The sequence below is a fragment of the Pleurodeles waltl genome, chromosome 5, assembly GCF_031143425.1.
Source record: "Pleurodeles waltl isolate 20211129_DDA chromosome 5, aPleWal1.hap1.20221129, whole genome shotgun sequence".
NCBI classification, from domain to species: Eukaryota; Metazoa; Chordata; class Amphibia; order Caudata; family Salamandridae; genus Pleurodeles; species Pleurodeles waltl.
The window spans coordinates 159,367,086-159,943,801 of record NC_090444.1 but is presented as its reverse complement, the minus strand read 5'-3'; the positions used below and the strand labels follow the sequence as shown (position 1 = coordinate 159,943,801).

The 576,716-nt window shown below is 45.5% G+C and overlaps 1 protein-coding gene across 2 annotated transcripts; it reads left to right on the top strand.

Annotated features, from left to right (window-relative positions):
• Positions 1-106,452: 106,452 nt before the first annotated feature.
• MIA3 (MIA SH3 domain ER export factor 3) lies at positions 106,453-548,439 on the top strand. 2 transcript variants are annotated; one of them, XM_069233851.1, is made up of 31 exons: positions 106,453-106,716; positions 123,470-123,603; positions 140,034-140,120; positions 170,095-173,095; positions 196,419-196,691; positions 207,070-207,366; positions 223,727-224,023; positions 237,929-238,044; positions 272,672-272,803; positions 291,431-291,452; positions 309,560-309,648; positions 309,725-309,802; positions 309,886-309,996; positions 312,212-312,283; positions 318,712-318,816; positions 335,318-335,440; positions 335,540-335,663; positions 361,253-361,308; positions 361,918-362,008; positions 362,108-362,246; positions 367,140-367,241; positions 368,157-368,217; positions 386,048-386,083; positions 428,226-428,293; positions 454,021-454,118; positions 460,898-461,029; positions 463,149-463,214; positions 464,049-464,119; positions 464,252-464,323; positions 540,411-540,561; positions 546,811-547,544. In XM_069233851.1, exons 1-31 carry the CDS (start codon positions 106,530-106,532, stop codon positions 547,410-547,412), a joined length of 6,993 nt encoding a protein of 2,330 aa, XP_069089952.1. In that variant the 5' UTR covers positions 106,453-106,529; the 3' UTR covers positions 547,413-547,544. The 2 variants fall into 2 exon arrangements, with proteins under 2 accessions (XP_069089952.1, XP_069089953.1); XM_069233852.1 differs by lacking the exon at positions 464,252-464,323 and having other exon boundaries at positions 106,454-106,716; positions 546,811-548,439.
• Positions 548,440-576,716: the final 28,277 nt, after the last annotated feature.

Here is a 576,716-nt window from a genome sequence, read left to right as displayed (position 1 = left end):
CAATCAGCAGCATGCATGATGTCCTCCAATCTGCCCCCCACCTGTATGGCTTTGGAAGCCATAGCTCCCCGAGTAGAATGGGCGCCAAAAACTTGAACATCTATTCCTGCCTCAGAGAGAATCCATCGAATCCATCTGGCAATGGAAGGGGAAGAAACCGCCTTAAACGGTTTCCTTATAGAAATCAATAACTGCTCGACTCCTGGAGGTCTACAAGAACTGGTTACTTCCTCATAGACTTTGAGACATCGAACCACACATAGCTTCGGGGAATCAGGAAAAGCGGGATAGGATACCTACCTGGTATTAGACTTTGTCCTCCTTGCAATAGTAAACGTGACTCCCTCTGGAGTAAAGATACGAGCGGAAATATCCAATGCTCTGACATCGGACACTCGCTTACAGGAAATGAGGCAGAGAAGCACGGCCAATTTGGCTGACAATTCCTTTAGTGACAAATATTGGTTGTCCCGCCAAGAGGACAAGAGAGTAAGAACTAAGTTCACGTCCCAGAGTTCCGAATATCTGGGCTGCGGAGGTCTGGAGAGTCTAATACCCTTAAGAAGTTTACAAATCCAGGGATGCTCCCCGACGGGAGATTGTTAAGGGGCGGGTGGCCCGCCGAGATGGCCGAACGAAAAGAATTGATAGTGCGATACGCTAAGCCAGAGTCCCCTAATTCTGCAAGGAAATTGATGATGTCGGTAATACTGGCCCCCATGGGATCGCAGTGTTTGCCCACACACCAGCGAGACCATCTGTTCCATGCAGATCTATATCGTTTGCATGTACCCGGGGCCCAGGCCTGTGCGATGAAGTCATTAGCCTCCTGCGAAAGTCGGTTGTCTTGCCAACGATGCCGGAAATTTTCCAAGCTATGAGGGAAAGATGACCTTGAAGGACCAGAGGGTGATAGGAACCCAACGGATCCAGGAGTATTGAGGGAAAATGCGGGAGGCGAAGAGGACACTCGCACGAGAGTTCCAACAGGGTCGGGAACCACTGCTGTGACCTCCACCAGGGGGTTATCAGAACCACCGTCGCCTCTTGGCGGCGAACCTGAGCCGCAACCCGCGGGATGAGGAGAAATGGGGGAAAAGCATAACCCTGAAGGGTATCCCAATGCTGGAGAAACGCATCTACTGCCGCCGCTCCCGGATCCGGTCGCCAGCTGAAGTATAGGGGAAGTTGAGCGTTCCAACGAGACGCAAAGAGATCCACTGAACAGGGACCCCAGCGATCCATGATCGGCTGAAAGACCGAGCGATGTAGTCGCCAATCGCTGGGATCCTGGAGAAACCGAGAATTCCAGTCTGCCCCCACATTCTGGACTCCCGGAAGATACTCTGCTGTGACTGAGATTTGGTGTTGAAGGCAAAAATGCCAAAGATTCATCGCCAGTTCCGCTAGGGCTCTTGATCTTGTTCCCCCTAAGCGATTTATGTAATGTACCGCCGATACGTTGTCCATCCGTAGTAGAACAACACATGAGATTTTGTCTCTCGTGAGAGATTTGATCGCAAAAGATCCCGCCAGGAGTTCCAGGCAGTTGATATGCATGGTTAGTTCCTGCGGGGTCCAGCGTCCCCCGAACGATATGTCTCCGCAACGAGCCCCCCATCCCTGGCGACTGGCGTCTGATTCGATCACCAGATCCGGGGCTGCACCAAAAATGGCTCTGCCATTCCATGCCTCCATGTGGTCCAGCCACCAAAACAACTCCGTCCTTGCCTCTGGAGACAGGGAGATCAATCCGGAGTACGTGACCCCTCGGCGAAGGTGAAACGCTTTCAAGCGTTGCAGGGCTCTGTAGTGTAGGGGACCCGGAAAAATGGCCTGAATCGAGGAGGAAAGCAGGCCGATCACCCTGGCTAATTGACGTAACGAAATGTGGTCTCGTCGAAGGACTTTCCTCAGTTCCTTCTTTATCTTGGAGATCTTCGGCGTCGGGAGACTGAGAGACGCCGATCGGGAATCCACTAGAAACCCTAGAAAGACTAACGATTGAGTCGGAGTAAGTTGCGACTTCTGTTGGTTGATCACGAAACCAAGGTCCTGGAAAAGCACAATAGTTGTGTTCAGATTGAACATCAACTGAGACTTGGACTGGTCCATCAAAAGGAGGTCGTCCAGATAAATTATGAGGCGTATGCCTAGCAATCTCAGTTTTCCCACTATTGGTTTGAGAAGTTTTGTGAAGCACCAAGGTGCCGATGACAGGCCGAAGGGGAGTGTGGTGAATTCGAACATCTGGCCGTTCCATATGAATTGCAGGAATCTGCGATGGGGCGGAAAAATGGGGACTGTGAGGTATGCGTCTTTGAGATCCAGACGAACCATCCAGTCTCCTTGTAAGAGGAGGTCGCGGAGCATGTGAATACCCTCCATCTTGAAATGTCTGTAAACCACCCATTCGTTGAATGCCCGAAGGTTGATAACGGGGCGAAACCCCTTGTCCTTCTTCTCCACCAAAAAGATGTTGCTCACGAAACCTGTGGGGTGAAAGGAAGTGAAGGAAATGGCTCCCTTGTGGAGAAGGGCCTGAACCTCTAATTCTATGAGGTCTGAGTTTTCTGCCGAAAATACGATGGGCGGAGGCAGTCTCTCCTGAAGTGGGGTACCCCAGAACTCTATCTGAAAACCTGAGACAGTTTGGAGAACCCATGCGTCGGAGGTAATGCGCCTCCAATTGTCCTTGAAAAACCTCAATCTCCCTCCAAAATTTTTTTGGGAAAAAGGGATAAGCCTCACCAGAGGGACCTCCAGGGGCGTTAGATGCTCCTCGCGTATTTCTGGACCCTCTGCCTCTTCCCCTGCCTCTGTTGGGGAAGAAAGTTCCTTGTCTGCCGTCCCTCCAACCGTTGTTCCTGAAGGAACTGGGGCCTCGCTGGAAAGGACGGCCGGAAGAGCGACCCCTGCCTCGCCCGGCCCCGCCAAAAACCTTGTTGGGGAAGATCTTTTTAATGGAAGATTGCGCTTTATCCAAAGCCGAAAACGTAGCCACAAACTTCCCCAATTCTTTGACAAAAGGGTCGCCAAATAAATTGCCTTGGGCAACAGCCCCTGCCTCCGAGTTAGATAGTTCCCCCAATTTGGGGTCGATTTTGATTAATAAAGACCTGCGTCTTTCTGCAGAGATGGCACAGTTCGCGTTGCCCAGGAGACAAACAGCTCTCTGAGCCCATCCTGCGACGATGTCCGTCTGAAGGGGAGTGTTTGCTTGCCTGGCACGCTCCGCCAATTGAACAATCTGTGTGAGGGGACCAAGGACATCAAGAAGTTTATCTTGACATGCTCGCCAGGAGCGGTCAATCCCTTTTTTGGGATCCCTGGTATACTTTGCAAAAAACGTACACATTTTAGGGTCAATATCAGGTGTACAAGCGACCTTATCCGATAAAGACGGGCGTGGGCACTCCGCCCGTAGCCGGGACCGCACCTCCTTGTCCAGAGGTTGCCTAATTTTGCTGGCGACATACTCAGCCACCTTGTGGTCTGGGCGCCACTCCGAGGAACGTGGATGGTAGATACCCTCCGGTTCAAACATATCGGAGTCAGAATCAGCGCGATCCGAAGGATCTGGTAAGGTAGCCCCAGGGCGCCAAGGGCGACCTGAGTCGTCATCCAAAGATGATGAGTCCTCATCTGAACCTCCCATGAAGCCTTTGGGGGATTCCAAATCAGGGTTCCATAGGTGGTGAAGCTTGTCACCCATTACCCCGGGCAAACAGCCCTCCCGGGAGGGTAAGCGCGTATGCGCGCGCGCACTCTTGGGATGGGAAAAAAACTCGCCCTCCTCCAGGTGCCCCGCGTCGCGCTTGCGCATTTTCCTGGGAGCCGAAAGGGTAGAGGAATCACCCTCCGCTCCCGTCACACCAAACATGCCCGTACCTCTGGACACCTGTTCAGTAAGTTTAGCTACACTATCCCTAAGAGGGGCCAAAGCGTGGGAAATAGCCTGTGAAAACAAAGTGTCCACCCCGGGGGGGAGGGTACGGCGAGAGGAACCCTCACCTGGGGACATGTTGGGAAAAGGCTCATGTTCTTGAGAGGAGTGCATAATGAGGACTGGACAGAGTGTACACCCAACAAAAAATATGATATATAGGGTAAAATCCCTACCCACTCTGTCACTGTAAGTGCAAGAAAAATAATATCTTCCCTAATGGGGTAAACCTTACCCAAATGGGTGTCACGGGTAGGGACAAAACTGTACCGAAGGTTCAAACGTGTAATTGAGGGCCAAAAACCCTTAATTGAGAAAAAAGAAAACAAACGCGAGGCGCGAGCGCCGAGCGCTGAGAGCTACATGCTCTCCGAGAGAAAAACAGCGTGCGCGCGCCCTCTAGTGGGCCCGACGTGTATTTAAACACGCCGGAGGGAGAAAAACAAAAGAAACGCTCGAGCGGAACGTTCGTTCCGGCGAACGAAGACAGAAAATGCAATTTAGCAGAGACGCGCCAAAGCAAACAGAAAACCCCCGAACCGGAGGCAGAAAGGCACTTATCTGGCTCACAGCAGTGAAGAAAGAGGAAGTGTGACGCATTTCGGGATACTTATACCAACGTGAAGGAGCGCACCTCATTGGATACTCGTTACCATGGCGGCGAGCTCATGGAACTTGTAGTTTTTTTGTTCATGTTTTGTTTTACTTTGAACTTGCTGTTTAATTAAAAGTGAAGAAAGATCTGCATAATCCTCGCCTCCGGTCCTGTGATAGAATTGCTTCTGCTGCATGCCCAGAGGCAATGTGAGATGGCGGGCAGTGTTCTTCCCTCTACGCCGCATTTTCCATCCTACAACACTTTCATGTGCCACAAACAAAGACACTCACACCACCATCCGTGGGCCCAACACAACAAGCACAGCAACAAACTATTATTTAAGAGCCCATCACATCCATACACCCACAGGACTGAAAGGCCAATCACATCACCTTTCATCAGTAGCCTTACATTCAAAGTTGCCGCTAGCAAACTACTACACACATGCTGCTGGACAACATACCACCAGCCAGCAGCCACTCGGACTGCCAATACACACATACCACCAGCCAATCGTCACAGAACCGACACTACACAACCACTACTAGCTTATGTGAGTAGTGGTGGGAGCAGAGATTTATGCGCCACTACTACCTTTACAATCTACTTTCAACCTACACAAAATGCCTTTTTTTAAAAAAAGCCCAGGATGAGGCATTGTTGGATGAGTTTCGGTTGCCGGAACTGTTTTAACAACGTTTAATGTCAGAACTACCCTTATAAATACCACTGGATGAATTGGTGAGCACTATAAAGTATTTTGATGCCGGGTTTGCTCCTTTTTAAGACTTTAATATGATTATTCGAATTCTCCTCATGGCGGCGGCCATTTTTACTTTAACATTTTTACTAGTCTAAGGTGCACACCTGACTGGATTTTTTATGTTTTTTTCCGTGAGTGGTTTGTTCTTGCCCTCACATGAGGCGTGTAATTACTTGTTAATATATGGGACTTCCACCTGTTTTTTTGCTTTTTTGAATAATATTAATCAGCTGCTGGTAATACAGGAAAATCTCTTGACTCTGTCAAGACCTCTTTCAACAACATATATATGGAGTTCCTGTATTGTTCTCTTCCTTAATGAAGGTTTTCTGCATCATATGGGCAAATTAAAGAAAAATAAACCTCTGCTACATCAGTTATCGCCTACTAATAAACTCTCACAGTTTTGTAAAGCTTGATAATTGTACTGCAACATCTTACTTTGCTACTTTAAAGATGTGTTCATGATCTTCCTTTTTGCCTAAAACCTCTCAGACTATATCTACATCTTCTAATAAAAGAGTCAAACAAGGCCCGCTTTCTCCTGTAAAATCTCCTACACCGATATCTCATGAACTTGTGCTTGACGAAATACGTGCATTACGTCCATTTACTGAAGAAACAAATTTTCGAATGCAAAACTTAGACAACAAATTGTCTCAAATGGAAGTAGGATTCTGCATTGGAACAAAGAGTTAGTGATGTACAGGATGAAACAAGTAAAATTAAAGTTTTGGAGAAGGAAGTGGCAACATTGAAGACACTCTCTGAGGATTTGGAAAACAGAAACAGACTAAATAATCTTTGCCTTTATGGCTTACCAGAAGGTCTTGAAGGAAATTACCCGATTTCATTTTTTGCTTCATTTTTGCCACAGTTAGAGGGCTTACCATCTTCTATAGTATTGAACATTCAGAGGGCACATCGTTTAGGCCAACACCCCCAAAACTCTTCTTCTTTGTCTAAACCAAGAAGAGTGATCATTTTCTTTCTTGAATTCACCGACTTATTAAAAGTTTTTAACGCAGCAAAATCCAAAAAGCACATTTCCTGGCAGGGAAGCAAGATCTTCATTTCACAAGATGTTTCAAAAGCCACAGCAGCCAGAAGAAAATAATTTTTCGACCTTCGTCCACAACTTCATGATATGGGTGCTTGTTTTGGGTTATTCATTCCATGCTTGTTAAAAGTGACATATCAAAATAAAACATCTTCATACACTTCTCCAGCAGGTTTTTGAGATTTTCTACAAATGCATTCTATAAATTCAATGGAAACAGCCGGTCCTTCTATACGTTGACTGCATAACTAGTTCACATCTAACATGCCCATCGTTAACTCTTTTTTACTGATTTACAGCTGAAGGTCATTCATTTGCGGTTTATATACTTAATGTTATCATGTCTTATTTGCTAACATCTTTGTTTCTTTTTTACAGGTTCCTGTTGTTTTTTTGTGTTATTACCTTTGCTCCTATAATTCGTCCATTGGTGCATTCAGTTCCCTTCCTTTGCTGTCTTCATCCTGAGCTGTCACCACCCCTACCCTACTGTTCATTCATATCAGGTATGCCTTTACAGTCGTCATCTTTTGGCATGTACTGTCTTTTCTTTTCTTCCTGATCATCTTCCATCTTTTTTCTTATTGTTTTCCCTTCCCTCTAACTTACCTTTGATTTCCTTGTTTCCTATGCCTCATACATTTCTTAAGTATTTCACAAGACCTTTCGTTTGTATATATGGTTATTCGTTGTAACATTCAGAGTTATTTCTTGGAATGTCAAGGTTTTTTTTAATCCAATAAAAAGGCAGATAATTTTATCTCATTTAGCTGAATACAAACCAGATCTGGTCCTTTTACAAGAGACCCATCTGACTGAACCTAAAGCGCTGAAACTTAAACACGGATGGGTGGGTAATGTTTTTACATCTCCTACATCGACAAAGAAAAATTGAGTAATATTGCTTTGCCTTAAATAATTATCAGTGAGTGTTGTTTCTCAGGACTGTGATTCAGATGGCTATTTGTGAAACAAATTATTAATGGCACTACATTGACAATTGGTAACATGTATGGCCCTACTCAATCAGACTATCTTTTTTGGCTTAGAATTACTAAACAATGTATGCAATATAATGATGATTTCTTTCTCCTATGAGGGGACTGTAGCCAAATAATTGATCCTATTATAGATAGACAACCCACAGTCAAATTTCTTCCGCATAAAATGCATGAACAGTTTAAGGCAATCTTATCACAATGTAATTTAGTTGATTCGTGGAGAATATGTAATCCTGATAATAGGGACTTTTCATTTTACTCTCCACCACATGGCTCCTTATCTAGATTTGATCATATATTGATTTCAAAATCACTTTCCCAAAACCTTATTAGTTCCTCCATTGAACCTATTGTCATATCTGATCATGCACCAGTTATTACAGATTTTGATTTACTCCCGGTACATCCCAAGTCTAATAGGTGGAGATTTAACAACTCTACGTTGCTTGATTCTACTTTTTCTTCATCTTTTATTGCTTAAGAAATAATTCTTTAAATGTAATGATAATTCTGATATTTACCCTCAAGTATTATGGGACTAATTTAAAGCTGCAGCACATGGACATAGAATTGATTTTGTTTCTAAAAAGAAAAAACCCTATAACAAACAACACCAATCTCTACTTTGAAAATTAAATGTTTAGGGCATCAATATTATTCTTTCTTTTCTAACCTCAATTTATGAGAACTTATTCAAGCAAAATTACAATTTAATAAAATCTCTTTTGATAATGTTTCTTTTTTTTTCTACACAGTAGTGCCCACTATTATGGGGATTGAAATAAAAAGGGAAAAACTTCTTGCTAATTATTTAAAAGTTCAAAAGCAACGTCATACAGTGCAATCTATAAAGACTGATACAGGTGACTCTCTTTTTGAAGACAATTAAATCTTAGCTGAGTTCGTCAAATATTATCAAACTCTTTATACTCCTAAGTTGACACCATGCCCCATACATCTAGATGACTATTTGAAGAAAGTTCCAAATCCTAATAAGACTTTAACTGAATTTTCTTCTCTTGAATTAGATATCTTTGTCAGAAATCTTTAATGCCCTTCGTTCCCTCGAAAAAGGTAACTTCTGGTCTGGATGGCTTCACTGTGGAATTTTTCCTTCACTTTTCAAATATCATACTTCCCAAACTTTTATAGCTTTTTCAGTTCTTTTCAAAAGCTGGATATACAGGGGAAACTTTTCAAGAAGCTATTATCTGTCTTATCCTGAAGAAAGTTAAAGACCATACTTTTTGTATAAACTATTGACCAATCTCTTTGCTTAATATAGATTATAAAATTTTTCCCTAAATTATTAGCCTTATGTCTTGATCCCTTTTTGCCTGCAATGAAAGGTAAGGAGCAAACTGGATTCCTCAAAGGAAGACTTGCTTCTGATAATTCTAGAACATTCTTTTATATACTTACAAAGCATCCACTCTTTTGTACTCTTTAGCAGCAATCTCCATAGATGCTGGGAAAGTGTTTGATCCGATAGACTGGTATCCAGACACCACATCGCGGTACAGAGGACTGGCAGCGGACCCCCACCTCCTCCCCCACAACTACCAACATGGGAGGAGCAGGTCTTGGCGATTCTGCATCCTGAGGGCCTCGCCGGGGTAGCTGGAGGAATGGACTCTGGTAAGTCAAACCTTAACTACCTTATCCCCCACCCTACCTGCATGCTATCACATATCCCCACCCTCGCCCTCGCCCCCATCACTCCAACTCCTCACACATGTCCCACTATCACAAACCACACATTCCAACACCAAGCCCTGCATGCCACACCAAAGCATGGACACCCATCACCAATGCATGGCCACGGCACATACCCATACACCCCCCTAAACCATCATCACACAAGGTCCCACACAGGAATGCAAGCACTGTGGTACACGGTCACCCACCCATTGCACACCATGGTACACACAGATGCAATAATCATGCTTTTACACCCCTGCAGGACCCCTACCCAACGTCACCGGACATGAGGGTCCACACATGTCCACACTACCAACAGAAGAGGCCCACGTGATGACAGCAGCTCTGTCCAACTGAATCTAGATGACCAGCCAGGCCCATCTGGGACCTTGGGACAGTAGGTTCCCCTCACACAGTCACAGCCCACCACAGAGCTTCCCCCCTCTGGAAACACCAGCACAGCACCCACCCAGCAGGCCCCTACCTCTGTCCCCAGGACACGTCAATCAGCAGTGTGTCCACCACTACAAGGAACCCAGGCTAACCCACCACCCCAACAACAACAGGGACCTGGGGGCAGTGGTAGTGGGCACACCGTTCAGGGGACAGAGGCCCAGGAACACAGGGGAACTGGGAGGGCTGCTGTGCGACAGGGGGAGGACAGGCCCAGGGAACCCACTCTCCACGAGGCCCTCTCCAACATCATGGGAGCATATCATCATTCCCAGGAGACGATGGCAACGGTACTGGCCAAGTTTCAGGAGACCCAGCGGCTGTAGGAGGAACAGTATTTGGGCTTCAGGGAGGAACTGAGATCCATCAATTCCACCCTGGGCACCATCGTAGGGGTGCTGAAGGAAGTCCTCAAAACCAGGAGGGACACTGTGGCACAACAAGGGGCCCCTGACACTAGCCTGGACGATGAACTGCCCACCAACTCCGCTGGTGCTAGTGGACAAGAGGCACCGCCACAGGACCACCACACCAGCACCCTACCCCCTGCAGATGGAGAACCCCCTCGCAAACGGTCCCTGCAATGAAAGGTAAGGAGCAAACTGGATTCCTCAAAGGAAGACTTGCTTCTGATAATTCTAGAACATTCTTTTATGTACTTACAAAGCATCCACTCTTTTGTACTCTTTAGCAGCAATCTCCATAGATGCTGGGAAAGTGTTTGATCCGATAGACTAGTCTTTTTTCTTAAAAGCCTTATCTTGGCATGGTTTAGGTCTCCATTTCATCTAGTTTATTTCCTTTGCTTTATCAATCTCCAATGGCATCGGTCTTGGTTAATGGAAACATTTCTAGATCTTTTGCATTACATGGTGGCGCTCGTCAAGGTTGTCCATTATCTCCTCTTCTATTTCTCTTAGCCCTCAAGCCCTTTTTATCCCGTATTAGAAACAATACTAAAATTGAAGGTTTCCAAACTTTCTGCCTATGCAGATGACATACTCATATATTTTGAATCCTGAACTCTCAATACCGACTCTACTCCAGGAGATAGCAGATTTTTCATTGATCTCAGGTTATAAGATAAATTCGGACAAAACTGAAATCCTCCGTCAAAAAAAATTGTTTTAGACAACTGTTTGTTTGTACTGGCTTTCATTGGAATACGTCCAAGATTAAATACCTAGGTATTTAGTTTACCTCTTCCATTAAAGAGTCCATTGAAGCAAATATATCTGATTGTTTAGAGAAGATTGACAGATCCCTTATGTTATGGAATCCTTTATATTTATCTTGGTGGGGTTGTCTTGATTCCATAAAAATGATGATTTTTCCCATCATTCTATATATTTTATCACTGATCCCAATCCCTCTACCTGCTACGTTTTTAAAACAACTTGATTCAAGATTATCTAAATTCCTTTGGAACAATAAGAAACCTAGAATTTCTTTTAGTCATCTTCCTCATTCTAAATGGGAAGGTGGAGCCAACTTCCCTGACTTTCGACTTTATCATAAATCTTTTTGTTTACGGCAAGATTCTAGATGGATTTCCTTGTCAAATTCTCTATTTACCCCCTTATGGTTGGATATTGAATGTTCTTTTCTTCTACAATTATCTCCTCGCAAGGTGGTGTCCTTTTCTTATAATATTGCGATTATTTCTTCCCCACTTCTTAAACATACTTCTGCTCTTCTACGATCTTACTACTTATCACCAACTGTAACCTGTTCTTCTTTTTTAATTCTCCTCTTTGGCATAGTAAACTAATTACTAATAATAAAAAGCAATTTTTTGGACGTCTTGGAGACAAAAAAGGTATAGCATGGGTCAAAGACTTAGGGGTCACTACAACATTGGCGGTAAAAGCCGCTTACTGCAGTGCAGAAGACCGCCAACATACCATCGCGGCCGTGGAATTCCACCACAGTCATTATGACCCACAGCTCGGAATCCGCCAAAATCCAGACACCCACACAAGTCCGCCACACCAAAGGTCAGTGATAAACTGGCAATAACAAAACCTCCACCGTCACGCCAACAGGAATACGCCCACACATCACGACCCACGAATCCACACGGCGGTCTTTCAACTGCGGTGTTCCATTGGCGGTACACACCGCCGCGCTCAAAATACACACACATTTACAAAACATAGCCACATTGGATAATTCGAAATAAACACACCTGATACACATACACACACACCACTCCCACACACTCAATACAATATAAAACACACACCCACATCACCCACAAACCCCTACGGCCAAAATCCCGAAAGAAGGCCAGAGAGAGACACTACAATCTACAAACAAGCATCCACAGGCACACAACACCATCACCCACATAACATCCACGCACCCCACACAACACACCACTAAATATCACCCCACATTTTGCAACACACTTTCCCCACACATCACCCACACCACCCCATGGCACAGTAAAGACACCCCAGGTTCTTTGAGGAGGAGCTCAGGGTCATGGTGGAGGAAATAATCCGGGTAGAGCCACAGCTATTCGGATCACAGGTGCAGCACACCTCCATTGCTAGGAAGATGGGGCTATGGTGCAGAATAGTGGACGGGGTCAAAGCAGTGGGACAGCACCCAAGAAATAGGGATGACATCAGGAAGAGGTGGAACGACCTACGGCGGAAGGTGCGTTCGGTGGTATCCAGACACCACATCGCAGTACAGAGGACTGGCAGCGGATCCCCACCTCCTCCCCCACAACTAACAACATGGGAGGAGCAGGTCTTGGCGATTCTGCATCCTGAGGGCCTCAAAGGAGTAGCTGGAGGAATGGACTCTGGTAAGTCAAACCTTAACTACCTTATCCCCCACCCTACCTGCATGCTATCACATACCCCCACCCTCGCCCTCACCCCCATCACTCCAACTCCTCACACATGTCCCACTATCACAAACTACACATCCCAACACCAAGCCCTGCATGCAACACCAAAGCATGGACACCCATCACCAATGCATGGCCACGGCACATACCCATACACCCCCCTAAACCATCATCACACAAGGTCCCACACAGGAATGCAAGCACTGTGGTACACGGTCACCCACCCATTGCACACCATGGTACACACAGATGCAATAATCATGCTTTTACACCCCTGCAGGACCCCTACCCAACGTCACCGCACAGGAGGGTCCACACATGTCCACACCACCAACAGAAGAGGCCCACAGTGATGACAGCAGCTCTGTCCAACTGGATCTAGATGACCAGCCAGGCCCATCTGGGACCTCGGGACAGTAGGTTCCCCTCACACAGTCACAGTCCACCACAGAGCTTCCCCCCCTCTGGAAACACCAGCACAGCACCCACCCAGCAGGCCCCTACCTCTGTCCCCAGGACACGTCAATCAGCAGTGTGTCCACCACTACAAGGAACCCAGGCTCACCCACCACCCCAACAACAACAGGGACCTGGGGGCAGTGGTAGTGGGCACACCGTTCAGGGGACAGAGGCCCAGGAACACAGGGGAACTGGGAGGGCTGCTGTGCGACAGGGGGAGGACAGGCCCAGGGAACCCACTCTCCACAAGGCCCTCTCCATCATCATGGGAGCATATCATCATTCCCAAGAGACGATGGCAACAGTACTGGCCAAGTTTCAGGAGACCCACCGGCTGTAGGCGGAACAGTATTTGGGCTTCAGGGAGGAACTCAGATCCATCAATTCCACCCTGGACACCATCGTAGGGGTGCTGAAGGAAATCCTCAACACCAGGAGGAACACTGTGGCACAACAAGGGGCCCCTGACACTAGCCTGGACGATGAACTGCCCACCACCTCCGCTGGCACTAGTGGACAGGAGGCACCGCCACAGGACCACCACACCAGCACCCTACCCCCTGCAGATGGAGAACCACCTCGCAAACGGTACCTGAAATCCAGGACAAAGACAGAGAACGATGCCAAGACCCCCACCAAGAAATGAGACCACCCTGAATGTCATCCTTTTGTCCCACCTTGTCACCCTGTCCATCCTCAAACTGCCCCAGCTCCACTTCCTATGCCCCTTTGGACAATGCACCTGTGAAACAAATAGACTGGACTCTGCCATGGACATTCCTCCACCATCACCCCTCACCATTTTACAGCATTCTCCAATATTGAGCACCAAAATAAACACCCTCAAAGCACAAAACAATCTGGAGTCTGTCTGTGATTTAGAAATAGTGTATTAGCAATTACAGTGACAAAATGCTCTTTTAATTGTAATGGCAACATACCTATGTCACACAGTTCTAGTCCATGAGGAAATAAAGCAGATGTCACACAGTGGGACCCACATCTGTGAAATTGTAAGGGAAAGTGAAAACTCAGTGACCATACACTGGGTGAAAAGGACAGACAGTAGAGAGGTAGTAGTGTTAAATTACATTTAGTAGGCAGGTTTGTCTTCTTTCTTACCTGTGTCTCACTGGGAGTATTGCAGGATAGGATAACCGAGTTCCTGTTGTCGATGTCCTCTTCTTCTGCTTCCTCGTCTTCACTGTCCACAGGCTCCACAGCTGCCACAACACCTCCATCTGGACCATCCTCCTGCAGAAAAGGCACCTGTCGTCGCAAAGCTAAGTTGTGAAGCATACAGCAGGCCACAATGATCTGGCATACCTTCTTTAGGGAGTAGAAGAGGGAACCACGTGTCATATGGAGGTACCTGAACCTGGCTTTCAGGAGGCCGAAGGTCCTCTCTATAATCCTCCTAGTTCGCCCATGGGCCTCATTGTAGCGTTCCTCTGCCCTTGTCCTGGGATTCCTCACTGGGATCAGTAGCCATGACAGGTTGAGGTACCCAGAGTCACCTGCAAATGTCGAGGGACAACTGTTAGACACTGTTACAGGTGGGTTAGGTGATATGAAGGACTCTGAGACTCGAGTGTGTGCAGGAGATAATTTATTTAAGAGTTCTTTACAATATTAAATTGGTGCCTTGGTGCGTTTCTCTCCTGTAATGTCTCTCTTGTTGTTTCTCCCAGGTTCCCTTCTTGACTGGCGATGATTCCCTGGTGGACTCCCAAGCGGACCGGAAAAGGAACGAAAGGGAAGGTAAGTCAGGGTGTTTGAATATCTCTATCTTAAGAGTGAGACTGGAGGGAAGAGAGAGAGAGAGCGAGAAAGAGAGAGAGAGAGAGAGATACCCAGGCGTGTGTGGAAATGGAGAAAATCAGGTGCTGTTCAATCCGACACGCTTCCGTGCTCCCAAGTAGTGTCTTGTACCTCCGAACTATCTAAAGACTGAATTTCTGTGTAGTGCCCGTTTTCCTGTCCTTCCTGGACCTCTCGTTTGCTCCCAGCTACTCCCCTCTCAAACCCTCCCAGCTGCTCCCCTCTCAACCCCTCCCTCTCCGTCCCTACCCCCCTCCCCTCCGTCCCCATTTTCCGTATTTCTTTATTCTGTCCTTTAAACAAGGACCATACCTTGTTTAGCCACGCCCCTCCTGGGACGTGGCGGTGACTGCGTGTCTCCTTGCTGCTGTCCTTCCTCACGGGACCCGTTCTCTCGGTGGGAACGTCAGAGTTCCCAGCCCTTCCTTCTCCGTGTTTTCCTCCGGCGTCCATCTTCTCTTCAACTTTCTTGGCGTCCTCGGTCGTGTCCTCGATGTTCTCCTCCCCCTCGAGTAGTCCGTCATCCCCATTTACGGCCTCCGGGACCCGGAAATCCGGGTTCATGGCGCAGGGGTCCGCCCCCTTGCAGCCATGGGAACGGCAGACGCTTTGCTCCGACGTGCACGAACGGCGCCAGTCGGAGGAGTCAATAGCCGCATTTTCCGATAACCGGCTACAGACACACACTAACCTGTAGGGATATCCCCAGACAACTATTCCCCCTGATTTTGTTCCAGGTGCTCACCTAATAGCCACACACGGTGCCTCTGGAGTTGCCCCATCACATAAGGGATGCTGCTATTCCGCAGCATGTAAGCGTCATGCACTGAGCCAGGGAATTTGGCATTCACATGGGAGATGTACTGGTCTGCCAAACACACCATCTGCACATTCATCGAATGATAACTCTTCCGGTTTCTGTACACCTGTTCACTCCTACGGGGGCGACCAAGGCCACATGTGTCCCATCAATGGCACCTATGATGTTGGGGATATGTCCCAGGGCATAGAAGTCACCTTTCACAGTAGGCAAATCCTCCACCTGAGGGAAAACGATGTAGCTCCGCATGTGTTTCAGCAGGGCAGACAACACTCTGGACAACACATTGGAAAACATAGGCTGGGACATCCCTGATGCTATGGCCACTGTTGTTTCAAAAGACCCACTTGCAAGGAAATGGAGTACTGACAGCACCTGCACTTGAGGGGGGATTCCTGTGGGATGGCGGATAGCTGACATCAGGTCTAGCTCCAACTGGGTACACAGTTCCAGGATTGTGACACAATCAAGCCTGTAGGTGATGATTACATGTCTTTCCTCCATTGTCGACAGGTCCACCAGCGGTCTGTACACCAGAGGATGCCGCCATCTCCTCACATGTCCCAGCGGACGGTGCTTATGAAGGACAACAGCGAGCACAGAGTCAACCAACTCAGAGGTACGTACACACAGCTTACACAGAACACAATACATAATCCGAAATTGGCATGTATGAGTGTTGAGGCAAGGCCTAGGTATGTGTGAAGCAGTTAAAAATAGAGCAATGTGGGCCCCTGAAATGGCACCTGCCTGACCTGTAAAGTGGGACAATGGGATATGAGGTAACTGCGCTGGCGTTCTACACCGTCGCAGTAGGCGGTCGAAGACCGCGGCGCAATTCTGCATTGGTTAACATTGGACCCTATGGGTCCCAGGAGCCAATGATGATGTACGCCGGCGGTGACGGTACGCACCACCGCGGACGTGACCGCCATTTTCTATCTGTTCAATCATTCGATACCTGATCTTCGACAGGAGAGGACCTACACTGCAAGTGCTGCTGTGACCTCAGTCTGGAAGAGACAATGGCTTGTGCGTCTGGGGAAAGGGCCCCTGCCTTCACATCGGAGGAGTTGGAGAAACTCGTGGATGGGGTCCTCCCCCAGTACACGCTACTCTACGGTCCTCCAGACAAACAGGTAAGTACACTGGGAGCATGCTGTATGGGCTATGCCTGTGTGGAGTGGGGTGGATGAAAGATGGGGGGGGGAGAATGAGGCATGCATGAAACGACAGTGAGTGCATGTGCCACATGACAAGGGTAGGGATGCAGGCCAATGACTGTGATGGTGCAGTTGGTAATAACTTCTCTATTTCCCCTGTACAATTCCTGTAGGTCAGCGCCCACCAGAAGAAGGATATTTAGCGTGCTATCGCCAAGGACGTCCAGACCCTAGGGGTCTATCACAGACGGAGCACCCACTGCCGTAAGAGATGGGAGGACATTCGCCGCTGGAGCAAGAAGACAGCGGAGGCCCAGCTGGGGATGGCCTCCCAACATGGGAGGGGTGCCCGTCGCACCATGACCCCCCTGATGTTCAGGATCCTGGCGGTGGCGTACCCGGAGTTGGATGGGCAGTTGAGGGCATCACAGCAGCAACAAGGGGATGAGTACACTCTCATTCTGCAGATTCAGCGCGCAGTGGAGGTGTCTGGGTGGGGGAGGTGGGCTGTGGGTTCCCCTAGGCCAGGGCGAGTGTGCTAGTTAGGTCCCCTTTTTCAGGCAGGCCCTGTGGCACCCCACCCCACCTGGGTACAGTGCCAACTACACCTACTCAGGCTCTGTGACATCCATGTGTGCAGATGTCGGCCATAGCCTTGTAGGCCATGTCCCAGGGATTGCATAGTGGGCCCTAAGTGCGCGGCATAGTGCAGGGGGCTTCTGTGTCTGTCGTGTCCGCCAACGGTAGCGGTAATGCATGCACTCAACATGTCTTTCTTCTGTCGTCCCCCCCCTTTTTGTGGTCTCCATGTTCTTGTGTGCATTAGCATCATCAGGCGGAGGAGCAGTGGCACCGGAGCAGGAGGGAGCTGCATCCCACATGGCCCTGGAGGGCGACACTACGGAGTCTGATTTCACCAGTGGGACGGAGGCTGAGGGGAGCTCCACGGCGGGGACAGGAGCTAAAACCAGTGATACGGACTCGTCCTCTGATGGGAGCTCCCTTGTGGTGGCGGGCCCATCTGTGCCCCCCCCCCATCTACAGGTACAGCCGCCACCCCCCCCTTCCAGCACCGCCCTCCAAGCAGCCCCTCAGCCTTTGCCCCGTGCCCACTCACCCAGGAGGGTGGGCATCTCCTTCGCCCCAGGCACCTCAGGCCCTGCCCCAGTCACCCCTGCTGCCCTCAGTGAGGAGGCAATTGACCTCCTCAGGTCCCTCACTGTATGGCAGTCTACCATTTTGAATGCCATCCAGGGTGTAGAGAGGCAGTTGCAACAAACCAATGCATTCCTGGAGGGCATTCATTCTGGTCAGGCAGCCCTTCAGCGAGCTTTTCAGACTCTGGCCTCAGCACTGATGGCAGCCATTGTCCCTTTCCCTAGCCTCCCCCCTCCAACTTCCTCCACCCAGACCCACACCCCTGTACCTCAGCCTACCCCAAGCACACCATCAGACCAGCATGCACACACCCCAACACACAAAGGAAGCTCAGGCAAACATAAGCACCACACATCCCACAGGCACTCACACAAACATCACACACATGCAGACATAGCAACATCCACTGCCTCCACTGTGTCCCCCTCCTCCTCGTCTCCCTTCTCCCTCCCAGTTTCGTCTCTACTCACACCTGCATGCACTACATCTACAGCCACTACTTCCATCACCAGCACACACACCACCACACCCTGCTCACGTGCAGTTACAACCCCCACTACCATTCACACATCCGTGTCCTCTCCCAGTGTGTCTGTGACGCCACCTCCCAAGGTACACAAACGCAGGCACACACCCACCCAACAGCCATCCACCTCACGACAGCCTCCAGCGCATGCACCTTCACCCAAAGTCACCAAACTTACACCTCCTACAACCACAACCTCTTCCTCCACTCCCAAACCCCCTTTAGCTACCCGTCCCAGTGTTACCAAGAAACTTTTCCTGTCCACCCTTGACCTCTTTCCCTCACCTCCCCGTCAGTCTCCTAGGGCCCGACTCTCCAGGTCCCAACCTAGCAACTCAGCCACGACATCAGCGAGATCAGTGGTGCCAGTAGTCACCGGATTCTGGAGTGCACCAGGGCAGCCAGTGTAGCAAGGAGCCACAGCACGGACAGTCCACCACCTGTCAAGCATCAAAAGTTGGCCAGTGCCCAGCGGGAGATGGGGAAGACACCAGCGACCAAAGCTGCTCCCAGGGGTACAGGTGGGAGTGTGGAGTCAGCTGCGACACCTTCCAAGGTGGGGAAGGGGCACAAGAAACCCAGCAAGTCTGGGAAGATCGGCACACCGGAGAAGACCGCCATCAGCCCCGCTGCCCAGGAGAAGACCGCCATCAGCCCCGCTGCCCAGGAGGCGACCGCCATCAGCCCCGCTGGCCAGGAGGTGACCGCCATCAGCCCTGCTGCCAAGGAGGCGACCTCCATCAGCCCCGCTGCCCAGGAGGCGACCGCCATCAGCACCATCAGCAGCAGCCCCGCTGGCCCAGACAGGACCGCCAGCACCAGCCTCGCTGGCCAGGAGGCGACCGCCAGCAGCAGGCCCGCAGGCCCAGACAGGACCGCCAGCACCAGCCCAGCTGACCCAGACAGGACCGCCAGCACCAGCCCCGCTGGCCCAGACAGGACCGACAGCACCAGCCCCGCTGGCCAGGAGGCGACTGTCAGCACCAGCCCTGCTGGCCCAGACAGGACCGCCAGCACCAGCCCCGCTGGCCAGGAGGCGACCGCCAGCAGCAGCCCCGCAAGCCCAGACAGGACCTTCAGCAGCTGAGTCACTGCCAAGGACACCGCCACCACAAGCACCGCTGCCAAGGACACCGCCGCCACAAGCACCGCTGCAAAGGACACCACCGACACAAGCACCGCTGCAAAGGACACTGCCGCCACAAGCACCGCTGAACAGGGCACCGCAGCCACAAGCACCGCTGGCCCATGAGCACCAAGAGCACTGACGCTACTGAGTCCGCCACGAGGAGGATGAAGCACTCTGGGCACCAAGCCCCCTCCAGAACCGGTGGAGATTTACATCCACTACCTCAGTCCTTGGCAGGATAAAGCACTCTGGGCACAAAGCCCCCTCCAGAACCAGTGGAGTATCACATCCACTACCTCAGTCCTTGGCAGGATGAAGCACTCTGGGCACAAAGCCCCCTCCAGAACCAGTGGAGACTTTTATCCACTGGAGAGACTGTGGCTTTGCACTCCCCAGGATTGAACAGTGGGCATGTGGCCCCCTCGTGGATTTGGCGTTGTGCACTCAATCGGCTGAGGTGCCCCCACTTTCCCTTACCCCTGAGGTGCCTGTTTTATTTCTATCTGATGCCCCTGCAGTGTTCTCTCCGTCATGTTTGGGTACCTTGTGTGGGCCTCGACCATGCAGTGTGGGCCCAGTGTTCCACGGACTTAAATGGAGCAATACCTGGACTTCTATTCTTGGTGTATATATTTGTTAATAGTGTATATATATTTTTGGGTACTGGATTTTAATAGATTACAATGGTTACACTCATTTCCTTTTGTCTTTGCATTCTTCCAGGGGGGTGTAATTATAATGTATCATACTGTATTAGTGTGTGTGTTGTAGTGGGTGAGGGTGGGGGTGGGGGTGTTGCGTATTGCGTGTGTGTCCCTGTTTTTTCCCCTACCCCCTCCCCTGTGTCGTAGGTGCAGTACTCACCGTGGTCTTCGCCGCCGGCGTTTGTGCTCCTGTTAGGGGAGCAAGAAGATAAAGGCTGGGAAAATGTTAAGCTCTGGTTTCATGGCGTCCTGGTTCCTCGTGGGGTGTGTAGAGTTGAGCGTTTTACCTCCGAAGTCCAGTTTCCGCCGTGTTTTTGTTCACGGTGAATCCACCCCGGAAAAGGTGGCAGATTGGTAGGTTGTGATACAGTGAGTGGTACATTGTCCTCCGCCTGTCTGTTGGCGGTGACCGCCGCACTGTTTGTTTGTACCGCCATGGCGGTCGGAGTGTTAAAGTGTCTGTCTTTGTTGGCGGTTTCCGCCACGGTCGTAATTCTAATTTTTTTACCGCCGGCCTGTTGGAGGTTTTAGCGCCGCTTTAACACCGACCGCCAGGGTTGTAATGACCACCTTATTCTCTAATGACACTCCACTTTCTTTTTGATAATTCCAACAACTATTTAGTTGCCCTAGTTCCTTCATGACTAAATATCTTCTCCTTATCAATACTATTTTTGACACCCTATTTTCATTGCCAACTCTCCCACCTTCTTCATCACTGCCACCTTCTTCGTCATTGCATTCATCTTTATTTTCCTTTCTTACCTCTTTTCCCAAGGCATCAAATATTTATAACCTTTTTTCACAAGGCCTAAATCTAAAATTGAATCTCAATGGGAATTGGATTTGGGATGTACCTGAACTATTTCTTTCTGGAACACGACATGGCATAGGTCATATAAAATTTCTGGATTGGCTTCTACTTCACAATCATTGTTTTTTCTATATCATAGATTATTTTTTACCCCCTCCCCCCCACCATAGCTACATTTTCCCTATCCTCTACTTCAAATTGTTGGTCATGTGACATCCAAAATGGAGATCTCATGCATATCCCCTTCAAACGTCCTCCTATTTCCTCCTTTTGGGGAAAAGTTTGGCATCAGCTCATCTCAATTTTCATTTATGGTCCCAATTAACTCCCTCTGCACTCTTCTTAGGTAGTTTATCTGAAGATATTGCTTCAGATTTTGATAACCTGAGGTTGTTAGATCTTATGTTAGCTTAGCCATTCAGCAAATTACCCTTAATTGGAAAACTTCTTCTAATATTTCCTACAAAGCTTGGTGGTATAATGTTTGTCACTACCATAGGTTGGATACTACATTTACCTCTTTATGCCATCCCTCTATTAATAGAGATATGTATTGGTTACCTTTGACTGCTTAGCTTGATACTGTTGCTTGCAAATCTACTAATTGTACTTTATCTGAAAATTTTAAGCTGCCATAAAAAAGTTAGCTTTTTCTGTTAATGGTTTTCTTCATCTAAAATTTTACTATGGCCCTCATTATGACCTTGGCGGGCAGCTACAGCCACCTGCCAAGATATGACCACCGCGGTCATTATGAGATCCCCGCTGGGCCGGCCACCGGGCCAGCGGGGATATCGGCCGCAACACTGGAGCCGGCTCCAAATGGAGCCGGCGGTGTTTCGGCCGTGCGACGGGTACAGTTGCACCCGTCGCGCTTTTCACTGTCTGCACTGTCAGAGGGCCCCTGCACTGCCCATGCCAGAGGCATGGGCAGTGCAGGGGCCCCCAGGGGCCCGCAACTCCCCGTACCACCAGCCTTTTCCTGGCGGTTTAAACGCCAGGAAAAGGCTGGCGGTCGGGGACTCGTAATCCCCTGGGCAGCGCTGCAAGCAGTGCTGCCCAGGCGGATTATCACCGACGGGGCAAGGCGGTGCAACCGCAGCGCTTCTGCCGCGGTCAAAATACCCAAGATTGCACCGCCAGCCTGTTGGCGGTGCAATCGCCAAAACAGCCCTGGCGGTCTTTGACCGCCAGGGTTGTAATTACCCCCTATATGTTTTCAAATATAACTAATGTTTATCTAGTTTTGTATTATAAATTTTAACTTTCTTCTTTTTTATTGGTCTTGTTCCCTTAACTCTTTTTCCCTCACTTTTTCCTTTTTTCCTTGTTTACCACCCAATACTTTTAAAATGTTAAACAGCTTTCTCCTTTCTTTTTCTCATCCCCTGTACACTTAAAATGTTATCTTTGAGGTTAACATTAATTATTGTTAATATAAGTTTCGTATGTTTCTGATTTCAATAAAGCTGGTTTACCCTATAAAAAAAGCCCAGGATAAGCTTTGACTATGTCTTCTTATCTCTGTCTTGCTTGGAGTCCTGACTAATACCATGAGGATGTAGGGTGAACTGTTACTAACGCCTCTCTGTGGCAGCCTACTTAGACTGAGGAAGACTTGTCTTTAATGCATCTTTAACACACTCACTTTGCTAAATATAACAACTTCAGATTCCTGATAGTAAGTTTGTAGTTGTCCAAGGATGTCTTGTATCCAAATTCTCAGACAGTGTGAGCATAAATAAATTTGAAAACTGGGGTTAACAAGGTGGGGCAGACTAAGGGCCATATGTACGAAAGCTTTTTCCCATAGACACAGAATGGGTAAAATCCTTTCGTACATCTGGCCCTAAGTTCCCTAAAGAGGACTTCCAGAAAGACTAAGGACATGGAGACTGCATAGTTCATTAATATATTGTAGATGTCCCACACACCATTCTGTGCAGTACATTGACTGTAGTGCACTTGTAATACGGGGAATGTTTTTTGACAGAAGATAACGGTAGCAAGCAGACCAATGTGTACCTACTTACTAGAGACAGTAAAGACACAGTGTCTCATTTCTAATTTAGGAAGAAAAACAGTCTTGGTTTATGGTACTTCTTTTAGAAAGATTTTCCAAATTAGATTGAACAATTTGAAAGACTGCATAGCTGGTCAAGCAATGGCCCCAGGAAGGTATATATCAATGCACAGCAATTTAAAATGTTACTCTCTGTTCCACTTCAGTTTAGTTTCCCAGAATTCACTTTGCGTGGGTCAAAATTAAGTAAATTTAAAAGCACAAGACTGGCTTAGATGGGCACTGGGGACATTAATAATTTTGTCTCTTTCCTTGCAGAGAGCAAAATGTGCTTTGGTAATAACATTGACTCCTTTTTCTCTGTTGCAGGTACTTTGTGTAAAAATAAAAATTCCATTATTTTCTATGGAGTAAGGCTCTTTTTATTTAAAGAATTCATATCTTGACTTGTGGATGTTGGATTTTTGTTGTTTTGGTCTTGTTTGATTTAGATAAATATTGTCTATTTTTCTAAACTGGGGTGGTGTCCATTTTGTAGTGTTTTCATTGTATTACTGTGTGTGTTGACACAAGTTGCTTTGGAGATAAGCCCGACTGCTTGTGCCAAGCTACCAAGGGTGTGAGCAGAGATTGTCTTTGGAGTGTAACTCCCTTACCCTGACTAGAGTGAGGGTCCCGGCTTGAACAGAGTGACAGTGACTGCAGACCAGAGACCCCATTTCTAACAGGATCCATGGCATTTGACATAACTTGTTTCAATTGAATAATAAAGCCTATAGCTTTCATCCCTGGCTTGTCACCATAACCCACTCAAGCCTGCTATATTCCACAGAAACTGTTCCGCAAGGCAGGTGTTGTTTATAGTCCTTAAATTACAAATATGTACAAAATTACACTTGGCAAAGCAATATGCACCCCTTCTTAAAACAGTATAACGAGGGTTCACATTTGTAAATCATCTATCCCAGGGGTTTGCACAATCTTCTCCAAAACCCTTGCCTTATATAGTGATCTGCAATATTCAAGCTTTAACACCATGTAACAACAATCCGCCCTTACGGACTTATTGTTTTCAACATACTTTTAATAAATAAAAGAGGCCTACTGCTTTTTTTCATAACTTTTCATAACAAACAGATCATGCCTATAGCCTTGATCAATGGCATGTCACTACAACCACGTCAGTCCTGCTGTCTTGAGAGTAAGCTTTCCAACAGGGATAAAGTGCACCCCAATCGCTGCTTTTCAGCAGAAACAATGAATATCTGCCCAATCATAATCTGTATTCCAGGGAATTAACATTTGGGTGCCTGACTAAGTAATCATTAAATTACAAACACATACATAATTACAGTTGGAAAAGTAATAAATAACCCTTTCTAAAATGGTATAACAATGATTCTCAATGGGAATCATTCTATCCAGATGGTTTCTCACAAGGGATAAACAACACCAAAACTGTTGCCTAATTTGGTTATATGTAATATTCCTCGTAACAACATTTATGCCTACAAGTTTTGCCCCAGAGAAATAATAGTCCACCCTTAAAGGCCTAACGGGTTTAACAAATGCTCATTACAATAAGTCAGGCCTACTGCCTTTTTCGTAATTTTCCATAGTAAAACAAGCCTATAGCCTTGAGCAATGGCTTGTCACCATAACCAACTCGGTCCTGCTGTGTTGAGAATAAGCTTTCCCACAAGGCAAAAAGTATAATACAAGCACTCTTTTAGCAGAAGGAAACAATTTCTGCTCAATCAAAATCTGTACTCAAGAAAGTCAACATTTGAGCGGAGCCGAAGACCCTCTCTCAGTAATGCTCCTTAAAGGTTTTTTTTCTATTCATACAATTGATAGAGCGTAAATTTTAGCTCTGCCCCTCGTGTCATTGAAGTTATTAGACTGTGACAAGTTTTACCTCATAAACTTAAATGAGAGAAAAACTAACATAGAAAGCTGCACTGACACACATTTTAAATGTTAGGATATGTTATCACAACTTCTGAAGCACACGTCTACCCTGGTGAGTACGAGAGGGAGGCCAGTTGTTAAATAGCCAGTTTTGAGCTCCTTTCTAACAGCGATCAGTACAGGTATAGCTCTGATGTGTGAGTGAAGGCTATTCCAGAGCTTAGTGGTTCCTGTGATAAAATAATCATATAACGTATAGATAAAATGTGCATTTATCTGTATTTCAAAGCTCAACATAGGTGCCTTTCTAATTGAATCACATGCTAGAAGGTTAAAGTTCATGATAAAATGTAATTTAGACTCTAAACTAATAGCATTTGTGGAAACAAACGTAGTTTTCATGTGATTTTTGAAAGATTAATGACTTCGAAAATATGTGCAAATGAGAAAAATTTAGTTCTTTGTTATACCTAATGTAATGCAAGAGCAAAGCTTTTCCAATTTAAATTAAATGCTTTTCTAATTTTTTTCCGAACATCTGTTTATTGGTATTTTCAGTGTATTATAACATTCAGATTTACATCAGCAGTAGGATAACAAATTTGTGCAATTACTAATTAACTGTAAACACAACGAAGAACGGTATGTGTCAACTAGCTGATAACTAGTTTTCCAGTCAAAGTGTTTAGCCACAATGTGCCCCAATTTCACATAGTGTAGGGTTAACGGACATAACAATTCTGCAGAGAGGATTCATAGAATAGAGCTTTAAAGCCTGCAGACGCCCGGAGGGAAAACAAATATCTACCTGTCTCTTCAAACCATGCCGGAGGATCAACACGTTCGTACAATGTTTCGCTGGCAGAGATATAATTTAAGCAAACCACAGATAACAATAAGAACATGAACAGCCGTTGGAGTGCTACTTATACAGTCTATAAGTTGTGATTTAAGCATGCCACCATAGGTGCGGGAATCCCGCTGCGCCATCCATTCATACCAGTATAGGACGGGGTTGCATACAAGCCATAGACACTTGCAGCCCTGGCAACAACTAGCCCCCTCTTCAGAACCGAGACTGGGCCTGCCTCTCAGGCACCAGCTTCCCCCCACTCACACTCCCACTCCCGAAGCAGACGTACGCCCACCCCAGCAGCTAGGCTAATTCCTCCGCATCTGAGCCCTGTCTCACATCCCGCAGACAGGACACCATCTCCTCCCATCTGTCTGATAACGGATACTTGCGTAGCCCCAGTGCGTCTTCTCGCCTCAACGCCACTCCCTCCGCTGCTGCCCACACCCCGAATTAATATTTCCAGGCCTGTTCAGCCGGTGGGTCAGCTGACTTCCACCTGTGGGTTATCAGCCGCTTAGCCGCTATCAGGCCCAGGTCCAGGAATCGCGCCTCAGCTCTATGCTGCCTACCCCTAGGAAAGAGGCCCAGCACACAGACCTCCCAGGTGAATGGAACCGGACATGACATACACTCCGATAGGCAGCCCACCACCGCCCTCCAGAAGCGATGCAAGGACGCACAGGACCATAACATGTGCAACATGTTGGCATCCATGGAAGAACAACAAGGGCATGCCGCATCTTGGTGAGCAAAATACCTGTTCACTCGGGCCGGAGTAAGATAGGCCCTGTGGATGATATAGAAATGGATCAGGTGAAATCTAGAGTTGCGGGGCACATTAACATGCCCTGAGAGAGCTAACCTCCACTGCGTGTCCATAACTGAAGTGGACGCATCCCTGTCCGATGCCGCACGCAGTGCATCGCATTCCAGGGCTGTGTGTATGCGCAACACGTCACTAAACCAACTAATCAGGTGCTTCCCTTGCCCTATCACCTGTATGTACTGTACCAGCAAATGTGTGGGAGGGGCCACTGATATGTCACCCCACCTAGATGGTAAAGACCTCAACAGTGAATTGTATAATAGGAACTGTCCTGCAGGCAGCCCCGACTCCTGAACCAGTGTAGGAAACTTAATCAGCCTGCCATCATCATAGAGGTCGGCCAGCGTACATAACCCTGCCGCATGCCACGCACGTAGCTCTGGACCTGACGTAATCTTGGTGCCACGAGGCGTACCCAGGAACGCCAGTGCTGCAGCAAATGGAACCACCCCATCTGGTAAGGCGCAGGGACCTGCGATAACAGCTATAAGCCACTTTGAGGAATATTTGTCCCAGTGATACCCCGCGCGTAAGTGGGTGAAATAGGTGCGAAACCTGCACGAGGGACCAATGGCCTTCCGTGGTCGCCGTTTCTGTGAGATGAAGACCCGCCAACCACTTAGATACCCACTGGAGCTGAGAGGCCAGATAGTAGTGCTCCAGGTTAGGGATCGCCAGGCCACCTCTCTCTAACGGCAAGTACAGCTTTTTCAGCGCGACCCTGCATCGCCCCCCATTCCAAATTCATTCCCTCAACATAGATTCCAGTTTCCTGAAAAAGCTGGGGGGGATATAGTGCGGGAGGTTAGAAAAGTAATATAATAGGCGTGGTAAGACTATCATTTTTAGCAACGCTATCCTGCCTGCCACCGACAGCAGCATCGTTTGCCAAAATGCCATTTGAGATTTGATTGAAGATACCGCTTTCCCATCAACCAGGTCTCCCTCACAGTGGTAAATACGGATGCCTAGGTACCTGAAGGTGAGTGGTTGCCATGGGACTGTACTCCCAGCAAGGCAAAGCTCTGGATTTGGAAGTGTAGAATCAAAAGGGAAGAGGCATGATTTGGACCAATTAACTTTGAGGCCAGACAGCGAAGCAAACTTCTGGGGGGATTTGCGTTACATCCCTAAAATACAACAAAAGGTCATCAGCGTACAGCGATGCCACATGCAGACCATCCCCCAGGGTAATACCCTAGTCAGAGCCCCTATCGCACACGACCACCGCCAGTGGCTCCATGGCTAGGGAAAAAAGCAGTGGGGAAAGGGGGCAACCATGCCTTGTACCTCTGCACACCGTGACGGGCTCTAATATAATGCCCCCCATCTTAACCCAGACCTGAGGACTAGTATATAGCAACTTAACCATCCGAATAAAGTGGGGCCCAATGCCAAACTGCCGCAAGACCCTGAAAAGATAAGGCCACTCTAGGGAATCAAATGCTTTCTCCAGATCAAGAACAAGGCATCCCGCCCATGGCCAGTCTCGTCTCGCATAATGCATGATGCGAAACAGTCGCCTGATATTGTGTGACGTATCCCTCGCCGGCACAAATCCGTTTTGATCCGGGTGCACCAGGCCCGCTGTTATAGGTGCAAGTCACATTGCTAGCGTTTTGGCCAGTATTTTATAGTCCGTGTTGAGCATTGCTAGCGGCCGATACGATCCCAGCTCTACTAGGTCCTTGCCAGGCTTGGGAAGGGACACAAGCAGCGCCTCCCCCTGAGATGGCGTCAAACAGCCCCTCCGCACTGCCTCCTCATAAACACGGAGTAACTTGGCGGCAAAAATTAAATTAAATGCCTTGTAAAAGTCAGCCAGCAAACCATCCGGACCCGGCGTTTTACCAGACGACAGTTCAACAATACTGGCCTATATCTCAGGGAGATCAAGAAGCTCCTCCAATGCACTCCCTTGGTCCACCGTCAGTTGCGGGAGTTCCACACTGGCAATGAACACAGTACAAGACCGTTCAGAGGAACTCACCATTGAGGCGTACAGGACCCGGTTATGCTGCGTAAACGCAATGTGTATTTTTCCCGGCGTATGCAACAGACGCCCAGACTCCGAGCGGACCTCCATAATCGGGACATGGTCACGGTCACCTCTGACCAGCCAGGCCAGAAGTTTGCCCGACTTGTCTGCTGAGGCGTGTGATCTCGCTGAGTGCGCAGCATAATTCAGACAACGCAGCCGTTCAAGCAGGAACAGACGCTCAGCTCGAGCCCTGGCCAACCAGGCCTCTACGGTAGGGCTCCGGGCAGCTTCCCTCTCTGGGCGCAGCGATTCGCGCTCTATATGAGCTAGGTCATGTTCGATCGAGCGGCGCAAATTCCACTGAGTCCCCATACAGTGACCTCGGATAAAGACCTTGAAAGCATCCCACTCCAACAAGCCCGTAGAGGCAGTACCATCATTATGCTAAATAAATTCAGGGATCGCGGCTTCCAGTGATGCTTTAAAAGCCACGTCCTCCAAGAGCTCAGGTCGGAATTTCCAGGTAGGGACAGCCAAGGGGGAGAAATCCCGACCCAATCGTACAATCTGTGGGTTGTGGTCCAAGTGCGTGCGCCCTAAGTAATCTGCACCTGCAACCGCAGAGGTCAGGTTCCGCATACAGAGTGTTCTATCAAGTCTTACATGGAGGGAGTGCGGAGCAGAATAGTACGAGTAAACTCTGTCTGCAGCATTTCGCTGCCTCCAAATATCTATCAGGTGCCACTGTTGCGTCCAATCTACCAACCCACGTGCGGCTACCACCGCAGGAGACGTAGGCAATGGGGGGAAGGAACGTTCTAAATCAATGTCAAGCAAACTTTTAAAGTCCCCTCCCAATAACCAGGGGTAGTCGCTCCAGCCCGCTAAGTGGTGGGATAGATTGTGTAGAAAAGAAGTCTGATCTACATTTGGCACGTATATAGAGCCCAACACTATGGCCCGACCCGCAAGTCGGCCACGGACCAGAGCAAATCTCCCTTGTGAGTCTATGATCTGCTCCTCTGCTACAAAAGGGACACCCGCTCTAATCCAAATCAGGACACCACTGGCATAAGTGGAATGTCCTGTTGCATATAGTTGCTCCCTCCAGCGCTGCTTCAAGCGAGGGAGCTCTGAGAGTGCCAAATGGGTCTCCTGCAAAAAAGCAAGGTGGACAGAGTGCCTTTTAAGATATGAGTAAATGGAGTACCATTAACTCCAAGAGGGAGGTTTGCAGCATTGCCGAGTCCTCCAAGTAGGCCCCTGCAGGGCCTAGAAATGTTTGTCTGCAGTGGCAGGCGTTACAGACGGGCACTCCTGAAAGCCCAACTCCGAGAGTACCAGAAGGGACCTATTCTTTATCACCCACGTTGTAGCTGGCAGTAATTTCGACAACCTGCCACTTCCGATGCCGGTTAGAACAACGCCACACCAGGTCTTCAGACAGGGCTGGGCCCACTTGCTTGTGCCTCCGACACAGCGCTGCGCAGCAGCACGAGCATCCCAGCCCACAGCTGCTCCTCTGCCTTCCTCCTGCCCCTTCAGGCCACTGCACACCAATGTCAGGCCTCTGAGGCCGTCAGCAATCAGTTCAGCCAGGGGCAGATCAGAAGCCCAATCCATGCGGCCAGCAGGCCCAGCTCGCGGGCGCACCCGACAGGAAGCCGGCGCCCCCCACCACGTGTCCGCAGGATCCTCCTACTGCTCTTCACCCCCAATGGGGCACTACCTCTCCAGGGTGCCCCCCACAGGTCAGTGTCCGTGGCCGGGCCTCAACGCGCCGCACACGCATGGCGCTGCAAGTCCGCGCCCGTCACTCACTTGAGCCAGCTGATCCACGCAGTCCCGGCCCGATTCCGCTCCACACCACGCTGGGGAGCCGGCACCGAGCTCCGCTGCTGCCCGGGGCCTCACAGCTGCCCGGCACCTTACTTAGCAGGTGCCGCCGGCCGTCAAACCCCCATGTGGCGTCGGATTAGCCGGGCGGGACGCGGAGCTCTCTTAGCTTGGGACCGCCATGAACGCCCGCTTGGCCACGCCCCCCATGAAATGCTTTTCTCATACTGATTAAATATTATTAATGATGAATGTATAAGTTTACATATTATGTGTTTTCTACTAAAACAGTATTAATTGAGTGCATTTAAATTTTTTGTTGTATTAGCATAACTGAGGTCTATAGAGCTTACATTTTGCAGTATTTTAAAAGTGTTGTATTCTTTTTCATAACGTGACGTTTTTTTCAGATTTCTTTCCCATGAGGGACAAAGTTTTTTAAAAGTCTATTGTTTAAACCGTGAAAGTTGTCCTTGAAAATAACATAATGCAGGAACATGGACTGAAATCGTCATTATACCCAGAAGCACCACCTTGGTGTCTAACTCCACCACAATGTGCAGCATGAGTGTGAACCGGCGCCAAATAGGCTTTTATATTGGGACAGTACCAAAGAACATGGTGGAAGGAACCTACAGGGTTGCCACAGTGTGTGCAGGTAGGTGAGCTTCTACACCCCATCCTCCAGAGCCTATCCAGGCTATAATATAGACAGTGATAATATGAAAATTGAATGAGCCATATACTAAAGGTTATGCCAGGGTACGTGCCTCCCCAGTCCTCATGGTCGAGTTCCCCCATATCCATTGTCTAGTCTTTCTGAGATTTAGGAGACGGACTGGGGCATTGAGGAGAAGGGAGCAGGATAATCATGAAATTCCCTGCCAACCCAAAGGTCCCATCAGCACCTTCAACTCCAGGGGGTTAGTGTTGGGGACCTTAGGCCGTAAGTAACTCTTTATATGTATCAAGGGCATGTCACACTTGTATGTATTTAAAGAGATGCCCGACTGAATTCTTTTTACACTCAATACATCAAAACTCACTGACTCATTCCTAGAAGTTGTGACAGAATCCCTTGTTTGCAGGAGGCTGCCACCTGGCTTGTGCTTGGCTGAAACAGTGATTCAGAAAGCAGGCCATCTCCAGTGACTGTTGCATCTCTTACTGTCCAATATGCCTCCTCAAGTTAAAAACCTAGCTAAAACCCCAGCCAGTCATTTACCGAAGGTGATTAGAGCCCTGGTTTGGCTGGACCAGTTTGGAATTATGTTCAAATGCGCCACAAGACAGATTATTAGACACATTTGTAAAGCCTTTACTCTGGCAGGTAGATTAGAAGGTCCCTTAACACTACTTTTGACTTGTCGGTAAGGCATAATGTGAGTTTTACTGCAACAATGTCCTTGGCAGAATAGATTAGGACAGGTGCCAGCATGAAAGGGTGGGTGCAGGGTGAAGAACTGTACACTGATTATGTTCTGCTGTTTGTGAGAGAGCCTGGAAGGTCTGACCTGGGAGTCCTGCTGCAAATTATTTTATCTTTGGAGCCATCACCAGACTTAATATAAACAGAGCTAATTAATCTGTAAATCAACTAGGTGATCATCTGCAAGACATTTGTTGGGCTCAGGATCTACAGGTGGTTAGAGATGGGCTCAGATAATTTAGGGGTTTACCTCATGCAGGACACTTATATAGCTTGGGCCAGGAACATCCAACCACTAACTGACAAATTACTTGGGAACATTAAGGTTTGGGCGGCAGTCTCACTGTTGCTGTTAGGGAGATCAGAGATCTTTAAAATGGTGGCCTTGCCATGCTTATTATATTAGTGTGACGCTGCAAAGTCTGACGGCGCCTCATTTATGGGCTTTGGTCAGATTGGTGGTCCACGTCTCGGACGGCCATTTCTGACGCATCTGCTTTTTGGCTAACTCTCCCCTTGGGCACTGTTTTATGTTGTCCCCGCTCTTTGCCCTCTTTAGTTGCTTACCTGTTCTTGCTTTTCTCTTTTCTTCTTTTTTCTTCCTTTTTTTCTTTCTTCTTGCCTTGGCCATTTTTCTTCTTCCCAAGTGTTTGTGTTGTACTTTTCCCTTCATGCTTTGCTCACTACCTTTCTATACAGTAGCTATTTTTCCATTCACCTGAATGTGGTCTTTCCCAATCCAAGATGGTGTTTTCATCATTTGCTGCATGTCACTTCCTGTTTTTCAGTATATAAGCACAGTTGGTTTTCTGTTCCTTGCATGGCTGTGCTCCTCGCTTCCGAATCCTGTGATTTTGAACTTCTCCTGTTCTTTTTCCGCCTGCAGTTTGTTCCAGTTCTTTTTTGCACCTTTGTTCTTCTTTTTCAGGAGTCCTTGATTCTGCGTTTTTTCCCATGTTGTTGTTCTTTTCCTCTGGGACTTCTTCTGGAAGTTATGGCCTGCTTGGTGTTATATTATCAGCAGAACCATGGCTACTAGAAAGGGTCGCCCCTACCTTGCTCAATCCAGAACAACCAAGAAACCAAGTGGTGTCCAGAGACTGGCTGATTATAGCGGTAAGAAGCACTCAAGTTGTGACAAGTAGCTGCAAAATTTCCCCTTCGAGACACTGTATAAATTCTCCACACAAATCAAGTTAATTTTAAGAAGATTTCTCCTGAACTAGGGTCTTCCTAGAATAGCTTTATTGAAATGCTTTAAATCCACATATGATGGTGGGGTGGTGGTGTCAACATCATGTCTTATTACAGAGTGACCAGTTAGTGATTCTCAACGAGTGGTGGTATGACTCCAAGGGTATGACTGTGGCTTTGCATCTGAAAAGTGGAAGATGCAAGGAGTCTAAATATTACACTCACTCTGTGGAGAAGTGATTAATCCCTCTCTTACCCACAGTCACCCTCTGGATATTCAAAAGCTGAAGGGACACAAGTAGAGTTCTGGGTGGGGAAGAGTTTAATGAAATAAACATCATTGTGGGGCGGAAGAAGGCTCTCCCAGGTTGAGGGATGTGATGTGGGGCACAGTGAATAAATCATTTGCTGATTTACAAGAAGAAAATGACCTCCATCAGAGTCAATTATTCCACTACCTTCAGGACTGCCATGCCACTACTTCCTATGTATCTGACCTGGAGGAACCCCCGGATATCAGTCTATTGGAGGCAATGTTATTGATGAATGAGGTGAAGGATCATAACAGACTTCTATGATCAGTTGTGACATGCTTGGGAACATGATTTGGAACTTTTTTCCGATGAGGACTGGAGGGAGGCCAGAACATCCACATAAGATTCTGCCATTGCATCACAATTTGAGTTAATGAAACTACAGTACCTACATCGTCCATACCCCAGACGAGAAAGGCTGTGGAAGTTTGAAGTGATAGCTTCTCTGCTTTGCCTGAGATGAGATCTTGTTCGAACAAAATGGAGCAACAAAGTAATTACTCCTTTCTTGGAGGGGGGAACCGCTCCTCTTTGAGCAAGTAGTTGGGCTGAAGACTACCTTTAGACCAGAAGATCTGCATTCTACATATTAATGTTGACACAAATAGATAAGCTATGGTGTTTCTTCGTGAGAACAGGCATTTGCTAGGTTCTGGAAGAAGACAAGACCCCCCTACACACACACACACACACACACACACTTGAGGGATGGAAAAAGGACTCAGCCACTGCCTTGAGCAACCTATTTATTGAGCTATGAGGAAGAACTGGTACCACAATCTTGGCATCACATTAGGTCCAAGAGGGCACAAGGCCTGGTCGGTAGACTATGAAGTCTGTAGTTACAGAGATACTAAGTAGAAGTCATACTGTGCAAAACTTAGAAATTTTATAATGATTGCTGTTATGGGAGATGTTATGATATATTGCCTCAGCCTTTGGTTGTATATTGTTTCTCTTTGTTGGAATGATAATCAATAAAATGTTTATAAAAAATATTAATTTGACTTGGATTATTAATTACTTTCACAATGTGATATATGTCATGCTATTTACGTGCAGGGCTGTAGGTTTATCTTATCATACAAGAGCATCACCACCATGTGCAATTCCATTGGCATAGACATCCTTTCATCCTTTGCATCTTTCAGGATGTCAGTCATACACAACAGAGGCAAAAAGTTAGGTGATAAGGGTGTTGCTCCTAGGTTTACTTCAGAATGACCGAAGTCCAACAGATGAAAGAATTGAAGCAGTGGAAAACGGGGCAATGGATAATCACAAAGCTACACAGCTAACCACCCTGGGTGTAAGGGCAGTTCTTAATTTGTGGTTGTTGTTTCCAGTGCTGAGCACCAGCACTTATTTTTGGTGACCACCACTTATTTTTCTGGCTTTGGCATTTACTGGAGCAAAAGACACATATGGGAAAGACCGAGGAAGAGAGAAACGAAAAAGCATCACAAAAGGAGAAAGCAGAAAGCTGCAAGAGTGAGCTGAAGGGGCAGGGAGTGGCTGTAAAAGGATACAAGAGGCCCGAGTTGGCTTCAGGATTACATTGCCTCAGTATTCTGTGTTCGCACATTCAGTTGCATCAGCCACATATTTAAGAGGAGGGCTTAGGGCATTGGCGCATTTTTATTTACAAATTAAGCACTGGATACGGTATTTCCGTTTACAGTACACTTGTGGGTCACTAGTAGCAAAGAATATATAATCTCACTAGCTCCTTGCCTGGCAATGATTCATGGCTGTATTGGTTCTCCTCTTCGGTTAGTTCATCCAACTTATCTGCATCTTTTACTTTTGTTATTTTTTCATTTTAACATGTAGACCTCCCTGAAACTCCATTATATATGTTACTCATATTTCTTTATCGACTTGCATTGTAGATCACAACCATCAATTGCTGAACCTTAGTCTCCAATGCTTGCCAAACACTGTTATCCAGGTTGGTCAATGTCAGCTCGGATGACCTCAGTGTCCACAGAGGATTGCGGTAAGCTTGTTGTTACTTTTGGGGTCCAGGTTTAATTGTATTTACTATTTATTAATCCTACTTGCTGATCTCTACCGCTTGTTTGTACTCACTTAGCCTTTGCTCCTCGTATAATCTAAAAGGGAATGAGAGGAAAAATCTGCAAGCCACCATCGATTTTGCTGATACTCGACTTGCAACAGCAAGCCTACTTCAAATTTGTGATAACCCTTTCCAAGCATTAATTGAGAGAAATTAATTGTACCATATTTTGAGAGCAACCTTAATTTCAGAATGCAAATGTTACAAGGAGACAATTTGGCCTCTCCCAGGAAGATCATTAAGGCTCTGTCAAAGGAAGAGCCTTTCCTATCTGTTCTGTACATGCAGGAGGCCACAATCGGACCTTAGAACACCACCCATGAGCACAACGTCGGTGCTGAGGCTACTCACCTTTTCAACACTGGGGCAACACAGGTCAGCTGCCTTGTGTGTTTCTGCTTTGGCCATGGTCAGCTGGCCTGTTTTATTGTAACATTAAATAACCCAGATCAGGGATGACCAGGACATAAGAATGATAATGACATATAACAAAGAACATAATGAGATCTCGAACATTCTGAAAAGACATTGGAATCTATTATACAATTACTCAGATATTGGACCTCTGGTGGGAACAGGACCAAAGATTACTTACAAGAAAGCACCTTCTACTAAAGATCAACTTGTGAAAAGTCACTTTGTTGAACAGTACACAAACATGGTTAAAGAAAGAGAACACAGGATTTTTTAAATGTTTGAAGTGTAAAGCCTGTCAAATTGGCGAAAATAGAAAAACAGTAAAAGACACTTTGGGTTATACTTTTAAGATCAATCAAAAAATAACCTGTGAGACAGCATATGTGGTGTATGTATTGAAATGCGGGTGTGGCTTGAAATATGTAGGCAGCACAAATTGAACGAATATTGGAACATATTAGAGCTGCCAACAATAGTGACTTATGTTATGCAATGGTAAAACAGCATAGGCAGTGCCATGAAAAACATTGGAAGACAATGCGATATTTTGGAATAGCGCATAACCCCGAAAATGAAAGAGGGGGTAATAAAACATTAAAATTTAGTCGTCTGAAATCAAGATATATCATTAAATTAAAGACCAAGACTCCATTTGGGTTGAATACAGATGAAGAACTTTTTGTACATTTATGAGGAAGATATACATGAATTAATTTTGACTAAATGCTAAAAAAAATAGGAAAAAATATGTATAAATTGTAAATACTAGTGCCTAAAAGAATGAAAATCACTGTTTTTAATTGTCATTGGGTTTATATGGGAACAACATTGTCGTCCACTCCCACACTTGTATGGAAATATGCTCTATTAAGAGTATTTACCACTATATAATCAATAATGATGGATATACAAGAAGGAGGAAAATTGCTTTGATATAATATTGATGGTAGAAGAAATTAAGGATGTTTACAGTAGGAAAAGGTATCAATGATAATGGACATTGGGCCACATATTTATGATTAAACGTCAACTTCCTTTTCGTTTTGCTGTGTCCTAATAATATGCCATATACAAATATCAATTATCAACAATACAAAAGCAATCCCGTGAATAAATTATAAATTATATAATATAGTACTAAATTGTAATAAAAAATGTAGAGAGTAATAGATTGAGACCCAAAAGATTTCAATAAAATGTTATATAAGGGCTGTATTATGAAACGTTATAAATAAATGGGTAAAAAGGAAAGTTATGGATAGCAGGATAATGTTAAAAAATCCATGTCCCATAATGCAACATTTTAGGTAATTAACAAGGAACTATATAAGTGTGGTGGATGGAGACAATGGTCACCTGTGATCAAGACCTGTTTGAGGTCGAAATGCGTTGGGTGGTGGAAGCACTATTCTATGAATACAACAATAAAAAACTGATAGAAGAACTTCCTGGAGTGCGATGGTAAACTTTGTTGAAGAATTTATGGGAGTTTTGGTCACTAACTCCTCCATCAGCACAGGCAGCAAGATCGTGCGATTTGGTATGTGGCCAATTGGTGACTAATATATATATATATATATATATATATATATATATATATATATATATACACACACATATATGTTTATATCATTTTTAGGTTTTAGAGTGGGTATGGGTTTTTGGGTGGTAAGGACATTTTTAGGGTTTAGGGTGAGGATAGGTTTTTAGGTGATAGGGGAACTTTTAGGGTTTAGGGTAGGTATAGGATTTTGGATGGTAAGGACATTTTTAGGGTTTAGGGTGGCTATGGGTTTTTGTGTGGTAAGGAAATTTTAGGGTTTAGGGTGGGTATAGGATTTTGGGTGGTAAGGGAATTTTTTGGGTTTAGGGTGGGTATAGATTTTTGGGTGGTAAGGGTATTTTTAGGTTTTAGAGCGGGAATAGGTTTTTGGGTGGTAAGGGAATTTTGGGGGTTTAGGGTGGGCATAGGTTTTTGTGTGTTGAGGGAAGTTTTAGGGTTTAGAGTGGGCATAGGTTTTTGGGTGGTAACTGGATTTTTAGGATTTAGGGTGGGTAAGTTGACTTTTAGGTTTTAGGGTGGGTGTAGTTTTTTTGGGTGGTAAGGGTGTTTTTAGGTTTGAGAGCGGATATAGGTTTTTGGGTGGTAAGGGAATTTTGGGGGTTTAGGGTGGGCATAGTTTTTTGTGTGGTGAGGGAAGTTTTAGGGTTTAGAGTAGGCATAGGTTTTTGAGTGGTAACTGGATTTTTAGGATTTAGGGTGGGTAAGTGGACTTTTAGGTTTTAGGGTGGGTGTAGTTTTTTTGGGTGGTAAGGGAATTTTTAGGCTTTATGGTGGGTATACCTTTTTGGGTGGTAAGGGAATGTTTAGGGTTTGGGGTGGGTATGGGTTTTTGGGTGATAAGGGGATTTTCAGGGTTTAGAGTGGTCATGGGTTTTTGTGAGTGGTAAGGGAATTTTGGGGTGGGAAAGGATTTTTTTTAGGGTTCAGGGGTTATTAGTTAAATATGTGTGTGTGTGTATATATATATGTATATGTATATATATATATATATATGTATATTTCTATAAATAGGTATTTATATTGTTAAAATATATATATTATTTATATTGTTATTATATATATATATATATATATATATATATATATATATATATATATATATTTTAACAATAAAAATACCTATTTATAGAAATATATATATATTACCTAATGGCAGTCACCACTAAGTTTTTATAGTTAGGACCATGTTTCTATAGAAAAAGCATTGTTGGACTTGCCTATATCTCTGGCACCGTTTGACAAATCTTCACAAATTTTTCAAAAATTCTTGTTGCACATGGAAAGTTTGGGGGTGATCCATCAAGTGGGGGTAAATCCATTCAGTAGTTTTTGAGAAATTTAAGGAAATCCAAATTTGTATATCTCTGGCCTCGACAACTTAGCGAATAATGACAAGCTTGTGCAGGGAAATGCACAGCTCTGATTGGCTGCCAACAGTTCAACCAGAAAGTGTTGGCAGCCATCTTGGGACTCGGCTTCAGCCAAGTCTCTAAAAAAAAAATTGATAAAAAAGAAAAGGGGCCAGGGAGGACTCATTCTGACCCCTTTGCTCTGGTGGAAGGGTCCCAGAGTCACCCTGCCAGGGCAAAAAAAACATTTGTTTTTACATTTTTTTGCTTCATATTTGCAGAAAAAAAAAACAAGTGTGGGCTGCCGCGCTTGTGTTTTTTTTTTAAGCTCCCCAGGTGGGCCAGGTCCTACGGGCCCTGATGGTATGTAGGCGATGGGTGTGGTGTAGCGGTGATAGAGGACACAAACACTGAGGTTAACTACCCTTTTATTGTTCTTGGCGGCAGTAAGGGGAAAATAAACTAGAATAGTCTGTTAGTAACTCATGGTTCTGAGTTTCCTTTTCCTTTTCTTCTCTTCCCGCTCTGGTCTCTATCCGTCTCAGATGGGGTTGTTTATTTCTTCCCTTTCTTTTCCTTTCCAGATGGCGTGTTCCGGTATCCTGGCGGCAGGTTTCCTCGGAAGAACACAAACAAGGTGGCAGCCGGTAAGTGGGGAGGGTAAACACTTGTTTGTTTCTGTATATAGGGGTATGTGAGAGGAGGTGAAATACGAAAGGGGGGGGTGTGATGGAGGGGTTACTCTATTCTTTTAGTGGGGAGGTGAGTGGGTTTCTTTTTCCTAGTGTCAACACAGTATACGTGAATATTATGGTGCTCAGGGAACTTATCCCACCTCAGACGCTCCCCTTTTAGAAATAGTCACCCTGTCTCCCTTCCTCCCCTTTCCACCCCTTTCTAATCCTCCCCTCGCTTCCTACCCTTCCCCTTCCCTGGGTTCTGCTGCGGCCCTTTACTAGAGCACGTACCTTGTCCAGCCACGACCCTCCTGGGCCGTGGCAGGCTGTCGCGTCCTTCGTCTCCTCTCGGGGTGGCTCTTCAGTCTTTTCTTCCCTCTCCCTTCCTTGGTGTCCCGGGTTGGCGCTTCTCTCCGTCTCTCCTTCTCGGTCCGGTTTGGCGCTTCTCCCGTCTCTTCTGCGTGGTCTGGCTTGGCGTCTCTCTCCTTCTCGCATTGGCGTATGGTCTCTCCCTCTGCCTCCGTATCGCGTCCCGAGGAGCAGTCCTGTCCCGTCCCGCTGCGTCCTTCTTCAATGTCGGCAACCCGGAACTCCGGGGCCGACTTCCGTCTCCTCCCCCACGCGTCTCCATGACGACGGGGTTGGAGACCTGGCGAGGCGTTCGAGGAGCGCCAGGATTTGGACTCTTGCGGCGCCCTCCTACACACCCCTTCCCATGAACGGGACTGGTATAGGCCAGAGGAGTCCGGGCAGCGGGAGAGGAAGTCTGCGGGACATTGGCGAGCCCCAGGGATATGGCGGATCTGAAAAGTAAAGGGTTGCAGTTCAAGGAACCAGCGGAGTACTCTGGAATTGGTGTCCTTATGGGAAGCCAACCACGTTAAAGGTGCATGATCGGTGTAGAGGATGAACGGACGTCCCAGGAGATAATACTGCAAACATTCGATTGCCCATTTAATGGCTAGACATTCCTTCTCTATAGTGGGGTAGTTCGTTTCCCTAGGCAATAGCTTCCTACTGATGTAGACTATCGGATGTTCATGTCCCTGGCGGTCAGGTTGTGCCAACACGGCCCCTAACCCGACATTGGATGCGTCCGTAAAGAGATGGAAAGGCCTGGTAAAATCGGGAAAACGTAACACTGGTTCAGTTGTAAGGGCTTCCTTGAGCCACTGGAATCCCTGAAGTTGGGAGGGGGAAAAAGGAGGTAGGACAGTCGGGTATTGTTTTTTTAAGAGGTCCGTAAGGGGGGCTGTTATAGTAGAGTATTGAGGGATGAACCTTCGGTAATATCCAACTAGCCCCAGAAAAGAGCGAAGTTCCTTCTTTGTGGTAGGAAGGGGAATCTGGCGAATGGTGGCTACTTTATCCTTTTGGGGACTTAACAGCCCATTCCCAATGACGTAACCTAGGTAGGCTATCTGGGTCTGACCTAGTACACATTTTCTCGGGTTGGCGGTAAGCCCTGCTGCGGACAGTGCGGAGAATACCTTTTCCAGGTGAAGGAGGTGGGTAGACCAGGTAGAACTAAAAATAACAATGTCATCAAGATATGCGGCTGTAAAATCATGGTAGGGTCTTAGTAGTTGATCCATTAGTCGTTGGAACGTTGCTGGGGCACCATGAAGCCCAAAAGGGAGCACCGTGAATTGATACAGACCTGAAGGGGATACGAACGCCGTTTTTTCTTTGTCAGTGGGTGCTAAGGGGATCTGCCAATACCCCTTTGTCAGATCAATAGTAGTCATATATCGGGCCTGCCCAATCTTCTCCAAGACTTCATCTACCCGAGGAATGGGGTATGTATCAAAAAGGGATATCTCATTGAGCTTCCGGAAGTCAATGCAGAAGCGGATAGAACCATCCGGCTTCGGCACTATGACAATCGGAGAACACCACGGGCTGGTAGATGTTTCAATGACTCCTAAACGCAACATTTTATCTATTTCCTCTTCTATGAGGGTTTTCCTTGCCTCGGGAATTCGATAAGGTCGTTGGCGTACTACTTTTCCTTCCGGGGTTCTAATGTGATGTTGGACCAGTTCTGTTTTCCCCGGTAGTTCAGAAAAGAAGTAGGCATGACGGTGGACTAACTCCGTCATTTGCCGGGTCTCTATCTTGGAAAGGGACTCATTGATTTTGGGGAGCTGTTGAGGGTCATACAGTGAGGTGGGGCACAATTCCAACCCTAAAGGTTGAGTCGGCGTGATCAGACATCCCCTCGCTAATGCTAAGTTATCGCTTGCGGGTTCTTCCCATTTTTTTAATAGGTTAATGTGGTAAATCTGGGTTCGTCTCGGATCATTACTTAATTCTAATAAATAGGTAACGGGGGTAACTCTTTTTAAGATTTTGTATGGTCCCTGCCATTTGGCTATTAATTTGTGCTCTGAGGTGGGCCTGAGGATTAACACCTTGTCATTGGGTTGTAAGGTCCTGAGTTTGGTACCCCGGTCATAGTAAGTTTTTTGGTTATTTTGGGCTTCTGTTAGATGCTGCCTTACGTCCTCCCATACTGATTGGAGTTGGGTTTTTAACTTATGGACATAGTCTAGGATAGGACGTTCTTCGTTATCCTCCTCCTCCCAGAGTTCCACTGCCATATCTAGAAGGTTTCTTGGTTGTCTCCCAAATACAAGTTCAAACGGGCTATGCCCAGTAGAGGATTGTTCGTGTGTCCTTATCGTGTACAATACTAAGGGAAGCTTCTGATCCCAGTCTTTACCTGTCTCATTCACCACTTTCCTTAAAAGGGTTTTTATGGTGCGATTATACCGTTCCACCAATCCATCCGTTTGTGGATGGTAGACAGATGTTTTTATCTGTTGAACCCCTAGGGATGTACAGATTTGTTTCATTAGCCCTGAGACGAATGGAGTTCCCTGGTCCGTAAGGAGTTCTTCTGGGAATCCCACCCAGGAAAAAAAGGATATCATAGCTTGTGCTACGTTTTTCGTAGTGGTGCTGGAAAGGGGAATGGCCTCGGGGTACCTACTTGCGTAGTCTACAAGCACGAGAATGTGGGTATGCCCTTTACTAGACGGTAAAAGAGGTCCTACTATGTCCATACCGACCCGTTTGAATGGTATGTCAATCAGAGGTAGGGGTCGTAACAGTGCTTTACGGAGGGTTCCTGGCTCCACAAGTTGGCACTTAGGACATTGAGCACAGTACCTTCTGATATGGGCATATACTCCCGGCCAGTAAAACCGCCTGAGTAAGTATTCTTCCGTTTTCTCCCTACCACAATGTCCTCCCCCCGGTTGGTTATGGGCTAGGAAGAGTACCTGGGTTCGGTAAGGTTCGGGAACGACAAGCTGTCTTTTCTCCCCATTTGTTTTGGTGGTGACCCTATATAACAAGTCTTTTGAGGTCAAGAAGTAAGGACCTACCTCTCCAGTTGAGGCGGTTTTAGCATTCTTCCAAGCATGTTCCAAGGTGGGATCCTCGTGCTGACTCATCCTAAACGATATGGGGGCTGCGTCTAGAAGGCCACGACTCCTCCTTTGTTGTGTTGGTCATGTTGCCAGGCGTACTTCTGTTTCTCCGTTCTCCTCTCTTTTCGTGTTAACTTCCGTCTGGTGGGATGACTAGGTATAGCATCATCTCGGAATGGCGCATCACCCCACCAGTTGTCCACTGGATTTTTCTGTCTGGTCCTGTCTAAAAGGTCGTCGAATCTTTGATAGTCCGTTCCTATTACACATTCTTCTATTAGGTTGTCCATGAGCCCCACAGGAAGACTGTCGATATGTCCGTCCCAGCCTATGTCTATGTTGAGAAGCGGATACTGGGCTCGATCTCCATGGACACAGCATATCGTAACCCATTGGTCCTCAGAGGGTGGTATATGGTGAATCAGACTACGTCGGACTACTGACTGACTACACCCGGAGTCAATTAAGGCCATAACAGGTTTTCCGTTGATCATCAGGGGGTATTTAAAGGACACGTCACTCTTTCCTAGGCATAAGACTCTGCCTCTGGTTACGCCTATCTCCATTGGTTCTATACCCTCCTGCTTTCTGGGACATCCACGGGCGATATGGCCCCACTCCCCACAGTTGAAACATTGGGGTTGCTGCATTGGGCTTCTCTCCGGGTTCCGAGATAGGCCGGTCTCTTCTGTTGTTCGTCGCGTGTGGAATTGAGTAGGAGGTATTGGTGGCTTCCCCATGGGGCGGACGGGTTGTGGTTTACCCTCTCCTGATCTGTGATAGGCACAAGCTAGATCAACCGCTGTCTCAGTATCTATATTGGGGTGTTGTCGGATCCAGTGTCGGGTATGGGGCGGTAGGGAATCTAGATATTGCTCCAGAATAATAGCCTTAATTATGTCCTCATGTTCCGTTCCTAGTGGCCCCAGCCACTTCAACCCCAGATCCTTCACTCTGTAATAGTATGTCTGAGGGTCTTCATGGGGTCCCCACTTTACTTTCCGGAATCTAGTTCTATAATATTCGATGTCATGTAAGACTCGTTCCAAAATACTCTTCTTTATCTCGGCATACGGGGTAACACCTCCTGGATTTGCGGCCTGATAAGCGGATTGGAGGGTTCCTGTCAGGAGGGGAGCTATATACTGACCCCACCTCTCTTCCGGCCATTGAGCACTTGAAGCGACTCTTTCAAAGTTCGTAAAAAACGAGTCGGGGTCTTCTCCTTCCTGGTATTTTTGTAGGACGGAACTTGGCACATTGGGATGTACCTTACTTGCAGCTATAGTGTCGGTCAGCTTTTGTATGGCAGTCTCATAGACTAATTGATTACTGGCCATAATGGTGGCTTGGCTTTTCAATGCCGACTGTAGGGCCTCCCTATCCTCCTTGGCCTCTCGTTGCTGGGCTTCCCAGACTAGCTGTAGATGGCGCTGTCCTTCGGCCAGCTGTTTAATCATTTCTTCAAGACTGGGCTTGTCCTCCATTATCCCGTACCCGTCAAATCCCACTTCTGACACCACTGTAAGCGATGGGTGTGGTGTAGCGGTGATAGAGGACACAAACACTGAGGTTAACTACCCTTTTATTGTTCTTGGCGGCAGTAAGGGGAAAATAAACTAGAATAGTCTGTTAGTAACTCATGGTTCTGAGTTTCCTTTTCCTTTTCTTCTCTTCCCGCTCTGGTCTCTATCCTTCTCAGATGGGGTTGTTTATTTCTTCCCTTTCTTTTCCTTTCCAGATGGCGTGTTCCGGTATCCTGGCGGCAGGTTTCCTCGGAAGAACACAAACAAGGTGGCAGCCGGTAAGTGGGGAGGGTAAACACTTGTTTGTTTCTGTATATAGGGGTATGTGAGAGGAGGTGAAATACGAAAGGGGGGGGGTGTGATGGAGGGGTTACTCTATTCTTTTAGTGGGGAGGTGAGTGGGTTTCTTTTTCCTAGTGTCAACACAGTATACGTGAATATTATGGTGCTCAGGGAACTTATCCCACCTCAGACGCTCCCCTTTTAGAAATAGTCACCCTGTCTCCCTTCCTCCCCTTTCCACCCCTTTCTAATCCTCCCCTCACTTCCTACCCTTCCCCTTCCCTGGGTTCTGCTGCGGCCCTTTACTAGAGCATGTACCTTGTCCAGCCACGACCCTCCTGGGCCGTGGCAGGCTGTCGCGTCCTTCGTCTCCTCTCGGGGTGGCTCTTCAGTCTTTTCTTCCCTCTCCCTTCCTTGGTGTCCCGGGTTGGCGCTTCTCTCCGTCTCTCCTTCTCGGTCCGGTTTGGCGCTTCTCCCCGTCTCTTCTGCGTGGTCTGGCTTGGCGTCTCTCTCCTTCTCGCGTTGGCGTATGGTCTCTCCCTCTGCCTCCGTATCGCGTCCCGAGGAGCAGTCCTGTCCCGTCCCGCTGCGTCCTTCTTCAATGTCGGCAACCCGGAACTCCGGGGCCGACTTCCGTCTCCTCCCCCACGCGTCTCCATGACGACGGGGTTTGAGACCTGGCGAGGCGTTCGAGGAGCGCCAGGATTTGGACTCTTGCGGCGCCCTCCTACATGGTATTTGAATGCAGGGGGTCCACATGGCCCCCTCGCAGCCCCAGGGGCCGCCATCTCCCTGGGGCTTCCTTCTATTTCAATGCGGAGGGCCACGTGCCCCCCGCAGTCCCGACGACCACCACCCCCACGGGGCTTGATGGTATTTGAAAGCAGGGGGGCCGCATGGCCCCCTCGCAGCCCCAGGGGCCGCCATCTCCCTGGGGCTTCCTTCTATTTCAATGCAGGGGGGCATGTGCCCCCCCACAGCCCTGGGGACCACAACGTCACTGGGGCTTGATTGTATTTGAATGTGGGGGGCTGCGTGCCCCCCACAGCCACCTCCCTGGGGCTTCCTTCTATTTTAATATGGGGTGCCATGTGGCCCCCGCAGCCCAAGGGGCCACCACCTCCCTGGAGCTTGATTGTATTTAAATGTAGGGGGCCATGCGCCCCCCCTCCGCAGCCTCGGGGACCACCCCCTCCCTGGAGCAAATGATGGCCCTGGGGACCGCCACCCCCCAGGGCCGACTCCTGCTATGTCCCAGGGTGCCACCCCTGGGACATAGCTGTTTGCTGACATCTCCCATCAAGCAAGATCAAACAAAGTCCACTGTCTGCAAGTGAGAGCTGACAAATAGCTCTCACTTGCAGAAAGCAGAGTTTTCATCTTTCTTCCCTGTATGCAAGTTTGCGTGCAGGGAAGACGGATGAAAACATTGCTCCCGCAGGCAGGGAGCTGCTATTAAAATCAGCTTCCTGCTTGAGGGAGCAATACAGGTTCCCACAGGATGTGGGGAGCTGGCCACGACGACGGGGGCCTTTATGCTCCCCCGCAGTCCTGTTACTCTCTCTTTCTCTCTTCCATCCCATAGTTGGATGGAAAAGAGAGAGATTGCAATTGCAATGGTCTCTCCATGCAATAACATGTGTAGGATGACTGCCATAGGTATGTCTGGAAGCATGTCTAAAAGCATCATCATAAGGAGTCACCTAAGGCCTAAAGGTTAAGGTCACAGACCCTCACACTGAAAGGTGAGGGTTCTACTCCAGGTGTGTCCGTGGTAATTTTCCTTCTTTAATTTATTTTAAACTTCAAAAGTTTAAAAGGTGATCTCACTCTTTTTAATTGACAAGTACATTTTCTTTTTAATTTGTCCTGAAATATTTCATTCTAAATATTTCATTCATCAAAGCCTAAAAACTCTCTCTCTCTCTCCCTCTCACTCTCTTTCTCTCACTCTCTCTCAATTTCTCTTTTCCAATCTCTTTCTCCCACTCACACACCCACTCAGACCCTTACGCACCCATTCACAGACCCACTCAGACACTTGTGCACCCACTCACAGACCCACTCACGCACCCACTCACAGAGCCACTTAGATACTCACGCATCCACTCACAGACCCGCTCAGACTATCACACACAAACTCAAAGACCCACATAAACCCTCACGCACCCACTCACAGATCCACACCGACACTGATGCACCCACTTTCACACCCTGACAAACACTCTCACAGCCACTCTCACCCCCAGATACACCCCCTCGCACCTATTCTCACACCCAGAGAGACAGACGCCAGCCAACTCCCGCCGTGCATGGCCAAAGGGTGATGCGCAGTGTGGGGTTGGGTGGTTAGAGGGGGATGACCCGAGGGTCTGGCCACAGCACTGGCCTTGCAGCTAACTCCCACCGCGCACAGCCAAAGGCAGTGCACGGCGCAAGGTTGGGCGCTTATAGAAAGTTGGCCTCATGAAAATTACTGTACATTTAAAAAAATAGAAATTAACTGAAAAAAACAAAGTTTGCAAGGAAGTTATAGTTGGGAAATAGAATTAAAAAAACATAGAAATTCACTTAAAAAAAAGAAGTTTATAGTTAGGCTCACATTTTAAACATACAAAACCATAGAAATTCACCTGTTATAATTAGAGCTATCTCAAGTAACTGTAACTCGTGCCCTAAGGAAACTATAACTCACTCTCCCATGCCCTGCACTTCTAAGTACCCCACAAATTACGACACTCATGACACCTTTGATTACATCATTGATGATATCAATGTAATATTTTCAGTAACATTTTTGATGAAAAAACTGTGCACTGTGGGGGCTACGTGTGAAAGACATTTAAAATATTTATATGGCAGCATCTAAGATTAACTGAGTTGTTGGCAAGATTATGGAAGCTGGACATTGTTTTATTGAAATGCACATGTGTCACAGTACCCTTTCCTCTGGATCTGCATGCTGCTGACCAAAAAGCCCACCTTCCAGCATCACCAACTCAGAAAGCTATCAGAACGCAGAGTATTGATGAAGCCAGGCGGGGGGAAGGGAATTAGGGTAGGGAACTGCAGGGAGAGAGATCTGAAAAGAAAATGGTTGGGACAAATATGCATATACTCTTTCATAACAGTATAAACTCACCAATAGACTCTGGAACAAAGGCGTCTCCGTGATATCGGATTGAGACAATTTGTGAACTCGGCGTAGCCCCTTCTCTGAATCATTGAACAAGAGCGAACTGCAATCTCTGTACCTAAAGATGGCAAGAGCTTTTGACTATGATCATACTCTGAATATTAACCATGTAACAATTATGCTTTCATAACATAAACGTTTGATCTCAGCCTAGAAAAGCAGAAAGATTTAAATATGTATCTCACATATTGTACTTCCCAAAAAAACAATGAAACTACAGCTTGCTTTTCTCAAGCGCTTTCACATTTGCAACTGAGGCCTGAAAAGTTTTACTGATTGAACTTGAAGCGCTTTGATCGTCATGCATGAAGGGCTTTACTCATTATGCCAGGGGCGCTTCACTCGCTTTGTCTGAAGCGCTTTGATCGTCGTGCCAAGGGCGCTTTACTCGTGTGGCCTGAAGCGATTTGATTATCTTGCCAAGGGCGCTTTACTCGTGTGGCCTGAACCGCTTTGATTGTCATGCCAAGGGCGCTTTTCTCGTTATGGCCTGAAGCGCTTTGATGGTCCTGCCAAGGCCGCTTTACTCATGTTGCCTGAAGCGCTTTGATTGTCGTGCCAAGGATGCTTTCCCCGTGTGACCTGAAGCGCTTTGATTATCATGCCAAGGGCGCTTTACTCGTTTAGCCTGAACTGCTTTGATTGTCGTGCCAAGGGTGCTTTACTCATTTAGCGTGAAGCGCTTTGCTCATTGTGCTAAGGGACGCTTTACTCGTGTGGCCTGAAGCCCTTTGATTGTCGTGCCATGGGCGCTTTACTCGTTTGGCCTGAAGCACTTTGATCGTCGTGCCAGGAGAGCTTTACTTTTGGTCTAAAACGTTTTGCTCGTTTTGCTAAGGGGCGCTTTACTTTTAGGAGTAAACAACCCCTTCAAGATTTGACTCATCAAGACCTTACCGATACGAATACAACCTACTCGATTTTGAATTCACCATGGAAACAAGGATACTCTGACATGCTGCCACTCTGCCATGCAGGAAATCCGCTTTCTTCAGAGGAACTCCCCACGAGGTCCGACTGCACCGAAGTCTTCAAAATAGTGAGCAATGTGCTTGGGTGTGGCTGGGCTTTATAGGCCTGCCACACCCCAAGATGGCCGCTGCCTCTAAAAACTTGGGAGTTGTAGTCCATTCATAGAATGGCATTGATAGGTGCATCTTGCCTACCAATGTCCTGACCCTGCAGCTACATGAGCTTTACCACAGGGCAGGCGACGCTGATGACCACTTCTGGAGCAAGCGGGGATGACAAGCGGCGCACATGACTCGCCGCAAAGACGCGAAGCAGAGGTCAGGGTGTACCGCACACATCCTTATTCCTGACAATACACCCCTCTCCCAAGTGCTGTCCAGGACCCGGCTTATCATGGTGGAGGAGATGAAAGCGTTGCACCAAACGTGGTGCATGGACATGCTGTGCAGGTTCCCATGAGTCATTTTCCGGTTGGTATCCCTTCCAGGAAAACTAAGGCCCTCATTACAACCCTGGCGGTCGGTGTTAAAGCGGCGGTAAGACCGTCAACAGGCCAGCAGTAAATAAAAGGGAATTATGACCGCGGCGGAAACCGGCAACATAAACAGCCACTTTAACACTCTGACCGCCACGGTGGTTCAAACAAACAGCATGGCGGTCACCACCAACAGACAGGCGGAAGACAATGTACTGCCCCCACCATTATGAGAGGCCAATCCACCACCTTTTCCGGGGTGGATTCAACGCAAACAAAAACACGGCGGAAACAGGACTTGGAAGGGAAAACACTCACCTCTACACAACCCACGAGGAACCAGGAGGCCATGGAGTTGGAACTCCAAATTCTCCCTGCGATTGTCTTCCTGCTCCTCTACCAGGAGCACGTCCGACGGCGGCGACCACCACGGTGAGTACTGCACCTACGACACGGGGGGAAGAGAGTGGCAAACACACGCGACACGCAACACCCCCACTCTCACACACAACAACACACACACAAATACATTCTTAAACATTACATTCCCCCCCCCAATCCCCCGTGGAAGAACGCAAGGACAAAAGGAAATGAGTTGAACAATTGTAATCAGGAAAAATCCATTACTCAAAAATATATATACACACTATTAACAAATATGTACACCAAGAATTCAAGTTCATGTACTGCACCTACATAGTCGTGGACCACTGGGCCCAAAATGCATGGGCAAGGCCCACACTCCTGGGGAGTGCAAAGCCACAGTCTCTCAAGTCTCTCCAGTGGGTGGGTTGCCCACTGCTTTATCCTGGGGAGTGCAAAGCCACAGTCTCTCAAGTCTCTCCAGTGGGTGGTTTGCCCACTGCTTTATCCTGGGGAGTGCAAAGCCACAGTCTCTCAAGTGGATAACAGTCTCCACTGGTTCTGGAGGGGGCTTTGTGCCCAGAGTGCTTCATCCTGCCAAGGACTGAGGTAGTGGATGTGATATTTCACTGGTTCTGGAGGGGGCTTTGTGCCCAGAGTGCTTCATCCTGCCAAGGACTGAGGTAGGGGCTTTGTGCCCAGAGTGCTTCATCCTGTTCCCGGTGATGTGGTGGCTGAGTTGCTGGGTTGGGAACTGGAAAGGCGGCCCTAGGGTATGGAACGGGTGGGGGAGGTGAAGGGAAGAGGTCAAGGTTTGACAGGAAAAGTTTTTTAGACACACTGGGACGGGTAGATGGAGGGGGTTTGGGAGTGGAGGAAGAGGTAGTGGTTGTAGGAGGTGTTTGTTTGCTGACTTTGGGTGAAGGTGCATGGGCTAGAGGCTGTCGTGAGGTGGATGGCTGTTGGGTGGGTGTGTGACTGCGTTTGTGTACTTTGGGAGGAGGGCTCACAGACACACTGGGAGAGGACACTGGGGATGTGTGAATGGTAGTGGGGGTGGTGAGTGAACGTGAGCGGTGTGTGGTGATGGGCGTGCTGGTGATGGGCGTAGTGGCTGAGGATGTAGTGCATGCAGGTGTGAGTGGAGACGTGACAGGGAGGGAGGAGGGAGACGTGAAGGGGGGACACTGGAGGCAGTGGATGTTGGTATGTGTGCATGGGTATGATGCTTGTGTGAGTGCCTGTGGGATGTGTGGTGCTTATGTTTGCCAGAGCTACCCTTGTGTGTTGAGGTGTGTGCATGCTGGTCTGATGGTGTGCTTGGGATAGGCTGAGGTACTGGGGATTAGGTCTGGGTGGAGGAAGTTGGAGGGGGAGGTTGGACACAGGGACAATGGCTGCCATCAGTGCTGAGGCCAGAGTCTGAAATGCTCTCTGTTGGGCTGCCTGCCAGAATGAATGCCCTCCAGGTATGCATTTGTCTGTTGCAACTGCCTCTCTACACCCTGAATGGCATTCAGAATGGTAGACTGCCCAACAGTGAGGGATCTGAGGAGGTCAATGGCCTCCTCACTGAGGGCAGCAGGGCTGACTGGGGCAGGGGCTGAGGTGCCTGGGGCAAAGGAGATGCCCACCCTCCTGGGTGAGCGGCCACGGGGCACACGCTGAGGGGCTGTTGGGAGGGCGATCCTGGTAGGGGGGTGGCGCCTGTACCTGTAGATGCAGTGGTCACACAGGGGCTAACCACCACAAGGGAGCTCCCATCAGAGGAGGAGTTGTGTCGCTGGTCTCAGCTCCTGTCGCTGCCGTGGAGCTCCTCTCGCCCCACTGGTGAATTCTGAGTCTGTAGTCTCACCCTCCAGGGCCATGTGGGATGCAGATCCCTCCTTCTCCGGTGGCACAACTCCTCCGCCTGATGATGCTAATGCATACAAGAACAGGGAGAGCACAAAGAGGGGGGGAAAGAAAGTAGAAAGACATGTTCAGTGCATGCAATACCGCTACCGTTTGCACTTTGAGTTCCCTAATGGATCAAAGGGACATGGGGTACAAGGGCTATGCCCGATTGCTGCACACATGCAAGTCACAGGAGCCTGACTAGGTGTAGATGCCTCTTACCACTGGTGGGGATGGGGTGCCACTGAGCCTGCCTCACAAAGGGTCCTTGCCTACAAGGCTCGCCCTAGCCTAGGGGAACCCACAGCCTACCTCCCCCACCCAGACACCTCCAATGCGCGCTGAATCAGATGGATGTGCTTGTACTCACCCCCTTGTGGCTGCTTTGATGCCCTCAGGCGCCCATTCAACTCCGGATATGCCACCGCCAGGATCCGGAACATCAGGGGGGTCATGGTGCGACGAGCACCCCTCCCACGTTGGGAGGCCATCCCCAGCTGGGCCTCCGCCGTCTTCCTGCTCCTACAGCGAATGACCTCCCATCTTTTCCAGCAGTGGGTGCTCTGTCTGTGGTGGACCCCCAGGGCCTGGACGTCCTTGGCGATGGCAAGCCAAATATCCTTCTTCTGGTGGGTGATGACCTACAGGAATAGTACAGGGGAAAAGGAAAAACTATAACCGTCCGGACCGTCACAGTCATTTGCCCACGTTCCCACCCTTGCCCTGACGCACATACACTCACTGTTGTTTCATGCATGCCTCATTCCCCCCCATCTCCCATCCACACCACTCCACACAGGCATTGCCCATACAGCATGCTCACAGTCTACTCACCTGTTTGACTGGAGGACCGTAGAGTAGCGTGTACTGGGGGAGGACCCCATCCACTAGTTTCTCCTTCTCCTCCGCAGTGAAGGCAGGGGCCCTTTCCCCAGACACTTGAGCCATTGTCACTTCCAGACTGAGGTCACAGCAGCATTTGCAGTGTAGGTCCTCTCCTGGCAAAGATCAGGTATCAAGTGAGTGAACAGAGAGAAAATGGTGGTCACGTCCGCGGCGGTGCGTACCGTCACTGCCGGCGTATATCGTCATTGGCTCCTGGGACCCATAAGGTCCAATGTTAACCAATGCAGGATTGCGCTGCGGTCTTCGACCGCCTACCGCGACGGCGTACAACACCAGCGCAGTTACCTCATATCCCCTTGTCCCACATTACAGCTCAGGCAGCCGCCATTTCAGGGGGCCACAGGGCATTAATTTTAAATGTGTCACACATATCTAGGCCTTGCATACACACTAAGACAGGCACATAGCAGATTGACAAATGTGTGCAATAAAGTTGTTTATTTCGTACCTCAGTGTTGGCTGACCCTCTGATCACTGTTCTCATCCATAGAGCGCATCCGCTGGGGCAGGTGAGGAGATGGGGGCACCCTCCGGTGTACAGACTGCTGGTGGACCTCTCGACAATAGAAGAGCAACATGTAATAGTCACCTACAGACTTGATCGTGCCACAATCCAGGAACTGTGTGCCCAGTTGGAGCCAGACCTGATGTCAGCTATCCGCCATCCCACAGGAATCCCCCCTCTAGTGCAGGTCCTGTCATTACTCTATTTCCTGGCAAGTGGGTCCTTTCAAACAACAGTGGCCATTCCATCAGGCATGTCCCAGCCAATGTTCTCTAACGTGTTTTCCAGAGTGTTGTCTGCCCTGCTGAAACACATGCGCAGCTACATAGTTTTCCCTCAGGTGGAGGATTTGCCTGCAGTGAAAGGGGACTTCTATGCCCTGGGACATATCCCTAACATCATAGGTGCCATTGATGGGACACATGTGGCCTTGGTCCCCCCCGCAGGAGTGAACAGGTGTACAGAAACTGGAAGAGTTACCATTTAATGAATGTGCAGATGGTGTGTTTGGCCGACCAGTACATCTCCCATGTAAACGCCAAGTTTCCTGGCTCAGTGCATGACGCTTACATTCTGAGGAATAGCAGCATCCCTTATGTGATCGGGCAACTCCAGAGGCACCATGTGTGGCTATTAGGTGAGGATATGGACCCTAAACAGTGTGGATAGTTGTCTGGGGTTGTCCCTAAGGGTTAGTGTGTGTCTAACAGTTGTCCCTCGACATTTGCAGGTGACTCTGGCTACCCCAACCTGTCATGGCTACTGACTCCAGTGAGGAATCCCAGGACAAGGGCAGAGGAACGCTACAATGAGGCACATGGGCAAACTAGGAGGGTTACAGAGAGGACCTTTGGCCTCCTGAAGGCCAGGTTCAGGGGCCTCCATATGACAGGTGGATCCCTATACTACTCACCAAAGAAGGTGTGCTAGATCATCGTGGCCTGCTGTATGCTGCACAACTTGGCTTTGAGATGACAGGTGCCTTTTCTGCAGGAGGATGGTCCTGAAGGAGGTGTTGTGGCAGCTGTGGAGCCTGTGGACACTGAAGAGAGGGAGGCAGAAGAAGAGGACATAGACAACAGAAACACTGTGATCCATCAATACTTCCAGTGAGACACAGGTAAGAAGACATCACTGCCTCCTACAACTGATAAAATTGTTCTACTTGTCATCTGTCTGTCACTTTCACCCAGTGTATGGACCCTGATTTGTCACTTTGCATTTCCATTTCACAGATGTGGGTCCCACTGTGTGACCTCTGCTATGTTACCTCATGGACTAGAGCTGTGTGACATAGGTATGTTGACAATACAACGGACATTGCTATTTCCCTCAGTTGTTGCAAATACACAATTGTGAAAGCACAGACTGACTCCAGATTGTTTTGTGATTTAAGGGTGTTTATTTAAGTTCTAAATAGTGGAAGGGGCTGTAAAATGGTCAGGGGTGATGGTGGAGGAATGTCCATGGCAGAGTTCAGTATATTAGTCTCACAGTTGCATTGTCCAAAGGGGCATAGGAAGTGGAGCTAGGGCATTTTAAAGATGGACAGGGTGACAAAGTGGGACAGAAGGATGACAATCAGGGTGGTCTCATTTCTTGGCGTGGGTCTTGGCATTGCTCTCTGTCTTTGTCCTGGATCTCAGGGACCGCTTGCGGGGTGGTTCTCCATCTGCAGAGGGTGGGGTGCTGGTGTGGTGGTCATGTGGCGGTGCCTCCAGTCCACTAGCGCCGGCGGAGGTGGTGGGCAGTTCCTCGTCCAGGCTAGTGTCAGGGGCCCCTTGTTGTGCCACAGTGTCCCTCTTTGTGTTCACGAGGTCCTTCAGCACCCCTACAATGGTGCCCAGGGTGGTATTGATGGATTTGAGTTCCTCCCTGAACCCCAAATACTGTTCCTCCTGCAGCCGCTGGGTCTCCTGAAACTTGGCCAGTACCGTTGCCATCTTCTCCTGGGAATGGTGGTAGGCTCCCATGATGTTGGAGAGGGCCTCGTGGAGAGTGGGTTCCCTAGGCCTGTCCTCCCCCTGTCTCACAGCAGCCCTCCCAGTTCCCCAGTTTTCCTGGGTCTCTGTCCCCTGAACCGTGTGCCCAATACCACTGCCCCAGGTCCCTGCTGTTCTTGGGGTGGTGGGTTAGCCTGGGTTCCATGTAGTGGTGGACACACTGCTGCTTGACGTGTCCTGGGGACAGAGGTATGGGCCCACTGGGTGGGTGCTGTGCTGGTGTTTCCTGAAGGGGGAGGTTCTGTGGTGGCCTGTGACTGTGTGAGGGGAACCGACTGTCCCGAGGTCCCAGATGGGCAGGGCTGGTCATCTAGATCCAGTTGGACAGAGCTGCTGTCATCACTGTGGGCCTCTACTATGGGTGGAGTGGACATGTCTGGAACCTCCTGTCCAGTGACGTTGGGTAGGGGTCCTGCAGGGTTGTAAAGGCTTGATTATTGCATCTGTGTGTGCCATGGTGTGCAATGGGTGGGTGACCCTGTACCCAAGGGCTTCCATTCCTGTGTAGGATCTTGTGTGATTATTGTTTAGGGGTCTGTATGGGTATGTATAGTGGACATGCATTGGTGATGGGTGTCCATGCTTTGTTGTTGCATGCAGGCCTTGGTGTTGGGATGTGTGGTTTGTGATAGTGGGACATATGTGAGGAGTTGGAGTGATGGGGGTGAGGGCGAGGGTGGGGGTATGTGATAGCATGCAGGTAGGGTGGGGGATGAAGTAGTGAAAGATTTAACTTACCAGAGTCCATTCCTCCAGCTACTCCTGTGAGGCCCTCAGGATGCAGTATAGCCAAGACCTACTCCTCCCATGTTGTTAGTTGTGGGGGAGGAGGTGGGGGTTCGCCGCCAGTCCTCTGAACCGCAATGTGGTGTCTTGCGACCACGGAATGCACCTTCCCCCGAAGGTCGTTCCACCTCTTCCTGATGTCATCCCGTTTTCTTGGGTGCTGTCCCACTGCATTGACCCTGTCCACGATTCTGCACCATAGCTCCATCTTCCTAGCTATGGTGGTGTGCTGCACCTGGGATCCGAATAGCTGTGGCTCTACCCGGATGATTTCCTCCACCATGACCATCAGCTCCTCCTCAGAAAACCTGGGGTGTCTTTGTGGTGCCATGGGGTGGTGTGGGTGATGTGTGAGGGTGTGTGTGTTGTGATGTGTGGGGTGATGTTTAGGGGTGAGGGGTGTTTTGTGCATGGATGTGTATGTGTGATGGTGTTGTGTGCCTCTGTATGCTGGTGTTGTCTTTGCTTTGCTGTCTCTCTGGCCTTCTTCAAAATTTTTGGTAGTAAGGGTTTGTGGGTAATGTGGGTGTGTGTTTTATATTGTATTGGGTGTGTGGGAGTGGTGTGTGTATGTGTATCAGGTGTGTGTATTTGGAATTGTCCAATGTGGTTGTGTTTTGTAAATGTGTGTGTATTTTGAGAGCGGCGGTGTGTACCGCCAATGGAATACCGCGGTTGAAAGACCGCCGCGTGGATTCGTGGGTCGTGATAGTGTGGGCGTATTCTTGTTGGCGTGACGGTGGAGGTTTTGTTATCGCCAGTTTATCACTGACCTTTGGTGTGGCAGACTTGTGTGGGTGTCTAGATTTTGGCGGATTCTGAGCTGTGGGTCGTACTAGCTGTGGTGGAATTCCGCGGCCGCAGCGGTGTGTTGGCGGTCTTCTGCACGGCAGTAAACAGGATTTACCGCCAATGTTGTAATGAGGGCCTAAACACCAAAGGGAAGACCCACGATATCGGGAGTCTAAAATAGCTCGCACCTCATACTCCCAATGACCTTGGACTAGTAGAGGAGCAGGTTGTGCGACACTTGAGGGTGAAGCAGGTTTAAGAAGTGAAGTGTGAAACACTGGATGGATTTTCAAGGATGATGGCAATTTTAGTTTATATGTTACAGGGTTCACTTGTCGCAGAACTTCATAGGCCCTATGAATTTTGGATGAAACATGTTTTTAGTTTTTAATACAAAGTTTTTCGTAGCTAACCAAACTCTATCTTTGTCTGTATACTGAGGGCCAGGCTGGTGTTTTTTGTCATACTGCATTTTATATTTGCAGGCTTCGCCTGGTGTAAATTTGCTTGTAGTTGTCAATGTATTCTTTTCGTGTGTGTTAACTGCTGGAGTGGTTTGTGTAGAAGCAGGTAGCGTAACTGGCAAAATGTGCGGATGACACCCATATAAACCATAGAAGGGAGTTGAGTTTATAGAAGAGTGGTGAGAGATGTTATAAGCCAGTTCTGCAAGCCACAGGAGATCCAGCCAGGTTTTTGGAGACTTTGTTGCATAACATCGTAAATATTGTTTTAGAGTTTGGTTCAGTCTCTCTGTTTGACCATCCGTTTGTGGATGATAACTAGTGGATAAAGTTGAATCAATTCGTAAAGCCTTGCACCATTGCTGCCAAAAACGTGCAGAAAATTGTGTTCCTCTATCAGAGAGGATGACTCTTGGAAGTCCATGAAGGCAAACAATGTTTTCTAAGATGATAGTTGCTAAAGAGTTGGATGTTAGGAGACCTTTACATGCAATGAAATGAGCATATTTGGTAAAACTATCTACCACCACTAAAATGGTTGAATATTGCCTTACTTGGGGAAGACCAGTAATAAAATCCATAGAGATATGTTCCCATGGATGACTGGGAATGGGTAGAGGTATCAATAGACCCTTAGGCTTGCTATGTTCACTTTTGCATCTTGTACATACTTTGCATGTCTGCAACATTTGCTTTAAGTCATAAATAAATGTAGGCCACAAAAAATACCTTTTCATTAATTCTAGTGTTTTTTGAGGACCTGGATGACCTGCCAGGGGATGAGTATGAAACCAATGAAAAGCTGTCTCTCTTAATTCTTCAGTAGGCAGAAACACTCACGATTCGTGTAGAGGTAGGCCTTGTTGAATGGACCTTTTGGTGTCTTGTTGTAACCATTCTTGCCACTTGGTGATATGCAAATGATTACAAATGAGATCAAATAATTTTTCGGCCGCTATTAAACACAACACTTTTAAAGGCGTTATAATAGGCATGGGTTTTTGATCAGTATGTGTGACTGAACAATCTGGCCTAGACAATGCATCAGCCTTACGATTATCTACTCCTGGTCTAAAAGTCACTATGAAATCAAATTCTGCAAAGAATAACATCCATCTCAGTTGCCTGGGAGTTAGTAGTCTGGCAGAGCTCATAAATTGTAAATTTCTATGGTCAGAGTATACAGTTATGGTGTGTTTTGCTCCCAACAGATAATGTCTCCATTCTTTGAAAGCATTGCGGATTGCTAGTAATTCTTTTTCCCCAGTGGTGTAATTCTGTTCTGCTTCATTCAGTTTTCATGACACATATGCTATGGGATGTAATTGTCCATTTTCTAGGTGAAGTTGGGAAAGGATGGCCCCAACAGCGACATCGGATGCATCAGCTTCCACAATGAATGGTTCCTCCACATTGGGATGAACTAGAATGGGAGCTGAAGTAAAAGCCTTTTTTAACTCTTTAAAAACCTTCTCTGTCTCTTGGGACCAGTTGAAGACAGCCTTTTTCCTTAGAAATTTGGTGATTGGTGCTACCTTTTGGGAAAAGTGATGGATGAAGTGTTGGTAAAAATTTGCAAAGCCCAAAAAACATTGAATGTCACGTACTGATTTAGGTGTGGGCCATTCTACTACAGCCTGAATTTTTCTCTCAGTCATTTGCATGCCGTCAGGTGTTAAAATGACTCCCAAAAATTCTACTTCTTTTGTGTGAAATTCGCATTTACTTAATTTGCAAAACAAATTATGGTTTCGTAGAGTTTGTAACACCTTTGTTACATGTTCTTCATTAATTTCTTTGGAGTTTGAATAGATCAATATATTGTCAATATAAATGATGACAAAGATGTCTAGGTATTCTCTCAGAGCATCATTTAGGAAATATTGAAAAGCTGCTGGGGCATTACATAGACCAAACGGCATCACTAGATACTCAAAGAGACCATAACGAGTTTTAAAAGGCGTTTTCCACTCATCTCCCTCTCGAATTCGAACTAGGTGATAAGCACCTCGTAAATCAAGTTTGGTGTAAATAACTGCTGATTCTACCTGATCTAATAAGACTGGTATGAGGGGTAGTGGGTATTTATTTTTAACAGTAATCTTGTTTATCGCTCTAAAGTCAATATAAGGTCTCAATTCGCCATTGGCTTTGGGGCACGAAAAACAGCGGAGAAGCCACTGGAGAGCATGATGGCCTAATTAGCTCGTTGGCTAAGCACTGATTGAGGTATTCTCGTAGGACTTGGTTTTCTTTCTCCGATAATGCATAGAGTCTACAATTTGGTATATTGGCCCCGGGTACAAGATCAATCTGGCAGTCGTACGACCTGTGAGGTGGTAATGAGCTCGCTTTCTTTTCACAGAAAACGTCAGTATATTCTGAATACTGTTGTGGCAGATCAATTTCCTTATCTGCTGCAGTAGCAATAGAGTGTTGAGGATTCCCTTCTTTGTCTCTTCTTGGTTGAAGACACTTGTTTAAACAAGAGGAAGAAGAAAAACGCAAAACCTGGTTGCGCCAGTCTATGCATGGATTGTGTAACATCAACCACGGCATTCCTCAGATAAAGCCATATTGGGGTGCTTGGATTATATTGAAGCGAATTATCTCACAGTGGTTCAGATTGCCATCATTTTTGCAAATCATTTGCATTCGTGAGTTTTGCATAGTAACGGGGCCTCCTACCAATTCACTACCATCGAATGCATAAACAACTTCAGGAACCTTTTTCTTGACACTGGGTATTTGCAAGTCTAGTGCAGTTTGTTGGTTCACAAAATTTCCTGTTGCCCCTGAATTAATTAGAACTTGTACAGTATGACGTTTTCCCTGTACAGTTAGTTGTGCTAGAATTCGGAAATGTTTGACATAACGATTTGTACAAGAAGACACTGAAGGGATTGTCAATTTGCCCAAGAGGTCTCCTTCATTTTTTCTTGGGCACTTTAGTTTTCCTGTGTATTTTCCAAAGCAACCGCTATCTTTTTCTTTGCCACAAGTGTTGGATCAAGTTTACCTTTGGGTTTCACTTGACATTCCTTTACAAAATGACCCTTTTTTCCACAGTACAGACACTGTCCATTTCTTCGTTGTGTGTCTTTCACCTCTTTGGTCAAAGGTGGACGAATAGTTCCGATATCCATTGGTTCTATATTAGGGACTGAGGACAACTGAGGGTGTCTAAACCTTTCCATTCGCCAGTTGGGCCTTTCCCATTTTTTCCTTACTCCTTTTCTTCCTGTGAGTCTATGGTCTAGCCGCAGGGTTAGATTAATTAAATCAGTACAGGTTTTCGGTTGCGGTTCAATTTGGGCCAACATGTCTTTCAGTTCGTCTTTTAGTCCGTGATAAAACACTGCTGACCTTTTTCCCTCTGGCCAAGCGGTTTCCACTACTAACCGGTTGAAGTGTGACAAATACGTTATCAAGTCTTTTTTTCCTTGGCTGAACTCTAGTAACTCTTTGTCTGCAGACATGGTAATTGAGCGCCTGTCAAATACCTTTTTAAATTCCTCCACAAAACTACTCCAATTATACAAAAGGGGACTATCTAATCAGACTAATGGCACTGCCCAAGTAGCTGCATCACCATTCAAATAGGATATAAGGAATGCAATTCTAGATTGTGGATCCGTAAAGTCACTGGGACGGCACGTAAAGTGTAGTTCCACCTGTGTGCGAAAAACTTGAACCTTATTGGGATCCCCAGAAAACCTTTCTGGTGCAGCCAGAGGAATTTGTGTCTGCACGTTTAAGGCTATGTTAGTAGGTGTGGAATGCGTAGGATGAGACTCAGGTTCTGACCCATCCACCTTACTCTGTAGCTGGGTTACTTTGTTAACTAAATCGCCTGTAACATTTTTTGAGTCTGTTAAGTCCCTTTGCATTTGAGAGACTACTTGCATTAGGGTGTCTAAGGTGGCCATCTTGCGCAGCTCATGTACAGACCAAGAGGAAAGTATAAACTCGTGGTCTCACTATTCTGTCACAGTGCCCTTTCCTCAGGATCTGCACGCTGCTGACAAAAAGGCCCACCTCCCGGCGTCACCAACTCAGAAAGCTATCAGAGTGCAATGTATTGATGAAGCCAGGCGGGGGGAAGGGAATTAGGGTAGGCAACTGCAGGGAGAGAGATCTGAAAAGAAAATGGTTAGGACAAATATACATATACTCTTTCATAACAGTATAAACTCACCAATAGACTCTGGAACAAAGGCGTCTCCGTGATATCGGATTGATACCCTTTGTGAACTGGGCGTAGCCCCTGCTTTGAATCATGGAACAAGAACGAACTGCAATCTCTGTACCTAAAGATGGCAAGAGCTTTGGACTATGATCATACTCTGAATATTAACCATGCCACAATTATGCTTTCATTACATAAACATTTGTTCTCAGCCTAGAAATACACAAAGATTTAAATATGTATCTCACATATTGTACTTCCCAAAAAAACAATGAAACTACAGAATGCTTTTCTCAAGTGCTTTTAACATTTGCAACAGAGGCCTGAAAAGTTTTACTAATTGAACTTGAAGCGCTTTGATCGTCATGCATGAAGCGCTTTACTCATTATGCCAGGGGCGCTTCACTCGTTTTGTCTGAAGCGCTTTGATCGTCGTACCAAGGGCGCTTTACTCGTGTGGCCTGAAGCGCTTTGATTGTCGTGCCAAGGGCGCTTTTCTCATGTGGCCTGAACCGCTTTGATTGTCGTGCCAAGGGCACTTTCCTCGTGTGGCCTGAAGCACTTTGATTGTCGTGCCAAGGGCGCTTTACTCATGTGGCCTGAAGCGCTTTGATTGTCATGCCAAGGATACTTTCCTCGTGTGGCCTGAAGCGCTTTGATTATTGTGCCAAGGGCGCTTTACTCGTTTAGCCTGAAGCGATTTGATTGTCGTGCCAAGGGCGCTTTACTCGTTTAGCCTCAAGCGCTTTGCGTGTTGTGCTAGGGGCGCTATACTCGTGTGGCCTGAAGCGCTTTGATTGTCGTGCCAAGGGCACTTTACTCGTTTGGCCTGAAGCGCTTTGATCGTAGTGCCAGGAGCGCTTTACTTTTGGTCTAAAACGTTTTGCTCGTTTTGCTCGTTTTGCTAAGGGGCGCTTTATTTTTAAAGTAAACAACCCCCTTCAAGATTTAACTCATCAAGACCTTACTGATACGAGTACGACCTACTTGTTTTTGAATTCACCATGGAAACAAGGATACTCTAACATGCTGCCACTCTGCCATGCAGGAAATCCGCTTTTGGCAGAGGAACTCCCCACAAGGTCCAACTGCACCAAAGTCTTCAAAATAGTGAGCAATGTGCTTGGGTGTGGCTGGGCTTTATAGGCCTGCCACACCCTAAGATGGCCGCTCCCTCTAAAAACTTGGGAGTTGTAGTCCATTCATAGAATGGCATTGATAAGTGCATCTTGTCCACCAATGTCCTGACCCTGCAGCTACATGAGCTTTACCACAGGGCAGGCGACGCTGATGACTACTTCTGGAGCAAGCGGGGATGACAAGCGGCGCGCATGACGCGACGCAAAGATGCGAAGCAGAGGTCAGGGTGGGCCCTGGACTGCGCACAGCCTTATTCCTGACAACATGGCTATGTTATTTATGAGATGGCATGCACCTTAATTACTATAAAGCAAATGAAACTGTGGTTACATGACGCTACTAACCAGCATCAAAAGACTTTATTACATTATACGGATGGAGGTGGTATTTCGGGTGCAATATGGGAATCGAAGTATTGAGTTTTAAAGTCACGTGTCACACTTAGACTTAAAACAACTGTGTGGATTGCAACTACTTTCCTGTGAACACAGCAGCAGTGCCGAAACACGTCAGGAATCTGAACATGCAGCCACTTTACTTTGAAATAAACACGTGGCTTTACCAGGAACGGGGCTTCAGAATTTTGCTTTTCTTGTGGATTTACTTAACAGGGTATTCCGTCCCCGTTCTTTGAAGCCGCCCTGTAGGGTTTGGGCCCCCAGCTGATGGTGGTTGCGGCACAATGGATATACATATCGCGTCGGATCTTTTGCTGTAATAAATTGATTTTCTTATATCGGAGGTGTGGAAGGCGCGGCAGTACAGAATAGACAGAGATGTCTAGGGAAATCCAAAGAGGATTTGAACATTTTATTGATTTATGTATAGTAGTTCAATTCTTCAGATGGGCAATACTGTCCTTTCTCTAGGTTTCTTATCCTTGGTCCTTCTCAAATTAACATCTGCTTGCTGCTTTCTCTTCTAGGCGTTGTTGGGCTCCCGGTTTCAACTCTCTCTCGGTCTCTCGCCCAGGTCACGGAAAAGCAAACAAACAGGACACACGGTAAGTGTGGGTGTGGGTATTTTTTTATGTAGTCAAGGTTAGTAAGGAAGGTGGTTGAAGGAAAAGAAGTAGGGGTTGGTGTTTTAGGGTATATAGGTTTAGGATTTAAAGAAATTCCTTCAGAGCTTTAATAGGGGTTCACACAGTGCATTGGTGCTCAGCCCAGTTGGTTCCACCCCATTCCCTCTGCCCTCCCCACTATCTCTTTTCCTCCCCTCCCGTATAACAAACAGTTATTTCTTTTTTAAAGTTCGATTGCCCCTTCAGAAGGGACCGTACCTTGGCTAGCCACGACCCTCCTGGGTCGTGGCAGGAGTTGTTTTCTCCACTCTGCGTTTCTCTCTTCTGGCTCACTGGTTCTTCTCTCTCTGCGGCGTCTTTTCCGTTTTCGGGCTCCTCTCTCAGCGGGATGTCCTCTCTAATCGCTGGTTCCTCCCGCGGCGGGATCTCCTCTTCCTGTTTTCAAATGACGCCGCCTCTCGCGTCGTCCTTTTCCGTGTCTCCCTCCGGAAGTCCAGCTCTGGGGAGACGGCCTGCCCCCACGCGTCGCCATGGGAACGCGGCAAGGGGTCGGCCGAGTGCGGAAACGCCGCCATTCCGCTGTCGCGGTAGACGAGGTTTCCGAGACCCGTCTACACTCCCCATCCCAAGAACGGGACTGGTAGAGGCCCGTCGAGTCCGGACAGCGGGAAAGAAAGTCAGCAGGGCCTTGCCGGGTACCGGCGATGTGGCGGACCTGAAAAGTAAAAGGCTGGATTTCAAGAAACCAGCGCAACACTCGTGAATTACTGTCCTTATGGGAGGCCAACCAGGTCAAAGGGGCATGGTCAGTATAAAGGACAAAAGACCTGCCGAGGAGGTAATACTGTAAGCATTCGATGGCCCATTTTATGGCAAGGCACTCTTTTTCGATAGTAGGATAATGTACCTCCCTCGGAAGGAGTTTATGGCTAATGTAGACGATAGGATGGTCCAGATCTAGTTCGTCTGGTTGGGCTAAGACTGCCCCAAGACCTACGTTGGAAGCGTCCGTGTAGAGGTGGAATGGTTTGGAAAAATCGGGACAATGTAATATCGGTTCTGTTGTGAGGGCCTGCTTAAGTACCTGGAACCCCTGAGGCTGAGAGGTTGAGAAAGGGGGAAGTTTATTGTGATACTGTTTCTTTAGAAGGTCAGTAAGGGGGGCTGCAATGGTGGAGTAGTGGGGAATAAACCTACGGTAGTACCCTACTAATCCCAAAAAGGAGCGGAGCTCTTTTTTCGTTCTGGGAGGAGGTATTTGTTTAATAGCTTCCACCTTGTCTTTTTGGGGTCGTAGAACTCCCTTACCAATAACAATATCCCAGATAAGAAATCTGTGTTTGTCCTAGTACACATTTTTTGGGATTGGCCTTAAGGCCAGTCTGTGCTAACGTGGAAAACACTTATTGTAGATGATGTAGATGCTCGGACCATGTTTTGCTAAAGACGACAATGTCGTCTAGGTATGCGGCTGTAAAGGCTTGTAGTGGACGTAGGACCTGGTCCATTAGACGTTGAAACGTAGCAGGTGCTCCCTGAAGGCCAAAGGGAAGAACAGTGAACTGATATAACGCAGATGGGGTAGAAAAAGCTGTCTTATCTTTGTCTGTTGGGGCCAGTGGAATCTGCCAATAGCCTTTTGTTAAGTCAAGGGTAGACATATACTTAGCGTCTCCTAGCTTTTCCAATACGTCGTCTACTCGGGGAATAGGGTAGGTGTCAAATAAAGAAATATCATTCAGTCTCCGAAAGTCAATACAAAACCGGATGGTCCCATCTGGTTTCGGCACTAAAACGACCGGAGAACACCAAGGGCTAGTGGAGGGTTCGATTACCTTCAGATCTAACATTTTCGTTATCTCTTCTTCGATAATATGTTTTCTGGCCTCTGGAATTCTATAGGGACGAAGACGTATTGTGAGACCTTCTGGAGTTCTGATATGGTGATGAATTAGAGACGTCCGACCAGGAATCTCTGAAAAGAATTCGGAGTACTGTTGTATCAGAGTAATCAATTGGGTTTTGTTTTCCTTGGACAAGTTGTCATTGATACAGGGGCTTATGGATAGGTCTAGAGGAGACATGGGGTATAGGTTAAGGCCTAATTCGGAAGTTGATGTTACGAGACATCCAGTAGCCGGGATGTTAGTCTCAGATTGTTCCCATTTTTTAAAGAGATTAATATGATAAATTTGAGTCCGTTTTGGATGCTCATTGGTCTCAATCAGATAGGTGACAGGCGAGACTGATTTTACTACTCTATAGGGACCTTGCCACTTAGCCAGTAATTTATGCTCAGATGTGGGTCGTAGTATTAGGACTTTATCATTGGGTTGGAGAACCCGTAGTTTGGTTCCCTGATCATACTGCTTTTTTTGTGTCTCCTGAGCTGTCTCTAAATGTTGTCGTACATCTTCCCACACGGTTTGCAGTTGTGTTTTTAACCTATGGATGTATTCTAGAATGGGTTTTTCCTCACTATCCTCTTCCTCCCACAATTCGGCGGCCATATCAAGCAGGTTGCGAGGTTGTCGACCAAAGACCAATTCAAACGGACTATGGCCAGTGGAGGCCTGTAACGTGTGTTCTAATAGCGTAAAGAACCAGGGGTAACTTTTGGTCCCAGTCTTTCCCAGAATCATTTATTGTTTTCCTTAACAGTGTTTTAATGGTACGGTTATATCATTCCACTAACCCATCTGTCTGTGGATGATATACTGCAGTTTTTATCTGTGATATCCCTAGTGTTTTGCATATCTCTTTCATTAGTCCTGATACAAAAGGTGTACCTTGGTCCGTAAGGATTTCCTGAGGGAAACCTACTCGGGAAAAGAAAGTTATCATGGCTTGTGCAACTGCTTTGGTAGTGGTGCTAGTAAGAGGGATCACCTCTGGATACCTGGTAGCATAGTCTACCAGGACAAGGATGTACGAGTGACCCTTAGATGACGGTAAGAGGGGTCCAACTAGATCCATACCCACTCTCCTAAAAGGAATGTCTATGATGGGTAAAGGTTGTAAAGGGGCTTTCCTCATTGTCCCTGTCTCTACCAGTTGACATCTGGGACATTGCGCACAATATTTTCAGATATGTGCATATACCCCAGGCCAATAAAATCACCTCAACAAATATTCTTCGGTTTTCTCTCTACCACAATGTCTGCCTCCTGGTTGGTTATGGGCTAGGAAGAGGACTTGAGTTCGGTAGGGTTCTGGTGCCACTAACTGTTTCTTTTCCCCGTTTGTAGTCCTTATGACTCTATATAACAGATTATTCTGAACTAAGAAGTAAGGACCTACCTCCCCGTTAGATTAGCTTTTGACGTTATTCCAAGCGTGTATGAGGGTGGGGTCTTCCCGTTGACTTAGTCTGAAAGAGACTGGAACACTGTCAATACTAGCTACTCTTTTATCTGGGGTACTCTCACTCCTGTTTAGGGTACATTTTCGTTTTTCTTCCCTTTTTTCCTTCCGGCTTAGTCTCTTTCGGTCAGGAGTCGCTTCGATGTCACTACCAACGAATGGGGCGTCCAACCACCAATCAGAAGTAGGGTCTACTCTTCTCGTTTGTTCTAAAAGATCAATGAATTTGGAATAATCAGTGCCAATAATACAGTCTTCTATTAAGTGATCCATTATGCCGATGGGAAGGAAATCAGGATGTTTTCCCCATTCTATTTTAACCAGACCTAGAGGGTAGTCGGCTTTATCTCCATGGATACAGCAGATGGAAACCCACTGACCCTGAGTCGGACTAACGTTGTTTAATACATCTCTCCGTATCACGGACTGACTGCAACCGGAGTCAACCAAAGCCTCTACCTGGATTCTGTTTATCTTTATGTTTCTTTTGAAAGTGGTGCTCCCCTTCCCCACACATAACACCCTGCCCCTAGTGACTCCTATTTTCATGGGTTCAACGCGGTCCTGTTTATGGGGACACCCTCGTGCGATGTGTCCCCACTCGCCACAACTGAAGCACTGGGGTTGTTGTAGGGGGCTCTGTTCTCCACTTCGGGAGGGTCCAGGTTCCTCGATGGGTCGTTGGGGTGTATACTTAAGAGGTACTACAGCCGGTTTGCATGGATTCTTGGGAGTTAGTGTCTTAACATCCACCGACCGGTGGTAGGCACAAGCGAGATCGACTGCCAGTTCCGTGTCAATCTTAGGGTGTTGTCGTATCCAGTTACGGGTGTGTCCAGGAAGTGCGTCTAAGTACTGTTCCAAAATGATGGCTTTAATGACATCTTCACTGTCATTCCCTAATGGCCCCAACCACTTCAGACCTAAATCCTTGACCCGGAAGTAGAATGTGCGGGGATCTTCGTTCTGTCCCCATCTGACTTTCCGGAACCTCATTCCGTAGTACTCGGTGTCATGGCCCACTCTCTCCAGAATACTTTTCTTTATGTCCTTATATGGGGTAGTGCCCCTGGGGTTCGCGGCCTGATAGGCGGTTTGGAGGGTACCTGTCAAAAGAGGGGCGATATACTGACCCCAGCGATCTTCCGGCCATTGTGCTGAGGATGCTACCCTTTCGAAGTTCGTAAAAAATGAGTCTGGGTCCTCACCTTCCTGGTATTTTTGTAGTACTGAGCTGGGAACGTTTGGGTGTACCTTACTGGCTGCTATGGTGTCTGTCAGTTTTTGAAGAGCCGTCTCGTGTACCAGCTGGTTGTTCGCCATTATAGTTGCTTGACTTTTCAGGGCTGCTGGGAGGGCTTCCCGATCTTCCTTAGCTTCCCTTTGGTGTGCTTCCCAGACCAACTGCAAGTGGCATTGACCTTCAGCCAGTTGTTTTATCATGTCTTCCAATGTGGGTTTCTCCCCCATTATCCCGTACTTTCTGTACTGCCTAATCAGTCAAATCCCACTTCTGACACGACTGTGGAAGGCGCGGCAGTACAGAATAAATAAGACGGAGATGTCTAGGGAAATCCAAAGAGGATTTGAACGTTTTATTGATTTATGTATAGTAGTTCAATTCTTCAGATGGGCAATACTGTCCTTTCTCTAGGTTTCTTATCCTTGGTCCTTCTCAAATTAACATCTGCTTGCTGCTTTCTCTTCTAGGCGTTGTTGGGCTCCCGGTATCAACTCTCTCTCAGTCTCTCGCCCAGGTCTCGGAAAAGCAAACAAACAGGACACACGGTAAGTGTGGGTGTGGGTATTTTTTTATGTAGTCATGTTTAGTAAGGAGGGTGGTTGAAGGAAAAGAAGTAGGGGTTGGTGTTTTAGGGTATATAGGTTTAGGATTTAAAGAAATTCCTTCAGAGCTTCAATAGGGGTGCCTTGGTGAAGGGGTTCACACAGTGCATTGGTGCTCAGCCCAGTTGGTTCCACCCCATTCCCTCTGCCCTCCCCACTATCTCTTTTCCTCCCCTCCCGTATAACAAACAGTTATTTCTTTTTAAAGTTCGATTGCCCCTTCAGAAGGGACCGTACCTTGGCTAGCCACGACCCTCCTGGGTCGTGGCAGGAGTTGTTTTCTCCACTCTGCGTTTCTCTCTTCTGGCTCGCTGGTTCTTCTCTCTCTGCGGCGTCTTTTCCGTTTTCGGGCTCCTCTCTCGGCGGGATGTCCTCTCTAATCGCTGGTTCCTCCCGTGGCGGGATCTCCTCTTCCTGTTTTCGAACGACGCCGCCTCTCGCGTCGTCCGTCGTCCTTTTCCGTGTCTCCCTCCGGAAGTCCGGCTCTGGGGAGACGGCCTGCCCCCACGCGTCGCCATGGGAACGCGGCAAGGGGTCGGCGGAAGTGCGGAAACGCCGCCATTCCGCTGCCGCGGTAGACAAGGTTTCCGAGACCCGTCTACAGGAGGTGTCCTGGTTCTCCTGTTATGTCAAAGGAGTGAAGAAGGATATTTTGGGCATCTCGGAGCCCACCCAGGACTGCTGTGCTGAGCTTCCGCATTCCGGGACTAGTGTTGTGTGATATATATATATATATATATATGTATATTACCTAGTGGCGGTTGCCACTAGGTAGTTTATTTATGACCATGTCCTGCCCTGGGGACCGCCACCTCCCTAGGGCTTTCCTTTTAAAATATGCAGGGCCCCCTCTCCCCTGGCCTGGGGTCCGCCTCCTCCCCAGGGCTTTCCTTTATCAATATGCAAGGGCCCACAGCCCACTCCTGCTGCCATGGGGACCACCACCTCTCCAGTGCTTTACTTTTAAAATATGCAGAGCCCGTGCTGCCCCCCGCAGCCCTGGGGACACCACCTCCCCCAGGGCTTTCCTTTTAAAATATGTTGGGGGGCCCGCGGCCCCTGCCCCTGCTGCCCCAGGGACCACCATCCCGCGGGTAAATATTAAAAAAAATAAATGGGGTCCCTTTGGGGCCCTAGAGACCAACATCCCCTGGGGCTATGTCCTACTTAGGCCACTACTCCGTAGGGCCGGCTCCAGCTATGTTTCAGGGTGCCCACCCCCGGGACATATCTGTTTGCTGTGGCATGGCTGCAGTTGCAGCCAAGCCACAACAAACACTTCGGGTTTTGACAGCGATCCCTTTAAAGCAGGTGCTGCTGTCAAAATCCAAAGGAAACAGAGATGAAATGCTTCAGCAAGCATGGGGCTGCTGTCAAAGCAGCCCCTGGCTTGCTGAAGCAAAGGCACTGTGAAGGAAGCCTTAAGACTTCCCCTGCATTGCCAGGTAGCCCGTAAAGGGCATTTTATTTAAAAAAATAAATTTAATTGGTAAATTAATTAAAAAATATATAGGGACCACTGGGGAGCCCTTGAGGGCTCCATCACAGTCCCCAATAGCCCATAAAGGGCTAACAAAAAAAAAAAAAGAAATAAAAAACCCGTAGCTCAGTGTCAGAGTCTCAGATCTTCACAATGAGCTTTGGGTGTTCATGTCTAGCTGGACTCATTTCAATTTTTTTTCCAATTATTATATTTAAAAAAAGAGAATTTTTTATTTTAAATTGGAAACAAATAATTCATTCTAAGTGTATCAAACACCAAAGACTAAAAAACTCTATCTCTCTCCCTCTCACTTTCTTTTGTGCTCTCTGTCTCTCTTTCAACTAATTCTCCCACTCAGACAGCCACTTAGACACTTACGCACCCACTCAGAGACCCACTCAGACACTCATGCACCCACTCACAGACCCACTCAGACACTCATGCACCCACTCACAGACTCACTCAGACACTCACGCACCCACTCACAGACCCACTCAGACCTGCATGCACCCACTAACATCCCCAGTCACACCCTCAAGCACTCACTCAGGCCCCCTCAGACAGTTATGCACCCACTCATACACCTACTCAGTCTGTCAAACACCCACTCACAGACCCACTGACACCCTGATGCACCCACTCACATACCCACGCACATACCGATGCACTCACTGAAACACTTATGTATGCACTCTCACACCCTAACAGACACTCTTACCCCCAATACAGTCTCTCACACCTATTCTCACACCCAGAAAGGCAAAGGGCCGTGCACAGCATCGGGTTGGGTGGTTAGGAGGGTTGGCCACACGGACTGGCTACAGGCCAGCCCTTGTGGGCAACCCCTACTGCACATAGGAGAAGGCTATGCAAGGTTTGGTGCTTTCAGGGGGTTGGCATCAGGGCCTGGCCTGTGCCCAACCACTGCCAGGCATGGCCAAAGGCCGTGTGTGGAGCAGAGGTTGGATTTCGCATGTAGGAATGAAAATTACTATACATTTAAAAACCCATAGCAATTCGATGAAAAAACAAATGTTACAGGGACATTACAGTTAGGTTCTGAATTTACATGTACAAAACTGTAGAAATTTAGCAGTTATAGTTAGAACTCTTTCAAGTAACTAAAACTCACGCCCTAAGGTAGCTATAACTCGCGCCTTTGCCTTGCACAGCTAATTACTCCACATGTTATATCAATGATGATGTATTCTATGCCATCTTTTGTATTCTCACTGCAGCATTTGCAATAAAATTATTGATTGCTGAATTTCTATGGTTTTGTATGAGTAAATTCAGAACCTAACTATAACGTCCCTGTAACGTCCAAGTGATATATATATATATATATATATATATATATATATATATATATATATATATATGTGTGTATATATATATATATATATATATACATAGATAGGGTTTATACTTGTTAAATACTTACATGTCCTGGTAAAGGCTTTTGTTCTACAGGCATGTGCGTAATAAAAATCTCATTATAAAAGCTTTTAATTGGAAAGGCATTTTCATTGCAATGCTTGCGTTCTAAAGCCATTCGTGCTAATGGCATTCAGTATTCCCTCATACATCCTACTTTAATATCAAATGCAGGAACTCTGGCCCTATACAGCATGGTAGGACCAGACCATGGGCAGATATGACTCAATTATGTGACACGAAAAGGCAAAATATATGGCATAGTGCAGCTCTTTTTGAAGCAGTATTACTTCATGGTGGTGGTAGGAAGGGGGTGGCGGACAAAGATGGTGCTGGGGTGGCCCCAGAAGGGTCCGCCACCACCAGGGAGTGTCCACTGGAGGAGGAATCCGCAGATGATGAGTCTGAAGCTCCAGTCTCCCCCATGGCACTCCCCTCGCCCTCCGGGCCACTAGGTCCCTTGCTGTCGGTGGCAGCAGCACTCGGGTCCCTTGGCAGCATCCCCACTCACCTGTGCCCTGTCTCCCTCACCTGCCAATGCTGATGCACACAAATAGAGAGAGAGGGAGGGAGGGACAGAGAGAAAGAGAAAGGGTTAACATATTCCACACATACGCACATGTAAAAATGCACAACTGTATGTAAATATCGCCTGGCTAGGCCATCTCTGTTGGCAATACACATATTCTACATCATGTCACAACATGTCCTCTATCCACCCCTTTATGTCAGCCCTCAAACCCACATCCCAATCCAAGTAAGTAAGAACGACTGGAGTAATCCTAATGATCACCAGTAAAGCAATGCCAGCATGCTAATCATGCCCTGGCTGAAATAGAAATATCTAGCACAATCATGATCATACCTCTCCTCACTCCTATCACCTATAGGAAGAGCAGGTGACTGATCACAACACATATAGCATGTCCTGAAACTACACCTGATCAGTCCCTATTCTTTAGTAATGTCTTTTGATAGTGATGACTATTCTATTCACAGACCACAGAGCACTTGCCAGTCACATCACATGGCTGGCCAAACCCTCTGTACATATATGGCAATATGGATAAATTAACAGAAGTAGCCACAAAAAGTCGAACTCCCATCTGATGTGCAGAATACATGTCTGGAGAACAGGCATGTCATTACTTATACACAATCACAGAGGAATATCTGCAGACACTAAACATCAATACATCATATCACTTCATACATGCATGGGCAGCTACATTGGCCTACATAGCACACATGATACATCCATAATCAATCTCTGAGTGCAGTGTCACAACAACTAAACTTAGACAGCCACAAAATACATCATATGGCACCTACCATACCACCTGACAAGCAGTTACAGTTGCACAACTTGTCAACATGAGTAAACCGATATCACTCACACCAATCCTGACAAGTGACTACCTGTACCTAAGTCCTGACAACACACATGTCACACGGAAATGACATGTGCACATGATGCATACATGGACCTATATGACTGTCATTGCACAGACAATATATCCCACTAAAACAAAAGGCTGCATTAGAAATAGTGGGACAACTAAACCATTTCATAATGATCCCATAAGTCATTCTAAATCTATTCCTGTCCAGAGTGCACACATCAGCTAGGCCAAGGGTAGCAATCATTGTCCCACTTCATAAGAAGTGCCCCAGTAACCATTGACACATGATGTAGATAGCAACTAAGCAATGTTTTGCTGTAATAGGTAGGACATTGGCACATATAGCATTGACTTTGCTTATAGTCAAAGGAAAGATCTGCCTAGGCACTTACCACCTCTAGAACAAAGCAATTGTGTTACTGTTGAAATTCCCACATGTCAACCTCATGGAAATGCATGATGAGTTCAAATATACCAATTCATGCAACCAAATGAGAATGTCCTTCCGTTGCTACATTCACGTACCCCATAGAATGAAGATGAACGGTCAATGGGGATACAACTACAATCCCACATGTACTTCCTATACAGGCCATATCTGTGATGTAAATGAGATGGCTGCCTCACATGGAGTCCATACCTGTACCAGTACTAGATATTAATAGTCCCTGTACCAAAAACGTGAGTCCACCAGTAGCAAATACAGGGGAACAACATAGATTGGAGTGGACAGACACCTTGGAGCCACTAACTCTCATATGATGACTGATGGACTAGGTTATACTAAATGGGTAGGGTGATACACCAGCCCACGTCCATTGAAATGGCAGGATGGAGTCACGGATGTGGTATTGTCATTTGAGCTTCTCCACATACAGTCATAGGGATGTCTTGATACAGGTGATCTAAACGTACACACAGTCGCAGCTCGCAGAGCGCGGGAGAGGCGGAGCGGCACAGGGGTGGTGGGGATAAAAATTAAATAAAAAATAAACACCTTGATCACCGCAACCGCACCGCTACATCCGCTCCTCTGCTGCAGGCTCCCAGCTTCCCCTGCGGCCAATCCTGACGCAGCTCAGGGCAGTGTTAGGATTGGCTGGGAGCGCCCAGCTAGGATGCTCTCCGGCAGACTGGGAGCCTGTGCATGCTCTCTTCAGCACAGCAATTGTGTTACTGGGCTTGAGAGAGCCTACTGTGCATGTGGGTTTGGCCGGCCCGAGACGGCCGGCCAAACAGACATGCACACTGAGGGGGAGTGCTGTGCACTCCCCCTTATTCCTCATCACCCTTGTGGGTCCGCCCCTTTACAAGAAAACAATAATAAACACAGTTTATTATTGTTTTCTTGTAAAGGTTTTGCACCTGCTGCTGCTGGCGGGGAAGGAGCGCTCCTCCGCCCTAATGGGGGAGCCACCCCTGCATACACATAGCAAACAATGATGCCACATCTACATCTAATACTTGGGCAAGGTGTGAACTACTGATTTCCACTGGTCTACATACATGTAGTATCTTCTACATAGTCACAGAAGCTACAGTGAGACAACAAACACCATACAACCAGTGCCAAGTACCAGGATACAGTCAGTACTTACCCCCTTGTGGCTGCTGTGCTGCCCTCAAATGACCTTCCACCTCACAGTAGGCCACCGCCAAAATGCAGGCCATTAGGAAGGTCAGGGTCCGACGGGAACCCCTCCCTTGTTGGGAGGACATCCCCAGCAGGGCATCCGTGTTCTTCCGGGCCCAGCGTTTCAGGTCCTCCCACCACTTGCAACAATGTGTGCTCTGCCGGCTGTGGACCCCCAGAGTCCTCACTTGCTTGGCGATGGCACGCCAGATCCCCTTCTTCTGATGGGAATTCACCTCCATGGATGACACAGCAAGTGCCTACACATACCCATCCTCTCTGCACACACTCCTTCACTATATGCCATCTGCATTCATCTACTCTCTCACCAGTAAATTTGCCAGATTCATCGTCACACGCGACCCCTATCACAGATGGCTGGGGCAGTTGACTCACCTGCTCCTCTGGTGCCCCATATTCCTGTCCAAACAGGGGAAGGACCTTCTCCACCAACTTCTCCAGCTCTTCTTGGGTGAAGGCAGGGGCCCTATCACCTGCAGGATGTAGCATGGTGGCTCCCAGAGGCAGTACACAGCAGCTCATGTCGTGAAGGTCTTGCTAGCAACAGTGTCAAGAGTTGAGTGAGCAAGGCTGCAGAAAATGTCAGTCAAGGCCACCACGTACAGGACAGTCACGCCGGCAGTCAAAGTGTGGAAGGCTCGGCGGTACAGAGGACTCTGACTCGTAATTTAAGGGAGTCCCCAAAGGGCAAATTCAACACTTTTACTTGTTTTAGTGTGGAGATAATAACCAGTGTAGTAATACAGTTTTCTTCTATTCTTATCCTTTTTATTGGAGGCGCTTCTGCGAAGGGCTTGTTGGTTTTAATAATCCTTAATGTTCTGTTTTCCCTTAGGTTGTGATGGTCTTCGGACTACGTCTTCCCGGCTCCTTTCCCAGTGGCGTCTCGGAAAACAAGAAGATAAGGCCAGGTAAGTGGTGAGGTATGGGGTTGTCGCCTTGAGTTAGTACATGTGCGGGAGGGTGAAGGAAGGAAATACTGGGGTCAGTTATTTAAATTAGTGCAGGCAGAGGGGGGGGTACCATAATAGCTATGTAAGGCTGGTGGCAGGGAGATGGTACAAACAGTGTTTTCCCCAGGTTCCCAGTGCTCAGCCCAACCTGCCCTCTTCCCCTATGTCCTGCCTGGTGTTCCTTTTTCCTCCTACCCCTCCCTTTTTCCCCTCGCCTCCTGTAATCCCCTTATTTCGATGTCCCTTTAACAGGGCCCGTACCTTGCGAAGCCACGACCCTCCTGGCAGGACTCGTCCTCTCTCTCGTGCTCTTTCCCGGCTCCGCTGCTCGGGCTGGTCGTCTGTTCCTCGTCTCTTCTCAATGCGGTCTTCTCTTCCCGACGCGTTTCTCCTCCGTCCCGTTCACTTCCGGCTCCTCTCTCCCCGGTCCCGAAGTCCGTCCTCTTTTTCTCCTTCTTGGCGACCCGGAAATCCGGGCCTGATGTGATGTCCCGCCTCCACGCGTCTCCCGGGCGACGCAGGACGGGATCTGAGGAGGCGCGCGATCGGCGCCATTCTAAAGTATTAGTAGACGAGGTGGACAACACCCGTCTACACAAAGGCAGCAATGTTAACCAATGACAAGTTGCACGGCTGTTGCGACCGCCATCTGCCATAATGACTTTCGCTGGCAGACTTAGGTCACTTCCAACTGTCCTCTACAGTAGGCCAGGCTCCTGCCATTTTGGGCACATGTAATCGATGCATGTGCTTTATTAAGTGTGTCAGACACTTACTTGCCAAAATATCTGTGTAACCCTATGTAGTGCCATCATGGTTGTGCAATATAATGTGACAATCTTGACACAATGACATGTTGAGGCTGTAAATATGTTGATAGCTCTGTTAAGCTACTCGGATGTACATGTGTGATCAGTGAAGGACTGCTCAGTCACCCACACATGTTCAATTGTATATGTTACACATGTCCTATCTGACTTACATGTTAACCAATGTGCAGCTATGAGGTTGTAACAATTGTATATCCTTGGTCTGTATTGTATGTGTCAGCAATACTATCCATCCCCTACCCATGTTAGGTGTGAGCTAATATACCATGTGCGGCAGATGTGTGCCTACTGCATCACTCATTGTACATTCTCTCCTCTCAACATAGATATCCTGCAATGAGGAGAATGAGGCAACCGCCAGTGAACCCTCCACTAATAGACCTGGCAACCATGGAGGACAGGGATGTCATCCAGACATATTGTCTGAATCGTCAAACCATCATGGATCTGTGTAGACAGTTAGAACCACATCTGATGCCTGCCCTTCACAATCCCTGTTGCATATCTCCCATAGTACACGTATTGTCAGTGCTACACTACCTGGCCACAGGCTCATTTCAGAATACTGTCACCTTAACAGCAGGGATGTCTCAGTCCATGTTCAGTCTGGTGTTGAAGGATGTACTGTGTTCTTTGTTGAAACACCTGGACAGCTACATCAAGTTCCCCCAAAGAGCTGATTTGGCCTATGTGAAGGCAGACTTTTATGAGATGGAACATGTTGTAGGGGCCATTGATGGCACACATGTAGCCCTGGTCCTGCCCAGTGCCAATGAACAGGTGTATAGTAAAAGGAAGCACTACATCTCTGTCAATGTGCAGGTGGTGTGTCTGGCAGACCAGTACATCTCACAAGTGACATGTTTCCTGGATCAGTGCATGACGCCTACATATTGTGGAACAGCAATGTCCCACACATGATGCCACGATATGCACAGAGAGGGCCTGGCTGCTTGGTAAGTATGTTTTGTTATGTGTTTCAAATCTAGGACACCTCTCATCACATTCTGGCCAGTTGCTGATCCTATTATTTCAATTGTCCTACCATTGTGTTCACAGGTAACTCTGGCTAACCAAAACTTCCTTGGCTGTTGACATCAGTGAGGTACCCAGACGTGCCAGGGGTACTCCATTTAAGTGAGGCCCACAGGAGAACAAGGCGTGTAATTAAGTGGACTTTCGGCCTCCTGAAGGTAAGATTCAGGTGCCTGGACCTATCTGAAGGTGCCCTCCTCTACTCATCCCACAAGGTTTGCCAAATCATCATTGCCTGCTACATGCTCCACAATTTAGCCCTGAGAGGTCAGATACCATTGCTAGCTGATGAGGGTGAAACAGCTGGACCAGTGGCTGGAGATGCTGATATGGCAAGTGATGAAGAGCCAGAGAAAGAAGAAGCACCTGACTCTAGGACAGAACTCATCAATCAATTCTTCCTGTTGCATACAGGTATGTTGAGTGGGCCTTTTCATGTCTTGATTGTGCACATGCTGAAGTGGATTGCTGACATTACAGCTCCTGACTCATCGGTGAGGGTGTAATGAGGTCCAATAGCTTTGTGTGAGTTGTGGAACCATACAGATAGGATGTACTGTGTACAGTAATAGTGGTTCAGTTCTAACGTGTTATTACAACAGATTCCAGCATTCACTTCTCTAATGGACTGACCAGTATCGAGCTATGTTTCCTGCATTCTCCTATTCTCATTTCTTTCCACCTACTGAATGTGGACTATAATCTGTGGCTCTGCTAACTATGGTTTGAGGTATTCATTGACATTAGCCTATGGAAAATGATTGTAGCCTATGGAAAATGATTACAGACATGAGAGTTGTACATGACAGATAGCTGGTAAAATGGATGTTGTCAAGAGCCTTTGACTGGTGATGTATAGATCCAGTCTGGGTGAATCTGCTTGGGAGCTATTCGGCAATGGGCAAGACATCTATGATATGCATATGTGCTTTGTGTGGTACCTTGCTTTCCATCCTGATGGTACTCTTTGTAATGCTTCATTGCAGATCAGTATGCAGACAATGCCCTGGTGTTGCTCTGGATTTCAAGCTCACTCTGTGATATATGTCCAGTGACATTACTGTTGTCATGTGTGTCCTGCTGAGGGAGGCTCTGTCTGATGGCCATTACACTGCCAGTTCGTATCAGGAGGCCAATACCAGACCACATTAGGAAATCATTACATTTGTTGTTATATCGTTAAAGACACATATACAGTAGCTGTGTCCAAATGTGATTTATTGTGCATATAAGATTTATAACAGTCAAAAGAAATGCGAACAGAATAACAAAAAGGTGATGAGTGGTGACATGGTAGATGAATTCATCAGAGAATATGTACAGCTGTTGGTTACACAGGTCCTGTATCCTTGTACCATGGGGAAATTGAGTTATGTCTCAGAACAGTCAACAGGGTGTCTCAGTGGCACACAAGGGTGACAAATCAGGTGAGGTTCACTTCCTGGCAGTGGGTTTTGCCTTGGCATCTGCTCCAGCCGGGTGTCTGGGTGGACGTCAATGTTTGTGAAGGGGGGTTCTTCTGCTACAGAGGGAGGGATGGCTGAGGCATGTGGTTCCCCTGGCACGGCCTCCATTCCACTAGCTGCCACTGATGTAGATGGGGCAGATGTAACAGTGCTAGTAGAAGGGGCCTGATGGTGGGTAGAAAAACCACATAGAGTGATGTTGATGTTCCTCAGCACCCCTGCAATGGAGGCCATGTTGGCATTGTGTGCCTGCCACTGCTGCATGACCTCCTGGTGGTATTCCCCCTGCAGCCTTTGATTTTCCCCCAACATGGTGATAATCTGGCCCATCCTGTCCTAGGAACTTTGGTATGCTCCGATGACTTGGGAGATGGTTTCCTAGTCTTTTGAGTCCCTTGGGGGCCCAATCCTCTAGCCCACAGCATCCCTCCCATGCACCCTGCCCCCAGGTGCCTGTTCCCCTGGCACGGTGTGCCCACTCCCAGTGTTAGCAGGACCATCAGTGTCTGGGGTGTGAAGATCAGACTCAGGTCCCTATACTGTGGGGCACACAATAGTTTGACCAGTCCTTGGGACACCGGTTTGGGGGTATATGGTTGACTGTGATGTAGATGTAACAGGGTTGGCGGGATTGATGAGGGCAGGGTGAGGCAGGGAGTTGTTGACTGACCAGGTGACCCAGAGGGGCAAGGTAGGTCCTCACTGTCCAGACATCCAGATGTGTTGTCCTCACTGGTGCCTTCATTCTGAGGAGGGCTGTCAATATCTGGTATCCTTTCCATGGTGGCACTAACAGGGTTACCTGGGGATGGAGTGAGAGACAGAGTTCAGTTTAGAAAATGTTAGTTTGGTTACCTCATTGTCAAATGCATAAGGTGGCTTTCCATGATTCCCAGCAATGAAAATGCCAGATGTTGCATACCTTGTAATACATACAAGACTGTGGCATGAGTCCAAACTCCATATTGGGTGCTGTCATTCAGGTTTAGTACATGTAGCACTGTGGATGGGTTCTGTTTCTGTCTGATACTTGACATGACTGTTCAGCCCTGTTACTTACTGGCTAGTCAGGCTTGCTGGATGTGACACGATATGGCTGACATCGCACCATGGTGTCCCTTTTGGAACATAGTATGTGAGTATGCAAGGGTAATAATCCTGTCTCTGGATGTTGTGCATGTGCATGGAGTCTGCCATCGTGCTTTCCAAACCATGGTCAGTCCATTTCAGGCTTGGGGATAGAATAAGTGGCCATTTGGATTCGTCACAGAGCTGTAGCTGTGTTTAGCCTTGCTTGCCATTATGGTGTGCCATTGCATTGCTGTCATTGCCATGTATTGGTCCTCAGTCGTACATTCTAGTTGGTGTAGTTAGTACAATAGTCATACACGCAAGAAATGTGATGTGCAGTGCACATTCCATGTTTTCACATAGATGGGTTAGTGCATTCTGGGAGTCGTAGAGATAAGATTTGCCTATGGTATGCATGCCTTGGCCAAGGGCTGTGTGGGCAGTTGGGGTGTGTGGGGTGGTGGCATGCAGAAGAGGTGCATTAGGTCATTGGCAGGTAGGTGTAGTGGGACATTTAGTTAATTAAGGAGTGGGTGGTAATGAAAGCATGCAGGACACAACAATTGAGTGACATGGATGTTGTGGGTACTTACCAGACTCCAGTCCCCCAGGTATTCCAGTCAGGCCCTCAGGATGCAGTATGTCCAAGACCTTCTCCTCCCATAATGTGAACTTTGAAGGAGGAGGTGGGGGCCCACAGCCAGTCTAGTGCATGGCGATCTGGTGTCGTGATACCATGGAATGCACTTTCCCATGTAGGTCGTTCCACCTCTTCCTGATACCCTCCCTTGTGCGTGGATGGTTGCCTAGTGGCGTGACCCTGTCGACTATTCTTTGTCACAACTCAATTTTCCTGGCAATTGATGTTTGCTGGACCTGTGCTCCAAACAGTTGTGGCTCTACCCTGACAATTTCATCCACCATGACCCTCAACTCATCGTCAGTGAAACGTGGGTGCTTTTGTGAGGACATGGTAAGGGTTGTAATGACGGTTTGGGGGGGGTGTTGTGTGTGTAAAGGTGCAGTGTTGTGTCAGTGATGGGGTCTGGGTGGTGCGTTGTGTGGGATGGACTGTTGTGAAATGTGTGTCCTCGTTACGTGTGTTATGTGGTAGTTGTGCAGGTCTGTGGTGTGTGGTGAGTCTGGTGTGTGTGCCTATAGTGTAAGGGTGCTCCCTTTATGTAATTGCCTGCTGTCGGTGTCTCAGAATGACGTTTTAGTAGCAAAGGATTGTGGGCTGTGTGGGGGGGTTATATAGCGCAGTGTGTAGGGTGTGGGGTATTAAAACTATCCAATGAGTGTGCTGCTCCGTCTGAAGTTGAGTTTTGACCGTGGCGGTTCACACCACCAGTGGTTTACCGCCATGGAAGAACCGCTGTGGTGATTTGTGCCTCTTTCCCACCCTCCAGTGTCCTGGCGTTCTCTGATTTTTGGCAGATTTTTGGCAGTCTTCACTGTGTAACTTGTAAGACGGCGGTAGGATAACCGCTAACATGGCGGTCTTTTAGCAGTCGCCATCGCAGCGGTCTTTCGAAAAGACCACCAAAGTCATAATGAGGACCATAGTGATTGTTGTTGCTTCGTTAAACTTTCTGTTTCTTCATAGAAATTATGTTAAAAAATAGGCTTGGTTACATTCTAGTAATAGTTTCTCTCTTCTCTTGCTGGGTTGAAGAGTACCCAACTAGAAGGTGCAATGGCCTCACTGTGGCCAAATTATTATTGAGGGAAGTGATTCCCAGATTTAAACTTACAGGTTTTCTGGAGTCAGATCGAAGCTCCCATTTTAAGAACAAACTGATGTTATTGATGTGTGTAGCATTGAAGGCAGACCAGATTCCACCGTAGTTACAGACAGAAGCTTCAGAGATAGTAGAGTAGGCTAAGGCAGCCCTGAAATCCAGGATGGCCAAGGTGTGCACTTTTACCTCTTTAAAATTTCCTGAAACTGTCCCCCTTGTTTTGATGAACCATGGAAGCACTTCAAATTGAAGACTGGACTGTTACTGCATGAAGTGTTGATGGGAAGAGCCATAAGAATTCCATCAGACTTGAGTACAGAACAAAGGTTCAGAGGGCAGAGAAGACAGCATGCAAAGAAGTCAAGTTGTGAAAGGTGCACAGTCTGTGGTGAATGAGCTGAGAGTAACCACAATAAACCAGGCGGCTGAAAAACAAGAGGGTACACCATGAACTTGAAGAGCAAATCAGATGGTACAATGCAGATGGAAGAGAAGTTGTGGAAAAGTGGCGAGCAAGTGAGAACCGTTGTGTCAAAGGAACAAATCCCAGAAAACAATCAGGAAAGAATTAGTACCAATCGAACAGAGTGCTAGTGGCAGTGAACAACCAGAAGTCAGAAGAACAAAGAGACAAACTGAAGGTACTCAGCTCCTGAGGGGACCTACATTGTTAACAGTGGTTTTGAAAAACAAATCATGAACAATGTTACCACAGCTAAAGAACTGAACCCTGGTTTGATCAACAAACTGAAATTACATACATTCATACATTTGAAAATTCATGTTTTGTGCCTTAAGTATCCAGACAGGTGGGTTAAATTGCAATGGAGAAAGCACCTGCCAGGAATGAGAGGAAAGAAGAGAACACATGAAGAACTGGATGTGGACGACATTCAAGACAATGCTGAGTTTGGACACAAGCTGTGAAAAATTACAACTTCTGTGTAATTCGAAAAATAAATTAGTGAATGTGTGATTTGTGGTAATTCCCAGAATCACCAGAAGGAGGGTTTGGGGAAGTTTTCTTTTTTAGTAAATATTTTTAATATCACAAAATTAACACATAAACACACAAATATTATGTGTAGAGAAAACTCATATTCATTGACCATAGCTAATGTAGGCCTGCACCATCTTTGCTTTGCGAGACATGAACATTTTATTTCTAGGTGAAACTGAAGTCCTAATTATCAAATGCAATGTTCTTTTGCCTTCTTTACCATGTAAAGAAATGTTTTTTTCTTTGTGATAATCATGGAAAGTTTTAATGAATAGCTCATTCAGAAGATACCTACAGAGTGCAGACTGGTACATGTATCTTATCCTGTTGCAGATTGTATCATTTAGAAGGACACTGAGAGAAGCCTGTATTTTGAGGAGCCCTGAGAACCTAAAAAGCATAATATTGTATCATCTTGCTTTAACATGACTGGATAATCTTATGAGAACTGTGAGTATGTGTGTAAAATGGTAGATTTGTGTGTTTAAATTAGTGTAATATAGATTATTGATTAGTGTTAATCTGATTTTTGCCTCCTGTAAATTATTAACCTTGAATATACTTTCATGGGTTGAAACTTAAACATTCTCTACCTTGCTTGTGGAGTCTAATCTGCTTCATATTTATCAGGGCACAAGTTGGGGTACACACAGGTAGACAGCATCCATTCACTATTTTCACAGAGTGGACACTGTCCTTACTGCTAAGAAGTTGGAACCCAGTGAAGTAAGCTGAACTTGTCCCGGTGTCGTTTTCCGACACCAGGATACATTCAGCAGTGCCTGCACTATTGACTGCTTTCCGCTGAGTAACAACGCGTAGGTAGTGGATGTTTTTTTTTGTTCTCCCCTCCAGGTAGGCCCAAGATGAAGAACTAATTTAAAGATCATCATATATCCTTTTGTGATAGTACAGTCCTGTGTGGTAGCTATCTACAGCTTCTCACCTAGGTGCCAGGGCAAAGGAAGTGAAATAAAGGCACACTGCTGGTTATGATTTCCCAAGCATTTCACAGAAACGATTATTTGGAAGCAAGCTTATGTCTTTTTGCAATTCCTTTATAAAAGCGCATGCAATTTAACAGTGTCAGCGGCATCGGACTCTGTGAGTATTTACATGAATGGCCGTTTAAATACTCATTTTTTTTAAGTGCAATTCTTTTACAGATGACAGGTCCTGTGATGTCACTTACTGTGATACTACTTACTTATGCCTACTACTTCTTCTGGGGTATAGGCCATTAATTATGACTCTCCAACCATCTCTGTCCTAGGCTTTTCTTTCAGTATGACTCCAAGTGTAACCCATCTCCTGTAGTCAGCGTTGAGGCCTCGACACCAGGTGTTTCTTGACCTTCCTCTTTTCCTTTTGCCTTGAGGGTTCCAGGTGAGGGCTTGTCTGGTGGTGTTTAAGGCAGGCCTGCTGTGATGCTATATGCAATGTTACCCACAGTGATGTCACATGACGTGATGTCACTTGCATACTGTCTTACTTAGTTAGTCCTCCCACTTCTTTTTTTAGGACTTGTGCCCTAATATTTATTGAATCTATGATTTTGTTGACCAAGCTCAGTTGTGACATTTGATCCATCTGATAGCATATTCTGGTCCTTGAAATTTGTACAGAAAAGCGATAATAGGATCACAAGACTTCAGTAGTGTGAGAATTGTTCTTCTTTCCTCATTTAAAGGTGCTATAACCTGAGCCTATGCTAACAAAAACTGTGTTTTCTGTCTTCCATCTTAGCCCGTTGTCACTGATATAGCAGAAATGTTAGTACTGTCCCTGATGTTGTGGTGGTCATCTATATGTGACAATTTGTGCATTATGTTAATCGGAGTACTAATAGTTTTGTTGTAAAGTGGTACACCGAAAAGTAGTACTAATATGCATTCACTGTACGTTACCAGTTAAAAGGCATGTGGTATAGCCTTGTAAGTTTATGTTTAAAAGATTAATTCATTTTATAGTTTATGATGTTAATTAAAGTTTTGAAAAAAACAATAATACATTTTGTGTAAGAAATATTTTAAACGTGACATGCAAATATAGAGAATGAAGTAATACATTATAGTTACTTGAAAGGGTTCACAAAATCTTTTCGTTTTTAATTTATTGTAACATGAACACTGTCAGAGACTAATAATAATTAATATATGGTTTGGGATGCTAAATGTATATTAAATGCATAAATTAATTTTCTGCTTTAATTAGCCTAAGTGAGGCCTGTACAGCCCTGCTTCGTGACTGTGAGGAAAAGGTTTAGTCATTCTTGCTAACATGTATTTTCCTTTCAGACATCGTTCTAATGAAAATGCTAGCTTGGAAATAGATACTCTATTGTTTTATGCATAATTAGCTTGGGAATACACCATGAACAGGTACATCCAGGAACTGTGGAATAGACAATATATACAAATGTTTCAGTTTGCATGGATGAGCTAAGATGGAAGCCATTTCACACGAAGAACCTGAGAACTTTCACTGATGTTGCAGTCTGAATCGTATGACTGTTTGCCATTGGAAATTTTCACCTTTTGCGTCATATGGAGTGATGGATGGACAAATCATTTTGCCCTGTGAACTTTACTATACCGTTCCCCAGATGGATTTGCAGCATTCTACACTCATGCACTCTCCTTGTGAGCACTCCCGTCACTTCCCCTGTAGCAGAGCCCCACTCCAGACCCCCAGAGCAGATCTTCTCTCCTACCCATAAGATGCTGAACCCCTTGGATTCTGACAGGTATGGTCCTTTGCCCAATTGGAGATGCTTTGCAGAGACTTAGAGATTTTTCCCCTGAGCCAGAGAAAAAGACTCTTGACCGAGCTTCTGAAATGCTGATGCTTTCCCTTTCTACCTACTTTTTGCCAACCTTAGTTAGTCACCCTTTTCCCCAGATTTCCTATTTCCAAATTATTTTTGTTCTTTTTGCCCATATGTGTTTGTCCCAGCACATGCTAAATGGATTTGCTAATTGTTAGGGTCTCCCCTATGTCCAGGTTATTAGAATTGTAGAATTTGGACTGCTAAGTGATTAACCGAATTAGACAGTGTTTGTTTCCTCCTTTTCAAATTTTCATCTTGCTTTTGTGTGTAGCTGTTATTGAGTGTCTAGCATTCTTGATGTTAATTTGTTTGAAGTTCTTTAAGAGGACAACCTATCATGATTTTTTATCTTTATGGCCTTCTTTGGGAATTATCAATGTCACTCTGAACATTAATCTGTAATAAATACACCTGTACTTTATTTCAGCTTGAAGTGTGAGTCATACTGTTATTTTAATTGACTGTCGAAATTTTGATGCCCCTTTTCTCCACAGCCTTATCTTGGGCCAAAAGATTCATTGGCTCCATTTAAAGCATAGTCCTGCGAAGGAATATGCTCCAGCTCCCGTGACTACCACTGTTGTTTTTCATTCTAATTAAGGAATTGTGTGCTTTACTCTGATAGACGGAAAGTGTTCCTAGTGACCGTCCCTCACTGTACCTAATCAAGGACATACCAGTTGTCTCAGGCTATCATCGTACAATTGTAGGAGGCTGGCTCTCTATGTAGTGTGAAAAACCAGGCACACTGTGCAGAGAGTCCTGGCAGCCATGAATTGGTTTACAGAGTTAAAAACTGGACCACCTAATGCTCTAATTTTTATGGTAGCTTGGTCGAGTAGCTAGGTCAATCTTGGAGAAGTGCAAACCATTTGTTGTACTCACAGTATCCATAAATGAAGACACATACTAAAGAGAATAGCTCGAGACCAATTTATAAAAATACTTCAGATTTTTATAACATTTTTAAGACCAAGATCATTAAAACTGGATAATACTTTTTAAGTTGTGATTTTTCAAAGTTTAGCAAAAATAGTCTTTTTGTGCATAATTACGCACCATAGCAATCAATAGGAGAATTTTTTTTAAATGCATATAAAATCAGGCAATGCGTTTACCAGTATGTCCTTTTGTTTTTAGGTCGAGGGCATCAAGAAGTCCTGTGGGCCAGCCAGAGGAGTTTGGGTGGTTCCTGGTTTTGGCGGGAAGAGCTTCTGAAAAAGCCTTGGAGCTGGTGCAGGACCACTGCAGGGAACTACTTGGAAAAGCAATGCACAGACGAACTTCAATGTGATTCTGGTGGGTCCCCTTGGAGTGGAGAGGTCACAAGGGGCCGAGGAACCTTACAGCACAGCTGGATCTCCGGTATAGGGCCCACAGAGGCTGGGTGCAGAGCAGATAGATGAGCCAGGACCTGTGAGAAAAGAAGCCCTTGGAAGCAGGTCACTTTGCGGGTGGATTGCAGGTCAGCAGGGCCACTCTGGGGGGTGGTTCTTATGTGCCCTGAAGTCCCTCAACTGGGGCTTCCTCCGGGTCTTTTTGAAGTCTGGAGTGGATGTTTTTCTTGGTGTCTGACAATGAGTGACCAGTACCCCGGGCAGTACCCCGGGCAGTCGCACGGTTCCACCATGGAAGGTGAAGGGCCACCAAACTTGGCACACTTTCAGGATTTGTCCTCCAGGTTCATTGGGTGAAAATTGGTCCAGCTGCAGCGTCCAGTTCCTTGGTCAGCAGTCGGTCAGTGAACTAGATTTCACAGGTCTTTGGGTCTCTTGTTGCAGGGAGTGATGCCTTCACTCTAGGGGGAGATCTTTGGTGATTTGCTGGAGGGAGGAGGTGCATCCAATGTCTGTGCAACCCCTCAGTGGTGATTGTCGAGTCCTGGATGCAGCAGGCAGGGTTGGTGGCTTTCTTTGTGCAGAAGGAATGCAGTTCTCGGTCTTCTTTGTTACAGGCCTTCTTGTGTCCTTGGAATCTGATCTGCAGGTCTAAGGGTGCCCACTAAATACTGCATTTAATTGGGCATTTAGGGGAGTACCTATTAGTGATCAATCGATCAGCTACCTTAAGGTGGCTACACCCACTATGTGACCACTTCCTGTGGGCAGAAGTCACTTCCCCATACCTGATAGACTATTTTCCTACCATGCAAGATGGAGGAAAATGAAATGGAGGGGTCACCTCGCTTGCAACACCTTAGGGATTGTGCAAGCTGGGGGTGGCCACTCCTCCTATCCTTTGTGAATTTTCCCGCCATTGGTCCTGCCAAAAGTAGGGGGCTATAAGCAGCCATCTCCTGCTACAGACAGGGGGTCGAGTTTCAAGGGTGGTAGGCCTTTTGAAGCTCATAGGCAGGGCTGTGCATATTCCTGGGAGAGGTGGTGTAACACCTCTGTCCAGGAAGGGCTTTGTTCTCTGGACTGAGAGCATACAGGCTGTCACTCCATGGTTCCAGAATCTTGTCTGGTGGTGGCAGGCTGGTTGTGACTGACCAGCAACCATGCCAGGGTAGTTAGCTTTCCACTGGGGCACCTCTAAGGTGGCCCCTGGGTACATTTTGCAATAAATCCAATACTGGTACCAGTTTGGATATATCATTCTGAGTTGTTTGTTACCAAACAACCCAGGGTGCAGAGTGGCCATCACGTAGTTGTGAAACCATCTCCCTCCTCAGCTTCACGAAGGAACTGAAGACATGGCTTTTTTAATAACCACCTCACCGGTATACGCTACTCTTCCCCCCTCTCCCTCCCAGCCACTTGAGACCCTAACAGGTGAGTAGTTGTGCTTTACAAGCATTGATTTATTGACTGATTGATTGAAACTCGTACTGATCAGTGTCCAGCACAAGCACGTAAAATGGCTGCACTCTTCACTTGCTATTCCCCTGGTTTGGCAGGGACACAGTAGGGGCATATTGCTCATGCATCTATGCCCACACGTGCAGTACAGTACACCCTGCCTTAGGGCTGGAAGGCCTGCCAGAGGAGTGACTTACCTATATTGCATGCAGTGTGCAGTGGACAAGGCACACAGGCTGTGTGCCATGTTAGTTTTGCACTTTAGGATTATAACAGGACACTCAGCCTGCAATGGCAGTGCTGGGTGCACTTGAATGCATGGTCCCTGAGGGTGACACAATGTCTGCTGCTGCCCTCCCCTCTGGGGCCTACCCTTACTACCCCATGCCCTGGCTACCTAAGTACCATTTAATAGGAACTTATAGTGGTAGGTAAAGGTGTTGCCAATTGTGCCAATGCATCACAACAGTTTTGGGAACGAGATCTGGTCTAGGGAACCTGGTTAGCAGGGGCCCTGGGCACTTAGAACTTTGAAACCACATCAAATATCAGGCAAAAAAGTGGGGGGCTAACCATGTCAAAAGAGGCCCTTTCTCACACTACCCCCACGCTCCCCTAAATGAAAGAGGATGAGACTACCCTTTTTCTAGTGAGTCTTCATCATCTAATGCCATGGGCAGTCCCAGGTCTATGTTCCACTTGAAAGTCCATTCCCTATAGGGATTTAGACCACCTAAGCAGCTTGGGATTTTCACCTTTCATTTGTTAAAACCATTTGAGAGGCCTGTGGTCTGTCTGAATAATGAAGTGAGAGCCAAACGGGTACGGCCCCAGCTGCTTCAAGGCCCAGACCACAGCAAAGGCTTCCCTCTCCATGGCACTCCATTTGTGCTCCTTAGGGAGTAGTCTTCTGCTTGTAAAAGCAAGAGGCTGGTCATGTCCATCATAATTTTTCTGGGCTAGGGCCGCTCCTACCCACAGATCTGAGGCATCTGTTTGGACAATAAACTACCTGGAGAAGTCTGGAACTTGTAGGACTGGAGCATACCACGTAACATTCTTCAGAGTGTCAAGGGGCCTTTGACAACTCACTGTCCAGTTAAACATTTTGGTCATTTTCTCGAAGGTCAATTCTGTGAGGGGGCCACTATGGAGCCATAAACCTTCACAAATCTCCTATAATTCCCAGCTAAGCCAAGAAATGCCCTGACCTATGTCTGGGTTGTGGGAGTTTCCCAAGCCAGAATGGTCTGGATCTTGGGTTGGAGGGGTTGGACTTGGCCTCCACCTACCAGGTGGCCCAAGTAAATAACTTTACCCTGTCCTGTATGGCACTTACTGGCCTTGACAGTGAGATCTGCCTTTTGCAGGGCTCAAATACCTTTCCTAGGTTGATCAGGTGATTCTTCCAGGTGGATCTATAGACAGGCATATCATCCACATAAGCTGCACTAAAGGATTCCAGCCCAGCATGGACTTGGTTCACCAACCTTTGGAAGGTGGCAGGGGCATTCCTCCATCCAAAAGGCATAACAGTAAACTGATAATGCCCACTTGGAGTGGAAAATGTTAACCCCTCTTTTGCTCCTGTGGTCAGGCCAATCTGCCAGTACCCAGGTGTCAAATCAAAAGTACTCAGATAGCTGGCTGTCCCTAATCTATTTATGAGCTCATCAGCTCTTGGAATTGGGTGTGTACCACTCTTAGTTAATGAATTGAGGCCCCTGTAATCCACACAAAACCTCATTCCCTTTTTCTCTCCTTTGGAGTAAGGTTTGGGGACTAAAATTACTGAGCTAGTCCAGGGGCTCTTGGAGGAATCAATGACAACCAAATCTAGCATTTTCTTGACTTCTGTTTGGATGCTCTTCTTGACATGGTTTGACTGTCTGTAAATTTTGTTTTTGACAGGCATGCTGTCACCAGTGTCCACATGGGTACACCAATCAGTCTTAGTAGGAGCCATGGAGAATAACTCAGCATACTGGTTGAGGGCGTGCCTGCAATCAGCCTGCTGTTGGTCTGTGAGGGTGTCTGCCAAGACTACCCCTTCCAAGGAATCATCTTGTGGGTTGCTGGAGAGAAGAACAGGGAGAGGCTTACTCTATTTTTCCTGTCCCTCATCTGTAACCATGATCATGGTTACATCAGCTCTGTCATAATACGGTTTTAGGTGGTTGACATGGATAGGTCTTTTGGGATTTTTGCATCTGCCTAAGTCAACCAAGTAGGTGACTTCCCCTTTGTTTTCATGAATGGGATAGGGCCCAGACCACTTCTCCTGGAGAGCCCTAGGAGCCACAGGCTTCAACACCAAAACTTTCTGCTCTGGCTTGAATTTCACCATTGTAGATTTTTGGTCCTACCAGTGCAGGTGCAGCTCTTGGCTGGCCTGCAGGTTTTGGCTTGCTTTTTCCAAGTACTCTGCTATTCATGAACACAGGCCAAGTACGTAGTCCACTATGTCCTGTGTGGGCTCTTTGAGAGGCCTCTCCCAGCTTTCCCTTACAAGACTCAGTAGTCCCCTAATAGGATGCCCAAACAAAAGCTCAAATGGAAAGAATCTTACTCCCTTTTGTGACTCTTCCCTCTAGGCAAAAAGCAGTCATAGATGTAAGACATTGCATCTCCTTTTTAGTCTTTCAGGGAGTCCTCCAATCATGCCTTTTAGAGTCTGGTTAAATATTTCAGCCAACCCATTTGTTTGTGGATGGTATGGGGCAGTGAACTTATGAGTCACTCCGCACTCCTGCCACTTGTGCTGTAAGTTTGCAGACATGAAGTTTGATCCTCTGTCTTATACCACCTCGTTAGGGAACCCAACCCAGGTAAAAATACCTAAGAGGGCTTTTGCTACTGCAGGAGCAGTGATTGTACTAAGGGGTATAGCCTCAGGATATCAAGTGGCATTAACCGTTCCCACTAGGAAATATATATTTTCATATGCTGCCTGAGGGTTAAGGGGGCAATAATATGAAACCCCAGCCCTCTCCAAGAGTACCCCAACCACCGGCATTAGAATTAAGGGGGCCTTTAGATGGTCACCTACTTTTCCACTGGCTTGGCAGGTGACACAGACTGGCCAAAGTCCTTCACTTTCTGTGACACTCCAGGCAAGTAAAAGTGATTCACTAATCTACTCCAGGTTTTATTTTGGTCCAAATGCCCAGCTAGGGGAATGTCATGAGCTAGAGTGAGGATAACCTCTTTGTATCCCTGAGGTACTACCACCCTCCTGGTTGCACCAGGTTTGACGTCTCTGGTCTCAGTAAACAGGAGTACATCCTCCCAATAAACCCTGTGGTTATCACGGACACTGCACTTTTCTTCCTGTGCAGCTTGCTGCCTCAGGCATTCAAGAGTGGGGCAGGTTACTTGTCCCTGGCACAGATCCTCTCTGGAGGGTCCCCCTAGGCCTAAGAGCTCTGGGTATTAAGGACCCAGCTCTCCAGGCTCAGTTCCCTCTAGTAATAACAGGTCCAATTCCTGAGAAGAGGGATTCTGACTTTAGATCGGTTTTGAAGCTGACTCTCCTGTCTTCCTGCATTTTCTCTTGGGAGGTTGGTCCACTATTTCAGGATCCAACTCTCCTTTTTCTCTCTGAAGTTTGCACTGTGCCCTAGTCTTAACACAGGCCCGTTCCGGGATTCCAAGCATGGCTGCATGGGCCTTCAGTTCTACTTCAGTCCATAGGTAATGCTCCAGGTCATTTACAAGCAGACAATCTACTGGGATGGATGGGGACACAACCACTTCTTTTTGGCATACTACTCCCCCCAATCAAATGTTACCGTAGCCATGGGATGGAACTTTGTCTTATTGTCAGCATTGGTGACAGGATAAGACTTCCCTACTAGGAACTGATTGGGGTGGACCAAGTGCTGGGTCACCATGGTGATACTACCTCCTGTGTCCCTCAGGGCTTCAACTTTTTCTCTATTTATCAAAGGATATTCCCTGTATTTTTGCATATTTCAAGGCCAGGCAGCACAGGATAATACTACCCCCACCCCCTCTGTGACTAGTGTTGCCTCTGTGGGTTCACTGACATGGTCAGGCCACAACTGTGATCCCATCTGGAGATTAGCAAATGCATTTACTGCAGGTTGACTAGAGCAATTTTTCTTGTTTTTACAGCTAGAGTCTCCAGTTTGCTGCCTTCTATTCTTACAATCATAACACCAGGCCTTGATGGAATCAAAGTTCTTTCCTTTGTACCCACCCGTAGACTGTGGGGAGTCTCTGGGCCCACCATCCTTGCAGTTTTTTGGGGACCTTGAGAAGACTACTTATTTTTGTTTTGGATCCCATCTTTCCCTTGGGGGGGGGGCAGGGCAGGGGCTTTTTTCCTCTTTCTTTTGGTCTCCCCACCAGTGGTAGTTTTGGTTAAACTTCTCTTAACCCAATGGTCCGCCTTCTTCCCCAACTCTAGAGGAGAAAGTGAACCTAGGTCTACCAGGCACTGATGTAGCTTTTCATTCTAACAATTACTCAGCAGATGTTCTTTCATTAATAGCTTACACAGGAAATCATAATCGTGTACCTTGTTACCAGCTAACCAACCACCGAGCATGTTTATTGAACAGCCCACAAACTCTACTCAAGTTTGGCTCTGGGTTTTTAAGCCTCCCTGAACTTTATGTGGTACTCCTCAGTTGTAAATCCAAAGCCCTCACTCTGGGTATCATTCATAAGGTCATAGAAGAATCTGCCCCATTCAGTGTCAGAAGGCTATCCCTGCACTTTCCTGAGAATAACTTCTACAACAGTGTGCCCCAATGTTTCTTTTCAATTTCCCACCTAATGAAGGCTCTTTCAAAGTCAAAAACCCATTTTATTATATCATCCCCTTCTAATAAGGGAGGGACAATTCCTTTTGGAAATTTGAGGTTGAAAGGTTTCTCTCTCAACACTTGTATGCTGCCACCAGAGATGGGCCCTAGGCCCAACTGTTTTCTTTTTGCTTCAATTTCCAAAAGCTGGGTCTCTAAGGCCAGTCTTTTGGTCAGCCTGACTAAGGCCAGGTCTTCCTCTGAGGGTGCACTAATGCTAAGGGAAGAGGAGCTACCCTCTTTCCCATTGTCCACAGCATCTTCCTCTCCACTAGAGATATCACCATCTACTTTCTCTGTGGAGTGGGCTTTTTTATTCTGAGCTACCAGGAATCTAAGCTGGTCAATGTTAGCATGTTTTCCAGTAGGAATTTCGTACAGTTTGCAGAGCTTCCTTAACTGGGCATAGTTATATACTTTGTATAGGGACCAGGTCCAGCACCTGGCTTTGTGAATCTGACATGTTATACTACTAAAGTTGGGACCTTTTTATACATTTGGAACCCTTTTTTCCTGAGTGGACTTTTCTTCTTGGTGTCTGATGTTGAATGACCAGTTCTAGGGCTATTGAACGGTTGCGCCACTGGAAGTCACAGTGCCACCAGTTTTGTCACACCTGCATGATTTGTCCTCTGGGTCCGTTGTAATCAAATTTGGTCTGGCTGCGGGGTCCAGTTCCTTGGTAAGCAGCCGGTCAGTGAACTTGACTTCACTGGACTTTGTTTTTTTTGTTGCAGGGAGTGATGCCTTTACTCAGGAGGGAGATCTTGGGTGATTTTCATAAGGGTGGAGGTCCTCTGGGGTTTTGTATGGTCCATCCGATGTCAGTGCAACCCCTCAATGGCGATTGTCGAGTTCTAGGTACAGCAGGCAGTGTTTAGCACCTTTTCTTTGTGTAGCAGGAATGCAGTTCTCGAGCCTTGGGTCTTCTTTTTGCAGGCCTTCTTGTGTCCTTAGAATCTGATCTGCAGGTCTAGGGATGCCCACTAAATACTGCATTTAGTGGGCGTTTAGGGAAGTATCTATTAGTGACCAATGGGTCATCTACCTTATGAGAGCTACACCCACAATGATGACCACTTCCTGTAGGCAGAGGTCACTTCCCTTTCCCTCATAAGCTTTTTTCCTACCATGCAAGATGGAGGAAACTGAAATGAAGGTGTCACATCACATGCAAACCCTTAGGGTGGTGCAAGCTGGGGGTGGCCACTCCTCCTGTCCTTTGTGCATTTTCCCGCCATTGCTTCCGCCAAAAGTGGGGGTTTCAACAGGCGGCCTGTGACAGATCGAACAATATACAAATGATGACAAGATATGCGTTTTAGTTAGTGGTGGAATTTATTCTAAGATTAAGGTGGAATAAAGACAAAAACTAGAAGTATGTAATCAAGAGGGCGGGGTTTCCTTAGGGATTTCGGTGTTGCGGTTCAGTTCCTGTAGTGTTGATTTAGTTTCAATGTTTCTTTTCCCGGGAGAACGTCTGGCGGATCCCCTCAGGTGGATTCCCGGGTACCGGAAAACAAAAGGAAAACAACACCCGGGTAAGTATGGGGTTTTACCAAAAGGATTATTTCACTCTTTCACTGTAGTCTTGTCTGGGTATGGGTAGGAACGATAAGGAGGGGTGTCTGTGAGGAGTTGGGGAGGGGGGGGATAAGTGCTCTCACTCTCTTATGATAGATTTTGTGGGGTGCCCATATGTGCTCGTTATCGTGCCCCTTTCGGTTCCCTCCCTTTGCACTTCTATATTCCCTTCCCCCTCCCTTAGTCTGAAGTGGCCTTTGTTTTGGTCCACAAGGACCATACCTTGGTGAGCCACGACCCTCCTGGGTCGTGGCTGGCATTGTGGCGTTCCTCTGCTGTGGTCTCTTCTCCTGCCGTCTTTGGTTTGGTCTCCCTCTCCTGGGCTCTCCTCTCTTGCGCCTCCGGTCTCATCTCCTGGGCTCTCCTTTCCTGCTCCTTCTCCTGGGCTCTCCTCTCCTGCTCCTCTGCCTCCTGTCTCTCCTCCTCCGTTCTCCACTCCTGCTCCTCGGTCTCCTGTCTCTCCTGCTCCGTTCTCCACTCCTGCTCCTCGGTCTCCTGTCTCTCCTCCTCCGTTCTCCACTCCTGCTCCTCGGTCTCCTGTCTCTCCTCCTCCGTTCTCCACTCCTGCTCCTCGGTCTCCTGTCTCTCCTCCTCCGTCTCTCTGCCGGTGCCGTCCTCCCTTTTGTTTCTGCCGCGCCGGGAAACCCATCCGGTTTCCCGGGCAACGGCCTGCCACCTGCCTCGGTCGGATCGCGTTGCCCCGGCAACGGGGAGACGCGGACATGACGCATTGGCCTGCTCCGATGCGTCATGCCGAGCCGCGGCTGCCGGGGACGCCCGGCTACACACCTCTTCCCAAGAACGGTCCTGATCGAGGACCGAGGTAGAGTCTGGGTATCTGGAGAGATAATCAGCCGGGGCCTGTTGGGGACCAGGGATGTGACGGACCTGAAACGAAAAGGGTTGGAGTTCAAGGAACCACCTCAAGATCCGTGAATTCGTATCCTTATGAGCCGACAACCAAGTGAGGGGAGCATGGTCTGTATAGAGAATAAAAGGGCGACCTAAAAGGTAATACTGCAAGGTGTCTACAGCCCATTTGATGGCCAAACATTCCTTTTCAATCGTGGGGTAATGGCGTTCCCGAGGAAACAGTTTCCTGCTAATATACACTATCGGGTGATCCCTACCGTCCCCATCGGGCTGGGCCAGTACCCCTCCTAGCCCGACATCAGAGGCGTCTGTATAGAGGTGGAATGGTTTCGAGAAATCGGGGCACCGTAGGATGGGCTCTCTAGTCAGAAAGGCTTTTAACTGTTCAAAACTAGTCTCCTGTTGATCCGAAAAAGGGGCTAATTGATTAGGACGAGATTTAGCCAGAAGATCTGTAAGGGGGGCGGCTAGGGTGGAATAATTGGGAATGAATCTTCGATAGTAGCCGACCAACCCTAGAAAGGAGCGCAAATCTTTCTTCGTTGCAGGGTTAGGTGCATTGAGAATAGCTTCTATCTTTTTAGATTGTGGCTGGAGGTTCCCTTGACTGATTTTGTATCCTAAGTACAATATGTCAGGCTGACCGATAACGCATTTTTTTGGATTGGCAGTTAACCCTGCCTGTCTCAGAGTATGGAATATCTGCTGCAAATGTAGTAGATGATCATTCCATGTTTCACTGAAAATAACTACGTCGTCTAAGTAAGCAGCTGAAAAATGTCGAAAGGGGTTTAGGAGGCTGTCCATTAACCGTTGAAATGTTGCTGGGGCTCCATGCAGTCCGAACGGCAACACTGTGAAGTGGTACAGGCCTGACTGCGTGGCAAAGGCCGTTTTCTCTTTATCTTCTGCGGCTAGTGGAATCTGCCAATATCCTTTAGTTAAATCTAGGGTGGACATGTATTTTGCTTTTCCTAGTTTTTCTAATACATCATCCACCCTGGGAATCAGATAAGTATCGAACATGGAATGTTCGTTGAGTTTCCTGAAGTCGATGCAGAACCTAATAGTACCATCAGGTTTTGGTACCAGGACAACTGGGGAGCACCAGGGACTAGTAGAAGGCTCTATTACTCCTAACTCTAGCATCTTTTGGACCTCGTCCTCCATAATCTGTTTCCTGGCCTCTGGTATACGATATGGTCGTAACGGACAATTGTACCTGGTGCAGTCCGTATTTTATGGGCGATCAAAGAGGTTTTGCCTGGCACTATGGAAAAAAACGATCTGAAATGTTCTAGTAGATTGAATACCTGTTCCCTCTCTAATTTTGTTAATGAGGAGTTCACTGTGGGTAGATTCTCCCCAATAGTGGTCTCGGTCGGGCAAAATTCAATTTGAACCCTCCCATTGGGACATAGAAACCGGCCCACGGCTTCGGTCGAGTTAGAGCCCTCGGGTTCTTCCCATTTTTTTAATAGATTTATGTGATAAATCTGGGTTTTCTGCGGCGTGGTCGAGATTTCAATTAGGTAAGTGGCCGGGGAAACGGCTCGTAGTATTTTATGTGGACCCTGCCATTTTGCTACCAATTTGTGTTCAGACGTGGGGCGCATTATAAGTACCTGATCTCCTGGTAATAGAACTCTTAATTTACTCCCTCGATCGTAATATTGTTTTTGGTTCTGTTGGGCATGTTCCATATTTACTCGGACTGTATCCCATAACCCTTGTAAATGAGACCGTAAGTCGTGGGCATATTCTAACAAGGGTTTTCCCCCTTCCTCCGCCTCCTCTTCCCAAGCTTCTATGGCCATGTCCAGCAGGGATCGGGGCTGTCTTCCGAATACGAGTTCAAAAGGACTGTGTCCGGTAGATGCCTGTTCATGGGTACTTATAGCATACAATACCAAGGGCAACTTTTGATCCCAGTTTTTACCTGACTCCTCTACTACTTTTCTTAACAGGGTTTTTATGGTACGGTTGTACCGTTCTACCAGTCCATCGGTCTGTGGATGGTACACCGAGGTGCGAATTTGGGAAATGCCTAACGTTTTGCACACCTGCTTCATGAGGGTAGACATGAAAGAGTTCCCTGATCAGTGAGTATTTCATGTGGAAATCCTACTCGAGAAAATACGTTAATCATTGCTTGGGCTACTGTTTTGGTTGTCATACTTTTTAATGGAATGGCCTCTGGGTATCGGGTGGCATAATCTACCATGACTAGGATATATGTGTGCCCTTTCGTGGAGGGAACTATGGGACCTATCAAGTCCATTCCCATCCTACTAAACGGAACGTCTATGATGGGTAATGGCATGAGAGGCGCTTTTCTAGGTCTACCGGGTTCGGTAAGTTGGCACCTGGAACATTGGGAGCAAAATTTTCGTATTTGGGCAAAAAACCCCGGCCAAAAAAACCGCCGGAGGAGATACTCTTCTGTTTTTTCCCTTCCGAAATGACCTCCTCCGGGTTGACAGTGGGCTAGGGTTAAAACATATTCTCTATAGTGTTCGGGCACTAACAACTGTTGCTTACGGTCCCCGGAGCGATTAGTGGTTATGCGATATAAGAGGTTTTTTCTAATTAAGAAGTAGGGACCCACCTCTTCGGTTTCTTCTGTTTTGGCCGACTTCCAAGCTTGAGCGAGAGAAGGATCTTCCCTTTGTCTTTGGGGAAACCCGACAGGCACTTCATGTGTCTCGGCAATCAGACCTGAGGGTGTGCTATGTGCCTCTTTCTCTCGGTGGGTTGCTTTTTCAACACGTTTCTCCCTACGTGACAGTTTCCTACGGGTAGAGGGGGGCTCTAGGTCGCTGTCCGAAAAAGGGGCACCCTTCCACCAGTCCTGGGTCAGGGTTGGTTGTCGAACGTGATCCAGGATCTCCTGAAAATGTTCGTAGTCCGTCCCAATAATACATTCCTCTATCAGATCTGAGATTATACCCATAGAAAGGCTGTCCCTGTAGTTCCCCCACTCTACTGTCAGGGTCTGTAAGGGGTATCTCTCCTTATCCCCATGAATGCAGCAAATAGTCACCCAATGTTTGTCTTCCTGGTCTGCTAGGGCTAGGAGATCCTTCCTTATCACGGATTGACTGCATCCGGAATCTATAAGGGCGTAAACCATTCGACCATTGACATTTAAGGACTGTTTAAATTTGGGGTTGCCCTGGCCTGTACACAGCACCCGTCGTCGGGTAACTCCAACCTCCATGGGTTCACTAGTGTCTTTTTTCCTGGGACACATACGGGCAATGTGTCCCCATTCCCCACAGTTATAACACTGGGGACCCGGTACTGGTGGATGCTCGTAGGTTCTGCGAGGTACGGGTTCTTCGGGAAGGACTCTGGGAGTGCTTTTTGGGTTGGGGAGCCCCGGTTTTATGATGGGGCGGGTTGGCATACTTCGTACATCCACCGAACGATGGTACGCACATGCTAAGTCAATTGCCGTCTCCGTATTCACCTTGGGATGTTGACGGATCCAGTGTTTTGTGGCCGTAGGCAAGGCATCTAAATATTGTTCGAGGACAATGGTTTGGATTACGTCTTCCCGGCTATTCCCTGACGGACCCAACCATTTTAAAGCCAAATCGTTTACCCGATAGTAGAAGGTTCGGGGATCCTCGTTCGGTCCCCACTTGATTTTCCTGAATTTGATTCTATAATATTCCGTGTCATGCCCCACCCGCTCTAATATACTGGTCTTTATTTCGGAATATGGGGTTGTTCCCCCGGGATTCGCAGCTTGGTATGCGGCTTGTAGGATTCCTGTAAGCAGAGGGGCGATATACTGGCCCCATCTATCTTCCGGCCATTGTGCGGTTGAGGCCACCCTTTCAAAATTAGTGAAAAAGGAGTCGGGATCATCCCCTTCTTGATATTTTTGCAGGACGGAACTTGGGACATTGGGATGTACCTTAGTGGTAGCGATTGTCTCCGTTAGCTTCTTCATGGCCGTCTCGTGGACCAGTTGATTATTGGCCAGTATGGTTGCCTGACTTTTCAAAGCCGACTGTAAGGCTTCACGGTCCTCCTTAGCCTCCCTCTGGTGGGCCTCCCACACCAGTTGTAGGTGTCGTTGGCCTTCGGCCAACTGTTTTATCATGTCTTCCAGCGAGGGGGTGTCACTCATTGTATATACTGTTCGATTGTCGAGGAGGATCTAGAGTCTGATCCCACTTCTGACACCACTGTGACAGATCGAACAATATACAAATGATGACAAGATATGCGTTTTAGTTAGTGGTGGAATTTATTCTAAGATTAAGGTGGAATAAAGACAAAAACTAGAAGTATGTAATCAAGAGGGCGGGGTTTCCTTAGGGATTTCGGTGTTGCGGTTCAGTTCCTGTAGTGTTGATTTAGTTTCAATGTTTCTTTTCCCGGGAGAACGTCTGGCGGATCCCCTCAGGTGGATTCCCGGGTACCGGAAAACAAAAGGAAAACAACACCCGGGTAAGTATGGGGTTTTACCAAAAGGATTATTTCACTCTTTCACTGTAGTCTTGTCTGGGTATGGGTAGGAACGATAAGGAGGGGTGTCTGTGAGGAGTTGGGGAGGGGGGGGATAAGTGCTCTCACTCTCTTATGATAGATTTTGTGGGGTGCCCATATGTGCTCGTTATCGTGCCCCTTTCGGTTCCCTCCCTTTGCACTTCTATATTCCCTTCCCCCTCCCTTAGTCTGAAGTGGCCTTTGTTTTGGTCCACAAGGACCGTACCTTGGTGAGCCACGACCCTCCTGGGTCGTGGCTGCCATTGTGGCGTTCCTCTGCTGTGGTCTCTTCTCCTGCCGTCTTTGGTTTGGTCTCCCTCTCCTGGGCTCTCCTCTCCTGCGCCTCCGGTCTCCTCTCCTGGGCTCTCCTTTCCTGCTCCTTCTCCTTCTCCTGGGCTCTCCTCTCCTGCTCCTCTGCCTCCTGTCTCTCCTCCTCCGTTCTCCACTCCTGCTCCTCGGTCTCCTGTCTCTCCTGCTCCGTTCTCCACTCCTGCTCCTCGGTCTCCTGTCTCTCCTCCTCCGTTCTCCACTCCTGCTCCTCGGTCTCCTGTCTCTCCTCCTCCGTCTCTCTGCCGGTGGCGTCCTCCCTTTTGTTTCTGCCGCGCCGGGAAACCCATCCGGTTTCCCGGGCAACGGCCTGCCCCCTGCCTCGGTCGGATCGCGTTGCCCCGGCAACGGGGAGACGCGGACATGACGCATCGGCCTGCTCCGATGCGTCATGCCGAGCCGCGGCTGCCGGGGACGCCCGGCTACACGGCCATCTGCCGCTGGCAGCAGGGCTGGGGGGTCAAGTTTCAAGGGTGGTAAGCCCTTTGAAGCTCATAGGCAGGGCTGTGCACATTCCTGGGGGAGGAGGTGTAACACCTCTGCCCAGGAAGGGCTTTGTTCTCTGAACCCAGAGAGCACAGACTCTCACCCTAGGATTCCAGAATGTTGTCTGGTGGATGCAGGCTGGTTCTGACCAGCCAGCAACCATGCCAGGGTAGTTATCTTTTGCAAGGGGCACCTCTAAGGTGGGCCCTAGGTTTTGCAATACATCCAATACTGATACCAGTTTGGGTTGATTGTTCTGAGTTGTTTGATACCAGAGTGGCTTTGATACCAGAGTGGCCATCATGTAGCTGTGAAACTCATACTGACCAGTGTCCAGCACATGCATGTACAATGGCTGCTCTAATCACTTACTATGCCCTAGGTTTGGCAGGGACACGGTAGGGCTATATTGCTCATGCATCTGTGCCCACACATGCACTAACAGCTTTGAAACCACATCAAATACCAGGCAAAAAGTGGGGGGCTAACCATGTCAAAAGAGGCCCTTTCTCACAACAATGTATCAATTAGTATCCTTGAAAAAACTGTAAGAACAACTGAAATCAAATGTAATACTATTTTGAGAGAATCCCTAAATGTATCCTGTAGTAAAATGTTTCTTGTTGCTTGTCTCTCATGTACTTGGGTAGAATGTTTGAATGTCTTTGTGTAAAGTCCTAAAAAAGGATGTGTATTTCTCTGTATCCTGGAAACCACAATTCCCCACCTTTAGAAGGTGAATCTATGTTCGATTACAAACAGAACTTTACTGAGTCCCATCTACTTATGACATGTACACTTTGCTGCTAACCTTTGATGGTATATTCCCTGTACCCCGCCCATTAACTCCTTATATAAAATTTCTGGTGTCTGTCTTTCTTGATGAGTGTCACAGTACTGATTCTTGAACTTGGTCAAAACTATATTAGCGACGGGTCCAATCGGGAAGCACCAAAGTCTGTATTGGAACTACATTGCTCCCGGTCCTAGCCGTTGGTGTGCCTTTGGTATGATCATTTAAGACAAGTTTGTGCACTGACAGTAGTGTGCACTTTGTAAGATCAATCTATTTTACCTGTATAGCATAATAGTACCAAACTGCATCTCTTGATCCTTGTACTTGTACCCAGTTGAATGAAATATATATTGTTTAGCCATGTTAAGCGTCATTTGTGGCAGTTTTCTGCATTTTTAAGAAGATTCAGGTTAATTATTTCTGTTTCAGGAAACACTGGTTGTCATACATGAAAAAGTGAGAGTGTGTGAACAGGGGATTAACTTGGTCAGTAAGATTGGCAGCGTGGGGGTGTGAGCTTCAGATTTTCCAAGTATCACTGTGATATATAATGTTAAAATACATAATACGACAAGCAAGACACATGAGAGGGGCTAAAGGGGCAGTGCAAAAGAAGAGGAATACTGATTGATAGGGGTAATAAGTGAGAGAAAACACAATATTTTGTAAAATAACCAGCATTTTTTTACACTTTTAAAGCAGAGAGGGAGAGAGCATTTTTGTGTTTTTGTATGTGATTTTGTGAAAGGTCCAAGTAAAATCGGACAGACTTCCTCACAATACCTGACTGAAATCACCTGTACTCAACTATTTACTAGAAAAATACATTTTTTTGGGGGGGTAACACCCCCCTGAAGCTACACCCCTGAGTGCAAAGTTTAAATTGCATTAAGTAATTGGCAAAACCTTTATTACCATTTAATTCCAGGCTACAAATTCAAATACTTATATTGGAGTAAACGACAACATCACGTTGTGACTGTATGAAAGCTGAAATAACTACTAATGAATTTGTATTGATTAATGGCTAAAAGAAATGTCATGAGTTAGGCTAACATAGAAAATAATGTTGTGTCCTGGAGAATGTACCCACTTGAGTGGCCACCACTATGTGTGTAACAACTAATAATGAATTCACATTTATATTTTAAATAATGTGCACATGTAGAATAAAATGTATTAGTGGGTCGTACTAATGATTTAATGTTGTTTACTTGCTTTAATAACATTAAGCTTTAATTAATTTTGAGGTTTGGGCCTAGTCAACAAAGGCTCATGTGAAGTTCCATGGTCTAATAAATAATTGTTTGTAAATGTCTTGTGAAAGCAGAGAATTAATATTGTTCATTGTTCACATTGCGCTGACCAAGCGATCTGTACAAGTTTAAACTTTTCTCATGAGAAATGCTTATTGAAATGTTCTGCACTAGAAGTTGTTACTTTGTAAACTTGATGCGCGATATGAAGATATTCCCAGGCTTGGATAATAGCCGCACTGACTGGCGCTAGGATTGCAACAAAAGAGTTACCTGATGAAACTAACGATGGGAACAGAAGAAGAGGAGCCAATCATCATGTGAAAGACTGTCTAGATATATTTTGGATTTAGAATTTGGTTGTTATGGGTTCTATTGTAAACGTACGATTTTCTGACCAAAGATGGCGTGAGAATATGTTTTATGAATTTCAATATATCAAGACCACATTTTGCAGCTGAGTTCAGTCCAGTTCTTTAGTGTAGGGATGCAGATGCTTTTCCATTCTAGTCCTGTTAGAACCTATTCCCTGTCATTTGTTTAATAGGTGGAGCTCATTCTGACCCATACTTTACCCCATAGCAGTCCCGTTTAAGGAGTTGAGCAGTTCCAGATGTTCCTTTTCCCTCATAAGCATCCCCATAGAGTAGTTGTTTAATGCTTATTCTTAGCTTGATAACTTTTAGTGGTTCAGTTCGCTTAGAGCACACCAGTGGCTGCGCCATTCCCTTTCACTGTCTGTTGCTGATGCTGACCAGATGGATGCCCATCTGACGAAGAGAAATCGCAGCTTGCTGATCCATTAAGGAGAGGTATAACAAAATGCTATTGTTTCTGTCGTAGACTTTTGTTCTTTCTTTTAGGTACCAACTGCTGTTTTGATAGGGCCCTAGCTAGATGTTTTTCAAATTACCTTTTGACTAAATTGCTTTGTATTAAGCCCAAACATGCTATTCAAATTTGAGGGTTAGTTAGAATGCCGAAGAGTTGACAAATGTAGTTACCCAAGAACTGATTTTGTTCTTCTGTTGAACCTAGATGTACACTATCTCTGTTGTTCAGTTATTGATGTTTTTATCTGTACCCTAACTTTTGAGTGTCTAATTATCAATGCTCTAGTTAAATTGAGATTCTTTCAATGCTTTGGTCAGCCAGTGTTGTTTGTATACATTTATCAATTGGCATTGAGACTAATTTATGTGATATTAACATTGTTAATATAAGGAAATAAACTCTTAAATTTTACTAAAGGTGTGATTATTCATGGCCATATCGGTCATGGTACGTTAAGACTACTGACTCAAACTTTCTGATAATTGGTACGCTGAGTAATATTATGTTGTTGTTGGTCAAATTATCAATAGAGATTGTGGGTATGGTGGAATCACTCTAAGCGTAGTCAAAAGGTCCAGCGAACCTCTAACATGTCTCCTTATAAATAAATTATAAAAGACCAAATAAGGCAAGACACACTCACGGTTAGCGATCCAATGTACCACACAGGAGCAGGAAGTACTATATAAATAATAGAACTGTTGTAGCATTTTCATCCTTCCCAGGAATCAATGCTCTTTAAGGTTGATGAATATTTGGACCACAGTAAGTAGTGTGATAAAACCACTAAAACAATTTCAATACAAACCCAATTACTTTAAACATCATGACCAAAGTAGCCACGAAAGGAAAACTCCAGTTGGAGATAAAGTTGAGGGATTTATGACAAACACAAGCTCAAGGTCATGTAGACAATTCGCATTACCAAATTATAAAGATACATAATCACAAAGGGTTGTCCCAGGTGGCAAAATAAGTTCAAACAAACTAACATTAACAGAACTAGGCATCCAAATAGATCAATACATAATATTAGAAGAAATATCTGAGACACAGAAATCAAACGTTGTTCAGGGTTAGCACTCATCAGTCAATTCAAATTCAGAAGTCAACAATTTAGGCTGGGCAGTGAAAATCCTACAGCTAATCAAATCAGGGAAAGATGTGTGACGCGAAACAGACAAAATACAAAAAGCACAAAAATTACAAAAATAATTTGGAAAAAATAATTTCGGACTGTAAGCTACTAACTAAGGTAGGCAAAAGGTAGGTAAAAAGGTAAAGCGTTAGCATATGAGAAGCTTGATCAAGAGTCTTATGAAGGGGATTAGATAAATAATTCTATGTCTCAAAAGGAATCTTAAGGGGCAAAAGCAGAGAGGAAAATACTTCTCTAAGGGGCTCAGCATTCAGGGAATCTTCATCAGCTAAGCATCTGAGTCAGAAATCTAAGCCGCATCTCCCCAAAGTCCAACTGGGCATTGCCATATCAAAGGTCATAAAGCATTGCGAATCGCCAGAGGTATCAGTCCATGTCATAGTGAAGGGGCATCATCCAATAAAATTTGATCACACTCCTCCAAGTTGAAACATTTTGTTCCTTTCCCAAACTTTCCATGACAGCATCTTTCATCCGTGTGACTCGAGGGAAGTTTGAAACAACTGTATATCCCAATGTACTATCTTAAAGGACAATACGGTACATTCTTGCTATGTCTAAGCAAAAGGGTCTATTACCAACTTCTAGTGTTCTCATGAGAAAACAGTCTGAAAGAAATTCACATTATGAAATTAAATCAACATTTCCTGCATAGTCATGACATACAAGCTTCAACAGGCCTCACTCATGCTAACACAAGAGAATTGCAATAATACATTTAATTAGTATGTTTCAATAAAACACATGTAAAATGCAAACATATAAATTCAGCATTAGTAATACATCATTAGTGTAAATAATAAACGTAATTCTAAACGAAAAAGCTTTAGTTAACGCATTTCATTAAGTATAACAGAGAAGTGCATTTCTCTCACTTTTGCACACATTTTTAATTGATTAATCATTGGAAATTCAATACTGTTTCTATATGCACTCTTAATCTAGCGTCTAAATTACATTATTACATCAATTTTATCCCTCTAACATGTAACTTATTTCAAATACCACCTAAGTCGAACTCTGATATACAAGCAAGTGCACATTTAAATTGCGAGTTGTTTACTGTTAATACTTGCATTAGCATAAGACCGAAACTGTCATATTTTTATGACTCTTGTAACACAAGGGGGCTCTACTAAAGCTTAGAATACAACACAATAAAAATGTAAGTTGTCAGTGAGTACAACAAACAATGTACGGCTGATGAGCTGAATTTCGAGGAACTGGTAGAACGCACATGTGTAAAGTGTAAAGGAGAAACATACACGAGACATGTTTAGGACTTTCCGTAACAGAGGGGTGGGGACGGGGAAGCGTGTGGCCACAGCACTGGAGTACACCAAGACGACCCGAAGGGAGGTGTTGCACAGAGACGATGCGCCCGCGGCATTGGCTGCGGGAGGATGCGCCCCTGCCCATCTCCTTTCATGGCTTTGGAATGCGGTGATGATGTAGCAGGAGCCCCGGCCCCTTTCCCTCCTCCTCCCGCTGTTCCCTTCCTTCTTCCACATCCTCCTTGGGCAGCAGATCCGTGCTCTGCTGTCTCCTGCTGACGTGTCTGCCCCGCGGCGCGCATGCGCGTCTCCCGGCTCCATCCACACACACTCCAGCCGGCTCTGCTGGCAAACATGGCTGCAGCCGGGCGCCTCCTCTGCCTGCTGGCCACCCTGCTCTGCTGCTGTCCCAGCCTGGCCAAGAAGAATGACTCTCTGGACAGGAGGTTCTCGGACCTGAAGCGCTGCGTGGACGAGGAGTGCAGCAGTAAGTGTCTCCCCCGGGGCTGAGGGAGAGAGGGTTGGGGCAGCAGGAAGCACAGAGCATCCCTCTCCCCCGGTGGGTTTGTGCCAGTGGCTCAAACATCCTACTTAGAACGGATTTTATGCAAAATTAAAAAGGTTTCAGCTGTTTGGTTTTCTAGTAAGAGTTTAGCCCGTCGCGAAGACACTGGTTGCACAACTGCCAACTTTGTATGTAAGTGAAAGTGCTGATGGGCAGGGAGCCGTGAGGAAGGAAGGCTCGTGGCGTGGGTATCAGTCGGTGCACTTTCCCGATCGGTGCCCCTCTTGCCCCGGCCTGGTCGGGTGGCATCCCTCCTCTCCTTATCAGATCCGGAGTTTGCACGAGAGTGGTGCACGTCGGGATCCTACAGCCCTGGGCTGCCTTTGTTTACCCCACACCCGCGCAGCACGAGATCGGCAGAAACCTGCAGTGAGCGTGGCATTTCTGACATATTTGGAAACAGCGCAGCTTTCCCCCAAAACAGTCCACGGGGCTTATTTACTGCTCGAACTCCAGCCTTGGGACATTTTTCACAAACGTAATAATCCACCAGAAATTAAAAAAAAAAAAAAAACTAAATGTCGAAAAGCGCTTTTCTGGTGAAGTGCGGCCACGAGACCAACGTTGAAGACAAAAAAATACGCTTCTAAGCACAACGAACCCAAAGCAGGGGTGCTGCACGGCACCGGGGCACTCATACATTGCCTCCTTATTCAGCGCTTTCTTGCAGGGAGTCTTTGACCTGTTACCTGAATGTCCATCTTTCAGGCGTGGACAGTGGCAGTCACCCCAGAAGGCCTGTCGTATGCTGATAAAAGGCTCACTCCAGAACCGTCTCAGTTTGGCCTTTCAGTAATCACGGCACGAGGATCCGTTAAAGGTCGTGCATGCGTTTGTTGACACGTCAGAAGCCTCCACTCCATAGACAGTCACCCTTAGGCTGGATGTATTACCATGTCATTGTGGAAAGATAAACATAATCCCTTGTCTAATTACCACATGTTAATCTTCTCCGGTGATTTTGTGGTTTATTCTTAAGGCACACGTTGGTTGCATGATCGTGGTTGTGTGTTTAGCGTGTAGGGGTAGGAGACGGAATCCTACACATAGGTTAGGGTATGTGCATTTGTATGGCGCTTAGTACCAGTACAGTTCGTGTTACCAGTGGTGTTTCCCTTAGCTCCCTTTTCCGTGAGTGACAGGTTAAAGGTGAAAGTTATATAGAGGCGCGAGCCTGGAGTTCCATGTGGGTGAGCCGGGATTCATCCCACACTTTTACTGTTGCTTCGAGCTCATAGGTTAGAACGTGCAGTGGATCCGGATTTCAGAAGAGGTGGGGGCGGAGGGGGGGGCGTCTGTATTCAGTGGTGATGGGTTGGTTCAATTAAGAGTGAAAGTGGTGCCCCGCATAAGGTTATTTGCTGAATTCATGTACAGGATGAGTGGTAAACCCATACACAGAAGTGAGTGGGTCCAAGTCCGGTAGTGAAATGTACATGTAGGTACAGGGATCTACCACTGAATTAATCTCTAGGGTTGTGGTGGGTTCAAGGGCGTGTGCTCCTGTGTATGTGCTTAGGTAGTCTATGTGTGTAATGTCTTTACCGGGTCCCCTACCTCCGGATGCTGAGCTTAAGTACTGGTGAATGATTTATGTTTTTCATGTTCAGGAGTTGATGGTGAGTTTTTTCATGGGCCTAGTGGTGGTTTCATGTGCAGGGGTGAGTGATGGGTATACAGTAGGGCAGAATGTACAGGTATAGCTACCCTCCCCCGTTTGTTTTTTTTCTGTTCTGCTTTGTGTTGTCATCCAATTTGCTTGGCAAACATTGAGCACACTAGAGGTGTTCTTTTTGTGTGTTTTGTTGTTTAAGGGCTGTTCCAAAGTCTACGACCCTAATTATAGTCGAGTAGGGCTCCCCCCCCCCCCCCTCAACCAGGCTATGCGTTGACTGAATGTTGGTGACACTGGATCGTGGACCTAGCGGCATTGGCCTTTTTGTCTGTGGCCCTGATAGAGAAAGGGTGTGTAGGTTATTTCCTTGTAAAATCCACTCACTCCCCTTCGTAGCTGGGCCTGTGCTTTTGTTCTGTTATTTGTGGGATGTTACTTGTTAGCTGTGTGCCACAGGGTACTGGTGTCTTCTCGAGGACGGTGGCTTCCTCCCAACGTGGAGGTTCATCTCGAAGTTCTCATTGATCTTTGCCGTGCTCCTGTGGACGTGACCACGTTGATGCACACTGACCACGTTGACGCACACTGACCACGAGTCTCTGCCCCAAAGCTCTGCAGGCATCAGATGGGCTGGGGAAATGTAATCTGCTCTTTGCCAGACGGTTTCTGCCTGCGATTGCCCTTCAGCTTCCACAGCCGCTTACTGTGTTGTGTTGGATGTCACTAGTCACCCTGATGATCCTGGCTGAAAGTGCCTTGTTTAGAGGAAAGCCCATATACGGTGAATATGTTGACATTTTGGTGCAGTTTCCTCTCCTTATCTCCTGAAAAGCATTGAAAGATGCCCTCTAGCAGGACTGACATTTTAAATATATATATATAAAAGTTCGTTGGTCCTAGCTCCCTGCTACTGCCACATGAGGTACAACTAGTGCTTGGCTTAGGTGATGATTAGCGTACTGCCTCCCGAGCTCCCAAGGAGAGGCTGTGCACCAGCCCAGAGAGATGTTTGCCAGGACAGGACACTGTTGGTTGATGTATGTTCAGGGCTGTCCTTTTCTGTTTCCTTGTCATCTGTATACCTTGCAGCCAGCAGTTTGTATAGACTCGTGGTACTGTCTGAGGGCGCGTCACACAGTTCCAAGGACCAGCCAGTGAACCAGCAATCATGTGTGCCTTCATGAAATCAGTGACAGGTGTCTGCAGAGAGGTCATGTCTGGATTCTGGTAAATGGGTGTAACTTTTGATTCCTACACAGAGGTGAACACTTCTACTGGGAATGTGTGTTTGCATTGTGGATTCGTGTACTTGAGCGGTGTAAGGGGTTTATGACATGGAGTGTATTGTGAACAAACACAGGTGGGGCGTAGATTCACGTACAGGGCCTAAGCGGAGAACGACAAGATGATGTGTGGATTTGTGTTTCATTTTAGAGAGCACGGTGGCACGTTCATGTTCAGGATGAGTGGTGGATCTGTGTATGGATTCATATACAGATGTGACAGCTGCATTCTCGTAGAAGGGTGATGTGTGAATTCATAGAGTGGTAAGGGGTGGATTGATTCACAGGGCTGATACGTGGATCACTCTCCAGGGGTGAGTAGTTGAATCGTGTAGAAGTGAGTGGTGCGTTTATGCAGCTGGAATGATATGTAGATTCGTATACTAGGGGTGATGTGTTGATTCACAGGGAGGTAAGGGGTGAATTGTTGTACTGGGACGAGTTGCCGAGTCACGTACAGCGGTGAACTGTTGAATCATGTACAGGGGTGATGGTGGGTTTATGCAGGAGGAGTGGTGTGTGTGGATTCATACACGAGAGGTTGTGGGTGGGTTCACAGAGAGGTAAGGGGTGGCTTTATGTACTGAGGCGAGTTGTTGAGTCACGCACAGGGGCCCAGGGGTGGGTTAATGCAAGCCGGGGATGTGTGTGGATTCACATACAAGGGATGATGTGTGGGTTTAAGTGCTGCACTCGTAGTGGTGGCAGCAATCCGACCTGCTTCCCCCTCAGACCCAGGCCAACTCTTAACCCCCTAGCTGTCGGTGGTTTGTTAAACTCCTCTTTCCGGAGGAATTAAGACCCTGAAACACAACGTGGTTTAGTCTATCGTTCTGATATTATTGTGGCCTCCACAAAGGGTAGATGTGTGCGGGCTGTTCACACACGTGTCGTGGGACATGCACCACGCCGTGCTCACTGAGGGGCAGATACGTCCATTTCTGAAGTGTGATTACAACTGCAGCTCACCTACTGCACGGACAGCGTAGTACACGGACAGGATCTCTGGGCCCTGACTAGCAAAAACGTTACTACGATCAAAGCACCACCAGCCCGTTGGCTGATTCCGGACAGAAAGAGAAGGGTATAGTAGGAAGGGGCTCATCTGCACTATTTGTTTACAGATCATTCATCCCCTTTCTTACAACTCGAGGCAGTGCATGTTTACAAAAGGAAGCACCGTCATGTAAAGACGTGACTCGGAAAGAACAGTCCGTGTGTGCTGGCGCCGCTTCCAGTGTGTGGGGTGTATGCAGATGGGCCTAATAGATGTGGAATACAGGCCACGTGCACATAGGCACGCGCACATAACAATAAAAACAAATGACAGCAAGGCAGGGTCTGAGCCAATCGGCTAGGGTCAGACATCGATAATGCTACCTTCACCATCCGTGAGCCTGGAGTCCTCTGAAAAACACCCATCTCACTGATGTGACTGATGGCAGGAAATGATGTCTGCGTTTATCCTGGAAATGTAAACGCCGCGGGCGTGTGTACATAAAACGTCAGGATGGCCCCTTTTTTTAAAATGGTGAAGGATAAAGCTGCTGAACCTCCGCCACGGTGCGGTGCCCCCCACCCCGTTGTGATTTCAGTGTTTACTGCTCATGCAAATGAGCCAGAGTTTTTGTAGGCCAGACACCTTTGTCTAGTAAGCTTTTAATCCAGTCATTGGGCTCTTTTTACAAACTCAGTGCTGAAAGGAGACAATGTTTTACCCCACTTACACATACCGCACAGAGGTGTCTGGCAGCCGTCACCAGTAATGCCAGTAACAATATAAGATGCTCCCTGTCTCTGGGGACTGGATGCGCCACACCTGGCTTTTCATTTTGTGAATCATTGTTTGCTGGTGTGATCTTACAATCAGTTCTGTGGTCGTGATCTAAGACTTCAACTTCCAGAATGCATTAGGCTGGTACTTGAAGACCCAGTGACGTAGGTGCTGTTGTGAAGCGCGTGATGATCTTACACTTCAGTGCAGGACGGAGGTGTTTGTGACGTCACAAATAGTGCCTGAGTCCTATTTCCTCTGCATTCCGCGGGTCCTTTCAGACCCAAGGGCTGCAGCCCGAGCCGCCTCAGCCAGGTACGTTCTTGTGTTATTCCGGCTGCTTCATCTTGACTGCTCTCTCTGACTTACTTGTCCAGGGCGGAGAGGCTGGTAGGGGAGGCGATAGGAGCCATTTACAACCAAAAAATGTACCTCCAGTAAATCTGAACAAGGCAATCGCAGGCAAGGCAGCCTGGTGAAGTGAAGCCTAGATTCCATTTCTTTCTCCGTGACCATCACGGGACCACTTAGCAGAAAATAACTCCTTTGTTTATTAGCGAGATAAAGTTGTGTGTTCTCATCCTACCTGACAGGTGCTAAGACTTAGAGCTTTCATTAGATCAGGGTGTGTTCACCTATACAGTGGTCAATGGACAAGAGCTTGCTGTTTATCTACTTATCAACGTAATATATCCTAGTTATATCAATAGTTAATTGTCCTACAATTTCCTTCTTCTTTCCCTGCTTTCTAAGTCCCATTCGTTCCCACAAATTGCCCCGGTAACGTGGTTAAAGTCCCTTTTATACCTTTTAAAGGTCCCAGTGTACCTTTACGCTTGTAAGACACACAGTCTTCCTACAGCACCGCCCTTCCTTCGAGCTCTGAAACACGTCTTGGGTGAAATACAATTCTCACTTCTCTAAATAGATGTGAAGAGTTTCCTGACGTTTTTTATTTTTGGTTGAGATGCGAGTGGAAAAGTCAAACGATATACAGGGAGTGCAGAATTATTAGGCAAGTTGTATTTTTGAGGATTCATTTTATTATTGAACAACAACCATGTTCTCAATGAACCCAAAAAACTCATTAATATCAAAGCTGAATATTTTTGGAAGTAGTTTTTAGTTTGTTTTTAGTTTTAGCTATGTTAGGGGGATATCTGTGTGTGCAGGTGACTATTACTGTGCATAATTATTAGGCAACTTAACAAAAAACAAATATATACCCATTTCAATTATTTATTATTACCAGTGAAACCAATATAACATCTCAACATTCACAAATATACATTTCTGACATTCAAAAACAAAACAAAAACAAATCAGTGACCAATATAGCTACCTTTCTTTGCAAGGACACTCAAAAGCCTGCCATCCATGGATTCTGTCAGTGTTTTGATCTGTTCACCATCAACATTGCGTGCAGCAGCAACCACAGCCTCCCAGACACTGTTCAGAGAGGTGTACTGTTTTCCCTCCTTGTAACTCTCACATTTGATGATGGACCACAGGTTCTCAATGGGGTTCAGATCAGGTGAACAAGGAGGCCATGTCATTAGATTTCCTTCTTTTATACCCTTTCTTGCCAGCCACGCTGTGGAGTACTTGGACGCGTGTGATGGAGCATTGTCCTGCATGAACATCATGTTTTTCTTGAAGGATGCAGACTTCTTCCTGTACCACTGCTTGAAGAAGGTGTCTTCCTGGAACTGGCAGTAGGACTGGGAGTTGAGCTTGACTCCATCCTCAACCCGAAAAGGCCCCACAAGCTCATCTTTGATGATACCAGCCCAAACCAGTACTCCACCTCCACCTTGCTGGCGTCTGAGTCGGACTGGAGCTCTCTGCCCTTTACCAATCCAGCCACGGGCCCATCCATCTGGCCCATCAAGACTCACTCTCATTTCATCAGTCCATAAAACCTTAGAAAATCAGTCTTGAGATATTTCTTGGCCCAGTCTTGACGTTTCAGCTTGTGTGTCTTGTTCAGTGGTGGTCGTCTTTCAGCCTTTCTTACCTTGGCCATGTCTCTGAGTATTGCACACCTTGTGCTTTTGGGCACTCCAGTGATGTTGCAGCTCTGAAATATGGCCAAACTGGTGGCAAGTGGCATCGTGGCAGCTGCACGCTTGACTTTTCTCAGTTCATGGGCAGTTATTTTGCGCCTTGGTTTTTCCACACGCTTCTTGCGACCCTGTTGACTATTTTGAATGAAACGCTTGATTGTTCGATGATCACGCTTCAGAAGCTTTGCAATTTTAAGAGTGCTGCATCCCTCTGCAAGATATCTCACTATTTTTGACTTTTCTGAGCCTGTCAAGTCCTTCTTTTGACCCATTTTGCCAAAGGAAAGGAAGTTGCCTAATAATTATGCACACCTGATATAGGGTGTTGATGTCATTAGACCACACCCCTTCTCATTACAGAGATGCACATCACCTAATATGCTTAATTGGTAGTAGGCTTTCGAGCCTATACAGCTTGGAGTAAGACAACATGCATAAAGAGGATGATGTGGTCAAAATACTCATTTGCCTAATAATTCTGCACTCCCTGTAAAGCTGTATTTTCGCATATCCACCCAGTGGCGCCTTTCATGTGTATAGTTTCACATTTTAAATGAATGTGTTAACACTGTTTGTGCACTAGATAAGTGTTGCTTTCTAAAGTCGTAGACCTGTGGCATAGTGGCTCGGTTACTGACCAAGAAGCCAGGCGTCCGGCGTTGGCCCTTGATGTTAAACATGTGACTTTGAACAGATCATTGACGTACATGTTCCTGCAGCAATGAAAGTGTTCCACCTCTCCTTAGTGCCAGATTAACAGTACGTCTAATATCCCAGAATACAAAATGCTATATTCATGCATCTGTCAGACGTTGTGGATGGCTTCAGTCTTGTGGTTTATGGCACCAGCACACCTTGAAGGCATTATAGTACACGTAACCTGTTATGTATCCTAGATATATATATATATATATATATATATACACAATAACCTTGATAAACACGTGGGAACATAGTCTTCAATCCAGTGTGTTTGTATAATCCTTTAGTACAGGCGTCTAAAGCTGCTCATGCTTGTGTAAGGTCAGCAGTGTTTTATGCTATGGGTGCATATATATTACTTGAGGGGCTCTGTTTCGGGGTGCATATACATTTCTTGACTGGCACCGTCTAAAACGGTTTCTTTTATGCACAAAGTGGTGCATTCTTAAGCTATGTATTACATTTATTAAACATTCTGTTGCTGCGTTTTGTGAGTAATATTGCATAAAACGTTGCTATATACATAGTGAGTAGTGCCTTCTAAAACTATGAATTTTCTTAGTGTACTGTACCAGAGTTAGTTTGCTGTTTCACCACTGCTAGGCGCACGCTGTTGTAATCGTACTGCAGAGGTGAGCCCCGAGGCAGGACGTGAAGCAAAGCTTCTCGTTTTGGCCTGTACACTGAGCGTGGTTCCATCGAGGTGCATAGCGCTGCAGTTCGTGTTCGTGCAAGCTTGGCGCTCTGATCTTCATGCTTGCAAGTTAACCAGGCCATAAAACAAACCGTGTTGGCAGAAGCTGTAAGAGTTGGGCAGTAGGAAGCAGCACACTTCAGAAGTCTGCAACGGTAATGCATTGTTTCACTCACATTAAACAAGCATTGGCAATGCCGATAGGTCTCGGCTCTGAATGGCTGAGCTGTTTGCTTTACTAAAACGTTTTTATTGCCCTCACATGAAAGTATGCACACACACACACACAACTAGCAATTGTTCAGTCTGTTTTGTATTAAATAAAGCCCATTTCAAGATGGATACTGAGCTGCTGCTGGGCCCCCATTAAAAAATAATAATAAGAATAAAATGTAAAAAAAACTGTCCGAGGGAAGTCAAAATCAAACATTCATGGTAGCGCGCAAAAAATTGAAATGAAACAAATGGCGGGTACAGCGCAGACCCCTCTAGGATGTACCTGTGCCTAGTCCTCCAACCAGGCAAAGCCCTTTCCGACTCTGCTCCTGTACATGTGATGCTCCTACCTTGCTTCTCTCTGTTGGGCTCTCTCTCACACTCAGACTTTGACATTACTTTGCTTTTGCCTGTTTCCCATTTCTTTTGTATTTTGTATCACTTTTTGCTTTTGAATGTGTTTCCATTTTGTAGGTCAAGCCCAAGTGTATGACCACTTGTTTACTTCTTCTGTGGGCTTCCAGCTATTTCATTTGTTAGTTTCAGTGTCATTTAAAAATCCTTGCGTGCTAGTGGTCAGTCATGCCTCTATGTGCCTCCTTCTATGTTGGAACAGGGCCCAACCACTGTATAATTACGCTTTGTCCTGTTTATCTGGTCTGTATGGGACTTTTTTTTACTTTGTTTCCTGCTCCTGTCCAAGTAAGCTTCCCTTTTCATTTGCAGAGCATTCTTCCTTTGAGCTTAACTGTAAATAAGGCTATTAATCAGGCTGTTAACTTGGTCACATTTGTTCTTTGGGCTCTCTGCACCGTCTCTCAGCTGCCTTACTCCTGCCCTCCTTTGGCTTGTATTTTGTTGATCAAGTGTGCCTGCCTGCGTGCTGAGAGCAAGGGTGGAGGATTGCTTGTAATTGCTTATAACCTAGGCACCCAACTCTCCCAAGGCTCTACAGTCCTTAGAGACAGTGCCCCCTTCTGCTCCATACTGGGATCCCACTCACAGCTCCATCAGTGCACCTCAGTTCACACACTCCAAGCCCTCAGCTATGCCTGTACCAGGAACCACACACACGCTGTCTGGTAGAGCACCTCAGTTCTCGCAATCAGAACACGCTGCTTTTTCCAAGACTGGGACCTCGGGTGCAGCTCCATCAGTGCACCTCAGTTCACATACTCCAAGCCCCTCAGCCGTGCCTGTGCCAAAACCCCACACATGCTGTCTGCCAGAGCACCTCAGTTCTTACAGTCAGTACACTCTGCTGTTCCAGTACTGGGACCTCGGCCGCAGCGTCATCAGTGCACCTCAGTTCACACACTCCAAGTCCCTCAGCCGTGCCTGTGCCAGACCCCAACACATGCTGTCTGTCAGAGCACCTCAGTTCTTGCAGTCAGTACACTCTGCTGTTCCAGTACTGGGACCTCGGCCGCAGTGTCATCAGTGCACCTCAGTTCACACACTCCAAACCCCCAGCTGTGCCAGAACCACACACACACACAGTCTGCCAGAGCACCTCAGTTCTTATAGTCAGTACACTCTGCAGTTCCCATAATAGGACCTCGGGTGCCGCTCCATCAGTGCACCTCAGCTCTACCCTGGTGAGGTCACTTCCTTTCCTATACTGGGACCCCACTCACATACAGTTCCATTTCAGCATCTCAATTCTAGTACTCAGTCCCACTGCCAAGCCAATTCTGGACCCAAAAGAGCAAAACACAGCTCAGCCAGTGCCCAACATCCAACACTACTCTTGATTGGAACCACCACAGCTCCATCAGAATCCACCAATTCTAACATTCAGTGCACATTTCCTATCAGTACTAAGGCACACACACACACCCTTCAGGACTCCTCGCTTCTGTGGTTCAGAGGCAGTGTCACTCCTGTACTAACACTTGGCAACACTGGCACGCCAATACTAGGTTCCGCACTTAGCTCCATTAACATACTTCACTTCAGACCTTGTGTGCCCGTTACTATTCCAGTACTGCAGCCCACATACAACTCGTGTCAGTGCACCTCAACCCTAACCTGCAGCGCCCTATTATTCTAATACCAAGAATTACACTGCACTTCGTTTCTCATTCCTCACCTGCTGCCTTTCAGTTATTCTGGCACTGGGCTGGAACACAGCTCTGTCTGTACTCCCAGTCCTTTTCTGAAGTGCCCCAATATTGCTGTATTGGGGTTTTCATACAACTCAGCTAATGCACCTCTTGCAGTTCTGCAGTACCCCCTGATGTTCTACACTCTGACTTCCGTTTGAGGACTGTTTCACCTATCTAACTCTGTTCTTTCTTTTCTATGTTTACTCTCAATGTTTTCCTTCTCCCCACTTTTCTCTTTCCATCTCTTAAAATCCGCACATTAACTGTTTTGCTCTTACTTTTAACTGTTTATTTCTCTTCCTCACCCGTTTCTATATTTCCCTCTTCCACTTGCTATCTCCTCTTTCAAACTTGCAAAAACGTTATTTCTTTCTATGTTTAATTTCTCTCTCTTTTTTTTTTTTTCTTCATCGGGCATTCATTCTTTCTCTATTTTTTATTTTATTTTCTACAATGTGTAACTGAATGCACATACTTCACCATACACAGCCTGGACCCAGTCTTTTCTTTCTGCAACACCACAGTAGACAATCCATTAATCACCTGGACATACAATGCCCTTGTCAGAATCAGCAGCACCGTCCTGCCCCACCACCGACCAACAGAGACCACCACACCTGCCCACCGAAATTAGAACAACACCTTAATGGAGGACTGGACCACCACTCTCTCTGCACACAAGAAAAATACACCAGCAAGCTGCCAAGAACTATCATAAACATCAACAGTTTGATCACAGCCTGTGCTGACACCGTGGCCCCCTCAAGCACTGCAAAACCACAAGATCCAGACCACAAACCAGCTGGTACGGAGTGGAATTTGAGATGATGTAGCACCACTGCAAACAGCTGGAGTGTAGATGGACAATGAGCCAAGGCATTGTGAAGAAAGACCCCTTCAAAGCTGCCCCGATGTTCTACCACCACAGCTAGCACACCCCACTTGCAGACTGCACCAACAACCCCACAAACGATAGTAAAGAGATCTTAGCCATCGCAAACGACTCCTCAGCAGCAGCCACCTCCAGCAGCATAGGACCTCTGCAACAAGCTCTAGGAATTCTTCTGCTGCAAGCTAACCCCCATATACAGCAACTTTCACCCTCAACCGGCCCCCATCACACCTTCAACCCAGGACACCACGACATCCGTGAAGCACTCACACTTATCCTCAGTGTCTCCATCTCTTCAGTTACCTTCCTAGACTCATGGATACACACCACAGTCTGTTAACCCTCTGCAGCCCCTCTACACCCACAAACTACAGACCAATCTCCTTACTCCCTTTCCCGACCATAGTCCTTGAGAAACTCATCAACAGTTGCCTCACAACCATCTCTGCAACCACTAACTCCTTGACACCAAACAGTATAGCTTCACATCCATCCACAGCACAGAAACAACCCTCATCACCACAGACGACATCCATGTGATCCTGGACGAAGAGGTATGGTGACCCCAATCCTCCAGGACCTCTCTGCAGCATTTAACACTGTTTCCAAGCCCATCCTCATGTGGCTTCATCATCAGAGTAGGACAACAAATAGTGTAAGGCTTGTCAAGGCCCTTCTGTAACACTATGAAGTACAATATTTTCCAGAATACAGACCTTGTTGATACGGTGATTTTGTAATCTAATCATAGATTCCTAGGCCACATTAGACTTTGGACCCACATGGAGGATTCTACACTTCTCATTGACTTATGATTATCAGCCTGTTATCACGTAAATATTTAGTGTGTTTACAGTACAGATCTAGCACAGCCTCATCTCCCTGTACATACTTTGCGATACCAGCCTTGAAAAAGTCAAGATGACGAAACACGTTGGCTGCTTCTGATCTTCTATTGTAGATATACCAGAACAAGTATGTTTATGTAATATTATGGACTTTGAGTATACTACACCATTAGATGACTCTGAAGAAATGCCATTGTCACTGTGTGTTTATGGACCATAACTACGTTACTGGAGTTTTTATTGTTTTGAGTGCTTTGGTAAAGTTATTGTTATACTGCTCTGCATTTGACTTCTCCTCTTGGCTGTCTGAGCTGGGACCCATACCCACCCTAAGTATCCACACCAGACCTTGAGATAGCATAGACAGCGAGCTACACATGACTGCGCAAGTCAGTGCCATCCCAGCATCCTGTTTCCACACCCTGAAAATGCTGAGGAAAGTCTTCAATGGCTCCCGAGCAAAACTGTAAGACGGTCGCACACGCCCGTGCCACCAGAAAGCCAAACTATGGGCACACCCTCTACACCTGAAGCAGAAAGCAACTCACTTGAAGACTGCAAACCATCTAGAACTCAGCAGCCAGACTTATCCTCAACCTCTCATGCAGTATACACATCATGCCACATGCCTCAAAGAGCTCCACTGGCTCCTGATACTCAAGCGTGCATAGTTCAGACTCTTAAGCCACACCTTCAAAGCACTACATAGGTGCGCCTACTTTAACAGATACATTTCCTTTCACAAACCTCCCAGACACTGCCGATCGGCTGGAATCCTTCTTGCACACATCCCTCGCATACGCAGAACCAGATCTGGAGATCGAGCCTTCTCTTACGTTGCTACTAAAGCGTGGAGTGACCTCCCACTACACCTCCTCCTCTCTTCTTGAGTTTCACGAGAAGTTGAATACCTGGCTCTTCAGTTAGCACTACCACTCACGCTCGGCAAGGCTAAACTTACCTGCTCAGAGCCAGGATACTCTCCCAGGTGATAGTGTGCTATTACAAATAATATAACATAAAATAACAAATTATGCGTAAATAAAGGAAGTGAGCACCTTAAAAAAGCTTTGCAGCTGCTGGGTTAGTATAAATTAACATATATATATATATATATGTGTGTGTGTGTGTGTAATAAGTAAATACTAAAAAAAAATAAAGCATGATTGGAAGCTTTAGATGGGATTCAAAATATAGCACACAGGGGACAAAGAAACAAGCAGGGAAACGGATGCACTTTTTTGAATGCTAGACACAGGCTTAACAGGCATTGGCAAATATTGTTGGTCTTGCTTTGCTAGTGTTGAGACAGCCATGCAATCAACTTTGCCAATGCCCGATCAGTTTTGGTAAAATTATAGACAGACATGAAAATATTGCTTTTCAAAAAGGCTGCAGCGTTACGTTGTGATGTGGATCATGAGCGTTGCCGTGATGTGAAGACATAGCTTTTGTTTTGTCAAGCAATGTGGAAACCGTCTTGATAGTATAAAAGCAATGTTTTCAATACTTTCAACATGATCAGTTGCCACTATTGGTTTTGCTAATGCCGGCGGAGTTTAAAAGCCTCTGACACTGGCAAAGGTAATGGACTCTACCACTATGTAAAATGTCAGCACTCGATAGTGCAATAGGACAATATCTAAAGCATCACCAAGGCCATCATCTGATGTCTGGCACGCCACTGAGGAGCTTCAGGAGGGTAGGGATAGGGCGAGTCGTGGGGGTGTGAGCAGCCTCTGAAGACTAAGGCATACACCTCCGTGGAGTGCTAAACAAATATTGTAATTTAAAAAAAAGTACATTGACATTATCAGTGGAAGGCTACATCCTGGAATCAGTGGTTAAGAAATTGTGCTCTAGTTGAGAGATAAACACAAACAAAGAGAAACCCCCCATAATAAAAAGCAAATAACTGAATTTGACAAGAAACCCATATAATCATGATCTAAGGCTCAGTCTTTGTAACATTGTATACAGTGCTGCTGTCTGTAGTCAGTCCACAAAAAGAGTTCAGTTAAGTCAACAGTGGAAGGATACAATCGGAGGGTTGTGAGACAGAAGTGCTTATGAGCAAGACAAACTCAACAATAGGAAGGATATCATATCAAAAGCATACATCTCAGCTAGACAGTAAGGCACGCAACCGTGACTAAGGGGCTGACCAATAATACACTCTAAGTATATGTTTTGTAATGGGAACAATAGCTCTTGCCAGAAGACAACTAAAAATGTTTTTAGCCAAGACCTTAAAAAACAATGATATGCGCCTTCTTATATTCCTTCTAGCTCCCTGATCTTGGCGCTGAGTGCCTCCCTGCCCAGCCCTATTCCAGGCCCTGTCGCGCACTCATGCCACACTAATGTTCCCCTCCTACAACTGTGACAGCTTCATGCCGTCGGGCATCTTCTCTGTTCTGTCTCGCCCACACAGAGATCCTGCTCCGTGGTCACCTTAGGTTAAAGTGCTGATGAACCTGTCACTACCTCATCAGTGTGCCCAGGCTGCGGCGGTCGCCGTTGGGCAGGTTAAGGCTGCGCCTGTGTTGTAAACCCCCCTGCGTTGATGCCCGCCCTGCGCTGCCGGGCTTGATTGCTGTGCGTGGGCAGCTCGATGCCGGCAGTATTGCCCCCGTGCTGTGAGGGTGAAGCTCACACCTGCTCTGCAGTGCTCTGGGCCCGAGAAAGTCCAACTATTGCTGCCTGTACCCAATCTGTCCGCGTGAAGGACCTTTGCTTCGTTGCTGCCTTTAATCGACCCATTCTGTATGTGCGCCCGAGTCACTGAGCTCGTCCCTATCCATGTCCCATCTCTCTCAGTGGAATACACTTCTGATACTTTTTACATTAAGCTAGCAAAGCCAGCTCTCTTAAATGGAGAAGGAGTGACACATTATTTAAGTTTACAGTGGAACCAAAAACATAGGTTGTACATAGGCATTAAAACTCCACGTTAAACTGTAGAGTTTTAATTCCACTGTACAAATAAATAAGCAAGTAAACAAACCCTACGGTTCTACTGAAGTTTTCCCTGTGGCGGCTCTGTGGTGTGCGTGCAGCGATTTGATCGGACTTTGCAGCATCTGGATGACCTATTAGCAGATCACAGCCATGAGCCCTGCTCTCTCCCCTGGTGATGCGGATGCTGTTGGCCGAAGGCACTCTCCGTTTCGCTAAAGGGCGGCACTGCAGTACCTCTAGGGCACGTTTTCCTAAAAGCACTGAAGTTTGCAGAACAAGTGGGGTGGGGGGGGGGGAGGGGGCGGGGGTCTGCCACAGTGGGCTCCAGCCAGCAGCGCCCGGTCAGACTTCATTACAGCTTCATCACTTGCCGCTACCGCGCCTTCTTTCTTTGTGGGAATGTTATGTGTTATGTTATTGCCTTTTATATAGCGCCAAACTGCCCGGAGGCTTCGAGGCGCTGGAATACAGGCTGGAAAAAGAAAGCCCTGCTTATTGAAACCAGCTCTTGGAGTGTGCACGGGTGCAGAATTGTCCTGCAGTGCCGGACTCCTCGAAACTTGAACCAGGCAGCCAGGCACTGATATACTGCACTAGTTTGTTTTTAAATACTGGGACAAAAGTGCTAAAGGGACCTGCTGGTCTGAGGGACAGAGGCCCAAAGCCCTAGAGCACCAGCCACCGAGCTCACTGCCCTGATCTCTGTCCATGTCCCATCCACCCCGTAATCCATTACGGTGTTTGCCCCCGGCCACCGTTCCTGCCTGTGCCCCACCTCTCACCGCCCCTTTCCCGGCGCTCAGGTCCCATGCTTCGTTGTTGGGTCTGTCACTCCCCTGACACCAGCAGCACTGAGCAGAGTGTGACCCCCCAGGATCCTTGCCTGCACCTCATCCTTCCGACAGGTAGTTGTAGGACTCGAGTATGTTGCGTCATACTCGGTTGCTGTATGTGTGTATATGTATATGTGTATATATATATATGTGTGTGTGTATATGTGTGTGTATATATATATATATATATGTGTGTATATATATATATACACAGAGAGAGAGAGAGAGAGAGAAGCTTGCACTGCTGCTGCCCGTGCTTCACTTTTGTTGTTCGAGTGAAGCTTGGGTTGCTGCACTCAGCGCTGTCCCCGTGCTGTGTATTTGAGCGAATCATGCATTTCTGCTGTCCCCGGTGTTTACCAGTTTTGGGCGTTAAACTTGGGTTGCTGCTGCCTCGGGTGAGTCTGTTCTGCGTGTGAGGGAAGCTTGCATGGATGCTCTCTACAAATAGTGTGTGTGCGCGCGCAAAGGAAGCCTGCAACGCACCTGGTCTCTGCCGCGAAAGGAGTCTTGCTCTGCTGCCGACATTGTGCTGTGGGGAGGTGGGGATGCGCGTCTGTCCAGAGCGGTCCAAACGTCCTCAGCTTTGGCCTTTTCGCTGCTTGACTGATAGTACTTGTAAAGACTGACACTTGTACTCCCATCAAACTAAAACCTTTTTATCTTTTTCTGTTTTTTTACAGTGTTATTATGTCGCGGTAAAGCCGTAGAAGATTTTACTGGCCCCGACTGCCGTTTTATCAGTTTTAAAAAGGGAGAAACGATATATGTTTATTATAAACTAGCAGGAAGATCAGCGGAACTTTGGGCCGGGAGCGTAAGTAATGAACCCATCCTCTCCACGCGCACGTGTTTCCTCACAGGGCAGAGGGCCTTGAAGAGGAAGTGGCTCTTCTATGTCCTTGCCCTTTCTCCCTTTGGCCTGGCTGGGACTGCTGGCTGTGGTGGTGATGTCACTGCAATGTCTGCTTGCTCGGACCCCAGTTGAGACTGTCTCATTTTGATCGTAGTGCTGGGTTTTATGGCACTGTTATAACACTGAGATTCTAGGATTGACCTCCGCAGGGTTGGTACTCCAGTGTGGGCGCACCCAGGCCGATGCCTTGTCATGTATTATGCTGTTGTGTTATTCAACCGAACACAAATAGTTTTTAATGATGGATTTTCTTGTGTTTTATTTGATAGATTATGCCATTCTGATCCCTTTCTTCATGTACTGTCAAGGACTGTTCTGAACATGTCTTTAGATCATAAATGTTTAGGTAGCTCTGGTATGTAAGCGACTGTATTCTGAGGACTCGGAGTCTATATAGGCTACCTGTAAAGCTTATTAATGGTAATTTGGTGTATTGGGAGGTACTTTGTGGTTTTGTTTGGTGCTTTTTGAAGGTCTTTTGGGACTTTGTGTGATCCCTTGGGGCACTGGGAGGGTCTTTTCAGGGTTTTATGACTTTCGTTTGGGACATTTAGAGAGTTTTGGGGGTTGTTATATTACGAGGCTTAGTGTGGCCCTATTATGGAGATATGTGCAATTCTGTTGGGAGACTTTGTGGGGGTCTGGTGCAGTTGCAATTGTCTCCTGGGTGCTAGAGGGCTTTGTGAAGTCTCTTGGGGGCTTTGTTAGTAACCTTTTGGAATGTTGTGTTGTACTAGGCTTTGTGAATGTGCTGATGATTTTAAGGGGCTTTATGGGGATGTATTATGTTGGTAACAACGTTATGAGAGACTGGAGGGAACGTAGTGTTTTGTAAGTGTACTGTGTACAGTAAATGAGGGTTGTTGCCTTGTTATTTCCGTCCTTTCTTTGCATGTGTCCACACTCGCAGCAAGCACACTTATAAAACGAAACCCAGTAGACACCAACATTCTTCGTTAGCTTGGAAAAGGTTATCCACACTGGTAAAGATACACACGAATCTAAACGGGAGTCACTCACCTAGTGGGTGTGTTTTTTTTATTTTTTATTTTTTAAAAAATCTTGCATGGATGTAGTCTTAGTGGACAACGCTGATGAAATACGCCCCAGTCAAAAAATAAGGTTGTAAAAGCGCAACAAGTGTGGCTGTGGTTCTATAGTGCATAAGTGCATTTTAGCTGAGACATATAATCTGTTTATATTTTTTTAATGTAATTTGTTTATTTCTAACATTTTTCTATTCAAGACCTGAGTACTTAAGTGTGTACGCTCTTGATCCGTTTTATGGCTTCCATATGCCTGGCCTCTTCTACCATAGCCTGTCCTATGTTGAATATCATGAACTATTTCAGTCTGTCATTTTTTAAAAATGTTTATTGTGATACTCAACACATTTCAGTCTATCCTTCCCTCATCTGAACGTATTTTGTTTGATCTTAATTGCACCTCTGATGTCACTCCCTATCTGACCCGGCTGCGTTCACACCCAATCACTTCTCAATTTCAGTTTCATTGTTTGTGTATTGTCGTTATGTTTTACTACTTTCTTGCTCCTGCCTGTCCCTTTGAGTGCCGCAACCCGTGCTGACCAAGCTGCGACCTTGGGTCGGCCTCCCTGAGGTTTATTTCCTCTTCCTGTTACGCATCTGTCCCTTCCTGGCCCTGTTCTTGATCCTTGATAACTCATGATGTGAAGCTGTATCCCAGCGCACCTTCTCCAGGCCAGTTAGGAAGGGCTGGATTGCTCGCTCGTTGAGTTCTGCTTTTGCTCCACCTTCTTCTATCACCGAGTGCTGTTATTTATGTTGTGAGCATATGTAATCATTACTCTTTGGTTGCTTTGTACTGAATCTTTTATGTTCAAGCATGATGGATAAATGTTTTACAGAAACAAATTAAGATCTAAATATAAAAAAAAGGAATCTGTCTTTTCCTCTAAAATGTCATAAATATTGATCTAATAACTACAAGCCTGCTTTATACTATGGAGGTTGGACTGTCCGCCACCAAGACGATGGAGTAGCTCTGTCCTCCTGGTGGAGGTCCAGATGACCAAATTTATAAATGCCCATCTGGCTGGTGGACATTTGATGCACTGACTGGAGCAGCTGTCAAGGCAGCGTGTATCGGTGTACTGTAACTTTGCCGTACCCTACTGCAAAGTTGATTTTTTTTATTTTCAAATACAAAACCCCAAATCGTGATTTTTGTTTTTGAAAACAAAAACAAAAAAACAATGCCCTCTCGCCATGGACGTTTTCTCTCATGGCGAGGGGAGCAGTAGACTTTTTTCACTGCTCCTTACCGCTAGGGTTTTCCTGGCAGCGATGGGCGGTGAAAACTAACCTGTATGATCGCCCATCTAAACTAAGTGGGAATACATAGAGGTAAACTTCCGACGGCCCTTACTTCATTGCACAGTCAGCAGGGTCTAACCATGGTCTCCGCCTTGGTTACACCAAAGGGCCGACCGCATTTAAATTGAGAAGGTGGACTATTATGTTGATGGTAAGAATACTCCGTTGCAACGGAGTATCCTTGCCACCAACATATAAATCAGCCCCTGTGTTCCCTCCCATTCTTTACCCTCCTCACCTTCATGCTGGCTTCTAAATCTACCAAACCATTCATTATTGTGGCTTGATACGTAACAAAACAGGGTGTTTTAGCTACATTCACGGCAGATATGAAGAGTGTCTCTTCCCCTGGAGGATTTTGTTTGCTTACCTTGGTCCTTTCATGGTGTAAGCCTTGTGGGACCGCACTTTAGGTTGGCCGTGCTGTCCTCACTGCAGGATTCTTGGAGTTGAGGCATCTCTTGCTGTCTTTGGCATTATTTTTGGATTTGAGTTTCCATGGGCCTGAATCGGAAGTATTCTTTTTGTGCCTGTACCCTAGCTGTAACCCTCTCCCCTCCAGAAAGGGGACACAAAGATCATGATCCTGTGAAAGAAATATATTGCATTCATTTAGGGAAATACTTGGCTGCAAAGAGGTCCAAAGGTAATCAGGAGAACTGCCCAATACCAAACCATTCAGTTTCTGGTGACGCTGTCACTGCCGAAACCGTCATAATGGTCTTCCTTTTTTTCAAGACTTAACTGGTCATGAGATATTGGCTGCCCCCATTTTCAGGGGCAGATTTTTAGATTATCCACTAAAGATGTTTTTTACACACACATACTTTAAAAGGAGCTCCTTTAAATAGTCTATGGTCATCCTGCATTGCTGGCCTTTCTGGATCTGTGTTGGAAACCCTACTTTCAGTACATTGAGGTATTGAGTTGACCGACTGAGGCCCTCATTACGACTTCTGCAGTCTTTTTAAAAGACCGCCGAAGCCGCTGCAGTGTTTCCGCCCTCTGGCCCAGCGGAAACCTCACCACAACATTGATACTGGCTCGTAATCGAGCCGGCAGCAATGATGTGGTGCATCAGGTGCGACAGCACCTGTTGCCTTTCACTGCCTGTAATTCGGGTAGTGAAATGTGCGACGGGGCTGTCAATGGGGGCCCCTGCACTGCCCACGAGACCACCATACGAAGGCTGGCAGAAAGGGGACTCGCAATCCCAGCGCTGCCCTGGCAGATTGGGACCACTGAGACCACCAGGCTGTTGACAAGCGGCAACTTGGTGGTACCGACAGTCAGACCGTGGCCTGTCTGCATGGTCCTAATAGGGCGGTTGGACTGCCGCAGACAGGGCTCGGTCTTGAGATCGCCACACTTGTAATGAGGGCCTGAGTCCTTGGGCTATGGTAAGATTTAAAAGGTTAGTACTTCAGTAACCTTTCTGGGCTGTTCATTTAAATTCTTTTGTCTTTCTTGAAGTGTTGTGCCCAGCAGTACAGTACTTATACATTTCGCATAATAATACTTTGACCCTAGTATCATTCAGCCTTGAATGCCATTTAGGAGATGAAATAACCCTGCAATACGTGAAGCACTATCACCAATCGTCATTGCCTCCATTGACTTTTCCGAACACCTGGAAATACACTACCATTATGCCCCTGCTCAAGAAGCCATTGACAGATCCAGCCAGGCTTGACAACTACATGGCCACCACCCTCTTACCACATTCAGCAAAGGTCTTAGAGAAGTTTATAGTTTTGCGCCATACCGACCACCTCAGCAACTACCAACTCCTGGACGCCACTCAATCCAGATTCAGGCCCAGCCAAAGTGCAGAAACAGCACTCCTTGTCACCACCGACAACATCCACACGATCTTTGAGAGAGGAGAAATGGCAGCCCTCAATCTCTTAGACCTCTCAGCAGCATTTACCACAGTTTCTCTATCTCATCTCATCCTCATCAGGTGCTAAGACAAGATCGGCATCCAGGGATTGGCCCTCTGCTGGATTTGTTCCTTAATGGATAGAACGTAAGCTGTGAGCATGTCACACCGCTTCTCAGAAGCCAGCAAACTCACCTGTGGGGTGCCTCAATGTTCATCCATCAGCCTGACTCTTTTCATCACAAGTGATCCCTCTGGCCAACGCAATTGATGCACACATCAACATCCTCCCCTCTGCTGATGACATGTAACACGGGAAGAGTAAAAAATGCACTTTAAAAAAAAAGTTTTTACAGCGATTAATCTGTTCTTCTGTTCTTTCTTTTCTCTAGTGGGAATCCTTGGGGACTGATTTCATGCCTACAACCAATAGCTTAACACAGGGTCTTTCTCACGATCTTAGCTGAAGGCAACTAGAAATAGAATACATCTAACAACTCTCCACTCTGGTGGTGCACAGTCAGTGGACAGCGTCTGGCTTTGGGCCAACCCAGGAGGCGGGCCACCACGTGAACCTATCTCCATGGCGGAGCGATCACCCAGAATCCTGCACGTCGAAGGCTCGCGTTCTCTCATGGTTCATGTACCCTTTTGTGCTTCCAATAATCATAAAAGGCGTTCCTTCGAGTTAGGTTCAGCTGAACTGCTTGCAAAATTCAGGCTTTGCTGTGAGTGTGCACTGGAGAAATTATTATTATTAATCATGATAAGAAATTATATAATGTGGTGAGTCCTGTCCCTTTTAACGTGTCATTAATTTGTCACGTTTGATACAGTTTTTGTGTGCAGAATATGGATGGCCACAAGAGAGCTTTAAAGCGTGAATGCACTGATTGCCAAACACAACCAGTAAATGATCGAGAAGCATGCCCATAATGTGCCAAGACCACAGTTGGCGAGGGCCGAGGCTCTTTAGTTCATCTTGTTTCAGCCAGAGCATCCACCTGCAAGGTCTGTTTTAAGGCAAAGTACATCTTCGTGCCAGTTAGAAGACCCCGACATCTTCTGGTAGTTTACATCCCCACATGCAGCTCCTGGTCCATCGAGCCCCATTAATGCATTCATGGCGCTGCCCTCCAACCCCTTCGCGTTCGAGGGCTGGAGCTGGGCTCTAAAGGGGGGTGAGTTAGCCATTCCAGAGATCTTACTGGACACGGGCAACTGGTCACAGAGCACATTACTGGCCATCAGGTAGTTCAAGGCACGAATTCAGATTTTAAACCTAAACCCTTGGATACTGCAGAATGCTCAGCATTGCCGTATTTCACGTGTGCAACGCATTTGAAGCGCTTCTCTAAAAAAATAAAAATTAATTCTCAGTGGTGCGAATTCTTGATTAAAAGTGAATTATTAGATGACCTAGAAGTGTGTGGGAGTTGGGACATTAGAAGTGTCCACTTAAAAGGCAATGACAATTCTACAGTTCAGATAAAAACCCTACGTAAAAGCCATTGACGCCATTCGACATCGGAGGGATTTGTAAGAAATGAAAGCTTCCCTTTAATAGGCCAGGAAACCTTTAAAGCCCATATCTTTCACATGTAATTCCTACAAGAGCGCGTCGTATACGCCACAGACTGCTTTCCTGTTTTTACTTCCTATATCCTTAACTTGAGCTAAGCTTTACTTGCACAGGGTATGTCCATCTGGATCTCTACTGGAAACAGAAACACAGCACTGCTACCTTGCTAAATAGACACAGGAAGTATTTAAGAGGCACGTGGCCCTCACACAGCAGCCGGCAGCTCCCGATAAGTGAAACTTATCAGATGATTGCCTAGTATTGCAGCTGAGATTAGATAGAAAGAGGCCATAAACTAGTCTCCACCAGAGAAGGCCAACTCTGGAGGGAGCAAGAAGGCTGCAGGAACAGCCAGGAACAATCTCCTGGACGGCCATGTTAAGGACAGGGAGGTGAATTTTAAAAACGAGCTTTGACAAAGCCGATAGGTCTGGGTTTAATGCGGTTAAGCATGCAGTGTTGGCACATTTGAGTGAGAAGATGGGAGGAAGCCAACAGTGGCGACCAGAGTGGGCTATTGTTGTAAAGTAGTCCCTAGGGCTGTCAATGCAAGCACTGAAGTGGAGGTAGACATATATGCCCAAACAGCCAGTGGCAATAGGTGAGAGATGAATATTCCTCTTGGCGGAGCCAAGACATGATTGACAAGTGTCAAGCCAATGACTGAGAGAGGCTGGTTGAAGAAAGCTGGCGATTAAAAGGGGCAGACCCGAAGCACACTATGTATAGTTTAAGCAAGAGGTCTGTTTGACAGCTATACTGTTAAAACCCAGACTTAAAAAGACCCATGTCTAATTTATCATTTGGCCATGTGTGCCATTTGTGTGCATAATTCAACAATTATTACGGATGTTTTCAAGAGGTGTTTGCCAATGTGATCAAGAATTCTGCAACAGGCTCTATCCTAAAAATATGCTTAAGTCATCCTAAAATGACAAAATAAATGCACAGATAGCACCAGGATTAATCACCAACCATATGAGTTCCAGAAGGGTGCATTTGGGGGATACAGGACCCACTCCCCTCAGACGTAAAAGTTGCATAGATGAATAGCTCCCGTTCCATGGACCCCTAACTGCCTGGTGTCAGCGCTACATGAACTGTAAATTTATTGTGAGAGGCATGAATCACTAGTCGCACACTAAGTGGGCTAATTGGTCAACCAGCAAAAACAATTTTGGGACACAGGTTGCATGAGGAGTAGGAGTATGCGACACTCAGTGAGGAGCATCTTGGGATGCAAGGAGGAAGAGTATGGTACACTCGAGGGCGAGCACGAAAATGGGTCGGAATTAGAAAGACACAAGGACAGGGGTATAGAACCCCCAAGGAGGTGTATGGGACACACAAAGATGAGCATCATGGAACGGGGAGGCAGTGCATCAGCCACATAAGAAGAAGAAATGTGGTTCACACAAGGAGGAGGAGTATAGAATGTATAAGGAGGAGAGGTATGGAGCGTATTAGAAGGAGCTGCATGGAAGACACACGGAGGAGGGGTTCGCAAGGAGTAGCAGCATTTTGGAGCCACAGGGAGAAAGGTTATGGAGGGCACAAGGAGGAGGAGTAGCAGCATGGAACGTGCAAGGAGAAAGATTATGGAAGGCACAAGGAGGATGGGTATGGAACGTGCAAGGAGTAGCGCAGTATGGAGCGCACATGGAGAAAGGTAATGGAAGGCACAAGGAGGAGGAGTATGGAAAGCGCAAGGAGTAGCAGCAGCATGGAGCGCACATGGAGAAGGGTTATGGAAGGCACAAGGAGGAGGGGTATGGAATGCGCAAGGAGTAGTAGTAGCAGCAGCAGCAGCAGCAGCAGCAGCAGCATGGTACGCGCAAGGAGTAGCAGCAGTATGGAGCACACAGGGAGAAACGTTATGGAAGGCACAAGGATGACGGGTATGGAACGCGCAAGGAGTAGCAGCAGTAGGATGGAGCGCACAGGGAGAAACGTTATGGAAGGCACAAGGACGACGGGTATGGAACGCGCAAGGAGTAGCAGCAGTATGGAGCGCACAAGGAGAAAGGTTATGGACAGCACAAGAAGGAGGGGTATGGAACGCGCAAGGAGTAGCAGCAGCAGCAGCAGCATGGAACGCGCAAGGAGTAGCAGCAGCAGCAGCATGGAATGCGCAAGGAGTAGCAGCAGCAGCAGCAGCATGGAACGCGTAAGGAGTAGCAGCAGTATGGAGCGCACAGGGAGAAAGGTTATGGACAGTACAAGGAGGAGGGGTATGGAACGTGCAAGGAGTAGCAGCAGGATGGAGCGCACAGGGAGAAAGAGTACTGTGGGGCCCAAAAGGAGGTGACATTCTTTGGCACGGGGGAGGAGGAGCCTGGGACACATAAGGCGCAAGGGACATACAAGAAAGGGGTGTGAAGGAGGGCATTGCACACTATACACAATAAACAAGCGATTTCTGCAGGAACAAATACAGCCATCACGTGGTTTTAATTTCCTAAGTTAATTTTAGGTGCAGAGCGAGACTCTCATCTGATCAACCCCTGAAAAATATGGGGATGTAGGAGTCAAAAGCACCGTCATGGTGTATTTTACAAAAGGTTTAGTCTTTCTTTTTTAACGCATTAGCTATTATATTTAAAACCTCATGTAAAACTTAACCACAAAGTGAGTTCTGGATGAAGTGGGCAATAAAACTCCAGGTTAACGGAACACTGAATGGGAACACAGCCTACGACTGAGCGCTGCAGGGGCATGAGTAAATCCGCAGGGGCATGAGTAAATCCACAGGACCATCGTTTAGGGAAAATGACAATTCACCGATATGTCGTTGAGGTTTCTGTCAAGTGGCCTCGACCTAAGAAGGGGGTGAAGCCTTGTTTGGGTTAGTCACCCTTCTGATAAGATTAACGCAAGTAATACGTTCCTGTATAACTATTGCTAGAGCCGATTCAGATATTTTGTAGCTCTGTTAACCTTTGTTTTTTATGCCTAGCGCATAATGTAATGAATTGGTTGTGGGGGCTCCTGAAAGCTGACAGATGTACATGTGGGCTCAGTGTAGACGGCTGCTTCTAGTTTTTATAGTTTCATAGCATTTACTGTGAGCTGCTTTAACCCCATTTTGACATGAAGAGCAGACGGACTTAGAGCGTGTACTGTGCAGCACATCACAACATTTCACAGGTGACTTGTCACGCGCCACTGGCAGGCCGCATAGCTGGTACAGATCGTGCAGACGTCAGCCTAGGTCCAGACAGGTCTTCGTTTGTAAAGGAAGAATGCCAGCGCCCGGAACTCTGCCCAGAAGCCTGCAGCCGGCGCTAGTGAATGTCTGCCCGCCGGGTACTAAGTCTGCCCAGTGTTGATCCAGCTCGTACCTCTTTAACCCAACACCAGACAATCCCTGCCCCTTCATCTCACACTTGCAGGTTACTGCTTCCTCCCCCTCCGACAATGTTTCTGTCTGTCTCTTTCTCCTTCTCTGCACTTCGTCTTCTCCCTCTCTTCCTCTCGGTAAATGTCTGGTGAAAAATAAGTGCCAGCCCCCAAAAAGGAGTGTCATTGTGCCCCACCGGCTCAAATTAAGCACTGTGCCTAGGTCTCAACATTGGTGGTTTATGAATTGTAGTGCACATCTGAAGGGTTTGTGATTAATCTGTCATGCAGATCCTTTTTTGGTGTGACTGTATATGTGTCATATGATCGCCGTAAGGGAGTGCGGAGAGGGGGCTGGGTGTTTCACACTAGTCCCACCCTAGAGTGTGACATTTACTTGAGTCAGGTCATTGAACCTTGGGTTGTGCTTCGATCACCTTCCTTTGTTGGAGGGGGCACAATTATCCGTGAGCATCATGTTGGCTGTGAGGAGAGTCGAACATTGGTGATTGGGGAGTCGAAATTAACTAGGGAAAAGCTTAGTTACCTTATGTCAGCTGTTTGTTAGTTTGGGTGATAGGGTATTTGGTATTTTGGTTGGTTTGTTGAAGTATTTTCCTATATTTGAGGTCTTATGCTGTAACTGATTTGTGTGAGATGGCGTGCTCTTAACCAGTGTTGGAAGGTATTGTCCAGGCAGTGACTGTTCCTGTGTCCATAAGAAGTCTTACGGTAAAAGGCTCTGAAACACAGTTTTTTTCCTTCTGTCTTTCAGCCTTTCTCACGATAGAAATAAGCCTTTACATTTGCTACCCAAATTGATACTTACTTTCTCAGAAGAGGCGACAATGTACTCTATTCAAATGAAATATTTTTTCAAGTTATTTTATTAAACACACTCGCAGAATGCCCTACGGATTCGTATCAAGCCTGGCAGCTTGAATGATAATGGGAGTAGTAGATTATGACCTTTGCATGACCTTGATAATGAGTCACTTGCATATGTTGTGTATCTGTCCTAGACTAATTGACCCAAGGAAACTGTTTTTGAGGCCCGAATTCAGCACCATGATGCAGGAATAACTATCAAGCTATATGTTTGTTATAATTTCTTAACATTGCTTCAAGCATTTTACCAATGCAAACGCTTTTACCGGTTGAGTACGTGGCACGGTAAAGTCATAGAATCATAGAATTAATTATGATGGTGTATGTGGTCGTGGTCACTTGGGCTGCTGTTCAGTTTTAGCATCATCAGGTGGTATATTAACATGTACTCTCTAGGGGCTTCAGGGGCTCTAGAAGTTAACTAGATGTTATTGTTCAAGGCTTTGTATTAGCTAGCAGGTGTCATGTGTACAATGCCTGATGGAGGTGGACTGAGCTTTTAGTTTCTGGACTGAATACCCATCTCTGCTATAATGTGTAGTATTTCTTTGGTAAGTAGCTTTTTAATGTACTTGGTACTGTTTATGATGGTGATTATTGTTCATGATTTATGATGGTGTTTACCAGCTTTAACTGTGGACAGTAGAAATAATATTGTATCACTCCGATTAATGAGGTATTTTAGTTAGTGCTAAGTCTTCAATCTGAAGAGCTGGAATTGAGCGCTCTATATAGGAACTGTTCTAATGTAGTCAGTGTGACTTGTTATAGTTATTAGAGGTATGGCTTGCTGTTATAGTTCTTAACTTAGGAAAGCAATACATATTAACAAACTGTAGTCAGAGAAAGCCATGAAAAATATTTTAAAATTAAGCATCATTTTTTCAGTTATATCATTAGCTGATCCATCAGTCCATTGCAGCCGTGTAAGAGAGAAGAAAGAGGCGGAGAAAACATTAATTCTGGAGTTAAGTGCCCCACTGCATGTTGTACCCTGTGAAACCTTCTTATGGCGTAACCTAGAAATCCATCATAAGGTGAATTGGTGTAGTGGATTCTTGAGTTACCTGTAGGCCTGACTAATGCTGCCCTTTGAAGTAATGAACACTTGGAGGATACTCTGATTTACTAACCCCCTCCCAAGATGTTTAATTTGTTCATCTCAGTTCTTTGCGTCATGGGAGCCACCAAGATACCTCTCTTGTGTGAGTTATTACACCTAGTAAAAAAAATTGATATGGACGTTCAAGGGCACAAGTTGAAAACCTAGTGGGCCTGCTCATCCCCTCTCCTCCCCTACGTTTGTAAATCAAGCTCTTTGACTTGTAATAGTAACACCCATTATATTTATCGGCCGATGAAGCTGAATGTGCTTTTTTCATTCATTATTTATGGAGCACACTTACGCGCCAGAGAGCATCATGGAGCTTACAAGTAGCCACTTCAAACGTAAGACCTGAGAGCAAACAGAAAGGAAAGAAAAGATTAGCAGAAAAATAAACTTTTGACTGCTTTCTTGAAAGCTAGATGATGCTGCAGAGAGTGTAAGTGGATTGACAAAAACTCCACAACCTATGTCCAATGTAACTGGGCTATCTACCCTAGTGGGCAATAATTTGATGCATCAGATATGGAGCTGGACACATTAGTTGGAGTGGAGAAGATCTGTTGAATTAGAAGATGCTACCATTACTAGAGTGGGCTCTTTACATAAGGCAAATGTTCTTGAATTGAATTCTCTTCTTCATAGGCAACCAGTGTAACTTATTCCTGGTGTGTGGTACATGATTCACTTTTCTGTTTTATTGCCAGGCGGTCTCCCAGCACAGGGTGCCATGAGTATTCTAGTTGAGGTGTAGAGTCTGTCAAGCAGAGCATCTACAAGATCTGATGATCTGGGCCAGACTCTTGGCCTAAATGTTGTGCAACATATTGACTGGAACAGTGGTAATGCTAGGGGCTGAGAGCGAGCCTTCCAGAAAGACGTGACCCAGATAGCCACAGTTGCCATAATTTCTATCCCCCGTACCTAATCTTGATTATGGCATGATCCACCCTGTCAGCCGTGACGGCTATCTCCAGCACCCGCAACGTCCTATGCCCCCTCTATCTACGATGCATCTCGGCTTATCCAAAGTAACTGCCAGCACCGATTCAGTCCCTCTGCCAAGATGCAAGTCCAGCTGCCCAGGACCTGGTTCTCCTCCAGGAAGCCTGAATTTTCTCCAGCTTTTTATTCATAACAGGGAGTGGAGTGATGGAGTGGCAGCTGCGCACAACAGCACTATGAGGTGTGTCCTTTTTCGTAGGGGAGTAATTACACCAGTTTTCCACTGTGGAGGGGCATGCCTTATGTACGGGGTGAGAGTCAGAATTTGTAAAAAGTGCAGAATAATAAGCAGTCACTAGAGACTGAAAGATCCAGTCAGATAGCACCTACTGAGATGGATTTAGTTGGATGTCTAGACTTGATGATACACGTAAAGAACACATTATAGATGCATCAGTATTAGTCATTTGTTTACATTGTGCATATGTTTAAAACCTCAGGGTAAATGTGTACATGGGGTCTCAGAACCCAAGGGTCATTCTATATTCAAAGCTCCCACCAATAAAATGGGCAAGATAATCATACTTCACAAGCTCAATCTAAAAGGCTCTAAAACATCGTTTCTTTCCTTCTGTCTGTCAGCCTTTCTCATGAGAGAAATCAGCCTTTACATTGGTTCAAGCAAAGAGCAAGATTGTTGTAGAAAGTGGAATGTATCTAGTCATTAAGAGATGTACTGGACAACCCATCAGAGGCCCCCTACTCAAGGCTGCTGCCATTCTTCACTCCCTCACAACTTGTTATGCCTCCACCTGTCCACATTCCACAGTAGACACACTCCATTCCCTTGGCCCTACCAATATTCTACATGTCTGTCTGAAATAAACTTCATAATGGCTGGAAGCCGGCAATTCCTACATTTCAATCTTGTAGTGACCTGTAGTATATTTTAAATAAAGGAAACCATATACACCGAAATGCACGTGTAGCAGAGCATCAAACAGTGATCTCAGTTACAGTTTAGATGTAGGGCGTAGGATTAAGGTTTCATGTTTAGTGTTTGGACTGAGAGTGAGTAATGTAGTCGGGATAATTGTCAGTCCTTTCCAGTTAGGTGATTTTTATATTTTAAGTTTGGTGGGTTGCTGTAGGAACCTTTTCTTTTGTTTCAGTATGAGAATTGGCCCTCATCTTTAATCTCACATAATATGATCAGATTGGGTATGACGGGTCAATCACAATGCAGTAAACAACTTTAATTTTATGGCAAGAACAGAGTTAAGAAGAGTTGTCCCCGTGTATCTGATGAGGGTTTTTTGTTGGTGTCCTCCCAAGGATGCTTCTCCTTGCCATGTGAGCTTTTGGGTTCTTCGTCCATGTTCCTGAGCTTTGTGGAGCTTCTAGACTTGTCACACGTTTCGATTCAGCGGTTCTTCCTTAAGTCATCAGCCATCTTCCGTGGTACCACAGTGGACACAGTTGGTTTTGCGGAAATTTGTTTACTTCCAGTTGAATGCTACTGAACAAAATCGTTTTCTAGGATCAAGTGTCATCTTGTAAGAGTCTATGAAGAGCCTTTCTTTAATGAGGATACCCCGCCCCCTGCACACATTGTTGAGTGTGTGGAAAGGGTGCATGTTCTCAGTGAATTGTGCCCTTGTTTGCCTTGAGCCCACTCACCCATTACTTGGTTCCCCTTCTGTTCATCTCCATGGGTATTGTCACAGCTGTGGGAGTAAATGGTATATTTTTCATGTACTCCTTATTGGGCTTGAGCAAAATTCGATTAGTATCCTTTGCTAAAATTACTTTAAATGCCTCAAAAAATAGATCAAATGATGCGTTATTAAACAAAATGCCATTCTGCAGATTTACCCTTTTCTTTTCTTTTTTTGTTTTTGTTTGATTAAATGCATCCTTGTGTGCATTTGGGGCATTAGTATGCATTTCAAGCTTTTAAAAAAAAGTGCCAAATCGAAGTTGATGCTAACAGCTGCTTTCTTTTTGTTCTTGTTCCTCTACGTCATTGGTTCCCAACCTGTGGTCCGGGGACCCCTGAGGGTCCACAAAGCCTCCTTTGGCGGTCTGTGACTGCTTAGAAAATGAAATAATTTTAACAGATTAATGAAGTGCATATAAATAAAGTGGCTAAATGTACAACTGAACGTTTTAAAATGTGCTATAAATGTCAAGGAATTTGAAATTCGAGGCAAAAAATTAAATTAGTATCCTCCAGATTGATGTGTGGGAGCAGTGCAGGTGCGTCAAACAGAATATAGTAAGGACGATGTGTGGCTCCAAATGAATTCAGAGAAGTTCTTATCATTTTTTACATTTATTTTTTTACTTATAGTTGTTTGCAGATTCTATAAAATATGTTAGCATTTGTATATTTGCGTGATGAATGCTTGTTTCTGTGTATTGTTTTGCGTTTCAAATCATCAACAATGTTTAGGCCGGGGTCCCCGGCTTCCAGTAATGACTCAGTTCGGTCGGGTCCCCAGATTCGTATAATATTCAGTGGGCATCCCCGGGTTCCTGGAATGATAGAGTAGGGGTCAAAAGAAGTCAAAATGTTGGGAACCACTGCTCTACATTGTTCCTGTCCTCCTACCATAGGACTTTTACCCAAACGAAATCTCACGCATGCAACGTGGCGTAATGTCGGGCATATTTAATAACAAACGTAATGCAAAGTGCTGGAAATTACGTGAAATTTTCCGGGCATAAACAAAATTTCAGCCTGGCCTCGTCCTTATACACGAAATGGGTAGAGCTCATACTTGGAAAGTTTTGGTGACTTAACTAACACAGGTGACCTTTACCTTCAACACGTTTTCCATCCAGGTTTTCAAACTCCTCTATTATTTTTTACTAGATTACGACTAAATCAAATTACACAGACACTCTGCAGCTCTAAATATTGCTAATATGGGGACACATTAGATCTCAAATAAATAATTGCACCAGAGATAAGAAAGATCAATTCTACATAACATTAGTGTCATAAACAGTTTGAATAGGATTAAAACTAGCAGCCTTTAATTCCAGCTGTCGGGTCATTACCCCATGTAACCTACGACTTAATTTAGTAATAATCTTTCATGCCTATTCATGAATACATCAAATGAAAATAGTTGTGTTTTTAACGCAAAAAGAAATTGTATCAAAATCCCTTTTCCTTAAAGTTGTTGTCATATATTTTCAATGAAAGCAATATATATATATATTTTTTTAACATTTTGGCCCCAGTTGTAGACAGCAAGATAAGCTTACCTTCTCGAGGTTAGGTGAGTGGCTGGCATAATGGACTCCGAGCGGTGGGGGGGGGGGGGATTTGAAAATATGCTGGTCCAGGGTGATGATGTGAAGCCTCCTTCCTGGATAGCATCTTTGAGGCCTTGGTGTCATAGACAGGATGAAGTGGAGCCGGCCTAGGAGCTAAAGCAGTGGACAGGAATACGCAGTTCCCCAGGTCCCCATATCATTTCAGGACAGCACTTCGCTTTGGAGTACTCGCCCTATCACCATCCGTGCCACACGCCTCCATGTTAATGTTTTTCCAGACAATCTCAGGAGATAAATCTCAGATTCTTTATTCTTTGGGTTTTATTACCAACCTGTTTTTTTTTACAAAAAGTTTAACTTTTATGTTCTTTGAAAAATATGTATATTTATGATTTCTTCTCTAAACGGGGGCTGGGGGGATTGCCTAGCATATAACCCTCCTTACTCTTTTTCTAAATCTTAACCTCACTGTTTCCTTGTAGTTTAATCTTAGCCTTACTCTCAAACTAATACTCCATTTAATCTAACAATTACTGTAACCTTTAATCTACCTTTTCCCTTTGTTCGCTGAGACTACTGCTAAAGCCTGTCTGTGTCCTAACACTTACATTTATTCTGGTGTGTTCCATTTTACCTTGCCATTGACCTAAGCCTTAACTTGTCTAATTTCTCCGTTGTCGTTACTTGTGCATTTCTCAACAGTTTTGTGTGCATTGTTTTTGCCGTTCCCTTTTCACCAGAGAATTTACACCCTTTATGATGATATCTCCCTGTTATACAATGAGCTTTCCCACACAGCGAAGGCACAAGTTTAACGCGTCTCCTGACACACATTGTTTAGTGTAGAAGTATAGATGGTGAAATAAGTTTCTAAACAAATGTATTTTTTCCGAACTTTTTTTCTGTCTTCTTTAATAATAAAAATCGATTTTTCTTATTGTACAGATTGGCAGCAATTTTGGATATTTTCCACCCCACCTGCTTGAAATAAACCATGTGTACTCTGGTGAGGAGCGAGAGTTTGAAACGGATGTAAGTATTTAATGAATACCTTCGAAAGTCAAATGTTATAATATGTAATCTGTATGCACCTGTGGGTATGTGTCTAACAAGGGATACTGATTGCAATCAGAATACATAGGTTTACATTTCTTGAAAAATTGTTTGCTAAAACAACTGACAATGTTGAGATCCAGAGGATATATGTGATTCTGTGGCTGCAGCATTTAACAAATAATTTTGGATTTACTGCATTTGCAGCATAATTTACCGCAACATTTACAGATTAAAAAACAATTCTAGTGAAAATGGATTAAAATGATACTGCCATTGAGTGTGCCATTTTCTTGGAAGTTTTTTTTATATAATCAGTAAACATTGTTGCATAATTTACTCCTCCATGCCACATAAGGCTAACTGTCCAGTGTTAAAGCTCTGCATAGTGGTTTGGAGGCTGCCATGGTGATAAGGAGCCGTGAAATATTTCCCAGTTAATTGTGAAATATGTGTTTTGATACCATTATGTTTTGTACAATAAAAACACCTGTTGAATGCCATATATGCTTTATCAAGGAGTTTGCACAAACGTTTGCTTACAAAGGAAGATACAACTAGGTGTAGATGCAGGCCTCTAATCCAAATTGTGCCCACTCTAGTCTCCATAAAGTGCAGGGGCTTTCTCATCTGTTAAAATGACATCTCATTGAAAAGCAATATTGGATGCAAGCTGCATCTTACAACTACAGTATTTTGGCACCGCCTCATCCCTAGACAAGTCGCTGGTGAGGACATGGAAGGATGCTTTCTATAATGTAGTTGTTGTTGAGTAAGCCAATGGAGGCTAGTAGGATTCCTGCATTCTCCGGAAAGGTATTTGACGTTTTACCGACACAACTTGAAGGTTGAGACATTGCTACTAGATGATGCCTCAGTAGTCGGGAGTTGAAGGGCTGATTGATAAAAATATCACCTGTTCGTACCATTTGGCATAAGAGAGAGAAACAAGTTCACCTTCTGTGTCTAAAATATGTTTTTATTTCAAACCCCATTTACAAATGTGTTGGGTTAAATAGAATTAAAAAACATTCTAAATATTTGTTCGTTTTACTGCAGAAGAGGGACAAACCAGCTGAAAAATATTAGCAAATGGAGTTTCATGCTTTCTACTAGAACATTTTGACAGGTTATTAAAGTAATTTTTGTAGCTGTGCCTGTTGAACAAATAAAGGACTGTTAAAGGCTGATAACTTGGATTGGAACTACAAAGTTTTAATGAAATGCTCAGTACAATAGGTAAATACTTTATAAGATTCTATGTTTCCTGCTTCTTTTACCTTAGCAGCACTCTGCTACCTTATTTGTTGCCCAAAACGTATTAAAGTAGAGGTGTTGGGAACAGTGAGTTTGTAGAATCACACATGTAGCCAGCGCCTGGATACCCTCACAGGTGACAAGTCAAGCTCAACGATTTGATTGATTAACCAACTGCATTGGCTCTTGACTTGCAGAAGAGCCAGGAATTAAATGAACTTTGAGATCAATACATTAAAAATAAGTCTCACTGCTGGTCAGCCGTGACGTCAAATTGGGTAAAATTGACAGGATGACAGTGTGCGCTAAGGTAGCCATTTTAAAAATGCTAAATGCTCAGTTTATTCCTATTTTGTTTTGGGTGACTGGGTCAGGTGTGAGAGCGCCACTGAGGCAGTTGAGCTCGTATACTATAGTCTCTTAGCATATTATAAATGTTTTCTCCTGGTGAAGTCTAAATGGTTCAAACAAATCAAGAGAAATAATTTTACACTTATGAATGAGAACACAAATTGGACCAGCAAATAAATGCTGTCTAATTAACAGTATCAAACCAGTTGCTTTTATCTTTCTTGAAATACAATGCTTTTAAAATGTACTATTGTGTAGCACACACGAGCCGGTTTGTTTGATTTAGCATGCTGGTAACATTTGCAGAATCGGTTATCTGACTATGTGATTGGTGGGGATTTTGGAGAGTGAGTTGTGACAGACTGTGGCATGGGCATTTATAAGCCTTAGGCATGTGGTAACTAATGGGGAAGAGAATAGCTTTCACACAATAAAATGTGTGGTGTGCAAAGTAATAGTGGTATCAGCTGTTGTGAACCTATTGACTCACTGGAGTGCCACAACCCCATGCACCATCACAAAGAATGGGTGCCTTCGCCCATAAAGCATGGTGGGAGCAGAGTCCATGGAACAATACTGTTATTTAGTAGATGCTCCAGATTTCTCTCCAGGTACATTTAGCCTGTTCACCATTTCAGGTTTGAAGTAAATTTACTTGTTAGCCTTCAGAGTAGAGGTGGGTGAAACTCCCTTTTTCAGTCTGCAGTGAACATATGTGAAACTGCGGGCAGTTCTTCCATTTCCACTTGCCTGGATTGAAGCCAGCATTGGCAAAGCCAATAGGTCTTGCTTATGCAAAGGCAGTTGGGTTTGCCAGTGTATTTTGGCATGTTCTACCTCAGTGTGGCTGCTGTTCAGCGTGGCTAAAAGTTAGTGGGGAGTCTTGGAGTGGGGAATCTTTGTGTCTTTGGGTGGGGAGTCTTGGAGTGGAGTAGCATAGAGTGGCATAAAGCGCAGTGAAGCAGTGTGTCTTGGATGGAGTGGAGTGGCATTGAGTGGAGTAGAGTATCATACAATGGAGTAACATCAAGTGGAGCAGAGTATTGTACAACAGAGTGTTGTACAATGGTGTGGTATAGAGTGGAGTGGCATAGAGGGAGTTGCACACATTGGCGAAGACGGAGTGGCATAGAGTGGAGTATAGTGTCATAGCATGGAGTGTTGTGGAATAGAGTGTCTTAGAGTGGCATAGAGGGAGTTCCGTACAGTGGCGTAAAGTGTTGTTGTGGAGTAGATTGTCATAGAGTGTCATCGAATGGAGTGGTGTAGTGTCATGGAGGGAGTAGAGTGGAGAAAGTAGTTGAGAGAGTCTCATAGCATTAGAGTGACCTGATTTTGAAAAACAAAAACTGGGACATTTAGCAAACCTAGAAGAAGGCCTGTACTTTTACATCAGCTGAAGATCCTAAAATGACTCAAATGACAGCGCCCACAAACATCAAATCACAGACAAGGCACTACGGAACTAAATTAAAAACAACTTTTAGAGTGAGCCTCGTGGGTATTAGTTAAATTGTGTTCTGATAAGACCTGCTAACTTGTCCCAATTCTGAGCATTTAAAAACCTGCCTCCCTCTATTTTCTGTCGATCCTCTCTGAAAACTGGGACAAGCTAAAATTGTCAAAATCTCCTGTGAGCTGGTGAAAGACCCGCAGTGTCCCGACAAATACGGGACGTCTGGTCACCGTACATAGAATGGAGGGCCGTAGAGTGGAATAGTATGTTCGTTTGTTCGTTAAACTTTATTTCGGCAAATATTGCCATAAAAGTCAAGACAAGAGATAAATACAACATACATATATACATTTCACAATTAAATATAAGATACAATACATACAGTTGGCAAGAAATATATGGATGTCTCCATGATTAAGCAGTACCGCGTATAAAAATATAAATAACAATTTATAAATTAGTTAAAAGCCAGAACTAAAAATTAATTAACTTGGATCGAAGAAACAGTGCATCATATACCTTTACAAGGAAGGGGAAGAGCGGGCCACCTAACAAAATATTACAGTTTGTGACCAAGTCGTTTTCTGATAAGGTACACATTAAATAAAAATCTACTCGTGCCAAATACCACTAATTGTGAAGTATTAGACTGAAATATGCGCTCTGCTTCTTTGTAGGATCTAACCCCCACATATTTACAAACAGGTTTGATCCAACAATCCCTTGGTTTCTTGTATACTGGGCAAAAGAAGAGTAGATGAACAACATCTTCTTTAGCCCCTATAGTACAGAGGGTGCACAATTCACAACCTTTTACCCCTCCCCAATTACATGTATAAGCATTAATCTGTAAAACCCCATACCTAAACTGTAGATATAGTTTTTTGCCAGTGGAGGACCGACCTCATCCAAAAATTGTTCTAATTTAGGTGTATCTTTTATGTTCAAAAAATTTAAAGTCAGAATACCAATCGATGAACTATGCAATAGCTCTCCGTTGACATAAGACCAAAAGGTGCCCTTTACATATTTCCTGGTACATGTTGTCATATTCTGAGGAACTTCCCATAGGTGTGATAAACCTAATCTCTCATACCACTTAGATACATATTTTAACCAAGGGATATTCATATGACCATCTATCTGAGTTAATTCAGTCAATCCACTCTTGTAATCACTTAACTCCGGGGTTACCCATAACCTGACCCAATACAGCAGTGGTCTTAATAATGCTTGATAGTCTGCTCTTTTAAGATTAATATCAAGGAAAACAGGGACTAGGGGAGTTCTTGTCGGAATTTTAAGTAGCCTTCGTACAAAGTGGTTTTCCGTTTTTCCAAAGTTGTTGTTACAATAGTAGCCCCAGGGTTCAGCACCATAAAGGGCGGCCGATTGGGCCTTCGCTTTATATACTTCAAGTGCCGGTGAGATTGCTTTAGAATAACTAGCTCCGTGTACTTTTAAAATAGGCATTGAGTTTTGTTTAAGGGATAAGATGCTTTTATCCATCTGTCCTTTCCAGGACAGGTTACTATCCAGCATTAACCCCAAATAATTAAAACTCCCTACCTGTTCCAGTTTTTGATTCTCCAAGGACAGATTATTCCTGAGGGATTTCTTGAGGTTTATGGACATATACTTAGTTTTGGTAGGATTTATTTCTAGCCCCTTCCCCACACAATACTTCTGGAAAGAATCCACCAAATTTTGCAAACCTCTCGGAGTTTGAGAAATAAGGATGGTATCATCGGCAAATAATAATGCCGTAACCGGCTCACCACCTAGCTTCCGGGAGTCATGTACACAATTCCTTAAATAGCTCGGAATATCATTAACATATAATGAGAAGAGTGTAGGTGCTAACACGCAACCTTGACGCACACCACGGTCTACAGGTATGGTCCTTGAGGTTTCACCTTCTTTTCCCCATCTAATTTTTGCATAGTTCCCTGTGTGAAGCTTGATAAGTTCTTTAAGTAGTTCCCCAGGGACCGCCATGTTCCTTAATGTAATCCACAACAAATTGCGCGGAACAAAATCAAAGGCGGCCCTTAGATCCACAAATGCCACATAGAGACTACCCTTCCTTATGTTTATATACTTCCAACAGATGCACATAAACCTAAACACCTGATCAACCGTACTGATTTTTATTCTAAAACCAGCCTGATATTTGGTTAATATTTTAGTCTCTTCAATCCAATCTAAAAGCCTATTTAAAATGTGTCTGGCATATATCTTTTGAAAAATGTCTATTAAACTTATTGGGCGGTAATTACTTGGATCATAGCGATCACCTTTTTAAAAAATTGTTATGATTTCTGCCCCTTTCCATGAATCGGGGATCGGTGTGCCTGCCACAATGGAATTACTCAGGTAATTTATATAAGGCCCCCACACATCCACATCATATTTTAGTAGATCGCCGGGAATTTTATCAGGGCCTGGGGCTTTGCCCATTTTCACAGCTAATAAAGCCTTATTAGTTTCTTCTAAACTAAAAGTTAATGGAGCAATACTCATTTCTCATTTCTAAGTTTGTCTCATAGTCCCCGAAGGGCAAACTCTCCTTTTTGTTAGCATAGAGCTTAGTGAAGTGATCACACCAAGTATTTTCATCTAGGAAAATATCCTTTGTTGATCTACCCTGCTTATTTTCCTTAGCGATTAGATTCCAGAACATGCTCTGATCCCGTAACTTAGCTGCATTCAAGAGATCCTCCCAAAAACTTTCATCCCATGCTTTTTTAGCTTGGGCCATAGTGTTTTTGTAGGCTAGTCTACCGCTTTTTATATCCAAACAATTCCCGGATTTTACTGCCTGGATCAGTCTTGATTTTGCTATTCGACAATCTTTATTATACCATGGGTTCGCTGTCTCAAGATAGTTCCTTATCCTATTACCATCTTTTTTATAGATTTTACTCAATAGTGGAGTTAGTGCATCTACCAGCTTAAGATGTACATCAAGAACACCTTGTGTTCCCACTAATGCTGACTGTAAGTCTCCTACCGTTTCAGTAAATGCATTGTAAATATTTATCAGCGTCTTTTCTGTTCCCAAGATATATGGCCATCTTAGAGCACGCCTGTTATTGGTTACCTATAGCTCCGCGACCGTGGTGTTTAATAGGGTCTCTTCTTCGGATCTAATAATAAATGATTGAGAATCTAGCCATAGTTGGAGGGGGAAATTATCACTCTCCGTCCTATGGTCTATCTTGAAATCGGTTATTTGGTCCCATATATTCCGGGTAGCCATTACAAAATCTATATGTGACCTGGAATTTCCCTTAAAATAGGTTGGGGCTGCTGGTCTGTCTGATCGGAATCGACCATTACAAGCCCTTAGATCATGTACCACAGTCAACTGTAAAATCTGTAAGGCGGCTTTTGTGCTTTTAGCTGAATTTGCAGATTCTAAGGGCAGGATATCACTAGCAGCATCTTGTTCATCAAGTAATTTTTCCAACCCCAAGACAGGCTCATATTTACAGTTAAAATCTCCACCAACTAACACCTTTACATTATCTCCTAATGAATCTAAAAAGGAATCCAGGAGTTCTACCACCTCTGATTCCTTGTTAGATGGGGACGGTCTATTATATATATTTATTAAATGTATAGTTTCTTTCCCTCTTGTTTCAATTTTAAGGCCTAGTAGGTCCGGAGAGGGGATGGATAACTGGGTGACATCTATTTCTAGAGTCACTTTAACCCAGATAACCAGTCCCCCTGAGGCTCTACCTCTAGTTGATGGAATAGCATAAGAACAGTATGTTTTATACCCCAACCTATGGGGGGTTTCTACCATCCAAGTTTCCTGTAGGAATATGATATCGTAATTCTCAATATAGGAACACCATACCACATCCTCAAGGTTCCTGGCTAAGCCAGCTATATTCCAAGATATCAGTCTAATATTTGTTTTCCCTTTTACACAGGGTGAATCTAATACTATAGGTAAGTTGTCTTTTTATGTAACATCCTCTAGTTCAACTAAAGGATTTAACTCTTTGTCTTGATTATAGTCTTTACTAACGTCATTACCCTCCCTAGTCACTGTGAGGAACTTATCAGGTACCCCCAAACTGATTACCTCACTCAAAATAGAATAAGGGGATTTAACGCTGTTTACCAATTTAACTGTCCATGAATTTCTGGGGCTCGAAGGTACTATAAGTTTCGGTTCTAAATATTCTATACTCTGTATTTGTTCCCACGTCTGGGTGTATACTAACATTTCTGTGATAAATTCCCCTGCTCGTGGGAGTCAATCGTTTTCGTCCAAAGTACTCAGTACCGAAAATCTATTTTCAATTGGATTATAAAAATTTGTGTTTCTTCTATTAGTCAAGAGTCTGTGTTTTTTAGAAAATTCTGATGTACTGGCTAAATGTCTATAAAAATAACCCAGAGGGTGCACACCCACATCAGACTCCTCTACATCCAAAGAAGCTGCTCTAAGAAGAACAGTCGCAACATGTTGAGGGTGCCTAAAATTAACAATTACACAATCCCCCTTACATTTTTTCCTCGCGTTTCCGATCCATGGTACCCGTCTAGTAGACAGTATATGATCGGATAAATGTGGGGGGAAACCACAATTTTTGTTTAACCAAGCAACTGATTTCCGTTTGAGAGAATCATGTGGTTCCTCACGGAAATTCATTGCTGTTGGATCTAAGGGAGGAACATTTGAAAGGACTATGACATATGGTTCACAATCAGGTGGAAGATTAATATGATTTGGTCTGTTCACGGGAGTAGTGTACCTCGCAATATTAGATGCAACTGCTTTCATATGAGAGGTACTATCCACCATACATGGTGGCTCCCTGGGTTCTGGTAAACATGACCTCTGTGCTACAACCAATTGTGCAGAGTTACCGAGTTGGACGGGTAGCTCAGACTGATTCATAGTCTGTTCCTTACACATCTTATCTAAAAGACCACCCAACCTAGATACCTCCGTAGATAATTCAATTTTTTCCATAAGAGGTTTAGTCATATGGTCTAGTTTTTCCTCAAATAGCTTAGCGATGTGACCCAAGAGATCACAATTCACATTGTCCTTATTAATTGTAATCTCGTTGTTAGCAACATTACTTCTATGACCATATTCTATCGTTGGTTTAAGATGTATGTTCCCCCGCTTAATTTGCGTTTTTCTGCATTTTCTAACAGCTCTCTTAGGAGGAGAGTGAGACAATACAGACTCACTCGGGGGCTCCATGGGTCTTGAATTGGTGGTTCTAAAACTAAGGGTAAAATGGCTGAGTTTTCCAAAGGGAAAGCTTTAATATTAAGGGGATCCACCATGATAGAACCGCTACCATCGTCTACAGAAGAAAAGATTTCTGAGGTGGACTCCTTCCCTAAGGATTTCCTTCTATCAATGTTTATCTTGCTCACCATTTTAACCAAGTAATTATCCAGGGTGGAAATATTTTTAGCCATTCTACACCACTCTCACGTATATAACAACCACTACTAGTATTGATAAAATACTCAATTGACTGTCTAATTTTATAGCCCTGCCCTACACAGAGCTTTTATATCGTAACAAAGTATAGGGCACCTACATACATCAGCAATAACACAGAACAACAAATGTATATGACCCAGAAGACACAATAACTCAATTAAATTGAGCCCCAGTATACAGCTTACTAAAGCGTTATCGGATTAAATAGAAGCAATTAACAGCTTAGCGAATTGGCCCAACCCGACCCCTTCCGGCCCCCTAACGGCCACACAACGGCCCGTCCTTTGCCCGGGCTTAGCGTGGTCCCTGCTCAGCTCAGCCAGAGACAGGATCAGTTTAATAGCACCTTTGGGCGCGCAAAATGCGTTGGCTCCGCTTCCGGGGTGCAAGGGGACCTGGGTAGAGTAGTCACGTCCTGTCCCCGTCAAACGCTCCCCCCACACAGCGGTCGCGATGTCAGGCGACGGCGGGGGGGCGTGGAGGCCAGCAGAAGGAACAGCAGCCCCGAGGACCACAGGGGCACACAGGTATGCAACACAATGCGGGCGTAGGTAAATTCGCTGTAATCTCTGACTTGGCCTCGTGACGTAAATGACCAACCAAGACGTTTCCAGTTCCGTTGCTTACAAAAAGAGAGGCGTGAAAGGAAACTTGGGATTTTAGGTAACCAAAAATGAGGATGGAGACAGTTCCAAATGAGTAAGAACGACAAGCTGATAGGCTGTAGTTTCAACCAGACTGCACCTTTGGCAGACGTGGTAATCGCTCCTCCTATAGGACAGTAAATGTCTTACTTACATATGTGGCAATTTTCAACAAATACACACGGTCTAGGGCTTTTGAGTAGAGAAATTATAGTCCTGACGATTGCTTTCACGCAGTCACATTCACAGAGTACTATATAAAAGAGGCGGCTCCCAATTACCCCCAAGTTTGAAAGTTGAAGGTAAAGTTTACCGATCAAGGTTATATACCAAAAATATTGATGTTAATTTTACGTCCCCCTCAGTACTATCTCAGGTAAATTATATGAAGTGGAATAGTTGAGATCACAATATGGCCGCCACGAAGACTGTCTCCCGTAGAGTGGAGAATCGAATACACCGCCCGCCTGCACGTTCACAGAGGACCAGAGCACCGGAAGGAACACGAAAAAAAATGAGTTCCAAACTACCTGTTTCTGAGTCCTCACGCCGGCGCCGAAGAGAGCAGAAGCCAACGAAACCTGACTCCGTCACGGCTGTCGATGAAGTCCAGTGCGCCCGGGTCCGGGTAAGGCAGCCTCCTCACCTCACCTCACCTCTAGTAACGCTGGGGAGCTGACGGTACTTTATTGCCAGGGTGTTGAGAGCCCCTCACACCGACGCCCCTGCTCGTTTACACGGACAGCGCGGAAAACATGGCCGTCTTGTTGGGGGAGTAGCGCGAGCCCCTGCAGTGCGGGGAGGGGGCGCGCTTCAGGGGGGCTCCCGTTCCACCGAACGCCTCTGTGGATCTGATTTACGCGTGCCACGGGTCCGCGCGCGGGGTCTCAGTCGATATCGGGCATGGGTTATTTCATTCCCCTGCGAGGGAAGCCGCGGGGTCCGCGCAGCGAAGCTGCTCCCTCTGCTTCCAGCCCTGCTCGCTGCCCTTCCGCTTCCGGTCCGATGCCCTGCTTCCCGCTAAGATTCAGGAACGTGTCTGCCAGGAAGTACCATCCCTCCCTAGTATGTTGTGGCATGGCATAGGTTGGCACAAATTGGAGTAGATTGTCGTAGAGGAGAGTGGCATAGAGTGTCGTTGAGTGGGGTAAAGTGGAGTACTGTGTTGTGGAGTGACATAAAGTGTTGTAGATTGGAGTGGCATTGAGTAGAGTGGTGTAGAGGAGTAGTGTGTCATAGAGTGGAGTAAAGAGCCGTTGAGTGGCATAGAAGGAGATGCGTGGTGTAGAGTGCCATAGAGTGGTTAGAATGGAGTTGAGTGTTGTAGAGTGGAGTAACATAAGGTGGAGTAGTGTTGTGGAATGGAGCAGCATTTAGTGGAGTGGCTTGGAGTGTTGTAGATTGTCATGTCATAGTGTTTTCGTAGAGTGGAGTGGCGTGGGGTAGAGTAGAGTGGAGTGGTGTATTGTAGAATGGAGTGGTGTATTGTAGAATGGAGTGGCGTAGAGTGGAGTGTTGTAGAATGTCATGGAGTGGGTGTTGTAAAATGGGGTACAGTGGAGTGTCGTAGAATGGAATGGTGTGTGGTAGAGTGGAGCAGAGTGGCGGGGGCATAGGGTGGAGTGGCGTAGTGTGGCATATGCATAGTGTAATAGTGCACTACCATTTCACACAACACATTTTTAATTGAAAATACCATTACATTTGCACAGATATACAGTTTTACTGATAAAGGTATACAGCTCACAAACAATAATATGTGGGAATGTCATCACACTTCAGAGTTACAAAACATTACACTTTATTTGTGCTTTCCTAATTCTGATTTTTTTTAAATATCCGCACAGTTCATTGCCACAAATTTAAATGTTGTGTGCTAGAAATAAAAACTTTCCTTGTACAGCAAGAATGGCACATACATTCTATTACTTTGAACTCCGAGAAAGAAAAGTTAACATACAGCTCCCTTACAACCAGAGCCTGACATTTGACCTCTGTTTTTAAATGCACAGCAAATGTGACAAGTTAAAAACAAGTTTTAAAGGCCTGTTTACAAAAAGTGAGCACTCGTGGAAGAATACAGCAAATAGGCTATGCTCCATGGAAGGGACTAACTCAAGCTGGACAGCCTAAAACAAATAAAGCCAGCAAATAGAAAACATGCAAATGTGAGTTACAGAACACAAAGCCAGTGGTAAGCCATGGCTGGAATGCATTCCACAGAAAGCTTTCCAAATGTCCCCAAGAAGCATTCTGAATGTCCCCAAGAAGAGGCTAGCAATGTGTTGTTAGCAAACATGACTGCTGCATTGCGGTAGGCTCCAAACTAAAAAGGGAGTGCTAGTGGCATGCCCTACAAAACAAAAATCAGACATTCCACGCTTTGAGGAATGCACAGAACAAGGAGTTCTTGTGCCACCCAGCACTGTTAGGCACCAAATAATGTAATTACTTAATGGCAATAACATTAAGCTAATTATAAATGCCGGGCCCCTGAAAAAGCCCTATAAAGCTACTTCCCCAGCAAGGGTCTTTGTGTATGGTGCCTATTTCACAGGAGGCCCTTCACCCTGATGTGGCACCCAGCCTCCTTGCTAGGGAAGCTGGTTTCATCTGCACTGTCGGGGGTGGAAGAAGGCAGTTCTTCTACATTAAAGCAGTGCTCATGAAGGTAAATACATTGCCTGGCCCATCCCATTGCTTCTAAAAGCCACTCTGCTTTAAGGGTTTTTGTGGGGGAAGGGGGTGCCCCTAGAGCAGCGGACAAGCCTCAGTTTCACTCCTCAAGCGAAAAAAGGCAAAATTCACGTGTTTCCCTTAACGTGTAGGAGATCTGCCCACCTCTACTTCAAAGACCCTTACAGCAGATGGATTAAAAATTATGAGGAGGAAATTCTTACATGCTGAAAATGTCACCCCTATTTAGCAGGACACTTGTTTGTAGACTAAGTTCACAGCAAAACGCAGGTCGACATATACAGTGCAGGAAAGTATTCCATACCATGGACCATCATCACTCCTTGCCTCCGAGACTGCACCACACAGAGCCATGTGTTCCTTAATCCCAGGATCCCCCCTACACTTTGCTCGGCTAGCTGGCAGGTCTCAACTGCAGCTAAAGAAAGGAAAGTATTAACGATTTATTCGTTGCCTTGGAACAATCTTGAGGGGCCTCATAAATGTGAATTGATCTATTAGTGCAGCGATAAAAAGCCCTCCAAATAAACTGAGACAACCAGCCAGTCACAATGGAGAACTGACCGCCTAATGGAATCTGTGATTGTAACACGATTGATTGTCGAGGTGCCGGGAATAATGCAAAGCTTCAGTTTCTTGGTGCATTATTTGGAGCTGCTTGGCTAGAGTCGTGAACATTAAGCAGGGCCTCTGGAATTATGCGGCAGGAGAGGGCCACCTGATGCATCAGGGTTGATTACTTTATGCGGCAAGAAAAGGCAAACGATGTGGCGTAATGTTGCACATTTTATAATAGGACTCACTATTCCATCATTTTTAAAATCTGTAACACTGTGTCCTCGTTAATACCAGTTTAGCATCCAACCATATTAATAAGCAACAAAAATGTGACCAGTCCAGCTTTGCAAAGGGCAAAACGTGTTGTTGCATTTTTAGTAACTTTTGAACCGTTTGAGCTAGAAACACATTTTGTTTGTCAAAATGTGCAGATTATGCGGCACAAAATGGATTATAAAGGAAATGCAACAAATCTATATGCAAAAATAGCCGCGGCTGCACAATTGCATAATCCCGGTGGCCCCGACGTCAAGCATCGGTGGCCCCGACGTCAAGCATCGGTGGCCAGGGACTCTTGCTGCTGTTGGCCTCAGGGACTATAAAGACAGCCTCAGGATCAGAAAACGAACAGGACCCTTTAGAGGCCTGTCTGCCGCTTCCGGTGCCTTTCTTTCCTTGCAGCAAATATGAACCGCTGAAGGTCAAATAGTGCTAGTTGAAGGTCATTACTGCTAGTCGTAAAGGCTTACGGTGGACGTTTGATGTGATGTTCTCTGGCCCATGCATGTCAGTGAGTGGATGCCCCTGCTTAGAGCAGTGTGCCGGCAGACCTTTAGGATCTCACACAGGGATGAAGCGGTCTCCAGTGCGTTGCCGGCAGGCTGCTGCAACCTGAAAGGTACTCCACGTGGGCACACAGCCTGCCTGTTTGTTTAGAGCATCAACCTGGATTTATTGCAACCGCAATTTGGTGCAGAACCAAAGCTAACAAAACCTGTTGTTACAAAGCGGGCTTCCCCAGGGGGAAATGAGAAACAAGACGACGCTGCGTTTAATGATTTGTTAATTACTTCAATTACAGTGCCTTTAATAGGTTCTTTTCAACGATTACCCCTAATCCACTGTATTCCCACATGCGGTTTACAAATATTTGCTGCTGTCTCTGTCGTAGAGGGACTTTTGTTTGATGTATCAGCGCATTCTTGTGTTTAACCCTTGACTTAACTAATAACAGTGCTTAATTTGAGCCGGTGGTTTCCGGTGCGGGGCACCGGCACTTATTTTTGAGGGCCGGCACTTATTGTTCTGCCTTAAGCATTTACTGCGAGCGAAAGACACACATGAGAAAGACGGAGGAAGCTAAAAACGAAAAAGCGCCACAAAGGGAGAAAGCTCCAAGAGGGAGCTGAAGGGACAGGGAGTGGCTTTAAATGGATTGAAGAGGTCCGAGATGGCTTCAGGATTACGCTGCCTCAGTATTCCATGTTCGGACATTTAATTGCAGGTGCGTGTTCAAGAGGAGGATTTTGGGCACCGGCACATTTTTATTTACATATTAAGCACGGAGTAATAATATAATATGTGCAGCACATCATATCTGGAGACTATACCAGACACATCTGTGAAAATGGAGACCTCAGTTGAAAGAGTTGGCTCTGTAATGTAGAGCCAACACTGCAAACCCTGCACCATGCCACCAGAAAGGGGTAATTGGCTTTTTTATATGTGTGCGGCCAGCAAGGTCCTTCCCAGGCGAAGGACAACTAAGCATTTCATGCATGAATAAATGTGGCTAATTGAATAGCCAATCACAATCACAGTGAATGTACGGGGAGGTGCAGAGTTCGGAGTCGGGAATGGACTATTTATTGTGTCGCCATGCAGTGTAGTTGAATGAGGTGCGTCGCCAGCTTTTTCCAGTTTGAAGATGGGTTATCAGTCCTGATGTATACAGGGATGTTTTTCCAGATACTGAATGCAGAGATGGAGAGGGCCTGTTGCCTTGTTCGATTTCTTGCTCTCCTAAAACTCTGATTTGTAGCTGTCTTAGCTGCTGCTACGCAGAGGCCCACTGGAGAGGATGAACTTGTCAGCCAGGTAGGTGGTTTGCTGATTGTAATGGGTTTTGTAGATTATTCAGCTGTCTTTGAAGGGGGTGCGTGTTGGTGAGAAGAGGCAGTGGAAATCCCTTAGGTGGAAGTGGTCTGAACATATTGATTTCAGGCACTTGAGAATGTGTGCGGCATTGTGGTGCATGGCCTTAAAGGTGGGAGCAGTGAGTAGTCTGGGAAGCTGTGAAGAGGGGTTGGTGCCCCCTCTGCCTGCTCCCTGTTGCTCCCCGTTGCTCCCCCGCCCACTCCCTGTTGCTCCCCCACCTGCTTCATGTTGTTCTCCCCGCCCACTCCTCGTTGCCCCGTTTTTCTTAACTAGTCGACGTTGGATTGGTAATTGGAAACAAAAGGCAGTGTCATATTGTAGAGCACGTATGCACCTACAAAATGACACATCTGTGTAATTGTGCCTTTTTTATCTTAACTATTCCCCGTGCTCACATCTTCTGATGCTTTACAGCATGGCTTAAAAACATTGGCAAAGCCAATAGTTTACAAAAGCAAGACCTGTTGGCTTTGCCCGTGCTTGTTAAGTCTGGTGTTAGTCAAGACCTTTGATTTTAGTAAAATTATATGTAAGATGTTTACTTATAGTGGTTTTTAAACAGCACTCTTCATCCATTGGTCTGTTGTTGGGTAATTCGCATCATTTCTGTTCTGCCAGTTACAGCATGCACCCTGGGGCAAAGGGACAACCCACGCCAGCCATTGGCTAGCTTCGCTTAGAATGATGGCTGTCTGCTCTTGTTCAGTCAATTACCCAAGAGAAGCACCTAGTACCCTCAGTAATTCCAGGAGAAGCACCTAGGGTGTTCCCAGTAATTCACAGGTGGATTATTTTAACTCCTTGTTCACATGACTGCCAATAGTAAATATACATCAGGTCCAATTGTTGTAGAATATACTTGACCATGGGTCTAGGCAAACATTACTATGCAGCAGAGTCCAAGATAGTATTAGTGGTTGCTTTAGGTGATTTTACCTTGTCTGTAAGTGTGTGCAGAAAGGCACTCCATGTTACCAGGCTGGTGCTTCATTCAGTATCCCAAAGTATGCTTGAAGTCAGTAAAGCCTGATTCATTACCTGGGGAGGGGGGGGCTCTGTCTGCACATTTCGTTTGTCCCTGCTTAAAACATTATTGAAGGGTAATCTCTTGATCAGAGCAGTACAATTACGTTTAGACAGGAATATCGGAATTAGCCCATCACTTGGAGGTGGTTTCATTTTCATTTCAACGGATAGAATGCTGCTACTGTGCCATAAAATAAGAACTCCAATAAATAGATTGTGTTTTTTGTGGTTTTTTTTTTGCTGGCCCAACAAATATGTGGGGCTCAGTCGATTTTAATTTCCCCTGAAGTCTATATTTAGGTCTGGGTTTTGACGGTGCAGCTGTCAAACGGTTCTACAGCCAACTATGCCTGGTGCAGGCTTTGGTCCGCCCCCTTCAGCCATTGACTTCTTCCACCATTATCTTTCAGCTATTGGTTTGAGACCTAGTCAATCACTTCTTTACTCAGCCCCTTGGAATAACTCTCTCTCACACTTAATGTTAATGGCTGATTTGGTGTGGCCTTCCATCTTTACTCAAGTGTGTGTACTGAATTGCGTGAGGGACTACTTTGCAAATCTAACCCTCGGTCCTCTCTGCTGACTCCCTCATATGTGTCTTGTTCTAATGTACTAACACTGCCTGTCTTTTGCACATAATAGCTAGATCTATTGGCTTTGTCAATGCTTATTTAAGTGTTGTGCTCAGTTGAAGCGGGGAAAAAATGGGTGTGGTGCGGCGATGCGTTCTTTTTCTCTTTTTGGCAGGAAAGCTTTATTTTGAAATCCATGGTAATGTATAGATGAATGTGCACGGAACCTTCCAAAACAGTAGACACACATCTCAGATCGAACACGCCTACTTATTCTGCAGCACAAATGCTTGAGCTCTCATACAAATATATGCCACCGTGAAAGAACTGCAGCACATTGTCAAGCTTCAAATTAGAAATTGTTTTGGTGCACGTTTTATCCTTGAAAAATTCAGTTCCAAAATTGCCATAACCTACAAAAAAACAGCCGGAGAGTGGTGCTGTAACAGATTGGAAAATGTACAGAAATGAATTCCACCATCTTTGGATTGGCTCCAACCGTCCCACAGGATGCCCTGTGCATCTAGTGCAGAGGGCATCCACGGAGGATCCATGAGAAGTGGTAGCTCGAGGAAGTGTCAGTGTGCGAAATGGCCCATTGTTTGCTTGTAGACTGCTTGAGCTACATCTGCATTAATGTTCTGAGTCTGAATAGACCCACAAGTGGTAGACCTTCCATCCTTTTCTTCTGCACCTATAGCTTTACCCTACAGAATCCCATCACCTATGTGCTTGTACCCTAAGCCTTATGATTTGTATGTCCACTCATCAACCTATCAGATTGTCTCTTTTGTATCCGTGTTTTTTTATCTGTTCCAGTAACTCAAATTCTGCTCTGGTTTGGGAGAGATTGGGGGGAGTCAGCTGTGACGCAGAAGGATTGTCATGAATGTGCCGAGAATAGCTGCAGATGAACAGATTTAAAATTACCCCTGGATAAAAAAAATAAAACTGTTTACACCCTCTGCTTCTCCTATTCCTTTGCTTAAAATTTAGAAATTCGTAATTAAGAAGCAGCTCAGCTGATCCTCAATAAATAGTACATGAATTCCACTTCGATTTCCACTGTTTTCCCACCATCCTATTAGAGATAGTATCCTAAAAGTATAGCTACTAAATGCACCAAATCCTAAAGGGTCATCTTTAGTCATTTCTGTTTTTGTCGCTAACAGCAGTCATGCTCTTTGCCCCAACAGCATTCATAGTTGCCATGTAAAATATAAAGTTACGAGTACAAAAACTCTGAGTAGTGCTGTCTAAAGAGCCAGTGGTGGCTAATGTCCCTCATTAAACTGCACAGTGGATCTGGTCTTATGTTGGGCATTCCTGTATACTCCCTTGCTTACTGTGCCACTGGATTCAAGCTAGCCTGGATAATGAAGGGTGATACCCTGAAACCGGTCCCAAGATGCTTGTTTCCGATCCAGGGAGGAGCTGGCCTGGCAGTTCGGGCTGGACTGTTCCCATGGGGAACAGAGTTAAGACTGATTTGCATAAGGCTGGGTCCAAACTGGGGTGGCATGTTGAGTGAAAGAATGATGAATTAAACCCAGATCTATGACTGAGGGTGAGTGTTTGAAAAGCTTCAACACTCCATCCATCATCCTTTTGTGTTGCTAAAGTTGCCCTAAGTGGGAAGGGTATGCCCAGGTGTGGGTCCCTTGCTCACTGTGCCACTGGATTCAAACTAGCCTGGCTGATGAAAGGTGATACCCTGAAACCGGTCCCAGGAGCTTGTTTCCAGTCCAGGGAAGGACCCGGCCTGGCAGTTTGGGCTGGACTGTTCTCGTAGGAAACAGGGTCAAGACTGATTTCCATATGGCTGGGTCCAAACTGGGGTGGCATGGTGAGCAAAAGAACAATGTATTAAACCCAGATCTGTGGCTGGGGGTGAGTGAGTGAAAAGTTTCAACACTCCGTCCATCATCCTTTTGTGTTACTCCATCCATCACCTAGCATCCATCTGGTGCTAAACACTGGAAAGGCAGTATCACACAGTCTTTCTTTGGCTGCTTTTAGCTAAGCCAAACAACTCCAGTCAACAGTGGACAGCCAACAGACAGCCAACAGATGTTGCTATCAAGCAGACCTCAGTACTATCTACCCAATTGTCCCATTCAGACCATTTGTCAAAAGCCACCTGTTATGTTGTAGTAGTTGGAAGCAGTAGAAACAGAGTATGAAGCGGAATGTAAAAAACAAGTTGCCATTGCCACATCACCAGCTGCGATGGATGAAAAAGAATGTTGAATGTTCTGAAGGAGTAACCAGGATGCTTTCCCTTTCTGGTAATTATTTGTGATGTAGCTACTCACCATAGCAGCTGCACTCCATCTGTTCTCACCAGGATGATACTTGATGATCTTGACTGCATCCAGACCTGGTTAATGGGTCGGTTTCTCAGCTATTAACTATCCTTGCTTGATTTACGTAGCCAAGTATTGTCAGTGCAGAGCTTATGAGTATATGTGCTCTCACATCTTGGTGTGATCTAGAGACAGATTCTTGCAGCGTCATGATGAAAAAGGACTGCTGGAGAAGTCGTAGAGTCAACTTGGAGAGATTACAGAGGGCAAGCATGCATAGCGAGAGTGGAGGAGGTACTGGTAATGTTCATGGCAAAGCTGTACCGCTTGAAAGTCCTGCTACAACCACAAACATGAGTATGATGGAAATTCCCAGAGAGACATTACATGAGGACCTCATAGGATTCTTGTTGCCGAGATTGTCAGACATCCTCAACCTCCTGCTGGAAACTGTGACTGGAAGAATATGGTATTGGTTCTATCTGAGGTCATAAGAGTCGAAATCTCCAGACAGAGGTCCCACAATAGTCATAATACAGTTTTGCAATGACGTTATGGGACAGAGTGTAAGAAGCAGTTAAGTGCAAGGCCAAGATTCGAATGCGGGGGGGCTGTCTGCGTGTTTCCTCATGGCTCTTAGGTTACGGAGAGGAAAAGGAAGGAAATTGAGCTTATTTGATGGGAGTTTAAAGCAAAAGTAGCACAGGTATGAATGCTGTTTTCTGTGTAGATATGTGCAACCCATGTGAGAAGAGGTACCATTTGTGTAACGCTGTGGATCCTCAGAGGATATTTGACTTGACAAAGTTGAAGATGGTCATCTCACCTAAGGCAAGAGGAGCAATGGCAAATGCACTGAATTGATAGAACTGCTATGTGGAGGCAAAAATCACAGAGGTGGAAGACAAAGTCAGAGACGAAAGAGTCAAAGTATAAGAGGTCCTAATAGAACTGTGGACTTGGCCAGAAGATATAATGTTAGGAATTGGGATGGTAGTTAAGGGGTGATGACTGTCCTTAAGCAATAGCCACAATCCTTTTTAGAGTGGATCACTAAATTAACCAGAGCTCAACCCCCTGATAGCTATCTCCTAGAGTAGACAGGCTTAATGTAAAGTATTTATTCAGTATCAAAACCATAATAAAGCCAAAACACAACACAAAAAATACCTCAAGCCAATTTGGAAACAGAGTACATTTGAGTAAATAAAATGAGACCCGAATGACAAAAATCTTCTTAAAGGGAATCGGAGATATTATTTTTTAAAGTTTATGGTTAACATTTCTTAAAGTTTAAGGTTAAAAACAGCTCCAAAGGTGTTAAGCGCCAACTGCAGGCCAAGGTCAAGGATTCCTCTTGGTGTGGTAGCTATCGGTCGAGGTCCCAATGAAGCTGTTGATTTATGTCAGGAAAGCTCAGAGCACAGGAAATTTGAATGGAAGGTCCCACACCGGCCAGACACTTGCCACCTTCGCCCGGTGAAGATTTCGACATTCAGACAGTCATATTTTTGGAGCTCTGTTTCCTCCAGTGGGCAGTGCTGCAGCCAAAGAGGGCCAAATGCCTTCTCCGCAAGGTTCCCCCTGAATAGGATTTGCTACTGTGGAAAAGCTCAGAGTGGGAGAAACTGGAATCTTCAGGTCATTGGCAACACACCTTCTTTGAATCAGCTTAGAAGGTGTGTCCCCATCCTTTGGAGGTTTTTGGGGGCAAAAAAATTCTAAGTCCTAGGTTTGTCAGGAGGGTAGGAGGAATACACTTTGACACAGTCCAGGGTTCTAAGAACATCGGGAACAGCACTTGGGGGTCAAGACTCACCTCCTGTACGCCGAACCCAGGTGCACCTCTGCGGACAATCATTGCAAGACTGTTTAACTATCACTATCGAGATGCGATCCTGCCCTGATCGCAATAAAAATACTACAACCCATTTCTTCCAGATTTTATGCTACAGGTACAACATCAAAGATGCAGTTTTGACAAGGTCAAAAAAAGTGCTTAGGGTGCAAGAAATCAAGAATATGATGCTTTAGCCGGCCCAGCTGAGGGAGTCTGAGATTGTCTGAAAGGATGGTGCACCCCAGGCCAATGGAACAGGAGGGAGCATCGAGCAGAGCATCAGGGAGGTGAATCATACACTGGGCGCACAGACCATCCAGACCCAGCAGAGATCGGATCCCTCAGATGCAATGCGCATGGCCAACCTGGAAGAGTCCTAGACTGAGGCCTGTCTTTTTTGTTCATCGATGGGCACCGGATGAGACATCAGTGTCAAACTGTGTGGGGGCATGAGGTCTGACTCTGATGGCGGTGGTGGGGGCTGGAATAGCCCTAACAGGGGCCGCTCATCTGCGATATGATGACAATGTTTTGATTAGCAGCGGTATTGAATAATCACATGTGAAAGGGTGTAATAATTTTCTAAAGTTATTTGTTTCCTTCTGTGAAGGCTGGTTGAGGCGGTGCTGGCCAACCCACTATATTGGAATACACTGTTGGGGCGACGTGCAGTCTGCACTTTGTGGAGGTGGACAGTTCTGAACCTACTTTGCAGGGTAGCAGGGAGTGGGGGGTTTGCTTGTTTGGGACACACTTTGGGTTCTTTTGTTTGTAACTTGTTTTCATCCTAGCTCAAGTACAGGGATGCTGTGAGGTCATAGGTGTAGACACAGGGTGCGAAGGGGCAGAAAGGGGCAGCGGGACGCCAGGTGGGCACACAGTCATCCTCAGGTACACTCTCTTGACATATAGGGACATTTCTGCCACAGACCTTGAGGGTACTGACATGGAACATCAATGATTTGGGTAGCAGCATTAAACGCAACATTGTCCTTCAATATCTGCTTAGACATGCCCCGGATCTGGTCCTTCTGCAAGAAACACACCTGAGGGGCAACCAGTACAGGGCACTGGACAGATTTGGGTACTCTTGGATGGCACTTGCGGGTGACTCCACAGATTCCAGGGGAGCACGCATCTTGATCAAAAAATAGTTGCCCTTCATACCTGCCTGCACTTGCTGTGACCTACTCAGCAGATTTGTGGCACAGTCAGGAAGTTGGGAGGGTCACACGCTAAACATCTGTTCCCTATACTTACTGCCAAAACTACAGATGCTGACACCAGCACCCTGAACTTGGAAGTGCCATCCGGGATCGTAGAGTTGTGGGAGAGACATGATCTCAGTAATGGACTCTAAGTTAGATAGGGAGACGAAGACGGCACCCCATTGTGAGGCAAGTTCACTGAGGACCTTTGTTAGATGTGATGGGACTGATGGACCTCTGAGGGCAACCACAATCCCAGGGCATGACAGTACACATATTTCTCAGCGGCTCATGGTGGCTTCTCCCACTCAGATTACATATTCAGCCACTGACAGCATGCCGGCGGATGCGACTCACAAGCCACTGGGAATATCTGTTCACTCACTGGTTAGCATAACACTATGTGGCCTGGCTAAGGTCTATATGTTGCCCCCAGGATTGACCCCTGGCACTTAAAAGACAAGGTTCTTAGCGATAAGCTGAGGGAGAGGGCAGAGCAATACTTTTTGGTAAACAAGAGCACAGTTGCATTGGCCTGCATACCCTGGAAGGCCTTCAAAACTGTTATCTGAAGCCATGTACAGGTCCTGATTGGGCGGGGGAAGGAATGATTGGAAGATTGGAAGCTCCATTGTGAGGTGCTTGAATGCAACATAGACTCCCTAGAGATGCAGCTCCTACTTGACGGACAGGGACGGGGTGGAGAGGGGCTTGGTTGATCCCCACCTTCATCATCACCTGCTCCTCAAACAACACAAATTGAGGACGCTAGCGGAGGACCATGCTCACACCCATGTGTTGGCGACTCAATACCTCCTGGTCGACCTTTCCGGTGACAGGATTGCCATTTTAAAAAAAATGAACTGTCAATGACTGGGTGTTTGCGAACCAAAGAGAACCAGCTTATCGAGTTGATAGATATGCCATTGGGAGCAGAGGCCATGAGGCAGTCCTGCATAGACAATCACGCAAGCGCACCCTGCCAACCCACACCGAGACAGTGGTACGGGCGTGGCACGAAGCGACCAAATATTTGGGCTGGGGGAGGAAAATGACAGAACAGACCTCATTATGGAAAAGTGACCAGTTGTGAGAGGTTGGAGCTCTTAAAGCTTTTTTTTCAAATGGGCACCGATTGGTATAGGCCACCTGGGCGACGTTTGGAGATGGCAGGTGATGGTAACCTTTGAGACTATGAGATTGCAGAAACCAAACGTTATAGGTATTTGCAATGGGTGCGTGCTTTTTGGCGCCACACTCTGGAGATGGAACAACTACCAGAGACAGCACCACTGGAAGATTGCCTCCTTTTGGCCCTATTGAAGGGGCGGTCATTTCAGTGACATAAGAAAATAATGAACAAGACCCCAGACTCACTGACTGCTTTGCAAGAAGCCTGGGAGAGGGTAGTGGGGACATTGGAGGACGACGACTGGACTAATGCTGTTCAGGGCCCTAGAGAGGAGGCAATACGATCCTGCTTCCAACTAGTCCAACTACATATTTTACACAAGGCCTATTACTCCAGGGTATTCCTGCACAAGATGGGTAAAGGGGACTTGACGCTCTACCTAAGGGATTGTGGACAAGCGGGCACCTTCTTTCTTATATTATGGGTGTGCCCATCCATACAGCTCTACTGGATTGGTGGACTGGAGTATTAAAGATCATGACCAGGGTGCTCGGGCTGACGGTCTCCATAGATGCTAAACTGCTCCTTCTGAACGTCACAGGAGAAGAGACCTGGCCAAGGTATTGACAGCTGTGGCTGGCTGTAGCAGCAATAGTGGCCAAACATAATATAGTGTGAGCCTGGGGTGCAACGGTCCTCCACCCCCAAGTTGAAGACTGCAAATCCGACATTGATTGGTGTCAAAGGGCAGAGTAGGTGGTCTACCAAAGTAGAGGTTGCCCCAAGAAACGGGACAAGGTTTGGGGCAGCTGGCACAGCTACCGAGATGTTTGACTGGGTGGGGGTGGTGTGGACAGAGGGGGAGGGTGGGTGGAATTTCCGATATATTACATACATCATCAGATGAGATTGCTGTACTGTGTCTGTTTCTCCTTGCTTTCTGAGTGCTATGTCTATGTTTGAGTCTGCAATTTAGTGTGTGCACACTCTACGATTCTCTCAATGATTACATTTTTTTTGTATGGTAAGCACAGGTTTTATGCAATAAAAATAATTAAAAACAAAATCACTCCAGTAGCAGCCACCAGCATGGTCAAGGGTAAGTCCAGTTGGAAATAGTCAGCTGAGCAGATGCAGGTAAGGCCTCTTCTAGCTTGTTTCCCTGTAGCTTGAACAGAAAGTCAGTCTTGTGACCCTTGGAGTCCACTTCTTTGGTATGAGTACACAAGGGAGAACAGGTCCAATCCCTCAGGGCTTCTCTGAGATATCTGATAGCAGGTTCCATCCACCTCTGATCTTCCACAGGCCACGTAATGTACTGAAGAACATAGTGTGGGTGACATTTTAATGCCTGGCACTGGCCTGTAGGTGTGGAGGAATCCTGGCCCCTCCTTAATATGTAGAGTAAACGTTGCCACAGGTAACCCTGCTCACTTTTACCACAGTTCCTGTGTGCCCTAAAGCAGTCTGTCCCACAGTTCCCCTCACTGTCTGATCCAAAAAAGCAAAACCTTTCTTCCCCTGTGCTGAGCTTGTGTGCCCACCCCAGAGGTGTGACCAGGGAAATGAGCAGCCCCTCCTCTGTGATCGCTCTAAGCCAGTTCTTGGGACAGCTCTCACACCAGTGTGTTTGGAGCTTGTCTGGCTGGGGAAACAAAGAAGGGCCCTGCCTGCCCTGGTGTCGGGTAACATTTTCCTGTGACCAAGTAGGCCTTCTTTTAAGTTAATCAAGTTCCTTGGCACTGCCCAAATGATCATCCTACCCATACCAAAGCCTTTGCCTCTGCTCTAGGAGCAGTTGGCACATCTCATCATGTTTATTCAGCTGCTGGGTGACAGTTGGAACTCATGCAAATCGGCCTCCAGAGGCTTTAGGTGGGAAAATTATAACTTCTTAAAAGCACCCTTTTCCTTAATAATTATTAAAAATGGATTTACCATTAGGTTGGATTTGTAATAACTTTTTTTTTTTAAAAAGAATTCTTAAAATATATTTCTAGCTGTTTCGTAATCGAAATTAGCATTATTAAATGTAGTAGTAATATCCAGCTCGGAGAGACGTGCTGTGTTCTATCTGTGGACTTACAGCCCACCCATATCCTGCCGTTGGTAAAGTTCTGCGTCTCTTTTCCTTTCATGCCATTCCTCGTGGCATGCGGGTGTCTTCTTGTTTTGGCCTTCCCATAGCGGGTGGACCAAGTACATGTCTCCTTCCACTGCTCCTGGTTTTCGGAGCTATTTTGTTCTTTGGTTTCAAGCACTCCAAAGGGGTCCTTGGGCTTCAAGGCTGTCTCCTTGATTAGTTGTGCTGCTCTGCCCCAGTCTGTTTCTTCTCTGCCCTCCCCCGCTCTTCCTCGCCCGTGTACAACATACCTGTAAACACGTGTACACGGAGCCCATGAGCGGATTGCTTCTGCACAATGTGCACACTGCCATAAAAAAAAGGGGTTTGTCAGTGGCAAGGCTTGTGGGCCAATGTGCATTCACTTTTAAATCTGACGTATTTCAAAGTGTCTGCATCATGAATTATTGATGCCGTTTGCAGCTTCCTGTCGAAACTTTGTCAAGCTCGTGCAGCAATAATCATCGTTCCTCCGTCATCTCCCCTCCCCCACCTTCTTACTTAGCAGTCCCGTTCTCCCTGATGCAAAGGATGAAGTCTGGGCTGCAGTCTGGAGGTAGAAAAGGGGTTTGGACAGCCTATTCGATCCAGCGACAATCTGTTCGGACAAGCAGTGCTATAGCGCTGCATGTGTGTCCTGAAGGTGGCACTGATAAGACGAACGAGCATCTTGAAATTGGAACGTTATCACTTTGCATGCTGGCAACATTGCTGTTCCACTGCGATCGGTTGCCGAGTACATCCGCATTAAACAGATTCTTTTCCTTTTTTTAAAAAGGACTTCTGTCTCTGTTGTTCGTAATATACTGACCTCATTCGGATAACTGGCTTTGACGGGACACAACTTGTGACCTTAACGTGCACTGTTTTTTTTTCTAAAAAGAAAAACATCTGGCCGCGAGTTATCCATCCAGCTGTCACTAAAAGACTAAAACTAAAGTGATATGTAGGAGACCTGGCAGCGTAGCCAATTCCAGGGCGTATTTTTAAATATATTTTTTTAACTTTCTGATTTGTTGCGTGCACACTTTTGCCCGATATTTACACTAGGGCCAAAAAGAGCTCTATATGCTTACTTCAAAGGTAAAATTCTTTATTTTTTCATTTCTAGGGGAAGCCACGCCTAGCCTGTTTTTAAACGCTTTAAGTTACAAGATACAGACTTAATTCAGAGCTAAATAAATATCACTGACCAATAAAATAGTTCATGAAAACGAAACATTTTCCATACCTAGCACATGATTTTGAAGATAGTTTACAGCTTTTGTTTTTTTGTCACTTTCTTAGCATTCTTCTTTTGTCCAGCTGCATATATTCAATATATATCATGTTGCCTATCTTTGAGTTCTTTAAAGCACGTGGTAGCGTGGTTCACTAGTAAAAGATGACTCATGCCACAAAGGATGCCCAGATTACTGCAATACATTTGGATTGCTGCAGATGCTGAGCTGAATGCTTCTCATTCACAAATCAGAACCTCACTCGCTAAAATGTACCAGCTATTAATTTCCTCCATCGGTTTTCCGATATAGAGTGCTAGAGGCATGCCTGTCTGCACTTGTCCACATCTGTACTCTACTGAGCGCCAAGAACCCTGGCCCTTGGGACAAAATTCACTGCTCCATCCCTGAATTGTACGCCCTAAATACAACCGGTAGTACCGCCATCAACTGCCCCCGGTTCAGTCCGTACAGTTTAATTCCTCACATGGATATCTGTCCTGGGTGCGATTTTACTTGCCCCCGAACCCTCCATGCTCACTCGAAGCCAACACGCTTTCATTGGCCACCAACTGACACTTAGCAACCCGCATGATAATATCTCTTTTCTTTTTAATTTGTGGTCACTGACTAAACACAAGTGCAAAATCTGCATCTTCTTGGACACCAATACCCTAGACTTTTTACTTCTCCCCGAGACCCGGCGCACTGGTACATCAGGCCCTGACATTGAACTAGTCATACCCCCTGATTGTCACACCTGTAGAAAGGGTGTGAAAAACACAGGGAAGGTGGGATTGCCCTTGTTATAGAATACATGCTTTTTACAAGATATTGTGCTTCCCAGCACAGTAATCTTGTTGTACTCTATAAAAAAAATCAGACTACCTCTTTGTCTGGTGCTCTGTTGTATTGTCTACCGAGCTGTAGAACAATCTTTACTAATCACATTGATACCGTTCTTGTCTCATTTTCTACTAGGCAGTGTCAACTTCCACGTAGAGGACATCACCAACACAGATACCTCTTCTTGAAACCCTGTCTGTGCTAGGCCTCACTCAAACTGTCCAGATCCGCAGCCAGGAAGTCAGACACACTCTTGATGTGGTCTTTAGCAATTCCTCTCACAATAGCTCAAATCACCCTAACTTGCTTCCTTGGACCAATCACACACCTTTTCCTTTGTCTTCCCATGTCCTCCTGCCAAACTTGCGAAAGTTAAAGACATTGTACTACCAGCACTTGCATCTCTCTGCAATCTGTCCCTTAAATGTGCCACTGGTCCTTTGGCATAGAAACAATATATAATAACTTCTCTTCTGGAAAAAAAACCTTCCTCAGACCCCTCCATTTTGTCAAACTACCCCTATCCATACTACCACTACCTGCTCAAGTTTTGGAGAAAGCGGGCAACATTGAAATTTCCAAATTTATTGAAACGCACAATCTTCTGGCCCCTCACTGTCCATCTTCAGACAGGGATACAGCACTGAATCATTCCTCCTCAACATCGCCAACTACCTTAAACCAAGGTGGCACAGCGGCTCTTACTGTGCGCGACATCTCTGCAGCATTGAATACAGTTTTGCATTATCTACTCAACTCTTAGCAGTTTTGGTTTTGGGCATACCATCCTTAAATCAATGATGCTTCCAGAGTCCAGACTCTTTTCTCATGGGCAGTTCCATTCTAGTCCTTTCCCAACGGAGTGTGCCCCCTCAAGGCTTGTTCGTGAGCTCCACTCTCTTTATCATTTACATATGCCCCCCTTGCATCTATAGCGTGATCTTTTGGCCTCGGTCTAATTTCTTATGCAGACGACAAATTAATTGTCCTTATCGTTTCAAACAATCCTTCAAAGGCCATAATCAACTTCCATAATTGTTTGAAGGTGGTTGAAGTATGGATGCTTACCAGCGGCCTCAGGCTTAATACAAAGATAACATGGAGATCATTATCTTCAGGATGCTATGGGAAATCCGGACATCTCACTGGTGGCTAATTTTATTAGGCTCCACTCGACTGCCAGTCAACTCAGCCGCAAGTCTTGGTTCCGTGTTTGACACCACTCTCACTTTCTCACGCCATATTTCCAAAATCCGTGCTTCTTACTTTCTCATCCAATGCACTCTGCACAAAACTGTCCCCTTCGTCTAACTCCAGAAAAAACATTGTTCGCGTCCTCATTTTACATAGAATGCATTGCTGTGATTCATTGTTGTTGGGTGCCCATTCTGCCGTCACCCAATTACAGTTCATCCAAAATGCTACTGCAAGGCTGTTATTTGACATACTCAAACACTCAAACTTGCCAGTGAAACCCTCTCTTCACACCCTCTTCTGCAAGTTCCTTAAAACCTGTTTTATTCTCAAGGTAACCCTCTCTTTGGACTTCCTCTCCAGCAATTCTCTTTCCTCAGTACTGGGACTCATTCAGGTATCTGTGCACTCCACTAGCTCTTATGTATTTATTCATAAATATGTTACATGTGGTCCCGCATGTAAGCAGAATCTATTGCAACACTTCTTACTCCTGTTTCCCAGGGCTTTGATGTAACCTATACAGCAGAATTTCAGAACTTGGTGGATGTGTTGTGCAAGTTTAGGAGCTCCTCGGAAGAATAGCAGAGAAGCTAGTACAGCCTCAACACCATAAATAAATGATAAATACCAAACTCCTGAAATCTCTGCCTTAAAACAAGACCATGAAGGATTCTAAGGTTGTTTTAGGCTTAATGAAAACAAGCATTGGCAAAGCCAATAGGTCACAATTAAAAAATCTGTTGGCTTTGCTTATGTTTTTGCCACGCTGTACAGCATCACGGTTGCTGTGCAACATGGCAAACAAAACACATGCATGCCTTCCAAAATGAAGCATGCTATTTTTTTTTATTTACCACTCTCAGATGATTTTGTAAATAAACTAATGTAGTGCAGAAGTTCTTTCTTTAAAAAAAAATGTTGTGCAAAAGCACGTTTAAAACAATGAAACAGATTAGTGGGCTGATGGGGTGTGGAAGGGTGAAGCAGAATGGGTGCATGAGGAAAAGGAACACAAGGGAAAAACAGGTGAAGAAGAGCTGCGTGGAGATGGAGAGGTATGAAGGCAAGAGACCAACCAGTGTGCAGGTGGACAGAAAGAAGCACATGGGTGAGAGAGCAATATGGGGGAAGAAAAGCACAAGAGAGTGACAGCTGAAAAGCACATGTACTCTCAAGAAGTACTTAAAAAAAAAAAGTAGTTCTGAAAGCGAGCAGAGGAAGATTAGAAGCTAGCCAGTCAAGCATATGGTAGAGAGGTTGTGCTCCAGGGAGGGGACAACCGCAAGATAGACAGGCTAGAACAAGAAAAGCCATCCAATAGAATCCAAGCAAATAAGAGTGACAGCAAAGCCAACCAGTGGTAAGCAATTGGTCGGCTGCAAACCCATGTATGTTCTTGGGAAACCCACAATATGTCTTTCGCAACCAGACAGCTTGCTCTATCTGGAAGGCTCAAGCTAAAGCAAGAATAAGCTGTGATTTGGGTGTGTATTTATTCACAAAGTAGATATTCGTGCTGGTGAGAGTCTTGCCATGTGTTGCACTTCCTTTTGTGTTCATTTTTATTTTTTAGAAAATGATTCAATGGTTTAACATTACATGGAGTGATATTTGAGATTGTAAGTCTGTGTAGACAAAATCACGGGTGGGGATTGCCAACAATTTAAAATAATTGTTTACGTTCCTATAATTAAACATACTGAGTGTGTCACAGTTGAAACATCATGGATTATAGAGGCAGGTGAAATAGCCATGGTTTGCTAAGAGACAACAATTAAGTTTGTTGCATGGTTTAATCATGGTGTGGTACAAATTGATAAAAATAGCATGCCAAACTTGCAAGGCTAATTTTGTTTTTCTCTTTTTCCCTTTTCAGGAGACCGATTTTGTTTGTTTTGAGGGAGGAAAGGATAATTTTGATAATTATAACGTTGAAGATCTTTTAAGCAAAACTGAAGAAAAGCAAAAAAAGAAAGAAGAATCAGAAACTGAAACAGAAGACTATGTCCAAACAGGAAGTGACCTTGAACCTAAATCTGAACTAGAAGAGGAAACGGAGACCAATACAATTGAAGAGGAAATAACTGAGAAAAAGGATAATATTCTAGTAAATGACAAGCTTGGAGGTGGCAGAGTTGATACACCAGACGGTTTGATTAGAGAAACACAAAAACAACAGAAGGCTATTTTAGTCTCTGAAACCTCAGAGGATGCAGAGGAATCTTCAGATACAAAGAGGGATGATAACTCTATAGAGAACCCAAAAGAACTTTCTCAGGCAGATAAAGTACAGTATTCCAAAGACAGCCCACCAGTGCCTTTTGGTGAGATATCCAATAGCAATTCTGCTCCTCTTGATCTTCCAGCAGAGGGGAAATTTGAGGATTTCAAGTCCTACACTCTTTTAGACAAAGACAAGTATACTGATATTAAAACTCAGATTGGCACAACTGCTGATGCTGTTGTAACCGATGATGAGATAACCAAACATGTTACTTCATTTGACTCTGATGCTAATGAAGATGAAGACAACTATGAACAAATGCAACCGGAAGAAGAGGATGACCATTTCACAGAAATGCCATTGTTGCCATATGAGCATGAGCCCATTTTAGTGAACAAGGAATTGTTACAGCCAGGTCTTTCTGAAGAAGAGCCTGTTGATATCCCTGAAACAGAGCCTTTGCAAACCAAGCCTGGCACAGTACCCAACACAGAAACAGCAAATGAGGCTGCAGAGACTAAAACCAAAGAAAATAATGAAGCCAAGGGAGATGAGCAATTACAAACCTCTTGGGGTGACACAATCTTTGCTATTGTTAGTGGGGGTGAACATACAAAGGAAGTCACTGATCTGGATGAAACAGATTCTGATGAGGATGAGGAAGAAGGCTATGTCACTGAGAACAGCGATGTACATGACAGTGACAGGAATTATTTACTTGAGAAGCAAGAAACGGAAGTTGAAGAAAAGGAAAGTACAACAGATGAAGACCTAGAAAAATTTGACAAATTTGATTTAAAGGAAAACATGCACATCAAAGACATGGACAAGGTAGATGATCTTGAACCTGAGAAAAAACAAGTTGTATCTGCAGATTCGTTAAATGAAGAAAATTTAGTTGGACATGAGCGAGTATTTGAAATTGAGGAAGATGTTGGTGACTCTCTGAAAGCTGACATAGACCCAACACAAGCAACAGAAGAACACATTAAGGTTTTTAAAAATAACATTGATGAGCCAGGGATACTACCTGTTAATGGAACAATGAACAATACAGAGCTGGAGAATGAAAATGAAGGAAGGAAAGTTGTAGATGACAAACTAAAAGAAACATCAGTTGTGAAAGAAACACCAGTGGTGGAAGAAACATCAGAACAGAAGTTGGTGGTAGTTGAGCAGCAAACACTTGAGGAACTGCAAAATGAAGCTATGATAGAATCTGATAGTGTCCCTTTTTCAGAAGACTTATTAAAACCTGAAGGTGGTGATGAAGCAAAGGAGAATGAGAAGGCAGATGTGTTTAATGAAGGAAAAGATGATTTTGATCATTTGGAAACAGACAAACAAGATACTCCAGCTGTGGAGGAAGACCATGTTATAGAGACTCTATCGCAGACAAAAGGTCTTCCTCAAAGTGACATCAAAGCAGTTGCAAGTCAAGATGGACAGGAGGGAAATGAGGCTGTGGGAAATGGGAAACTAATTACAGTTACCACAATAGAAGACGATACCATGGAAATAATTTCCACCATTGAGAAAAGGACTGTAAAAGAAGTTGACGATGGCTTTCACCAGATGAATGGAAATGAAGAAACACCACTCGGCAAATCTAATGATACAGTAAAAGATGAATATGATAATGAAATATTAGGAGGACTTATAGATGAAGGTTATGAGGAGACCAATGAACTCTTGGAAGATGAAAATGCAGCACATGCACTCCAGTCTGAAGAAGTTCTTAAAAAAATGGAAAGGACTAGTTTGGTTGCAGAAGAGGACGCTGCAGCATTCAGCCTAAGAGATGAACGGAACACTGTTCATGAAACAACATCAGATGATGGCCTTGGTGCATCAGTTGAGATGACTGAAACTGCACATAATCTCCTAGACTCAAAAGTGACAGAATATGAAGAGTTGTCAAAGAACATAGATGATGTGCAAAAAGAAGAGAACAAGAACATTATTTCACAAGTGAAACCACCCGTAGCTGTTTTTGAAGGTGGAGATGTCAGAATCTCAACAGATGCAGTCCACAGTAGTAATGAGAGGGAAAGGATGGATGATGCAAATGACGAGACCGTGGCAAAGAGTAAGGATGTTGAAGGGATAGTACAGGAAATGTTGAAGGATCAAGACAGTCCCATGGTGGAAGAACACAAAGGACATGAGCTGCGTGAATCTGGTGGAAGCAACAATACAGAGATGGAACCAGAGCACAGCGACTCTGTGAAAGAACTCAAGGTGATGAGGCAATACCTAGAGGAGAAACAAATAAAAAGAATGATTAAATATCTTGGACAGCCAAATATCCTGCAAGTGGAAGCTATGTTCCATGATTTGGAGTCTGAGTTACAACAAGCTCGAATGGGCCACCAGGTGCAGGACGACATCGAAAAAGCCCTTGATCAGATTCTAGAGTCTTCGGAAACCACAATTTTTGGGTTTGTTGAAAAACTGCTAGATGAGCGGGAAGTAGGACATGAAGAGGTATTGGAAAAAGAGCGTATCATTTTTGATGATGAAGCCATTTTGTTAGATGATATTCAAGAAGTGGCCTATCGTTTACGACAGAGATACTCCACAATTGTAAATAGAAGGCCACTGCCACCAGAAATTCGAACATCTGAAATGGACTTGGGTGCACAAACAACAGGTAACATTTAAAACAGAACAGTAATTTTAGAATGCAGTTGTTACCTATGTCTTTGGTTCTTGATCTGCAAATGTGGAATATAGCAAAATAAGTGATGTAGTAGTGAAAAATGTGAATGCTTGGAAGCTGGAACTACGATCTTCCATGAAAAGCAATAATAGATGTACTTCTCCAGTGCTAATTCTCAAATCTGCCAATCCAGGCAATTCCATGCATCTTTCAATGGAAAAAAAAATGAATTTCCATTTTAGTTCTATAAAGACTCATCTTTGACCTCTATTGTCACCTACAACGAACATTTATAACTTGGTTGTGGAGTTTATATTATAATTTGATTCTGCAGCTTAAATATATTCAAAGTAGAAACACTTTAGTATCAGAAACTAATGGGGATATTTTGTTTGTTGCATTTGTGCATCCGCCAACTATTGGCAGATGTCCTATCCTCCCTATGGATGTACTGCGCTTCTCTTCCTCTCTATGCTCTCCTCCACCCACTCCTCGGTTGCTCGTCCCCAACCCCTGTGCTCCATTTTTATTTGTTACTTTTATGGTATATATTTTCTTTAATTATTTACTGATCCAAGTGGTGTCTGCCATCTTGGTTCATCAAATTTTAAAAAGAGGAAAACCGAATTTGCGTCATTCTTTAGGCATCTCTGCGTGGAGATGCATGCATGGCTTAAAGATTGGCACAACCAGCAACAGTGGTTGTATTTTGTGCCTTTTTGTTTGGCTGATGATGTGCAATATCTGCAAAAAGCATTTTGCTTTTTGCCAGTGCTACAGGAACCTAAGAGTGGGCCTATTGGCTTTGCCCAAGCTTGCTTAAAAGCCAAACTATAGGTATTCTGCTCTATTAATTCTATTGTTTATTCTATATGACAAGGTGATACAGCAGTCCTCAGTTTGCTGGGAGGCTAGTAATGTATCTTGTTTTTCTTTTGGGTCGAATAGGTGCCTCCACCTACGGCTCTGGCAGGTTTAGGGTGACAGGCTCCCCGCGTATTGAGGTTGCAACCATTTTAGTTCTGCACAGAGGGATGCAAGGAGGCAGTGGTCCTGGTGGGGGTTTTACTGCTCTTGTTGACTTGCAGTGGACAGCTTTTATTAAATTTTTAGTGCAGATTAGCTAATTAGCTAAGTGTGTCTATTGAGGGAAGATGTAATGTAAATGGGGAATGATTGTCAGGATAATAACCGATTCAGAGAAGCATATAATTAATCACATGGAATTTTAATAGGCTTGGGGATAAGATTAAGAGAAGGGTCATAAATCACACAATCTAGAGTCATGAACTTAACTTGGTCTTCCTCCAGATGACCCACCAGAGAGGCACTTATGGTTGCATTCTGGGGAGAGGTCATTATAAGACATTAGCCCACTCTGGTTTTAGCTCTGGCTCAGGAGGATTGCTAGTCCGAGTAGGAACTCTACCCGTCCCTTTTTGTGGTGTGACACAAGTGGTTAAACCCCAAGAGCTGCTTTACTTTAACCTCAGTCTTTGTGGCAGGGGAAGACTAGTGGCCTTTCTATCAATGTGCCCCACATCCCAGTTACAGGCTGTCACATTAGAAAAGATTGCCACCTCGCTAATGCAACTTCTTAAAGTAGTTTCAATAATGGGAGCGGGACGTGAATTTTGTAAAAGTTGAAAGACAGATCAAGGGTTGATATCAGAGTGCATGAGGGAACCTTACACCTGGGGTACTTTACGTTTAATTTGGTTATGTCCCAGGTTCGGGTCATTTTAGAAAAGGGGTGCAAGACTTCATAGGTAAGGTGGTGCAGTTCCCATACAGAGAAAATTGTGAAACTCAGCTGTTTGCAATTTGGAATGAGATAGTTCCATCAAAATACCTAAATCTCCTCTGTGATACTGATTTGATGATGGAGATGTGGGATGTGGCCAATCATATCATGGAGTAGATCAGAGCTTCCCATTGTGAGTTTCTGGAAAACTAGTATGAACATGTTTGTGGGTGCAAAGAATTGTGTTTACAAGTAATGAAGGCTCTCAGAAAAGTTTGACAATATATGGGGTCCATAGATGCAATTCAGAGGTTTGGGACAGTCCTTCATTTAGGGATGGAGAGATCTGTACCTGCATGTAAGAAAGTGGGTTATTAATTATGGTGGATGATCGCCCACCTCAAGGAATAATGACACTAGCTCTTCAGGGTGAACCCCAAAGTCCCTAAACTATCATGAGCTGAACCCCCTGTTAGCTATGGCACAGAGCAGACAGGTTTAACACAGAACACTGTGTAAAGTATTTATACAATATAAAAACCGTAATAAGTCAAAACACCAAACAATAAAAATAGCCATTTAAAAAAAGAGTAAAATTTAATAAGCAAAATAATGCAGTATGACAAAAATCCAATAAAGAGAACCGCAGATAAGAATTTTAAAATTGTTAAGCAAAACTCGTGCTTCTAAGCGCCAAAGATAATCTATGGTCGCGGTAGACCAGGACCTAATTGTGATTTCATGCTGACTGTGATGGAACCAAGTGAGATTCCAAGCGGTTCATCCTGAATGAAAATTTTATCTTCTGACTTTGTCTTTTTATGGCGCACAAAGTCTTCCAGCAGGGCAAGCCTGAAGCTGTATCTGATGAAGTTGCATTGAAAGTGGGCACTTTTGTCACAAGGCCCCCCCTTACAGCTCGGGAAACTCTACACGTCCCTATTTTGGGGGGTTTCTGGAGCAGCTACTCTGGTTCACTCCAAAGGCTCACAGGACCTCAGGGACAACACTTAGAGGCAAGAACTCATTCCAGCAGAGGCCACAAGCAAGGTCCAGTCCAGGTCCAGGTCCAGTTGGTACTGGTAACTTCAGGAAAAAAGGCCTCTTACAACTTTTTGTGTCCCTATAACCACAGAGAAGGCCAGCAACTGACTCTTGTAGTCTTGTTTCTTGTCATGTGCAAAGAGTGTGCACAAGAGGCAGAAGGTCCATGCCTTCAGGGCTAAACTCTGGTCACAAACAGCAGATGTAGTCCTCTTCTGATTTTATGCTGGCCCAGAAAAGGAGGAGAGTTCTCTTGGGTACCTGTTTTGCTTCACTACGGACCGAGATGAAATACACACACACTGAAAAAGAATCTCTGGTATGCAATTCTTAGACTAGGAAATACATTTATTAAATCACTCTGCGACGCTCGTAAAGGAAGGTCAGTACAACCAAAAGTGCACGTTTAAAATGTGCACAATAATGAAATGAAAACATGTACAAAGAATCTTCAATCTATAAACAGCAAACATAAATGCAAAGACACAGATCTATCTATCTCTATATATATATATATATATTATATATATATATATATATATATATATATATATATATATATATATATATATATATATATATCTCTCTCTCTCTCTCTCTCTCTCTATATATATATATATATATATATATATATATATATATATATATATATATATATATTCATACACAATGCAAAGCAGAGTGAGTTAATAAATGTATTTCCTAGACTAAGAATTGCATACCAGAGATTATTTTTCTGTGTGTGTGTGTTTATGTATTTCATCTCGGTCTGTAGTGAAGCAAAACAGTACCACATTTATGGTTGGAACTAGCCAGTAAAGGTTGCCAGGGGGAGGGTTGACTCCTGGACACTCTCTAAATAATGGTGAAAAAGTTCCCAGTGGCAACCTTACCCGCTTCTTCAGCAGTTCCCATGTGCCCCTGTTAAAATCCAAGATGAGGAAACTCTTTCTCCCTTGTGCATAACTCTTGTGCCCACCCAGACGTTTTGTCAGGGACATGAGAAGTCCCTTTCCATGTGGCCGTGTTAAACCGGTTCTGGGGGTAGCTTCCCTCCCAGTGGGTTCAGAGCCAGTCTGGCTATTGTGCGCCTTGGGGACAAAAGCTTTTCCTTCCTTCGAATAAGAGTTTGCTTTAGTTCTTAAGAACAATATTTCATGTTATGTTTAAGAACGTTTTTCTCCTCCATTTTTAGACCTTTTGAAGGCACTTGTATAAGATATAGGCAGAATCCAAAGAATCTGTGCTCTTGAAACAGATTGTGTATCATCCACATGGGAGGCCGGTGAGGCACTAGAAGAAATGATTAGCAAAATAAGAGATCCAGTGTAGAAATCAGCCAACTGTTAAAATGGGTGAAGCTTTGGAAGGGATCCTGAACATACTGTGCCCAACCTCAGATAGACGTTGATCCATTTGTAGTTGTCATCAACCTTTGAACAGGAAGAAAAACACCCAATGATCCTTTGATACCTTAGCCATGGGATACTGGATTGAATAGTGCACATAAATAAAGTGCATTTTCAGTTTGCTGTTAGATTTATATTGACCTTCTTGGGGCTTTAATAATAATAATGATGAGTGAGTGATAGAAGAATAGTGTTCTGCCTTCGAACGGGTAAAATTGTTTTTCTGATATTTGGGGAAAGCATACACTGCAAAAACATAGTTTGCAAAAATGTAGACTCTACCAGACAGGCCACCAAAATCGCACATTAAAGATTTCCCTACAAAAATGCATCAGCACCTTTTCACACTATCAAGTACTTGTCCCCCAAATACACTAGGGCTAGCATTACTATGGCAAAGTAACCCAGCTCTAAAATATGTGAGGGGTTGGATTTGTGCAGGTCTTAGTTTGCGTTTTTATTTAGAGGTAGCTCACGGATATCTTGAAAATGTGGCATAGATCAGGATGATCTCAGCCTCCACAATGGTAATGTATTTTATTTAGACATCATGTGGAAAATATCTTATTTCTTTTGCAGTTTTGTATAAAGCGCGAAAATGGCCAAAATACATTACATTTTTTTAATTAAAAGGCAAATGTACAGAAGGCCGGAAGGTATAAATACATCTATACATGGGAGCATAGCAAGTCCTAGGTCGTATTTAGAAATATAGAGTAAAGGACAGCAGGGTAACAGTACAAAGCAAAAATAGACAAGTGAGAGGAGAGATGAGGAAGCAGTAAACTGAACAAGCATTTGCAATGCAGTAGGTCTCACATTTGCGAGAGTTAGAGCTATTGATATTGTAAATGCCTAATTGGACTTTCCTTGCCACATAAATTGGTCAACACTGCCTCATAATTTGTCCTTTCCTGCCACATAATTCCAGTGGTGCTGCATATAACTAAAGCACTTCCATTTACCTTCTTCCTCTATCTGCAGCAAAAATGAAAATGTTGCCATTTAGCATCCTAATTGAAATCTGCCATACTAATTCCAATACAATACCACTTTCACCATTCCCCGTCAGTGTGACACAGTAAGCTATATGGCCTCTAAATGGTTTCTGAATATCCCCATGATGTCCTTGGCAAACAGACAGCTGCGCTTTCCAGTAGTCTTCGACCTCACAAGGGTGGCTGTGAACGCACTCTCAAGTCAATGTTGTTTAGGTCAAACTCCAATTCTGTTGGGATCAAAGAACTAGTGGTCACGTTAAAGTAGAGTCCTTCCAATTAATTGTATATTCTCATGACTTTAAACCCGTATGTCTTCCAAGTAAGACGTTACCTTGACTGATTTCACCAGGTAAACAGTTACAGCTGATACAACATACATAAGTGGATACATTCCCACCTAAACAAAATCTTTAAAGCCCACCAAGTATCTGGGTAAGAGGCATTGCTCGGGCATGTTTTTTATACTTGCTAGTCCATGAACTCAGAGATACATCATTTGGGAAGATTTAAAAAATATTGTCTTGTCTTCTGAAAGTCCATTAAAACGTCCTTAAAAGATCTTTCAAGTATCCTGCTCGCTGTTCTCAATTATTTTCAACTCAAGATTTTTTGTTGTACTCAATTGACGTCGTTATTGGGTTTGGGGGACTCTGATCTTCAACCCCAAAGGCATTGGTTGAATTAAATGGGAGATGATGATGTATACTGTGGGCATGTGCAGTTTAGAGTGGAAGGCCAGAGCGCGTGGCAGGTGTACAGCAAACAAGATGGGTAAGATATCAAAGGTCAGGGGTTGTGGCTCAGGGCTGGTGTGGTGTGTGGGTGGAAGGCTGCCGTTTTTTTCGCAGACACTCATTTTCGCCATAATATAGAAAGCGTTAAAGCGGGAAGCATTGTTGCAACAAAAATGAAAGACTGATAAACGGTAGTGTCTGCAAATCTCATGGGCACTGAGTCAGTGGGTGCCCCGTACTGAAAATGTCAGGGAAACGAATCATGGCACGAGCCTAAGTTTTTCTACTTAACATCCTTCCATTTCCTTAAGTCATATTTGATAAAATACCCGGCCCCCTCACTTCCAGTAGCCCACCTCCCTCGTCGGTGAAGTAGCAGGAGATTAAGCAATCTTAACCAAGAAGAACACGGCCCCAGGCAACTGCATATCAGTCTGCTGAAACATCCCCGACCCCTGAGGAGACCATTCTCAAGGCAACGCTCACTCTTTCTAGGATCACATGGGTGCATCAGGGGTGGAAGGAACAGCGTCCAAGGATTTTGAAAGCAGTGAAGGAGAGTAGAATGAGCGCAAGTGAAAATAACTCTAATGGAATGTATTTGGAGCGCTAGTCAATAGGACGAATAATCAGTCACTCATAGAAAAAAAGCCAAACCCGATAGCATGGCCAGTACTTGTTCTGTTTGGGACCGCTGTGATGTAGCTGGTTTATCAGCCTGCTACTGTTTCATTGCCTTTAAAATGAAGGTGCTCTCAAATGGAGAGAACATAAACACGGCAGGGAAGGCCTTCGCCTGCCAAAGAATCCCGTAATTTTCCTCTTTTACTGTACGTGCTCTGCTTCCATCTTGAGAGGATTTGTTGAGAGGAGTCATTGTTTTTAATGACAGTTCCTCCAAAAAGAAAAAAAAGAAAAAGTTAGCGATGTGGAGTAACATACAGAGCTGCTGACTTTGGGACTGGGGAACCGGGCTCGAGTCCGGTGTCGGCACTATAAATTTTTTTTTTAAAAAATGCTGATCTAAATATAAACCCGTAACAAATAAAATCAAATAATAATGGCAATCAAAAGGCAGATAGATAGTGTGGGCATGCGGGAGTCCAAAAAGAAAGCGCATTAAAATTGAATGAAGAATAAAGCGCTGTAGGAAGTTGGCTCTGTATGCACTATTTCAAAGTAAGGAATAGTATGCACAGAGTCCAAGGGTTCCCCTTAGAGGTAAGATAGTGGCAAAAAGAGATAATACTAATGCTCTATTTTGTGGTAGTGTGGTCGAGCAGTAGGCTTATCAAAGGAGTAGTGTTAAGCATTTGTTTGTACGTACACGAGCAATAAATGAGGAACACACACTCAGAGACAATTCCAGGCCAATAGGTTTTTGTATAGAAAAATATCTTTTCTTAGTTTATTTTAAGAACCACAGGTTCAAATTTTACATGTAATACTTCAAATGAAAGGTATTGCAGGTAGGTACTTTAGGAACTTTGAATTAGCAAAATAGCATATACAGTTTTCACATAAATCACATATAGCTATTTTAAAACTAGACATTTAGTGCAATTTTCACAGTTCCTAGGGGGAGTAAGAGTTTGTTAGTTTTTGCAGGTAAGTAAACCACCTACGGGGTTCAAGTTTGGGTCCAAGGTAGCCCACCGTTGGGGGTTCAGAGCAACCCCAAAGTTACCACACCAGCAGCTCAGGGCCGGTCAGGTGCAGAGGTCAAAGTGGTGCCCAAAACGCATAGGCTTCAATGGAGAAGGGGGTGCCCCGGTTCCAGTCTGCCAGCAGGTAAGTACCCGCGTCTTCGGAGGGCAGGCCAGGGGGGTTTTGTAGGGCACCGGGGGGGACACAAGTCAGCACAGAAAGTACACCCTCAGGAGCACGGGGGCGGCCGGGTGCAGTGTGCAAACACGCGTCGGGTTTTCAATAGGTTTCAATGGGAGACCAAGGGGTCTCTTCAGCGATGCAGGCAAGGGGGGGGCTCCTCAGGGTAGCCACCAACTGGGCAAGGGAGAGGGCCTCCTGGGGGTCACTCCTGCACTGGAGTTCGGATCCTTCAGGTCCTGGGGGCTGCGGGTGCAGAGTCTTTACCAGGCGTAGGGATCTGAGGAACAGGCAGTCGCGGTCAGGGGGAGCCTCGGGATTCCCTCTGCAGGCGTCGCTGTGAGGGCCCAGGGGGGGCAACTCTGGCTATTCACGGTCTCGCAGTCGCTGGGGAGTCCTCCCTGAAGTGTTTGTTCTCCACAAGTCGAGCCGGGGGCGTCGGGTGCAGAGTAGCAAGTCTCACGCTTCCGGCGGGAAACGCAAGTTGTTTTAAAGTTGCTCCTTTGTTACCAAGTTGCAGTCTTGGGTGAACAGAGCCGCTGTCCTCGGGAGTTCTTGGTCCTTCTAGAGCAGGGCAGTCCTCTGAGGATTCAGAGGTTGCTGGTCCCTGGGGAAAGCGTCGCTGGAGCAGTGTCTTTAGAAGGGGGGAGACAGGCCGGTAGAGCTGGGGCCAAAGCAGTTGGTGTCTCCGTCTTCTCTGCAGGGTTTTTCAGCTTAGCTTAGCTTAGGTTGCAGGAATCTGAGTTCCTAGGTTCTGGAGAGCCCTTAAATACAAAATTTAAGGGCGTGTTTAGGTCTGGGGGGTTAGTAGCCAATGGCTACTAGCCCTGAGGGTGGGTACACCCTCTTTGTGCCTCCTCCCAAGGGGAGGGGGTCACATTCCTATCCCTATTGGGGGAATCCTCCATCTGCAAGATGGAGGATTTCTAAAAGTCAGAGTCACCTCAGCTCAGGTTGCCTTAGGGGCTGTCCTGACTGGCCAGTGACTCCTCCTTGTTTTTCTCATTATCTCCTCCGGCCTTGCTGCCAAAAGTGGGGCCGTGGCCGGAGGGGGCGGGCAACTCCACTAGCTGGAATGCCCTGGGGTGCTGTAACAAAGGGGGTGAGCCTTTTAGGCTCACCGCCAGGTGTTACAGTTCCTGCAAGGGGGAGGTGATAAGCATCTCCACCCAGTGCAGGCTTTGTTACTAGCCACAGAGTGACAAAGGCACTCTCCCCATGCGGCCAGCAACATGTCTCGAGTGTGGCAGGCTGCTAAAACCAGTCAGCCTACACGGGTAGTTGGTTAAGGTTTCAGGGGGCACCTCTAAGGTGCCCTCAGGGGTGTATGTTACAATAAAATGTACACTGGCATCAGTGTGCATTTATTGTGCTGAGAAGTTTGATACCAAACTTCCCAGTTTTCAGTGTAGCCATTATGGTGCTGTGGAGTTCGTGCATGACAGACTCCCAGACCATATACTCTTATGGCTACCCTGCACTTACAATGTCTAAGGTTTTGCCTAGACACTGTAGGGGCACAGTGCTCATGCACTGGTGGCCTCACCTATGGTATAGTGCACCCTGCCTTAGGGCTGTAAGGCCTGCTAGAGGGGTGACTTATCTATACTGAATAGGCAGTGTGAGGTTGGCATGGCACCCTGAGGGGAGTGCCATGTCGACTTACTCGTTTTGTCCTCACCAGCACACACAAGCTGGCAAGCAGTGTGTCTGTGCTGAGTGAGGGGTCCCCAGGGCGGCATAAGATATGCTGCAGCCCTTAGAGACCTTCCGTGGCATCAGGGCCCTTGGTACCAGGGGTACCAGTTACAAGGGACTTACCTGGATGCCAGGGTGTGCCAATTGTGTAAAACAAAAGTACAGGTTAGGGAAAGAACACTGGTGCTGGGGCCTGGTTAGCAAAACTTAGCATCAGCAAAGGCAAAAAGTCAGGGGGTAACCATGCCAAGGAGGCATTGCCTTACAAGCGCCTATCACCTAGGAACACCACAATGGCGTGTAGGTTCCTGGGGCGATCCTAAATAGTAAGCTGAGGCAAAAGAAACAAGGAAGAAGAAGAAACCACAAACAGCCATGCAGCGCGAGGCCAAAGGAAAAAAATAGTGCCTCATACTAACCTATATGGCCAATCGTGCAGTCATCCATGTAACAGGGTAAATCTGCAAGGCAGTAACAACCCAGCCTCAAGGTGGGACAAATGTAAAGCATTTACCAACAACATCAAGGAATTTTTGAAAGGCAGGCCCAGGAACGAATGAAATGATGGGCGTGAGATGGGCGTGGTTAATGCCCACAGATACAGATTACAACATGTCGAAGACATCGCTTGCCCGCTGCCTAGCTTGACCTAAAAAGTAAAGTTGGTATTCGTTCTATGGGAAGTCAGAAAGAAGACCAAGAGCCAGATAAGGTAGCACAAAGTTAGTACAAGAGCAACAGCCTGGCTGTACCATATTAGAAGCTAAGAAGAATCAGGAGAAATGACTAGAAGAAGGTGAGGTTAAAAAAGGGTGATCACAAAAGTTGAGTAGTAAAGAGCAGAAGAAGGGCTAATATAAAGAGTCACTGGACAAGGATATTGATTAGAACAGACATTGGATGGATATAGTTTTGATGTGCCAGCCAAAAAGAAGCCTTTTAAGGTCCTTTTATCATGTTACAAGAGAAACAGAACAGAAGAAAGCAAGATGAAGGGAGTTCCAGACTCTGGTCACACAGCTGAAAATATCTGAGCCATAACACATTTGTTTTCGGATGCTGGTAGTTCCAAAAAAAATGAGTTTCTGAGCTGTGAAAGGTCATTTGCCCCCTGTAATGCTCACCATGTTGATCAGAGAATTAGGGGTACAGAAGTGTTAAGACTTTAAGTAATACATACTTAAGGATGAAAACAAGAGGTTAAAGTTAGAGATGAAGAGGGTTGGTGCCATAATGGAACTTTGTAGTACTCCCTGCTGCACATTGCAAATGTTGACGTGCTAACATAGATTAGTCGAGTAGTGGGATACCATTTAGCCAAGCATCCTCAAAGCTAACATGCTGTTTGAGCATATTGATATTTTGGAGTTGTAGACTGTCAAAAGCAGCAGATAAGTCAAGGACAGCAAATAGACATGCTTTTCAAGTGTCAAGAATGTGTAAGTCATCATCAGAATTCTGTGGCAAGGTGGTCTTCGTACTACAAGCTTGTCTGAGCCCGGTTTGTTTCAATTTAAAACATTATTGTTAAAGATGCTGTATTGAAGTTGTAATTCAATCCAAGTGAATAAATGATGGATGCAATGCAAAGGTTGGAAGATCTCCAGCATCACAGGTTAGTTGTTTCAGCACATGAGTCTTAGCTGATCTTGAAGGCAATTCGGGAAGATGTTGGGGGGAATTGGTCCTGTTATGTGGATTTAGGATTTGCTTTTGGTTTTAATTTTCAAAAGACTAGATTGGGGAATTTCCCTGAATTACAGTCTGGTACCCCTGATGTCTACTGTAATTTTTCTTGTTTAAACACTCCCAACTCCTATCTCTTCTATATCTATAATAATTTATAATTCGAGCATCTCTCTTCATTCTCCAGTAGTCTGTGGCCATCCGCACCCTGCCCTATCCCTTCCCATAAAACTGCTTGTTTTCTTCTTGCTGGCCTCCATTTTCAAGTACTGTTCACTAGGTCACTAGTTCTCCATTCTTTCCCACCCCTTAATTTCCTTGCTTGGTCTTTCGCCAGCTTTAATCTTTATTTCTCTGACTATAGACTATATTGGCTATATAGTTGGATCCCTCAGCACTCTTCTCTAACCCCCATCACATACATAGCATTCAATATTGCACCTTAAACTAAACATTGCACATACACATCCAGCATAGATATACAATATAGCAAGGTATCACCGTGCTTATAACTGCACTCTACAACAGGGCACACCAAGTACTATTATGCAACAGAACACAGTAACACTGAACGCATAACAATCCAAATTTGCCATTATTTAGTATTATGGCACCTAATAGCACTTACTACCAACAATTGCCTTACACACATCCACTTCAGCTGTGCAATAGGCATGCATACGATCCTTGAAGATACGTCATCAACCACCAAAATCAGTCACCCCCAGCTCATTAAAGTGGACCAATTTAGCTAACATGAGAATATGCCAATTCACACTACTTCATTAATAACACACTCTAGTCTGCAATAGAATAAATGAATGAGAGGGATTTATAAAGCGCCCCGCTACTTCAATGTGTGTCCCGACGCTGTAATCTCGTAGTCAGGATAGTAAAAAGATGTGCTACTGTACTGAGAAAAGATACGTTTTTAGAACTTTATGACAAGGTGGTTCAGGAGAAAGACCGCAGAGAAATTCCAAGTCTTAGCTGGTTAAACCTTGGGAAGGTGATAAGCAAAGCTGAGGCCGAGACCAAGGATCTGGAAGTCTGATAGTGCCCGATTCTTCTAATCAGATACCGCGGACCATGCTATTAGCATGGCCAGTGTGAAATGGTGAGAGCTTTTAAGATAATCCTTTTTTTTAACTGGTAACCAGTACAGCTCTCGAAGATTCTGAGTAATATGCATTCTCTGAGGGATATCCAAGATCAAGGAAGCAGCTACATTTTGAACCAATTGAAATTTCTTGGTCAGCTTGTCAAGGAGGCCACGATACAAGCTAATAGTGTAGTCCAATTTCGAGGTTATATGGGGATAAACCTTGCTTGTCCAGGAACTTCCTGAGTGATCTGAGTAAAGAAAACGAGTGGCAACAACAAAGGTGATTTGAGGTGAAAAAAAAAAGACAGCTTGTCATCTATTTTCACACCCAGACTACTGGCTGATAAAGGGATAAAGGGTGCAGGAGGGAGGCGAGTCCCTAGGCCAGAAGCAAATCCTCTTTCATATGGCCAAATAGGAGGATCTCAGTTTTATCCACATTAAAAAGCAGGTGGCTTTCTCACAAGCAATGCTGAGTAGCAGAGACGCAGGCTTTAAAAGCCTCTGCCATGATGGAAGAAGAATCATCAACTATCGGGAGCAGCATAAGAGACAAATCTTAAGGTTGTAAGATTCTATGAATTTGGTCAGGGGAGCCAGATAGATGTTGAATAATGTGGGGCTCAAAGAACAGCCCTAAGGGACTCAATAGACAAGCTTACTTGCTGATAACAGCCAGGGAGCAACCACACTTCTTGTTTTCCCTCCTCAAGTAAAGATCTCAACCATCGCCAAGTAGTCCCTGCCTATGCCAAACTCAAACAGGTGTTGTCATAGGATGGGGTTGGTGGGCGGCACTGGACAAGATTGAATCCAAAAAAATCTGCAGGATTGCCTGGAGGGTGGTATACTAATATTCAGAGAAAGAAAATTTCAGTGAGACGGTGATACAAAATCCAAGGTTCTCCGTTCCCTCACATTTTCAGTCTGAAACATGGCACACTTCAAATGATTATAACGAATAATAACGATGTCACCCCCTACATTAGCTTCTCTATGTCATCAAAATATAACATCGCTGGGAGGGACTCCTTGCTCTAAATCCAGGTTAGAGTCAGACTGCAGCCAGTCAAAACATGGCATCGAGATTACCAGCTGACAATATATGGAAAATATAGAGCATGTTTGAGCAAGGGTATATACAAATCTCTGAACCATTAAATAAATCTGGCTTGGAGTATCGTAAGTGATGCATTGCCATTCCACAAACGCCAGTAAAAGAACAACATAAATGACTTTGTGGCCCATTATTATTTCTTTCAAAGAAATCCTTACAGGGGCTGGATTTCAAGACACACATCTGAAGACTGGTGTGTTGTGGGCACTTCTCTTTGTGTGGTGATGACTCTCGCTACCCTCATTTAATTGTTTTTACAGTTGGGCTGATAATTTGCTTTTGTTGTTCCGTAGGTGGTCTATGACAGTAGTCTAGTCATCAGGCATTAATGGCTGGAGGCCACATGAGTAGGTTGCTATGTTCTTTCTTGGATACTGCAAAGTCTATCTTTAATCCTAGGGTTTTCGATTAGTTCATGACTGGGATTTGGTGTCCCTGGATGGTGATGGCCTGGTAGATGAGAGGCATTGTTTAAGTTGGTCTTATGTATTTTTGTATTTATGTAGTCTTTGTATAGCACGGCCATGACCAACAAAAAGTGTTGCAAAGCATTTCATATAGTGGAGAGAATAGGTTTGCAGATATCACAGGATACCTGTATTAAAATTTGGTGTGCTCTATAGGGGGTTTACGCTGAAAGAGACATAAGAGTATGATATAGTTGGTGTGTGTATGTGCATTTGCATTGCCATTTTATTCTTCAGTTTACTAAAATAAACATTAAGGCATATAAGGTTTTTACAAACAAAAACTAAAATCCTAATTTGTAATCCCACTTTACATACTAATCAATAGGATTTGCAGAGTTTCACAGTTAGAAGCAGCCAGAAAAACAACCAGGTTGATGCTGAACCTAATGGCCTCTAATATTTGATCAACCATGCATGAAGCTAGTTGTCAAAATGTATGTGCAGAGCTGCCATCAGTGAATACCATTCTGTTTTCCTCTCCTTATATAGGTTCCGCTCATCTTTGAGAACTGTTTTAATTGTATTATTCTGTCACTGTTTACTACTAGGAGGCAGTAGTAGGTAAGAAAAGGGTCTTACAACAGGGCATTGTTGTGGATAGTGATATTAGGCCTCCCCCTGCATCCTTAAACTGAGTGCTGTAATTGGTCAGAAGGTAAATGTTTTGAGCAGCCATTGGAATGAGCTTTGTTTATGAATTGTTATGGTCAAAAGGTAGACACCGTGTTCAAATGATGTCACATTGTGATCACAGACTTCTCGGGATCATGGATCGAAGCAACCCACATGTATCAGAAGCATATGTTCGGTGGCATGTGTAGCTGCAGATACACATGCTGTGCACAGTCCGCAGTCTGGTGTTGGGTCGGAGTTTTACAAGTTGTTTTTCTTCAAAGAAGTCTTTTCGAGTCACGAGACCGAGGGACTCCTCCCACTTCGGTTCCATTGCGCATGGGCGTCGACTCCATCTTAGATTGTTTTTTTTCCGCCATCGGGTTCGGACGTGTTCCTATTCGCTCTGTGTTTCGGGTCGGAAAGTTAGTCAGAATCAACGGAAAATTCGTCGGTATTGTTTCGTTCGGTATCGGGATAGTTAGGGCAAATCGACACCGAGCCTTAAAGAGCTCCGGTAACCCTTCGGGGTATTTTCGATCCCCCGTCGGGGCCTGGTCGGCCCGACCGCGTGCAACATCGAGACTGATGGAACGGACCCCGTTCCGATTCTGTCCTAAATGCCACAGTAAATATCCTTATACAGACCAACATTTGGTCTGTAACTTGTGCCTGTCCCCCGAGCACAAGGAAGAGTCGTGTGAGGCCTGTCGCGCGTTTCGGTCGAGAAAAACGCTCAGGGACCGAAGAGCCAGGAGGTTGCAGATGGATGCCACGCCGACAGGACAACAAGGGTTCGAGGAGGAGGAAGAAGAAGAAACTTTCTCCATCCGCGATTCGGATTCCGAAGAATTTGACGTCGACGAGCAACCAACCGTGAGTAAGACGTCGAAAGAAAGATCACACGAGAAAACAGACAAAGCCCAGGGGACGCCACTGCCAACAGGCCATGGCATAACCCATAAAGTAGGTGACCGTCCATCGGCACCGAAAAAGGGCGAGCTGGTGCCGAAGTCGTCCGACTCAGGTCGAGACACAGGCACGCAACACTCTCGGGACAGAGAGAGTGGTGCAGAAAAGGCTCGACACCGAGATAGCGGCACCGAAGCTACTCGACACAGAGACAGCGGCACCGAAGCTGCTCGGCACAGAGATAGCGGCACCGAAGATGGTCGGCACCGAGAGGCCAAGACCCCGAAAAAGAGAAAGATCTCGTCGGAGCCTAAAACAACTAAAGACACGGTTTCGGTGCCAAAACACCCGGCAACCGAACCAAAAACCAGTTCCTACTCAGAGGAACAATCACTGTCCTCCCAACTAAAAAGACACAGATTTGAGGAGGAATTACAAACTACAGAGGTAGATCACACGCAACAGCGGATCTTTATCCAAAGGGGTACAGGGAAAATCAGCACTCTTCCCCCAATCAGAAGGAAAAGGAAACTTGACTTCCAGCAACAAGACAAGCCACCACAAGCAAAGGTGGTAAAGAGGGCAACTCCACCACCCTCTCCACCACAGTCAACTCATGTATCACCGGCACAGACTCCACCACACTCACCAGCTCATACCACCATGAGCCAGGATGATCAGGCAGCATGGGACCTCTATGATGCTCCAGTATCGGACAATAGTCCAGAGTCGTACCCAACTAAACCCTCACCACCTGAGGACAGTACAGCATATGCACAGGTGGTAGCTAGGGCAGCCGAATTTCATAATGTATCTCTACATTCGGAGCCTATTGAGGATGACTTCCTCTTTAACACCCTGTCCTCCACCCACAGCCATTATCAAAGCCTTCCCATGCTCCCGGGAATGCTAAGGCACGCTAAACAGATTTTCAAGGAGCCTGTTAAAAGCAGAGCAATAACTCCAAGGATGGAGAAAAAATACAAGGCACCGCCCACAGACCCTGCTTTTATTACATCACAACTGACACCAGATTCAGTAGTCGTAGGAGCAGCTCGTAAAAGAGCCAACTCGCAAACATCAGGCGACGCACCACCTCCGGACAAGGAGAGCTGCAAGTTTGATGCAGCGGGGAAAAGGGTTGCAGCACAAGCTGCAAATCAGTGGCGAATCGCCAACTCGCAAGCACTCCTAGCGCGATACGACAGGGCCCATTGGGACGAGATGCAACATCTCATCGAGCACCTCCCCAAAGAATTCCAAAAACGAGCGAAACAAGTGGTTGAAGAGGGGCAAAATATCTCCAACAACCAAATACGTTCTTCTATGGATGCAGCAGATACAGCTGCAAAAACAATAAATACTGCTGTGACAATAAGGAGGCACGCATGGCTGCGCACATCTGGCTTCAAACCTGAGATACAACAGGCAGTGCTCAACATGCCGTTCAATGAACAGCAATTGTTTGGCCCAAAAGTGGACACTGCAATTGAAAAATTAAAGAAGGACACTGACACAGCCAAAGCCATGGGCGCACTCTATTCCCCGCAGGGCAGAGGCACATTTGGCACATTTCGCAAAACAACTTTCAGAGGAGGGTTTCGAGGTCAAGCCACAGAAGCCAGCACCTCACAAACAAGACCACCTACCTACCAGGGACAATATCAAAGGGGTGGCTTTCGAGGACAATACAGAAGGGGCCAATTCCCAAGAAACCGGGGAAAGTTTCAGGGTCCCAAAACCCCTCAAACTAAGCAGTGACTCACAAGTCACACAACCCCTTCACACAACACCAGTGGGGGGAAGACTAAGCCAGTTCCACAAATCATGGGAGGAAATAACTACAGACACTTGGGTCTTAGCAATTATCCAGCATGGTTATTGCATAGAATTTCTCCAACTCCCTCCAAACGTCCCACCGAAAACACACAATATGTCAAAACAGCATATAGACCTTCTAGGACTAGAAGTTCAAGCATTACTGCAAAAAGACGCAATAGAATTAGTACCAAAAACACAAAAGAACACAGGAGTTTACTCACTGTACTTTCTAATACCGAAAAAAGACAAAACTCTGAGACCAATATTAGATCTCAGAACACTAAACACCTACATCAAATCAGACCACTTTCACATGGTCACGTTACAAGACGTAATACCACTACTGAAACAGCAAGACTACATGACAACGTTAGATCTAAAAGACGCGTTGTAGGAAGTTGGCTCTGTATGTGCTATTTCAAAGTAAGGAATAGCATGCACAGAGTCCAAGGGTTCCCCTTAGAGGTAAAATAGTGGTAAAAAATAGATAATACTAATGCTCTATTTTGTGGTAGTGTGGTCGAGCAGTAGGCTTATCCAAGGAGTAGTGTTAAGCATTTGTTGTACATACACATAGACAATAAATGAGGTACACACACTCAGAGACAAATCCAGCCAATAGGTTTTGTTATAGAAAAATATCTTTTCTTAGTTTATTTTAAGAACCACAGGTTCAAATTCTACATGTAATATCTCATTCGAAAGGTATTGCAGGTAAGTACTTTAGGAACTTCAAATCATCAAAATTGCATGTATACTTTTCAAGTTATTCACAAATAGCTGTTTTAAAAGTGGACACTTAGTGCAATTTTCACAGTCCCTAGGGGAGGTAAGTATTTGTTAGGTTAACCAGGTAAGTAGGACACTTACAGGGCTTAGTTCTGGGTCCAAGGTAGCCCACCGTTGGGGGTTCAGAGCAACCCCAAAGTCACCACACCAGCAGCTCAGGGCCGGTCAGGTGCAGAGTTCAAAGTGGTGCCCAAAACACATAGGCTAGAATGGAGAGAAGGGGGTGCCCCGGTTCCGGTCTGCTTGCAGGTAAGTACCCGCGTCTTCGGAGGGCAGACCAGGGGGGTTTTGTAGGGCACCGGGGGGGACACAAGCCCACACAGAAATTTCACCCTCAGCGGCGCGGGGGCGGCCGGGTGCAGTGTAGAAACAGGCGTCGGGTTCGCAATGTTAGTCTATGAGAGATCTCGGGATCTCTTCAGCGCTGCAGGCAGGCAAGGGGGGGATTCCTCGGGGAAACCTCCACTTGGGCAAGGGAGAGGGACTCCTGGGGGTCACTTCTCCAGTGAAAGTCCGGTCCTTCAGGTCCTGGGGGCTGCGGGTGCAGGGTCTCTCCCAGGCGTCGGGACTTTAGGTTCAAAGAATCGCGGTCAGGGGAAGCCTCGGGATTCCCTCTGCAGGCGGCGCTGTGGGGGCTCAGGGGGGACAGGTTTTGGTACTCACAGTATCAGAGTAGTCCTGGGGTCCCTCCTGAGGTGTCGGATCTCCACCAGCCGAGTCGGGGTCGCCGGGTGCAGTGTTGCAAGTCTCACGCTTCTTGCGGGGAGCTTGCAGGGTTCTTTAAAGCTGCTGGAAACAAAGTTGCAGCTTTTCTTGGAGCAGGTCCGCTGTCCTCGGGAGTTTCTTGTCTTTTCGAAGCAGGGGCAGTCCTCAGAGGATGTCGAGGTCGCTGGTCCCTTTGGAAGGCGTCGCTGGAGCAGGATCTTTGGAAGGCAGGAGACAGGCCGGTGCGTTTCTGGAGCCAAGGCAGTTGTCGTCTTCTGGTCTTCCGCTGCAGGGGTTTTCAGCTAGGCAGTCCTTCTTCTTGTAGTTGCAGGAATCTAATTTTCTAGGGTTCAGGGTAGCCCTTAAATACTAAATTTAAGGGCGTGTTTAGGTCTGGGGGGTTAGTAGCCAATGGCTACTAGCCCTGAGGGTGGGTACACCCTCTTTGTGCCTCCTCCCAAGGGGAGGGGGTCACAATCCTAACCCTATTGGGGGAATCCTCCATCTGCAAGATGGAGGATTTCTAAAAGTTAGAGTCACTTCAGCTCAGGACACCTTAGGGGCTGTCCTGACTGGCCAGTGACTCCTCCTTGTTTTTCTCATTATTTTCTCCGGCCTTGCCGCCAAAAGTGGGGCCTGGCCGGAGGGGGCGGGCAACTCCACTAGCTGGAGTGTCCTGCTGGGTTGGCACAAAGGAGGTGAGCCTTTGAGGCTCACCGCCAGGTGTGACAATTCCTGCCTGGGGGAGGTGTTAGCATCTCCACCCAGTGCAGGCTTTGTTACTGGCCTCAGAGTGACAAAGGCACTCTCCCCATGGGGCCAGCAACATGTCTCGGTTTGTGGCAGGCTGCTAAAACTAGTCAGCCTACACAGATAGTCGGTTAAGTTTCAGGGGGCACCTCTAAGGTGCCCTCTGGGGTGCATTTTATAATAAAATGTACACTGGCATCAGTGTGCATTTATTGTGCTGAGAAGTTTGATACCAAACTTCCCAGTTTTCAGTGTAGCCATTATGGTGCTGTGGAGTTCGTGTTTGACAGGCTCCCAGACCATATACTCTTATGGCTACCCTGCACTTACAATGTCTAAGGTTTTGTTTAGACACTGTAGGGGTACCATGCTCATGCACTGGTACCCTCACCTATGGTATAGTGCACCCTGCCTTAGGGCTGTAAGGCCTGCTAGAGGGGTGTCTTACCTATACTGCATAGGCAGTGAGAGGCTGGCATGGCACCCGGAGGGGAGTGCCATGTCGACTTACTCGTTTTGTCCTCACTAGCACACACAAGCTGGCAAGCAGTGTGTCTGTGCTGAGTGAGAGGTCTCCAGGGTGGCATAAGACATGCTGCAGCCCTTAGAGACCTTCCTTGGCATCAGGGCCCTTGGTACTAGAAGTACCAGTTACAAGGGACTTATCTGGATGCCAGGGTCTGCCAATTGTGGATACAAAAGTACAGGTTAGGGAAAGAACACTGGTGCTGGGGCCTGGTTAGCAGGCCTCAGCACACTTTCAATTGTAAACATAGCATCAGCAAAGGCAAAAAGTCAGGGGGCAACCATGCCAAGGAGGCATTTCCTTACACGCGTATTTCCATATACCGATACATCCCTCGCACAGGAAATACCTAAGGTTCGTATTCAAAGGAATACATTACCAATTCAAAGTGTTGCCATTCGGAATAACAACAGCACCAAGAGTCTTTACAAAATGTCTAGCAGTAGTAGCTGCACATATCAGGAGGCAGCAAATACACGTGTTCCCGTACCTAGACGATTGGTTAATCAAAACCAACTCGCTAACAAAGTGTTCACACCACACAGATTATGTTATACAAGCCCTTTACAAACTGGGTTTCTCCATCAACTATGCAAAGTCACACCTTTTGCCGTGTCAAACACAGCAATACTTAGGAGCGACAATCAACACAACAAAAGGGATCGCCACTCCAAGTCCACAAAGGGTTCAGAATTTTCACAAGGTGATAAAAGCTATGTATCCAACACAAAAGATACACGCAAAGATGGTATTAAAACTCCTAGGCATGATGTCCTCATGCATAGCCATTGTCCCAAACGCAAGATTGCACATGCGGCCCTTACAACAGTGCCTAGCATCACAATGGTCACATGCAGAGGGTCAACTTCTAGATCTGGTGTTGATAGACCGCCAAACATACCTCTCGCTTCTATGGTGGAACAGTACAAATTTAAACAAAGGGCGGCCTTTCCAAGACCCAGTGCCACAATACGTGATAACAACAGATGCTTCCATGACAGGGTGGGGAGCACACCTCAATCAACACAGCATCCAAGGACAATGGGACATACATCAAAGAAAGTTTCATATAAATCACCTAGAATTGTTAGCAGTATTTCTAGCGTTGAAAGCATTCCAACCAATGATAACCCACAAATACATTCTTGTCAAAACAGACAACATGACGACAATTTATTATTTAAACAAACAGGGGGGAACACACTCGACACAGTTGTGTCTCCTAACACAAAAAATATGGCATTGGGCAATTCACAACCACATTCGCCTAATAGCACAGTTTATTCCAGGGATCCAGAACCAGCTAGCAGACAATCTCTCTCGGGATCACCAACAGGTCCACGAATGGGAAATTCACCCCCGAATCCTGAACACTTACTTCCAAATTTGGGGAACACCTCAAATAGATCTATTTGCAACAAAAGAAAACGCAAAATGCCAAACCTTCGCATCCAGGTACCCACACCGGCAGTCTCAAGGCAATGCTCTATGGATGAATTGGTCAGGGATATTTGCGTACGCTTTTCCCCCTCTCCCTCTCCTTCCATATCTAGTAAACAGATTGAGTCAAAGCAAACTCAAACTCATACTAATAGCACCAACATGGGCAAGACAACCTTGGTATACCACACTACTAGACCTGTCAGTACTACCTCATGTCAAACTACCCAACAGGCCAGATCTGTTAACACAACACAAACAACAGATCAGGCATCCAAACCCAGCATCGCTGAATCTAGCAATTTGGCTCCTGAAATCCTAGAATTTGGACACTTGAACCTCACACAAGAGTGTATGGAGGTCATAAAACAAGCTAGACGACCATCCACTAGACACTGCTATGCAAGTAAATGGAAAAGATTTGTTTGTTACTGCCATAATAATCAAGTCCAACCATTGCATGCATCTCCAAAAGATGTAGTAGGATAGTTACTACATTTACAGAAATCAAATCTAGCTTTCTCTTCCATAAAAATACATCTCGCAGCAATATCTGCTTACCTGCAGATTACTCATTCAACTTCCCTATTTAGAATACCTGTCATTAAAGCGTTTATGGAGGGCCTAAAGAGAATTATACCACCAAGGACACCACCTGTTCCTTCATGGAACCTCAACATTGTCTTGACAAGGCTCATGGGTCCACCTTTCGAACCCATGCATTCTTGTGAAATGCAATACTTAACGTGGAAAGTTGCATTTCTCATTGCCATCACATCTCTAAGAAGAGTAAGTGAAATACAGGCGTTTACCATACAAGAACCATTTATTCAAATACACAAAAATAAGGTCGTTCTAAGAACAAATCCAAAATTCTTACCAAAGGTTATCTCACCGTTCTACTTAAACCAAACAGTGGAATTACCAGTGTTCTTCCCACAGCCAGATTCAATAGCTGAAAGAGCACTACATACATTAGACATCAAGAGAGCACTAATGTACTACATTGACAGGACAAAAGAAATTAGGAAGACAAAACAGCTATTTATTGCCTTCCAAAAACCTCATACAGGAAATCCAATTTCAAAACAAGGTATCGCCAGGTGGATAGTAAAGTGCATCCAAACCTGCTATCTTAAAGCAAAGAGAGAACTGCCTATTACACCAAAGGCACACTCAACCAGAAAGAAAGGTGCTACTATGGCCTTTCTAGGAAATATTGCAATGACCGAAATATGTAAGGCAGCAACATGGTCTACGCCTCATACATTTACTAAACACTACTGTGTAGATGTGTTATCTGCACAACAGGCCACAGTAGGTCAAGCCGTACTAAGAACATTATTTCAAACTACGTCCACTCCTACAGGCTGAACCACCGCTTTTGGGGAGATAACTGCTTACTAGTCTATGCACAGCATGTGTATCTGCAGCTACACATGCCATTGAACGGAAAATGTCACTTACCCAGTGTACATCTGTTCGTGGCATTAGTCGCTGCAGATTCACATGCACCCACCCGCCTCCCCGGGAGCCTGTAGCCGTTTAGAAGTAGTTCTTGAACATTTGTACATTTGTAAATATATTACATTAAACCTTCATTTTGTACATACGTATTTATTCCATTGCATGGGCACTATTATTAGCATACACAACTCCTACCTCACCCTCTGCGGGGAAAACAATCTAAGATGGAGTCGACGCCCATGCGCAATGGAACCGAAGTGGGAGGAGTCCCTCGGTCTCGTGACTCAAAAAGACTTCTTCGAAGAAAAACAACTTGTAACACTCCGACCCAACACCAGACGGCGGACTATGCACAGCATGTGAATCTGCAGCGACTAATGCCACGAACAGATGTACACTGGGTAAGTGACATTTTCATAACTCTACGTCTCATTCCTTGGTCTTCTGTTTACTTTAGAAACTGGAAATGACACTGAGGACCAAGAAGCAAGCCCAACAGAAGCGGCTGAACAGGACTCGGCTGACAATGATATGGAAAGGCCTCCTTGGTTTCCAAAGGATGGCGAGGGTAAGCCACGGCCAAAAATAAGCCTCTCCGAAGAGCCTAATGACCTTTCAATGGAAATGACTAATGAGAGTGATCGATCTAAGCAAGAAGAGGAGGCTGGAGATGCGTCCTCTTTCGGGGCAACTGACCCAGTAGAAATCGGTGTGCATGGCGTGCATCAAGGTAAGACGAGTTAAAACTTTGGGGCGAAGCTTGGAAAACTGATTATCAGTGGTTTCATTTAATAGAAATCCTTAACGAAATAGTACTGGCCAAATGGATATATGACTTGGATAGGTCCCGCAAGGTTAAATGTAAAAATTTGTTGTATTGAATGATCAATAGCAATATACACATCACTGTGTATCTCGAAAGGCTTTTGGATAAAAAAAAAGGTTTTTGCTGTCTCCATTGCAAATGTTCTGTGTTGTACGTCTTCGGATGATCAAATGAAAGCACAACCTAAAGAAAAGGAGGCCTAGGATATGAAAGCAATAACGAGCAACCCAGAATGTTCACATGAACCTGGGTGCAATTATTAATGAGGCACACATGCACGTGAAACTCACTCTACGAAAAATTCTATTTAGGCAGAACATTTTGCCACAGACTAAATCAGCCAAACTGTTAGTAAGTCTCTTGGATAGATACACTACAAGCAGTATCCAACTATTTTATTGCTGTAAAGCGAGTTTCATGTCACTGTGTGCCTCATTAATAGGAGGTGAAGGCAGGCCTGGAATATATTTTGAGAGCAGCCTCATGTTGCACTGAAGGTATGTGATATTCTCAAAGATAATATGAACAAATAAATAATCTTAGTGTGTTTTTCCAAATTTGTTGAGCTAAAAAGTCATAAGTTTCATGAGCAGGTCATAAGAGAAATGTATGAAATAACAATAATTTGCGGTGTAATATCAATATTTCGCCTTGGCAGCAAATCATGTATATATGTGCCTGCTCACTCCGGGCTGCATTGGGTGATGTATAGGTTGAAACCCCTACCCATCCAGCCACGAAAACAGCTCCTTACCTCCAGTCCACTGGCAGCTTTCCCTTTATCCTGCTTTACCAGTCCAAGCCTCCTCAAGGTAGACAGCTAGCACCATTTCGGAAACATGTTTTACATGGCCTCTTTTCAAGCATTTCCTGTGCTCTTTCCATCACAGGCTCAGATATCTGGAGCCTTAGCAGGTAGCAAATCTACCTTGTTTGTAATAGTTACACCTATCTCTTTAAAGGTGAGTGAATGGGCAACATTGGTTTCTTCACAAGTACATATGTTATCTCTATTGATAAATAGTATATTGCCATTGTACTAATAGCATTTTTAGTTAAGTTGTAGGCAGATTATCCAGTGGGCCTCTAATGCAGCGATGTACAACTTTGGTTCACAAGGGTCAGATCCATGTCTACTTTGACATAGGTTCTAATGGGATCAATTTACCTGTTGTGCATCTACGTGGCATTGATTTACGGACTGCCCTGCATTCCCTGGGTCATGTTGGACACCGCTGCTCTAAAATGAAGAACTGCGGTCTACTCTAATGCTCTGATGCCATGTTAAAGGCAATTGACAACTGCAATCTGTACTGTGGTACAATTTCAACAAACACTCTATAAGCAAATTTATTTTTTAAATTGAGAAACAAGTGGATTCTTTTATATATACAAAAGGCATGGGGCATAGCTCTAGTGTTCAATCACTATTTGAATATATACATATATATATATAGACATATATGTAGGAAGTTGGTTCTGTATGCACCATTTCAAAGTAAGAAATAGCATGCACAGAGTCCAAGGGTTCCCCTTAGAGGTAAGATAGTGGCAAAAAGAGATAATTCTAATGCTCTATTTTGTGGTAGTGTGGTCGAGCAGTAGGCTTATCAAAGGAGTAGTGTTAAGCATTTGTTGTACACACACAGGCAATAAATGAGGAACACATACTCCAAGACAGTTCCAGGCCAGTAGTTATCTTTTCTTAGTTTATTTTAAGAACCACAGGTTCAAGATTTACAAACAATACTTTAAATGAAAGGTATTTCACTCAGGTATCTTAGGAACTTTGAATCATAACAATAGCATGTACAGTTTTGGCAAAAATGGCAATAAGCTATTTGAAAATTGGACACAGTGCAAAATCCAACAGTTCCTGGGGGAGGTAAGTATTTGTTAGTTTCACAGGTAAGTAAAGCACTTATAGGGTTCAAAGTTGGGTCCAAGGTAGCCCACCATTGGTGGTTCAGGGCAACCCCAAAGTTACCACACCAGCAACACTGGGCCGGTCAGGTGCAGGGGTCAAAGTGGTGCCCAAAACACATAGGCTTCAATGGAGATAGGGGTACCCCGGTTCTAGTCTGCCAGCAGGTAAGTACCCGCGACTTGAGGGCAGACCAGGGGGGGTTTGTAGGGCACCGGGGGGACACAAGCAGGCACAGAAAGTACACCCTAAGCTGCACAGGGGCGGCCAGGTGCAGAGTGCAAACAGGCGTCGGGTTTGCAATAGGTTTCAATGGGAGACCCAGGGGTCTCTTCAGTGATGCAGGCAGGTAAGGGGGTGGGGGGGAGCTCCTCAGGGTAGCCACCACCTGGGCTAGGAAGAGTGCCGCCTGGGGGTCGCTCCTGCACTGGAGGTCGGATCCGTCAGGTCCTGGGGCTGCGGGTGCAGTGTGTTTACCAGGCGTTGGATTCTTTGAAGCAGGCAGTTGCGGTCAGGGGGAGCCTCCGGATTCCCTCTGCAGGCGTCGCTGTGGGGGTTTAGGGGGGTCAACTCTCGCTACTCACTGGCTCGCAGTCGCTGGGGAGTCCTCCCTGTAGTGTTGGTTTTCCGCAGGTGGAGCCGGGGGCATCGGGTGCACAGTGGAAAGTCTCACGCTTCCGGCGGGAAACGTGTGGTCTTTAAAAGTTGCTTCTTTGTTGCAAAGTTGCAGTTTCTTTGGAACAGGGCCGCTGTCCTCAGGAGTTCTTGGTCCTTTTAGATGCCGGGTAGTCCTCTGAGGCTTCAGAGGTCGCTGGACCCTGGGGGATGCGTCGCTGTTGCAGTTTTTCTTGAAGTGGGGAGACAGGCCGGTAGGGCTGGGGCCAAAGCAGTTGGTGTCTCCGTCTTCTCTGCAGGGCTTCAGGTCAGCAGTCCTTCTTCGTCTTCAGGTTGCAGGAATCTATCTTCCTAGGTTCTGGGGGGCCCTAAATACTCGATTTAGGGGTGTGTTTAAGTCTGGGAGGATAGTAGCCAATGGCTACTAGCCCTGAGGGTGGCTACACCCTCTTTGTGCCTCCTCCCGGTGGGGAGGGGGTCACATCCCTAATCCTATTGGGGGAATTCTCCATCTGCAAGATGGAGGATTTCTAAAAGTCAGAGTCACCTTAGGGGTTGTCCTGACTGGCCAGTGACTCCTCCTTGTTTTTCTCATTATCTCCTCCGGCCTTGGCGCCAAAAGTGGGGGCTGTGGCCGGAGGGGCGGGCATCTCCACTAGGTGGGATGCCGTGTGGCGCTGTAACCAAGGGGGTGAGCCTTTGAGGCTCACCACCAGGTGTTACAGTTCCTGCAGGGGGAGGTGAGAAGCACCTCCACCCGGTACAGGCTTTGTTCCTGGCCACAGAGTGACAAAGGCACTCTCCCCATGTGACCAGCAACATGTCTGGTGTGTGGCAGGCTGGTAAAACTAGTCAGCCCACACTGGAAGTAGGGTATGTTTTCAGGGGGCATCTCTAAGATGCCCTCTGGGTGTATTTCACAATAAAATGTACACTGGCATCAGTGTACATTTATTGTGCTGAGAAGTTTGATACCAAACTTCCCAGTTTTCAGTGTAGCCATTATGGTGCTGTGGAGTTTGTGTTTGACAGACTCCCAGACCATATACTCTTATGGCTACCCTGCACTTACCATGTCTAAGATTTTGCTTAGACACTGTAGGGGCATAGTGCTCATGCACGTATGCCCTCACCTGTGGTATAGTGCACCCTGCCTTAGGGCTGTAAGGCCTGCTAGAGGGGTGACGTGGCTATGCCATAGGCAGTGTGAGGTTGGCATGGCATGTCGACTTAGTCATTTTCTCCCCACCAGCACACACAAGCTGGCAAGCAGTGTGTGTGTGCTGAGTGAGGGGTCTCCAGGGTAGCATAAGACATGCTGCAGCCCTTAGAGACCTTCCCTGGCATCAGGGCCCTTGGTACCAGGGGTACCAGTTACAAGGTACTTACCTGGATGCCAGGGTGTGCCAATTGTGGAGACAAAGGTACAGGTTAGGGAACGAACACAGGTGTTGGGGCCTGGTTAGCAGGCATCAGCACACTTTCAAATCATAACTTGGCATCAGCAAAGGCAAAAGGTCAGGGGGTAACCATGCCAAGGAGGCATTTCCTTACAATATATATATATATATATATATATAGTAAGAATACATGGGTATTGGAAACAGATATGCAAAAAAAGATTTCATTGACAATTATTTTGTGCTGAGACAAATACAATGCTATCAACAATATTGCGAGTATATGAGTGATACCCAAATATTATTTAGTCGCCTCAGCCCCTTACCTCCTTTTTGCTTGGTAATGGATGCCTCCGCCTCATAGTTATTACACATCAATGCCCAGCTTTTGTCCATTTTTGGGGCATCATTACTAGTTCAGTATCTTGCAGTGAGTAACTGTACCATAGTTGTTACAGAAAAAAGTAATAATTTACCTGTGTTATATTATAATCTGTGCCAAACATGATACTGTGTGTAATAAAAACAATGTCCATTTTCATTATTATAGGGATCTGGTGAGTTTTTGCCACCCAAAATTCCTGTAATACACTGCCGTTTTGCACACATACTTATATCATCAGCATCCCATGTTTTCCTCTTTCTTTTTGGGGCACATTCTTGCAATAAGAAAGAAATTAACCATTGCACCAGCCTGCCAAGGGCAGACCTTCTGGTTTTACCAATAATTGGATTTATATTGCATCAAACGACTAAGCTAATGGGTGGTCAGTTGCAATTCTGCCTTTTAAGTATACATTGTTTAAAAAGGTTATCTCACTTAATACGTTAAAGCATGTGTTCAACATCGTTATAGATTTTGATACCTAAGTAAACCTCTTCTGAAACCATACGTTCATTATGTATATCTTATCTATGATTCTTAATAATGTAAGGTTTAGCTTATAAACAGACAGTTATTCAAGCTATTCAGCCTTTTTGTCTTTTGCAAGAATTTCCTTACCGATTACTACAGAGTAGAGAGCTTTGGTGTTGGCATATGCAGAAAGTTTAATATCCACACCATTAATCTCTACTGCTGTTATATTTGCGTTCATTAATGTAAGATGCAAGGGGTGCCTTGTGTAATCCATACTGGATAGAAACTCATTTCCATCGTCACCCCCCTGGCTGCTGAATTATGTAAAGCCTGTACCCATCTAATGAACCATACACTGAATTCCCATCCTTTGCATGATATCCAGACATAACTTATCAGGAGCCTTCTCAGCATCTAAGTGGATGATACTGACCTCTTTATTAAGCACACTAGCAGAATCATATAATGTTATTGCATTATTAGTATGTGTTATTGTACCCTTCCAGAGATAAATCTGTTATTCTGGACTAACTATATATCTAATTACCCTATTCAAATCTATAGCCAGAATTGTAGACTATATTTTTACATCTACAACTATCATAGAAATTGGCTGGTATGATCCTCACCTCTCTGTAAATGTTCCCCTTTTTTAAAAGCACTGTCATGTTGATAAGCTCCCAAGATGGTAGTATTCCACAGCCCATGTATACCCCTAATCATTTCTAACAATATTGGTGCCAACGTATCAGAACATTTTATAAATTTCTAAAGGAATGGAATATTCTTTTATAGCTTTTCAGTGAATGACTGAATAGCCACTATAACCTCTTCTGAAGGAATCAGAGCTTCCAGCGCTTTGGCCTGTTCATTTGTCAGTTTCCGAATGGTTACTTGCTCCAGGCAGGTCTCCAATTCCACATGAGTGGGATTATTGTCGTCAATGTATAAATTCTGATAATAAAGCTGAAAATGCTTCATGGTGTAATGAGGATGGGGGACGAGGTTGTCATTATTGTCTTTTATCTATTTGTTTAATCTGAATTTTGACTTTTCCTAAATTTGTAATCCAGTTTTCATCCAGACATTTTCCCCATGTTCATAAGCCTTAAATTCTTTAAAATAAAGATGCTTGTGCAGCTTTCTCTCTAAGACATCTAAATGGCCATACTCTGGGTACTAACATTTGAAACATTTGAAGATAATCTCTCACTCATTTTGCATATGTAACAGCTCTAGTGTCCTTAATCACCACTAATCAATAGAGCTCTTTTGATTATCAGCCATCATATTATTTTTGTTGCTTTGATTAACTTTTTTTGTATATGGTTTTTTAGCATCCCATGCTGCGACTGTAGATGTTGTGCCCCGGTTAAATGACAAAACTCCTTAATTGCCTGCCCAATATATTTGCTTATTCCACATCTTTGAGAAGGGTTTGTTCAAAGGTCGACCGTTTGCCTACCTTTTTTCTTAGAGAGGGTTTCATAGAGATTAGCAAAGAGTTATGATCAGATGTAATTTGAGGGCAAATTTCAATTTGTGCATATAGGTGAATTGCTTTGACTGCCATGTTTCTAAGAGAATATTTATGAATATGGGTAATATGTGAATCCTGGCTAGCTACCTTTTTAGTGACCGCAAGACATCTGCTAACCCGTGTATTTGTATTAACTTTATTATAGCTCTTTCTACGTGTGCCATCCAAAAACATGGTTTAGGTTTGGTAGAGATTATTTTGCAGTAGACAGCTAAAATCACTAGTCATTATGGGGCCCACCCACTCAGTACCCACAAGAGCATGGAAATCAAATATCTTTGTTACATCTATAATAGGGCCCTGTATGACAAATACAACATAAAGTTTATGATCCAGAAGAATCTGAGTGAGCATCAGCCGTTGTTTTAATTACTTCCAACCCTCTTTTTAGCCTGAATTGCCATGCTTCTAATTGACACCCGTTGGAAGTTGCACATTACTAGTTCATGTGCGAGTTTCGTAAGCAGGGCGCTGTGTTTAAACTAAGTGAGTCTCAAGTAAGCAAACCACTTGAATTGATAAAGCTCTTCTCTGACCTGCTTCTGTTAATTAAGACTATTAAGGCTTCCTACATTACAACTTACATTTTTCAAAAATGTCATTAGACCAGCTATTTATTACACTTGCATTCTGCTCGTAGCACACTCTCAGCTCAGCATGTAAGCCTACTATTAGGTTTAATTCATCTTTCCTATCTTCTTCTTCTTCTTCTCCTCTTTAAGTTATGCTCCCATTTCTTCCATCGGTATCCCTTCACAAACTGATTTCCTCCCTTAGGTAAAATAAACCCCATTCTAGCAGCAGCGGATGGCCATCCATCCCACCACCACTGCTTAGTAATACTTCACCTCACAAATAAATGTACAGTTTCATCTGCCTTAAGTGGGCTGGTGCTTCCACTAATGCTCAATAGATGATACAAACCATGCATGTTCCTATTACCTCTCTCCTTGTAATAATAACTAACAATCATTTATGGAAACCTTCCACAGATAGACCCAGCCTACGCCATCCATTTGGAACATTGCATAGCCCTTATTATACTTAAAGGAAGCAGCTGTATAACTATAAGTTGAATGTATCTTTTTCTTGAATAACCGAAGAAGACGGAGTAGTCATATTTAAGTTCATAATAATCATATTAAAATAAGTTATCTTTTTCATATCTTAATCAACATTGCTTGTATGAATACTTTTAGCTTTTCCATGAATGTGCTCAGCTCCTTTTGAAAACCTCTTCTTCACCTTTCCAGTAGCTCTTTTATATTGACTTCAGAGATGCAAAACTAAATGTGCCCTTCCTTAAACTCTTCTAGGAACAACTGTGCCTCAGAGTCCTGAAGAGGTAAAATCATTCTACTTATCTTCCATCGACAGTTGAATGACAGAATTCAGAGTGAACAAAGAAAGTGCTTGAATAAACTGTTGAAGGCACCTTGGGCTCCTGAACTGATCATCTTTCTTAGAAGAAAATGTCAGTTAAATGTTATTACAGCTCTAAATTGTGTCCTGGATTTGAGCTTTTACTAAACTGAAATCTATGAGCCCAACAAATCTGTGAATCAAAATCTCTGCGTGTCAGTGAAGGCATGTTGGAAAAGAGCAACAATGAATTGGTGGCGGTCTTTACTTTCTACTCATTTCTTGATCCCCAGAACCCCAAGGTTATTTCTACACTGCTGATTTTCCTTATCTTCTGTCTACTACTGAATATCATAAACCTTTTTCTCCTGCTCATCCAGCTGATCCAACACCGTTGCCACCTCTTTCGGCAATGCATTTTTCCACTTCAGAGATCCGGTCTGTTATTGCATTAACTTTCTCAGTAATTTGGTGAACAGTCACCTGTTTTTAAATTGTCTGTTCTGCTTTCTTCATAATGGGTATTCCCATCCCATCTCCCACTCTACGAGCATATTGTCCTTGTCTCTATTTTTTATGCTCTCCAATTGCCTGCTCTATTTTTGTTTTTCACTGTCCTGGTTCATGGCTTTTAGCTTTGTGTTGAAGTTCTTGTGTGGCCTCCCAACAGTATATTCAAGGTTATAATATGTGTGAGCCTCCATCACTATGGGCCTCATTACGACCGTGGCGGCCGGCGGTAAGCTGGCAGTAACACCTCCGACAGGCTGGCGGTGTTCCGCCAGCTATTATGACCGTGGCACAATAGCCACGGACATACCGCCGGCCCCTCCACTGTACCGCCAGGCTTCTGCCTGGCGGTCATAATCCCCAACCACCAGCCTGTCCACAGCGGTAAACACCGCCATGGAAAGGCTGGCGGTAAGGGGGACTTGGGGTGCCCCTGTGGGCCCCTGCACTGCCCATGCACTTGGCATGGGCAGTCGAGGGCCCCCCAGGCACAGCCCCAACGCGCATTTCGCTGCCCGAATTTCGGGCAGTGAAATGCGTGACGGGTGCTACTGTACCCGCTGCACATCAACATTGCCGCCGTCTCTATTACGAGCCGGCTGCAATGTTGATGTGACTTTTCCGCTGGGCCAGCGGACGGAAACACTGTAACCGTCTGCTGGCCCAGCGGAAAAGTCATAATAGGGAGACAGATATACCGCCAGCACTGGCAGTATACTGGCTCCTGCAGCTTCGGGGGTCTTGGAGAAAGACCGCCGAAGTTGTAATGAGGGCCTATGTCTTATGAACAACGCAATCCCTTTGCATAGTTGAGCTTTTGTTTCTGAAACCATTTTGGGTATACTCTGAGGTAGTGTCAAGTGACCAACCTGTTACTGTATACTCCTAGATCAGAGCCAGCAAGGCATCCTGCCTCCTCATAGGTACCATTGAGTTATTTCTGTTTGCATCAGTCAAGCACACCTAATTTCCCGCTAATGGCACTTATTTTGATCTCCATGTCTCAATCCATCCTTTCACCACAACTTCCTACCGACTCTGAAATGGGGAGCTAACATCCTACAGTCAGGCTGTTTAAATTCCTCCCTCTGAATTTGTAATTAATCCAGGCACTTGCATGTTTCTTTTCTTCCCAGCATAGCTGTCTTGCCATATTTACCTACATACTCTGATGTCCCGTTTGATCTATAAGTATAAACAAATTCTCCATCTCCACCTGAACCTTGTCAGGCTTCTAATATGTCTCCTTAATGACACAACGTGACTGAAGCACATGCTCCCATGGACCTTTATCAGCTGTGCTCTGACAAATCGCCATCTGTAGACTGACCCACTGGAACATTAGCTCATCACATCTCACTGTATTATAGTACGTCATGTGTTAATTTGGGGGAAACAACCTCAAGATAAAAAAAAACTCTTGGTGAGAAAAAGTGGGATGGCAAAAACAAAAAACATAAAACCAGCCAATTATTAAGGGATATGACAAATGTAATATTTAAGTTGTGGTATGAGGTAAGGACTATGTTAGAAGAAAGTAAGGGGGAAAGGGATGGTTTAAGCAAAGATGGCATTTGTGGGTCATTAAAAAACAGGAATTATGTGGGGAATTATGTGGGGAATTAGAGAAATAACCTGATATTTTTGAAAATGCAAATAAAATAGAATCCAATTTTTAACCACCTTAATATGTTACCCAAGAGTAACTGCAGAATGATTCATTGACACAAAATAAACAAGTGGAACCATCACAATGCATCAAGAGAGAACATATTGCCTGATTTAAGAGGGAAGATGAAATAGAAAGCAAACGTAAGCTTATAGGATAACCTTACAGTGGAGGCTGAATAGATTATAGAAGCTGTTCTGAAAAGAATGACAGTCTTGTCAGGAGACAAGTGAGAAAAATGTAATTGTAAGGTGATATTTAGAATTACTGTAAGTAATAATTTGGGTTTGTTTTATTTGAATAACACATATCCCAAACCATGTCTAAATAAACGGAAACATCTTAGATTAGAACTAATAATTAAAAAAAAAAAATAATTGTGCCTTTAATCTTATTCTAACAGTCATGGAAACTAGAAAAAATACTAAATTGGACATGCATGAGGTGGACAATGTAGCAGACATCACTACGAATGAGCCCAAAGAGAAGGGGAAGAAAAAACCCAGTTGGATTGCAGACACTCTAAAACCACATCCAGTGGGAAAACTGAAGCCAGAAATGGAAAGCTTGGAAGAGCCGAGTGACATAGAAAGTAAAGATGCCACAGAGACCAATACAATTGGGGAAAGTGATCAAGTTACTGACGAGTCTTCTGGAGCTTTTGTATCGGAACAAAAAATTACTGAAGATTCTGATTCAGGTAAGCATTCATCCAAGCGCATTGAGAACCATGATGCTCAACGCCTTCAATGTTTTAACTGAGACTAGTATTGTTTGCTCAGGTGCAAACAAGAAGAGGACATCCTGAAAATGTTATCAAAACCTTTAAATTCTGTAATATGAATGACTTCTTCTAGCTTTTTCCACTTTGTTTATTAAAGTGAAACACACTTTTTATTGCAAACCATGCATTATTTGAGAAGCCAATGGCAGAGGTAAAATTGTAAACTTACACAAAATATTTTTGAATGAGTTATTTCACATACATTAAAAGTTTTTTCTGCATCCCTATAGAAGTGCTTCATGGGAACCTGTGTAAGCGGTTTGGAAAAATGTTAGAGAGACATCTTGAGATCTGGAGATATTTAATGTAAGCCAAAACTACTCTGGTGGTTCTGTTTGGTGCAATCTGACTGAGCGGTTTTGTTGCAGTTTCCATGTGTTTATTTCACTAAGTTAGCAATCGGAATTGCTCTTTTTGGTTGTTCTACCAGAACTGAAAAATACAGAATGTCTACTGACTCCACATGGCACCTGGTAGGTTTAGTTCACAGAGAGAGGGACTTGAGACACAGTAGTAAGGCTGTCCAGTGAGTCTTGCAGCAGTTGTTCCTGTAGTCAGCCTTCACAACAGTGTGTGCCATTCTCCATTACTGCAATATGGAGTATTCTTGTATGATTAGCCTTGGTTGGAGCATTAATTGAGCGGTGAATGCTGTTATCAATGATCTGTGGTCTGAATACTTCAGAAATATTTAGTGTTTCCTTCAAACGTAATACAGGTGGTTCTCATATAACATGTCTGAGTACTTTGAATGCTTGTTCTATCTCGCTATACTGACCAGAGGCATATTTGGTATATCGGTTCAATGGCTTTAGCATAACACTTGTATCCACCCTCTCTCTCTTTAGCTCTCTCCAGCCAATGATAGTACCGCTTTCCAAATATGCACAGCCACAACAGAAAGAAGTGAACTAAGTCAACATAGTTAATCAGAATGTTGAAGAGATAAGTGTGGTCCAAACTATACCTTTGGGAGAGCGCCCGCCGGCCCAGAGGAAATGTCTGAATGGCCACCGCGGTCTTTTGACCGCGTGCGGTCATTTGGCGGCTCCCTCCAGGCGGGCGGCTCCCGCCGCCCGCCGGGCTCAGAATGAGCCCCATAATGTTACCATAGATAACACCAGTGACCTCAAGCGCTACAAAAAATTGCTATTTTGCTGTTTGCCGGTACTGGATATGAGGCCGTGTGACAGAACACCTTAGATTGGGTATTCTCACTTTGTCCTCACATGGTCTCCCTAGTTTAATGGACTGGCAGGGAACCACTGAGCGACCAAGGGCAGAAAAGCATAACAACCATTCAAAGTCGATTTCCCCCCGGTCTCTGTCCACAATTATGCAGTGTTGTTTCAGAGTTCTCTATATTGTGCACTTTATAAATGGTATGCAAGAGTGAACGTTTGGATCACCTTCAAATGAACAACCATGAAATATTTTTTAATAATGCTTATATGTTTAAACGCTAGTACAACAATGCAATAGTTTAATGAAGCCTAAAACTTGTTTTTAACAGTTTAAGGCCCACAGGTGGCGACCACTTGGGAGTGTCCACAACGCCAAAATCCACACCTCCGTAAGCGCCACTTTAAGATCCAGACTGAGCAGGCATCAGTTACTGTGCCCAAACTCAGACTGCATGAGTTGCAGCAACATTTGGTAAAGATAGAAAACCAGAAGCAGTAAGAGGGAATGACAAAAGAGCATCAGCACAAATGTAGTTGGGAGAGTGATCCCACAGTGCATATAAAACAGGGTAGTCTCTGTCCTAAGGGAGAGAAATGTCCTGAATGTATATGGAAATTGACCAGAAGAAAAGCAAAATGTGTCCATAGCAGAATGGCATTCTACAATGAACACTCATGATCAATAACAAAGAACATATACAGCTAACACTGGATACCTGCCTTTGATCCTTGCTGATTGGGTGCACACCCATTGCTTTGACCTCCCTGACCGCCACTAAACTCATTGACTCTAACATTACATTAACTATTATATTGTATTGTATTGTAATAGTATTTATATAGCGCTTACTACCCCTGGTGAGGCGTTGAAGTGCTTTTCAGCAAGTAGCACGCTACTCTGGAACCCAACATAAATTCGTGGTGGATTAGTATAGGGAAATATGAGTATAGTTTTAGTATTATGAGTTAATTTGAACCGTGGATATGTGAGTTTGTTAGTTGGATTGACTGGAGTAATGGAGGGGTGGAGGAGGGAAGAATTCAGAAGTGTTAATTGGGAGTTTATGGTAATAGGATTTAGGCTTGGGATGAGTAAAGGGGGGATGAAAGAGGGAAGAGTGTGGAAAGGGTTAGGGAGATCATAGTAGCAGGAGGGGTTTTGGATGAGTTAGGGGTGAGATAAATGAGGGAGAATTTAGTAGGGTTGTTTGGAAGTTCATGGTAGTAAAGTGAGGTTTGGGTGAGTTAGATGTGGAAGAGGAGTGAAGAGCTTAGGCAGGGTTATTTAGGAGATGAAAGTAGTAGAACGGATTTGGGATGAGTCAGTGGGGATGGAGGATAGATTGATAGAGACATGACATATGGTGATGGGTAGACAAAGTGTGATATAAAATGAGAGCAGGGATTCAAAAGTATCTAATATAATATATATACATATATTAATTTATATATATATATATATATATATATATATATATATATATATATATATATATATATATATACACACACACACATATGCACACATATATGAAGTGAATGTTTTTGTATTGTTGGAGAAACAACACACAGTATCGGTGCGATCTAATGAGGATAATTAGAAGGCATTATCCCTCATAGTGATTGGCAAAGACAATTTTGAAATTAAGGTAGTGAAAGTAGTGGCACCAACACGGTCACCTAGATATTTTATTAGTTATGTTTGTTTTGTAGCCCAGTGGGACTGGGAATTGGTAGACTTATAAAGCTTTTTTAAAGGTATACAAATATGGAAACAAGGGCAGCCAAATGATTGCAGAGAGCAGAATGCTTGTTTGGGAAAGAAAAAAAGACCAATGGGACAATAACAAAACCAATGGGAGAAACAGTGGACCCAGATATGGAAAATAATTTGAAATTCTTGTACTTAAAACTGAAATGTTTATTGAAAAAGGAAATGACAAAAAGTTGGGAATGTCTGACACTGGAGAAATATATAGAGGTGGGGAGAGTTCCCAGAGGCTTAAGGATGTTTACACTAACCATTCATCCGGGTACTAAACCAGAGATGCTTGAGGAATGGGGGGCCAATAGCACGGAATGCTAAAAAATTATGATGTGCATTATTTTAAATATGCCAAAAAGGATAGTGAGGACATTTTGAAAAGTATAAAGGAGATAAAGGATAAGATTACATCATTAAACAAGGAGGATGAGAGTGATAAATTGAGACAAACAGTGGAGAACAATTTAGAAAAATATGAAAAGGTGATTGAAGAACGTTAACAGAGAAAATATAGGAGAGATGAGATGGATTATGCAACTGGAAGAATACTAACATTTGCTAAAAGATTTGATGTGTTGAAACAACAAACTGGCATAGGTGCTGGGATCATGATGCATTCCCCTGAAACATCAATTAGCGAATCAGATTCAGAATTAAGTGAAGGTGAAGGGACATCAACACAAATCAGAAAAACTACTTTTTTAGACAAAATGAAATTGATTAACATGGATCAGAGAACACCAAGAGACAGAGGCAGAGGTCAGACACGAGGACGAGGAAGGAAGTTTAGAGTGGCACGAGGAAACATCGGAAAACAAGAAGGGAATCAGGGAGGAATAAGAGGGTACCCATTGTGAAGCAAACAAAAGAACCAGATGAATCAATAGAATGTAAACAAAATGAAAATGTGATTGTAAATCTTTCAAATCATGAGCTGACTTTACAAGAAAGGACTCTCCTAAACAAAGGTTTAACATTTTGTCCAGAAAAACATTCTGACTATAAGGAGACAAGCTTTGATTTATACAACTTTGTCCAAAAATTGAAATTGGCTAAATTCTTTTAAAACAATGTTCTGAGAGACTCTGTACAGAATGATCTTGGGGCACCCATCTCCAATTTAATTATTGAACAGAAATCTGATGTCAATACGACGTACGATTTGATGTACAATCTGGAAGATCATGAGATATAGGAGACTCAAATCCTTGAGGAATTAGGAATAGATACTGGAGAACATTGCCACACTAACTTAAAGCCTCAATCCAAATGTTGTCCTATATTGCACCAGGCAACAGAATGGATTTATTCCATGATCTTGGTGGTGGAAGAATTAGACAAATTGAAAAATATCAAAAAACACTAAAAAGCAAACATCATACTGCAAGAACTAAAAGCTCTCAAGGAACTTATGGAAAGTCCAAATCTGGAAATAAAACCGGCTGATAAGGGAGGTAATATAGTGATGATGGAGAAACAACAATATATGGAGGAAGCATATCGACAACTAAATGTAAAAAATCAGATAAGAACCCCCTTAATAAATTGACTTTAGAGCTAAATCAATATCTGGATATATGGCACAAGGAGGGCTCACTGAATGATGGGGAGAGAGTGTTTTTGAGAAATGAGAGTCCTATTATTCCTACAATATATTTTCTCCCAAAAATACATAAGAGTCTTACTAAACCAGCAGGACGCCTGATCATATCCAGTTGTGGATCACTTCATGAGAATGTCTCAACATATGTGGACCAGTGGCGGCCCGTCCTTTAGGGCGGAGGGGCCACGCCCCCCCCACCTTTTTCCCCCATGAAGAGTGTCTGTCAGGCTGAACAAAGGTCAGCCTGACAGACACTCTTCATGTTCAGGTCAGGCAGCCAGGAGCAGACATGCATGATTTGCGCAGGCTCCTGGCTGCCTGAGCTGAACTTTGCTGGGCTGAGGAGATCACAGCTCCTGTGGGCGTGACCTCCTCAGCTCAGCAAAGGTGCCTCGAGGCCCTCCCCTGGGTGACGAAGACACTCTCCCTGGGCGCTTCAGTTTAAGCCCTGAAGTGCCCAGGGCGAGTGTCAATCAGTGACACTTCGTCACAGAGTGGGGTGGGGTCAGCAGTCTCACTGACCCCATCCCACTCTGTGACGAGGCTGGGACTGCGGCCTTCCCTCATTGGCTGACCTAAGGTCAGCCAATGAGGGAAGGCCGCAGTCCCAAGCCTCCTGGGACCTGGAGGCCGAAGGTAAGTGTGTGTGTATGTGTGTGATGTTTCAAATTGAATGTTTGGTGCGTGCATGCATGTTTCAATGGTATGAATGTTGTTAATGGATGTGCGTGTGTGCGTCTGTGAAAGAATGAGTATGTGTGATGTTTTAAAATGAATGTTTGGTGCGTGGTGCATGTTTGAATGGTATGAGTGTTGTTAATGGATGTGCGTGCGTGCTTGTCTGTGAGTGAAAGAATGAGTGTGTGTGTGTGTGTGTGTGTGTGCGTGCCCCACCCGCCCCCCTCCCTCCTAAAGCTGCCTGCCGCCACTGATGTGGACTACTTTTTGGCTCCAATGGTATCTAATCTCAGCTCATATATTAAAGATACAGGTGACTTTTTGAGAGTTTTGGATGGGAGGAGGACGACAAACTAGTCACTATAGATGTAGTGTCCTTATACACATCCATTAGTCATGAGGTAGGGCTAATAGCGGTACGCTACTTCTTACAACAACGTGACATTGGCAAGCTTAAGCATTCACAAATGCTTTTGAAAATGATCTATGTTTGAGAAATAATATCTTTCTGTTCAACCATCAATTGCATGCCCAAATTTGCGGAACAGCGATGGGCATTTCCTTTTCAACCAGTTACGCAAATCTCACCATGGGATGGTGGGAGAAACACATGGCCTGGGGAGAAGAGAATGAAGAGCTTGCAGAAAAAAGCAATAATAGGGCTGAGGTACATAGACGATCTCTTCATTATTTGGAATGGAACAGAAGGAGAAATTGTTTCAGTATTTTGAAAAGTTGAACCAGAATGATTTGGGTCTACAATTTACTTACAGTATGAGCACAAAATGTATCCAATTTTTGGATGTACAAGTATATATAGAGAATAATAAAATTGAGACCACTCTTTCGAAAGGCAACATCAACGAACAGCATACTACCTGGAGACTAAAAAGGAGCATACCATATGGTGAATTTATTAGCATCAAACAAAATTGCTCTACTGAACGAGAAATGGAAAAAAAGTTCATTGAAACAAGACAAAGATTTATTCAGAGAAAATATAAATATAAAGATATTAGATCTGGAGAACAAAAATCAAGATCTCGGGCAAGGGAAGAAATATTAAATAAACCAATGATTGATACAACAAAGGAAGGACAAAATATCAGATTGGTAATGACATATAGCAAAGAGAATCATTTAATCCTAAATATTTTGAATAAATACTGGGATGTGTTAAAGAAAGATCCAGATGTTGGAAAAATGATTGGAGACAGACCAATGGTAACTTATAAAAAGGTACCATCTCTTCAAGATCCATTAGTGAACAGCCATTTCCAAATGAAGAAATCGCCAAATTGGCTAACCGCTCAGACAACTGGGTTTGTATGTTGTGGGAAATGTAAAGCGTGCTGAATAGGGATCAATATCAAAGAATTTTCAAATCATCGTGGCAATAAATTGGTGATTAACAAGAGGATTACCTGCAACACAACCCATGTGGTGTATATAATAGAATGTTTCTGTGGTTTACGTTATGTGGGAAGTATGATTTGCCCCCTAAAAAAACGTATTCTGGAACATATAAGAGCTGTACAAAATAAGGATATGACATATGCTATGGCTAAACATTTGATGGTACATGAGGGTGCAAATTGGACAAATCTGAAATTTTTTGGAATTGCTAATATTGATTGTAGTGAGAGAGGGGGAGATCGAGAAATCAAATTGAGACACCTGGAATCACGGTTTCTAATCCATCTTAAAACTAAGATCCTGAGGGGACTCAACGGAGAAGAGGAACTCCACTATCATTTATAATTGGGTGCCTTGAAATAGACATGTTTGAACAGTTAATACATCGATATTAAGTTGAACACATGAAAATATGAATAGACTATGACTATTGATTTTGAAGAATAGTTAACCCTCCTTTCTTTTTGGGATCCATGCTAGGCTTATTGATTATCATATAATATGTAGACCCCTCTCATTCTTTCTTTCCCAACTTATATATGAATTAGTTTTCACTAATATTTGCTTTGAATGCTCCTGGACTCAGGTTGGTTTACATGCACCTGTAAACTAGTTTTATTGGGAAATATTTATGTTGTTTGGATATGTGGTTTTAAAGTTCACTACATGTCCCATAATGCACTATATATGTTAGAGATGAGAGACTATAAATAACAAACATAGAAGAAAGACATATGCACTGTGAACAAGACCGAGCGACCGAAACGCATCGGTGGTGATGGTTGGTGATGCACATATTTGATTAAATAGCAAAGAAAACTTTCCTGGAGTGCAGCGTCATAACTGGTGACAGTTTTGTTTTACAATATGTACATACATATACATATTTAAACCATGAGTAAATATACATTAGTTAAACAGGTTTAAAGAGTATGTGTGTAGTTTGTTATGACACAGTAGCGATACATATTTTCTAAAGAACTATATGTAACTCGAATATACATATAATCAGAAAAAATATTTATCAACATAGGCATGTACAGTCCATAGCTGTTTGAATATGGTGGTTATGAAGGAAAGAAACAACTCTTGAGTAGTTATCTGAAGACAAGATAGTTACCTGTGGCTCTTATAGTTGGGGGTAATGACTTCCATAGTTTGGCTGCTTGAACGGAGAAGGATGTACCACCTATAGTCTTTTTCTTGTATGATGGAGTTCTAAGGCCAGCATAACCGCAACAGATAAACAGGGAATGCAGATCAGTGTAAATCTTTCTCTGCCCACAAAGTGAACAGGGTTTGAAGAGAGATTTCACTCTGTCAGCCATGGTGGCCATGACAGTTGGTCACAGAGCCAAATAGACACAGCTGAATTATAATTGGTGGATACATTGATTTCAGAGTTTAATCTATGTCATGTATCAGAAAGGACTCAATACAAAGGTTGAATAATGCCACCAGAGGTAACCAATGATAACTGGGTATCAACAGCTAATAAACACAACTTCAACAAACACAGATGTTCAATCCTCATGAGAAAATGGGAACGGTTAAATTAACTAGTGAATTCCATTTGCATATCTTTAAAGCATAAAGAATAATGGACCTGACCGTAGTCACTGAGCACAGAGTATAATATATGTAATAACACCCTTGTCGTAAGAACCTGATAGACCGGAGAATGGTCATGCAATATGGGTTCTAAACTTTAAGTTTTTAACACCATTGTACTCCGAATCCCATCATGAGCACAAAGGTTAAAAAAAATTAAAAAAAATGCAGCACAGCCAGGATGGTCTCCCAGTTGGTGGTGAAGTGGGAAGCCCCCACCTGAGGTTGATGGCGGAGGGAGAAGCAAGGAAGATGCAGATTCACAAAAAATATTTTAGACTGGACCTGCGGCAAGCATTCCTTGATCCATCTCTTCCATGAAAGAAGTAGAAGAATTCTTGAGAGGCTTCTCAAGGTCATGAATGTTGTGCCTGTAGAAGCCCCGTTGCACCTTGATGGGGAGGCATGGTGCAACTATAATGCCACCATGCTCTTGAAGCGTCCTATTGAGGAGTCTGCCTTCTCCTTAAATAAAGGTTCTATGTTAATGGATGTGTCAACATAAATGTGTATTGGGAGCATGCTTCTCTTCTGACACACTGTGATAAATGCCATGCCCATATTGGATGTCTCCCAAGCAGCCAAAACAGGTTCTAATGATTCAATGTAAGGAGCTTGCAACTTCATTGGCTGCAAGCAACAAAGGCGATTCAAGCCCAGTGCTGCTGTTGGTGTTTTGATTGACAACAAAGGTAAAGGGGGTAAGCACTTCAGAAGACAATGACTGAATTGGGAGCATTTCAGATGCCAAAAGCATATGGAGGCATAGAGACTAGGTATAGAGGCAGGGGCCCCAGAGTCGCTAAACTCACAGGAGAGGCCCAACCTTGGGTATCAGCCCCAATACACGCTAGAGCAGGCTTAAAAATATCCCATATGGCCTGCTGAAAGGTCTCAACTTGGTAAGGTTGACAGATGAAGCCAGCAACTTCAGTTCCATCTTTTTGAGGACTGGGATGTGCTCATATGAAGAGTCGGGAATCTAATAACTTTGACGAAGTAAAGGACTTTTCCTTCCAGTGGCTCTTATTGAAGGTTTTTTTTATGAATTTCTTTTTGGAGGAGTATTGCTTGGTGGAACCCATTCCTTCCCATGAGACTTACCTAAAATAAAAGTGGAGAGGGGCATCTTTGGAGTGTCCTGGGTGCCCTGGTCAAGAATAGCTTGGCTTCTTCCTAGTAGCCTTCATGTGCACTGATGAGCATTTGATGCAGGTTAGAAATGATTGTAAAGACTTAGCTCTTGAACTATGGTCATTTCCTCAACTTCACTCTAGGTTCACATTACACAAGTAGAAGTTAGAATAGTAAATCTGCTCATTTGCAATAATGGTACTTCTAATCAGCTCTGTGTTTATGAGAGGGTTGAAGCAATGACACACATCCTTTTAATGATGCTTTTGTTTTTTACTGGACTTGGCACCACTCTGAACAAGTACCATTAGGGAACCAAAATCCAAATGATTCACAAGAAATACTGCTTTGAAACTTAGTCCAACCATTGCCTAGCTACTGTACAGTAATCATAGGATTATCCTATTGCTTTAGTTTGGACTTAATTTTCCAGAATTGTGCTCCCAGAGGTCTTCTCAAGTAGTAACTAAGCTTTTCATCAAATGCACCCAAACCTCCTTAATTAGAGAATGAGTAAACTCAGCTGGTGGTAGTCTTGGACAAGAAAGAACCTGTTTGCAAATAGCTGCTGCTGCAGAATCTACTGTGCACAAATATCTAATTTGATAATGCTAAGTGATTAACTTCCAACAGTGCAATTAATAATCACTGTCTTAACATTCCCGGTTGTCACATTTGGTCTTGGAACCTGACCCAATATTCTTCCACTTTAATTAACCAAGTTGAATAATGCAAATATCACTGGCAGCACATCGGAGTGATCAAAAGGGCCCAAAACCTGAGAACTCGGGACCTATTTCAGCTAACCCTGAAGGAAGACAGATCTGCCACTGTCCTTTTGGAGTACAATTGAAAGTCCTTTCTTCATCTGCCGTAATGGGGTTAGCCAGTATCTCAGATTTTCTGAATGTTTGTGGCACACAATCTACAAATATTGATGGACAGACAAGTGCAGCTCCCTGTCGCTGTGTGCTAGCAGCACAATATGAAAGACCGTTCTATGTAGTGAAAGCTCCTTGTGACACTTCTGTTCAATGAGTCTTGGACCCCAGATCTCCACCTGTCACTAGTGTTTTCTGCAGCTGTCACAGTTTACACATTAACACTCATGAAACAAGCTCTACAAAACTAAATATACAACATGCATACTAAAAACTCTCAACAAATGAGCTTTCTAAAGTTGCATATGGAAAGCTGATCCTAAAGCTGGTTTTAAAGTAAAATCTGTGGCGCCTCCCCAAATCATACAGCTTTCTAAGATCACCTCCCACACCAGCCATATACATATCTATAGGCTGTAAACCTTAGAAGAATTTGAATAATACATACATCATGAACCCAATGTATTGTTTTTGGTAGAAAACAACAGTATACACTTCAGCATCAAAATGTTGTAGAACTCTAAAAGAGTATATATTTATATTAAATAAAACATGTAGTTTTACACCAAAATAACACATTTCTGTAATCAACATTACATGTCCTAATATCTATAGCCCAATTGAAATATACCTGTATGTTGTTGTAATATTTACATCCCATAGCCCTTTCATCTCAGGCCATCAGATGCACACCCCTATATAAAGCACAGACAGCCTTACGTCGTGCCACAACTGTTTTCAATATCCTAAACACAATTGTGTAAGATAATAAAGAGAGTCCTATACAAGGTATTGTTCAGAGTGAGGCGAATATGACATTGTGGATAAAAACTCATTCCCACTACCCTGGCTGCTGAATTATGTAAAGCCTTTACCCATCTAATCAACCATACTCTGAATTCCCATCCGTTGCATGATATCTAGACATAACTTATCAGGAGCCTTCTCAGCATCTAAGGGGATGATACTGACCTCTTTATTGAGCACACTAGCAGAATCATGTAATGTTATCACATTATTAGTGTGGGTTGTTGTATCCCTTCCAGAGATAGATCTGTTATTGTCGACTAACTATATATCCAATTACCCTATTCAAATGTATAGCCAGAATTGTAGACTGTATTTTTGCATCTACAATTATCACAGAAATTGGCTGGTATGATCCTCACGTCTCTGTAAGGGTTCCCCTCTTTTTTAAAAGCACTGTCATGGTGATAAGCTACCAAAATGGTAGTGTTCCACAACCCCTGTATACCCCCTAATCATTTCTAACATTATTGGTGCCAACATATCAAAACATTAAAAAAAATTTCTAAAGGAATGGAATATTCTCTTATAGCATTTCAGTGAATGACTGAATAGCCACTATAACCTCTTCTAAAGGAATCAGAGCTTCCAGCGCTTTGGCCTGTTCATTTGTCAGTTTCCGAATGGTTACTTGCTCCAGGCAGGTCTCCAATTCCACAGCAGTGGGATTATTGTCTTTAGTGTATAAATTCTGATAATAAAGCTGAAAATGCTTCATGGTATCATGACGTTGGGGGACAAGGTTGTCATTATTGTCTTTTATCTATTTGTTTAATCTGAATTTTGACATTTCCTAAATTTGTAATCCAGTTTTCATCCAGATATTTTCCCCATGTTCATAAGCCTAAACTTTTTTAAAAATAAGGATGCTTGTGCGGCGATCCCTTTAAGACGTCTAAATGGCTGTACTCTACGTACTAACATTTGAAGATAAATCTCTCACTCATTTAGCATATTTAACAACTCTGGTGTCCTTAATCACCAAAAATCAATAGAGCTCTTTTTATGATCAGCCATCATATTATTTTTGTTGCTTTTTTTGTATATGTTTTTTTAGCATCCCATGCTGCTACTGTAGAAGTTGTGCCCAGGCTAAATGACAAACTCCTTAATTGGCTGCCCAATATATTTGCTATATTCCATGTCTTTGAGAAGTGTTTGTTCAAAGGTCGACTGTTTCACTACCTTGTTTCTTAGAGAGGGTTTAACAGAAATTAGCAAAGGGTTATGATCAGATGTAATTTGAGGGCACATTTCAATTTGTGCATGTAGCTGAATTGCTATGAATGCCATGTTTATAAGAGAATATTTATTTCTGAATATGGGTAGTATGTGAATCCTGGCTTGCTACCTTTTTAGTGACACCAAGACATCTGCTTAGCCATGTATTTGTATAAACTTTATTATAGCTCTTTCTACATGTTGCATCCGAAAACATGGTTTAGGTTTGGTAGAGTATATTTTGCAGTAGACAGCTAAAATCACTAGTCATTATGGGGCCCACCCACTCAGTACCCTCAAGAGCATGGAAATCAAATATCTTTGCTTTCTGTAGTAGGGCCCTGTATGGCAAGTACAACATAAAGTTTATGATCCAGAAGAATCTGAGTGATAACCTGTCCACAGGCATCAGCCTCTGTTAAAATCACTTCCACAACCCTCTTTTTAGCCTGAATTGCCATGCTTGTGAGTTTCACACTACCAGTTCATGTGCGAGTTTCGTAAGCAGGACGCTGTGTTTAAACGAAGTGAGTCTCAAGTAAGCAAACCGCTTGAATTGATAAAGCTCTTCTCTGACCTGCTTCTGTTAATTAAGACTATTAAGGCTTCCTACATTACAACTTACATTTTTCAAAAATGTCATTAGACCAGCTATTTATTACACTTGCATTCTGCTCGTAGCACACTCTCAGCTCAGCATGTAAGCCTACTATTAGGTTTAATTGCCTCATCTTTCCTATCTTCTTCTTCTTCTTCTCCTCTTTAAGCTATGCTCCCATTTCTTCCATCGGTATCCCTCCACAAACTGATTTCCTCCCTTAGGTAAAATAAACCCCATTCTAGCAGCAGCGGATGGCCATCCATCCCACCACCACTGCTTAGTAATACTTCACCTCACAAATAAATGTACAGTTTCATCTGCCTTAAGTGGGCTGGTGCTTCCACTAATGCTCAATAGATTATACAAACCATGCATGTTCCTATTACCTCTCTCCTTGTAATAATAACTAACAATCATTTATGGAAACCTTCCACAGATAGACCCAGCCTACGCCATCCATTTGGAACATTGCATAGCCCTTATTATACTTAAAGGAAGCAGCTGTATAACTATAAGTTGAATGTATCTTTTTCTTGAATAACAGAAGAAGACAGAGTAGTCATATTTAAGTTCATAATAATCATATTAAAATAAGTTATCTTTTTCATATCTTAATCAACATTGCTTGTATGAATACTTTTAGCTTTTCCGTGAATGTGCTCAGCTCCTTTTGAAAACCTCTTCTTCACCTTTCCAGTAGCTCTTTTATATTGACTTCAGAGATGCAAAACTAAATGTGCCCTTCCTTAAACTCTTCTAGGAACAACTGTGCCTCAGAGTCCTGAAGAGGTAAAATCATTCTACTTATCTTCCATCGACAGTTGAATGACAGAATTCAGAGTGAACAAAGAAAGTGCTTGAATAAACTGTTGAAGGCACCTTGGGCTCCTGAACTGATCATCTTTCTTAGAAGAAAATGTCAGTTAAATGTTATTACAGCTCTAAATTGTGTCCTGGATTTGAGCTTTTACTAAACTGAAATCTATGAGCTCAACAAATCTGTGAATCAAAATCTCTGCGTGTCAGTGAAGGCATGTTGGAAAAGAGCAACAATGAATTGGTGGCGGTCTTTACTTTCTACTCATTTCTTGATCCCCAGAACCCCAAGGTTATTTCTACACTGCTGATTTTCCTTATCTTCTGTCTACTACTGAATATCATAAACCTTTTTCTCCTGCTCATCCAGCTGATCCAACACCGTTGCCACCTCTTTCGGCAATGCATTTTTCCACTTCAGAGATCCGGTCTGTTATTGCATTAACATTCTCAGTAATTTGGTGAACAGTCACCTGTTTTTAAATTGTCTGTTCTGCTTTCTTCATAATGGGTATTCCCATCCCATCTCCCACTCTACGAGCATATTGTCCTTGTCTCTATTTTTTATGCTCTCCAATTGCCTGCTCTATTTTTGTTTTTCACTGTCCTGGTTCATGGCTTTTAGCTTCGTGTTGAAGTTCTTGTGTGGCCTTCCAACAGTATATTCAAGGTTATAATATGTGTGAGCCTCCATCACTATGGGCCTCATTACGACCGTGGCGGCCGGCGGTAAGCTGGCAGTAACACCTCCGACAGGCTGGCGGTGTTCCGCCAGCTATTATGACCGTGGCACAATAGCCACGGACATACCGCCGGCCCCTCCACTGTACCGCCAGGCTTCTGCCTGGCGGTCATAATCCCCAACCACCAGCCTGTCCACAGCGGTAAACACCGCCATGGAAAGGCTGGCGGTAAGGGGGGCTTGGGGTGCCCCTGGGGGCCCCTGCACTGCCCATGCACTTGGCATGGGCAGTCGAGGGCCCCCCAGGCACAGCCCCAACGCGCATTTCCCTGCCCGAATTTCGGGCAGTGAAATGCGCGACGGGTGCTACTGTACCCGCTGCACATCAACATTGCCGCCGTCTCTATTACGAGCCGGCTGCAATGTTGATGTGACTTTTCCGCTGGGCCAGCGGACGGAAACACTGTAACCGTCCGCTGGCCCAGCGGAAAAGTCATAATAGGGAGACAGATATACCGCCAGCACTGGCAGTATACTGGCTCCCGCAGCTTCGGGGGTCTTGGAGAAAGACCGCCGAAGTTGTAATGAGGGCCTATGTCTTATGAACAACGCAATCCCTTTGCATAGTTGAGCTTTTGTTTCTGAAACCATTTTGGGTATACTCTGAGGTAGTGTCAAGTGACCAACCTGTTACTGTATACTCCTAGATCAGAGCCAGCAAGGCATCCTGCCACATCATAGGTACCATTGAGTTATTTCTGTTTGCATCAGTCAAGCACACCTAATTTCCCGCTAATGGCACTTATTTTGATCTCCATGTCTCAATCCATTCTTTCACCACAACTTCCTACCGACTCTGAAATGGGGCGCTAACATCCTACAGTCAGGCTGTTTAAATTCCTCCCTCTGAATTTGTAATTAATCCAGGCCCTTGCATGTTTCTTTTCTTCCCAGCATAGCTGTCTTGCCATATTTACCTACATACTCTGATGTCCCGTTTGATCTATAAGTATAAACAAATTCTCCATCTCCACCTGAACCTTGTCAGGCTTCTAATATGTCTCCTTAATGACACAACGTGACTGAAGCACATGCCCCCATGGACCTTTATCAGCTGTGCTCTGACAAATCGCCATCTGTAGACTGACCCACTGGAACATTAGCTCATCACATCTCACTGTATTATAGTACGTCATGTGTTAATTTGGGGGAAACAACCTCAAGATAAAAAAAAACTCTTGGTGAGAAAAAGTGGGATGGCAAAAACAAAAAACATAAAAGCAGCCAATTATTAAGGGATATGACAAATGCAATATTTAAGTTGTGGTATGAGGTAAGGACTATGTTAGAAGAAAGTAAGGGGGAAAGGGATGGTTTAAGGAAAGATGGCATTTGTGGGTCATTAAAAACAGGAATTATGTGGGGAATTAGAGAAATAACCTGATATTTTTGAAAATGCAAATAAAATAGAATCCAATTTTTAACCACCTTAATATGTTACCCAAGAGTAACTGCAGAATGATTCATTGACACAAAATCAACAAGTGGAACCATCACAATGCAACAAGAGAGAACATATTGCCTGATTTAAGAGGGAAGATGAAATAGAAAGCAAACGTAAGCTTATAGGATAACCTTACAGTGGAGGCTGAATAGATTATAGAAGCTGTTCTGAAAAGAATGACAGTCTTGTCAGGAGACAAGTGAGAAATATGTAATTGTAAGGTGATATTTAGAATTACTGTAAGTAATAATTTGGGTTTGTTTTATTTGAATAACACATATTCCAAACCATGTCTAAATAAACGGAAACATCTTAGATTAGAACTAATAATTAAAAAAATAATACATTTGTGCCTTTAATCTTATTCTAACAGTCATGGAAACTAGAAAAAATACTAAATTGGACATGCACGAGGTGGACAATGTAGCAGACATCACTACGAATGAGCCCAAAGAGAAGGGGAAGAAAAAACCCAGTTGGATTGCAGACACTCTAAAACCACATCCAGTGGGAAAACTGAAGCCAGAAATGGAAAGCTTGGAAGAGCCCAGTGCCATAGAAAGTAAAGATGCCACAGAGACCAATACAATTGGGGAAAGTGATCAAGTTACAGACGAGTCTTCTGGAGCTTTTGTATCGGAACAAAAAATTACTGAAGATTCTGATTCAGGTAAGCATTCATCCAAGCGCATTGAGAACCATGATGCTCAAAGCCTTCAATGTTTTAACTGAGACTAGTATTGTTTGCTCAGGTGCAAACAAGAAGAGGACATCCTGAAAATGTTATCAAAACCTTTAAATTCTGTAATATGAATGACTTCTTCTGGCTTTTTCCACTTTGTTTATTAAAGTGAAACACACTTTTTATTGCAAACCATGCATTATTTGAGAAGCCAATGGCAGAGGTAAAATTGTAAACTTACACAAAATATTTTTGAATGAGTTATTTCACATACATTAAAAGTTTTTTCTGCACCACTATAGAAGTGCTTCATGGGAACCTGTGTAAGCGGTTTGGAAAAATGTTAGAGAGGCATCTTGAGATCCGGAGATATTTAATGTAAGCCAAAACTACTCTGGTGGTTGTTATGTTTGGTGCAATCTGACTGAGCGGTTTTGTTGCAGTTTCCATGTGTTTGTTTCACTAAGTTAGCAATTGGAATTGCTCTTTTTGGTTGTTCTACCAGAACTGAAAAACACAGAATGTCTACTGACTCCACATGGCACCTGGTAGGTTTAGTTCACAGAGAGGGGGACTTGAGACACAGTAGTAAGGCTGTCCAGTGAGTCTTGCAGCAGCTGTTCCTGTAGTCAGCCTTCACAACAGTGTGTGCCATTCTCCATTACTGCACTATGGAGCATTCTTGTAGGATTAGCCTTGGTTGGAGCATTAATTGAGCGTGAATGCTGTTATCAATGATCTGTGGTCTGAATACTTCAGAAATATTTAGTGTTTCCTTCAAATGTAATACAGGTGGTTCTCATATAACATGTCTGAGTACTTTGAATGCTTGTTCTATCTCGCTATACTGACCAGAGGCATATTTGGTATATCAGTTCAATGGCTTTAGCAGAACACTTGTATCCACTCTCTCTCTCTTTAGCTCTCTCCAGCCATTGATAGTACCGCTTTCCAAATATGCACAGCCACAACAGAAAGAAGTGAACTAAGTCAACATAGTTAATCCGAATGTTGAAGAGATAAGTGTGGTCCAAACTATATCTTATTCAATATTATAACCAGTCCCACACTGATGGCCTAAAGGTAAGTTAAATGAGGTAGAGGAAAGCAGGGTAAAATAGTTTACCTTAACACTGTGGAACGAGATGTCTTGCAATACTTTTGAAGAGCTGCCTATGTCACTTTATCAAAGTGAAGGCTTGTGCTGTGTTTAGTTGGAAGGTTAATTGGAACGAAGCATAAACTTGTGGAATTGACAGTCTGCACAAATTAAAGAGGGTTGGATTTCAGGAAGGTCAACTTTGAAAACACTGGAACTGCATCAAAGAGCTGTTTGGATAAAGTAGTATCTGGATTGACAAGAAGTAATAATGGTAACGATATAGGGAGCTTTACAATAAGAAAGGAAAACTGCACTCCTGGTACTGGAAAGATGTGGAGGAAAAGATGAGCAAAATGTTGTCTTCTTAGAAAGTAATGAATTCCAGCGGGTATGCTTTGAACATGGTTAGGAGGCAGAAGACCTTCACTGTTCGAAAATGAATACCGGTGGTGTTTACTGCATTTCCATTGTCCTGCATTTGCCCAGACCTGCTTGCTTTACCCACAACTTTTTGGGAAGCACAAGAGAAGAATTGAAATAATGAAAGCAGAAGTGTGCGTAGGCAACTTGAAAAAGAGGAATAAGAGTGAGATATTACTGTACGAGATATTTGCTGTTTGTACAACTGAGAGGCAGGTGTGTAGATGGAAATTCCTCTATAGGAAAATGAGCATTACTGGAAGAATAAAGAGAAGTAGAATCGGATGCCTTGTGGATATTCCACGTTTTCGGAAGAGGTTAATTACGAATCCCCAGTTTAGAATTCTGTCTATCCTCTCCAAAATCCATTCTGTGCCTAAGTAACAAAAGTATTTAATGTTGTTTTTATAAGCCAGATAAAGTATTATGATTCTTCATTCATAACCAACTTGCCTTACATGTAAACTTTTGGTGATGCAGAATTTAAAGACATCCAGTTCAAGTTAAGTGTCCTCTTGAGTCAAGGGACATCCCTATTTTTTATTCTCACAATATTGATGGGGACATTTGGAGTTTGAGACAAATTCTAGCCTCTTATTAAAATATTTTGTAACAAACCTCCTAGAATGTCCTGAAAACATCAATTTAACTGATGTTATGTCTATTTACAAAATCAGTAGCTATCTAAGATAATAAACAAAATTAATTTAAAAAGTCAGGTGAGAGGGACATTATGGATACAGTCATAAACCTAAAAACACTAGGGCGAGTTGCTCAACAACAATTGCCTCTCCTTGAACTACCTTTGACCTCCCATGCCATAGATTGCATCGCAGATGACATAATTGACTTGGTCACTAGTAACAACACATATAATGTTACCATAGATAACACCAGTGACCTCAAGCGCTACAAAAAATAGCTATTTTGCTGTTTGCCGGTACTGGATATGAGGCCGTGTGACAGAACACCTTAGATTGGGTATTCTCACTTTGTCCTCACATGGTCTCACTAGTTTAATGGACTGGCAGGGAACCACTGAGCGACCAAGGGCAGAAAAGCATAACAACCATTCAAAGTCGATTTCCCCCCGGTCTCTCTCCACAATTATGCAGTGTTGTTTCAGAGTTCTCTATATTGTGCACTTTATAAATGGTATGCAAGAGTGAACATTTGGATCACCTTCAAATGAACAACCATGAAATCTTTTTTAATAATGCTTATATGTTTAAACGCTAGTACAACAATGCAATAGTTTAATGAAGCCTAAAACTTGTTTTTAACAGTTTAAGGCCCACAGGTGGCGACCACTTGGGAGTGTCCACAACGCCAAAAGCCACACCTCCGTAAGCGCCACTTTAAGATCCAGACTGAGCAGGCATCAGTTACTGTGCCCAAACTCAGACTGCATGAGTTGCAGCAACATTTGGTAAAGATAGAAAACCAGAAGCAGTAAGAGGGAATGACAAAAGAGCATCAGCACAAATGTAGTTGGGAGAGTGATCCCACAGTGCATATAAAACAGGGTAGTCTCTGTCCTAAGGGAGAGAAATGTCCTGAATGTATATGGAAATTGACCAGAAGAAAAGCAAAATGTGTCCATAGCAGAATGGCATTCTACAATGAACACTCATAATCAATAACAAAGAACATATACAGCTAACACTGGATACCTGCCTTTGATCCTTGCTGATTGGGTGCACACCCATTGCTTTGACCTCCCTGACCGCCACTAAACTCATTGACTCTAACATTACATTAACTATTATATTGTATTGTATTGTAATAGTATTTATATAGCGCTTACTACCCCTGGTGAGGCGTCGAAGTGCTTTTCAGCGAGTAGCATGCTACTCTGGAACCCAAAATGAATTAGTGGTGGATTAGTATAGGGAAATATGAGTATAGTTTTAGTATTATGAGTTAATTTGAACCGTGGATATGTGAGTTTGTTAGTTGGATTGACTGGAGTAATGGAGGGGTGGAGGAGGGAAGAATTCAGAAGTGTTAATTGGGAGTTTATGGTAATAGGATTTAGGGTTGGGATGAGTAAAGGGGGGATGAAAGAGGGGAGAATCTGTGGAAAGGGTTAGGGAGATCATAGTAGCAGGAGGGGTTTTGGATGAGTTAGGGGTGAGATAAATGAGGGAGAATTTAGTAGGGTTGTTTGGAAGTTCATGGTAGTAAAGTGAGGTTTGGGTGAGTTAGATGTGGAAGAGGAGTGAAGAGCTTAGGCAGGGTTATGTAGGAGATGAAAGTAGTAGAACGGATTTGGGATGAGTCAGAGTGGGAATGGAGGATAGATTGATAGAGACATGACATATGGTGATGGGTAGACAAAGTGTGATATAAAATGAGAGCAGGGATTCAAAAGTATCTGATATAATATAATATATATACATATATTTATATGTTCGATGGCATGTGTAGCTGCAGATACACATGCTGTGCACATCCCGCCATCTGGTGTTGGGCTCGGAGTGTTACAAGTTGTTTTTCTTCGAAGAAGTCTTTTCGAGTCACGAGACCGAGGGACTCCTCCCATTTCGACTCCATTGCGCATGGGCGTCGACTCCATCTTAGATTGTTTTTTTTCCGCCATCGGGTTCGGACGTGTTCCTTTTCGCTCCCTGTTTCGGGTCGGAAAATTAGTTAGAATCTCGGAAAAAACGTCGGTATTGTTTGCGTTCGGTATCGGGTTAGCTACAACAGATCGACACCGAATTTTGAAGAGCTCCGGTGGCCCTTTGGGTTTTTTTTTCGATCCCCCGTCGGGGCCTGGTCGGCCCGGCCACGTGCGACTTCAAGGCTGATGGAACAGACCCCATTCCGCTTCTGTCCAAAATGCCATAACAAGTATCCGTATACGGATCAGCATCTGGTCTGTAACTTGTGCTTGTCCCCAGAGCACAAGGAAGATACTTGTGAGGCCTGTCGAGCGTTTTGGTCCAGAAAGACGTTAAGAGACCGAAGAGCCAGAAGACTGCAGATGGCGTCGACGCCGACAGGACAAGAGGTTTTCGAAGAGGAAGAGGAAGATTTCTCTATCCACGAGTCGGACTCGGAAGAGCTTGAGGCCGAAGAAATGCCGAAAACCGTGAGTAAGACGTCGAAACATAAGACTCACAAGAAGTCAACAAAAGCCCAGGGGACGCCACAGCCAACAGGCCATGGCTTAACCCAAAAAATAGGTGACCGAGCCAAGGCACCGAAAAAAGGCACGCTGGTGTCGAAGTCATCCGACTCCGGTCGAGATACCGCCACACAGCAATCTCGGACCCGAGACATCGGCTCAGAGAAATTTCGGCACCGAGAAACCTCCACGCCGAAAATGACAAAGGTTTCTTCGGAGCCTAAAAAGACATCCGAAAAAATTTCGGTTCCGAAACATCCAGCCTCGGAGCCGAAAACAGGTTCCTATACAGAGGAACAAGGATTGTCCTCCCAAATGCAAAAACATAGATTTGGAGAGGAACTTCAAGCTGTAGAGCCAGACTATACTCAAAGAAGGCTCCACATTCATCAAGACACAGGGAAGAGAACCACTCTTCCCCCAATTAAAATAAAAAGAAAACTTGCCTTTCAAAAAAAGGACAAGGAGCCACAGGCAAAGGTGGCAAAGAAAACAACTCCACCACCGTCTCCACCACCATCAGTGCACACATCACCAGTAGCAACTCCACCACTGATGCACTCCCCGACTCAACATTATCCCTCATAGTGATTGGCAAAGACAATTTTGAAATTAATGTAGTGAAAGTAGTGGCACCAACACGGTCACCTAGATATTTTATTAGTTATGTTTGTTTTGTAGCCCAGTGGGACTGGGAATTGGTAGACTTATAAAGCTTTTTTAAAGGTATACAAATATGGAAACAAGGGCAGCCAAATGATTGCAGAGAGCAGAATGCTTGTTTGGGAAAGAAAAAAAGACCAATGGGACAATAACAAAACCAATGGGAGAAACAGTGGACCCAGATATGGAAAATAATTTGAAATTCTTGTACTTAAAACTGAAATGTTTATTGAAAAAGGAAATGACAAAAAGTTGGGAATGTCTGACACTGGAGAAATATATAGAGGTGGGGAGAGTTCCCAGAGGCTTAAGGATGTTTACACTAACCATTCATCCGGGTACTAAACCAGAGATGCTTGAGGAATGGGGGGCCAATAGCACGGAATGCTAAAAAATTATGATGTGCATTATTTTAAATATGCCAAAAAGGATAGTGAGGACATTTTGAAAAGTATAAAGGAGATAAAGGATAAGATTACATCATTAAACAAGGAGGATGAGAGTGATAAATTGAGACAAACAGTGGAGAACAATTTAGAAAAATATGAAAAGGTGATTGAAGAACGTTAACAGAGAAAATATAGGAGAGATGAGATGGATTATGCAACTGGAAGAATACTAACATTTGCTAAAAGATTTGATGTGTTGAAACAACAAACTGGCATAGGTGCTGGGATCATGATGCATTCCCCTGAAACATCAATTAGCGAATCAGATTCAGAATTAAGTGAAGGTGAAGGGACATCAACACAAATCAGAAAAACTACTTTTTTAGACAAAATGAAATTGATTAACATGGATCAGAGAACACCAAGAGACAGAGGCAGAGGTCAGACACGAGGACGAGGAAGGAAGTTTAGAGTGGCACGAGGAAACATCGGAAAACAAGAAGGGAATCAGGGAGGAACAAGAGGGTACCCATTGTGAAGCAAACAAAAGAACCAGATGAATCAATAGAATGTAAACAAAATGAAAATGTGATTGTAAATCTTTCAAATCATGAGCTGACTTTACAAGAAAGGACTCTCCTAAACAAAGGTTTAACATTTTGTCCAGAAAAACATTCTGACTATAAGGAGAGAAGCTTTGATTTATACAACTTTGTCCTAAAATGTAAATTGGCTAAATTCTTTTAAAAAAATGTTCTGAGAGACTCTGTACAGAATGATCTTGGGGCACCCATCTCCAATTTAATTATTGAACAGAAATCTGATGTCAAGACGGCGTACGATTTGATGTACAATCTGGAAGATCATGAGATATAGGAGACTCAAATCCTTGAGGAATTAGGAATAGATACTGGAGAACATTGCCACACTAACTTAAAGCCTCAATCCAAATGTTGTCCTATATTGCACCAGGCAACAGAATGGATATATTCCATGATCTTGGTGGTGGAAGAATTAGACAAATTGAAAAATATCAAAAAACACCAAAAAGGAAACATCATACTGCAAGAACGAAAAGCTCTCAAGGAACTTATGGAAAGTCCAAATCTGGAAATAAAACCGGCTGATAAGGGAGGTAATATAGTGATGATGGAGAAACAACAATATATGGAGGAAGCATATCGACAACTAAATGTAAAAAATCAGATAAGAACCCCCTTAATAAATTGACTTTAGAGCTAAATCAATATCTGGATATATGGCACAAGGAGGGCTTACTGAATGATGGGGAGAGAGTGTTTTTGAGAAATGAGAGTCCTATTATTCCTACAATATATTTTATCCCAAAAATACATAAGAGTCTTACTAAACCACCAGGACGCCTGATCATATCCAGTTGTGGATCACTTCATGAGAATGTCTCAACATATGTGGACCAGTGGCGGCCCGTCCTTTAGGGCGGAGGGGGCACGCCCCCCCCACCTTTTGCCCCCCATGAAGAGTGTCTGTCAGGCTGAACAAAGGTCAGCCTGACAGACACTCTTCATGTTCAGGTCAGGCAGCCAGGAGCAGACATGCGCGATTTGCGCAGGCTCCTGGCTGCCTGAGCTGAACTTTGCTGGGCTGAGGAGATCACAGCTCCTGTGGGCGTGACCTCCTCAGCTCAGCAAAGGTGCCTCGAGGCCCTCCCCTGGGTGACGAAGACACTCTCCCTGGGCGCTTCAGTTTAAGCCCTGAAGTGCCCAGGGCGAGTGTCAATCAGTGACACTTCGTCACAGAGTGGGGTGGGGTGGGGTCAGCAGTCTCACTGACCCCATCCCACTCTGTGACGAGGCTGGGACTGCTGCCTTCCCTTATTGGCTGACCTAAGGTCAGCCAATGAGAGAAGGCCGCAGTCCCAAGCCTCCTGGGACCTGGAGGCCGAAGGTAAGTGTGTGTGTATGTGTGTGATGTTTCAAATTGAATGTTTGGTGCGTGCATGCATGTTTCAATGGTATGAATGTTGTTAATGGATGTGCGTGTGTGCGTCTGTGAAAGAATGAGTATGTGTGATGTTTTAAAATGAATGTTTGGTGCGTGGTGCATGTTTGAATGGTATGAGTGTTGTTAATGGATGTGCGTGCGTGCTTGTCTGTGAGTAAAAGAATGAGTGTGTGTGCGTGCGTGCGTGCGTGTGTGTGTGCGTGTGTGTGCGTGCGTGTGTGCGTGCGTGCGTGCGTGCGTGCGTGCGTGTGCGCGTGTGCGTGTGCGTGTGCGTGTGTGTGTGTGTGTGTGTGTGTGTGTGTGTGTGTGTGTGTGTGTGTGTGTGTGTGTGTGTGTGTGTGCGCGCGAGCCCCGCCCGCCCCCCTCCCTCCTAAAGCTGCCTGCCGCCACTGATGTGGACTACTTTTTGGCTCCAATGGTATCTAATCTCAGCTCATATATTAAAGATACAGGTGACTTTTTTAGAGTTTTGGATGGGAGGAGGACGACAAACTAGTCACTATAGATGTAGTGTCCTTATACACATCCATTAGTCATGAGGTAGGGCTAACAGCGGTACGCTACTTCTTACAACAACGTGACATTGGCAAGCTTAAGCATTCACAAATGCTTTTGAAAATGATCTATGTTTGAGAAATAATATCTTTCTGTTCAACCATCAATTGTATGCCCAAATTTGCGGAACAGCGATGGGTATTTCCTTTTCAACCAGTTACGCAAATCTCACCATGGGTTGGTGGGAGAAACACATGGCCTGGGGAGAAGAGAATGAAGAGCTTGCAGAAAAAAGCAATAATAGGGCTGAGGTACATAGACGATCTCTTCATTATTTGGAATGGAACAGAAGGAGAAATTGTTTCAGTATTTTGAAAAGTTGAACCAGAATGATTTGGGTCTACAATTTACTTACAGTATGAGCACAAAATGTATCCAATTTTTGGATGTACAAGTATATATAGAGAATAATAAAATTGAGACCACTCTGTTTCGAAAGGCAACATCAACGAACAGCATACTGCCTGGAGACTAAAAAGGAGTATACCATATGGTGAATTTATTAGCATCAAACAAAATTGCTCTACTGAACGAGAAATGGAAAAAAAGTTCATTGAAACAAGACAAAGATTTATTCAGAGAAAATATAAATATAAAGATATTAGATCTGGAGAACAAAAATCAAGATCTCGGGCAAGGGAAGAAAAATTAAATAAACCAATGATTGATACAACAAAGGAAGGACAAAATATCAGATTGGTAATGACATATAGCAAAGAGAATCATTTAATCCTAAATATTTTGAATACATACTGGGATGTGTTAAAGAAAGATCCAGATGTTGGAAAAATGATTGGAGACAGACCAATGGTAACTTATAAAAAGGTACCATCTCTTCAAGATCTATTAGTGAACAGCCATTTCCAAATGAAGAAATCGCCAAATTGGCTAACCGCTCAGACAACTGGGTTTGTATGTTGTGGGAAATGTAAAGCGTGCCGAATAGGGATCAATATCAAAGAATTTTCAAATCATCGTGGCAATAAATTGGTGATTAACAAGAGAATTACCTGCAACACAACCCATGTGGTGTATATAATAGAATGTTTCTGTGGTTTACTACGTTATTTGGGAAGTACGATTTGCTCCCTAAAAAAACGTATTCTGGAACATATAAGAGCTGTACAAAATAAGGATATGACATATGCTATGGCTAAACATTTGATGGTACATGAGGGTGCAAATTGGACAAATCTGAAATTTTTTGGAATTGCTAATATTGATTGTAGTGAGAGAGGGGGAGATCGAGAAATCAAATTGAGACACCTGGAATCACGGTTTCAAATCCATCTTAAAACTAAGATCCCGAGGGGACTCAACGGAGAAGAGGAACTCCACTATCATTTATAATTGGGTGCCTTGAAATAGACATGTTTGAACAGTTAATACATGGATATTAAGTTGAACACATGAAAATATGAATAGACTATGACTATTGATTTTGAAGAATAGTTAACCCTCCTTTCTTTTTGGGATCCATGCTAGGCTTATTGATTATCATATAATATGTAGACCCCTCTCATTCTTTCTTTCCCAACTTATATATGAATTAGTTTTCACTAATATTTGCTTTGAATTCTCCTGGACTCTGGTTGGTTTACATGCACCTGTTAACTAGTTTTATTGGGAAATATATATGTTTTGTTTGGATATGTGGTTTTAAAGTTCACTACATGTCCCATAATGCACTATATATGTTAGAGATGAGAGACTATAAATAACAAACATAGAAGAAAGACATATGCACTGTGAACAAGACCGAGCGACCGAAACGCATCGGTGGTGATGGTTGGTGATGCACATATTTGATTAAATAGCAAAGAAAACTTTCCTGGAGTGCAGCGTCATAACTGGTGACAGTTTTGTTTTACAATATGTACATACATATACATATTTAAACCAGGAGTAAATATACATTAGTTAAACCGGTTTAAAGAGTATGTGTGTAGTTTGTTATGACACAGTAGCGATACATATTTTCTAAAGAACTATATGTAACTCGAATATACATATAATCAGAAAAAATATTTATCAACATAGGCATGTGCAGTCCATAGCTGTTTGAATATGGTGGTTATGAAGGAAAGAAACAACTCTTGAGTAGTTTTCTGAAGACAAGATAGTTACCTGTGGCTCTTATAGTTGGGGGTAATGAATTCCATAGTTTCGCTGCTTGAACGGAGAAGGATGTACCACCTATAGTCTTTTTCTTGTATGATGGAGTTCTAAGGCCAGCATAACCGCAACAGATAAACAGGGAATGCAGATCAGTGTAAATCTTTCTCTGCCCACAAAGTGAACAGGGTTTGAAGAGAGATTTCACTCTGTCAGCCATGGTGGCCATGACAGTTGGTCACAGAGCCAAATAGACACAGCTGAATTATAATTGGTGGATACATTGATTTCAGAGTTTAATCTATGTCATGTATCAGAAAGGACTCAATACAAAGGTTGAATAATGCCACCAGAGGTAACCAATGATAACTGGGTATCAACAGCTAATAAACACAACTTCAACAAACACAGATGTTCAATCCTCATGAGAAAATGGGAACGGTTAAATTAACTAGTGAATTCCATTTGCATATCTTTAAAGCATAAAGAATAATGGACCTGACCGTAGTCACTGAGCACAGAGTATAATATATGTAATAACACCCTTGTCGTAAGAACCTGATAGACCGGAGAATGGTCATGCAATATGGGTTCTAAACTTTAAGTTTTTAACACCATTGTACTCCGAATCCCATCATGAGCACAAAGGTTAAAAAAATTTTTAAAAAATGCAGCACAGCCAGGATGGTCTCCCAGTTGGTGGTGAAGTGGGAAGCCCCCACCTGAGGTTGATGGCGGAGGGAGAAGCAAGGAAGATGCAGATTCACAAAAAATATTTTAGACTGGACCTGCGGCAAGCATTCCTTGATCCATCTCTTCCATGAAAGAAGTAGAAGAATTCTTGAGAGGCTTCTCAAGGTCATGAATGTTGTGCCTGTAGAAGCCCCGTTGCACCTTGATGGGGAGGCATGGTGCAACTATAATGCCACCATGCTCTTGAAGCGTCCTATTGAGGAGTCTGCCTTCTCCTTAAATAAAGGTTCTATGTTAATGGATGTGTCAACATAAATGTGTATTGGGAGCATGCTTCTCTTCTGACACACTGTGATAAATGCCATGCCCATATTGGATGTCTCCCAAGCAGCCAAAACAGGTTCTAATGATTCAATGTAAGGAGCTTGCAACTTCATTGGCTGCAAGCAACAAAGGCGATTCAAGCCCAGTGCTGCTGTTGGTGTTTTGATTGACAACAAAGGTAAAGGGGGTAAGCACTTCAGAAGACAATGACTGAATTGGGAGCATTTCAGATGCCAAAAGCATATGGAGGCATAGAGACTAGGTATAGAGGCAGGGGCCCCAGAGTCGCTAAACTCACAGGAGAGGCCCAACCTTGGGTATCAGCCCCAATACACGCTAGAGCAGGCTTAAAAATATCCCATATGGCCTGCTGAAAGGTCTCAACTTGGTAAGGTTGACAGATGAAGCCAGCAACTTCAGTTCCATCTTTTTGAGGACTGGGATGTGCTCATATGAAGAGTCGGGAATCTAATAACTTTGACGAAGTAAAGGACTTTTCCTTCCAGTGGCTCTTATTGAAGGTTTTTTTTATGAATTTCTTTTTGGAGGAGTATTGCTTGGTGGAACCCATTCCTTCCCATGAGACTTACCTAAAATAAAAGTGGAGAGGGGCATCTTTGGAGTGTCCTGGGTGCCCTGGTCAAGAATAGCTTGGCTTCTTCCTAGTAGCCTTCATGTGCACTGATGAGCATTTGATGCAGGTTAGAAATGATTGTAAAGACTTAGCTCTTGAACTATGGTCATTTCCTCAACTTCACTCTAGGTTCACATTACACAAGTAGAAGTTAGAATAGTAAATCTGCTCATTTGCAATAATGGTACTTCTAATCAGCTCTGTGTTTATGAGAGGGTTGAAGCAATGACACACATCCTTTTAATGATGCTTTTGTTTTTTACTGGACTTGGCACCACTCTGAACAAGTACCATTAGGGAACCAAAATCCAAATGATTCACAAGAAATACTGCTTTGAAACTTAGTCCAACCATTGCCTAGCTACTGTACAGTAATCATAGGATTATCCTATTGCTTTAGTTTGGACTTAATTTTCCAGAATTGTGCTCCCAGAGGTCTTCTCAAGTAGTAACTAAGCTTTTCATCAAATGCACCCAAACCTCCTTAATTAGAGAATGAGTAAACTCAGCTGGTGGTAGTCTTGGGCAAGAAAGAACCTGTTCGGAAAATAGCTGCTGCTGCAGAATCTACTGTGCACAAATATCTAATTTGATCATGCTAAATGATTAACTTCCAACAGTGCAATTAATAATCACTGTCTTAACATTCCTGGTTGTCACATTTGGTCTTGGAACCTGACCCAATATTCTTCCTCTTTAATTAACCAAGTTGAATAATGCAAATATCACTGGCAGCACATCGGAGTGATCAAAAGAGCCCCAAACCTGAGAACTCGGGACCTATTTCAGCTAACCCTGAAGGAAGACAGATCTGCCACTGTCCTTTTGGAGTACAATTGAAAGTCCTTTCTTCATCTGCCGTAATGGGGTTAGCCAGTATCTCAGATTTTCTGAATGTTGGTGGCACTCAATCTACAAATATTGATGGACAGACAAGTGCAGCTCCCTGTCACCGTGTGCTAGCAGCACAATATGAAAGACCGTTCTATGTAGTGAAAGCTCCTTGTGACACTTCTGTTTAATGAGTCTTGGACCCCAGATCTCCACCTGTCACTAGTGTTTTCTGCAGCTGTCACAGTTTACACATTAACACTCATGAAACAAACACTACAAAACTAAATATACAACATGCATACTAAAAACTCCCAACAAATGAGCTTTCTAAAGTTGCATATGGAAAGCTGATCCTAAAGCTGGTTTTAAAGTAAAATCTGTGGCGCCTCCCCAAATCATACAGCTTTCTAAGATCACCTCCCACACCAGCCATAAACATATCTATAGGCTGTAAACCTTAAAAGAATTTGAATAATACATACATCATGAACCCAATGTATTGTTTTTGGTAGAAAACAACAGTATACACTTCAGCATCAAAATGTTGTAGAACTCTAAAAGAGTATATATTTATATTAAATAAAACATGTAGTATTACACCAAAATAACATATTTCTGTAATTAACATTACATGTCCTAATATCTATAGCGCAATTGAAATATACCTGTATGTTGTTGTAATATTTACATCCCATAGCCCTTTCATCTCAGGCCATCAGCTGCACACCCCTATATAAAGCACAGACAGCCTTACGTCGTGCCACAACTGTTTTCAATATCCTAAACACAATTGTGTAAGATAATAAAGAGAGTCCTATATGAGGTATTGTTCAGAGTGAGGCCAATATGACATTGTTGTTTTCAAGTGTGCTTCACTTTGTGAATGGCTAAGCCTCTCTAGAAAAGACAGTTTGGCAGTGCTGAATGCTCTTACTTAATACATGTTACATTCCCAGTTGCTTCGAAGTTGACTACTCACGCTGTTTTTAGTGTTAAAAATGCATTAACATAATAAAATTAAATTTGGTTGTACCATATTTTATGGCAGTATATCGGAAGGAGGAGAAAGTAAATGAAGAAAGTCGCCTCGAAGCATCCATTGTGGTGTCCCTGAACAACATCTTTGCTTCAACGAAGGACACCTTAAGTCCATTGACCAAGAAGGCAAGTAGCTTACATATTTGAGTGGACTAATTGGTATATCTGTTTGCATATGTGAAACAATATCTATTGCATATCTTTCTCAAAATGTATTTCATTTTCAAAATGACAACCCTACAGCAGTTGTGGTTGGCATATGAAAATTCACTGTGGTTTCAAATTCTGTACAGACTTTAGTTCTGCTTAGTAAGTAACTGTGCCGAAAAGGTATGAAAATGGAACATTGGAATTGTGATGATATGGAAAGCCTTAGACAAGTATTTTGAAAGCTAAAATGGCTTAAAAGGACAACATTATAGGTGTAAATAGAAGTAGATTCATTATGCATTATCTGCTTGTCGACCAAGATATGCTAAAAGGAGACATTTGGCATTTTGAAGAATGGGTCTTCATTCCTGTGTCCAGTCTCTTGACATTGCATTCATGTTCCAATGGATGCCTGGTGTAGTGTTGGTAACCCTTTGAGTTTTGTTGTGTTCAGTTACTAATCTCAAAACATAGTTCTGGATATAAAATCTGTGTTTCATGTGATAGATAGTTTACATTGTTATGTTAGCACCTCATTATTTCACATTTCATGCCTCCCAGCGGATTTCTTGAGGGCGTGAGTTGGATCTGGAGTGAACACTAGTGAAAACACAGAGGAGGATGATAGTGACGGACCCTCATAAACTCCTTAAAAAGATTTGAATCTCAACCCTTTCCAGAAGCAGACGGTCATCAAATTCCCTGATCTCTTCTCAAACTATCTTCCAGAGGTCAGGCCATATATTTGACCAACAGATTTTTCTAGGGCCATTTCATGACCAGTGACTCTTTTTTGTTTGGTCATAAGATTTAGTTGGACTGATGAGGTTTGGGGTAGGCGTCATTACTTTGGAACATTACAATTTCAACCTAGAGTGCTCCTTTCCCAAAAATCAAGCAATGTAGTCATCAGTAGTGCTGAATATTTGGTATCTTCTTTTATTCTGTTGATATTCACATCATTCTAGCCAAGACACGGTTTATCACCAGGTAACTTCATCAGGGAAAGAATATCAGAACATTTTAGAACCACGAAACACGGGGGCGTGAGATACCCAGTTGTTGTTCATAGCACGACTAGTGAAGCAAAAAGAACAGCACCTATGTTTTCAATTTCATGATATTGAACCAATAAATACTGATCCTCTGGGTGAGACTAGGGAGTTGAAATTGCGGCAGACTGAGGCCCGGTGGATCATTAAATTAAGACCAGTTGAGAAGGGTCTAAATATTGACCATGAATTTCAGTATTTGTGGGTGATTGACAACCTTCAGTTTCATATTTTGGGTAGCACCCTATTCAGTTTCCCTTTTTCTTCTCACAGGAAATGAAATACAAATATATGTATTTTTCACAATTTGATCAGGGACCCTTATATGAGCAATAATTTAAAACAACATGCCTGACTCCACTACTAAGTATATTTAGACAGCACTCTTTTTACCCTAACTGCTGATATTAAGGTACTGCATATACAGCAACATGTTACAGTACCAGTATTGAACACCCATGTGTCCTCTAGTCTGACCCTCTGCATATTATTATAAGATTAATAAGACGAATGCTGTGTAGTTTTTTATTTTTATAATGCATATAATCAGAGAGATACCATCTTGGATTACCTCTTGCACGTAAGCAAGGACAAGATTATGTATTTTTGGATTACTTTAATACTTGATTTGGAATATATTATTTTATTTAGACATGCCATTTTATATATTAGGCCACTTGGTCGATTGCATCAGACGAAATAACACATCTAGTGCTTGCCTAGTATACCACTAATAATATGATGGCTCCTTTTGAGCAAAGCTAGTTACAAATTCAAGTAATAGTCCTTTTTATATTACTATACACAGACAGAAATAAATATATATATATATATATTCAGACCAGTGAATTACTAGCCTCAGAATATATTACTTTACAATATAATTATGACTTGAAAAATTCAGACTTGTACTATATGAGACAACATACACCTAGTACTTGCCTAAAATAGAACCAATATTACTACTCCTTTGAGTAAAGTTAGTTATGTAAATTAGAATTAGTCCTCTTTCCTTTCTAGTATTAAACATTATTAATAACACATCAAGACGACGCCCATGGTAAACGCCTTGCACACCCAGCACTATGGAAGACTTGACTGTCCAAACTACTGGTGGTAAGTGTTACTTTCACAAGCTCTTTGCAGAAATTTAGCATGCACTTCTGAAATAATTGGGACCACTATTTTTTCTTTACAGATAAGTAGCATATTGTTATATATAACATATTAACCATAATAACTTGTGGTGAGCTTCACACTGACATAACACTCCCATAACTAATTTGGAGTTGTATTTTACCTACAGACTAATGCATCTAGCCCTGATAGACTGCGTATTGTGCTTAACGCCCCCCACTTGTGACACACATATGACGTAGACCTTGTAGTTAAGCCAAAAGTGTCCAGTGATTTCCTTATCTTTCACTCTGATAATGTATTCTTTAATGGATTATTTCTTTAAATTATGTAAGTGAATCTTTAAATTATGTAAGTGAATCTTTTTTCCCCACCGGTAACCGAAATGAGGGAGATAATTTACTACTATGCTTGAACAGACAATTATTGTCTCTTACTCTCTTTAGGACAGCGTGGCACATATTGCTTCTTTTCTTCTATAAACTGGAGAGTAGTAACGTAATCTTATATTTCCAGATCTTGTAATCTGGTCACATATTCCGATGCAAAATCCTAAATACTGTATGCTATAGAGAGGGGCGCAATCTGGTCATACGCTTTCACGCTCAGTGACCATACTCTTCATATTACATGCAGTGTATACATCGTAACCACATAAAACCCTATAGCCCAGTTACTGATATACTGAATTGGAGAAGGAAATTACCAAATAAACAATTTAGACCCAAGTCATACTAGGTAGATTTACAAATGGTAACTACACATTTAGCCTAATCTCGATATCAGATATGTAATATTTTTTAAACAGCACTGCTAGGAAAAGTACGACCTTACTTCTATCCTGCTGAAATTTCAGTCTGTAATTTGTCATGGTGTTAACACAGACAGCACTCCCATGAATTAGGTATGACCAGTACATTTATATGGGTTCTTGGCTCTCTGCTTTCACACTACTTATCCTCTTCTACCACATAAAAATATGCATATATAATTGAACCTGCTTGTTGTGTCACACGAGTTTAAAGTTTATTTACGGGTGGCTTATTATATATCTTACTTTACCACTGGTTTACTTTCTGTGGTTGGTGACTGTTATCCTCATCACCTACAGCAGCAAGTCCCCATTAGTACCATTCTTCACAAGGTTGGTGGAACTCCCTGGTGGTGGGGAACACTATTAGGTATGACAAGGGCCACTGGAATTATGCATCAGGGTTAAATAAATTATGTGGAAAGAAAAGCAAAATTATGCAGCATTATGCTGCACATTTTGGGATAGTATTACTTCATTGTTTTGTCATTTTGAAACTTGTTAGCATTGTCTGGGCATTAGTTGCACCTCATTACTACCAGTTTAGCACTTAAATATAGCAATAAGCTACCAGCCAACCTTTGCAAAGGGCCCTCCACTGTGCGGCAACACGTGTTGCTGTGTTTAGTAACTTGTGAACCGTATGAGCTAGAAACAAAATGGTTTGTTTTAAAATCTGCAGATTATGCGGCAGATTATGGATTAGGTGGCAAATGCGGCAAATGTACAATTCTGCGAAAATCGTCACAGTGGCACAAATGTATAATTCAAATGGCCCTGGTTATGACCAAGTAGGCTTATGGTATCATATGATTAGTAGCTCTGATGAAGTCACCATATCACGAAAGAAAGGTGTGAGTAACAGCAGAACAAAAGAAGCTACCAAATACTCAAAACTACTGATGATTATATTGATTGATTTTTGGGAAAGGAGGGCTCGTGTGTGAAACTGTAATAACACACTGGCGCTCCACCCCTCTGGAGCATATGTCCATTAAGCACAAGGACCCTGAACTACTAAGAAAGTGTGCTGGCTTCGACCGGGCCTGCTTCCAGTAGAGGTACTTTGAACCATCGTTTCTGCTGATTGTGTGTATGAAACACTCTACCCTTGGTTTTATCTGATGCCAGGGAAGTTGGTTAAGCGATCCCTGGGTCTCATTGGAGAACAAGAAGGATGGTGCTGTTTGTGTCTTTGCAAAGACACTGGGAACAGTAGTTTATTCCCATGACAACGACATCCATGCCAGTCACACCTGTGTATTTCACGGTTGTCTCTGCTATCTTTTCACATGGGACTCTGGTCTGTATCTGTGTATGGCATCCCGTGACTGCATGTAAATATGGAACGGAAGAGGGGAGAGTGCAGACGACGGCTGTATGCTATATTGGTATTAAAATGTCCGAAAAACACACGGATAGAGGTGCCACTGCCCTCTACTCGCCTGCTAGGTCTACCTTGCTTCTGTCTTACAGAACTACTTCCCCTCCAGGGGGTAGTGCTCAGCAGCACGCTGCTGTTTCTTAGATGCACATATCCCCCAAAGCCAAGACTGGCCACACATCATCTTAATCAGTACTTTAAAGGCAGTCCTTGCCGCCCTCGCCCAATACGTCTGATAATCCAAACGTGGGCTTTCTCTGACATCCAACATCACCTACAAATAGCCACACTCGTACAACACAAACTAGACACACCCCTCACACCATCACGTGCACAACACTGCTCCAAAGCCATGTAGCTGGCAAAGGGCCACCGAATCTGTACGCTGTGACGCACCACAGCCACTCATACCCCAGAAACACACTGATGCAACAAGGAGAAACAAAACACACCTGCGCATTATAACAAACCACACCCCCCAAACGCCAGCAAAGATGCATGCACTCTTAAACAGTAGTTCCTTCAGTATAGTCTTGGCCTTCTCCTGTGCTCCACATGTAAGGATTCCCGAATTTCCCGTTATAGAGAGTGTGCTGTGGGCTTCAGTTTCCAGGTTGTCAGGACTTTTTAGAGAACATGATACGGGCAATGGGCTGTGAACGGGTGTATCGGACTCCCTGGGGTTTGAAAATATCAAGTTCTCATGTTTTTTCCAGGCTGTTATTAATGCATATCCTGCCCCCTAGCGTGTACTTGGGTAAAGTGCAGCATTTTGCTACAACTTTTTCTGAGTTGTGAACTGTGCGAGTGCATTTATTAATACTCCTACCTACCATCGATTATGGCGCCACAACATCGCCTTTCGTTGCACTGCATACCGGTCTACAAAACCATAAGAACAATTGAACGAACGCATTACTATCATACAGTTAATGTTCCATGCAACATGGCAGGCTTTAATGTAAAAAGGATATTTATTTTCTTTTATAATGATGAGCCTGTTTCCGGTTGATGCAGATAGGCCGCATCTTTATAAATATATGTACATATCCAGAGAAAAGGGTTGTTAGGTATCAGAGCATGTAAATGATAAAATGTATAGTTTATTGGTCATTACATGCGAATCTCGACTCATGAGCCACGGCATTCGACCAGATGACCTTTTGAAATCCTAATTCCTTGTAGTCCACATTGTCCGCATATAACAATGGTGACATTAACAGTGTGAACAATACTGTGACACGGGTGATATGTCACGTTCAACTGCTAGCTTGCCTGGCTGTAGGTAGACATGTTCTGTATTCTCCTGCCATCTAGTGTTGGGCCAGATGTGTGCAACTTATTTTTTTTGACTCCTCTCGATGTCCACAAAGCTCCGGCACGCTAACTTCACCCCAGAGTGTTTTCTTCCATCTTGGGCCTGGACATTTGGGAACACTGCTCTGGAACCGATGTTTTCTCATTTTGGCTCCGGCAGTTCACGATTTTGACAGTGACAAAAACAACACTATCATGAGAATCTAGTTGTCGGCAACGCCGAGAGTTAGAATTTTAGGGTCACCATCTGTTGCGCTTTTACATACCCAGTGCCTCGATTCACCGTTCTCGACTGGTCTTGAGTCACTGTGAACACTTCTCGGAGAGTGCACCTAGCACAAGGGGATGGAACGTACACTCTTGAAATTCTGGCCCAGGTGTAGCACAACATAACCTGGAGCGCTCATCTCGAGGTCTGTAGCCTCGGCCTCCCCATCTTCTTCTGCAAACAACATTTTTTTTAAACGGGGGGAAAGGAGGTGGGCACATCACAGGATGCAAATACAAGACTTGTCAGAGATGCTTGAAGATACGTCGGATGCAGAGACAGCCGGGCCTCATGGCATTCCGGTGGTCAACCAGAGGGGACCCTTGAGGTTGTCTTTTCTGAGGTCGCCTACATCGAGGAGGAGGAGGTTGAGTTCCTAAATACAGGTACAAAACACGCCAGCTTCAGGGCTGAATACTAACCAAATACAGTGCCTCAAGGTCGGTATCGAGCACCAAAAGGCACATCAACGGAAGCAGAGCCCCACCCCCGCATGGGCCGGGCATCGAGACTCAATCAGAGCCAGAAAGGGCACAGACCTTCCCATTACTGTCCTTCAGCCTGGGCACCCTGGAATGGAGTAGCTGGGTCAGTGGTTGTGAAGATCCCATCAAACAGCACTGAACCGCACCATGCTTCCACGCCGTCCCTGCACTGAGGCTCTGAAAGGTCGTACTTGGCACTGAAATGACCACCACCTCCGCCTGAAGCTCTCTGAGCCTAATTCAATGCTAAAAGCACCTCATCAGCAGGCATCTAGGCTGGTGCTGAAACTCTCCTGGACGCTAAAGGTTGACACAGAGAGTAGTCCACCTTTGAGGAATGTCCTGGATGTGATGAAGGCAAAGCAGTGGAAGCTTTTCATCCACACAAACATGGGCAAAATGCTTGCCAAACCTTCAGCTCCAGGACTCATCCCGATGCTGAAAAAATATTGGTTGGCCTTTGAGAGGGAACCAGGAGTCAGTCCTAGCACTCCACCAAATCCCAAGAGAGGCAGGTATTTGGCCACCAGCCTACACCATTCAAGGAACTGCCACCCACACCTCTTCCACAACCAATAACCCCACACTTTTCTCCATCTGAGCCACAAGACACTGACTCTGAGAGGGGGAACCCCTGCTACCAACAAGAACCCTATGATGAGCCTCAAGGTGACCCAAATCTCGAGCTCTCTCCTGCAAAACCATTTCCACCAGATGGTACTGTAGGAAAGTGTCCCTTTTTGACATGGTCGCCCCACTTTTTGCCTGGTATTCAATGCAATTTTGACAGAACGTGCACTCGGTTCCTGCCATCCAGATCCCCAGTGCCAGATCTTTTTCCCTACACCTGTACAATTGTTCCCCAGTTGGCAATACATTTGGCACTCCTGTAAGTCTCTAGTAAATGGTACCCCAGGTACCTAGAGCATGGGTACCAAAAGGGGGTCCCCGAGGGCTGCAGCATGTACTGTGCCACCCAAGGGGGCCTTCACCTAGGTCATGCAGACTGCCATTGCAGGCTGCATGTTTTGGTGCAGTTAAAAATGAAAACACAACATGGCACACAGCCTGTGTGCTATTCCCACTGACACTGCATGCAGTATATGTAAGTCATCCCTACAGCAGCCCTCCAACCCTAAGGCAGAGTGCATTACATTACTTGTGTGGACATATCTGCAGGAGCAGATATGCACCCGCTTTGTCTTTGTCAATTCTTAGACATAGTAAGAAATCAGAGAAGCCATGTTAAGTACATGTGCCGTACACTGGTCAGTACGAGTTCCTCAGCTACATGATGGATTCACTGAAACCAGGGATGTTTGGTAGGGGGATCCTAACCCCCCTGACCAGGGCCCATTTGGCACCTGGATAGGTGGAAAATTAGTAGTCGGAGAGGCTTTTCCACCTTCAGCCTTCACTCCAGAACCAGGAACTCCTGTGGAGTAGCAGTGCTGCTCTCCTGCATCTTGCAGGCACCCCAGAAGAGCTGCAAGGACTCAGTACCACCAAAAACCAGACACCAGAAAGCACCACTGCATCCATGCCTCCTAGCCCAAGTTGAAGTCACCCAACAGTGCCAGCGTTGTACCGAGACCCGAAGCCCACTTTGGGTTTGCCAACTGTGGATTTCCTGGCGGTGAACTACCTCCCCACGCTCAATGGAATGCTCAGGTTGGCCACCAACAACTTTAGGAAGCCGGTAAAGGCCAGGGTGGTCACTCACAAGAGGAGAAAAAATGTAACCCTGCACCCGACAATCCAGCTTATGTTTATGGAAAGATTCTTCCTGGCTCGCTGGCTGTACACACTGCTGGTGAAAACTTCTGCACAGCCAATCGGAGATACTCCTCTGCCTTTCAGGTAGTCTAAGTAAATTGATGACGCTTGAAAGTGGGTAATGTTTGGAGCAGCTTTGTATTAGTGCTTTGGAAACTCTGTGGGCCTCCTCGTCCGGTATGCCCAGTACCCCTAAGAGAAGTTAGTTAGAAGTGAAACACTTCGGAGAGGCCCATCGCAAAAGAGGACAGGAGTTGGTTTTTGAGGGAAAAACCATTAGCAGTGTCAACATTAGATGCAGCCTTGATACAGCAAATATCCTCCTCCTCTGTCTCCTCTTCTTCCTCTTCCTCTCTTCCTCCTCTTCTTCCTCCTCTTTTTCTTCTTTTTCTCCTTTTTCTTCTTTTTCTCCTTTTTCTTCTTTTTCTTCTTCTTCTATGAATTTTGGGGCCTGCTCAGCAGGACGCATCAACAAGGCCATGAGTGGCCTTCACAGATACATTCAATCAGGGCCGGCTTTAGGGCGGTGCGAGCGGTGCAGCAGCACCGGGTGCTGACCTAAATTAGGGGGCACTGATACCAGGGGAGCGCTGTGTTTAGCAATGACTTACAGAACTTGCAATTTAAAAGCACCTGCCGAAAAGCTACTTGTGCGTCCAGCCTTCAGGAAACAATTATGTTCCTACTAGGGAGAGAGATGGGAGTTTTGCCTAGCGGCAGCTTTGACTCACCATAAAGTACTGCAGAGGGTTAATACACCTGCTGCAAAGAACAGACCTATATTTTTTCAGGATAGCTGAGTGGATTAGTAAAGCCAGCCTTTACAAGTGCTTTAAAACAAATTAATGTATGTGAAAGGGGGGCTATGGAGAGATGAGGGGCGCATTTGCTGAATGGTAATGAATGAATCCGAGGAGGTGGTCATGGGGAGGGATGCCAAAAAAGACTGTCGCACAGGGCGCCACCAGCGCTAAAGCCGGCCCTGCTTTCAATGGTGGTGGACTCCCACTATAGAGCTATTTGCCTCTCCTGAAAATCGAAATTCCCAAACTTCGCTTCCAGATGCGCCAAAGGCAAGCGCGTCTGCACCAGACTAGAGATTCAGGCTGTTTGAACAGACAGGTCATCTGTTATTCTGCCTTCCAGTAGCCTACCTTGTACCCCACGTTGCATAGTAAGTGTGTTCACGCCATGGACCTGGGGGGAGGGGACTCTTTTTACAAGCATTGCAGCTTTATTATCTGCTCTAGGGTTAGGGATGGGTCTGTAATGGAGGGAAGCAGATTAATGAGTTTTAACATGTTTAGCAATAATTGCTGCTCGCTGGTTCACCTTCACGCTGACATTTTGGATTTCATCACTGAGCGCTCAACTGAAGTTGGTTTCCTTACTGACACATGGCTGAATCAGTCCACTAATGCAGAGGCGCAGCACTAGCTCTTCCTACTGGTTCCTACATCGAAAGGTGTGATACATCCACAGGTGGGCGGTAGTATTGCTAATATTTACAAAGATAATTTTACTTACTGACTGGATTTATTTAATGTTCAGGAGTGTGAAATGCACTGCTTCAGATTCAAATGAACAAGAACTTCACCTTTGTGGACGTATTTGTCTATACAATACATACAGTATCATTTATAAAGCGTACAGCTGCTTCAGAAGAAACGTCCCGGCGCTAATGGCAAAAGCCCCATCCCATCTCCGGTGCCTCCTGACCTTGAGAAATGTTTTAGGGAAACTTTGGTGGACTACATTTCCGTTCTGAAACTGGTCAATGTTAAATTCATTGCCACAAATGCATTAAGTCATGGAAGTATGTCTTCTAATCAAGTAGCTAAAATCTCTATACCTATTTCAGCAACTATACTTGTAGTGGAGTGGGTCTGTATGGTTTTTGTTGCACTACAACTTTAGGTTGCCTTTTTTGTACTATATTAACTGTCACGTACTTCATAACAATGCCTGTTTCTAAGCAGCATTTAATTTTTGTCCAATGTTAGTGCTAATTCCTTTTTCAAATTTATGTAAATGGCTTCTCTTGCTCTCAGACCTTTTTGCGATCTGTTTTCTCCTTATAAGAGTTCCTTCGGATCATTGGTATTATGGTCCAAAGTGCATTTAGATAAATATTATGTTTGTGATGTTGCTCAGGTTTGGTTGTCAAAAACAAAAACTCAGTGTATGTAATGCTTGAATTAATCCCAGCCTCTGGTAATTACATGGAGCCACGTTCCAGTCTGATTTTTTTTTTTTTGGTGCTAACTATACCACGAGAGGTGGGAACCAACCATATGCAAGTCGGGCTTGGTTTTACCCCAGTAGGCACAGTACAGCCGAGACCGCTGTGCTGGGTCTTCCCATTGACTTGTTGAATCTCTTTACCATTTCTGTCTAGATCTTGGTGGCCCTGTATGGCCACAACCGATCCCATAAACCTTCACTGGCCAGTTCTGTGGAAGGAACCATTTATTTAGGGGTGTTATGTTGAAGGCTATAACTTGCCAAATCCCGATGGTTTAGTTCTTCTAGGTTATACATAATGTCTGTGAGCATTATTTTTGACTCACTTTAAATATTCGTTCTTTCGTTGTGTCCTGACACTTTATTTGTGTCAAATTTCACCCAACGCCATACAGACACCATGAAAGCAGCCTCTTAACATGATTCTCTTTTGCTGTTATGCTCTAGTATTTTACAATGGATCGTCTGTTCTGGGAGAATAGTGCTGCCAATATTTATAGAAATCTGAACTTTTTCTATACATATTCAAAACTGTTTCACCTTTTTCAAGCAAATGCGTTTCTTTGGGCGCATTCCTGGAAACAATTACATTTGTCCATAGGACAGACTCATCGTATTTTATTACAATTGGATACTGTTTGTTAAAAGCATGAAGAATAGTCATCAGTCAGGGAAGACTGCCTGAAGGCTGGGCATGATACTCAGATGGGTGCAACCGTTCCTCGCTGTGTCTCTTCTTTCACTGCAAGAGCTTTAAGAGGCATGGGTCCATGTATATTAAATAGTTTGTTGACTGCTTAAGAAAAGATTTACATCAAAGTCTGAAATGGAAGTTGTTAATGCTGTAGCTTAAAAGGTCCTATTGGCTGCTGTGCATCTCAAATGCCCCATGTTTGGCAACTAAAAATATTGTGGTAATTCTTTTTCATGCGTTCTGCACCTTAAAAGTATTTCTACACAGCCTATTTTTTTGGGTAGCTGCCACGCTGTTGAACTAAGAATGTACCTTTTTTGAAGGCCTTTTCAGGGTGGGGTTCACTGTGATGCATACGTAGATCAGCGTGCACCAATGTGTCGGGCACAGAAGTCAGAGTAGTTGAGGTGCAAGTTTGCCACTGTTGGTGAAAGCCAACCACTGGGCTCACCGGGGAGACATACGAGTTTCACAGGTTATATAATCTGTGTGTAACAAGCTGGTAGTGGATGTGCGAGTGATACATATATTTCTAACAGAAGTAAACAAATACACGCAACCACTTCGTTTTGCTCCATTTTTTAAACCTTTTAGGAATTGTCTTCTAAAATGTAGTGGACTTGTAAGTAAGATGAAATGTACTCTTTTACAGTGCGCCTACCACTGATGACATCCTGTAGGTGCCCACTGGCCTGCACTCAACTTGACCAGAAAGCAGGGCAAGTGTTGGGAGCTGTGAGGCGGGTAGGCAGTTCCAACTGAATAAAGGGCCCTCGGTGACTGTGGTTCCCCTAAACATCTGCTGCCCTCTCAGACACCAGCCGTAAAGCAGCCTATGTCCACCTTTAAGTTCTGCACACACTCGTATCTACATTTGTTTTCAGTCATTCCCCAAATATCTCTGTAGCTCCTCGACAAAATGGTAAAGTCACCTCCTAGTTACTTTTCTGTAGGTCTCTACTCGCCCATGCACTCGCACTCGTCTGGGCGGTCAAAACGCCTCCCATTTCTCCTTAAACAGACGGTACTCTAAATACCATTATTTCTGCTCGTGCGTAGCACATACATAAGCGGCTGTTGACCTTACCCACTGTGCTAAGTGCCAGCTAACACCCCTGTTAATCTAATTGTGGACAAGCTGCAGACGGAGAAGCAACCATGCAGGAGCGGGGCAAGGCGCTATCAGGATTTATTAAGCTTGAATCGAAAAGCATGCATGAGCCCTAAACGTGCGTGTCTTTCTCCCATTAGCTGGGCTAGCACGTGCATAACCATTATTCAAGAGGGCAAACACTTTTTTCAGAAGACAATGAGTCTTAGAGTTAAAGATCACAATATGAGAATACTAGTATTACAGAAATAAAATTGGAATTTAGTTTTCCTAGAAAGTGTAATGAATGATTGAAAGAACCACCGTGAGTAGTATAGCCAAACATAATTGGCCAGAGAGACAGCATGTCTAAGCTATATTTTAGGGTTTAAACACTATGACTAATGCAAAAGAGCACTGAAAAATAAGTAGGGTATGCATGCTAAGCTCAGTCAAAAAAATAAATATAGGTTGGCCCGAATTAGTGATCACGTTCTTCCAGGTATAGTTCCTCACTCTGGTGCAGTGGTGCAATTCACATAAGCGCTTGTAAAGATGTATTAAATTCTTAATCCGCAGGGTTGTTCCTGTTTTCGGATAAGACTTCTCACTTTTTACAAATTTAGAAACTATCCCATAGTCACTCCAAGAATTTTGAAATGTGTTTCCCTGAAGATAAACTTCTCCTACAGCTCCACTACATAAGGGGGTGTCATTATCCCCTTGAAAGCCCCACTGCTGCCTTTCCAAAACAATTTGGGGGGTTGGGATCTATTAAATTCAGGCACTAAGCCCTAACGCCTTTTGCCACCATGGGGAGATGTACTCGTTTACAGTAACTTAATTTTACCTGTAATGTCCTTTCCTGTTTTTCCTCGTCTCCCCTGGTTCCATTTTCCAGCCCTCTCCTTTTCCTGCAATTTCTTCATCTCTATTCATCCCCATTTGTATTTTTCTGCCTTTACTTCCTTGTATTTCTTTCACTTGTATCCTCTTCCATAATTTCCTTTCTTCTTGAAACTCCTGTTTTTTATTGTGAATCATCATGTGCACTGTTAACCAGTGAAGTGACATTGGAATTCATTTTCAGAATCTGCTCCTCAAACACACTGTGCATGTGCAGCAGATCTGTCATTGCAGGAGTGGATGATTTCAGTATTGTGAAGATAATAGTTGCAGTGCAGGAAAGCAAACTCATAGAATCCAAGACCTGTGGTGAGGAAAGAACTGGGGCAGGTGGCCAAGAGCAGGTCTTGTTAGCAGTACTGTTCAGTATTGCTCAGATTTCTATCTATGTTAAATCTGCTTCTGGTGGAACCACTCTCAGTTTCCAGCTTTACCCTTGCTAAATCGTTGTTTGGGGCCTCTTTTTTTACTTTAACACTGAAACAAAGAAACAAACAAATTATAATTGTACAACTAAGAGCTAGATGTTTTTTTAACCAAATCGTGAACTGTTTCTGGTAGCTGAGACCCTGTAATGCTTCTCCAGATGAGGAAGCGTCAAATGCTTGGAAGGTTTTACATGTAGTCAATGTTCATCATTGAAGGTGTATCCCGTTTTACAGAACCATGACACAGTTCACTTCCCTGCACCAATCTCCCTGAGAAATTAATGTGTTTGTGCAACTAGCCCTATCGGGTAGCAGACATATCATGTGTTCTTTTGAGCCATGTGGTGAATGCTTGTGCTCCAGCCACTCGTCATATATCCATGTTATGGACACATACAAGTTTGGTGCCTGTTGTGGTTTTTGGCACACATATGCTCTGGAGGGCTGCCTGTTCTGCCACGAGGATGCTGGTATTTGCATTGGCAGTCATAGCAGGGTACCAGTTCCTTTGTCCTGTAAAGACCAATATCTTGCTGACCTTTGGTGGTCAGGCACATTTGTCAGTTTATTATTTTCCCCCCTTTGTCACCTTTTCTAAACATGGGCCTGGCATGGCAAAGCCCAGGAAGGTTTCCTGCATGCTGAGAGTGCACTTTGTGTACATTCTATGACTTTCTTACGGACTCACTGGAGTTCTGCTGCAGTCCTGGGTTTAGGGGTGCACAAAAAACCTATCAATAGCAACACACCTTGAGGTCTCTACACCGGTCTCCTATAGTAGATGCGGCCCACCAAGTCTGTTGCAAACTAAGGGCCTGATTTTCAACTTGATATGCAGGGCTTTACTCTGTCAGAGTGACGGAGTAAAGTACTCTGTCGCTCTGACTGAGTCCCCGGCTGTCAAATTTTGAGACGTCCACTGGTCCAGCGCACATCTCTCACATTGGCAGGAACCGCTGACATGGCTGTTCCTATCAATACATTGTAAGTTTGATGGACTGCTCCTTTAATTTTCCAAAATGAAATCCCAAAGTGGCATTTTGTTTTGAAAACTAAAAAGAAAATGCCCCTCCTCACCATGGGAGTTTATCCCGTTTTCACGGGGGTATTTTGCAGTTTTCCCTGCCCGGCACCACCAGGTTTACCTGGCAGTGATTGACAGTGAACACTGGCCATGTGTTTATTAATCGGGTATACGGACACATGGCCAAATCTCTGACCATCCTTCTCTGTTAGGCTGTTGGAGGTTTATTTTGGCGCAGAGACGGAGTAGACTCCGCTGTCAACATAATGAAGGACCGTCTGACTCTAAATAAGGCAGGCAGATCTTCAGTTTGGTGGACAGAATACTCTGTCTCCATTGCAAGGTAGTACCCTTTCTGGCAAGATCTATATCGGGCCGTAACTTCACTCTGTCATGCTACACTCCACCTCCATCTTATACTGCCATTCAGTTAGTTAGCAACATATCTGCGTTCATTCACCAGGTCACACAAGTTTCCTTCCAATTCTTTTTTACCTATTTAGTCCATGGTACTAGAGAGACTTTGGCCTATACTCCCAACACAGATCTGAATAGTGCCCTAAGTTGGTTTGTGGAACCCTCACAACACAGTGAGCACACAAAATACACAGCACCTATCCCCACATCTATTGCTTCGGTCTTGGAACCATAGCACCTCCCTCACACAACAGAATTCTTTTAAAAATGAGGGAGCGCCTCGTGTGCATTTATTCATTTGTGTAATTCGCTTTGAGGCTTATGCTGCTTTGGAGACCTGTGGCTTGTATCACCGAGGGCTGGTAGATGACTACAAATATAACGACAAAAAACAGGCCCCCTGGGTGCTACTTTATCATTAGTAATTGAGGTTATTATAAAGAAGTTTCTTCTAATAAATAGACCTCATTGCATATGTTTCTCAATGTATTAGGTCTTGAGGCACTGCATTCCATTGGTGTGTGCCTATAATGCACTTGATTGTAAGACAATTTTTTTAAGTGCAGCGCCTCCTTTGGGCGTTGGCAAGCTGTTGTTCAAAACATCTCAAAAACCTAACTATACAATAAAACGTAAAACCTTGGCATGTGAATTCTCTTATTAATCAGGGGAAAATAGAATTTATTGGGCAATATCCTGTGTGGCTACTGTTGTTTACCAATAGTGCCCAAAATTTAGGTTTCGCCAGTACAGTGCTTGCGCTGTGTCTGTCAAATCGGTTGTCTTCAATATAAATCTTAAAAGGGGCTTACATCCCACCCCCTTGCATTTCATTGGTTCCTATATTTGCCACTTAGTTTTCCTCCGTTTCTATTGGCTGTAGCATACTATTTCCTCTTGTTCCTGGTGTGATTTCTCTTATCATTGTCCCGGGGCGCAAGTACTGTTCTTATCTGCTTTTTTGGACCTTTTTTTAATGTTTACCCTGCACAGCGCTTGTCCTGTGCTTATTTTTATGTTTACCCTGCACAGTGCTCGCGCTGTGGTTGTTTACTTCATCTTCCTGTGGCTGCACACATTTCAAGCATGTGTGAAGCCATGGGGAGATTAGGTAAACAAGCACCCCACTTGCACTGTGCTTATTTTTATGTTAAGCCTGCACAGCCTACTCTGTTATTGTATGCATTTCAAGCGTGCTTGTTTTTTTTTTTTTAGAAAACCTCTGAGCCGCCCCGTCTCCTTGCACAATGAAGGATGCGACTCTGCCACCATAGTCATTATTAATTTACATTTCAGTATTCACAGGACAAAACGGGGGGGCATCCTATTCTTAGCCACTAGGTAAAATGCATGTTTAAAATTTGGGCTTTGAATTAATTTTATTTCGGGATTCCAACATTGCAGGAGTTTCCTGGAATAGCACAGGCGTCTCCTGTTCACTCGTCGGAAAAGCACTGTCACTCTGTTCAAGCACATTACATGTGGACAATTGTTTAAAGTTTCCACTATACGCCAGGGCTCCTACTTGCTGCGGCATGGAGTTTGAAAGACAGATGTCTGGGAATGTTCTCCAAGGATTGCCCATTGCTTTCTCTTCACCTGGAAGTGGCATCGCCCGCGCCCCCTCCCGAGCAGAAGGTATTCATTATTCAGGAACTCCACTTGGGGCACAAGTTTTGGATGTCAAAACATGTCACCTTTTACTTTAAATGATCTCTTAAGACAGTTTATAAAAGACTGGGTAAACTTTTTGCAGTAGCTACATTTACCACTTGTTTCTTTTTTTGTTCTACCTCCCCACTCCTACCCACCCTCCCATAACCTGCTGGTTATCACAAAATAAAAATACATGCCATGTCTCTTGCCTTTTCTGTACTTTTTTTCCTGGTTTTTGGTGCTGGTTGACTGTTTTCATGCACCCTAGGCTTTTGCCTTCTCCTGCTATTCCGTGTTGCTACATTTCTGCCACCTACTGTTTATGGGGATGGTCCACTTCTCTCTCTCTGGTGCTTCTGGTTCACAGCTGTTCTTGGGTTATACCAGTCTTACCACCCACAGTGTCTCTGTGTCAGCAACTAAATGGCTGTTGGGAGAGAGAAGTGTTGAGACAGCTTCTCTTGCGAATGAGGTTCCCCTGCATTCTTTATTTTTATGAGTGATTGTGGAACCTGTAATGACTTGGGGACCCCTCAGACTGCAGATCTGATTATCCCCAGGAACTTCCTTTTAGTGGACCTTAAGATGGGTGGAGCCTCCCTTGGTCCACCTAATTTGTACTCTCAACTTTTATCCCTCTTTATCCTCTCCCACAAAGCTCCAGCTCTTGGCAGTGTTCACATTTTTAATTTTTTTATTTTACTATAGAAGCTGCACCAAGGTAGATGATGCTGTCCTCTTCTTGTAAATTAGGTCCAACAGCTCAGAAAAGCATAGTTAAATATGCTTTTTCTAGATTCCTATATTACACAATGCCCAAATATGTGGTTGCCTTAACTTTTAATTACAAATTTAAGTGTGCATATTCATGTTTGTTAAAAAGTTTAGATATACGTGTCAAGCTAGACTTGTCCAAATCACCAAACGTCCTGACCAAACTGACAAACTGCCACAGAAGAAGACAGTAATGAATTATTTGGATAAGTTAATCTCAAGGGATAGTTACCAACCAACCATAATCATTGCATTATCTTGATCCTACCCCATTCCTTTTAATGCTTCTGCTCCAACTGATCACAATAGCCAATGGTTTAAATATAAAACGCCTGATACCTTGTGAGTTTAATACAAATATCACTTGAATAGGTCTAGATCTAGCCAGTCTAGATCTATTCTCACCATCGGTACTCACCCATGTATAGTTTCAGTAACTTATATTGCACAGCTGTTCGCCAAGCTACAACTTACAACAACAAAAAAAACGTATTATTAAGCACATAGGCGAAACCTAATGCATTTACCCAGTGCTTGAAATGGAAAATTAGAAGTGCAGATACTCTGTATCAGAGGACCTGCTTATTTCTGAGAAGTGCTGGCACTCTCCAATTAAAAGTATTATGTTTTTCTTGAGAAGTGCAGGTACTCTTCCTGTAAAAATATACAAAAGCACTGGTACTCGGTACAGGAGAGTACCGGCACATTTAAAGCACTGCATTGAACAATGCTTGTTTACAGTTCTAGTGCTCTCCTTCTTTGATGGGCTTGGTTGGTATTATGTTAAGCACTTCATTATAAGAAACTCTGCCTATTGTAAAGTTTATTGTGAAAAAATAAAGTACTGCTATAGGAAAATGCCACTGTTGGCATGGTCACCCCCACTGTTTGCCTAGTGTTGATGCCAGCTTTAATTGGAAGTGTGCTGGGACCCTGCTAACCAGGCCCCAACACCAGTGTTCTTTGCCTTAAACTGTCTCTTTGTTTACACAATTGGCACAGCCCTGGCACCTTGTAAAAGGTACCCCTGGTACCAAGGGTCCTGTGGCCAGGGAAGGTCCCTAAGGGCTGCAGCATGTATTATGCCACCCTAAGGGACCCCTCACTCAGTAAATGCACACTGCCTTGCAGCTTGTGTGTGCTAGTGGGGAGAAAAGACAGTCGACATGGCTCTACCCTCAGAGTGCCATGCCCACCAACCACTGCCTCTGGCATAGGTAAGTCACCCCTCTAGCAGGCCTTATAGCCATAAAGCAGGGTGCATTATAACACAGGTGAGGGCATAGATGCATGAGCACTGTGTCCCTACAGTGTCTAAGTGAATTCTTAGACATTGTAAGTGCATACTGAGTATGTGGTCTGGGAGTTTGTCATTACGAACTCCACAGGACCATAATGGCTACACTGAATACTGGGAAGTTTGGTATCAAACTTATCAGCACCATAAACCCACACTAATGCCAGTGTGGGATTTATTGAAAAATGCACACAGAGGGCATCTTAGAGATGCCCCCTGTATGTTAACCCTACTGCTAGTGTAAGGCTGACCGGTCTATGCCAGCCTGCCACTTCCAGATGAGTTTCTGCCCACATTGGGTGAGTGCCTTTGTGCACTCTGTGGTCAGAAACAAAGCCTATCCTGGGTGGAGGTGCTTCACACCTGCCCCTGCAGGAACTGTAACCCCTGGCTGTGAGCCTCAAAGATTCAGGCCTGGTGTTACAGTGCCCCAGGGCACTCCAGCCAGTGGAGATGCCTGCCCCCCCGTCCCCCCCTGGCGAGCCCCCACTTTTGGCGTCATGTCCAGAGGGATAATGAGAAAAACAAGGAGTCAACCCCTCATCTAGGACCACCCCTAAGGTGTCCAGAGCCGAAGTGATCCCCTCCTATAGAAAGCCTCCATCTTGCATTGGAGGATTAGGAACAATAGGGATAGGGATGTGCCCCCCCTCCCCATAGGGAGTGGGCACAAGGAGGGTGTAGCCATCCTCAGGGACAGTAGCCATTGGCTCGTGCCCCCTGACCCTAATCACACCCCTAAATTCAGTATTTAGGGACGACCCTGAACCCAGCTCTTCAGATTCCTGATGACCTCAAGAAAGAAGGAGGACTGCTGAGCTGAAAACCCTGCAGAGGAGAGAAGGAGACAACAACTGACTCTGCCCCAGTCCTACCTGCTTTAAAAAGCTGCAAAAGAAGAAGCAACGTGTTCTGCGGGACCAGTTACCCCTGAAAAGCCTCCAGGGGACTGCCTGCATCACCGAGGACCAAGAAACTCCCATGGACAGCGGACCTGTCCAACAAGAAGGCAAAGAACCCATCTTTAAAGGGACTCCCTCCTCACTCCAGAAGCGTGAGTCCAAACTACTCTGCACCCCGACGCCCCTGGCCTGTGTCCAGAGGAACCAATCGGCCAGAAAGGACTCCAGGCGATTCTGACCGAGTATCCACCCTGGGCTGACCTCTCCAAGACGACACCTGCAGAGGGAATCCCAAGGCTCCCCTTGACCGCAACTGCCCGGGACGAAGATATCTGACGCTTGGAGAAGCACTGCACCCGACGCCTCCAGACTTGAGAGAACCCGACCACCAGTGCAGAAGTGACCAGCAGGCGGCCCTCCTCCCTGCCCAGTCAGTGGCTTGCCCGAGAAGCCCCCCCAGTGCCTTTCCTCAAGCGCCCAAGTGAGCCCCGGGTCCGCCCTTTGAGGTCCATTGGGAACATGACGCCCTGTTGGCACCCTGCACCCGGCCGCCCCAGTGCCGCTGAGGGTGTGTGTTTGGTGCCTACTTTGGTCCCCACTTTGGTCCCCTCCAGTGCTCCTATAAAACCCCTGGTCTGCCCTCCGACAACGCTGGTACTTACCTGTAAGCAGACCGGACTACCCCTTGTTTCCATAGGCACCCATTTTATTTTGGCTCCTGTTTGACCTCTGCACCTAACCAGCCCTGTGTTGCTGGTGCTGGGTGTTTGGGGTTATTTTGAACCCCCAATGGTGGGCTACCGATGCCCCAGAAACTGAACATGTAAGTTTGTTACTTACCTCAAAAACTATACTTTACTTTCCTCCCCAGGAACTGTTGAAAATTGTAGTGGCCACTTTTAGAATAGTTTTTGCCATTTTAAAGAAAACTGTGTACATTGTTGATTCCATTCAAAGTTCTAAGTATTACTATGCAAAGTACCTTTCATTTAATTTACTTACCTACTAAATCAATGTTGTGGTTCTAGAAATAAATTAAGAAAGAATATTTTTTTAATATGAAAACCTATTGGTCTGGAGTTAAGTCAGTGAGTGTGTTTCTCATTGTCTGTGGGTATACAACAAATGCTTAACACTAACCTCTGATAAGCCTAACTGCTCGACCACACTACCACAAACATAGCATTAGTATTATCGCCTCTGTCAAGCCTTCTGGGGAACCCCTTGACTTAGTGCACCCTACTTCTCATTTTGATATAGTATATACAAAGCCAACGTCATACAACTGCGGTATGTGTACTCGGCTCACAAAAGCCTAGCTAGAGCCAATATTATTTTAAATTCGTCGTTAACGCTATTGTGTGCGTGTTTGCGATATTGCTGCTCTTTTTGTGAGACTTAGAATTGTAGATTGCGGCAATTTATGTTTTTTGAACAGCAAGGACAACTGATTTTACAATCCATCATACGTGATTGAAATGATCGCTTCAAATGCGCCCTCGCGGTCCGGTGTATGGGGAGGGCTGTCAGGTGGCAGTTCCGGCAGGAATAGACAATGAGTAATAACGCGTCGGCCATCTTGCATTGGGATGTTGTGCGGGTCATTGCCGGGCTAGCTTATTTACGTGTGTGTTGGGACAGGAAAGGTGCAGTTGCACAGTGACTGTGTTTCAATAAAATTGGGCATTACGGGATTTGCTGCTATTTCTTATAGTATATTTACACTAACGGTACTATTTCTGTGACCACTACGTGGCTCCAAAGTGCTTCGTATTTTTACCGGTGTGTGACTCGCCTCTCAGTCGCCGGCGCGTGCTTGTGACGCGCCGGGGTCATGGAAGGGTCGTGTATTGTTGACGTGTAATTGAAGTGAAAGCCGAGCTGGAGTCGAAGTTCAGCTTCCTGAGAGCGTTGACAGCTGGCAGCCCCGGGGCATGGAGGAGCCCGCGGAGCTGACCTCGGCCGCCCTGCTCAGCTCCTCAGGCGGCGGCAGCAGCAGCAGCCTGGATACCCTCGGGGAGCAACCTGAGCCTCCCGGGGAGCTGAACTTGCACTACCTCATGGACAGGGTGTCTACGGTGAGAGTCCCTTACCAAAGTACTACCACGACTTCGCCTCCTTCACCTCCGCGCCCCTCCGGGTGTCCCCCTTCCCGCTCATTGACTCACATCACCCCGAGCAGAGAGTGAACCCTGCTGTTGGGGTCTTGAGCAACTCCACGCTCGGATTGCATGGTGCACCCTGTGCTATCCAGGATGTCCTCTTTGCTGACACTAGACACCTGCACCGCGTGCGCGCGCCGTGGTATAGCCTTCTCTAGGTGCAAAGACGCATCTCCACACTCCTTAACTGATTTGTCCAGCTTTGCCTCAATGCACGAGTTTCATAATGTGATGCACTGTAATTTTTATGCATTGAATTATGAGGCTGATTCAAGGGCAGTACCACACTTTCCGTTAACTTGCGTGTTTTGCATAGCGCCTACATAACTGCTTTCGCACAAGAAAGCTTTTCACGATAGACGGGGAGGCTGATTCAGATGTAAAATACGTGGATAGAGAGCCAGATACCATAAAGGTATTTGTCAAGTGTCATCGGTGTTTTTAAATAGCGGCTTCATGTGGGTTTGAAGTCATTTAAGAGTTCTTCGTGAGAGATACTTGTGGTTTGTTTGTCTCTCTTGGCTGTATGCAGAGACCTAGTTGGATCTCTTCCCCCGCTTTCTGGCATTTGCACAGCATTCCATCTTATTTTTTCTTATTACGTTTTCGTTTTCTTTGTATAATGTAGGGAATGTCGTTGGTGCCCCCGACGCGTTTCTGTGTGGGGTAGCGTAGAACATGTAAAATTGAAAGATGTGTATCTCGTTTTCTGAAGAGTAGCTGAACCAGGTACCGATTCTGCGATCTACAGGCATAAATGCTTCACATTCAGCTAGTTGTTATAATAAATAATGTTAAAATATTGGCTTTTCTATGTTTTTTAATTAATTACAAGTAAGTAAAAATAGGAAAGCTGAATGTCGAAGATCTGCCCCATCTCTGGACTAGTGTGCTTTAGGTTAGGTTTGCATTTACGAACGTGTGGAAGCTAATAATTTGTTGATGCGTTTTTTCAGCTTTAAATGAACTAATAGTTGTATAATCAGGGGCTGGCGTAACTAATGTCAGCATATATAATGAGTTTTGTCTGTATTAGTTGTGGAGGTAAATTGAAACTAAAAAGCCCATCTCCGCAAATTAAGCATATTCTCTTTCTTTAAAAGGCACATGCCCTTCAAACACATCTGCATATGTATCATCTAAAAGTGACCGTAAAGGTGTTATAAAAAAATGTTCTTGAAAGACAAAAATGCACAACGTATTGTGCACTGCTATATCGGATTTGGAGAGAGCTGTGGCTGTGTTATGAACCAGGAACCCAGAAAGCATAGAGCCTTGTTTACCTCCTTGAAGAAATGTTGTGATCCTGGGGTATATCACCTTATCATTGTGTTGAGGTACCTTATTGCCAAAGTAGAGCGAGGCAGTAGGTTGTTCAGTTCCCAGTGCTTACCATATAGAACAGCTCTTTCATATATGGGATACCATTATAATGTTTGATATGTAGCATTTCATTCACTAAATTTATAGTGCATAGCACAGACAGGCAAAATTATAAATGAACAATAACTCTATGCTTACAGGTTCTGTCTACTTTTGGTACATTGTAATAAATGATGTATTTAGTGGCGCATACATTCTAAATCAATACATGTTTATAAACGAGGTCTACTGTTCCTTGTTGGCCTTTTTTGGTCGCTCTGACACCTCATCTAACTTTGGGCTGTTGAACCTACCTGTTACACTGATATCTAGAAACATTTATGTGGGTGCTGCTTCTCTCTTGTTATTGTTTCCAGATACTTTCTTCTCTTGAAAGGTGATTCAATCTAAGCTTTCCAATTTAACTTTGTGGTTACTGTGTATTTGGTGAATACTCGACTGTGGGTTGTGAATCAGTCCACAGAAAAATATATTTTGCCAAATGCTAACGTTGCCTAAATGATATATAGTTAGTTGTCTGTGCCATATCTCGTATCTGACCTTATCATCCATTGTAATTCCAATTTTATGTTGCGGTGCGATCAGTATTTTGCAGGCGATTTCCCACGGATGGTTTGGGAAGTTGGTGCCTGCTGTGTGGGTGTCTGGCCTATGACAGAAGGTGATAGCAAACATTTGGAATGGCTGCTTATTTTGTCCCGTAGTGGAAAGTACTGAATTGTATTTTAGTTACTGTAATTAACGTTTTAACTTATTTTACTGATGTGAGTCTGTACTGTACATAATAACGGGAATGTTCCCATTTCTGCCCTGCATCCAAGTGTTAGGTCTTTTATGAGGTGGGTTTTTAAAGTTGACTTGAACAGTGGCAGAGAAGTGATGGCATGCAGTTCGACGGGCAGCGTGTTCAAATGAAAGTGATTCTAGCTACATTCTAGAGTTAAGGAGCACTCAATGTTTCTTAGTTGTGTAGACTCCAAATTACCTACCAGTTCCTTTATTATTGGCTTCACTCTATTCATCACCCTGTTATTCTTTTTGTTGTTGTATACAGCTGAAATTGTGTGTGGTTTGGGAGAGGAAATACTCAAATTCAACAGTCTAAATACCTTTGAGACAAGTTTTCCTTAACTACCAAACTCACCGTTTGGTATCTGTAGTGGTTTGTCACCCTGTGGCCCGCTATTTTTCTGGCATTTCGTTATCACGGGAATTCCGCTGCTGTTTTCTTCCTGCCCCCTTGGGTGCAGACGTTTGGGTAGGGCTGTAAGCTTAAAACTTCCATTGGCAATAATAAAAGCAGGGGACGTGGGAATGAATCATAAACACTTAACATTTGGTTGATACAGCATTGGGGTTATTTTCTTTGCTAGCTCCTGGAAGCCCATATTAGCTCCCAGTTACAGTTGCATATAGGTGAGAACGTTTAAGCTTAGTCAGATTTAGCTGTCAGACGACAAGCAGACATATTGGATCCAGTGTCCATTTAGGATGGTGGTTTTTTTGTCCAACCCCTTCCTCATGATTGGATAGTTTACTATGTTATCTCAGTTACCTGCTCCCGATTTTAAGGATTCCTCCCTGTCTCGATGTTTGCACCTCCAAAAGCTTATTTTGTTGTCACCATGTTTTGACTGGTTGTATCCTTCCACTGCTGATGGCACAACCATATGTTGTATGCAGTGCATTAACTACTTCCTCCCCTTATTGTTTTGTTTTAAGAAAAAACATTTGAGGATGACCGCTGTGCACGTGCGACGGCTAATTGTATTATTTTTGTTTTTAGAAATACATTCTAATATGACTGGAGTGTCCGCCGCAGCCCTTGGGAGAAAAACAAATTGGCAGTCAGTAGTTGTCACAGGCTTTCCCAATGTTCGGTGCTATTTATGTTTGGTGCTTTTAATTTATCAAACATCTGTTAGTTTCCCGTGGCATGGACTATACATGCCGGGTATCTGTGGGGGCCTTAAACACAGGGTTTAAGGTGGCTCTGCTAGAACTTTCATTTTTCAGCTCTACCCCCTTAACATGTCCTTGTCCTAGTTATTGCAGAGCTGCATAGATTTCGTGGAGGTTGTTCTCTAAGTTTCACAGCACAGTTCATCATAGATATTACAGGGGGTAATTAGCATGAATGATGAATGCACAGTAGCACCATTCTAAAAATCACAATGTTAGTAATCTAACTTTAGACTTTGTTCCTAATCTGCAGATACGGCTTTCAGCCCTTGGTCTGTTATAGGCAGCATAGTTTTTGTAGCCCCCTGCGTGACACACTCCTAGCCTTGTCCACCACTCCAATCAATCAATCAATCACTGCATTTGTAAAGCGCGCTACATACCCGCAAGGGTCTCAAGGCGCTGGGGAGGGGGGTGCTACTGGTCGAAGAGCCAGGTCTTGAGGAGTCTTCTGAAGGCCAGCAGGTCCTGGGTCTGTCATAGGATGGTTGGGAGAGTGTTCCAGGTCTTGGCGGCGAGGTAGGAGAAGGATCTGCCGCCGGCGGTGGTTTTTTCGGATGCGGGGGACTGTGGCGAGGGCGAGGTTGGCTGAGCGGAGGCTTCGGGTGGGGGAGTGGAAGCTGAGTCGGTTGTTGAGGTAGGTGGGTCCGGTGTTGTGCAGTGCTTTGTGTGCGTGGATCAGGAGCTTGAAGGTGATCCTTTTGTTGACGGGGAGCCAGTGCAGGCCTCTCAGGTGGAGTGTGATGTGGCTGCGGCGGGGGACATCGAGGATGAGTCGGGCCGAGGCGTTCTGGATGCGTTGGAGTCGTCTCAGGAGCTTGTTTGTAGTTCCTGAGTAGAGGGCGTTCCCGTAGTCGAGTCTGTTGGTGATGAGGGCCTGGGTAACGTTTTTTCTCGTGTCGAGTGGGATCCATTTGAAGATCCTGCAGAGCATATGGAGGGTGTTGAAGCAGGACGCGGAGACGGCGTTGACTTGCCTGGTCATGGAGAGAGTGGAGTCGAGGATGACCCCCAGGTTGCATGCGTGGTCCGTGGGTTCCGGGGCTGTGCCTAGTGACATGGGCCACCAAGAGTCATCCCAGGCTGATGGGGTGGGTCCGAGAATGAGGACCTCAGTCTTGTCTGAGTTCAGCTTCAGTCTACTGTCCTTCCTCCAGTCGGCTATGGCCTTCATTCCTCGGTGGAGGTTAGCTTTGGCGGTGTGGGGATCTTCGGTGAGGGATATGATCAACTGGGTGTCGTCGGCGTAGGAGATGATGTTGAGGTTGTGTTGTCGGGCGAGGGGGGCCATGTAGATATTGAACAGTGTCGGGCTGAGGGAGGATCCCTGTGGGACGCCGCAGATGATCTCAGTGGTTTTGGAGCGGAAGGGTGGGAGGCGGACGCTCTGGGTTCTGCCGGAGAGGAAGGATGTGGTCCAGGCCAGGGCCTTCTCTTGGATACCGGCGTCATGGAGGCGTGCTGATGGGGTGCGGTGGCAGTCCGTGTCAAAGGCTGCTGATAGGTCCAGGAGGATGAGGGCGGCTGTTTCTCCTTTGTCCATCAGGGTCCGGATGTCGTCAGTGGCGGCGATGAGTGCGGTCTCGGTGCTGTGGTTACTGCGAAAACCAGATTGGGACGGGTCCAGGATGTTGTTGACTTCGAGGTAGCGGGTCAGCTGTTTGTTGACAATCTTCTCTGTCACTTTTGCCGGGAAAGGGAGCAGGGAGATGGGACGGAAGTTCTTGGGGTCCGCCTTGGGCTTCTTCAGAAGGGCGTTGATCTCGGCGTGCTTCCAGCTTTCTGGGAAGGTTGCTGTCTCGAAGGAACAGTTGATTGTTTTCCGGAGGTGGGGCGCGATGGCTGCGCTCCATCAAGGCTTTGTTGAAGACGTGGTGAGGGCAGGGGTCCGATGGGGATCCGGAGTGGATGGAGTTCATGGTTTTGATGGTGTCTTCGTCGCTGACCAGACGGTCAGGCGACTGGTGCGAGTGGTAGTCGCAGGGGTGGTGGACTCAGTGGTGGGTGCGGGGGAGTCGGGGTTGAAGCTGTTGTGGATGTCGGTGATCTTGCGGTGGAAGAAGGTGGCCAGGGAGTCGCACAGGTCTTGAGATGGCGGGATGTCGTTGGTGATGGAGCTGGAGTTGGAGAGTTCTTTCACGATGCTGAAGAGCTCTTTGGTGTTGTGTGCGTTGTTGTCTAGGCGGTCCTTGAAGGCGGTCTTCTTGGCGGTCCTGATGAGTTGGTGATGTCTGCGGGTGGCGCTCTTGAGGGCTGTGTGGTTGTCTGGTGTTTGGTCGTGGAGCCATTTCTTCTCCAGCTTCCGACAGGTGTGCTTGGAGATCCGGAGGTCCTCGGTGAACCAGGCGGCTTTCTTGTTGGTGTGGTTGGTTGTAAAGGTCTTGAGAGGGGCGAGGGTGTTGGCGCAGTCGTTGATCCACTGTGTGAGGTTGGTCGCGGCAGTGTCTGGGTCGGTGGGGTCGGTGGGTGGTCTCAGGGCGAGGGCGGTAGTCAGTTGGTCCCCGGTGACCTTGCCCCAGCAGCGGCGTGGTAGCTGTTGGGTGCGGTGGTGTGTGGTGGGTTTTCTGAAGGTGAAGTGGACACATCTGTGGTCGGTCCAGTGTGGTTCGGTGGTGTGGTTGAAGGAGACGTGGGGGCTTGCGGAGAAGATTGGATCAAGCGTGTGTCCAGCGGCGTGAGTGGGTGTCGTTACTAGCTGTAAGGAAATGCCTCCTTGGCATGGTTGCCCCCTGACTTTTTGCCTTTGCTGATGGTAAGTTTACAATTGAAAGTGTGCTGAGGCCTGCTAACCAGGCCCCAGCACCAGTGTTCTTTCCCTAACCTGTACTTTTGTATCCACAATTGGCAGACCCTGGCATCCAGATAAGTCCCTTGTAATTGGTACTTCTAGTACCAAGGGCCCTGATGCCAAGGAAGGTCTCTAAGGGCTGCAGCATGTCTTATGCCACCCTGGAGACCTCTCACTCAGCACAGACACACTGCTTGCCAGCTTGTGTGTGCTAGTGAGGACAAAACGAGTAAGTCGACATGGCACTCCCCTCAGGGTGCCATGCCAGCCTCTCACTGCCTATGCAGTATAGGTAAGACACCACTCTAGCAGGCCTTACAGCCCTAAGGCAGGGTGCACTATACCATAGGTGAGGGTACCAGTGCATGAGCATGGTACCCCTACAATGTCTAAACAAAACCTTAGACATTGTAAGTGCAGGGTAGCCATAAGAGTATATGGTCTGGGAGTCTGTCAAACACGAACTCCACAGCACCATAATGGCTACACTGAAAACTGGGAAGTTTGGTATCAAACTTCTCAGCACAATAAATGCACACTGATGCCAGTGTACATTTTATTGCAAAATACACCCCAGAGGGCACCTTAGAGGTGCCCCCTGAAACTTAACCGACTGTCTGTGTAGGCTGACTAGTACCAGCAGCCTGCCACACCGGAGACATGTTGCTGGCCCCATGGGGAGAGTGCCTTTGTCACTCTGAGGCCAGTAACAAAGCCTGCACTGGGTGGAGATGCTAACACCTCCCCCAGGCAGGAGCTGTGACACCTGGCGGTGAGCCTCAAAGGCTCACCCCTTTGTCACAGCCCAGCAGGGCACTCCAGCTTAGTGGAGTTGCCCGCCCCCTCCGGCCACGGCCCCCACTTTTGGCGGCAAGGCTGGAGGGAACAAAGAAAGCAACAAGGAGGAGTCACTGGCCAGTCAGGACAGCCCCTAAGGTGTCCTGAGCTGAGGTGACTCTAACTTTTAGAAATCCTCCATCTTGCAGATGGAGGATTCCCCCAATAGGGTTAGGATTGTGACCCCCTCCCCTTGGGAGGAGGCACAAAGAGGGTGTACCCACCCTCAGGGCTAGTAGCCATTGGCTACTAACCCCCCAGACCTAAACACGCCCTTAAATTTAGTATTTAAGGGCTACCCTGAACCCTAGAAAATTAGATTCCTGCAACTACAAGAAGAAGGACTGCCTAGCTGAAAACCCCTGCAGAGGAAGACCAGAAGACGACAACTGCCTTGGCTCCAGAAACTCACCGGCCTGTCTCCTGCCTTCCCAAGAACTCTGCTCCAGCGACGCCTTCCAAGGGACCAGCGACCTCTGACTCCTCTGAGGACTGCCCTGCTTCGAAAAAGACAAGAAACTCCCGAGGACAGCGGACCTGCTCCAAAAAGACTGCAACTTTGTTTCAAGAAGCAGCTTTAAAGAACCCTGCAACTCCCCGCAAGAAGCGTGAGACTTGCAACACTGCACCCGGCGACCCCGACTCGGCTGGTGGAGAACCAACACCTCAGGGAGGACCCCCGGACTACTCTACGACTGTGAGTACCAAAACCTGTCCCCCCTGAACCCCCACAGCGCCGCCTGCAGAGGGAATCCCGAGGCTTCCCCTGACCGCGACTCTCTGAAACCTAAGTCCCGACGCCTGGAAAAGACCCTGCACCCGCAGCCCCCAGGACCTGAAGGACCGGACTTTCACTGCAGAAGTGACCTCCAGGAGTCCCTCTCCCTTGCCCAAGTGGAGGTTTCCCCGAGGAAGCCCCCCCTTGCCTGCCTGCAGCGCTAAAGAGATCCGTTGATCTCTCATAGACTAACATTGCAAACCCGACGCTTGTTTCTACACTGCACCCGGCCGCCCCCGCGCTGCTGAGGGTGAAATTTCTGTGTGGGCTTGTGTCCCCCCCGGTGCCCTACAAAACCCCGCTGGTCTGCCCTCCGAAGACGCGGGTACTTACCTGCAAGCAGACCGGAACCGGGGCACCCCCTTCTCTCCATTCTAGCCTATGCGTTTTGGGCACCACTTTGAACTCTGCACCTGACCGGCCCTGAGCTGCTGGTGTGGTGACTTTGGGGTTGCTCTGAACCCCCAACGGTGGGCTACCTTGGACCAAGAACTGAACCCTGTAAGTGTCTTACTTACCTGGTAAAACTAACAAAAACTTACCTCCCCCAGGAACTGTGAAAATTGCACTAAGTGTCCACTTTTGAAATAGCTATTTGTGAATAACTAGAAAAGTATACATGCAATTGAAATGATTCAAAGTTCCTAATGTACTTACCTGCAATACCTTTCAAACAAGATATTACATGTTAAATTTGAACCTGTGGTTCTTAAAATAAACTAAGAAAATATATTTTTCTATAACAAAACCTATTGGCTGGATTTGTCTCTGAGTGTGTGTACCTCATTTATTGTCTATGTGTATGTACAACAAATGCTTAACACTACTCCTTGGATAAGCCTACTGCTCGACCACACTACCACAAAATAGAGCATTAGTATTATCTATTTTTACCACTATTTTACCTCTAAGGGGAACCCTTGGACTCTGTGCATGCTATTCCTTACTTTGAAATAGCACATACAGAGCCAACTTCCTACACTAGCTGTTTGAGTCCGAGGTTGGCGAGGTTGTCGATCAGGGCGGTGGAGTTGGCGTCGTTGTTGTTCTCGAGGTGGAAGTTCAGGTCCCTGAGGAGGATGTAGCCCGTGGAAGCGAGGGCGTGGGTGCTGATGAGGTCAGCGATGGTGTCACTGAACTGTGGGCGGGGTCCGGGAGGTCTGTAGATGAGAGTTCCTCTGAGGGTGGTGTTGGGGTCGGTGTGGATCTGGAAGTGCATGTGCTCGGCAGTGGTGAGGGTGTCATCGCTGTTCGTTGAGATTTTGATGAAGTCTTTGTGGATGATGGCGATTCCTCCTCCCACTCCGTTGGTGCGGTCTCTGCGGGAGATCTTGTAGCCCTGTGGCGTTCAGCCAGGTCTCCGTCAGGAAGGCGACATCAGGGGCAGTGGAGTCTAGGAGGTCCCAAAGTTCGATGGCGTGCTTGCGAGCGGAGCGGGTGTTGAGGAGGATGCAGCGGAGGTGGTTGGGTTCTCTGGCTGGTGGTGTGGAGGGTTGGATGCTGGTGAATCTGCAGTTCCGGCAGGTGAAAGGCCCCTGGGTGCGTTTCGGGGTGGCCCGGTAGCAGGGGTGGTCTCGTCTGGTGTTGAGTGCGTGGAGGGTGCTTGCGTCGTAGTGCAGTCTGGCGTTGCGGGGGGTGCGGGTTCCAGGGGTTCTGGTGCTGAGTGCGGACGGGCACAGACGGGCTTGCCTTAGGTGCGCCTATGGCGCGCCAGCGGCGCGCCCGCTTTGCGGCCTCCATATGAGGGCAGAGGGAGGGAGGAGCAGGTGGGAGCGGGGCGGCCAATGGGAGTGAAGGGGGCGGGGCAGCAGGGGCTCAGCAGCAAGGGAAAAACCCAGGGGAAAACCCGGGGAAAAAACGGCGGGAAAAGACGGCGGGAGAGGGACAACAGAGCACAGGGGTACAGAAAGCAAAACACAGGGGCACAGAATGGAAAAAACAAGTGGCACAGAAGCACAAGCTCAGGGGAATAGAAAAAAGGGAGCGAGTAGTCAGGCGGCAAAAGTGGCAACGGAGGTTCAACCCACAGGGGGCTGCGTGGCAGATGGGGGGAGCGACCTGCCTGGTGAGCACAGAGCACTTCACTTGATTTTAAAGGTCAGTCAGCTATCTAACTTGCTGACATACATATGCAGGATGGATCAGAGCATAAGCAACTCCAGCAGCACCACGTCTGCATGCCATAGCTCCACTGTCCAGATAACCTACTAGCTTTGCGCCTACCAATTTCCATAGCCTTACCTCCGGCAGAAAACAGCCTGTGTGTGTTTGCATTTGTGAGTGTGCCCCTTCAGCTAACTGCAGTGGCTCACTACATGCACTAATGCACAGCATGTGCCTGCCAGCAACGTCCACTGCGGGACCAAAGGGTGACAGTCATCTGTATCTCTTAAATCACGTAATCCCCGTTCAGTTCCCCTTTGATGATGGCTTATCCTCCTAATTTGTCAACAAAAAACGGCATCGATACAAGTCTCGCAAATATTGACTATATGTAGCCTTCGGCGTCCACGGCCTGCCAACCGCTATGTCTACCACCATTTCATTCCCTTGCTATAACATTATTTTACTAATACTGATTAATCCCTATTTTTTTGCCTGCTTTATTAATTATTTTAAAAAATCGAATATGCATGGGGAAGCCTTTCCTAATCGGAAACACATTCCACTGTAAACTTGTTGTAAATATACCCAATCATGCACTTAGAAGACCATGGTAACCCTTTCAGTCTATTTCCAGCATTTTCTACCGGACAGAACGGCACAAATGTTAGACGCTATACTAACTTTAGGATGTTGTGACCGAGCACCATCATTTGAACGTCTTTCAGACCGGCTCTTATCCAAGCAGATGGAGGGAATCCGTCCTGATGGTCATAGTAGACCATCTCAAGCATCCCGCTGACGAGGGATGTCATTTGTACTGATGTTAGACCTCTCTATGGCATTCAACACAGTTAACAACCCAACTCGTGTGGCTTGCCTGCTGCGGGTCAGGTTTACAGATACATCCTTGGCATGGTGCCACAGCCTCCTGTCTAGTCGGTCCCAGTCAGTACTTCTGCTTCACATCACCTCAACTTCTGAACAATTGTGCCCCTCAGTTGTTCCAGTAGTCTTAAATAATGCTAGACCTTTCATGTATTGACACAAATATTCTTGTATATTCATACCATTTTTGCATTAGTGCTTATGCTTGCTTTCACCTACCAGCCGTTTAAAGGCATTAACCAGTATATAAAGCATAAATAAGTAATCATCTCATTAATTCAATTAGAGCAGTGATTTCCAAGCTTTGTATGGCCACAACTCAATTTTTGGAACAACCTGCTTTCGTAACACACCTAGCTTTAATGGACCTGTGGTGAGCAATTGTTTTTTAATTTAACTCCAACTGGCGAGTGGAAACAGTAAGGACTTTGCTCTATTGAGTCTCAGTCCTGCGAAATCATCCAACAAATGGAGTAACAGTGTGACAGGGACATGAGGGGGGGCACATAGAAGAGGGTATTTTCGGTATGGAGTGAAACAATATGACCACCCACTCCTCCAGTGGTATGCCCCAAACCTGCAGCTCCCGGCGTCTCCAAATCGCTAACAGCTCCACTGCGATCGCAAACAGGAGTGGCAAGAGCAGGCAATCCTGTCTTGACCCTACAGAGGGTGTCCACGTCTCTGAACTAATACTGCCCACTTTGACTCTCACCCTCAGCTCTGTGTACAGGAGGCAAACCTAACCACAAAACTGAGGACCGGAGCCCATAACCCATAACGCCCAGAAAGGTGTTGAACATGGTCTCCCTTAATGACGTTACATTGAGTGCATTTTTAAGCATCGGAAAGTTCCTTTGAATTTGGTAACTGAATAAAAAGGCCCTCTTTTATCAGACAATTGAGGTTGGTTGGCAGGTGAATCGGGTTTCCTCATCGGTCATTTATTAGGATAGTGAGAGAGCGCAAAATTAAATTTTGTGAAAGTTTGCAAGTAGTTTGTGTGAAAATGGAAAGCACGTTTATAGGTCTCATTTCAAGTTCATGCACAATACCTGCACAGCTGTGGTTCAAAGAGAAAATGTCTCCCGCACAATATTTTCTGCTTACACCAGTCTCCTATGGAACAAAACTGGTTTTGTGGCAGCAGAATTGATCAAATTTCATGTAATTTGGAAAATAATGGATTTCACAAGCATGGTAAAAAATTTACCAAGATTAGTTTGAAAGTGCTGAAAAGACTGTGGTAAGTTTTGGAGTAGCATCAGTGGGAAGCAAGAGACATTATATGCACAAAGCTAGACTACTTACAGTTGTTGATCTTGGGCTCCTCAAATTGTACATGGAAGAAGTTACCAAGCCTGCAAAATGCCACAGAATAATTTTCAAAGTATAAGGAAAAGAAGATTGAGTAATGATTTGATTAAATAGAAGAAATATCAGTATTATGAAGAAGGTAGTTAAGATTTGAGCAGAGTTGACTGGTCAGCCTTTTTTTCCTGTACTTTTTCTTTCAATAGGAATAATATTACTTCTGGTTTAAAGTATTTTGGATAAGATCTAAGAGGAGAGATGTAAGGCAGGGTAGAACTCTTGAGGAGGAGACTAGTGGTATGATAATTTGATGACAGGATGAGTCAGATGGAGCACAGTGGGCTAATTATGAGCAGTGAATATTTTTATTGGGATAATGGGGCTAAGTTGAGCAGACTTGGGTAATAATGCTGAGAATGAATGCCAGGCTGTGAGATGAATCATTTTCTTGTCTTGATTGTCAATTCATGTACCTCTGTATTTTGAAGAGGATATTGTTGTCACTGTTGAACTCGTTAGAAGCTGCAGTTTGTGGTCACAGTTTTGGGATTCTTATTTTTTGTGTGCTGTAGATGCAGACAGTTGTTTAATCGCTTTTGGATTAGCATGATTGTGTTGTGTGTTTTTTTTAATTTTTGAAATGTTTTAATTTATTTTTTTAATGTACGTGAATGCTTATATTGCTCCTGAAGTATGTTGCTTAGTGAATCTGTTTTTTTGTTTCAGCTGGTTGCTGCATTGCCTGAGGACCTGCAGCCAGGTCCAGATTTCCATGGAATTCCCTGGACTCCCATCCTCATTACACTCTTGGCTGGGGTCTTTACATTCGTCATCTTCTTCTGGAGAACCTGCCTATCGGTGAGTAGATATTTTGATGAAGTCTTAGTTGTTAGGATAGGCCCATGGGCCTTCTGACTGACGCTGGCTTGAAATTGCAAATTTCAGAACAAAAAGACAAGCAAACCTTACTTTGTTAACTTTACCTGAAAAGTTCATTCTTTACCTTGATCAGCTTGTCTTCTCTTTCCTTTCAAGTATGAGACCGATATTAGCCAAAAGTTGCGTTGTCAATATTGGGGTAATCGCCAAGAAGAAGAGTGTTCAGTTTGCAGGAATGTAATCTGGCCGTACTTGAATCGTGTGTTGTGATATGTTGACTTGCTTTTGATATTTTCTGACCCCACGTTTCGGTGATTCATAATAAATTTAATGAAAATACATTTAATTTAGATTAAAGTCTTCCTTCTTCTATATCCACGTTGTGTCGGGTCCAATTTAATGAGAAGCCCCTACACGACGCTACATGCACAAAGATTAAACTACATGACATACACAACTTCCGAATAACGAAGGTTCAGTACAGCGAAAATCATGTAGACAAGCCACTTTTAGAAGCTCCACGAAGGCTGGCATATTTGTTGACTGTTGTGGTAGCATTTAAAGTCTGGTGGCTATAACGCCTTTCAGGACTTGTGTAAACATGAAGGCCTGATGTGTGGTTCTAAAATAATTCAGCACAAACATGCGTCTGCTAACTCATGACTATCATTGCCGTGGGTGAGATACCAAGAATGGAATATATGTAATTTAATCCCATCTGCCTTCTCCCATAGCGAATATCATTATTGCTGTACCTATGAGTAAAAAAAAAAGTAAAGTTCTTTACCAATATGCTTTCTCCCCCTTGGCTAATTTTGCTTTAATTCATTTAACCTTTCCACACAGACTTCCATCTTTAAATTACAACATACGGCTGGATTTCTGTCAACAAATAATAAAACACTATATGAATTGCTTTGAGTGTGTTCTCTGTCAAAACCCGCATTCTCTCTATCTTATCCTTTGCCTCCTACATTAGACCTTTCTCCTTTATTGAGGTGTTCAGTTGCAACCTCCTTTTCTAGACCCCTCCCTAAAAAGTGCATTTAAATTGATAACCCTAATGGTGGATAATCCCCAGCCTTTTAGCCCAGAGCCACAAAATGACTACTAACACAGTGAATGAGATTTGAAGCTGTACCAGCTGATTAATTGTTGAGTAGATTATTTTGTTGTGAGAATCACCCCCACTTTCTCTCAAATACTTTAATCACCACTGAATATGTCTACACAATCCGATAGTGGGCTCATGTTTCTTTCTTGGTAACTAAGTACTGTACCCGTAGTAGAATTAGTTGCACTTGTTGATAATAATTGTGTTGGTAACAGATTTGGGGCCTTATTACAAATCTGGCAGTATTTAGACTGCCAGACTCTCGGTGGCGGTCTCCTTTTCCATGGGACTGGCGGGCCGATGGTCGGCCCACCAACTTCGTAATGAGGCCCTTGGTTTTGACCAGCAAATATTTTTTTTTTCTTTTTGTTGTTGTTGTTGATCATTTTGAGTGTGCACTGCCGTCTGTTGCAAATAAAAGCAGTACTTATGGAAACAGAAGCTTCTTACATCTGTATAATGTATGGTTCATATAATTAGTGACAGAAAATATGTGGCAAACAAAGACATTTTGAGGGTGCAAGATAGGAGCAACAAAAGGCTATGACGTGTTTTTTGTGGAAAGTGGAGTGAAACAGACAAGGTGGCTGGCCGGGAGAGCAAATGCACACTATCTCTAAAGCCATGAATGACAAAAGTATACCTCATCCTGCTAGTTGTAAAGACAAGGACAATTATAGACCCTCTATTTCAATTTAGTGTTCACAACAGAACATGATGGCAAGGGAACACAGATCAGCTACATGTTATTTTGTAAGGCAATATGTCACCCAGGTCACAAAAATTACTTGTGCTGAGGTCTGTACAGTCTGAGTGAAAGAACAATTGAGCTAGAACAAAATGTCTAGATGACTAACCCTATGCTTATCTGACCTGAATTGACAGGCATGGTTCTGTAGGGTGGCAGATGTAGCCCTTCCCTATAAAAGGGCACTGAAAACGAAGCATGAACATAGTGTTAGGGGAATATAGTTAACACAGTAAAACATAATACAGTGTCTTGAAACCCAAAGGGCGACAGAATGCATGGGTAAATTGTAGTTATAATTCATTGTGAACCAAACCATTTTGCACAGACTACTTTTGAACAAGATAAGATAAGATGAAGTGGCTGAGTAACCTGCATCAAATAATGTGTGGGGGGACACACTCGCCCTCACAATCTATCCCTTCCTCCTTTCTTTCTCTTTCTTACTCTCACTCACTCTTCCTTCTCTCTCATCCATCACTCCCCTCCCCCACGGTAAAGATCTATGTTTAAAAGGATACAATTAGTTACAAAAAAAAAATCCAGGAAACAAATTATTCTAACAGATGTACTTACCAAAGAGCAAAACAGTATGTTTTAAGCTGCATGTTTTGCTGTCCATCTTCCCCTGTGCTGGATTTTCAAAAAGTATAGGCAGTGATGATTTCATTTGGAAAGTAGAATCAGTTTAGCTCTCAGATCTGCTGACCTTAGGGGTGAATTGGATGTAGTAAAAAGGGACTTTAGGCCTTGGCAAGTAGTTTGACTTGCCAAGTCAATGTGGCTGTAAACTGCACACGCAGGCGCTACAGTGGCAGGCCTGAGACAAGTTTGAAAGGTTACGTCTGTGGGTGGCACATTCTGCGCTGCATGCCCACTAGTAGCATTTAATTTACAGGCCCTGGGTATATTGTATACCACTTTACAAGGGTCTTACAGGTAAAGTAAATAAGCCAAACAGGTGTAAGCCAATTATACCACATTTTAGAGGAAGAGAGCACGTGCACTTTAGCACTGATAAGCAGTGGTAAAGTGCCTAGAGTCCTAGAGCCATCAAAAAAGAGGGTCAGAAAAATAGGAGGAGAAAGGCAAAAAGTTTGGGGGATCACCCTGCAGAAAGTGCCATTTCCAACATGGAGGTATTCTTGTGACACCAGAGCTCGGCATCATATAGCGCTGTGCCTAGTGATGTGTATGGATTTGTATCACTGGAGAAATTGGTTTGAAGTATAAACCCCAATGAACTTTCATAATACCCCCAATATGTTGCTCCAGCCTGAGCCCACATTTGGACATATGTGCTGCTCAGTCTATTTGTTCATTCAGGGTGAACCCAAGAGAATCAAAGATTCATGAGTAACCCCATTCAAGAATGGATTAGGACATGTACAGCAGGGGTTAAGGACCCTGTACTTTTGATTTAGCTGCATAGAAATAACTAAATTCATCCAAAGTCCTATGGATACACATGGGCTAATTGGGCAGGAGGAGTGTGTTATCAGCAAGCATTAGCTCCAGCACCTTCATACTAGCTAGCCTTGGGGTGTCATTCACACACACATTCAAACAATAAATTAGGTTGCTGACTTCTAAAATGGTAGGTGAAGCCTAAATTCTTGGTCAACACTGGAAGTACATTCTTGAAAACCTGCCTGCAAGGGAGTTAAAATATTGTTATCTTCCATCCTTTCACGCAGCCTTGCTAAAATGACCCTGCTAAACCGTTTCTGCGTTGTCAATATGACTGAGAAATCTGTATTGGTTGGCACTAGGGGGAATCCCTTTTTATAAATGGGAATGATTTTAGCTCCTGCCCAGGAGGGAGGAACAGTCATGCCTTTTATAATGGCGGTGAATAATAAAGCAAAATATGGAGTCCATACACTGGATTCTGCAAACAACAGATCACCAGGGATCTTATTGATTCCTGGTACTTTGTTAGGGACAATTTTCTTTATAGCCAACCGCACTTCACAGAATAGTGGGGCACCTAATGCAACCAATAGCTTCCCTTACGGTGTCGATAAAGGGGTTCCTCACTTCCATTGGAATATCACTATCTCTTGTTGTTGGAGAATATGATATATAAAATGAGATATCCACACCTCCACAGCGATATTGTTCTCAACCTGGGCTAGACCATCCTTGTTTACAGTGGCAACTAAGTTCCAAAATGTGCAGTGATCACCTTCCTTAACAGCAGGCTCTCCTGTTTCACTATATCCCAGTCATTCTTGGCTTTTCTCAATGTCTCTTTAAAGCCATCCTCCTACTTGAATCAGTCTTCTGTCCCATGGCTTGATTGCGGCTATTAGGACTAGCTTGGCAATTTTGCAAGAACAACCAAACCAAGAGGGTTGGCCGTTGGTGTGCCCCCCTGCATTGGATTCAGCAAAAAAAAGTTGCTTGAGATTCTCAAACAATTGCTTATTGATGTCCCCTGATCTTCCCCAAGTTTACAGACTGCTCCAAAACCAGCTCCAGGGAGCCCTCCACTAGTTTATATATAGAATCAACTCTCTCTTGGGAGTGGATCACTGTCCCCCCACTTAATTCTACATCTGTTGGAAGACAATTGTTGTTTATTGTCAAAGTGGTTAATACGGCACAGATGGCCTTTGCAAACTGGGGGTTCCATAAAAAGAACTAAGGCATTATGGTCAATATTGTGCCTGGGCATAACTGTCATATCGGTAATGTGAGGCCATAATCTAACATCCACCAATAAGTTTTCTATCAGACTAGTGCCTGGGGGACGATAGACAGTGTGCCTCCCTCCCCTGTCTGACCTTCTCCTCCCATCACATACCTGGACCCGTACACTGATTGAGGGCCATGGCATTAAATTGCAGAACCAACGAGGACAATGTTTTTATTTGAGGGATTGTCAAATCCGGGATTGACTATGCCCTTTCTTCCTCCTCCATGAAATCATTTATGTTGGGATCCAGGGGCTCGTACTGGCAATTAAAATCTCCACCCACAATTTTGTGGGCACTTGTTGCTAGGCTGGACAAACTTTCAATGAGTATTTCAATAATCAGTGAATCTTGTTTATTTCCCACCAGCCTTAAATAGACGCTCTATACATAAAGGACCAAATATGGTGGGAATGTAAGAGTTATGCCTACCAAACCATCCAAGAGAAGGGTTACCTTTTCTACCGCACAACCAAGTGTGGTGCTAACCCAGTTTGCCCTTAACTCTCACCACAGCTTCTTTACTAAAGGTAACATAACCTGGGCAATGCACCAGCATGAATAGCCAAGTCTACTAAAAGAGACAAAGATCAAATGCATCTATAAAATTCACTCAGTCCAGGCAACCAATTCTGTTACCCAAGCCTGCAACATTCCACAAGACTAGCCTGAGGGTTCGTTTAGACTGTTCTGCTCGTGGGACCTCATGATCCCTTTTGCTAGGTGTAGGAAGTTGGCTCTGTATGCACTATTTCAAAGTAAGGAATAGTATGCACAGAGTCCAAGGGTTCCCCTTAGAGGTAAGATAGTGGCAAAAAGAGATAATACTAATGCTCTCTTTTGTGGTAGTGTGGTCGAGCAGTAGGCTTATCAAAGGAGTAGTGTTAAGCATTTGTTGTACATACACAAGCAATAAATGAGGAACACACACTCAGAGACAATTCCAGGCCAATAGGTTTTTGTATAGAAAAATATATTTTCTTAGTTTATTTTAAGAACCACAGGTTCAAGATTTACATGTAATACTTCAAATGAAAGGTATTGCAGGTAGGTACTTTAGGAACTTTGAATTGGCAAAATAGCATATAGAGTTTTCACATAAATCACATATAGCTATTTTAAAACTAGACACAGTGCAATTTTCAACAGTTCCTGGGGGGAGTAAGAGTTTGTTATTTTTTGCAGGTAAGTAAACCACCTACGGGGTTCAAGTTTGGGTCCAAGGTAGCCCACCGTTGGGGGTTCAGAGCAACCCCAAAGTTACCACACCAGCAGCTCTGGGCCGGTCAGGTGCAGAGGTCAAAGTGGTGCCCAAAACGCATAGGCTTCAATGGAGAAGGGGGTGCCCCGGTTCCAGTCTGCCAGCAGGTACGTACCTGCGTCTTCGGAGGGAAGACCAGGGGGGTTTTGTAGGGCACCGGGGGGGCACAAGTCCACACAGAAAGTACACCCTCAGCGGCACAGGGGCGGCCGGGTGCAGTGTGCAAACAAGCGTCGGGTTTTCAATAGGTTTCAATGGGAGACCAAGGGGTCTCTTCAGCAATGCAGGCAGGCAAGGGGGGGGGGGGGGAGGGCTCCTCGGGGTAGCCACCACCTGGGCAAGGGAGAGGGCCACCTGGGGGTCGCTCCTGCACTGGAGGTTGGATCCTTCAGGCCCTGGGGGCTGCGGGTGCAGAGTCTTTACCAGGCATCGGATCTTAGAAGCAGGCAGTCGCGGTCAGGGGGAGCCTCTGGATTCCCTCTGCAGGCGTCGCTGTGGGGGTTAAGGGGGGGCAACTCTGGCTACTCACAGCCTCGCAGTCGCCGGGGAGTCCTCCCTGAAGTGATTGTTCTCCACAAGTCGAGCCGGGGGCGTCTGGTGCAGAGTGCCAAGTCTCACGCTTCCGGCGGGAAACGCAAGTTGTTTCAAAGTTGCTTCTTTGTTGCAAAGTTGCAGTCTTTTGGTGAACAGAGCCGCTGTCCTCTGGAGTTCTTGGTCCTTCTAGATGCATGGCAGTCCTCTGAGGCTTTAGAGGTTGCTGGTCCCTGTGGAAAGCGTCGCTGGAGCAGTGTCTTTAAAAGTGGGGAGACAGGCCGGTAGAGCTGGGGCCAAAGCAGTTGGTGTCTCCGTCTTCTCTGCAGGGTTTTTCAGCTTAGCAGTCCTCTTCTTCTTAGGTTGCAGGAATCTAAGTTCCTAGGTTCTGGGGAGCCCTTAAATACTAAATTTAAGGGCGTGTTTAGGTCTGGGGGGTTAGTAGCCAATGGCTACTATCCCTGAGGGTGGGTACACCCTCTTTGTGCCTCCTCCCTGAGGGGAGGGGGGCACATCCCTAATCCTATTGGGGGAATCCTCCATCTGCAAAATGGAGGATTTCTAAAAGTTAGTCACCTCAGCTCAGGACACCTTAGGGGCTGTCCTGACTGGCCATTGACTCCTCCTTGTTTTTCTCATTATCTCCTCGGCCTTGCCGCCAAAAGTGGGGCCGTGGCCAGAGGGGGCGGGCAACTCCACTAGCTGGAGTGCCCTGGGGTGCTGTAACAAAGGGGGTGAGCCTTTGAGGCTCATCGCCAGGTGTTACAGTTCCTGCAGGGGGAGGTGATAAGCATCTCCACCCAGTACAGGCTTTGTTACTAGCCACAGAGTGACAAAGGCACTCTCCCCATGTGGCCAGCAACATGTCTGGTGTGTGGCAGGCTGCTAAAACTAGTCAGCCTACACAGATAGTCGGTTAAGGTTTCAGGGGGCACCTCTAAGGTGCCCTCTGGGGTGTATGTTACAATAAAATGTACATTGGCATCAGTGTGCATTTATTGTGCTGAGAAGTTTGATACCAAACTTCACAGTTTTCAGTGTAACCATTATGGTGCTGTGGAGTTTGTGCATGACAGACTCCCAGACCATATACTCTTATGGCTACCCTGCACTTACAATGTCTAAGGTTTTGCTTAGACACTGTAGGGGCACAGTGCTCATGCACGTATGCCCTCACCTATGGTATAGTGCACCCTACCTTAGGGCTGTAAGGCCTGCTAGAGGGGTGACTTAGCTATACTGCATAGGCAGTGTGAGGTTGGCATGGCACCCTGAGGGGAGTGCCATATCGACTTAGTCTTTTTATCTCCACTAGGACACACAAGCTGGCAAGCAGTGTGTCTGTGCTGAGTGAGGGGTCCCCATAGTGGCATAAGATATGCTGCAGCCCTTAGAGACCTTCCCTGGCATCCGGGCCCTTTGTACCAGGGGTACCAGTTACAAGGGACTGACCTGGATGCCAGGGTGTGCCAATTGTGGAAACAAAAGTACAGGTTAGGGAAAGAACACTGGTGCTGGGGCCTGGTTAGCAGGCCTCGGCACACTTTCAAATCAAAACTTAGCATCAGCAAAGGCAAAAAGTCAGGGGGGTAACCATGCCAAGGAGGCATTTCCTTACACTAGGGCTAAGCCCCTGTTACTCCAGTGGGTTGCGGCCCAGGTGGAGGGCACAAGCTTGCTGCTCCCTTTCACCTCCAGGATCCTGCTGATTGCTAACTCTGTGCCTAAGGGGAGTCATCGTCACAATAGTTAGTGATTTACTGGTGTCTCTGGAACCACTGCCTACCTCAGTTTGCATACTTCTGTACCCATCCTTGCTAGCAGGTATTGGAGGTTTAGGCCCTTTAACCAACCCAGGGCCCAGCTCGCCTTCCTGTCTGGTAACACTGTAGTAACCTTACTGGTGCCCTGCAGATCAATTGAGTCTTGTGACACCTCTTTTATCCAGATACCAACCTCTAGTTCAGCCGGGGGCACATGGCATTGGGGCGTAAGGGTCTCTTCTCTTGCTGTCTGCTGAACTAAGTGTACCTCCCACCTTCTCCCCTCCAAGGACCACCCCCCTATAAGCTGCCAAATGGTGGAGTCAATCAACTCCGTTGAGCAAGTCAAAGTGATTATGTAAACTTGGGTACTCAAAATCTTTTTCTCTGGGGCCAAAATTACAGTGTTGTTTGTGGCTGAGGGCTCCACTGATGGGTTTGCGGGTAGGGTGGTGCCAGGGCTACTGGGGTTAAAAAAGAAAAAATCCCCTTTGCACAACATTACTAGACAATGCGGTATTTCAAAGCCAGATATAACTACAAGGCTACTAGGAGCACATTTTGGTAAAGCATTGTTATTATCAGACAGTAGCAATATGAAGAGGCATTGCATGACAATCCTCGTTAATCAGCTGTTCATCACAGGACCAATGCAGCACAGGTTTAACCGAGTCTGAAAAATAGATACATTAAAGAAAGATATATACTAAGAACTTATTTTACACATTGTCTCCTGTTAGTGTCCTATAATCTGGTACTATGTCTGAAACTGCAGGCCTTAAGAGCTGATCCAGATGTAAGTCTGTAAGCTTATTTCTGAGTTTATTTTTCAACAGTCCCATTGTGGAAAATGAACGTACACAAACATATGTTGACCCAAATGTACAAAATACTTTCTGGGCCACTGTCAAAAGTGGCACACTATTTCAGAATTCTTCTGGTGCCTGCCCCCAAAAAAATGCTTCGAGAGCTGAATTGTGATGCTCATTCATCAGCTCCATTGTGCTAGTGCCCTTTTTATGCCAATAAGTTCAACAGCATCAAGACTCCGTGCACTCGCCATCCTGGAGTTTTCAACCAGCCTGAACAGAGGAGTTCAGGCACTGAATTGAGGAAATCGCCTTTTGATCTCCCCAGAAATTCCCTCATGACATGCACCAAGGTGTAGCGTTGGCAGCATTTCTTGTGCGTTTGGAAACCGTGGAGTCACAGCCAACTTTTTGGGGGAACTGGGTGAAGTCTGCAGCATCCAGTTGTTCTTTGAGTAGCGCAAGCTTACTCTAATATGAGTAAATACCATTCATCAAAGCGTTCAATTTCAGGATGTTTCCCTTTGCTTTGCATCTCACTTCAGTGTGCATCAGGAGGTCTGTATACTGTATATTCAGCTTCGGAAACCTGCAGCATAGCTTTAAAAATTAACAATTTTCACTGCAAGTTTTAGGACATTATTCAGTTCTCCATGCTTTACTTTTGCACACACACCGTCTTGATGAATAATGCAGATGCTAATTCGGGCTTGTTTTGACCATAAAACCACACCAGAGCAGTTATGCAGTGTAATGTTATCAGTGATTGCTGCTCTGCTTCTCTGACCTGGTGCCTAATAGGATGTTTCAGGCTAGCTAAGGATGCTTTTCTCTCAATGTGTGGCCATTGGTAGTGGACGAAATCAATTCAGGGCAGCAAGAAGGCATGCTGTGTGGCTCTACCATTCATCCTTATGTGAGGGTGCAATTCAGAATTCCACGCTACAAGGAGGTGACCACCATCAGGCACAAAACCAGTTGTTTAAAGCCTGTCTCTTGCTGGGCACGCCTGACCTGATGTTGAAGCGTTTCTAAAACCCTTACCATGTTTTATGAGTCCTGCTGAATATTTGTAATGCGATATATGTATGTACCCCTAATAAATACAGTCAAGCCATCTTTCCCTTGTTTTGACACCCATTTTCCTGTTCTTAGGCCCTCAGATGCACAGAGCGGATCTACCACGTGGTGATCAGCAGTAAATCTTCTCTTACATTCACAAATTAGCTTAATTGGTGCACGACTGCCACATAGTCGGTTATTCTGTCCAATAAATTTATGGCACCAATGGAAATGCGTACATTAGTAGTTTTGGTGAGCGTGCGTAACTCAAATAATCAAAAGTATACCTTTCAGCAGGGGACATATCCTGTTGTTACTGAATTCCCGGCTAATAGGTGTGCAGATTGAGAGCCTGTGAAATTAAAAAAAATAATAATATTTCCTTAAGTAACTGCAAATCTCAACATGTTTGTGCTATTATGCAAATGTATTTGTGTGTTTATTTTATTATATTTGGCCATCAGCTGTGCAAAAACTGATATAGGCATAAATGTATGATTGCACCTTTACTTGTTAAATAAATGTGGAAATGTTACTGTTTCATTTATACACAGGGTAAAAAATAAATATGGATAAATACTGATAAGATGAGTAATTATTATGGATAAATACAGATGGCAATGTTAAAAAAAAGAAACACCATAAAACCGGGAGGCCTAATTAAGGTTGTGCCAACAGCAGCACCCTTCCCATCTTGCTCCAGCCGTGTCCCTGCCTGTTAGTTTGGGTCTGATTTTCAGAGAGGTCCCCATGGCCTGAGGGAGCAGAGGGGGCCCCGGGCCTGACGGAGCAGTACGAGCCCCAGACAGGAGTGAACAGGAACGCACGAACACAAACTATGAGGGAACAGTAACAGCCTGACATGAGGGAGAAAGGTCAGCCTCGACATATATTTTCTTCTTTGTGTACCAGTCACTTTACTGCAGATGTCACATAACCCTGTCCAGAACCACTGGCTCGTAGGGAACAGGACAACCAATGTAAAACTTGAAAGCGACAACCTACCTCCCATTTCCCTCCCCACCCACGTCGGACCCTTTACCCCACTTGTTCTCCACTTCACTGTTTCTAAGATAAAATAAACAAAGCAGCATGCATTTACTTGTGTGCACTTCTTAGTAAACCCAGTTAAAATGAACTAAACTGCTGTACAGAATGGGTCTCTTCACCAGAGAGAACACCATGTGAGCAGGTGGGACGAGTTCAAACAAATATTTGTCTAAAGTTAAGCACAAATAGTACCAGCAAGCATCATCAAATTATTTGAACATGACAATTGAGGGCCTACAATGCACCTCAGAGGGCAGAGGGAAAACATCTGTGTGTTTTTTTTTTTTTTTTTTTATCATATTTTGCACACCAATCCCCCATGCCCTGCTTCTACTGCTCTGAGAGGTGTTATGTCCCAAGACAAGGTAAAAAAAAAATCTCTGCTCACCCTGGCACAACACTAAAACGCTTTTCAGATAGGAATGCAACAACTAAAACACTGCTAACCACTCACTTCATTATATTGTCGTATGCTACTCAACGCGAAAATGTGATTTGTCGCCCCACATGGGAGTAAGAGAGCTGTATCAATAGTACAATACAACTATAGAATTACTTTCTAAAATATACCAGTGTAGAAGTCTGGTAAACTGGACCTAATTAGAGATGTTACATATGATTAGGCATATTCCTAAAGCAAAATTAGTCACAGTAGAAACCCAGGTAATCCGATTGACAAAAGGTATGACTTTTCTGTGTAAGGCAGATAAAGAGAAGGAATTCAAAAATTTACGCCAGCCTTTAGCATACACCTTACCTTTTCAGGCTGTGGCTGCAAGCAGCGTGTGACGAGCAGGCTGCGGGCAGATACGGCGTCGGAGAAATCGGCAGAGTGGGCTGGCTGCAAGCAGCGTGTGAAAATTAGGCTGTAGGAGGTGAAAGTAGCTGGAAGCTTGCCAAAAGTCTCCCTAAAAGTCAGATGTGAACCTGTCCTTTAAAAAAGCCTTTTCTTCCCACCAGTGCCATTGTTTCATCACAGTGGCTCCGGTAAACACAGAAGAGGGCCCCTGGAGCGGTAGCAGGCCCAGTGAAGCTGTTAATGCGCATGCTCCAGCTGCCCTCTTTTGTGTTTATGGACCCTCTTGTTGACCCGCGGACTTGTGGTGTGGTTACCATAAGAAACACAAGTCTTGTGTTTTTATGGTAACTACACCGTGAAGTCCACTGGCTGCCGAAAAAGGGCTGCTGGTGGTCTGCGGGCTGCACTTCAAGTACACGGATGTAAGGGAACACTGTATCGCACCGATAGTAGCATGTGACAGGTGATCTGTGCATTGAGGGGTTGTGTTAGCCCTGATGGATGCTTTTTTAATATTCAACACTGTCTGCTTAAAAGCGGGCTGCCCATAGATCCCCCCTCCTCACCCCCCCCAAGACTAAGGGCCTGATTATGAACCTGGCGGTCTAATGACTGCCAGGTCTGCGGATGGCTGGCTGAGCGTCATATTATGACCACGGCGGAAGTGCCATGGTCGGACCGCCAGCACCTCCAGGAATAGTCGTCCCGGTGGTCTTAATCCACCAGGCAGCGCTGCAGGCAATGCCGCCCTGGGGATTACAGCTTTGTTCTCCACCAGCGATTTCATGGCAGTTTCACCGCCATGAAAAGACTGACGGAGAAGCGTACGGTGGGGGGGCCTGCACTGCTAATGCACTCGGCATGGGCAGTGTAGGGGACCCCTGGCCAGACCCATCGCAGAATTCATTGTCTGCTTCTGACGCATTACCGGCTAGCTAGATTATGAGCCAGCGACAATGCTGTAGGGTGTTACCCCTGGCGGGCGGAAACTCAGAATGGGCCTAGCGGGGAGGCAGCTGCAGTGGCGGCAATCTCCCCTTCTGAAGTTCGGTGGACGGTGAAAACCGTCTGCCAAACTCATAATGAGCCCCTAAGTCTTTAGCGAAGCTATCCTTTATTTGCTTGTTCAAAGAAAAGCTCCTTATACAATGCAGCTAAATGTTAAGGTGTATGTCCTCCTCTGAATCTGCACTTTGCTATCTCCCAGATGAACTATTAAATATGCTGGCCTCTTGAAAGCAGGTTACCCTGTCTTGCTAGTGTCCAGTCCAGCCTTCAGTAGTTTGCTCAAAATTTCTGCATGCTTTTATTGATTACTCTTTATCAAGCAAATGGTCTAAAATAATAACTAAACAGCATTCTTCTTCTGAGATGGATTTAGAAAGTCAATTTATTGATGCTCGGGCCCTTTGTGTGTTTAATATATTAGACTTCCTGATAAGTTTCTAAAGAACATCATAAAGGTGTTAATGCACAACTGTAACTTAGGCCACATTCCAGATTGTTTTTGCATATTTGTAAAGTCCACTAAAACCACAGAAGTTCTGTGCCGCTGTAGTTTGCATATTAAGAGAACAAGGGGTGAAGGTGGATTAGCCAGAGCTGGAAAAAAAGCTGCATTTTCAGATGCTCTCTAAATCTAATATTGGGGGCCATTCTTTGACACTCCTGATAGGCCGAACTCCAGAAGGGCACAATATAGATGGAAAGAAATTGGGCAACACATCTGGACGTTAGGAATCTGCTGCAACACATATGGTTATGGGTGCTGGGACAAAGATATGCTTCAAGATTAAAAACAGGGCAATGCTAGAGGCAGCAGTATGGATGATGCAAATACTTTTTAAAAGATCTTATTACATAGAGGTGAGCAAGGAGAGGACCTACGTTGGAGAATCTGATTGTGAATGTTATGAAATGTGCCACATGGTTTTGAAGTGCATAAAACTGGTTGAGTAGAGCTGCATTGATTCCAAGTTTGGTGCTATTGAAGTAATCAAGGCAAGATCCTATTATCATAGCTACTGCATGTACATCTGCCATCTGTGGTCAGGAACTGGACAAATTTCCATAATTATAAAGATGAAACTTACAAGAAGACACCACGAAGGGGACATTTGGAGTTTAGCGTCAAGTTAAATTCCAAGACTTTCATCTGAAGCGGAGGGCCGAGGCAGACGCCACATTCCATAGGCCAGACAGAAGTGACTGTTATTGCAGAAAATACTCTTTTCCATTGTATCTGTGTTGAGATTTAATGATCAGCCGTTCACCTAGTTTTTGATTTTAAGGAGACAGTACTAGAGTGTAAATTTGTTGATGGAAGAGCTGGACAGGTTAAACAAAATCTGTTTTCGGCATAAGAGTAGAAATGTACATCAAAGGAGTGGAAGAGGCCAATAGACGCATGTAAAGATTAAGCAGATAAGGAGGTAGTGTAGAGGCTGAATCGGCAACACAGCAACAGGCTATGAGAGGCAATGAAAAATTGTCCAAGTATAGATTCTGTGGGTAAAAGGGAGCAGAAACAAGATTAGACTGTACCACCGTTGCCTGCTTTCTGTTCTTTGTGTACATTTATTGTGATCACCAGTGAAATGCTGCTGGAGAAGTAGCACATTGGCACTGCTGCCGTTAGAGGCAAGAGAGCGATTGTCAGAGCTGGCCGTGTGGACAAGCTCTTAAGGCGAAAGTCGTTCTGGGTCATCAGCAAGTTGTGTGTTTCAAGGGAATGGGAGTGTTTTGGTTATTTGGGTTTCAAAGTTTTTGCCACCGCAGGTAAGAGTTATAGGGAAATAGTTTGCTGGATTTTTAAGGTCGAAAAAAAGTTTTTTTTTCAGAAGAGGAATAATCATGCCCCATTTAACTTAATCTGGAACTAGTCGAGATAGCACAGACATTTAGTATATTAAGGACAAAAGAACCCAGAACGTCCTTGATGTATATGTAGAAAAGAACAGAGAAAGCTTCTAATGGGGACCTAACTAACAGTTATCAAGAACGTTGATTAAGATATCACACAGCTGAAGTCAAGGACAGGCAACATTGCAGTAAGTCAGGAGGACTCCTCTATTTATTTTATTTTTTTAAATAATGAGGTCTCTGATGTTACTGCTTTTGGATGGAATATAACAAGCTGTTTCACCACAGACGGGTTGGAGCTTGAGCTTGGAAATTAACCACTGCATTCCCTTCATATAACTTGCTGACACTATATTGCATGTTAACTAACACTGACCATTGGTAATGGGGAACTCTCAAGAGAAGACTCATATATTTGACAAGTGGGGCTGATCTTTGACTAGTCAAGTTGTGGTGAATGGAATCTGGGCAGTGAAGGTTAACAAATCTTCAGCCTTCATAAAAGCATTCAAAGGTATTTCTTTAAGCAAGTTTGCAACTGACAAGATGCAGATGTCTGGCAGTTTTGTGACTGACAGAAGAAAACTTGTTGTGTCCAGAATCACTTTGAGAATAATATTGTCCATATAAAGCACTAGACATCAATCAATATTAGAGGACAAAAACATGTTAAGGATGCTACACTCATATGTTTCCTTAAAAGTTGTAGATTTAACCCAAAGATCTATTTAAAACAGACTCCAGTATTGAAGCGTGTGAACACTGGCAAAATAATAGGGTATTCAGATATGAGTGATTCTTAAGGGGGAATATTTATAAGCACCAATAATTTTTCAGTTGATGCAAACTACAGGCCTCGATTTGAAGTGGCTGAAGAAAGGGGAGATAAGGTACAACAAATATTTTCTTCATGTAAATGTTGTACATATACATCATCATAACAAAATTGCCAAAACAGAAACCTATCAGTTGAATTAATTAAAATCTGTGATGTACAGAGGAGATTAATGGTTTTGAAATAACATGAATAACAATGTAGAAGTGCAAGTAGACTAGGAAAAAGTTGAGATGGGCCTTGCATTTACTGTTAGCATTGACAGTTGTCATGATTATCTTGTAGGTTTATATGAGCTCCCTTAAGTGGTCTGTCTGCTGATCTTTGTTGAACTGTGGCCTTGATCTAGGGCATTAACCCAGGAGTTCTTATTGCCTGTGTTCATTCTTTGCATAGCTAACACACATTAGCAAGAACACCATTTGTCAGTAGAAAAACCACATGTAGGAAGCTGGCTATCTATTTAAGGGCACTCTATGCAGATAGTACAGGCGACCCTTACTGGCTGGCAGAGGTTAAAGAAATAACCCTAAATGCTCTTTTATATGGTGGCAAGCAGTTTAGGCTTATCAGAGAGTAGTGCTAAGCATTTGTTGAACACACAGAGTCAATAAATGTGACACACGTGACCATTTTTAGAAATATGACATAGATTTTAAGATTAATTTGCACACCAAGATCTTAAGATCAGGTATGTACTTTTCGGGTTAGCAATATTTCAAACCTTAGAAAGTACAGCTGTCAAATTTGAGGCATGATCCTCGAAGGCAGTAATGTTATCCTGTGGAGAAAACATACTACACAAGGTGACAGGACTGTTTTTCTGGATTTAAAGCAAGTAGTGCTTAAGGTCTCTAGAACCACCAGCAGTCTCAGGTTACCTGTCTTGGTGTGTCCGTTTGCAGAGTTGCTCGTAGCGGTGGTCGCCTCGGATGCTACGGGTTGTAGTCAATGGGATCAGTTCCTAGAAGAAAAGGGCTGCAAGTGGTGACTCTGTGACCAATCCGGCTGAACCCAATGGAAGGCTCAGTTTTTAAGGGTCTCTAGGGCCATGGGGGACGTGTCGATTGACTCAGGCTGTGGGGTTTAGACGCAAAGGTGTTTTGTCTAGCGGATCGCTGGCGTTAGAGGCTCTCACTTCTTGGGGTCGACTTGGTGATGGGGAAAACAAGACAGCAGGGCCACTCTCTGTGCTGACCTTGATGATGCTGATGCCCCTAGTCAGTAAGTTGGTTTTGTCAGTGTTTGTGTCCGAATTTGACACTAAATAAGCCTTGGCACTTGCAACTGGCTGGGGTACTCTGGGTATTGGGGCATTGAGGCTCCAAGAAGGCTCAGCATCTCTAAGACAGGCTACATCGACCGGGCTGCTTTCCTGGACACTTGGGATCCTCTTCCTGGTGAGTTGCTCCCTCAGTGGCCCGATGGTCAGCAAAATGGAGAACCGGACAGTCACGGTTGGTGCCTGCTGGTGCAGGGAAGTGGCTCCTCCCCTCAAAGGGAGATGCTGACTGAGGAGTGAAATGCCGACAGTCCTTTAAGGCTCTGGGTGGCTGCACAGTTGCAGGACGAGTCGGGTATTTGCAATTGTTCGGTCAGGAGCAGGTAGGCAGGGTTCTGTGCCAAGTCCGCTGCCAGTCCTCAGTTTTTGGTCTTCAGCTCCGTCCGTTTTGTAGTCAGGCAAATCAGAGTTCCTGGTGTAGGGGGCCACCTAAATACTCAATTTAGAGGTGTTTAAGGGAGTGTAGGGCAGTAGCCAATGGGCTACACACCCCTGGGGTGATTACACCCCACATATGACCACTTCTTGTGGGGCGTGGGCATAACCTTGTCCCAGAATTCCTACTTCCACCAAAACCAAGATGGCGGACCCCTTTCTTTGTGAAACACATTGGGCTGCCCACCTTACGGGTGTGACTATAGCCTGGTAGTGGAACATGCCTCCTTGCGTACCTAATTTCCCATCTGTCCTGGTGCCAAATGGGCCTGACGGCAGGGTTGACATTCACCAAGTCTGGGGGAAGCCATTGTCACATATTAAAGGCGGCAGAGGCGTTGAAGTCTCTGGCCTTGGTATGCTGATTTACTAGCCATCCTGCTGCTGGAGGTGATATAACCTTCCTCCAGAGCAGGCATTGTTTCTGGCCTCTGAGAGTGGGGATCAGAAACTAGTTTGGTGGTGTGAGGCTGGTTGATACCAGTCAGCCAGCATACTAGAGGACTAGTAAGTTTCAGGGGGGATCGCTGAGGTGCCCTCTGGGTGCATGGCATAATAAATCTAATACTGGCATCAGAATGGGTTTATTAAGATGAGGTGTTTATACCAAACACCCTAGGTTTCAGTGAAGCCATTATGTAGCTGGGTAACTCGTGATGACAAGTGCCCCGTACTTACCTTAAGATGGCTTCCTTGTTCACTTGCAATATCTATCATTAGAACAAGACATCACAGGGGCATATCTGCTCACGCAGATATGCCCTCATGTTATAATGCACCCTTCTTTAGGGCTCTTAAGGCCTGCTGTAGGGGTGACTTACATATAAGACATGCAGTGTATTTGGAAATGTGCACACAGGATGTGTGCAATGTCATGTTTTCATAATGGTCTTGCACCATTACACACACACTCTGTGATTGCAGACTGCATGCGTTTTAGTGTGGGCCCATTAGGGTGGCATAATACATGCTGCAGCCCTTAGGGAGCCTTTGTAGTACCCATGCCCCAGGTACCAGGGTTACCATATTCTAGGGAATTACAGCGGTGCTAAAGTCCTTGTCAATTGGGCTAGAATTAGGTATTTTGTTTTTGGGGAAAGAATACCGGCACTGGAGCCTGGTTAGCAGGCTTCAGTGCACTGTCAGAGTCGAAAAACATCTAGCAGTTCAAATAAAGGGAAAAAGAGGGTGAGATATGCAAAGAGAAGTCCAGTCTCCTACACCACATTGCTGTGTTATTTATTTCTCAGTGTTTGTTTGTTTCTTGCTGAAAATATACAGCTAGATCAGTTGTTAAGGTGTTGCTGTGACTTATAACCCAGTGATTGAATCTGTTTCTGTTTTTTTGCCTTTCAGGTCAAAAGTCGTGTTTATCAAGGTAGGACAACTTTTTATTGTTCAACCTTACAATGTTGCCATTTTCAGTAAACACAAACACAGTACTTGCCTCTAGCCTTTGTATAAAAGGGAGCCTCAGAAAGTGGTATTGTTTAGCTATTAAGCACTGTAGGAGGCTGGACTGGCTTGTAGTGAGTACCAAGGGGTACTTGCACCTTGCACCAGGCCCAGTTATCCCTTATTAGTGCATAGGGTGTCTAGCAGCTTAGGCTGATAGATAATGGTAGCTTAGCAGAGCAGCTTAGGCTGAACTAGGAGACGTGTGAAGCTACTACAGTACCACTTAGTGTCATATGCACAATATCATAAGAAAACACAATACACAGTTATACTAAAAATAAAGGTACTTTATTTTTATGACAATATGCCAAAGTATCTTAGAGTGTACCCTCAGTGAGAGGATAGGAAATATACACAAGATATATATACACAATAGCAAAAATATGCAGTATAGTCTCAGAAAACAGTGCAAACAATGTATAGTTACAATAGGATGCAATGGGGAAACATAGGGATAGGGGCAACACAAACCATATACTCCAGAAGTGGAATGCGAACCACGAATGGACCCCAAACCTATGTGACCTTGTAGAGGGTCGCTGGGACTATTAGAAAATAGTGAGAGTTAGAAAAATAACCCTCCCCAAGACCCTGAAAAGTGAGTGCAAAGTGCACCAAAGTTCCCCTAAGGACAAAATAGTCGTGTTAGAGGGAAAATGCAAGGAAAACACAAATCAGCAATGCAACAACGATGGATTCCTGACTGAGGGTACCTGTGGAACAAGGGGACCAAGTCCAAAAGTCACAAGCAACTCGGAGGTGGGCAGATGCCCAAGAAATGCCAGCGGTTGGTGCAAAGAAGCTCTTACTAGGCTGAAGAGCTGTGAATACTGCAGGAACGACAAGGGCTAGAGACTTCCCCTTTGGAGGATGGATCCCCCACGCCTTGGAGAGTCGTGCAGAAGTGTTTTCCCGCCGGATGGACGCCAACAAGCCTTGCTACACGCAAATCGTGCGTTTGGCGTTTTTGGACGCTGCTGGGGCCCAGGAGGGACCAGGAGGTCGCAAATTGGACCTGCAGAGAGAGGGGACGTCGAGCAAGACAAAGAGCCCTCACTGAAGCAGGTAGCACCCGGAGAAGTGCCAGAAACAGGCACTACGAGGATGCGTGAAACGGTGCTCGCCGAAGTTGCACAAAGGAGTCCCACGTCGCCGGAGACCAACTTAGAAAGTCGTGCAATGCAGGTTAGAGTGCCGTGGACCCAGGCTTGACTGTGCACGAAGGATTTCCGCCGGAAGTGCACAGGGGCCGGAGTAGCTTGCAAAATCGCGGTTCCCAGCAATGCAGCCCAGCGAGGTGAGGCAAGGACTTACCTCCACCAAACTTGGGCTGAAGAGTCACTGGACTGTGGGGGGTCACTTGGACAGAGTCGCTGGATTCGAGGGACCTCGCTCGTCGTGCTGAGAGGAGACCCAAGGGACCGGTGATGCAGCTTTTTGGTGCCTGCGGTTGCAGGGGGAAGATTCCGTCGACCCACGGGAGATTTCTTCGGAGCTTCTGGTGCAGAGAGGAGGCAGGCTACCCCCACAGCATGCACAAGCAGGAAAACAGTCGAGAAGGCGGCAGGATCAGCGTTACAGAGTTGCAGTAGTCGTCTTTGCTACTATGTTGCAGGTTTGCAGGCTTCCAGCGCGGTCAGCGGTCGTTTCCTTATCAGAAGGTGAAGAGAGAGATGCAGAGGAACTCGGCTGAGCTCATGCATTCGTTATCTAAAGTTTCCCCAGAGACAGAGACCCTAAATAGCCAGAAAAGAGGGTTTGGCTACCTAGGAGAGAGGAAAGGCTACTAACACCTGAAGGAGCCTATCAGCAGGAGTCTCTGACGTCACCTGGTGGCACTGGCCACTCAGAGCAGTCCAGTGTGCCAGCAGCACCTCTGTTTCCAAGATGGCAGAGGTCTGGAGCACACTGGAGGAGCTCTGGACACCTCCCAGGGGAGGTGCAGGTCAGGGGAGTGGTCACTCCCCTTTCCTTTGTCCAGTTTCGCGCCAGAGCAGGGGCTAAGGGGTCCCTGAACCGGTGTAGACTGGCTTATGCAGAATTGGGCACATCTGTGCCCAAGAAAGCATTTCCAGAGGCTGGGGGAGGCTACTCCTCCCCTGCCTTCACACCATTTTCCAAAGGGAGAGGGTGTCACACCCTCTCTCAGAGGAAGTTCTTTGTTCTGCCATCCTGGGCCAGGCCTGGCTGGACCCCAGGAGGGCAGATGCCTGTCTGAGGGGTTGGCAGCAGCAGCAGCTGCAGTGAAACCCCAGGAAGGGCAGTTTGGCAGTACCAGGGTCTGTGCTACAGACCACTGGGATCATGGGATTGTGCCAACTATGCCAGGATGGCATAGAGGGGGCAATTCCATGATCATAGACATGTTACATGGCCATATTCGGGGTTACCATTGTGAAGCTACATATAGGTAGTGACCTATATGTAGTGCACGTGTGTAATGGTGTCCCCGCACTCACAAAGTTCAGGGAATTGGCTCTGAACAATGTGGGGGCACCTTGGCTAGTGCCAGGGTGCCCTCACACTAAGTAACTTTGCACCTAACCTTTACCAGGTAAAGGTTAGACATATAGGTGACTTATAAGTTACTTAAGTGCAGTGTAAAATGGCTGTGAAATAACGTGGACGTTATTTCACTCAGGCTGCAGTGGCAGGCCTGTGTAAGAATTGTCAGAGCTCCCTATGGGTGGCAAAAGAAATGCTGCAGCCCATAGGGATCTCCTGGAACCCCAATACCCTGGGTACCTCAGTACCATATACTAGGGAATTATAAGGGTGTTCCAGTAAGCCAATGTAAATTGGTAAAAATGGTCACTAGCCTGTCAGTGACAATTTGGAAAGAAATGAGAGAGCATAACCACTGAGGTTCTGGTTAGCAGAGCCTCAGTGAGACAGTTAGGCACCACACAGGGAACATATACATGCACACCTATGAGCACTGGGGCCCTGTGTGACAGGGTCCCAGCGACACATACATATAGGCCACAACCTTATGAGCACTGGGGTCCTGACCAGCAGGGTCCCAGTGACACATAACAAACATACTGAAAACATAGTGCTTTCACTATGAGCACTGGGGCTTAGCCATCAGGATCCCAGTGAGACAGTGAAAACAGTGACAAACACCCTGACATACACTCACAAACAGGCCAAAAGTGGGGGTAACAAGGCTAGAAAGAGGCTACCTTCTCACAAGCACCAGTTCTCTTTTCTTCTAATCAACCAAAGAGCTGTTAGAAAAGAAACATTGCAAAACGTGTACTGTTTCTCTCTGTGGCACCGGATTACTTAAGCAGCCTGGCTCTGGCCCCTAATCAGAAGGGAAGAGAATGGCCGTGCATTTAATTTTTGAGACCAGCCTGATTTGAAGGCTGTTCAGTTTCGGAGGAAACACTATCAATTAAAAGGTGAGTTGTAGTTCTTTTCAGCTCGGTTAATCTTTGGTGTAGAATTGCACAGCGACTGTGTTGGCTATTATATTTGAGCGTTTCTATGTCTGGCATTGAACGATGCTGGATAAATGGCTTATTATGGCTTCTGGCGAATTGTGGGCTTACTACCCCACAACCAGCCCATTTATCAATCTGGTTTCTCATAGGCAGTATACTGACCGGATGTCCATGTTGTTTACCGAGGTAGAACAGATCTGTTACTAAAACCAGTCAGGTTTAGTTTATTAAGATCATCGTTTTTAAACAACAAGCCATTCATTTATTAAATTACATACGTAATCCAGTATATAAAATCAGTTTAAAAGTAAAAAATGAAATTACATGAAATCACCTTCAATATCATCTAAGAGCTTGTTTGCTGTGCATAAACACCTCCCAACAGCGAAATTGACATCTAAAATTTGTATCTGAAATAAAAATTTCACGTCATCAATTTCATGCTTACATCATATTTGAATAAAATGGGCTTTGGAATTCTCCTCATCTGACTTAAAAGTGGATAATTTAATAATAAATGTGCTTTATTACAATTAGCTCCCATGTCACAAATATGTTTGCTCCTGTATTTCTAGCAATAATCAGTTCTGATCAAGTAAAAATGAGATTGGGATTATTGTAATGTTGAAAAGGGTTCATTCTCATCTCTAGGCTTGTATACTATTAAAAGCTGAATATACAGAAACACCTAACCAAGAGTACCCTAAAAACAAGATCCAACTTTTGCAGATTAAATAAGATTATTCACTTTCCCATGAACCACGTTGTGTCAGGGCCTTTATCTCTGACTTTGATTGGTTTAGCGTTGAAGTAGGGATATGTAGATTTATGTGGCGCACACTCCATTGCCAAGGTAGAACAGTTAATATCTGTTGTCCCCATTTTAACTCACTTTTTATTTCCTCTCTACATAAAGTTGTAGTTTTGCATTGATGTGAATTGCTAAGCTTTACCCAAATGCATAAAGTATAAAACCAGGCTAAATAAGACCAGGCTGTTGCATTTACTTCTATTCTTATAGCCAGGACCATTTACGTTTTCAGGAAACCCAGCAAAACGTTTAACCTCTCCTTTCTGTTCAGTCCTATTTATGTTTACCATTCACACAATGAATATCTGGCAATGGGTAGAGGGTTTTAAATCTGCCCCCTTCCAAGTTCCCACAGAATCCCCACATGTGAGTAACCAATGGAAAATTAACCTGACGGACCAATCTGTATTCGATTACACTACTATAAACTCACTACGGGAGTTTATCTGGACCTGAATCTCTAGTAATGAGCAGAGAGGATTTTTTTTATACAAGTAACTAAATACAATGACATAATCTCATCCTCCATTTCAAAGCAATCTCTATACAATACAATGACATGATCTCATTCTTAATTTTAAAGAAGTCTCTTGGAATCTCTATAAAGTCAAAGTATATCTCTCCTCCAAATAACTTGCTCGAGTTTCCTTAAAAACAATATGTAGGATGAATCATATTTCTTTTCATGCCCTTTTGGAGCGGTTTCCTTTTTTTGGTATGTGTGGACACAATTAACTATAATCATTTACTTTATTTAGAGTTTTTAAAGTGCGAATATGAGTTTAAGGGTCACAGAGCACTGTATAGTGGAACAAGTTTGATAACAAATAGTAACAATAGAGACCCTAGATATATAATAAGTTTCCAGATCTGAAGAATGGCACACATTGTTACATTGAAGCCAACAACAGACTCTTCCAGTCCTATATCGGTCATTGCTTGGATGCCCCAACAAAAAGTCTACAGCTGGACCAGTGATCTTTTGTTTGGGAGGAGTGCAGGGTAACTACGTTATGCTGTCTGTAAGGTAGAAGGTTCATGCAAGAGACTTGCGATCCAAGTGTAAAGCCTGGTGGAAACAATGTGGGTCACGGTCCAAATGGGATAGCCTTAATAGTTCCTTGTGGGAAGAATATATTTAGGGAGCCTCTCAGTTTCATTAGTTGTGAGCAGTTGTTTAGATCAGAAGGGGACCAGTTATCCCCTTTTGTAGAGTGTTATGGTTTTCTGTGTCAGAAGTCGAGAAAAGGCCAAGGAGAATAAGAAGGCAGGAGTTGTTTTGGTCTAGAATTTTGAATTGCATCTTGCATGATATGTAAAATGGCTGTTTATGTGCTGTTGTCCAGTCTCAAACTGGAAGTTGTTGAGCCGGTTAATCTGTTCAATGCATTGGGAGAATTGGGTGTAGGCATAGTTGTCAGCGACTTTAACCAGTAAGGGGATGTTGGCCACTGGACGAAAGTTGTGTAGATCTGTCGGTTCATTGTCTTCTGTTTTCTGTACAGATTTTACTTTGCCAGTCTTCTGTCTGTTTGCGATTGTGCCTTGGGTTAGTTATTTACTGATAGCCTTTGTTGAAGGTACGGTCAGAGGGCGAGTGACTGAGATCTTTTGTGAGTCCTGAAGGCAGTGAGGTGAGAGGAGAATTTCAGTGATGCTACCATCTTCCAGGTCTGATTCACTGAGTGTTTTTTTTTTTTAGCTTTAGGGAATGGTTGTGAGCTAAATCACGCTCCGTAAATGGGTGTTACTGTTAGAAGAAGGGCAGACCTTTCCGCAAAGTCTAGTTCATAGCCCAGTCATTTAGGACCGCGATTTCAATTTTTCCTATTTCCTCCTCAGAAAAAGTCGAAAACGTCTCTGTTCTCGGAGGTAGTGTCCATGATTGTGGTAATAGTGCTATGGCTGGCTTGATGTTCAACAATTTTGTAGAGTTTACCCAGCCAGTTGTTAGCATATTGAGTTGTGAAGAATGAGGCTTTGGCATTCCTAATTAGCTTCTTGAAGGAGTTTCTTATACCCCGGAATTGGATTAGATGTAGGGAGGAGGGATCTTGCCTCCATCTTCTCTGTTAGTCCAAGCGTCCTCTTTTTTTTTCATTGATAGAAAAACAAATTGAACCAACTCTGATAACCCAAACTGTCTTTTAAGACTAGTGGAGTAACTACCTTCATTATGTCTGCCACAGTGCGAGGTTAACTTGTGTATGTTCTGCATCTCACTTGTAGGTGTGAGATTCTGCAGGCATAGAGAGGAAAGATCATTCCGGCGTATGTTTTTATACCCCCTCCCAGATGCTCTACTTGGTCTCATGGTTTAATGGTGAGGGTAAGGCTGTACTAAGATGTCCATTCAAGGGCAGAGGAGCGATTGAGCCAGAGTCAGTCAGAAATACTATATCTAGCCCATATATTTGCTTCAGCAGTGTCTGTGGCATGTTTGCCCACTCATTTGCAGTTGTGAAGCTTGCATTTCAGGACATCTCTTGTAGACTGGCTTATGCGTTCATGTGTGGTCTGCTTGTGTTGGAGTTAGCAATGATGTGGATGTAAAATGAAGACCTCATAGGGGTCTGATCGGTCTTGCTGTAGGATTGTAGAAGGGATTATGGGCCAAATGTAGCAAAGGATTTTACCCATTCTGTCTCTATGGGGAAAAAGGGTTCGTACATATGGCCCTATGTTTCAGCGTCAGTTATCTGGCTAAGTGATCTCTTGGGTCATTGGGTATGATTAGTTAACGTAATAGGGAGCCTGGTCTGGGTGGGTGACAATTTACATGGGATAAGTGGCACCAGTTGATCAGGTGCGTATTTATGCCTTGCATAGAGAGTCTGGTCTTTTTGAACTTTATAGAGATGTACTTTAACTCTTCTCTAAGCTTATCGACTTTGTTTTCTATGCATCTAAATTGGAGATGTTTTTGTGTAGTGGAACAGGACATATAGTTAGAGGCCTTCATAGGGGTTTCTGTAGCAGATTGTAAGGCCTAGTAGGAAGCCAGGTGTGGAAGCCATTGTTATTGACTTGTATGGTGAGGGTATGACTGGAATTTTGTTGTGTGAGGTGCAGAGCATGAGGGGACCTGCAGCTGTGCCAAGGGTCTGTGGTGCGACGGAAGAAGCTGGTGGGATCCTTGTTAAATGATGATGATGATGATGATGATAAATAACAATTGTAGCCATGGTGGGTAAGAAGAGGGGATATACTGGTCAGTGTTTTGTATGGGTTATCTGGGTGGTGTGTGGCATTCCCATAATGGTGCTGCCATGGAGGTCATGAGCAGGGAGAATTCAATGGAAGGACTTTGCGGTGCGACCTTGAGCAAAGACTTCATCAGAAAACAACTGGGATTGGGAACAAGATAGTTATCCCTCTCGGTGTCTGTGACCCACTGAGATTGTCAGGCGCAAGTGATTGGATTAGAATGGGAAGCATCCCCATGATGAGACAAGTCCGGGTTTAAGGGTGGAGAGGTGGTCCTTTTTGGGTATGTTCCTAGGAGGAGAGAGATGATTCTTGAGTCCAGCTTTGTCCAGGGCAGTAGTGTTTATCCCCCATGGATTGGTAGTCATTGGTTAGGGCTAGTGGTCTTTGTTTTGGCTTGTTGATGGTGGTTGTGAATGATGTAGCTGCAAGGGATGTGAGACTAGTGTCTCGAGGAGCTTCAAGGGATCTGGTGTAGTGGGGTAGATGTCTCTGGGGGTTCTCTGTATTCATGAATGTTTTTAACATAGCAAAGTTGAGATTGGAGATCTTCAGATTCAATTCTCCTGCTGGACAAGAATGTTTCTGTTTTGGTACATGGAGACAGACACCTCAGCTCTGAAGAAGAAGGATGAGGGTGTAGTGAATAGTTTGAGCCCATGGGGTATTTTGGTAGAGTTTGAGATGCATGGGCGTGTGTTTGTGGATTATCTCCAACCGGTGGTGCAGTGTGTGAAGAAGACAAGGCACACTTAGTATATGATACCTAAAGACATATTGTGAGCTTACATTGGGCCTGCGGCCCATCCATTGCTTATCATTTGTTGGCATTGTCACACTCTCTTGCTTCATATGCAGTGGCTTGCCTTCCTCTTCTTGTATTTTTCCTTCCCCTGGGGCATAGCCTCTTTACAATCTTTCTGAACGGCTGACTCGTATCGGCCTACTGCTTACATTTAAGAAACTACTGTTTTTCTTTTTCATTGAGCACTCCATGAGAGTGCATGTGCCTGCTAACTCTCTCTCCTTCTTGTGCTGCTTTACTCCTCAAATACCCTCCACCCCCATGCTGTGTTGCTCCAGGTATTTCTCCTGTGGTATGGCTGAAAAGCCATATTGCATGAAAGTGTAAGCTTTTGTGCACACAGACTTTCATGGTGCAAGGGGAGAAAAGGCCAACTGTTGCACTCACATAGCTGTGACTCTTCTTCTGAAGGCCCAAAAAGCTGCTCCTTGCAAATAACTGAATGCTATGTAAAGTAAGATTGGCATTTGGAAGTATTTCCTTTAATATTTCAAAACTTCATATTCTTTTAAAAATCTGTTCAGAATTCCGTGAGTGAAAAATGTTTGAAAAATAAACCATGCCATTTTATAAAAATTGAAAACTTTGAATTCAGTGAACAGTTCCAGATACCATTAGATATGTTTGCGTTTTCCTTCAGTATTCTGAAATGTTTTTCTTGTAATAATGCTTTAAATGCACACATTGGCAAAATCAAAAACTACGCATGCGTATTATAAAGGCGAGACATATTTGTTTTGCCAGTGCTGGTTTGTTTTGAAGTTCTCCCCACTACACTCTTTATGAGATGTTGCTACCTCCCTTCTGCTCTTTCTCTGTCCTTCATCTTCAGAAGTTAATTCTTTGGGGGCAGGTTTATTTAACAGCGCAACTACTTTAGAATATTGATTATGGTCTCTGAGTGTGGTATTAGTTTCTGTTCTCAGGATAGGGGATTCCACGGTCTGGGGATGCTCAGTAGAAGAACTTTTCAAACCAGCAGTTCAGTCTTTCCCCCTGGTGGATCATCTTGAAAATGCTGGTCCTAACCATGCCCTAACCCTAGTCTAATGTTCTTGAAAGGTTTGGTAGATCTGTAACATCTAGTAGCTAGTATAAGAGATCCAGTCACACAGTATTATTAATATATATATATATATTTTTTTAAATTATTTTTTTACTACTACTACTAGCATGGGCCTCCTTGAAATATAGGCCGATGGCTCATTTGGGATGAGAGTGACATATCATTTTGATTCTGATTGTCTCCCTCTTTTTTTCCTTGGAACGTGCAAGGGAAGGCGTGAAAAACTTTATATGTTTTAATTCGGAGTCTAGTAAATTTAAATAACCTGCTTGAGACTTCAAAGCAACAATATTTATTACTAAAGCCTCAAATTTCCCTTATTGTGCACTTAAAGTAAAATGACTAACACTGAAGATGATCATTAGATGTCCAAGTCGGCAATCAAATGTTGATTCTCCAAATTTGTTTTGCCCAACACTGATAGATTATTATCTGCTTCCTATCTGCTGCCCAGGTAGGAAATACTGTTGTGTGACCTCCATAACACAGTTCATCAAATTCCCACCTTGATACAGATTTATCAGTGAGTAAAGGGAAAGTCATATGCGTTCAGGAAGATTACCGGGTTTAAGAGATTTCAGAGCAGAGTCTAATAATAATGGCTGACCTAAGGCTATATCACCTGTGACATTGAATTGGTTAACCCGTCACCTCACATTGAAATGCAAATATGTGGGTAATCGTCATTTCTCGTTGGCTTGAAGTGTTTCCCCACATAATCTTCACTTGATTTTACTAGCGGAGAGTGTTCTACTGAGGCAACCGGAGTCTCATAGCTCCCCTCGTTTCCCCTAGAAACAATTAGTTTAACGGCCAGGGAATAAGATGCCTCCGAAAAATCATCATACTGTGTAGTTGAAACTCGTGGGTATGTCTTTTGCAAGTCTTGGCATATCATTTTTCTCGTCGAATGTGCCCACGTTAACTTATTCGATTTTGATTCTCAAACTGGTTTTACCAACAAACAAAAAAAGGGGGGAGTTGATATAACAGCTGTTCAGTCAACCTACCCAGTAAATCTGTCTCTTGATCTTGTTAATCCACTTGCACCACTTGATCTCCAATTAATATTTTGCACCGTGCAGTCCGTTTAAAAATAGTTTTGGTTAGGATGCAGTACAAAGCGTAGTAGACTGTAGTTAAATATATAAGAACTCTGCCTGACTGTGGGCGTGAGCAATCCAAAATGAATAAAATTGGTTGTTCATAATAATCCACTAAATACACAATTTACCGCCACCCATCTGCTAGTTGCAGTCTCCCACTGTGTAGTCCTAGAAAAAGAGATTTTATCAGTACAGCTCAGTATTTCTCAGTTTTCTCTTTATAGCTGGACTTAGATGCCCAGAAAATTCTCCAAAAACAAAGCAGAGTGGTTAGCAACCCAGGTGAATACTGACTTAAGTTTAATATCAATTTAAAGCCTGTCGAAGCAAAAACCAATACACCAGCTAGATAAAAAAAAAAAAAAACAGCATCCAGCCAATAGGTATCTGTCCCTCACACCCCCACCCTCCTGGCTCACCCAGAGGGAAGGCACAATGGCAGGGGTCAGAAAAACCTGCCGGAGATGGCCAGATGCTTTTAAACATGTTTCACAAGCACTTTTGACACTTCCTGTAGGAAGTTGGGTCTGTATGTGCTATTTCAAAGTAAGGAATAGCATGCACAGAGTCCAAGGGTTCCCCTTAGAGGTAAGATAGTGGCAAAAAGAGAGAATACTAATGCTCTATTTTGTGGTAGTGTGGTCGAGCAGTAGGCTTATCAAAGAAGTAGTGTTAAGAATTTGTTGTACATACACACAGGCAATAAATGAGGAACACACACTGTAGGAAGTTGGCTCTGTATGTGCTATTTCAAAGTAAGGAATAGCATGCACAGAGTCCAAGGGTTCCCCTTAGAGGTAAGATAGTGGCAAAAAGAGATAATACTAATGCTCTATTTTGTGGTAGTGTGGTCGAGCAGTAGGCTTATCCAAGGAGTAGTGTTAAGCATTTGTTGTACATACACACAGGCAATAAATGAGGAACACACTCGGAGACAAATCCAGCCAATAGGTTTTGTTATAGAAAAATATATTTTCTTAGTTTATTTTAAGAACCACAGGTTCAAATTCTACATGTAATATCTCAGTTGAAAGGTATTGCAGGTAAGTACTTTAGGAACTTTGAATAATTACAGTAGCATATATACTTTTCACATAAAACACAAATAGCTGTTTTAAAAGTGGACACGGAGCAATTTTCACAGTTCCTGGGGGAGGTAAAGTATTGTTATTTTTAGCAGGTAAGTAAATCACTTACAGGTCTCAGTTTTGGGTCCAAGGTAGCCCACCGTTGGGGGTTCAGAGCAACCCCAAAGTTACCACACCAGCAGCTCAGGGCCGGTCAGGTGCAGAGGTCAAAGAGGTGTCCAAAACACATAGGCTTCAATGGAGAGAAGGGGGTGCCCCGGTTCCAGTCTGCCAGCAGGTAAGTACCCGCGTCTTCGGAGGGCAGACCAGGGGGGTTTTGTAGGGCACCGGGGGGGACACAAGCCCACACAGAAAGTACACCCTCAGCAGCGCGGGGGCGGCCGGGTGTAGTGTGCAAACAAGCGTCGGGTTCTCTGTAGCTTTCAATGGGAGACCAAGGGGTCTCTTCAGCGGTGCAGGCAGGCAAGGGGGGGGCTCCTCGGGGTAGCCACCACCTGGGCAAGGGAGAGGGCCTCCTGGAGGTCACTCCTGCACAGAAGTTCCGTTCCTTCAGGTGCTGGGGGCTGCGGGTGCAGGGTCTTTTCCAGCCGTCGGGACTTTAGGTTCAGGCAGTCGCGGTCAGGGGGAGCCTCGGGATTCCCTCTGCAGGCGTCCCTGTGGGGGCTCAGGGGGGACAACTTTGGTTACTCACGGTCTCGGAGTCGCCGGAGGGTCCTCCCTGAGGTGTTGGTTCTCCACCAGTCGAGTCGGGGTCGCCGGGTGCAGTGTTGCAAGTCTCGCGCTTCTTGCGGGGAGTTGCAGGGGTCTTTAAATCTGCTCCTTTGAAACAAAGTTGCAGTTCTTTTGGAGCAGTGCCGCTGTCCTCGGGAGTTTCTTGTCTTTCTTGAAGCAGGGCAGTCCTCTGAGGATTCAGAGGTCGCTGGTCCTTTGGAAAGCGTAGCTGGAGCAGGTTTCTTTGGAAGGCAGGAGACAGGCCGGTAGGACTGGGCCAAAGCAGTTGGTGTCTTCTGTTCTTCTTCTGCAGGGGTTTTTCAGCTCAGCAGTCCTCTTCTTCTTGTAGTGTCAGGAATCTAAATTCTTAGGTTCAGGGGAGCCCTTAAATACTAAATTTAAGGGCATGTTTAGGTCTGGGGGGGTTAGTCGCCAATGGCTACTAGCCCTGAGGGTGAGTACACCCTCTTTGTGCCCCCTCCCAAGGGGAGGGGGTCACATCCCTAATCCTATTGGGGGAATCCTCCATCTGCAAGATGGAGGATTTCTAAAAGTTAGTCACTTCAGCTCAGGACACCTTAGGGGCTGTCCTGACTGGCCAGTGACGCCTACTTGTTGTTCTCATTATTTCCCCCGGCCTTGCCGCCAAAAGTGGGGCCGTGGCCGGAGGGGGCGGGCAACTCCCCTAGCTGGAGTGCCCTGTGGTGCTGGAACAAAGGGGGTGAGCCTATGAGGCTCACCGCCAGGGGTTACAGCTCCTGCCTGGGGGAGGTGTTAGCATCTCCACCCAGGGCAGGCTTTGTTACTGGCCTCAGAGTGACAAAGGCACTCTCCCCATGGGGCCAGCAACATGTCTCGGTTGTGGCAGGCTGCTGGAACCAGTCAGCCTACACAGATAGTCGGTTAAGGTTTCAGGGGGCACCTCTAAGGCACCCTCTGGGGTGTATTTTACAATAAAATGTACACTGGCATCAGTGTGCATTTATTGTGCTGAGAAGTTTGATACCAAACTTCTCAGTTTTCAGTGTAGCCATTATGGTGCTGTGGAGTTCGTGTAAAACAGACTCCCAGATCATATACTCTTATGGCTACCCTGCACTTACAATGTCTAAGGTTTGGCTTAGACACTGTAGGGGCACAGTGCTCATGCACTGGTGCCCTCACCTATGGTATAGTGCACCCTGCCTTAGGGCGGTAAGGCCTGCTAGAGGGGTGACTTATCTATACTTGCATAGGCAGTGAGAGGCTGGCATGGCACCCTGAGGGGAGTGCCATGTCGACTTACTCATTTTGTTCTCACCAGCACACACAAGCTGGCAAGCAGTGTGTCTCTGCTGAGTGAGGGGTCTCCAGGGTGGCATAAGACATGCTGCAGCCCTTAGAGACCTTCCTTGGCATCAGGGCCCTTGGTACCAGGGGTACCATTTACAAGGGACTTTTCTGGATGCCAGGGTGTGCCAATTGTGGATACAAAAGTACAGGTTAGGGAAAGAACACTGGTGCTGGGGCCTGGTTAGCAGGCCTCAGCACACTTTCAATTCAAAACATAGCATCAGCAAAGGCAAAAAGTCAGGGGGTAACCATGCCAAGGAGGCATTTCCTTACACACACTCAGAGACCATTCCAGGCCAATAGGTTTTTGTATAGAAAAATATATTTTCTTAGTTTATTTTAAGAACCACAGGTTCAAATTCTACATGTAATATCTCATTTGAAAGGTATTGCAGGTAAGTACTTTAGGAACTTTGAATAATCACAATAGCATATATACTTTTCACATAAAACACAAATAGCTGTTTTAAAAGTGGACACAGTGCAATTTTCACAGTTCCTGGGGGAGGTAAAGTATTGTTAGTTCTTGCAGGTAAATAAACCACCTACGGGGTTCAGATTTGGGTCCAAGGTAGCCCACCGTTGGGGGTTCAGAGCAACCCCAAAGTTACCACACCAGCAGCTCAGGGCCGGTCAGGTGCAGAGGTCAAAGTGGTGCCCAAAACGCATAGGCTTCAATGGAGAAGGGGGTGCCCCGGTTCCAGTCTGCCAGCAGGTAAGTACCCGCGTCTTCGGAGGGCAGCCAGGGGGGTTTTGTAGGGCACCGGGGGGGGACACAAGTCCACACAAAAAGTACACCCTCAGCAGCGCGGGGGCGGCCGGGTGCAGTGTGCAAACACGCGTCGGGTTTGTAATGGTTTTCAATGGGAGACCAAGGGGTCTCTTCAGCGGTGCAGGCAGGCAAGGGGGGGGGCTCCTCAGGGTAGCCACCACCTGGGCAAGGGAGAGGTCCTCCTGGGGGTCACTCCTGCACTGGAGTTCCGATCCTTCAGGTCCTGGGGGCTGCGGGTGCAGGGTCTTTTCCAGGCGTCGGGATTTCAGAGTCAGGCAGTCGCAGTCAGGGGGAGCCTCGGGATTCCCTCTGCAGGCGTCGCTGTGGGGGCTCAGGGGGGACAACTTTGGTTACTCACAGTCTTGGAGCCGCCGGAGGGTCCTCCCTGTAGCGTTGTTTCTTAACCAGTCGAGTCGGGGTCGCTGGGTGCAGTGTTGCAAGTCTCACGCTTCTTGCGGGGATTGCAGGGGTCTTTAAATCTGCTCCTCTGAAACAAAGTTGCAGTCTTTGTGGAACAGGGCCGCTGTCCTCGGGAGTTTCTTGTTCCTCTTGAAGCAGGGCAGTCCTTTGAGAATTCAGAGGTCTCTGGTCCTGGGGAACGCGTCGCTGGAGCAGGTTTCTTTAGAAGGCAGGAGACAGGCCGGTAGGACTGGGGCCAAAGCAGTTGGTGTCTTCTTTCTTCTTCTGCAGGGGTTTTTCAGCTCAGCAGTCCTCTTCTTCTTGTAGTTGCAGGAATCTAAATTCTTAGGTTCAGGGGAGCCCTTAAATACTAAATTTAAGTGTGTGTTTAGGTCTGGGGGGTTAGTAGCCAATGGCTACTAGCCCTGAGGGTGGGTACACCCTCTTTGTGCCTCCTCCCAAGGGGAGGGGGTCACATTCCTATCCCTATTGGGGGAATCCTCCATCTGCAAGATGGAGGATTTCTAAAAGTTAGAGTCACTTCAGCTCAGGACACCTTAGGGGCTGTCCTGACTGGCCAGTGACTCCTTCTTGTTATTCTCATTATTTCCTCCGGCCTTGCCGCCAAAAGTGGGGGCCGTGGCCGGAGGGGGCGGGCAACTCCACTAGCTGGAGTGTCCTGCGGTGCTGGAACAAAGGGGGTGAGCCTTTGAGGCTCACCGCCAGGTGTTACAGCTCCTGCCTGGGGGAGGTGTTAGCATCTCCACCCAGTGCAGGCTTTGTTACTGGCCACAGAGTGACAAAGGCACTCTCCCCATGTGGCCAGCAACATGTCTCGGGGGTGGCAGGCTGCTGGAACCAGTCAGCCTACACAGATAGTCGGATACAGTTTCAGGGGGCACCTCTAAGGTGCCCTCTGGGGTGTAGTTTACAATAAAATGTACACTGGCATCAGTGTGCATTTATTGTGCTGAGAAGTTTGATACCAAACTTCCCAGTTTTCAGTGTAGCCATTATGGTGCTGTGGAGTTCGTGTTTGACAGACTCCCAGACCATATACTCTTATGGCTACCCTGCACTTACAATGTCTAAGGTTTTGCTTAGACACTGTAGGGGCACAGTGCTCATGCACTGGTGCCCTCACCTATGGTATAGTGCACCCTGCCTTAGGGCTGTAAGGCCTGCTAGAGGGGTGACTTACCTATACTGCAGAGGCAGTGAGAGGCTGGCATGGCACCCTGAGGGGAGTGCCATGTCGACTTACTCATTTTGTTCTCACTAGCACACACAAGCTGGCAAGCAGTGTGTCTGTGCTGAGTGAGGGGTCTCTAGGGTGGCATAAGACATGCTGCAGCCCTTAGAGACCTTCCCTGGCATCAGGGCCCTTGGTACCAGGGGTACCAGTTACAAGGGACTTATCTGGATGCCAGGGTGTGCCAATTGTGGATACAAAAGTACAGGTTAGGGAAAGAACACTGGTGCTGGGGCCTGGTTAGCAGGCCTCAGCACACTTTCAATTCAAAACATAGCATCAGCAAAGGCAAAAAGTCAGGGGGTAACCATGCCAAGGAGGCATTTCCTTACACTTCCATAAACTGATTTCAAAGCAACATCCAAGTGGATTTAAAATAATTAAAATCTGTTTTATTTGAAATACAGAGCATTGAGCTGTTGGCTTTTGGTGGGCATGAATGGGCTTCGTCAGCAGCACAAGAAGAGGAGTGGTATGGTCGGAGCTCTTACTAGTTTGGAATTCCATGCTTTTACTACAAGTAGCAAATTCTCATCCCAAAATGAGACCCAAGATGTAAGGCTCAGACTATAGTTAAGATAATGTCTGAATGGTGCTGATGTCTTGGATACTGAGTTTGAAGTTTTTGTATACCACAAACACCAGCCGCCCAGCATTATATAAGAAGTATATAGGAATCAAATGGATTTGACTGTAAAAGGCTTTGCCTTTTTCCTGTGTTCATCAAGCTATTACTGGCAAAGGAAGTTGCTAGGTAGAATTGTGAATCACGCCTCACAGTAGCTGGTTTCAACCTTGATGTTGTGAGTGGAGAATTTGCTTCTTCGCTAGTACTTTGCTTTACCCCGTGTGTTGTTGTAACGTATTATCAGTCTGTCGCCAACTCCATTTCAGATACATGAGAACTAGTTGTTCTTCGTGGGATATAAAACTGCTGACAGAGGTTTGCATTCGTCATGTAGGCGTACACAGACAAGTTCAATTTTCTTTATGCTTTTTCAACCTAGCATTTACATTGACATGGTAGTTTTGGTCAAATATCCATGTGGACGTGCTTGCCCTCTCAAAATAGCTTTGTTCTGTGCACAGTAGTTGTCCTATCGAATATCCAATCAGCTCAGCCGTTTCATTGCTTCAAGAGTGTTCAAGGTTATTAAAATATCAGGCTATTAAAGGAAACAGTGCTGGATGAGAAAAACATTGCTCGTCTCCCAATGAGTCGTTGTCAAACACCACCAGCCAAGCAGCGGCAAAATCAGTTTGTAACTCCTACAATTTGAATTGGGGCATGTAGACACCCATTATGATTCTTTGGCTATTGTCAGCTTGCGGTGTAGTGGAGTCCGAGTGTTTTCACACCTCTTTAGAAATGTTTAAATGTTGAGGGTTTCCACATGCACTGTGTATACCTCCACAAATAGAAAGCGGCGCAGTTAAAGTTTAAAGTATTAGTCCTGCACAATCAGTGCAGACCAGTGGCGCGTTTCTAAGATGATATGCTTGTTAATTAATAGACAGGAAGCAAACCGGGGTTCACAAGTGCTTTTGTTTTAATTGCTACTTTCACCAAGTGGAGCCATACTGCTGTTAAAGCAGAAAGATTAGAGAATTAAGAACATCAATGATTCCTGATCATTTGATGAATGTTACAATTCCTGTGTTTGTCTTCTTTCAGTAGATTCAATAGAATGCAGTTTTTTAGATTTTTCTGCTCAAATTCAGGCATGGAGCTTAGATCACTTAACACGTTTGCACTCCACCCAGTCCACTCTAACTTGCCTCCCTTTCCCCACACCCCCTTTAGTGCAGTGACTTCTCTGTTGACCAAAGCACTAGCTAAAAAACATTCCAAAAAAGAAGTTTCCATTCTTGCATCTTTGTTTTTCTGTGATATTTATTTGATTTTCATAAATTGCTTTTTCACCAAGCAGTTGTTGCGAGTTATATGTTTGAGATGTGTATTGCTCTGTAAGGATTATTTTGAATACCCGTGTCTTCATACCGTTGTGTTAAATTTGCTTTGTTTTAGTAAACGAAAAACAACTTGCTGAAAAAATAAAAATACTCATACAGGAGAAAGCAGATATTGTGCAGAAGATTTCTGATTATGAGCAGAAGGTTGGTAATATTGCATTCTTCTTCACGCACATTGTTTATCCTCCTTCCTAAGCACTTTTGTTTGCTCTGCATTTAGATTAAAGAAGCAAAGCAATCAGTTAAGGAAGCCAAGAAACAAAATACTGACCTCTCGGCTGAAGCTTTGGAGCTGAAGGTAGGCAGCAGTGTAGCTTGGGAAGGGACAGGCTGAGGTGGAAAGTTGTTTTTTATGTGACAATAACTGTATTTACTTTCTAGGAAGTTGTGAAAGGGCTGGAGGATGTCAATCAGCAGCTGGGGACCAAAGTCCGGAACTTGCAGGCAGATCTGGAAGCTCAGCGAAAGCAAAGTATGAAGAAGCAAGATAATGTAAGGATGCCATGAGCAGCTTTTAAACATGTTGGTGCCCAGTGTCTAACTCCTCTGGACACTAGTTATATTTGCTCCTGAAGTAATGTATGATTGTTTATAGCTATTTAGCTTAAGTTAATCATCAACATCCTGGTCTGTGGTTAGGCAGTGTCAATGAGGAGGATTCTTTCAGTGGGATTTTTGAGCTGAAACAAATGTGAGTTACATGTATCCTTGTTTCTTCTACCTAAACATATTAAAGTGCTTGATGACTATTTTAATTAATTGTTACAACACTGGGCTTCCACAGGCATTTAAAATTCCCTGTGGGTAGGAGTTTGACATGTAGGTACTTAATGTTAAAAAAACATTACCCTTTCCTACTTAAAAGTTGCAGTGTGATCCAGTCTAAACAGTGGTGTGAATACTTTTTTTTTTTTTGCCGTTTTTTAAAGTGATGAGCACCACCTTACAATGCTCTTAAGGTATTGAGTGCCTTTTATCTGCTTGGGAAGCTACAACCAGTTTTCTGATAAAATTCGATATTTCTACAGTGATGCATATTCTTTTGAGGCATGAAGTGTCCTCTCGATGCAGTCTTAGGTCATTCATACTGAAGAAAGATGTGAGCGCAGGTTCCATGTGAACTCTGCAGAAAGATGCAGAGAGGAGCCTACCACAAGACTTGGCAGTAGGAGTTGGAGCATGCACGACATGGGTTAGGGGCTAGCAAGGCAGACTTTGGTACTTTTTCTTCTAACACGTGTGTGACCATTACCTTAAGGTAGCTTCTCTTCTACCCTTCGTTTTATTCCGAGGCAACTGGCGAGACCTAAAGGTTATTAGAAATGTTCTTGTCTCTGATTAAATGCCTTCAAGCTATTCAGGAACTACAATTAACCTATCTCTTCACAGACATATTTACTGTGTCATGCTCCTTCGTAATTGGTGTTTTTGTCCCTAATGTAAAATAGTTGCAGAGCTGGTTACTTGTGGCCCCAGGTGGACTACAGCGTTAAAGAGGTTACAGTGTAAAAACACAGTGTGTTAATACTGTGTATACAATTTCTTTGAAAGACATTGAAAACAAGCATTTTTAATGTAATGGGTTTCACATTCGCTCCAGTTAGAGCTATTAGGTTTGTAAACTCCTAACAGGACTCTTCTTGGCATATAACATGAAAATCAAAAGTAAAACAGTTTCACATAAGTGAGTTGATTTACAGCACCACGGCCACCTTGAGCATCAGTGATAAGGAGAGACCCTAAAGGAAAAAGAAGTTCGCTCGCAGTCAAACTTATCAGCAAAAGTGCAGTTAGCCATGTAACAGGGGTGATGGCCAAGGTGGTAACAAAACCTCCTCAAGGAGGGACAAACGTAAACCATTTACCAATGTCATAGAAGGATTTTTAAAGGGGAAGCCCACGAACGAGTGATAGCGATGGCCGTGAGGTGGGCGTTGTTAAAAGTCCAGATACATACCAACACGTCGGAAAAGCAGTGCATGCGAACTGCTATGCTCAACTTAAAAAGTAAGCAGCAGATTTTAAGGCAGCTTTTGATTACAGCCTTAGTGATGATCATTTACCTTTATTGTGCATTTTTGTTGCGCTACCTTGAGACCGCTACTCCTTGAGATTCCAATAAGATGTAACTGACTGACTTTATCTTTTTAGTTAATGCATTTTCAGAAAGAAAAGTGTTACTGAAGGTACTAAATTGCTGTGTATGCCAACCTGCCTGTTAACTGCTGAAACAGCTTTTTTGGTGCCTCTTTTGGCATATGTAAATGATCAAATAATTCCTAGAGTTCGGGGATGTGCAAAATTAGAATAATCCATTTTACATGTTACTAAAGTAGCTCCTTTGCCATGCACACAAATAGTAAGAAGTACAACTCTGTGTAATCCTCTGTTTCTAGTATTGCATCACTAACGCCGCCTACAATAGGCATTCTAGAATCTTTTTTTTATTGACATCTGCTTGGGTTTTAAGACATACTGTGACACCATTCACCAGGTGGCCCTTTTGAAAAAAATCCAAATGTTTTTCCTGCTCGCCATCAACAATGTTTTTTTTTTTTTCTGTTTTTTTGTTTTTTTTTGTGGGTTGATTACTTAAAACATCTGAGTTTATCAACTAAATTGCTCACCCTTGTGAAAGAATATGTAAAATGTATGGTAACACCTAAAAATGTGTATTTTAATTTAAAGTTTAACTTCATTTGAGTAGATACTTGAAACTCAGAAGTCTGTTGAAAAACTGCAGGAAGTTCTTGCGCAGCACTCCGCTGAACTGTCTGAGGTGAGTGGTTACTGTAATGTCCTTTAATGGTTCTCTTATTATGTTTTTAAAGTAAATGTACAGATATTTTTACAGTGTCTGCTTGGTGTATGCCATCAGAGGACCGTGTTGAGCCTGGCTTTTCGTTTAGATGCCCGGTTATGTGACATTGACAGAGATGCTGCTACGCTACACATAAGCCACGATGGGTCTTTTATTGCGCATAGTGCAATAAGAAGCACGTACATTTTCAGTTCCTTGTAACGTTTGTGTGCCCTTGCAAGCTATCTTATCACTCTTCTAGAACCCATGTGAAAAAATCCTTTCATGCAGGTGGATAATCTGAAATGTACTCTGCCCATGCTTAGTGCACGTTTATAAGTATTTGTGGTGTTATGATAAAAATAATTTTTTTAATCAGTTTTTGATAGTGAAATAATTATCAGGAAATGTAATAAATTTGAAATGGACTATGCTGTAGATATTTGAATACTTTTTAGAAATTGTGTTGCGATGTCCTAGATCATGTGACATTGTGCTAATTTTGAAGCAATAGAGGTTAGGACAGGAGTAATTATTTTCTGAAAATATAAGCATGCATTGCCCCGCCCTGAACCATAGCATCCCTGTACATTTGGGGGCATAAGCACCCTGTAAGGAAATGCCTCCTTGGCATGGTTACCCCCTGACTTTTTGCCTTTGCTGATGCTATGCTTTGAATTGAACGTGTGCTGAGGCCTGCTAACCAGGCCCCAGCACCAGTGTTCTTTCCCTAACCTGTACTTTTGTATCCACAATTGGCACACCCTGGCATCCAGATAAGTCCCTTGTAAATGGTACCCCTGGTACCAAGGGCCCTGATGCCAGGGAAGGTCTCTAAGGGCTGCAGCATGTCTTATGCCACCCTGGAGACCCCTCACTCAGCACAGACACACTGCTTGCCAGCTTGTGTGTGCTGGTGAGAACAAAATGAGTAAGTCGACATGGCACTCCCCTCAGGGTGCCATGCCAGCCTCTCACTGCCTATGCAAGTATAGATAAGTCACCCCTCTAGCAGGCCTTACAGCCCTAAGGCAGGGTGCACTATACCATGGGTGAGGGCACCAGTGCATGAGCACTGTGCCCCTACAGTGTCTAAGCAAAACCTTAGACATTGTAAGTGCAGGGTAACCATAAGAGTATATGGTCTGGGAGTCTGTTTTACACGAACTCCACAGCACCATAATGGCTACACTGAAAACTGGGAAGTTTGGTATCAAACTTCTCAGCACAATAAATGCACACTGATGCCAGTGTACATTTTATTGTAAAATGCACCACAGAGGGCACCTTAGAGGTGCCCCCTGAAACCTTAACCGACTATCTGTGTAGGCTGACTGGTTCCAGCAGCCTGCCACAACCGAGACATGTTGCTGGCCCCATGGGGAGAGTGCCTTTGTCACTCTGAGGCCAGTAACAAAGCCTGCACTGGGTGGAGATGCTAACACCTCCCCCAGGCAGGAGCTGTCACACCTGGCGGTGAGCCTCAAAGGCTTACCCCTTTGTGCCAGCACCGCAGGACACTCCAGCTAGTGGAGTTGCCCGCCCCCTCCGGCCAAGGCCCCCACTTTTGGCGACAAGGCCGGAGAAAATAATGAGAAAAACAAGGAGGAGTCACTGACCAGTCAGGACAGCCCCTAAGGTGTCCTGAGCTGAAGTGACTCTAACTTTTAGAAATCCTCCATCTTGCAGATGGAGGATTCCCCCAATAGGATTAGGGATGTGACCCCCTCCCCTTGGGAGGAGGCACAAAGAGGGTGTACTCACCCTCGGGGCTAGTAGCCATTGGCTACTAACCCCCCAGTCCTAAACACGCCCTTAAATTTAGTATTTAAGGGCTCCCCTGAACCTAAGAATTTAGATTCCTGCAACTAACAAGAAGAAGAGGACTGCTGAGCTGAAAAACCCCTGCAGAGGAAGAACAGAAGACACCAACTGCTTTGGCCCCAGACTTACCGGCCTGTCTCCTGCCTTCCAAAGAAACCTGCTCCAGCGACGCTTTCCAAGGGACCAGCGACCTCTGAATCCTCTGAGGACTGCCCTGCTTCAAGAAAGACAAGAAACTCCCGAGGACAGCGGCACTGCTCCAAAAGAACTGCAACTTTGTTTCAAGGAGCAGATTTAAAGACCCCTGCAACTCCCCACAAGAAGCGTGAGACTTGCAACACTGCACCCGGCGACCCCGACTCGACTGGTGGAGAACCAACACTTCAGGGAGGACCCTCCGGCGACTCCAAGACTGTGAGTAACCAAAGTTGTCCCCCCTGAGCCCCCACAGCGACGCCTGCAGAGGGAATCCCGAGGCTCCCCCTGACCGCGACTGTCTGAACTCCATTTCCCGACGGCTGGAAAAGACCCTGCACCTGCAGCTCCCAGCACCTAAAGGAACGGAACTCCTGTGCAGGAGTGACCCCCAGGAGGCCCTCTCCCTTGCCCAGGTGGTGGCTACCCCGAGGAGCCCCCCCCTTGCCTGCCTGCAACGCTGAAGAGATCCCTTGATCTCTCATTGAAAACCATTGTAAACCCGACACGTGTTTGCACACTGCACCCGGCCGCCCCCGCGCTGCTGAGGGTGTACTTTTTGTGCTGACTTGTGTCCCCCCCCCCCCCCCCCCCCGGTGCCCTACAAAACCCCCCTGGTCTGCCCTCAGACGCGGGTACTTACCTGCTGGCAGACTGGAACCGGGGCACCCCCTTCTCTCCATTGAAGCCTATGTGTTTTGGGCACCTCTTTGACCTCTGCACCTGACCGGCCCTGAGCTGCTGGTGTGGTGACTTTGGGGTTGCTCTGAACCCCCAACGGTGGGCTACCTTGGACCAAGAACTGAAACCTGTAAGTGACTTACTTACCTGTGAAACCTAACAATACTTTACCTCCCCCAGGAACTGTGAAAATTGCACTGTGTCCACTTGTAAAACAGCTTATTGTGTTTTATGTAAAAAGTATACATGCTAATGTAATGATTCAAAGTTCCTAAAGTACTTACCTGCAATACCTTTCAAATGAGATATTACATGTAGAATTTGAACCTGTGGTTCTTAAAATAAACTAAGAAAATATATTTTTCTATACCAAAACCTATTGGCTGGATTTGTCTCTGAGTGTGTGTTCCTCATTTATTGCCTGTGTGTACGTACAAACAAATGCTTAACACTACTCCTTTGATAAGCCTACTGCTCGACCACACTACCACAAAATAGAGCATTAGTATTATCTCTTTTTGCCACTATCTTACCTCTAAGGGGAACCCTTGGACTCTGTGCATACTATTCCTTACTTTGAAATAGTGCATACAGAGCCAACTTCCTACACACCCCTTTTCAGTCCAAGAGGGAAACAAGTTATTTTCTTGCATCGTTGGTCTGACCCTAGTGTCCACTGGCTGGGTCTGATTAACCAGATGGTGTAATTGTTTGAGCCAATCTTGCTGTTCTATTGACTGTGGACCCGAAACATAAAAATGTTACCCTTTCTGTGCTGTGGACCGTCGGGAGCTGTCTTCAGCCACGGTGCTAGTGTGTGGAGGACGGCTCCCGGCCATCCTTGCACACAAGTCAGGAAATCCCTCTGGGGCAGGCTCCTGAGGGGTTTCCTTTCTGTAGAAACAACCTCCTTCACCTCCCAAGGCTGTTATTGGTTTTCATTGAAATGGCGATCAACGCACGCTGCGCGTCGACGACATGTCAATGAAAGTGAAATGAGCCGATCAGCTCATTTCACTTTACCTGCCTCGTGCCTCTCAGCCCCCTGAGCACCGAGGTAGGCGGCAGAGGTATTGTTGGAAAGGAGGTGAATCTCCCCTCCCCCTCCCAAGTGGACCCTTGCTTGGGGAGCACACAAGGAGGGTGATCCTCAGGAAGGGATCCACTCCACTAGACATCAGGGACAGGGGAGCAGCCCCTTGGGCAAGGGCTTTTGCTTCACTTAGGAAAGTACCCTCTTTCTTGGCATGGTTACCCCTATTTTCTGCTTGTCAGTGTGATTGACTGTGTCTGCTAACCAGGACCCCACTAGTTATGCTCTCCTGTAAATTTTGCTAACTGTACCTTATTCTTCCCACAATTGGCATACGGCTCCCCCTTTTTAAGTCCCTAGTATATGGTACCTAGGTACCCAGGGCATTGGGGTACCAGGGGATCCCTATGGGCTGCAGCAGTTATTCTGCCACCCATAGGGAGCCTATGACAGGGGTTCTGCAGGCCTGTCATTGCAGTCTGTGTGAAACGGTTGCATGCACCCGTTTTCACTACAGGTCACTATAAGTCACCCCTATGGTAGGCCCTCTCAGCCCGGAGGGCAGGGTGCATTTACCTGTGAGTGAGGGCACCCCTGCACTAGCAGAGGTGCCCCACAAACTCCAGGCCCATTTTCCTGGGCCTTGTGAGTGCGGGGATGCCATTTTACGCATCTGCTGGACTTAGGTGACTACCGATGTCCAGCTACATAATGGTAACTCTGAACCTGGGCATATTTGTTATCAAACATGTGGGAATCATACCCCAATACGGTTGCAAGTATTGGAAGTATGATTCCATTCAGTCTGAGGGCTTCTTAGAGGACCCCCAGCATTGCTACCACCAGTCTTACAGGGTTTTCTGGGGGACAGCCCAAGCTGTTGCCACCCTTCGGACAGGTTTCTGCCCACCTGCTGCTTGATCTGATCAAGCCCAGAAAGGCAGTACAAAGGATTGCCTTTGGGAGAGGGAGGTAACACCCTCTCCCTTTGGAAATAGGTGTGACTGGCATGGGAGGGGTACCCTCCCCAAGCCACTGGTATGCTTTGAAGGGCACATTTGGTGCCCTCCGTACATAAACCAGTCGACACTGGTTCAGGGACCCTAGTCCCTGCTCTGGCGCAAAACTGTGTTACAAAGACTACAGAGCCCCCATAGGAGACCACATTACTAACAAACATTCCTCCATAGTAACAAGCAGCATAAATATATGAACAATTAGAACCGATTGTGTCAAATTGGGTCCTTTAGAGGAACATGACCTACTGTTGGACTGAAAATTGAATACCAAGTACCCCCCTTTAGAACTTGATCCTCAGAGTAGCAAAGAAGAGCATTCCAAGGCTTACTGAATGACGTGTTGTGAGGCTAGAGATTCAGAATTAACATGCACCAAATAAGTGTCCATCCACTGCTTTGTCCTAAAAAAAGAGAAATATTTTTTCTACAAAAAACAACTGTTTGTTGTTTCAAGAAGCTGTTCAAAGAGCACCTAAGGTTCGGGTTCTCAGAATTCAATACATATGTTGCTGGTTTCTGATTTACTCCCCTCTTTGTACTGATTTAACTGGTGTACTCTCTGTTGGTAAAATTGCTAAAATAGTGTACTACTATCAAGTGACTTACAAAGAACTCCCACTGTCTGTGCCATTTTCCTCTAGACGCTCGTTAATTTGCTATCCCAGAGTCGAAGATTAAATTGCCTGCAGTGCTAAAGCAATAGTTGTTCCTTAAACAAATGAACACATGGTTTGGTCATTTGATTTGGATCAGATTAGCTAGTGTAGTCCAAAATCCACGCCTAGGTGGTGGCTTCAGAAATTTGGATTAAATTCTCTAGTGCAGCCAGAAATATGCCTTAATGCCTTTTGTTGTGTTTCTTTCCATTGCTATTCCCTTTTCTGTACTCACTGCTGTCCATATAAACTTTGGTCTTGTAAAAGTCCAGTATCTACAAATGTCTAGCTCGTCATTATGGTTCCATTGAAGACCACTTATTAACTCTTCTACCAGTGCCTGTTCTCCCAGTGATTGTTGAACTTCTCGGTGCTCACAATTATGACAAAACGTAAAACTCAAAGCACCTATTTGTGTTACTTTGTTCACACAGTATGTTCCAGTCCTCATAAACCTGCATAAACTAAGCATCTTCGTTTTGCTTCACTTCCTGAGACGGGAGAAACCACATATCCCTGGCTTCTTCTATGTCTTGTTAATTCTGAAGTCAGTCCTTCTGCTTTGTGTTTCTTGAGCAAACATTTTGTATATGCAGTTCTCATTAGGAGTGTCACAGCAAAAATCACAGCTATTGCAACTGCAACTACGGGCTGAAAACTAAATCAGTGTATACTGTTTCCAATGTTTCTTTTCAATGAAGACAAAATAGATTTTTGTGTTGTTCAGTTTTTGTTCTCCTGGACTTAAGTTTTAATGGTACCTTGAACAAAGACGTAGTTTAAATAGTATTTCTAAGTGATGGAAGGGAATGTCATGTATTTCTTGAAGTTTGCTTCAGTGGGAAATTGTTATTTTAGATAATTTCTTTTTTATTTAACATTTGTGTATTGAGATTTTTTGTGTAAGTGCAAAAGCCTAATTTAGTGACGTGTTAGTATTATTTACATTGATGGGAACGTGAGGACACAGTGATGATTGAGCACATTAACATTTTGCAGGTGCAGATTGCCCTAAATGAGGCTAAGTTGAGTGAGCAGAAGATCAAGTCAGATTTCCATCACATGCAGGAGGAAAATGCCAGGCTCAAAAAGAGTAAGGAACAAGTAAGTGTTTGTACATTTAAGATTCATGGTAAATCCTCATGTCACTGACAGTAAAATAAAGTGTGCTGAACTGTGCTTAGAGGGTGAGTATGGAGGGCCCCAGAGTGGGAAAATAAGGGTGGCTACAGACAAAAAGCACATTAACAAAAGAAGAGTAGTATCAAGGCCAGGAACGATTATGGCTCAAGGGGGTGGGGAAATGTGTTTTTTAAACCCCCATTAAAGAAAAATGAAGGGGTTTGGGAATCGGTGAAGCTTATGCAAATCGCTGGAATGTTCTTGTTATAAAGGTACTGTCAGTCTTTTGCATAGAATGCATTTCTCTTGGCAAATGTGGTGTTATTCCGTTTTTTGAGAAGAAGTGATAGTCACCACTCCTACATAGTGAGTGTTTAATTTACTTATACTTTACCTATGTTTGCTACAGGTGTTGGTCACCATGTATACCCGTTGTTTGTCATCAGTGCCTTTTAAGAGTTACAAATGATCCAATTTTAAGTTTACTTACTAAATCGGTATGGTCACCTACCTACCTACCTACCTACCAGAGATTAGTAGGTCATCTGTATGATCTCTGGTTCATGTGATTAGTTTATAAGATTTACAGTAATTGCCAGTAATTGCCTGTTAACAGCAAACCATTACAGACTTATATATGTAAAGAGGAAAACTAGGCTACAATGAGGGGTTATTCCCACAGTTCTAATTTTAAACTGTTCCCTGATGCCAGACAACTTTCTTACTGGAAATTATTCTGTGCTGATTAACTTAAGAATCTACATGAAAAACCCATTGATGGTTATTTGTTCTAAGTAAGAAACTTTTCCATTCAGGCCATCTCTGTTGAATTTGATTTCCCTTCTGATTATTTGATTCATATAATTGATGTTATACCACAATTTTTGTAATTTTTTTTTTAAAATCTAAGTAGGGAGAAAACAATGTGATCTTCATTAGTATTCATAAAAACAGCATGCCGTAGGAAGGTGGTCTCTTTTTAAAGACGGTGAAGGGCTTACGGGATGGGAGCAGAACAGATAGATCTTACAGCAATAAGATACCCAAGGTGTGAATGTATTTAGAAGGTTAAAGCACTTCTGAGACAAATGTTGTGGTCATAAACGAGGGTTAAACAGGGGTCTACAACCATTTCTGTAATAAGAACTAATTATGTTCAACGAAAATCTTCCAGAGTCACTAACATTAGTTTTGCAATAGTGTGCACATCAGACAAGGCTACATTAATGGCCACTCGATGCAAGATCACTAGCAGTGATCACCACAGTTCATAGACCTAGTTGCCAGCAGTAATAAAAAAAATAAAAAAAAAGAAAGGCTTATCAATATGGAAAGCCTCCACATGGCTAATACATGACAGCCATAGCTGCAATTCCTCTGGCACTAAGTTAATATTAGTAATAAGGCTCTCCGATGCTGCATGATTTATTAATCAAACATCAGCTTTAAATACATTTTAGAAATTCAACCATTTTTCTCCAAACATAAGCTTATGAGTTTTGGAAAATACACGCATTTACATCGTGAATGTAGACCTTTTTTTTTGTGGAATACATATATGTGTAAAGGAATGGCTCCCTGTTGCAGTTACCCCCCACTTTTTGCCTGATACTGATGCTGACTTGACTGAGAAGTGTGCTGGGACCCTGCTAACCAGGCCCCAGCACCAGTGTTCTTTCACCTAAAATGTACCATTGTCTCCACAATTGGCACAACCCTGGCACCCAGGTAAGTCCCTTGTAACTGGTACCTTTGGTACCAAGGGCCCTGATGCCAGGGAAGGTCTCTAAGGGCTGCAGCATGTCTTATGCCACCCTAGGGACCCCCTCACTCAGCACAGACACACTGCTTGCCAGCTTGTGTATGCTGGTGGGGAGAAAATGACTAAGTCGACATGGCACTCCACTCAGGGTGCCATGCCAACCTCACACTGCCTGTGGCATAGGTAAGTCACCCCTCTAGCAGGCCTTACAGCCCTAAGGCAGGGTGCACTATACCACAGGTGAGGGCATAGGTGCATGAGCACTATGCCCCTACAGTGTCTAAGCAAAACCTTAGACATTGTAAGTGCAGGGTAGCCATAAGAGTATATGGTCTGGGGGTCTGTCAAAAACGAACTCCACAGCTCCATAATGGCTACACTGAATACTGGGAAGTTTGGTACCAAACGTCTCAGAATAATAAACCCACACTGATTCCAGTGTTGGATTTATTAAAGAATGCACACAGAGGGCATCTTAGAGATACCTCCTGTATTTTACCCAATTGTTCAGTGCAGGACTGACTGGTCTGTGCCAGCCTGCTGCTGAGAGACGAGTTTCTGACCCCATGTGGTGAGGGCCATTGTGCTCTCTGGGGACAGAAACAAAAGCCTGCTCTGGGTGGAGGTGCTTCACACCTCCCCCCTGCAGGAACTGTAACACCTAGCAGTGAGCCTCAAAGGCTCAGGCTTCGTGTTACAATGCCCCAGGGCACTCCAGCTAGTGGAGATGCCCGCCCCCTGGACACAGCCCCCACTTTTGGCGGCAAGTCCAGGAGAGATAATGAGAAAAACAAGGAGTCGTCACTGGCCAGTCAGGACAGCCCCTAAGGTGTCCTGAGCTGAGGTGACTCTAACTTTTAGAAATCCTCCATCTTGCAGATGGAGGATTCCCCCAATAGGATTAGGGATGTGCCCCCCTCCCTCAGGGAGGAGGCACAAAGAGGGTGTACCCACCCTCAGGGCTACTAGCCATTGGCTACTAACCCCCCAGACCTAAACACACCCTTAAATTTAGTATTTAAGGGCTCCCCAGAACCTAGGAACTCAGATTCCTGCAAGTTAAGAAGAAGAGGACTGCTAAGCTGAAAAACCCTGCAGAGAAGACGGAGACACCAACTGCTTTGGCCCCAGCTCTACCGGCCTGTCTCCCTCCCTTCTAAAGACACTGCTCCAGCGACGCCTTCCACAGGGACCAGCGACCTCTGAATCCTCAGAGGGCTGCCCTGCTCTAGAAGGACCAAGAAACTCACGAGGACAGCGGCCCTGTTCACCCAAGACTGCAACTTTGTTTCAAAGGAGCAACTTTAAAACAACTGCGTTTCCCGCCGGAAGCTCGAGACTTGCTACTCTGCACCCGACGCCCCCGGCTCGACTTGTGGAGAAACAACACTTCAGGGAGGACTCCCCGGCGACTACGAGACTGAGAGTAGCCAGAGTTGCCCCCCTGAGCCCCCACAGCAATGCCTGCAGAGGGAATCCCGAGGCTCCCCCTGACCGCGACTGCCTGACTCCCAGATCCCGACACCTGGAAAAGACTGCACCCGCAGCCCCCAGGACCTGAAAGATCGGAACTCCAGTGCAGGAGTGACCCCCAGGAGGCCCTCTCCCTTGCCCAGGTGGTGGATACCCCAGGAGCCCCCGCCTGCCTGCCTGCATCGCTGAAGAGACCCCTTGGTCTCTGTAGGAAGTTGGCTCTGTATGTGCTATTTCAAAGTAAGGAATAGCATGCACAGAGTCCAAGGGTTCCCCTTAGAGGTAAAATAGTGGTAAAAATAGATAATACTAATGCTCTATTTTGTGGTAGTGTGGTCGAGCAGTAGGCTTATCCAAGGAGTAGTGTTAAGCATTTGTTGTACATACACATAGACAATAAATGAGGTACACACACTCAGAGACAAATCCAGCCAATAGGTTTTGTTATAGAAAAATATCTTTTCTTAGTTTATTTTAAGAACCACAGGTTCAAATTCTACATGTAATATCTCATTCGAAAGGTATTGCAGGTAAGTACTTTAGGAACTTCAAATCATCAAAATTGCATGTATACTTTTCAAGTTATTCACAAATAGCTGTTTTGAAAGTGGACACAGTGCAATTTTCACAGTTCCTAGGGGAGGTAAGTATTTGTTAGGTTAACCAGGTAAGTAAGACACTTACAGGGCTTAGTTCTTGGTCCAAGGTAGCCCACCGTTGGGGGTTCAGAGCAACCCCAAAGTCACCACACCAGCAGCTCAGGGCCGGTCAGGTGCAGAGTTCAAAGTGGTGCCCAAAACGCATAGGCTAGAATGGAGAGAAGGGGGTGCCCCGGTTCCGGTCTGCTTGCAGGTAAGTACCCGCCTCTTCGGAGGGCAGACCAGGGGGGTTTTGTAGGGCACCGGGGGGGACACAAGCCCACACAGAAATTTCACCCTCAGCGGCGCGGGGGCGGCCGGGTGCAGTGTAGAAACAAGCGTCGGGTTCGCAATGTTAGTCTATGAGAGATCTCGGGATCTCTTCAGCGCTGCAGGCAGGCAAGGGGGGGGTTCCTCGGGGAAACCTCCACTTGGTCAAGGGAGAGGGACTCCTGGGGGTCACTCCTCCAGTGAAAGTCCGGTCCTTCAGGTCCTGGGGGCTGCGGGTGCAGGGTCTCTCCCAGGTGTCGGGACTTAGGATTCAAAGAGTCGCGGTCAGGGGAAGCCTCGGGATTCCCTCTGCAGGCGGCGCTGTGGGGGATCAGGGGGGACAGGTTTTGGTACTCACAGTATCAGAGTAGTCCTGGGGTCCCTCCTGAGGTGTTGGATCGCCACCAGCCGGGTCGGGGTCGCCGGGTGCAGTGTTGCAAGTCTCACGCTTCTTGCGGGGAGCTTGCAGGGTTCTTTAAAGCTGCTGGAAACAAAGTTGCAGCTTTTCTTGGAGCAGGTCCGCTGTCCTCGGGAGTTTCTTGTCTTTTCGAAGCAGGGGCAGTCCTCAGAGGATGTCGAGGTCGCTGGTCCCTTTGGAAGGCGTCGCTGGAGCAGGATCTTTGGAAGGCAGGAGACAGGCCGGTGAGTTTCTGGAGCCAAGGCAGTTGTCGTCTTCTGGTCTTCCTCTGCAGGGGTTTTTCAGCTAGGCAGTCCTTCTTCTTGTAGTTTCAGGAAATCTAATTTTTTAGGGTTCAGGGTAGCCCTTAAATACTAAATTTAAGGGCGTGTTTAGGTCTGGGGGGTTAGTAGCCAATGGCTACTAGCCCTGAGGGTGGGTACACCCTCTTTGTGCCTCCTCCCAAGGGGAGGGGGTCACAATCCTAACCCTATTGGGGGAATCCTCCATCTGCAAGATGGAGGATTTCTAAAAGTTAGAGTCACTTCAGCTCAGGACACCTTAGGGGCTGTCCTGACTGGCCAGTGACTCCTCCTTGTTGCTTTCTTTGTTCCCTCCAGCCTTGCCGCCAAAAGTGGGGGCCGTGGCCGGAGGGGGCGGGCAACTCCACTAAGCTGGAGTGCCCTGCTGGGCTGTGACAAAGGGGTGAGCCTTTGAGGCTCACCGCCAGGTGTCACAGCTCCTGCCTGGGGGAGGTGTTAGCATCTCCACCCAGTGCAGGCTTTGTTACTGGCCTCAGAGTGACAAAGGCACTCTCCCCATGGGGCCAGCAACATGTCTCTAGTGTGGCAGGCTGCTGGAACCAGTCAGCCTACACAGATAGTTGGTTAAGTTTCAGGGGGCACCTCTAAGGTGCCCTCTGTGGTGTATTTTACAATAAAATGTACACTGGCATCAGTGTGCATTTATTGTGCTGAGAAGTTTGATACCAAACTTCCCAGTTTTCAGTGTAGCCATTATGGTGCTGTGGAGTTCGTGTAAAACAGACTCCCAGACCATATACTCTTATGGCTACCCTGCACTTACAATGTCTAAGGTTTTGCTTAGACACTGTAGGGGCACAGTGCTCATGCACTGGTACCCTCTCCTATGGTATAGTGCACCCTGCCTTAGGGCTGTAAGGCCTGCTAGAGGGGTGTCTTACCTATACTGCATAGGCAGTGAGAGGCTGGCATGGCACCCTGAGGGGAGTGCCATGTCGACTTACTCATTTTGTTCTCACTAGCACACACAGGCTTGTAAGCAGTGTGTCTGTGCTGAGTGAGGGGTCTCTAGGGTGGCATAAGACATGCTGCAGCCCTTAGAGACCTTCCTTGGCATCAGGGCCCTTGGTACTAGAAGTACCAGTTACAAGGGACTTATCTGAATGCCAGGGTGTGCCAATTGTGGATACAATGGTACATTTTAGGTGAAGGAACACTGGTGCTGGGGCCTGGTTAGCAGGGTCCCAGCACACTTCTCAGTCAAGTCAGCATCAGTATCAGGCAAAAAGTGGGGGGTAACTGCAACAGGGAGCCATTTCTTTACACAAGCCCCCCCCAGCCCACAGGCCAGGAGACTCAGCCCAAGCTGGGAGAGTCTTCCTAGTCTGTCAGGCGAGGAAGAGTAGGAGAAATAGGCTGGTTAGTTGCAGGGCCTACTCTGCCTTACATCCTTCTGTTCAGGTCATTCCCTTTGGGGAACTGACCCACTTCCACAGTGATAGGACCTAGTCTGAATTGCCTCTTGTCTGCCTCTTCAATGTCTCCACCCATCCTTTCTATTTTGGTCTTAGAGGTATCCACCTCTGCTAATCTTATCTTGGCCAGGGTTACCCCTAGCTTACCCAGAGAGGTTACCCAGAGCTGGAGTAACCCCACCATGACCAATAGGGTCAGGGGGCCTAACTTGCTATTTGGCATGGGGTCAGACCACCATGCTAAGGATAGTGCAGCCATAAAGGCTAACACCCAGCAGAGGCCACTGACAGCTGTCAGTGCCCAGAACCACACCTTTAGCTCTTCACCTAAAAGGGAAGGGGCTAAGTTACAGGCTTCTTTGGGTTCAGGTTGCCTGTCTGCTGTATTAGAGTGGGGGGTTACCACATCTTGTAGTAAACACCCTTCTTCCACTCTTTCTTCTGTTAGCTGAGGAGCCATCCACTCAGGTTTAACAGTTGCCTGACTAGCCAGGACTTCTTGTGGGTCAGGTTGGACTTTATCAGGGCCATTTTTGGAGTTCTCCCCTACTGGAGCAGAATCTCCTTGGCTTGCTGTAACCTTGGCTAGAGGTTGTCCACCCTTCCTACTCTGTTTTCTTTTCTTCTTCTTCTGGGGCCTGCTTGCATTTACTGCAGAGGCAGGACTTCCAGAATCCTTGGGAGAGGACTGGCACTGGACCAGTTCCTCTCTTGGGCTCTGACTAACCTCTGGGTAGTCATTTCCAAGGAGACAATCAAGGGGGAGGTCTGTACTGACTACTACCCTTCTCCAGCTAAGAGTGCCACCCACTTCTATGGGCACTAAAGCCACAGGCCTCTTAGTGACCCTGTCTAGGCTAACTCTTACCCTGGCAGTCTCACCTGGGATGTACTGGTTTGAGAGCACCAGCCTGTCATGCACAATAGTGTGACTGGCACAAGTGTCTCTCAGGGCAGTGGTTGGGATTCCATTCACCAGTAGGTGGTGGAAGTGTCTACTTCCCTCTGGAATCTCCAACTCACCTGTTGGGCCCTGTTTCCAGTTGAAGGCTAGGAAGACCTCCTCATCTGAGGAGTCATCTCCCATGGCTACACTGGTTACCCCAGGAATTTTGTTCTGGGGTTTGTTTTTGGGACAAGAAGTGTCCTTGGTGTGGTGCCCAGACTGTTTACAGTTGTGGCACCAGGCCTTAGTGGCATCCCAGTTCTTACCCTGGTACCCACCTTTGTTTTGGGTTGTGTCTTGGGGCCCACCCACCTGTTCTGGTTTTTGGGGGCCTACAGAGGACTCTTTTTCTTTGTTTCTAGTGTCACCCACTTTCTCCTGGGGAGTTTTTGTAACCCCTTTCTTCTGGTCACCCCCAGTGGAAGTTTTGGTTACCCTAGTCTTGACCCAGTGGTCTGCCTTCTTTCCCAATTCTTGGGGAGAAATTGGACCTAGGTCTACCAGATACTGATGCAACTTTTCATTGAAGCAGTTACTTAAAATGTGTTCTTTCATAAACAAATTATAAAGCCCAACATAGTCACACACTTCATTTCCAGTTAACCAACCATCTAGTGTTTTTACTGAGTAGTCTACAAAATCAACCCAGGTCTGGCTCGAGGATTTTTGAGCCCCCCTGAATCTAATTCTATACTCCTCAGTGGAGAATCCAAAGCCCTCAATCAGGGTACCCTTCATGAGGTCATAAGATTCTGCATCTTTTCCAGAGAGTGTGAGGAGTCTATCCCTACACTTTCCAGTGAACATTTCCCAAAGGAGAGCACCCCAGTGAGATCTGTTCACTTTTCTGGTTACACAAGCCCTCTCAAAAGCTGTGAACCATTTGGCGATGTCATCACCATTTTCATATTTTGTTACAATCCCTTTGGGGAGTTTTAGGATGTCAGGAGAATCTCTGACCCTATTTAAGTTGCTGCCACCATTGATGGGACCTAGGCCCATCTCTTTTCTTTCCCTTTCTATGGCTAGGAGCTGCTTTTCCAAAGCCAATCTTTTGACCATCCTGGCTAACAGGGGGTCATCTTCACTGAGAGCATCCTCAGTGATTTCAGAAATGCTGGACCCTCCTGTGAGGGAAGCAACATTTCTGACTATCATTTTTGGAGACAGGGCTTGAGAGGCCCTGGTCTCCCTATTTAGGACTGGAAGGGGGGAATTGCCCTCCAAGTCACTAATTTCTTCCTCTGTGAAGTCATCCTCAGAGGGGTTGGCTTTTTCAAACTCTGCCAACAGCTCCTGGAGCTGAATTTTGGTAGGTCTGGAGCCAATGGTTATTTTCTTTATATTACAGAGAGACCTTAGCTCCCTCATCTTAAGATGGAGGTAAGGTGTGGTGTCGAGTTCCACCACATTCATCTCTGTATCAGACATTATTTTGCTAAAAGTTGGAAGACTTTTTAAAGAATCTAAAACTGTTTCTAGAATCTAATTTCAAACCTTTAACAAACTTTTAAACTCTAAAAGACAATGCTAAACAGGGACTTAACACACAAGGCCCTAGCAGGACTTTTAAGAATTTAGAAAAATTTCAAATTGCAAAAATGAATTTCTAATGACAATTTTGGAATTTGTCGTGTGATCAGGTATTGGCTGAGTAGTCCAGCAAATGCAAAGTCTTGTACCCCACCGCTGATCCACCAATGTAGGAAGTTGGCTCTGTATGTGCTATTTCAAAGTAAGGAATAGCATGCACAGAGTCCAAGGGTTCCCCTTAGAGGTAAAATAGTGGTAAAAATAGATAATACTAATGCTCTATTTTGTGGTAGTGTGGTCGAGCAGTAGGCTTATCCAAGGAGTAGTGTTAAGCATTTGTTGTACATACACATAGACAATAAATGAGGTACACACACTCAGAGACAAATCCAGCCAATAGGTTTTGTTATAGAAAAATATCTTTTCTTAGTTTATTTTAAGAACCACAGGTTCAAATTCTACATGTAATATCTCATTCGAAAGGTATTGCAGGTAAGTACTTTAGGAACTTCAAATCATCAAAATTGCATGTATACTTTTCAAGTTATTCACAAATAGCTGTTTTGAAAGTGGACACAGTGCAATTTTCACAGTTCCTAGGGGAGGTAAGTATTTGTTAGGTTAACCAGGTAAGTAAGACACTTACAGGGCTTAGTTCTTGGTCCAAGGTAGCCCACCGTTGGGGGTTCAGAGCAACCCCAAAGTCACCACACCAGCAGCTCAGGGCCGGTCAGGTGCAGAGTTCAAAGTGGTGCCCAAAACGCATAGGCTAGAATGGAGAGAAGGGGGTGCCCCGGTTCCGGTCTGCTTGCAGGTAAGTACCCGCCTCTTCGGAGGGCAGACCAGGGGGGTTTTGTAGGGCACCGGGGGGGACACAAGCCCACACAGAAATTTCACCCTCAGCGGCGCGGGGGCGGCCGGGTGCAGTGTAGAAACAAGCGTCGGGTTCGCAATGTTAGTCTATGAGAGATCTCGGGATCTCTTCAGCGCTGCAGGCAGGCAAGGGGGGGGTTCCTCGGGGAAACCTCCACTTGGTCAAGGGAGAGGGACTCCTGGGGGTCACTCCTCCAGTGAAAGTCCGGTCCTTCAGGTCCTGGGGGCTGCGGGTGCAGGGTCTCTCCCAGGTGTCGGGACTTAGGATTCAAAGAGTCGCGGTCAGGGGAAGCCTCGGGATTCCCTCTGCAGGCGGCGCTGTGGGGGATCAGGGGGGACAGGTTTTGGTACTCACAGTATCAGAGTAGTCCTGGGGTCCCTCCTGAGGTGTTGGATCGCCACCAGCCGGGTCGGGGTCGCCGGGTGCAGTGTTGCAAGTCTCACGCTTCTTGCGGGGAGCTTGCAGGGTTCTTTAAAGCTGCTGGAAACAAAGTTGCAGCTTTTCTTGGAGCAGGTCCGCTGTCCTCGGGAGTTTCTTGTCTTTTCGAAGCAGGGGCAGTCCTCAGAGGATGTCGAGGTCGCTGGTCCCTTTGGAAGGCGTCGCTGGAGCAGGATCTTTGGAAGGCAGGAGACAGGCCGGTGAGTTTCTGGAGCCAAGGCAGTTGTCGTCTTCTGGTCTTCCTCTGCAGGGGTTTTTCAGCTAGGCAGTCCTTCTTCTTGTAGTTTCAGGAAATCTAATTTTTTAGGGTTCAGGGTAGCCCTTAAATACTAAATTTAAGGGCGTGTTTAGGTCTGGGGGGTTAGTAGCCAATGGCTACTAGCCCTGAGGGTGGGTACACCCTCTTTGTGCCTCCTCCCAAGGGGAGGGGGTCACAATCCTAACCCTATTGGGGGAATCCTCCATCTGCAAGATGGAGGATTTCTAAAAGTTAGAGTCACTTCAGCTCAGGACACCTTAGGGGCTGTCCTGACTGGCCAGTGACTCCTCCTTGTTGCTTTCTTTGTTCCCTCCAGCCTTGCCGCCAAAAGTGGGGGCCGTGGCCGGAGGGGGCGGGCAACTCCACTAAGCTGGAGTGCCCTGCTGGGCTGTGACAAAGGGGTGAGCCTTTGAGGCTCACCGCCAGGTGTCACAGCTCCTGCCTGGGGGAGGTGTTAGCATCTCCACCCAGTGCAGGCTTTGTTACTGGCCTCAGAGTGACAAAGGCACTCTCCCCATGGGGCCAGCAACATGTCTCTAGTGTGGCAGGCTGCTGGAACCAGTCAGCCTACACAGATAGTTGGTTAAGTTTCAGGGGGCACCTCTAAGGTGCCCTCTGTGGTGTATTTTACAATAAAATGTACACTGGCATCAGTGTGCATTTATTGTGCTGAGAAGTTTGATACCAAACTTCCCAGTTTTCAGTGTAGCCATTATGGTGCTGTGGAGTTCGTGTAAAACAGACTCCCAGACCATATACTCTTATGGCTACCCTGCACTTACAATGTCTAAGGTTTTGCTTAGACACTGTAGGGGCACAGTGCTCATGCACTGGTACCCTCTCCTATGGTATAGTGCACCCTGCCTTAGGGCTGTAAGGCCTGCTAGAGGGGTGTCTTACCTATACTGCATAGGCAGTGAGAGGCTGGCATGGCACCCTGAGGGGAGTGCCATGTCGACTTACTCATTTTGTTCTCACTAGCACACACAGGCTTGTAAGCAGTGTGTCTGTGCTGAGTGAGGGGTCTCTAGGGTGGCATAAGACATGCTGCAGCCCTTAGAGACCTTCCTTGGCATCAGGGCCCTTGGTACTAGAAGTACCAGTTACAAGGGACTTATCTGAATGCCAGGGTGTGCCAATTGTGGATACAATGGTACATTTTAGGTGAAGGAACACTGGTGCTGGGGCCTGGTTAGCAGGGTCCCAGCACACTTCTCAGTCAAGTCAGCATCAGTATCAGGCAAAAAGTGGGGGGTAACTGCAACAGGGAGCCATTTCTTTACAGTCTCCCATTGATTTCAATTGCTAACCCAATGCTTGTTTGCACACTGCACCCGGCCGCCCCGTGCCGCTGAAGGTGTACTTTCTGTGTGGACTTGTCCCCCCCCCCCCCCCCCCCGGTGCCCTACAAAACCCCCCTGGTCTGCCCTCCGAAGACGCGGGTACTTACCTGCTGGCAGACTGGAACCGGGGCACCCCCTTCTCCATTGAAGCCTATGCGTTTTGGGCACCACTTTGAACTCTGCACCTGACCGGCCCTGAGCTGCTGGTGTGGTAACTTTGGGGTTGCTCTGAACCCCCAACGGTGGGCTACCTTGGACCCAAACTTGAACCCCGTAGGTGGTTTACTTACCTGCAAAAACTAACAAACTCTTACTCCCCCCAGGAGCTGTTGAAAATTGCACTGTCTAGTTTTAAAATAGCTATATGTGATTTATGTGAAAAGTATATATGCTATTTTGCTAATTCAAAGTTCCTAAAGTACCTACCTGCAATACCTTTCAGTTAAAGTATTACATGTAAAATTTGAACCTGTGGTTCTTAAAATAAACTAAGAAAAGATATTTTTCTATACAAAAACCTATTGGCCTGGAATTGTCTTTGAGTGCGTGTTCCTCATTTATTGCTTGTGTGTGTACAACAAATGCTTAACACTACTCCTTTGATAAGCCTACTGCTCGACCACACTACCACAAAATAGAGCATTAGTATTATCTCTTTTTGCCACTATCTTACCTCTAAGGGGAACCCTTGGACTCTGTGCATACTATTTCTTACTTTGAAATAGTGCATACAGATCCAACTTCCTACAATATGCATTTAACAAAGCTAAATGTTCTAATTTAGTAGAGTGGGCTGCACACAGGAGGAATACTTATAGGTAGCTGATGAGCCACACGCTTAGAAGCCTGGTATAAAAAATCAATGTAGTTCTAGAATCCTTCATGGCTCTTTCCATGATTGTTAGTGTAAAGAAATGGCTCCCTGTTGCAGTTACCCCCCACTTTTTGCCTGATACTGATGCTGACTTGACTGAGAAGAGTGCTGGGACCCTGCTAACCAGGCCCCAGCACCAGTGTTCCTTCACCTAAAATGTACCATTGTATCCACAATTGGCACACCCTGGCATTCAGATAAGTCCCTTGTAACTGGTACTTCTAGTACCAAGGGCCCTGATACCAAGGAAGGTCTCTAAGGGCTGCAGCATGTCTTATGCCACCCTAGAGACCCCTCACTCAGCACAGACACACTGCTTACAAGCCTGTGTGTGCTAGTGAGAACAAAATGAGTAAGTCGACATGGCACTCCCCTCAGGGTGCCATGCCAGCCTCTCACTGCCTATGCAGTATAGGTAAGACACTCCTCTAGCAGGCCTTACAGCCCTAAGGCAGGGTGCACTATACCATAGGTGAGGGTACCAGTGCATGAGCATGGTACCCCTACAGTGTCTAAACAAAACCTTAGACATTGTAAGTGCAGGGTAGCCATAAGAGTATATGGTCTGGGAGTCTGTCAAACACGAACTCCACAGCACCTTAATGGCTACACTGAAAACTGGGAAGTTTGGTATCAAACTTCTCAGCACAATAAATGCACACTGATGCCAGTGTACATTTTATTGCAAAACACACCCCAGAGGGCACCTTAGAGGTGCCCCCTGAAACTTAACCGACTGTCTGTGTAGGCTGACTAGTTCCAGCAGCCTGCCACACCAGAGACATGTTGCTGGCCCCATGGGGAGAGTGCCTTTGTCACTCTGAGGCCAGTAACAAAGCCTGCACTGGGTGGAGATGCTAACACCTCCCCCAGGCAGGAGCTGTGACACCTGGCGGTGAGCCTCAAAGGCTCACCCCTTTGTCACAGCCCAGCAGGGCACTCCAGCTTAGTGGAGTTGCCCGCCCCCTCCGGCCACGGCCCCCACTTTTGGCGGCAAGGCTGGAGGGAACAAAGAAAGCTACAAGGAGGAGTCACTGGCCAGTCAGGACAGCCCCTAAGGTGTCCTGAGCTGAGGTGACTGACTTTTAGAAATCCTCCATCTTGCAGATGGAGGATTCCCCCAATAGGGTTAGGATTGTGACCCCCTCCCCTTGGGAGGAGGCACAAAGAGGGTGTACCCACCCTCAGGGCTAGTAGCCATTGGCTACTAACCCCCCAGACCTAAACACGCCCTTAAATTTAGTATTTAAGGGCTACCCTGAACCCTAGAAAATTAGATTCCTGCAACTACAAGAAGAAGGACTGCCCAGCTGAAAACCCCTGCAGCGGAAGACCAGAAGACGACAACTGCCTTGGCTCCAGAAACTCACCGGCCTGTCTCCTGCCTTCCAAAGATCCTGCTCCAGCGACGCCTTCCAAAGGGACCAGCGACCTCGACATCCTCTGAGGACTGCCCCTGCTTCGAAAAGACAAGAAACTCCCGAGGACAGCGGACCTGCTCCAAGAAAAGCTGCAACTTTGTTTCCAGCAGCTTTAAAGAACCCTGCAAGCTCCCCGCAAGAAGCGTGAGACTTGCAACACTGCACCCGGCGACCCCGACTCGGCTGGTGGCGATCCAACACCTCAGGAGGGACCCCAGGACTACTCTGATACTGTGAGTACCAAAACCTGTCCCCCCTGAGCCCCCACAGCGCCGCCTGCAGAGGGAATCCCGAGGCTTCCCCTGACCGCGACTCTTTGAACCTAAAGTCCCGACGCCTGGGAGAGACCCTGCACCCGCAGCCCCCAGGACCTGAAGGACCGGACTTTCACTGGAGAAGTGACCCCCAGGAGTCCCTCTCCCTTGCCCAAGTGGAGGTTTCCCCGAGGAACCCCCCCCTTGCCTGCCTGCAGCGCTGAAGAGATCCCGAGATCTCTCATAGACTAACATTGCGAACCCGACGCCTGTTTCTACACTGCACCCGGCCGCCCCCGCGCTGCTGAGGGTGAAATTTCTGTGTGGGCTTGTGTCCCCCCCCGGTGCCCTACAAAACCCCCCTGGTCTGCCCTCCGAAGACGCGGGTACTTACCTGCAAGCAGACCGGAACCGGGGCACCCCCTTCTCTCCATTCTAGCCTATGTGTTTTGGGCACCACTTTGAACTCTGCACCTGACCGGCCCTGAGCTGCTGGTGTGGTGACTTTGGGGTTGCTCTGAACCCCCAACGGTGGGCTACCTTGGACCAAGAACTGAACCCTGTAAGTGTCGTACTTACCTGGTAAAACTAACAAAAACTTACCTCCCCCAGGAACTGTGAAAATTGCACTAAGTGTCCACTTTTAAAACAGCTATTTGTCAATAACTTGTAAAGTATACATGCAATTTTTATGATTTGAAGTTCCTAAAGTACTTACCTGCAATACCTTTCGAATGAGATATTACATGTAGAATTTGAACCTGTGGTTCTTAAAATAAACTAAGAAAAGATATTTTTCTATACCAAAAACCTATTGGCTGGATTTGTCTCTGAGTGTGTGTACCTCATTTATTGTCTATGTGTATGTACAACAAATGCTTAACACTACTCCTCGGATAAGCCTACTGCTCGACCACACTACCACAAAATAGAGCATTAGTATTATCTATTTTTACCACTATTTTTACCTCTAAGGGGAACCCTTGGACTCTGTGCATGCTATTCCTTACTTTGAAATAGCACATACAGAGCCAACTTCCTACAGTTAGTAACAGAAGAATATAACTGGAGGGTATAACCTTGCTATTCAGTGCTATGTTCATGAATATTATGGAAGATCTCTTGAAAACAGAGTTTTTTTTTCTCCAATTTTAAATGTGACTCCATGTGAACTTGTAAACTAGTTTTTTTTATTATTACATTTGGAAATCATACCTTTAACTTGATAATGCCAGTATCTCATCCTTCCTTTAGGGAGAAGTGATAAAACCCTTTACCTGGGGGAGGAAATAAAACTGACAACTCTTATACTCTATTTCTATTGAGAGAAACATGCATAAATGTCAATGGATAGGCAAGTTCAATCCAAATTTTGAATGAGACTGACCCGCAAGTCGATAATTAGAATAGGAAAATATGACCAGACTGGCTTTTGCAAGACTGGAGCACAAGTGCACAAGAGCCGATCTTTATTTTGTTAGATTGGAGCTTCATTCCGAATAAAACCACACTCCCTGGAAGTGAAACAAGCCACCTCATTTTTATCATGCTTCTGCAAAATAATTATCTGGCTTCTTGAATTTTCCTCTTGAATATATGGCTGAATGTATCATGCAGCTATATATCCTAACAGGTATATGCATATTTACCTATGTGTGTAAATATCCTGTGACCATGTGTACATTCATACATATGTGCATATATCCTTTTGCAGCAATCTAAATCAGTAACATACGAAAATCTTATGCTTTGCGTTAGTCAGACAGTTTCGTTAGCTGTGCTGTAATTCTATTCATATTCAAGTGTGAAACTAGATCCAGAACGTTTATAAAAACAAGCACTGGAAAAGTGAATAAGTCTGGCATGGAAAGAAAACAGTGTTTTGACTATTTATGTTTTGCAAACGTATGTAATGTGTAAAAATAAGTAAATAAAGTGCTGCTGGAGCCCAGGCACACCAACCCTGGGCACTGAAGTGCACTGCATTTCATCAGATATTCACCTCACTGCCTTCATCAGGTACTACCATTCAAACCACGCTATGAAAAAGGTGCATGCCTTTTCATATGTCACCACATTAATTAGCAACAATCTGTGTAATGTTACAAGTGTTACACTGCATGACTGGTACTGAACCGAACCAGTATCCCCATAGTTGTTGAGTTTTTGTTTTCCATCATCCCCTTGTATATATCAAGGGTAGTTCTTGAATTGCTGCAATCAAAAACCTTTGAATGCCAACATGTGTTGCTTTAATTTTCAGCTACTGAAAGAAGCAGAAGGCTGGAGTGAGAGACACAGTGAGCTCAGTGAACAAATAAAACTGTATCACAAATCTCAGAAAGATATGGAAGAAGCCCTTTCCTACAAAGAAAATGAAATTGAAGTAAGTTGTTAGGGGTTATACTGCTAACACTGCTAACACACTGTGCACAGCACAGGGATTGGAACGCTGCTAATAAATGCCATTTTATTTTTCTAATAGGTCTTGAGCAATTGCATAATGCAACTGAAGCAGATTGATGCTTTCTGTGACTCCGAACCTCAGGCAGATGACGCCAGTAGCTGGGACAAAGGAGGTGGTGATCTGGCCAATGGGGACTGTCCAGGTAAAATCTCACAGCATCTACAGTCACAGTGACCCCTAAGTAATGCTTATGCTTCGGTTTTACAAGGTTGTTGCCAGAAATTAATCTCTACTGTTAGCCGTTCAGCATCTGTCTGTAGGAGGGAAAGCACAAGTGAAGGTGCTGGCAAAAATGGCTTCTAAGCAGTTGGGTTCCTATTTCAGGGCCCCCCGACCCAGACTAACTCATAAACCGAAGGAGGACACATCTGATGGTACTCTGAGTCAGGGAAATTGAAAATATAGCAACTTATTTGTGGAAGCATATGTGCTACTCCTCAACATATGTGAATTAATACCCTCTGGATGCTGTTTTAATTGGTAAAAGGTAGGGTTAAACTGTTCTTAGATATGCATTGTTGGTGTGAAGTTCAACATTTGCCTGTACCATCTCCATCTTCATCTTCCAAGCTAACTGATTATGATTTTGTCTGCTTAATGTTCTCAGTATTCCAGTTCAGTTTAATACACAAACACAAATAGCCTACTACTTTATTTTCTTGTCTAAATACAGCAGCAAATCAAAACAACACAAATCTACTTTTCTTAATCCTCCGGATAAACATAGTTTTGTTATTGATAACATGTTATACAAAGTTTAATTTGGCCAGTCTTTGCCTGCAGCAGCCATTTCCAGGCAAAATCTCCCCTTTCTTTTGTACATCCCAATTTATTGATCCTGACTTTCTAAACACCTGACGCTAATTAACAACAGACCTTTAATTGTAAGCTCATCTACCTCTTTGAGACATCAAACAGTTGTCAGCCACAGTAATCATTTAGTCATTAGCCATCAGACAGCATTCACTAGCGTGGAGAAGGTAAAAGACAAAACAACCAAGTTACAGTCTGCATATAGATCTTAGACAAAAGCTTATCCAACAGTAATTAAAACCGTAAACAACTTCAAAGAAACCAACATAGTGCCGGGAAAAGTCTCAGACATGTAAAGCATTGTTGAAAAGGAAATGACTAAGAAGTCTCCGAAGAAGAAGTCCTTCATGGTAATCCTTACACCTTCTGGCATACTGATCAGAAGGATACTGGAAAAAGAATTCAAGCTAATTACCTTCACCTATCTAGGATACTCACTACCTTTTTGTTTGAACCACAGTGATTTAGTTGTTTCTTTAGCACTATTGTGCCATAATAATGTCCTCGTTCCGCATAAATGCTACTGGTTCCGATACAATGGTTGGTGGAATTTTAATTTGAGAACATCAGTGATTATGTTCGGTTAACTTGTAGAGTGGACTTATTGATTTTTTTAAAAATGTTTTTAATTATAGTTTTACAAGGTGCATGAAACATATTGGTGCAGTGAAAATCTGTATTCTGGAATTTTACAAAGAAACACAATAGTGGGGAACACCAAACCACAGTGCTTACATAGGACACCACAAACAATGGTGCAGTATCTATAAATTAAAAGAAAAATGGCTACTGTGTGTAACCTGTACCACAGGAACTCTAGAGCGGAATGGTTTCGGAGGCAAACATAGCCCATCATGTAGTAGCAGATAACAGGAAGAGCTAGTAGCAAGTTGTATGTGGCAGGAGAGGTTACAAAGTAATGGCAGGAAGGTGGGCTTGCTGCAGAATCATGGTATGTGGGAGGTTGATGGGGGTAAGGGTAGAGTGGACCAGGGAGGTGGGCATGTGTAGTTCAAAGTTATGGAAGGGTTGTTCGTAGTGAGTGCTGAAGAATGGAGCGGTGGAATGGCGGGATCACTGAGGGAGGTCTTCCTGGGGCATAAGATTGAAGAATTATCAATAGCGTCTCCCACTCCGGGGATATGGGGCGTTTGCAAATGTGGCATGCTTCTTCATAGCGGAGGGCGGTTCCCTCCGCAGTCCCCCATTTACGTACTGCACTCTGCCAAGCTGTCAGGAGCGGAGTGGATGGGGCCCTCCATTCCATAGTGAGCATCCGCTTGGCCAGTAGTTGGGCTAGGCCAGCGAATGGTATGCGGATGGAGTGTCTGATTCTGTGTTTGAAAACACAGAGGACACAAGCCTCTCATGAATATATATCAGAGAGTTTGGTGACTTCACAGAGTGCAGTGTGGATATCCTGCCAGTAGGGGACTTGGCTGGAACAGGACAACAATATGTGGCAGAGGTCCGCATCGCCGGAACTGCATCACTGGGAACATAGGCCGGCCGTGGGGAAATAGCAGTTGAGTTGAGCGGGGTTATATATGTGTATGGTGTGAGGGGAAAACCAGTGCCTGGATCGAAAGCTGAGTGTTATGCAGAGACTTTAAATTGTGGCATTGAACCACCAGTAGCCGGTGCAAAGTACAGAGACTGCAAGAGAGAACACCATGTGCTCTCCCACTTTCCTCCTCTTCCATAAATCTGGAGTGATCTTTGCCTGTTTCCTCTTTTATTAAACCTCATTTCTTTTATTGCACGCATCTACAGATCTGTGATATTTATGGAAGGAAAATTTTGCACTTCCTTAATTTCTCTACAACTCTTAACCTAATGTTTGCCATGTATTTTTGTGTACCTCCTGTCTCTACATGCAGTCCCCTTTAGTCTGTATTTCTGCTGCCCATATTCTCCACAGGTGCTTAGTCCCTCTTTTTTTGTGCTCTGGTGAGAAACAAGGTCCCTTCTGGGGGGTCACTAACCTGGCTTAATTTAGTGTACCTCTCATGTCTTGCTTTTTGGTTATCATGTGCTGTTCTAATTTTGAACTTCATTATTTTCTACCATTTGCTCTCTAGCTGTAGAGTGTTTTGGCAAAAGTGCTGTGTGTCGCAAATGTCAGGCATACCTGAATACATGTTAAGGACATACCACAGCCAAAACAACTGGATTAAAAGGTTTGATTTCAACAATTTGAGGTAAAAGAAACTCACATGGCTGCTGAGTTATACCTGTGTCCCACAATAACTAGCGAATGCACTGCTTAATGCTTTGCTTAACAACATGTTAATTGTGGCTAGCCAAATACAAAAAAAGACTCCATGTTAATTGTGACTTACCATCATATAACTTTGTTGTTTCTGGTGAATAGTTCTAATTGTAGATTCCTCATCTTTAGAACATTCCCCAGGCGCCAAACTGGATCGGAGGCGTTTCACAGCAGTGCTTCTGTGCACTGCTAGGTGACTCCACGTGGTTCCAAGTTGGCTTTGTTCTGCCCTGAAAGTGATGGAGCGGAGTCACATGTAAGCGCCACCCCTGACTGCTGGCGTTTGTTTTCCTTCTTTGCAAGCCTTCGAACACAGGTCTGGAGCTCCACTCCTTTTTTTTTTTTTTTTTTTTTTTTTTTTGTCGCTGTTGACGCTTTTCACAAATTGAAATCCAGTATGCGATGGAAGGATCTTTCACCCCAAATTACAAGGTTCAAACCATGTGGTGACTGTCAATCATGATACAACCAAGGCAGACACATTGAACTCCTATTTAAAACAAAGGAAAACCACCAGCACCAACCCATTTTCAAAAATTCCCTCCAAGAATAAGCCAAACAAGCCCCTGCACTCCTTCAAACAAATATCGCAAAGTGATTTTATGGATCTGGTCAAAGCAAGCAGGCCTTCCAGCTGCCCTTCCGACTGACCCTTGTCCACCACACATCTTCAGGAATATTCTTTTATCTTGTGCTGCCACACCAATAAGAAGAACCATCAATATTTCTTTAACTATGAAAATCTTTCCTGAAGATCTTAAGAAGGCATGCATATGCCCATTATTAAAGAAAACAAACCTGGATCCGCAGGACCTCTACAACTACAGATCAATTACAAATGCTCCTTTCCTGGGCAAACTGATAGAGCAGCTTTCGCCCAGATGTCACAATTCATTGAAGATAACTCCATTCTTTCAGACTACCAAACTGGATTCCACCTAGGAACAGGCACTGAATCTGTCCTCCTTGCCATCTGGGATGATCTTAAAAACACAATAGACCGCAATGGAGTTGCTGCACTACTTCTCCTGGCTCTCTCAGCTGCCTTTGACACATTTAACCATGACATTCTAATACAAAGACTCTGCAAAGCCGGCATAGAGGTTACTGCTCACGGCTGGATCACATTCTACCTTCAAAACAGAACTAACGTCGTCCATACTCCCCCCCTTTTTCATCCAAACCCTACTTCACAAAATCAGGGGTCCCTCAAGGCTCAATCACCTCACCCATGCTTTTCATCATCTACATGATGTCATTAACAACAATGATCAATTCATTTCAACTCACATGCTACAACTATGCAGATGACACACAGATCCTACTTAAACTGGAATGCTCCAAGGACATTGTAAACTCACAAATTTCAGTTGCCTCAGAACCGTTTACCAGTAGATGACATGGAGCCATCTCAAACTGAATGCTTCCAAAACAGAAATTTCGCACATATGGTAAATGGAAAAATTATGATCCACTCTGTGCCTGGCCTGACGATCTGGGGCCACCTCCTAAACTATCTAAAGAAATAAGAAACCTTGGAATTGCCATGGACTCCAAGTTAACAGTGAATGCTCAAGTGGACAAATTAGCCAGTTCAAGCTTCATCACCATGAAAACTCTGCAACGCATCTTCCCCCATCTCGGATTTTCACACAAGGTGCAGGCTACGATCTCTCTTGTACTACTTAAACTGGTTTATGCCAATGGCCTCTACCATGGATCATCTCTGTCTACTTTGAAAAAACTACAACGCATTCAGAACTCTGCTGCCAGAGCACTCCTACATGTAAAGCCACTAGCTCACATCTCCACTGCCTTCAGCGCCCTACATTGGTAACCTGTTGCCAGAAAATGCACTTTCAAGCTGCTCTGTATCATCCACAGAGCAATACATGGAACAGGACCACGTTTGTTTTTCATCAGGAATAAAATCGCCAAATACATTCAACAATGAAATCTCCGCTCACGATTGGCACCCTGCCTCAAAACACCACCATACAAGAAAAAAACAGAAGGTGGTGCATCTTTCTCTGTTCAAGCGGCCAAACTATGGAATTCATTACCCCCAAATATAAGATCCACGGATAACTATCTTATCTTCAGAAGACTACTCAAGAGTTGGCTCTTTCCTACATAACCACCATACTCGCAGCAATGGACTTCATATCCCTGTGTGTGCAAACATATGTAATTTGATTGTGTACAAATCTAGATATATCTATTTCTTTGTACAAATAAATATAACCATTTTATCTTAAAATATATACATACACTTTAGGCCTTTTTAACAAATGTATATTTTACTTCAATTAAATGTACGTTTGTATGTATGTGTAGGTGTATGTATGTGTATATATATTATGGAAATGTGTGTGTGTATGTATGTGTGTGTATATGTAAGGAAATGCCTCCTTGGCATGGTTGCCCCCTGACTTTTTGCCTTTGCTGATGCTATGTTTACAATTGAAAGTGTGCTGAGGCCTGCTAACCAGGCCCCAGCACCAGTGTTCTTTCCCTAACCTGCACTTTTGTATCCACAATTGGCAGACCCTGGCATCCAGATAAGTCCCTTGTAACTGGTACTTCTAGTACCAAGGGCCCTGATGCCAAGGAAGGTCTCTAAGGGCTGCAGCATGTCTTATGCCACCCTGGAGACCTCTCACTCAGCACAGACACACTGCTTGCCAGCTTGTGTGTGCTAGTGAGGACAAAACGAGTAAGTCGACATGGCACTCCCCTCAGGGTGCCATGCCAGCCTCTCACTGCCTATGCAGTATAGGTAAGACACCCCTCTAGCAGGCCTTACAGCCCTAAGGCAGGGTGCACTATACCATAGGTGAGGGTACCAGTGCATGAGCATGGTACCCCTACAGTGTCTAAACAAAACCTTAGACATTGTAAGTGCAGGGTAGCCATAAGAGTATATGGTCTGGGAGTCTGTCAAACACGAACTCCACAGCACCATAATGGCTACACTGAAAACTGGGAAGTTTGGTATCAAACTTCTCAGCACAATAAATGCACACTGATGCCAGTGTACATTTTATTGTAAAATACACCACAGAGGGCACCTTAGAGGTGCCCCCTGAAACTTAACCGACTGTCTGTGTAGGCTGACTAGTTCCAGCAGCCTGCCACACCAGAGACATGTTGCTGGCCCCATGGGGAGAGTGCCTTTGTCACTCTGAGGCCAGTAACAAAGCCTGCACTGGGTGGAGATGCTAACACCTCCCCCAGGCAGGAGCTGTAACACCTGGCGGTGAGCCTCAAAGGCTCACCCCTTTGTCACAGCCCAGCAGGGCACTCCAGCTTAGTGGAGTTGCCCGCCCCCTCCGGCCACGGCCCCCACTTTTGGCGGCAAGGCTGGAGGGAACAAAGAAAGCAACAAGGAGGAGTCACTGGCCAGTCAGGACAGCCCCTAAGGTGTCCTGAGCTGAGGTGACTCTGACTTTTAGAAATCCTCCATCTTGCAGATGGAGGATTCCCCCAATAGGGTTAGGATTGTGACCCCCTCCCCTTGGGAGGAGGCACAAAGAGGGTGTACCCACCCTCAGGGCTAGTAGCCATTGGCTACTAACCCCCCAGACCTAAACACGCCCTTAAATTTAGTATTTAAGGGCTACCCTGAACCCTAGAAAATTAGATTCCTGCAACTACAAGAAGAAGGACTGCCTAGCTGAAAACCCCTGCAGAGGAAGACCAGAAGACGACAACTGCCTTGGCTCCAGAAACTCACCGGCCTGTCTCCTGCCTTCCAAAGAACTCTGCTCCAGCGACGCCTTCCAAAGGGACTAGCGACCTCTGAATCCTCTGAGGACTGCCCTGCTTCGACGACGACAAGAAACTCCCGAGGACAGCGGACCTGCTCCAAAAAGACTGCAACTTTATCCAAAGGAGCAGCTTTAAAGAACCCTGCAATCTCCCCGCAAGAAGCGTGAGACTTGCAACACTGCACCCGGCGACCCCGACTCGGCTGGTGGAGAACCAACACCTCAGGGAGGACCCCCGGACTACTCTACGACTGTGAGTACCAAAACCTGTCCCCCCCTGAGCCCCCACAGCGCCGCCTGCAGAGGGAATCCCGAGGCTTCCCCTGACCGCGACTCTCTGAAACCTAAGTCCCGACGCCTGGAAAAGACCCTGCACCCGCAGCCCCCAGGACCTGAAGGACCGGACTTTCACTGCAGAAGTGACCCCCAGGAGTCCCTCTCCCTTGCCAAAGTGGAGGTTTCCCCGAGGAAGCCCCCCCTTGCCTGCCTGCAGCGCTGAAGAGATCCCTTGATCTCTCATTGACTTCCATTGCGAACCCGACGCTTGTTCTAACACTGCACCCGGCCGCCCCCGCGCCGCTGAGGGTGAAATTTCTGTGTGGGCTTGTGTCCCCCCCGGTGCCCTACAAAACCCCCCTGGTCTGCCCTCCGAAGACACGGGTACTTACCTGCTGGCAGACTGGAACCGGGGCACCCCCTTCTCTCCATTGAAGCCTATGTGTTTTGGGCACCACTTTGAACTCTGCACCTGACCGGCCCTGAGCTGCTGGTGTGGTAACTTTGGGGTTGCTCTGAACCCCCAACGGTGGGCTACCTTGGACCAAGAACTGAACCCTGTAAGTGTCTTACTTACCTGGTAAAACTAACAAAAACTTACCTCCCCCAGGAACTGTGAAAATTGCACTAAGTGTCCACTTTTAAAACCGCTATTTGTGAATAACCTGAAAAGTATACATGCAATTTTGATGATTTGAAGTTCCTAAAGTACTTACCTGCAATACCTTTCGAATGAGATATTACATGTAAAATTTGAACCTGTGGTTCTTAAAATAAATTAAGAAAATATATTTTTCTATACAAAAACCTATTGGCTGGATTTGTCTCTGAGTGTGTGTACCTCATTTATTGTCTATGTGTATGTACAACAAATGCTTAACACTACTCCTTGGATAAGCCTACTGCTCGACCACACTACCACAAAATAGAGCATTAGTATTATCTATTTTTACCACTATTTTACCTCTAAGGGGAACCCTTGGACTCTGTGCATGCTATTCCTTACTTTGAAATAGCACATACAGAGCCAACTTCCTACATTGGTGGATCAGCGGTGGGGTACAAGACTTTGCATTTGCTGGACTACTCAGCCAATACCTGATCACACGACAAATTCCAAAATTGTCATTAGAAATTCATTTTTGCAATTTGAAATTTTTCTAAATTCTTAAAAGTCCTGCTAGGGCCTTGTGTGTTAAGTCCCTGTTTAGCATTGTCTTTTAGAGTTTAAAAGGTTGTTAAAAGTTTGAAATTAGATTCTAGAAACAGTTTTAGATTCTTTAAAAAGTCTTCCAACTTTTAGCAAAATAATGTCTGATACAGAGATGAATGTGGTGGAACTCGACACCACACCTTACCTCCATCTTAAGATGAGGGAGCTAAGGTCTCTCTGTAATATCAAAAAAATAACCATTGGCTCCAGACCTACCAAAATTCAGCTCCAGGAGCTGTTGGCAGAGTTTGAAAAAGCCAACCCCTCTGATGATGACATCACAGAGGAAGAAATTAGTGACTTGGAGGCCAATGTCCCTCCTCCAGTCCTAAATAGGGAGAACAGGACCCCTCAAGTCCTGTCTCCAACTGTGTTAGTCAGAAATGGTGAGTCCCTCACAGGAGGGTCCCACATTTCTGAAATCACTGAGGATGCTCTCAGTGAAGATGACCTCCTGTTAGCCAGGATGGCCAAAAGATTGGCTTTAGAGAGACAGCTCCTAGCCATAGAAAGGGAAAGACAAGAGATGGGCCTAGGACCCATCAATGGTGGCAGCAATATAAATAGGGTCAGAGATTCTCCTGACATGTTAAAAATCCCCAAAGGGATTGTGACAAAATATGAAGATGGTGATGACATCACCAAATGGTTCACAGCTTTTGAGAGGGCTTGTGTAACCAGAAAAGTGAACAGGTCTCACTGGGGTGCTCTCCTTTGGGAAATGTTCACTGGAAAGTGTAGGGATAGACTCCTCACACTCTCTGGAAAAGATGCAGAATCTTATGACCTCATGAAGGGTACCCTGATTGAGGGCTTTGGATTCTCCACTGAGGAGTACAGGATTAGGTTCAGGGGGGCTCAAAAATCCTCGAGCCAGACCTGGGTTGACTTTGTTGACTACTCAGTGAAAACACTAGATGGTTGGATTCAAGGCAGTGGTGTAAGTAATTATGATGGGCTGTACAATTTATTTGTGAAAGAACACCTATTGAGTAATTGTTTCAATGATAAACTGCATCAGCATCTGGTAGACCTAGGACCAATTTCTCCCCAAGAATTGGGAAAGAAGGCGGACCATTGGGTCAAGACAAGGGTGTCCAAGACTTCAACAGGGGGTGACCAAAAGAAAGGGGTCACAAAGACTCCCCAGGGGAAGGGTGATGAGACAACCAAAACTAAAAATAGTAAAGAGTCTTCTACAGGCCCCCAAAAACCTGCACAGGAGGGTGGGCCCAGAGCCTCTTCACAAAACAATGGGTACAAGGGTAAAAACTTTGATCCCAAAAAGGCCTGGTGTCATAGCTGTAAACAGCATGGACACCAAACTGGAGACAAGGCCTGTCCCAAGAAAGGTTCCACTCCAAACTCCCATCCAGGTAACACTGGTATGGCTAGTCTCCAAGTGGGATCAACAGTGTGCCCAGAGCAAATCAGGGTCCACACTGAAGCTACTCTAGTTTCTGAGGGTGGGGTGGATTTAGCCACACTAGCTGTCTGGCCGCCTAACATGCAAAAATACAGACAGCAACTCTTAATTAATGGGACTAGAATAGAGGGCCTGAGGGATACAGGTGCCAGTGTCACCATGGTGACAGAGAAACTGGTTTCCCCTGGCCAATACCTGACTGGAAAAACTTACACAGTCACCAACGCTGACAATCAGAAAAAAGTACATCCCATGGCAATGGTTACTTTAGAATGGGGAGGGGTCAATGGCCTGAAACAGGTGGTGGTCTCCTCAAATATCCCAGTGGACTGTCTGCTTGGAAATGACCTGGAGTCCTCAGCATGGGCTGAGGTAGAACTAAAAACCCATGCAGCAATGCTGGGTATCCCTGAACTGGTGTGTGTGAAAACCAGGGCACAATGCAAGGCACAGGGTGAACAAGTAGAGCTGGAGTCTGGAAGAATGGCCCAGCCTACCAAGAGGAAAGGAAAGTCAGTTGGGAAACCAACTGCAACACAGCAAAAGAAAGGGAACCTCTCTTCTCAGGAAGAAGTTCTGCCCTCTGAGGGAACTGAGCCTTTGGAGCTTGAACCTTATCAGGTTGAGCTCTTAGGCCCAGGGGGACCCTCAAGGGAGGAGCTGTGTAAGGGACAAGAAACCTGTCCCTCTCTTGAAGGCCTTAGGCAGCAAGCTGCTGAAGAGTCCAAAGGCAAGAAAAATGGAACACATAGGGTCTATTGGGAAGATGGACTCCTGTACACTGAGGCCAGAGACCCCAAACCTGGTGCCACTAGGAGAGTGGTAGTGCCTCAGCTGTTCAGGAAGTTCATCCTAACATTGGCCCATGACATTCCCCTTGCTGGACATTTGGGACAAACCAAGACGTGGGAGAGGTTAGTCAACCACTTCTACTGGCCCAATATGTCCAACATGGTTAAGGAGTTTTGCCTCTCCTGCCCCACCTGTCAAGCCAGTGGTAAGACAGGTGGACATCCAAAGGCCCCCCTCATTCCACTTCCAGTGGTGGGGGTTCCCTTTGAAAGAGTGGGTGTGGACATAGTTGGTCCACTAGAACCTCCCACAGCCTCAGGAAATATGTATATCCTGGTAGTAGTGGATCATGCTACCAGGTATCCTGAAGCTATTCCCCTTAGGTCGACTACTGCCCCTGCAGTAGCCAAGGCCCTCATTGGTATCTTTACCAGAGTGGGTTTCCCTAAGGAGGTGGTGTCTGACAGAGGTACCAACTTCATGTCAGCATACCTAAAGCACATGTGGAATGAGTGTGGAGTGACTTATAAATTCACTACACCATACCATCCACAAACTAATGGCTTGGTTGAGAGATTCAACAAGACATTAAAAGGCATGATCATGGGGCTCCCAGAAAAACTCAAAAGGAGATGGGATGTCCTCTTGCCATGTCTGCTTTTCGCTTACAGAGAGGTGCCACAGAAGGGAGTAGGATTCTCACCCTTTGAACTTCTGTTTGGTCATCCTGTAAGGGGACCACTTGCCCTTGTTAAAGAAGGCTGGGAGAGACCTCTCCATGAGCCTAAACAGGACATAGTGGACTATGTACTTGGCCTTCGCTCTAGAATGGCAGAGTACATGGAAAAGGCAACCAAAAACCTTGAGGCCAGCCAACAGCTCCAGAAGTTTTGGTATGACCAAAAGGCTGCACTGGTTGAGTTCCAACCAGGGCAGAAAGTCTGGGTTCTGGAGCCTGTGGCTCCCAGGGCACTCCAGGACAAATGGAGTGGCCCTTACCCAGTGCTAGAAAGGAAGAGTCAGGTCACCTACTTGGTGGACCTGGGCACAAGCAGGAGCCCCAAGAGGGTGATCCATGTGAACCGCCTTAAACTCTTCCATGACAGGGCTGATGTGAATCTGTTGATGGTAACAGATGAGGATCAGGAGGCAGAGAGTGAACCTCTCCCTGATCTTCTGTCATCAGACCCAAAAGATGGCACAGTAGATGGAGTGATCTACTCAGACACCCTCTCTGGCCAACAGCAAGCTGATTGTAGGAGAGTCCTACAACAGTTTCCTGCACTCTTCTCCTTAACCCCTGGTCAGACACACCTGTGTACCCATGATGTGGACACAGGAGACAGCATGCCTGTCAAAAACAAAATCTTTAGACAGTCTGACCATGTTAAGGAAAGCATCAAGGTGGAAGTCCACAAGATGCTGGAATTGGGAGTAATTGAGCGCTCTGACAGCCCCTGGGCTAGCCCAGTGGTCTTAGTCCCCAAACCTCACACCAAAGATGGAAAGAAAGAGATGAGGTTTTGTGTGGACTACAGAGGGCTCAATTCTGTCACCAAGACAGATGCTCATCCAATTCCAAGAGCTGATGAGCTCATAGATAAATTAGGTGCTGCCAAATTCTTAAGTACCTTTGACTTGACAGCAGGGTACTGGCAAATAAAAATGGCACCTGGAGCAAAAGAGAAAACAGCATTCTCCACACCTGATGGGCATTATCAGTTTACTGTTATGCCCTTTGGTTTAAAGAATGCCCCTGCCACCTTCCAAAGGTTGGTGAATCAAGTCCTTGCTGGCTTGGAGTCCTTTAGCACAGCTTATCTTGATGATATTGCTGTCTTTAGCTCCACCTGGCAGGATCACCTGGTCCACCTGAAGAAGGTTTTGAAGGCTCTGCAATCTGCAGGCCTCTCTATCAAGGCATCCAAATGCCAGATAGGGCAGGGAACTGTGGTTTACTTGGGCCACCTTGTAGGTGGAGGCCAAGTTCAGCCACTCCAACCCAAGATCCAGACTATTCTGGACTGGGTAGCTCCAAAAACCCAGACTCAAGTCAGGGCATTCCTTGGCTTGACTGGGTATTACAGGAGGTTTGTGAAGGGATATGGATCCATTGTGACAGCCCTCACTGAACTCACCTCCAAGAAAATGCCCAAGAAAGTGAACTGGACTGTGGAATGCCAACAGGCCTTTGACACCCTGAAACAAGCAATGTGCTCAGCACCAGTTCTAAAAGCTCCAGATTATTCTAAGCAGTTCATTGTGCAGACTGATGCCTCTGAACATGGGATAGGGGCAGTTTTGTCCCAAACAAATGATGATGGCCTTGACCAGCCTGTTGCTTTCATTAGCAGGAGGTTACTCCCCAGGGAGCAGCGTTGGAGTGCCATTGAGAGGGAGGCCTTTGCTGTGGTTTGGTCCCTGAAGAAGCTGAGACCATACCTCTTTGGGACTCACTTCCTAGTTCAAACTGACCACAGACCTCTCAAATGGCTGATGCAAATGAAAGGTGAAAATCCTAAACTGTTGAGGTGGTCCATCTCCCTACAGGGAATGGACTTTATAGTGGAACACAGACCTGGGACTGCCCATGCCAATGCAGATGGCCTTTCCAGGTTCTTCCACTTAGAAAATGAAGACTCTCTTGGGAAAGGTTAGTCTCATCCTCTTTCGTTTGGGGGGGGGGTTGTGTAAGGAAATGCCTCCTTGGCATGGTTGCCCCCTGACTTTTTGCCTTTGCTGATGCTATGTTTACAATTGAAAGTGTGCTGAGGCCTGCTAACCAGGCCCCAGCACCAGTGTTCTTTCCCTAACCTGCACTTTTGTATCCACAATTGGCAGACCCTGGCATCCAGATAAGTCCCTTGTAACTGGTACTTCTAGTACCAAGGGCCCTGATGCCAAGGAAGGTCTCTAAGGGCTGCAGCATGTCTTATGCCACCCTGGAGACCTCTCACTCAGCACAGACACACTGCTTGCCAGCTTGTGTGTGCTAGTGAGGACAAAACGAGTAAGTCGACATGGCACTCCCCTCAGGGTGCCATGCCAGCCTCTCACTGCCTATGCAGTATAGGTAAGACACCCCTCTAGCAGGCCTTACAGCCCTAAGGCAGGGTGCACTATACCATAGGTGAGGGTACCAGTGCATGAGCATGGTACCCCTACAGTGTCTAAACAAAACCTTAGACATTGTAAGTGCAGGGTAGCCATAAGAGTATATGGTCTGGGAGTCTGTCAAACACGAACTCCACAGCACCATAATGGCTACACTGAAAACTGGGAAGTTTGGTATCAAACTTCTCAGCACAATAAATGCACACTGATGCCAGTGTACATTTTATTGTAAAATACACCACAGAGGGCACCTTAGAGGTGCCCCCTGAAACTTAACCGACTGTCTGTGTAGGCTGACTAGTTCCAGCAGCCTGCCACACCAGAGACATGTTGCTGGCCCCATGGGGAGAGTGCCTTTGTCACTCTGAGGCCAGTAACAAAGCCTGCACTGGGTGGAGATGCTAACACCTCCCCCAGGCAGGAGCTGTAACACCTGGCGGTGATCCTCAAAGGCTCACCCCTTTGTCACAGCCCAGCAGGGCACTCCAGCTTAGTGGAGTTGCCCGCCCCCTCCGGCCACGGCCCCCACTTTTGGCGGCAAGGCTGGAGGGAACAAAGAAAGCAACAAGGAGGAGTCACTGGCCAGTCAGGACAGCCCCTAAGGTGTCCTGAGCTGAGGTGACTCTGACTTTTAGAAATCCTCCATCTTGCAGATGGAGGATTCCCCCAATAGGGTTAGGATTGTGACCCCCTCCCCTTGGGAGGAGGCACAAAGAGGGTGTACCCACCCTCAGGGCTAGTAGCCATTGGCTACTAACCCCCCAGACCTAAACACGCCCTTAAATTTAGTATTTAAGGGCTACCCTGAACCCTAGAAAATTAGATTCCTGCAACTACAAGAAGAAGGACTGCCTAGCTGAAAACCCCTGCAGAGGAAGACCAGAAGACGACAACTGCCTTGGCTCCAGAAACTCACCGGCCTGTCTCCTGCCTTCCAAAGAACTCTGCTCCAGCGACGCCTTCCAAAGGGACTAGCGACCTCTGAATCCTCTGAGGACTGCCCTGCTTCGACGACGACAAGAAACTCCCGAGGACAGCGGACCTGCTCCAAAAAGACTGCAACTTTATCCAAAGGAGCAGCTTTAAAGAACCCTGCAATCTCCCCGCAAGAAGCGTGAGACTTGCAACACTGCACCCGGCGACCCCGACTCGGCTGGTGGAGAACCAACACCTCAGGGAGGACCCCCGGACTACTCTACGACTGTGAGTACCAAAACCTGTCCCCCCTGAGCCCCCACAGCGCCGCCTGCAGAGGGAATCCCGAGGCTTCCCCTGACCGCGACTCTCTGAAACCTAAGTCCCGACGCCTGGAAAAGACCCTGCACCCGCAGCCCCCAGGACCTGAAGGACCGGACTTTCACTGCAGAAGTGACCCCCAGGAGTCCCTCTCCCTTGCCCAAGTGGAGGTTTCCCCGAGGAAGCCCCCCCTTGCCTGCCTGCAGCGCTGAAGAGATCCCTTGATCTCTCATTGACTTCCATTGCGAACCCGACGCTTGTTCTAACACTGCACCCGGCCGCCCCCGCGCCGCTGAGGGTGAAATTTCTGTGTGGGCTTGTTTCCCCCCCGGTGCCCTACAAAATCCCCCTGGTCTGCCCTCCGAAGACGCGGGTACTTACCTGCTGGCAGACTGGAACCGGGGCACCCCCTTCTCTCCATTGAAGCCTATGTGTTTTGGGCACCACTTTGAACTCTGCACCTGACCGGCCCTGAGCTGCTGGTGTGGTAACTTTGGGGTTGCTCTGAACCCCCAACGGTGGGCTACCTTGGACCAAGAACTGAACCCTGTAAGTGTCTTACTTACCTGGTAAAACTAACAAAAACTTACCTCCCCCAGGAACTGTGAAAATTGCACTAAGTGTCCACTTTTAAAACAGCTATTTGTGAATAACCTGAAAAGTATACATGCAATTTTGATGATTTGAAGTTCCTAAAGTACTTACCTGCAATACCTTTCGAATGAGATATTACATGTAAAATTTGAACCTGTGGTTCTTAAAATAAATTAAGAAAAGATATTTTTCTATTCAAAAACCTATTGGCTGGATTTGTCTCGGAGTGTGTGTACCTCATTTATTGTCTATGTGTATGTACAACAAATGCTTAACACTACTCCTTGGATAAGCCTACTGCTCGACCACACTACCACAAAATAGAGCATTAGTATTATCTATTTTTACCACTATTTTACCTCTAAGGGGAACCCTTGGACTCTGTGCATGCTATTCCTTACTTTGAAATAGCACATACAGAGCCAACTTCCTACAGTATGTATATGTGTATATATATATATATATATATATATATATATATATATATATATGTGTGTGTATATATACATATATATACATTTATATGTGTGTGTGTGTATATATAAATGTTCTACACTTAACATGTCCATAGGTCTTTGCATAGTTTCTGTATAAGTTGCTTGATTAGATGCTTAGGAGTCTGTTTTTATTTTATCAATCACCATAGGTAAATATTATCTTAACTATTTATCTACAAGCATTTCACTATTGAAATATTGAGGAAAGATAAAATACTGTTATAAAAGTACACAAATCAACTTCAAATACTGTAACTCTTGAAAACCTGTGTTTGATACACTTTCAATCTTAATATATTATATTCCTTACACATTTATTCCCTTGATTATATAATCATGTATCTATATATTTACTACTCAAATCCTACCGTACAAGAGGGGAAAAAACTGTACTCTCTCGAAAGCTTTACTCTGTCTGACCATCACCTTACACCTCTCTAATCTATCCTCTATCTCCACACTCTGACTTGTCCCAAACCCATTCCACTACTATGATCTCCAAAATAACCTTTCCCAGAGTCTTCCCTTGTCTGCTCCTCCTGGCTCACCCCAAACCTCACTTTACGACTATGAAACTACTATAACCCTACTAAATTCTCCTTCCTTTATCCCTCCTTTGACTCATCCCAAACCCCATTTAAGTACTGATATCTCCCAGATACCTTACTACAGACTTTTACATCCTCCACCTCTCCTTTAATCATCCCAAACCTCATCTTACTACTATGATCTCCCAATTAACACTTCTGGATTCTTCCCTTTTCTATCCCTCCATTATTCTATTCAAATGAACTAACAGACCCACATGTCCTCTGCTCAAATTAACTTATACCTCCCTATTCTAATACCGTCCTCATATTTCCCTATACTAATCCACTACAAATCCATTTGGGTTCCAGAGTAGTGTGCTACTTGCCGAAAAGTGCTTTGACGCCTCGTAAGGGGTAGTAAGCGCTATATAAATACAATTACAACTTAAAAATCAGGGCGGTGTTTACTTCTGCGGTAACAGAGCTTTCTGAAGGAACCTCAAAGTTACCAAGGCACAAAAAATGCTGTCGCTGTGAGTTTTTCAAGTGATGAGGAAACCCAGATCTTGTTGAAAGTGTAGCAGTTTGTGTGATGTCAAGGTCCTCATGAAGATCATAGATTTGAATAAATTGTTATTCATGTACCTCCTAAGCTTTTGGTTTTTTACCACTTTTTGTGGAGCTTGGTAAAATAGAATGACCCTTTGGAGAAGATAAGCAGCAGACTTCAACCTTTCTGTTTTTGACCCACCCATATCAACTGAAAGGGGCCGGGGGGGGTCATCAAAAACAGCCCTGCTAATCCCCCCACTTAGATCAAGATGAATAATCCCCACCAACTGGGTTAGTTTGCTAATGGAATGCAAATGTGGGCAGTCTTTTTTTCCATATAAAAAGAAGGTACTCATAAAGCATTAAAGTCCTCACAGTATCACCTGAAACGATTCCCCGTTGTTTGCTAGCCATTCTCTTCTATTTAGAAACAGATGAGAGTGGAGGAAGGAGAGCTTAATTGTGTGCATGCTGCAGGAAGCTGGCTCTCTATATGATATATCAAAATGAGATATATGGCGCAAAGAGTCAAGGGGTTCCCTTACTAATGGAAAGGGGCTTGCTCTAGCAGTCCCGAGGTGCTCTTATAGGGGTACTGTGGTCCAGCAGCCGTAGGCTTATCAGAGGAGTGCAAGACACTTGCAGCAGTCAATAAATGAGAAGGAGATCAACACCAGTTTACAAAAATAACAACAATCTTTATGTATATTTTAGCACCAGAATCAGATTGTTCAGGTAAGTACGTTTTGCAAGAAAAATCTTTCCAGGTTTGAAAAGTTGACACTTAGTCCAATTTCAGAGAGCTGCAGTGCAATACTATGGAGGAAAACAAAGACTGCAAACCAGATACAGTACAGCGACTTGTGAGGCAAATCTCCTGGATTCTTGGTAAGTATTGAGCAAGGTTCAGGACCACTCCAACAGGTCACACCAGGTGGCACTAGGGCAGCCGGGTGTAAAGGTGTAGTACAATGTCTGGTGCCCAATGTTAATCTATGTGGATCGGTCCGGTCAAAAAGATGCTGCAGGTGAGGACTGGGGAGCCAGTCGTGAGAACACCAGGGTTCCTATCTTTGGATGTCCGAGGATGTATGAACATCTTCAGTCCTTCTCTCCACGGTCAGTCGTGAAAGGAGTTCTTCACTGTGGCGCACGCGGTTATGGGGGCCTACCTGCAGCCTCTGCAGGCAGGCCCCCATGTCGTTGGTCTGCGGTGATCAAGTCCTAGGTGGACTTCATCTCAGAGGGCTGGGGAACCACGCTGGCACTGTTGGTCCACTTCGACTCGGGCTGTGCGGCACAGTGGCAGCGGTGCTTACAGATTTCAGATTTGGGTTGGTCTGTCATCGCAGTTTGTCTTGGGATGCCTGTAGATGCAGGGAAGCAGCTCTGCTGCTCCAGCTCTGGGTCTTCTAAAGACAGGCATTTCTACCAGGTTTTGAAGGCACCACAGCTGCAGGACAAGACAACTTTGGGGTAATTCAGCAGGAGCAGCAGACAGGCTGGCAGGGCTGGGTCCTTGTCAACTACTTCTTTCTTTGCTTTTGCGGCTCTTCAGTGTCCTTCGTAGGTCAGCAGGAATCTGATTTCCTGGTGCCAGGGGCTCCTCTAAATACTACATTTAAGGGTGTTTTGGGGAGTAGCCAATGGGCTACTTACCCCTTAGGTCAGGAAGTGGCCATAACCCTGTCCCAGAGTTCATAAATGTGCCTACACCAAGATGGCAGATTCTTTAAAAGTTGTGTATAGCTCAGGCTGCACACCTTAGGGAGGGGACTGACCTTGAGGGGTGGACACTGAATACCAAATTTCCCGCCTGTCCAGGTGCCAAGTGGGCCTTGGGGCAGAGGTGTTGACATTTCTCCTGTGAGGGAAGCCACATCTGCATACCAAGGACGGCAGGCTTCTTTGAAGCCCCTCCTTCCTTGGAATGTAGATTTGCATGTCATCCCGCTGGGTGGGGTGTAAAACAAATCTCTCAAAGTAGGCTTTCTGGTTGACTGCCCAAGAGCAAAAGCTCTCACCCTGGGAGGCCAGACTCTTCTCTGGGGGTGGGAGGCTGGCTCAAACTAGTCAGTCCGCACACTGGTAGCTGGTAGGTTTTCAGGGGGCTCCTCTAAGGCTCATGCAGTATAATGCACCCTTCCTTAGGCCTTGAAGACCGCTGTAGGGGAGACTTACATATATTGCACGCACTGTTAGGGGACATGGCACGCAGGCTTTGTGCTATGTCGTGTTTTCAATTTTAGCTGCATCAAGACATGCAGCTTGCAGTGACTAGGGAGTTGGGGGGCCAAAGAAATTGCCAACTGGGGAACAATTGTACAGTTTTAGGGAAAGAGATCTGGCACTGGGGACCTGGTTAGCAGGTACCCAGTGCACTTTCAGTCAAAATTGCATCATGTACCATGCAAAAAATGGGGTGACCATGTGAATCAAACAGGGGCACTTTCCTACACACCAAAACCTGAACATGCTGCGTAGCACGTTATGTGCCTTACCAAAATCTTCAAGCAGAGTTCAGCCCTCTTCTGGGGTCTCTGGAGTATTTGGTGCAAAATGCCAGCATGTTGGTGGTGGCAACAGGAAGCAGCCTGAACTACTGTGGCTGAAAAACGACAGACGTTCAGGTAGACGTTCCTGAACAACTACCCTGTTTTCCTCTGCCTTATACACGCATATCTGAACAACAAACATATATGGTTAAGGCAGAGGAAAACAGACTCTGGATGAGGGCGCAGTCAAGTAAGTGGGGCAAGGGTAGGGTTGGGGTGTAGTTGTAGGGGTGAGGGGTTGGGGTAATTTTAGGTCTTAGGGTTGGGGTGTGGGCTCAGGGTAGTTTTAGGGGCGGGGTTGGGTAGTTTTTGGGGCGGGGTCGCATGCTGGAACCATGCATGCCATTCCACGCATGCCTTTATCAGGAATGCCTTTACAGCAGAAAATTGTTGTTAAGGCTTTTGTGGTAAAGGCATTAGTGGTAACAACGCAGTCGTTGTTCCGACCATGTTGTTGAGGAATGCGTAGGTTCCAGCATGCGTTGTTCCAACATATATTCATTGGCAACAGTTTGCAGGTGTGATTCATGAGTTCTGGCGGGGTTTTTATGTCTGTCACAACCTGGATCATCAGTTGTCATCATCCTTGTAAATTAATCTTATTTTTGTTGACTGAGGGCCTATTGTAATTTCTTTATAGCAGATCCATTTTCCCTGAAAACGTCTTTCTACTTTGTCACTCCTCTAGGCATCTGTAGAGAAAGTAACAGTTCCTTAGAATGAACTCTCTATGTTATGGTATAAAATGTGCTGCAGAATATTACAATCCATGTGCAAACATACAATAGCCAAACTAAGCTGCATTTAAGAGCAGTAATATAGAAAGTACTATATCTAAACAAGAAATATGTATACCCAACCAGTATTTTGGAAAAGGCAGTGCCAAATACAATTTAAATCTAAACTGATGGTAAATGTTTTTGCTGCTTTTGAGAAGTAAACAAAGAGAATCTTTGACTTCCCATAAAATGTGCCCCCTGAGTGGTTAAGCAAGTAAAAGGAATAGAAAAGTATTTAGGTCCATCCTCAGATCATCTTCCTTTTCTGATTGATTTTTCTGAACCAAGTTAAAAGCTGCACATTAAATGTATTTTTTTTTTTTTTACAATTTAACAAAACACAAAAGGAGAGTACATTAGCTTACCAAAATGCTTTAGTCTATGCAAAGTTCGATTCTGTTAAACCTCACAGCTAAAATCTCCAGAAATGTGAAGATCAAATAAGTGGAAGGAAGGGATCCACCATTTATAAAATCAATTTTTATGTTTTTACCCACATAGTTAATGATGCACTCTCACAAACATAAATGACAAGCATTTGCAGTGCAATAGGTCTCGCATTTTCTTGAGTTCAAGCTATTGGCATTGTAAATTCAGAATTGGACTTTTCTTGCCACATAATTTGGTCAACCCTGTCTCATAATTTCGTCTTTTCCTGCTATGTTTTGGTGGTCACTGGTGGCTACTGACATCGGAAATCACAAGCCCTTGAGGAGAGACGAGATGACTGCACTACCTCGCGTTGTGTAAATATCTGAATAGAAAATAGAAAATTGGGCTGGAAAAGTATTTTATTTTTATTTTAACAGAATGACAAGTTTTGCAAGCTTTCTTGCCTGCATTTCAAGGAGCAGAGCAGCCTGAGGAGATTTATAGCCCCAGTAAAGGAGATAAGCAATGCCATGAATGCGATGTCGTGAGTGCTGGCAGGGAAGGGCCCTGGAGAGAGGGACTCGAGATGTGATGCGAGGCTACGCAAGTTTCACATCATTGTTTCTAGGTTTAGCTACACTCTACCAGAAAGTGCATATTATGGCTTTCATGAGTAGTGAGCTAAATGACCAGTGTTTCTTTTGTAAAATAAGCTTATTTTAGGAGCCAAAGGGAAACGAGGATAAAACATGTCAGCAACATGGGGGGAGATGGAAGGAACGGAATGCTGCAATAAAACGCAGGCAGCTACCTGCCTAAAACACCCTCGGTAAAAGGGGAGCACCATAGAAATAACAAAAATAGTCTGTCAAAGCAACAGATAAAGAAACCAAAGTGGAATAATAGAGTAGTTGGTCACTGCTCTGAAACAGAAAAAGGAGGGAGACAAAGGCAGAACTGACCACTAGCGAGCAAGAAATTTTAAAGGACACTGCAAGCAACAAATTAAATTGCTTTAAGCCATAAGGAGTATACTAAAAGTATACACAAGGTCAAATGCTCGACCTAACAAGCAGGAGCTGATGTACAGATCTATGAATTAACCCCTCCCCCACCCTCCCAGTACAAGAAACTCAAAGGCCATATAGTCGACTCTTATAGATTTTCAAAAATATTCCAAACTGAATTATGTTTGTCAATGGAATTCTAAAATCTTGTACCTATCCTTCTGGTTAATAGAGCCCTCTATTAGCTTCAGGTAAAGCACGCAGTCGGAATTATGTTTGACCCCATGCAAGGTTTTTTGTTTTGTTTTTAAGTTGGCAACAAAGTAAAGCAAAATGCACATAGACAATGGGCCTTCTTGAGTCTAGAACTTAAATCGCACAATGATCCTCTGGAAAAGATCTGGTCTGTATGATTTAATTCTAGGGAAGTTCCAGATGAGGTTTGTAGAATGGTACATTTATTTACCCTTACTAGTGCCAAACAAAGGTAACTATTCTGAAGTTCTGAGCAACCTTTATTTAGAGTGCATTTAGTGCGTATGTGTAAGGAAATGCCTCCTTGGCATGGTTACCCCCTGACTTTTTGCCTTTGCTGATGCTATGTTTTGAATTGAAAGTGTGCTGAGGCCTGCTAACCAGGCCCCAGCACCAGTGTTCTTTCCCTAACCTGTACTTTTGCTTTCACAATTGGTACACCCTGGCATCCAGGTAAGTCCCTTGTAACTGGTACCCCTGGTACCAAGGGGCCTGATGCCAGGGAAGGTCTCTAAGGGCTGCAGCATATCTTATGCCACCCTGGGCACCCCTCACTCAGCACAGACACACTGCTTGCCAGCTTGTGTGTGCTGGTGAGGACAAAACGAGTAAGTCGACATGGCACTCCCCTCAGGGTGCCATGCCAACCTCACACTGCCTATGCAGTATAGATAAGTCATCCCTCTAGCAGGCCTTACAGCCCTAAGGCAGGGTGCACTATACCATAGGTGAGGGCACCAGTGCATGAGCACTGTGCCCCTACAGTGTCTAAGCAAAACCTTAGACATTGTAAGTGCAGGGTAGCCATAAGAGTATATGGTCTGGGAGTCTGTCAAACACGGACTCCACAGCACCATAATGGCTACACTGAAAACTGGGAAGTTTGGTATCAAACTTCTCAGCACAATAAATGCACACTGATGCCAGTGTGCATTTTATTGTAAAATACACCCCAGAGGGCACCTTAGAGGTGCCCCCTGAAACCTTAACCAACTACCCGTGTAGGCTGACTGGTTTTAGCAGCCTGCCACACTCGAGACATGTTGCTGGCCACATGGGGAGAGTGCCTTTGTCACTCTGTGGCTAGTAACAAAGCCTGCACTGGGTGGAGATGCTATCACCTCCCCTAGGCAGGAGCTGTAACACCTGGCGGTGAGCCTCAAAGGCTCACCCCCTTTGTTCCAGCACCACAGGGCACTCCAGCTAGTGGAGTTGCCCGCCCCCTCCGGTCACGGCCCCACTTTTGGCAGCAAGGCCGGAGGAAATAATGAGAATAACAAGGAGGAGTCACTGGCCAGTCAGGACAGCCCCTAAGGTGTTCTGAGCTGAGGTGACTCTAACTTTTAGAAATCCTCCATCTTGCAGATGGAGGATTCCCCCAATAGGGATAGGAATGTGTCCCCCTCCCCTTGGGAGGAGGCACAAAGAGGGTGTACCCACCCTCAGGGCTAGTAGCCATTGGCTACTAACCCCCCAGACCTAAACACACCCTTAAATTTAGTATTTAAGGGCTCCCCAGAACCTAGGAACTCAGATTCCTGCAACCTAAAGAAGAAGAGGACTGCTGAGCTGAAAACCCTGCAGAGAAGACGGAGACACCAACTGCTTTGGCCCCAGCCCTACCGGCCTGTCTCCCCCCTTTGGAAGAAAACTGCTCCAGCGACGCTTTCCCCAGGACCAGCGACCTCGGAATCCTCAGAGGACTGCCCTGCTCTAAAAGGACCAAGAAACTCCCGAGAACAGCGGCCCTGTTCAACAAAGACTGCAACTTTGTTTCCAGAGGAGCACCTTTAAAGACCCCTACAATTCCCGCCAGAAGCGTGAGACTTGCAACACTGCACCCGGCGACCCCGACTCGACTGGTGAAGAAACAACGCTACAGGGAGGACCCCCAGGCGACTCCAAGACTGTGAGTAACCAAAGTTGTCCCCCCTGAGCCCCCACAACAACGCCTGCAGAGGGAATCCCGAGGCTCCCCCTGACCGCGACTGCCTGACTCCCAGATCCCGACGCCTGGAAAAGACCCTGCACCCGCAGCCCCCAGGACCTGAAGGATCGGAACTCCAGTGCTGGAGTGACCCCCAGGAGGCCCTCTCCCTTGCCCAGGTGGTGGCTACCCCGAGGAGCCCCCCCCCCTTGCCTGCCTGCACCGCTGAAGAGACCCCTTGGTCTCCCATTGATTCCTTTTACAAACCCGACGCTTGTTTGCACACTGCACCCGGCCGCCCCTGCGCTGCTGAGGGTGTACTTTCTGTGTGGACTTGTGTCCCCCCCGGTGCCCTACAAAACCCCCCTGGTCTGCCCTCCGAAGACGCTGGTACTTACCTGCTGGCAGACTGGAAACCGGGGCACCCCCTTCTCCATTGAAGCCTATGCGTTTTGGGCACCACTTTGAACTCTGCACCTGACCGGCCCTGAGCTGCTGGTGTGGTGACTTTGGGGTTGCTCTGAACCCCCAACGGTGGGCTACCTTGGACCCCAATTTGAACCCCGTAGGTGGTTTACTTACCTGCAAAAACTAACATTAACTTACCTCCCCCAGGAACTGTGAAAATTGCACTGTGTCCACTTTTAAAATAGCTATATGTGTTTTATGTAAAAAGTATATATGCTATTGTGATTATTCAAAGTTCCTAAAGTACTTACCTGCAATACCTTTCAAATGAGATTACATGTAGAATTTGAACCAGTGGTTCTTAAAATAAACTAAGAAAAGATATTTTTCTATAACAAAAACCTATTGGCCTGGAATTGTCTCTGAGTGTGAGTTCCTCATTTATTGCCTGTGTGTATGTACAACAAATGCTTAACACTACTCCTTTGATAAGCCTACTGCTCGACCACACTACCACAAAATAGAGCATTAGTATTATCTCTTTTTGCCACTATCTTACCTCTAAGGGGAACCCTTGGACTCTGTGCATACTATTCCTTACTTTGAAATAGTGCATACAGAGCCAACTTCCTACAGTATTCTTAAGATGCCTGCTCACTGTGTTACCTATAGATGCCCATTTAGCCTTGATACCCAGTGCTAATTCTTTTTTTTGTCCAGCTATTTTGAATTATTCTTACAAAAATGTATAGAAAAGGGAAACTGCTAATATTCCTAAGAAACTTTGGAAACAAGGGATGATGATACAGAGAATACATCTATGCTGTTAACAAATTCATTAAGGATATTGCATAGTTCTTACAGTGGTTTGGCTTCCTTTTTGGAAGACCATATACAAACTTCAAAACATGAACCTTAAATGGCCTGATCTTTGACCCAAATGTTTTAAATTCCTTTCAAAATCCACAAGCTTTTAATATAATATTTGTTCATATATTAAATCTTCAGATGACTCCCACATATATTTAGCAGGAGAGGTAACCGTTTTTTTCTGTGCAGATTTCAAGAGGCTGTCCAGTGTGAAGCATGACGCTTGGTTCTAGTATGTCCCTTATTTGATGACGTCTGGTTGGGATGTAAAATGTGTTGTGACAACGTTCAGTAGATGGCCACTGTTAAATGATCCATTAAATTTGTAAACGTCTTTTTTTTCTGTCGCTTTCCCAACAGTGAGGATTCCTACCTATCACCAATTCTAAGGAGCCCCATTTTAAAAAAAATTAATAAACTCACCAGGTAGATAGCTGCTTTTTATCACTTTTTTATGTCTTAATTTTTTGCAGATAAACGTAATGAAAAAATGAAGACTCAAATCAAACAGATGATGGACGTTTCAAGGGTATGTATTTTGTTAATTTTATCTATTAAGAGGTGGGCTAGTGGAGTACGTACTTACAGCTGACATTTCCTGTCACCTACATGACATGAGTTCCGCTCCTAGTATGGCCAACTCTGCCTTCATCTTCACGAGTTCAGGAAATTGAGTATTATTGCATGATAGGGGGCTACAATCAGGTGTCCAACAGTTTACCTTAGTAGCATAGACCTTACCTCTCCCATACTGTTGCATCCCTCATTGCATACACTGCTACATATTTTACACTGGGCTCAAACTCACCACGTATCTTCTCTGTAGAACAACACACAAGACAAAGGTTTGGAGAACAGGGTGTGTTTATGATCCCCAGAACCAGCCTGGTTGCAGGAGGGTACATGGTGCAGAACTATATGTATGTATTATTTGTATAGTGCAAACCTGGACAAAGGCCCTTGAACCATGCCTTTGCCACCATCCTGCACTAAGGGTGTCTGGCGGCCACAACTGTAGCTTTCCATCCATCTACTCTACTTTTAAGGCATTTACTAGCAGCCTTGTGTTGCTAATATAATGATCGGTGTGGCTTTTAGCTCCCCATCATCTTTACCACTATCTGCTTCATTCCAATAGGTGAAAACAACATTATCCATAGTTGAAGAGGATCGAGACCTTTTGAAGACCAAGTTAAATGATGAGATCTCTGCCAGGCATGAACTAGAAGGTAGATTTTGAGGGGTATATTTTGGCTTTAAGTTCAGAAGCCATACTTTGCCTAGGCCAGATAACTAATTTATTTTTCTTACACTGGTTTTTCTTCCAGAGCAAATCGAGAAACTTGAGCACGACACAGGATCTTTGCAGACTGCAAAGTCTCGTCTAGAAAACGAGTGCAAGACTCTGCAGCAGAAAGTGGAGATTTTGACTGAGCTTTACCAACAGAAGGAAATGGCACTGCAGAAGTAAATGCTATTTTTATTCCATAATTCTTTCGATTCATTTATGACAGCCTGATGTAGCTGACTTTCATGGTTATGTTGGGACTCAATCCTGCTCAATATGCTACAACAATAACCCAAACTAATTTGTATTCATATGTTCCCATTCAGTTTATGTTAATTGCAGTTTATTGAATAATCTTTATCCCAAATGTTACTTCCAGACAGATGGCTGCTCTGTCGTGGAGCAAAAAAACAAAATAACTATAGAGCTTTGCCATTGATGTTAGCATCCTTTTTACTCTGTAATTCTATTAAATGCGCCTGTCCTGCATGGCTTGGAGTGCCAATAGGAGAGTCTTAAAATCTATTTGAAGTCTGACAGGTAGTTAGTAATTTTTAGCTAACACAGATTGAGTGCTTAGATGTGTATCAAACATGAAAATAAGCCTTGCCGACTAATCATCGATCTTTCATTATTTCCTAATATGGACCTGCTGTTATTTCAGAATTGATTGAGTTTGAATATTCAAGTGTAGATATTATTCCTATAAAAAGCATCCTCTGTTTGGCAGTAAATGTTAAGATCGCCACGCTGGGAATTGTAAGTTCTAACTGATATATTTTCTTGCATAAATTGAATCCTGCAGTGGATTTTGAACCGTCAGCTCTAGTCACTTGAATGGGAGGACTGGGGGGGGGATTCCTTCTGTTAGAGGATCTCTGTTTTTGAGGTATCAAATATCAGTCTGCTCTCCCATCCATCGGGCATTGTCTTCAGTGTGTTTGCGATGCTAAGCAGCCTCTTCCATGCTTCAGATGTGTTTCAACAGCTTACATCTGTAATCCATTTTAAATGCCTTGATCCCCTCAGCCAGAGGTTTAACACTTTTTAACTGGGTAAAAGCATGCTGTGCCATAGGCATGTTAATAGTTATGGAGCTACTCAAGGTATACTTGGTGCTGTGTGGTAAAAAGGAGCAGGGTCCAACCTCTTGAAACAAAATGAGAATAAGTGACTTGTAAGAGAGAATCTGACGAACCAAGAAACAAACCATTCAATACCAGTAATTATGTGCAGCAAAATAAATACATTCATTTAAAAAAAAACTTTTCTAGCCCTACCTTGTAGTTGACCCTCTTCATTGTTGTGGGTTAGACATGTTAAGCACTTAGATACACAGAACTGTAAAACCCCAAATCAAAATGTCACTTAGCCTTTGGGCACACAAATGTTGTTTTTTGCAACTTTAAAGAGGCAAAAAGTGTTACAGCAACTTAAACTTCATAACATAGATTGGCATAGTATTTTATCCTTTTGGTTGCTACCCTAAATGTTCCCAATTAACTCAAGACACTTTTTATTTTCAGTCTTATTACATTTTTCCTACCAAATAGTAATTTAAGTAAATTTAAACCATTTTTAGTTTCAATTCAAGCTTACTCCTAGTCAGTTGAATTGAATAAATACATTTAGTAGTTTTGACTGCTTTTCTTGACTACCTACCAGCTACTAGAATGGTGACATCTTACCTGATATGACTGCAACATTTATGTCAACTGGTTTTGACTTGGATCACAGTATTGGCTGGTCTCCATTTAGCTAAAGACATTGCTTAAATACACAACAGATGCCTGTTGCGGCTTACAGCTGAACACGAACCAGCATCTTGGGTGACCTCAAATCTGTATTCCCATTCCTGCGAGATTTAATCTTATTACTTGAGGATACGTAGGATATTCATTTGTCTCACATTGGAACCCTGTGAAGGTACTCCCTGTGTTTCTGAGCTCATTAGACACGTTACTCACTTTGTCACTCACCCTCCTTCCTGTCAGCTGCTTATCAACACTTTTTTATTGATGGCTAAGGGAATCATGTTATTCCATCTTTGGTTACTTAATTAAATATGTACTTCAACTGGTCCTTTCACTGAAATAAAGTGTCTTGATCATTAACCTGGGATCATGGAATCCTTATGTGTAGCATATGATGGACCCTATATTGAGCCTTAAGCGATCTTTAACTTACCAATTCACTGGAAAGATCTTTGTGCACATTCCACCTGTCAAAAATGTTACTCACATTGCAACTTAATGCTAAGCATTTCTAAATGTGACATCATAGATTGACTACCTGACAGCCCAATGTCACCTGCAGAGCAGCTTCAAGCAGACACATGAATCCAGTCTAGGCACACATATGTGAAATTTAGCCCCAGTACAATGAATTCGGTTATCACCAGTAGTCCTTGAAATTGGTTGAAGTACCGAGACTCTGTATGAAAATATCCATACTATTGCAGTGTTAGCGTATAGTTATTGAACAGTAGAAGAGAGAATGGAGAGCTAGGCTAGAGGAATCCAGTTGAGATTTTTCATCGGCCTTATGCAGGGCCGAGCTCTCATCTTTTATATGTTACCGTCATGAAACACTTATAGGTGTTAACCATCCTTCTCAAACTAGGACTTATACCCTGTCTCGCAGGGTAACACAGGCCTCGAAAAATCATAAAAATGTTACTAAACCTGTAGGTCAAGTAACTTGAATAATTTACTCGACCTAACTAATGTACTTGACCCGTAAACAGGTCTCAAATTGTGTGATCCTAGGCAAATATTTTAGTTTACAGAGTCGCCTTTTTCTGCATTCTTACATATGAGTGCACCTTCAAATATGGAAGATCCGCATTTCTGCTGTCCAAAAAAAACCTCTTTTGTTTGATTAAATAGATTATAAGTTTGCTTCATGTATATTAAGAATCTACCCCACATATAGGGTGGTACACATGATCCATGACTTGCCTCTTAGTTTACTAATAGCGTTGCCATCAGGGCGGGAGTGTTTCTCAGTTTGTTTAAATACTCACATTTATTAAATCCATTACTAAAGCATGATGTGTTAACTAGCGCACTGTCATGTACAGACAGTAAATTTCCAAGAAATGTTCAAAACTCTTCCCACTAACTTGCAGCTTTTCTGATAAAACTCTATAGTGTATTAACTATAATCTATGAAAATTGGGTTTCAAATAACATATTATTTGCGCATCACAAGTAAAGTGTTGAGATTTTTTTTTTCATCCTATTAATATTTGTTTCATTACACAAGTACAAAAATGGTCTTTCCCAATTACTGAAATATATTTTGAAATGTTTGTACTGTTGACTTAGTTATTAAATGGTGTATGTTAGGAAACATCTGACACCCTTCAGCCTTTCACTTTGTACAGCAGGTCAGACAATTCACCTTACAAAATCCTGGAACTCTGTAGTCAGAAGAAAAAGTAATTGTAAGAAGACAAACTGACTTCTGACCTTTGTCTCTGAACACAGAGCAAATGTGACAAGATAAGAACAAGATTTAAAGGCGTCTTTATTGCTCTTTCGCTTTCTGACTGAACAGAACACCTGCTCTTTGTCAACTCACCAGAAGGGGCGAGTAGATCCTAAAAATAGCTCGACCTGATAAAATATGACTCCCCATAGCGAGAGGGCGAGTAGATGTTTTGAAGCCTGTGCTATGATAGTCTACAATGTTAAGTGTAACAATCCATATAAAAACTGTATAGCTAGCTTTCCTTAGTCACTGGCCCATAAAAGTATATAAATAAATTAAAAAAAAAAATATATATATATATATATATATATATATATATATTTTTTTTTTTTTTACATTTCCCAATGCTTTCCGCATTCAGTTCCCTGGTAAGAAATAGGACTGTTGCTGTCCAAAAGCGTTATTCTGGCAACTGCTTGGTGCCATAGCTTTAATATTTTGTCTATTGTTGGTAATTGGGAGAGAGGTCTAACGAGTCAGTAAAAGACGGATGGGACTTTTTTTTTTTTTTAATCAGGTTGCGATCACTAGTGTTTAATGGCCACCGACTTTTCCTGATGAAGGTTTACTATCCTGCAAGAGCATAGGTTGTAAAAATGGAAACATTTCTGTGCGAGGATCCATAGGAAAGCCCAATTCTCCCCCTTTACACAACCTAATCGCAATCTGGCCTTCTGTAATACTGTTAACATTAAGAACTGACTGTGATTAACAAGTGGCGTGAGTTAGCTGCTATTAGGCCCGGGGTCTGAGAGCCTCTGTTCTAATGAAATTGTGTATCTACACTGCACATCGAGATTTTATGTTTAAAGATCATAAATAGTTTAGCCTTTAATCCGTACATTAACCTACATTACAGCAATTGCATAGAGACATAAATTAATCTAAAATAAAACTATAGAAGCTTATTATCATGGGACCATAGCTACACTTCAAAGAGTGGAATTCTTCCACCTGCATCAGAGATTAAAAACATTAGCATCCTTGAGGAGTTTGAAGTGATGGTGCGCAGCTTCAAAGACCTACTCTTTATTTAGCGCATGCTGATTAGCACATTAAAGTACATAGACAGCTCTTTCCTTCTCCGTACTCCATGTGCACTCTGAGGTGGCAAATTGCAAGTAGATTGTCATCAATAGTCAGTGGAAAGCTTTGTACAATTTGTGACAATAGACTTTACACTGGTTTAAGCCACTTGCTCCACAATAGTCGATATAGCTCCTTCCTGTTAGCCTGAACTCTTACATATGAGAAACACGCCTTTATTGCTTTTCTAACCTTTTTTTGACAAGTAGATGTTCCTTCATACATGCCACTTTTATCTAAAGGCTGGTCTGATTTCTGTGATCTGCTCTTTTTGCCTACAGTTGTACTTTTCCTTGTTACCCCCTAAGATCTGGAATAAACCATAGTGTTTCTGTATGTCATTGTCGCACGCTTTACTGCTGTTGCGAACTCAACTTGAGTAGTTAAATCCATGTCCTGGGTTTTGTTCCTCATACCTTGTCTGACACATCTTAAGTACAATGGTTACTTCTCACATCTATGGGATTGTGTTTTTTTTTTTCTTTTTTCAGGAAGTTGACACAGGAGGAATATGAGCGCCAGGAAAAGGAGCAGAAGCTGTGTGTGGCAGACGAAAAAGCTGTGCTGGCTACTGAAGAAGTCAAAGTTTACAAGTAAATGCAAGTCTGCTTTTTTTTGGAGTAGCTTGTAATTTCGATTAGTTTTCTTTGTTTGATAAATTGGATATTGACCCAATAGTGGTTACAAAGTTTTCCCTGCAAAACATTTATCAGTCCTTCTTAGTTGTAACATGCTTTTGCTTAATTTCTGACTAGGTTGACTAAACATTGTGCTGTAATGTATCAAAATGAGCATAACCTGATTACAAAATCCAAAACATTGGTTTAATTTTGTATCCGAAAAGGAACGTTGCTAATTTCTTATGATCCGTATCAGAAACTTTTCTCAACCTTGAGCAGAGCATGAGGGGGGGAAATTCTTTGGTGCTAACTTAACTAAAGTTATGCTGAATTGAATCGAAGGGTGAATTATTAAAGCCAGTTAGCTCACACAGTCAAATCGATCATCATCCCTTACAGCACAGCCATTAGCATATGCTCCCAGGCTGTGCTAAGTAGTGCTCTATGATGTAATAACTTTGGCGAATAAGTGCTTCAAATTTATTCAAACTGTTCTACTCAAATATTTGTGCTGCATATTTTCCTAAATAGGGTGTGGCCATATTTTCATTTCTATGTCTGATATGCAAAGTTTCCTAGGGAGCATATACCCAACCCTGCTTTGCTTATATATTCAAATGGTTTAAGCGATGTTTGGAATTGGCTACATTCTGTTTGCAAGTTTCAAGGACAATATGTTTCAAGAGCTTTCGTGAGCGCAGGCAATGTCCTGTGCTGGCTGTTTATTTCAAATAGAACAGTTACGTTCATGATACATTGTCAGATTAAATTAAAAAAAGGATTCTGTTCAGTTGTATTTGAGACATGCTTGTCAGATTACTGATGGACATACTTGTTTTCTTGTTAAATGTATGCTTTATAGGAGGGTTTGTTCATTTTATTTTCCAGGCAAAGAATTCAGGAAATGGAAGAAGAGTTACAGAAAACTGAAAGGTCCTACAAAACTCAGGTATTTCACAGTGGGGCACCAGTTAAGTCGAGAAAATAATACTTTCCTTTTAATGGTTGCAGAAAATGCCACATTTCCCCAATTGGTACACAGTTAATGAATCAGGCAAAAATCTGTCTTAGTTGACCACGTATCTTGGCCTTGAAATGTTAGATGTCCTCTGTCTTGCAGACTATTGGGAACATCTTTTGGTACATTTATGTCCTCCCAATGCTGCAACTGTTGTTTCAGGTCATGTCTTCATCTTTTGTATAATCATGTCTGTGCCCCACAGAGGATGACAAGCCTACTATTACAGCGACCATTAATTACTGCAAATACACTGGGTGTGTGTAGGAAGTTGGCTCTGTATGTGCTATTTCAAAGTAAGGAATAGCATGCACAGAGTCCAAGGGTTCCCCTTAGAGGTAAAATAGTGGTAAAAAGAGATAATACTAATGCTCTATTTTGTGGTAGTGTGGTCGAGCAGTAGGCTTATCCAAGGAGTAGTGTTAAGCATTTGTTGTACATACACATAGACAATAAATGAGGTACACACACTCAGAGACAAATCCAGCCAATAGGTTTTGTTATAGAAAAATATCTTTTCTTAGTTTATTTTAAGAACCACAGGTTCAAATTCTACATGTAATAGCTCATTTGAAAGGTATTGCAGGTAAGTACTTTAGGAACTTTAAGTCATAAAAATTGCATGTATACTTTTCAAGTTATTGACAAATAGCTGTTTTAAAAGTGGACACTTAGTGCAATTTTCACAGTTCCTAGGGGAGGTAAGTTTTGGTTAGTTTTACCAGGTAAGTAAGACACTTACAGGGTTCAGTTCTTGGTCCAAGGTAGCCCACCGTTGGGGGTTCAGAGCAACCCCAAAGTCACCACACCAGCAGCTCAGGGCCGGTCAGGTGCAGAGTTCAAAGTGGTGCCCAAAACACATAGGCTAGAATGGAGAGAAGGGGGTGCCCGGGTTCCGGTCTGCTTGCAGATAAGTACCCGCGTCTTCGGAGGGCAGACCAGGGGGGTTTTGTAGGGCACCGGGGGGGACACAAGTCCACACAGAAATTTCACCCTCAGCAGCGCGGGGGCGGCCGGGTGCAGTGTAGAAACAGGCGTCGGGTTCGCAATGTTAGTCTATGAGAGATCTCGGGATCTCTTCAGCGCTGCAGGCAGGCAAGGGGGGGATTCCTCGGGGAAACCTCCACTTGGGCAAGGGAGAGGGACTCCTGGGGGTCACTTCTCCAGTGAAAGTCCGGTCCTTCAGGTCCTGGGGGCTGCGGGTGCAGGGTCTCTCCCAGGCGTCGGGACTTTAGGTTCAAAGAGTCGCGGTCAGGGGAAGCCTCGGGATTCCCTCTGCAGGCGGCGCTGTGGGGGCTCAGGGGGGACAGGTTTTGGTACTCACAGTATCAGAGTAGTCCTGGGGTCCCTCCTGAGGTGTCGGATCTCCACCAGCCGAGTCGGGGTCGCCGGGTGCAGTGTTGCAAGTCTCACGCTTCTTGCGGGGAGCTTGCAGGGTTCTTTAAAGCTGCTGGAAACAAAGTTGCAGCTTTTCTTGGAGCAGGTCCGCTGTCCTCGGGAGTTTCTTGTCTTTTCGAAGCAGGGGCAGTCCTCAGAGGATGTCGAGGTCGCTGGTCCCTTTGGAAGGCGTCGCTGGAGCAGGATCTTTGGAAGGCAGGAGACAGGCCGGTGAGTTTCTGGAGCCAAGGCAGTTGTCGTCTTCTGGTCTTCCGCTGCAGGGGTTTTCAGCTAGGCAGTCCTTCTTCTTGTAGTTGCAGGAATCTAATTTTCTAGGGTTCAGGGTAGCCCTTAAATACTAAATTTAAGGGCGTGTTTTAGGTCTGGGGGGTTAGTAGCCAATGGCTACTAGCCCTGAGGGTGGGTACACCCTCTTTGTGCCTCCTCCCAAGGGGAGGGTGTCACAATCCTAACCCTATTGGGGGAATCCTCCATCTGCAAGATGGAGGATTTCTAAAAGTCAGAGTCACCTCAGCTCAGGACACCTTAGGGGCTGTCCTGACTGGCCAGTGACTCCTCCTTGTTGCTTTCTTTGTTCCCTCCAACCTTGCCGCCAAAAGTGGGGGCCGTGGCCGGAGGGGGCCGGCAACTCCACTAAGCTGGAGTGCCCTGCTGGGCTGTGACAAAGGGGTGAGCCTTTGAGGCTCACCGCCAGGTGTTACAGCTCCTGCCTGGGGGAGGTGTTAGCATCTCCACCCAGTGCAGGCTTTGTTACTGGCCTCAGAGTGACAAAGGCACTCTCCCCATGGGGCCAGCAACATGTCTCTAGTGTGGCAGGCTGCTGGAACCAGTCAGCCTACACAGATAGTTGGTTAAGTTTCAGGGGGCACCTCTAAGGTGCCCTCTGTGGTGTATTTTACAATAAAATGTACACTGGCATCAGTGTGCATTTATTGTGCTGAGAAGTTTGATACCAAACTTCCCAGTTTTCAGTGTAGCCATTATGGTGCTGTGGAGTTCGTGTTTGACAGACTCCCAGACCATATACTCTTATGGCTACCCTGCACTTACAATGTCTAAGGTTTTGTTTAGACACTGTAGGGGTACCATGCTCATGCACTGGTACCCTCACCTATGGGTATAGTGCACCCTGCCTTAGGGCTGTAAGGCCTGCTAGAGGGGTGTCTTACCTATACTGCATAGGCAGTGAGAGGCTGGCATGGCACCCTGAGGGGAGTGCCATGTCGACTTACTCGTTTTGTCCTCACTAGCACACACAAGCTGGCAAGCAGTGTGTCTGTGCTGAGTGAGAGGTCTCCAGGGTGGCATAAGACATGCTGCAGCCCTTAGAGACCTTCCTTGGCATCAGGGCCCTTGGTACTAGAAGTACCAGTTACAAGGGACTTATCTGGATGCCAGGGTCTGCCAATTGTGGATACAAAAGTACAGGTTAGGGAAAGAACACTGGTGCTGGGGCCTGGTTAGCAGGCCTCAGCACACTTTCAATTGTAAACATAGCATCAGCAAAGGCAAAAAGTCAGGGGGCAACCATGCCAAGGAGGCATTTCCTTACACAACCCCCCCCCAAACGAAAGAGGATGAGACTAACCTTTCCCAAGAGAGTCTTCATTTTCTAAGTGGAAGAACCTGGAAAGGCCATCTGCATTGGCATGGGCAGTCCCAGGTCTGTGTTCCACTATAAAGTCCATTCCCTGTAGGGAGATGGACCACCTCAACAGTTTAGGATTTTCACCTTTCATTTGCATCAGCCATTTGAGAGGTCTGTGGTCAGTTTGAACTAGGAAGTGAGTCCCAAAGAGGTATGGTCTCAGCTTCTTCAGGGACCAAACCACAGCAAAGGCCTCCCTCTCAATGGCACTCCAACGCTGCTCCCTGGGGAGTAACCTCCTGCTAATGAAAGCAACAGGCTGGTCAAGGCCATCATCATTTGTTTGGGACAAAACTGCCCCTATCCCATGTTCAGAGGCATCAGTCTGCACAATGAACTGCTTAGAATAATCTGGAGCTTTTAGAACTGGTGCTGAGCACATTGCTTGTTTCAGGGTGTCAAAGGCCTGTTGGCATTCCACAGTCCAGTTCACTTTCTTGGGCATTTTCTTGGAGGTGAGTTCAGTGAGGGCTGTCACAATGGATCCATATCCCTTCACAAACCTCCTGTAATACCCAGTCAAGCCAAGGAATGCCCTGACTTGAGTCTGGGTTTTTGGAGCTACCCAGTCCAGAATAGTCTGGATCTTGGGTTGGAGTGGCTGAACTTGGCCTCCACCTACAAGGTGGCCCAAGTAAACCACAGTTCCCTGCCCTATCTGGCATTTGGATGCCTTGATAGAGAGGCCTGCAGATTGCAGAGCCTTCAAAACCTTCCTCAGGTGGACCAGGTGATCCTGCCAGGTGGAGCTAAAGACAGCAATATCATCAAGATAAGCTGTGCTAAAGGACTCCAAGCCAGCAAGGACTTGGTTCACCAACCTTTGGAAGGTGGCAGGGGCATTCTTTAAACCAAAGGGCATAACAGTAAACTGATAATGCCCATCAGGTGTGGAGAAGGCTGTCTTTTCTTTTGCTCCAGGTGCCATTTTTATTTGCCAGTACCCTGCTGTCAAGTCAAAGGTACTTAGAAATTTGGCAGCACCTAATTTATCAATGAGCTCATCAGCTCTTGGAATTGGATGGGCATCTGTCTTGGTGACAGAATTGAGCCCTCTGTAGTCCACACAAAACCTCATCTCTTTCTTTCCATCTTTGGTGTGAGGTTTGGGGACTAAGACCACTGGGCTAGCCCAGGGGCTGTCAGAGCGCTCAATTACTCCCAATTCCAGCATCTTGTGGACTTCCACCTTGATGCTTTCCTTAACATGGTCAGACTGTCTAAAGATTTTGCTCTTGACAGGCATGCTGTCTCCTGTGTCCACATCATGGGTACACAGGTGTGTCTGACCAGGGGTTAAGGAGAAGAGTTCAGGAAACTGTTGTAGGACTCTCCTACAATCAGCTTGCTGTTGGCCAGAGAGGGTGTCTGAGTAGATCACTCCATCTACTGTACCATCTTTTGGGTCTGATGACAGAAGATCAGGGAGAGGTTCACTCTCTGCCTCCTGATCCTCATCTGTTACCATCAACAGATTAACATCAGCCCTGTCGTGGAAGAGCTTAAGGCGGTTTACATGGATCACCCTCTTGGGGCTCCTGCTTGTGCCCAGGTCCACCAAGTAGGTGACCTGACTCTTCCTCTCTAGTACTGGGTAAGGGCCACTCCATTTGTCCTGGAGTGCCCTGGGAGCCACAGGCTCCAGAACCCAGACTTTCTGCCCTGGTTGGAACTCAACCAGTGCAGCCTTTTGGTCATACCAAAACTTCTGGAGCTGTTGGCTGGCCTCAAGGTTTTTGGTTGCCTTTTCCATGTACTCTGCCATTCTAGAGCGAAGGCCAAGTACATAGTCCACTATGTCCTGTTTAGGCTCATGGAGAGGTCTCTCCCAGCCTTCTTTAACAAGGGCAAGTGGTCCCCTTACAGGATGACCAAACAGAAGTTCAAAGGGTGAGAATCCTACTCCCTTCTGTGGCACCTCTCTGTAAGCGAAAAGCAGGCATGGCAAGAGGACATCCCATCTCCTTTTGAGTTTTTCTGGGAGCCCCATGATCATGCCCTTTAATGTCTTGTTGAATCTCTCAACTAAGCCATTAGTTTGTGGATGGTATGGTGTAGTGAATTTATAAGTCCCCCCACACTCATTCCACATGTGCTTTAGGTATGCTGACATGAAGTTGGTACCTCTGTCAGACACCACCTCCTTAGGGAAACCCACTCTGGTAAAGATACCAATGAGGGCCTTGGCTACTGCAGGGGCAGTAGTCGACCTAAGGGGAATAGCTTCAGGATACCTGGTAGCATGATCCACTACTACCAGGATATACATATTTCCTGAGGCTGTGGGAGGTTCTAGTGGACCAACTATGTCCACACCCACTCTTTCAAAGGGAACCCCCACCACTGGAAGTGGAATGAGGGGGGCCTTTGGATGCCCACCTGTCTTACCACTGGCTTGACAGGTGGGGCAGGAGAGGCAAAACTCCTTAACCATGTTGGACATATTGGGCCAGTAGAAGTGGTTGACTAACCTCTCCCACGTCTTGGTTTGTCCCAAATGTCCAGCAAGGGGAATGTCATGGGCCAATGTTAGGATGAACTTCCTGAACAGCTGAGGCACTACCACTCTCCTAGTGGCACCAGGTTTGGGGTCTCTGGCCTCAGTGTACAGGAGTCCATCTTCCCAATAGACCCTATGCGTTCCATTTTTCTTGCCTTTGGACTCTTCAGCAGCTTGCTGCCTAAGGCCTTCAAGAGAGGGACAGGTTTCTTGTCCCTTACACAGCTCCTCCCTTGAGGGTCCCCCTGGGCCTAAGAGCTCAACCTGATAAGGTTCAAGCTCCAAAGGCTCAGTTCCCTCAGAGGGCAGAACTTCTTCCTGAGAAGAGAGGTTCCCTTTCTTTTGCTGTGTTGCAGTTGGTTTCCCAACTGACTTTCCTGTTCTCTTGGTAGGCTGGGCCATTCTTCCAGACTCCAGCTCTACTTGTTCACCCTGTGCCTTGCATTGTGCTCTTGTTTTCACACACACCAGTTCAGGGATACCCAGCATTGCTGCATGGGTTTTTAGCTCTACCTCAGCCCATGCTGAGGACTCCAGGTCATTTCCAAGCAGACAGTCCACTGGGATATTTGAGGAGACCACCACCTGTTTCAGGCCATTGACCCCTCCCCATTCTAAAGTAACCATTGCCATGGGATGTACTTTTCTCTGATTGTCAGCGTTGGTGACTGTGTAAGTTTTTCCAGTCAGGTATTGGCCAGGGGAAACCAGTTTCTCTGTCACCATGGTGACACTGGCACCTGTATCCCTCAGGCCCTCTATTCTAGTCCCATTAATTAAGAGTTGCTGTCTGTATTTTTGCATGTTAGGCGGCCAGACAGCTAGTGTGGCTAAATCCACCCCACCCTCAGAAACTAGAGTAGCTTCAGTGTGGACCCTGATTTGCTCTGGGCACACTGTTGATCCCACTTGGAGACTAGCCATACCAGTGTTACCTGGATGGGAGTTTGGAGTGGAACCTTTCTTGGGACAGGCCTTGTCTCCAGTTTGGTGTCCATGCTGTTTACAGCTATGACACCAGGCCTTTTTGGGATCAAAGTTTTTACCCTTGTACCCATTGTTTTGTGAAGAGGCTCTGGGCCCACCCTCCTGTGCAGGTTTTTGGGGGCCTGTAGAAGACTCTTTACTATTTTTAGTTTTGGTTGTCTCATCACCCTTCCCCTGGGGAGTCTTTGTGACCCCTTTCTTTTGGTCACCCCCTGTTGAAGTCTTGGACACCCTTGTCTTGACCCAATGGTCCGCCTTCTTTCCCAATTCTTGGGGAGAAATTGGTCCTAGGTCTACCAGATGCTGATGCAGTTTATCATTGAAACAATTACTTAACAGGTGTTCTTTCACAAATAAATTGTACAGCCCATCATAATTACTTACACCACTGCCTTGAATCCAACCATCTAGTGTTTTCACTGAGTAGTCAACAAAGTCAACCCAGGTCTGGCTCGAGGATTTTTGAGCCCCCCTGAACCTAATCCTGTACTCCTCAGTGGAGAATCCAAAGCCCTCAATCAGGGTACCCTTCATGAGGTCATAAGATTCTGCATCTTGTCCAGAGAGTGTGAGGAGTCTATCCCTACACTTTCCTGTGAACATTTCCCAAAGGAGAGCACCCCAGTGAGATCTGTTCACTTTTCTGGTTACACAAGCCCTCTCAAAAGCTGTGAACCATTTGGTGATGTCATCACCATCTTCATATTTAGTTACAATCCCTTTAGGGATTTTCAACATGTCAGGAGAATCTCTGACCCTATTTATGTTGCTGCCACCATTGATGGGTCCTAGGCCCATCTCTTGTCTTTCCCTCTCTATGGCTAGGATCTGTCTTTCCAAAGCCAATCTTTTGGCCATCCTGGCTAACTGGATGTCCTCTTCACTGGGGTTATCCTCAGTGATTTCAGAGGTGTTGGTCTCTCCTGTGAGGGAACCAGCATCTCTGACTATTATTTTTGGAGTCAGGGTTTGAGGGACCCTGTTCTCCCTAGATAGGACTGGTAGGGGGGAATTGTCCTCCAAGTCACTATCCTCTTCCTCTGAGTTGCCACCCTCAGAGGGGTTGGCCTTTTCAAACTCTGCCAAAAGCTCCTGGAGCTGTATTTTGGTAGGTTTGGGGCCCATTGTTATTTTCTTTATTTTACAGAGTGACCTTAGCTCCCTCATCTTAAGATGGAGGTAAGGTGTGGTGTCGAGTTCCACCACAGTCACATCTGTGCTAGACATTTTGCTTCTAAAAGTTGGAATACTTTTAAAGAATCTACAACTGGTTCTAGAATCTAATTCAAACTTTTACAAACTTTTAAACTCTAAAAGAAATGCTAAACAGGATCTAACACAAGGCCCTAGCAGGTCTTTTAAGAATTTAGAAAACTTTTCAAATTGCAAAAATCAATTTCTAATGACAATTTTGGAATTTGTCGTGTGATCAGGTATTGGCTGAGTAGTCCAGCAAATGCAAAGTCTTGTACCCCACCGCTGATCCACCAATGTAGGAAGTTGGCTCTGTATGTGCTATTTCAAAGTAAGGAATAGCATGCACAGAGTCCAAGGGTTCCCCTTAGAGGTAAAATAGTGGTAAAAAGAGATAATACTAATGCTCTATTTTGTGGTAGTGTGGTCGAGCAGTAGGCTTATCCAAGGAGTAGTGTTAAGCATTTGTTGTACATACACATAGACAATAAATGAGGTACACACACTCAGAGACAAATCCAGCCAATAGGTTTTGTTATAGAAAAATATCTTTTCTTAGTTTATTTTAAGAACCACAGGTTCAAATTCTACATGTAATAGCTCATTTGAAAGGTATTGCAGGTAAGTACTTTAGGAACTTTAAGTCATAAAAATTGCATGTATACTTTTCAAGTTATTGACAAATAGCTGTTTTAAAAGTGGACACTTAGTGCAATTTTCACAGTTCCTAGGGGAGGTAAGTTTTGGTTAGTTTTACCAGGTAAGTAAGACACTTACAGGGTTCAGTTCTTGGTCCAAGGTAGCCCACCGTTGGGGGTTCAGAGCAACCCCAAAGTCACCACACCAGCAGCTCAGGGCCGGTCAGGTGCAGAGTTCAAAGTGGTGCCCAAAACACATAGGCTAGAATGGAGAGAAGGGGGTGCCCGGGTTCCGGTCTGCTTGCAGATAAGTACCCGCGTCTTCGGAGGGCAGACCAGGGGGGTTTTGTAGGGCACCGGGGGGGACACAAGTCCACACAGAAATTTCACCCTCAGCAGCGCGGGGGCGGCCGGGTGCAGTGTAGAAACAGGCGTCGGGTTCGCAATGTTAGTCTATGAGAGATCTCGGGATCTCTTCAGCGCTGCAGGCAGGCAAGGGGGGGATTCCTCGGGGAAACCTCCACTTGGGCAAGGGAGAGGGACTCCTGGGGGTCACTTCTCCAGTGAAAGTCCGGTCCTTCAGGTCCTGGGGGCTGCGGGTGCAGGGTCTCTCCCAGGCGTCGGGACTTTAGGTTCAAAGAGTCGCGGTCAGGGGAAGCCTCGGGATTCCCTCTGCAGGCGGCGCTGTGGGGGCTCAGGGGGGACAGGTTTTGGTACTCACAGTATCAGAGTAGTCCTGGGGTCCCTCCTGAGGTGTCGGATCTCCACCAGCCGAGTCGGGGTCGCCGGGTGCAGTGTTGCAAGTCTCACGCTTCTTGCGGGGAGCTTGCAGGGTTCTTTAAAGCTGCTGGAAACAAAGTTGCAGCTTTTCTTGGAGCAGGTCCGCTGTCCTCGGGAGTTTCTTGTCTTTTCGAAGCAGGGGCAGTCCTCAGAGGATGTCGAGGTCGCTGGTCCCTTTGGAAGGCGTCGCTGGAGCAGGATCTTTGGAAGGCAGGAGACAGGCCGGTGAGTTTCTGGAGCCAAGGCAGTTGTCGTCTTCTGGTCTTCCGCTGCAGGGGTTTTCAGCTAGGCAGTCCTTCTTCTTGTAGTTGCAGGAATCTAATTTTCTAGGGTTCAGGGTAGCCCTTAAATACTAAATTTAAGGGCGTGTTTTAGGTCTGGGGGGTTAGTAGCCAATGGCTACTAGCCCTGAGGGTGGGTACACCCTCTTTGTGCCTCCTCCCAAGGGGAGGGTGTCACAATCCTAACCCTATTGGGGGAATCCTCCATCTGCAAGATGGAGGATTTCTAAAAGTCAGAGTCACCTCAGCTCAGGACACCTTAGGGGCTGTCCTGACTGGCCAGTGACTCCTCCTTGTTGCTTTCTTTGTTCCCTCCAACCTTGCCGCCAAAAGTGGGGGCCGTGGCCGGAGGGGGCCGGCAACTCCACTAAGCTGGAGTGCCCTGCTGGGCTGTGACAAAGGGGTGAGCCTTTGAGGCTCACCGCCAGGTGTTACAGCTCCTGCCTGGGGGAGGTGTTAGCATCTCCACCCAGTGCAGGCTTTGTTACTGGCCTCAGAGTGACAAAGGCACTCTCCCCATGGGGCCAGCAACATGTCTCTAGTGTGGCAGGCTGCTGGAACCAGTCAGCCTACACAGATAGTTGGTTAAGTTTCAGGGGGCACCTCTAAGGTGCCCTCTGTGGTGTATTTTACAATAAAATGTACACTGGCATCAGTGTGCATTTATTGTGCTGAGAAGTTTGATACCAAACTTCCCAGTTTTCAGTGTAGCCATTATGGTGCTGTGGAGTTCGTGTTTGACAGACTCCCAGACCATATACTCTTATGGCTACCCTGCACTTACAATGTCTAAGGTTTTGTTTAGACACTGTAGGGGTACCATGCTCATGCACTGGTACCCTCACCTATGGTATAGTGCACCCTGCCTTAGGGCTGTAAGGCCTGCTAGAGGGGTGTCTTACCTATACTGCATAGGCAGTGAGAGGCTGGCATGGCACCCTGAGGGGAGTGCCATGTCGACTTACTCGTTTTGTCCTCACTAGCACACACAAGCTGGCAAGCAGTGTGTCTGTGCTGAGTGAGAGGTCTCCAGGGTGGCATAAGACATGCTGCAGCCCTTAGAGACCTTCCTTGGCATCAGGGCCCTTGGTACTAGAAGTACCAGTTACAAGGGACTTATCTGGATGCCAGGGTCTGCCAATTGTGGATACAAAAGTACAGGTTAGGGAAAGAACACTGGTGCTGGGGCCTGGTTAGCAGGCCTCAGCACACTTTCAATTGTAAACATAGCATCAGCAAAGGCAAAAAGTCAGGGGGCAACCATGCCAAGGAGGCATTTCCTTACAGTGTGCTTCTGTCCCGTGTTTTTTAATCATGTGCTAGTAACACAAGCATGTCTGTAGTGACCTTCACATCACAATTGAAGGCTGGAAAACCTTCTATAGTAACCTTCATCCAGCATCTGCATCTACAAGTTGCATCTGTGGCACTGATGTTTCTAGGCAGCATCACTGGTGGAACGAATGGTAGAGTTATCACTGTAGTGCTGAGTCTTTTTTTGTTGTTGAAGGTATTTGTTTATTTTAGTTCTGTATTCTTCAGGCACTACTCTGATTCGTAGAGAAGTATTAATAGGCTATCAGGTGAAACAGATAGAGAAAAATACAAACATTTGCAATGCAATGGGTCCCACGTTTGCTCGAGTTAGAACTATTAGGGTTGAAAATTCCTAGCTGGACCTTTTTCGCCAGTTAAATTGAAAATGAAAAGTAAAACAGTTGACATTAGGGAGCCGATTCAAAGCACCATTCCCGCCATGAGCATGAGCACGAAGGAGAGACAAGAAAAAGAAGTTTGCTCGCAGTCAGACATATAGACAGTGGTGCAATTATCCATGTGACCGGGGCAGTCTGCAAGGTGGTAACAAAACCTCCCCAAGGAGGGACAAACATAAAGCATTTACCAAAGGTAACAGGATTTTTGAAAGGCAAGCCCAGGATTGAGTGAAAGTGATGGGCGTGCAGTGGGCGTGGTTAAAAGCACACAATACTTATAACAGGTCAAAGCACTTGCGCGCTCGTCCTAAAAAATACTATTTTATCATACAGTAAGATCATTGCTTGAGTCCCTATATCAGTGGATCCTAATGAGGATGTTAAACGCGTTGTTACATAGAAATGTCCAAAGCAATGCTTGCAGTCCATGTAATCCAAAATGTAATATTCTCAGAGCAAGTTCACTGACTCCTCCTAAATCACCTCTTCAAAAACCCACATCAAACAATGAAGACAGCCAGAGTTTCCTATGAAGAACAACGTTTGTCTTTACAGTATTGCGTGGCACTTTTTATCTGATAGAGAGGTTCATAAAAGAACCTGTTAACGTGGTTGTATAAAACCAATTGTGGTTAAAGACTATGCCCAAGATTTGTAACTGGTGATTGCACAGGGAATGGAACTTAGTGGAGGACTGGAGACCACACAACTCCTCTTTCATAGGCCACTTGAGCATTAGCCAAATGTATTTGACCAAGGGTTGACTTGCACTTTGGTAGACTTGAATTGTCAGTCCAATTACAATGGGGATTACTCTCATCATTGCTGGATGGGTGTCCTCACAATTTATTTGGCAATGCATTTAGAATGATTTGATAGCCTAAGCCAGCGTTTGCTGGTGAATATTAATATGTTGAGGTGAGTGCTTCTTTATGAAGCACTCTGTGTTGCTTGTATTTAAACAAACCCTGTGCACTTAGGATTGAGTCCCAATCATTATGCCCCCTGCCACTGGGTTTTACAAGTATTATCTCCAGTGCTCTCATAATGAAGCCCTTTGTAGTGACCGTATCAACAACAGATTGCCCTCTGTTATGTGCTTTCAGAACATGATTCTTTACCCTATGTGGTTCTCATCCAGAAGTTTGATGCTCGACATGCATGTTTATTATACTGCTGTAACTGACACCACTGTGATTTTGCTCAGAAAAGGATGGTTTAAGATTGTTTAAAAATATGGTTCATGCCCAAGGGAAGTGCTATGCTCTTGAAGATAGAGCGACAAATATATGGTTTAGAATTGTAGTGTAAAGAAATGGCTCCCTGTTGCAGTTACCCCCCACTTTTTGCCTGATACTGATGCTGACTTGACTGAGAAGAGTGCTGGGACCCTGCTAACCAGGCCCCAGCACCAGTGTTCTTTCACCTAAAATGTACCATTGTTTCCACAATTGGCACACCCTGGCATCCAGATAAGTCCCTGGTAACTGGTACCTCTGGTACCAAGGGCCCTGATGCCAGGGAAGGTCTCTAAGGGCTGTAGCATGTATTATGCCACCCTAGAGACCTCTCACTCAGCACAGACACACTGCTTGCCAGCTTGTGTGTGCTAGTGAGAACAAAACGAGTAAGTCGACATGGCACTCCCCTCAGGGTGCCATGCCAGCCTCTCACTGCCTATGCAGTATAGGTAAGTCACCCCTCTAGCAGGCCTTACAGCCCTAAGGCAGGGTGCACTATACCATAGGTGAGGGTACCAGTGCATGAGCATGGTACCCCTACAGTGTCTAAACAAAACCTTAGACATTGTAAGTGCAGGGTAGCCATAAGAGTATATGGTCTGGGAGTTTGTCAAACACGGACTCCACAGTACCATAATGGCTACACTGAAAACTGGGAAGTTTGGTATCAAACTTCTCAGCACAATAAATGCACACTGATGCCAGTGTACATTTTATTGTAAAATACACCACAGAGGGCACCTTAGAGGTGCCCCCTGAAACTTAACCGACTATCTGTGTAGGCTGACTAGTTTTAGCAGCCTGCCACAAACCGAGACATGTTGCTGGCCCCATGGGGAGAGTGCCTTTGTCACTCTGAGGCCAGTAACAAAGCCTGCACTGGGTGGAGATGCTAACACCTCCCCCAGGCAGGAATTGTCACACCTGGCGGTGAGCCTCAAAGGCTCACCTCCTTTGTGCCAACCCAGCAGGACACTCCAGCTAGTGGAGTTGCCCGCCCCCTCCGGCCAGGCCCCACTTTTGGCGGCAAGGCCGGAGAAAATAATGAGAAAAACAAGGAGGAGTCACTGGCCAGTCAGGACAGCCCCTAAGGTGGCCTGAGCTGAGGTGACTCTAACTTTTAGAAATCCTCCATCTTGCAGATGGAGGATTCCCCCAATAGGGTTAGGATTGTGACCCCCTCCCCTTGGGAGGAGGCACAAAGAGGGTGTACCCACCCTCAGGGCTAGTAGCCATTGGCTACTAACCCCCCAGACCTAAACACGCCCTTAAATTTAGTATTTAAGGGCTACCCTGAACCCTAGAAAATTAGATTCCTGAAACTACAAGAAGAAGGACTGCCTAGCTGAAAACCCCTGCAGAGGAAGACCAGAAGACGACAACTGCCTTGGCTCCAGAAACTCACCGGCCTGTCTCCTGCCTTCCAAAGATCCTGCTCCAGCGACGCCTTCCAAAGGGACCAGCGACCTCGACATCCTCTGAGGACTGCCCCTGCTTCGAAAAGACAAGAAACTCCCGAGGACAGCGGACCTGCTCCAAGAAAAGCTGCAACTTTGTTTCCAGCAGCTTTAAAGAACCCTGCAAGCTCCCCGCAAGAAGCGTGAGACTTGCAACACTGCACCCGGCGACCCCGACTCGGCTGGTGGCGATCCAACACCTCAGGAGGGACCCCAGGACTACTCTGATACTGTGAGTACCAAAACCTGTCCCCCCTGAGCCCCCACAGCGCCGCCTGCAGAGGGAATCCCGAGGCTTCCCCTGACCGCGACCCTTTGAACCTAAAGTCCCGACGCCTGGGAGAGACCCTGCACCCGCAGCCCCCAGGACCTGAAGGACCGGACTTTCACTGGAGAAGTGACCCCCAGGAGTCCCTCTCCCTTGCCCAAGTGGAGGTTTCCCCGAGGAATCCCCCCCTTGCCTGCCTGCAGCGCTGAAGAGATCCCGAGATCTCTCATAGACTAACATTGAAAACCCGACGCTTGTTTCTACACTGCACCCGGCCGCCCCCGCGCCGCTGAGGGTGAAATTTCTGTGTGGACCTGTGTCCCCCCCGGTGCCCTACAAAACCCCCCTGGTCTGCCCTCCGAAGACGCGGGTACTTACCTGCAAGCAGACCGGAACCGGGGCACCCCCTTCTCTCCATTCTAGCCTATGTGTTTTGGGCACCACTTTGAACTCTGCACCTGACCGGCCCCGAGCTGCTGGTGTGGTGACTTTGGGGTTGCTCTGAACCCCCAACGGTGGGCTGCCTTGGACCAAGAACTAAGCCCTGTAAGTGTCTTACTTACCTGGTAACCTAACAAATACTTACCTCCCTTAGGAACTGTGAAAATTGCACTAAGTGTCCACTTTTAAAACAGCTATTTGTGAATAACTTGAAAAGTATACATGCAATTTTGATGATTTGAAGTTCCTAAAGTACTTACCTGCAATACCTTTCGAATGAGATATTACATGTAGAATTTGAACCTGTGGTTCTTAAAATAAACTAAGAAAAGATATTTTTCTATACAAAAACCTATTGGCTGGATTTGTCTCTGAGTGTGTGTACCTCATTTATTGTCTATGTGTATGTACAACAAATGCTTAACACTACTCCTTGGATAAGCCTACTGCTCGACCACACTACCACAAAATAGAGCATTAGTATTATCTATTTTTACCACTATTTTACCTCTAAGGGGAACCCTTGGACTCTGTGCATGCTATTCCTTACTTTGAAATAGCACATACAGAGCCAACTTCCTACATGTAGCCTTGCTCCTTTATGAAAATACTGGTTCGATGGCATCTGTCGCTGTAGATACGCATGTTCTGCAATAGCTCGCCATCTGGTGTTGGGCCGGAGTGTTACAAGTTGTTTTTCTTCGAAGAAGTCTTTCGAGTCACGGGACCGAGTGACTCCTCCTTTTGTCTCATTAATCGTTAAAGGGCAAAGGAAAATGACCAGCTCTTTGGACAGAAGTGTAAGTGGAATTATCCACATTCTTTCCTTGCGTAACAATTTACTATCACTTTACTGCCATGAAAAGAATACAATACATACAACGGTGCCAGAATAAGCAATAAAACTCATTATTCGGTCTTAATCGTTTTTAAACCCTATCAAGGTTCCTGGGCAGACACCAGCAAACCGTTCTGTTTGGCGTTTCACAACATAAAACTTGAAAGATCCATGTACCGTAAAAAATACCCTACCACCCCCAACTAACAGCAACTCCCACCATCCCAGCACACCACTCCTCACTTCTAGACTTCTTGGGCTATCTCCCTTTCCAGTTCTGCATATAATTAAGGCCAAACTACCTCTATTTAGACATAGCCTCTAATAGGTGGATAGTCCCTCAACAATGGTAAAGAGGCAAAATAATGCATCTGAGCTCCACATTTTCTCGAAGGTTTTGGTGCTTTGTTGTATATCTTGTGTGAGCTTTCCCAGAGCCATTGTTCGCCATAAGGACACTTTGGGGAAGGTTTGCCTTTTTTTAAAGTAATTGGTTTGCCCTATCCATCGTAGAGGATCCAGGCATTTTGAATCATGCCTCCTCACGATTTGGTTCTTGTGCTGTCATGTAAGAGAATATATTCTGGATTCTGCACAGTCAGACCCTCCATAATGTTATCTATAAGACTGAATACTTCTTTTCAAAATATCTGAATTGTCACACACACTCACTATCGGATGCATTCCAATATACCTGTAGTGCATGCAGTGTTGACATACCTCCGCATCCTAATTTTCTATTCAGTTTCCCTATCATGTATGCATGCTTCTAAGGCTTAGAGGCATATTGTGCCAACTTTTACCCCATTTGTACATCTGGAGTATCTTTCCCCAGCTCTGTGTCCCTTGGCAGTTCGTATCTCCATTTCTTTAAATTCCGTAAAGTGTGGTTTAATCCACTTTTTGTGGATTCAAACTAATCCAACAGTTTTCAAACTCAGGAAGTTGTCTCATTGCTGCAGTTTTGTTACTTGGTTGAAGTGCCAAATTTCGCAGTTGAGTGTGTTGGAGTCTGTTCTGTTTGATCACTTTAAAGGTCTGTTTACAGTTATAAAGGATTTAACACCATTCTTCATAGAACAATCAATTATTACAGGACACTCTCCTAGAGTCCAGCTCTCAAATGCTCTCCCTTAAAAGGCTGGTGTAAAGACAAAGTTTAAGTAGAGCAGGGTAAAAGGTGGCGAGGCCCTCTCCAACTGCCACTTTGTCCCATATTTCAAGAGCTGTTCTCTTTATTCGCAGCACTCACCTGCTTTGAACCTGATGGCCAAATTTCTGTTTGTAAATTTTCTCTTACATTGGGAGAAGGTTGTTGACTTACAGACACCCACAAGTGTATCTACAAACACTATACGTTTACAGAAGTACTCTATTGGACAGAACTTACTTGTGGCAGAAATATTGGACCAGTGAGTTGAGCAGAGGTGTCTATTTATGCTTTTGATTTGTTTTGTTACAAGTTAAATATATTTAAGGAGTCAGTTTGTGTTTCCAGAGTTGGAATGACTATGCATAATGTGTGTGAATACCTGCCGACATGCAAAACTGTGGCTGTTCCGTGCATGTTCCACAGCCTCTCACCAGTGCTCTCTTCCCTTATCATGCCAAGTCATAAATGTACAATGGCAGAAAATCTGCCATACTGACATACATAGCAGTAATGTAGGTACACTTAATTCTAAAATTCCACTTGTCCTGATTATGAGAAGATGCAATTTTAAATTGCAAATATTTTTTTTGTTCACCTGACAGACTTGAGTCTGTAGAAGATTTTGCAAATTAACATCAATGTTTGTGTACTCTTCAATGACGTCTCTTCTTTTGAATTTATTTTTAATATTTGTCATTGATATGCCAGCACTTACGTGGGGACATATGTGGGAGTCCACGTATAATCGATTTATAAGTATTTTGAAAAGGCTCATCTGTTTTATTTTTTTTAATCAGTAATGATTGTTTGCAGTGAACTATAAGAGTTTAAATCATGTTGGATCTAGGGCTTCCCCCATCTATGAATATAAGTACCTAAAAAATGGTTGATCGTTTACTGAATATTTTCTAGAATGTTTGGTGTTTCTGAAACAGTTTCTTAGGAAATAGTTTGTTTTGCCTTTCTTTATCCCTACTACCTAGCGCTGTATTTGCGTCGTACACTATTAAGATAGTGGCAACTGCACTTCTTTAAATTAACTTATTCATTATCAAATATGCTGTGGAATAAAAGTATTCCCAACCAATGCCTCCTATCGGCACATTAGTTTACATATTCATTTCTGGAGTGTACTTTCAATATTGCATTGACTTTCTTTGTACTTTTCATCAGTTTTATATCTCTAACTATTTTTTATCTCTATTTTGTTTTTTCTATACAGATTGCTTCACATGAGAAGAAGGCTCATGACAACTGGGTATGCGTTTTTAGCCTCAAATTCTGTAATAGCCTAAAGTGGTTATATAATTGTTATTACTGTTTCTAGTGAAATAATATTGAATACGATATATTCCTAAAATACACTAGACATTGCTGCTTGTTTTTATGTTGTGTTGAAGTCCTTGCACAGGACATATGTTTTTTCCACAGTGGTTGAGCAGAAAATCCTCCTCTTTTTGTTGCTCATTGGGCTGCATGTACTCCAACAGCCTTGTCATAGTCAAAATAAGGCGATCTTCTCACCCTCTTCGGACACATTTCCCCCTCTTTTTACCAATTAAAAGCTGCAAAGGTAAATCCAACACAGTTCATTAGAGAAAGCTTCTGGGTATGATACAGGAGGGATCATTTTAGTTTTGGTGTGTAGGAAGCATGACTGGTGTGTGGTGAGCACTTAGTGTTATCAACTTATACCGGGTCCAGGTATCCCTTATTAGTGAGATGTAGGCAGTGTCTAGTAAGCCACGGCTCTCTAGAGGTAGCGGTGGATGAGCAGCCAGGACTTAGTAGGAGACATGCAAAGCTTATGCAATACCACCACAGTCACACAGCACTTACACACATGAAAGAAACACACAGTGTTACAAAAATAAAGGTACTTTATTATCGTAACACAAATACTAAAATACTGTATGGGCAACACTCCACTAGAAGGTGTGTAAACACACTATTATATAAACATTAGAAGTCAGTGATTCACATTGAAAGCAATAGCAAATAGTAAAATAATAGAAACTAGTGAAGGCCCAGGGGGAGACAAACCATATACAAATAGCAAAATAATAGAAACTAGTGAAGGCCCAGGGGGAGACAAAAACATATAGTAATTAAGTGGAATGTGAAAGGCAGCCCCACCCAAGGAAGTGTAATCAGTAGAGGGGAGTTGGAGGAACTAGGAACCTCAATAAGCAAGTACCAGGGTGCCCCCAGCGACCAGGAGAGAGAAGGGAAGTACCTGGTTTTTCCCCCAAACCCACAGGAGAACTTTGGGAAAGGACTATGCACGACCCAGACAAGACTGGAAGAAACCAAAGGTGAATCCTGACAGAGGAAGACCTGCAAAAGAAGGTACCAAATCCAGTTGGAGTGTGTGGCTATGGCAGGAGCCACTACCCACCCTTCTGTTGATGCAGGACCAGATCGATGGTGGATGAGAAAAGTCAGCAGTGCAGCACAAGAGCAGAAGGGGAGTTCCAGAAGTGATGCAAGTGATGTCCCACATCATCCAGTGGTGCTGGAAAGCCACCAACAAGATTTGGCAAATGCAAGAGTCTGAGAAGAAGGTTTTACAAGGCTGAAGAGGACCAGCAATGCCCAGGGGACTGGACCCAAGGCGGGAAGTCCGAGGTGACCCTCAGCAGCTGGGAGAGTCACAAGAAGAGAAAGCAGCACCCACAGGCGACCCACAGCAGCAGGCACAGGAGTCACAGTGAGGCCTTCTCTGCACACCTGGAGAGGAGTTGCTGGAGCAGAAGGCAGGAGACTGTGCTATGCAGGGAAGAGTGCTGGAGGCCGGGGCTTCATGGAGTCTGAAGATCCGTTGGAGGAGGAACAAACAAGCCTTGGTAGCTGCAAGTGTTGCAGTGCTCAGGGGTGCTGTCTTGCAAGGAGAGGCAAGGGCTTACCATCTCCCAAGTTGGACAGCTGGTAGAGAGCACCAAGGGGACCACTCCAGTCCACCACCTGTGATGCAGGATCCACGCAGTTCCGGAGGAGAGAGGATCCACGCAGCCGGTCATCTTTGCAGTTGGTGCCTGCATATGCAGGTGAGTGACTCCTTCACTCCAAGGGAAGATTCCTTCTTGCTCAGGCTGAAGACTCTTCTCCCTCAGAGGATGCACAGCCAGGGAAATGTTGCAGTTGCTGAAAGGAGCCAGATAAACAATGTTGCAAAGCGGGGTCGTCTCTGGAGTTGCACATTGTCGGTTCCTGGAGGGTCCACTTGAAGTCCCAGTGGGCAGAAGATGAAATAAACGATACAGAGGAGTCCTGCTGGAACCTTGCACATCGAATCTGAAGACCCACAGGGGAGAGAGACCCGAAGTAGCCCAGGAAGGGGGATTCAGGAGGGGGCTGTAATGACACCTGCCTCACCCGGCCACTCAGATTCTCCCAGGGGCCTCTGCCCACCTTGGATTCAAGATGGGAGAATCATGTGGCGACCTGGAGGAGCTCTGGGCACCACCCCTGGGGTGGTGATGCACATGGGAGTGGTCACTCCCCTTTCCATTGTCCAGTTGCATGCCAAAGCAGGGATCAGGGGTTCCTGGACTGTTGGTGCAAACTGGTTTATGCAAGGAGGGCATCAAATGTGCCCTTCTAAGCATACAGGTGGCTTGGGGAGGCTATCACTCCCAAGCCATATAACACCTATTTCCAAAGGGTGAAGGTATTGCCTCCCTCTCGCAAAGGAAATCCTTTGTTCTGCCTTCCTCTGCTTGAGCTGGTCAAGCAGGAGGAGGTCAGAAACCTATCTGTGGGGTGGCAGCAGTGCGGGTAGCCCCCAGAGTGCATGGAATCATACAACCAATACTGGCAACAGTATTCTGACATGTTTGATACCAAACATGCCCAGGTTTGGCGTTACCATTATATAGCTGGACACAGTGACCTGTGTCCAGTACACAGGTAAAATGGTTTCCCGTCACAGGGAAATGGAGCTGGAGTTCGTAGGGCCACCTCTGCTTGTGCAGCGGGGCCCTCACACACGGGTACCTGCAACCTGCCCTCTGGGCTAGGAGGGCCCGCCATAGGGGTGACTTATAGTGACCTGGTGCAGTGACCTGTAGTGAAAGGATGCATGTGCCTTTTCACGCAGGTTGCAATGGCAGGCCTGCAGACACATTGTGCATGGGCTCCCATGGGTGCACAATACATCCTGCAGCCTACGGGAAACCCCTAGAGCCCCAATACCCTGGGTACCTTGGTACCATATACTGAGGACGTATATGGGGGCACCAGTTTGCCAATTGTGGGGTGTGCTAAGTCCTAAGAAACCAAATTTAGAGGGAGAGAAGAGCCCAGTTGTTGGGGTCCTTCTTAGCAGGGTCCCAGTGAACACAGTCAAAACACACTGACAGCAGGCAAAAAGTGGGGGTAACCATGCCAAAAAGAGGGTACTTTTCTACCCACCCCACTGTGGAAAATCCATATTTTTTTTTTTGTTTTTTTTTTTTGTTTTGTTTTTTACAGTAAAGCTCAGAGCCGAATATTGTTCTGCTTCAAAGCCTTGCCACAACATTTTCTGCTGCTGAAAACAAGCCGCTTAAAATAGATTCTCTTTAAAACTGACTAATAAGACCAATCTCCTATCACTCAAGCCACCTCTGCAGATGAAAGCCTTCGAAGTCATTTACACCCCTTGCAAAATGTGTACCAAACACTGACCCATCTACACCTTTCCCTTCCATTAGTTCCTTCAACTACCTTGCCAAGGGTGGCCACTTAACCAGTTTAAATCGTTCTTTGAAAGAAGTCAACAACTGACTCTGAACCTCCCCTAAACTGAGAATCTTTCATCTGTTTCACCTTCAAGCACCTAACGATGCACAATCTTTTGATGTCTGGGGAAAAAGGGATAGAAAATACTTATTGTCCTAGTCTTTGTTCTTTTCCTTACGTAGAAACTGACATCTTCAGGTTGATAACTCGGTGAAGTAACCTCAAAAGCCCTTACATCTGTTAGTTTGCTGTACAAGACCAACACAGCATTGTCTTTGAGGACACAGGCTGTGAAGTAGACAAATACTTGTTTAATTCCCACTCATTCATCAAATGCGAAAACAGATTCACATCCCACAGTTCTACTTTGACAGAGATGGCCTTGACACCCGCATATCCCTATTCAGCCTTTGGACCAAAATGGTCTGTCCCAGTGGAACATTGTCCAGTAGACAGTGGAACAATACAAATTCATAAAACAAATCCTGACCTAGAAAATCTGCTAAAAAATATTCACCACTACTACCTACTGCCACTGCAGCTCAAATAACATCATTCCTTTCCAGACACCAACATACCCATTTATTCAAAGCCTTTCTATATGCTTTATCTGTTCTTGGATCCCACACTTTACTATTGAGTCCTCATGCTCCCTCAGAAAAACAATACACCTGCCAGAATCTAAAGAGAGCATTCATGTCACTAACCACAATGACCCTCTAACACCAACCCTTGAAACTCTCCCTGAGGGCCTGTCAACAGCACTGGAAACCAAGGTAAGACTATCAGATAGTCCACCATAATTATCCCATTACCAACAGGAACCAGACTTGTGAACTCCAGGGTGGAGTCACGAACATCACACTCCCCTTGCATCTCCTTAGACTTAATAATAATCTTGGAATTATTGTGAGTAGAGGAAACATGGCCACCTGTGTCAAGACAAACTTGTTAGAGGTAAGCACAATAAAATCTAAACCAATGTATAGCTCCAGCCGACCAGGGAGCATTACCACGCTCTGGCTAAATAACACTCCCCTGGAAGTGGTAGGCAGCTACAAGTATCTCTGCTTGTACCTGGACTCAAAAAGGCCCTAACCCACACTTTTAGTTTATTAGTGAAAAACCTGGATGGCCCCTCTTTTCAAACACTATAAGCAGTAATCCCTGCAAAATTGCTCCCAACAGTCATGAGTGGACAAGACGCAGTCCTACTGGATAAATTGCAGAACAAGACACTCAGGCAACCATTCGCTCTGCCACAAACAATTTCTGACGCAACTCTGCAGAACAAGATCTGGATAGAAGGTCAACCACAGTAAAATGCTGGTTCACGATATGGCAAACACAAGGCACCCCACTAAATAGTGCCTTATGGGGTCTGTCTTGCAAAGTGATCATAGTCAGCCTATCGTAAATACCTAGAAAATGCCATCAAACAATTGGATTTGACTGAACTATGGGTCACAAATATGACATATGATACCTTTAAAAGGGCAGCAAACAAAGCAATAAAACTACACTTGAACCTGGCAGACAAAATAAAGTCAAGTGCCCGATTTCACGCCTCGACAGTGATTAATAGCTATGGCACCCTGAAACCAGCAGCATATCTTGGCATCCCCTACCCAGCGCACATAAAACACGGACCAATGGCTATGTGCTTCTGCTGTGCACCAGCATTGGCAGGTTAGCCAATATAAGACTATACTGGATCCACAGAATTCTGACTTTGTAAAGCCAAAAAGGAGGACTTCATCCACGTAATCTGTATTTGCCCTAATTTGCGCCATCTCTGATCAAAGTTATTAAATAAGGCTTTTAATGATAGAAGCATTAGATCATGCATAGGTGCTATAATAGCAAGCCTTAAACCTGGCAACCTGCAACTAAATTGCAAACTGGTTAAATTCTTATTTGTGGTGCTCATGTTATATATCCATAAAGCAACTGTTGACTATCGGCCTGATATGATCGGTTGGGGTGGCACTTTCATTTTATTCATTTTAAATAGTATTTGTAATAAAAAAAATATTGTTATGATTTTAATTAACTAAAACAATATATAACATATATATTTTTTTCTTTCCTGCGCGGTCAGGTGGCCCAAGTATACAACTGAGCCGTGCCCTGTCTTGCACTTTCTTGCCTTGATAGTGAGGCCTGCACTTCGCAGAGCCTGAAGGACGTTTTCAAGGTAGATCAGGTGATCATGCCAATTGGAACTAAAGACAGCATTATCATCAAGATATGCTATACTAAAAGCCACCAACCCAGCAAGGACTTTGTTCACCAACCTTTGGAAGGGGGCAGGGGCATTCTCTAGCCCAAATGGAATAACCACTGAACTGGTAATGTCCATCTGGGGACGCAAATGCAGATATTTCTTTTGCTCCAGGGGTCAGACCAATCTGCCACTACTGTGATGTTAAATCAAAAGTACTGAGAAATTTGGCTGCCCCTGACAATAAGTTTGTCTGCTCTTGGGATAGGGTGTGCATCTGTCTTTGTGACAGCATTGAGACCTCTGTAGTCCACACAAAACCTCGGCTTTGTTTTACCTCCCTCTGCCACCCCTAACTCCAGCATCCTGCTGACTTCAACCCCGATTCTATCCTTTACTTGGTCAGACTGCCTGTACATTTGACTTTTGACAGGCATATTGTCACCAGGGTCCACATCATGGGGACAACATTTAGTCTGACCAAAGGTATTGGAAAAGAGCTCAGCATATTTCTCCAAGACTTGCCTGCAGTTATTTTTCCGTTGAGCAGTGAGGGTGTCTGAAAAGACCACACCATCAACTGACCCATCTGTAGGACTGTGGGAGAGGATGCCAGCGAGAGGTTCACTCTCTTCTTCCTGATCCTCATCAGTGACCAACAGTATGGCCACATCAGCCCAGTCTTGGAAAGTTTTTAGGTGCTTTACATGGATGACCCTGTGAGGGCACATGCAAGTGCCTAGGTCAACCAGATAGGCGACCTCTCCCTTCTTTTCAAAGATAGGTCAAGGGGCGCTCCATTTTGTCCTGGAGTGCCCTAGGAACCACTGGCTGTAATACTCACACCTTCTGCCCTGGTTGGTACTCCACCAGGGCAGCCTTTTGGTCAGACCGGAGCTTCTTGAGCTCTTGGCTGACCTCAGGGTTTTTGGATGCTTTCTCCTTGTATTCAGCCATCCTTGAACGTAGGCCAAGTATATAGTCCACTGAGTCTTGCTTAGGTTCATTGAGAGGGCTCTCAGTCTTGTTTCACTTGATACACTGGTCCCCCTACAGGATGACCAAAGAGAAGTTCAAAGGGGGAAAACATACTCCCTTGTGTGGTACTTCTCTGTAAGCAAAAAGCAGGCATGGCAACAGAATATCCCATCTCTTTCTGAGTTTTTCAGTGAGTCCTTGTAGGAAGTTGGCTCTGTATGTGCTATTTCAAAGTAAGGAATAGCATGCACAGAGTCCAAGGGTTCCCCTTAGAGGTAAAATAGTGGTAAAAAGAGATAATACTAATGCTCTATTTTGTGGTAGTGTGGTCGAGCAGTAGGCTTATCCAAGGAGTAGTGTTAAGCATTTGTTGTACATACACACAGGCAATAAATGAGGAACACACACTCAGAGACAAATCCAGCCAATAGGTTTTTATATAGAAAAATATCTTTTCTTAGTTTATTTTAAGAACCACAGGTTCAAATTCTACATGTAATATCTCATTCGAAAGGTATTGCAGGTAAGTACTTTAGGAACTTCAAATCATCAAAATTGCATGTATACTTTTCAAGTTATTCACAAATAGCTGTTTTAAAAGTGGACACTTAGTGCAATTTTCACAGTTCCTAGGGGAGGTAAGTATTTGTTAGGTTAACCAGGTAAGTAAGACACTTACAGGGTTCAGTTCTTGGTCCAAGGTAGCCCACCGTTGGGGGTTCAGAGCAACCCCAAAGTCACCACACCAGCAGCTCAGGGCCGGTCAGGTGCAGAGTTCAAAGTGGTGCCCAAAACACCTAGGCTAGAATGGAGAGAAGGGGGTGCCCCGGTTCCGGTCTGCTTGCAGGTAAGTACCCGCGTCTTCGGAGGGCAGACCAGGGGGGTTTTGTAGGGCACCGGGGGGGACACAAGTCCACACAGAAATTTCACCCTCCGCGGCGCGGGGGCGGCCGGGTGCAGTGTAGAAACAAGCGTCGGGTTCGCAATGTTAGTCTATGAGAGATCTCGGGATCTCTTCAGCGCTGCAGGCAGGCAAGGGGGGGATTCCTCGGGGAAACCTCCACTTGGGCAAGGGAGAGGGACTCCTGGGGGTCACTTCTCCAGTGAAAGTCCAGTCCTTCAGGTCCTGGGGGCTGCGGGTGCAGGGTCTCTCCCAGGCGTCGGGACTTTAGGTTCAAAGAGTCGCGGTCAGGGGAAGCCTCGGGATTCCCTCTGCAGGCGGCGCGGTGGGGGCTCAGGGGGGACAGGTTTTGGTACTCACAGTATCAGAGTAGTCCTGGGGTCCCTCCTGAGGTGTTGGATCGCCACCAGCCGAGTCGGGGTCGCCGGGTGCAGTGTTGCAAGTCTCACGCTTCTTGCGGGGAGCTTGCAGGGTTCTTTAAAGCTGCTGGAAACAAAGTTGCAGCTTTTCTTGGAGCAGGTCCGCTGTCCTCGGGAGTTTCTTGTCTTTTCGAAGCAGGGGCAGTCCTCAGAGGATGTCGAGGTCGCTGGTCCCTTTGGAAGGCGTCGCTGGAGCAGGATCTTTGGAAGGCAGGAGACAGGCCGGTGAGTTTCTGGAGCCAAGGCAGTTGTCGTCTTCTGGTCTTCCTCTGCAGGGGTTTTCAGCTAGGCAGTCCTTCTTCTTGTAGTTGCAGGAATCTAATTTTCTAGGGTTCAGGGTAGCCCTTAAATACTAAATTTAAGGGCGTGTTTAGGTCTGGGGGGTTAGTAGCCAATGGCTACTAGCCCTGAGGGTGGGTACACCCTCTTTGTGCCTCCTCCCAAGGGGAGGGGGTCACAATCCTAACCCTATTGGGGGAATCCTCCATCTGCAAGATGGAGGATTTCTAAAAGTTAGAGTCACCTCAGCTCAGGACACCTTAGGGGCTGTCCTGACTGGCCAGTGACTCCTCCTTGTTGCTTTCTTTGTTCCCTCCAGCCTTGCCGCCAAAAGTGGGGGCCGTGGCCGGAGGGGGCGGGCAACTCCACTAAGCTGGAGTGCCCTGCTGGGCTGTGACAAAGGGGTGAGCCTTTGAGGCTCACCGCCAGGTGTTACAGCTCCTGCCTGGGGGAGGTGTTAGCATCTCCACCCAGTGCAGGCTTTGTTACTGGCCTCAGAGTGACAAAGGCACTCTCCCCATGGGGCCAGAAACATGTCTCTAGTGTGGCAGGCTGCTGGAACCAGTCAGCCTACACAGATAGTTGGTTAAGTTTCAGGGGGCACCTCTAAGGTGCCCTCTGTGGTGTATTTTACAATAAAATGTACACTGGCATCAGTGTGCATTTATTGTGCTGAGAAGTTTGATACCAAACTTCCCAGTTTTCAGTGTAGCCATTATGGTGCTGTGGAGTTCGTGTAAAACAGACTCCCAGACCATATACTCTTATGGCTACCCTGCACTTACAATGTCTAAGGTTTTGTTTAGACACTGTAGGGGTACCATGCTCATGCACTGGTACCCTCACCTATGGTATAGTGCACCCTGCCTTAGGGCTGTAAGGCCTGCTAGAGGGGTGTCTTACCTATACTGCATAGGCAGTGAGAGGCTGGCATGGCACCCTGAGGGGAGTGCCATGTCGACTTACTCGTTTTGTCCTCACTAGCACACACAAGCTGGCAAGCAGTGTGTCTGTGCTGAGTGGGAGGTCTCCAGGGTGGCATAAGACATGCTGCAGCCCTTAGAGACCTTCCTTGGCATCAGGGCCCTTGGTACTAGAAGTACCAGTTACAAGGGACTTATCTGAATGCCAGGGTGTGCCAATTGTGGATACAATGGTACATTTTAGGTGAAGGAACACTGGTGCTGGGGCCTGGTTAGCAGGGTCCCAGCACACTTCTCAGTCAAGTCAGCATCAGTATCAGGCAAAAAGTGGGGGGTAACTGCAACAGGGAGCCATTTCTTTACACAAACCCCCCCCAGCCCACAGGCCAGGAGACTCAGCCCAAGCTGGGAGAGTCTTCCTAGTCTGTCAGGCGAGGAAGAGTAGGAGAAATAGGCTGGTTAGTTGCAGGGCCTACTCTGCCTTACATCCTTCTGTTCAGGTCATTCCCTTTGGGGAACTGACCTACTTCCACAGTGATAGGACCTAGTCTGAATTGCCTCTTGTCTGCCTCTTCAATGTCTCCACCCATTCTTTCTATTTTGGTCTTAGAGGTATCCACCTCTGCTAACCTTATCTTGGCCAGGGTCACCCCTAGCTTACCCAGAGAGGTTACCCAGAGCTGGAGTAACCCCACCATGACCAATAGGGTCAGGGGGCCTAACTTGCTATTTGGCATGGGGTCAGACCACCATGCTAAGGATAGTGCAGCCATAAAGGCTAACACCCAGCAGAGGCCACTGACAGCTGTCAGTGCCCAGAACCACACCTTTAGCTCTTCACCTAAAAGGGAAGGGGCTAAGTTACAGGCTTCTTTGGGTTCAGGTTGCCTGTCTGCTGTATTAGAGTGGGGGGTTACCACATCTTGTAGTAAACACCCTTCTTCCACTCTTTCTTCTGTTAGCTGAGGAGCCACCCACTCAGGTTTAACAGTTGCCTGACTAGCCAGGACTTCTTGTGGGTCAGGTTGGACTTTATCAGGGCCATTTTTGGAGTTCTCCCCTACTGGAGCAGAATCTCCTTGGCTTGCTGTAACCTTGGCTAAAGGTTGTCCACCCTTCCTACTCTGTTTTCTTTTCTTCTTCTTCTGGGGCCTGCTTGCATTTACTGCAGAGGCAGGACTTCCAGAGTCCTTGGGAGAGGACTGGCACTGGACCAGTTCCTCTCTTGGGCTCTGACTAACCTCTGGGTAGTCATTTCCAAGGAGACAATCAAGGGGGAGGTCTGTACTGACTACTACCCTTCTCCAGCTAAGAGTGCCACCCACTTCTATGGGCACTAAAGCCACAGGCCTCTTAGTGACCCTGTCTAGGCTAACTCTTACCCTGGCAGTCTCACCTGGGATGTACTGGTTTGAGAGCACCAGCCTGTTATGCACAATAGTGTGACTGGCACAAGTGTCTCTAAGGGCAGTGGTTGGGATTCCATTCACCAGTAGGTGGTGGAAGTGTCTACTTCCCTCTGGAATCTCCAACTCACCTGTTGGGCCCTGTTTCCAGTTGAAGGCTATGAAGACCTCCTCATCTGAGGAGTCATCTCCCATGGCTACACTGGTTACCCCTGGAATTTTGTTCTGGGGTTTGTTTTTGGGACAAGAAGTGTCCTTGGTGTGGTGCCCAGACTGTTTACAGTTGTGGCACCATGCCTTAGTGGCATCCCAGTTCTTACCCTGGTACCCACCTTTGTTTTGGGTTGTGTCTTGGGGCCCACCCACCTGTTCTGGTTTTTGGGGGCCTACAGAGGACTCTTTTTCTTTGTTTCTAGTGTCACCCACTTTCTCCTGGGGAGTTTTTGTAACCCCTTTCTTTTGGTCACCCCCAGTGGAAGTTTTGGTTACCCTAGTCTTGACCCAGTGGTCTGCCTTCTTTCCCAATTCTTGGGGAGAAATTGGACCTAGGTCTACCAGATACTGATGCAACTTGTCATTGAAGCAGTTACTTAGAATGTGTTCTTTCATAAACAATTTATAAAGCCCAACATAGTCACACACTTCATTTCCAGTTAACCAACCATCTAGTGTTTTTACTGAGTAGTCTACAAAATCAACCCAGGTCTGGCTCGAGGATTTTTGAGCCCCCCTGAATCTAATTCTATACTCCTCAGTGGAGAATCCAAAGCCCTCAATCAGGGTACCCTTCATGAGGTCATAAGATTCTGCATCTTTTCCAGAGAGTGTGAGGAGTCTATCCCTACACTTTCCAGTGAACATTTCCCAAAGGAGAGCACCCCAGTGAGATCTGTTTACTTTTCTGGTTACACAAGCCCTCTCAAAAGCTGTGAACCATTTGGTGATGTCATCACCATCTTCATATTTTGTTACAATCCCTTTGGGGATTTTTAGGATGTCAGGAGAATCTCTGACCCTATTTAAGTTGCTGCCACCATTGATGGGACCTAGGCCCATCTCTTTTCTTTCCCTTTCTATGGCTAGGAGCTGCTTTTCCAAAGCCAATCTTTTGACCATCCTGGCTAACAGGGGGTCATCTTCACTGGAGTTATCCTCAGTGATTTCAGAGGTGTTGGTCTCTCCTGTGAGGGAACCAGCATCTCTGACTATTATTTTTGGAGTCAGGGTTTGAGGGACCCTGTTCTCCCTAGATAGGACTGGTAGGGGGGAATTTTCCTCCAAGTCACTATCCTCTTCCTCTGAGTTGCCACCCTCAGAGGGGTTGGCCTTTTCAAACTCTGCCAAAAGCTCCTGGAGCTGTATTTTGGTAGGTTTGGGGCCCATTGTTATTTTCTTTATTTTACAGAGTGACCTTAGCTCCCTCATCTTAAGATGGAGGTAAGGTGTGGTGTCGAGTTCCACCACAGTCACATCTGTGCTAGACATTTTGCTTCTAAAAGTTGGAATACTTTTTAAGAATCTACAACTGGTTCTAGAATCTAATTCAAACTTTTACAAACTTTTAAACTCTAAAAGAAATGCTAAACAGGATCTAACACAAGGCCCTAGCAGGTCTTTTAAGAATTTAGAAAACTTTTCAAATTGCAAAAAATCAATTTCTAATGACAATTTTGGAATTTGTCGTGTGATCAGGTATTGGCTGAGTAGTCCAGCAAATGCAAAGTCTTGTACCCCACCGCTGATCCACCAATGTAGGAAGTTGGCTCTGTATGTGCTATTTCAAAGTAAGGAATAGCATGCACAGAGTCCAAGGGTTCCCCTTAGAGGTAAAATAGTGGTAAAAATAGATAATACTAATGCTCTATTTTGTGGTAGTGTGGTCGAGCAGTAGGCTTATCCAAGGAGTAGTGTTAAGCATTTGTTGTACATACACATAGACAATAAATGAGGTACACACACTCAGAGACAAATCCAGCCAATAGGTTTTTATATAGAAAAATATCTTTTCTTAGTTTATTTTAAGAACCACAGGTTCAAATTCTACATGTAATATCTCATTCGAAAGGTATTGCAGGTAAGTACTTTAGGAACTTCAAATCATCAAAATTGCATGTATACTTTTCAAGTTATTCACAAATAGCTGTTTTAAAAGTGGACACTTAGTGCAATTTTCACAGTTCCTAGGGGAGGTAAGTATTTGTTAGGTTAACCAGGTAAGTAAGACACTTACAGGGTTCAGTTCTTGGTCCAAGGTAGCCCACCGTTGGGGGTTCAGAGCAACCCCAAAGTCACCACACCAGCAGCTCAGGGCCGGTCAGGTGCAGAGTTCAAAGTGGTGCCCAAAACACCTAGGCTAGAATGGAGAGAAGGGGGTGCCCCGGTTCCGGTCTGCTTGCAGGTAAGTACCCGCGTCTTCGGAGGGCAGACCAGGGGGGTTTTGTAGGGCACCGGGGGGGACACAAGTCCACACAGAAATTTCACCCTCCGCGGCGCGGGGGCGGCCGGGTGCAGTGTAGAAACAAGCGTCGGGTTCGCAATGTTAGTCTATGAGAGATCTCGGGATCTCTTCAGCGCTGCAGGCAGGCAAGGGGGGGATTCCTCGGGGAAACCTCCACTTGGGCAAGGGAGAGGGACTCCTGGGGGTCACTTCTCCAGTGAAAGTCCGGTCCTTCAGGTCCTGGGGGCTGCGGGTGCAGGGTCTCTCCCAGGCGTCGGGACTTTAGGTTCAAAGAGTCGCGGTCAGGGGAAGCCTCGGGATTCCCTCTGCAGGCGGCGCGGTGGGGGCTCAGGGGGGACAGGTTTTGGTACTCACAGTATCAGAGTAGTCCTGGGGTCCCTCCTGAGGTGTTGGATCGCCACCAGCCGAGTCGGGGTCGCCGGGTGCAGTGTTGCAAGTCTCACGCTTCTTGCGGGGAGCTTGCAGGGTTCTTTAAAGCTGCTGGAAACAAAGTTGCAGCTTTTCTTGGAGCAGGTCCGCTGTCCTCGGGAGTTTCTTGTCTTTTCGAAGCAGGGGCAGTCCTCAGAGGATGTCGAGGTCGCTGGTCCCTTTGGAAGGCGTCGCTGGAGCAGGATCTTTGGAAGGCAGGAGACAGGCCGGTGAGTTTCTGGAGCCAAGGCAGTTGTCGTCTTCTGGTCTTCCTCTGCAGGGGTTTTCAGCTAGGCAGTCCTTCTTCTTGTAGTTGCAGGAATCTAATTTTCTAGGGTTCAGGGTAGCCCTTAAATACTAAATTTAAGGGCGTGTTTAGGTCTGGGGGGTTAGTAGCCAATGGCTACTAGCCCTGAGGGTGGATACACCCTCTTTGTGCCTCCTCCCAAGGGGAGGGGGTCACAATCCTAACCCTATTGGGGGAATCCTCCATCTGCAAGATGGAGGATTTCTAAAAGTTAGAGTCACCTCAGCTCAGGACACCTTAGGGGCTGTCCTGACTGGCCAGTGACTCCTCCTTGTTGCTTTCTTTGTTCCCTCCAGCCTTGCCGCCAAAAGTGGGGGCCGTGGCCGGAGGGGGCGGGCAACTCCACTAAGCTGGAGTGCCCTGCTGGGCTGTGACAAAGGGGTGAGCCTTTGAGGCTCACCGCCAGGTGTTACAGCTCCTGCCTGGGGGAGGTGTTAGCATCTCCACCCAGTGCAGGCTTTGTTACTGGCCTCAGAGTGACAAAGGCACTCTCCCCATGGGGCCAGCAACATGTCTCTAGTGTGGCAGGCTGCTGGAACCAGTCAGCCTACACAGATAGTTGGTTAAGTTTCAGGGGGCACCTCTAAGGTGCCCTCTGTGGTGTATTTTACAATAAAATGTACACTGGCATCAGTGTGCATTTATTGTGCTGAGAAGTTTGATACCAAACTTCCCAGTTTTCAGTGTAGCCATTATGGTGCTGTGGAGTTCGTGTAAAACAGACTCCCAGACCATATACTCTTATGGCTACCCTGCACTTACAATGTCTAAGGTTTTGTTTAGACACTGTAGGGGTACCATGCTCATGCACTGGTACCCTCACCTATGGTATAGTGCACCCTGCCTTAGGGCTGTAAGGCCTGCTAGAGGGGTGTCTTACCTATACTGCATAGGCAGTGAGAGGCTGGCATGGCACCCTGAGGGGAGTGCCATGTCGACTTACTCGTTTTGTCCTCACTAGCACACACAAGCTGGCAAGCAGTGTGTCTGTGCTGAGTGGGAGGTCTCCAGGGTGGCATAAGACATGCTGCAGCCCTTAGAGACCTTCCTTGGCATCAGGGCCCTTGGTACTAGAAGTACCAGTTACAAGGGACTTATCTGAATGCCAGGGTGTGCCAATTGTGGATACAATGGTACATTTTAGGTGAAGGAACACTGGTGCTGGGGCCTGGTTAGCAGGGTCCCAGCACACTTCTCAGTCAAGTCAGCATCAGTATCAGGCAAAAAGTGGGGGGTAACTGCAACAGGGAGCCATTTCTTTACAGTCCTGCAATCATGCCGTTCATGCTTTTGTTGAATCTCTCAACTAAACCATTTGTGGGTGAATTGGGGTAGTGAACTTATACGTCACTCCACATTGCTTTGAGGTATGTAGCCATGAAGTTACTACCTCTTCCTGATACCACCTCCTTAGGGAAGGCCATTCCAGTAAAGGTACTGAATAAGGCCCTAGCAACTGCAGGAGAAGTAGTAATCTTAAGGGGAATAGCTTCTGATGGCATGATCAACTACCACCAGTGTGAATGTGTTCCCTGATGCTGTTGGAGGATCTAGGGTGCCAACAATGCCAACCCCTACACTTTCAAAGGGAACCCCAACCACTGGAAGTGGAATTAGGGGAGCCTTTGGGTGGCTACCTGTCTTGCTATTGGCTTCACAGGTAACACAGGAGTTAAAAAAAACTCCTTCACATTCTGGGATATACCTAGCCAGTAGAAGTGAGGGACTAACCCAGAGAGCCCAACTAAGATGCCCAACTAAGGAGGTATCATGTGCTAAGGTGTGTAGGAACTCTTTAAGCATCTGAGGCACTACCACTCTTCTAGTGGCACCTTGTTTGGGATCTCTGGCCTCAGTATACAGGAGTCCCTCCTCCCAATAGGTTTGGTGGGAACCACTGACATCTCCCTTTTCCTGGTCAGCAGCTTGCTGTCTCAGGCTCTCAGGAGTGGGACAGGTCGTCTGTCCCTTGCACAGCTTTTTCTTAGAGGGCACCCTTGTGCCTAGGAGCTCTGCCCTGTAAGGCTCAAGTTTCTGGGGCTCTGTTCCCTCAAGGGCTGACTGGCCTTCTTCCTGAGGAGAGGACCTTATCTTGTGGCTGTTCAGAAGCTGGCTTACCGGAATTCCTACCTTTTTTTCTTGGATGGCTGGGCCATTATTCCAGACTCTAGCACCTCCTTTTCTTTTTTTTCTTTTTTTTTTTACTCTGGGCTTTGCGCTCTCGTTTATATATACACACACACACACACTCCTTCACTCTCACCCCTTCGCACACCTTCACACACACGTCTATTCACACACACACCCCTTCACACACACACCCCTTCACACACACACCCCTTCACACACCCCTTCACACACCCCTTCACACACCCCTTCACACACCCCTTCACACACCCCTTCACACACCCCTTCACACACCCACACACACCTTCACACACACACACACACACACACACACCTTCACACACACAGACCTTCACACACACAGACCTACACACACACAGACCTTCACACACAGACCTTCACACACACCTTCACACACACACACACCTTCACACACACACACACACCTTCACACACACACACCTTCACACACACACACACACACCTTCACACACACACACCTTCACACACACACACCTTCACACACACACACACACACACACACCTTCACACACACACACCTTCACACACACACACCTACACACCTTCACACACACACCTACACACACACACCTTCACACACACACCTACACACACACCTTCACACACACACCTTCACACACACACCTACACACACACCTTCACACACACACCTTCACACACACACCTTCACACACACACCTTCACACACACACCTTCACACACACACCTTCACACACACACCTTCACACACACACCTTCACACACACACCTTCACACACACACCTTCACACACACACCTACACACACACCTTCACACACACACACCTTCACACACACACACACACCTTCACACACACACCTTCACACACACACACACACACCTTCACACACACACACACACCTTCACACACACACACACACACCTTCACACACACACACACCTTCACACACACACACACCTTCACACACACACACACCTTCACACACACACACCTTCACACACACACACCTTCACTCACTCACACCTTCACACACACACACACACACACACACACACACACACCTTCACACACGCCTACACACACACACCCCTTCACACAGACACACCCCTTCACACAGACACACACACACCCCTTCACACAGACACACATACCTTCACACACACACACACATACCTTCACACACACACACACACACACACACACACACACACATACCTTCACACACACATTTCTTTCGACCTCAGTCCATGCTGAGGACTCCAGATCATTTTCTAGCAAACAGGCTGCAGGAATTGCAGAGGATACCACCACCTTCTTTTGGCCAGTAACCCCTCCCCATTATATGGACACCATTGCCATTGGATGAACCTTAGCTTGGTTGCAAACATTGAGGACTGTGAAGGGTTCACCAGTCACATACTGTTCTGGAGATATCAGTTTTGCAGTCACCATGGTGACACTAATACCTGTATCCCTCATTGCTTCAAATCTGATCCCATTTATATGACACTGTTGTCTGTACTTCGCCAGAGTAAAGGGCCAGACAGCCAGGGGCAGCTACATCCAACCCACTCTCAGAGACTAAAGTTGCGTCTGTGGGCTCTCTGACTTGGGCAGGACCCACCTGGGATCCCATCTGGAGACTTCTCACTGCAGCAGGAGCTGCAGGTGCACTAGGGAGATTGTTTTTGGGACAGACAGGGCCTCCAGTAAAGTGCCTATTGGCTTTGCAATTAAAGCACAAAGCCTTCTGGGATCCTAGTTCTTACCCTCCCACCCTTGGTTGTGTTTTGTCAAAGGGCCCACCCTCCCGAACAGGTTTTTGGGGCCTTTAGAAAACTGTTTTTATCTTTCAACTGGTTACCATCTTTCCCTTGAATGGGCTTTAGCAACCTCTTTCTTTTGGTCACTCCCACCATGAGTTGTCTTGGATAACCTAGTCTTGACCCAATGGTCTGCCTTCTTTCCCAATTCTTGGGGAGAAATTGGACCTAGGTCTGTCAGGTACCGATGTAATTTTTCAGAACCACAGTTCCTTAACAAATGCGCTTTCATAAAAAGATTATAAAGCCCATCATAATCTTGCACCTGTTTCCCTTTTAACCGGCCACCTAGTGTTTTGACTGAGAAGTCAACAAAATCTACCTAGGGCTGACTTGGTTTTTCGAGTGTCCTTGAATCTGATCCTCTACTCCTCAGTTGTTAGCCCAAAGCTCTCAATGAGTGTAAGGAAATGCCTCCTTGGCATGGTTACCCCCTGACTTTTTGCCTTTGCTGATGCTATGTTTTGAATTGAAAGTGTGCTGAGGCCTGCTAACCAGGCCCCAGCACCAGTGTTCTTTCCCTAACCTGTACTTTTGATTCCACAATTGGCACACCCTGGCATCCAGGTAAGTCCCTTGTAACTGGTACCCCTAGTACCAAGGGCCCTGATGCCAGGGAAGGTCTCTAAGGGCTGCAGCATATCTTATGCCACCCTGGGGACCCCTCACTCGGCACAGACACTGCTTGCCAGCTTGTGTGTGCTGATGAGAACAAAACGAGTAAGTCGACATGGCACTCCCCTCAGGGTGCCATGCCAACCTCACACTGCCTATGCAGTATAGATAAATCACCCCTCTAGTAGGCCTTACAGCCCTAAGGCAGGGTGCACTATACCATAGGTGAGGGCACCAGTACATGAGTACTGTGCCCCTACAGTGTCTAAGCCAAACCTTAGACATTGTAAGTGCAGGGTAGCCATAAGAGTATATGGTCTGGGAGTCTGTCAAACACGGACTCTACAGCACCATAATGGCTACACTGAAAACTGGGAAGTTTGGTATCAAACTTCTCAGCACAATAAATGCACACTGATGCCAGTGTACATTGTATTGTGAAATACACCCCAGAGGGCACCTTAGAGGTGCCCCCTGAAACCTTAACCGACTATCTGTGTAGGCTGACTGGTTCCAGCAGCCTGCCACAACCGAGACATGTTGCTGGCCCCATGGGAGAGTGCCTTTGTCACTCTGAGGCCAGTAACAAAGCCTGCACTGGGTGGAGATGCTAACACCTCCCCCAGGCAGGAGCTGTCACACCTGGCGGTGAGCCTCAAAGGCTCACCCCTTTGTGCCAGCACCGCAGGACACTCCAGCTAGTGGAGTTGCCCGCCCCCTCCGGCCACGGCCCCCACTTTTGGCGGCAAGGCCGGAGGAAATAATGAGAATAACAAGGAGGAGTCACTGGCCAGTCAGGACAGCCCCTAAGGTGTCCTGAGCTGAAGTGACTCTAACTTTTAGAAATCCTCCATCTTGCAGATGGAGGATTCCCCAATAGGATTAGGGATGTGACCCCCTCCCCTTGGGAGGAGGCACAAAGAGGGTGTACCCACCCTCCGGGCTAGTAGCCATTGGCTACTAACCCCCCAGACCTAAACACGCCCTTAAATTTAGTATTTAAGGGCTTCCCTGAACCTAAGAATTTAGATTCCTGAAACTACAAGAAGAAGAAGAAGAGTGCCGGGCTGAAAAACCCCTGCAGAGGAAGACCAGAAGACACCAACTGCTTTGGCCCCAGTCCTACCGGCCTGTCTCCTGCCTTCCAAAGAACCCTGCTCCAGCGACGCTTTCCAAGGGACCAGCGACCTCTGAATCCTCTGAGGACTGCCCTGCTTCAAGAAAGACAAGAAACTCCAGAGGACAGCGGCACTGCTCCAAAAGAACTGCAACTTTGTTTCAAGGAGCAGACTTAAAGACCCCTGCAACTCCCCGCAAGAAGCGTGAGACTTGCAACACTGCACCCGGCGACCCCGACTCGATTGGTGGAGAACTAACACCTCAGGGAGGACCCTCCGGCGACTCCGAGACCGAGAGTAACCAAAGTTGTCCCCCCTGAGCCCCCACAGCGACGCCTGCAGAGGGAATCCCGAGGCTCCCCCTGACCGCGACTGCCTGAACTCCATTTCCCGACGGCTGGAAAAGACCCTGCACCCGCAGCCCCCAGCACTTAAAGGAACGGAACTCCTGTGCAGGAGTGACCCCCAGGAGGCCCTCTCCCTTGCCCAGGTGGTGGCTACCCCGAGGAGCCCCCCCCTTGCCTGCCTGCGACGCTGAAGAGATCCCTTGATCTCTCATTGAAAACCATTGAAAACCCGACGCGTGTTTGCACACTGCACCCGGCTGCCCCTGCGCTGCTGAGGGTGTACTTTTTGTGCTGACTTGTGTCCCCCCCAGTGCCCTACAAAACCCCCCTGGTCTGCCCTCCGAAGACGCGGGTACTTACCTGCTGGCAGACCGGAACCGGGGCACCCCCTTCTCTCCATTGAAGCCTATGTGTTTTGGGCACCTCTTTGACCTCTGCACCTGACCGGCCCTGAGCTGCTGGTGTGATAACTTTGGGGTTGCTCTGAACCCCCAACGGTGGGCTACCTTGGACCCAAACCTGAGACTTGTAAGTGATTTACTTACCTGACAAGACTAACAAAAACATACCTCCCCCAGGAACTGTGAAAATTGCACTGTGTCCACTTTTAAAACAGCTTATTGTGTTTTATGTAAAAAGTATACATGCTAATGTAATGATTCAAAGTTCCTAAAGTACTTACCTGCAATACCTTTCAAATGAGATATTACATGTAGAAATTGAACCTGTGGTTCTTAAAATAAACTAAGAAAATATATTTTTCTATAACAAAACCTATTGGCTGGATTTGTCTCTGAGTGTGTGTTCCTCATTTATTGCCTGTGTGTATGTACAACAAATGCTTAACACTACTCCTTTGATAAGCCTACTGATCGACCACACTACCACAAAATAGAGCATTAGTATTATCTCGTTTTGCCACTATCTTACCTCTAAGGGGAACCCTTGGACTCTGTGCATACTATTCCTTACTTTGAAATAGTGCATACAGAGCCAACTTCCTACATTGGTGGATCAGCGGTGGGGTACAAGACTTTGCATTTGCTGGACTACTCAGCCAATACCTGATCACACGACAAATTCCAAAAATTGTCATTAGAACTTGATTTTTTGCAATTTTAAAATTTTCTAAATTCTTAAAAGACCTGATAGGGCCTTGTGTTAGATCCTGTTTAGCATTTCTTTTAGAGTTTAAAAGTTTGGTAAAAGTTTGAATTAGATTCTAGAACTAGTTTTAGTTTCTTAAAAAGTATTCCAACTTTTAGAAGCATAATGTCTAGTGCAGAGATGAATGTGGTGGAACTCGACACCACACCTTACCTCCATCTTAAGATGAGGGAGCTAAGGTCACTCTGTAAAATAAAGAAAATAGTAATGGGCCCCAGACCTTCCAAACTACAGCTCCAGGAGCTGTTGGCAGAGTTTGAAAAGGCCAACCCCTCTGAGGATGGCAACTCAGAGGATGATGATAGTGACTTGGAGGGTGATTTCCCCCCTACCAGTCCTATCTAGGGAAGACAGGGCCTCTCAAGCCCTGACTCCACAAATCATAGTCAGAGATGCTGGTTCCCTCACAGGAGGGACCAACCTCTCTGAAATCACTGAGGATAACTCCAGTGAAGAGGACATCCAGTTAGCCAGGATGGCCAAAAGATTGGCTTTGGAAAGACAGATCCTAGCCATAGAAAGGGAAAGACAAGAGATGGGCCTAGGACCCATCAATGGTGGCAGCAACATAAATAGGGTCAGAGATTCTCCTGACATGTTGAAAATCCCTAAAGGGATTGTAACTAAATATGAAGATGGTGATGACATCACCAAATGGTTCACAGCTTTTGAGAGGGCTTGTGTAACCAGAAAAGTGAACAAATCTCACTGGGGTGCTCTCCTTTGGGAAATGTTCACAGGAAAGTGTAGGGATAGACTCCTCACACTCTCTGGAAAAGATGCAGAATCTTATGACCTCATGAAGGGAACCCTGATTGACGGCTTTGGATTCTCCACTGAGGAGTATAGGATTAGATTCAGGGGGGCTCAAAAATCCTCGAGCCAGACCTGGGTTGACTTTGTAGACTACTCAGTAAAAACACTGGATGGCTGGATTCAAGGCAGTGGTGTAAGTAATTATGATGGGCTGTACAATTTATTTGTGAAAGAACACCTATTAAGTAATTGTTTCAATGATAAACTGCATCAGCATCTGGTAGACCTAGGACCAATTTCTCCCCAAGAATTGGGAAAGAAGGCGGACCATTGGGTCAAGACTAGGGTGTCCAAAACTTCCACAGGGGGTGACCAAAAGAAAGGGGTCACAAAACCTCCCCAGGGGAAAGGTGGTGAGACAGCCAAAAACAAAAATAGTAAAGAGCCTTCTACAGGCCCCTAAAAACCTGCACAGGAGGGTGGGCCCAGAGCCTCTTCACAAAACAATTCTGGGTACAAGGGTAAAAACTTTGATCCCAAAAAGGCCTGGTGTCGTAGCTGTAGTCAGCCTGGACACCAAACTGGAGACAAGGCCTGTCCCAAGAAAGATACCACTTCTAACTCCACTCCAGCTAAAACTGGAATGGCCAGTCTCCAAGTGGGATCAACAGTGTGCCCAGAGCAAATCAGGTGTCACACTGAAGCTACATTTAGTCTCTGAGGGTGGGGTGGATTTAGCCACACTGGCTGCCTGGCCCCCTAACATGCAAAGATACAGGCAGCAGCTCTTAATTAATGGGACAAGTGTAGAGGGCCTGAGGGATACAGGTGCCAGTGTCACTATGGTGACAGAGAAACTGGTTTCCCCTGGCCAATACCTGGCTGGACAAACTTATCCAGTCACCAACGCTGACAATCAGACTAAAGTACATCCCATGGCTATGGTAACTTTAGAGTGGGGAGGGGTCAATGGCCTGAAACAGGTGGTGGTCTCCTCGAATATCCCAGTAGACTGTTTGCTTGGAAATGACCTGGAGTCCTCAGCATGGGCTGAGGTAGAACTGAAAACCCATGCAGCCATGCTGGGTATCCCTGAGCTGGTGTGTGTCAAACCAAGGGCACAGTGCAAGGCACAGGGTGAAAAAGTAGAGCTGGAGTCTGGAAGAAAGGCCCAGCCTACCAAGAGAAAAGGAAAGTCAGCTGGGAAACCAGCTGCAACACAACAAGAAAAAGAGAGCCTCTCTTCCCAGGAAGAAGTTCTGCCCTCTGAGGGAACTGAGCCTATGGAGCTGGAACCTTATCAGTTTGAGCTCTTGGGCCCAGGGGGACCCTCAAGGGAAGAGTTGTGTAAGGGACAAGAAACCTGTCCCTCTCTTGAAGGCCTTAGGCAGCAAGCTGCTGAAGAGTCCAAAGGCAAGAAAAATGGAACACATAGGGTCTATTGGGAAGATGGACTCCTGTACACTGAGGCAAGAGATCCCAAACCTGGTGCCACTAGGAGAGTGGTAGTGCCTCAGGGGTTCAGAGAGTTTATTCTGACTTTAGCCCATGATATTCCCCTTGCTGGGCATTTGGGACAAACCAAGACGTGGGAGAGGTTAGTCAACCACTTCTACTGGCCCAACATGTCCCAGAAGGTTAAGGAGTTTTGCACCTCCTGTCCCACCTGTCAAGCCAGTGGTAAGACAGGTGGACATCCAAAGGCCCCCCTCATTCCACTTCCAGTGGTGGGGGTCCCCTTTGAAAGAGTGGGTGTGGACATAGTGGGTCCACTGGAACCTCCCACAGCCTCAGGAAATATGTACATCCTAGTAGTAGTGGATCATGCTACTAGGTATCCTGAAGCTATTCCCTTAGGTCGACTACTGCCCCTGCAGTAGCCAAGGCCCTCATTGGTATCTTTACCAGAGTGGGCTTCCCTAAGGAGGTGGTGTCTGACAGAGGTACCAACTTCATGTCAGCATACCTAAAACACATGTGGAATGAATGTGGAGTGACTTATAAATTCACTACACCATATCATCCACAAACTAATGGCCTTGTTGAGAGATTCAACAAGACATTAAAGGGCATGATCATGGGGCTCCCAGAAAAACTCAAAAGGAGATGGGATGTCCTCCTGCCATGTCTGCTTTTCGCTTACAGAGAGGTGCCTCAGAAAGGAGTAGGGTTTTCACCCTTTGAACTTCTGTTTGGCCACCCTGTAAGGGGACCACTAGCTCTTGTGAAAGAAGGCTGGGAGAGACCTCTTCATGAGCCTAAACAAGACATAGTGGATGTAAGGAAATGCCTCCTTGGCATGGTTGCCCCCTGACTTTTTGCCTTTGCTGATGCTATGTTTACAATTGAAAGTGTGCTGAGGCCTGCTAACCAGGCCCCAGCACCAGTGTTCTTTCCCTAACCTGTACTTTTGTATCCACAATTGGCAGACCCTGGCATCCAGATAAGTCCCTTGTAACTGGTACTTCTAGTACCAAGGGCCCTGATGCCAAGGAAGGTCTCTAAGGGCTGCAGCATGTCTTATGCCACCCTGGAGACCTCTCACTCAGCACAGACACACTGCTTGCCAGCTTGTGTGTGCTAGTGAGGACAAAACGAGTAAGTCGACATGGCACTCCCCTCAGGGTGCCATGCCAGCCTCTCACTGCCTATGCAGTATAGGTAAGACACCCCTCTAGCAGGCCTTACAGCCCTAAGGCAGGGTGCACTATACCATAGGTGAGGGTACCAGTGCATGAGCATGGTACCCCTACAGTGTCTAAACAAAACCTTAGACATTGTAAGTGCAGGGTAGCCATAGGAGTATATGGTCTGGGAGTCTGTCAAACACGAACTCCACAGCACCATAATGGCTACACTGAAAACTGGGAAGTTTGGTATCAAACTTCTCAGCACAATAAATGCACACTGATGCCAGTGTACATTTTATTGTAAAATACACCACAGAGGGCACCTTAGAGGTGCCCCCTGAAACTTAACCGACTGTCTGTGTAGGCTGACTAGTTCCAGCAGCCTGCCACCCCAGAGACATGTTGCTGGCCCCATGGGGAGAGTGCCTTTGTCACTCTGAGGCCAGTAACAAAGCCTGCACTGGGTGGAGATGCTAACACCTCCCCCAGGCAGGAGCTGTGACACCTGGCGGTGAGCCTCAAAGGCTCACCCCTTTGTCACAGCCCAGCAGGGCACTCCAGCTTAGTGGAGTTGCCCGCCCCCTCCGGCCACGGCCCCCACTTTTGGCGGCAAGGCTGGAGGGAACAAAGAAAGCAACAAGGAGGAGTCACTGGCCAGTCAGGACAGCCCCTAAGGTGTCCTGAGCTGAGGTGACTCTAACTTTTAGAAATCCTCCATCTTGCAGATGGAGGATTCCCCCAATAGGGTTAGGATTGTGACCCCCTCCCCTTGGGAGGAGGCACAAAGAGGGTGTACCCACCCTCAGGGCTAGTAGCCATTGGCTACTAACCCCCCAGACCTAAACACGCCCTTAAATTTAGTATTTAAGGGCTACCCTGAACCCTAGAAAATTAGATTCCTGCAACTACAAGAAGAAGGACTGCCTAGCTGAAAACCCCTGCAGCGGAAGACCAGAAGACGACAACTGCCTTGGCTCCAGAAACTCACCGGCCTGTCTCCTGCCTTCCAAAGATCCTGCTCCAGCGACGCCTTCCAAAGGGACCAGCGACCTCGACATCCTCTGAGGACTGCCCCTGCTTCGAAAAGACAAGAAACTCCCGAGGACAGCGGACCTGCTCCAAGAAAGGCTGCAACTTTGTTTCCAGCAGCTTTAAAGAACCCTGCAAGCTCCCCGCAAAAGGCGTGAGACTTGCAACACTGCACCCGGCGACCCCGACTCGGCTGGTGGCGATCCAACCCCTCAGGCGGGACCCCAGGACTACTCTAAGACTGTGAGTACAAAAACCTGTCCCCCCTGAGCCCCCACAGCGCCGCCTGCAGAGGGAATCCCGAGGCTTCCCCTGACCGCGACTCTTTGAATCCTAAGTCCCGACACCTGGGAGAGACCCTGCACCCGCAGCCCCCAGGACCTGAAGGACCGGACTTTCACTGGAGGAGTGACCCCCAGGAGTCCCTCTCCCTTGACCAAGTGGAGGTTTCCCCGAGGAACCCCCCCCTTGCCTGCCTGCAGCGCTGAAGAGATCCCTAGATCTCCCATTGACTTCCATTACAAACCCGACGCTTGTTTCTACACTGCACCCGGCCGCCCCCGCGCCGCTGAGGGTGAAATTTCTGTGTGGACTTGTGTCCCCCCCGGTGCCCTACAAAACCCCCCTGGTCTGCCCTCCGAAGACGCGGGTACTTACCTGCAAACAGACCGGAACCGGGGCACCCCCTTCTCTCCATTCTAGCCTATGCGTTTTGGGCACCACTTTGAACTCTGCACCTGACCGGCCCTGAGCTGCTGGTGTGGTGACTTTGGGGTTGCTCTGAACCCCCAACGGTGGGCTACCTTGGACCAAGAACTGAACCCTGTAAGTGTCTTACTTACCTGGTAAAACTAATCAAAACTTACCTCCCCTAGGAACTGTGAAAATTGCACTAAGTGTCCACTTTTAAAACAGCTATTTGTGAATAACTTGAAAAGTATACATGCAATTTTGATGATTTGAAGTTCCTAAAGTACTTACCTGCAATACCTTTCGAATGAGCTATTACATGTAGAATTTGAACCTGTGGTTCTTAAAATAAACTAAGAAAAGATATTTTTCTATATAAAAACCTATTGGCTGGATTTGTCTCTGAGTGTGTGTACCTCATTTATTGTCTATGTGTATGTACAACAAATGCTTAACACTACTCCTTGGATAAGCCTACTGCTCGACCACACTACCACAAAATAGAGCATTAGTATTATCTATTTTTACCACTATTTTACCTCTAAGGGGAACCCTTGGACTCTGTGCATGCTATTCCTTACTTTGAAATAGCACATACAGAGCCAACTTCCTACATTGGTGGATCAGCGGTGGGGTACAAGACTTTGCATTTGCTGGACTACTCAGCCAATACCTGATCACACGACAAATTCCAAAATTGTCATTAGAAATTGATTTTTGCAATTTGAAAAGTTTTCTAAATTCTTAAAAGACCTGCTAGGGCCTTGTGTTAGATCCTGTTTAGCATTTCTTTTAGAGTTTAAAAGTTTGTAAAAGTTTGAATTAGATTCTAGAACCAGTTGTAGATTCTTAAAAAGTATTCCAACTTTTAGAAGCAAAATGTCTAGCACAGATGTGAATGTGGTGGAACTCGACACCACACCTTACCTCCATCTACAGATGAGAGAGCTAAGGTCACTCTGTAAACTAAAGAAAATAGCAATGGGCCCCAAACCTACCAAAGTACAGCTCCAGGAGCTTTTGGCAGAGTTTGAAAAGGCCAACCCCTCTGAGGATGGCAACTCAGAGGAGGAAGATAGTGACTTGGAGGGAAATTCCCCCCCTCCAGTCCTACTTAGGGAGAGCAGGGCTTCTCAAGCCCTGACTCCACAAATAATAGTCAGAGATGCTGGTTCCCTCACAGGAGGGACCAACAACTCTGAAATCACTGAGGATAACTCCAGTGAAGAGGACATCCAGTTAGCCAGGATGGCCAAAAGATTGGCTTTGGAAAGACAGATCCTAGCCATAGAGAGGGAAAGACAAGAGATGGGCCTAGGACCCATCAATGGTGGCAGCAACATAAATAGGGTCAGAGATTCTCCTGACATGTTGAAAATCCCCAAAGGGATTGTAACTAAATATGAAGATGGTGATGACATCACCAAATGGTTCACAGCTTTTGAGAGGGCTTGTGTAACCAGAAAAGTGAACAGATCTCACTGGGGTGCTCTCCTTTGGGAAATGTTCACAGGAAAGTGTAGGGATAGACTCCTCACACTCTCTGGACAAGATGCAGAATCTTATGACCTCATGAAGGGTACCCTGATTGAGGGCTTTGGATTCTCCACTGAGGAGTACAGGATTAGGTTCAGGGGGGCTCAAAAATCCTCGAGCCAGACCTGGGTTGACTTTGTTGACTACTCAGTGAAAACACTAGATGGTTGGATTCAAGGCAGTGGTGTAAGTAATTATGATGGGCTGTACAATTTATTTGTGAAAGAACACCTGTTAAGTAATTGTTTCAATGATAAACTGCATCAGCATCTGGTAGACCTAGGACCAATTTCTCCCCAAGAATTGGGAAAGAAGGCGGACCATTGGGTCAAGACAAGGGTGTCCAAGACTTCAACAGGGGGTGACCAAAAGAAAGGGGTCACAAAGACTCCCCAGCAGAAGGGTGATGAGACAACCAAAACTAAAAATAGTAAAGAGTCTTCTACAGGCCCCCAAAAACCTGCACAGGAGGGTGGGCCCAGAGCCTCTTCACAAAACAATGGGTACAAGGGTAAAAACTTTGATCCCAAAAAGGCCTGGTGTCATAGCTGTAAACAGCATGGACACCAAACTGGAGACAAGGCCTGTCCCAAGAAAGGTTCCACTCCAAACTCCCATCCAGGTAACACTGGTATGGCTAGTCTCCAAGTGGGATCAACAGTGTGCCCAGAGCAAATCAGGGTCCACACTGAAGCTACTCTAGTTTCTGAGGGTGGGGTGGATTTAGCCACACTAGCTGTCTGGCCGCCTAACATGCAAAAATACAGACAGCAACTCTTAATTAATGGGACTAGAATAGAGGGCCTGAGGGATACAGGTGCCAGTGTCACCATGGTGACAGAGAAACTGGTTTCCCCTGGCCAATACCTGACTGGAAAAACTTACACAGTCACCAACGCTGACAATCAGAGAAAAGTACATCCCATGGCAATGGTTACTTTAGAATGGGGAGGGGTCAATGGCCTGAAACAGGTGGTGGTCTCCTCAAATATCCCAGTAGACTGTCTGCTTGGAAATGACCTGGAGTCCTCAGCATGGGCTGAGGTAGAGCTAAAAACCCATGCAGCCATGCTGGGTATCCCTGAACTGGTGTGTGTGAAAACGAGAGCACAATGCAAGGCACAGGGTGAAAAAGTAGAGCTGGAGTCTGGAAAAATGGCCCAGCCTACCAAGAGAACAGGAAAGTCAGTTGGGAAACCAACTGCAACACAGCAAAAGAAAGGGAACCTCTCTTCTCAGGAAGAAGTTCTGCCCTCTGAGGGAACTGAGCCTTTGGAACTTGAACCTTATCAGGTTGAGCTCTTAGGCCCAGGGGGACCCTCAAGGGAAGAGCTGTGTAAGGGACAAGAAACCTGTCCCTCTCTTGAAGGCCTTAGGCAGCAAGCTGCTGAAGAGTCCAAAGGCAAGAAAAATGGAACACATAGGGTCTATTGGGAAGATGGGCTCCTGTACACTGAGGCCAGAGACCCCAAACCTGGTGCCACTAGGAGAGTGGTAGTGCCTCAGCTGTTCAGAGAGTTCATCCTAACATTGGCCCATGACATTCCCCTTGCTGGACATTTGGGACAAACCAAGACGTGGGAGAGGTTAGTCAACCACTTCTACTGGCCCAATATGTCCAACATGGTTAAGGAGTTTTGCCTCTCCTGCCCCACCTGTCAAGCCAGTGGTAAGACAGGTGGGCATCCAAAGGCCCCCCTCATTCCACTTCCAGTGGTGGGGGTGCCCTTTGAAAGAGTGGGTGTGGACATAGTTGGTCCACTGGAACCTCCCACAGCCTCAGGAAATATGTATATCCTGGTAGTAGTGGATCATGCTACCAGGTATCCTGAAGCTATTCCCCTTAGGTCGACTACTGCCCCTGCAGTAGCCAAGGCCCTCATTGGTATCTTTACCAGAGTGGGTTTCCCTAAGGAGGTGGTGTCTGACCGAGGTACCAACTTCATGTCAGCATACCTAAAGCACATGTGGAATGAGTGTGGAGTGACTTATAAATTCACTACACCATACCATCCACAAACTAATGGCTTGGTTGAGAGATTCAACAAGACATTAAAGGGCATGATCATGGGGCTCCCAGAAAAACTCAAAAGGAGATGGGATGTCCTCCTGCCATGTCTGCTTTTCGCTTACAGGGAGGTACCACAGAAGGGAGTAGGGTTCTCACCCTTTGAACTTCTGTTTGGTCATCCTGTAAGGGGACCACTTGCCCTTGTTAAAGAAGGCTGGGAGAGACCTCTCCATGAGCCTAAACAGGACATAGTGGACTATGTACTTGGCCTTCGCTCTAGAATGGCAGAGTACATGGAAAAGGCAACCAAAAACCTTGAGGCCAGCCAACAGCTCCAGAAGTTTTGGTATGACCAAAAGGCTGCACTGGTTGAGTTCCAACCAGGGCAGAAGGTCTGGGTTCTGGAGCCTGTGGCTCCCAGGGCACTCCAGGACAAATGGAGTGGCCCTTACCCAGTACTAGAGAGGAAGAGTCAGGTCACCTACTTGGTGGACCTGGGCACAAGCAGGAGCCCCAAAAGGGTGATCCATGTAAACCGCCTTAAGCTCTTCCACGACAGGGCTGATGTCAATCTGTTGATGGTAACAGATGAGGATCAGGAGGCAGAGAGTGAACCTCTCCCTGATCTTCTGTCATCAGACCCAAAAGATGGTACAGTAGATGGAGTGATCTACTCAGACACCCTCTCTGGCCAACAGCAAGCTGATTGTAGGAGAGTCCTACAACAGTTTCCTGAACTCTTCTCCTTAACCCCTGGTCAGACACACCTGTGTACCCATGATGTGGACACAGGAGACAGCATGCCTGTCAAGAACAAAATCTTTAGACAGTCTGACCATGTTAAGGAAAGCATCAAGGTGGAAGTCCACAAGATGCTGGAATTGGGAGTCATTGAGCGCTCTGACAGCCCCTGGGCTAGCCCAGTGGTCTTAGTCCCCAAACCTCACACCACAGATGGAAAGAAAGAGATGAGGTTTTGTGTGGACTACAGAGGGCTCAATTCTGTCACCAAGACAGATGCTCATCCAATTCCAAGAGCTGATGAGCTCATTGATAAATTAGGTGCTGCCAAATTCCTAAGTACCTTTGACTTGACAGCAGGGTACTGGCAAATAAAAATGGCACCTGGAGCAAAAGAAAAGACAGCATTCTCCACACCTGATGGGCATTATCAGTTTACTGTTATGCCCTTTGGTTTAAAGAATGCCCCTGCCACCTTCCAAAGGTTGGTGAATCAAGTCCTTGCTGGCTTGGAGTCCTTTAGCACAGCTTATCTTGATGATATTGCTGTCTTTAGCTCCACCTGGCAGGATCACCTGGTCCACCTGAGGAAGGTTTTGAAGGCTCTGCAATCTGCAGGCCTCTCTATCAAGGCATCCAAATGCCAGATAGGGCAGGGAACTGTGGTTTACTTGGGACACCTTGTAGGTGGAGGCCAAGTTCAGCCACTCCAACCCAAGATCCAGACTATTCTGGACTGGGTAGCTCCAAAAACCCAGACTCAAGTCAGGGCATTCCTTGGCTTGACTGGGTACTACAGGAGGTTTGTGAAGGGATATGGATCCATTGTGACAGCCCTCACTGAGCTCACCTCCAAGAAAATGCCCAAGAAAGTGAACTGGACTGTGGACTGCCAACAGGCCTTTGACACCCTGAAACAGGCAATGTGCTCAGCACCAGTTCTCAAAGCTCCAGATTATTCTAAGCAGTTCATTGTGCAGACTGATGCCTCTGAACATGGGATAGGGGCAGTTTTGTCCCAAACAAACGATGATGGCCTTGACCAGCCTGTTGCTTTCATTAGCAGGAGGTTACTCCCCAGGGAGCAGCGTTGGAGTGCCATTGAGAGGGAGGCCTTTGCTGTGGTTTGGTCCCTGAAGAAGCTGAGACCATACCTCTTTGGGACTCACTTCCTAGTTCAAACTGACCACAGACCTCTCAAATGGCTGATGCAAATGAAAGGTGAAAATCCTAAACTGTTGAGGTGGTCCATCTCCCTACAGGGAATGGACTTTATAGTGGAACACAGACCTGGGACTGCCCATGCCAATGCAGATGGCCTTTCCAGGTTCTTCCACTTAGAAAATGAAGACTCTCTTGGGAAAGGTTAGTCTCATCCTCTTTCGTTTGGGGGGGGGTTGTGTAAGGAAATGCCTCCTTGGCATGGTTGCCCCCTGACTTTTTGCCTTTGCTGATGCTATGTTTACAATTGAAAGTGTGCTGAGGCCTGCTAACCAGGCCCCAGCACCAGTGTTCTTTCCCTAACCTGTACTTTTGTATCCACAATTGGCAGACCCTGGCATCCAGATAAGTCCCTTGTAACTGGTACTTCTAGTACCAAGGGCCCTGATGCCAAGGAAGGTCTCTAAGGGCTGCAGCATGTCTTATGCCACCCTGGAGACCTCTCACTCAGCACAGACACACTGCTTGCCAGCTTGTGTGTGCTAGTGAGGACAAAACGAGTAAGTCGACATGGCACTCCCCTCAGGGTGCCATGCCAGCCTCTCACTGCCTATGCAGTATAGGTAAGACACCCCTCTAGCAGGCCTTACAGCCCTAAGGCAGGGTGCACTATACCATAGGTGAGGGTACCAGTGCATGAGCATGGTACCCCTACAGTGTCTAAACAAAACCTTAGACATTGTAAGTGCAGGGTAGCCATAGGAGTATATGGTCTGGGAGTCTGTCAAACACGAACTCCACAGCACCATAATGGCTACACTGAAAACTGGGAAGTTTGGTATCAAACTTCTCAGCACAATAAATGCACACTGATGCCAGTGTACATTTTATTGTAAAATACACCACAGAGGGCACCTTAGAGGTGCCCCCTGAAACTTAACCGACTGTCTGTGTAGGCTGACTAGTTCCAGCAGCCTGCCACCCCAGAGACATGTTGCTGGCCCCATGGGGAGAGTGCCTTTGTCACTCTGAGGCCAGTAACAAAGCCTGCACTGGGTGGAGATGCTAACACCTCCCCCAGGCAGGAGCTGTGACACCTGGCGGTGAGCCTCAAAGGCTCACCCCTTTGTCACAGCCCAGCAGGGCACTCCAGCTTAGTGGAGTTGCCCGCCCCCTCCGGCCACGGCCCCCACTTTTGGCGGCAAGGCTGGAGGGAACAAAGAAAGCAACAAGGAGGAGTCACTGGCCAGTCAGGACAGCCCCTAAGGTGTCCTGAGCTGAGGTGACTCTAACTTTTAGAAATCCTCCATCTTGCAGATGGAGGATTCCCCCAATAGGGTTAGGATTGTGACCCCCTCCCCTTGGGAGGAGGCACAAAGAGGGTGTACCCACCCTCAGGGCTAGTAGCCATTGGCTACTAACCCCCCAGACCTAAACACGCCCTTAAATTTAGTATTTAAGGGCTACCCTGAACCCTAGAAAATTAGATTCCTGCAACTACAAGAAGAAGGACTGCCTAGCTGAAAACCCCTGCAGCGGAAGACCAGAAGACGACAACTGCCTTGGCTCCAGAAACTCACCGGCCTGTCTCCTGCCTTCCAAAGATCCTGCTCCAGCGACGCCTTCCAAAGGGACCAGCGACCTCGACATCCTCTGAGGACTGCCCCTGCTTCGAAAAGACAAGAAACTCCCGAGGACAGCGGACCTGCTCCAAGAAAGGCTGCAACTTTGTTTCCAGCAGCTTTAAAGAACCCTGCAAGCTCCCCGCAAAAGGCGTGAGACTTGCAACACTGCACCCGGCGACCCCGACTCGGCTGGTGGCGATCCAACCCCTCAGGCGGGACCCCAGGACTACTCTAAGACTGTGAGTACAAAAACCTGTCCCCCCTGAGCCCCCACAGCGCCGCCTGCAGAGGGAATCCCGAGGCTTCCCCTGACCGCGACTCTTTGAATCCTAAGTCCCGACACCTGGGAGAGACCCTGCACCCGCAGCCCCCAGGACCTGAAGGACCGGACTTTCACTGGAGGAGTGACCCCCAGGAGTCCCTCTCCCTTGACCAAGTGGAGGTTTCCCCGAGGAACCCCCCCCTTGCCTGCCTGCAGCGCTGAAGAGATCCCTAGATCTCCCATTGACTTCCATTACAAACCCGACGCTTGTTTCTACACTGCACCCGGCCGCCCCCGCGCCGCTGAGGGTGAAATTTCTGTGTGGACTTGTGTCCCCCCCGGTGCCCTACAAAACCCCCCTGGTCTGCCCTCCGAAGACGCGGGTACTTACCTGCAAACAGACCGGAACCGGGGCACCCCCTTCTCTCCATTCTAGCCTATGCGTTTTGGGCACCACTTTGAACTCTGCACCTGACCGGCCCTGAGCTGCTGGTGTGGTGACTTTGGGGTTGCTCTGAACCCCCAACGGTGGGCTACCTTGGACCAAGAACTGAACCCTGTAAGTGTCTTACTTACCTGGTAAAACTAATCAAAACTTACCTCCCCTAGGAACTGTGAAAATTGCACTAAGTGTCCACTTTTAAAACAGCTATTTGTGAATAACTTGAAAAGTATACATGCAATTTTGATGATTTGAAGTTCCTAAAGTACTTACCTGCAATACCTTTCGAATGAGCTATTACATGTAGAATTTGAACCTGTGGTTCTTAAAATAAACTAAGAAAAGATATTTTTCTATATAAAAACCTATTGGCTGGATTTGTCTCTGAGTGTGTGTACCTCATTTATTGTCTATGTGTATGTACAACAAATGCTTAACACTACTCCTTGGATAAGCCTACTGCTCGACCACACTACCACAAAATAGAGCATTAGTATTATCTATTTTTACCACTATTTTACCTCTAAGGGGAACCCTTGGACTCTGTGCATGCTATTCCTTACTTTGAAATAGCACATACAGAGCCAACTTCCTACAGTGGACTATGTGCTTGGCCTTCGCTCAAGGATGGCAGAGTACATGGAAAAGGCAAGCAAAAACCTTGAGGCCAGCCAACAGCTCCTGAAGTGTTGGTATGACCAAAAGGCTGCACTGGTTGAATTTCAACCAGGGCAGAAAGTATGGGTTTTGGAGCCTGTGGCTCCCAGGGCACTTCAGGACAAATGGAGTGGCCCTTACCCAATCCTGGAAAAGAAGAGTCAGGTCACCTACCTGGTGGATCTAGGCACAAGCAGGAGCCCCAAGAGGGTGATCCATGTAAACTGCCTAAAACTCTTCCATGACAGGGCTGATGTGAATCTGTTGATGGTAACAGATGAGGACCAGGAAGCTGAGAGTGAGCCTCTCCCTGATCTCCTCTCATCAGACCCTAAAGATGGCACAGTAGATGGAGTGATCTACTCAGACACCCTCTCTGGCCAACAGCAAGCTGACTGTAGGAGGGTCCTACAACAGTTTGCTGAGCTCTTTTCCCTAACCCCTGGTCAGACACACCTGTGTACCCATGATGTGGACACAGGAGACAGCATGCCTGTCAAAAACAAAATCTTCAGACAGTCTGATCAAGTTAAGGAAAGCATCAAGGTGGAAGTCCACAAGATGCTGGAATTGGGAGTAATTGAGTACTCTGACAGCCCCTGGGCTAGCCCAGTGGTCTTAGTCCCCAAACCTCACACCAAAGAAGGAAAGAGAGAGATGAGGTTTTGTGTGGACTACAGAGGACTTAACTCTGTCACCAAGACAGATGCCCATCCCATTCCTAGAGCTGACGAGCTGATTGACAAATTAGGTGCTGCCAAATTCTTAAGTACCTTTGACTTAACAGCAGGGTACTGGCAAATCAAAATGGCACCTGGAGCAAAAGAGAAAACCGCATTCTCCACACCTGATGGGCATTATCAGTTTACTGTTATGCCCTTTGGTTTAAAGAATGCCCCTGCCACCTTCCAAAGGTTGGTGAATCAAGTCCTTGCTGGGTTGGAGTCCTTTAGTGCAGCTTATCTTGATGATATTGCTGTCTTTAGCTCCAACTGGCAGGATCACCTGGTCCACCTGAAGAAGGTTTTGAAGGCTCTGCAATCTGCAGGCCTCTCTATCAAGGCATCCAAATGCCAGATAGGGCAGGGAACTGTGGTTTACTTGGGACACCTTGTAGGTGGAGGCCAAGTTCAGCCACTCCAGCCTAAGATCCAGACTATTCTGGACTGGGCAGCTCCAAAAACCCAGACCCAAGTCAGGGCATTCCTTGGCTTGACTGGGTACTATAGGAGGTTTGTGAAGGGATATGGATCCATTGTGACAGCCCTCACAGAACTCACCTCCAAGAAAATGCCCAAGAAAGTAAACTGGACTGTAGAATGCCAACAGGCCTTTGACACCCTGAAACAAGCTATGTGCACAGCACCAGTTCTAAAAGCTCCAGATTACTCCAAGCAGTTCATTGTGCAAACAGATGCCTCTGAACATGGGATAGGGGCAGTTTTGTCCCAAACAAATGATGATGGCCTTGACCAGCCTGTTGCTTTCATTAGCAGGAGGTTACTCCCCAGGGAGCAGCGTTGGAGTGCCATTGAGAGGGAGGCCTTTGCTGTGGTTTGGTCCCTGAAGAAGCTGAGACCATACCTTTGGTACTCACTTCCTAGTTCAGACTGACCACAGACCTCTCAGATGGCTGATGCAAATGAAAGGTGAAAATCCAAAACTGTTGAGGTGGTCCATCTCCCTACAGGGAATGGACTTTATAGTGGAACACAGACCTGGGACTGCCCATGCCAATGCAGATGGCCTTTCCAGGTTCTTCCACTTAGAAAATGAAAACTCTCTTGGGAAAGGTTAGTCTCATCCTCTTTCGTTTGGGGGGTGGGGGGGTTGTGTAAGGAAATGCCTCCTTGGCATGGTTACCCCCTGACTTTTTGCCTTTGCTGATGCTATGTTTTGAATTGAAAGTGTGCTGAGGCCTGCTAACCAGGCCCCAGCACCAGTGTTCTTTCCCTAACCTGTACTTTTGATTCCACAATTGGCACACCCTGGCATCCAGGTAAGTCCCTTGTAACTGGTACCCCTAGTACCAAGGGCCCTGATGCCAGGGAAGGTCTCTAAGGGCTGCAGCATATCTTATGCCACCCTGGGGACCCCTCACTCAGCACAGACACTGCTTGCCAGCTTGTGTGTGCTGATGAGAACAAAACAAGTAAGTCGACATGGCACTCCCCTCAGGGTGCCATGCCAACCTCACACTGCCTATGCAGTATAGATAAATCACCCCTCTAGTAGGCCTTACAGCCCTAAGGCAGGGTGCACTATACCATAGGTGAGGGCACCAGTACATGAGTACTGTGCCCCTACAGTGTCTAAGCCAAACCTTAGACATTGTAAGTGCAGGGTAGCCATAAGAGTATATGGTCTGGGAGTCTGTCAAACACGGACTCCACAGCACCATAATGGCTACACTGAAAACTGGGAAGTTTGGTATCAAACTTCTCCGCACAATAAATGCACACTGATGCCAGTGTACATTGTATTGTGAAATACACCCCAGAGGGCACCTTAGAGGTGCCCCCTGAAACCTTAACCTACTATCTGTGTAGGCTGACTGGTTCCAGCAGCCTGCCACAACCGAGACATGTTGCTGGCCCCATGGGGAGAGTGCCTTTGTCACTCTGAGGCCAGTAACAAAGCCTGCACTGGGTGGAGATGCTAACACCTCCCCCAGGCAGGAGCTGTCACACCTGGCGGTGAGCCTCAAAGGCTCACCCCTTTGTGCCAGCACCGCAGGACACTCCAGCTAGTGGAGTTGCCCGCCCCCTCCGGCCACGGCCCCCACTTTTGGCGGCAAGGCCGGAGGAAATAATGAGAATAACAAGGAGTCGTCACTGGCCAGTCAGGACAGCCCCTAAGGTGTGCTGAGCTGAAGTGACTCTAACTTTTAGAAATCCTCCATCTTGCAGATGGAGGATTCCCCAATAGGATTAGGGATGTGACCCCCTCCCCTTGGGAGGAGGCACAAAGAGGGTGTACCCACCCTCAGGGCTAGTAGCCATTGGCTACTAACCCCCCAGACCTAAACACGCCCTTAAATTTAGTATTTAAGGGCTTCCCTGAACCTAAGAATTTAGATTCCTGAAACTACAAGAAGAAGAAGAGTGCCGAGCTGAAAAACCCCTGCAGAGGAAGACCAGAAGACACCAACTGCTTTGGCCCCAGTCCTACCGGCCTGTCTCCTGCCTTCCAAAGAACCCTGCTCCAGCGACGCTTTCCAAGGGACCAGCGACCTCTGAATCCTCTGAGGACTGCCCTGCTTCAAGAAAGACCAGAAACTCCCGAGGACAGCGGCACTGCTCCAAAAGAACTGCAACTTTGTTTCAAGGAGCAGACTTAAAGACCCCTGCAACTCCCCGCAGAAGCGTGAGACTTGCAACACTGCACCCGGCGACCCCGACTCGACTGGTGGAGAACTAACACCTCAGGGAGGACCCTCCGGAGACTCCGAGACCGTGAGTAACCAAAGTTGTCCCCCCTGAGCCCCCACAGCGACGCCTGCAGAGGGAATCCCGAGGCTCCCCCTGACCGCGACTGACTGAACTCCATTTCCCGACGGCTGGAAAAGACCCTGCACCCGCAGCCCCCAGCACCTAAAGGAACAGAACTCCTGTGCAGGAGTGACCCCCAGGAGGCCCTCTCCCTTGCCCAAGTGGTGGCTACCCCGAGGAGCCCCCCCCTTGCCTGCCTGCGACGCTGAAGAGATCCCTTGATCTCTCATTGAAAACCATTGAAAACCCGACGCGTGTTTGCACACTGCACCCGGCCGCCCCGCGCTGCTGAGGGTGTACTTTTTGTGCTGACTTGTGTCCCCCCCGGTGCCCTACAAAACCCCCCTGGTCTGCCCTCCGAAGACGCGGGTACTTACCTGCTGGCAGACCGGAACCGGGGCACCCCCTTCTCTCCATTGAAGCCTATGTGTTTTGGGCACCTCTTTGACCTCTGCACCTGACCGGCCCTGAGCTGCTGGTGTGGTAACTTTGGGGTTGCTCTGAACCCCCAACGGTGGGCTACCTTGGACCCAAACCTGAGACTTGTAAGTGATTTACTTACCTGACAAGACTAACAAAAACATACCTCCCCCAGGAACTGTGAAAATTGCACTAAGTGTCCACTTTTAAAACAGCTTATTGTGTTTTATGTAAAAAGTATACATGCTAATGTAATGATTCAAAGTTCCTAAAGTACTTACCTGCAATACCTTTCAAATGAGATATTACATGTAGAAATTGAACCTGTGGTTCTTAAAATAAACTAAGAAAATATATTTTTCTATAACAAAACCTATTGGCTGGAATTGTCTTTGAGTGTGTGTTCCTCATTTATTGCCTGTGTGTATGTACAACAAATGCTTAACACTACTCCTTTGATAAGCCTACTGCTCGACCACACTACCACAAAATAGAGCATTAGTATTATCTCTTTTTGCCACTCTCTTACCTCTAAGGGGAACCCCTGGACTCTGTGCATACTATTCCTTACTTTGAAATAGTGCATACAGAGCCAACTTCCTACATAGCTATTTTAAAACTAGACAGTGCAATTTTCACAGTTCCTAGGGGGAGTAAGAGTTTGTTAGTTCTGGCCAGTAAGTAAACCACCTACGGGGTTCAAGTTTTGGTCCAAGGTAGCCCACCGTTGGGGGTTCAGAGCAACCCCAAAGTTACCACACCAGCAGCTCAGGGCCGGTCAGGTGCAGAGGTCAAAGTGGTGCCCAAAACGCATAGGCTTCAATGGAGAAGGGGGTGCCCCGGTTCCAGTCTACCAGCAGGTAAGTACCCGTGTCTTCGGAGGGCAGACCTGGAGGGTTTTGTAGGGCACCGGGGGGGACACAAGTTAGCACAGAAAGTACACCCTCAGCAGCACGGGGGCGGCCGGGTGCAGTGTGCAAACACACGTCGGGTTTCCAATGGAAATCCATGGGAGACCAAGGGGTCTCTTCAGCGATGCAGGCAAGGGGGGGGGGGCTCCTCGGGGTAGCCACCACCTGGGCAAGGGAGAGGGCCTCCTGGGGGTCAGGGGGAGCCTCGGGATTCCCTCTGCAGGCGTCGCTGTGGGGGCTCACAGTCTCGGAGTCGCAGGAGGGTCCTCCCTGAGGTGTTGTTTCTCCACCAGTCGAGTCGGGGTCGCCGGGTGCAGTGTTGCAAGTCTCACGCTTCTTGCGGGGATTGCAGGGGTCTTTAAATCTGCTCCTCTGGATACAAAGTTGCAGTCTTTGTTGAACAGGGCTGCTGTTCTCAGGAGTTTCTTGGTCTTTTGGAAGCAGGGCAGTCCTCTGAGGATTCAGAGGTCGCTGGTCCCGGGGAAAGCGTCACTGGAGCAGTTTTCTTCTGAAGGAGGGAGACAGGCCGGTAGGGCTGGGGCCAAAGCAGTTGGTGTCTTCTTCTTCTCTGCAGGGTTTTTCAGCTCAGCAGTCCTCTTCTTTTTTAAGTTGCAGGAATCTAAATTCTTAAGTTCAGGGGAGCCCTTAAATACTAAATTTAAGGGCGTGTTTAGGTCTGGGGGGTTAGTAGCCAATGGCTACTAGCCCTGAGGGTGGCTACACCCTCTTTGTGCCTCCTCCCAAGGGGAGGGGGTCACATTCCTATCCCTATTGGGGGAATCCTCCATCTGCAAGATGGAGGATTTCTAAAAGTCAGAGTCACCTCAGCTCAGGACACCTTAGGGGATGTCCTGACTGGCCAGTGACTCCTCCTTGTTTTTCTCATTATCTCTCCTGCACTTGCCGCCAAAAGTGGGGGCTGTGTCCAGGGGGCGGGCATCTCCACTAGCTGGAGTGCCCTGGGGCATTGTAACACGAAGCCTGAGCCTTTGAGGCTCACTGCTAGGTGTTACAGTTCCTGCAGGGGGGAGGTGTGAAGCATCTCCACCCAGAGCAGGCTTTGTTTCTGTCCTCAGAGAGCACAAAGGCTCTCACCGCATGGGGTCAGAAACTCGTCTCTCAGCAGCAGGCTGGCACAGACCAGTCAGTCCTGCACTGAACCATTGGGTAAAATACAGGGGGCATCTCTAAGATGCCCTTTGTGTGCATTTTTTAATAAATCCAACACTGGCATCAGTGTGGGGTTATTATTCTGAGAAGTTTGATACTAAACTTCCCAGTATTCAGTGTAGCCATTATGGAGCTGTGGAGTTCGTTTTTGACAGACTCCCAGACCATATACTCTTATGGCTACCCTGCACTTACAATGTCTAAGGTTTTGCTTAGACACTGTAGGGGCATAGTGCTCATGCACCTATTCCCTTACCAGTGGTATAGTGCACCCTGCCTTAGGGCTGTAAGGCCTGCTAGAGGGGTGACTTACCAATGCCACAGGCAGTGTGAGGTTGGCATGGCACCCTGAGGGGAGTGCCATGTCGACTTAGTCATTTTCTCCCCACCAGCATACACAAGCTGGCAAGTAGTGTGTCTGTGCTGAGTGAGGGGTCCCTAGGGTGGCATAAGACATGCTGCAGCCCTTAGAGACCTTCCCTAGCATCAGGGCCCTTGGTACCAGGGGTACCAGTTACAAGGGACTTACCTGGGTGCCAGGGTTGTGCCAATTGTGGAGACAATGGTACATTTTAGGTGAAAGAACACTGGTGCTGGGGCCTGGTTAGCAGAGTCCCAGCACACTTCTCAGTCAAGTCAGCATCAGTATCAGTCAAAAAGTGGGGGTAACTGCAACAGGGAGCCATTTCTTTACACTCTCTCTTTCTGTTTCTCTCTGTCTCTCCGTCTCTCTTTTTCAGTTTTTGTTTATGGCTCTTCTTCAATCCCCATTACCAAACTATTAGGTACATATCTGTTGAATAACTAAGCCTACGGTCTCTAACATGCTCCTAAAGCAAACGCTTCCCAGCTAAACAAATGTGCTCCCTGCGACTACTCAACCATTCTACAAAGCAGGCCTCCACTTTCCTCGTGCTTTCAAAGTGCTGATCTGATGATGCGCAGCAGTAACGGAAGTAAGTTGGATTCCTGCTCTGTGGTTTTAAATAGTTTTAATTTAAAAATATATATATTTTTTGTGTTTTTGCATTAAAGGTAAACAGCAATAGTACATAAACATCTTCTGACACTACATCCTGTGGACATTACAGACTAATCCCCATCCTGTTCCAGATTCTCCCTCCCCGAAGTCCACCCTTTACACGCAGTATCTTCCTCCATCTGATCTATGGTCAACGCCTCTTCTGACATATCCTTCTTCGTGTATGTGTCCTCGCCTCTTTAGTCCTTCCACGCCACAAACGTTCTCAAGTGACATGTGGTGTGTTCTGTCTCCCCAGTTGTTATCCTGCTTCATTGGATCCCATGCCCCCTCGATCTTATCAACCGTTTTTACGCAGCCCCTGTCTTTATGAACCGCTCTCTCTCTCTCCAGACTTCGTTCAATCCCAGCTTCCCATTCCCTGGGCTACGGGGCCTCCCGACATCCCCACTTTTGGGCAATCTCTCTTGAGTGTGAATGTTTTTAAGGTTCTGGAATTTTCTTATGTGCTGCTATACTTGAAGAAATAAAAGAGGGTGGTATAATATTGGCCTCCATTCAGTGCATAAGATTTAAGACCAGTTAAAAGAGAGAGCTAGATGCATTGTTGAGAAACTTTACATAGGATTTCTTTCTTGTAGCTAATTGCACGTAGTGCTGAAAGGACTTTGTCTGAAGAGAAGAGGGAGTCTGCCAACCTGCGACAAAAGTAGGTACATAGTTATTTTCAAAACATCTCTGCTTATTTTAATATGATTTGTATATTGATAGTGGGTGTTACATTAGCTTCCTAGATCTTGATTTAAGCTAAAAGTGGATTGTTTGTGGATGGTTGTAAGGGTAGCTTTAATCATAGTAAAGTAGTTATGTGAAAATGTATTTTTAAGCGAAATATACACCAGGGATATTACAGGGACTTCGCAGTGCACCACTATAATGTACTTGGGGAAATATAATTATGGAAAGAATCACATAAAAAAAAAGCTTTGGAGCTCATGAAATTCCAGCGATACCAAAGTGCTCCAAATCCTGTTTTGCAAACTTAAGATGTCCCTTATCTTCCTACTTATGGAGAAGAGCCCCAGAGAACAAACTATGCCAACTCTGAATATCTAAGTGTTTCGTATGATGTATACAGCTGTCTATAAACAACCAAACTGGACATACTTTTAGAAGCCATAACTGCCTCTTGCAGTTAACCATTAAAGATCATGCAGTGGGGGATAGGTATTCAAGGAATCATATGCACATAGTGTGTCCCTATAGGTTCCTCAAAAGATGTTTCCTTTTAATAGTACCCTTTGTGACCTTAGTGGTTCTAACACAAATGTTCACTAGTAAAGGCAAATTTTGTCCTGTGCTAGTTATTCTAAAAGTACAGACTGATGTAGTGGAGCTTCTCCTTCGAGGTGGACAGCCCATTTTCTGTGAATGAGTAGACTTTTTTTTTTTTTTGGGAAGTTGAACAGTTAAGAAAGGAAGCATCAGCATGATCTCGCTCAAAGATAGGTTCTGCTCAATAGGTTAACCCTAAAACATTACAGGAGGGGAAGTAAACAGGAGATCTTCAGATGGGGTTTCTTCATGAGGAACCTTCTTGCAGGGAATCTTCTGAATAATGCTGCTGAAATTTTCAAGACAGTAGACAGACCTGTTCTCAGTTTTCCGGTGTGTTTAAGTTATTCTTTGTGGAAAAGAGTAATCTTGTTAGAGTTCTTGTCTGGTCGGTGCTGTTGTCAGACGTACACTGTATGGTGTATGTAGTACATTACTTCAGCTTTCATAATACATGAGAATGATAATTGACACAAGAAAGATATCTAAATACTGTGCGTAACATTCAGCAAAATAGCTTCTTCCTCCCTTTTTCCACTGCTTGTCTAGTTATGATGTTGCATACCCCAATGGGCATGCTGTCGTTGAGTATGCTTTAGACCAATAGGCATGTTGGAGGTTGTAACCTCAGCAATGCCTGAGACACAGCTAGACACCGGCTTATTGACACTTGGCAGATATTTGTCTTGTGCATAAATTCGAGCACACACCCCAGTCTGATTTCAGTGGTATTGATTTCAAAGGAACTGAAGTCTGGGTTAGTTAGCTCCATGTTTCAAAGAAAACGTAATCACAGCGACTACTAATCAGTCTTTCCACAAAGCTGATCAAATACTTTGTCTTCTAACTGAAAATTTGCAACCGTTCATTACTATGTACCTGAGGTACAGGAGTGTGACTGTAAAAGCTGTAGTTGTTATAAACTGATTTGTTTTGGCATAGAGGAGTTGGCTGGGCTCTAGGGCATGGGTTGAGGTGTGTATTTGCATTTGAGTGTCAATCCCTGTGCATTGATAATGAGCTTACATGCAAGAGTATTTGTGTCAGAGTTCAACATTTAGTGCATTTTATATGCTGACTTATTGATGCTGTGTGGATGTCTTTGTGTGGGGTGCAGGGTTGCCGAACAGTATGTACGTTTGTGTATGAATTTTGATTGAGCTGAAAAGACATCACCGCAAGTGAGTACGTCATCATACAAACGCTCATCGCTTCGCCATCACAGCTTGAACACTTGTGGCTCATTAACATGACCCATGAACAGAGCATAGTTAAAGATTCTTTAAAAACTGGCCACATAAAGTGCCCTTTCAAAAACTGGACAGTGACTCTCCATTTCCCAATAATTACAGGTCCATCATAAGCCTACCAGCTTTGGAAAAACTATTAAAAAATATGTTGCAGTAGAACGAAAGAAGTACATCGTAGAGCGTACCTATCAGGTGACCTCCACTCTCTAGTAAGGTTGATACCCTAAACATTTTGGCTCAAGAAGAGTTCTTTCTCCTCATCTTTCTTGACCAATTCATGATGTTAAACACTGTAGAAAACACACAGAGGGTGATGGGAGAATTGCTTCTAATTTGTCTAAGCACAGGCAATCACTCGGGTAGCATTCCATTCTTTTGCCCACCATGCCACCCCTGTTTAGACCCAGCCATATGCAAATCACTCTTGACACCTCCCTGAGTCCTTCCTGAACCGGAGCATAAGCAACTCAAGACTGAGGGTAAAACCTGTCTTCGGTTGCTTGAGTTTGGTTCAGAAAAAGGCTGACCTAGCATTTTAGGCTAGAGTGTTCCAGTTGCAGCAAGGTGGAGACTGACTTGTATATGGCTGGGTCCAAACTGAGGTGTTATGGTTTGGAAAGGAATGATAGGTTGTAGTGCTACCCTAGGCGATTACCAGTGATTGGACACTTTGCAAGCGTTCTTCCCATCAACTTGTGTGTTTGTTAAAAACTATAGACCATTATATATTCCTTAACATACACTACTAAAAGATTTTGTCTTATAAGATTGTGTGCTAAAATAGTTTTTGTCTTTTTTTTTTTTTTTTTTTTTACACTTAACTTTCATGGACAACCATCTCTTTTCTTCATTGTCTAAACTCAACTGTGAGCTCCAAAAGCCCATTTGTCCCTACTTATTAATCTCTACAGCAAGCCTTAGAGTGACATCTTAAATTAACTTGGTACTGATTACCACCAATATGCTAATAAGAGTCACAGGTTACCTTAGTCTCACATACATGGAATATGCATAACTTCTCACAAAATTCCTTAATAATCACAGATTGGATCAATTTGAACTTAATACTTATTTGGGTTTAGAGGCAATTGGGCAAAATCTCATGCACATAATTCCATGGCACAAAACTAGAATGCCTCCTTAGTGGTTTTTACATTGCTCACTGGTATTAGTGAAAAATGCAAAAATCTTTTGGATTCATCTTAGACAAGACCCTCCATCTGGAACAGCATATTAATAATATTGTCAAAGAAGCACAGCTCCAACTAATGGTATAACATTATTTAACCTTTAACCCACTTATAGGACTGTAAATATGTGTTCGATGGCATCTGTCGCTGTAGATACACATGGTCTGCATTAGCTCGCCATCTGGTGTTGGGTCGGAGTGTTACAAGTTGTTTTTCTTCGAAGAAGTGTTTTCGAGTCACTGGACCGAGTGGCTCCTCCTTCTGTGCTCATTGCGCATGGGCGTCGACTCCATCTTCGATTGTTTTCTTTCCGCCATCGGGTTCGGACGTGTTCCTGTCGCTCCGAGTTTCGGAACGGAAAGATAGCTGAAAACGGAAGATTTTCGACGGTATCGTTGCGATCCGGTTCGAGATAAACACATACGACAACGCATTGAACATCGAAGCGCTTCGGTGCCCTTCGGGGTAGATTTCGGCACACCGTCGGGGCCTAGTCGGCCCGACCGCGTGGAGAACAACGCCGATGGAACGGACCCCGTTTCGATTCTGCCCTGAATGCCACAACAAATATCCTTATACGGACCAACACTCGGTCTGTAACCTGTGCCTGTCACCCGAGCACAGCGAAGAATCCTGTGAGGCCTGTCGGGCGTTCCGGTCCCGAAAAACTCTGCGCGACCGTCGAGCGAGAAGACTGCAGATGGCGTCCACGCCAAAAGAGCATCGACAGTTCGAGACAGAAGAGGAACAGGAGGAATCCTTTTCCATCCAGGATTCAGACTCCGACGAACTCGACCATCCAAAAACAGTGAGTAAGACGTCGAGATCAGAAATTAAAAAAGGCAAAAAGGCCCAGGGGACGCCACTGCCAACCGGCCATGGCTCAACCCAAATTCACGGTGACCAACAATCGGCACCGAAAAAGGCCCATTCAGTGTCGAGATTGTCCGACTCCGGTCGAGACACCGGCACGCAGCCTCCTCGGGACCGAGAGAGTGCTAAAGAGAAGCATCGACACCGAGAGTTCGGTGTCGACACGGATCGACGCCGAGACAGTGGCGCCGAAGATCATAGAGGCCAAGATTTTTCGGCACAAAAGAAGAGGAAGGTTACCTCGGAGCCGAAAAAACAAACAACAGGGTTTTCGGAGCCGAAAAAAGCACCAACAGACCCAGTTTCAGGCTCCTATACTGAAGAACTTTCTATGTCTTCACAAATGAAAAGACACAGATTCGAACAGGAACTGCAATCCACTGAAGTGGATCACACGCAGAAGCGTATCTTTATTCAGCAGGGGACAGGGAAGATCCACCTGTCAAAAGAAAGAGAACACTTCAGTTTGTAGCACGAGAGGCTCCTCAGCAACAAACAGCAAAGACGGTAACACCTCCTCCCTCGCCTCCACCTGTAACTCCGGCTTCACCAACTTACACCCCGTCACATTCGCCAGCTCACACCGCCATGAGCCACGACGACCAAGATCAAGACGCGTGGGACTTGTACGATGCACCAGTGTCTGATAACAGCCCAGACACATACCCAACTAGGCCATCACCACCTGAGGACAGCACAGCCTATTCACAAGTGGTGGCTAGAGCAGCTCAGTTCCATAATGTGGAACTACACTCTGAACAAGTAGAGGATGACTTTTTATTTAACACCCTCTCCTCCACCCACAGCTCCTACCAAAGCCTGCCTATGCTCCCAGGCATGCTTCGCCATGCAAAGGAGATCTTCAAAGAGCCAGTCAAAAGCAGGGCAGTAACGCCTAGAGTGGACAAAAAGTATAAGGCGCCTCCTACGGACCCTGTATTCATCACCTCTCAGCTGCCACCAGATTCTGTGGTGGTAGGGGCTGCCAGAAAACGGGCAAATTCACACACTTCTGGGGATGCACCTCCCCCAGATAAAGAAAGCAGAAAGTTTGATGCAGCCGGGAAGAGGGTCGCTGTCTAGGCAGCAAACCAGTGGCGCATCGCAAACTCACAAGCGCTGCTAGCGCGATACGACAGAGCCCACTGGGATGAGATGCAGCATCTCATTGAACATCTCCCAAAAGATCTACAAAAAAGAGCAAAACAGGTTGTTGAAGAAGGTCAAAACATTTCCAACAATCAAATACGCTCCTCTATGGATGCAGCAGACACAGCCGCAAGGACCATTAATACGTTGGTTACCATCCGTAGGCACGCATGGCTCAGAACGTCTGGATTCAAGCCGGAAATTCAGCAGGCAGTACTTAACATGCCAGTAAACGAAAAAATGCTGTTCGGTCCGGAGGTCGACACAGCCATAGAAAAGCTCAAAAAGGACACTGACACTGCCAAGGCCATGGGCGCACTCTACTCCCCGCAGAGCAGAGGATCTTATACCACCTTCCGCAAAACACCTTTTAGAGGAGGGTTTCGGGGTCAGGCCACACAAGCCAGTACCTCACAGTCCGCACCGTCCACCTACCAGGGACAGTACAGGGGAGGCTTTCGGGGCCAGTATAGAGGAGGGCAATTCCCTAGGAATAGAGGAAGATTTCAAAGCCCCAAAACCACTACCAACAAGCAGTGACTCACACGTCACTCACCCCCCCCACACAACACCAGTGGGGGGGAAGGATAGGTCAATATTACGAAGCATGGGAGGAAATAACTACAGACACATGGGTCCTAGCAATTATCCAACATGGTTATTGCATAGAATTCCTGCAATTCCCTCCAGACATACCACCAAAATCACAAAATTTATCAAAACACCATTCACAGCTTCTAGAGATAGAAGTTCAAGCACTACTGCAAAAAAATGCAATAGAATTAGTACCAAGCACACAAATAAACACAGGAGTTTATTCACTGTACTTCTTGATACCAAAAAAGGACAAAAAACTGAGACCAATTCTGGACCTCAGAGTAGTAAACACATTCATCAAATCAGACCACTTTCACATGGTCACACTACAAGAAGTGTTACCATTGCTCAAAAAACACAACTACATGACAACCCTAGACCTCAAAGACGCATATTTCCATATACCAATACATCAATCACACAGAAAATATCTAAGGTTTGTATTCAAAGGAATACATTACCAATTCAAAGTATTGCCTTTCGGTTTAACAACTGCTCCAAGGGTATTCACAAAATGCCTAGCAGTAGTCGCTGCACACATCAGAAGGCAGCAAATACATGTATTCCCGTATCTAGACGACTGGCTAATCAAAACCAGTTCGCTCACACAATGCTCAAATCATACAAACCCTCTACAAACTAGGGTTCACCGTCAACTTTGCAAAATCCAACATTCAGCCAAGCAAAGTACAGCAATATCTAGGAGCCATAATAGACACGACAAAAGGAGTAGCAACGCCAACTCCACAAAGAATTCACAATTTCAACAGAGTCATTCAACACATGTCTCCAAATCAAACAATACAAGCAAGAACAATACTACAGCTCCTAGGCATGATGTCCTCATGCATAGCCATTGTCCCAAACGCAAGACTGCACATGAGGCCCTTACAACAATGCCTAGCCTCACAGTGGTCTCAAGCACAGGGTCACCTTCTAGATCTGGTGTTAATAGACCGCCAAACTTACCTCTTGCTTCTATGGTGGAACAGTATAAATTTAAACAAAGGGCGGCCTTTCCAAGACCCAGTGCCACAGTACTTAATAACAACAGATGCTTCCATGACAGGGTGGGGAGCACATCTCAATCAACACACCATAAGAGGACAATGGAACATACATCAAACAAAACTGCATATAAATCATCTAGAATTATTAGCAGTTTTTCAAGCACTAAAAGCTTTCCAACCAATCATAACCCACAAATACATCCTTGTCAAAACAGACAACATGACAACGAAGTATTATCTAAACAAACAAGGAGGGACACATTCAACGCAGTTAAGCTTATTAGCTCAAAACATATGGAAGTGGGCAATCCACCATCAAATTCGCCTCATAGCACAGTTTATTCCAGGGATCCAGAATCAACTGGCAGACAATCTCTCTCGAGATCACCAACAAGTCCACGAATGGGAAATCCACCCACAAATTCTGAACACCTACTTCACACTCTGGGGAACACCTCAGATAGACTTATTTGCAACAAAAGAGAACGCAAAATGCCAAAACTTCGCGTCCAGATACCCACACAAGCAATCCCAAGGCAATGCCCTATGGATGAACTGGTCAGGAATATTTGCTTACGCTTTTCCTCCTCTCCCTCTCCTCCCTTATCTAGTGAACAAATTGAGTCAAAACAAACTCAAACTCATTTTAATAGCACCAACGTGGGCAAGACAACCCTGGTACACAACACTGCTAGATCTTTCTGTAGTACCCCACATCAAACTGCCGAACAAACCAGATCTGTTAACGCAACGCAACACAACCAACAGATCAGACACCCAGATCCAGCATCGCTGAATCTAGCAATCTGGCTCCTGAAATCCTAGAATTCGGACACTTACAACTTAGCCAAGAGTGTATGGAGGTCATAAAGCAGGCCAGAAGGCCATCCACTAGACACTGCTACGCAAGTAAGTGGAAAAGATTTGTTTGTTACTGCCATCATAATCAGATACAACCACTAGACGCAACTCCAAAACATATAATAAATTACTTGCTCCATTTACAAAAAGCAAGGCTAGCCTTCTCTTCTATTAAAATACACCTTGCAGCAATATCTGCATACCTGCAGACTACCTATTCAACTTCCTTGTATAGGATACCAGTCATCAAAGCATTCATAGAAGGTCTTAAAAGAATTATACCACCAAGAACACCACCTGTTCCTTCATGGAACCTAAACGTGGTCCTAACAAGACTCATGGGCCCACCTTTCGAACCCATGCACTCTTGCGGAATACAATTCCTAACCTGGAAAGTTGCCTTTCTCATCGCCATTACATCTCTGAGAAGAGTAAGTGAAATTCAAGCGTTCACAACACAGGAACCTTTTATACAAATACATAAAAATAAGGTCGTCCTACGACCTAATCCAAAATTTTTACCAAAAGTTATTTCACCGTTCCATCTAAATCAAACGGTAGAACTACCTGTTTTTTTCCCACAGCCAGATTCTGTGGCTGAAAGAGCACTACATACATTAGATGTCAAAAGAGCATTAATGTACTACATTGACAGAACAAAGAACATCAGAAAGACTAAACAGCTATTTATTGCATTCCAAAAACCTCATGCAGGTAACCCTATATCAAAACAAGGTATAGCCAGATGGATTGTTAAATGCATCCAAATCTGCTACCTTAAAGCAAAAAGACAACTGCCCATTACTCCCAGGGCACATTCAACCAGGAAAAAAGGTGCTTCAATGGCCTTTTTAGGAAACATCCCAATGCATGAAATATGTAAGGCAGCCACATGGTCTACGCCTCACACATTCACCAAACACTACTGTATAGATGTGCTATCCGCACAACAAGCCGCAGTAGGTCAAGCTGTATTAAGAACTCTATTTCAGACAACTTCTACTCCTACAGGCTAATCCCCTGCTTATGGGGAAATAACTGCTTACTAGTCTATGCAGACCATGTGTATCTTCAGCGACAGATGCCATCGAACTGAAAATGTCACTTACCCAGTGTACATCTGTTCGTGGCATCAGTCGCTGAGATTCACATGGGCCCACCCACCTCCCCGGAAGCCTGTAGCAGTTCAGAAGTTACCTTCAATTTTGTACATTTGTATATATATTATTTAAACCTTTAATAGGTACATACTTACACATTTCATTGCGCGGGCACTATTACTATAGTACAACTCCTACCTCACCCTCTGTGGGGAAAACAATCGAAGATGGAGTCAACGCCCATGCGCAATGAGCACAGAAGGAGGAGCCACTCGGTCCAGTGACTCGAAAACACTTCTTCGAAGAAAAACAACTTGTAACACTCCGACCCAACACCAGATGGCGAGCTAATGCAGACCATGTGAATCTCAGCGACTGATGCCACGAACAGATGTACACTGGGTAAGTGACATTTTCAATTCGTAGCATGTGTTAGCCCTAGTTACATATGCTTAGCATACTAGTGTTGGGCTTGGACTTTGCAAGTTGTTTTTGTTAAAAAAGTAATTCGAATCATGAGGTATAGTGGATCCTCCTGTATTCTGAATTACACATGGTTATCGGCACCTTAGTTAGATTGTTTGGTTGAGGGTGCAAGTGCTTTTCGATCTGTTATCCATCTGTTGGCTTTTAATCACGCCCATATCACACCCATCACTTTCACTTGCTAGTTGGTTTGCCTCTCAAAAATCCCTTGTTGTCATCAGTGAATGCTTTATGCTTGTCCCGCCTTTGGGCAGATTTTTTACTGCCTTGCAGACTGACCCTGTTACATGGATATTGGCACAACTGCAGATATAGTTCAGCGTGGGCAATTTTATTTTTTTTCTTTTGTCTCTCCCCTTTGTGCTCCGTGGCGCTCACAACGCAAGCTCCATCGGCGATATTGGAGCAGTGGTCATATTGTTCTCACTGTTACCTAATCAGAGAAATTTCTTTTGGGTCTCCTCTTCACACTCCATAGCTTTCCCAAAAGCACTTGTAATAGATAAATGCTTTACTAAAACACACAGAAATCTCAATGCGGCTCTCCCAGCACATCGGGTGAGCCAACACCACAATATTCGCTGCACTTGAGAAAAAATGTCCCATAATGCTTTGCAAGCATTCTTTTTCAAAATATTTTTGCCCATAACTCAGCGTGTGGTGGTCCTAGGACAATGGAACTACGACCAGCATGTTCAGCAGAACACACTGTTTCTTTCTAGATCATCTCTGGGTCCCCACACTAGGTTTTAGGGGCCCCAAAATATTAACCCCTCCCACCATTGTGTCTTTTGAACCTCTCTCATGGCTGGTGCTTTTGTTTTTATAGATGAGTAGTTTGTGTCTTAAGGGTCCTGTTTGTAATATTGCAATAGGTCTGCTAGCCCTGAAAATGTGTAATGCACTATGCCCCCTGGGGAATAAATATAGCTGCATTACTTTTGGTCATTTTCTTTTCATGTGATTATGCCCTCTAGGGGCTAACTTTATGGTTACAGGACCATGATTATTACAAATGTTATTTTGATTGTGTTGTCCTCTAGGGGCTGTTCTGAGTATTATGTACCTTACCTCCTGGTCGGTCTACATGTTTCGGAGTCTAACCCCTAGACTTCTCTTCAGGACCAAAGTGGACTCCCTAATGACAGCTCAACACCCCTTTTTTTAACCATACCACCCTTGTGAGACATATTAAATTAGTAATAACACCCAGAGGCAAGTATTTGTAACTCGCCTAAGACCCCACCACTCCTATCCCTCTTAAAATTCACATTGATTAAACTACAACAGTGCTCCTACGTATTCAGTCAGTCGTAGCACGCCCCGTTCCACAGCAGAACGGGCAGAAACCCAATGATGAAGCATGCCGCCAAGGAGTAACCCTGGTGGGCAAGAGTTTTTCACACCCCAAAAATCCTTTTTTCTCTCTCCAGTCCACCCTGTGGAAGCTCTTTTGGGCTGGGCCTTTTTGTAATGTTATATAGGCTATAAGGAGGACAGACTCGGCCCTGCAAAAACCTCCTTCTCCCTCTTTGTTAGTATATAATTAGCCTCTTACTCTACAATTTTTCAGCAGCTTCCTCCACTCGACGCAAGGAAAAAAACCTTTTCAGCTTCTGTCCCAAGTGCCACAGAAAATACTCTAGGAAAGATCATCCAGCCTGCAACCTGTCTCTCTGTCTCTGGAACGTGACAAAACCTTATGTGAACCTGCCAGGCCTTTCGGTCAAAAAAGACTCTTCGACAGCAATGTGAAAGGCGGTGGGTCCTCACCATGATGCAGGCACAATGAGCGGAGGGCGCACCCAATATCTTCGGGGATCAACCAGGAGCAGAGGAAGAATGTGGCCTTGATACAGGACCCCAACACAACTCTAGACAAAGAACCGAGGCCCAAAGTGCTCAGGTGGATGTCCTCAGGATTCGACTCTTGTAGGAAATTGGCTCTGTATGTACTATTTCAAAGTAAGAAATAGCATGCACAGAGTCCAAGGGTTCCCCTTAGAGGTAAGATAGTGGCGAAAATAGATAATTCTAATGCTCTATTTTGTGGTAGTGTGGTCGAGCAGTAGGCTTATCAGAGGGTAGTGTTAAGCATTTGTTGTACACCCACGGCAATAAATGAGGAACACACACTCAAAGACAATTCCAGGCCAATAGTTCTTTATATAGAAAAATATATTTTCTTAGTTTATTTTAAGAACCACAGGTTCAAGATTTACAAACAATACCTTAAATGAAAGGTATTTCACTCGGGTATCTTAGGAACTTTTTCATCACAATAGCATGTACAGTTTTGGCAAAAATGGCAATAAGCTATTTTAAAATTGGACACAGTGCAAAATTCAACAGTTCGTGGGGTAGGTAAGTATTTGTTAGTTTTTCAGGTAAGGTTCAAAGTTGGGTCCAAGGTAGCCCACCGTTGGGGGTTCAGAGCAACCCCAAAGTTACCACACCAGCAGCTCAGGGCCGGTCAGGTGAGAGGTCAAAGAGGTGCCCAAAACACATAGGCTTCAATGGAGAGAAGGGGGTGCCCGGTTCCAGTCTGCCAGCAGGTAAGTACCCGCGTCTTCGGAGGGCAGACCAGGGGGGTTTTTTAGGGCACCGGGGGGGACACAAGTCCACACAGAAAGTACACCCTCAGCAGCACGGTGGCGGCCGGGTGCAGTGTGCAAACAAGCATCGGGTTCTCTGTAGGTTTCAATGGGAGACCAAGGGGTCTCTTCAGCGGTGCAGGCAGGCAAGGGGGGGGGGGGCTCCTCGGGGTAGCCACCACCTGGGCAAGGGAGAGGACCTCCTGGGGGTCACTCCTGCACAGAAGTTCCGTTCCTTCAGGTGCTGGGTGCTGCGGGTGCAGGGTCTTTTCCAGCCGTCGGGACTTTAGGTTCAGGCAGTCGCGGTCAGGGGGAGCCTCGGGATTCCCTCTGCAGGCGTCGCTGTGGGGGCTCAGGGGGGACAACTTTGGTTACTCACGGTCTTGGAGTCGCCAGAGGGTCCTCCCTGAGGTGTTGGTTCTCCACCAGTCGAGTCGGGGTCGCCGGGTGCAGTTTTGCACATCTCACGCTTCTTGTGGGGATTTGCAGGGGTCTTTAAATCTGCTCCTCTGTAACAAAGTTGCAATTCTTTTGGAGCAGTGCCGCTGTCCTCTGGAGTTTCTTGTCTTTCTTGAAGCAGGGCAGTCCTCTGAGGATTCAGGGGTCGCTGGTCCTTGGGAAAGCGTCATGGAGCAGGTTTCTTTAGAAGGCAGGAGACAGGCCGGTAGGTCTGGGGCCAAAGCATTTGGTGTCTTCTTTCTTCTTCTGCAGGGGTTTTTCAACTTAGCAGTCCTCTTCTTCTTGTAAGTTGCAGGAATCTAAAGTTTTAGGTTCAGGGAAGCCCTTAAATACTAAATTTAAGGGCGTGTTTAGGTCTGGGGGGTTAGTAGCCAATGGCTACTAGCCCTAAGGGTGGGTACACCCTCTTTGTGCCTCCTCCCAAGGGGAGGGGGTCACAATCCTATCCCTATTGGGGGAATCCTCCATCTGCAAGATGGAGGATTTCTAAAAGTTAGAGTCACTTCAGCTCAGGACACCTTAGGGGCTGTCCTGACTGGTCAGTGACTCCTCCTTGTTATTCTCATTATTTTCTCCGGCCTTGCCGCCAAAAGTGGGGGCCGTGGCCGGAGGGGGCGGGCAACTCCACTAGCTGGAGTGTCCTGCGGTGCTGGAACAAAGGGGTGAGCCTTTGAGGCTCACCGCCAGGTGTTACAGCTCCTGCCTGGGGGAGGTGTTAGCATCTCCACCCAGTGCAGGCTTTGTTACTGGCCTCAGAGTGACAAAGGCACTCTCCCCATGTGGCCAGCAACATGTCTCTAGTGTGGCAGGCTGCTGGAACCAGTCAGCCTACATCGATAGTTGGATACAGTTTCAGGGGGCACCTCTAAGGTGCCCTCTGGGGTGTATTTCACAATAAAATGTACACTGGCCTCAGTGTGCATTTATTGTGCTGAGAAGTTTGATACCAAACTTCCCAGTTGTCAGTGTAGCCATTATGGTGCTGTGGAGTTCGTGTTTGACAAACTCCCAGACCATATACTCTCATGGCTACCCTACACTTACAATGTCTAAGGTTTTGATTAGACACTGTAGGGGCACAGTGCTCATGCACTGGTGCCCTCACCTATGGTATAGTGCACCCTGCCTTAGGGCTGTAAGGCCTGCTAGAGGGGTGACTTATCTATACTTGCATAGGCAGTGAGAGGCTGGCATGGCACCCTTAGGGGAGTGCCATGTCGACTTACTCATTTTGTTCTCACCAGCACACACAAGCTGGCAAGCAGTGTGTCTGTGCTGAGTGAGGGGTCTCCAGGGTGGCATAAGACATGCTGCAGCCCTTAGAGACCTTCCCTGGCATCAAGGCCCTTGGTACCAGATTTACCAGTTACAAGGGACTTACCTGGATGCCAGGGTGTGCCAATTGTGGATACAAAAGTACAGGTTAGGGAAAGAACACTGGTGCTGGGGCCTGGTTAGCAGGCCTCAGCACACTTTCAATTCAAAACATAGCATCAGCAAAGGCAAAAAGTCAGGGGGTAACCATGCCAAGGAGGCATTTCCTTACACCAGTCAAGCCAAGGAATGCCCTGACTTGAGTCTGGGTTTTTGGAGCTGCCCAGTCCAGAATAGTCTGGATCTTAGGCTGGAGTGGCTGAACTTGGCCTCCACCTACAAGGTGTCCCAAGTAAACCACAGTTCCCTGCCCTATCTGGCATTTGGATGCCTTGATAGAGAGGCCTGCTGATTGCAGAGCCTTCAAAACCTTCTTCAGGTGGACCAGGTGATCCTGCCAGCTGGAGCTAAAGACAGCAATATCATCAAGATAAGCTGCACTAAAGCACTCCAAACCAGCAAGGACTTGATTCACCAACCTTTGGAAGGTGGCAGGGGCATTTTAAACCAAAGGGCATAACAGTAAACTGATAATGCCCATCAGGTGTGGAGAATGCTGTATTTTCTTTTGCTCCAGGTGCCATTTTGATTTGCCAGTACCCTGCTGTTAAGTCAAAGGTACTTAAGAATTTGGCAGCACCTAATTTATCAATCAGTTCATCAGCCCTAGGAATGGGATGGGCATCTGTCTTGGTGACAGAATTAAGTCCTCTGTAGTCCACACAAAACCTCATCTCTCTCTTTCCATCTTTGGTGTGAGGTTTGGGGACTAAGACCACTGGGCTAGCCCAGGGGCTGTCAGAGTGCTCAATTATTCCCAATTCCAGCATCTTGTGGACTTCCACCTTGTTGCTTTCCTTAACTTGGTCAGACTGTCTGAAAATGTTGTTTTTGACAGGCATGCTGTCTCCTGTGTCCACATCATGGGTACACAGGTGTGTCTGACCAGGGGTTAGGGAAAAGAGCTCAGCAAACTGTTGCAGGACCTTCCTGCAGTCAGCTTGCTGTTGGTCAGAGAGGGTGTCTGAATAGATCACTCCATCTACTGAACCATCTTTAGGGTTTGATGATAGGAGATCAGGGAGAGGTTCACTCTCAGCTTCCTGATCTTCATCTGTTACCATCAACAGATTCACATCAGCCCTGTCATGGAAGAGCTTAAGGCGGTCTACATGGATCACCCTCTTGGGGCTCCTGCTAGTGCCCAGGTCCACCAGGTAGGTGACCTGACTCTTCTTCTCTAGCACTGGGTAAGGGCCACTCCATCTGTCCTGGAGTGCCCTGGGAGCCACAGGCTCCAGAACCCAGACTTTCTGCCCTGGTTGAAATTCAACCAGTGCAGCCTTTTGGTCATACCAAAACCTCTGGAGCTGTTGGCTGGCCTCAAGGTTTTTACTTGCCTTTTCCATGTACTCTGCCATCCTTGAGCGAAGGCCAAGTACATAGTCCACTATGTCTTGTTTAGGCTCATGAAGCGGTCTCTCCCAGCCTTCTTTCACAAGAGCTAGTGGTTCCCTTACGGGGTGGCCAAACAGAAGTTCAAAGGGTGAGAACCCTACTCCCTTCTGAGGCACCTCTCTGTAAGCGAAAAGCAGACATGGCAAGAGGACATCCCATCTCCTTTTGAGTTTTTCTGGGAGCCCCATGATCATGCCCTTTAATGTCTTGTTGAATCTCTCAACAAGGCCATTAGTTTGTGGATGATAGGGTGTAGTGAATTTATAAGTCACTCCACACTCATTCCACATGTGTTTCAGGTATGCTGACATGAAGTTGGTACCTCTGTCAGACCCCACCTCCTTAGGGAAGCCCACTCTGGTAAAGATACCAATGAGGGCCTTGGCTACTGCAGGGGCAGTAGTTGACCTAAGGGGAATAGCTTCAGGATACCTAGTAGCATGATCCACTACTACTAGGATGTACATATTTCCTGAGGCTGTGGGAGGTTCAAGTGGACCCACTATGTCCACACCCACTCTTTCAAAGGGGACCCCCACCACTGGAAGTGGAATGAGGGGGGCCTTTGGATGTCCACCTGTCTTACCACTGGCTTGACAGGTGGTACAGGAGACACAAAATTCCTTGACTTTTTGGGACATGTTGGGCCAGTAGAAGTGGTTGACTAGTCTCTCCCACGCCTTGGTTTGACCCAAATGCCCAGCAAGAGGAATATCATGGGCTAAGGTCAGTATGAACTCTCTGAACTCCCGAGGCACTACCACTCTCCTAGTGGCACCAGGTTTGGGATCTCTTGCCTCAGTGTACAGGAGCCCATCTTCCCAATAGACCCTATGTGTTCCAGTTTTCTTGCCATTGGACTCTTCAGCAGCTTGCTGCCTAAGGCCTTCAAGAGAGGGACAGGTTTCTTGCCCCTTACACAACTGCTCCCTTGAGGGTCCCCCTGGGCCTAAGAGCTCAACCTGATAAGGTTCCAACTCCATAGGCTCAGTTCCCTCAGAGGGCAGAACTTCTTCCTGAGAAGAGAGGTTCTCTTTTTGTTGTTGTGTTGCAGCTGGTTTCCCAGTTGTCTTTCCTTTCCTCTTGGTAGGCTGGGCCCTTTTTCCAGACTCCAGCTCTACTTTTTCACCCTGAGCCTTGCACTGTGCCCTTGTCTTGACACACACCAGTTCAGGGATACCCAGCATGGCTGCATGGGTTTTCAGTTCTACCTCAGCCCATGCTGAGGACTCCAGGTCATTTCCAAGCAAACAGTCTACTGGGATATTCGAGGAGACCACCACCTGTTTCAGGCCATTGACCCCTCCCCACTCTAAAGTTACCATAGCCATGGGATGTACTTTAGTCTGATTGTCAGCGTTGGTGACTGTATAAGTTTGTCCAGCCAGGTATTGACCAGGGGAAACCAGTTTCTCTGTCACCATGGTGACACTGGCACCTGTATCCCTCAGGCCTTCTACACTTGTCCCATTAATTAAGAGCTGCTGCCTGTATTTTTGCATGTTAGGAGGCCAGGCAGCCAGTGTGGCTAAATCCACCCCACCCTCAGAGACTAATGTAGCTTCAGTGTGACACCTGATTTGCTCTGGGCACACTGTAAATCCCACTTGGAGACTAGCCATTCCAGTGTTAGCTGGAGTGGAGTTAGAAGTGGTACTTTTCTTGGTACAGGCCTTGTCTCCAGTTTGGTGTCCAGGCTGATTACAGCTACGACACCAGGCCTTTTTGGGATCAAAGTTTTTACCCTTGTACCCAAAATTGTTTTGTGAAGAGGCTCCGGGCCCACCCTCCTGTGCAGGTTTTTGGGGGCCTGAAGAAGACTCTTTACTATTTTTGTTTTTGGATGTCTCAACACCTTTCCCCTGGGGAGGCTTTGTGACCCCTTTCTTTTGGTCACCCCCTGTGGAAGTCTTGGTCACCCTAGTCTTGACCCAATGGTCCGCCTTCTTTCCCAATTCTTGGGGAGAAATTGGTCCTAGGTCTACCAGATGCTGATGCAGTTTATCATTAAAACAATTACTTAATAGGTGTTCTTTCACAAATAAATTGTACAGCCCATCATAATTACTTACACCACTGCCTTGAATCCAGCCATCCAGTGTTTTTACTGAGTAGTCTACAAAGTCAACCCAGGTCTGGCTCGAGGATTTTTGAGCCCCCCTGAATCTAATCCTATACTCCTCAGTGGAGAATCCAAAGCCCTCAATCAGGTTCCCTTCATGAGGTCATAAGATTCTGCATCCTTTCCAGAGAGTGTGAGGAGTCTATCCCTACACTTTCCAGTGTACATTTCCCAAAGGAGAGCACCCCAGTGAGATCTGTTAACTTTTCTGGTTACACAAGCCCTCTCAAAAGCTGTGAACCATTTGGTGATGTCATCACCATCTTCATATTTAGTTACAATCCCTTTAGGGATTTTCAACATGTCAGGAGAATCTCTGACCCTATTTATGTTGCTGCCACCATTGATGGGACCTAGGCCCATCTCTTGTCTTTCCCTTTCTATGGCTAGGATCTGTCTTTCCAAAGCCAATCTTTTGGCCATCCTGGCTAACTGGATGTCCTCTTCACTGGAGTTATCCTCCGTGATTTCAGAGGTGTTGGTCCCTCCTGTGAGGGAAACAGCATCTCTGACTAGTATATTTGGAGACAGGGCTTGAGTAGCCCTGTTCTCCCTAGTTAGGACTGGTAGGTGGGAATTTTCCTCCAAGTCACTATCTTCATCCTCTGTGTTGCCATCCTCAGAGGGGTTGGCCTTTTCAAACTCTGCCAAAAGCTCCTGGAGCTGTAGTTTGGAAGGTCTGGGGCCCATTGTAATTTTCTTTATTTTGCAGAGTGACCTTAGCTCCCTCATCTTAAGATGGAGGTAAGGTGTGAGGTCGAGTTCCTCCACATTCATCTCTGCACTAGACATTATGCTTCTAAAAGTTGGAATACTTTTTAAGAATCTAAAACTAGTTCTAGAATCTAATTCAAACTTTCACAAAACTTTTAAACTCTAAAAGAAATGCTAAAGAGGGACTAACACAAGGCCCTAGCAGGACTTTTAAGAATTTAGAAAAATTGCTCAAATTGCAAAAATCAATTTCTAGTGACAATTTTTGGAATTTGTCGTGTGATCAGGTATTGGCTGAGTAGTCCAGCAAATGCAAAGTCTTGTACCCCACCGCTGATCCACCAATGTAGGAAGTTGGCTCTGTATGCACTATTTCAAAGTAAGGAATAGTATGCAAAGAGTCCAAGGGTTCCCCTTAGGGGTAAGATAGTGGCAAAAAGAGATAATACTAATGCTCTATTTTGTTGTAGTGTGGTCGAGCAGTAGGCTTATCAAAGGAGTAGTGTTAAGCATTTGTTGTACATACACACAGGCAATAAATGAGGAACACACACTCAGAGACAATTCCAGGCCAATAGGTTTTTGTATAGAAAAATATCTTTTCTTAGTTTATTTTAAGAACCACAGGTTCAAATTCTACATGTAATATCTCATTTGAAAGGTACTGCAGGTAAGTACTTTAGGAACTTTGAATAATCACAATAGCATATATACTTTTTACATAAAACACATATAGCTATTTCAAAAGTGGACACTTAGTGCAATTTTCAACAGTTCCTGGGGGAGGTAAAGTAATGTTAGTTTTTGCAGGTAAGTAAACCACCTACGGGGTTCAGTTTGGGGTCCAAAGTAGCCCACCGTTGGGGGTTCAGAGCAACCCCCAAGGCACCACACCAGCAGCTCAGGGCCGGTCAGGTGCAGAGTTCAAAGTGGTGCCCAAAACACATAGGCTTCAATGGAGAAGGGGGTGCCCCGGTTCCAGTCTGCCAGCAGGTAAGTACCCGCGTCTTCGGAGGGCAGACCAGGGGGGTTTTGTAGGGCACCGGGGGGGGACACAAGTCCACACAAAAAGTACACCCTCAACAGCGCGTGGGCGGCCGGTTGCAGTGTGCAAACAAGCGTCGGGTTTCCAGTAGATTTCAATGGGAGACCAAGGGGTCTCTTCAGCGGTGCAGGCAGGCAAGGGGGGGGGGCTCCTCGGGGTAGCCACCACCTGGGCAAGGGAGAGGGCCTCCTGGGGGTCACTCCTGCACTGGAGTTCCGATCCTTCAGGTCCTGGGGGCTGCGGGTGCAGGGTCTTTTCCAGGCGTCGGGATTTCAGAGTCAGGCAGTCGCGGTCAGGGGGAGCCTCGGGATTCCCTCTGCAGGGGTCGCTGCGGGGGCTCAGGGGGGACAACTTTGGTTACTCACAGTCTCGGAGTCGCCGGAGGGTCCTCCCTGAGGTGTTGTTTCTCCACCAGTCGAGTCGGGGTCGCCGGGTGCAGTGTTGCAAGTCTCACGCTTCTTGTGGGGATTGCAGGGGTCTTTAAATCTGCTCCTCTGGATACAAAGTTGCAGTCTTTGTTGAACAGGGCCGCTGTTCTCGGGAGTTTCTTGGTCTTTTGGAAGCAGGGCAGTCCTCTGAGGATTCAGAGGTCGCTGGTCCTGGGGAAAGCGTTGCTGGAGCAGTTTTCTTCTGAAGGAGGGAGACAGGCCGGTAGGGCTGGGGCCAAAGCAGTTGGTGTCTCCGTCTTCTCTGCAGGGGTTTTTCAGCTCAGCAGTCCTCTTCTTCGTAAGTTACAGGAATCTGTTTTCCTAGGTTCAGGGGAGCCCCTAAATACAGAATTTAGGGGGGTGTTTAGGTCAGGGAGGGCAGTAGCCAATGGCTAATAGCCCTGAGGGTGGCTACACCCTCTTTGTGCCTCCTCCCAAGGGGAGGGGGACACATTCCTATCCCTATTGGGGGGATTCTCCATCTGCAAGATGGAGGATTCCTAAAAGTCAGTGTCACTTCAGCTCAGGTTGCCTTAGGGGCTGTCCTGACTGGTCAGTGACTCCTCCTTGTTTTTCTCATTATCTCCTCCGGCCTTGCCGCCAAAAGTGGGGCTGTGGCCGGAGGGGGCGGGCAACTCCACTAGCTGGAATGCCCTGTGGTGCTGGAACAAAGGGGGTGAGCCTTTGAGGCTCACCGCCAGGTGTTACAGCTCCTGCCTGGGGGAGGTGATAGCATCTCCACCCAGTGCAGGCTTTGTTACTGGCCACAGAGTGACAAAGGCACTCTCCCCATGTGGCCAGCAACATGTCTCGAGTGTGGCAGGCTGCTAAAACCAGTCAGCCTACACAGGTAGTTGGTTAAGGTTTCAGGGGGCACCTCTAAGGGGCCCTCTGGGGTGTATTTCACAATAAAATGTACACTGGCATCAGTGTTAATTTATTGTGCTGAGAAGTTTGATACCAAACTTCCCAGTTTTCAGTGTAGCCATTATGGTGCTGTGGAGTTCGTGTTTGACAGACTCCCAGACCATATACTCTTATGGCTACCCTGCACTTACAATGTCTAAGGTTTTGCTAAGACACTGTAGGGGCACAGTGCTCATGCACTGGTGCCCTCACCTATGGTATAGTGCACCCTGCCTTAGGGCTGTAAGGCCTGCTAGAGGGGTGACTTATCTATACTGCATAGGCAGTGTGAGGTTGGCATGGCACCCTGAGGGGAGTGCCATGTCGACTTACTCGTTTTGTCCTCACCAGCACACACAAGCTGGCAAGCAGTGTGTCTGTGCTGAGTAAGGGGTCTCCAGGGTGGCATAAGATATGCTGAAGCCCTTAGACACCTTCCCTGGCATCAGGGCCCTTGCTACTAGGGGTACCAGTTACAAGGGACTTAACTGGATGCCAGGGTGTGCCAATTGTGTAAAACAAAAGTACAGGTTAGGGAAAGAACATTGGTGCTGGGGCCTGGTTAGCAGGCCTCAGCACACTTTCAATTCAAAACATAGCATCAGCAAAGGCAAAAAGTCAGGGGGTACCCATGCCAAGGAGGCATTTCCTTACATGCACCTTTGGTCCTCTTTTCACCGGGTTGGGGGTGACGGGTGGAGAAGTGTCCTTTGGTGTCAGGTTTCTGTGTCTGGGAGCACTCGTGGTTGAGGAGTCCTGTGGTCTGATGCTGCAGATGTCATAGGGGAGTTCAGGAGGGGTGAGACCACAGTGGATTCGAGCTCAGGAGAGCTGGCGGACTTCATTGACACCAAGGGCCTACTTCAACTCAGGCTGGAGGCGACGGGTGCCTTGGTTGTTTTAGGTGTCAGGGCTCTCTTACCACAGAGGCAGCAGGAGAGAAGACCTGCTGGCGGAGGCTGCAAGTGACTTTGGGGAGTCAGGAGGGATGAAACGACAGTGGACACATTCTCTTGGGAGCTGGGGAACCTTGTTGGCACTGATGATCGACTTCACCTCGGGTCGAAGATGGCGGGTGCAGTGATGACTTAAGGTGTCAGGTCTTGGCGGTTCCAGAGGCTTCATAGTTCCTTTGGAGGTTTTTGGAGACCAGGTCAGCTGTTCACTGGCAGTCTTAAGTCTTTCTTGACGGTAAGCAGTCCTCCTGGGTTTCTGGTGTCATAGCTGGAGGACGAGTCAACTTTGGTGCAGATTTCAACAAGGGATGCAGACCATCTGGTGGGGTTGGTCAGCTGCTTCTTTTCTCCTCGTCCGCTGTCCTGGCTCTTCGATGTCCTTTGTCTTCTGAGGTCATCAGAATCTGCTTCTATGGTGCCACGGGCACCCCTAAATACTAAATTTAGGATTGTTAGGGGTGTGTTAGGTAGTAACCAATGGGCTACTGACCCTTTGGGTCACTATGCCCCCTATATGACCACTTCCTATAGGAAGTGGCCATAACCCTGTTCCAGAATTCCTAAGTATGCCATCATCAAAATGGCTACTTCTGAAAAATCGTGTCCACCTCGCAGTAGCCCCCCTTAGGGGTGGTACCAGCCTGGGGGTACCACTCCTACCTGACTACCTAATTTTTCTTCCTGTCCAGGTGCCAAATGGGCTCTGTACAGTGGGGGTGGCTTCCTCTCCTCTGAGGTTAGACAAATTTGCATTTCAAAGGGGGCAGCCCTTTGAGGCTTGCCGCCTGAGGAAGGCTAATCAGCAGGTCATCCTGTGGGAGGGAGTGTTACACCCTCTTCCCGGACAGGCTTTTGTTCTGGACCTCCTGAGAGCAGAGGGCTCTCACCCCATGAGTCCGAAACGGTGTCTTGGGTGGCAGGCTGGCAGAAACTGGTCAGCCAAGCACACCAGAGGCTGCTAGGGGTTTAGGGGGCACATCTAAGGTGCCCTCTAGGTGCATGTATTGGTAAATCCAGCACTGACATCACTGATCTTTTATTAATACGAGATGTTTGATACCAAACATCCCTATCTTCAGTGAAGCCCATCATGTAGCTGGGGAACTCATATTGACCAATTTCCAGCACATGCATTTAAAATGTCTTCCCTGGTCACTTACTATGTATGAGAATTGACAAAGTCAAAGCATGGGCATATCTGCTTGTGCAGATATGCCCTCACTTGTAAGATAATGCACCCTGCCTTAGGGCTGTAAAGCCTGCTAGAGGGGTGACTTACATATATTGCGTGCCGTGTTAGGGGACATGGCGCCAAGGCTGTGTGCCATGTCATGTTTTCACTTTTGTCTGCAGCAAGACACGCAACCAGCAATGACTGCATGTTATGCTTAGTGAGGGGTCCCTTAGGGTGGCACAATTCATACTGCAACCCTTAGGAACCCCCTTTGGTACCAGGCCCTAGGTACCATTTACTATGGACTTACAGAGAAGGTTGAAGTTTTGCCAGGTGGGGAAACAACTGTGCAGTTTTGGGAAAGAGATTTGGCACTGGGGTCCTGGTCAGTATAGGAACCCAGTGCACTTTAAGTCGCAATCACATCATGTACCAGAGGCCCTTTCCTACAAGAAGAAAACCATCTTTAGGGGGGGGTGAGGGTCCTTCTTTGTATTTAAAATGTGCTACACACTGGCTAAAAAGCAACTATTGGAGGGTTTGCGCGCTCATTCTACCGGAGCAACAGCTGCAACCAATGCGTTAGCACTCAGAGTTCCAGTCCTGATTTATAGGCACAGGGACTTCCCTTTCAGGGCCCTAGTTTTGAAGCACCAGTGGTCAGTGTTCCTTAATGGCTCCACGCATCTGGTGTGAAAAGTTGTGAAAAAAACAGACGTCAGCGCTTCGGGGTAGCGCCTATATAGGTCCTGCAGCATCATATGTGGCGCGCACGACGGCTGGCGCAGAGCCGACTGACACCACCTGACGGAGCATAGGGAGTACTACTCGAGGATAAAATCTCCAGATCCAGACTGACGCCGGGGGGAAATTCTAAGGTAAGGAATTTGCAAATAGAGTATGTCTCTACCATGTAAGGCAATACCGAAAGTAAGTAACCTCCTTGTCTTATTGAGATTAAGAAGATGTGCACTGTCGAGACACTGATGTGCAGCACTGTTTCTCAAGCACACACGGGTGCTCTAGGATAGGCAGTCATGGAGAATCAGACGCCATCCAACAAATGCTTAGTATAGTATTTGTTGTTAAATAGACACAGCAAGAGTGTCTGAGATTAGTAAGTTTGGAAACCAATGATCATCTAACTCATACTTCTGTCTTTAATATAAGGCACAGTCAGCAGTAGCCGAAGATGTACAACTGTTATCCATGTGCAATATTTTATTTTTCCCATTTTGCCTTTGAGGTTTGAACATAAAAATGTAAGGTCACACAAACAAAGGGTGATCTCACATTTTGTAATACATAGGACATAGAGCTACCTGTGTTTGCAAGAGGAGCCACGCTTGTTAGCAGAAATGATGCGGACATTTTTGTGCTAGCTTTACTTTGCACTTCAGACCATTGCTGCTTAAAGGAGAAGACACAATTTACACAGTGCTGACAGAAAATTTCCCAAAACACTAAACCCTCACTCCCTCTTTCCTTGTTTTGGTGAAAACTACCACCTTCAGCTGTCTCACATGTAGCCCTCATTCAGGAAATGAAAATGTGTTTGGAACAAATTACTGTTTCCTTTCCCCAAAGTTAATAAAAATAAGCGTGGCCTTTAAAAAGTGGGAATAGGGTTTTAATAACTACGAAGAAAGGCCTTCATTCAGAGGAAGGGTGGGGATGGGAGACGGTGAGTAATGTACAGTAGGTGAGTGCTGTCAGTGAATAATGTGCGTAAGCATCACCGTTTTTAAGTTAGCATCTCATCAGCAGATTGATAACAGGGTTTTCGGAGATACCTACTGTCTGTACTCTGTGGTGTCACTTTTCTCAGTCCCTCCCTTTCAGGGTAGCAGTTTATAATCCTCCTTAGCAGCACCTAAATGCTTTAGTGCCTTGTCAGGTTTGGTGTTTGCTTCATAAGTTATACTGTGCCATATCATGTCCAGGTGCTGTTGCTTGTTTGTACAGGATACAGGTAGCATTGCAGCGCTTTTCTGCAGTAAACACTGCCCCTTCACAACTGTTTGCCACAATTAATGGCTAAATACACGACATTTAGTGTTCAGTGCCACACAGGCGTTGAGCAGGAGTGAGGCGCATCACAAATGCCCCCTTGGATCTCCCACCCATAGGCTAGTTCTTCAGTTTTCTACCACCACAGGTCTCTGACAGCTCCCTCCCTTGCCACCTGGATTCTCTTATCTTCCTCGCAAAGCACTAAGAGAGGCTACATTGTAATTTTAAAATACTGATGGCTGGCAAAAGCAGTCTCCTTACTGATATCTCAAGTGATCTGCATGTTCTCAGAAAAACTCTGGATAGAGAAAGGGATGGGGCTACGTGTCTGTGGTAGTTACATAACTGGTAAGTACATTTTGTTCAGTGTATGAATGGCTTGCTCTGTGAATCTGTCAGTGAGTGTGTTTGAACAAACAGGAGTTTGTGGGGTGGACTTATCTGGGAGGTGTACATGGTGGGTGTTTTAGTTTATTTTTATCTGATCTTGCAAAAGCAACAAAAGAATAGCTTTTCCCTTTTATTTAGTTTCTTCCCAACTGCCTAGAGTTCCTTTTTCCCTACTTCATTTGTAAGCCAAAGTGAAGCATGCAATGTTCTTGTGAAGGAGGAGTTAAGACGGGTGTAAAAAGTGCTCCACATCGTGGAGAAAGCTCTTTAAATCTCACAAACCTGATTGATACTAATTAAAGGTCCATCCGAGCCTCTGCCCCGCACTCATTTTTTTCCTTGCAGCACTATCCGTGATCTTAATCTTCTACTGCATACATGAACCTCAGTCAAGCGAAGAAATTTATAGAAATTCTATGGGTATCCAATGTTTAGTTGATATTCATTTGACTCTTCGACACCTCTACTATCTTTGCTCTTTGTAAGCTGTAAATGTAACCTTATAATGTAAAATACTGTTACTTGCCCTTTACACTGGTACTGCAACTTGGTGTATTTCTCAGACTCTCAAACCGCTGTAAAAAAAGGCCCCAGGTTGGAAAGACAGTGAGCTATTCCCAGAATGCAACAGCTTTGCAATAGATCTCAAGGTGGTGTCAAGTCAAAAAATACTCCTTTTTTCTTCAAAGTCTAGATCCTCCCTCTGATGATGCCCACAAATAGTTTTTTTTACTTTTAAGAATAAAACTACAGACTACTCCTGATCTAGCCACAGAGTTGCATAATACTCATACTTCCGAGTGTATGAAGTATATGAATGCATTAAGTTAATTCAAGAAATAACTAATACATTTTTAACTAATCTTTTGTTTGTCTAATTAGTTGTTGCTAATTTGCCTGACACACACTCAAATTGAGACAGTCATAATTTGTATTTTTTTTCTCTTGAAAGATTGATTGAAGTAAACCAAAAAATTGCTATGCTTCAGAGACCATCAATAGTAAAGCCAACTCCTGGGAGACCTGAATATCAAATTCCTGCACAGAGAGGTAAGAGTTCTATATTTGCTGCTGTAGAGATCTGGTTATGTCACGCCTTCCTGTTAAAAGCATGGTCCCAGTCCCACCAGCTCTCATCCTTACCTCATTGTCTTTGCCAGTGCCTCAACCATGTCTGTTTTTAGCTAAGACCCTGGCAACTTCTCTCTAGTGTTGGACTGGCCACCATCCTTGCTTTCTCATTTGACACAGGCCTGTCTTTTGAACCCCAAAGGATGCTGTCACTTAAACCAGATACTAGATTCTGTTATTACTGCTTTAATTACTGCCTTTTTCGTCCCTGACTGCATAGCCCTGTCCTTGCAGGAGTTCTATCCCTTCTCTAGAATCACCACTAGCCTGTGAAATTCTGTCCCTATTGTTCCAGATAGACCTCTCATTTCCACAACATTTGAAGACATATTTTCCAGAAGCTTCTAGCCAAGTATCGTCTGTAGTAATCACAATGCATTTTAGTGTGCATGTCATTTAAACCCACAACCTTTATCATGATTTTCATTGTTACCTTCCATGAAACATTGTTTTTTATTTATGTTTTATATCCGTTTTATTCTTGTCCCAACAAAAAGCACAATAATACAACTCCACAAGTTTGTATTATACAAAAAAACAGAGCAGCAGTCTATGTAGTCATGCACCTACTCCCGATCACCCAACATATATTGAAAACTCGGTAATGATCATCAAATTATTAGCATGTGCACTTGTTCCAACACCTGCTGCCAAGGTGCAATCCAAAGGGGAACTGTAAACTGATAGTTTGCCAACGGTGCACCACCCAAAAAGAAAATCGAAATCGTAATATCAATCCATTTTAAATCTTCTTTTTATTCTTCTCTCTCTTTTTGGAATGGACAAATTCTTAACAGAAACAGCCAACGCGTTTCGTCCATCTAACAAGACTTCTTCAGGGCTGCAATAAAATAAATATACAATTTGTACAAAACTAACATAAATATACATACAATAACTCCCTTTTTTTTTTTTTTTTTTTTTTTAAACAAACCATTCAAACAACATGTAAATAAATCACACAAAACCTGTTGTAATACAAAGAAGAGAGACAAGGGAAATACAATTAGGCCAGCAAAACTATATAATATACAAATAAACACAAACTACATGAAAAACAATCCTAAAATTGTATATACATAAAAACATTGTAAATGACACCGTTTTTCACATAGGCAAAATGTGTTACTATGCAATACAATACCAAAAAACTGTTTGAATTTTTTTCAAACCCTATTACAAAACTAATCAGTACACCAAATATGTTTAACAAAATAATATGATAATTACAAAAAGATTTCTATAGAAATGATGCACAATCATGTACATCTATACAAAATAACACATACCCTTCAATTCAATTCCAATGAGTAAGCCATAGCCAAGAAATTTTCACTGTTTGTATGCAATACATCAAATATGCCCAGAAGTGAAACCTAATTAAAGATAAATGCTTGTATTATATCCCAGAATCACTGTTTCAAAGAGATATAATAACATTTTCAAATGAAAAAGAAACCTTATTATTGTCAATAACACCATAGTTAAATCAAAAAGGATAATATCCAAACAAGCAAAAAACCGTCACAAATAATTTCCAAATCAATACCTCAAAACTTGTGTGGCGGGCGTCTTGGAAAAGAATCTCATATCCAAAAGACATAATATACCGCCACATATAATACCCATCGCATACCACACACTTATAATAATCAACAAAATTACAAACTACTTAACCAAATTGATAAAAAATAATAAAAAATAAACATAAATATTCGCTGGGCCTATTTATTTTGGCCTATAGCCACAATTACGTTTGCAGCGGCCATCTTGGAAAGGAATAAAGCGAACCAGTAAGAGATGAACATACTTCACTACTGGGCCATTCTGTTTTGTCCCAAAGCCACAATTACATGTTCAGCAGTCCTCTTTGAAAGGGGTAAATAACAAGATAACTAAGGCGACCCAATCTCCATAGCCATTCTATTCTGGCCTTGCGCTATACTTCTATACGAGGCATCTTCAAAGGAAATCTTGCAATCAAATCCCTAAGTCCACTCAGACCGTCTTACCTTTGCTCATGTTGATAACCAACTCACAACCGGTCTACATCATCCACGTAGCTCCTAGTGAAGAAAGAACCCGAACTGTCTAATAGGCCTGAATTTAAAGGTCCAAACCACCTTGTGACCCACAATTCCTAGTCTGGAATAAATGCGGCCACATAATACAGGTGATACTTGCTTTATACAGTGGCGGCCATCTTAAATGGGAGTCAGATCAATAAAATCTGAGGTGTACCATCCAGTGACAATGCCCAAACCTTGTTATAATGGAGGACAAACAGCATCACAGAAAGTTATTACAAATCCAATAAATTTATGGCACATTATGTAAAGCGTCCATCTAGAACAAGAATCTAAATTTTGAAAAATGTTATTCATCCAGATTCAATTAATAATTGGATCACTATGACGGCCATTTTAGACAGAATCTTTAAGTGTTTTATCATAGTATTATGGCTCACAAATCTAGCGAGTATCATTAAGAAGTCCCCATAGAGGTCATACAATTGATACTCATTACTCTAGTCAATGGCTGCCATCTTAGAAGGGAGTCACATCAATAAAGGCAAAGGTATACCACCACGTTGAAATACCCAAACGCAATTATAATATCCAATATTAAGATATTTTTATTATATTATTTATATCCAACAAGTGTCATCCAAATTTAATTATATCTTGATGACTATGGCGGCCATCTTTTAACGTGTATTTTTTATGTTTTATCTTTACTATTGTCAGCCAAAGATCTAGCAGATGTGGTTAAAGAGTACTCATACAAAATAGTGGTCCAACGCTTATCAATATTTCCCATATATACATGACAAATGTCATCCAAATACAATTGGTTTCCGGATGACCCCAACCACCATATTAAAACAGAATATTTAAATATTTATTCATACTGTTATTATTCAGATATAGCAGATATAATTAGAAGGTCCTCCTACAACATTGTGATCTAATTCTCATTAATGTTTTACATACATGACAACCTATATTTACTAACCAAGAGATTACACATTTACTCCATATACTAATCATCAACATTAACAATTATAAAAAATAATTAAATTAATCGTCGGTAATATGACCCTTACCTACAGAATATAGGTGACAAATCCAGGCAGCCTCCTTACGACGTAAGGACAATTCTCTGTTACCTCCTCTCGAATCAGGCAGTACATGGTCAATTCCATGAAACCATATTTCACTGCTAGTTGGATGATATTCCAGCATATGCCAAACTATTGGATACCTCATATCCTTATAAGGGTCGAGCCTGCGTTGCATGCGCTCGCGCATGCGTATCGCAGCGAGACGCTTTAGTTATTAGAAAAGGGCTCGGAGCCCTGTCGACGTCACGTCAGTGTTTTTAATTGGTTCGTGGGCTTGCCTATTAAAATCTGCGTGCTTTCATTAGTCGAAGGCATGCACACGTCATGCCTTTTCCGGTGGCTAGCCCTCTTCGAGCGCATCGACCAAGTACAGAAAACATGCGAGGCTCGCTGTTTTCTGTCCGGCTCGTGGACTACTTTTTCTCTATTTTACTAGCGCGAATTCGTTTGGCAGAAGTCGAGCGCTTTATTCAGTTAATTGCACTTTTTCGGGTTACGTACATAAATACCCTTTTGCCGATAAGTGAAAAGTCGGGTTAGGAGTTTATAACGCTATCAGTTCTAACATGAGCAAACGCGAGACCCGTTGCATTGTAAATGCTTGCTCCTTATTGCTCGCACACGCTCCTGTACCCGTGGTTTCAAAGACCTGATTGAACTTCCTACATAAATCTTATTACATGGGCAGCCTATCACATATACCACATATTTGTTTTTTACAATTTATGAAGTACCTGATCGTATGTCTTCTCACAGTATTATAACAAAAATTATTCGTTTTGTCCAATCCTAAACTGCAAACAATACATTCATGAGAAGTGAAAAATCCCTTTAGATCCGTAGACAACCATGTTTGCTTCCTAGTAGTAGTGATATAACTGGGACATAACATGTCCCTCAAAGTCCTACCTCTCCGAAATGCGATTTTAGGTTTACAGGGCACTTCATGCTTGATCCCGGGTACCTCAATCGATAGATGGCAGTGTTTTTTTCAAAATCCTATAACTGTCATTACTCAACACCGAAGATTGTGTTACAAAGGCCAGATGACCAGGCCTTTCTTCCTTATTTACAGATTTGTGTTGCAGTGTTTCACTTCTCGGCATTCGTTCAATACGTCTTTCTGATTTAGTCAAAATATTTTCCTTATAGCCTCTACTTCCAAACCGATGTTTTGCATCATTAATGTGTTTAGCAAAAGTGTCCCTAGCACTGCAATTACGTCTTATGCGAACCATTTCACCAAATGGAATATTATCAATAACCATGTTGGGATAGGCACTGGTAGCATGTAAGTTACTATTTCATGCAGTAATTTTCCTAAACATCGTACTTTGGATTTTATTGTTTTCCACATAAAACTGGATATCCAAGAAGTCTTTCCCTACTGTACTGTATACTTAATTTGACATTATAGGGATTATCATTTTAAAAAGGCATGATATTTCAGCAATTGATCCACTGTTCCTTTCCACAGCATTATGATATCGATATACCTCCCCCAGAAAATGATTGAATCAGTCCAAGCGGAAGCATATCCCCCCAGGCATGCCCCCTCTCAGCCCAGCCCATAAAAAGGCAGGCGTAAGACGGCGCAAACCTGGAACCCATTGCAGTGCCCTGTAATTGGTGAAACTATTGACCATCATGTAGGAAATAGTTTTTAGAGAGAATAATATCAATCATTTCAATAATCATATTGTTATGTTCCCAATGGTCAGCGGTTCTAGTACTCAAGAAAGATTCAATGGCTCTAATACCAAAATCTTTACGTATACATGTGTATGAACTAGTCACATCCATTGTAACAAACATTAGGTCCTCAGATCATGTAAAATCTTCACATTTATTGAGTATATCCTTATTGTCTTGTTTATACGCAGATAGCTAACGCACATAGGTCTGTAAGAATATGTCTACATATTCAGACACTCTCTCTGTGGACGAAGAGATACCGGATATAATTGGTTTCCCTGGCGGGAAATAATCTCCTTTATCTAGTTTGGGCAGAATATATATACAAGGATATCGTGGATCTTTTACCGAAATATAGTTATATTCCTCATCAGTGATAAGACAGCTTTCACACCAACCCACTAGTCGCATATTAATATGCTCACATAATGATTTCATAGGATTATGTGGAATATATTCATAACACATTGAATCTGAAAGTTGTCTATCAATTTCCTTAACATAGTCACTTCTATCCATTATGACTACATTACCCCCTTTATCAGCTTTTCTGATTACTATGGTTTGATCAGATTTGAGGGTCTGTATAGCCGTTTTTCTCCACAAATTTACAGTTCAAAATAAAAATAAATAAAAAAACACACACATTCTAGTTCTTAGTTTGGTTGAATGTTAACGAAAGCAGATTCTTTCATTGAAAGATCTACTTTATATAAGTGAACTCCAGTGCCCATTTGCATTGAAGCAAACTTCATAAAATTACCAGAGTGCTGAAAAACCAAATAGTTCAGAACTGCTATTATATAGACTTTTTGGACATTCTTCGTATGCATCACTGTCTCCTCTGTAACCCTTTTGCCCCAATACAAATTGTGGTCCTCCACGAAAAGCACTCTGAAATATCCAACTGCCTGAAAGCTATAGGAAATTGTACAAATATGATGCATATTTGAAAGACCACAACGGAGCATGGGGAGAACTGTTTGGATCTTCATTCCTTGGCTCCACGGTTTAAATAGATTCTGACCCTTTCCAGGTAAATCCTCTGCATATTAGGTAATTTACATTCTTCACAGTTTTTCCTTAGGTACTATATTGGTGATTGCCTTTACACTTGTTGGGCACATATCACATCAGTTTTGACCAAAGATTACCCAGAAACCCACTGAAATGATGATGTTTAGCACCTAGTGCACTCCTAAGAGTTTGTGACTCCTTGTGTATAGCACACTGTCCATCTTCCTACAAGCACACATGGTGTAGTATTCTATGTTAATGTGCATTTCTGCTTCCACTTAATGTGTGATGGGGTGGGGAGACAGTATCCTAGGCAATGAGAGAGCACTTTCTCTGCATCTGTTCAGCATTTACAGCAGTTCAGTACACACCTCTCTTGCAACCCAGTGTAATCTTGTTCTTCTGTAGATCATTGTAAACAAAGAACTATGGTAAAACTATCTTGCAGCCCCTGAGAACTGGGGGACTAAAACTGATTGGACAGACCTGACAAAAACTTGGCGAAAGTAGGGTGATCCACTCAGTATGAAGGCAGCAAGAAAGGCACATTTGTTCCCTCTATGGAAATACCTTAAAAGAATAGCAATGTAGATCTAACCTCTCCCACCCATTATCTGCGGTGGACATTTTTATCATCTGAGTTTGAGGGGATAACCATTAAACTTTAGGGTAATCAAAATTATTTTCAGTGCATCCTCTTGCCAATGAGGATCCAGGACCCTCCTAAAATGTTCATTAGCTGCTGTTTTTTTTTATTTTTTATTTACCTTCTTGATAATTAATTTTTAGTAATTAACATCTTACATTTTTAAAAGTTTTCTTTTTTTAATCAATGAAACAATGTTTTTTATATTTTACTTAGGTCCCCGGAGCAGAGATGGCTCTTTTGGACCCTCTCCTGTGAGTGGGGGTGCACCTTCACCACCTCTCATGATGGAAGTTTCTGGTCGTCCCTCATCTACAAACCTTAACCGGGTTAGGGAAGCTCCAAGAGGTGAGTTGGAAAAGTACACTTTTCTTTCATGGTTGGTGTTAGTAAAGAAATTGTAGATGTAGGTCAGGCTTCTCAAGCAAGTAACCTTTGAGCTACTGGTAGCTCTCCATCTACCTCAGAGTAGCTCTTGTGTGTAGTCCAGCCTAATAAACTAGAAGTGTTTGCTTGACTGAATTAATCTATGTATACCAAAATGGAAAAATATGTATTCAAGATGAACATGTGTGTAGTTTTTCAGAACTCATAAATTGATATTTGGGGAAAATCATTGAATTTCCAAAATATATCTAAAGCTGATATTTGAGTGGTAAAACATGTGGCACTGAGGAGACATAGTACTAAAATGTTTGCCCTGGTGCCTGGGCATTTCAGCTATGGCTGTAACGTATTGCCCATTTAAAGTCATTCCAAATTGGCAAAGTTTTTTTTTACATTACCACTGGCAACCATATCTAATGCACTGACATGATTACTGCTGGTTAACGTGCATAGGGTGGCATTAATGTACTCTTGTCTGACGTGATAACTATTACAACACTAACAATATTAGTAGCTCAAGAGGTTCTTCAGAGAACATAAGTAGCTCTCATTACAGAAAAGGTTGGAGACCCCTGATGTAGGTTTATAGATAGGGCAAAGTCTCAGAATTCAGCAGGAGATGCTTAGTAGACCATGCTCACATGATATAAGTGATATGTTCCTTGTAACTGTAGCCAATCTTTTTATATTTTATGCTGAACACTTGAATGTCCAGCGCAAACCTCTTGCATCGTAATCAAAACACTGCAACAAAGAACTTCATAAATTATGTGTAGGTGCAGCTACTTTGCTAGACTGGCTCCCTGTGTTGATCAGTATTGATTTTATTTCCTACCTGTTAAACTAAAATGTTATGCCATTAATCCCTATAGCTTTTCTTAGTCTACTTATGCCTAAATATTACAGTTGAGTAACAAAGATGTCTATCAGCACAGAAATCATTGATGTGGCTGAAAGGTAGAAACGCAAGCACATCTTTTGGTCGTTTTTTTAAATGGGATTCTGACCCAATAGCATAACTGGAACTTTGTTCTGCAGTAACTGCTTGTTATTCTAGTCACAGCCTCCAGAGAAGATTTGTTTTTCCCCAGACATGCTGCCCTATCTAGGGTGTTACCCGGCAGGCATATTTTGCATCTCCAGTTAGAAGTGGACTCATTTTAAGCAAACAGTGAAGTGGAAGTCAGGTGCTTTATCAAGAGCAAAGACGAGGCTTGTACACCAAGGCTTTTCCATTGGATAAAAAGGGGTCAAAAGGAAAAGCTATTCATTTTCCATATGGCTGAACCAGGTCATTCTCAAAGAGAAGTGGTAAGGTGCAAAAGAAAACAATCGGACAGCGTCACATTCACAGAGGAAGAAGGCATTCTGTGTTGAAACAACAGAGTACAGTCCTACATTCAGTGTCATTTGCTGTCTTGGTCCTCTATATGTGCAGCACAAAATGTGCTGGAGAAAGGTCAAGGACTACCTACAGCAGGTATTGATGTACAGACCAGATTTTAGGTGTGAATTCCGGTAGATAGCCTCCCCACAGGGGGTGCATGTGAAAGAGACTTGTTTCAGTCAGTAGTTTGCAATTACCAGTCATTCATAGTCTTGATAGGCAGGAACAGCAGTCCTCCTCGGCGATCAGCAAAACCTAAGCTCTGCTATCAAACACCTCTTACATTGTGCATACCTTCAGTAACCTTAGATTGTAGAGTCCTCTGGAGGAAAGTGTAAGGCAAGCCAGATGAGCAAATCTGCTTGGGTTTTCTATCAATGCATGCATGCCTCACAGCCTCTAGATTAAGGATGATGTTCACCTGTTACTATGGAAGAGAGATCTCAGATTGTGACAAGGATAGAAGATTTTATGTTTGCAGTTACATTCATAAATTTCACCTTTTATTTAAGCATAGAAGCATATAAAACAAGTTTCTTTTCCGAGATTTTCCTCCTAATTTCCTGGGTTATTCTAGTGCTTGTTACTTTTATGAATAGCGTCTTGTTAGAGATCAGTAAAATTAAAATGTTTCTGCAAATTTCTAAATATGACCTCCCAAAACCCTAATTGTTTTGTCATCATCCTGTTCAGGTGGCATGGATGTCCATTCAGGCCCCAGGCAACCACAGGAAATTTCTGGAAGGATGTCCGCTCCTGGTAGGTAACACAGGGATGAGATCTCTGGCCATCTAGCTTATAGCAGTTGTGCAACACAAGTAAATTTGCCTGTTCTTGTGTGTTATGGTGCATAAATAAATGGTTAGAGTGAATCTCTCTAATAGTGTGTAAACTAATTTCTCTTTTTATGTAGCTTTGTAAAAATCTATTCACTGTTTTTCTTTCAGGCCATCTAAAATCCTATATTTTACTCTCATTTATCTCCCACTCCTGGGACCTTTTATGTCTGTCCTGCTGTACCCTACCTCCCCAGCTTTTTTCTCATAATACACACTTGGACCCTCAGTGTGTTGCTGCATAAACAGCTTTTGTATATGCAGTTATTTCATAATCATGCTCTTCACTTGCCAAAAGTGATGGGTACTCCCACGCCATTATGAAGCTTCTCTAGACATCCAATTCTACTCTTACCTTCTTCTTCTACTGTGCAAAACTTTTTGTTCAGCACTATCACCCTCTTCCTACTGTTCATTTCATATCTCAAAATATCACCATGAAAAAGTCAGCTTCCCCAATTTTCCTGTGAATGAAGCATGGCACAGTATCTCCCTTAGATATATTATGTAACACACCCAGCTGAATAGAAGGTGTAAAAGCAGTGCCTTCCTCTGAAGGCATTTTAGGTCTGGTAAATTGCATTGATTTGGTTGCTTTCTGTTCTTATTTGAATATTGTGTGTCACTTGTGTACAAATTGCGTGCATGACCCTCTGGATGTTGCAGTTTGTTAAAAGACTTAACTATTGTTTCATCTGTGCTCGAGAAGTAGTTGTTCTGTCCCAGTCCAATTCTTGACAACATTTGTATTTCCCAGACCTTGGGCCTTCTCGCCTGCCAAACAGTGGTCCCAGAACATCCTCGCCTTCAAACATGGTTGATGGATTGGTAAGTGAGAAGTCACCATTTTATAAAACATTCAGTAGTATGTTACATTTATAAAGGCAAACCACTACATTTTAAACATTTTTGTTCAACCTTTATATGATTTCTCATCTAATTTTCTTGACACTAAAAAAGCAAACCCCTTCAAATGAGTCAGAAGTCCCCAGTGTATCTGCTGTTCCACCTTCATCTGATGAAGTTGATGCAGTGAGTATTTAGAGGCTGGACTTGGAGCTGGGCTTTTACTTGCTGCTTTTGTGGTGAGAGGCTTATTGGCATATGTCTTAAAGATGCAATGGAAGGCTGCATGGCACAACTGTTTGCTTAACCTTTTCTACCATGGTTTGGGTTTTTTAAGGTGGCTGTGTCAGCATGGCATGGTCTTGGATCTTTGGATTGTTTGGTAACATTTGTGCTAAAGTTTACTTAATTCTGATTTTTCCCTGATGCAGTTTTTACTATGAAATGGAAAGCACATGCATATTGCCCTGTGCACAGTTTTGAGCAAGTCTGCATTACACCAGGTATTTTCCTTACAGGACTAGATCTTTATCGTGAAGTTATCATCGTCCTAATAATCTCCAGCCCAACACAAAGGATACTATGAGTTCGGTGGCATGTGTAGCTGCAATTTTGGGCTGCACAGCACCTATTAGTTATTTCTTAATTCACAATCTCCCAAACGAACAGCAAGCATCCTTTGTACATGTGCCATATCACAAAAAAGCCTCCTGTGGTCACCAAGATTAGTTATCATATAGTAGTTGTGTCCCTTCAACTATTTACTGCTGGTGAGTATTTTGTGGCGGAGTACTATGGTGAACACTCTCTTCACCTAAAAAGAAAGGAGACACCTCACAAAAGCAGCCAACGGTGACATTGAAGAGCATGGCTCCTAAGTGTAGGAAGCTGGCTCTTTATATAGTGGGCCAAAAAGAGGTACACTGTGTATAGAAGCCAAGCAAACCACAAAGGAGTCACAGAGGCACAAATTACATCCCAGATGCTCTCTTTTGTGGTAGTGTGTGTAAGGAAATGCCTCCTTGGCATGGTTACCCCCTGACTTTTTGCCTTTGCTGATGCTATGTTTTGAATTGAAAGTGTGCTGAGGCCTGCTACCCAGGCCCCAGCACCAGTGTTCTTTCCCTAACCTGTACTTTTATATCCACAATTGGCACACCCTGGCATCCAGGTAAGTCCCTTGTAACTGGTACCCCTGGTACCAAGGGCCCTGATGCCAGGGAAGGTCTCTAAGGGCTGCAGCATATCTTATGCCACCCTGGGGACCCCTCACTCAGCACAGACACTGCTTGCCAGCTTGTGTGGACAAAATGAGTAAGTCGACATGACACTCCCCTCAGGGTGCCATGCCAACCTCACACTGCCTATGCAGTATAGATAAGTCACCCCTCTAGCAGGCCTTACAGCCCTAAGGCAGGGTGCACTATACCCTAGGTGAGGGTACCAGTGCATGAGCACTGTGCCCCTACAGTGTCTAAGCCAAACCTTAGACATTGTAAGTGCAGGGTAGCCATAAGAGTATATGGTCTGGGAGTCTGTCAAACACGAACTCCACAGCACCATAATGGCTACACTGAAAACTGGGAAGTTTGGTATCAAACTTCTCAGCACAATAAATGCACACTGATGCCAGTGTACATTTTATTGTGAAATACACCCAAGAGGGCCCCTTAGAGGTGCCCCCTGAAACCTTAACCAACTACCTGTGTAGGCTGACTGGTTCTAGCAGCCTGCCACACTCGAGACATGTTGCTTGCCCCATGGGGAGAGTGCCTTTGTCACTCTGAGGCCAGTAACAAAGCCTGCACTGGGTGGAGATGCTAACACCTCCCCCAGGCAGGAGCTGTAACACCTGGCGGCGAGCCTCAAAGGCTCACCCCCTTTGTTCCAGCACCACAGGGCACTCCAGCTAGTGGAGTTGCCCGCCCCCTCCGGCCACGGCCCCACTTTTGGCGGCAAGGCCGGAGGAAATAATGAGAATAACAAGGAGTCGTCACTGGCCAGTCAGGACAGCCCCTAAGGTGTCCTGAGCTGAAGTGACTCTAACTTTTAGAAATCCTCCATCTTGCAGATGGAGGATTCCCCCAATAGGGATAGGAATGTGACCCCCTCCCCTTGGGAGGAGGCACAAAGAGGGTGTACCCACCCTCAGGGCTAGTAGCCATTGGCTACTAACCCCCCAGACCTAAACACGCCCTTAAATTTAGTATTTAAGGGCTCTCCCTGAACCTAAGAATTTAGATTCCTGCAACTACAAGAAGAGGACTGCTGAGCTGAAAGACCCCTGCAGAAGAAGAAAAGAAGACACAAACTGCTTTGGCCCCAGTCCTACCGGCGTTTCTCCTGCCTTCTAAAGAAACCTGCTCCAGCGATGCTTTCCCCAGGACCAGCGACCTCTGAATCCTCAGAGGACTGCCCTGCTTCAAGAGGAACAAGAAACTCTCGAGGACAGCGGCCCTGTTCCAAAAAGACTGCAACTTTGTTTCAGAGGAGCAGATTTAAAGACCCCTGCAATCCCCGCAAGAAGCGTGAGACGTGCAACACTGCACCCGGCGACCCCGACTAGACTGGTGGAGAAACAACGCTACAGGGAGGACCCTCCGGCGACTCCAAGACTGTGAGTAACCAAAGTTGTCCCCCCTGAGCCCCCACAGCGACGCCTGCAGAGGGAATCCCAAGGCTCCCCCCTGACCGCGACTGCCTGACTCTAAAATCCCGACAGCTGGAAAAGACCCTGCACCCGCAGCTCCCAGCACCTGAAGGATCGGAACTCCAGTGCAGGAGTGACCCCCAGGAGGCCCTCTCCCTTGCCCAGGTGGTGGCTACCCCGAGGAGCCCCCCCCCCTTGCCTGCCTGCACCGCTGAAGAGACCCCTTTGTCTCCCATTGGAAACCCGATGCTAGTTTGCACACTGCACCCGGCCGCCCCCGTGCTGCTGAGGGTGTACTTTTTGTGTGGACTTGTGTCCCCCCTGGTGCCCTACAAAACCCCCCTGGTCTGCCCTCCGAAGACGCGGGTACTTACCTGCTGGCAGACCGGAACCGGGGCACCCCCTTCTCTCCATTGAAGCCTATGCGTTTTGGGCACCACTTTGAACTCTGCACCTGACCGGCCCTGAGCTGCTGGTGTGGTGACTTTGGGGTTGCTCTGAACCCCCCACGGTGGGCTACCTTGGACCCCAATCTGAACCCCGTAGGTGGTTTACTTACCTGCAAAAACTAACAGTTCGATGGCATATGTCGCTGCAGATACACATGTTTAGCACAGTCCGCTGCCTGGTGTTGGGCTCGGAGTATTACAAGTTGTTTTTCTTCGAAGAAGTCTTTTTTGGTCACGGGACCGAAGGACTCCTCCCTCTTCGGCTCCATTGCGCATGGGCGTCGACTCCATCTTAGATTGTTTTTTTTCCGCTGTCGGGTTCGGACGTATTCCTTTTCGCTCCGTGTTTCGGTTCGGAAAGTTAGTCAGAATCTCGGAAGAAAGTGTCGGTATTGTTCCGTTCGGTATCGGGATAGTTAGGTATATCGACACCGATCATCGGAAGACTTTTGGGGTAGCTTCGATCCCCCATCGGGGCCTGGTCGGCCCGACCGCGTGCGACATCGAAGCCGATGGAACGGACCCAGTTCCGTTTCTGCCCAAAATGTCACAGTAAGTATCCTTATACAGATCAGCACTTGGTCTGTAACTTGTGCTTGTCCCCCGAGCACAAGGAGGATACCTGTGAGGCCTGTCGAGCCTTCCGGTCCAGAAAAACACTCCGGGACCGAAGAGCCAGGCGTCTACAAATGGCGTCCACGCCGACAAAACAACGTTTCCACGACGAAGAGGAAACATTCTCGGTTCCGGAATTTGAATCCGGAGACTCCGACGTCGAACAACAACAACAAACAGTGAGTAAGACGTCGAAAACAAAAACCATCGAAAAAACAAAAGCCCAGGGGACGCCACTGCCAACAGGCCATGGCTCGACCCATAAAACCGGCGAGCCATCGAAGGCGCCGAAAAAGGGCACGCCCATAGCGAAGACACCCGACTCCGGTCGAGGGACCGCCATGGAGCAACCTCGGAGCCGAGATAGCGGCTCCGAGAAGCAAAAACAAGATGCCGGCACCGAAAAACATCGGCACCGAGACACACTGCCGAAAGCCACAAAAATTCAGTCGGTACCGAAGCCGAAAAAAGATTCTCTCTCGGCGCCGAAAAGTTCCACACCTCCTTCCTACACAGAGGAACAAGGGATAAGTGGCCAGATGCACAGATTTGGACAAGAGCTCCAAAGTGTAGAATCAGACTACACACAAAAGAGACTGTACATCCAACAAGACACAGGGAAGATATCAACTCTTCCCCCAATAATGAGAAAAAGAAGGATCGGATTTCTCAAGGATGACGCACAACCACAAGCCAAAGTGGTTAAAAAAGTCACGCCTCCGCCCTCTCCACCACAACAGGCATCGCCGGAACAAACTCCGCCACAAATGCACTCACCAGCGCAAACTACTGTAAGTCAAGATAATCAGGATCAAGACGCTTGGGACCTATACGACACCCCAGTGCCGGACAATGATCCCGATTCATACCCCACAAAGCCGTCACCGCCAGAGGACAGTACCTCATACTCGCAACTATTGGCTAGGGCAGCAGAATTCCACAATGTCCAACTGCATTCCGATCCTATAGGGGATGATTTTTTATTTAACACCCTCTCGGCTACACATAGCCAATATCAATGTCTCCCAATGCTACCAGGGATGTTACGGCACGCAAAACAAATTTTTGAAGAGCCCGTAAAATCAAGAGCCATCACCCCAAGGGTGGATAAGAAATACAAACCACCACCCACAGACCCAGTGTTTATTACTTCGCAGTTACCACCTGACTCCGTAGTAGTAGGGGCAGCTCGCAAAAGAGCAAATTCCCATACATCTGGTGACGCCCCACCTCCGGACAAAGAAAGCCGAAAATTTGATGCGGCAGGAAAAAGAGTAGCATCACAGGCAGCCAACCAGTGGCGCATCGCAAATTCTCAAGCGCTGCTAGCCCGATATGACCGCGCACACTGGGATGAGATGCAACTTCTCATAGACCATCTTCCCCAGGAATACCAAAAAAGGGCGCAGCAAATAGTTGAAGAGGGACAAACGATCTCAAACAATCAAATCCGCTCTTCAATGGACGCAGCCGATACTGCAGCGAGAACAGTCAACACTGCTGTCACCATAAGGAGACACGCTTGGCTCCGCACTTCAGGGTTCAAACCTGAAATCCAGCAGGCTGTCCTTAATATGCCCTTCAACGAGAAACAAGTTTTTGGCCCTGAAGTGGACACAGCCATTGAAAAACTTAAAAAGGACACAGACACGGCCAAAGCCATGGGCGCACTCTACTCCCCGCAGAGCAGAGGCTCTTTTAGAAAAACTCCATTTAGAGGGGGGTTTCGTGGCCAACCCACAGACACCACCAGCCAACAAACAAGAACCACACCATATCAGGGTTCATTCCAAAGGGGAGGTTTCAGGGGATATAGAGGGGGTCAATTCCCAAGGAGTAGGGGAAGATTCTAGACTCCAAAAACACCTCCACCTAAACAGTGACTTTCAAGTCACACAACCCCTTCACTCAACACCAGTGGGGGGAAGACTAAGCCAATTCTACCAATCTTGGCAGCAGATTACAACAGACAATTGGGTATTAGCAATAATCCAACATGGCTATTGCATAGAATTCCACAAATTCCCACCAAACATCCCTCCAAAAACACGCAAAATGTCACCCCAACATTTAGAACTTTTAGGACTAGAGGTTCAAGCACTACTGCAAAAGGATGCAATAGAGTTGGTACCAGTACAACAAAAAAACACAGGAGTTTACTCCCTGTACTTCCTAATTCCAAAAAAAGACAAAACATTAAGACCAATATTAGATCTCAGAACACTAAATACATACATCATATCGGACCACTTTCACATGGTCACACTACAAGACATCATTCCACTGCTCAAACAGCAAGATTACATGACCACATTAGACCTAAAAGATGCGTACTTTCATATACCGATACACCCTTCTCACAGAAAGTACCTAAGGTTCGTATTCAAAGGAATACATTACCAATTCAAGGTGTTGCCATTCGGAATAACAACTGCACCAAGAGTATTCACAAAATGTCTAGCAGTAGTAGCAGCACATATCAGGAGACAACAAATACATGTGTTTCCTTACCTAGACGATTGGCTAATCAAGACCAACACAGTAAAAAAGTGCACAAACAACACCACATATGTCATACAAACCCTTCACAAACTGGGTTTCTCCATCAACTATACAAAGTCACACCTCGAACCGTGTCAGACACAACAATATCTAGGGGCAACCATCAACACATCAAAAGGAATTGCCACTCCAAGTCCACAAAGAGTTCAAGCATTCCACAAGGTAATAAGTGCTATGTTTCCAAACCAAAAGATACAAGCAAAACTGGTGCTAAAACTTCTAGGCATGATGTCATCATGCATAGCCATTGTCCCAAACGCAAGACTACACATGCGACCCTTGCAACAGTGCCTAGCATCACAATGGTCACAAGCACCGGGTCAACTTCTAGATCTGGTGTTGGTAGACCGCCAAACATACCTCTCGCTTCTATGGTGGAACAGCAACAATTTAAACAAAGGGCGGACATTTCAGGACCCAGTGCCTCAATAAGTTATAACAACAGATGCTTCCATGACAGGGTGGGGAGCACACCTCAATCACCACAGCATTCAAGGACAATGGGACGTACACCAAACAAAATTTCATATAAATTACCTAGAACTGTTAGCAGTATTTCTAGCGTTAAAAGCCTTTCAACCCATAATAACACACAAATACATTCTTGTCAAAACAGACAACATGACAACAATGTATTATTTAAACAAACAAGGAGGAACACACTCAACACAATTGTGTCTCCTAACACAAAACATATGGCAATGGGCGATTCACAACCACATTCGCCTACTAGCACAATTTATTCCAGGGATCCAAAACCAACTAGCAGACAACCTTTCGCGAGATCACCAACAAGTCCACGAATGGGAAATTCACCCCCAAGTTCTGAACAATTACTTTCAAATTTGGGGAACACCCCAGATAGATTTGTTCGCAACAAAAGAAAACGCAAAATGCCAAAACTTCGCATCCAGGTACCCACACCGCGAGTCACAAGGCAATGCTCTATGGATGAGTTGGTCATGGATATTTGCATACGCTTTTCCCCCTCTCCCTCTCCTTCCATATCTAGTAAACAAATTGAGTCAAAACCAACTCAAACTCATACTGATAGCACCCACATGGGCAAGACAACCTTGGTATACAACTCTACTAGACCTTTCACTAGTACCGCATGTCAAACTACCCAACAGACCAGATCTGTTAACACAACACAAACAACAGATCAGACATCCAAACCCAGCATCATTGAATCCAGCAATTTGGCTCCTGAAATCCTAGAATTCGGACACTTAGACCTCACACAAGAATGTATGGAGGTCATAAAACAAGCTAGAAAAGCTTCCACTAGACACTGCTATGCATCTAAGTGGAAAAGATTTGTTTGCTACTGCCATACCAATCAAATCCAACCATTGCATGCCTCTACAAAGGACATAGTGGGATACTTACTACATTTGCAAAAAGCAAACCTTGCTTTTTCATCTATAAAAATACACCTCGCAGCAATATCTGCTTACCTACAAACTACTCATTCATCGTCTCTATTTAGAATACCAGTTATTAAAGCATTCATGGAAGGGCTAAAAAGAATTATACCACCAAGAACACCACCAGTTCCTTCATGGAACCTTAACATCGTTTTAACAAGACTCATGGGTCCACCTTTTGAACCCATGCATTCCTGTGAAATGCAATATCTAACGTGGAAAGTCGCATTTCTCATTGCAATCACATCCCTCAGAAGAGTAAGTGAAATACAGGCATTTACCATACAAGAACCATTTATTCAAATACACAAAAATAAAATAGTTCTAAGAACAAATCCAAAATTTCTACCAAAAGTAATCTCACCATTCCATTTAAATCAAACAGTAGAATTACCAGTGTTCTTCCCACAGCCAGATTCCGTGGCTGAAAGGGCACTACATACATTAGACATCAAAAGAGCACTAATGTACTACATTGACAGAACAAAGCTAATCAGGAAAACAAAACAACTGTTCATAGCTTTTCAAAAACCACACATAGGAAATCCAATCTCTAAACAAGGCATTGCTAGATGGATAGTCAGATGTATTCAAACATGCTATCTTAAAGCCAAAAGAGAATTGCCTATTACACCAAGGCACACTCAACCAGAAAGAAAGGTGCTACAATGGCCTTTCTAGGAAACATTCCTATGAGCGAAATATGTAAGGCTGCAACCTGGTCTACGCCTCATACATTTACTAAACACTACTGTGTAGATGTACTAAATGCACAACAAGCTACAGTAGGCCAAGCTGTACTAAGAACATTATTCCAAACTACTTCAATTCCTACAGGCTAAACCATCGCTTTTAGGGGAGGTAACTGCTTTATAGTCTATGCTAAACATGTGTATCTGCAGCGACATATGCCATCGAACTGAAAATGTCACTTACCCAGTGTACATCTGTTCATGGCATTAGTCGCTGCAGATTCACATGTGCCCTCCCGCCTCCCTGGGAAGCCTGTAGCCGTTTAGAAGTAAATCTTAAATCTTAAACATTTGTACATTTGTAAATAATTATTATAAACTTTTTTATGTACATACGTATTCACTCCATTGCATGGCCACTATTTATAGCAAACAACTCCAGCCTCACCCTCTGCGGGGAAAACAATCTAAGATGGAGTCGACGCCCATGCGCAATGGAGCCGAAGAGGGAGGAGTCCTTCGGTCCCGTGACCAAAAAAGACTTCTTCGAAGAAAAACAACTTGTAATACTCCGAGCCCAACACCAGGCAGCGGACTGTGCTAAACATGTGAATCTGCAGCGACTAATGCCACGAACAGATGTACACTGGGTAAGTGACATTTTCATTACTTTACCTCCCCCAGGAACTGTGAAAATTGCACTGTGTCCACTTTTAAAACAGCTAAATGTGTTTTATGTAAAAAGTATACATGCTATTGTAATAATTCAAAGTTCCTAAAGTACTTACCTGCAATACCTTTCAAACGAGATATTACATGTAGAATTTGAACCTGTGGTTCTTAAAATAAATTAAGAAAATATATTTTTCTATAACAAAAACCTATTGGCTGGATTTGTCTCTGAGTGTGTGTTCCTGTAAGGAAATGCCTCCTTGGCATGGTTGCCCCCTGACTTTTTGCCTTTGCTGATGCTATGTTTACAATTGAAAGTGTGCTGAGGCCTGCTAACCAGGCCCCAGCACCAGTGTTCTTTCCCTAACCTGTACTTTTGTATCCACAATTGGCAGACCCTGGCATCCAGATAAGTCCCTTGTAACTGGTACATCTAGTACCAAGGGCCCTGATGCCAAGGAAGGTCTCTAAGGGCTGCAGCATGTCTTATGCCACCCTGGAGACCTCTCACTCAGCACAGACACCCTGCTTGCCAGCTTGTGTGTGCTAGTGAAGACAAAACGAGTAAGTCGACATGGCACTCCCCTCAGGGTGCCATGCCAGCCTCTCACTGCCTATGCAGTATAGGTAAGACACCCCTCTAGCAGGCCTTACAGCCCTAAGGCAGGGTGCACTATACCATAGGTGAGGGTACCAGTGCATGAGCATGGTACCCCTACAGTGTCTAAACAAAACCTTAGACATTGTAAGTGCAGGGTAGCCATAAGAGTATATGGTCTGGGAGTCTGTCAAACACGAACTCCACAGCACCATAATGGCTACACTGAAAACTGGGAAGTTTGGTATCAAACTTCTCAGCACAATAAATGCACACTGATGCCAGTGTACATTTTATTGTAAAATACACCACAGAGGGCACCTTAGGGGTGCCCCCTGAAACTTAACCGACTATCTGTGTAGGCTGACTAGTTTTAGCAGCCTGCCACAAACCGAGACATGTTGCTGGCCCCATGGGGAGAGTGCCTTTGTCACTCTGAGGCCAGTAACAAAGCCTGCACTGGGTGGAGATGCTAACACCTCCCCCAGGCAGGAATTGTCACACCTGGCGGTGAGCCTCAAAGGCTCACCTCCTTTGTGCCAACCCAGCAGGACACTCCAGCTAGTGGAGTTGCCCGCCCCCTCCGGCCAGGCCCCACTTTTGGCGGCAAGGCCGGAGAAAATAATGAGAAAAACAAGGAGGAGTCACTGGCCAGTCAGGACAGCCCCTAAGGTGTCCTGAGCTGAAGTGACTCTAACTTTTAGAAATCCTCCATCTTGCAGATGGAGGATTCCCCCAATAGGGTTAGGATTGTGACCCCCTCCCCTTGGGAGGAGGCACAAAGAGGGTGTACCCACCCTCAGGGCTAGTAGCCATTGGCTACTAACCCCCCAGACCTAAACACGCCCTTAAATTTAGTATTTAAGGGCTACCCTGAACCCTAGAAAATTAGATTCCTGCAACTACAAGAAGAAGGACTGCCTAGCTGAAAACCCCTGCAGAGGAAGACCAGAAGACGACAACTGCCTTGGCTCCAGAAACTCACCGGCCTGTCTCCTGCCTTCCAAAGATCCTGCTCCAGCGACGCCTTCCAAAGGGACCAGCGACCTCGACATCCTCTGAGGACTGCCCCTGCTTCGAAAAGACAAGAAACTCCCGAGGACAGCGGACCTGCTCCAAGAAAGGCTGCAACTTTGTTTCCAGCAGCCTTGAAAGAACCCTGCAAGCTCCCCGCAAGAAGCGTGAGACTTGCAACACTGCACCCGGCGACCCCGACTCGGCTGGGGGAGATCCAACACCTCAGGAGGGACCCCAGGACTACTCTGATACTGTGAGTACCAAAATCTGTCCCCCCTGAGCCCCCACAGCGCCGCCTGCAGAGGGAATCCCGAGGCTTCCCCTGACCGCGACTCTTTGAATCCAAAGTCCCGACGCCTGGGAGAGACCCTGCACCCGCAGCCCCCAGGACCTGAAGGACTGGACTTTCACTGGAGAAGTGACCCCCAGGAGTCCCTCTCCCTTGCCCAAGTGGAGGTTTCCCCGAGGAACCCCCCCCTTGCCTGCCTGCAGCGCTGAAGAGATCCCGAGATCTCTCATAGACTAACATTGCGAACCCGACGCTTGTTTCTACACTGCACCCGGCCGCCCCCGCGCCGCTGAGGGTGAAATTTCTGTGTGGGCTTGTGTCCCCCCCGGTGCCCTACAAAACCCCCCTGGTCTGCCCTCCGAAGACGCGGGTACTTACCTGCAAGCAGACCGGAACCGGGCCACCCCCTTCTCTCCATTCTAGCCTATGTGTTTTGGGCACCACTTTGAACTCTGCACCTGACCGGCCCTGAGCTGCTGGTGTGGTGACTTTGGGGTTGCTCTGAACCCCCAACGGTGGGCTACCTTGGACCAAGAACTGAACCCTGTAAGTGTCCTACTTACCTGGTAAAACTAACAAAAACTTACCTCCCCCAGGAACTGTGAAAATTGCACTAAGTGTCCACTTTTGAAATAGCTATTTGTCAATAACTTGAAAAGTATACATGCAATTTTGATGATTTGAAGTTCCTAAAGTACTTACCTGCAATACCTTTCGAATGAGATATTACATGTAGAATTTGAACCTGTGGTTCTTAAAATAAACTAAGAAAAGATATTTTTCTATACAAAAACCTATTGGCTGGATTTGTCTCTGAGTGTGTGTACCTCATTTATTGTCTATGTGTATGTACAACAAATGCTTAACACTACTCCTTGGATAAGTCTACTGCTCGACCACACTACCACAAAATAGAGCATTAGCATTATCTATTTTTACCACTATTTTACCTCTAAGGGGAACCCTTGGACTCTGTGCATGCTATTCCTTACTTTGAAATAGCACATACAGAGCCAACTTCCTACATTGGTGGATCAGCGGTGGGGTACAAGACTTTGCATTTGCTGGACTACTCAGCCAATACCTGATCACACGACAAATTCCAAAATTGTCATTAGAAATTGATTTTTTGCAATTTGAAAAGTTTTCTAAATTCTTAAAAGACCTGCTAGGGCCTTGTGTTAGATCCTGTTTAGCATTTCTTTTAGAGTTTAAAAGTTTGTAAAAGTTTGAATTAGATTCTAGACCAGTTGTAGATTCTTAAAAAGTATTCCAACTTTTAGAAGCAAAATGTCTAGCACAGATGTGACTGTGGTGGAACTCGACACCACACCTTACCTCCATCTTAAGATGAGGGAGCTAAGGTCACTCTGTAAAATAAAGAAAATAACAATGGGCCCCAAACCTACCAAAATACAGCTCCAGGAGCTTTTGGCAGAGTTTGAAAAGGCCAACCCCTCTGAGGGTAGCAACTCAGAGGAAGAGGATAGTGACTTGGAGGAAAATTCCCCCCTACCAGTCCTATCTAGGGAGAACAGGGTCCCTCAAACCCTGACTCCAAAAATAATAGTCAGAGATGCTGGTTCCCTCACAGGAGAGACCAACACCTCTGAAATCACTGAGGATAACTCCAGTGAAGATGACCCCCTGTTAGCCAGGATGGTCAAAAGATTGGCTTTGGAAAAGCAGCTCCTAGCCATAGAAAGGGAAAGAAAAGAGATGGGCCTAGGTCCCATCGATGGTGGCAGCAACTTAAATAGGGTCAGAGATTCTCCTGACATCCTAAAAATCCCCAAAGGGATTGTAACAAAATATGAAGATGGTGATGACATCACCAAATGGTTCACAGCTTTTGAGAGGGCTTGTGTAACCAGAAAAGTAAACCGATCTCACTGGGGTGCTCTCCTTTGGGAAATGTTTCCTGGAAAGTGTAGGGATAGACTCCTCACACTCTCTGGAAAAGATGCAGAATCTTATGACCTCATGAAGGGTACCCTGATTGAGGGCTTTGGATTCTCCACTGAGGAGTATAGAATTAGATTCAGGGGGGCTCAAAAATCCTCGAGCCAGACCTGGGTTGATTTTGTAGACTACTCAGTAAAAACACTAGATGGTTGGTTAACTGGAAATGAAGTGTGTGACTATGTTGGGCTTTATAATTTGTTTATGAAAGAACACATTCTAAGTAACTGCTTCAATGAAAAGTTGCATCAGTATCTGGTAGACCTAGGTCCAATTTCTCCCCAAGAATTGGGAAAGAAGGCAGACCACTGGGTCAAGACTAGGGTAACCAAAACTTCCACTGGGGGTGACCAAAAGAAAGGGGTTACAAAAACTCCCCAGGAGAAAGTGGGTGACACTAGAAACAAAGAAAAAGAGTCCTCTGTAGGCCCCCAAAAACCAGAACAGGTGGGTGGGCCCCAAGACACAACCCAAAACAAAGGTGGGTACCAGGGTAAGAACTGGGATGCCACTAAGGCATGGTGCCACAACTGTAAACAGTCTGGGCACCACACCAAGGACACTTCTTGTCCCAAAAACAAACCCCAGAACAAAATTCCAGGGGTAACCAGTGTAGCCATGGGAGATGACTCCTCAGATGAGGAGGTCTTCATAGCCTTCAACTGGAAACAGGGCCCAACAGGTGAGTTGGAGATTCCAGAGGGAAGTAGACTCTTCCACCACCTACTGGTGAATGGAATCCCAACCACTGCCCTGAGAGACACTTGTGCCAGTCACACTATTGTGCATGACAGGCTGGTGCTCTCAAACCAGTACATCCCAGGTGAGACTGCCAGGGTAAGAGTTAGCCTAGACAGGGTCACTAAGAGGCCTGTGGCTTTAGTGCCCATAGAAGTGGGTGGCACTCTTAGCTGGAGAAGGGTAGTAGTCAGTACAGACCTCCCCCTTGATTGTCTCCTTGGAAATGACTACCCAGAGGTTAGTCAGAGCCCAAGAGGGGAACTGGTCCAGTGCCAGTCCTCTCCCAAGGATTCTGGAAGTCCTGCCTCTGCAGTAAATGCAAGCAGGCCCCAGAAGAAGAAGAAAAGAAAACAGAGTAGGAAGGGTGGACAACCTTTAGCCAAGGTTACAGCAAGCCAAGGAGATTCTGCTCCAGTAGGGGAGAACTCCAAAAATGGCCCTGATAAAGTCCAACCTGACCCACAAGAAGTCCTGGCTAGTCAGGCAACTGTTAAACCTGAGTGGGTGGCTCCTCAGCTAACAGAAGAAAGAGTGGAAGAAGGGTGTTTACTACAAGATGTGGTAACCCCCCACTCTAATACAGCAGACAGGCAACCTGAACCCAAAGAGGCCTGTAACTTAGCCCCTTCCCTTTTAGGTGAAGAGCTAAAGGTGTGGTTCTGGGCACTGACAGCTGTCAGTGGCCTCTGCTGGGTGTTAGCCTTTATGGCTGCACTATCCTTAGCATGGTGGTCTGACCCCATGCCAAATAGCAAGTTAGGCCCCCTGACCCTATTAGTCATGGTGGGGTTACTCCAGCTCTGGGTAACCTCTCTGGGTAAGCTAGGGGTAACCCTGGCCAAGATAAGGTTAGCAGAGGTGGATACCTCTAAGACCAAAATAGAAAGAATGGGTGGAGACATTGAAGAGGCAGACAAGAGGCAATTCAGACTAGGTCCTATCACTGTGGAAGTAGGTCAGTTCCCCAAAGGGAATGACCTGAACAGAAGGATGTAAGGCAGAGTAGGCCCTGCAACTAACCAGCCTATTTCTCCTACTCTTCCTCGCCTGACAGACTAGGAAGACTCTCCCAGCTTGGGCTGAGTCTCCTGGCCTGTGGGCTGGGGGGGGCTTGTGTAAAGAAATGGCTCCCTGTTGCAGTTACCCCCCACTTTTTGCCTGATACTGATGCTGACTTGACTGAGAAGAGCGCTGGGACCCTGCTAACCAGGCCCCAGCACCAGTGTTCCTTCACCTAAAATGTACCATTGTATCCACAATTGGCACACCCTGGCATTCAGATAAGTCCCTTGTAACTGGTACTTCTAGTACCAAGGGCCCTGATGCCAAGGAAGGTCTCTAAGGGCTGCAGCATGTCTTATGCCACCCTAGAGACCCCTCACTCAGCACAGACACACTGCTTACAAGCCTGTGTGTGCTAGTGAGAACAAAAGGAGTAAGTCGACATGGCACTCCCCTCAGGGTGCCATGCCAGCCTCTCACTGCCTATGCAGTATAGGTAAGACACCCCTCTAGCAGGCCTTACAGCCCTAAGGCAGGGTGCACTATACCATAGGTGAGGGTACCAGTGCATGAGCACTGTGCCCCTACAGTGTCTAAACAAAACCTTAGACATTGTAAGTGCAGGGTAGCCATAAGAGTATATGGTCTGGGAGTTTGTCAAACACGAACTCCACAGCACCATAATGGCTACACTGAAAACTGGGAAGTTTGGTATCAAACTTCTCAGCACAATAAATGCACACTGATGCCAGTGTACATTTTATTGTAAAATACACCACAGAGGGCACCTTAGAGGTGCCCCCTGAAACTTAACCAACTAGCTGTGTAGGCTGACTGGTTCCAGCAGCCTGCCACACTAGAGACATGTTGCTGGCCCCATGGGGAGAGTGCCTTTGTCACTCTGAGGCCAGTAACAAAGCCTGCACTGGGTGGAGATGCTAACACCTCCCCCAGGCAGGAGCTGTGACACCTGGCGGTGAGCCTCAAAGGCTCACCCCTTTGTCACAGCCCAGCAGGGCACTCCAGCTTAGTGGAGTTGCCCGCCCCCTCCGGCCACGGCCCCCACTTTTGGCGGCAAGGCTGGAGGGAACAAAGAAAGCAACAAGGAGGAGTCACTGGCCAGTCAGGACAGCCCCTAAGGTGTCCTGAGCTGAAGTGACTCTAACTTTTAGAAATCCTCCATCTTGCAGATGGAGGATTCCCCCAATAGGGTTAGGATTGTGACCCCCTCCCCTTGGGAGGAGGCACAAAGAGGGTGTACCCACCCTCAGGGCTAGTAGCCATTGGCTACTAACCCCCCAGACCTAAACACGCCCTTAAATTTAGTATTTAAGGGCTACCCTGAACCCTAGAAAATTAGATTCCTGCAACTACAAGAAGAAGGACTGCCTAGCTGAAAACCCCTGCAGAGGAAGACCAGAAGACGACAACTGCCTTGGCTCCAGAAACTCCCCGGCCTGTCTCCTGCCTTCCAAAGATCCTGCTCCAGCGACGCTTTCCCAAGGGACCAGCGACCTCGACATCCTCTGAGGACTGCCCCTGCTTCGAAAAGACAAGAAACTCCCGAGGACAGCGGACCTGCTCCAAGAAAAGCTGCAACTTTGTTTCCAGCAGCTTTGAAAGAACCCTGCAAGCTCCCCGCAAGAAGCGTGAGACTTGCAACACTGCACCCGGCGACCCCGACTCGGCTGGTGGAGATCCGACGCCTCAGGAGGGACCCCAGGACTACTCTGATACTGTGAGTACCAAAACCTGTCCCCCCTGAGCCCCCACAGCGCCGCCTGCAGAGGGAATCCCGAGGCTTCCCCTGACCGCGACTCTTTGAACCTAAAGTCCCGACGCCTGGGAGAGACCCTGCACCCGCAGCCCCCAGGACCTGAAGGACCGGACTTTCACTGGAGAAGCGACCCCCAGGAGTCCCTCTCCCTTGCCCAAGTGGAGGTTTCCCCGAGGAATCCCCCCCTTGCCTGCCTGCAGCGCTGAAGAGATCCCGAGATCTCTCATAGACTAACATTGCGAACCCGACGCTTGTTTCTACACTGCACCCGGCCGCCCCCGCGCCGCTGAGGGTGAAATTTCTGTGTGGACCTGTGTCCCCCCCGGTGCCCTACAAAACCCCCCTGGTCTGCCCTCCGAAGACGCGGGTACTTACCTGCAAGCAGACCGGAACCGGGGCACCCCCTTCTCTCCATTCTAGCCTATGTGTTTTGGGCACCACTTTGAACTCTGCACCTGACCGGCCCCGAGCTGCTGGTGTGGTGACTTTGGGGTTGCTCTGAACCCCCAACGGTGGGCTACCTTGGACCAAGAACTAAGCCCTGTAAGTGTCTTACTTACCTGGTAACCTAACAAATACTTACCTCCCCCAGGAACTGTGAAAATTGCACTAAGTGTCCACTTTTAAAACAGCTATTTGTGAATAACTTGTAAAGTATACATGCAATTTTGATGATTTGAAGTTCCTAAAGTACTTACCTGCAATACCTTTCGAATGAGATATTACATGTAGAATTTGAACCTGTGGTTCTTAAAATAAACTAAGAAAATATATTTTTCTATATAAAAACCTATTGGCTGGATTTGTCTCTGAGTGTGTGTACCTCATTTATTGTCTATGTGTATGTACAACAAATGCTTAACACTACTCCTTGGATAAGTCTACTGCTCGACCACACTACCACAAAATAGAGCATTAGCATTATCTATTTTTACCACTATTTTACCTCTAAGGGGAACCCTTGGACTCTGTGCATGCTATTCCTTACTTTGAAATAGCACATACAGAGCCAACTTCCTACATTGGTGGATCAGCGGTGGGGTACAAGACTTTGCATTTGCTGGACTACTCAGCCAATACCTGATCACACGACAAATTCCAAAATTGTCATTAGAAATTGATTTTTTGCAATTTGAAAAGTTTTCTAAATTCTTAAAAGACCTGCTAGGGCCTTGTGTTAGATCCTGTTTAGCATTTCTTTTAGAGTTTAAAAGTTTGTAAAAGTTTGAATTAGATTCTAGAACCAGTTGTAGATTCTTAAAAAGTATTCCAACTTTTAGAAGCAAAATGTCTAGCACAGATGTGACTGTGGTGGAACTCGACACCACACCTTACCTCCATCTTAAGATGAGGGAGCTAAGGTCACTCTGTAAAATAAAGAAAATAACAATGGGCCCCAAACCTACCAAAATACAGCTCCAGGAGCTTTTGGCAGAGTTTGAAAAGGCCAACCCCTCTGAGGGTAGCAACTCAGAGGAAGAGGATAGTGACTTGGAGGAAAATTCCCCCCTACCAGTCCTATCTAGGGAGAACAGGGTCCCTCAAACCCTGACTCCAAAAATAATAGTCAGAGATGCTGGTTCCCTCACAGGAGAGACCAACACCTCTGAAATCACTGAGGATAACTCCAGTGAAGATGACCCCCTGTTAGCCAGGATGGTCAAAAGATTGGCTTTGGAAAAGCAGCTCCTAGCCATAGAAAGGGAAAGAAAAGAGATGGGCCTAGGTCCCATCGATGGTGGCAGCAACTTAAATAGGGTCAGAGATTCTCCTGACATCCTAAAAATCCCCAAAGGGATTGTAACAAAATATGAAGATGGTGATGACATCACCAAATGGTTCACAGCTTTTGAGAGGGCTTGTGTAACCAGAAAAGTAAACAGATCTCACTGGGGTGCTCTCCTTTGGGAAATGTTCCCTGGAAAGTGTAGGGATAGACTCCTCACACTCTCTGGAAAAGATGCAGAATCTTATGACCTCATGAAGGGTACCCTGATTGAGGGCTTTGGATTCTCCACTGAGGAGTATAGAATTAGATTCAGGGGGGCTCAAAAATCCTCGAGCCAGACCTGGGTTGATTTTGTAGACTACTCAGTAAAAACACTAGATGGTTGGTTAACTGGAAATGAAGTGTGTGACTATGTTGGGCTTTATAATTTGTTTATGAAAGAACACATTCTAAGTAACTGCTTCAATGAAAAGTTGCATCAGTATCTGGTAGACCTAGGTCCAATTTCTCCCCAAGAATTGGGAAAGAAGGCAGACCACTGGGTCAAGACTAGGGTAACCAAAACTTCCACTGGGGGTGACCAAAAGAAAGGGGTTACAAAAACTCCCCAGGAGAAAGTGGGTGACACTAGAAACAAAGAAAAAGAGTCCTCTGTAGGCCCCCAAAAACCAGAACAGGTGGGTGGGCCCCAAGACACAACCCAAAACAAAGGTGGGTACCAGGGTAAGAACTGGGATGCCACTAAGGCATGGTGCCACAACTGTAAACAGTCTGGGCACCACACCAAGGACACTTCTTGTCCCAAAAACAAACCCCAGAACAAAATTCCAGGGGTAACCAGTGTAGCCATGGGAGATGACTCCTCAGATGAGGAGGTCTTCATAGCCTTCAACTGGAAACAGGGCCCAACAGGTGAGTTGGAGATTCCAGAGGGAAGTAGACACTTCCACCACCTACTGGTGAATGGAATCCCAACCACTGCCCTGAGAGACACTTGTGCCAGTCACACTATTGTGCATGACAGGCTGGTGCTCTCAAACCAGTACATCCCAGGTGAGACTGCCAGGGTAAGAGTTAGCCTAGACAGGGTCACTAAGAGGCCTGTGGCTTTAGTGCCCATAGAAGTGGGTGGCACTCTTAGCTGGAGAAGGGTAGTAGTCAGTACAGACCTCCCCCTTGATTGTCTCCTTGGAAATGACTACCCAGAGGTTAGTCAGAGCCCAAGAGGGGAACTGGTCCAGTGCCAGTCCTCTCCCAAGGATTCTGGAAGTCCTGCCTCTGCAGTAAATGCAAGCAGGCCCCAGAAGAAGAAGAAAAGAAAACAGAGTAGGAAGGGTGGACAACCTTTAGCCAAGGTTACAGCAAGCCAAGGAGATTCTGCTCCAGTAGGGGAGAACTCCAAAAATGGCCCTGATAAAGTCCAACCTGACCCACAAGAAGTCCTGGCTAGTCAGGCAACTGTTAAACCTGAGTGGGTGGCTCCTCAGCTAACAGAAGAAAGAGTGGAAGAAGGGTGTTTACTACAAGATGTGGTAACCCCCCACTCTAATACAGCAGACAGGCAACCTGAACCCAAAGAGGCCTGTAACTTAGCCCCTTCCCTTTTAGGTGAAGAGCTAAAGGTGTGGTTCTGGGCACTGACAGCTGTCAGTGGCCTCTGCTGGGTGTTAGCCTTTATGGCTGCACTATCCTTAGCATGGTGGTCTGACCCCATGCCAAATAGCAAGTTAGGCCCCCTGACCCTATTAGTCATGGTGGGGTTACTCCAGCTCTGGGTAAGCTAGGGGTAACCCTGGCCAAGATAAGGTTAGCAGAGGTGGATACCTCTAAGACCAAAATAGAAAGAATGGGTGGAGACATTGAAGAGGCAGACAAGAGGCAATTCAGACTAGGTCCTATCACTGTGGAAGTAGGTCAGTTCCCCAAAGGGAATGACCTGAACAGAAGGATGTAAGGCAGAGTAGGCCCTGCAACTAACCAGCCTATTTCTCCTACTCTTCCTCGCCTGACAGACTGGGAAGACTCTCCCAGCTTGGGCTGAGTCTCCTGGCCTGTGGGCTGGGGGGGGCTTGTGTAAAGAAATGGCTCCCTGTTGCAGTTACCCCCCACTTTTTGCCTGATACTGATGCTGACTTGACTGAGAAGAGTGCTGGGACCCTGCTAACCAGGCCCCAGCACCAGTGTTCCTTCACCTAAAATGTACCATTGTATCCACAATTGGCACACCCTGGCATTCAGATAAGTCCCTTGTAACTGGTACTTCTAGTACCAAGGGCCCTGATGCCAAGGAAGGTCTCTAAGGGCTGCAGCATGTCTTATGCCACCCTAGAGACCCCTCACTCAGCACAGACACACTGCTTACAAGCCTGTGTGTGCTAGTGAGAACAAAATGAGTAAGTCGACATGGCACTCCCCTCAGGGTGCCATGCCAGCCTCTCACTGCCTATGCAGTATAGGTAAGACACCCCTCTAGCAGGCCTTACAGCCCTAAGGCAGGGTGCACTATACCATAGGTGAGGGTACCAGTGCATGAGCACTGTGCCCCTACAGTGTCTAAACAAAACCTTAGACATTGTAAGTGCAGGGTAGCCATAAGAGTATATGGTCTGGGAGTTTGTCAAACACGAACTCCACAGCACCATAATGGCTACACTGAAAACTGGGAAGTTTGGTATCAAACTTCTCAGCACAATAAATGCACACTGATGCCAGTGTACATTTTATTGTAAAATACACCACAGAGGGCACCTTAGAGGTGCCCCCTGAAACTTAACCAACTAGCTGTGTAGGCTGACTGGTTCCAGCAGCCTGCCACACTAGAGACATGTTGCTGGCCCCATGGGGAGAGTGCCTTTGTCACTCTGAGGCCAGTAACAAAGCCTGCACTGGGTGGAGATGCTAACACCTCCCCCAGGCAGGAGCTGTGACACCTGGCGGTGAGCCTCAAAGGCTCACCCCTTTGTCACAGCCCAGCAGGGCACTCCAGCTTAGTGGAGTTGCCCGCCCCCTCCGGCCACGGCCCCCACTTTTGGCGGCAAGGCTGGAGGGAACAAAGAAAGCAACAAGGAGGAGTCACTGGCCAGTCAGGACAGCCCCTAAGGTGTCCTGAGCTGAAGTGACTCTAACTTTTAGAAATCCTCCATCTTGCAGATGGAGGATTCCCCCAATAGGGTTAGGATTGTGACCCCCTCCCCTTGGGAGGAGGCACAAAGAGGGTGTACCCACCCTCAGGGCTAGTAGCCATTGGCTACTAACCCCCCAGACCTAAACACGCCCTTAAATTTAGTATTTAAGGGCTACCCTGAACCCTAGAAAATTAGATTCCTGCAACTACAAGAAGAAGGACTGCCTAGCTGAAAACCCCTGCAGAGGAAGACCAGAAGACGACAACTGCCTTGGCTCCAGAAACTCACCGGCCTGTCTCCTGCCTTCCAAAGATCCTGCTCCAGCGACGCTTTCCCAAGGGACCAGCGACCTCGACATCCTCTGAGGACTGCCCCTGCTTCGAAAAGACAAGAAACTCCCGAGGACAGCGGACCTGCTCCAAGAAAAGCTGCAACTTTGTTTCCAGCAGCTTTGAAAGAACCCTGCAAGCTCCCCGCAAGAAGCGTGAGACTTGCAACACTGCACCCGGCGACCCCGACTCGGCTGGTGGAGATCCGACGCCTCAGGAGGGACCCCAGGACTACTCTGATACTGTGAGTACCAAAACCTGTTCCCCCTGAGCCCCCACAGCGCCGCCTGCAGAGGGAATCCCGAGGCTTCCCCTGACCGCGACTCTTTGAACCTAAAGTCCCGACGCCTGGGAGAGACCCTGCACCCGCAGCCCCCAGGACCTGAAGGACCGGACTTTCACTGGAGAAGCGACCCCCAGGAGTCCCTCTCCCTTGCCCAAGTGGAGGTTTCCCCGAGGAATCCCCCCCTTGCCTGCCTGCAGCGCTGAAGAGATCCCGAGATCTCTCATAGACTAACATTGCGAACCCGACGCTTGTTTCTACACTGCACCCGGCCGCCCCCGCGCCGCTGAGGGTGAAATTTCTGTGTGGACCTGTGTCCCCCCCGGTGCCCTACAAAACCCCCCTGGTCTGCCCTCCGAAGACGCGGGTACTTACCTGCAAGCAGACCGGAACCGGGGCACCCCCTTCTCTCCATTCTAGCCTATGTGTTTTGGGCACCACTTTGAACTCTGCACCTGACCGGCCCCGAGCTGCTGGTGTGGTGACTTTGGGGTTGCTCTGAACCCCCAACGGTGGGCTACCTTGGACCAAGAACTAAGCCCTGTAAGTGTCTTACTTACCTGGTAACCTAACAAATACTTACCTCCCCCAGGAACTGTGAAAATTGCACTAAGTGTCCACTTTTAAAACAGCTATTTGTGAATAACTTGTAAAGTATACATGCAATTTTGATGATTTGAAGTTCCTAAAGTACTTACCTGCAATACCTTTCGAATGAGATATTACATGTAGAATTTGAACCTGTGGTTCTTAAAATAAACTAAGAAAATATATTTTTCTATATAAAAACCTATTGGCTGGATTTGTCTCTGAGTGTGTGTACCTCATTTATTGTCTATGTGTATGTACAACAAATGCTTAACACTACTCCTTGGATAAGTCTACTGCTCGACCACACTACCACAAAATAGAGCATTAGCATTATCTATTTTTACCACTATTTTACCTCTAAGGGGAACCCTTGGACTCTGTGCATGCTATTCCTTACTTTGAAATAGCACATACAGAGCCAACTTCCTACATTGGTGGATCAGCGGTGGGGTACAAGACTTTGCATTTGCTGGACTACTCAGCCAATACCTGATCACACGACAAATTCCAAAATTGTCATTAGAAATTGATTTTTTGCAATTTGAAAAGTTTTCTAAATTCTTAAAAGACCTGCTAGGGCCTTGTGTTAGATCCTGTTTAGCATTTCTTTTAGAGTTTAAAAGTTTGTAAAAGTTTGAATTAGATTCTAGAACCAGTTGTAGATTCTTAAAAAGTATTCCAACTTTTAGAAGCAAAATGTCTAGCACAGATGTGACTGTGGTGGAACTCGACACCACACCTTACCTCCATCTTAAGATGAGGGAGCTAAGGTCACTCTGTAAAATAAAGAAAATAACAATGGGCCCCAAACCTACCAAAATACAGCTCCAGGAGCTTTTGGCAGAGTTTGAAAAGGCCAACCCCTCTGAGGGTAGCAACTCAGAGGAAGAGGATAGTGACTTGGAGGAAAATTCCCCCCTACCAGTCCTATCTAGGGAGAACAGGGTCCCTCAAACCCTGACTCCAAAAATAATAGTCAGAGATGCTGGTTCCCTCACAGGAGAGACCAACACCTCTGAAATCACTGAGGATAACTCCAGTGAAGATGACCCCCTGTTAGCCAGGATGGTCAAAAGATTGGCTTTGGAAAAGCAGCTCCTAGCCATAGAAAGGGAAAGAAAAGAGATGGGCCTAGGTCCCATCGATGGTGGCAGCAACTTAAATAGGGTCAGAGATTCTCCTGACATCCTAAAAATCCCCAAAGGGATTGTAACAAAATATGAAGATGGTGATGACATCACCAAATGGTTCACAGCTTTTGAGAGGGCTTGTGTAACCAGAAAAGTAAACAGATCTCACTGGGGTGCTCTCCTTTGGGAAATGTTCCCTGGAAAGTGTAGGGATAGACTCCTCACACTCTCTGGAAAAGATGCAGAATCTTATGACCTCATGAAGGGTACCCTGATTGAGGGCTTTGGATTCTCCACTGAGGAGTATAGAATTAGATTCAGGGGGGCTCAAAAATCCTCGAGCCAGACCTGGGTTGATTTTGTAGACTACTCAGTAAAAACACTAGATGGTTGGTTAACTGGAAATGAAGTGTGTGACTATGTTGGGCTTTATAATTTGTTTATGAAAGAACACATTCTAAGTAACTGCTTCAATGAAAAGTTGCATCAGTATCTGGTAGACCTAGGTCCAATTTCTCCCCAAGAATTGGGAAAGAAGGCAGACCACTGGGTCAAGACTAGGGTAACCAAAACTTCCACTGGGGGTGACCAAAAGAAAGGGGTTACAAAAACTCCCCAGGAGAAAGTGGGTGACACTAGAAACAAAGAAAAAGAGTCCTCTGTAGGCCCCCAAAAACCAGAACAGGTGGGTGGGCCCCAAGACACAACCCAAAACAAAGGTGGGTACCAGGGTAAGAACTGGGATGCCACTAAGGCATGGTGCCACAACTGTAAACAGTCTGGGCACCACACCAAGGACACTTCTTGTCCCAAAAACAAACCCCAGAACAAAATTCCAGGGGTAACCAGTGTAGCCATGGGAGATGACTCCTCAGATGAGGAGGTCTTCATAGCCTTCAACTGGAAACAGGGCCCAACAGGTGAGTTGGAGATTCCAGAGGGAAGTAGACACTTCCACCACCTACTGGTGAATGGAATCCCAACCACTGCCCTGAGAGACACTTGTGCCAGTCACACTATTGTGCATGACAGGCTGGTGCTCTCAAACCAGTACATCCCAGGTGAGACTGCCAGGGTAAGAGTTAGCCTAGACAGGGTCACTAAGAGGCCTGTGGCTTTAGTGCCCATAGAAGTGGGTGGCACTCTTAGCTGGAGAAGGGTAGTAGTCAGTACAGACCTCCCCCTTGATTGTCTCCTTGGAAATGACTACCCAGAGGTTAGTCAGAGCCCAAGAGGGGAACTGGTCCAGTGCCAGTCCTCTCCCAAGGATTCTGGAAGTCCTGCCTCTGCAGTAAATGCAAGCAGGCCCCAGAAGAAGAAGAAAAGAAAACAGAGTAGGAAGGGTGGACAACCTTTAGCCAAGGTTACAGCAAGCCAAGGAGATTCTGCTCCAGTAGGGGAGAACTCCAAAAATGGCCCTGATAAAGTCCAACCTGACCCACAAGAAGTCCTGGCTAGTCAGGCAACTGTTAAACCTGAGTGGGTGGCTCCTCAGCTAACAGAAGAAAGAGTGGAAGAAGGGTGTTTACTACAAGATGTGGTAACCCCCCACTCTAATACAGCAGACAGGCAACCTGAACCCAAAGAGGCCTGTAACTTAGCCCCTTCCCTTTTAGGTGAAGAGCTAAAGGTGTGGTTCTGGGCACTGACAGCTGTCAGTGGCCTCTGCTGGGTGTTAGCCTTTATGGCTGCACTATCCTTAGCATGGTGGTCTGACCCCATGCCAAATAGCAAGTTAGGCCCCCTGACCCTATTAGTCATGGTGGGGTTACTCCAGCTCTGGGTAACCTCTCTGGGTAAGCTAGGGGTAACCCTGGCCAAGATAAGGTTAGCAGAGGTGGATACCTCTAAGACCAAAATAGAAAGAATGGGTGGAGACATTGAAGAGGCAGACAAGAGGCAATTCAGACTAGGTCCTATCACTGTGGAAGTAGGTCAGTTCCCCAAAGGGAATGACCTGAACAGAAGGATGTAAGGCAGAGTAGGCCCTGCAACTAACCAGCCTATTTCTCCTACTCTTCCTCGCCTGACAGACTGGGAAGACTCTCCCAGCTTGGGCTGAGTCTCCTGGCCTGTGGGCTGGGGGGGGCTTGTGTAAAGAAATGGCTCCCTGTTGCAGTTACCCCCCACTTTTTGCCTGATACTGATGCTGACTTGACTGAGAAGAGTGCTGGGACCCTGCTAACCAGGCCCCAGCACCAGTGTTCCTTCACCTAAAATGTACCATTGTATCCACAATTGGCACACCCTGGCATTCAGATAAGTCCCTTGTAACTGGTACTTCTAGTACCAAGGGCCCTGATGCCAAGGAAGGTCTCTAAGGGCTGCAGCATGTCTTATGCCACCCTAGAGACCCCTCACTCAGCACAGACACACTGCTTACAAGCCTGTGTGTGCTAGTGAGAACAAAATGAGTAAGTCGACATGGCACTCCCCTCAGGGTGCCATGCCAGCCTCTCACTGCCTATGCAGTATAGGTAAGACACCCCTCTAGCAGGCCTTACAGCCCTAAGGCAGGGTGCACTATACCATAGGTGAGGGTACCAGTGCATGAGCACTGTGCCCCTACAGTGTCTAAACAAAACCTTAGACATTGTAAGTGCAGGGTAGCCATAAGAGTATATGGTCTGGGAGTTTGTCAAACACGAACTCCACAGCACCATAATGGCTACACTGAAAACTGGGAAGTTTGGTATCAAACTTCTCAGCACAATAAATGCACACTGATGCCAGTGTACATTTTATTGTAAAATACACCACAGAGGGCACCTTAGAGGTGCCCCCTGAAACTTAACCAACTAGCTGTGTAGGCTGACTGGTTCCAGCAGCCTGCCACACTAGAGACATGTTGCTGGCCCCATGGGGAGAGTGCCTTTGTCACTCTGAGGCCAGTAACAAAGCCTGCACTGGGTGGAGATGCTAACACCTCCCCCAGGCAGGAGCTGTGACACCTGGCGGTGAGCCTCAAAGGCTCACCCCTTTGTCACAGCCCAGCAGGGCACTCCAGCTTAGTGGAGTTGCCCGCCCCCTCCGGCCACGGCCCCCACTTTTGGCGGCAAGGCTGGAGGGAACAAAGAAAGCAACAAGGAGGAGTCACTGGCCAGTCAGGACAGCCCCTAAGGTGTCCTGAGCTGAAGTGACTCTAACTTTTAGAAATCCTCCATCTTGCAGATGGAGGATTCCCCCAATAGGGTTAGGATTGTGACCCCCTCCCCTTGGGAGGAGGCACAAAGAGGGTGTACCCACCCTCAGGGCTAGTAGCCATTGGCTACTAACCCCCCAGACCTAAACACGCCCTTAAATTTAGTATTTAAGGGCTACCCTGAACCCTAGAAAATTAGATTCCTGCAACTACAAGAAGAAGGACTGCCTAGCTGAAAACCCCTGCAGAGGAAGACCAGAAGACGACAACTGCCTTGGCTCCAGAAACTCACCGGCCTGTCTCCTGCCTTCCAAAGATCCTGCTCCAGCGACGCTTTCCCAAGGGACCAGCGACCTCGACATCCTCTGAGGACTGCCCCTGCTTCGAAAAGACAAGAAACTCCCGAGGACAGCGGACCTGCTCCAAGAAAAGCTGCAACTTTGTTTCCAGCAGCTTTGAAAGAACCCTGCAAGCTCCCCGCAAGAAGCGTGAGACTTGCAACACTGCACCCGGCGACCCCGACTCGGCTGGTGGAGATCCGACGCCTCAGGAGGGACCCCAGGACTACTCTGATACTGTGAGTACCAAAACCTGTTCCCCCTGAGCCCCCACAGCGCCGCCTGCAGAGGGAATCCCGAGGCTTCCCCTGACCGCGACTCTTTGAACCTAAAGTCCCGACGCCTGGGAGAGACCCTGCACCCGCAGCCCCCAGGACCTGAAGGACCGGACTTTCACTGGAGAAGCGACCCCCAGGAGTCCCTCTCCCTTGCCCAAGTGGAGGTTTCCCCGAGGAATCCCCCCCTTGCCTGCCTGCAGCGCTGAAGAGATCCCGAGATCTCTCATAGACTAACATTGCGAACCCGACGCTTGTTTCTACACTGCACCCGGCCGCCCCCGCGCCGCTGAGGGTGAAATTTCTGTGTGGACCTGTGTCCCCCCCGGTGCCCTACAAAACCCCCCTGGTCTGCCCTCCGAAGACGCGGGTACTTACCTGCAAGCAGACCGGAACCGGGGCACCCCCTTCTCTCCATTCTAGCCTATGTGTTTTGGGCACCACTTTGAACTCTGCACCTGACCGGCCCCGAGCTGCTGGTGTGGTGACTTTGGGGTTGCTCTGAACCCCCAACGGTGGGCTACCTTGGACCAAGAACTAAGCCCTGTAAGTGTCTTACTTACCTGGTAACCTAACAAATACTTACCTCCCCCAGGAACTGTGAAAATTGCACTAAGTGTCCACTTTTAAAACAGCTATTTGTGAATAACTTGTAAAGTATACATGCAATTTTGATGATTTGAAGTTCCTAAAGTACTTACCTGCAATACCTTTCGAATGAGATATTACATGTAGAATTTGAACCTGTGGTTCTTAAAATAAACTAAGAAAAGATATTTTTCTATATAAAAACCTATTGGCTGGATTTGTCTCTGAGTGTGTGTACCTCATTTATTGTCTATGTGTATGTACAACAAATGCTTAACACTACTCCTTGGATAAGTCTACTGCTCGACCACACTACCACAAAATAGAGCATTAGCATTATCTATTTTTACCACTATTTTACCTCTAAGGGGAACCCTTGGACTCTGTGCATGCTATTCCTTACTTTGAAATAGCACATACAGAGCCAACTTCCTACAGGGATCAGTCCAGTCAGACAGATGCTGCAGGTTTGGACTGGGGGCCACTCCATATGAACCAACAAGTAGGTTCAGTTATTGCGATGCTTGCGGACATAAAGACACCTGTGGTCCTGTTCTCCTTGCTCTGGGACGGCCGGGTGCAGAGGTGGTTTGGACTTCAGGCTGGTCACCCTAGAAGTGTCTCTCAGTCAAAATGAAGGATCAGGACCCTTTAGGGAAGAGCTGTGCCAGGGACAGAGGACTTATCCCACTCTCTAGAGCCTGTGACATCAAGCTGCTGACCAGGAAAAGGGAGATTTCACGTAGTCCGAAGTCACCGTTGTCCCAATCAAAGTCATGGTAAGCCGAGGCACAAGAAAAAAAGTATCATCCGTCGGCCGTTGCGACGAAGGATCATCATATTTCAGGTCTTGTTCTTCAGAACCTGCACCTGGGCTGACAAAGCACCTGCCTGAGTTTCCGGGAGCTAGAGCGACCCTTGCTCAACTCTGATTTTTTTTTTAGAGGCCATGTGCCTCATTTTTGGTCAGTCTGACCCTGCTAGAGCTCCTTTGGGCCCCGTGGGGTCACAGAGGGCTGACGCCATCAGCACCCACCAGGTGCTATCCCCATTGTCATCCCCGACATGGAGCCTGATGGGTGTCATTCGGCTCCGGAGCCGGCAGGAGCTTTTCCTTCTCATTTGGATCCTGATCCCCTATTCTTTTGGGTTAGGGCTTGGGGATGACTGGGAGGGATCACTGGACCCTGTAGATTAACAGCCGTACGAAGAGAAAATGGACTGGTGGAGACCTGGGTAAAAACAGTAGATGAGCGAATGTACAGCTACTGGTATGCTTTTTTTCCCCTGTTGTGGCTACGAAGGAGGGAGCTTCTTAGGCTATGTTGGTGACAAGGACTGCTAAGGTCCTGGACCTTCAGGTACCCTCAGTGGCTGTCACGACTAATCTCTTGACAAAGGTGCTGCAACTAGGAGCTTCCACCTCACACCACTGTTCCCGTTCAGTGATGCCCTCACTGTTGTCCTTCTGAGTACATGGTCCAAACCCAGCACAGGGGCTCCTGTGAATTGGACAATTGCTTGCTGCCATCGCCTTGCAGCTGGTCCTTGGGCCCCTCGCCCCCTCATCCCCTTCCAATCTGCTTTTCATTCCATTTGTGGCTACGGAGGGAGCTGCCAGCTGCTCCACTGCCCAGCCACAATGCTATGCAACCTCACAATACTTCCTGTATCCCATCATGCCTCACAGGTGACAGATAGCTCAGGTCATTTTTTACGTAGATTAGGAATTCTGGGTGACAGCTGTAATAATTTCTGTCCTGGGTGGTCGGAGGGTGGCTTATGACTTTGCTGAGAATTCCCCTGGAAGAGAACTAGGATTACAGGTAAGCAACTTTCCTTCTATTACAGGGGATCCTCATCAATAGCCATAAGCACTGAATAGAATAGCAAGCCCATCCCACTAAAAGAGCGGACTTGAAATCTAAAACCGTTCTAGCAACTACCCCAAAAGACTCCTTAAAGAAGCCTGTCATACTTGAGTCTCTATTTTATAATCAGAATCTAGACAATAATGCCTAGTAAAAGTATGAACAGACCACCATATAACGGCTTTGTATATCTCCGGAACAAGTAAATTTCTTTAAAGAGCTGCGGTTGCAGCTTTTCCTCTAGTAGAATGAGCTTGAGGTGTACTAGGTAAGAATTTTATAGCTAGTACATATGCGAAGAGTATACAGGAAATCATCCACCTAGAGATAGTCTATTTAGATCAAGTCAAACTTGTTCTCACTAGGCCATAATTGATAGAGTTAATCTGACCTCCTAATGTGTTTGGTTTTATCTATGCAGAACTTTAAAACTCTTTTTACATCGATAGAGTGTCAAGAACTTTCAGCTGGAGTAAATGGATTAGGAGAAAAATGTTGGTTATGAGATGTTTTGACTAATGTGGAAGACTGAAACTACTTTTGGCAGGAAGCTGGAATGAATTCTCATCACCACTCTATTGTTATGAAAAACTGTGTATGGTTCTTCAGAACAAAATACCTGAATTTCACTAACCCTGCATGCTGAAGTGATGACCACAAGTGAAGCCGCTTTTTATCTTGTATGCTGCAGAGAGGCTTTATGTATCAGTTTGAATGGGGAACCCATCAGTTTGGAGAAAACATTGTTTCCAAGGAGGAAAAAGTGAGCTGACTAAAGTGGGGGACACCTTTTTAAGCTTTTCCAGAAAGTCTATGATCAGTGGATTTTTAAAGAAAGATGTCGGTGATGAAGATTTCCCATAGGCTGTAATGGCCGCAAGATGCACCTAAATGGAAGAAAATTGTAGGCCAGATTTAGCTAAATGAAGAAGATAAGGTTTGACCACTTCTTCTTGGCACGACCGGTTTGTGTTTTTTTGGATACACTATAAATAAAACGTTTTCCACCCAAAGGCACATGATTTTCTAGTAGTCCATTACAATGTTCATACAGTTTGAGAAAGGTCTAAACACCCATATTAGAAGAATTCAGGAGCCATGCTTTCAAGTTCAGTGATGGAAGGTTGGGATGCAGTATCTGTCCCTCTAATTTGTGTAGGACATCGGTCTGCACTACAATCTCTTGTGTTGTCTTTCTGACAAATGTAGAAGATCCATAAACGACCACTGACGAGGTCATTGTGGTGCTATATTCTAGTTTTGGACTTTCACAATTTGACAATCGCTGTTGATGTGAGAGGAAATGGGGGAAATGAGTAGAGAGATTTACCTGACCAATTTAGCAAAAGGGCATGACCATTTGGCCCTGATTGGACAAATCTGGGTGCGTGATTTTGGCTTTTTGTGTTTGTATTTGCAAACAAGTCTATTTGTGGGTATCCCCGTTCCTGAAAAAAGTCTTGTAAGTCCTCTTTGTTTAAGTTCGGGATTTTTGTGGAAATATCGACAGAGAAAGTCTGCTTGGGTATTGTTAACCACTGGAAGATGAATGGCTATTTTAGTTAAATTCCTGGTTATTAACCATTTCCAAATGACTTGGGTCTCGAGAGAGAAAGACGAGCGTGAGTCTCATCCTGCTTGTTCAGGTAATGCATAGTTGTTGTGTTATTGGTTTGAACAAGGAGAGAGTTTCTTGTTGTTGATGGGAAGAAAGATTTGAGAGCCAAATAAATTGCTCTCAAATCAGCATATTGATATGTCTTTTCCTTGTCTGTTCAAACTGATTGGGTCTTCATGGAGCTCATATGAGAAACCCAGCCGTCTGCGGTTGGTGTCTGAGTCGGTACATCCTGATGGAATGGTTACCCTACCAACAGGTTCTTCCATTGAGACCACCATGGGAGAGATTTAATTGCAGCCTGCAGTAGAATCAGCTTGTCTTCCTAGTTGTTGGAAATCGGATTCCATTGGTCCTCCAGGCATTGCGGCAGAGGATTCATGTGTAATCTTGCAAGAGGTACAAGGAAGATGCCAGAGGGATGCAGTTTGTCTCGCTGATGGATGGTGAGCCGGTAGAAGCTTGCAACACTTCAGATTGATAACTCTCTCCTCCGAATGATATACCTTTGCGGATTGTGTCTTCAGTATTACTCCCAGGTACTGTAGCCTTTGGACTGGACAGGTCGTAGACATTTTAAGATTAAGCTGGAGACTCAGATTGGATAATCTTTTGACACAAAACGTCTGTGTCTGATTGTGAAATGCTCTTTATCAGCCAGTCGTCCAGTTAAGGATAAACAAAAGTCTCCTGTTTCCTTAATTGAGCTGCATCTACAGCAATACATTTGGAGAACATTCGTGGAGCTGACTTGAGGCTGAAAGGTAGAACTTTGTTTTGATGGTGTTGAGATCCTACTTTGAAATGGAGCACATTTCAATGCTTTATGGATGTGAAAGTGAGCATCTTGAAGATCTAACGAATACATCCAGTCTCCTTGATGCAGCCGTTGGTAGATCTGATGTAAAGCTAACATCCAGAACTATTCCTATGTATTTGTACAGTATTCGCAGATCTAAAATGGGTCTGAATTCTTGCTTCAGTCTTTTCTTTCTCACCAGAAAATACTGGAAATAAATCCTCAGTCCTTTATTGGTGATGGGGAACCTCCTCTACAGCCTGCTTTTGTAACAGAACGTTGACTTTTTCTATAATACATCTTTTTGATGTAGTGATGGTTTTGCCAGTGGAACAGAAGGGAGAGAGGACTTGAACCGAGCAGCCATTCTGAACAATGTTCAAAACCCATTTGTCCTTTTTTATTAATTGCCACTCTTTCAGATGACTGGATATCCTCTCCCTCCAGACCGCTCCCCCACCCCCTCCATGCAAATCCCCCCCGCCCTCCGCCCTCCCTCACCCACCAACCGCCACCGTAGAGGGGAAAACATAGAAGGGGGGAGTGATGCCTCCATGTTTAGCCGGAGGCTTTTCTGTTGATACAGGCTGTTGTTGCAGTCCTCTTCCTTTAGACCACTAATGAGGATGGTAGTGTTGCCTTGACTTCTGTTGGTGGTGGTGTTGTTGAGACCAGTGATGAGCTTGAACCCGCTGAGGAAAAAACCTCTATCGTAAGGTCTGTATCTCCTATGATAATCCCTTCTTTTTTCCAGACCAACAGCCTGGAGTGTGTCAATTTCTGTCTTCAGTCTGGACATCTCCTTATCAGTATGAGTGCCAAAAAGGGTATTACCTGAAGTTAATACCTCTGGTTAAAGGCCGGTAACACATAGCCAAGAAGATAGTCGTGCAAAAATGCCATGAGTGTTAACCATGCGCAGATAGGTCTGATGCATCCACTCCTGCAGTAAGGTTGCGTATTTAGGATGGCAGAACTTCAGAATGTGGGTGATTGAGTCCATCCATACCATCAATAACTTTTGTCCCAACTCCTGGCTAACTCACAGTGCCTCACCGAGGGTTAAAGGTGCTTATGACAACCTGCAAATGACACTCAGACTCCCCAGGGAAGTCGTGGAAACAGATCTTACCCTTTCGTGTAATTACTTATGCATGCCAAGGCAAGACACAAAAGATGCAAGATACTTTTTTCAATACGTTTATTGAAACAATCACAATCTGGTAAAAAGAGAGTGAGCAGCGATAATTAGCCAGATGAAACAAAGCAAAGTAAGCAGCATTGGTAAAGACGATACACAATCCAACCATGGTGAATATGGTTCTAGATGTTCCTACCTAACCCTAAGTCTATGCTGAGAACATAGCGGATGTACCCTTCTGCCTGACCCGATCTAAAGGATTAGCCCCAACCCATATCTGAAGACAGTGTCAGGAGTCTGCCTGCAGTGTAGATGGCAATTTTCTCAGGAAACTGGTAGATTAGCACCAGCAAGCTGCATGCCAAAAAGCATTTATCCCAGGATAGTCGTGGCTGGAATGCTCTCTGCTCCTTCTGGGTCGGTGCCTTGTTTTATAATAAAGCCTTACTGTGTTGAAATCACAGCTCTTATGCAATGCTGTGTCTAGCTGTTAGAAGTTGTCTCCTGAACGGGCAACATAAGAACTAGGATATCATGTATAGGGTTCCTAGTCTTCAGCAGAAAATACAACTTACATGTTGTGCAAAGGCTAACTAAACAAACAACTCCTACCACAGATTCCTAGAAAACTATTGTGCAAGAAATGCACATTAATGCCATCTGTAGGAAGTTGGCTCTGTATGTGCTATTTCAAAGTAAGGAATAGCATGCACAGAGTCCAAGGGTTCCCCTTAGAGGTAAGATAGTAGCAAAAAGAGATAATACTAATGCTCTATTTTGTGGTAGTGTGGTCGAGCAGTAGGCTTATCAAAGGAGTAGTGTTAAGCATTTGTTGTACATACACACAGGCAATAAATGAGGAACACACACTCAGAGACAAATCCAGCCAATAGGTTTTGTTATAGAAAAATATCTTTTCTTAGTTTATTTTAAGAACCACAGGTTCAAATTCTACATGTAATATCTCATTTGAAAGGTATTGCAGGTAAGTACTTTAGGAACTTTGAATAATTACAGTAGCATATATACTTTTTACATAAAACACAAATAGCTGTTTTAAAAGTGGACACTGCAATTTTCACAGTTCCTGGGGGAGGTAAAGTATTGTTATTTTTAGCAGGTAAGTAAATCACTTACAGGTCTGTTTTGGGTCCAGGGTAGCCCACCGTTGGGGGTTCAGAGCCACCCCAAAGTTACCGCACCAGCAGCTCAGGGCCGGTCAGGTGCAAAGGTCAAAGAGGTGCCCAAAACACATAGGCTTCAATGGAGAGAAGGGGGTGCCCCGGTTCCAGTCTGCCAGCAGGTAAGTACCCACGTCTTCGGAGGGCAGACCAGGGGGTTTTGTAGGGCACCGGGGGGACACAAGTCCACACAAAAAGTACACCCTCAGCAGCGCGGGGGCGGCCGGTGCAGTGTGCAAACAAGCGTCGGGTTCTCTGTAGGTTTCAATGGGAGACCAAGGGGTCTCTTCAGCGGTACAGGCAGGCAAGGGGGGGGCTCCTCGGGGTAGCCACCACCTGGGCAAGGGAGAGGGCCTCCTGGGGGTCACTCCTGCACAGAAGTTCCGTTCCTTCAGGTGCTGGGGGCTGCGGGTGCAGGGTCTTTTCCAGCCGTCGGGACTTTAGGTTCAGGCAGTCGCGGTCAGGGGGAGCCTCGGGATTCCCTCTGCAGGCGTCGCTGTGGGAGCTCAGGGGGGTCAACTTTGGTTACTCACGGTCTCGGAGTCGCCGGAGGGTCCTCCCTGAGGTGTTGGTTCTCCACCAGTCGAGTCTGGGTCGCCGGGTGCAGTGTTGCAAGTCTCACACTTCTTGCGGGGATTTGCAGGGGTCTTTAAATCTGCTCCTCTGTAACAAAGTTGCAGTTCTTTTGGAGCAGTGCCGCTGTCCTCTGGAGTTTCTTGTCTTTCTTGAAGCAGGGCAGTCCTCTGAGGATTCAGGGGTCGCTGGTCCTTGGGAAAGCGTCGCTGGAGCAGGTTTCTTTGGAAGGCAGGAGACAGGCCGGTAGGACTGGGCCAAAGCAGTTGGTGTCTTCTTTCTTCTTCTGCAGGGGTTTTTCAGCTCAGCAGTCCTCTTCTTCTTGTAAGTTGCAGGAATCTAAATTCTTAGGTTCAGGGAAGCCCTTAAATACTAAATTTAAGGGCGTGTTTAGGTCTGGGGGGTTAATAGCCAATGGCTACTAGCCCTGAGGGTGGATACACCCTCTTTGTGCCTCCTCCCAAGGGGAGGGGGGTCACAATCCTATCCCTATTGGGGGAATCCTCCATCTGCAAGATGGAGGATTTCTAAAAGTTAGTCACTTCAGCTCAGGACACCTTAGGGGCTGTCCTGACTGGTCAGTGACTCCTCCTTGTTATTCTCATTATTTTCTCCGGCCTTGCCGCCAAAAGTGGGGGCCGTGGCCGGAGGGGGCGGGCAACTCCACTAGCTGGAGTGTCCTGCGGTGCTGGAACAAAGGGGTGAGCCTTTGAGGCTCACCGCCAGGTGTTACAGCTCCTGCCTGGGGGAGGTGTTAGCATCTCCACCCAGTGCAGGCTTTGTTACTGGCCTCAGAGTGACAAAGGCACTCTCCCCATGGGGCCAGCAACATGTCTCTAGTGTGGCAGGCTGCTGGAACCAGTCAGCCTACACAGATAGTTGGATACAGTTTCAGGGGGCACCTCTAAGGTGCCCTCTGGGGTGTGTTTCACAATAAAATGTACACTGGTGTAAAGAAATGGCTCCCTGTTGCAGTTACCCCCCCCACTTTTTGCCTGATACTGATGCTGACTTGACTGAGAAGAGTGCTGGGACCCTGCTAACCAGGCCCCAGCACCAGTGTTCCTTCACCTAAAATGTACCATTGTATCCACAATTGGCACACCCTGGCATTCAGATAAGTCCCTTGTAACTGGTACTTCTAGTACCAAGGGCCCTGATGCCAAGGAAGGTCTCTAAGGGCTGCAGCATGTCTTATGCCACCCTAGAGACCCCTCACTCAGCACAGACACACTGCTTACAAGCCTGTGTGTGCTGGTGAGAACAAAATGAGTAAGTCGACATGGCACTCCCCTCAGGGTGCCATGCCAGCCTCTCACTGCCTATGCAGTATAGGTAAGACACCCCTCTAGCAGGCCTTACAGCCCTAAGGCAGGGTGCACTATACCATAGGTGAGGGTACCAGTGCATGAGCATGGTACCCCTACAGTGTCTAAACAAAACCTTAGACATTGTAAGTGCAGGGTAGCCATAAGAGTATATGGTCTGGGAGTCTGTCAAACACGAACTCCACAGCACCATAATGGCTACACTGAAAACTGGGAAGTTTGGTATCAAACTTCTCAGCACAATAAATGCACACTGATGCCAGTGTACATTTTATTGTAAAATACACCCCAGAGGGCACCTTAGAGGTGCCCCCTGAAACTTAACCGACTATCTGTGTAGGCTGACTAGTTTTAGCAGCCTGCCACAAACCGAGACATGTTGCTGGCCCCATGGGGAGAGTGCCTTTGTCACTCTGAGGCCAGTAACAAAGCCTGCACTGGGTGGAGATGCTAACACCTCCCCCAGGCAGGAATTGTCACACCTGGCGGTGAGCCTCAAAGGCTCACCTCCTTTGTGCCAACCCAGCAGGACACTCCAGCTAGTGGAGTTGCCCGCCCCCTCCGGCCAGGCCCCACTTTTGGCGGCAAGGCCGGAGAAAATAATGAGAAAAACAAGGAGGAGTCACTGGCCAGTCAGGACAGCCCCTAAGGTGTCCTGAGCTGAGGTGACTCTAACTTTTAGAAATCCTCCATCTTGCAGATGGAGGATTCCCCCAATAGGGTTAGGATTGTGACCCCCTCCCCTTGGGAGGAGGCACAAAGAGGGTGTACCCACCCTCAGGGCTAGTAGCCATTGGCTACTAACCCCCCAGACCTAAACACGCCCTTAAATTTAGTATTTAAGGGCTACCCTGAACCCTAGAAAATTAGATTCCTGCAACTACAAGAAGAAGGACTGCCTAGCTGAAAACCCCTGCAGCGGAAGACCAGAAGACGACAACTGCCTTGGCTCCAGAAACTCACCGGCCTGTCTCCTGCCTTCCAAAGATCCTGCTCCAGCGACGCCGTCCACAGGGACCAGCGACCTCGACATCCTCTGAGGACTGCCCCTGCTTCGAAAAGACAAGAAACTCCCGAGGACAGCGGACCTGCTCCAAGAAAAGCTGCAACTTTGTTTCCAGCAGCTTTAAAGAACCCTGCAAGCTCCCCGCAAGAAGCGTGAGACTTGCAACACTGCACCCGGCGACCCCGACTCGGCTGGTGGCGATCCAACACCTCAGGAGGGACCCCAGGACTACTCTGATACTGTGAGTACCAAAACCTGTCCCCCCTGAGCCCCCACAGCGCCGCCTGCAGAGGGAATCCCGAGGCTTCCCCTGACCGCGACTCTTTGAACCTAAAGTCCCGACGCCTGGGAGAGACCCTGCACCCGCAGCCCCTAGGACCTGAAGGACCGGACTTTCACTGGAGAAGTGACCCCCAGGAGTCCCTCTCCCTTGCCCAAGTGGAGGTTTCCCCGAGGAATCCCCCCCTTGCCTGCCTGCAGCGCTGAAGAGATCCCGAGATCTCTCATAGACTAACATTGAAAACCCGACGCTTGTTTCTACACTGCACCCGGCCGCCCCCGTGCTGCTGAGGGTGAAATTTCTGTGTGGACTGGTGTCCCCCCCGGTGCCCTACAAAACCCCCCTGGTCTGCCCTCCGAAGACGCGGGTACTTACCTGCAAGCAGACCGGAACCGGGGCACCCCCTTCTCTCCATTCTAGCCTATGTGTTTTGGGCACCACTTTGAACTCTGCACCTGACCGGCCCTGAGCTGCTGGTGTGGTGACTTTGGGGTTGCTCTGAACCCCCAACGGTGGGCTACCTTGGACCAAGAACTAAGCCCTGTAAGTGTCTTACTTACCTGGTTAACCTAACAAATACTTACCTCCCCTAGGAACTGTGAAAATTGCACTAAGTGTCCACTTTTAAAACAGCTATTTGTGAATAACTTGAAAAGTATACATGCAATTTTGATGATTTGAAGTTCCTAAAGTACTTACCTGCAATACCTTTCGAATGAGATATTACATGTAGAATTTGAACCTGTGGTTCTTAAAATAAACTAAGAAAAGATATTTTTCTATATAAAAACCTATTGGCTGGATTTGTCTCTGAGTGTGTGTACCTCATTTATTGTCTATGTGTATGTACAACAAATGCTTAACACTACTCCTTGGATAAGCCTACTGCTCGACCACACTACCACAAAATAGAGCATTAGTATTATCTATTTTTGCCACTATCTTACCTCTAAGGGGAACCCTTGGACTCTGTGCATACTATTCCTGACTTTGAAATAGTGCATACAGAGCCAACTTCCTACAACTGGCATCAGTGTGCATTTATTGTGCTGAGAAGTTTGATACCAAACTTCCCAGTTTTCAGTGTAGCCATTATGGTGCTGTGGAGTTCGTGTTTGACAGACTCCCAGACCATATACTCTTATGGCTACCCTGCACTTACAATGCCTAAGGTTTGGCTTAGACACTGTAGGGGCACAGTGCTCATGCACTGGTGCCCTCACCTATGGTATAGTGCACCCTGCCTTAGGGCTGTAAGGCCTGCTAGAGGGGTGACTTATCTATACTTGCATAGGCAGTGAGAGGCTGGCATGGCACCCTGAGGGGAGTGCCATGTCGACTTACTCATTTGGTTCTCACCAGCACACACAAGCTGGCAAGCAGTGTGTCTGTGCTGAGTGAGGGGTCTCCAGGGTGGCATAAGACATGCTGCAGCCCTTGGAGACCTTCCCTGGCATCAGGGCCCTTGGTACCAGAGGTACCAGTTACAAGGGACATACCTGGATGCCAGGGTGTGCCAATTGTGGATACAAAAGTACAGGTTAGGGAAAGATCACTGGTGCTGGGGCCTGGTTAGCAGGCCTCAGCACCCTTTCAATTCAAAACATAGCATCAGCAAAGGCAAAAAGTCAGGGGGTAACCATGCCAAGGAGGCATTTCCTTACACCATCACTAAAAGCAGCTTAACTAAAATGAATAAAATATAAAACAGAGCTAACAACTGGGGTTATCAACTGGGGTACAAAAAGTCCTTACAACACACTCCCTTTGCCAGTGAAAAACACAAATTCTAAAAGAAGGGCCATTTCAAATATTAAAACCAGAGCATACAATTACAATGAGATAATTAAAACAAACAATGTCATTAAAACAAAGGCTGAATATGTCATTGGAGGCAGCCAAAATATCAGTGGAAATGGAATTTGATAGGGGTCCCGCATAAGCAGATGACATAACCGCCAAAGCCTTGTTGAGTAAGTCGAAGGAACAGACATGAGCCAGAGCTTCAGGTGGGGAAGTAGCATCCTGTGCCATGCCTGCTGTAGATGAACCAGATGAAAACACTCTTGAAGCCATGGCATCCATATCCATGTAGGATGGCTCATAAAGGGTATCTTGAGGCAACCTTAGTCTCACCGGACAACTCCGCAAATTATTCTTCAATGGGAACACAACTAGATCCATGTCCGTAGACAGTACCAGTTGCTGTGTAAGACACTCATCCAGTGCATACTTGAAAGGGCACCAAAGACAGAGGAACACAAGCAGCATGAAGTAGACCCATACTGGTCGAAAAGACTGTAAAGAAATGGCTCCCTGTTGCAGTTACCCCCCACTTTTCGCCTGATACTGATGCTGACTTGACTGAGAAGTGTGCTGGGACCCTGCTAACCAGGCCCCAGCACCAGTGTTCTTTCACCTAAAATGTACCATTGTTTCCACAATTGGCACACCCTGGCATCCAGATAAGTCCCTTGTAACTGGTACCTCTGGTACCAAGGGCCCTGATGCCAGGGAAGGTCTCTAAGGGCTGCAGCATGTATTATGCCACCCTAGAGACCCCTCACTCAGCACAGACACACTGCTTACAAGCCTGTGTGTGCTAGTGAGAACAAAATGAGTAAGTCGACATGGCACTCCCCTCAGGGTGCCATGCCAGCCTCTCACTGCCTATGCAGTATAGGTAAGACACCCCTCTAGCAGGCCTTACAGCCCCAAGGCAGGGTGCACTATACCATAGGTGAGGGTACCAGTGCATGAGCACTGTACCCCTACAGTGTCTAAGCAAAACCTTAGACATTGTAAGTGCAGGGTAGCCATAAGAGTATATGGTCTGGGAGTCTGTTTTACACGAACTCAACAGCACCACAATGGCTACACTGAAAACTGGGAAGTTTGGTATCAAACTTCTCAGCACAATAAATGCACACTGATGCCAGTGTACATTTTATTGTAAAATACACCACAGAGGGCACCTTAGAGGTTCCCCCTGAAACTTAACCGACTATCTGTGTAGGCTGACTGGTTCCAGCAGCCTGCCACACTAGAGACATGTTGCTGGCCCCATGGGGAGAGTGCCTTTGTCACTCTGAGGCCAGTAACAAAGCCTGCACTGGGTGGAGATGCTAACACCTCCCCCAGGCAGGAGCTGTAACACCTGGCGGTGAGCCTCAAAGGCTCACCCCTTTGTCACAGCCCAGCAGGGCACTCCAGCTTAGTGGAGTTGCCCGCCCCCTCCGGCCACGGCCCCCACTTTTGGCGGCAAGGCTGGAGGGAACAAAGAAAGCAACAAGGAGGAGTCACTGGCCAGTCAGGACAGCCCCTAAGGTGTCCTGAGCTGAGGTGACTCTAACTTTTAGAAATCCTCCATCTTGCAGATGGAGGATTCCCCCAATAGGATTAGGGATGTGACCCCCTCCCCTTGGGAGGAGGCACAAAGAGGGTGTACTCACCCTCAGGGCTAGTAGCCATTGGCTACTAACCCCCCAGACCTAAACACGCCCTTAAATTTAGTATTTAAGGGCTCTCCCTGAAACTAGAAATTAGATTCCTGCAACAACAAGAAGAAGGACTGCCTAGCTGAAAACCCCTGCAGAGGAAGACCAGAAGACAACAACTGCCTTGGCTCCAGAAACTCACCGGCCTGTCTCCTGCCTTCCAAAGAACTCTGCTCCAGCGACGCCTTCCAAAGGGACCAGCGACCTCTGAATCCTCTGAGGACTGCCCTGCTTCGACGACGACAAGAAACTCCCGAGGACAGCGGACCTGCTCCAAAAAGACTGCAACTTTATCCAAAGGAGCAGCTTTAAAGAACCCTGCAATCTCCCCGCAAGAAGCATGAGACTTGCAACACTGCACCCGGCGACCCCGACTCGGCTGGTGGAGAACCAACACCTCAGGGAGGACCCCCGGACTACTCTACGACTGTGAGTACCAAAACCTGAGCCCCCACAGCGCCGCCTGCAGAGGGAATCCCGAGGCTTCCCCTGACCGCGACTCTCTGAAACCTAAGTCCCGACACCTGGAAAAGACCCTGCACCCGCAGCCCCCAGGACCTGAAGGACCGGACTTTCACTGCAGAAGTGACCCCCAGGAGTCCCTCTCCCTTGCCCAAGTGGAGGTTTCCCTGAGGAAGCCCCCCCTTGCCTGCCTGCAGCGCTGAAGAGATCCCTTGATCTCTCATTGACTTCCATTGCGAACCCGACGCTTGTTCTAACACTGCACCCGGCCGCCCCCGCGCCGCTGAGGGTGAAATTTCTGTGTGGGCTTGTGTCCCCCCCGGTGCCCTACAAAACCCCCCTGGTCTGCCCTCTGAAGACGCGGGTACTTACCTGCTGGCAGACTGGAACCGGGGCACCCCCTTCTCTCCATTGAAGCCTATGCGTTTTGGGCACCACTTTGAACTCTGCACCTGACCGGCCCTGAGCTGCTGGTGTGGTAACTTTGGGGTTGCTCTGAACCCCCAACGGTGGGCTACCTTGGACCAAGAACTGAACCCTGTAAGTGTCTTACTTACCTGGTAAAACTAACAAAAACTTACCTCCCCCAGGAACTGTGAAAATTGCACTGTGTCCACTTTTAAAATAGCTATTTGTGAATAACTTGAAAAGTATACATGCAATTGAAATGATTCAAAGTTCCTAATGTACTTACCTGCAATACCTTTCAAACAAGATATTACATGTTAAATTTGAACCTGTGGTTCTTAAAATAAACTAAGAAAATATATTTTTCTATAACAAAACCTATTGGCTGGATTTGTCTCTGAGTGTGTGTACCTCATTTATTGTCTATGTGTATGTACAACAAATGCTTAACACTACTCCTTGGATAAGCCTACTGCTCGACCACACTACCACAAAATAGAGCATTAGTATTATCTATTTTTACCACTATTTTACCTCTAAGGGGAACCCTTGGACTCTGTGCATGCTATTCCTTACTTTGAAATAGCACATACAGAGCCAACTTCCTACAAAGACAAAGACCAGTTCTCGTTTAGTTCCTCAAACAAATGTATTCCAAAGTGCTTTATCATATGTTTGACGCAGCTGGACGTGTGGTAGTTCCACCACCATTCGGCTTTGTTATGGGACATCTCTTGCAGAGCAAAAATAGAAGTAGCAAAATACTGCCAATTAACGCCAATACAAGTGGTATACCTTCAAAAACACTAGAAAAAAGGGAGGTTTATAAAGGATAGAATTGCTTTAAAGATTTTCTGGAAGGTGCTGACAAAACCAGACCTAATTGCCTTGAAGTGTAAAACACCTGAGGTGTTGAAAGCATTTAAAATGCAACTCACAAGTTCACCAAAGTGTCTTGGAAAGTTGGTGTTTAAAAGAGACTTTATCTCGGTGGATGACCTCGCCACTTCAAATTCAAATGTTTCACGAGCAGATATGAGCACCACCTGTTTTTGAAACGAGTGCTTTTAGTGGGCTTAGCTTTTCGAAGTAAACAAGGTAGGAATGGAAGGCCTGCAAACCCGCTACCCTAATCTCATGTGTGGGGGAATTAGTATTTTACCACATCAGGTCACTATTTGAGAAACAGAAATCAATAAGGGACACCTGTTCTCATTCAACAACAGCGTTGATCACTCAACATCAAGTAACTTCAGTTTGCAAGCAACTGTAACAATGGGCAAATTAATGGGACGGGAACTCCCTTAAAGTAACATGCCTAATTTGCCACTGGCAGGTTACATACGTCATGCAAAGTCACCTGTTTCCATATCATTGAGTGTATTCATTACTTTATCAGAAACAGCCAATGCTTTCTCCTAATTAGCCTGATCTATTGGCCATATATGAGCAGTAGCTTCCATTTGGGTAAGCTTTCATATTTCATTGTATACAAGAATCTTTTAGAGCGTGGCGATCTAGGACCTAACCAGAAATTCTGCAAATCCATGTTATTAGAGAGGAGAGGTGCTATTTTACAGCTTACAAATTGGAATTTTGTAACCACTGCTGGCACAACTTTCCTACGCTATAGTTGGTGACAATCCCATCAGGTTGTGCCTTGATATAATGAGGATCCAGCCTGGTTGCTTTAAACCCTACAAATTGTTAATAAAACTTGAATGACAACCATTTGTGTCCACTGGCCACAATAACCACTTGTTGGTACCTGAAAATGTTAAATTCCATGCACCATTTCTGACCACACCATTGAGCTCATCTTCTGTGTGTTTTACCATATTTTGCCAATTGTCAAATTTTACAGTAGAACGGATACTGGGCACAGTTGTGTCTTTAATTTTTGCTGGACCTAGGCAAGTTGTCTGCTGAACAGTGTCATTCAGAAAAAAACATCTGAAATGGAATCAGACACGCTTTAAATAAGGTACCCTGTACTTGCTGATTTTCTGTTCCCTAAACTGATTTTAAATCAATTGTTTCATTTGAGTATTCATAGCCCTTGATGGCCAGTTGGGAAACAAATGAATTGGAGTAAAATACTCTAGTGGCAGTCAGCATATTTTTTCTTGCTTTTGTGGATGGTAATTTGAAATGATAGGACACGGGATCAGTAGCATCCTGCCCAGAAAAATTCATGAATTTGTCTGAACATGTCTTAGAACTCCACACATGTGGAGTTGGACATTGTTTCCATTGTGTGTAATAAAAAATGTATGTCTAGTACTAGTTCTATTTAGGTAATGGTGTGCATAGTGATGAGAAAGGAACATTTCACCATAATTTGCAGAATTCATGCATCTATCTTCACTTTCAAACACTGTATAATACTCTAGCTCAGAAAGCATTGAAGAAACAGTTTTCACATCCCAGTCAGACAATACAACACCTGGTGTGCTTACATCATCCATAGAGATTTTAAAAACATAAAGGATTTTTTCTGGGGTAGTGTGCTGGGATGGCGTGAGAGGGTGATAGGTTGGAATATTCCCCGAGACCCTAAACTTATCCTTCTGCATATCATGATGATCTGGGGGCATGTGTTACCAGAGGACACTTCTTTGACTGGGCCTCATTGTCGAAGGTGATGGAGCCCCCTCACATAGACAATTGGGCCAAGGGCATGGATCATGTTATGGGGATGGAATGTCCGATCTACTTGTCACAGGGCTGCCCCCAGAAACAGTTTAAGATCTGGAAGGACTGGGCAAAGTATAGATGAATACGACTAGAGCTGTGCACAGAGGCCATGGGCAGATGGTGGGGTTACGGAACTATGTGGGGGTGAGCAGTATTAATGTACAAACATGAGGATTGGGTTCTGACCCACTGTCAGTGGTTCAGTTGTGGGATTTGTGATCTTTCCTTCCTTCCTTGTAGTATGATGTATTCTTCTATTCTGCATGGGTACTGCGCTCATTGTGCTGCTTTATCTTTGAAAGTTGTAAAATCAATAAAAAGTTTTAAAACAAAGAAAACGGAGTTTGAATAGTCTCTGTAGGACCAAAAATATTGTATGGAACCTTATTCCAAACAATCCCTCCAGGAACTGGAACAGCAGGAATGTTAACAAGGGACAGGCCTCTTCACACATTGAGAGAAGACAAACACGGCTTTTGTACCTCATCTACCAGTTCAACAGCAGAGCATTCAGGAAGATAATGTCCATTTATAAGTAAAAAGAAATGGTCACAAATCCAATCCACAAGAAGAGGGCAAGTAAGATGGGTATAATCCCCAAATAGGACCATGAGCGGATCAGATACGTGTGTTTAAGCTAGTGAAAAGCTTATGTATACCATGTAGAGAAGTGGTTGTTGAAACTTAATAAAAGGTGTTGATGTTGAAGTACCCAGAAGCAGTCTGTGTGAAGACAGGAGCCCCTGCAGGTAAAAGAGAGGTGGTAGACGCCTCTAAATGTGGTTCATCATTGTAGGAAAGTGACACTGTTGGCATGGTTACCCCCTCTCCCTCTCCTCCCCCCACACACACTTTTTGACTAGTATTGATGCCAACTTTGATTGAAAGTGTGCTGGGACCCTGCTAACCAAGCCCCAGCACACCAGTGTTGTTTCCCTTAAACTGTACCTTTGTTTTCACAATTGGCAGTGCCCTGGCACACAGTTAAGTCCCTTGTAAAAGGTACCGATGGTACCAAGGGCCCTGTGGCCAGGGAAGGTCTCTAAGGGCTGCAACATGTATTATGCTACCCTAGAGAACCCCTCACTCAGCACGTGCACACTGCCTTGCAGCTTGTATGTGCTGGGGGGGAGAAAGACAAGGTCGGCATTGCATCCCCCCTCAGGGTGCCATGCACACAAAACACTGCCTGTGGCATAGGTAAGTCACCCCTCTAGCAGGCCTTACAGCCCCAAAGCAGGGTGCACTGTACCACAGGTGAGGGCATAGCTGCATGAGCAATATGCTCCTACAGTGTCTAAGTCCATTCTTAGACATTGTAAATGCTGTGTAGCCATATTGAGTATATGTTCTGGGAGTTTGTCATTACGAACTCCACAGTGACATAATGGCTTCAATGAATACTTGGAAGTTTGGTATCAAACTTCTCAGCACAATAAACCCATACTGATACCAGTGTAGGATATATTGAAAAATGCACACAGAGGGCATCTTAGAGATGCCCTCTGTATGTTAGTCAAACCTCTAATGTAGGACTGTCCAGTCTATGCCAGCCTGCCACTTTCAGACACGTTTCTGACCACATGGGGTGGTGAGTGCCTTTGTGTGCACTCTGTGGCCAGAAACAAAGCCTGTCCTGGATAGAGGTGCCTCCCACCTCCCTGGTGAGCCTCAAAGGCTCAAGCCTCGGGTTACAGTGCCCCAGGGCACTCCAGCTAGTAGACATGCTCGCCCCCCAGACAAAGCCCCACTTTTGGCGGCAAGTCAGGTGGGAAAATTAGAGGAAACAGGGAGGAGTGACCACCTCATCCAGGACCAGCCCTCAGGTGTCCAGAGCTGAGGTGACCCCCTCACTGCAGAATTCTCCATCTTGGTTTAGAGGACAGTGACGGATAGGAATGTGTCCTCCTCCCCAAAGGGAGTGGGCACAAGGAGGGTGTAGCCGCCATCAGGGACAGTAGTCATTGGCTACTGCCCTCTGACCCCTAAGATTCCTGGCGACCTACAAGAAGGAGGACTGCTAAACTGAAACCCCCAGCAGAGAAGAAAGAAGACAAGAACTGGTTTGGTCCCAGCCCTACCGGCCTGTCTCCTGCTTTAAAGAACCAGCGACCTCTGCCAACTCCAGAGGACTGCCCTGCATCCAAAGAGGACCAAGAACTCCCCAGGACAGCGGCTCTGTCTAAAGAAACTAACTATTCTCCAGATGTGTGAGTCTTGACCCCTGTGCACCTGACGCCCATGGCCCATGTCCAGGTGGTCCACCCAGCAAGAGAAGGGTCCCCAGGTGATTGCGAGCAAGTGCCCACCCTGGGTTGACCTCTCCACCCCTCCACAACGCCTGCAGAGAGAATCCCGAGGACCCTCCTGACCACGAAGCCCCAGATGAAGATATGTGACACCTAATAACACACTGCACCTGCTGCCTCCAGGCCTTGGAGAATCCGACCCCCAGTGCCTCATTGTTCAGCAGACGGCCCTCCTCCCTGTCCAACTGGTGGTGTGCCCGAGACACCCCCCTGGACCTCACCTGCAGCCTCTTAGATGATCCCCGGCGTCTCCTCATAGACCAGCATTGGAAATCTGATGTCCTGTTTGCACCCGGCCGCCCCTGTTCCGCTGAGGGTGTGTGTTTGGTGCCTACTTGTGGCCCCTCCATTGCTCTTCTAATACCCCCCTGGTCTTCCCTCCGAGCCGTGGGTACTTACCTGCAGGCAGGCCAGAATCCGAGTACCCCGGTCTCCATAGGCGCCCACGTTAAATTTGCTCACCTTTGACCTCTGCACTCGGCTGGCCCCGTGTTGCTGTTAGTAGGTGTTTGAGGTTAACTTGAACCCCAACCAGTGGACTTCCTAAAACCTAGAGACTGAACCTGTAAGTATTGTACTTACCTGTAAACCGATCTAACATTTCTCCCACCCAGGAACTGGTCTGAAAATTGTAGTGTGTCCAGTTTTAAAACGGATTATTGCCAATAACTCAAAAACTGTATTACTTACCTATTTCAATCAAAGCACTGTTGATACCTGTGTGAAATAAAAAAACTTTTAAGGTACTTAACTGCAACTTGAATCTTGTGGTTCTAAAAATAAATTAAAATATATTTTTGATATATGAAAACCATTGGTCTGGAGTGAAGTCATTGAGTGTGTGCTTCATCTCTTTTCTGTGTGTGTACAACAAATGCTTTGCACTTCTCTCTGATAAGCCTAACTGCTTGACCACACTACCACAAAAGAGCATTAGTATTACCTACTTTGGCCTCAGTTAAGCCTCTGGGGGTCACATGCACTATTGGAACACTATATCTCCCTTTGATATAGTATATACAGAGCCAGCTTCCTACAATCATATACAACTCTGTTTTGAGGAAGTAGTGGTGAACTGGAGACTTAAGTCTGCATTCCTAGTGCTTGTAGCGGTAATTGGAATCAACATAAGTTCATCCTCCACTCTCCCCAACCTAAGGTAAATAACACCTGAAGAGGTATTTCATGGATTGTAGAGAGAGGGGATACGGAACTAACCAGGAGTCTTCGGGGCCTACTGTGTAGGATCAACCACATGATGCAATTTAATTTTATCGATGGAGAGAAAGCATTTTCCTTTACAAACAGAAAGCGGTGGCAGAATCACAGTTCTGGTACCTTGAATTCCAAGGACTGGCATCGGTGCACAGTATGATGGGCTAAATTCTTTCTTCAATGCAATTTTCTCTCGACCTAGATCCCCTACTTTTTGAATCCAGCCTGTAGGTGCATGTATATCCCTCAGTGGCAGTGTTCGTAGAAGAACGCTTATCCCAGAAGTGCTGTAGTTCCTGTAAGACAGTGTGACGTTCATTTATGTCAAAAGGTGTTTCTTCCGCAACAGCGCCACGACCACCGAGATCTGCAACATACATCTGGATGCCAAACAGGACTTCATAAGGGACAGAACCACCTAAAAAGCTTTGGGGCAGATTATTTAATGCACTCTGGATTGCATAAAGGTGATGGATCCAGCTGCGACCTGAACCTAATACTCTAGCTTTTAAGGGTTGCTTTACAAATCTGTTCTTCCTCTCCACTATCAAATTTCCCTCAGGATGGTAGGGTGAGGAATAATGCACAACCACACCAAGGCCCATGGTATCCCTGTATGCTTTGGAGGCAAAGGCTGGGCCATGGTCTGAGTAGAATGCAACTATTGCATATGTCCCAATGAAGTCTTGCAAATCTTTAATAACACTGTGAAGAGCAGTCGATTGCCGTGGCCACACCCAAAGGAATCTAGAACAAGAATCCCCAACGTTTGGAAACCAGCTTGTAGTATGTACCTGAATGCACCATCTGTTGCGAAGGACTGTAGTCGTCTAGTTGCGCAAACTGTAATGACTTGTGGAGACTAAGAGGGGTGTCTGCTGTGGGTGCTTAACGGTGGAGCCTTTGATTTGTTGGCAAATGTCACAGCTAAGGACCTTCTGCTTTGTTTGTACAGACTGTCACCAATAGCGTTTCTGCAACAAGGAAACTGTAGCTGCCACACCAGCATGCCCAAAAGCAACAACCTCATGCACTGCTTTAATTAATTCTAGCCTTTGGTTAGGGATCACCCGATCACCCACCCCCGGAATATTTTGGGCACTTAAGTGGTTAAAATATTTTTCTGGATATTCTTTTGGGGAGGGGGTTGCCATCAGCCAAAGTGTTCACTGCAGCCTGTATTTCTTCATCCACCCTTGTATGGGAACGAGTAATCGCCGTTATAGTTGCAGTAACAACTACAGATTTGGCTGCTTCATCAACCAGTGAATTCCCTACAAAGTGTTATTCCAACTCGTTGGTGACCTAATGTATGTATTACATGAGCCTGTGGCAGATTGTCTTAGAGTTCTGACACCTTTCCACAAAGCACTTTGATTGTGTTTCCTTTAGAGTCTCTGAATCCTTTGAGGCACCAGTAACATAACGTTTCATTGAAAGACTGGACACAATAATATGAATCACACACTATAAGTTGTAGGGAATTAAGAATCTGTAAGTTCTAATGATAAAATAAATGCTTTCAATTCAGCTAAATGTGCAGTGCAGTTCCCAAGAAACTGCATAAAGGTTTGCTGAGAGTTGAACTCTCTGTCCATCATCACTCCAGAAACGGCTGCGCAAGTCGCAGAGTATTGATGTATGGTATCTACAGCAGGTTGGGCTGAACCATCAGTGTTAATAATATATTTATACTGGTCAAGAGGCATAATGTTAGTGGTCATAGTATATTCCGGTTCATACTGGAGAAACTCTTGAGTTTGCAATTTAGGGTCAAATACATAGCCTACATCAGTGGCAGTCAAGAAAGTGGCCGATTGTAACTGTCTAGGATGTAAGGTGTTTGCAATTAGAACACAGCTTTTGTGGCAGCTTCTAAGGCTCGGACTGGGATTACAGCAGTGGTGTGTTTTCCTTGAGCCAGTGGTCTTGCTTTAATGCCATCCATCTGAACTGCAGTCAGTACTTATCAGTAGATGCAAAATGGATTTCAGCAATAGAATATAAATGTGATTTATATGCAGTTACCTTCTTTGAATGTGACTTAGGTAAAGCCATGACACCTAGAACTATCTGGATGGGCAAGTTTTTTTTTTTTTCAGTTTTTTTTTCACATGTGCAGATGTTTTGCTTCAAGCATGTCAATCTGTAGTGATATGAGAATTTGCGTGTGTTCTGGTGTCCAGTGTTTGTTTGGGAAATCAGGACGCATTGAGTCATAAAGTGGTTTTAACTGTTGTGCATAATCTGGTATGTAGGTGCTGCCAAAACTGAAAAATCCTAACAAGGATTTTAGTTTTTTTGATGGTGTTTGGTGGTTGTAATTGCACACACTTCTCAAAGAACTGTGGCGTCAGACTTTTCCCCTCATTTGACAGCTCTCAGCCCAAAAATAGGACACTGAGAAAAGTAATATTTGTTTTCTTAAAATTGAATTTGTAGCCATGTTCAGCAAATCCCAAAAACAATGCGATCTACCCTGGCTAAATGAGTATTTGTCATCATCCGTCAGATATATTGGTGGAGAATGCTGCAGCAAGATTGATTTATAAAATTCTTACGTTTCAGTCAGCTTCGAAAGGCCTAGTTAAACATAGAATTGTCTTTAAAGCCCTATGTACAACACACAAAGCTCTGCATAGCACGAGCCCTGCTTATTTGAAGAATCTCCTTAATTGGCACACTCCAGCAAGGACCTTACACTCCGCTTCATTAAAAAAACCTTGCCATACCCAGATTTAAGAAAACTTCATGGGGAGGCAGATGTTTTTTACTGGGAGCTACCGAAGCATGGAACTGTCTACCTCTCAGTATTAAATCCTTGCTAAATCTCCTTGCCTTTAGCAAGGCCTTAAAAACCTGGCCTTTTAATAAATAGAATATGACCTAACAATTGATGGAGCGATGGAGCTAGTGCCAAGACACCTACGGATATTCAAGCTATCTCCAAGTATGTATAACATAACATATATGTAATTGACATAGGATAATGTTTCTGGATCAATATCATGTAATATTTATGTTAGACAGGCAGAGGAAAGCCCTGGGCTGTTCTTATACCTTTGGGGAGGTCAGAGCGCTGAGAGCCGAGCGTGGAAAAAGCAATTAAATGCCTGCTTTCGGGTGCTATGTTTTGGCAGAAAAATCAATTGGAATTATCCAAAGGTGTTCTGCACTTTTTATAGACAATTGTGTTGATTTGTACTGTACTACATGGGTTTTTGTTTTGTACATGTTTGTGTGTGACTTTTTAAATGTCTGTAATCTAAAACTAGTCTATAGGAGTTATCTGGATTAGCTACAGGAAACAAGAGGTTGTTCCCATTCTGATGCAGTGCTGTATCTAGATGCTAGAAGCTGTCTCCTGTATGGGCAACATAAGAACTAGCATATTGTGTACAGTGTTTCCTAGCCTTGAACAGAAAGTACAGAATACATGTTTTGCAAAGGCTAACTAAACAAATAACTTGTACCACAGATTCCTAGAAACCTTTTGTGCAAGAAATGCATATAAACATTGCTAAAAGCAGCTTAGCTGAAATGAATTAAATATGAAAAAAGTAAAACTAAGCTAAAACAGAGGTGACCAACTTTGATCCAAAAGGTACTTACGACACAAACTCATCTGGCAGGGAGGGTGAATCTGATGGTAGATTTCCTAAACAGATTGTCATGCAGGAATCACAGATGGGAAATGTATGTGGAAGTGGTAAATGATCCTTTTCATTTTAGTATCCCCTTGTGTATTTGCTTTCCAGGATCAGGTAGAGCAATTAGTTTTGTTCTAGGTTTCATGCTAGGGGTGTCTGATGCTTTGTTTTCTTGTATGCTTCCTCTCCATTATGACTTTCCATCACATCCTCTGATTCTGAGAGAACATGATTTTTGTTTATAAAGTTGCACTGGATGGGCCAGGGTGCGTTGGTGTCCTGATATCTTGCACCTCTGTTGCAGACCTGTGTTTAGAGTTTCACTAACAGGAGACCTCCTCCCTTGGGAGCAGACCAAGTTATTTTATTCCAGCTTGGAGATTTGTAGTCTGATAGCTGGAACTTGAGTCCAGTCCTTTCTTCCTATATTTTACTTAAAGAATTGTTTCAGGTTTTCTGGTTGGCAAGGTCCCCTTCTACTAGAGCTCCCTATTCCAGTTGACAAAGGTTGTTTGTAGATTGGTGCAGCTCCAATTCATGGAACTTTTGTCTGCTCAAACTGTAAAAGTCCTCAATGTGCACTTTGTTTAAAAGGTTATTTATTTGCCATTTATGTCTGCGTTTCTCACCACTCCAAAGTTTTCTATTTAAGTTATCAGTGGTTGCTGGGTTTATGAAATGTTTCTATGTGGAGCCTGTTAGAAATTGAGTTTCTGGTTGGCTAAATATCTACCTAAGCCAGGCAGAACCCGCCACGCTAGTCAGGGCAACTAAGTTACACACCAAAGGTAACCTGTGCTCACCCTCTGGTAGCTTGGTACAGAGCAGGAAAGCTTATCAGAGGCAATTTGTAAAGCGTTTGCACAACACAATCGTACAGTAACCCAACGAATACACCACAAAAAAGACTCCACACAGGATTATATAAAAATGTGCATTCTATAATGTATATATCACAAGACCACAACAACATGCATCATAAATACTTTGTACGGTATGAGTCATTAATAATTTGCATTATTCTGATAGTCCTAGTTATCCTGGACAAACTGAGGCAAAATTACATATTACAATAGTAGTACATGTAGTGCAAATTGGTAGCACCTCCGTAGCAGTAATTCCATATGGGCAAAGAAACCCCTGCACTTCTATTAGCAGGGTTACAATATCACCACGGCCTGACTGAAAAAAACAGGGTGCTGAAGCGCTTTCATATCAACTCGTAGTAGTACGGTAATTTCCAAACAAACATCCAAGGAGCTTCCCTAAATGAGGCAAGTTCTCTAGCGGCAATCTGGGGCCTCAGTCGAGGTTTTACTCAAGAATGCAGAAAACAGCCAAAGAACAAATGCCCCATGATGTCCTGACAAGTGGCACGTATACTGTGGTGAGTAGGTGGAGACCTCTCCCGGTCCCCCACATGCAAGATTACAAGTACAGGTGCCCACAACTATGTGGTGCAGCTGCTGAAACACAGCACTGTCTTAACAGGCCGTGTCATCCGAGAAGGGGTGCTGGACAGTCATCTCTCTTCTGCGTGCTTCCCCCACTCCCTCCCCCCCCCCCCCCAAGTATCTTTGGGAGGATGACTACAGCTGCTCAGGATGCCAGCAGGCCTCGGTCACGAGGCCCATGCTGCTGTTCAGTGAGTCATCGCTGCATGCCTCCAGAACAAAGGCAGGAATGGGGCAACCTGGGTGTTGTGGTGCACTTCATGTTGCCCAGGCAATGCGTCCGGCAGGAGGTGCGTCAGCATGCCTGCAACTCGAGGCATCACTCAAGTCTGGCCACAAGCGCAGTTCCTCATGAGTCAAGCTGATTGAGAACTATGACTACTCGGGCAGGGCGCAGATGGGAGAAGATGAAACTCTATAATCCAGGCTTGCTCAGAGCTCACCCCTCACTGATGGGGGAACCTTAGCAAAGGTGCCAGTTTCCCTGGGAAAGGCGCTCAACACGTGCTCCAAACAGTGCCTCAAGAGCTCTTCGCAAAACGGCAGAGATATGACAACAGAAAATGGAATCCTTTAGGTTGCTGGGGTTCTGGATGGGCAAAGGGGGAGGGGAAGCTAACCAGCCCCTGAGGAACAGTGGATGTCATGAGAGCAGGCAGCAGGCCAGCATATAAAAGCTGTTTGCAAAGAAACCGTCTCTGCAGCAGCCTAGCAGGTCAGCACAAAAAGCAAGTAGTCCCAATAGAGGTTCCCCCTGGCAGCACAGCAGTCCTTTGGCAGTGTGCAATTTGTAGAGCAATCTGCGTCTGTTTACAATGTCCACACACTGTCTAAAATCATGGGGTCAGAGCCCCTGTACTTATACTCAAAATTGTCTTTGATCAAGTAGTGACCTCAAAGGAACTCTTTCAAGTGCACAACACTCCCTTTCAACCCACCCCTAGCTCCAGATGATCAGTAGAGAGTAAATCAGCCCTTTGTTTGAGGGCATGCCACAACCTATTGACATGGAAGCGTTAACCACCTCTCCCTCTCCCAGCCCAGGAAGACTATCAGTATGCAGATGAAAACAGGTGTATCCTCTGTCACACCCAGCCCTTCCTGTGTTTTGGATGTCTGGAAAGTATGCCCAAAGTGTAGCTGTCACCCAGGCCCAGAGATGGATTGGAGACAGGCTGCAAAGCGCACAGAGTTATAAGCCCAAATAAATACCCACTTTCTAAAAGTGGCATTTCTAAAATAGTAATGTAAAAGCCGACTACACCAGTAGGTAGAGCTTATTACCATTCCAAACATAACAAACATGACAAAGCTATTCCTTTCTGATCAGAAATTACCACTGAAAAGTGCATAAGGGAATTCTCAGTGCTAACCTATGAGAGGAGCAGACCTCACAGAAGTGAAAAATGAAATAGGCTGTTTGTCACTACTAGGATATGCAAAACATAAAAGTATGTCCTACCTTTTATTTACACAATACCCCGCCCATAGGGCTACCTAGGGCCTACCTTAGGGATGACCTGTGTGTAATAAAAGGGTAGTTTACGGCTTGACAACTCATTTTAAATGCCAAGTCACAGTGGCAGTGACCTGTGCACATAGGCCCTTTAGTGGCAGGCCTGAGACAGGTTTGAAAGGCTGCTTCTGTGGGTTACACAAACAGTGCTGTAGGCCCACTAGTAGCATTTAATTTACAGGCCCTGAGTTTATGGTATACCACTTTCAAGGGACTTGAAAGTAAATCACATATGCCAGACGGGTGTGAGCCAGTTATATGATGCTTAGCGAGGAGAGCACATGCACTTTAGCACTGATTAGCTATGGTAAAGTACCCAGAGTCCTTAAGCAAATATAAATAAGGTCAGAAAAATAGGAGAAGGAAGGCAAAAGGTTTGGGGGTAGCCCTGCAGAAAGGGCCATTCCCAACAAGCCACTCACACTATTTTATGGTGCTGTAAAGAAATGGCTCCCTGTTGCAGTTACCCCCCACTTTTTGCCTGATACTGATACTGATGCTGACTTGACTGAGAAGTGTGCTGGGACCCTGCTAACCAGGCCCCAGCACCAGTGTTCTTTCACCTAAAATGTACCATTGTCTCCACAATTGGCACAACCCTGCACCCAGGTAAGTCCCTTGTAACTGGTACCCCTGGTACCAAGGGCCCTGATGCCAGGGTAGGTCTCTAAGGGCTGCAGCATGTCTTATGCCACCCTAGGGACCCCTCACTCAGCACAGACACACTGCTTGCCAGCTTGTGTGTGCTGGTGGGGAGAAAATGACTAAGTCGACATGGCACTCCCCTCAGGGTGCCATGCAAACCTCACACTGCCTGTGGCATAGGTAAGTCACCCCTCTAGCAGGCCTTACAGCCCTAAGGCAGGGTGCACTATACTACAGGTGAGGGCATAGGTGCATGAGCACTATGCCCCTACAGTGTCTAAGCAAAACCTTAGACATTGTAAGTGCAGGGTAGCCATAAGAGTATATGGTCTGGGAGTCTGTCAAAAACGAACTGCACAGCTCCATAATGGCTACACTGAATACTGGGAAGTTTGGTATCAAACTTCTCAGAGTAATAAACCCACACTGATGCCAGTGTTGGATTTATTAAAAAATGCACACAGAGGACACCTTAGAGATGCCCCCTGTATTTTACCCAATTGTTCAGTGCAGGACTGACTGGTCTGTGCCAGCCTGCTGCTGAGAGACGAGTTTCTGACCCCATGTGGTGAGGGCCTTTGTGCTCTCTGAGGACAGAAACAAAAGCCTGCTCTGGGTGGAGGTGCTTTACACCTCCCCCCCTGCAGGAACTGTAACACCTAGCAGTGAGCCTCAAAGGCTCAGGCTTCATGTTACAATGCCCCAGGGCACTCCAGCTAGTGGAGATGCCCGCCCCCTGGACACAGCCCCCACTTTTGGCGGCAAGTTCAGGAGAGATAATGAGAAAAACAAGGAGTCACTGGCCAGTCAGGACAGCCCCTAAGGTGTCCTGAGCTGAGGTAACTCTGACTTTTAGAAATCCTCCATCTTGCAGATGGAGGATTCCCCCAATAGGATTAGGGATGTGCCCCCCTCCACTCAGGGAGGAGGCACAAAGATGGTGTAGCCACCCTCAAGGACAGTAGCCATTGGCTACTGCCCTCCCGGACCTAAACACACCCCTAAATTCAGTATTTAGGGGCTCCCCAGAACCTCGGAACTCAGATTCCTGCAACTTGCAGAAGAAGAGGACTGCTGAGCTGAAAAACCCCTGCAGAAGAAGAAAGAAGACACCAACTGCTTTGGCCCCAGTCCTACCGGCCTGTCTCCTGCCTTCCAAAGAAAACTGCTCCAGCGACGCTTTCCCAAGGACCAGCGACCTCTGAATCCTCAGAGGACTGCCCTGCTTCCAAGAGACCAAGAAACTCCCGAGAACAGCGGCCCTGTTCAACAAAGACTGCAACTTTGTTTCCAGAGGAGCAGATTTAAAGACCCCTGCAATCCCCGCAAGAAGTGTGAGACTTGCAACACTGCACGCGGCGACCCCGACTCAACTGGTGAAGAAACAACGCTACAGGGAGGACCCCCAGACGACTCCAAGACTGTGAGTAACCCAAGTTGTCCCCCCTGAGCTCCCACAGCGACGCCTGCAGAGGGAATCCCGAGGCTCCCCCTGACCGCGACTGCCCGACTCTGAAATCCCGACGCCTGGAAAAGACCCTGCACCCGCAGCCCCCATGACCTGAAGGATCGGAACTCCAGTGCAGGAGTGACCCCCCAGGATGCCCTCTCCCTTCCCCAGGTGGTGGCTACCCCGAGAAGCCCCCCCCCCCATCTCCCCCCCTTGCCTGCATGCACCGCTGAAGAGACCCCTTGGTCTCTCATTGAAAACCATTGGAAACCTGACGCGTGTTTGCACACTGCACCCGGCCGCCCCGCGCTGTTGAGGGTGTACTTTTTGTGCTGACTTGTGTCCCCCCCGGTGCCCTACAAAACCCCCCCTGGTCTGCCCTCCGAAGACGCGGGTACTTACCTGCTGGCAGACTGGAACCGGGGCACCCCCTTACCTCCATTGAAGCCTATGTGTTTTGGGCACCTCTTTGACCTCTGCACCTGACCGGCCCTGAGCAGGTGGTGTGGTGACTTTGGGGTTGCTCTGAACCCCCAACGGTGGGCTACCTTGGACCCCAATTTGAACCCCGTAGATGGTTTACTTACCTGCAAGAACTAACATTACTTTACCTCCCCCAGGAACTGTGAAAATTGCACTGTGTCCACTTTTAAAACAGCTAAATGTGTTTTATGTAAAAAGTATATATGCTATTGTGATTATTCAAAGTTCCTAGAGTACTTACCTGCAATACCTTTCAAATGTGATATTACATGTAGAATTTGAACCTGTGGTTCTTAAAATAAACTAAGAAAAGATATTTTTCTATACAAAAACCTATTGGCTTGGAATTGTCTCTGAGTGTGTGTTCCTCATTTGTTGCCTGTATGTATGTACAACAAATGCTTAACACTACTCCTTTGATAAGCCTACTGCTCGACCACACTACCACAAAATAGAGCATTAGAATTATCTCTTTTTGCCACTATCTTACCTCTAAGGGGAACCCTTGTCCTCTGTGCATGCTATTCCTTACTTTGAAATAGCACATACAGAGCCAACTTCCTACAGGTGCCAAACCGGATTTTAGTTTAACAATAATTTTCTTGCTTGGTGCCCCTTTCGTGCCCCTCCATTGTTGTGCATTCAAATGTTTTGATTCAGATTTATGTGTCATGGAAAACGGCATTTCTTTTAGCTTTGTATAATTTCCCATTTGCATCTTTTACCAAGAATAGTGTTACGCTAGGGGTGAAACATTTGTTTTTACCCTAGGTTGCTAGCACTATCCAAATCTAGCAGGTTATTTTCTTTGCCTGCTTTTTACCTTCCTTATATGAGGAAAGGTGTTTACATATGCTAGACCATGGGTACTCACAAACGTTTTCCAGGGGCTAAAGCATATTATCAGCGGTGTGAATGAGGGTCACACTGATGCTAGCAGTGTGGTGGGTCCAAGGGTTGGGCGTAAGTAAGCAGAGCAATACATGGTGTGGACAATGATTTGTGGAGTTATTTGTTCCATACTCACTTCTAAATTAAGCTCCTATTCTCTATACTTTGTTCTACTGTATCTGAGTCGCTATCCCTCTGCCGCACCCTGGGGTAAGACTTCTCTGCTTGTTATAGTTGCTTTTGGCAGGTTAAGTGTTAAAAGGAAGTAACTTGATGTTCGATGGCATATGTTGCTGCAGATACACATGTTTAGCACAGTCCGCTGCCTGGTGTTGGGCTCGGAGTATTACAAGTTGTTTTTCTTCGAAGAAGTCTTTTTTGGTCACGGGACCGAAGGACTCCTCCCTCTTCGGCTCCATTGCGCATGGGCGTCGACTCCATCTTAATTGTTTTTTTCCGCTGTCGGGTTCGGACGTATTCCTTTTCGCTCCGTGTTTCGGTTCGGAAAGTTAGTCAGAATCTCGGAAGAAAGCGTCGGTATTGTTCCGTTCGGTATCGGGATAGTTAGGTACATCGACACCGATCATCGGAAGACTTTGGGGTAGCTTCGATCCCCAATCGGGGCCTGGTCGGCCCGACCGCGTGCGACATCGAAGCCGATGGAACGGACCCCGTTCCGTTTCTGCCCAAAATGTCACAGTAAGTATCCTTATACAGATCAGCACTTGGTCTGTAACTTGTGCTTGTCCCCCGAGCACAAGGAGGATACCTGTGAGGCCTGTCGAGCCTTCCGGTCCAGAAAAACACTCCGGGACCGAAGAGCCAGGCGTCTACAAATGGCGTCCACGCCGACAAAACAACGTTTCGACGACGAAGAGGAAACATTCTCGGTTCCGGAATCAGAATCCGGAGACTCCGATGTCGAACAACAACAACAAACAGTGAGTAAGACGTCGAAAATAAAAAGCATCGAGAAGACAAAAGCCCAGGGGACGCCACTGCCAACAGGCCATGGCTCGACCCATAAAACCGGCGAGCCGTCGAAGGCGCCGAAAAAGGGCACGCCCATAGCGAAGACACCCGACTCCGGTCGAGGGACCGCCATGGAGCAACCTCGGAGCCGAGATAGCGGCTCCGAGAGGCAAAAACAAGATGCCGGCACCGAAAAACATCGGCACCGAGACACACTGCCGAAAGCCACAAAAATTCTGTCGGTGCCGAAGCCGAAAAAAGATTCTCTCTCGGCGCCGAAAAGTTCCACACCTCCATCCTACACAGAGGAACAAGGAATAAGTGGCCAGATGCACAGATTTGGACAAGAGCTCCAAAGTGTAGAATCAGACTACACACAAACGAGACTGTACATCCAGCAAGACACAGGGAAGATATCAACCCTTCCCCCAATAATGAGAAAAAGAAGGATCGGATTTCTCAAGGATGACGCACAACCACAAGCCAAAGTGGTTAAAAAAAGTCACGCCTCCGCCCTCTCCACCACAACAGGCATCGCCGGCACAAACACCGCCACAAATGCACTCACCAGCGCAAACTACCATAAGTCAAGATAATCAGGATCAAGACGCTTGGGACCTATATGACACCCCAGTGCCGGACAATGATCCCGATTCATACCCCACAAAGCCGTCACCGCCAGAGGACAGTACCTCATACTCGCAACTGGTGGCTAGGGCAGCAGAATTCCACAATGTCCAACTGCATTCCGATCCTATAGAGGATGATTTTTTATTTAACACCCTCTCGGCTACACATAGCCAATATCAATGTCTCCCAATGCTACCAGGTATGTTACGGCACGCAAAACAAATTTTTGAAGAGCCCGTAAAATCAAGAGCCATCACCCCAAGGGTGGATAAGAAATACAAACCACCACCCACAGACCCAGTGTTTATTACTTCGCAGTTACCACCTGACTCCGTAGTAGTAGGGGCAGCTCGCAAAAGAGCAAATTCCCATACATCTGGCGACGCCCCACCTCCGGACAAAGAAAGCCGAAAATTTGATGCGGCAGGAAAAAGAGTAGCATCACAGGCAGCCAACCAGTGGCGCATCGCAAATTCTCAAGCGCTGCTGGCCCGATATGACCGCGCACACTGGGATGAGATGCAACTTCTCATAGACCATTTTCCCCAGGAATACCAAAAAAGGGCGCAGCAAATAGTTGAAGAGGGACAAACGATCTCAAACAATCAAATCCGCTCTTCAATGGACGCAGCCGATACTGCAGCGAGAACAGTCAACACTGCTGTCACCATAAGGAGACACGCTTGGCTCCGCACTTCAGGCTTCAAACCTGAAATCCAGCAGGCTGTCCTTAATATGCCCTTCAACGAGAAACAACTTTTTGGCCCTGAAGTGGACACAGCCATTGAAAAACTTAAAAAGGACACAGACACGGCCAAAGCCATGGGCGCACTCTACTCCCCGCAGAGCAGAGGCTCTTTTAGAAAAACTCCATTTAGAGGGGGATTTCGTGGCCAACCCACAGACACCACCAGCCAACAAACAAGAAGCACACCATATCAGGGTTCATTCCAAAGGGGAGGTTTCAGGGGATATAGAGGGGGTCAATTCCCAAGGAGTAGGGGAAGATTCCAGACTCCAAAAACACCTCCACCTAAACAGTGACTTTCAAGTCACACAACCCCTTCACTCAACACCAGTGGGGGGAAGACTAAGCCAATTCTACCAATCTTGGCAGCAGATTACAACAGACAATTGGGTATTAGCAATAATCCAACATGGCTATTGCATAGAATTCCACAAATTCCCACCAAACATCCCTCCAAAAACACGCAAAATCTCACCACAACATTTAGAACTTTTAGGACTAGAAGTTCAAGCACTATTGCAAAAGGATGCAATAGAGTTAGTACCAGTACAACAAAAAAACACAGGAGTTTACTCCCTGTACTTTCTAATTCCAAAAAAAGACAAAACATTAAGACCAATATTAGATCTCAGGACACTAAATACCTACATCATATCGGACCACTTTCACATGGTCACACTACAAGACATCATTCCACTGCTCAAACAGCAAGATTACATGACCACATTAGACCTAAAAGATGCGTACTTTCATATACCGATACACCCTTCTCACAGAAAGTACCTAAGGTTCGTATTCAAAGGAATACATTACCAATTCAAGGTGTTGCCATTCGGAATAACAACTGCACCAAGAGTATTCACAAAATGTCTAGCAGTAGTAGCAGCACATATCAGGAGACAACAGATACATGTGTTTCCTTACCTAGACGATTGGCTAATCAAGACCAACACAGTAAAAAAGTGCACAAACGACACCACATATGTCATACAAACCCTTCACAAACTGGGTTTCTCCATCAACTATACAAAGTCACACCTCGAACCGTGTCAGACACAACAATATCTAGGGGGCAACCATCAACACATCAAAAGGAATTGCCACTCCAAGTCCACAAAGAGTGCAAGCATTCCACAAGGTAATAAGTGCTATGTTTCCAAACCAAAAGATACAAGCAAAATTTGTGCTAAAACTTCTAGGCATGATGTCATCATGCATAGCCATTGTCCCAAACGCAAGACTACACATGCGACCCTTACAACAGTGCCTAGCATCACAATGGTCACAGGCACAGAGTCAACTTCAAGATCTGGTGTTGGTAGACCGCCAAACATACCTCTCGCTTCTATGGTGGAACAGCAACAATTTAAACAAAGGGCGGACATTTCAGGACCCAGTGCCTCAATACGTTATAACAACAGATGCTTCCATGACAGGGTGGGGAGCACACCTCAATCACCACAGCATTCAAGGACAATGGGATGTACACCAAACAAAATTTCATATAAATTACCTAGAACTGTTAGCAGTATTTCTAGCGTTAAAAGCCTTTCAACCCATAATAACACACAAATACATTCTTGTCAAAACAGACAACATGACAACAATGTATTATTTAAACAAACAAGGAGGAACACACTCAACACAATTGTGTCTCCTAACACAAAAAATATGGCAGTGGGCGATTCACAACCACATTCGCCTAATAGCACAATTTATTCCAGGGATCCAAAACCAACTAGCAGACAACCTTTCGCGAGACCACCAACAAGTCCACGAATGGGAAATTCACCCCCAAGTTCTGAACAAGTACTTTCAAATTTGGGGAACACCCCAGATAGATTTGTTCGCAACAAAAGAAAACGCAAAATGCCAAAACTTCGCATCCAGGTACCCACACCGCGAATCACAAGGCAATGCTCTATGGATGAGTTGGTCAGGGATATTTGCATACGCTTTTCCCCCTCTCCCTCTCCTTCCATATCTAGTAAACAAATTGAGTCAAATCCAACTCAAACTCATACTGATAGCACCCACATGGGCAAGACAACCTTGGTATACAACTCTACTAGACCTTTCACTAGTACCGCATGTCAAACTACCCAACAGACCAGATCTGTTAACACAACACAAACAACAGATCAGGCATCCAAACCCAGCATCATTGAATCTAGCAATTTGGCTCCTGAAATCCTAGAATTCGGACACTTAGACCTCACACAAGAATGTATGGAGGTCATAAAACAAGCTAGAAAAGCTTCCACTAGACACTGCTATGCATCTAAGTGGAAAAGATTTGTTTGCTACTGCCATACCAATCAAATCCAACCATTGCATGCCTCTACGAAGGACATAGTGGGATACTTACTACATTTGCAAAAAGCGAATCTCGCTTTTTCATCTATAAAAATACACCTCGCAGCAATATCTGCTTACCTACAAACTACTCATTCATCGTCTCTATTTAGAATACCAGTTATTAAAGCATTCATGGAAGGGCTAAAAAGAATTATACCACCAAGAACACCACCAGTTCCTTCATGGAACCTTAACATCGTCTTAACAAGACTCATGGGTCCACCTTTCGAACCCATGCATTCCTGTGAAATGCAATATCTAACGTGGAAAGTCGCATTTCTCATTGCAATCACATCCCTCAGAAGAGTAAGTGAAATACAGGCATTTACCATACAAGAACCATTTATTCAAATACACAAAAATAAAATAGTTCTAAGAACAAATCCAAAATTTCTACCAAAAGTAATCTCACCATTCCATTTAAATCAAACAGTAGAATTGCCAGTGTTCTTCCCACAACCAGATTCCGTGGCTGAAAGGGCACTACATACATTAGACATCAAAAGAGCACTAATGTACTACATTGACAGAACAAAGCTAATCAGGAAAACAAAACAACTGTTCATAGCTTTTCAAAAACCACACATAGGAAATCCAATCTCTAAACAAGGCATTGCTAGATGGATAGTCAGATGTATTCAAACATGCTATCTTAAAGCCAAGAGAGAATTGCCTATTACACCAAAGGCACACTCAACCAGAAAGAAAGGTGCTACAATGGCCTTTCTAGGAAACATTCCTATGAGCGAAATATGTAAGGCTGCAACCTGGTCTACGCCTCATACATTTACTAAACACTACTGTGTAGACGTACTAAATGCACAACAAGCTACAGTGGGCCAAGCTGTACTAAGAACATTATTCCAAACTACTTCAACTCCTACAGGCTAAACCACCGCTTTTAGGGGAGGTAACTGCTTTATAGTCTATGCTAAACATGTGTATCTGCAGCAACATATGCCATCGAACTGAAAATGTCACTTACCCAGTGTACATCTGTTCGTGGCATTAGTCGCTGCAGATTCACATGTGCCCTCCCGCCTCCCCGGGAAGCCTGTAGCCGTTTAGAAGTGGATCTTAAATCTTAAACATTTGTACATTTGTAAATAATTATTATAAACTTTTTATGTACATACGTATTCACTCCATTGCATGGGCACTATTTATAGCAAACAACTCCATCCTCACCCTCTGCGGGGAAAACAATCTAAGATGGAGTCGACGCCCATGCGCAATGGAGCCAAAGAGGGAGGAGTCCTTCGGTCCCGTGACCAAAAAAGACTTCTTCGAAGAAAAACAACTTGTAATACTCCGAGCCCAACACCAGGCAGCGGACTGTGCTAAACATGTGAATCTGCAGCGACTAATGCCACGAACAGATGTACACTGGGTAAGTGACATTTTCATTTTTAATTGAAAGGAAATAGAATATTAGGTTTTAAGCCTTACAGTCTCCTTATGCTTTTAGTCCCTTATCTGTAAACATTAGGAGTGCTTAGAAACATGATCCGTTAAGGTAGTGAGTGCTATACAAAAAAAACAATGAGGTGAGTAAGCACAAATACCCTGCCTCCAACGCTAGATATGCTACAGTGGGAAAGGGTTATCTAAGCACTAGGAGACATAACATGTGATCCTGGATTCACCACTTTGCCAAAATGTGCTACCTGTTAACTGTATTTAATGTTGCAGCAGGTTCCACAGTACAGCGGCATGTCTTAGAGAGTAATCCCTGAATCTCACCATCGGAACCGTGCACACCCTACTTATTGTGCAAAGATGGAAACTGGGGAACCAGAAAGAGTGTTTGTTTCATTAATTTCAGCCGCCTCTTGTGACAAATTATGCACTGCTGTGTAAATCACTGAACACGTTTTTCTGCTTTTTTTTATTTTTTATTTTTTTTAACAGAGATAAGAAACACTTAAATCAAAGTGAAGAATGTTAGTCAGTATCTGATAAGAAAACAGGCATGTTACCCAACAATCATTTGATTTTACTGATGGGGAGAGAACACCCATTGTTATAATCCACTCACTAAAATAAGGACTTGCGAGAAAGTTCTGAATCTTGAAATTAGACTTTCACTCCAATACTGGTGCTCATGGCTCACCAAATTGCTTGATAGTTAAATCAAATCCTTCCTATGCCCTTGTCTACTTAATTACAATAATGTGATGCATGTAGCAAGTCACTGAAGGCTCAAGCCACGCTTGAGGCAGATGCCTGGTGCATCTCAAGTTTCTCTTGGATTCTCGAACCAAACCAAAGCCTTATTCTGTCTTCTTTCTGCCCAACTACACTCTATGCTCCTGTGCCAAGAAATAAAGAAAATCATTAACTTTTGTTGTAAAAGAACAGAGGGAAAAACATGGCTGAATTGCACAATCTGAAGCCATAAAACCTGGGGACAGTTCCGGCTTTCCAGCCTGAAAAAATTGGGTAATCCTAGTTATGTATTGTATTATCACTTTGCCTCCTTTTTCTTCATTATCATATATGAGAACACATTGAAATTGTTCGCTATCACACATCCCCTTATTTCCTGAGCCAAGGTTTATAGCGAGTAGGATCTTGTTCTGCCTTGCAAGTAGTGCATTGTTGTGTTGTCCGTTTGAATTATAAGTGTCCTCCCTGTTGCATGTTTCTGAAAGGCCCTTAGCGGCCGAAATACAGTCTTTGGCTCAGCACATTTATGTGGTGCATTGCTTCTTTGGGATGCTAGATATCTCTGATATTCAGCTTCTGCATGTGAGCTCCCCATCCCATGTGGCATGCACCCGTTGTGATGCTTATGGAGGGAGTCAGTGGTTTTAATGGTTTCCCTAATGTTAATGTTTTGAGGTTCCACCACTGCATCTCTCTCTGAACCTTGTCTCTAACAACCACTAGATCATCCTAAATCCTGGTTGATTGTGGCCATTGCTGTCGGACCCATTCTTGTATTGCTTTCATGTGTAGTCTTGCATGTGCTACAAGGGTAATACAGGAGGCCATCATGTGCATCTTCCCCACCACGGTCATTGTCCCTTGTGGCTCTATTAAAGCTTCATCCCTCTTGTCCACTGGTCTTGCGATGGCTGTTTGGGATCCAAGATTACCCCAGGAATGCTTTATCCTTGTCTGGGTTCTGTGATGATTTCTTATAATTGATGGAGAACCCTAGTGCATGTAAGATTTGTATCACCTTGTTGATGATTTCCAGCACTGGCTGATTGTCTTGGCTTTTACCAGCCAGTCGTCAAAGTAAGGATAAACATGTAGTTCGATGGCATCTGTCGCTGTAGATACACATGTTGTGCATAGCCCGCCATCTGGTGTTGGGTCGGAGTGTTACAAGCTGTTTTTCTTCGAAGAAGTCTTTCGAGTCACGGGACCGAGTGACTCCTCCTTTTGTCTCCATTGCGCATGGGCGTCGACTCCATCTTCGATTGTTTTCTTTCCGCCATTGGGTTCGGACGTGTTCCTGTCGCTCCGAGTTTCGGAACGGAAAGTTAGCTAACTATCGGAAGATTACGTCGGTATTGTTCCGTTCGGGATCGGCTTAGATAGAATCGACACCGCATCGAAGTTTGAAGAGCTCCGGTGCCCTTCGGGGTAGCTTTCGATCCCCCGTCGGGGCCTGGTCGGCCCGACCGCGTGTCAGACAACGCAGATGGAACGGACCCCGTTTCGTTTCTGTCCCAAATGCCACAACAAATACCCGTATTCAGACCAACATTTGGTCTGTAACCTGTGCCTGTCGCCTGAGCACAGTGAAGAGACTTGCGAGGCCTGTCATGCGTTCCGGTCCCGAAAGACACTCCGTGACCGTCGAGCCAGAAGACTTCAGATGGCGTCCACGCCGACAGCACACCGAGAGTTCGAGGAACAAGAGGAGGAAGAAGCCTTCTCGATCCACGAATCGGACTCCGAGGAATTCGACGATCAAAGAACTGTGAGTAAGACGTCGAAGGCAACACACAAGAAAAGTGACAAGGCCCAGGGGACGCCACTGCCACCAGGCCATGGCTCGACCCATAAATTCGGTGACCGACCGTCGGCACCGAAAAAGGCCGAAACAGTGCCGAGATCGTCCGACTCCGGTCGAGACACCGGCACGCAGCCTGCTCAGGACCGAGACAGTGCTGCTGAAAAAGATTGACGCGAGATAGCGGTGCCGAAACGGCTCGACGCCGAGACAGTGGCACTGAGGAAGATCGACGCCGAGAGGTTTCGACTCCAAAAAAGAAAAGAGTCACCTCGGAGCCGAAAAAGAGTACAGACAGGGTTTCGGTGCCAAAACGACCCGCAACCGACCCAGTTACCGGTTCCTATTCAGAGGAGCAATCACTGTCCTCTCAGATGCGAAAGCATAGATTTGAGGAAGAGTTGCAATCCACCGAAGTGGACCATACGCAGAAACGTATTTTCATACAGGAAGGAACAGGGAAAATAAGTACCCTTCCCCCAATTAGGAGAAAAAGGAGACTGGAGTTTCAAACAGACCAAGCACCACAAACAAAAATGGTGAAAATGGTAACTCCGCCACCCTCTCCTCCACCTGTAACTAACGTTTCACCAGCACAAACTCCATCACATTCCCCGGCTGACACCACCGCGAGCCAAGGTGACCAGGACCAAGACGCTTGGGACTTATACGACGCCCCAGTGTCGGACAACAGTCCAGAGGCGTATCCCACAAAGCCCTCACCACCAGAAGACAGCACGGCTTATTCACAAGTGGTGGCTAGAGCGGCAGAGTTCCACAACGTAAACCTCCACTCAGAACCAGTCGAGGATGACTTCTTATTCAACACCCTCTCCTCCACCCACAGCTCCTACCAAAGCTTGCCTATGCTCCCAGGAATGCTTCGGCACGCAAAGGAAATCTTCAAGGAGCTGGTCAAGAGTAGGGCAATAACACCAAGGGTGGACAAGAAATCTAAAGCACCTCCCACAGACCCTGTTTTCATCACCACACAGCTGCCACCAGATTCCGTCGTAGTAGGAGCAGCTCGCAAGAAAGCCAACTCCCACACATCTGGGGATGCACCACCCCCAGATAAAGAGAGCCGCAAGTTTGATGCAGCCGGAAAGAGAGTCGCAGCACAGGCTGCAAACCAGTGGCGCATCGCTAACTCCCAAGCACTACTTGCGCGCTATGACAGAGCCCATTGGGACGAGATGCAACACCTCATTGAGCAGCTACCCAAGGAACTACAAAAGAGGGCGAAGCAGGTGGTTGAGGAAGGACAAAACATATCTAATAATCAGATACGCTCCTCTATGGACGCAGCGGACATAGCTGCGAGAACAAGTAACACATCTGTGACTATAAGAAGGCACGCATGGCTACGAACGTCTGGTTTTAAACCAGAGATACAGCAGGCAGTGCTCAATATGCCATTCAATGAAAAACAACTGTTCGGACCAGAGGTGGACACGGCAATTGAGAAACTGAAAAAGGACACGGACACTGCTCCATGGGCGCACTCTACTCCCCGCAGAGCAGAGGCACTTACAGCACCTTCCGCAAGACAACCTTTAGAGGGGGGTTTCGGGGTCAGGCCACACAAGCCAGCACCTCACAGACAACACCGTCCAGCTACCAGGGACAGTACCAGAGGGGAGGCTTTCGGGGCCAATACAGAGGACAATTCCCTAGGAATAGGGGAAAATTTCAAAGCCCCAAAACCCCTACAACCAAGCAGTGACTCACATGTCACTCATCCCCTCCACACAACACCAGTGGGGGGAAGAATAGGTCAGTATTACCAAGCATGGGAGGAAATAACTACAGACACTTGGGTCTTAGCAATTATCCAACATGGTTATTGCATAGAATTTCTACAAATCCCTCCAAACATACCACCAAAAGCACAGAATTTATCAAAACAACATTCAGACCTTCTGGAAACAGAGGTTCAAGCATTGTTGCAAAAGAACGCAATAGAACTAGTACCAGAAACACAAATAAACACAGGAGTTTATTCACTGTACTTCCTAATACCAAAAAAGGACAAAACACTGAGACCAATCCTAGACCTCAGAACACTAAACACCTACATCAAATCAGAACACTTTCACATGGTCACGCTACAAGAGGTGTTACCATTGCTAAAACAACAGGACTACATGACAACCTTAGATCTCAAAGACGTGTATTTCCACATACCAATACATCAGTCGCACAGGAAATACCTCAGGTTTGTATTCAAAGGAATACATTACCAATTCAAAGTATTGCCGTTTGGTTTAACTACCGCGCCAAGAGTCTTTACAAAATGTCTAGCAGTAGTGGCTGCACACATCAGAAGGCAGCAGATACACGTATTCCCGTATCTAGACGACTGGCTAATCAAGACCAACTCACTGACAAAGTGCTCACACCACACATCAGGTCATACAAACCCTCTACAAACTCGGTTTCACCATCAACTATGCAAAATCACACATTCTGCCGTGCAAAGTACAACAATACCTAGGAGCCATAATAGACACAACAAAAGGATTAGCCACTCCAAGTCCACAGAGAATTCAAAATTTCAACAAGATCATACAACGCATGTATCCAACACAAAGAATACAAGCAAAAATGATATTACAACTCCTAGGCATGATGTCCTCATGCATAGCCATTGTCCCAAACGCAAGACTGCACATGAGGCCCTTACAACAGTGCCTAGCATCACAATGGTCACAAGCACAGGGTCACCTTCTAGATCTGGTGTTGATAGACCGCCAAACATACCTCTCGCTTCTATGGTGGAACAGTATAAATTTAAACAAAGGGCGGCCTTTCCAAGACCCAGTGCCACAATACGTAATAACGACAGATGCTTCCATGACGGGGTGGGGAGCACACCTCGATCAACACAGCATACAAGGACAATGGGACGTACATCAAACAAAACTGCACATAAATCACCTGGAACTGCTAGCAGTTTTTCAAGCACTAAAAGTATTCCAACCAATCATAACTCACAAGTACATTCTTGTCAAAACAGACAACATGACAACAATGTATTATCTAAACAAACAGGGGGGGACACACTCACCGCAGCTGAGCCTTCTAGCACAAAAGATATGGCGCTGGGCAATTCACAACCACGTTCGCCTAATAGCACAGTTTATTCCGGGGATCCAGAATCAACTTGCAGACAATCTCTCTTGAGATCACCAACAGGTCCACGAATGGGAAATTCACCCCCAAATTCTAAACACTTACTTCAAACTTTGGGGAACACCTCAAATAGACTTATTTGCAACCAAGGAGAACGCAAAATGCCAAAACTTCGCATCCAGATACCCACACAGGCAGTCTCAAGGCAATGCCCTATGGAAGAACTGGTCAGGGATATTTGCGTACGTTTTTCCCCCTCTCCCTCTCCTTCCATATCTAGTAAACAGATTGAGTCAAAACAAACTCAAACTCATACTGATAGCACCAACATGGGCAAGGCAACCTTGGTACACAACACTGCTAGACTTACCAGTAGTACCCCACGTCAAGTTGCCCAACAGGCCAGATCTGTTAACACAACACAAACAGCAGATCAGGCATCCAAACCCAGCATCGCTGAATCTAGCAATCTGGCTCCTGAAATCCTAGAATTCGGACACTTAAACCTCACACAAGAATGTATGGAAGTCATAAAGCAAGCTAGAAGACCATCCACTAGACACTGCTATGCAAGCAAATGGAAAAGGTTTGTTTGCTACTGCCATCACAATCAAATTCAACCATTACACGCATCTCCAAAGGATGTAGTGGGCTACTTGCTACACTTACAAAAATCAAACCTGGCCTTCTCTTCCATTAAAAATACACCTCGCAGCAATATCTGCATACCTGCAGATTACCCATTCAACTTCACTATTTAGGATACCTGTCATTAAAGCGTTTATGGAAGGCCTCAAAAGAATTATACCACCAAGGACACCACCCGTTCATTCATGGAACCTCAACATCGTCTTAACAAGACTCATGAGTCCACCCTTTGAACCTATGCATTCTTGCGAAATACAATTCCTAACCTGGAAAGTTGCATTTCTCATCGCCATCACATCTCTAAGAAGAGTAAGTGAAATTCAGGCGTTTACAATACAAGAACCTTTTATCCAACTACACAAAAATAAGGTAGTCCTAAGAACTAATCCTAAATTTTTACCGAAGGTTATTTCACCATTCCACCTAAATCAAACGGTAGAACTACCAGTATTCTTCCCACAGCCAGATTCCGTAGCTGAGAGGGCACTACATACATTAGATGTCAAAAGAGCACTAATGTACTACATTGACAGAACAAAGAACATCAGGAAAACTAAACAGCTATTTATTGCATTCCAAAAACCTCATGCAGGAAACCCAATATCAAAACAAGGTATAGCCAGATGGATAGTTAAGTGCATCCAAATCTGCTACCTTAAAGCAAAACGACAGCTGCCCATTACACCAAGGGCACACTCAACCAGAAAGAAAGGGGCCACCATGGCCTTTCTAGGAAATATTCCAATGCACGAAATATGTAAGGCAGCCACATGGTCTACGCCTCACACGTTCACCAAGCACTACTGTGTAGACGTGCTATCCGCACAACAAGCCACAGTAGGTCAAGCCGTGTTAACCTTATTTCAAACTACTTCCACTCCTACAGGCTGAGCCACCGCTTTTGGGGAGATAACTGCTTACTAGTCTATGCACAACATGTGTATCTACAGCGACAGATGCCATCGAACTGAAAATGTCACTTACCCAGTGTACATCTGTTCGTGGCATCAGTCGCTGAAGATTAACATGTGCCCACCCGCCTCCCCGGGAGCCTGTAGCCGTTCGGAAGTTAGCTCAAGCTTTGTACATTTGTAAATATATTATTTAAACCTTAAATAGGTACATACTTAGTCACTCCATTGCATGGGCACTATTACTACAACACAACTCCTACCTCACCCTCTGCGGGGAAAACAATCGAAGATGGAGTCGACGCCCATGCGCAATGGAGACAAAAGGAGGAGTCACTCGGTCCCGTGACTCGAAAGACTTCTTCGAAGAAAAACAACTTGTAACACTCCGACCCAACACCAGATGGCGGGCTATGCACAACATGTGAATCTTCAGCGACTGATGCCACGAACAGATGTACACTGGGTAAGTGACATTTTCATTCTCTGACGTCTAAAATGTGCTGCTGCCATGGCAAGGCATTGTGCGAACACCTGTTGGTGCCGATTTTATTCGGAATGGTAATGTTTTGAAATTGGTAGTGTCTTGTTCACTACAAATCTGAGAACTTGTATGTGGCGTTTGTTTACTGGTATGTGCAGGTAGGCACCCTTCAGGTCTATGGTTGCCATGCAGTTTCCTTTCCCTATCATGGGAATGACCTCTTGTAGCTCTGTAAACTTGAATGTTTGCATCTTTATGAACTTGTTCAGTGACCTCGGGTCCAGTAGTGGTCTAATGTTTTGTTTGGTTTTGGCACCAAAAAAGTTTCTGTAAATCCCTTTTGTTTTTGATTCTGAGGAACTAATTCTGTAGCTTCTTTCCTTAACTTTTCCACTTCCTGTTGTGGTCGTTGATCATATATTTTTATCCTCTTTGGTGGTGGTGGTGGAGGTGAGTTTTTAACTCTATGCGATAGCTGTATTTTATGATATTCATTATACATTTGTTGGAGGTGATCCTCTCCCATTCTAGTAGGACTCCTCTGATTCTTCCTCCTACTAGTAACTTGTGTAGGAGGGTTCCTTGTCGGCAGTTGCTTGTTAGAGTGGTTCCTCCTCTTCCTCATACGCATGTGAAAGGGCTGCTTAGAACTTCATTTGTACTGCCATTGTGGGGCGTTGGTGGGTTCACTCTGCTGGCTCCTGAAGCTTTTGCTGAGGTTGCTCTTTCTCTGAGTCCTGCCTCCCCTGAAGGCCCCCCATTACATTATCGGTCTTGCTGTCCATTTTCATACACTGAAGTGCATTTTCTACCTCCTCTCCAAATATGCAGTCTACTGTGAATGGCATATTGATTATGGCTGACTTGACTTCCTGCTTGAAACCTGAGATTCTCAGCCCCGTGCACCTGCACAAGGTGGTGGCCATCCAGAGCTATTCGCAGTGTCTGCTGCTGTATCCAACGCAGAGGTTAGGCACGTGTTGGCAATTGTCTTGCCCTCCTGCAACACTGCACCCTCTTCTTGAATTCCTCTGGTAGATATTACATTAGCTCCTCCTTCTTGTCCCACTGTTGGTGTGCAAATCTATTTAGCAGGGCATTTGAGTTGGCTAGCCGCCACTGTGTTGCTGCCTGACCTTTCCATTTTCCTCCCCACCAAGTCTACTCTCTTCCTTTCCTTGTGCGGAGGCGGTCCTGTAGACATGGGTGCATTATCTCTTTTCTGTGCTATTGACGCTATAATGGTCTGCTGGCATGTTTCACCTAATGGAAGGTGGGTCCCTTGATGAGAAGTGATACTTCTTCTTTACTCTGGATTATTGCCTTAGTAGCAGCTGGTTTCTTAAATGCTTCCCTGCCCTGGTCTAGAGTGATCGAGAGCATTGGAAGAAATAGTTTTCTCTTTTCTTCAGCTAATAGTGTCTCCAGGAGGAAACAGGTCTCTGATTGTTTTTCCTCCAGTTGCACTTGATAAGTTCTTGCAGCCCTCTTTACTGCTGCATTGTATGTAGTGATGTTGTATGGTGGTGAGGGTGTCGATGGGAAAGACTCCACCCCTTCGTCTGGTGAGTCTGCGTTTTGACAGACACAGGTCAGAGAAAGCCCTTTTGCCATAAACTAACCATGGGACAGAGGCCACACGGTCTTGCCTTAAGCAATATTCAGCAACCGTTGGTGTGAATATAATGTGCTGTGAATGCCAAATCTTAAGCCAAGATAGCAGTGGTGCAGCCTGGACTATGTTCTCCAAAAAAGGAAGTGTGAGTTCCAAATGGACGATAACGCCGGCCGTACTCTTGGAGATAGCCAGCAGCTTGCACAAAATTTTTTTCTCAATAGGTTGTAAACTTCTAGGGGGGGGGTGTATCCCCGACTCCAGCCCCATAGGACCCAATGAAAGACATTTATGTTTGTAGAAGGTGATTACTTCCTAATGGGCTTATGGCCAAGTTTTTGGAAAAACTTAATAATTGCGTCTTTAGCCCTGGCGAATTTGCAGGCTGTCTGGCTCGGAAGATTATCCCAACTCAAGTTGTCTGCCAACAAGACCCTAAGGTAGTTAACTCTGCACTCTAGTAATAGAAATCCCATGTATGTTGTGTATACACGATCTGGTCTTTTTTTTTTGGGACACATATCGTTTTGTGTGACTTCTGGTGATTTATTTTCAAATTTAGCTCCCCCATAAAATCATTAAAAGTGTCCAGAAGAACCTACAAGCTGTTAACAGTGCAGGCAATTAAATCCGCATCATCTGCATAAAGTAAAATGGGTGGTTCCCAACCCTAGGAAAATCATTGCCTCTGGTCACGAGCTCCGCCTCAAGACCATTTATATTAAAAAGAAATAAAAAATGAGCTAAAATGCAGCTTTGTCTTGCACAAAAGGAGGAAGTAGAAACTCCATTTATGCCAAATCGTGCCCAAGCCTTCATACCACAATGCAAATGTTTCAAGAGATCTCTGCTTTACCTATCGCGTACCATAGCTTATCTCTGCCCACCAAGTCAAACGCGCTGGAGCGGTCAGTGAAGGCCGTATGGAGGGCCGCGTCAGATACCAGGAAAAGGTTTAGTGTTTGCTTGACTGTACCAGCCCCTGGGCGGAAGCCTTATTGCACCTTAGAGAAAAATGTGTTCTTGACAGCCCAATATTCCAGTGTTTGCAAAACTACCTGCCTGAGGATCTTTACTAAAGAGTCCAGGGGGGAGATAGGTTGGTTGCATGAAGGTTGGCTTCTGTCCCCTTTTTTAAATGTAAGGACAAGAATGGACTCCTTCTAGGAGTTAGGAATGTCACCTCTTACCACCGCTCGGAAAACGTTTGTTAGCAGGGATGCCCGGAAGAAGGGGTTCTGAGTGTAGACTTATGAAGCACACCTGTGGCACTGATGACCGTTCTAAACTGATTTTCCCACCAAAACTGAAGCCAAGACACAACAGGTGAAAGCACAAAAACAATTGGACAGATTAAAATGTATTCAGAGAGAAAAGGCATGTGGGAGGGCTATAAAATAATAAAATCTGATGGAGCTGGAATTTTCTGGGTTCACATGCGACCCACCCACTTCCACCAGTAGATGTGTATTTATAAACTCAACTCAAGAGAATACCAACAAACCAAAGGAAGATAAAAGTATCTGAAGACGGTGACCAAGTCAAGGGATTTTCAGGGCACATGTTTGATGTTGCACAAGGAGGGATTTAAACCTAAATGGTCAACGCTCCCGAAAAAAGAGAGAAGAGATTTTAAGGAGACCTAACCTCTAGATGGTGGAATAATTCACAGCACATGAATACAGAAAATTGTTCGAACCGAAAAACTTCTCCTACCTATAAGTGACCATTTTGTTCTTTGTCATCTTAAAAAGCTTTACCCAGCCCTCCGGAGTTAACAAATACCTGCACAGTTGCAGACTGCTGTGCCATGATGTTTTTCGTATGAGTGCCTCTTTTTTTGCCAGAGGGGATTTAGAATTTTCAAGTCAGCCTTTTTCCCACTTTTGATTTTGTTGTGGGATCCATCATCTTATGCAGTTTTGTTCTGCATACGTTGCATTTCAAAAGAACACTCTTACTGGCTGGTTTGCACTAAATAGTTGAGTTTCTAGATAGTTGTACTTTCAGTATGTGGGTCTTATGTTGGAGGTTGATTTGTCCTCAGTGCATGACAGTCACTGATTGTTTAAGAAAATAGTTTTTTTGTCATTTTTGTGCTGTCCAGGATGCTTTTAGACTTGCTGTAGCCATGCAGGACTACAAATATAGAAAGGGTGCCCAATAGTGTGCAATTCACATACCTTTGTTGTGAGGATTTGCTGCATACCTGCCTACCAAACAAGAGTCTGTGTGAATGGGTTTTCTTGTTTTGCATGTTTTATCAACAATTTTGAAGTTTACATATATGTGAAAAAAATACTACACATCAACTATTTCAATATTTGTGCTTTTTTTGTTAGATCAATCCTGGATCCAAAGGGCCACCTTCATATCCTGGGACACCAATCATGAACTCTTCAGCTACAGGACCCCTTCCTCAGCCACCTGTGAGATTTGGACCCCCTCCAATAAGAGTTCCCTATGGAGTTCGTTCTATTGCTCCACCATTAGGTAAGGAAATATGCTTTGTTTTCACGTAATATATTCATATTCAAAATTGCATCATGTTGCTGTCAGGCCTTTGGACAAACATTTATTCACATATCAAATGAGATCTGTACAGAAGGGAATAGATGACAACAACAACGTAGGTCTTTCTCTAAGACTTTCTGAATCTGGTTATGTTCTTCGTACTGCTTCCTCCTTTAACCCGGCATCTACCTCTTTAACTGAAAATATAACCCATTGTGACACGATGAGAACTAAATACAAGATAATGCATACATAAGAGTTTGGCTGGAACCAGGTGATTTCTTTTTTTCTGTATACAGAGTGTGTACCCCACAACGGTTCGGTGCTGCCAGCTTAAATAAGTAGTTAGTAGACTTCCTTCTTTAGCTCCATTCAGACTGTTTCAGCTAGTAATTTTTTACCTTGTCCACTTTGACAGTCAGTATCGTGAAGGGATGTGATCGTCTGCTAATAATGTATGGCAGACTGCCCTCTTAACTGGAACCAGCTTCTATTGTGAAGCTATGGTTGTGATCCACCCTTGATTCACAATGCACCAGCAAACTGCATTTACCTTCAGTTGTTTTATTTTGGGTTAGGCTGGTCAGGAATGCTGCCTGAGGTCCTAAGCGTTAATTATTTCTCCATTAATTATTTTTCCAGGTCATAGTTCTTTCTCAGGTCCAGTGTCTTCCCTTTCCAATCCTGTGACGTGAACAACACTGCTGCATCGAGGGAAGTTTCTGTTTGCACTGTTGAGACTTCGGACCCAACGGGAAATTCCCTGGATATTTCAATACATTGTGGATTTGCACTGCCTTCCTCTCTAGAATTTGCACCTTGTGGCAGCATTATAGAATGTATTCCATTCCATTTCTGCCTTTTGTGCAATACAAAATACCCCTGGCAAGATTGGGGTGAGATCTGCAACCTCTGCCTCTCTCCAGAACATGCAGATATCATGTGAAGCCTGCCTTACCTCCCACTGCAAGAAAACACTAAGGTACCAAAGAGAAAGGATGTGGGCACAGCACAAAAATGCAGAGATAATTCTTGTCTGCAATTCTCTGATCATTTTGAAGGTTAAAGCTGAAGATTTGCCAGGGCCCAGGGAAGAAGAGGCCGGCCCTTTGGTTGTTCTGGCAGGACAAACAGAGGAAGACCCTGAGGCTCTTTTCTCCGATATTGAGGAGGTGGTAGAGTTCCTCATGCCAGTGGTTCAAAACACCCTAACTTTCGGACTGAAGATGTAGTTGACACTTCACACATCCACTGCACCTACGGTCCATCTCACTCCCATCAGAGGTGCAAAACTATGGGTCTTGCACCTCCAGCCAGGATGGACTCGAAATGTTGGTTTGATACCAATGAAGGTCTTACCCAAGTGTACCAAAGCGCACCACGTTTGGAAACCTATGTGGCACCAAGGCCCCCAAAAGCAGCACTCAGTGCCAAAATCGCAGCCAGGTTGGCCCCAGGCTCAGAGCGAAGTAGATACTGAAAGCCGCTCCTCAACTGGCAGAGAGATCAGCGCCAAAACCCCCTTGATGTGGAGATTTAATATCTAAGTGGTCCTTGTTCGAGAAGCTAGCAAGTGTCCTGGCCGAAATGCAAACGATTATTTTCATTCATCTATACTCAGGCAAGATACTTGCCAAACCTCCAGCTCCAGAACTCATCTGCATCCCTAAGAAGTGTCTGCCCACTCAAGAACCAGGACTTGACCCTCCACACCATCCAGCCATCAGAGACCCAGCTGCCAGTCCTATGCCATTCCCACCACTTGCATCCACACCTTCTCCACTACAACCACTACACTGTACTCCACCTGATCCACATGATACTGTTTTGAGGCAGTCATCATTATTCTCCTCAGGAGTCCTATGATACCTTTAGGCCCCAAGAGGGAAATGATTCCTTTGATGATTATGTGGTAGACTCAATGGACAACCCAGACCGTGACATACGCTGCTAACACATCCCGACCTGATAACACCATTGCATATTATGCAGTAATTCAAAGGACTGCACACCACCACCTTGGTAAACTGTATGCTAGGAAGGAGGGGGTTTACTTTCTTGGCGAAACTGTCCAGAACAGAGTGCACAGAACATTGTCTAACATTGCTTGAAGAGATGCTACAATCATCTGTGAAAAAGTGTGCTATTAGTTGAGTGGAGTCAAACCCTACTGAAGCAGCAGCCACAATCCTTGTCCGGGTAAACCACAAATAGTCACTAAAATAATCTGTGCTTAACCCTCTGGCAAATTGTCATCAAAGCAGTCAGGCTTAACTTGGAGGCAATGCACAAAGTATTTATGCAACACACAAACAGTAATAAAGTAAAAACAAAAAAATCATGTACCAATTAAGAAAAACAGGGGAAAATTGAATGCATTATTTGACACCAAAACAAACAATATTCAATAAGTAGAACCATCAAAATGCAACTTTAAAGATTATTGGCAAGTATAGCTCCTAAAGGCACAATGGCCCATTCGTGACTTTCACACAGGTCTCGCAACACAAAATAATCGCAAGTTCAGGCCGACCGCGATGGAGCAGGGGCCAGATACAGGGACCAGGTTAGTCCTGCTGGGAAAGTTACCTTTTAAAGTCCAGTTCAAAGTGTTCACAGTGGAATAGGCCGCTAGGAGCAGGGAGAGTGTCCCGGATGGTCATCACTTAAGCGTGAAGAGCACGCCAGGCATCCTGGACAGTCCTCACTCTAGTTCAAAGATCCTGTCCGGTATCCTGGACGGTCTTTGCTGGAGATTTGCATTCCGCCAAGAGCCCAAAACTACAGGATTTCTCCTTTTTTTTCATAGATTAGTTCAGCTGATGCCACACGGAGAGTCCAGGACCTGGGAGGCACCTCTTGGGGTTCAGTAATTCACCCCAGCAGAGGCCAGGATGTCCATTTGCAGGTCCAGTTGCAGCAGGTCAGCTGGGCAGTTGCGGTAGCGGCCTCTGGGTCATGTGTCTGTAGCTCAGAACAGGAGGCTAGACAGCTGACCCTTTGAGTCACTTTAACCTGGAAAGAAATATGTAGGTCCAGTCTTCTTTCTCGGCAAGCAGTGCAGGGTGTACTACTTCTGTAGTATCCACAGGTACAAGAGTGTACTAAAGAGTGGGCCTGGGGTTCTCCTTTTTATACCTGGGAAATGGGAGAAGCTTCTGGAGCTTCCCCCTACAGGGGCCTTTAAAGTACAGGTGTGGTAGGGGACAGCTTCGTCCCTCCCCCGTCCTGCCAACACTCAGACCCTCTATTGTGATGCTGTCTTAGAGGAATACACAAAGGCCAACTGCCAAGTACATCTGGTCATGTGACCCAGGAACAGGCTGCTAGCACCAAATAGTTATTGCAAGAAAAGACCAACAAAGCATTTCCAGAATTGTGACCTAAAATGCGATTTTCCTAGTAGAGAACCTTAAATTACAATTCCTCTGACAAAAACATGACTTTTCTACCTGCTCCCAATTAAACGTTACTCTATGGACATAGCCAGATCTTTGCATGTGCTGAAGTACCCTCATCCCAATTTGCTTTTCATAAGCAACAAACCAGCAGAGGTATAAACCAGGTGGCTCTGGTCAGAAACCACCCTACCAACAATACCAGCAGTCTTTTCATGACCCTTAGCAACCTACGTCCATCCCCAGAGGGTCTGGTAGAGGGAATGGGTATGGGAAAGACAGAGCAGTGACTGTTCTGTTTCTTTCCTCCAAAGCACATAATGCCTTTCGGGAGAAGATTAGACTGTGGCACTTCCTACCACAGTGGGAAAGCATCTGATCAGATCAGTAGGTCCTCTCCATTTTGGGAGAAGAGTCCTGCCTTGAATTTCACAACATCTCACCCTGTTACCATGTACTGAGCTAAGACCACCTTCACCTTCTAAAGGAAGAAATAGAAGTAGTACCCCAGATCAATGCGGAGTTGGGTATACTACCTATACTTTTTTAATCACCAAAAGGATGGTTCCCTGCAGCTGATCCTCAGCATCTGTTCATTGCACAAGTTCATCCTCTCTGAACCATTGCACAGTTCCCTCCTCTCTGAACACTTTCATATATTCACTTTATAGGATATCATCCCATTGCGAAGCCAATACTATTTCACTTCAGCGCTTGACAGCCATCCATTTAGTCCACTACCAAAACCTTCAATTCATGATAAGTAGCCAACATTATCATTTCAAAGTGTTACCCTACAGTGTCACTACGGCCCCCAGGATTTTTACAAATTTCCTTGTAGTAGCAGCGGACCTGCACAGAAATGCCATATGTATTTATCCATACTTGGATGAATGGCTGAACAAACCTCATTGCCAAGCACACTTTGAAACAGCAATGTCCCTACTTCACAGTCTAGATTTCACCATCAGTATGAAAATGTTGCATGTTCAGACACGGCAAATATAGCTTTTCCTCAGCTCAGTATTAAATACAGTAACAAAGAGGATGATGGCCTGCTGCAGGAGTGCCTAAATCTGTGGGCTCAGACGGAAGGGCATTGAGAGGACCCTGTGTTGGATACGACCTGGTGTCTGCACACGACCTGGTGTCTGCACACGACCTGGTGTCTGCACTCTCTTCTTTCGTGGACCAGCAGCAACCTGCTGCTGTGCAGAACTTTACTAGACTCCCTTGTGTAGATGACCATCACCACTGATATGTCTCTTGGGTTGGGGGGTGACTGCACCAGGGGTTGCATATGAACTTTCTGAAGCTTCAAGTCTTAAGACTAGCCCTAAAATTGCTCCTCCCATTTCTGGGAAACCGTGCTAATGAAGACAAACAACATGAAAGCCATGTTCTAAATACAGAAGAAGGGTGGCACCCACTCCCTCCAGCTCTCTGCGCTAGCTCAGGAGATTTGCCACAGGGCGACTGGCAACATTATTCAGCTGTTGGCCGAGTATTTGCAAGGTGTGGAGAAATACTTTCCTCACTCGCTCAGCAAGTCGCATCAACAAGTCCACGAGTGGGAACTGCATCTGCAAGTCCTTCACAGGTGCTTTCAGTGGTGGCGGACTTCAGCAATAGATCTATTTGCCACTCCGAAAACACAAATTGCTAGTAATTTGCACCCACAATCCATGGGCAATGCACTATGAATTGACTCGTCAGAGATATTTTCCTACACTTTTTCATCTCCCCTGTACGTAATGAAGAAGATGAGGTAGGTTTCCATGACTCTCATTCTAGTGGCACCATACTTGCCAAGGACCCCTCTGACATTCAGTGCTCCTGTACCCTGTATCCAAGAGTTAAAGGTCAGGACTGATCTAGGTGGTTAGTGTGTTTTTTGTTAGTCAAAGCTCCCCATCTGGTCCCATTAACGTGGAGACCAGCAACTCCAAAAGATTAGGAGGATCGTTAGGTTTCACTCAGGGTGATAGAAACCTACTCTTGCATAACATAATTTGAAGATGGCAGCCTTTAATAAGGTATGTGCAGTAAACGGACATCACTGTTGCACACACCACATATGTTTACTTGGAAAAAACTATACAATTTCTCGCTAACCTGTTACATTCAAAGAATACTATAAAAGGATTGGCAAACACCTAGGTCCCAAAAATAAAAGAATGTGCACTGAAGCTGGAAATTAGAAACATATATATGAAATTTAAAATGTAGGCATACCTAGAAGTAGCATAAGAGCATGTTCAGGTGCAGACTGGATACAATGTATTGAAACCTTAAACTTCACAATCAGTTGACCCTTCTAGGTCAGGATGCTGAATACATCCATGAACAGAGTATATTACTCCTGTGGATCAGCATATGTGGTTTATGCCTTGCCATGAGGTTACTACATGTGAACAAGCTATGAATAAATGTATTTAACCTGAGTACTAAGGTTTATAATACAATGAGATCAAATTATATTGCAAATGTAGATCCAGTTGCTTTTCTGTGTTAAGTAGTAAGAACTTGGGAGTCTATAAGGCAGTAAGCATTTGTTTCAAATTAGCTAGGCTCTAGACTCTATTATAGAAACGTGAAAGTTTACCAATGTACTGTGCTGTTAAATATGTGAACATATGCACATTAGTATAAGCATTTGTATATTCTTTTAGTTCTTGCAAATAGTGTGTTTTATTCAGCTCTATTTATTTTCACTACGTAGGAGCCTGTTGTAAAGCCCATTGCAGCCTTGTTTTTATTTTTATTTAGGCTACACTTGCTAGATTCAGACTGCACACATTTTTTAATTATTTTCTTATTTCTTCTCTAGTTCGTGGTCCCCTGCTGCCTCTTGGTCCGAAAGACTATATAGCAGGCCCTCCACCCGGAATGCGGGAAATTCCTCGTGGCCCAATGCTACCACCACCTCCAGATGCAAGAGAATATGCACGCGGTCCTTTGGGCCCTCCTGGCCCTTATCCATTGGTTCCACCGCCGTTACTACATGGTCCAAGAGATTATCCTCCTGGTCTTCCGAGAGATCTGATTCCACCAGGGGCCAGAGATTACCTGCCAGGCCCTCCACCAGGAGCTAGGAACTACCCTGGGGGGCCGCCTCCAGGTCCTAGGGACTACCCAGGAGGGCCTCCACCTGGTCCTAAGGACTTTCCCAGTGGCCCTCCTCCAGGTCCCAGGGAATTTCCAGGAGGCCCTTCTCCAGGACTTCGAGACTACCCAGTGGGACCTCCACCAAGCAGTAGAGACTTCCCTGGAGGTCCCCTGCACCCTCGTGAATACTCACCTGGTTTTCCTCAAGGAACTAGGGACTATCAACCCCGTCCTCCTTCGGGCCCTAGAGACATCCCACTAGGACCCCCTCCAGCAGCTGCATCCCAAAGAGACAATGGAAACGTCCCAGATGCAAGACAATAATGGGAGAATTATGCAATGGACAGTAGAACCGCTTTTACAATGGCTTCATTGGTTCCAAAACACGAATGTAAATTTTAACTGATTTTTAGGATTTCCTTTATATTGTTAACTTCCTGAAATTTAGATTGTACCTTGAATGTCCTTGAAAATATGCATTATTGATTTACAAAACAAACTGGGATGCAAAAAATGAATAATGGTGGTGGACTGGAGACAATTTTACCAGAGGCCTGCAGCGCTTTACAATGTGCAATATTGAAGCACCTGTGTCTTTTTTTTGTTTTTTTTCTTTCATTTTAATTTATAGTAGTCATGTAACCAGTGTTTGTGAATAATTTAAAATCTCATGAAAATGTAATCAATAACATTTCCTGTGGAAATATAATATTTTAAAAGTAAAATGCTATTCCGACTGCCGTCTCATAACACAACCTGTTACCTTCTCATTGCAGTTTGACATACATGTTGGTAATAAAACGAAATATTTTGTAACATCTGGTTTTGAGGGCCAGAAGCACAAATGACACTGTATTCTTTAAAAAAAAAAAATTCCTAATAAAGATAGTACTTTTTTTTGTTTTTCATCACTGCAAGCTTGCTTTGTTTCAGCTTGATCTCATGTGGCATCCTAGATGTCACTCATCTTGCATACTTTCAAGATAATTATACTAACCCAGCAAGACTTATTTTCTTAGATTATTACAAGTGAGAGTAGGACTATATTGGGCTGTACCAAAGTTTGAGGGAGGCTGCTTCAAATGCACAGCAAAGTGCCATGCATGTAATAGAAACAAATCTTTTACGTTTTCTGTGATTCTAAAAATAATGTCATAGCTCCGAAGAAATGCGCCCATCTTTTAATCTTAAAAACTATTTGTTCTTTGCACTTCCTTTTATCTGCCATCAGCTTTCTTTTCTTTAGCGATACTAATACTTACAGAGGTCTTCTATTTCACGAGATATTTACATTTGCATTTGAATAAATGTATTGAAAAATAAAGGTGACATGTTTACCAAGAGAAACATCCCAGCGCTTCTAAAACATTTCTCTTTATTTTAACCACTCAAACTCCGTATGTGTTCCCTGTTCATAAGAATGGCTGTCGTCCATTTGTTTGCACAGTCATGTTTTTGAGACCGAAAGGTATGTGAAGGCATTCCACTGCAGGGTGAGTATTATACTTAATAGGTTATCAAAGGTTCCCAGTGAACTAGAAACATAATAGGTTATCAAAGGTTCCCAGTGAACTAGAAACATGCAAACCACCTGGGAAGGCAAGCTAGCAATATAAAATACCGTAGAATGATGAAGGGGGTCACACAGTGTTTGGTCACAAGCTATAGATTTCATTAGTTCACAAGGGAATGGCTTATAAAGACTGTTTAAAATAATCCAATAGATGTCACACCACATAGCCATATATAGCACCACTCCATAATTCTTTTTCCCTGCTCTCCACAGAACATTTCAGTTAAAATTGTTGTCAAACAGGATTATCAGGTGATGCCTTCCCCCTCCACACCCCCCTTTCCCCCCTCCCCCCCCCCAAAAAAAAACAGGATTTACTAGGTTTCAGGTGCCTGGGTCCTCGAAGCATGCCTGCTCCAAGCAAAAAGTTTAAGAATCATCAGGAGAACCTCCACAGAAGGGACTCTTGATGTATCTCCCTCTCCAGGAGCACGTCATTCATTTGGCAACCTTGTTCCCCACCCCTGGCCTCAATATCGACCTCTGAGACAGATCTGCTGGAGACTCTGTATGTGCTGGATTTTAACCTACGCTGGCTCCAAAGCACTTGCTCCATTCCTTGAGTTTCCCCTGTTCTAACACCACTCAGATCGTGGCCTTTACCCAAGTCATGATGGCCCTTTTCCCTCTACTCTGACTCCTCCTAGTGTGGCCCTTCGATGGCACTCGACTGTTTGGTGACAAAGCTTGCCTCAGGGAGAGTTGGGTCACTGCTAGGTCATTGTGGATTGCATGGCCCCACACCAGCCAGACTCTTCCTTTTACCCCATCTGTGGCTGTAGTAGGGGCTATCAACCGAGTCCTTTCCAGCAAAGCCGCCATAGTCAACAGTTTTCCCAGCCCTTTCCTGGCCACAGACTTGGCTCACACAAGGCCCGTAGTAACCAAGCTCAGAGATCTGCCCAGCTAGCTGCCCTTCCTGCATCTTTAGTATGCCCTTGCAACAACACAGGATCAGGCGCCACCTGCCCTGAGGGGAAGTAATAACAGTGGAAGTTTCACTGTCCAGCTGGGTTACACCCTTTCGCTCCCAGTAACCCAGCTGCCATCCTCAGATGAACGTATGGAGGACCATTTTCCCATGCCAATAAGGAACTACAGGTTCTTTTGGCCAAACGAGCCATTGAGAGGGTGCCAACATCAGAAGTAGGCAGTGATTGCCATTCTTGCTGCTTTCTAGTGCCAAAGCACAGATGCCACTGCCCTATCCTAGATTTTCACCTTCTCAATGCCTTCCTGCGGAATGAGAAATTCAAGATGCTAGCACTTGCCCAGGTTCTGTCTGCGTTGGACCCTGGTGAGTGGATGGTAGCATGGGACCTGCAAGATACCTGTTTTCACATCCCCATTCTACAGGCCAGTCAGCATTACCTACGGTTCATGTGGGCCAGGAGCATTTACAGTTTGATTTTCTCCCCTTTAATCTCTCCAGTACCCTCGAGTTTTCTCAAAGGTGATAGTGGTGGTTGCAAAACATTTGTGAATGTACCAAGCCTCCCCTACTTGACAAGTGGCTACTGAAGCCAGGCCCACCTCCAGACTGCAGCGAATCCCCTGCAGTTCACTATCAAGATGCTGAAGTGACTCTGACAACTTCTCCAAAGCTCCCTTTCATCTGAGCCAGTCTGGACATGATACCCCTTCCCAAACCAGAACAGATAGTGATGATTGATGCATCGCTTCTGGGCTGGGCCGGGCATCTGTGAGAGGTGGAGATCAGAGACTTCAGAAAGACTTGGGCTCAATCAGTTCTGATCTTTTTCAGAACTCGGGGGTGGGTGGGGGAGGAGAGGTATGTGTGGGAAGGCATGTAGGAATCCTGTATTTTAGTCTAAGCAGAATGCATCTCCGAGAAAGAGCTTCTTGCACACGTTTACCAAACACTACTGCCTTGACAGTCAGGCCCTTCGTGACAGCACTTTGAACATTCAGTCCTCCATGAGTTTTTGGGCTGAACAACTTCACAGGCACACCTCCAGGGAGGTTTTGCTTAGGTATCTAATAGAGACATCTAGCTGCAGATTTCTTATTTTAGAATCTTCTGCAGGCACGAGCCTGGATCCGAAAACTTTTTCCCCCACAGTGCGTGTCAGTAGAGGGCATTGCTTGACTCCGTATCAACGTCGTCCACCCGATGTAACATCAGCAGAGTCCATGTAAGCCCCTCACCAACATTAGTTCCTTTTACGCACTTGCAACGCAGATTCGGTAGTGGTTGATAGAGCTGTTTTTTTGCATACTTCAACGTTTTCGTTGACTGAACATTGTGCTTTTACTCTCCATGTCTTCAGGCTTTAAGCCTTGCGGGTCCCGTGGATGACAAATCTAGAGTACGGATTCCCACTCTGTTTTTATGGGGTGTCTGGGAGAGCACAACAATGCCATTGAGTGCGCCTCCTGTCAGTGTCCCCGGCCGAAGGCTCTGCAGGAGTGCCGTTTGAAACTTCTAGCGGCACGGATGTCGGGAGCCTTCTCGGTCTTCACGTTGGTCATGGTCTCCTTCTCATACCAAAGTCCGGTTGTTGGCTAAGTCAAGGAGTCGTTCTCGTACACCTCCTTCTCTCTGTCAACGTCACAAGGTAAGTCCTGACATAAGTGGTCAAAATCGTGACAGTTATCGACTTTGCCGTGCTCGGCCTCTCGCCATTCCTCGGCTGAGGAGTCTAGGCCCGAGTCTGCTAGCTTCTCCCTCCAATTCCTGGGTCTGGGGCAATTATGACCCAGATGCGTGAATTCTACAATTAGCTTCACGCTATTTTTGGGAAACCACCGTCCCCTGGAGCACCTGTGGGCCCCAAGGGGGGTGCAAGAGGTCTTGACTGTGTACACGCTGGCGCACAGCCCTTCGGGGTTCACACCTTCAGCTTTGGTATCTGATCCGCTGACTCTAGCAGTGCTGATAAACCTCGCCTTTCTTTCCCCATCTGAAGTCAACGTTGACGTGGAGGATTCGCCTTCTTGATGCCACTCGACATCAGGTCTGGCACCTGTCATGTCAGTTGTCCCTGACCGTCCTCCACATTCTGGGGAGTCCCCCCATGTTTGTACTTCTGAGGGACATGGTGAGGAGGCAGTTAGTATGCCACACATTTCACATGTGGAGCAGCCTCTTAGGGAGGACAGCTAGATAGCTGACCTAGCAATGGCTAGAGGTTTGGATTCTTCCTCCGGCCTAATTTCACCCCTTTGCCTTGCTATGGAGACGAGTTCCTCTTTAGTCGACATGCTGAGAAGGGTTGCTGTGGTTTTTGTTTCTCCTCTTCCTCCAGTGGAATTGCCCTCTTATCCTCTCATTAATGTTCTCCATCAAGGACAAACAGGGGTTGAGCCTGTGCTTCCTTACAGTGAAGCCCTAAATGATGTTTTGTTGTGTGCTTGGGCTGATACAGGGGCCCCTGTCGGGCTATATCTCGTAGGCACCGACCAGCCCCGAGTGATTCTGCTTGTTTAATTAGACATCATACTTACCATAGCTTGGTGGTACAGGCTGCTTCAGCCTCTCATGAAATTGAGGCTGTACCACATGTCCCCTCTGATGGAGATTCCAGGATTCTGGATCTTTGGGGAAGGCATATTTTTTTCCTCCACGAGTTCTGCTGTACACTCTGTGAATATGTCTTACGTTCTGGGCCGGTTTTCACATTCATTATGGGACTCATTAGTAAGCACCTTGCCTATGTTTCCAGAGGGTTATTATCAGGAACCCTCTTACCTCTGTGATTCAAGCTGGCAGGCAGCTAAACTAATCATTCGCTGCGGTATGGATACCACTGACTGTGGGTTGGACCATGGCCTCTTCAGTGGCACTACATCACCATGCGTGGTTATGCAACTCTGGGTTTTCGGGGGCAGTTCAAGTCACATTAATCGACATGCCTTTTGATGGTGCCTGATTATTTGGTATATTTGGTATACAGGCTGACTCTGCTATAAGTTGTTTTTGTGACAGAGGTGGAACAGCAAATTAGCCTTGATCCTCTCTATTCTTTTGTCTGTGCTACCTAATAGTGGCACCCAGTTGGTGTTCCTCCTTTCGGCAGGTGCTATTTGTTTTGTTAAATATAAAGTGTTCTTTATTATGTGGTGTGAATGTGGTAGTTCTCCACTTTAAACTTGTCAATTCCAGTTTCTTAGCTATCTAGTTCTTGTTGAACCTGATATAAAAGTAATGTTGTTTACTTAACTCTGAAGAAGAGCGGGTGCGAGTTGATTCCTTCATGGTATGTACCTTACTCTAAGCAGAGTACTGTTTTGTATGCCTGAGCATTTTTATATCTATATGTTCGATGGCATGTGTAGTTGCAGATACACATGCTATGCATAGCTCTTCCGACATCTAGTGTTGGGCTCAGAGTGTTACAAGTTGTTTTTCTTCGAAGAAGTCTTTTCTGAGTCACAGGATCGAGTTGTGACTCCTCTTGGTTACAGTGCGCATGGGCATCGACTCCATTGTTAGATTGTTTTCTTTCCGCTATTGGGGATTGGACGTGTTTCCTATCGCTCTGAGATTTTGAATCTGAAAACCTTAAAAAACCTACTTATTCGTCGGTATTGTTTCGATCGCGTTTCCCATCTAGCATCGAACCGGTAGTACCGTCTGAACCTTCATTTCACCATTTGGGGCGCGTGCATCCAACTCTGGCCTACCGCGTGGAAAGCCTGATGGATCGGACTCGATGTCGTTTCTGCCCTCGGTGCCACGCGAAGTACCATATGCAGACCAACACCTGGTTTGTAAATTGTGCCTTTCTCCAGACCATCGGGAGGAAGATTGCGAAGCCTGTCTATCATTTCGATCAAAGAAGACCTTGGCCGATGGCCATGGTTCGGCCCGAAATAGACTGTTGGTGACCTTTGGGGGTCAGCGCCGAAAAAGGCCACTCCTCCGTCCACCTCAGTCGAGTAAATCCGTTAAAGCTTCCACCTCAGACTCCAGTAAACGACCTCATTCCTCGGAGTTGAAAATTCAACACTGTTTTGTAGCTGAAACAACCAACTACTTTTGCGGGACTGAAAAAGATTCAAACTTCAGAGCCGAAAAAATCCTCATACACAGAAGAACAGGGACTTTCGAGAAAATTAAAGCAAATCTCAAAGCCCATGCAGGAATCTCACAAAGCTTCTGAAGAAGAGACTGAGATTGAGCCAATATTAGAGGTTATGGATGAAAGACAATCGAGAATCCATATACATACATATACATAAGGAGACTGGACGAATCATCACTGCACCGCCTTTAAAGACTAAAAGAAAGCTGACTTTTCAAGAGGAGTTTTACTCTGTGCAGCCACCAGCAAAAGTGCAGAAACAAAAGGAGAAACCAGCACCGCTCCCTACTTCTCCTCCTCACACTCTACAGCTTTCTTTTTCACCTCACAATAGTCCACCACCATTGCCTTCTCCAACACACTCATTATATTTGCATGGAGATACAGTAGACCCATGGGATCTCTACGACCCTGATCCCATTCCAGACAATGATCCAAACCTCTACCCATCTAAACCTTCTCCTCCATAAGACACTACTGTCTACACTCAAGTAGTCTCCAGGGCAGCGGCTTATCATGGAGTGCTTATGCATTCTGAACCCCTGGAAGAAGACTGTCTTCCATACACTCCAGTTATCAGTGTCTCCCAATGTTGCCCGGAATGGTTAAACATGCTGAGCAAATTTTGAATGAGCCTGTCAAAACTAGGGTTTTCACCCCTAGAATTGACAAAAAATATAAGCCTGCCCCTACGGACCCAGACTATCGCACATCAGGTTCCTCCAGATTCATTGGTAGTCAGCGCAGCTAGGAAAAGAGCAAACAGCCAGTCATCAGGAGATGATAAGGAAAGTAGGAAATTTAGTGTAGCTGGTAAGAGTCGCCACACAAACGGCTAACCAATGGAGAATTGCCAATTCTCAGGCACTTCTAGCCAGATATGACAGGGCCCATTGGGACGAGATGCAAAATCTTATACAGCACCTCCCAAAGGAGCATCAAAAGAGAGCTCAACTGGTGGTAGAAGAGGGACAGGCTATTAGCAGTAACCAGGTAAGGTCTGCCCTCCATGCTGCTGCTACAGCTGCAAGGAGTGTCAATACTGACATTACAATTAGAAGGCATGCATGGCTACACTCCTCTGGTTTTAAACCAGAAATTCAACAGGCAATACTTAATATGCCTTTTGACAAGAAACAATCTATTCGGCCCAGAAGTAGACACCACTATTGAGAAACTGAGAAAAGACTCAGATACTATGAAAGCAATGGGGGCATTATATACCACACCATATAGAGGCTCCTTTTGCAGACCCCAGCTTAGAGGAGGTTTTAAGCCACAGTCCTCTGGTGCTTCTACCTCCCATACAAAGCAGGGACAACAAACCCAATATCGAAGAGGGGGGTTTAGAGGGTCCTATAGAGCACAATATTTCAGCAACAGAGGCAAGTTCCAAACCTCAAAGCTTGCCACTACACCACCTAAGCAGTGACTTCCTTCTCACCCCTCCACTCTTCTCCTGTGAGGGGAAGACTACAGCAATTCCACTCTCATTGGCAAAATATCACCACAGACAGTTGGGTATTATCAATTATCCGCAATGGCTATTGCCTAGAATTAATATCCACCCCACCAAACATTCCTCAACGATACCACAAATTGTCCCCAGAACACAACGTTCTGTTGCAACAAGAGGTACAATCTCTACTATAAAACAGGCAATAGAATTGGTTCCACATTCTCAACAAGGAACAGGAGTATACTCACTATACTTCGTCAGTCCCAAAAAAGACAGCACCCTCAGGCCCATCTTGGACCTCAGGCCTCTCAATCTATACGTCCTGTCAGAACATTTTCACATGGTAACTCTGCAGGATGTCATTCCACTACTACAAAAACAAGATTACATGACTGCTTAGACCTCAAAGATGCGTATTTCCACGTTCGATGGCATGTGTAGCTGCAGATACACATGCTGTGCATTATCCTGCCATCTAGTGTTGGGCTCGGAGTGTTATAAGTTGTTTTTCTTCGAAGAAGTCTTTTCGAGTCACGAGATCGAGGGACTCCTCCCCTTTCGGCTCCATTGCGCATGGGTGTCGACTCCATCTTAGATTGTTTTCTTTCCGCCATCGGGTTCGGACGTGTTCCTCTTCGCTCCGTGTTTTGGTTCAGAAAGTTAGTTAAATCTCGGAAAATTTGACGGTATTGTTTGCGTTCGGTATCGGGTTAGTAATAGCAGATCAACACTGAAAAAAAGAAGAGCTCCGGTAGCCCTTCGGGGCTTCCCTTCCCCGGCGGGGCCTGGTCAGCCCGACCGCGTGTGTCTTCAAGGCTCATGGAACGGACCCCATTCTGCTTCTGCCCCGAAAGCCACAATAAGTATCCTTATACAGACCAGCATTTGGTCTGTAATTTGTGTTTGTCCCCCGAACACAAGGAGGATACCTGCGAGGCCAGTCGGGCATTTCGGTCGAAGAAAACGCTACAGGACCGTAGAGCTCGAAGGCTTCAAATGGCGTCGACGCCAGCAGGACACCACGACGTCGAAGAAGAGGATACTTTCTCCATTCCTGATTCGGACGAGGCTGAAAGTGAGCAGCCGGCAAGGCAACAAACCATGTGTAAACCTGCCCCAGCCAAAACTCACACAAAGATAATAAAAGCCCAGGGGACGCCACCGCCGACCGGCCATGGCTTAACCCGTAAACACGGTGACCAACCATCGGCACCGAAAAAGGGCACACACATGTCAAAGACATCCGACTCCGGTCGAGATACCGGCACAGAGCATACTCGGCACCGAGATACTGGCTCCGACCAAACTCGGCACCCCAAAACCGAAAAAGGTAGCTTCGGAGCCGAAAAAGATTGCGGAAAAAGTTTCGGTGCCGAAACACCCAGCCTCGGAGCCGAAACAGAGCTCCTATTCCGAAGAACAAGGCCTTTCATCACAACTACAAGGCCATAAATTTGGACAAGATTTAGAGATGGGAGAGCCAGACTACACACAAAGAAGGCTCCATATTCAGTAGGACACAGGGAAAATAAGAACTCTTCCCCCTATTAAAATGAAACGGAAACTCGCTTTCCAAGAAACAGAAAAACAGCCAAAAGCAAAAGTGACTGAAGAAAAAACTCCACCACGTTTTTCGCCGCAGCCATCGCCACAGCACTCACCGCAATTGTCACCAATTGCAACACCCCCAATGACACTCTCCAACGCACACAGGGATGAGCCAGGATGGCCCAGATGCATGGGATCTATACGATGCACCAGTATCTGACAATAGTCCTGATTGCTACCCGGCAAGACCATCACCCCCAGAAGACAGTACTGCTTACATGCAGGTGGTGTCCAGAGCAGCTAGTTTTCACAATGTAGCACTACATGCAGAACCTATTGAGGATGACTTTTTATTCAATATACTGTCATCAACACATAGCCAATACCAGAGTCTGCCGATGTTACCTGGCATGTTAAAACACGCAAAACAGGTGTTTCAAGACCCTGTCAAAGCCGGAGCCATTACACCTAGGGTGGAGAAGAAGTACAAACCTCCCCCTACGGACCCTGTGTACATCACACAACAACTAACACCTGACTCAGTGGTAGTAGGCGCAGCCCGGAAAAGGGCAAACTCAGACTTCTGGGTATGCACCACCACCCGACAAAGAAAGTCGAAAGTTTGATGCAGCAGGGAAAAGGGTTGCAGCACAGGCAGCCAATCAATGGCGCATTGCCTATTCACAGGCTTTATTGGCAAGATATGACAGGGCTCATTGGGACGAAATGCAGCATTTCATTGAACATCTTCCCAAAGAGTTTCAAAAGCGTGCACAACAAGTGGTGGAGGAGGGCCAAAGTATCTCCAACAACCAGATACGATCGGCTATGGATGCAGCGGACACAGCTGCCATAACAGTAAACACGGCGGTCACTATTCGGAGACACGCATGGCTACGCACCTCCGGATTTAAGCCAGAGATCCAGCAGGCTGTGCTTAATATGCCTTTTAATGGACAACAGCTGTTTGGGCCAGAGGTGGATACAGCTATAGAAAAGCTAAAGAAAGACACGGACACGGCCAAAGCCATGGGCGCGCTCTACTCCCCACAGAGCAGAGGCACCTTTAGGAAGCCACACTTTAGAGGGGGGTTTCAAGCCAAAAGCACAGAACCTTCAACCTCACAGGCCAGACCCACATACCAGGGCCAATACAAAGAGGAGGCTTTCGGGGACAATATAGGGGTGGACAGTTCCCTAAAACAAGAGGGAAATTCCAAAACCCAAAAACCCCCCAAACTAAACAGTGACTTCAATGTCACAAATCCCCAACACATAACACCAGTGGGGGGGGAGACTCACAGATTATTACAAACATTGGGAAGACATAACTACGAACTCGTGGGTCCTAGCCATTATACAACATGGTCATTGCATAGAATTCATACAATCACCACCAAATGTGCCTCCAAAAGCACACATGTCCAAACAGCACTTGGATCTATTACAACTAGAAGTCCAAGTGTTGTTACAGAAAGAGGCAATCGAACTAGTACCCAACCATCAGAAAGGAATAGGTGTTTATTCCCTGTATTTTCTAATACCAAAAAAGGACAAAACACTGAGATCCATCTTAGATCTCAGAACACTAAGGCCCGTATTTATACTTTTTTTGCGCTGCATTTGCGTTGTTTTTTTACGCAAAAACGGCGCAAACTTGCAAAATACCATTGTATTTTGTAGGTTTGTGCTGTTTTGCGTCAAAAAGCGGCGCTAATGCGGCGCTAAAAAAAGTATAAATACGGGCCTAAATCTTTACATCAAATCAGATCACTGTCACATGGTGACACTTCAAGACATGATTCCCTTGCTCAAACAATAAGACTACATGTCAACATTAGACCTCAAGGATGCTTACTTCCATATACCCATACATCCTTCCCACAGGAAATACTTAAGGTTTGTAATCCAAGGAGTACATTACCAATTCAAAGTGTTACCATTCGGGATAACAATAGCACCAAGGGTATTTACAAAATGCCTTGCAGTAGTAGCTGCACATATCAGAAGACAGCACATACACGTATTCCTGTATCTAGACGATTGGTTAATAAAAACCAGCACTCAGAAACAATGTCTTCAACACAAAAAATACGTCATAGAAACCCTTCACAAGCTAGGGTTCTCAATAAACTACCTAAAATCACACTTACAACCGTGTCAAATACAACAATACTTAGAAGCAACAATCAACACAGAAAAAGGGATTGCCACTCCAAGTCCACAAAGGGGTCAAGCATTCCAAAACGTAATACAAAGCATGCACCCAAACCAACAGTATCAAGTAAAGTTAGTGATGAAACTTCTAGGCATGATGTCTTCATGCATAGCCATTGTCCCAAACGCAAGATTACACATGCGGCCCTTACAACAGTGCTTAGCGACACAATGGACACAAGCACAGGGTCAACTTCAAGATCTAGTGTTGATAGACCACCAAACACACTCCTCGCTTCAATGGTGGAATCCTATAAATTTAAACCAAGGGCGGCCTTTCCAGGACCCAGTGCCTCAATACGTGATCACAACATATGCTTCCATGGTAGGGTGGGGAGCACACCTCAACCAACACAGCATCCAGGGACAATGGGACACTCCACAAAGACAACTTCATATAAATCAACTAGAACTACTAGCAGTGTTTCTAGCATTGAAAGCATTTCAACCGTTAATAGCCCACAAACACATTCTTGTCAAAACAGACAACATGACAACAATGTATTACCTAAACAAACAGGGAGGGACACACTCATCACAGCTGTGTCTCTTAGCACAGAAGATTTGGCATTGGGCGATTCACAATCACATTCGCCTAGTAGCACAATACATCCCAGGAATACAAAACCAGTTAGCCGACAATCTCAGTCGAGATCACCAACAGACCCACTAGTGGGAAATTCATCCCCAGATACTGCAAACTTACTTTCAAAACTGGGGAACACCGCAAATAGACCTATTCGCAACAAAAGCAAACTCAAAATGCCAAAACTTCGCATTCAGGTACCCACACCCTCAATCCAAGGGCAATGCGTTATGGATGAGTTGGTCAGGGATATTTGCTTACGCTTTTCCCCCCTCCTTACGTATCTAGTAAACAAATTGAGTCAAAACAAACTCAAACTAATACTTGTAGCACCAGCTTGGGCTCGCCAACCATGGTACACAACACTACTAGACCTGTCGCTAGTGCCTCGTGTCAAACTACCAAACAGACCAGATCTCTTAACTCAACACAAACAACAGATCAGGCACCCGAATCCAGCATCGCTCAATCTAGCAATCTGGCCCCTGAAGTCTTAGAATGTGAACATCTAGACCTTACACAAGAATGTATGGAGATCATTAAACAAGCTAGGAAACCTACTACAAGACATTGCTACACAAATAAATGGAAAAGATGTGTTTATTACTGTCATAATAATCAAATTCAACCACTACATGCGTCAACAAAAAACATTGTAAGCTACTTATTACACTTACAAAAGTCTAAGTTAGCTTTCTCATCCATTAAAATACATCTCACAGCAATTTCTGCGTATCTGCAAATTACACATTCAACATCACTCTTTAGAATCCCAGTCATAAAAGCATTTATGGAGGGTCTAAAAAGAATTATTCCCCCAAGGACACCACCAGTGCCTTCATGGAATCTCAATATTGTATTAACACGACTCATGGGTCCACCATTTGAACCCATGCTCTCTTGAGATACAATACTTAACATGGAAAGTAGCCTTCCTAATAGCTATCACATCTCTTAGAAGGGTAAGTGAAATACAAGCATTTACCATACAAGAATCCTTTATACAAATACACAAACATAAAGTGGTTCTACACACAAATCCCAAATTCTTGCCAAAAATTATATCACCGTTCCACCTAAATCAAACTGTGGAACTCCCAGTATTTTTTCCACAACCAGACTTGGTAGCTGAAAGAGCATTACATACATTAGACATTAAAAGGGTACTAATGTATTACATTGATAAACAATTTCGCAAAACAAAACAATTGTTTGTAGCTTTTCAAAAACCTCATGCAGGAAATCCAATATCCAAACAAGGCATTGCGAGATGGATAGTTAAGTGTATTCAAACCTGCTATGTAAAAGCAAAAAGAGACCTGCCTATTACACCTAAGGCACACTCAACTAGAAAGAAAGGCGCCACAATGGCGTTTTTAGGAAATATACCAATGACAGAAATCTGTAAGGCAGCCACATGGTCTACGCCTCATACATTCACAAAACATTACTGTGTGGATGTGTTAACAACACAACAAGCCACAGTAGGACAGGCAATATTACGAACATTATTTCAAACAACTTCAACTCCTACAGGCTAGACCACCGCTTTTGGGGAGATAACTGCTTACTAGTCTATGCACAGCATGTGTATCTGCAGCTACACATGCCATTGAACGGAAAATGGCACTTAACCAGTGTGCATCTGTTCGTGGCATGAGACGCTGCAGATTCACATGCGCCCTCCCACCTCCCCGGGAGCCTGTAGCCGTTATGTTGATAAAAATAAACTATTACAATTGTAAATTTGTAAATATATAGCACTTTTAAACACATTATGTACATACATACTTACTCCTTTGCATGGGCACTATTACTATATACACAGCTCCTACCTCACCCTCTGCAGGGAAAACAATCTAAGATGGAGTCGATGCCCATGCGCAATGGAGCCGAAAGGGGAGGAGTCCCTCGATCTTGTGACTCGAAAAGACTTCTTTGAAGAAAAACAACTTTTAACACTCCGAGCCCAACACTAGATGGCAGGATAATGCACAGCATGTGAATCTGCAGCGTCTCATGCCACTAAACAGATGTACACTGGGTAAGTGACATTTTCCATACCCATCCACCCAGCTCACAGAAAATACCTCAGGTTCGTCATAGCAGGAAAACATTACCAGTTCAAAGTGTTGCCATTGGGCATACCAGCAGCTCCAAGAGTATTCACAAAATGTCTAGCAGTAGTAGCAGCCTACTTAAGAAGACAACACATCCATGTCTTTCCATATCTAGACGAATAAAAAATAAGCAATTTTACACAATGCCAACACTCATAATGTGATCGAAACCTTGCATACGCTAGGTTTCACTCTCAATTACCAAAAATCACACTTTCAACCAGCACAGGTACAACCTTACCTAGGTGCTATCCTAAATACTCAAAAAGCCCTAGCATATCCAAAAACACAAAGGATAAAAGCTTTCCAAAATCTCATACCACACATACAGCCAAATCAACAATATACTGTATGATTTATCATGAAGATTAGGAATGATGGCATCTTGCATAGGCATAGTTCCACATACAAGACTAAACATGAGGCCCTTACAACAGTGCCTCTCGCAACAGTGGTCTCAGGCACACAGTCAACTTCAAGATATAGTGTTGAATGACCACCAAACACACATGTCCCTTCAAGGGTGGAATCGCAGCAATCTAATGAAGGGGCAGTCATTCCAAGACCCTGTACCTCAGACCATAATCACAACAGACGCATCAATGATCGGTTTGGGAGCTCACCTAAACAATCAGACCATTCAAGGGCAATGGGATGCCAAACAGAAACAGCTTCACATAAACCACCTAGAACTATTAGCTGTATTTCTTGCCCTAAAAGCGTTTCAACCTCTTCTCAAACAGAAGATTGTTCTAATAAAAACAGACAACATGACAACCATGTATTACCTCAGCAAACAGGGTGGGACAAACTCATCTTAACTGTCCCTACTAGCCCAAGCAATATGGAAATGGGCAATTCACAATCACATTCATCTATTTGCACAATACATTCCAGGGATAGACAATCAGTTGGCAGTTCTCGTAAGCAGAAATCACCAACAAACACAAATGGGAGATTTACTCCCAAGTACTTCAAAAGTACTTTCAAAAGTGGGGAACACCAGAAATAGATTTATTGGCACCAAGCGAAAACGCAAAATGCCTAACCTTTGCATCCAGACACACACATCCCTTATCCAAGGGCAATGTTCTATGGATCAATTGGTCAGGGATATTTGCTTATGCTTTTCCCTCACTCCCACCCAGCATTGCAGCACAACACTCCTAGATCTGTCTGTAGTACCCCATTCCAAACTCCCAAACAGACCAGATTTGTTAACACAGAACAAAGGTCAAATCAGGCATCCATGCCCCATTGCTCTTAATCTAGCAATTTGGCTCCTAAAGTCATGGAATTTGGTTACCTAAAACTTCCACCAGAATGTATGGAAGTAATTAAACAAGCATGTAAACCTACTACTAGACAATGCTACGCAAACAAGTGGAAAAGATTTGTATACTATTGTCAATCTAAAAACACTGATCCACTTATAGCATCTATACAAGCTATTGTATGCTATTTACTTTATTTGCACAAATCACATTTGCCTTTCTCATCCATCATCATCTTTCCACAGCCAGACTCTGTGGCAGAAAGAGCTCTTCATACCCTAGATCTCAAAAGAGCTCTTATGTACTATATAGACAGAACTAAAGATTTTAGGAAAACAAAGCAACTTTTCGTTGCTTTCCAACAACCACATAAAGGCAATCCTATATCAGAACAAGGTTTAGCAAGATGGATTGTTAGATGCCTACAAACATGCAATATCAAAGCAAAAAGGAAACTTTTGATCAGTCCTAGAGCACATTCTACAAGAAAGAAAGGTGTGTCAATGGCATTTTTAGGAAACTTACCAGTGGTTGATATATGTAAAGCAGCCACATGGTCAACTCCTCATACATTTACAAAAACCTACTGTGTTGATGTTTTTTCACAGCAACAAGCCACTGTAGGTCAAGCTGTCTTAAGAACACTTTCAAACAATAACAACTCCTACTAGCTAGCCAACCGCTTTCTTTTGGGAGGACTAACTGCTTTGTAGTCTATGCATAGCATGTTTATCTGCAGCTACACATGCTATTGAACGGAAAATGTCACTTACCCAGTGTACATCTGTTCACGGCATGTAGTGCTGCAGATTCACATGCACCCTCTCCCCTCCCCGGAAGCCTCTAGTCGTTTAAGTTTAACATTTGTACATATGTATATATATTTACATTTGCATGGACATCTTTGTATTCTTATACTCTATCACTCCTTCCTTCACCCTTTGCGGGAAAACATTATAACTATGGAGTCGATGCCCATGCGCACTGTAACCGAGAGGAGGAGTCACTCGATCCCGTGACTCCGAAAAGACTTCTTAAAGAAAAACAACTTGTAACACTCCGAGCCCAACACTAGATGTCGTAAGAGCTATGCATAGCATGCGAATCTGCAGCACTACATGCCACAAACAGATGTACACTGGGTAAGTGACATTTTCCATATATATATATATATATGTTCGATGGCATGTGTAGCTGCAGATACACATGCTGTGCATACTTCTGCCATCTAGTGTTGGGCTCTGAGTGTTACAAGTTGTTTTTCTTCGAAGAAGTGTTTTCGATTAACGGGATCGAGTGACTCCTCCTCTTCAGGTCCATTGCGCATGGGCATCGACTCCATCTTAGATTGTTTTCTTTCCGCCATCGGGTTCGGACGTGTTTCCTTTCGCTCCGATAGTTTGATTCGGAAAACCTTCAAAACGCGTCATTTCTCGTCAGTATTGTTTTGATCGCGTTACACCTTCGATAGACACTTCGGTACCGTCGAACAAACATCTCTACTCGCCCTTCGGTGCATGCGCACCCAACTCAGGCCTGGTCGGGCCAACCACGTGGAATAATCATGGATTGGACTCCATTCCGATTCTGTCCTCGGTGCCGCGCTAAATTCTCTTCCACAGACAAGCATATTGTCTGTAATCTCTGCCTTTTCCCCGACCATCGGAAAGAGAATTGCGAGGCCTGCAGATCCTTCCGGTCAAAAAAGACATTTCGGGACAGAAAAGCACGGAGTTTCGAGATGGCATCAAAAAGCTCTGAACATCTCGACATCGAAGAGGCAGAGATCATGCAGACCGCAGTCTCTGTTCGAGGATCTGACTCTGACCAAGACTCCGAGGAGAACAGACCGGTCACGGCAGGACAGCACGTGAGTACGTCTGCCACTGTACCATCTAAGCCAAAACATAAGGCCTTAGGGACGCCACTGCCGGAAGGCCATGGCTCGACCCGAAAGAAGACGCTCAGTGACCAACCCACCAGTTCAGCACCGAAAAAAAACACTCCTCCGAAGCCTTCGCAGTCGAGCCGAAGCTCCGTCTCCGAACAGAGCAAACTCTGTCCGAGTCTCATCCGAGTCCAAATCTCAAAAATCATTATCGGAGCAGAAACCATCCTCAACCCCATCTTTTTCGATACCGAAAAAAAACAACTTCGGAGCCAAAAAGACCTGGTTATACTGAGGAGCATGGACTTTCAAAAACACTTAAAGAAAGCTATAAATCTACTGAGGAGGAATCACAAATACAACCAATCATTGAAGTAATGGATGAAAGGCAAGCCAGGATTCATATCCATAAAAAAACTGGCATAATTTTAACTGCACCTCCTCCAAAACCAAAGAGGAAATTAGCCTTTCAGGAGGAATTGGACACTACACAGCCACCAGCTAAAGTGCCAAAAATAAAGGAGAGACTTTCACCTCCTCAATTTTCTCCTCCTCAGTCTCCACATTTACATATCTCTCCTCCTGCCAGTCCTACACCTATGCGGTCACTATCACACTCATCTGATTCCCAGCAGGATGATATGGCATCTCAGGCAGCCAACCAATGGACAATAGCCAACTTACAGGCGTTGTTGGCTAGATATGCATGACCCATTGGGATGAGATGAAAGATATAATCCAGCATATCCCCAAAGAATAGCAAAAGAGGGCTCAGCAGATAGTGGAGGAAGGGCAAGCCACCACTAACAATCAGATTAGGTCTGCCCTAGACTCAGCAGATACAGCGGCTAGAAGCATTAACACTGCTGTAACTATAAGGAGGCATGCATGGCTTAGGTCCTCAGGATTCAAACCTGAAATCCAACAGGCAGTGTTAAATATGCCATTCAACAAGAAACAGCTTTTCGGCCCAGAGGTTGACACTGCTATAGAAAAAATGCGTAAGGATTCAGACACCGCAAAAGCTATGGGTGCACTATACACCACACAATACAGGGGATCCTTTTACAAACCCCAGTTTAGAGGTGGATTTAGGGCTCAAACTGCGGAGGCATCCACATCACAGCCAAAGTTGGCCTACCAACCTCATAACCAACGAGGTGGTTTTAAAAGCACATATAGAGGCCAGTACCCATAAGGCAGGGGAAAATATCAAACATCTAAACAAGCCTCACAACAAAGTAAACAGTTACTTGTGCCATTCCTTTCCAATCCACACCTCCCCTGTGGGAGGAAGACTCCAAAAGTTCCACAACAACTGGCTAAACATTACCGCAGACAACTAGGTATTATCAATTACCCGCAATGGCTATTGCCTAGAATTGATATAAACTCCACCAAACATTCCACCAAAAACCACACAAACTATCCACAGACCATATCACTCTGTTACAGGAAGACGTAAAATCTCTATTACTCAAACAAGCAATAGAAGCCGTGCCACGAAATCAAGTAGGGACAGGAGTTTACTCACTGTTTTTCCTCATTCCCAAAAAGGATGGCACCCTAACACCAATATTAGATCTCAGGACCCTCAATCTTTACATCCTGTCAGAACACTTTCACATGGTAACTCTACAGAATGTAATCCCACTACTTCAAAAACACGATTTCATGGCAACATTAGACCTCAAACATGCGTATTTTCATATACCCATCCATCCTGCGCACAGAAAATATCTCAGGTTTGTCATTCAAGGAAAGCCCTATCAGTTCAAGGTGTTACCCTTTGGAATAACAACATCTCCAAGGGTATTCACAAAGTGCCTAGCGGTATTCGCAGCCTACCTAAGAAAACACATTCATGTCTTTCCATATCTAGACGATTGGCTGATAAAATCAAACAGTCATACGCAGTGTCAAAACCATGCACATTATGTAATACAAACCCTGCTCATGCTAGGGTTCTCAATAAATTACCAAAAGTCACAACCACAGCCTGCGCAAATACAACAGTATTTAGGGACAATACTAAATACTCAAAAAACGCTTGCAAGTCCAAATACACAGAGAATACAAGCATTCCAGAATATAATAGCACAAATACAGACAGGTCAACAGTACACTGTCAAATGTGTCATGAAAATATTAGGTATGATGGCATCATGTATTGCAATTGTTCCACATGCAAGACTAAACATGCAGCCCTTGCAACAGTGCCTTGCACAACAATGGTCACAAGCACAGGGTCAACTTCAAGATCTAGTGTTGATAGACCGCCAAACATACATGTCCCTTCAGTAGTGGAATTCCACAAATCTAAACAAAGGGCGGCCATTTCAAGACCCTGTGCCTCAGACTATAACTACAACAGATGCATCAATGATTGGCTGGGGAGCTCACCTCAACAATCACAACATCCAAGGACAATGGGATACCCAACACAAACAGCTACACATAAATCACTTAGAGTTGTTGGTTGTTTTCCTAGCACTCAAAGCTTTTCAGCCTCTCCTCATTCACAAGAATGTCCTGATCAAAACAGACAACATGACCACCATGTATTACCTAAACAAACAGGGAGGGACACATTCGTCCCAACTCTCCCTCCTAACTCCAAGAATTTGGAAATGGGCAATACACAACCAAATTCACCTGATAGCACAATACATTCCAGAGATACACAACCAATTAGCAGATGTTCTCAGCAGAAATCATCAACAGACAGTGGGAGATTCACCCTCAAGTACTTCAAAAATACTTTCAACAATGGGGAACACCACACATAGATCTGTTCTCCACAAGCAAAAACGCAAAATGCCAAAACTTCATATCCAGGTACCGACATCCACACGCTTCCCCCCCCCCCACTCATTCTATTTCTAGTCAACAAATTGCGTCAAAAAAACGCTCAGTCTGATACTCATAGCGCCAACGTGGGCACGTCAGCCGTGGCACACAACACTATTAGACCTGTCAGTAGTACCACACTCCAAACTCCCAAACAGGCCAGACCTGTTAAAAAAAAAACAAAGGGCAGATCAGGCACCCAAATCCCAACACACTCAATCTGGCGATTTGGCTCCTGAGGTCATAGAATTTGGGTATTTACAACTACCAACAGAATGTATGAAAGTAATTAAGCAAGCAAGAAAACCCACTACTAGATAGTGCTATGCAAACAAATGGAAAAGATTTGTATATTACTGTCAATGTAAACAAATTGCCCCTCTTTCAGCATCAATACAAGATATTGTATGCTATTAACTTCATTTACAAAAATCAAATTTAGCATTCTCTTCCATGAAAATACATCTCACTGCAATTTCTGCATATTTGCAAAATGCACAGCACAGCTCTTTATTTAGAGTACCTGTTATAAAAGCCTTCATGGAAGGCTTAAAACGCATCATTCCACCCAGAACATCTCCAGTTCCTTCATGGAATTTAAACATAGTGCTTACGTGACTTATGGGCCCACCATTTGAACCTATGCACTCATGTGAAATACAATTCTTAACATGGAAGGTTGCCTTCCTTGTCGCAATTACATCATTGCGAAGAGTTAGTGAAATTCAAGCTTTCACTATTGAGGAACCGTTCATACAAGTACACAAACATAAAGTCGTACTACAAACTAACCCTAACTTTCTTCCTAAAGTAGTATCACCTTTTCATATCAATCAAACAGTGGAGCTACTAGTCTTCTTCCACAGTCAGATTCTGTGGCAGAAAAAGCTCTACATACATTAGACATTAAAAGAGCTCTAATGTACTACATAGATAAAACAAAACCATTCAGGAAAACTAAACAGCTATTTGTAGCTTTTCAAACACCTCATACTGGTAACCCCATTTCAAAACAAGGTTTAGCAAGATGGATAGTAAGATGTATCCAAACATGTTACCTTAAAGCTAAAATACAACTCTTAGTTGCTCCTAAAGCACATTCCACAAGGAAGAAAGGTGCTACAATGGCCTTCTTAGGAAACATACCAATGGCTGAACTATGTAAGGCAGCTACTTGGTCAACACCACATACATTTACTAAACACTATTGTGTAGATGTTTTAGCAGCACAGCAAGCCACAGTAGGTCAAGCTGTACTAAGAACATTATTTCAAACAACTTCAACACCAACCGGCTAACCACTGCTTTTATGGGAGGACTAACTGCTTTGTAGTCTATGCACAGCATGTGTATCTGCAGCTACACTTGCTTCGAATGGAAAATGTCACTTACCCAGTGTACATCTGTTCATGGCATGTTCTGCTGCAGATTCACATGCACCCCGCCACCTCCCCGGAAGACTGTAGTCGTTTAAGTTAAACAGCACTTGTACATATGTAGATATATATACATATATTTAACATTCCATTAGCATGGACATCTCTTTTCTTTATACTCTATCACTCCTACCTTACCCTCTGTGGGAAAACTATCTAACATGGAGTCGATGCCCATGCGCAATGGAGCCGAAGAGGAGTCACTCGATCCCGTGACTCGAAAACACTTCTCTGAAGAAAAACAACTTGTAACACTCCGAGCCCAACACTAGATGGCAGAAGTATGCATAGCATGTGAATCCGCAGCGGAACATGCCATGAACAGATGTACACCGGGTAAGTGACATTTTCTATATATATATATATATATATATATTTATTTTATTTTTATTTTTTTTCAGTGGCATGTGTAGCTGCAGAAACACATGCTGTGCATAATCCACCATCTAGTGTTGGGCTCGGAGTGTTACAAGTTGTTTTTCTTCGAAGAAGTCTTTTTTTCAAGTCACTGGATCGGGTGACTCCTCTCGGTGATAGTGTGCATGGGCATCAACTACTTTGTTAGATTGTTTTCTTTCCGACATCTGGTTCGGACACGTTTTCCTCTCGCTCCAAGACTTTATATTTGGAAACTTTATATTAGCTTTATTCTACCTTTGGTATTGTTTCGACCACGTTTACATCTGCAATCGTTCTGATAGTACCGTCGGGATCAAGAAATAGCCTTTTCGGGTGCTTGCACCCTTCTTGGTCCTGTTCAGGCCTACCACGCTGTAGCCTGATGGATCGGACTCCATTCCGATTCTGTCCTCGATGCCATGCGGTATGTAATCTTTGCCTTTCTCCAGAACATCGAGAGGAAGATTGTGAAGCCGGTCAGTCGTTTCAGTCAAAAAAGACACTGCGCGACTGGAGAGCAAGAAGACTCGAAATGGCGTCAAAATATACAGAGTCCAATGGCACCTTAGAGGAGGAGCAGGCACAGACGGCTGTTTCGATTCAGGACCCTGACTCCGAAGCAGGATCAGAGGAAGCCAGCCAACCTATCACAGCGGATCAGCATGTGAGTACACCTGACCCTACACCCACTTCCAAAAAAATCCACTAAGGCCTTGGGTGCACCGCTGCTGGAAAGCCATGGTCCCACCCAAAAGAAATTTGTCGGCGACTAACCCTTGGGTTCAGTGCCGAAAAAGGCCAAAGCACCCCATCAACAGACCACACCTGTTTTGGTGCCGGAGTCGAGCTTAAAGATAAAAAGCTCCACCTCCGAGCCGAGCTGACGTCTACACTCTTCAGAGTCGAAAATACAGCGTACGGCTTCAGAGTCGAAACCTCGGCTGCTATCTTCGGGACTGCAAAAACAGCACAATTTCGGATCCGAAAACATCCTTCTATACAGAAGGGACAGGACTTTTGAACCGTCTAAAGCATATGACAAAGACAACTACTGAACAATCCTCTAAAGGCATAAAACCATCTGAAGACTCAGATATCCAACCAATCTTGGAGGTTGTGGACAGTAAACAGAGAAGGATACATATCTATAAGGAGACTGGGAAAATTATTGCTTCACTACCTCCACAGACCAAAAGGAAGCTGGCGTTTCAAGAGACTCTTGACACTGCTCCACCACCAGCAAAAATATTTAAGAGAAATGAGAAGCCATTACTTCTCCAGCTTTCTCCAACACATTCGTCAAAGCTTTTTTTTTCTCCACCACCTACTACCCCACCACCACTACCCTCACCATCACACTCCCACACTTACTCACAGGGAGATACGGTAGACCCTTGGGACTTGTATGACTCGGATCCTATACCGTCCAATGACCCAGATCTTTATCCTACTAAATCTTCACCACCAGAGGATAGTACAGTTTACACTTAGGTCATATCCAGGGCAGCTGCATACTATGGGGTTCAGAGGCATACAGAACAATTAGAGGAGGATTTTCTTTTTAATATTCATTATCCTCTACCAATTCACTCTACCAGTGCTTACCAATGCTGCCTAGTATGCTTAAACATGCAGACGATATATTTGAGGAACCAGTCAAGGCTAGGGTTTTATCCCCAAGAATTGATAAAAAATATAAGCCTGCGCCAACAGACCCAGTCTACATTACCCAACAAGTGCCACCAGACTCCATTGTGGTCAGTCAGTGCTGCTAGAAAAAAGGCTAATAGCCTTTCTTCAGGGGATACTCCTCCACCTGACAAAGAAAGCAGGAAGTTTGATGCTGTGGGTAAAAGGGTAGCTACACAAGCAGCTAACCAGTGGCGTATTGCCACTTCTCAAGCCCTGGTAGCAAGGTATGACAGGGCACACTGGGATGAAATGCAGGATTTCTCGCAGTATCTACCCAAAGAGCACCAGAAGAGAGCGCAGCAAATTGTTGAAGAGGGACAAGCAATTACTAATAACCAGATTTGATCTGCCATTGATGCGGCTGACACTGCAGCTAGAAGTATCAACACTAGCATAACAATTCGAATACATGCATGGCTAAGATCCTCCGGGTTTAAACCCGAAATACAGCAGGCAGTGCTTAACATGCCTTTCGATAAACAGCATCTATTTGGGCCTGAAGTAGATACTACTATCGAGAAACTCCGAAAGGATTCTGACACTGCAAAAGCCATCGGATCCCTATATACCACACCTTTTTGGGGCTCCTTTCGGAAACAACAGTTTAGGGGAGGTTTCAAACCCCAAACTACAGAGGCTTCCACATCCCATCCCGAACAAATGCAGCAATATTATCCTAGAGGATCATTTAGAGTCTCTTACAGAGGCCAAAACTTTAGAGCCAGAGAAAAGTTTCATACCTCAAAAAGCGCTACCATTCCCGCAAAACAATGACTTCCTCAACATCCCACAATCCCACACGTCTCCTGTGGGAGGAAGACTGCAACAATTCCACTCTCACTGGCAAAACATCACCACAGATCAGTGGGTACTTTCAATTATCCACAATGGTTATTGCCTATAACTCATTTCTACGCCACCAAATATTCCCCCTCACTTTCACAGGCTCTCTCCAGAACACACTGTTCTGCTAAAACAAGAGGTACAATCTCTATTACTAAAAGGAGCAATAGAAATGGTTCCAATATCACAACAAGGAACAGGAGTATATTCACTATATTTCCTTATACCAAAAAAGGATGGTACTCAGACCCATCTTAGATCTCAGACCTCTAAATCTACACATCCTGTCAAAACATTTTCACAAGGTCACTCTACAAGATTTAATTCCCCTACTACAGAAACCCGATTACATGACTGCTTTAGACCTCAAGGACGCTTACTTCTATATTCCCATACATCCAGCTCACCTCAAATACTTAAGATTTGTAATAGCAGGTAAACACTACCAATTCAAAGTACTTCCCTTTGACATAACAACAGCTCCAAGGGTTTTCACAAAATGTCTAGCTGTAGTAGCAGCTCACCTCAGAAGACAACACATACATGTCTTCCCTTATCCAGACGATTGGCTAATAGAATCAAGCAATATTCTACAGTGCCAACAACAAACTCAATGCACAATAGATACCCTAAACACATTAGGTTTCACAATCAATTAGCAAAAATCTCATCTTCAACCAGCACAGGTTCAACCTTATCTAGGTGCAATTCTCAAAACTCAAAAAGCATTAGCCTACACAAATCCACAGAGGATACAGGCTTTTCAATTCCTCATATCACAAATACAGCCCAATCAAAATTACACAGTAAGATTTATCATGAAACTATTGGGAATTATGGCATCGTGCATAGCAATAGTACCACATGCAAGACTAAACATGAGACCACTGCAACAATCTCTCTCACAACACTGGTCTCAGGTACAGGATCAGTTACAGGATCTAGTGTTGTTAGACCGCCAAACCTACAAATCTCTGCTATGGTGGAATCACAACAACTTAATAAAAGGGTGACCGTTTCAGGCCCCAGTGCCACAGACCATAATAACAACAGATGCGTTAGGTAGCTCATCTCAACAACCTAACCATACAAGGGGAATGGAACTCAAAGCAGTTAACTTATCACATAAATCATTTAGAATTATTAGCTGTGTTATTGGCCCTAAAAGCATTTCAACCTCAGATCACACACAAAACAGTCTTAATAAAAACAGTTAATATGACAACAATGTACTATCTCAAAAACAAGGGGGAACACATTCATCCCAATTGTCCCTTCCAGCACAATAATATGGAAATGGGAAATTCACAATCAGATTTACTTGCTAGCGGAATACATCCCAGGGGTACACAACCAGTTAGCAGACCTACTAAGCAGGATGCAGCAACAAATAAACAAGTGGGAAATTCACCCACATGTACTTCAACAGTACTTTCAAATGTGGGGAAACTAGACATAGACCTTTTCACAACAAGTGAAAACGCAAAATGCCAAAACTTCACATCCAGACACCCACACCCTCTGTCCAAGGGCAATGCTCTATTGATCAACTGGTCAGGGATATTTGCTTACGCTTTTCCCCCTCTCCCGTTAATTCCATTTCTGGTCAACAAAATGCGTCACACCTCTCTTACCATGATACTCGTTAGCTCCCACATGGGCACGCCAACACTGGTAAACAACAATTCTAGATCTATCAGTAGTGCCCCATCATAAACTTCCAAACATACCTTCCCTGTTAACACAGAACAAAGGTCAAAATAGGCATCCCAATCCTAGTGTACTCAACTTAGCGATTTGGCTCCTGAATTCAGAGTTTGGATACTTACACCTTCCATTAGAATGTTGGAAGTTCTAAAACAAGCACGCAAACCAACAATCAGACAATGCTATGCAAACAAGTGGAAAGGGTTTGCTTACTACTGCCAACCTAAAAATATTGATCCACTTAAAGCATCAATACAAGCTATTGTGTGTTACTTGCTTTATTTACAAAAAGCAAATTTAGCTTTTTCCTCTATTAAAATTAATCTCACAGCAATATCAGCATACCTACAAACCATAATTCTCTCTTTAGAGTTCCTGTCATAAAGGTCTTTATGGAAGGACTTAAACGTATTATTCCACCCAGAACTCCACCAGTTCCTGCATGGAATCTCAATATTGTACTCACAAGACTAATGGGACCACAATTCGAGCCCATGTATTCATGTGATATTCAATTTCTCACATGGAAAGTTGCTTTCTTAGTAGCAATTACTTCATTAAGAAGAGTGAGTGAAATACAAGCATTTACTCTAGAGGAACCATTTTGCCAAGTACACAAACATAAAGTTGTACTTAGGACAAATCCAAGGTTTTTGCCAAAAGTAGTTTCACCTTTTCACATTAATCAGTCAGTGGAATTGCCAGTCTTCTTTCCACAGCCAGACTCAACTGCTGAAAGAGCTCTACATACTCTTTACCTTAAAAGAGCTCTAATGTACTACGTTGACAGAACAAAAGATTTTTGAAAAACTAAACAGCTTTTTGTTGCTTTCCACAACCACATAAAGGTAACCCCATTTCAAAACAAGGATTAGCTAGATGGATTGTGAGATGCATTCCACTAGGAAAAAAAGGTGTTTCTATGGCATATTTAGGGAACATACCAATGGCAGACATATGCAGAGCTGCCACATGGTCCACACCACATACATTCACAAAGCATTACTGTAGGAAGTTGGCTCTGTATGTGCTATTTCAAAGTAAGGAATAGCATGCACAGAGTCCAAGGGTTCCCCTTAGAGGTAAAATAGTGGTAAAAATAGATAATACTAATGCTCTATTTTGTGGTAGTGTGGTCGAGCAGTAGGCTTATCCAAGGAGTAGTGTTAAGCATTTGTTGTACATACACATAGACAATAAATGAGGTACACACACTCAGAGACAAATCCAGCCAATAGGTTTTGTTATAGAAAAATATCTTTTCTTAGTTTATTTTAAGAACCACAGGTTCAAATTTAACATGTAATATCTTGTTTGAAAGGTATTGCAGGTAAGTACATTAGGAACTTTGAATCATTTCAATTGCATGTATACTTTTCAAGTTATTCACAAATAGCTATTTCAAAAGTGGACACAGTGCAATTTTCACAGTTCCTGGGGGAGGTAAGTTTTTGTTAGTTTTACCAGGTAAGTAAGACACTTACAGGGTTCAGTTCTTGGTCCAAGGTAGCCCACCGTTGGGGGTTCAGAGCAACCCCAAAGTCACCACACCAGCAGCTCAGGGCCGGTCAGGTGCAGAGTTCAAAGTGGTGCCCAAAACGCATAGGCTAGAATGGAGAGAAGGGGGTGCCCCGGTTCCGGTCTGCTTGCAGGTAAGTACCCGCGTCTTCGGAGGGCAGACCAGGGGGGTTTTGTAGGGCACCGGGGGGGACACAAGCCCACACAGAAATTTCACCCTCAGCGGCGCGGGGGCGGCCGGGTGCAGTGTAAGAACAAGCGTCGGGTTCGCAATGTTAGTCAATGAGAGATCAAGGGATCTCTTCAGCGCTGCAGGCAGGCAAGGGGGGGCTTCCTCGGGGAAACCTCCACTTGGGCAAGGGAGAGGGACTCCTGGGGGTCACTTCTGCAGTGAAAGTCCGGTCCTTCAGGTCCTGGGGGCTGCGGGTGCAGGGTCTTTTCCAGGCGTCGGGACTTAGGTTTCAGAGAGTCGCGGTCAGGGGAAGCCTCGGGATTCCCTCTGCAGGCGGCGCTGTGGGGGCTCAGGGGGGACAGGTTTTGGTACTCACAGTCGTAGAGTAGTCCGGGGGTCCTCCCTGAGGTGTTGGTTCTCCACCAGCCGAGTCGGGGTCGCCGGGTGCAGTGTTGCAAGTCTCACGCTTCTTGCGGGGAGTTGCAGGGTTCTTTAAAGCTGCTTCTTGAAACAAAGTTGCAGTCTTTTTGGAGCAGGTCCGCTGTCCTCAGGAGTTTCTTGTCGTCGTCGAAGCAGGGCAGTCCTCAGAGGATTCAGAGGTCGCTGGTCCCTTTGGAAGGCGTCGCTGGAGCAGAGTTCTTTGGAAGGCAGGAGACAGGCCGGTGAGTTTCTGGAGCCAAGGCAGTTGTTGTCTTCTGGTCTTCCTCTGCAGGGGTTTTCAGCTGGGCAGTCCTTCTTCTTGTTGTTGCAGGAATCTAATTTTCTAGGGTTCAGGGTAGCCCTTAAATACTAAATTTAAGGGCGTGTTTAGGTCTGGGGGGTTAGTAGCCAATGGCTACTAGCCCTGAGGGTGGGTACACCCTCTTTGTGCCTCCTCCCAAGGGGAGGGGGTCACAATCCTAACCCTATTGGGGGAATCCTCCATCTGCAAGATGGAGGATTTCTAAAAGTTGGAGTCACCTCAGCTCAGGACACCTTAGGGGCTGTCCTGACTGGCCAGTGACTCCTCCTTGTTGCTTTCTTTGTTCCCTCCAGCCTTGCCGCCAAAAGTGGGGGCCGTGGCCGGGGGGGGGGGCGGGCAACTCCACTAAGCTGGAGTGCCCTGCTGGGCTGTGACAAAGGGGTGAGCCTTTGAGGCTCACCGCCAGGTGTTACAGCTCCTGCCTGGGGGAGGTGTTAGCATCTCCACCCAGTGCAGGCTTTGTTACTGGCCTCAGAGTGACAAAGGCACTCTCCCCATGGGGCCAGCAACATGTCTCTAGTGTGGCAGGCTGCTGGAACTAGTCAGCCTACACAGA

Bases quoted from the DNA above. Each gene is read 5' to 3' on its own strand.
- MIA3 (XM_069233851.1), top strand. From the start codon at position 106,530: ATGCGCGTCTCCCGGCTCCATCCACACACACTCCAGCCGGCTCTGCTG. The intron at 309,997-312,211 runs GTAAGGATGCCA...TCATTTGAGTAG, and splicing joins GTATGAAGAAGCAAGATAAT to ATACTTGAAACTCAGAAGTC. The intron at 428,294-454,020 runs GTAGGTACATAG...TTCTCTTGAAAG, and splicing joins TCTGCCAACCTGCGACAAAA to ATTGATTGAAGTAAACCAAA.